Raw genomic sequence first — 431,038 nt, forward strand, 5'->3', positions numbered from 1 at the left:
ATCGTAGTTTTCGATCTTAGAGTTTCGCATACTGGCTGAAAAACAATAAGGGATTTTTATCCCCTTAATTTATCAACTTCGCCAGAAAAATAGCCGTTTGGCTTTTCTTCTTAATTGTAAAGAGTTAGCTAATTTGTAACGTTCACAATGTTAAAGTTTAAATTTAAATAAAGACTATGCACATTGTATTATATTATATATTATACACAGTATATAAAATAAAACCGCCTAAAATAGATTATATTTTAGAAATTAAATAAACTTCATAGACCGGTATGCGATCGCCACCACCATCGGCTGTAATTCTGTAATTAGCTGAACCCCAGTTTTTCACTGCATCGATATATTTTGTTCTAATCAGAAATTAATCCTCGTATAGAAAACAATTTTCGACATCACTTCAGTATCAGTGTGTGTGTGTGTGTGTGTGTGTGTGTGTGTGTGTGTGTGTGTGTGTGTGTGTGTGATACTGAAGTGAACATTAATTCAGTTGATTTAGACGAGTCCTTTGGTTGGAAAGACCCGGGTTCGAATCTCATCTATGACGTGAGGAAACTTTATCAGGCGTTTTCAACAAATGGTGAGTTAGCCGGTCTCACACGGAGGCGGAGGGATTTCCCTTTCGAAACTCGGGTTTTTCTTCCTCAAACCGGCTAGGAGAGCACACGCAGTTTACAAACAAAAACACATTAGCCAATAACTTAATATTGGCTTCATAAGATTGTGCCATAGCTCCCCGTAAGGAGTCTCATGGCCGTTTTATCATCATACGCTAATTAATTAATCAACTTCATTAGTTCGTTTATTTTCGAAATCGCATCATGTGATATTGTTTGTATTATTTCTAAACTACGAATTGCTGCTACTATTATAAGGTGTCGTTTGGCTATGCACTATTCCATTCACTTCCGGCATGATGGAGCATCTCCATACTTGACCAGTGCAGTGAAAAACATATCTGGACGATCGTTTCACGCTAGAGGATCGGTGATCTACAGAATTGTCTATCAGATCTCCTAATGTGCACCATATGAATTTTGGAATGATTGAGCTTCACTGTATAATTAAGTTTGAGAGTGCTATTTATGGAAATCTCTTGTAACTATGAGTTGTAAATAGTTGAATAAGCACTTTGCCTGTACGTCTGGGCTTTTTTTTTTATTCACTGAAAACTCTTTAGCCATTAATATATATATATATATATATATATATATATATATATATATATATATATATATATATATATCAAACAATCTAAATCCCTTAACCCTTCAGTATCGGACTCATGGCCGTACGAAGTTTTACTCAAAATACTTCTGTTGTATGCTTCTGATGTTACATACATTTCTCCTGACTCGCTTTATATAGATAAGTTTCGTTTTTATATTAATAACTAAAATTCCACAAAAGTTTTCCCCTTCTGATTTCTCTTGGTAGAATAGATTCTCCCCCTGTTAGAAGAGATATTCTTTCTGAATTCCCCAACCACTGATTCAGAGAATTGGAGAGTGTTTAATTATTTGATGTTTTGGTATACGCATTATTAGCTACAAATTAATATTCATGTGAAGTTCTTAAAATTTTGGAGTTGGGTACTGAAACTTCGAAATTTTATTAAATTGCGAAGGGAAGAATTAATTTATTATTTTATTTTATTTTATTTTTTTTTTTATATGCAGTTTTTAGGTTTGCAGGTGAATAGCTTTATTAGTTTTATCTGCATTACGTCTGTTTATTTGAATGACTGATTTTGATGGAACCGAATATTAAGACTTTGAAGGAAAATTATTTAACAATTTGGATTATTATTATTATTATTAAAGTTTAATAGCAATAACTATTATTTTTTAAATTAAAATGATAGCTTTTATTGTGCGATTTCTGTCTGTTGGATAGCTAAAAAAGTTGATGATGCGCTTGGAAACACGAACACTGCTTAGTAGTTTTTTTTTAAGTGTTGCCCCGCGTGCGTAGAATAGTCCTAATGAACTAATTACACACAAACGCACCTACAATGCTTCGTTCTATGTAGATAGCGTATGTAACTACTATGTATTATTCGCATTTATATCAAATACAATTCTGATGTTTTAATTTTTATTACAAAATTAGTTATAAAAATTCTAGAGTCATATCTCCCGAATCGCCAGCACCAATACTGTCAGAAATATAAAAATTAAAACAACAATAAATAAAATAAAATAAAAAGTGTGGCTTAAGCTCCGGATCTTTATGACATCGCTGAAGCAGAAAAATTGAATACTGACGGATCATACCTGTTTAGTCAACTACACATACAAATCAAAGCTTTCTTGCATTATGAAAAATCATTCGGGATTACTTTTTTGATACGTATGCTTACAACATACATATTAGTACATCTCAATGTATATGACTTCTTTTCTATTACTGCGCTAGAATAATGGAATGCGCTCTCTGTCTTTTACAAAATAAATGCCGCACACAGATATTTTTAAATCACTAGAAATGAGGGCAAAATTTAAAATGCGATTAGCTGCGACAAGATAATACAAGTTTTGATATTTTTCTTCTTGATAGAGATATCATAATAAAAATGAAGATACTCTGTATTAAGAATAAATAGACCATACCATACGTTGTTTGGATTTATTCCTTGGAATACGTAAATAAATTAGTTGTACATACAATAATACATATAACAGAAATGCATTATCGTGCGGCCAGTTGGTAAGAAATATGTAGTGATATTAGTAAGGTTGACACAGTCATATATGAAACCTTTCGAAATATATTATTGGGAAATAATAACTATATTAACTAAGGAAATTGTCGAACATTCACTCACAAAAAATTACATCTTTATACAATTTTCATACATAATAATCATTTATTATAATTGATCATCATGGTTTGATCTTCATTTCCAGTTCACGATGCTGTGAGATAACGTCGCATCCTCGAAATTAGAATACAATTCCTGTTGTTTAAGAGCTTGACTCCTACACAGTAATACAATTCAGAAAGTAATAAACAGTTCAGAAAGTTAGTTCCTAGCAAATATGAGCGAATCGAAGCCAACCAAATGACATTAAATCTTTCTAATCTCTCGTAAACAGTATTCAGATGAATACCAACTTCTTCCTTAACCGGACGTCAGTCTTTTAACTTTCTACCGCCACTGACTGTGATCCTCTTCGTAGCAAAACCTGTGCAGCTCACCTTTTTTGACCTTGACTGCGTAGTTCTGGCTGCGAGCCCGTGAGGGATGGTTGCCATGTAAGAATGCCGCCATGATTGCGGGTTGACCGTCGGTGGTGCGCCCTTCGTTCTTGCAGGGGCAGCCAATGATCCCAGCACGCAGCCCACTGACAGACGCACAAACAGACAAGCACAAACTCCACGTAGTCAGCGTCGCGCAACACAACTCAGGTAGAACGCGGGAGAAGCGTCTCTCAGTCAGGTGGTCGCCATAGTGAAGTTAGTACGGACTGGTTTACTTTTATACTGTATTAGCAACCCGTGGAGGTCATCCGACTACAACCACTTCTGCCCCTGTGAGACTCGGCAGGGGCATATCGCCATGGAGTCCGAACAGACAGGTTTTTCGAGTTCTTCTGAAACTCCCGCTACTGACAGTCTCGAGCCTACAGGACAGGTCAGTCCCCCACGTCCTGGAGCAGACAGGTTAGTACCATCCTGCTTATTGTTTCAAATCTTAAGGTGTAGAAATTCCCAAGTTATTACACTAGGGGGCGTTACATTTTCTCTCCCCCCAGATTATTGTCGAAAACAATACATTCGATATGTAGCTGCTGCAAAATATTAAATAACGTCATATCACTGACATGTAATCATCCTCTTTCCCTCTCCAGTTATTTCTACCATTTGGTAAATATGCTCAATCAACCAATCGGGATTACGGGGTGAAGGTGAAGCTACGAAGGTGGTGTTGCAGGGAGAGAGGGGGGGGGGGGAATATACGACAGGTGTATATCTCCAGTGCTGCTTGCTCCTGTTTCCTACCCAACGCTCGAGTTTCAGCTCGGATTTTTTTTCTCTCCCTTACTTTCCTGGTATTTTATGGATTACAAAAGAGGGCGCACTTATAAACTACATGATCTGTTTGTTATCTGATTTTATCCCAAATTTGAGAGAGAATAAATCAGCGTAAACAAACTTTCAGTAATGACCTTATTCAGGTTCCAAAGGAAACTCAACTTTTTAAATTTATAAGAGAATACAACTTTCACATAACCGTTAATATATTACTACGTATTTTATGTATGTCTATTAGTAGGCTGCTCATTTTCATCTAACGAAACCGTTCACTAGGCAAAAAATGCTCAAATAGTTCAAAGGGATTCAAGATAGTTGTTTGGAGCATTGATTCCCAACGAAAAACTTAACTAATGATTATTATGTAGAATAACGTGTCATGAATTAACAGATTAAAATTCCAGTATGAATAATGTTATTCATTAGCAACTATGTATTGCAAACATCCCTTTCATGAAAACTAGTGCTGTTTGAATATCGTTTACGACACAGTTATTAAAGTACGAGATAGGCTTAAGATTAAATTGTTAACAAAGCATACTTGAATAGTTCATCCGAACTCAGCAATGTTTATTTCAGCTACTTTTTTTTTTCTTCTCTTTTTTTTCACTTGTCCACTCATTCAAGGTATATTAATACGAAAGGTAAAACAGCTTTCACTATTTGGAATTGACCTAAAAACAGACTTAAGACTTCCTCCCTTCAACATAGTGCGTTTGATCTTCCCATCATTCCTTATAACATTACTAATAAAAATACTCAACTACACAGCCTTTTAAAATTGAAAAGATGAAACGATTGAAAGGGATAGATAAATATATGCTTATTTTTTTTAACTCATCACGTGTATATACTTGCTGCGTTCGGTATTTAAAAAAATAATAATGATTTTTAAAATATTTTTGAAATGTTTGGAATACTCAGAATTTTCTAAGAAAATGATTGACCTTCTGAAAGCTTGATTCGCTTTCTGAATGAAATTTCTGAATGATTATATCATTCAGTATATACTTCATATATTTTTCACTTCGGTTATAGTGTCACATTTTTCCCGTTTAAGGATGTGACGTCATTTAATGAATCTTGAGCTGAGAGAGAGAGAGAGAGAGAAATATTAAGAGTAATCGTTTTGAGAGAATTTGAGAATCTATTCCCTTGTATAGAGTATTTGAAATACAATCACTTACATATCAGCTGGATATGTAAGTGATTTCCAGTGAACTGTGTTATTATTTTAATTTTGGAAGGAATGTACAATGAAATTATATGTTGATTACAGATCGGTATAAATAAATTTGTTGCCATCAAAAGAAATAAATTAAAAGGTATTAGTATTTCGGGACAACGTTTCGTTATGGCTGAGATTAGGGTTAATTATTGCTTCATATAGTCAGCTATTCCTCGGAGATGACTACTGATATATTTCAGTGATTTTCCAGTTTTCAAGTAACATTTCACTAAACATAGATTATATCAAAAACTTTCATTAGAAAATATAAATAAAAATTGTGTAGGAAGCTTCGTTAGATGTCAGTTTCTTTCAACAAGCCGATTACTGAAATCTCAAATCACATTTATGTCACGCAGCTGAGAATTTTTTTTAAATCTCTTTAACAAGAGCAGCAAGCAAAGAATGATAAAATGACACTAAACATTTTAACAGTATGCTGTATGTTGTAAAAATAAAAATAAAAAGAACGTTACTTTTGTTTATTTTGTTAAATCTGAATTGAAGTAATTTTCTTGAATATAATTCTATTTCTTCATAAAGAGAACTGATTTTAGGTTTATGGGCAGGATTTAGGATTCGGAAGTCTACGCTTTCGGTAGACATTAAAATTTTAAAAATTTATTTTATTTTATTAATTATTATTATTATTTATATATATATATATATATATATCGTCTACGATAAGAAATTATTTTAAGTGGCTCTCAGTTAGAGAGCCACTTAAAATAATACAGATGTATACAACGTAATTGCTTTATAAAAATAAAATTTCATGTTGGCCTTTGGAAGAGAACATAATTTAATATATCACGGTAATCCATTGTGCGAAAACGCGATCGCATTGGGGAAGCATCAAATTATTGCTGATTCTGGTGAAAGCAAGTCTCTCTCTCTCTCTCTCTCTCTCTCTCTCTCTCTCTCTCTCTCCCCCTATTTGTGGTTATCGTGGTTGTATTAAAATACTACTACTACTAATAATAATAATAATGATGTAGAAATTCTGCACTCCTGGCAAGGAAACTTTGCGTCAAAATTTTAAATTTGTTAAACATTTATTGTTAAAAATGTTATCATTTTTAACAATATTATCATTAAATAATATTTATTTATTTATTTATTTTTTAAATAACGAAAACTGTGGTGCGATCATAATTAAAAGAAACACACGTATTCACAGTGAAAATTATTTAATTGTAAATATTTCATCCTAAGTATCTTAGGACATCATCAGTACAGTAATTTTAAACAATAATAGGAATAACATACAGTTAGGGCGCATGATTACAATAGAATCTCATTAAACGTGCATAACGTGCTACAGAGGTAAAAAAAAAAAAAAAAAAAAAAAAAAAATTATTTAACACAATTTTCTATGACAATTTCCCATACTTTAGGAATAGTAAGAACGTCGTTGCGGTTTAAGTTTGGTCTGTGTAGTAGGGCTTCAGAACTTTCTTTGTATTAACGTTCATGTTTATATAAAGATCTATGTAAAAGTTTAAACTTTTCCCAATGGATCCTATGGTTTGGATTTTCAATTCCGTGTTGAGAGAGGCCAGATTTCTGCATTTTAAGAAGACGAATGTGGTCTTGATGTTCCGAGATGCGTTTCTGAACAGACCTACCTATCTGTCCAAAGTATGATAATTTGCATGAGCATGGAATCTCATAAACGCCAGGCAACATCAAAGGTGAGAGTTTATCCTTAAGAGAAGGTAACAAGTTGTAAATTTGGTTGATAGGTTTGTAAGTAGTGGCAAAATTGTATTTCTTCATAATTTTAGAAAGACGTTCTGAGATGCCTTTAACGTAAGGTATGGGAATCCTATGGACTTCTTCCTGTCTGGTTTGAGGTGTGGAGAAGTGGCTGATGATTTTTTGAGTTGTTTTAGGATTATATCCATTTAGGATGGCTGTATTTTTGATTACTTCTAATTCCTGATTTAAAGATTCTTCAGAGGAGCAGAATTTGTGTGCTCTGGAAACTAGTGATTTAATAATGCCAGATTTCTGAGATGGATGATGAGCAGAAGAATTGTGAATGTAGCGACCTGTGGAGATTCTTTTTCTAACGTAAAGTTGATGCGATGATGAAGAAGGTTAATTTTATCTAGAAACAGTTGTAATTCATGTTCGGGATGATCCCAGACTGCAAATACGTGGTCGACATATCTTAACCAAATTTTTGGTTTGGATTCAAAAGTGAATATTTTTTCCTCAAGGTGTTCTAGAAACAAGTTTGTTGGTTTTGTGATAAAGGAGATCCCATTGTTGTTCCTTCTTCTTGCTTGTAAATTTGACCTTTCCAGGTGAAGTAACCTGATGCAATAACAAACTTGAACAATTCAACTATATCAGACGGAAATTTTTGAGTTAGTAATTCTATTGTTTCTTTATGGGGAATGTTTGTGAAGAGGGAGACAATGTCGAAGCTGATTAACAAGTCAGTTTTTAATAGTTGAATGTCTTTAATTTTTGTGTGAAACTCAGTAGATATTTTGATTGAAGAGACTGGGTGGCCTATGTGAGGGCGGAGAAGGTTAGATAAGAATCTTGATAACTTGTATGTTGGACAGCTGATACAGTCTACGACGGGTCTAAGTGGAACATTAGTTTTGTGTAGCTTAGGTAAGCCATAAATTCTAGGAGGTCTTGCATGGTATGGTCTTACGTTTTTTGATTGTTTCTTCATCTAAGGTGGAAGTTTCATTAAGTAGCTTATTTAATTTTCTGAGTTGACGTTTTGTAAGATCATAATCCAATTTGGCGTAAGTATTACGATCTCGAAGAAGCAAATTCATTTTTCGGTCATATGAATTGGTATCAAGAATCACAGTGGTATTTCCTTTATCAGCTCTAGTAATGATTATATTTTTGTTACGTTTTAAGGAAATAATAGCTTTCAATTCTGATGGTGGGATATTTAATTCTGAAGGTTTGGCATTGTAGATCACTTTAGCTACTTCAAATCGAAGTCTGTTGGCTTCAATACTGGAGAGATATTTGACGTTTCTTTCTATATTATGTATGAAGTCTAAATATGGGAAACACTTTGGTGAAATCGCAAATTTATGGCCTCTTGCTAGAACATTTAATTCATCTTTTGTTAGTGGACGGTTAGATAAATTGACTACTCATTTTTCCGTTGGTAATTTGAATACAATACAATACAATACATTAATTACATTAATAATACATTATATTAATAATATTTAATGATATTATTAAATATTAATATAATATCTTATTCTTATATTATAGAGACTAAATGCAATACAATAGAATTACTAACTCAAAAATTTCCGTCTGATATAGTTGAATTGTTCAAGTTTGTTATTGCATCAGGTTACTTCACCTGGAAAGGTCAAATTTACAAGCAAGAAGAAGGAACAACAATGGGATCTCCTTTATCACCAAACCTAGCAAACTTGTTTCTAGAACACCTTGAGGAAAAAATGTTCACTTTTGAACCCAAACCAAAAATTTGGTTAAGATATGTCGACCACGTATTTGCAGTCTGGGATCATCCCGATCACGAATTACAACTGTTTCTAGATAAAATTAACCTTCTTCATCATCGCATCAACTTTACGTTAGAAAAAGAATCTCCACAGGGTATCTCCTTTTTGGATTTACACATCCAAAGAAAAGAAGACGGTTCCATCGCCACGTCTGTCTTTCGCAAGCCTACATTCTCAGGTCGCTACATTCACAATTCTTCTGCTCATCATCCATCTCAGAAATCTGGCATTATTAAATCACTAGTTTCCAGAGCACACAAATTCTGCTCCTCTGAAGAATCTTTAAACCAGGAATTAGAAGTAATCAAAAATACAGCCATCCTAAATGGATATAATCCTAAAACAACTCAAAAAATCATCAGCCACTTCTCCACACCTCAAACCAGACAGGAAGAAGTCCATAGGATTCCTATACCTTACGTTAAAGGCATCTCAGAACGTCTTTCTAAAATTATGAAGAAATACAATTTTGTCACTACTTACAAGCCTATCAACCAAATTTACAACTTGTTACCTTCTCCTTACAAGGACAAACTCTCACCTTTGATGTTGCCTGGCGTTTATGAGATTCCATGCTCATGCAAATTATCTTACTTTGGACAGATAAGTAGGTCTGTTCAGAAACGCATCTCGGAACATCAAGACCACATTCGTCTTCTTAAAATGCAGAAATCTGGCCTCTCTCAACACGGAATTGAAAATCCAAACCATAGGATCCATTGGGAAAAGTCTAAACTTTTACATAGATCTTTATATAAACATGAACGTTAATACAAAGAAAGTTCTGAAGCCCTACTACACAGACCAAACTTAAACCGCAACGACGTTCTTACTATTCCTAAAGTATGGGAAATTGTCATAGAAAATTGTGTTAAATAATTTTTTTTTTTTTTTTTTTTTTTTTTTACTTCTGTAGCACGTTATGCACGTTTAATGAGATTCTACTGCAATCATGCGTCCTAACTGTATGTTATTCCTATTATTGTTTAAAACTACTGTACTGATGATGTCCTAAGATACTTAGGATGAAATATTTACAATTAAATAATTTTCACTGTGGTTAATACGTGTGTTTCTTTTAATTAAAATAATATTTAATGATATTATTAAATATTAATATAATATCTTATTCTTATATTATAGAGACTAATTAGTGTCATTTTATATATTCATTTATATATAATAATTATAGTGAAATTACAGATTTCAATATGACTGATTGCAGTTTGGAAGTATTCATTAGTTAATCGGCTTCAGATGTAGAATTTACAAAGTTTTGAAAATACTATACATTGTTTTCTAAAAAAACCCAATTATAATTTATGTGTTAGTCTATTAATTTTAAGTATGTGTTAGTCTATTAATTTCACAATGATATTTCTGGATTTCTAGATCCTCCCCATTGTAATAAATCATTACAAGATCTCCCCTCAAAAATTAGGTAATAAACATATAACGAAGTTTAATTAAAAAAAAAAACATGAGTGTTATTATTTTAATAAACCAATGTCATAATTTAAGCATATAACAATATTTAGAATATTCTGAAACACGAGTTTCATAAAATATAACGACATTTTATACATGGAGCTTTTTTTGATAAGACAAATTTAACAAGACGGATAAGCTCTCTGGCAATAATAGATTCTAGTTCCCTCTACTAGGTGACAGAGTTGTCGAAAGAAATATCGTCAGAGAATGATGTTGTTTATTTATTTAAGTTATTATACAAACTGCATTGTTTACTTGATTTGCTCGCTTTATAATATTCCGTATATAGTTTGTCGAATGTTTCATTTCTTCTTTTTTCCTAATCGCTTGTTGGCGTCTGTCTCAACTTGTTTCTCTCGCGCTACCTGAATCTATGTTAATAATGCATACAAAAATATTAGTAATTTATTTATTTATTCATTTAAAATTATGAAATAACTAAAATTCTTATAGTATTCTTATTTAATGTTTTTCGTTTGTTATACTTTATTGATCTGTCCACAAAACGCATTTAAAACTTTATCCAACAAATGCAGTGTTCAGAAAAGATGGAATCGAATTTATTTCGGTTTCCTCGAAGCTAGAAGTGCATTTTGATGATGTCATTCTCTATCTGCGTTTTGTTTCTTTACCTTGTGCTTATTTTTGGAGGTTTGATTTAAGGGACGAGGGGAAAGACGTGGCCTTTAAGTGGTGCAAGTCAAGTGAAATATCTTCTACTCTGTTTCCTTTGCTCAATTTCAAAGAGTTAATTAAGTATGGTGGTATATATTTCTTTTCTACTCATTATAAATAATAAGATTGTATTTCTTTCTTGAACAGATATTCCGGTTTTTATTTGATGTCAGCGTACACTGTTTTAGACTACGGGGGGGGGTGACATTTTTGTTTTATTGTTGCTGTGTGTTGTTGAAAAACAAGATAAAATCTTTCGGCATATACAGTCGAAGGCATTTTAATTTGTGTTGTTTAGGTGAATTTCTAAAACATAATTTAGAGGAAAAAAATGTTTTTCTGCTTGTAAACATTAGGTTTAAGTGTTTAATTTGTTGTTGTTATTATTATTATTATTATTATTATTATTATTATTATTATTATTATTATTTTGTAGATTTTGTGTCAGCAGATGACTGTAAAAAAATTCATATTTATAATTTAATTGTCGAATTAGTTGGTATACCATGTTATGGTATATTACGAAATTCTAACACGTTGCTTTTTTTTTTTTTTTTTTTTTTTTTGTATTTTTAAAATAAATCGGTAACGAGGCATCACTCGCTACCTTTATTACCTCCGCACTCCAGAGCATTACTTCAGCGTGCTAGACGAATGGCGATGTATTACTTATTAGTTGCTTTTTTTTGTTGTTGTTGATTAATAGTTTTCTCATCTGGTTTTCATTTTTTTTTTTTTTTTTTTTCACCCAAAAGAAAATGGAAGAAAGAAGAGACTTCTACTGATGTTTCATTGATAGTTGCTCTCCGAAACTACCCACTCTCTACACAAATGAACTTCAATATTTTCAGAGATTTTGAAAACCAGTGTTAATCATATCTACTGACTGTTTGGAGTGCTGACCGAAGCATGCTATGAGGCCAGTATATTATGTCTGTAAATTGCATGTGCTCTTTTGGTATGATAAACCCTAGCGTCTGCTTATGAGATCGGATATTTCATCTAGTTGGTGTGTGTGTGTGGGGGGGGGGTTATAAAGTTCTTCGCGTTCTAAGAGATTTAAGGATTCAAACCCAGAATTTTTTTTTTTTTTTTCAACCAGAGGACACCATCGATAGGATAGTGTCCTCTGGTTTCCCTCGTAAGCACTTCGTTTTTCCCTTGGAAAAACACCAATAGTCTTGCATCACTCGAGCATTTTGTTGTCCTAGGTATCGTTGCACCGTTAGTTCTTTATCATTTTCAGCATCCTTGTTTTAATAAGCAGCTTCGAATTCATCACCCTCTTAGAAATTTTACAGTTAAGTACATGCACAAGTCCATTTTTTGTCCAGTTCCTTTAAGTTTCATGAGATCCAGTTTAATATTCAGTTGGTGGCAGAAATATTTTCTTAGTGGCGTCAACACAAGCGAAGGAGACTTTAGTTTTATATTCTCTTTTCCTGGCGTGAAATACGAGTAAATGCAGAAAATCAGCGTATTTTGTAAATCCTCGCATACCCAGTAGCAATGCAATTATATGTTTACATAACAACAGCTATTCCAACACTAGTCTTTGCCTTATTACTTCTGTCAAATTGCACATAGTTTCAAGCGTTTCTTATTGCCTGTGCAAGAGGTATGGAAGGTTTCTGTATTACTGTTATGCGACAAAACTGCTTTTAAGTTTTGGAAGATCCAACAAATAAGCACCACTATTTTGGGTTAATGGATTTCATTCATGTATCTGAAAAAGCTACGTACTGTATATCATAGTAATATGTTCGATTCTTTATCTCGAAATATGAAACTAAAATACCATTTCTGTTTATAAAAATATAAATTTTCAGTTCTAAATTTTATTAAAGTTTCATTGTTGAAGGCAAAGTGGAAGCAGTTCAGATTGTTTAGATAAATTTAAATTTCTAGAAAATTGTTTAATTATTTGTGTTAATCACACTGCGGTTTATCAACAGCTTCATAAATTCTTTCACCTGATGCCGATGACTTCTTACTCACACTCGAAGCAAGAAGGCAATCTCTCGATCCAGCACCTGCTCTACCACTACCATATTTCATAGTGATGATAGGTGGAGTAGAGCAAGACACTGGTCTTATGGCAGATTCTAAATATTGTGATATAATGATATCTGAATGTAAGAGAGAACTTGAACAAACTGAGTGTTACAGCATTCCTTAATGTGAGTGTAATTCAGACGTGTTCAAAGTGTAACTTCATTCATTTTCAGACTACTTAGACCCACATTTCTTCATAGACACTCCAGCTACAAAAGGAAAATTGACAATAATATATCACGTTAATAATATTATTGACTAATTCACGAAAAAATATTCCAAAAACATATGAAAAGCGTAAAGATGACAGCCTGGTTTCGATCAGAGATTTTGATTTTTCCATCGGTGGTTTGGGTTTGCCGCTGCTTGTACGAAATTTACTTTTTCTTAACGTGTTTGTTTCTTTTTCAATAGAAATCATACATATTATAATTGTACAGCTATATTATGCTGTCAAATCCATCAAAGTCATTTTCAGCATTTAGAACAGAAATTATACAGTCGACATTTCAGGTTTAAGCCGTATTTCTTGCTTTAATTGATGGAGAGGGATATATCGTTTTCAAGATTTTGAGGCCGACGTTAACTGTTACAGCATTTACACTAAAATAAATGCTGAAATAATAAATGCTGAATTTTCGAAATATTGATTATAATATGTCATGACGAATGTTTTTTTCATTCGGACTATCCCGATCTACATAGGCCTGTTAATAATAAAATAAATAAATAAATAAAATAAATAAAAAAAATGGCGCCTCTGAGAGTGAAAAGAGGAACGAGCAAACTAAATTGCGTTTGCATTTTGTGAGATATCGCAAATCACAAAGCACTCGGAAGAATAACACGGGGATAGATTGCCTCTATCATTTCATATTCACAATACGCTGTGTTCTTTTCTTCAGTTAGACGATTACTACAATTACTACATAGGTCATGCTCTCATTTCTGCTTTCCTTAAACAAGTCAAGCAAAGAAAAATAGATTACATGAGAGATAACAATGTAACTCCTCCACTGTATTTAACAAATATACGGGATCTTAGTTCCACCTCACTGAGTCATTATCTTTCCATCCTAATTTTACCAAATCATGCTTATTTTCCCTAAAAAGAAATTGAATTACTTTAATCCCTGTTCGCTCTTTCCCAGTTATACGCTGTTTGGAACTTTTCCACTTCATATATGGCATTTCTGTATAAGCTCACTCTGATATCTCATGTGATGGTTGTTCAATTCAAGGATTCAGAAGGTACTCTTTTTTGATGCTGTTTTTGTTTTTTGTTTTTTTCTAATGCCACATATTATTCTGAACTTTTTGATTTTCTTTTCTTAAATCTGGATTTCCTCCCTGCAACTTTTCTCATAGTAAAGCCATTTTCCTTTGGGATAATGTTTACCGCTCCAACTGGCTTCCCTTTTTCAGATGCAGTGATCCACTAAGTATATATGCTTAGGTATTTGCTATCACCAGCATTCTGATACCAGTTGTTCAAATGCTTACTTGAACATTAGATAATCATAGCCACTTTTCAAGTCCTCTTGATATTTTCCTTCTTAGTAGTGATCCTAAATATACCGTAGGTGTTTTGTTTTCCGCAACTCATATCAATATAGTATTGAGTAATACTCACACAATCACTCTCCTGTCTAGCATTTTAAAAATGCCAAGCGAGATGATCTTCGCAATTTTTGTACTAATTTTATTGTTTTCATTATTATTTCTAGTCTGCTGATGTAAACCTTTGCATTGAATACATCAGTAAAGCAATCCGTACAAGTCTGAACACATTTATTCCCAATTACGCTTTAAATTTGCATCCCTTATCTAAACATCAAAGAAGTAATTCCATTGGGTTTAAACAAAGATAGGATAATAACAGATCACTCTAGAAGACTTGTAGAGTGATCTGTTATTATCCTATCTTTTGTTAGGAAGATGAGAAATATCGTAATGTTCGTAAACATACATAAACCAATAAAAATGAAAATAAATAAAAAAACAGGTGTCATTTTAAAAAAAAGTTCTTTATTTGCAGTATTTCCCATGCCAGCGCGTCTGTAGCATGATCGCGAAGACATCGCTACATTTGTCATTTGGTTGCAAAGACCTAGATTCGAATCCCGGCTAGGATTCAGGAAACATTTATAATCTTTCATAGAATATTCATTTATTCAAATGAAGTGGAGTTTGCTGGTTGAGATGATTACCCATGATCGCGTAAGGAGCATTTTACTGAGGTGGAAGAGATTTCTTCTCTGAAACATGGGGGTTTTCATTCCATAAAGAAGGCAAATCGACCGACGAACATACTCAGTTTAACAGACATACTACAATGTTATTATTTTACCTCTTCCGACCATCTACAGTGAAATGAAGCATGAAGGATCTCTGTTGCCTCGCATATACTCAAGGTAATCTATCCTTTATGTGTCTGATCGTGGTGTAAATTTTGTGTTTTCCTGGAACAGTAAATTAAATGTTACAAATGAGCAGAATTCTATCCTTGTGTGTGTTCATCCATAGCTAACCTTCGAATTTGGAAACGGGGGAACGGGAATCAAATTTCCCCCCCTTTTTTTTTTAATCTTACTCAAAACAATTTTTTTTTTCATTTTTATTTTAAGCACTAATGATTTTGCCTTATTATCTGAATTACCGAAATAATCTATAATTTATATTCTATAATTAAATGATCATCACTAATTAGCTCACTTTTTAAAGATTATTCAGGCCTTAAATAGTTATGTCTTGAATGTAACAGTAATGTGACTTATTAAGTTTAAAAAATAGCCATAACATCTTAATTGTACTAGTGTATGTTGCATGGCAGTGAGAGAATACAGCAAAATAACCAGTCTTTCTGCTTGTTAACTATATGATTGGATCATCTTCTTTCGATTTTTAAATACTTGTCTAGTGCACTGAAATAAGTAGCTTTACCGATAGGCGAATGTGCATGGTATATGGAGGCTGAGAATGAAGATCGCTAAGAAGGGGGTAAGGGCTAGATTTTTCTCTCTTAGGAGGGCGGTGCACGATTAGAATGGATTGGCATTAGATGTTGAGAGTGCAAGTAGTGTGAATGAATTCAAGAATAAGTATGATAGTTGGTGTGTGTGCAACCTCTCTCGATGAGTCTCTGAATCCCTAGAGGTCTCTCTTAATAATAATAATAATAATAATAATAATAATAATAATAAGCCATCGATGCAGTGCAATATGGTCACTTCAGTGCAGTTCTATAGCAATACGCTATAGAACATCAAGTGGAGAAAGGAGCATTTGCTGCTGTTGAGAAATCCAATCGCTGATAAAATACCTCAAACACATTTTGCATTGCGCGTCTTTTTAAATGTGATTCTTTTCCATTCACCTAAAGGAACCCAGCATTCCTTCAGATTATTATAAATGGTTTCGTGAGGAACATTTACAGTTACTTAAAATCATGTTTTCAAGATCATCATAACTGCATTACCACAATTGTCAATTCCTCATGCATTCGAACGCCGCTTAGTCACTGTCCGAAATGTACTTTGTGCATATCCCATCGTATTTATCTTTAAGGTGAAAAATTTCATTATTAAAGTAATTGGCAATATATACTATAGGAAATATCACGGACCGTGACCCTTCACAACTCATAATTTTGAGAAACTGTGTTGCCATGGAGCCGAACGTAACGATTATAATCCGTAAGTTCCCGGATCCTTACTCCTTGTGGGAAGCCTGCTCTTGTCATATCACATTTCTCTCTACATGCATCCATCGTCGCAGTGCTCGCAGCGCCTCTCAGTCAATGCTTTCCACTTACTCCACATACCTCGAGAAAAAAAAATTTACTCTGAACTCTTTCACTGACCTCATTCATTCATCCTTAATAATCTAACTTCGCCTTCAGTTATTTCTTTAAATGTCGTAAAATGTCGACTGCCGCCATTTTGCTATATTCTACTATATCTTATTTTTGCTCACACTGTATAGTGTAGCAAATTTATGTTTTTCGACTGCTCCAGTTAGCCTATGGATTGAGTACGAGGCTATAAGATTCTAAACTGAAGACAAAGCCGATATTGGTATTTATTTATTTATTCATATGGGGAGTACCCCTCCGTTCCTCCACAGTCCCTTAGGACTGGTTGAGTCCTCCTAATGAAGGATTGAGTATGTATTTTATGACTGTAGATTTGTGTGTATTCACGGGCCGGTTTGCCTGTTCTGAGGGACGAAAAACCTGAGTTTCCGAGTGAAAAAAAAACCCTCTACCTCCGTATGAGATCGGCTAGCTCACCTTTAGTCGAAAGAGACTAGATAAAGGTTCCTCACGTCATGGACGGGAATCGAACCCAGGTATTTCCGAGCAAAGGGCTTCATCTGTACCGACTGAGCTACGGAAGCTCGATATTGTTATTATTATTATTACATGACACCTCCAGGGAGTCCAAAGACTCATCGAAGGATGGCGCACCTATTCTACAACTCTGTCTCCACTAATCGCAACTACCATCATACATACACCAACGCCATCTACCGCCCAACACTACCACTATATTTTCATAGACAATCACACACAACCATGCCCACAGCGGGATTCGAACCCGCAGCCTTTTGGCTGGAGAGCAGATACGCTAACCACTCGGCCAACCAGGCTGGCATTATATCCCGCTAAAGTTATTCTTTACTTTAATACAGTCGTGGATTGATCTTAATCACTTAATCTAAGTTTGATATTCAACTTTTCATTACTTAATCTTATGCAGGTTCGAATATTTTTGGGGAGAGTGCATTGACAAAATCAGTCCAATGTGTTGTTCACAAACCATTTAATTAAATTAAGAATTCTTATTACATTATTCGATCCACATTAGCACATTTATACAATCGGATCACAATTCATTGTTACAAGTGTTTCTAAATTAGGTTTAGTTCTACATTTCTACTCTTAAAACCTAAATACAATTTAATACATCCTACTAGTCATTCTTATACAATTTGAACTCAATATTAACTTACGCTACCCTTGTTACTCTTATAATATTAACTTACACAGTCTTCTCGTAATTATTGATGTCGTCACAATTGACTACGAACAGAGACACACGATGTGAATTTGTTCGGAATTATCACACATCTAAGTACTAGTAATGTGTTGCAGTCTTTACAATTCTCTCATTCAGCATTGTCCGTTACACGATTCTTTTGTTCACACGATGGTGCTCCCTTTTTCTTTTTTTCTGCTGGTACTTTCTTGATTTCCAACGGAATTTCTTCTTTGTCTGAGCTGTCGATAATTCTGTACCCCCTCCCCCACCCACTTACCTTTAAATCGGCGACGTGGCGGCTATGGACAGCTCTCTTCTGACGAGGCATTCCAATGATATTATTATTATTATTATTATTATTATTATTATTATTATTATTATTATTATAATGGTGTCTCCATCTCCATGGAGTCAGAAGACTCATCACAGGAGACTCATCTACATTGACACGCTGACCATTATTCACACGATATCTATCATACTTCTCCTTAAATTCATTAACAAACGAAGCGTTCACAACCAACTCTGTTTACGCATTCCACACATTCAACACCCTCCAAGCAAAAAATCTAGTCCTAACACCCTTGTTAATCACACTCTTACACAATCTCCAGGGATGACCCCTCGTATTCTCCCTTCTTGCACTGTTCAAAAAAAAAGTTATCAGTATCAATCCTATAAAATCCCTTTAATAATTTATATGCCTCTGTCATATCTCTTCTCCTACGTCTATCAGCTAGTTTGTTTGTTTTTTATCGACAGCAAGCATCTCATGTCGGTGGACTCAGGGAATGAACTGGTCTTGAAGAACCTCAGGACGTAAGAAGCTCCTGTTTCGATGACTGACAGTAGATTTCACGTAGCAGCGGACCCAGGTAAAGGAAGGTGAAAACCCCAAGACGAAGTCCCTCTCGACGCTAGAGCTTGTAAAGGCCGGGACTTCATGTTGTACGCAGGCGCGTCTCTCGAAACTTCCATATATGGTCATGGATCGACATCTGGATATGATGACTTCACACTTCGCGCGTCTTTCCAAATTGCCATTCATAGACATGTATTTACATCGTTACATAGTGACGTCATATTATTATTATTATTATTTGGATAACGAGAAACTCCAAGGAGTCCTTAGACTCATCGAAGGAGGCCCTAAACATCATGTCAAGAACTATCCAACACTTGCGCAATATTATCATACTTTTTTTTTGAACTCATTCACAGCCAAGGCAACCAACCAGAGACTCTGGCAACCTATTCCACTCATTCACTACTCTCCAAGCAAAAAACCTAGTTCTAACATCCTTGCTAACTACACTCTTACTCAATTTTCGTGGATGGCCCCTAGTTCTCTCATCACCACACCTGTTCTGAAAAATTTCCTCTAAATTAATCGTGTAACCCCCCCCCCCCCCAGTAATTTGTATATCTCATTCATATCACCCATTTTCCGCCTATCAACCAGTTTCTGTAATTCACAAATCTTCAACCTGTTCTTGTAAGGTTCATTCCTTAGATCAGAATTCAATTTCATGCATCCTATTAGTTTTTTGTATGTAATAATGCAAATAATGACATTTCTTTATGTGTAATTTCTTAAAGAAAAATTGTAAAAACGAACATGACAAATTATTTATCATATGGGATTTTACTCCGTGTCCACTTTCATATTGAAAAGATATTAAACTCGTTTTTGTGTTATGGTATGGTACCTGTTTACCAGTTGATCTCTGTATCATATTCCTCTCATACTTTGTATATATTTACCCAATGCTATAATCAACATTTCGTCTAAGGTATCCTTGTAGTCCTTCCCTCACCCTAAAGTCCAGCTATCACAAATCTTCATAGTGGGGGATGGGGATGAATCGAGACCTTCTTAACAGATGAAGTAATAATGAAGTAATAATATCTATATCCCTCACATGATCTTAGTAATTCTTTCCTGGCTTTGTATTTTTCTCCAGGATTTTCCAGTTCACCATCCTTCTGTATACGTCTGTTGCTTTTGCCGCTTCTCTCTTGAACTTCGCCTTCCCTATTATACCATTGTCTCTGTCTCCTTCCTTCAACTTCCTCTTCAATTTCTTCAGTTCTTTACGTTGACAACAGTGAATTAGCGTCTCCAGTCATTGATTACATTATACCCAAATATTTTTGAAGAGATATTACATCGCATAGATTCTTTATAATTTTCCACTTTGTTTACAAGCCCCTCTTCAGGTGCTGTTATCAAACCAAAAACTTCTCATATCTTAAGGAATAATTTGGCCGATGAAGTACCGTATTTTTCGCCTTATAAGACGGATCGTTGTACTGGATGCATTATATTTTTATATGTCGAATTTTTGGAAATAAAATATTCTTCGCAGTATAAGATGCACGAATTATGCATCAAATTTTTCATGTAAATATTATTATTATTATTATTATTATTATTATTATTATTATTATTATTTAAATTTTAATACATGCATTATCCGTTTATTTTCTGTGATATTTTCGTTTTTGCACGCATGCATAAATCATTTCTCTTCATAAATTTAAAGCACCATGATGGAGAACCTGTAAAATCGATTATATTTCTTTCTATTGCCAATAATTTTGCTCCTTGAATAATAATTTTTGTAGATACGCAGCAGCCCGATATTCTTTGATCCATTATCCAAGTGTTTAATTCATTTTCATTTCTGGCCATTTTGCATTGGGTTTTCTGCGCAGATTATTCGCTGCTCTTGTGTCCTCCAAGTTCGTACCATTTTTTCTGTAGGCGGAAGCCCAAAAATTCCGCTCTGCTGCCCTACTGCCATACTTTTTTGTGTACTCAATCATACTACGCTTAAACGCAATCGTATAGCTATGTCTGTGATTCGTAGAATCCATGGGTTATAAAAAAAATTAAATATAATAATGTATTGATTACTAGTTTAAATGCGTGACCGTTAACGATCGTGCAACTACTCAAACTGATCACGCATTACCGACAAGCGATGACGCACCGTAACTGCACATACATAAAAATACTTTGGTGTATAAGAAGCACAGTAAGATGCACCGGTTTATAAGACACATCCTAATTTTCAGATAAATTTTAGGTACAAAAAAAAAGCGCGTCTTATAAGGCGATAAATACGGTAATTCACTTCATTCCTATGCTGTTTCCTTCTTCAACTGAGTTTGCTGGTTCTCATACAATATGGCATAGATATTCCTTCCCGAAGCTCAAATTTTTTATTATTGCAAAAAAGACAAACCAGCCCGAGATCACACACATGTTTCACAGGTAATAAACTTGCTCCATAGCCTTAGTTGCTCTGGCATATTCTTAAACCAACCAATTACTTCCTTCTATTATTGTCTCATAATTAAAATGTCTTAATTACGAGGACTCAAATAATTTGAGGTATGCAGATGATACCACCTTGCTAGCAGAATGCAAAGAAGATTTGGAGGAACTTATTATCTAAGTAAAGAAGAAAGTGCTAAATATGGCCTTAAACTTAACCTCAAAAAGACAAAAGTTATGGCAACATGTGAACTTAATGATTTTGAAGTAAATGGGGAGAAAATGGAAGTAGTTAACAATTTTGTGCTCCTAAGATCTCGAATTGATAAAGATGGGCATTGTACTGAAGAAGTTAGAAGAAGATTATTATAAAAATACTCGGAACGAAAGCAATGACAAATTTAAGCAAGATCTTTAAAGATAAAGATATTAGCCTCGCAACAAAAATCAGAATCATGAAAGCAATGGTATTCCCTGTGGTACTGTATGGATGTGAAAGTTGGACTCTGAGAAAGAGTGAAAGGAGGAAGATAGATGCAATTGAATTATGGTTTGGAGACGCTTACTAAGAATACCATGGACTGCAAAGCAAACCAATAAATCAGTGATAGACAATAAAGCCAGATTGCTCCCTCGAAGCTATGACCAGCAAGCAAAAATTGTCATACTTCGGACATATTATGCGAGCAAGTGATAGTCAGGAGAAGAAGATGATGATGCTTGCTAAAGTTGATGGAAGTAGGAGAAGAGGAAGACCAAGAATTAGATGGGTGGATGGAGTTAAAGAGGCAACTGGAACGGGACTGGAAATTCTGAAAGATATGGCCAGGAACAGATCTGAATTGGAGAGTGTACGTTCATAGAATCACCAGGAGTCGAAAACGACTCGATGGAACATAACAACATTAAAATGTTATGTAATGATCTCCTGTTTGCTTTCGATAATTTGGATAATTTTTCTAAATATTTCCTATCGAATCTCCAAGAATTCCTAGGCCTATAGTCTGTATCACAACTACTTCCTCCTGCCCCCCCTCCCCCCCCAATTCACGGCTTTTCTGGGTTTACTTTAGAGAGCTTTTACTCTAGGTTGGACTTCTTGAAAGCTTTCATTAGGTTCACTGAACTCCTCCAATCGTTCATGTATTTTTGTGTTGCCAATTCGTCACTGATAATAACATCATTATATATTTTTGTCGTATTATATCTATTAGAAGAAAAGAAAAAAAGCAATTTCCTTGTAAGCACATCAAGAAATGTGAGCAGCCAAAGAGAACCCTACTAACTAGTTATGATTGTAGATAATACATTAAAATCTTGTTTAAATGGATTATTTATTCACATTTCTACAAAACTTTGGAATCGCGCTTAGAAAGCAAGCACTGCTTTAATGTTTACGCAACCTAGCAGAATACTTGTTTTCAAATGTCAAAATGAACTGCGCTGAGTCTCCAAAATTATTTGTCGTTAGTTAATATGTATCAGTGTATACGAGTATATGCATAACCTTTAACACTGTATCTAACTGGTCAACTTTTCACTGAAATCCTTACGAAAGTTAAAACTCAGTCTTGCAATTTCTGGAAAGTAAATGAATAATATCGAAAGTAAGATTCTTTTTCCTCACACACACACACACACACACACACACACACACACACACACACACACACACACATGTATTTATCATGACTAATGCTAAGTTTGACCTTTATAGTTTTGAATATTTATGTTATAAATGTTCTCTTTTGTTACTTTACAAATGGTTTTCATACAAAAAAGAAGATATAAAAGAGCTGATTATTTTGCATTGCTTCTGTATATCCTTCAGTTTAGTGGAACAAGAGGAAACAGATACCAGCACTTCAGAACGTCTGGATTCTATAAGTGAAGAAAGTTGGCGGCAATATTATCAAACTTCTCTGAATGCAATCAGTAATACCTCCCAGCAGCAAGAAGAAACCACAACAGTAAATGTACTCTACCATTCTTACAAACTTCCTCCACTCATCAAGTTTGGAAAGGGCCTTGTTGATAGATGCGGACCTCTTCCGGCAATATGGAGGTAATGTATATTATTAAGGACTAGCGTGAAGCTTGCTGGAAGTAATGGAAATATGGTATGGTTTGTGGTGCATGCTACTTTTCCCAATTTTAAATATTCCATAACGATTCTATAATTCTATAATTTGTTAATAATTTGATTCTATAATTCTATAATTCTCAAATGACGATATACTAATATCGTCATTTGAGAATGTTGTAATTTAAACAGTAAAATCAACATAAAACGCGCTCATGAATATATACGAATAAATTTTGTTTCAAATTTATGTGATTTAAAGTATTCTTTGGACTTTAAACCAGTTGTGCAAGTCCAATGGAATATACGTTCCTGCTTATATACCGCATATGAAATATTTTAGAAAAATTCTTTTTGTTTTTTATTCATGGTATTCCATAAAATGTTCTCGTTTATTGAAGCAAAAAAATCGTATTAAATAATATTATTTCAAATTAATATATCATTCATAGCTGAACACTCTTTTTATAATTCTACCTGTTCTTCCGATATATATAAAATATCCAAGATATTAAAAGGCAAACAGCTGAGGTTATAAGAGCAGTGCAGTTATATCTGCTCCTTGTGTGACCGATTTGCTTGTTTTGTTCGATGAAAAATCCAGGAGGAAATCTTCCACCTCTATTTCAGACTGGCTAACATTTACAAAGGTCATATACGAAATTATACTCAATTGCTTTTATACATTTACAGTTTCTGTAACATCACAGATTTTTGAAGAACTGTGAGAAAATTAACAATTTCTTGCAGTGAATCCCAACACTGAGGGAGGTTTTTATTAATGATCAAGTACTCTCTCTCTCTCTCTCTCTCTCTCTCTCTCTCTCTAAACCTACATATGTAGAAGAAAGGGCATACGTATTAACAATATTGGCTTGGGGATCTTTCAGAGTGCTCGGTCATCTTATAATTTTGTCTTAAAAAAAAGTGTATGTGTAGTTGTTAACTAAAACTGACCAAAATTCTTATATTCATAACAGAAGAATATTACAGTTACGAACATGTAGATAAGATAACGTTTGTCGTAATGCAAAATGTAAAGAGGTAATAATAATCAATGAATCTCCTTTTTCATATCGCAATGTATATAGTGGTCGGTTTTTGTGCACACAAGGACTTATCCCATCCGATCAAAAATAGTGATTATTCGGTATGTGGTAAAAAAATAAAATAAAATAAACAAGGGCGAATGCTGGTCTTGAAATTTACGCTTGCTCTTGTTATCATTCAGGAAGTGAGAGGTGTGATTGAAGTCTGATTAGCGGAATAATGAATTACTGACCATTTAAAACTATATATTTAGAAATTTATGTACATTTAATCATACAAATACAACATTTATTTTACAAATGATATTCTATCTTTTTCAATTTAGCTACTTGAATACAAATTGTACCCTACGGTTCTTTATGAACTGATCAATAACATCGTCATAAAAAGTTGGTTGTAACTTAATTTTCCCAAGCAACACGCACACTTGTAAAGGTTGGCTGAAGCTCACTGGCTAGAGCTTTCACTGCATATGGCCTGTGTTTAAGACGACGTGAAGGGAGCGGAAATGGCTATGCGCGCTCATGAAATCACAGTGTTGTAGCGAGGACCTGGAAGCTCACACAACCGAGCAAGACAAGGTAGCTTTGACTAGATGAGCAAGCATCGGCCTTCGATACACAACGCAAAGCTCAATTATTGCCGCGCAAGCTTAAGACCTCTTCTGTCTACAAAAATAAAAGCCTAAATGGAATACTTATAAATGCATGCATTTATTAACAAATAAATATTATTTCTTTCTCAAGTAATATGCTTGCTGCGCAAGCATAGCAAGCATGGAGAATTCGCCCCTGAAAATAAAATAAAAAAACTTTGTGGACTTGCGTATTTCAAAAAAGCTGCAGGATTTATTCAGTTATGTATTTTTATTAATGTTAATGTTTTTCCGTCGTACTTGACAGCATGTACTGTTTCGGTTTTAACCAAAAATGCACACGATTCAAGTTGCTCTGTAAACCTGGACGATGTTTTTCCACTCTGTATTCAAAACATAAAATTCATAAAGTTTTAATTTTTTTTTTCTTCTCACATGATTATAACTCTATATTAAATGCAGATAATTTTTGCAATGCACAAATTATCTGCATTTAATAATGCACAACTGAAAAAAATTTGGCCAGCTAGCCAGTAACTATCTGAACTAGCTGTAACTTTTAAAATTTCTTCACTACATATCAAATATAGAGTCTAAAGGTGGTGGTAGTTCATCGAGACAGATTATTCCGACATATCCTGTGAGAGATTGAGGTAGGTTGTAGCACCTGATGTCATACATTTACTCCTCCTCCGAATATTCCAGATGAGGTCAATAAGATTCCGCTTAGGATTGTGCCGACGGATATGTGTTAAAATTCTCTGTTATGCTTTCCGAACCTTGCTAGAGTTCCTCCCCCTTTCCCTCCCCATTTTCTCCATTCATCAGATAGCATGATTGTCTTGAAAGATGTCCCAGTTTTAATAAATTTCTTCTTTTCCTCACGTTTTGCTCATCTGCGGTATACTAGTGTATTATATGTTAATCCATTACTCTTGTGTGTATGTGGTGTTATCATACAAAACAAATACAAAAATAAAAAAATTCTAAAATTTTCTGCTATTTGTTTTAATTATTAAATTGGAGCAAATTGCTAATTATGAAATTAATTTTAGGATTGGTGTCCGAAGTCCCCAGGAGAAGAAAATTCAAATGCCATACTTTTGGACTAGAAAGGAATAACTGAAATTCGGATCTCTGTATTCTGCTAAGAAGCTTCTCCATAACATTTCTAAACCAAAAGACATGTGCATGTTCTCTTGGTTGGAAAGGCGTGTGTTCGAATCTTGTCTAAGATCTGAGGAACATTATAAGAAATCTTCTGCTGACGATGAACTAGCTCATTTGGCTATAGAAATCGTAGGTTCCCTTCGCAGAATAGACAAACTAGCTGCTACACACACACACACACACACACACACACACACACACACACACACACACACACACACACACACACACACACACACACACACACACACACACACACACACACACACACCATTGAGACATTCGTCCTTAACATCTTATCGCGAGACAATAACCATTGGGAAACCAGTTCACGGTTGGCTTCAAAACAGTTACATCACCCAGTTGTTAAATACGATATCTGGAAAACTCCTAGAAACACTGAGAATCAAGTACTTGAAGATGATTTGTGTATTATTTTCCCCATAAAAATAATCCTGATAAACTGTTGTTTGTTTTTCTAGTGGGGTAACATCACCAGCAACTTCAGACTCATCTCGGAACGACAGAAGTCAAGGAGGTACCGTTACCAATCGCCCAAGTGTTCTTAGTACTGACGTCTACTTGAGAGTGAAGGATGAATCACCTGAAGTTATTCCACCCGAAGCACGAGCAGGAGGACAGCCTAACGACCCGGAAGGTCAGTCAGAAATTGTTCCGTCAGACGGTGATCTTTCCAATCCATCTCCAGATAATTCGTTACCTGAGACTGGTACTTTAGAGCATGACCTTCCGCTGGCTCCATCCGCAGTCGAAGTTAAATCACCAGCTTCAAATAATCCACAATCCGATTCCGCAGTGGATTTAGTTACAGACCCGGTACGAACCCGAGATATGCAGGCAGAGACCTCACATGCGGATTTGCCAATCGAAGGTGCTGCGTATCCAACAGCAGCATTTTCTCCATCTTCTTATGAAAATCTCGGTACAGGTCAGTACAGTATTCTCACAAATGTCGTTGTTACTGCCGCACCGCCTCAGTATGGGCCCCAAGTCGCTGCTGGTTATCCCCTTACAGCAAGTGACCTTTATAGGGAATATTCTCAAGCTGTAGAACAATTTCAAGCCAATCGTCAGAGTGCAGGAGCTTATCCGGACTCAGTAGACAGTGCCTCGTATGTAGAGAGGTATATTCGTCAGAACTACAAAGCTTCTGCTCATGGCTTAACGGTTGACCTTCCATCACCCGATAGTGGGATAGGAGAGACAACAGTAACCCCAAGAGATGCTTTACCTCAGGTAAGTGTTATGTTTCCAAAAATTTCCAATAATTCTTTTCCATGGAACTATAAATTATCAGGTGTCTGAATTTTAGTATGTTGTTTATCACTGTGCTGAGCAACACCTATAAGGAATGATTCGCAGAAATTCGCTGAATTAGTATTTTTCCCCGATGTATCTATCTTCAGTGTATGTGTCATTAAGTAGTTATTTTTCTTCTGTTCAGTTTGGTTTTATCTCTGTTTGAGATAAAAGCCAAACCAGTCATGTAAACAACTTATACATCTTTTTAACATTTGTTATGTTACATTTTTTTTAAAGTTATGTTTCGTTTTTAAGTATTATTCAACAGAAAATAGGAAAAAAAAAAAATTCTCTATGCACATTTTTCTTTCCAAAGAAAATAGGCAACTCTCTTTAGCTGTAACTTTTGGAAATCCGTAGTCAAATGCCTTTCGCCATCATTATTAGTTGAATTCATATCGATATGTTGACTTGCGGGTGCGTCAAATGAGGGTATTTCAAAAAACTGTCATCACAATCTTTCCCTAACTCGAATTATTGTACGAAATTATTAGTTCTATGCTCGGTTTTTCTGAGTTTCGGGTGTACAGAAAAAAAAAAAAAAATTAACTTTTGCAGTTAATTCTAAAATACAGTCTCGAGAACTCAATTCCAACTATTGTAATACTACAGCGAATTTTCCTCACAATTGCTGTTAAGTGTTGCTAGTTGTGAGAGGAGTTTTTCTAAATAAAAATTACCTAGATTACTATAAAATAGACTTCGACAATGTCATTGACGATTTTGCTAACAGAAAAGCAAGAAAAATAACATTTTAGAATGTTGAAATTAAAGTTTTACTTTAAAAATAAATATAGTGTTTTAATTTATTTCCCTATACATCGTTTTGACTTTTTTGTAGTATTTTTGGTGTGTATTGAAAGGGGCGGCAAACTCAGGGATCTCCCCGGGCAGCAAAAGCGCCAGCTACATCTCTGCCTAGTGTTATGGTAAACAGTACGAGGCTACACAGCATCCTTAAAATTCATTTATATTTGTACAAAATTCCTGTTTATGGTATCAGTTATAGATTATTTTATTTGTACCATTCCAGTATGCAAGGACCAAAACTCTATTATTACAGTATTGTGAAGCTCGCTCTAAAGATTTAAAGGTTGGAACATATGATTAAATTGGCAAGGGGGGGGGAAGCGTATTCGAGTGGGAATTATCATCTCTGAAAATTTAGATACAGGGCGGCCATACATTAACTTTCTCTCTTTGGAGATATCTGTAGCTAAAACTAATACACGGAATGAGATCACATTTTATATTGTGACTTTCGAAGGCATGGGGAGATGAATTCCGCGAAAAAAAAAAAAAAAAAAAGTACCAAAAATCGCCGACAGAGGAAATTTTGGCGCTGGCGGAGTCGAAAGCAGTCAAATATTTGCAGTAAACCCAGGTAAAAAGGATTATGCAAATTTTACTGTGCGTACGTGACAACAGCGCCACCAATTCCACTTAAAAAGGGATTGGGAACGTCCCGGCAGTTATTCGAATGACTGACGAATTGTGCTCAATATGCGTCCTACCTTACCTCAGCGTGCCTTACTTGTTAAGTTGTTTTACCTTGCAGTTGTTTTAACAGTGCAATGCCGTAGTAGCCCTTCGGGAATTTAGAAGGCTTCACTTGCGTACAGAAGATCAAACGGACTGTTATGAACATCCAATTCGACTCATTACGCTCAGCTGTAGAACATGTCGCACACCGGATGCAATTTGCTGTACACAAGAAAGGTCAGCACATTGAAAATCGTGTATGTGGTCCAGGGGACCCTGATTCTGATGAATAAAACATCATGTCCTGTGAGTTCAATCACTACATCGATTTTTGTGTCTCTCGCAAGTTGTTGTTTAGTTTAATTATTATTATTCTTATTATCATTGTAACGTGCCACATATCCAGCTGGAATGAGTGACGCGGCTGTCTCATTTTAACTTCATAACTCTCAGATCTGCAGAAGAATGACTTTTTTATAAGTAAGATTCTAGTCACAGACTCTTCGGAGTTTTCCTAGGCCTTAAAAAAAAAAAAGAAATAAATAAAATACGCTAACGTATTTTATTTCCCAAAGGGAGTAGGCGAGGCCATTTTAGCCTTATCTAACTTTTGAAGACTGAGGGGCAGTCAAATCTCCACCATTAGCCAATCAGGGATAAGGGCGTAATATTTTCAGTTTGTTTTTGACGTATAGAGAGAGAAGGTTTTCCTACCAGAAGGGAAAGACGTTAGGATTTTGATGTGAAGGGACGTATTATTTTAGACTGAGCCTGATTAGTTTGTTTACAAGGTTTTTCACGAAACGCGCGTTGCACTGGCGCAGACACAGTTTGTTTCCTACTGTCTCCTCCTCTGCATGAAACATGCAAGAGGTCTAATGGCCGGCAGGCCCCACCCGCAATGAGGACCACTGGTGGATTTATGGTTTTATTTAGGGAGGTAGGATTTCAATCTATGGCCAAGTGATTTCGTGACACTCCTTTTCCCTATCATAGGAGAGTTGTATTTTATTGCTGGTAGACACCTAAGAGTGTCTACGGGATTTGCTAGTGGACCCTCAAAAGTCTACAGGATTACCTGTAACCTGCTCGGGACACCAGAGCAATCTCTACTCTTTCTCCATCTGTGTTTTAACACATTTCTAAATTATTGTCATGATAAAAATAACTTCTGAATGAGGCCAAATTCGAGGAAGTATACAAGGAATTCTTCAGGAAATTCCTAGAAAAGCTGCTGAGTGATAATTGGCCGGGAAAAGTCAAGCTCTTTGACACATCCCTCCCCCCCCCCACACACACACAGCAATCACAGAAGACAATATGGATGGCATAAGTGAAGAGCCCATAACTCTGACGCAATCAGATTTTGCACACTCCCCAAGTATGGAAGATGCTACATCCCAAGACAGCAGTCATCAGACCTTGGAAGGATACAGAATTCCAAATGGTCAAAAAGAAGAGGAAAATCTCCACCAATGTGGAAGAACCCAAAACAACAGGGATAGAAGCACTCGATGGTCCTAAAGAAAAGATGCCACCAGTCATATTAAGGGATAAGGAAAAATGAATCCCTGTCTCGTCAGCCCTCAGAGAACAAAGCATCTCATTCTCATGGGCTAAAAACTCAGATGAGGGAGTTAAAATACAGCCCACTACTGCCATGGATTACAGACAGATGACCAGATTTATGGACAATGCTAACGTCCCATATCACACTTTCACTTTACCCAGCGAAAAGAACCTGAAGGTAGTTCTACGTGGGATAGCTGAAGGTATCACTCCTGACGATGTGAGCACTGATCTCTCCAGACAGAGCCTGTCCCCAGTAAAAGTGAGCAGGATGCTCAGATCTGATAAAAGAACAATGCCTCTGGTGCTGGTGGAAATAAGCAATACACAAAAGCAGATCTATGAACTGACAGTAGTATGCTAACTCAAGAGTTCTACTGAGCCTCTTAGGAAAATAGCATCTGCAGGTCAGTGTCATAGATGCCAAAGGTTTGGACATGCCCAAAAATTATGTAAGGCAGCCTTCAGGTACTTGAAGTGCAGCGAGGGACACCAGACCATCACATACATCAAGCCACGCACAACTCCAGCCAGCTGTGCATGTTATGTTAAACAACTTTCTTAAAATTCTACTCAGTTTCTTGGAGAGCGTGCTGATTATATATATATATATATATATATATATATATATATATATATATATATATATATGAGTGTGTGTGTGTGTGTGTGTGTGTGTGTGTGTGTAAGATTCTGTGTTTTCGGAATTTCATATGTAGGCCGCAGAATTTTACCTCCCGGAAACTAGAGTTTTTAATCCTACGAATAACACAAACCTGGAAAGAACACACGCTGTAACAGACACAGTTCTAGAATGGAAATTTGGAAATTTTAAAATCAAATTTATTTAAAGGTTGCGGGTTCGAATCCCGCTGTGAGCATGGATGTTTTTGTTTGTCTGTGGAAATATTAGTGGTAGTGGTCCGCGGTAGATGGCGTTGGTGTAGTTGCGGTCAGTTGGTGGATTGTGAGTGGCGGAGACCGAGTTGTAGAGTAGGTACTCTCCCTCGATGAGTCTTTGGACTCCCTGGAGGTGAAAGATAATAATAATTTTATATCAAATCCACACACACACACACACACACACACACACACACACACACACACACACACACACACACACACACACACAAGATACTGCAAAACCTCTATCACAGTGTCGTGTGTAAGCAAATAGTTAAGAAGAAAGATAAGACCTGTTGATATGTTTTTGAACAACTGGAAGTTGAAGTCCTTAGGGAAAATTGTGGGGAATATTGAAGCACGAGAACGAACGGATGTTGAGTGCCCGACTACAAACCCTAAGCCTAAACACACAAGCAATTATTCTTCGCGTGTTTACAGGCTTAAGAGAAAGTGGAATAATGCGGTAGCCAATTCATATCAACAGTGTCCATAAATATACCTACAGAAAAGGCATAAGGCACAAACAGAGCCTCCATAGGAAAGCGTCGATTATCCATTCTCTCTTCTGGTTAACATCATGCATTTTTAGGAATGCCTTTGTACGTCATCCCAAATGTTCACATATTTGGGATGACGTACAAACAGTATTCCAAGGATGACGTGTGAACAGTATTCAAGTAGGGCGTATTTTTATAGTGTTAAAAGTTGTACAGTTGAGAAGTAATTATTTGAGTAGAAAAGTATATCTATATTTTTGGAGGGAGAGGAGGCTATGTATATACCGTATGTGCTTATGCTAGAAAAGGCTAGAGCTTTTAGTCATCTCAAGAAGAGGGATCTGATCTTGCGTAGAGATCTGGATATTATCATAGGTGAGAGAAGAGAAGAGAAGCGTGGTCTTTCTTGTGTGAAATGAGACATGATTGGGTTTCGGTAGCAATGAAGTTGACAATTTTTATAAAATCCAATTGACAAGGCTGGCCTCCCCGCTGAAATATGACAAGCAGATCAGCGTTTAAGGCACATCTTCCAGCTAGGGATTTATATAACCACTTAGCAAATGAAAAGAGGAATGGAGAGTGTTGTCAATCTTAAAAAAAAAAATGGATAGGATTGATGATGATAGAGGATAATTTATAAATAAGAAGAAGAGCCTGCGTGAAAACCCTTGGGTGTTCCTGCATAGTGGAAAAATGTGAGGAAAGGATGCCATCCACATGGCTTTAACTGTAGTAGTTTCCTCCTGTAATAGACTCAGTGAAAGCTTGTGACTGAGTGTGGGGGGGGTGTGCAAAAATTTACTCTGCCTCCCATATCGTATTATACGTTTATTTTTATCAGTGTAATCTGATACTTGTTCATAATTCACTTCTCTAATAAGTTATTATGTCAATGTATCTATTGTATATATTTTTCCCTTCAGTCTTATTGCCGGTGGGGGTAGCAATATGCTACTATACCAGGGAGATGATTATGAAGCAAGGTGGTGGTTTCCCGTTACCTTCCTTGGCGTAGGTATTTATGACTATAGCTTTGTGTGTTCACGGGACCGGTATGTCTGTTTTGAAGGTTAACTCACCTTTAGTCGAAAGAGGCCAGATAAAGATTCCCCACGTCATGAACGGGAATCGGACCCAGGTCTTTCCGATCAAAGAGCTTCGTCTATACCGACTGAGCTACAGAAGCTCTGTTTGGAACTGGATTAGGACATTACTAAGATCATGAATTCAATTGAATGAAGTTAAAAGCCAAAATATTTTGCATTATCTGGAGGTGGTAGAACTATCAGAGTTCAAAAGAGGCGGAAGCCGCGATAGACAAGAGTTATGTCAGATAGCGTAGCAACGGATCAGAAAGTATGACTGCTGTTTGAAGATGGTGGAAGTGTCCTGCTTTTGGTCCTTGCAGATCTTTGGACTCTTGAATAATATACTTGGAACTATGTTAAGTAAAGTAAAGTGGAAATTTTATTTTTTATTATTTTATTTAATTTATTTATTTTCTTGTACAGACTCTTCATTCGACTTCTTGGAAAATAAAACAGTAGTATATGAATGAAAGCGTAATGGGGAATAGATGTTTACGTAGATAAGAAAAAATGGGATAAAAGTACTAATGACAATAATTCAACTCAGGAAATGAACCATAAAAATCATAATATAATAATATCATATAATTAAACGATCATATTATAATAACGATGCCTACTTCGCATTCTTTTGAACTACATCTTAATTCCTAATTCTCTTGCTTGTTATGATCAAATTTTATCCATGTAATTTTATCCATGTACAACATGTGCTGTCCATTAAACATGGACAGCACATGTTGATGTATCGATTTCCTTACCTTACAATTTATTTAACAGGTGAGGAAATCGATACCGACATTATGCCAACATTGGCCGCTGTGCCTAAAATTCCTTAAAGCATTGGCTTTCAGACTGTGAGGTATGCCCCACTGGGGTGAGGAGAGATCCTTTCTGGGAGACACGAAGCAATGGTATTGTTTATTTTCGAGCATAATTCCCGCATGGAGAGTGGTTAGAGATTGGAATGTATTGCCAGGGTGTAGTAAACTGTATGTGTGACAGTGGGATCTCCCGAGATGAGTCTTTTGACTCCATGGGGTTGGATAATAATATATTTTTTTCCCAACAGTTTATTATCTTTGAAGGAAATTACATGACTATAGTGTACATTTTGTTATATGCTATTACAATTACTGATTATATTGTAATTATATAGGAACTATATAGAAAATTATATAGGACAATTATATTGTCCTATATAATTAGGACAATATAATACTAGAATTAATGCTAAAATTAATAGAAATCATAACAAGAACAATTGAGTTTTACATTATAATTGTTCTAATTCAATTTAAATATAAATGGTCAAATAAAGAAATAACTGTAAATTTCAATTTACCTTTGACTTCTTTTTCTTAGCAGTGAAGACTGTTGAATGCGTTCATTTCGCTTTTTTCACAATACATTTTTTTAAATCGGTAATAAATTTTAATAATAAGCTTTTTTTAATAATAACAATAACACACTTATTGATTTTCGAGAACTTTTTTAACGCCATTGATATAACGATTTCATTGCCAAGTACAGTAGTACTTCGTTTTTGTTAGAGTAAGTAAAATTAATATATGTAGTCATTATTAATAGCACTAGAATAACAGTTGTTGTTTTTTTAAATAGCAATCTTGGTAATCTTCTTCAATAATAATAATAATAATAATAATAATAATAATAATAATAAATGCTTAAAAAAAAAAAGAATCGGAGCCGGTACGCATTTCTTTCTTTTTTTTTTTTTTTTTTTTTTGCAGGAACAGTTGAATAAAACGATACCGCATCCATATATTATGACGTATATCACTTCACTGTTAGTAAAGGTTCCGGTACACCATACCGTTTCCTTCCCCCCCCCCCAAAAAAAAACACTCTTTGATAATAATAATAATAATCAGTGCTTTTTTTGTGGGGGGGGGGGGAGATTTGCAACTGTACGGCGTGATGGCACGTGAAATACGGATGCGGTATTGTTTTGTTCAACTTTTCCTGTTAGCAAAGAATGCGTAAAAAAAAAAAAAGAAAGAAAGAAACTGATAATAATAATAATAATGTACAGTACTCGTAGTTCCAACCACTTATTTTCAATACAATATACGTATTAACACACTTCAGGTTTTGTCTATTTAAATAACAAATTAGTCCAGTATAAAATTTAAAAAAAATATGTGCTAAAGAACCAGCCCTGCCATCTCATTAAATGCTATTATTGTCATTAATATACTAAGTTAAGAATGTAAAAGTTCTAATTTTTAAAAGAAATGTGTGTGTGTGTGTGTGTGCCATTTGACTTTTGTTTGATTTGAGGTATAATCAGAAACGGACATCTAAGTTTTATTAAAATAAAATGCATGTTAAGAAAACTGTAGGTCTGTATTGTTTTCTGAAAAGTGTGGAGGGGGGGGGGGCACAAGAATTTTTTTTTTTTTTGTTTAAAGGAGGGCCTCTGTTTAAGGAATTTTATAAACTATTGCCTTAAAGTATAACGTTGAAACATTCAATAACGTTTTTTTCACTAACGAAAAGGAACAGGCGATACCTTTTTAGTTTAATTGGAAATTGATAGGTAGCCAGAGTCTAGTAGTAACTATAATTTAGTTTTCATATGCTTCTACAGAGCTAGACAAAAGGCGAACGAGAATACGGCAGGCTGGCAATTGCTATCATCTTACATTCCTAATCCCAACTAGTATTCGTTTTATATAGTATGTACCCGTCTATGTTTTGCAGACAATTTTGCAGAGCTGAAACCCAGTGCTTACTAAAGCTAGTATTATGGTAGTTACCACAGGTGTATGGAGGCATCTGAGATGAGATATTCTACTTGAAAATACTATAGAAGAAAATAATAATAATAATTGAAGAAGCTTTATTTTGAATAACGACTGGAATATCCCAAATATTTTCATGCCTCTAAGAAACTAAGAATATCTGTAACGATATCAAGCTCTGCTAAAAGGTATATCATGAAGAAGAGGGTGTTAGAACAAATATAAGTTAATTTTTAGGATAGGGTAGAAAATATATTAAATGACCTCTAAGAAACTAAGAATGAGTAATGATATCAAAGCATACGTATTCCTTTAGCAAATTAGTCTAGTATAAAATTACTTAGTTCAACAATGAATGAAGACCTTTTATATGATTTGATAACGTTATGTAAAAACAGCGAGGAGACAAAGCGGTGTGACTATTCAGATTTAAAAACACTTTTAATAATAATTAAATAACAAATTTAATATTAGCTTTTCTATTAAATCTATTATGTGCAGCAAAGATTAGCTGAGTGTGTAGTAGAACTGTGTCTTGGTTATGAGAATCAATTAGCAGATGTGATGTAATCTGTTAAATTTTTCCAACAGGAGAGAGAGAGAGAGAGAGAGAGAGAGAGAGAGAGAGAGAGAGAGAGAGAGAGAGAGAGAGAGAGAGAGAGAGAGAGAGAGAGCTATATAAGACAGACAGCACAGACGTTTGCTGCACTTGCCTGAATCAGCCTCTGCTAAAGGTATATTATGAAGAAGAGGATTAGAACAAATATGGTAAGTTCATTTTTAGGATAGGGTAGAAAATATGTTAAATGGGATTCAGAAACGAAGGCCAATCCACATATTACAGAAGCAGTGAATTTATGTAATAACTTAAAAAAAGAATTAGATATGGCTGGTGGTTAAATTAAGATTTAAATCTTAATTTAACATTGAGCATTGTTGAACATCAGTATTGTTATGTCTTTGTGTATAAATATATATGGAAAATATAAATAAGTAATTAAATGCGAGAACGTATGAGAGGGAGGGATAAGCTAAATGAACATATCTCCTATATGCAGGTGGAGGATTTCGTGGTTTATATCGGTTTGACCTGTTAGTTCAACTGTTTTTTGTTTTGTATAGCATTGTCGGGTTTGTTTGTTTTTTTAAGTTATTTTTTTCTCCAGTTATTTTTTAAGAAGTACATTATAATTTACAGATCCGCGCGGTTAGCCTAGTGGCTTTGCGCTTTGCAACCATATGACTGGGGAAGGAGTGTCCCAGGTTCGATTCCCGTCGAAGACGTGAGGAACTTGAGGATCTTCCTCAGCTATAGCCAAGTTAGCTGGTCTTGGGTGCGGACAGTAGGGTTTTTTCAGCCAGCTAATGGCGTTTTTCATCCCACAAGCAGGCAAACCGGACCCGTGAACACACGCTTCTACAGTCAAAAATAGTTCCCCCCCCTCCCCCAGCGGCAGGCTAGGCGACAGGTCGGTTTGAGTGGTACTAACAAGAAGTCTCATCTAAGTAACACGCGGACCCTGCATATTATGCGGGAATAACGCGTAGTGAAAGAAGAATTATAATTTACAGGAAAACCTCTCTTAATGCGCTTAATCAATCCACCAATTAATGCGCGCTAAGCGAATACAATAAACAATTATAATTCATCCATCAGTTAGCGTAAATTGAAAAAAAAACATTATGTGTAATCTATATTAGAGGATAAAATCATAAAAGTTAATAAAGATCAATTGCTTAAATTTTTATTTAATGTCTAAACATTTGATTGAGCTACTTTTTTATACAAAAAAAAAAAAAAATTAGGTAAAGATGTTTGAATAGTGCTCGACTTTTCATCTTGTCATGCAATTTGCGATAACTGGCGATCGCTTTATCAAGATTTCGGCGGACTTCGAAGCTTCGTTCCATATCAGGATCAAACAAACAAACAAAATTTCCTTAGCTTGCTCAATGTGATTGAAAACTAGCTGAAGTTTTATTGCAGTTGGCTTCTTAGTCGTAACATTCTCGTCTTGTTCTCACTCCTTATCTTCTTCTTCTTCATCTTCATATGCACGCTGTTCTAGTTGAAGGAGATCATTCAACTGCCAAGTGTCGCCGGCTACCGCCTGCTGCACTGCCACTGCCCACTGGCTGCTACATTGAAAAGTGCCGCCGCTCGCTGCAGATTGGCAACGAAAAAATTTCGCATAACTTAAAAAAAAATCGCGTTACCTGATTAATTACTCACTTAAAGCGGGAAATGGTATCAATTTCACTCACTCACTCGCGCTAACTGATTATCGCGCATATCGAATTTGCGTTAAGGGAGGTTTCCTGTAATTATTCAACGCTGCATATTTTTATTCTGTATTTGATAATTCGATTTTAAAAAATAAATGTCATTCTTATTAGAATGGTATTTATTTTTTAAATGTTTTTCCCTACTGTTTTATATAAATTATAATTTTCTTATAATAAATAGCTAGCTGGACCCCAATGGGAAATTTTCTTTGGGTCTGCTAGTGGAGCTACCACTGGCGAAACCCGTAATGCAGGGAAAAGACGTAAAAGGACCTGATGAAAGTACTCGCGAGTACAATTAAATCGTCGTGGATATGTGGGGTCTGCAAAGAAACAGTCAATTGTGACAATGATCGGGGTTCTAATTTATAGCAAGCTAGCTGTAGATTGAGGTATTGGTTGCAACCAATCAAACTAAGTGTTAATTCTGCTGTAAGTACAATTTATATTACAATTACAGAAAAATAACCGTATAAAGAAACAATGACTCAATCAGGTAATCAACGCTATTTCTAGAAACTGCATCAACTCGGAATTCAACTGTACAATCAGCATGGAGAAGTGAAATCCAATTACTGTTTATACATTGGAAGCTAACTGTTGGTAATCTATGCTGGTAACACAGAAAATGACATTTCACCTACCAGTGTTTTTCAAGTCATTAATGTTCTTTTCTTTCATTTTTTGGAAGAAGAAGAAAAAGAATGATCTTTTAGTTCATTGACCCAATTTTTGAAATTGTCTTACAGTTTTAAGATGTTCTTCCCACGAGCCCAATACCTTTTTGTAAGGAATTGTTCATCAATTGCTTCGAAAGCCAAAACCAACTTTGAAAGATCCAATTTCAGTTACTCTTTTTCTGTTCACATTCAGAAAAACACTTTCAGAAGAGTGGACAGTACTGCAAAATCAGGTAAAGAGATGATAATATCGAACCTACAGATGTAGAAAAATGAAAGCTTAGAAAAAATAAACAAAAAAGAAGTAACGCGGTTCATTGATTTTTCAAGCAATACTTCTTACTGCAATGTCAAAGATAGACATTTTCCTGCTTCAGCCGGATATCGACTTAGGCGACAGAGTACGTGGCAATGGTGTCACTAGGCCGTCACCAAATAGGTAACGGCCTCGTGGCACCATTACTACATATTTTGTCAGCCTCCTATATCATCCCTTGGTAAACCATAATTGCTACATTACATTAAACAGAAGTTGGATTTATGTTCGAAATCTAATAGATCTTCAACACGAATTTGGATGAACAAATTTCTCAAGGTTAAATTACATATTATTGAGCTACTTACTGTGACGTCCTCCATGTCTTAAAGAAAGATTCTTTGTCCTGCGAAATTCCATTTATTTATCGGATTATAAAACGCAATATGGAAAAAGCTGTGCTATTTTGATAAATGAATTCATCGAAAGGCAATTTATCGAATGAACAATTCGTCGAAAATGCAATTCATCGAAAAACAATTCACCGAAAATTTTAAATTTTCGATAATGTTATGGTAAAAGTAATCCATTTAGAACAAAAACTGAACCGTGCAGACAGCTTCTTGTACCAACCACTTCTACTAAGTCATTTAAGTCAGAGAGTTTTTGCAATACATAATTTGGACACGTTATTTCTTTGTCTCCCCGAATATAGCTGAACCGAAAACTGGAACAACCATTCGACATTTTCTTGTAAAAGTTTCAAATAGCGAATCTGAGTAAAATTCATCCCATAATAATTGATGTATTGAAGTCGCATATTACTACTAGCAACAATAATAATAATGAAGCCCGCATAGTTCAGTCGGAAAAACGAAGCCGTTTAGTTAGAAAGACCTGGGTAGTTGGATCCCATTTACACATAATTTTTATCAGTCCTGTTCTGCTAAAGGTAAGTTAGCAGGCATAATATAGATACGGCTGGGCTTTGCTTCCGGAAACAGGCAAATCAGTCCCATGAACAGACATGAAACAGTTATAGGACAAGAAAGACAATAAGAAACCATATTATTCTATAATTTTTCCCTATAAAAGTAGCATTGTAATCTCCTTATTCACGGTTCAGGTTTTGCTCTAAATGGATCAATTTTCTCATAACATTTTCGAAAATTTTAAATTTTCGGTGAACTGCTTTTTCGATGAATTGCATTTGCGACGAATTTTCGTTCAATGAATTGCCTTTTCGATGAATTGTCTTTCGATGAATTGCCTTTTCGATGAACTCTCCAGATACCCTCTTTCCAACATAGGCTAAAAATAAGGAGTACCATGAAAATTTTCAGAAAACTCTAAAGTATTAATAAAGTGTAACTAATTTACTGAAACAAAATCTCATCTCATAAATAACGGCTAACACCTTATATTCCCCAAAGGGAGTAAGTAAGTCAGGCCATTTTGCCCTATGTAACTTTTGGAAAGTGATGGGCAATCAGTCTACTCTGCGTCAATCAAAGATTGATGACCCAAACTATCAATGATTTTAAACAGCATCTAGTGAAGAGTATAGTAGGCATGGCCATCTCGTGTCCCCTAACCCTAACATGATATATTATTGTTCCTCTGTTGGAATAGAACAGAGGAATAAAGGAATTTAAATTCCTTTCTTTCATCATTCAATTCTAGTCGCCGACTATAGGACCTTTTTCCAAGCCTTTCTTTGACCAGTTCCCCAGTTAGACGATATCTGGAGAATCCCGGAAAACAAAATAAGTGAAGTTTTGTTTCTCCAGGTAACTCTGGTTTTAAATTTGCCACTCGAGAAATCAACTGTAGAATCCACAACATTTCAGACAATAATAGGCTTAGAAGAAAGAGATGGCGGCAATTGCAAATCTGTACTCTCTTCACTAGATGCCGTTTAAAAACATCGGGTCAGCTATCTCTGATTGTGTTTTATCTGTTTATTACTTGATCACAGCTGTACCCTTTAGTTTGGCACACAGTATGACGTTTTCTATCCATGCGCCATAAACTCCTAATCAACCAACCATCTCTGATTGACTGAAAGTGAAGATTGGCTTCCTCTCAGTCTCCAAAAGTTAGACAGGACAAAAAGTTCTCGCCTACTCCCTTTGGGGAACAGAAGGCATTAGAGGATATTTATTTATGAGATTTTGCTTCAGTAAAATAGTTATATTTTATTAACACTTTAGATTTTTCTGAAAATTTTCAGATGCTCCTTATTTTAGCATAGGTTTGATAGAGAGGGCAGTTTGATTACCAAAATAGCTTAACTGTTTTCATGTTGTGATTTATAAACGCTCTTTCTTCGGATAGCCTAGTGATATGGATGCAAACGTGATTGACAAAGGATTGCACAGGCCTGAAGACAAGATCTCTCCTCATCAAAAGGGAAATTTTGTTGTTCTCATTAATTTTGTATTCTATTTCGGACTAGTCTCACCGGCATCATCACTGTCACCATCCTGATATATAAATTGCTTTACAGATTTTTATCAGGTTAGTTGCTCCCTTATGCAGTAGTACTATTCCTCCCGCCCATTCTTCAGAAATTGTTCTTGCTGTCAGACTTGTTAAACAACCGAATAAAGAGTATTTACTTCTTGTGCATTCCATTGATAGACGAGGGATTATCCCGTCCAATCTCACAGCCTATTTCCTTCAGCATATGATGGAAGCAACACGAGCCTCTAATCATCTACAGGACTTCATTCTCGTTACGCATGCACCAGTGGCGCACTCAAGATTTAATCTTGGTGGGGGGGGAGAGTTCAGTAGACTTTTGAGAATACCCACTACGCATTGCATACGAGCTATGACTGAGCATCTGCATCTGCAGTGATCGCCAATACATGATACCCGTGATCTCTGGCCATGCCCGGGCAAACGAAGTAGCGCCCGAGCACTACTTCATTCGCTTTGCGTTCACAGCGGCCAGGATTCCCGAGTGCTATAGCGGGAAGAATTGCTAATTCATAAGTAGCATAGAAATAGAAGACAACATAAATTTAAAAAAAAAAAAAATTAATTAGGAAAATATTTTTGGAAATTTTTCTGTTTTTTCCTTTTTTGGGGGGGGAGGGCACTTTGTCCCCCTCCCTGGGTGCGCCAATGGCATGCACACATATACACACCTACATACACACATACCCTCTCGCCCACGTTTTCAGCTTCCAGTCATTACTTCAACAGTCGAAGTCATCTAAGAGCCTGTGTAGCTCAGTGGATGTGGCGTTTGCACACCACGACGCTTGGCCGCACGAAGGAAGACTTGATTTCGAGTTAGTCGGTGACTAGAGGAAATTTTTCTAAGCCTTTTTTTTTCGACCGGTTCCCGAGTTAGTCGATCTCTGGCACGGGCAAGCGGGTTTTTCGTCCCGTAAACTCAAGAAAATCGACCGAAGAACCCACATTATTTCAGACATTAAATACAAGTGTTAGGGTTATGGACCACGAGATGGCGGCACTTGTTGAGCCATCTCTCTTCACTACGTGCCACTTAATTAGTGATAGCCTTGGGCCAGCTATATCTGATTGGGTACCAGTGGAGATTGAACTGCCAACTCAGTCTCCAAAAGTTAGATAGGGCTAAAAACGGCCTCGCCTACTCCCTGTATACGGGAATAAAAAGGCGTTAGCTGATTTTTTTTTCCGAAGTCATCTATTATTATTATTATTATTATTATTACTCGTGCAAGTAATACACCAATCTCATCTGCTTAAATATCTCAGAATCACCTCCCTCTTTATTACCCGCCTCTAACAACATCCCACTAAATATATATTCCTGCTTACCTCAGGCTTATACAACATGACCTCACAGCTGCATTCACTGTTATTTTTATTGTCTTCTTGAAAAATGTTATATCTCTTATATTCTATTTCTGACAAAATCCTGTGTATTTCTATGGAAGTGATGTTTGCATCCATAGCGCTAGGGTGTTTAAAGAAATACAGTTTGAAGTTCGATTCTAGTCGCCAACTAGAGGTACTTTCTCTAAATCTCTTTTTGACTGGTTCCTAAGTTATTCAATTTCTGATATAGGCAATCAGGTTTTTCTCTTGAAAACTCGGATTTTTCATCCCGTAAACTCAAAAAAACGACTGCAGAAGTCACATCAAGTGAAACAATAATATATATCATCAGTGTTATGAACCAAGAGATAGAGGCACGTGTCTGCCATACTCTCCTTCCCAAGTACCAATTAAAATCATTCTTAGTTGTGGGTAAAATATCCTGTGATTGGCTCAGTTTTTACGTTACTTCCCACTAGACTTCAAAAATTAGGGCCTAAATGGACTCACCTATTCTCTTTGGGTAAAAAGTGCTAGCGAATTCTATTCTTGATATGTCAACTTCTCAGCTACCTTCTACTGACACCAGTTGTTTATATACAGGTTCTCAAGTTAGCAGATCTCTGCTACGAGCAATCGGGTTTTTCGTCCCACAAACTCAAGAATGACTCTAACACAATAGTATTAGTGTTAGGTTCATTACCATGAAATTGCTTGTCTGCTTCTCTCTTTAGTGGATGGCATTTAAAATTAGAGATGGTCTTGGTTCAGCTGTCTCTGATTGGCTATAGCGGAGATTGACTTCCCCTCAGTCTCCAAAAGTAAGATAAGGCTAAAACGGCCTTGTCTACTGCCTATAGGGTATTAGCAAATTTATTTTATATTATTATAATTATTATTAGTATATAGGTTTCTCCGTATAGTCCGTAGAATCTCGCGGAAGGCCTTTTAAATAGTTTACTATTCACTATCATTCACTCAATACATACCATATTTTGCTTTGAACTCATTCACTAACAAAGGATTTATATCTGATTCTGGCTACCTATTCCATTCATTCACCACTCTCCAAGCCAACAATGTAGTTCTAGTTCTCTTGATAAGTGCACTCTTTGTTTCTGGTTTAACCTGTAGTTTTCTTCCAGTTATATAGTAAAATTTTTTCTCTGCATTGGTTCTATAAAAAAACTTCATAATATGGCTGTTATATCTTCCCTTGTCCACTTATTGGTTAGCGTCTGTAACTCACATGTCAGTCTGTTGTCTCTATAGACTTTTTACCATCTTGGCCTATGGATCCTTTTCACTTCATCCTCATCCCTAAGAAACCAAGAAAACCAGATCTATGGACAGTAGTCGTCCATATGTGCATCAAAGCCTTATAAAAGATTATTAGCCTCCTTATCTCTACTTCTCAGAGTGTTCTTCAATTATGATATAATCCTATGAACTATTTGATAGTAATATGCCCTCCGAACCTACAGTCCCGAGCCTCATTAACTTCTTGCAGTACAGTTCCATCGGCATACTATGGTGAATGCTGATAGGCATCCTCCATTGCCAATACTGTCAAGTCTGTTTAAATCAACCTGCAAGATCTCTATACGGTTTTATTAATAATCTCTCTACCCAGTTTTGTATCATCTGCAAACCATTATCTCAGATAATTTTCTGTATCATTAACATACAAGTTAACTAGTAGTGGCCCGAGTACAGAGCCCTGGCACATCGCTGGTTAATCCTCCCGGACTCTGCTCCTCCATAAGCTATTATTTGATGTTTATCCACAAATATCCCTCTTATTCACATCATCAGCTTCATATCCATACCTATTTGCACCATTTATATAACAGAACCCCATTCAGTATCCTATCACACGCCTTTGGAAAATGCAGTTGTGCCATCATGTAGCCGATTTCTCCATCCATCTTAGCTGTCACGATATTATGAAAAAAGTGAGTAAATTGCTGAAGCGTAAGTTACTCTTCACAAAATCATGCTATTTCATACAGTATCCTTTTCCTATCCACTCATTCATGAATTTTGCCCTAAATCAGTTTTTCCAATACCTTGACCACTCTCCTCAGTCCTGATCAGTTGATAATTTACTAACGTTGTGATGGAGCCTCATTTATGCAATTTTTTTGGTTTTTCCATATCCTGGAGATCCTAAACAGCTGAGATTCAAACAGTCTAGTCACATCACTTGCTGCAATATCTGTCTTTGCAAAGTGATAACTCAGTAATTCAACTATTTCGCCTCTTTAGTCATTTATTTACTATCAGCATTCAACTGAATTCTATCATAGTCATTCTTCCGTTTACTTGTCACATACTTTAAGATCTCTTTGGGATTACACTTGACTCGCTCAGCTAATTTCCTATTGCACTCTGATTTTGCAACTACACTGGCCACTTTTGGGGCCTGTGCTTCTGCTGAGCACTTTTATTTATAAATCTTTCTCTTTTTTTTTTTTGCAGCTCCTGCTTAATGATGCCATTTATCCATCTTGATACTACCACCTTCAAATACCATTTTCTATGTATACACTACTGACATCCTTTATCTATAGGGTCTTATAGTATGGCACTGCTCAGCGCAGTCTCTTGAAACAACTCTCCTCACATTTTGTATTGCTTGTCCATTCCGATTTGTTACCTGAGAAACTAAATTCAGCATTTTCTGTTCATTTTTGCACTCTTCTACATCATCAATCTTTGAAGCTGATGCTTCGTCCTACGAAGGACTTCAAGTAATCATCTTATTACAACCAACTCTCGATTCTCCAAATCATCCACGCTTTCATTCTCTCCAACACCAGTAACTATCAGTCTCTGCTGTCCAATGGTTATTCTTTCGCATTGCTCGCATGTCTTCTGCTGTCTCTCTTTACTTTACTACCATCCCTTTCTATTTCCTTACACCTCTTTCTCTTCTTAGCAGTACCACTTACCAGATATTAATGCGATCTTTGAAGCTGATGCTTCGTCCTACGAAGGACTCCAAGTAATCACACTGTATCTCTTATTACAACCAACTCTCGATTCTCCAAATCATCCATGCTTTCATTCTCTCCAATACTAGTAACCATCGCTCTCTCCTGTCCAATAGTTATTCTTTCGCATTGCTCGCACATCTTCATGTCTTCTGCTATCCCTTTGTACTTTACTCCCATCCCTTAACACCTTACTTCCAATCCTTCCCTTCTTCTTTCATTCACTCCACCTTCTTATCCCCTGCACACATACTTTCTCTTTCTCACTTTCACTCTTGTTCTTGTATCAGCTAATCTTATCTCAAGTGTATTTTAATTTATTTGTCCATGCCTTACTTCTACTTAGTCCTCATGCTTCCAATCTCCTCTCTCTCTCTCTCTCTCTATGGATCGAGGTATAGGCAGAAAGGAGCCAAAAGCAGCAATTCTCACGGGACTTCATCATCATCGGAACTACATCAAACTTTGGAAATTAGTACCATCACTACTTAATGAACAATTATTAGTGCAGTCCTCTTCTTCTGCTTCGATAGTATGGAAAGTAATGCCTGTGTATAATTAAGTGCCTGTTTTGCAGAAATCTGCTCCTTATACAGTATGTCTTTCAGTAACATTTACGACTGAGGTTGTTGCTTATCTAATTCGTAATTAGAAGTATGGGTATCAGGCATGCCATATGAACCTATATCTTGCATCATAGTAATAATATCGCCATTAAGAATTGTACAGTGATAAATGAGATTCTTGAAATGATACCAGGGTACCTAGTTTGATATCTTGTGTTATATCATGAGTCATATGACTGAATGTGGGCAAGGAACAATACTTGTCTATCTCACAGGATCTTAGCAATGTGAGGTGAGTCTGAGTATCAAGTGCTCAAACAGTGGTGGGACTGGGTAGGATATTGGGGACTAGTCTTAACGTGGGTGCAGGGACACGCCAAGGGTATTTGCCGCTCGGGTGCAAACTTTTATCGGTCGCCCCCTAACACTGCATTTTTTGCATCCAAATTAGATATTACTACATAAAATGCCTATCAGTGTTGTCGCCCGGTTGCGGTACACCCCTTGCACCCTCGGGTTGGCGTGGCCCTGCGTGGGTGGGCTATCATAAAATACTGACACAGTATGTTACCCAGATGGCTCTATTTGGAATTTTAAATACTCACACCTGTGAGCTCTTTATATTTACTTATTGCTGTACATGTGGAAATGTCTGAGTTATACTGGGAAGTACATTTGGTTGGGAAACGGAAACCCGAGTTTAGGGATTGTCTCCCTACCGATACTTAATTCTGATTAGTCTGGTTCTTTGATTCTGGATGGCACTTGGTCCACTGTGTCACTGTGGTTAGAGTCACAAATAAATATTTTGCGAGTTCTACTTTTCCTTTTGCTTACAGGTGGCAATTTGGTCCTGTGTTATTGTTGCACTCCACTAGAATTCAAGATTTTAGTATTTACGTTTGATTAAATCATCCCTTGTTTTGTAATGACCTAAGCATTCCAATACCCATCTTCTACTAAATCTTTAACTTTGGCAAATCATGTCGTGTAGACCGTACATGATTTGCCAAAGTTAAAGGTTTAGTAGAAGATGGGTATTGGAATGCTTAGGTCATTACAAAAAGCATATTCCTTCTCTTGAAGATCACAATATAATGTTTACAAGGATTTTCAAGAAATAAGCTGTGAAAAAAAATTACACGTAGATAGCAGCTTTTTGTAAGCTTTAGGCTCAAGCTTATACGAATGTTACATCTACTAAACAATAACTGACCGAAAACAGTTAACACGTTGATCAGGTAATTGTTCCGTTTTAAACGAAATTGCTGGATTCTCATGTTTAATGGTAGCTTTTCACTTTATATAAATATATATGCTGAAAATTAGAGAGACAACTTCCTTCCCTTCTTCAAACTAAAAATCACATACCCGTACATTTACGCCATTTATCCAGAATACTTGTAATTCCCCACCTAACATATGTTTATAAAGCAACACTGAAATACTAATAATGCATAACCAAAATATACAAGATAAGAGCCATCTCTTTTATTTTATTTTCAATATATTATTATAGCAGTGTTATCTCTCCCCGATGTCTCTTAAACAGTGCCGTAACTAGCTTTTTACGAGCCCTGAAGCAAGATTTTATTTTTAACCTCCCCCCCCCCCTTTTTTTTTTTGGAAAAAAAAATACGATAGAAATGGATCGGTTAATTTTTAACGAAAAACGTTACGGAATCAGCCCCCACGGCGGCAAAATTTGAAAATGAAAATATAACACTGATTAATTTTTGATACCCCATTTCAGGTCCCGTGCATCTGCCCAGTTAGGCACTTCTCTTAAATTTTGGATAGACATGGACTCTATTTCCAGTGACAGGTAGGGGTGTAACCCCTCCCCCATCTCCAAAGTCATTAGAACTAAAAGCGTAAGAGGAGTTATTTGTGCCTATTATTTATTGGAAACCTTACAAAATGGTATGCAGTTGAGTATTAATGTATACCAAATGGAAACGTACAAAATTATGCGTAAAAAAATATTGTTTCTGGACTCTAGCTGCCGTACTTCTTACAACAGAAAACTGATAAATTAGCTTCTTACGTTCGAGATATTAGCATAGAATCACTTTTAGATAACACTGTACGTAGCATGTGAAAAATGTTTTTTGTGGCATAATTTCTTACATTAGAAAACGAATATAAACTCCGTATGTTTCAACAACGAAATATTAATGGAATACAAAACACTTATATGGCGACTACCAAATCCGAGGACTGGTACAGGTCTTCAGAAATTCTAAAAATTCAAATATAACGTGTGCTGTCGATTGAGAAAAATCAAGATGTAAATTATCAAAAAACAAAATAAAACTACAGAGATGTGTAACTATTGCATTTTCTATTTATGTATGTTCATCTCATTAAATTTGAATATCGTTTGCATCTTGATTTTTCTCTATCGACAGCACACATGCCGCTTTGAATTTTTAGGGTCCAGTACTCTTCCGCGGATCAGCTGGTATGTAAAATCAGTTGGAAACGTATTTCGCATGATTAAAACACATCTACTTGAATATGCTACGTGTTCGCGATGCGCAAGAACTGGCTATTCTGTATAAAATGCTGTTTTTTAAAGGATATAAATTCAAATATAAAATGCTGTTTTTTAAAGGATATAAATTCAAATATATTCATTTCAGTAAGATTTCTTCTTTGCGAACCTAAATGATAAAAAATGTGTACGTCTAAGTTTTTCTATTAGCCACCTAGCAAGAATATTTCCAGGAAAGGTATGAAATTATGGACACTTATACTACCATTACATTGCGGACAGTGGCGTAGCTAGGGTGGGGGGAACGTTCCTCCCCTGGCGACACTTTTCAAGTGAGACACAATTTTATTTTTCGACGATTCTTTTATTTATTATTATTATATGACACCTCCAGGGGTCCTACGACTTATCTAGGGAGAGTGTGCCAACAACAGCATCGAACGATTGATTCCCGTCCAACTACTAACCGCGCTTAAACTTGCTTAAGTTATTAGTAACAGAGGCTCTACCAATCGACCAAACTTAGTAGTATTTTTGTTGTATTGATAGGGGCGGAAAACTCAGGAATCGCCCTGGCGACAAAAGCTCTAGCTACTGATTGCAGATAAGTCCAAATTTAATAAATCAAGTTGGGCTCCTAAAATCACCGGTGCCCATGTTTAATGCTACTACATTACTAAGTCACTGACACAGGATTACCTTCTTTGAGTGTTTCTGTAAAGTAGTGGTTGTTGTTATCCGGTTTTAAGAAAAACTTAAGTTGCCCCTTTAGAAATGTTATTTAATTAATTTATTTATGTATTGTTGTTATTATATATTTTTTTAAAATCAGCTCTACAGAGGTTATTACAAACCTGTAGAACATTTGGTTGGATGTTGCTATAGATTAGGTAATGTGGATGGTATAATGAAATGTATGATCAAATTAGCCAAGCAAATAAGAAAAGAGTGATCATTGCCAGTCTGGCTGGCCAAGTGGTTAGCGTATCCGCTCTCCAGCCAAAAGGCTGTGGGCTCGAATCCCACCGTGGGCATGGATGTTTGTGATTGTCCTTTGAAATACTAGTGGTGGTGGGTGGCAGTAGATGATGTTGGTGTAGTTATGGTCAGTTAGTGGATTGAGTGGTGGAGACAGAACTGTAGAACAGGTGCCTCCCTTGATGAGTCTTTGCACTCCCTGGAGGTGTCTAATAATAATAATAATAATAATAATTATGGGTGATTTTAATTATGGCAATATAGACTGGAATGATGAGATAGCAACTGGAAGTAAAGAAAATGAGTTTTTGGAGTTTTTGAGGGATAACTACCTCGGACAGTATGTAACAGAGGGCATGTGAGGATTGAAGGTCTTGGATTTGATCATCTCATCAGCGGATGTAATTATAAATGAGATCTCATATCACCCACCAAATTGGTGAGAGTGACCATGAGGAGGTTACCTTGGTGGTTGCCAGCAGTGTGGGGATCCTGTGAGAAAAGGGTATATGTGGAACTACAAGGGGGGAGGGTGATTATGAAGAGCACAGGTGACAGCTTGCAGGTGTAGCATGGAATGAGGAGTTAGCTGGAAAAGAGATCAATGCAGTTTGGGGGATTTTCAAAAACTATCTAGTAGATGCAATGTCTAAATGTATTCCAAGGGTGAGAAAGTTAAATAAGGCAGTGTGAAATGAATGAATAAAGAGATTAAGCATGTGATACAGAGAAAAAGGTGTGGAGAAAAAGGGCATGATGGAGACAGCATAAGAGAAGTAGAAATAACCAATTCCATGAGGATTACAAAGACCAGGCAAGGCAGGTGACTTGGTTGGCGAGGGTAGCTAAAGTGAGATATGAACAGCAGTTAGCTAATGAAGCCAAAAAGAATTCTAAGGAATTCTTTTGATATGTAGCCAGCAAAAGAAAGACTGATTATGGAAAGATGACATTGATTGGAGAGAACGGTATAAAGACACCTACTGCAGAAGGTGTGGCTGAGATACTTAATGAGCAGTTCCTAAAGGTCTTTCAATCTTGTGAATGTGACTTCATGGAGAGATTGAGAGCAGTTGATGATGGGACTTGAGCAAACTAGATGTTAATAAGGCTATGGGACTTGATAATATATTACCACGTATTCTGAAGGAATGTGCCAGGGAGTTGACGGCTGCCTTGACATTTTTTTTTAATATGAGTCTTGCACTGGGTCAAGTTCCTAAGGAGGGCAAGATTGTGCCACTTCATAAAGAGGTGATAGAGCTCTAGCATCAAACTATAGGCCTATCTGTGTGTCAGGTGTTATTGAAGAAGCTTGTGAAAACTAGGATCCAGAATCGGGTTGACAACAATGATATTATCTTTGATGGAAAGCATGGATTTGCTCAAGGGAGGTCGCGTTTAAGTAATCTACTTACTTATTGCAATAAGGTGACTGCTTTCTTGGACAGAGAAGGATACACAGTAATATACTTAGATTTTGCAAAGGCTTTTGATAGATTACCGCATGATAAGTTGATAGTCAAACTAGAGCAGATAGGATTGAATGTGCATTGGATTGGAGACTGCTATCTGATAGGTATCAGTAAGTTGTGTATGGGGGAGCAATATCCAGGAAAAAGAAAGTCACTAGTGATTTGCCTCAGGGATCTGTTTTAGGGCCATTGCTGTTTAACTTGTATATTAATGATATTGGAGAAGATTTGGATGGAGATATTCAGGCATTTTTCAGATGATGCAAAGTTGGGACGAACCATGAAGAGTAGAGAAATTGTTGTCGCCTTACAAGAAGACTTGAATAAATTGAGTGATTGGGCACGGGAATAGGGATGTTAGTTCAATTTTGCAAAATGTAAGGTTTTAAAATTTGGAAAACAAAAATGGGATGCATAATTTATGCTTGGTGAGGATATATTGTCAGAGGTGGAGGAAATAAGAGATCTGGGGATGATAGTGGATAAGTATCTGAAATTTAGGGGACACATAGCCAAAATTGTGAAGACAACACAAAGGCTTCTGGGAATGATGCAGATTACACTGACTTGTAGACAGTGGCGTACTCAGGATTTAATCTTGTTCGGGGGCCCATGCATTCAAGATTTAATCTTGGGGGGGGGGGGGGCATGTTGAGTAGACAATTTACGAATACACACTACGCATTGCATACGACCTATGACTGAGCATCTGCAGTGATCGCCAATATATGACAAGTAGTATAGAAATAGAAGATGCAACATAAATAAAATAATAAAAAAAGAATTTTAATTAGGAAAAGATTTTTGGAACATTTTTCTAGTGTTTATTTCCTTTTTCTTTTTTTTTTTTGGGGGGGGGCCCTTGTCCCCCTCCTTGGGTGTGCCACTGCAGTGGTTAAATTCTAAACTAATAAGTTTCGGGGTCCTATACAAAATAACCAATTGTATTTACCTTTTGAATACTATCCGGAAAGATTCAAACCTACCCATCCCTTTCATCACTCGTTCGTAATCAGGCTACTGTTGATATTGACTTTATATGCATATTCAAAACTGTAAACAATTGTTGAATAATAACACAATAATGTAGGTATAATTACCGTAAAGTGAGAAAAATCACAAAACAGAAAAATGTTCCTACAAACTAACCAATTGTATTTACCTTTGAATGTGATCCACTGGTCGGGTGTCCAGTAAGTCAGCAAATCTTTCCTTTCGATAAGCATATTAATATTATCGCATTGCAACTGATGGGAATTCTGTGTTTCTGTGAATTCTTTACAGACCTCTTTCTCTTCAGAAACTACATACAAACTGTCATTACAAACTCGTTTTGTGTTATCACTGTCATCTGAGATATTTTTCCGTTTAAAGAAGGTATCAATATACTTATCTATAATTGAAATACCGTACTTACTCGCATATAACTCTCACCCCTGATTTACTTTTTGAAAAAAGAAATTAAAAAGTTTCGCATATACCTCGCGAATGAAAAAAGCTGAAACACGTTCAGAGCAGGGCGATAGTAACTTGCTCCCACGGTAAACAATACGCCCTTCCCCAATAGCCACTATATTGCAGAGGCAAGAAAAAAACAAGTACTTTTATTATGTTAGTGAATAAGGTATAAGCAGTCTGTATAATATATTTCTCAACAAATAGTGCAGTTAGAGACAACTGGGATAAAAACGACACTAATTAATAAATCGCATGTCCCCTCATACAGAAACTATGCTGTATATATAGACGAGCAAAACCATATGTTGTGCTGACAAACATGGTATCTAACTAAAAACTATTGTTATTAATTAGATTGTGTGAGTTCGCTCGGAAGCAATAAAATTCAACCGAAAGTGTTAAACTTCGTAAACGTGTTAAAACTAAGATATATATATATATATATATATATATATATATACAGGGTGTTCGGGATAAATTTGACATATTTATAATTAATTATATTTTTCCGTAAGTTACATGTATTAACACACACTTCTCTTCATTTAAAAGTTTGGACCCTTCTTCATTCATATACAAGATGTCAGAAAGGATGGATAGCTGGAACCCACCTGAATCATGGAAGAGAATAACTTGTATCATGATGATTCGTGCCCGCCATCAAAATAAGGATATTACGACTGCTGCCCAATGCTTCCTGAATACAGTAAAAACAATCAGGCATGAACTAGAGACTTGCAATGGTGACTACGAGGATGTAGCAAGAAGAAAGATCCCTAGCAGACGATCTGATTGCGTTCGTACAGCAGAATTCCTCGCAAATCTGCAGGAACAGGTGTTGAAGAACCCTGGCATTGGAATTCGGGCTTTGTTCGTGGAGTTGCTAACTGTAGTCAAGCCCTGGATAACAAGGGTAGCCAATGGTAGGCCGTATGTATGGCAGCAGGATTCGGCCCCTTGCCACACCTCTGGGAAAAGTCAAAAATGGTTGTCTGAAAATTTCTACTACTTCACCAGTCCAAATGTTTGGCCTCCAAACTCCCCAGACCTTAACCCCATGGATTATTTTGTATGGGGCGCAGTTGAAAAAGACACCAATCGCACTTCCAGTAATACAAAAGCCCAGTTAATGGATAAAATTAAAACAGTTTTTGCGGCCCTTCCCAGGGAGACTATAGCATCAGCTTGTTCGAGGTTCCGAAGCAGAATTGAAGCTGTGATCGATGCTAATGGTGGTTATTTTGAGTAAATCTTGTTGATAGTATTGTAATTAACTCTGCCTGTAATGTTTTTTTGTCAATTCATTAAATTTAATAGATACAAAGAAGATTTTCTTTTTCCTTACGAAACTGTCAAATTTATCCCGAACACCCTGTATATATATATATATATAGTGAATGCTGTTGTGGCAGTTTCACGTGTTATTGGAATTCAGTTGAAGAGAGTTAGCATTCAACTCAACTGTCAGCTTGCTTTTTGCGTGATTTCCAAAAAATATATAAATACTGGAGTTAACTCACAACACATTTTATCCAAGTATTACTTAGCACTTCTGAAGATATACTGAGCCTTGGTTGAATGAGGAAAACCTTTGACAGTTAAAATCAATAAACAACAAGCAATTGGTTGAAATGTGGTCTTGTGGATAACATGTTCACTTTAAATCTGACAAAACAGCAAGGGAAGGTGGAAACGATAAAACCTTATTGCTTTTCACTTCACCCCTCTTTTATTACTCATCATTCTGCCGCTACAAATTAAAATAGTGGCAGAATGTTCATGGAATGAACATTCTGCTGCTATTTTTTTTTTTTAAGTATTCATTTTATTTTAATAATTTTTACTTACTTATTCAATTTTAATTTGTTTTCTCTGTATAATTAAAATATATAGATTTACTTGGTTAGTTTAAGCCTGTGGACCATAGGTTGAGAAACACTGCTATAGGGTTCTCTCACCTTATGTGACCCCTAATTCATAAGTAGTATAGAAATAGAAGACACGACACAACATAAATAAAAAATTAATTTTAATTATGAAAAATACTTTGGAAAATTTTCTAGTGTTTTTTAACTTTTTCTTTAGAGGGGCCAGGGCCCCTCTCCCTGGGTGCACCACTGCTTGTAGATGTCAGGAGATTCTTGTTCCATTGTATAAGGCTTTGATTAGGCCACCCATGGACTATTGTGCCCAGATGGAAAGGGTCCAGAGGTGACTGACTAGAGTAATTTCTAACCTCTGGAATGTCGAGTATGAGGAAAGATTGAGAAGATGCAATTTGCAGAGTCAGGTGGACAGGAGGAAGAGAGGAGATATGATAGAGACCTACAAGTTAGTAAGGGGTTGTTATAGGATCAATGCTGGAGAGGTTCTACAGAAAATAGGAGATCAGGGAAGAACCAGAGGTCATCCCTGGAAACTGTATAAAGAGGATGTGAGTCTTGCCTGAGAGTATGGTGTCTGCAAAAAATTTGAGTGTGTTTAAAGCACGGTATGATGAGCTGTGTGTATGATAAAAGGACCTTCCAGATGAGTCTTTGACTCCAAGGGTCTTGAGTAATAATAATAATAATAAGTAGTGTAAAGTGTAGTCAAGTTAATGTTCCCTGCTGGTCTGATTGGCCCAGTTGATAGCAGAACCAATAGGCTGTGGGGTTTGAATCTCAGTATGGCAAGAATGTCTTTAGGTGGTAGGTGATTTTTATTTTCCAGTGTGGAACTATTACTATGCAGCTTGAAATGGCTAGGAGATCAAATATGGAAGTTTGTGTTTGGTCCAGGAATTGTAATTCCTAGAATATGGTTCCTTATCCAACATGTGATATACATAAATCACTGAGAATCCACTGTTTCCTTGCATGGGTGCAGTGGATTCTCTTCATAATTTCAGAATTCTGAAGAGAATCCATTGAAGAATTCTGAAGCCTGAATTCTGAAGCCAGAATTCAGGCTTCAGAATTAATGGTAGTTTTGGGCACAAATGCGAAAGAAGTTGTTGGGAAAGCATTTAGCATGTTTTCCACGTATGTTAGTCAAGAGAGCAGGGTTAACAAACAACAAGAATGGCTGATCTTAGAAAGATAAAGGGTATGCAATTAGTGAATGTATGGAGTGAATTGAAGTGAAGTTGGAATGGTTTAAGATAGATTAGACTGCATTTGAATTGATTTGGTGTTGAGCATTTGGAGTAACTTCTGTTTGCTGACAGTGCACAGCTCAAGATAAAGTGAGCGTGACTAAGGATTAGAGAGAAACTGAGAAGCAGAAGAAGTCAGAGAGTAGTTTATTCAGGAGTAGAGCCCAAAAGACGGCCTGTGACTAGTGGTGTGCCGCAGGGTACTGTTCTTGGACCACTACTATTTAATTTGTTCATTAACGATATACGAAAGGATCTGAGAGGAACTGTTCATTTGTTTGCTGATGATGCAAAATTGGGTAGAGTAATAGTGAATGCACATGATGTCAAAATTTTGCAGGATGATTTGGATAGATTGGAGGACTGGGCTGAGGAGAATGGATGTCATTTTAATACGGCAAAGTGTAAGATTATGCATTTTGGGGTGAAATGATTAGCAGCAGTATACCACATTGGTGGAACTGTACTCCAGGAGATTGACGAGGCCAGGGAGTGTTGGTGGATAGGGAGTTGAAGTTTAGGGGGCACATTGCAAAAATGGCTAAATCAGCTCATCGAATCACTTGGTTACTGAAGAAAACTTTGACGAGCAGAGAACAAGTTATTGTTCCTCTGTATCGAGCCTTGGTAAGACTCCATCTTGACTACTGTGCCCAGATCTGGGTGCCAGGGTTGCTTCTTGATGGGGAGGAGGTGGAGAGGATCCAGAGGCGAGTGACCAGGATGTTAGCGGGTCTATAGAATGAACCTTATGAGAACAACTTGAAGATTTGTGGATTGCAGAAATTGGTTGATAGGCAGAAAAGGGGTGATATGATTGAGACATTCAAATTACTGAAGGGTTTCTATAAGATTAATTCAGATGATATTTTTCAGATCAGGACTGGTGGTAGGAGGACTAGGGACCATCCATGGAAACTGGACAAGAGTGTGGTTAACAAGGGTGTTAGAACTAGGTTTTTTACTTGGAGAGAGGTGAATGAGTGGAATAAGCTGCCAGAGTCTGTTGTAGGTGCTATGACGGTGAGCGAGTTCAAGGCAAAGTATGATAGATACTGTGTGGATGTTGAATAGTTGTTCTTGGCATGATGTTTAGGGCTTCCCTCAATGAGTCTAAGGATTCCTTGGAGTTGCCCGTAATAATATTGTTGTGGAAGAACAGGTAGAAGATTATTCAAGGATGTGGAAGTTACTTTGGCGGGCTAGAATGATAGAATGTGTGAAAAAGATATGAATGAAAATCAGAGAAGGAAATTAGTTTTTCCTTTTTTTTCCCCCTTTTTTTTTTTTTTTGTCTCATTTCAGGAAGATGAGTTTGCCTTTTCTTTTTATTTTTTAACACAATTATGTTTTGTTCATGTCAGTAAATTCTACATGATATATTAAAGCAATCATTGTTATAAACTTTTCCCTTATTAATTCTAATATTCACATTTATAAAAAAGGACTGGTCTTAAGGTAAGGAATGTTGTTGATACCATGTCTTCAAGCCATGCACTGGTTTATTTAAACTATAGCATCCAGTCTACTTGGTCCCTACAAGTGTGTTGAATTAGACCTCCCTCCCTAATTCTAATGAAGATTGTTATTGTTTAAAAACTTTTATAAAGTTTTTTTCTCTGTGTGTGTGTGTGTGTGTTTCTTTTATAAGAGTGTGTCAAAGACAACTGTATATATACTAATTATGCAGCTCATAATTAGTATATATTTGTGGTGTTCTCTGAGATATTGTGTTGGTGCCTTCTTCTTCTTCCTTAGTTTTATATCATATTGCATCTCTTCCTTAGTTTTAACAAATGCCAACTAGACTGCTAGTAGAATAACAAAGTATTACTACCATGTTTTTCTCCAGAGTATGATCTACAGCTCCTTGCTGAGCATGCTCAACATGCTATTACAGATAAATTAGGGAATTACTTTTTCCATTTGAAGTAAAAGAGTAAAGCAGTTTCTGCAAATCAACCACTAGATAGTTCACAGGACTGAACCCTATGATAACATGTCTGGAGACCTCGTGATTAGCTAATGAATAATCCTCTACTGCTTACTCTGGTTGTGCCTAGAGGGAGTTAAATATAATATCATTCAAGGAGGAGAAAGTTACACATACAAGTCCCTAACCTCTGCTGTGTACCATGCTCTATAAACATCCTGTAACAACTACCTGATAACTTTCTCTTCTGATCCAAACATATACTCTGATATTCAATGGCTCATGTCTAAAACTCCATCTTCTCACCAATCCTACACTACAGCAGTCCAAAACAAGTGCAATACAGAAGCAGAGTTTGTAAGGGCCTAATGTGATAAGTTCATCTGCTCTGCTGGCATTTAAGCCTTTTAAGGCTGTTGGGCATAACTTCTGTCCTTTATTGTTTCCATCTCTCTCTCTCATTTCATGATGTGCCATGGCAAACCAAAAGATAAGGTAGACCTCATAGCATCAGTCTTCTTCCAACCCATAGAGGGCCAAATCAAAACACCTACAATACCATGAATTGTCTATAGCATACCTCCTCTGATTCCATCTGTTACTAAAAAGGATATAAAAGTTATCCATCAAACTATCATTCCATTGCCTTTACCTCAGTATTCTCAAATGTGATGGAGAAGGTCATCAACAATTACATACCTGTAGCTAATTAGTGATCACCAATGTGGATTCTGCTGTTCTTATTCCACAGCAGATCTCACCAGTCTTATCCATCTTTGGACATAGACCATAGAAAGATTTAGAGAAACTGGTTGTTCTTGGTATTTTCAAGGCATCCGATCACATTAAGTTCTTCTCACCATTAAGATTTCTTTATCAATGCAGGATTCTTCCTCTTATACATCAGTGACCTTCTCTTTCTTTTTCCAACATCAAATCTTATCCATAGTTTTGTTGATGACAAAATACTCTCCATTCCTCTTCATCCTTTGAGAAATCTTCTACTATGAGTCATGTTTCAAGAACTTCCATGAACAGTTTGCTGAACACCAATCTCCTTACCATCCTGAAGTGGGATAAAGATAATCTGTCAAATTTCAATACTGTCAAAACATGTTCCTGTTTCATTATCTTGAGGAAAGGTCCTACCTCACTCCCTCTTATTTTTGATAATTTTCCAATTTCTAGTCAATTTCAATTTCATTTTCATTTTTTGGCTGAATTTCACATTGAACTTATCCTGGCATAAACACATTGCATCTTTTGCCTCCTCAGCTTCCAAAAAATTGTTCTTTTTCATTCAAGCACCTTTTCTCTCTTGCTCAACTCTTAGTACTTTATATTCTCAATTCTAGCAGACCTTAGAATATTGTACTCATATATGGTGTTCCAACAAAAAGATGTCGTAAATGGACATGGTGCTCCTTCGATGGTAGGCATAGGAATATGATCAACCTGATATTAATAGATCAGAAATGGAGAACATCAGTTCAACAGTGCATATCATTCCATCATCATCATCAAATTCCTGATATATACCCTCAAGGGGTGTACAGGATATGATAGTACTACATGAAAAATTTACATCATTACTGACTTCCTATCTACAATTTTCCTCCAAATCAGTCTGTTAAATGTTAAGGCTCCAATATTATCAGGTCTTATATTTCTGTCTTCTAAGGCACTTTGTACTGTATCAATCCACCTATATCTTGGTATTCCTCCGGGTCTTTTTCCAGCCAACATGGCAGAGAGCACTTGTTTTACTAATCTTTCTCTTCCCATTCTGCTTAAGTGACCATGCCACCTGAGATTAGCTCTGCTAATGCAGATCATTCCAAGGAGCTAATATTGATTCGGACCACAGTGATTGTAAATATAAGACTAAAACTGAAATACAAAGGAAAGTTCCCAAAGGCTAGAGACATCTCAAGACTAAATGAAGACAGGCTAAGAACAGCATATCAAAACATACTGGAAACTAAGCTTAAGACCACAAGTGAAAAACAAAATATAGAAATATAGAATGACTGACTACAGTACTAAAAAAAAAGCATTAGAGGAAGTAATTCCTGAAAAAAGAGAAGATCAATAAGAAATGGATAACTCAGGAAACCTTGAAATTGGTACAAGAGAAAAGAGAACTGAAACTTAAAAGAGAGAATTCAGAGGCACCAGACCAGTTTTACCATCAAAAATTCAATGAAGTACGGAAAGCAGCAAGATCTGACAAAGCCAAATGGCTCAATGAGGATCAATGCAAAGACATTGAACAGTACTATGGAGAACACAAAACTACAGAGGTCTATAAACTTATAAGAAATGTCAATAGGAAGTGGCAAACAAGATCAGTAGCAGACAAAGATGAAGATGGTCAAGTATTGATGGACAAGATATTGCAGTGAACTATATAAAAATCAACTAAATAATGCTGCAACAGAAGTAATCAAAGAACTAAAAGCAATCTCTCCACCAGCAGAGATCTTTGAAAATGACATCTTGGAAGAGGAGGTGAATAAGGCTATAAAACATCTCAAGAATAACAAGAATCCTGGAAATGACAACATAATAGGCAAGATGCTAAAATATGGAGGAGAACTGGTTGTAAAAGAAAATGCATAAGCTGTGTAATGAAATATGGAGATAGGGGTATGTCCCCGAAGAGTGGAAAAAATCGGTCTTGGTTGTTCTTCATAAGAAAAGCAGTGCTTTAGAATGTACCAATTACAGAACTATTGCACTAATGAGTCATCTTGGGTCATATGGAGGTACATCTTCCTGATGAGCAAGCCGGATTTCAAAAAGATCGAAGTAGAGTGCAACAAATACTCGCACTAAGACTAATAGCAGAGAAAGCTTGAAGAAAGAACAAAAAGATATACCTGTTTCAAGGACTTCCAAAAAGCATTTGATAATATTGACCAGAATATAACATGGGCTGTCTTGGAAACCTATGGTGTGGACAATAAATTGATTCGTCTGTTGAAAGATATAAACAGCCAAGCACAAGCAACTGCCACGATAGTAGGTGTGACTGGAGATTGGTGTGCTACTAGTCAAGGCACAAGACAAGGGGACCCAATATCACCAACCATCTTCATCACACATCTAGGAAGGATACTAGATAAGATCAAAGAAGAAGGTGGAGGCATTTCAATAAATGGAATGAGAATAAACTACCTCTGCTTTGCAGATGACATCATCCTGATTGAAGAAGATGCAGCAAGGCTGGAAAGGACACTGCAAACACTATACACAGAAGGAAAATGATATGGACTAAATGTCAAATTTGAAAAAACTAAAACAATGATATTCAGACAGCAGGAGTTACTGAACAAAGTTACCATTGAAGGATTCAACTGGAAAATGTGGAACACTTCACATATCTTGGATGCCACATGATGCATGACTTGGACCCAAAAAAAGAGGTCAAAATTAGAATAGCCAGAGCAACAGCTATCTTAAAAGGCATGGACAAAATATGGAAGAGCCGAGCTATAAAGATGCACACTAAACTGCACATTGTGGAAACCTGTATCTTCAGCAGCATGCTCTATGGATGTGAAGCCTGGGTCCTCCAGAGAGAATCTGAAAAGGAGGATATTGGCATTCGAGATGAAGTGCTATAGAAAAATCTTGAGGATAAGCTGGATCCTGAAAGTGAACAATGAGGAAATCTATAGACGAATGCAACCAAAAGAAAACCTGATACAGAAAATAATCAAAAGGCAACTGTCTATTTGGCCATATATGTAGAATGAACGATGAGAGAAAATTAAAAACGCTGTTTGGAATGATTGAAGGAAAGAACAAAAGAGGAAGACCAAACAAAGAATGGGGCGATGACATCGTCAAATGGTGCAGAAACTCTATACACAAACTGAGTCATCTTGCACAAAACAGAATGCAGTGGAAGAATTTTATCAAGATGGCATCAGACACCTACGGGCGTTGAATCCATGGTTGTTGTATGGTATGTGGTGCACCAAAATCTTCCTAAGAAACTTAGCAGAAGATTTGAAGGGTGACATTCAGTTGTTTGCCGATGATGCAAACTAGGGAGGGCAACAGTTGATAAAAGTGATGTTAGATAGCTTACAAGATGATTTAAATAAATTGGCATCGTGGGCAAAGGACAATGATTGTCAGTTCAGTGTTGTAAAATGTTAGGTAATGCACTTCAGAATGAAAAAAATACTTCATATATTGATGGTACTAGTTTACAGGAAATTGATGAGACTAGGGAATCTAGGGGTGATGGCAGATAGAGATTTGAAATTCAGAGGGCATATTGCAAGAGTTGGCAAAATAGCTTTGGAGGAGTACTTGGGTGCTGAAGAGGACATTGACAAGTAAAGATAGGGTGGTTATTATTTCTCTTTATAAGGAATAATATGACTCTAAATCACTTTATGATTCAACCACACACTGACTACTGTGCACAAATTTGGTAACTTGTGTTTCTTGGGGATCAGGAGGTTATGGAGAGGATTCAGAGATGAGTGACCAAGCTGGTGACAGATCTGTGGAATGTTCCCTATGAGGATAGATTGAGCATGTGTGGGTTGTTACTAAAGGGATACCATAAGATTGACACAGAAGAAATTTTTCAATACATGGGAAATAGAGGGAAAACAAGGGATTACACTTGGAAGCTGTCTAAGAGTGTGGTTAGTAAAGTGTGGTTGGTTAGTGCAGACCAGGTTCTTTTCTTGGAGTGTGAATGAGTTGCCAGAGGTGGTCGTGAGCACCCCAACAGCGAATAGGTTTAAGGAGATGTATGATAGGTATTGTGTTAATGAATAGAATGGGTCTCCCATGATGAGTCTTCTGACTCCATAGAGTGCCCATGTAAATAATAATAATAATTCTTGAGTCTATGCAGAGTAGGACAATCTGCCTATAGGTGACTCTTCTATCACTGACTTCCTTCATTCACTTTCTCATAGATGCTCTGTTTTGGCATTATGCCTTACTTTTACAGGCATTTCTCCATCGACCTGGCAACTACCATTCCTCCACTTTCTTATAATCATGTGAAAACATGCATAGCCACTGGCCAACATCCATATGCAGTTCAACTTCAAACAGTGGTGTAGCCAGAGCTTTTGCTGCCCAGGGCGGTAATAAATTACAACACTGTGTTTGTTTTTGAATAAAATCTTAATTTCAACAATCTAAAATGTTATTTTTCTTGCTTTTTTTTTTGTTAACAAAATCATCGATGACATTGGCGAAGTCTATTTCATTAATGTATTCAGTAATGCAGGTAATTCTTAATCAATTTTATTTAGAAAAACTCCTCTCACAACTGGCAACGCTTATAGCAATTGTGAGGAAAATTCCCAGTAGTATTACAATATTTGGAAATTAGTTCTCGAGACTATATTTTAGAATTAACTGCAAAAGTTGAAAAAGGTTCCAAGTGCCACCTGGGATGGACCCCCCCCCCCCTCCGCTCCTCCCTAGCTATGCCTCTGACTACAAGCATATCAGACCAATTTCTCATAATCTTCTTTCATTCCCTTTATGTCTGATCTTTGAAACAGCCTTCCCCATTCTGTTTTTCCAATGAATCCAGCACCCAGATTTTCAAGAAACTTGTTAATAGATTTTTTCTCTCTCCTTAAGTTGTGTTATAGGTCTTGTGACCTGTTTCAAATCAATATAAAAAAATTAAAAACAATGAAATCGATCCAAAGTTGACTACCTTTTTTACTTGATGTAAGTAATCAATTAATATATGGAAAGTCTTAAACAGTCTATTAAAATATGAAGAGGCAGAAACAATAGTTTAAAATATAAGTATGTTCTGGACTTTTTTCTTACTACTATTATAAAATTGGAATGCTATAAGAATTATAATTAATGTTAAGTCAGTCCAAAACACTTGCAAAGTAAAAAAAAAAATCATTTATGAAATGTTAACATGTATTATAATAAATTCCAAATGTGAATATATTATCTTATTTGCTGCTACCCTATATAGTACATTTTCTAGGTCGTATACAAGGATTGTATACGACCTAGAAACCTATTGATCTTGTACAAGAAGTATTTGAAAAGTAGTCAGACTTGCAACACTGTCTATAGTCGTCTTAATAAACTATGTGCATCAACCTGTAACGTGACATTTGATAAATCAGTAGTTCATGTTGTTTTCATTGTGTGTTATGTTTTTTAAACATTTTTGGGAATTCTAATTGTCATAGGGTAGGGAATGGTATATGTTTTAAGACACAAGTTATGCTATAGAATTTTGTGAAGTTCTAGTTAAAAATGGATTAGTCACTCTCACCCAGATTCAAACACTAGTCAAAAATTGTATGTTCTCCAAAGAATTTTTTTGCATGGTACCTAGTACATACTAGAGAAATGATGCTATTGTTTTATTTTATAATAAATTTTAGTTTAATCCTTTTTGTTTTATTTTATTTTTAATATTTTAAAGACATGATTCCTTGCCAGTAGGTATCTCTCTCTCTCTCTCAGAAGGAAACAGTGACTAGTGATAACAGTGCAAAAATACTTAACTCATCTGCAGTATGCTTTTTTGGGGAGGGGGAAAGCATAGTTCTTGATGAAAGAACTAGAGTACTTGGAATTTTTTTAGGCATTTTCAATGTTTAAATGTCAGATATGAGGACAAAATTAGCACAGAAGTGATGAAAAGTAACTTGAAATATCCATGATTTGAAGAACATGTCTATAACACAGTTAATTTAATATTTCAATTTGTGTCTCACAAAACATCAGTGTGGAAGAAAAGATAGATGGAATAAAAGTTGAATGGAAGTTCTGAGGACCAGTCAGTGAAAGTATCTGTAGAAAAGGCACTGTGGATAGCCATTAGTGAAATGGTGACTAAAGAGTGTCTATGAGAGAGGAGCTGTCAAGTTATCAAACTGGTCTCTTTTGGATAACATCAAGAATTTTTAGAGAAATAAATGTAATGGTAGGCTTTAGTGTCGGTGGTTATTCATAATAGTGCTTTATGGTATAAACAACACCCAAAGAAAAAAATTATTTATTGAGTTACTAAATATTTAGCTTGATTTCAAACCAGCATCTTCAGAGCACAACCCAGGATTCAGATTTAAAAAAAAAAAAAACCCAGTAGATTCAGAGAAGTCAAGAATAGTAGTCTTAGAATGACTGTCTCCCAGATCTTGGGCAAAATAATGTAGCCATACTTACTGAGGTTAAGGAGATGCTTCAGAGCTGATGCCGATTCTAAAAATAGTCTCTCAAACCTATAGCAACTTCTATGCTGTACAGCCAAGGTGTCTTCATCCCTGTCTTCATCTCTTTCACCCAGGATTAATCCTGAGTGAAAGAGCTTTCAAAGTAATGGTCGTCTTGCCATACAGATGATCTCAAATGTAGAGAACAGATGTAGATTGCTAACTGGATGTGGGATTTGAAATTGACATGAAGATTATATTTATGAACTGCTATCTTTTCAGATGTACCATGGACATAAAGGATGGGAATAGTTTGTTGTGATCTTGTTGTGTGCCAATTGTGGGAAGGATAGGAGGAGCACCAAGTATTTTGCATGTGGGCTATTTCATATGGGCAATATAACTCCTGGCTAAAAAATTGTTGCAGAAATGGCTGAGTTTTGTGCCAAGGGATGTGTCATTAGAACAAATAAATCTGCTGGAGAGACTGCATGAGACACTTTTTTGGATTTTCAAGAATTTTGTGAGTTGGCTTTTAAACCAACAATAATTATAAACTGCAGAGTGGCATGCCCCCTCAATTCACAGTTGCTGCCTGCATTTGGGCAATAAGCTTGTATGAGGTGTCATGGAAAATCCAGCCAGGGTGCACTTATTTTGACACCCTCTGTTTCTCCTCCCCCCTTCATGGCAGCTTGTGTAAGTAATTATGGGGAAAGGAAGCATGACTGATGCTGTTCACTCTAAAAGTATGACTATCTTTAACACTATGGCTTGTCTGAGCATTTCTCCACAGAGGGATACTGGTGAATTCCAGGCAAAATATCAGCAAGAGAAGTTCCATTAGACTTAACAACTAGCCTGACAGTCATTATGAGGAGTGAGCCACAAAAACTCAGTCCTTATTTAAGCATTTGGTGAATGCTTAAATAATATCATAAAATAATAAATGCAATGTTCTTCCTAGGGACACATTACTAGAAAATACAATTCAACACATAAATTTAGGTCTTTTATCAGATGATGAAAATTATTACATTATTTCAAGATATTAGAACCATCTCTACTTGGCATTATGAAGAAATAAATTCACCATGGATAGCTTGTGAAAAAAAAAAAAATTGTACCAGTTAAGTGATATTTTGAAGTATGAAATTGATTTCAACAAGTTTTGGGATTTTGTAAATAATAATGCGGAATCAAAAAATGTTCAATCCCTGCAGGAAATTAAAAAGTTAAAAAAGATAGCACTATTGCAGTCAGGTCAGTAATGCTGAAGCTGAAAAGTTTGCAGTGTAATGCACATAATTTGTATGAGGGTAAAAAATTGTTTAACAACAGATAATATATTGGATTTAACAACAAACAATAAATTTATTGGGAAAAAAGTTAGCAGATCGGGATTCGACTCCATTTTACAAATCATGGTTAAATCATAGATTGGTTATGGATGTAAGAGCTTAGCAAAAGTCAATGAAAACATTTTGTGAGGAATCCATTAGCTATATGAAAATTACAATAAAAAAATGACTATTTTGTTATTGTTTGAAATTTTTGCATTTGAAATTGTTGTAAACCATTAAAATGTACAAGAAATATATACAGACATTTTTTTTATATTTAAAAAAAAATTTTTTTTAGCAAGCCAATTTGTAAAAATTTACCAGCACACAATTGCTTAACTGTATGTGTAGGTTTTGTGAAGCACTTGGTAGTCATGTAAATAGCATGTGTAGGAATGGCAAAGCAGTTGTTTAGTTTGGCATTATTATTATTATTTTCTGTTGTATTATTTATTTAGCGAATGATCAAAGTATGATATGATGATATTCAGCCTGTATATTCCCCACTACTGGGTGAAGGCCTATCCCATAGGAGGGTTGGATCTGCTTCTTCCATGATGATTTACTCCATATTGGAAGACTGTGTGTGTGTGTGTGTGTGTGTGTGTGTGTACACACGCGCGCCACACACACACATTCTACTCTCTCTCATATATATATATATATATATATATATATTTGTAAGAATAAATGTATGAAGATGAAAAACAATCGCAAATATCCATGCCCTAGGCAGGATTCAAACCTGCAGCCTTTTGACTGGACAGTGGATATGCTAACCACTCGGCCAACCTTGTTTGCTTATACAAAACTATTAAAACTATTACATTATTATTATTAGCAACTTACCAAATAATATCCTAAAAGCTGTCACAAGTATATATGAAAATAATCAAATACAAATAAGATTAAATCATGAGCTATCATATACAAGAGAGATAAACCAAGGGGTCCGACAGGGATGTCCCCTCTCAGCAACTCTTTTTAATATCTACTTAAATGAAATAATAATCAAATGGAGTAAAAATTTACATCAAGGAATTAAACTTTCACCTACAGTTAACTTAAACACTCTCCTCTTTGCAGACGACCAAATAATAATTACAAATTCTGAAGATAACTTACAGAAAGCTATTTTAAATCTAAATGAGATATCCAAAGATTATGGTATGATAATATCAACGGAAAAATAAAAAACTATGGCCTTTAAAGGACAAGATCCAGCAAAGAACTAAAATAGTATTAGATAGCAAGATCTTAGAACAGGTGAATTCATTTAACTACCTAGGATGTATGATCACTTATGAAAAAGATATAAACATAAAAATTGCAAAATATTTAAAAATAACAGGAGCAATTAACTCTATATTTAAACCAAAAACCAGGCTAAAAGTATACAATACATTAGCCCTACCGGTCTTAATGTATGGAAGCGAAATCTGGACAATAAAACAAAAAGACAAACAAAGATTAACAACAGCAGAAATGAAGTTTATGAGAAAAACTGCAAAGTATACCCTATTTGATCACAAAAGAAACGAAGATATTATGAAAGGATTAAACCAAGAATCAGTAATCGAAAAAATTAAAAAATATAAACATAGATGGATGGATCACGTTCAAAGAATGAAAACAGAAAGATTACCAAAACAAGCCTTAAAGTACAAGCCATTAGGAAAAAGAAAACCAGGACGTCCTCTTAAACGATTCAACGATGACTTCTAAGGCCGGAACAGGCCATACTAGGCCTAAATCCTTGATACGTATGATGATGATTATTAGCAACTGACCTTGTGGAGTCGGACTTATCGTGAGAGGTACACATTATCACACACTAAGCTCATCCAACCGTGCCTTCAACTGATTCAATGTGTCTACAACACAGTCAATGCATTCCACTCGCCAACCACTCTCCATGTAACCTGTTCCTCTGCTCATACCCTCCTTATAGTTTCCAGTGATGGCCTCTTTCTCTCTCTCTTCCATTCTATGAAAAATCTCTTCCATGTCAATAGGATAACAACCTGACTAGCTTATATGTCTCAATCATATCCTCCTCCTATTCACGAGGCTTTGCAATTTGCATTCTCTCAATCTGTCATACTCCACATCCCAAAGACCACTGACCACCTTTTTGAATCTTCTCTTGACCCTTTCTAATATATCCCTGTCACTATGAAAACCCGGTGACCAAATCTGTGCACAATAATCAGGACTTGATTATTGTGCACAGGCCTGATCGAGTCCTGATGAGCGATGGAACCACCATACTAACGAACTGGGTTCCAAAAGAAGGGAAACGAGGCCAAGGACATCCTAAAAGAAGATGGAGTGATGAACTCTCAAATTTTGTTGGGAAAAATTGGTCAACCATTGCCATGAACAGAGAATGGTGAAAAGAACTGGAGGAGGCCTTTGTCCAGCAGTGGACAGAAAATGGCTGAAAAGAAGATGAAGTCCTTGTACAATAACATCATAACCTCTTTATTTCTGTATGATCATATCCCTCCTCCTATTCATAAGACTTGGCAATTTACATTCTTTCAATCTGTCTTCATACTCCACATTCCAAAGACCACCTTGGTGAATCTTCTGTGGACCCGTTCTGACATATCCTCATCACCATGAAAACCTGGTAATCAATCTGTGCACAATAATCCATATGAGGCCTTATCAAGGCATTAAACAGTCAACTCTTTGTTTCTGCACATCAGGATCCTCCACATTATTGCCATTGTCCAATGTGACATGTTGCTCATGACATGTTGAGCCAAATATGTAGGAGTAATAAATTCTATTTAGTTTTCTCTTACATATGTAAAGCAGTTAATTAAAAAAGTATACTTATTTGGATATTTTCAAGAAGTGTGTAGAGCAATTGAAAATATAAACAACATGTGAAGACTGAAAAGGAAATAATTTGTGTAGGCTCACTGCTTTTCAAATGCTACTCACATGCTGTGTTAACACTAATGTATGATATCGAATTGAAAGTTTGAGGTTGGGTTGATGTTACTTTTTTGATTATAATAAATGAAACAAGGGCCCCCTCCTTTTTTTTTTTTTTTTTTCAGATTAATAACTTTTTAACATTTAAAAAAAAACTTTCCATTTGATTAGTAAATTAATTAGTGCCCATTTCTGTTACAGATATTTGAGTACTCAGAACTCACTCAAGCTCAAGCCATCTTACAGACAACAACAGATGAACATTCTTTAACTCCTGTTTGTCAATCACCTTCTTCTCAATCTGTTCCTTCAAGAAAAGCATCTTGGAATGATTATGGCCGTAATTCTGAATCAGATAAAGTTCAGATAGCAAAAATGTAAGTTAAATATACATTTTTTTTAGTGTAATAGATTATTATCATTTTTATTATTACTGTTATTATTTTAATATGTAGATTCATCATGGCCCAGTCTAAACTTATATATTAAAATAATTGTGAAGTCTAGCTTTGAATGCAATCTGTCAGCTGCAACCATTGATTGAGGTAGCACATTCCATCTCTCACTATCCATTTTAACATTAACATTTCTGGCTAGATGGGTGAAGCAAAATTGCTTTTCATATTCCCCCTTTGTCTTATAATGAAAGAACTTTGAATGGAGTGTTTGTGAGCTATATGCTTGCCCATTGAGGGGCATGAAATTAGCTGTGTTCAGCTGAACTTAAGATAGACTTTGGTCTTTTATATTTGTAACTTTCCGAGGCTTAGTTGATTAACAGGTTTGGATGGTTACTTGTCTTGGTAAAGAACTTCTCAGCTAGATTTAGGAGAAAGGAAGAGATATAAGGGATATTAACTTCTCTATGTATCTTGGTGTTTCTTATAAACCAAGGGGCATCCAGAATCATCCTCAGGCACTTATTCTGTAATCTCTGAAGTTTTAGAATGTTAGAATTTGCAGTGTGGCTCCACGCTGGGGATGCATAAGTGATGACCGATCGAATTACCATCTTGTAAATTGTTAATTTTGTTTGCGTGTCCAGTTTACTTTGTCTGTTGATCATAGGGTAGAGCTGTGCTAAGACTTTGAATGTCTTTGAGGTAATGTTACTTATATGTTTGCTGAATAGGAGTTTACTATCAAGAATCACTCCAAGATATTAAACTTTAGTCTGCCATGGAATCTATACTCCCAATAAATAAATATCCTCCATGGTATGGATTTTCTTTCTAGCAAACAATATAGCTGAGCTTTTCTGGGAGTTTACTTGGATCCTCCAGTCTGCCATTCACTTTTCTAAACTGTGTATGCTGGTTTGGAGTCTTTTAGTTGCCAGTTTTGGGCTTAGTGATCTTGCCATCAGTGCAGTATCATCTGCATATAATGCAGTGAATGTTGGTCTTGGATTCAGAGGGATGTCTGCTACATAGATTGAGAACAGGAGAGGTGCCAGAAGAGATCCTAAGGTATGCCTGCCAAGATCCTGTTTTTAGTCGAAACCGTTTTGCCAACCCTGACTTGCATATATATCTGTCTTTCAGGTAAGAATGTATTATTTTTATTAACTTAACTGGCAAGTTAAATTTTATCAGTTTGTAGAGACGGCCTTGATGCCATACTTTGTCAAACGCCTTCTCTCCGTCGATGAAGATGGCAGCTGTATTGAGTTTCTAGTTAAAACCTTTAGTAATGATTTCTACTAGCCGGTGCACTTGTTGAGCTGTACTTTAGGACCATTTGGCCTTACGGAAGCCAAACTGTTCATTAGGCAAAATTCCTAACTTATCTGATTCTGCTTGGAATCTTGAGAGAATTACTTTCTCTGTCACCTTTCCAAGGCTGGACAATAGGTTTATGGGTCTGTAGTTTTCGGGAAGGTCAGGATTTTTTCCTGGCTTCTTCAATGGCATAACGGTGGCCGTTTTCCATGTAGTAGGGAAATACTGGAATCTAAAGATGGCATTTGTAATGTTGACAAGGTGGACTATGGCCTTTCTTGGTAGTAGTTTTACTATTCTGTTACTTATGCCATCCGGTCCAGGAGCTTTTTTACTGTTTAGATGGGAGATGATATTTATCATTTCTGCCGGATTTGTAGGAGTGATATGCTCGGAGTTAACAGTATTCTGTCTTAAGGTTGTCCTAACATGACGATGAATCTTGTACATAAGGTTGATATTTAGATTTGTATAAGATGGATTGCACTGAGTTTCTAGGTTATCTACTAGTGCTTCGCTTTCTCTTCATCTTTGTGAACTGTCCCTTTCTTGGTTTGTATAGGGGGTAGGAGTTGCTTTTTGGTGCAGATTGATCTTAAGAATTTCTATACAGAATGATTTTCAGTATTGATGTTAGCCAATTAGGTTTCCCATTGATGGTTTCTGTGTTTTTGAAGAGCTTCCCGGACCTGCCTGTTTAGATCGTTCGATACTGTTTTATCTTGGGGGCTCTGGTATTGTGGTATCTCTTTCTGGCTCTATTTTTTGCTCTGATTAGCTCCATGATTTCTTCAGGGATAGATACGGTTGGTTGGATATAAGACAGTGGATTGTCTGACTGATTATATTGCTTTCTGAATTTGAATGGTTAAGTTATTTACTGCTGTGTCAATCTCTTCCTTTTTACTGATATTGGGCACCGGACCAATATGATCAGGAAGAACCTTGGCCAACTTGTCCCATGGTATGAATGTGTGCAGAGGAGAGAATTGATCTGATGAACCTAGATTAAGCACTATGGGACTGTGGTCAGAAGATAATTTCTTGACTTGATTCCAAGTCAAGAAATCTTTAAAAATCCTTAAATTTTTAAAGATAACGATGTCTAGTACATCCGAGCTACCTGAAGGGCTGAAGTGGATGGGCTTGGTAGGCTGGCCACAACAACAGAGTTGAGCATTGCAAAGTTGAAAAGTGTGTGACCTTTTGGTGTTAGGTGATGAGCTGTACCAAGCTGTGTGTTTTGAGTTGAGATCTCCTGCTATTATTATGGAGTCATTTGGACCAAGTATGGTGTCCAGATCTGTTGTCAACAGAGGAATGCTCGGAGGGTTATAAGCAGCATAGATCTTGAGACTCCCAGCATTGCGGGTATGTACCTCCACACCGGTCACCTCTAGGTTTGCTGTTTGGGGCTTGATCTATTGTATTATGATTCAAATAACTCTTAATATATATGGCTGTGCCTCCACCTCTTGTGCCAATTCTGTCTTTTCTGTTCATGGTGTATCCACGGATTTTTGGGTTATTAGCTGGTCTTAGGTGTGTTTCACCAATCAAGATGATATCAGCACTGAAACGAGTTGCAAATTCTTGAAGTTCCAAATCCTTGTTCATCAATCCATTTGCATTCCATGCGATTATCTTAAGAGCTTTTGGTTTGAATTTATTACTCATGATAGGTGGCTGTTATAATGTTTTGAGTGCCTTGCAGGAATCTCTTTCTGGAAGATGTTGAGGGGCATGTCTTGCTGAATTCCTGCAGCATGGTGGCAAGTGAGGCTGTTAAAACGGATGTTGTGTTGGAGCTTTCTAGCTCGAGAGATGCAGGACGCTTAGTTCTTGCAGCCTCAGCATATGTTTTGGTCATGGTTGTTCCTTCCTGTGAGGTTGAAGGCGAGGTGTTTTGGACTGGGGGACGATTTGTTTGGTTGCTTAAAACGTTACGTGGAGGAGCAAGATTGACTTTTGTTGATCCTCGATTTTTTGGATTGGAAAGGCATCCCTTGTAGTTGGTGGGGGTGAGGTCCTCTGCAGTTTGCACAGCATGCTGGAGTTGTGCGTGGCTTGGTGCATGTGATGGTCTGGTGTCCCTCGACGCACTATAAGCACCTGAAAGCTGCCTTACATAATTTTTGGGCATGTCTAAACCTTTGGCATCTATGACACTGACCTGCAGATGCTATTTTCCTAAGAGGCTCAGTTGAAATCTTGAGTCCACATACTACTGTCAGTTCATAGAACTGCTTTTGTGTGTTGCTTATTTCCACTAGCACCAAAAGCATTGGTCTTTTATCAGATCTGAGCATCCTAGCATCCTACTCGCTTTTACTGGGGACAGGCCCTGTCCGGAGAGATCAGTGCTCACATCTTCAGGAGTGATACCTTCAGCTATCCCACGTCGAACTACCTTCAGGTTCTTTTCGCTGGGTAAAGTGAAGGTGTGATATGGGACGTTAGCATTGTCCATAAATCTGGTCACCTGTCTGTAATCCATGACAGTAGTGGGTTATATTTTAACTCCCTCATCTGAGTTTTTGGCCCATGAGAATGAGACGTTTCGTTCTCTGAGGGCTGACGAGACAGGGATTCATTTTTCCTTATCCCTTAATATGACTGGTGGCATCTTTTCTTTAGGACCATCGAGTGCTTCTATCCCTGTTGTTTTGGGTTCTTCCACATTGGAGATTTTCCTCTTCTTTTGGACCATTTGGAACTCTGCATCTGTTTCCAAGGTATGATAATTGCTGTCTTGGGATGTAGCATCTTCCATACTTGGGGAGTATGCAAAGTCTGCTTGCGTCAGAGTTATGGGCTCTTTACTTATGTCATCCATATTGTCCTCTGTGACTGCTGTGTGTGTGTGTGTGTGGCAGGGGGGGGGGGAAATGTGTCAAAGAGCTTGACTTTTCCTGGCCAATTATCACTCAGCAGCTTTCCTAGTCTGAGGAATTCCATGTATATACTTCCTCGAATCGAATTTGACTTCATTCAGAAATTTTGCCGTGACAATAATTTAGAAATGTGTTAAGATACAGATAGAGAAAGAGTAGAGATTGCTCTGGTTTCCCGAGCAGGTTAAAGATAACCCTGTGGACTTTTGAGGATCCACTAGCAAATCCTGTAGACACTCTTAGGTGTCTACCAGCAATAAAATACAATTAGCTCTCCTATGATAGGGAAAAGGAGTGTCACGAAATCACTTGGCCACAGATTGAAATCCTACCTCCCTAAATATAACCATAAATCCACCATTGGTGCTTATTGCAGGTGGGGCCTGCTGGCCATTAGACCTCTTGCATGTTTCATGCAGAGGGGGAGAGAGCAGGAAACAAACTGTGTCTGTGCAATGCGCATTTCATGAAAAACCTTGTAAACAAACTAATTGGTCTCAGTCTGAAATAATATGTCTGTTCAAATCAAAATCAGTCTCATTCTCTCACACTAACCCCTCACTATCCAGGGCTGCATTTTATATTATATATATTTGACATAAAATATTAAATTTGGGTGTGGGATCTGTTGTTGTACTTAGGTTTGGTTGCAACAGCTCCTTCACCAACGTTGTTCCTGTTTCTTTTATTGCATTCAGTTTACTTCCATCTAGATCATTCTTAAGTACTAATACTATTTTTTATCAGCAGTCCTCTTCTTAGCCTCTTTAAAATCTTGTGAATAATGCTGCATAATTTTAGACCCAGATTTTCTTAATGTCAATCGCAGTCACTTTAACTTAGGCCTTCAGTAATCAAGGTGGTGTCCTCATACCATGTGATGAAATGTACCTATCACTAAAACATATCTGCAGACATACATCATGTATACAGTGGGTTCAAACATACAACCTATCATGATGAAAAGCCAAACAGCTATGTTTTCTGGCGAAGTTATTCTTAATTATAATATAATATATATGGGCACACCACTCTGGCATTCGTATAGTAAAGGTAAGTTCTTTTCACTTAAACTTTGATATCATCCATCATCCAGGTCTACCTACTCGCTGATGAGACTCAAATAAGGTTGAAACTGGTCTGGGTAGTGACCTCTCCGCATAATGTAAAGCAGTATTACATCTCCTAGGAGCTGTGTTTTCACATTATGAGAAAATATCAAGGATAGTGAGGGAGCTTGCTCCACCTTTGCACCGAGTTGCCTTGGGGTAGTACTACCAAGTGGTCACTTACGCTTGGATTTGCCGATAGTTCTTCGGCATGATACTCGTAGATCGTAGTTTTCGATCTTAGAGTTTTGCATACTGGCTGTAAAATAATAAGGGATTTTTATCCCCTTAATACAACCTATCAGTTGGATAATGGAAATGCTGTCCACTTGACCAACCAGAGTAACAACTTGGTTGGTCAAGTGTTTAGAATAAATACTATTTATTTAAGACCATATATTTCAGTGTGAATGTTATTACAGGCCATCATCAGTGGCAACAATAGTTAATTACAAAATAGAATGTGAACAATGGATTGATTTGGAAAAGTAAAAGCCATGTAATTATTGTTATTTTTATTATTAATACCCGAAGACCTCATGGAGTCAAAGACTCATTTGGGGGGTCCTTTTATCTCACACACATCTCATCATACTGGGTCTTAAACACATTCAAACTTCTTGCAGACACCACACTCTCAGGCAAGGCATTCTAATCATTCACAACCCTGCAAGAAAAAAACCTGCCTCTCACTCCCCTACTCACACCCTCTTTATACAGTTTCCAGGGATGGCCTCTGGTTCTCCCCTGATCCCCCACTATTCTCTGTAGAACTTCTCCACCATTGATCCTATAACAACCCCTTACCAACTTGTAGGTCTCTATCATATCACCCCCTCTTCCTCCTGTCCACCAGACTCTGCAAATTACATCTTCTCAATCTTTCCTCATACTCGACATTCCAGAGGTCAAAAACTACCTTTAGTCAGTTGCCTTTGGACCCTTTCCAACATCTCTTCATCCTTCTGAAAACCTGGTGACCAAATCTGGGTACAATAGTCCATGTGTAGCCTAATCAAAGCCTTATACAATGGAACAAGAATCTCCCTACTTCTACACGTCAGTGTCCTCCGCATCATTTCCAGAAGCCTTTGTGTTGTCTTCGCAATTTTGGCGATGTGTCCCCTAAATTTTAGATCCTTATTTACTATTATCTCCAGATCTCTTATTTCCTCTACCTCCAACAATATATTCTCACCAAGCATAAATTCTGCATCCCATCTTTGTTTTCCAAATTTTAAAACCTTGCATTTTGCAACATTGGACTCGCATCCCCATTTCCGTGCCCAATCATTCAATCTATTCAGATCTTCCTGTAAGGCCACAACATCTTCACTACTCTTCATGGTTCGTCCCAACTTTGCATCATCTGCAAACAACTGAATATCTCCGTCCAAATCTTCACCTATATCATTAATATACAAGTTAAACAGTCTTCTTCTTCTTCTACACGTTATTCCTGCTTCCCTATGCAGGGTCTGCGTGTTACTTTTAGATGTGACTTCTTGTTAGTACTACTCCCAACCGACCCGTCGCCTGGTGTGCCGCTGGGGGGGGATATATTTTTGACTGTAGAGGCGTATGTTCACGGGGCCGGTTTACCTGTTTGCGGGATGAAAAACGCCAGATAAACTGGCGGAAAAAACCCTACTGACCGCGCCCAAGACCAGCTAACTTGGCTATGCCTGAGGAAGATCCTCAAATTCCTCACGTCTACAACGGGAATCGAACCTGGGACACTCCTTCCCCAGGCATATGGTTGTGAAGTGCAAAGCCACTAGGCTAACCTTGCGGTTAATATACAAGTTAAACAGTAATAGCCCTAAAACTGACCCCCGAGGCACTCCACTGGTGACTTTTCTTTTCCTGGATATCGCTCCCCCATACACAACTTGTTGATACCTATCAGATAGCCAGTCTCCAATGCACTAATCTAATATCCAACCTCATCTGCTCTACTTTGACTGTCAACGTATCATGAGGTACTTTATCAAAAGCCTTTGTGAAATCACAGTATATTACTTTGTATCCTTTTCCTCTGTCCAAGGAAGCATGTTATACATAAATGTTATACATAAATATATATTTATGTTATACATGTAGTATTGATAATACTGTTATACGTGCAGTATTGATAATTCATTAGCTATTAAAAAATTATTGGTGCATGATTAAAATAAGACCTTCCCATATCTTAGATAGAGGCAGTCATTCCAGTTTAAGTTCGTACAGTGAAGTGAGGCCTTAGTGCTTTCTTTAAACAAGCATTCAAATTTATACCAACATTGGTGAAGTAAACATGTTTCAGACAATAGAATGTTGTGGTCTGCATCTATTCCATGATGTGCCATCCAGATTTTGCAGATTTACTATTGCTAATGTAAGATTGGTGTTCTTGTATTCTGTTTTCTACAGAGCATACAGTTTGTCCAAAGTAAGAATGATGACAGTCACAAGGAATTGGTCTCATCTTAAGAATTCGGGAAATGGATTCTGAGATGCCAGAAATGTACAAAATTGGAACTTGACTTACTGTTTCTTTGTTATTTGAGCTAGGATTATAGGAATTAAAAAGCTGTTGCATAGTCCTTTTGAAGAAGCCACTGTGTCTCGTGTATCATTTGATGTTTAAGAGTTCCTACCATAATAGTTCAGGTATAGAACAAATAGTATGAGCATGTTGCAATAAAATTTTTATAATTCTAGTTTCTGTGATGGATGGTGAGCTGATTGCTATTGAATGTAGAGTGCAGTGAAAGTCGGCTTTCAATAAACAGAAGTAATTAATTCACTTGATGGTGAACGGAGTAGAATATGTAAAAAAGAACAGTTTGTATCTTTTTCCATAGTAAATTTTATTTGTGGATGTAGATTGTTTATATTAGATTAAATAAAAAAGCAGGTAATATGTCTTCATTATGTGGCCAGATAGCAAAATGTCATCTATATAACGAATCCAAAATGAAGGCTGGGGTGTATGGACAAGAAAAGGAATTATAAAATCTTTATTGAGATGTGCTCATACTATTTGTTCTTCATCTCAGCTGTTATGGCAAAAAATATTAAACATCAAAGGATATATGAAACTCACTGGCTTCTCAAAAAGCACCATGCAGCAGCTTTATAATTCCTATAATCCTAGCTCAAATAACAATGAAACAGTACTTTGTGTTCCAATTCCTTACATTTCTGGCATCTCAGAATCCATTTTCAGAATTCGTAAGAAATACAGTTAGTGGCTACTTTCTTTCCTATCAACATGGTTTCCATCTTCAAAAGATAACATTTCCTCTAGCTTTCACTGGTGTCTACTAAAATTTTAAGTGGGGGGGTGCTGCATATACAAAAAAAAAACTTTTTTTCCTAATCAGTAACGAATTTATTAATAAATAAATTTACATATTAAAAATTGCTTTATTAAAAATATTTCATGCTCACCATGAACAAACACCAATAATAAAAGTTTCGTATCAATAGCAATGACAAGTGCAAACGAATATCGGTGTTAGATCGCAGTGCATTTGTTTCATAATCAGAGTAACCCGCTAGAGGGCTATACGGTCGGTCGTGTTTTCAGAGAGCTCTCGAAAGCTAAGTATAATTTTGAGTGAAAATTAGAATGTAGGTTAAAATCATAACGTAATATTGTCTAATTTTGGTAGCTTGTTGTGTCTGTGTGATTTTGGTGTGAATTCCGTTATTTAATTTAGTATTTAACGATACGTTTCATAGATTTGAATATGGCACCAATGCGATGCAAGATAATGGCGTCCAAAAATATGATGCCATTGTTCAAAAACTATAATGTGAGAGAGTTTGTCCAATGTGATGTGTGTGTGGGATGTATGCATTCCCAAATGAGGCTGGAGTTTGGATTGAAAGTGATAGTGGTGGGAGAATGTGCAAAAAGTGTAAGCAAAGTGAGGAGTTGAAGTATGTGTCAGGCTGTGAGACAGTTATGGTTGAAGAAAGCCAGAATGCGAGTGAAAATAGTGGCTTGATAGGGAATTGCGATGTACAAGATGGCAATGAGAGCGGTGATCAAAGAAAGAGTGAAAGCAACTATACAGAGAGAGAAAATGGTTTAAATGATAAAAAAAATGAGGAATTATTTGTAGGAAGTGAGATCGCTAGGTTGCGCGCAGTGATACAAAATGCACAGCGGCAATTAGAGCACCTGCAAAACTCTTTCCAGAGTGATTCGGCTGACGTAAATAAACAGCGTAAAAGTGGGAGAGTTTCTGAAATGAAGGAAAGAGTGTTGTATGGTGACTCGTTATTAAGAGGAGTGATAGATGGGAGTGTAACTAAATCGTACTTACCGGGTGCAAAATTTAAGGATGTAAGTTAGAGTATTAGAGTGCAAAAACAGAGGGTGAAAGAATTAATAATTGTGGCGGGTATGAATGAATTGAAAGGTGATAAATTTTTTATGAGAGGACTTGAAAGTATTGTTAAAGGTAGCGAAAGAAAAGAGTGACAGAGTTAGAATGGTGAGTCAGTTGCCACGGTATGACAGAGAGGAGTTTAGAAGGAGGGCCATAATCGCAAATGACATTATGCGCAGGTTATGCAGACAATGTGGTGTGGAATTCGTCGGACGTGTGGAATGAGTTCGATGGGCGAAAGGACTTATACAAGATGGATGGCCTGCATTTGAATGTACTTGGTGTGCAGAGACTGGAAAACGTGTTGCTGAATGAAGTGAAAATGGATGTGCAGAATCAGGGAAAGCAGAACTACCGAGGAGGGGGGGGGTGGATATGCGGACATCAGTGAGACAGTTGAGTGTAAGAATGTATATAATGTACCCGAGCCAGCACTAAGGACAAAAAATGGGAATGGGACATTTAGAATAACGCATCAAGATAGGGGTGGGACAAAGGGATCACTGTATTTCATGTATACTAATGCCAGGAGTATTAGGAACAAGAAGGAAGAATTTTTGGCCTTGATTGGCTCTTCCTGGCCACAGGTCATTGGCATTAGTGAAACATGGCTGACGGAAGATGATATAGTTAGTGGGATAGAATGTGTAGGTTTTAGTGTGTTTAGGATGGACAGAGAGAATAAAATGGGGGGAGGAGTGTTATTGATGATAGCTGATGAACTGCAGCCAAGGAGAATTGAAATTGTATCGCAGGATAGTGAAAGGAGCTCATTTGAGGCTATTTGGTGTGAGATTGAGACTGGCAGAATAAAATATACAGTTGGGTGCTACTGTAGACCAGGTGATGGAATAGATGGTGGAGATAGTATGCATAAACAAATTGATGAAATGAGTGGAAGGAGGGTAATTATTATGGGGGATTTCAACTATGGTAACATTGATTGGAAGGAGGAGAGGACACATGTGAGGAAGGAAATGGATTTTATTCAATTATTAAGGGATAACTATCTGAGACAGCATGTAATTGAAAATACTAGGGGTGTGAGAGTGCTTGACCTGGTAATAGCATCTCAGAATTTGACTGTAATGAATACGACCATGTTGCCACCTATTGGTGAGAGTGATCATAAGGTCTTGACCTGGGAGGTGGCTAAAGGTGTGGAATTTTCGATTAAGACGGGGTATATGTGTAATTACCATGCTGGCAAATATGACAAGCTTAGGAGATTGCTTGGATCAGTGCCATGGCATGTACAACTGCAAGGGCTGGACGTCGATAGAGCATGGGAAGTAGCAAGGATCATTTACAGGAGGTTATGGCTGATTGTATACCTAGGGTCCGAATAGTAAAACAAGTAGGGGTTAAATGGATGAATAACACCATTAAGCTTCAGCTGCAAAAAAAGAAACAACTGTGGAGGGAATTTAAAGAAAGGGGTGACCTGCAGGCACATGAATGGTATAAAGTGCAGGCCAGAAGGGTAACGAGTGTGGTAAAAAAAAAGCAAAAGCGGATTATGAAAGGAAACTAGCTATGCAAGCAAAAGAGAATCCCAAACAATTCTTTCAATATGCTGCAAGCAAAAAAAAAAACTGTACAAGGCAAAATGATTTTAAGGAATGACGATGGTATGGAGGTCACTGAATCAGTCAATATAGTGGAGTTACTGAGCATGCACTTTGCAAAAGTATATCATCCAGGTGGTGACATTGAAAAAATGAAGGAACCGTTAGTTTATAAGGGAATTGTGAAGAATGAAGTGGAGGTGAATAGTCTATTACAGAACCTTAATGTGAATACATCTGTGGGATTGGATGGTATACCAGCATGGGTCTTGCGTGAAGTGCTAAGGAATTATCCGTGCCCTTGACTATCTTGTTTAATCTGAGTCTCAGGTCTGGTTTAGTCCCAAAGGTGTGGAAAGAGGGGAAAATAATTTCACTGCATAAAGGAGGATCCCAGACTACGGTTGCAAATTACCGACCGATCAGCATATCAGGAGTCGTTGTCAAGGTCTTGGAGAAAGTAGTCAAGGGAAAAATACAGGAATGGATTGATGAAAATGAGATACTGTACAGGGGACAGCATGACTTTGTGAAGCGTAGATCATGCCTCAGTAACTTGCTCAAGTTTTATAACAAGGTGATGGCTGAACTGGATAAGGGAAATGGGTTTACAGTGATGCTGCTGGACCTGGCAAAGGCGTTTGACAGGATACCACATGGAATTCTAATCGTAAACTACAACATATGGGAATGGATATAGGGTTGGTGAGATGGATAGGTGGGTGGTTGATGGAGAGATATCAGAGAGTAGTTTATTCAGGAGTAGAGTCCAAAAGACGGCTTGTGACTAGTGGTGTGCCGCAGGGTTCTGTTCTTGGACCACTGCTGTTTAATCTGTTCATTAACGATATAGGGAAGGATCTAAGTGGAACAGTTCATTTGTTCGCTGATGATGCAAAGTTGGGTAGGGTGATAGTGAATGCAGAAGATTACAAAATCTTGCAGGATGACTTGGATAGATTGGAGTTCTGGGCTAAGGAGAATGGATGTCAATTTAATGTGACAAAATGTAAGGTTATGCATTTTGGGGTGAAAAGATTAGTAGCAGTATACCACATTGGTGGAACTGTACTCCAGGGACTTGGGAGTGTTGGTGGATAGGGAGATGAAGTTTAAGGGGCACATAGCAAAAGTAGCTAAATCAGCTCATCAACTCACTTGGTTGTTGAAAAATACCTTGACGAGCAGAGACAAACAAGTTATTGTACCTCTGTACCGAGCCTTGATTAGAACTCGTCTCGACTACTGTGCCCAGATTTGGTCACCTCGGTTCCTTCTTGATGGGGAGGAGGTGGAGAGGATCCAGAGGCAAGTGACTAAGATGATAGCAGGTGTATGGAATGAACCATATGAGAACAGGTTGAAGATTTGTGGGTTGCAGAAACTAGTTGATAGGTGGAAAAGGGGAGATATGATTGAGACATTCAAATTGCTAAAGGGATTCTATAGGATTAATTCAGAGGATATTTTTGAGATCAGGACTGGTGGTGGGAGAATTAGGGGACACCTGTGGAAGCTGGGCAAGAGTGTGGTTAGCAGGGGTATTAAAGCTGGGTTTTTTACTTTTAGAGTGGTGAATAAACTGCCAGAGTCTGTTGTGGGTGCTATGACGGTGAGCGATTTCAAGGCAAAGTATGATAGATGAGTCTAAGGACTCTCTGGAGTCACCTGAAATAATAATAATAATAATAATTTAAGTATAGCCTCTGGGAAAAATTCCATGTTACTCCTCTTAAACACTATTATTATAATTACGACTATTATTGTCCTAAACAAAAACAGGCTATAATAGCCGTAATTATAATAATATAATAATAATAATCTAAAGCATTAATCGAATAATTCCAATTATTAACTATTCAATCAATGTCAAAACATAAGCTGTAATAACCTTTAACATGTTTTACTGCATTTATATAATGTTGTAAGCATTGTTATTATTTATAAACACAAAATTTAATTTTTTCCTTTGGGGTGCTGCAGTGTCGCAGTGCTTATGTATGGGCCTCCACTGATACCCACCAAAAATACTAAAAAAAAGTCTAAAAGACAGCATTTTTCACAATCTGAGGCTTAGTCACTGTCACCGCTCGTAAGACTGGCTGGCATTTTTGCTGCAGCTCCCAAACGCGCAGCAGTATGATAGATTTGTTTAAATCTAGACTCTAGATCAGGGGTGGGTAACTTGTGCATGCTAAAATCGCAAAATCTTTGATGCAAAATTTTCTCACGTGTCTACTAAAATATTGGTGAACATATTATTATTTGGTGTCTTTTAAGTATTGGGAAGACCTTTTTCAAATAATCAAAAATCACACTAGAATGGTAAAATAAAAGAATATTGTAAGAGTGATTATTGTAAAGATTGAATGAATATAAACATTTTTATGTTGGAATTTTTACTTTTTACCCTGTTGATAGCATGAATATTTTTTATTTTCATTTAAGTGTAATTCTAGCTGCCATATAAAGCCGCACAATTTAAACACACAATTTTTAACATCAGCAAAAGAGTAAACAATAATTCTGATTTTTTTTTTAATAAAGATCAGTCAGACATAAGTTTATTCAAGTTTTCCCAATATATTGTAGTGCACAATCTCGTAATCGTTTTACTTGACTAAAGCACAATAAAAGAAAATAAAATTAAAGATATGCTTGTACTACTTCTTAATCCCTTACGAGTAATACATAAAAATTGCAAACAAAATAAATTGTTATTTTACCTACATAATATATTAAACAGAAGTTAATCTTTACCCTTTTTAGCAAAAAACATCAAATCAAAACTCAAGAAAAATAGTGGACATTTTATTTATTTAGTATCAATGAGACTTTTGCTGCTGCTGCATCATTAATGACAATTAATGTATATCAGGTTTTATATTTTGTAACCTTTAGAAATATTCATGTGCTACTAGTTTCATCTGTAAGGCTACTCCTGTTACGAGACATAACAAAGTTCATCACTGAGAAAAATGATTCACAAGAATATGTAGATGCAAAAATGGATAATGATGCTGTTACAAGGGTTTTTTAAACATACAAGTTTCGGGAATAGCATTCCAAGGTCTTAGTACCTCTTTTTCCACACTCATCTCTCTCTCTCTCTCTCTGTTACTCCCGTTTCTAATCACTCCTTTTTAATATTTTCGAAGTCAACTCTGAGGTCAACAAATTTCTTCCTCCAAATTGAGCTCCTTTGAAAATCAATGAACTGCATTTCAAAATCATCCATATTTATCTGCAAGTTTATTTGAAGATGTTTTCGTGTCCTGTAGTTTGAGATTCAAGTCATTTAAATATTCGCAAAAATCTGTAATAAACATGAGTTTACAAACCCACACGATGTCATACATTTCTTTATAAGACATTTGTTGATTAGTCAAAAAGAGATTTCTCTCATCCAGGCATTCAACAAATCATTTCTGAAGAAGACCTCGACTAAGCCAACGAACATTGTTGTACATTATTAGTCCTTTGTACGCCGAATCCACTTCATTCAATAGATTCTGAAATTGTATTTTATTCAAAGCAAGTGCAGAAATGTAATTAACAACCTTGGTTACTGTTTGCATCACTTCTTGAAGTTCCTTTAGACCAATGTTTGCACATAAATTATCCTCATGTAGGATGCAATGAAAAACTATTAGTGGATGACCAACATGTTTTGCAAACACATTCTGTTTCCTTATCAATCATGCTGGGCGCACCATCTGTTGTGATGGATACCACTTTTGAAATATCAATTTGCCGAATAGATAATTCGTTCCTAACTGCTTTACATATTTCAACCCCACGTATGCTCAGTTAGTGATACAAGGTTAATCATCTCTTTGCATACTTCGTCATCTCTACAAAATCGAGCAAAGATTGCCAGTTTTGCTGATGATGTAATGTCTGTGCTCTCATCAACACAAATAGAAAATAACTTACATGAAGCCAAATCTTTTGTTAATTGCGCTGCTGTATTCTTTTCCAACTTAAGTATTCTATCCTTAATTTTTTTCTACTCAGACAATTCTTTAATGCACTGAATAATTTTTACCTTTTCTGAAAGATTGTCAAAAAAGGAATGGAGCTCATTCTAGCCATACTTCCCTAATATATTCCTCGTCACTGAGTGGTTTTCCATGTTGGGTAATAACTTTTGAAACCTCAAAACTAGCAGCAACTGGGTTGGAACTAGGCCTACCTGAAATAAATTTCATCGAAGTATCGGACAATTTTTTTATCTTGCTCAGTTCACAAGAAATTAATTCTCTTTGTTCTTGCTCACTTTTGTTACTTAATTTCTTCTGCACAGCTTCAAAATGTCTCTTTACAGAAGAAGTCTTACAAACAACTGATTCAACATAAAATGCATAATGCTTTATTATCTTTCTTAATTATGCCACATTTTTCAGTCCAGTATTCTTTAAATTGTCTAATATCCTTTTCATTTGAATGTCTACGTTTCTTTGCTGGTTGTGGTGACATTCTGCTCAATCTGTAAAGAGCAGGAAGCAAATATACACACACACACACACACACACACACACACACACACACACACACACACACACACACACACACACACATAAGAAAGCAATTAAATAATTGCTTTATTCATACAGCTCTTATCTTTAATGAAAATCGGATTATGGGGTGTAAAAATGGACAGAGACATATAGACACCGACAAAAATTATAATTTGGACTCAATCTCATCGTAATCACTCTCTGCATATACCAACCAAGTTTAAGCGAACCAAAAATTTGTACAATTATAAGCTGACCCACACATGCAAATGAAAGAGAAGGGTACATATGCAATCTTATCATGTGCAGATAACGCTTCATAATCCTGAATATTGATAATACATTTCACATAGTTTTAAAAATAACTTGCCATGTTTACTGGAATATAACTTGCCTTCACGTATAACTCGCACCCCTGATTTTACTTTGCGAAAGAAATTGAAAAATTTCACGTACACCTTGCACAGGAAAAAAAAGTTTAATCACGTTCACGTCAGGGTGATAGTGACTCCTTCCCGTGGCAAACCACACTCCCTCCCCAGTAACCAATAATGACTGCAGACACAAGTAAAACCAGGTCGTTTTATTGTATCACTGAATAAGGTACAGACATTTGCAGTCTGTGTATTATATTTCTCAACAAATAGTGCAATTAGAGACATCTGGGATAAAAATGGCACTAACTAATGAATCGCATGTCTCCTTCCCACATAAACTATGCTATTTAGACTCGAGCAAAACCATACTGCACCGGCAAACACTAAAAACTAGATGTGTGGGAGTCTTTCCTCCCAGCTCAAATGCAAAGCATTTGAGCTGGGAGGAATGGATAAAAATCAACGGAAAGTGTTGAAATTTGTAAATGTGTTAAAGCTAAGAAATATATAGTGAATATTATTATGGCACTTTCAGATATTGAATTTGGTTGAAGAGAATTAGCATTTCAATTCAAAAATTGTCTGCTAGCTTTTATCTTTGACTCGCGCGTCTTTTGTTAATACCGCACCAGTCACATGCACATCTTCATAGCCACTATATCTTTACTGGCCTAGTACCATAGCTGTCCATTCATTAGTCATTCATGAAGGATTGTTCATTAAGTATATCAAGTCTTGTAAATTACTGGTAATTTTTGCTTGAAATAATGGGAAAGAAGATGGTACTATTTGGGTAGGATGCACACAAGGAAGCTGCTCTCTAGGTAAGAAATAGCAATTGCAATCGTGGTGCAAGATATATGCATGGATTTTACAATAAAAACTGAAAACTTTAGTTTCTGAAAATCCTCACACATATATCGCACCACGATTTTTAGCTTTAATTTTTTGGGAAAAAAAAAGTTCTAATTATATTCGAGTAAATACAGTATGTTTATGGCAATGTAAAGGAAATTTGCTTTTATGTCTAATAAGTTAAACATATTAATTGACAATAAATACTTCCAATCCATATTTTAATGACTTACGATTTAATAAAATCCAAATCCACATATATACAGACTTTAGAAAACAGATACGTTCTTTATGAAACATGAAAAGATATATCAAATGATGGTAAGGGAGTCACACCACGTTTGGATGCCTGACGAATGATGCAATGACTGAACTGGACGAAACTTGTACATCAGTATATCACGATGATATAGATGGCTTGGAAATAGGTTGTTTCTTTCTAATTTTCTTATTACTTATTATTACTCAAACAGTTGGTAGGGTTTGCTTATTTATTGCATTTTTATTTGGTATCGCTGTACTTAATAAAATTGTATTATATTAATTTAAAATATACAAGTCAGCGAAGATGTTTGAAATGTATTTTTTATTTAATCATTTTTTAATATGAGCCCTGGGTTATGTGCCGGAAAAGTCGTGGGTGCACGTTTGACAGGCATGCCAAGGGTTGTCCACCCCTGCCCTAGACTAACCATACATAAAGAATATAATAAATATTTTTTCAACGGTTTCGATAACACACAAATAATATAAATGTGTAACAGATTAAAAAAAACTAATGATGAATCAGGCATTTTAGCAATTTTAGGGTAAAAATAGAATCATGTTTGTTAATTTTGATACACTGCATAAACATATCAAAAGGATTAAGCAAAAACCCTAATATAATAGGGAACTACAGAGATATTATATTACTGGGCCTTAAATCCTGTCGATGGCCTTAGTTATATGCAAAATTAGAAGAAGAAATAAAAAAAAAAAAATACGTTTTTGCAAATGTGTACTGACTGTATGGTGCCAGCTGCTGAGAAGCAGTTGCCACAGTATAAGCAATAAACCAATAAAGCAATCACCTTGCCATGCGTTTTATTGTTTTATTTTTAAGAATTTGGATTATAGTATGATAGGGATATGTAATGGTTTTGTTATATTTTATTTATTTTAGTTGTAAGTATAGTTGTTAAAAACTAATTATTAAATAAGTAATAAAAATTACTAAGTTAACATAAATAAAAGAATTGTCGACAAATAAAATTGTGTCTTATGTGATACCCCCAAAAACGTGCTGCCGGGGGGGGGGGGGGGGGGGCAGACCGCCATCTCTGCCCTCTCCCCTTGCTACACCATTGTTGTATGGTCTGAAACGCTTACTACTTCATTGATGTCGGTATAAATTTGAATGCTTGTTTACAGAAAGCACTGAGGCCTTCACTGTCTAAACTTAAATCCAAACCTCTCTTTCTATCTAAGATATGGGAAGGTCTTATTTTAATCACACATAAATAATTTTTTTTAGATAGGTGTTGAATAATTAATATTGTAATATTATCTCATTTATACCATTGTATTGTCTTATGCATAACATCATGCAGCTCTTACTTTTTCAAATCAATCCATTGTTCACATTGTAATTAACTATTGCCACTGATGATGGCCTGTAATATTCAGGCTGAAATATATGGCCTTAAATAGTATTACATATCCCTTGTGTTTTTGCATGTTAATTGAAGAAACCTCTCAATGCACAAGTATCTCTTGAAGAAACAGTTAGTAAAGTAACAAGAGTAGTGGATGAAAGTAAGGTATACACTGTCGTTTTTTGAGTTCCACAGGTTCAGCACTGGAGCCACTACTCTTCAATCTTTATGCTAATGATATTGTCACTGGAATAGAGAAAGATTCAGTTTGCAGATGATGTACAGTTTGGGAGGGTTATTAGTGATAGTGTTGATGTTTCGGCTCTTCAAGAGAATTTGAATAAGCTGGAAAGGTGGGCAAATAACTGGGATGTAATTTTAATGCAACTGAATGTCTTTCAGTTGCATTAAAGTTTTAATGCAACTGAATGTCTTTCAGTTGCATTAACATCTTAATGTTTGGAAATTTGGGATCACAGATGGAATGCTTCATACTGACCTGGTGGAGTTATACTAAAAGAAGTGGAGGAAGCAAGAAAAAGAAGTGGGGTGATTGTAAATAGAAATTTGAAGTTCAGAGGACATATTGCAAATTGCGAAGACATCTCAGAATTGCTGCAATATTTAGGAGGACATTGACCATGAGAGATAAAAGGGTGGTAGTCCCATTGTATAAAAAAACTTTGATCAGACCTTGTCTAGATTTCTCTGTTCAGATCTGGTCACCAGTATTTGAAGGGGATAAAGTACCAAGGGTACTTTATCCCCTTCAAATACTGGTGAAGCATTTGAAGGGGATAAAGTACCATGCCCTCAGTCTATCCTCATCAATGAGGATAGACTGAGGGCATGCAGACCACAGAGTTTAGTGGATAGAGAAGACCCAAGAGAGGATATGATTGAGACATTTAAGTTGTTGAAGGATTATTATTGGATTAACACTGGAGAGATTTTTCATATGGTAGAATGAAGGGAAGGAACAAGAAGCCATCTCTAGAAATTGCAAAAAAAAAAAAAAATAATAAATAAATAATAATAATAATATAAAAGGGTAAGAAATAAGTTGATTGCATGGAAAGTGGTAGAAGCATATGATTGCATTGCTTGAGAGGGTGGAAAGTACAAATGATGGAAGAGTAAGGAACTCAATGCTATTATAATAGCATTGACCTCCTATGATGAGTCTTATGACTCCATGGAAGTCAAGAAGATAACAATAGTGCTTCTTTTTTTTTTGCATTTTTTTTTTTTATAGGCCTTTTCAAGGGCTCTGTTTCTGAACTGGCCATCACCATTTCTCTGCTTTCCTCTAACATATAAGAATATGGCTGCTCACCATTCATACATAGTTCAACTCAAATTTTATAAGCCAACTTTTCCTCCTCCTCTTTCATTGCATCTACTGTTGTTCTTTGGAACAGTTTTTCCCAGTACTGTTTTTGCCAATGCGGGCAATCCTCTGCTCTTCAAAAAACACTAACAGATTCTCTCTCTCTCTCTTTCAGTAATTACTTGCCAAGCATGCATTATTTTGTTATAGGTTTTGTTGCTTCTTGCATGGATTGATATAATGAAAAAAGAATGCTTTGTACCAAATGGCAGAAAATACAGTTTGCTTATTGTGAAACCAAAATATATAAGAAATTATATGGCATGTGCATACATGTTTAATCAAGCCAACAAAGTTCAGTTGGTATGCTTCTACAAGATATTCAAATTAATTTTGTATTTCATCTTTTCCTTGAAAGATTCATTGGCCTATCATAGCTAAGTAACATGGCTTCACATAAATCTAATTAACGCTATGATAGGTAGTTAATTCTGTCTGTGTGGTCTACTTGTTTTTGTTAAGTGCATTTATTTTCTTTCTAGAGTGTCTGTTTGGCAGGGGCAAAGAACTGATTTCCTAGAGTAAAAATCCTATCGTCTCTATGAAATCAGCTAATTTACTATCAGTTGACAGACCTCATATAAAGGTTTCTTGTGTCCTAGATGGATTCAGGCCTTTTCCAACTGAGCTGCTGAACCCTCACAGAGTCTGAGTCTTGACTGTAATAGGGATGTGTCTTAACTTTTTCGTAAGTGTGGAAAAGTTTTTTTGCTTTAGATTGAACAGCCTTTTATTCTTGTATTTGAAAAATTATGTTCTTGTCTTCACCTGTATATACCAGATGACTAATTTATTAGAGATATCTTATAACTTGGGATACAATAAGCTTTTGAACAGCCTCAGTATACCAGTACATTGACTCCAAGAGGTTTTGAAAACATTCCACATCTATCCTAATCCATGTGGTACAATGAAGTTTTTGTTTTCCATCAGATTTCGTTGCAGTGGATCTCTGCTATGGATATCTCTTTCATGGATGTATCACAAATACTTCTAAAAACATGCCAGTGACTTTGGCTTAATAAATTATCCCTCATCTCAGTCATCAGATTTAAATTTCACTGAGCATCTTTGGGATATAGTAGAATATCCATGAAAGATATCCAGAGAAATTGAAATCTGATGATGGAGATGAGGGATCATTTATTAAGCCAAAGTCACTGATATTTTTTAGAGGTACTTGTGATATAGAAAAAAATTAATATATAAACACAGACACAAAAAATTTATTACTAAGTATATAATTGCTACAACCCTTATATTTTATAGGGTGTCATAGCTATAAGACCCCTGCATTTTGTCTATTTTATAAGTAATATTTTCTTTATACACCTCCTTAGTGCAGGTTTGGAGTCAAGAGGTTCCCTTGTAGACAGTCATCATATCTACTGATATAGAGTCTGTTATTTAAATTTTTGTTGGTACATTATTATTATTATATGTACATCTCTATGGGTACAAAGACATATTACAAGAGGTCCACACTAACCATTATTCACACAACCTATCATACTTTTCTCTCAAACTTATTCACTATGAAATCATGCAAGACTACTTCTAGCTCATTCTCCTTACTTTTCAGTTTCTTGTTAATCACACTCTTATACAACTTCTAGGGGTGACCTCTAATTGTCTTCCTTCCTTCTTTGTGTATTAAAGAAATGGCTTCTTCATCAATCTTATAAAGCCCATTTACTAACTTATATTTCTATCATATATACCTTCCATCTTTTTTGCATGTCATCTAAACTTCATAATCCACATGACCTTAATCTTTCCTCATCCAGAGATCTGTCAACATCTTGGTTACTTGTGTCTGTATCTTTTTCACCACTTCAACTTCAAGGAACCCAAGTGACTACATCTGTGCACAGTAGTCAAAAGGTGACCATATCTGCTTCTTAGAAAGAGCAATAACAATCTTTGTATCACTGCTTCAAGTAATACTTTTGTGCCGTTTTATTCACTTTTGCAGTTTGCCCTCTAAACATAACTCCCTGTCATGCATCATTATTTCCAAATTGTCTTCTCAATTGTCTGCAGTTCAATCCCATCAATACACTGCTTGTAATCTTTATATTGTTATCTTTGGCAACCACTATTCTTTCCCATGCTGGAAAAGAATGATAGTTCTTTGGATCTGTGTCACCTTTATTAACCAGTTTTGCATCATTAGCAAACAACTGGATGCCCCCCCCCTCAAATCACTTCCTGTATAAATTAAATAGAGTGGCTCCAGTACCTTACATACCCATGTAGCAGACCATATTACTTTTCATGTCTGTCTTTGAGCTGCTCTCATCCTTATCTTCATATTCATCCCCATTCGCTGTAGTACATAATTGATTTCCATACATTATCCTGTCGAATGTTTGTGCAAACTCCAGTAGTATCATGTTCTACTCATTTCTTTTATCCAATTCAAATGTCATTTTTTTAAGACTAGCCTTATAACTCAAGGAGCTATACAAGCTCATCCAGAGGAGGCTTTTACAAACATTTTACTTGAACTTGAACTTACTTGAACACAAGCACTACGATTTGCGACAGTTGATCTGATAACTGAGAACTACTCAGAACAGTATGTAATTTAAAACTTATGAAATGTTGATTTCTGGAATATTTCCATTTAATATTTTAAGATGGTATATGTACGGTATGCGTGGATATGCTGCACAAAGGGATGATTCACACACCGGATGGGACGGTGTGAGATTTCATCACATTGCTCAGAATAGCATGCAATTTAAAATTTATAAATTGTTTATTTATGGAATTTTCCATTTAATATTTTTGGACTCGGAGTTGACTGCAGATAACTGAACCCACGGATAAGGGGGGGGGAACTGCGGTATTCACATTAATATTTTGTAATATACTAAGCATTTCCAGTTTATCTACCTCTTACATTTGTCCATCTACATTGGCAACCGCAGTAACTGAACTGTTTCTTCTGCTTTGCTCACATGCATACCATCAACATTCATTAAAGTTATTCTTCCATAATAATTCTTCATTTTATTCCTCCAGTGAAAGAACCTTTTGTAATTTCCTTTGGCCTGCTTGGCTAATTTCTTCTTATAATCTGATTTCATCTTCCTTACCATGCTGCTTATCCTTCTTGACTATGCTTTTGTATGCTCAAATGCTCATGAGCCTGCTGATCAGCTTTCTCTTTATATTTCCTTCTTTCTTTATTTTTTTATAGTTTAATGATACCACTCATCCATTTGGCTTCTATCTGATTTATTCTTCGACCCGGGTCAGGAGAATAAATCAGATACATTCTTTCTCTCCAATTTACTCCTAGCAGTACTCTCCAACAATACATTTCAAATGCTTCAATTATCTTCCAGTCTTCTGCTGTTATAGTCTAAGTCTTACACTCATGTAAGAATATGCTCCAAACAAAATATTTTTATAAATCTTTTCCATATGTGTTTACTTATAATAAATGATCTATTTTTCTTTAATACAGCAATCCCTCAATTAATGTGCCTAATGCATCATTTAAAATGGACATATTAATTGAAAATGCACTAATCAAATATAATAACCTATGAGGGAAAAAAGTGTAATTCGTTCCTCAAATTTCTCTTTTGACCCTTAATTTTTTTTATAAAAGAATTAGGGTATGTCTCAGGGCCTAGTTAAAGGAAAACCATGAAGCTGAAAGACAATAAAATATATTCAGAATATAAATTTATTATTCTACTTCTTACAAAGAATTGAGCTAACATAGTTTGGCAGGCATTCTGTTTCTTTTTTTTTCATACAACTGATGGTATAGCCCTATTACCTTTTCTGCTCTTCTGCAAATTTTGCTGCTTTTCCCTAAAGCTTTAGTAATCCATGCTTTCTTGTTAGACTTCCAAATAATGGGGAGGGAAGCTTCATTAATGCCTTTGAGGACCCCCTAGGATTTTGTGCCCTGTAAACCACCATGGATTTTAACTTTAGATCACCTTTGGCATTGCTACTTAATAGAAGAGTCATTCTTTAATTGGTGACTTTATAACCAGGCTGAGATTTCTTTGATTCGGCCAGAAAAGTCTTGGAAGAAATTTGCTTCCAAAAAAAAAAAGGCCAGTTTCATCAACATTAAATATTTGTTGGTCACAATAGTTCTCTTCTTGCACAATTTTCTTCAAAATCTCTGGATAATTTGTGGCCACCCCCTTGTCTGCACTTACAGCTTCTCATGTGATTCAAACATTATGTAGGCTATTTCTCTTTTTGAAATGCTCAAACCAACCAGCACTAGCATGGAATTCTTCTTCTTTTCAATCATTGATAGCCCTTTCTTTCAAGATTCAAAGAGCCTTAACCCCACAACTGGCCATGACGTCTATAGACATCAGGCTAAATCTGAATACAATTCTGTATTACCTATTGAATAACATGGATAAGAAGTGCAACTTGGTCTCACTATTTCATCCACCTCAGCCAGTAGGGAAGTTAATGCTTTTGATTTAATAAGGTCAATGTTAGTGGGATCCGTTTTTGGTTACAGTCTTCAATCCACGTAGAAAAAGTCTCTCTAATTCAATCATTATAATACTTTGATTTCGAGTAGTCTGCATGCATGATGAACTTGAAGCAGCCTTGCCTTTCTCTTTGTATTCAGCAGCTTTGGTTAAAATTGCTCTTATAGTTGATTCACCCATTTTGTGTTCTTGTCCTGCCTTTGCGCTGGACTTGCCTTGCTCATTTTTCTTTATTATTTCAAGTTTTTCTTCCAATGAGATTACTTTTAATATTTTTCACACTTCCACTTTTTTTGCTCACTAATTCTTTTACTCATGACTAAAAGTTAGGAAAATACTTTAAAATAAAAAAGTAAGGAAAACAATTGCAAAGAAGGCATGAGATATGATCAGCAAAATGCTATGTAATTAGCAGATGACATAAATTTTGCAGTAAATTTAGAACATAGTGTACATGGAAAAAGTGTAGTATTCCATTAAAAAATAATATTTGTAAAATGTTTTAAATCAGTAACTAAATTATTTCATCCTGGTGAGTGATTTATTAAAACGATTAGCCATAAAAAATGTATAGATAGAATATTTTTAAAATCTGTAACATTTATTTTTAAGATGTATATAGGTGCACAAACGAATTTTAGAGACGCTTTAATTGCATTTGGTATAGAAAAAATTTGACTTACTAATCGGAGAGACAATTAATCGAGGAATTGCTGTACTTCTTTTGCCATAACGATTCTTTGTATTTCCAACATCTCCCTTCATCTTGAATAATTCCTCCAAGATACATGAATGATATTTACTTGTTAAATATTCTTCTAATCACTAGTTTATCTATCTTATTTTGTTCTTTTGAATCTACCACCAATAATTTTAGTTTTTGTTGCATTTATCTTAAGTCCATAATCAGATAAAACATCATCCATCCTAAATAATATTTGTTTTAAATCCTGTTCATTCTCAGCTGATACAGCTATATCATCAGCAAAGCATATCATATATATGCACTCCACCTATAGTTATCCCATTCATTCCTTTTATTAATCTTATTGCATTCTTTATATACAGGTTGAAAAGTAATAGTTGTAGTACACAACCTTTTCTTATACATTTCTTTACTTTTGCAGATGCTTCATTTTCCAGCTTATCTTTATATTCTAGCTGGTGTACAGTTTCTTAATTAGTCTTCTATCTCTCTAGTTTATTCCAGTTTTCTTCATTATTTGGGAAAAAAAAACTTATTCCATTGTACATTATCGCCTTTTCTAAGCCTATGAAAACAATATATGTAGCGTTATTTACTTCGGTTCTTCAATCAGTTAATGTTCTTAAGGATAGTATTGCTTCTCTAGTTCTTTTACCATTCGAATCCAAACTGTTCTTCATCTAAACAATAATAAATTTCGATTTTATTCTATATTTCACTATATTATTTATATGTTTTTTGAGCCATGATTGAGTAAACTTAACATTCAATATTTTTTTACAATCTGTTGTATTACCTTTCTTGGGTATTGTTACTATCAAATGTTCATAGAAATCATATACTTCCTGTCCCTTTTAATGGATTAACTTTACAGCTTCTTGTATTGCATCTCCCAGATTTTTAAAATTAAAATCTGTAGGAGCAGATGAAATATCTGCTCCTGCAGTTTTCCAGTTAGGTAATTCCTTAATTGTTCTTTTAATTTCTTCATCCAGTATCTCTGGTCCAAGACTTTTTTTTTTAACTTCATATTCTGATTTGATAATTCTACTATTCATATTTTCTTCGTTATATAAGTCTGAAAGATATTCATTCCATCTGTTTGGTACCAACTACTTTACTTTTTGTTGTGGGATTGCAGGTGTGTACAATAATTGTTTGCTATTTGTCAGTTCCTCCTGTTTTTAATTTATATTCAATTTCTTTACATATTTCTTCATATTTCTGCTTTTTTTTTTTTTTTGCAATCTTCTTTAATCGTGTTTCTTGCCTTCTGTAATATTTTTTTTTTCTTTCCCTGCTTATTTCATTCTTCTATTAACTTAAGTATCTCATTTGTAATCCAAGGCTTCTGTGGTTGTGAAATTTTATAAATCCTGACACTTTGTCTGCTTATCTTTTAGTTATTTCCTCAATGGCCATCCATTTTTCACTGTTCGTCTCAAGCATGTAATCTGTTTCTTTTTTTTTAAACATTATTTAAATTAAGGGGATATTAAATCCCACATTGTTTTAAAACCGAATAAGAACCTCAAAGATTGGAATCAGAGAATTTCATGCTGAATATAGTATAATAAACTATAAAAGTATCGGCGACTACTAGCGTGAGCTAATGTAAGTAGTCCAAGTACATAGTACAAACTCGGGCAACTCACAGCAAAGGTGGTAAAGTTCTGATCGCTATTCTTGGTATTTTCCATAATGTATGCTGTTATTACATTATGGTGGTAGGTCACTACCCAGACCTGTTTCAGCCTTTATTGAGGCTTTATCAGTGAGTAGCTAGACCAGATTAATACCAAAGGGTATAGCGAAAAGAACTTATATACTCTGCTATACGAGTTGTCAAAAAGGTGCACCCATTAAGTTACTTAAATATAAAGAACCAATAGGCTTCATTTCGGCGATATAAATATTATTTAATTTAAGGGGATATTAAATCCCACATTGTTTTAAAACCGAATAAGAAACTGAAAGATTGGAATCAGAGCGTTTCGTGCTGAATATAGTATAATAAACTATAAAAGTATCGGCAACTACTAGCGTGAGCTAATGCACATAGTCCAAGTATGTAGTACAAACTCGGGCAACTTGCAGCAAAGGTGGTAAAGTTCTAATCATCATTCTTGGTATTTTCCATAATGTAAAACACGTTTCCTAGGAAATGTATGCTGTTATTACATTATGGTGGGAGGTCACTATTTTTTGTTGACATTAGTTGTTGGCATGTGTACTTGAATTATAACAAGATCCACTGAGGTTGCTGTTAAAGTTGTCATCAGTATTCTGTCATTGAGGTGATAAGTATTTTTAAATTTCTTTCTTTCTATCATACCCCATAACAAATACTCAGCCTACACTTACTACTAATCTGCCAATGCATGGTATCTGCATCTTTCTTGCACTCCCTGGCCTATTGTAACACCTGACTATATATTTTGTCACATTGACTGCTTTTTTTTACACCATATATTCTCTTTTTTAAAAAGTAATCAATTTAGATATCACTATTTTTGAGTAGCAGCCAATATATCAGTAGAATAAGTAAATTCTGCTAATAATTATTTTAGTGTGCTATTCATTTAAATGAAATTAACAGATGTATTTTCTTTCATAGTCAGTCAGATGTTGGGTTTCGATACTTCCTTGAATCTCCCATTTCGACCAGTCAGCGAAGAGAAGATGACAGGATGACATATATCAATAAAGGTCGTGCTGTAAATCACTTTTGTTTTGTTAGCATTATTATATATAATTGACATCCTTTTCTTTGAATTTTATGCATTATAGCTCTCTGAAAATAAAATCACTGCATTTAATAATTTAGTAATAATATAAAAGGTTTTGAAGAGTTGTTATTGAAGAATGCATATGGTCAAATGATGTGATGTATAGACTGTTTCAGGGAAAGCAGAATAACAGAGTGCATATATCTGGAGATAGTTTGTCAATAAGAATATTGGTTTGGATATATGATTATTATCAGAGCCCCAAAAATGCATTAGCCACAGGCAAGTTACCAGAGATAAGTGGCAAGCGAATTTTCAGGATGGTTCTAATTTCTTTCAAAATATATTATTTTCTTTGAATAATTTACTATTTTTTTAATTTTTATTTTAAAACATTATCTCATTCACTATTAAGTTATTTGATCAGGAGCAGTGGTGAACGAATTTAGTAAAGAAGCTTATTTCTAACAGGAGATAGCATCATATGTGATTACGAAGAATTAACTTATTAAATTAATTTAAGCAGTATCAAAATAACATGTTAGTTTTTACTGATATTATTAAAAATTAGTTATAAACTGAAGACTTCATTAGAGTGAGGCTTCTTCTAGATGCTTCTACAGATACTTCAAAGAAGGAGGAACTTGTCCTTTATATGAGATACGTAGATAAAAATCAGAAACTGAAAGAGGCATTTCTTTCCATAATCTTCTTCAAAACTCAACTGCTGCAGGGTGCTTTGATGCATTAAAGAGTGAAATGAACACGTTATTCCTGTTATGGAAGACTGGGAATTGGTTAAAAGTCATTAGAACAGATGGAGCAGATAACTTGCTAGTAATTAAAGTAATGTAAACACTATTAAAGATGTTCTCTTTGTTGCCAGAATTGAAAAGCAGCAAAAAATTATGTGCCTTTTACCAGAATTCATCAAAAAGACAAAGAATTGGGAAAAGCAGCGGCCATGTTACAAACCAAAATCTCTAAATTCAAATATCTTCATTCAGTAAGGTGGGTGTTTAATAGAGTGAGGTACTGACTGCATTTGTTGACTGCTCTGCAGTGGTAATGCATTTGGCAGAACTAGGCAATAGAACAAGTGATGATCCTGCAGCATCAAAAGGATTGTTTAAGAATTGTTGAGGTCATGAGGAAATGAAGACAAAGAATGGTATTCAGGTAATGCATTCAGAAAGCTACTCGAATATTGCATGAAAAAAGTCATATAGATAACAGAATAATGAATTTGATAAAATTCATTGATTGCTTGTGAGCAATCGAGGAACAGAGTGGTAAGAGGTGTAATGTATGGGGACTCAATGATCCGTGGTGTTCAAGATAGGATGCGTGAGGAGTGTTTGCCTGGAGGAACGATAGAAAGTGTGGCTATGGCAATTAAGAGGGGTGGATGAGATGATTGTAATGGTAGGAACAAATGACTTGAGAGGTAATGTAAATTGGGCAGTGAGAGATATGAGATTCTGGCTTGAGGTTGTATGAAAGAAGACGCAGAGAGGAAAGATAGTGTGCATGTTGCCTAGGTATGATTGTGACAAGCTGAGCAGAAGAGCAGTAATATTGAATAACATAATAACTAGAATGTGTCAGAAGAGAGGATTGGAATATGTGGATGCTTGGAGGGCATTTGAGGACAGAGAGGAATTGTATGCAAGAGACCACTTGCATTTGAATGAGGAAGGCCGTAGGCATCTGGAGAGATTGCTGTTCTGAACGAGTCAGTGTGTTCTAGAATGGATGGTAGCAGGGGCGGCCTCTTGTGGGATTGGGTACGTGGGAGAAAGGGGACGACATCAGCCTCTAGACTCCACTGGGCTCAGTGGAGTCTAGAGGGGGATAAGGCTGGGTATAAAAACAATGGCATTTTTATGCTTTATACTAATGCCAGGAGTATCTGGAATAAAGGAGAGGAATTGGTGGTGCTGATAGCATCAGCCTGGACACAGATTATTGGGATCACTGAGACTTCATTAACAGAAGAGGATATAATAGCAGGAATAGAAGCAGCATGTACAGTATTTTTTGGCAGAATAGGAGAGGAAAGTGTAGTGGTGGAGTACTGCTTATGATAAGTGACACAACTTATGTCCCCTAAGAGTAGAGGCTCTGGAAGGTGGTGACACTAATGATTTTGAAAGCATATGGTGTGAGGTAGAGGTGGGCAAGACAGGATATTTAGTGGGGTGTTGCTACAGACCAAGAACTACAGAGGATGGGGACCAGGAGATGTTTAGACAGTTGAGCTTGACAAGTGCAAGAAGAATGATTGTTTTGGGAGATTTTAACTACAGCAGTATAAATCGGGAAGGGGAAGATGCATTTAGCAATAAGGGAATGGAATTTTTAGAATTCTTGAGGGACAAATATCTTAAGCAACATGTAATAGAGGGAACAAGAGGTTCAAGAGTTTTGGATTTGGTCATAACATCAGAAAAGTTGATTATAACTAAGATGACATCTCTCCCACCAGTTGGAGAGAGTGACCATATGATTTTAACTTGGAAGATGAATAGACATGCAGGAGTATCAAAGAGACAGGAAAGTATGTGGAATTATAAGCCAGGTGATTATAATAGTCTTAGATGTCAACTTGGGGTATTTTCATGGAGGGAGGAATTGGAAAGACAGGATATCATTAGTGCTTGGGAAATTGTGAAGGAATGTTTGTTAGCAGCAATAGTAAGCTGTATTCCACGAGTGAAGAAGAGGACACAATTTGGAGTCTGCGAAAAAGAGGCTATGGAAGAGATATAAGGAGACAGGTGAAGAGAAGATGCATGAAGAATATAAGACACAGGCCTGGAGAGTGTAGTATGGTAAGGAAGGCGAAACTGGAATATGAGAAGAGATTGGCCCTAAGATCCAAAGAAAAATCCTAGGGAATTTTTTAGCTATGTGGCCAGTAGGAGGAGAAATGACCATGGAAGAATAACATTGTTGGGTTAAAAATGGGAATAGAGTGACTAATGCAGAGGACATAATGGAATTGTTCAATGAATGCTAGTATTAAAGTAAATTTTAATACTACAGGGATAGGGCAGGTTCGAGGTTTAGAGGTGCAGGAGGAGCGTGTGATCCAAATACCGAGTGCTCTGGATGTTAGTGAAGCTGTGGGACTGGATGGTATTTCACCACGAGTTTTGAGAGAATGTGCTAAAGAACTGACAGCTTCTTTGACCTGGCTTTTCAATGAAAGTCTGGCAATGGGAAAGGTGCCCAGGGAATGGAAGGAAGGTAAGATAGTGCCATTGCATACAAGCGGTAGCAGACTGGAAGTTTCTAATTATAGGCCAGTTTGTGTGTCATCAGTAGTTAGTAAAACTTGGAGAAATTAGTGAGGGACCGTATACAGCTTTGGGCAAATGAGGATAATGCTGTCTGTGAAAGTCAACATAGATTTGTGAAGGGGCACGCTCTTGTTTTAGTAATATGCTAGCCTTTTATAATAAAGTTACAAGAGCAGTAGATGAGGGAAAGGCATATACTGCCATTTTCCTAGACTTAGCAAAGGCATTTGACAGGGTGCTACATGATAACCTGATATTCAAGTTGCAGCACGTGGGTCTGGATGTCAGATTGGTCAACTGGATTCAGGATTGGCTGTCTGATAGGTATCAGAGAGTTGTGTATGGTGGGGCAGTTTCAAGGAGGCAGAGGGTTACAAGTGGGGTTCCACAGGGCTCAGTACTGGGACCTATATTGTTTAACCTTTATATCAATGACATTGTTAGTGGATTGCAGGGGGATATTCAGTTGTTTGCAGATGATGCAAAGCTGGGAAGCATTATTAGTAATAGGGCAGATGTGGTAGCCCTGCAAGAGGATTTGAATAAGCCAGACAAATGGGCAAATGAATAGGGTGTCAGTTTAATGCAGCAAAATGTAAGGTCTGGGACACATCGATAGGATGCTGCATTCTCTATTGGATGAGCTATACTGGAGGAAGTAGGGGAGACAAGAGATCTGGAGGTTGATGATTGATAGAAACCTGAAATTTAGGGGACATATTGCAAAGGTGGTGAAGGTAGCACAGAGGATTGCTGCAATAATGAGAATAATAATAATATTGCTAAAGCTGTCTAAAAATAAAAATAATGAGAAGGACACTGATCTGCAGAGATAAAAGAGTTATCATTCCGTTGTATAAGACTCTGATTAGACCACACTTAGATTTGGTCCCCAGATTTTGAAGGGGATAAACTAATTGCGGAAAGGGTACAAAGGCAGATAGTGGTGAGAGTGAGAACGGTCAATGAGTTTAAGGAGTGGTATTGATAGACATTGTGTTTCCTAGGAGGGACCTCCCACGATGAGTCTTTTGACTCCAATGGAGGCCTGAATAATAATAATAATAATAAATATTTAGTCGAAATGAATAAAATTGCTAAAGATGTCTCAAAGTTACTTGGCCTGAAGATCTGGAAGAGTTTGGAAAATAAAATAAAATCAAGATTTTTTGGTAATTTCAACAAATATTTTGATAACGAAGTAACAATTAGTAAATTTGGTGAACACGTGATAATGAGTTCAGAGAGTTATGGGAAAACATTTAAACATACAAAACGTTTTTGAAAGAACAAAGAGTAATAATAACAGGTTTCCATTTCTTTCAAAATTGCTTGAAATTATAGCCATTATACCAGCAAGGATGCTGTCATATGAATAAGGTTTTAGTCAAATGAATATGATATTAAAAAAAAAAAAGTTGAGGTCATGATCTACTCTGAATGATTTATTAATGATACATATGAATGACCCCCCCCCCTCTTTGCAGGACTTTATTCAAGAAAAGGCATACTCTAGGATATATGAAGCCTTAGGTAAATGAACAGAAAATGTTAGTGGCATATATTTTAAACCCACATTGAAAGGAAAGGGCATTTCTGTATAATTACATGAGCAACATTTAGTAGGAATTAATAATGTATTATTTTATTTTGTCACCATAACATTTAGTTTTTTAACCTAACAGACAAGCTTTTAGTGTCGAAAGTTATTCATAACTTATTTTAATGGTATTAAAACACCAAACAAACTATTTCATAAAAAAGATGTTTATTAACTGGCTTATATTTTGCGAAATTTCAAATCGAATTTCAAATCAGAAATTTCAAATTTCAGAGCACAAAGCAGTATATTATAGTTTATACATGCCACTGAGTAAATGAAACAATTCAAATTGTGATGGACAACAGATTAAAGTCCTAACCCTCTAATATTGTTAAAAAAAGAAGTATTACAGCTAAATTTTATTGAGTCAATTTTAAGATAAAAATCTCCCAAATTTTTGGCAAATTAATGCAACCATATGTGTTCAGGTTAGGAGAATTCTTCGTAGCCATACTGACTCTAAAAATAATCTTTCTGATCTGTAATTGACTTCTAAATAGCACATTAGATTGTGATTCAGAGAAAAAAAGGGCATTGTGGATGCAGCATAAGAGAAGTGGAAATAACTAATTTCATGAGGTCTACAAAGACCAGGCAAGGAGGGTGACTTGGTTGGTGAGAGTAGCTAAAGAGAGGTATGAACAGCAGTTAGCTAATCAAGCCAAAAAGAATCCTAGGGAGTTCTTTCGATATATAGCCATTAAAAGAAAGAATGATTATGGAAGGATGATATTGATTGGAGAAAATGGTATAAAGACAGCTGTTGCAGAATGTGAGATACTTAATGAGCAGTTCATAAAGATCTTTTAATCTTGTGAATGTGACTTCATGGAGAGATTGAGAGCAGTTGATGATGGGGAGGAGAGACTGACTGTAAGTGAGCAAGAGGTGTTTGGGGAGTTGAGTAAACTAGATGTAAATAAGGCTGTGGGACTTGATAATATATCACTGCATATTCTGAAGGATTGTGTGGAGTTGACACCTGCCTTGACATATTTTTTTAATCCGAGTCTTGCACTTGGTCAAGTTCCTAAGGAGTGGAAGGAGGGCAAGATTGTGCCACTTCATAAAGGAGATGATCGAACTCAAGCATCAAACTATAGGCCTATCTGTGTGTCAGGTGTTGTGGTTAAGTTGTTGGAGAAGCTTGTGAGAACTAGGATCCAGAATTGGGTTGACAACAATGGTAATATCTTTGATGGACAGCATGGATTTGCTAAGGGGAGGTCATGTTTTAGTAATCTACTTACTTATTACAATAAGGTGACTGCTTACATGGACAGAGGAGAAGGATGCACAGCAATATACTTGGATTTCACAAAGGCTTTTGATAGAGTACCTCATGATAAGTTGACAGTCAAACTAGAGTAGATGGGATTGGATATTAGATTAGTGCATTGGATTGGAGACTGGCTATCTGATAGGTATCAACAAGTTGTGTATGGGGGTGCGATATCCAAGAAAAAGAAAGTCACTAGTGGAGTGCCTCAGGGGGTCTGTTTTAGGGCCATTACTGTGTAACTTGTATATTAATGATATTGGCGAAGATTTGGATGGAGATATTCAGTTGTTTGCAGATGATGCAAAGTTGGGATGAACCATAAAGAGTAGAGAAGATGTTGTGGCCTTACAAGAAGACTTGAATAAATTGAGTGATTGGGCTCGGAAATGAGGATGCGAGTTCAATGTTGCAAAATGTAAGGTTTTAAAATTTGGAAAACAAAGATGGGATGCAGAATTTATGCTTGGTGAGAATATATTATTGGAGGTAGAGGAAATAAGAGATCTGTAGGTGATAGTGGATAAGGATCTAAAATTTAGGGAACACATCGCCAAAATTGCAAAGACAACACAAAGGCTTCTGGGAATGATGCGGAGGACACTGACGTGTAGAAGTAGGGAAATTCTTGTTCCATTGTATAAGGCTTTGATTAGGCCACACATGGACTATTGTGCCCAGATTTGGTCACCAGGTTTTCAGAAGGATGAAGAGATGTTGGAAAGGGTCCAAAGGCGACTGACTAAGGTAGTTTCTGACCTCTGGAATGTCGAGTATGAGGAAAGATTGAGAAGATGTAATTTGCAGAGGCTGGTGGTCAGGAGGAAGAGGGGGAGATATGATAGTGACCTACAAGTTGGTAAGGGGTTGTTATAGGATCAATGGTGGAGAAGTTCTACAGAGAATAGTAGGAGATCAGGGGAGAACCAGAGGTCATCCCTGGAAACTGTATAAAGAGGGTGTGAGTAGGGGAGTGAGAGGCAGGTTTTTTTCGTGCAGAGTTGTGAATGATTGGAATGCCTTGCCTGAGAGTGTAGTATCTGCAAGGAGTTTGAGTGTGTTTAAGACGCAGTATGATGAGATGTGTGTGTGTGTGTGTGATAAAAGGACCTCCCAAATGAGTCTTTGACTCCATGAGGTCTTGTAATAATAATAATAATTATTATTATTTTTTTTTTTTTTCATCTAATCCTATGTAAAGGGATGTCCAAAGCATGGTCTTCTGGTCCTAACTTTCTATAATAATATTAGCAAATGTATTTTTTATGTTCTCTAAGGCAGATGTTAACAGATCTTCCTGTCTGTCAATAGTAGGCCAAGTCAGTCACAAGGAACTTCATGCACTAGAGAATGAAGTTTATCCTTAGGAGAGCAGATCAGACTTGCTAATTTAACATGCAGTTTGAGCATGGTGTGGAGGACATGTTTTATTAGTACTTTGGCTATCTTTTCTAATGTACCTCTGACATGATGAATAGGAATAGTAATTTTTTGTTCCTGTGTATTAGAGGAGGGAAAAGTAGTATTTTATCTATTTTGTAGGAATTGTAGCCATTGGCCAAGAAAGTATGGCACGGATATTTATGTTCTGTGGAAAGAGCTGTATCATTAGAACAAATCACTCTGGCTCTGTGCATAAGTATTTTTAAAATACCATACCGTTGGGCTGGATGATGATATGATTTTTTTTTTCCATTTACAGGAAGAAATCTACTTAAACAGTCACATCATCATCCAAAAGGCCAGACAATTATTAGTTTCCTTTTCCATTGTAAATTGGATTCGAAGGTTGAAGGCTACTGAGGTGACATGTATCTGGACCATGAGACCAAATAGAAAACACATTTACATATATCATAACCAGATAGAAGGTTTGAGAGGGGCAGAGTCAAAAGCTTGTTTTTCAAAATCTGCCATAAAAAAATTGGCAAGGATCAGTGAGAGAATTTATAAATTTTGTTCTTCCAAGAGAAATAACTGTAACTTGCATTCCAGCAATTTCTCTCTGTTGCTCCCATAGTCTCACTCCCTCTCATTCTGCTGCACGTTTCTTCCATTTCCTCATTCTTACTTCCTTTTGCTTCTATATCACTGAATATCGTTTCTTCCTTACGTTCTTTCACTCTTGCATCTCGATCGCTTTCATTCATGTTATTCACACAGTGTGTTTTGCACCCACATTTATGCTTTTATTCCTTCAGTCTGTTTTGCATTCATTGATGACTCATAGCTTAACAAAATATCACACTTCCTACAAATCCATACCTTCTCTCTTGTTGCACATGCTGCACTCATGATATCAAACAATTTTTAAAAGTCTACGTTATTAACAACATTTAAATTTCATTCGTACTGCCATTTTGTTCATACAAGACAAAGTAAGATTCAAAATTCAATAAAAAAAAATTTCAGTAACGAATCTATAAAGCCCAACAATAACATAGTTACACTAAGCTGTCAAAAATAAAAAATGTTGTACTAAAATGCAAACACTATAACCAATTATTACAAAATATAGCACTTATCTTTTCTGGACCTCTTTACCAAACTCTATTATTTAATAACTAGCATTGGAAGAGAGCTTGACTTAGATGACTTAGATACTATGAATGTACATGAATTACCTGAACTGTATTCAGCAGAACTTAGTAATGATGACCTCCTTAACATAGATGAACACTGTGTACATGAATATTTGTTTTGGAAATAATTTCTGAAACAAACAATTTTCTGTTGTGAGCAATAAATTCATAATTGCAATCATTACATTTTATTTTCCTTCCCAGTTATACTGCAATTAACAATAGTAAAAAATGTTTTAAAAATTTAGCAAATATTTAGCTGACAGCTCCTTTGACCTGGCTTTACAATGAAAGTCTGGCTATGGGAGAGGTACCCAAGGAATGGAAGGAAGGTAAGATAGTGTCATTGCATAAGGGTGGTAGCAGACTAGAAGTATCTAATTATAGGGCAGTTTGTGTTATCATCATTATTATCATGTAATTGGATATTACATGACACCTCCAGGAAGTCCAGACTCATCAGGGGAGGGCACCTTCTCTACAACTCTCTGTCTCAATCAACTATACCAACGCCATCTATCACCCACCACAACCACTAGCATTTCCACAGACAATCATAAACATCCATGCCCACAGCGGGATTCGAACCCGCAGCCTTTTGACTGGAGAGCAGATACGCTAACCACTTGGCCAACCAGGTTGGCTTGGAGAAATTAGTGAGGGACTATATACAGTGTTGGGCAGATGAGGGTAATGTTATCTGTGAGAATCAACATGGATTTTTTAAGGGGTGCTCTTGCTTAAATAATATGATTGCCTTTTATAATAAAGTGACGAGCAGTTGATGAGGAAAATGCATACACTGCCATTTTATTGGATTTTGCAAAGGCATTTGATAGGTTGCCACATGATAAGCTGATATTTAAGTTACAACACATGGGTTTAGATGTCGGGGTAGTCAACTGGATTCAGGATTGGGTGTCTGATAGGTATCAGAGAGTTATGTATGGTGGGGCAATATCTAGGAGGTAGAAGATTACAAGTGGGGTTCCACAGGGCTCAGTACTGGGACCTATATTGTTTAACCTTTATATCAATGACATTGTCAAAGGATTGCAATGGGATATTCAGTTGTTTGCAGATGATGTGAAGCTGGGAAGGGTTATTAGTAATATGCGGATGGTCTGAAAAGTTCTCTGCCTCGACCATAGATGGCAACACTATCGGCAAGATTTTTTTTCCAACGTTGGTACATCTGCCATAAACATCCATATGAAATTGCAAGTCATTCTATCAAGTAGTTTGTTTTATACAGCTGTCTGAAGCAAAAGTGTTGTCTGTATCCCTTGAAATGGATAAAATTGAGTATCATGCAGTTATAAAATTCTTAACAAAAGAAGGTTTAACACTAAAAGAAATTCATTTGAAGTTCATAAAAGTTTATGGACACTCTTCTCCTTCATTTTTGATAATTAAGAAATGGGCTGCCGAGTTTAAATGTGGCCATACAAGCCTTGAAGATGATCCACGTGAAGGACGTCCAAAAAGTGTAACAACACCAGAAATCATTGATCAAGTACACAATGTGGTATTGGATGACTGGCATGTCAAAGTGCATGAAATTGCTGAGACTATAGACATTTCAAAAGAATGTGTAGGATATATTTTGCATGAAGAATTGCAAATGAAAAAGCTTTGCACAAGATGGGTACTGCGCTTGCTCACAGCAGATCAAAAACACGCTCGCATGAAAATCTCTGAACAGCGCTTGGAGCCTTTTAACAAGAATAAAATTGATTTTGTGTGTTGATTTATTACTATGGATGAGACTTGGATTCACCATTACACACCAGATCCAAACAACAGTCAAAACAGTGGACAGAAGCCGGTTATTCAGTGCCAAAGAAGACAAAGTCGGTATCAACAGCAGGAGAGGTTATGGCATTGGTGTTTTGGGATGCTAAAGGCATATTGTTTATTAATTATCTTGAAAATATTAAAACAATAACTGGGGAATATTATTCTGATCTTTTAACCAGACTAGATGAAAAAATTCATGAGAAAAGACCCAGTTTGCAGAAGAAAAAAAATCATCTTTCATCAGGACAATGCACCTGCCCACAAAGGGGTTTTGGCAATAGGAAAATTACAGAATCTGCACTGTGAATTGTTGGAACATCCATCCTATTCCCCAGATTTGACTCCTTCTGACTACTTCTATCTCTTCCCAAAACTAAAACTCTTCCTTGCTGGTCACTGTTTTTCTTCAAATCAAGAAGTGATTGCAGCTGTAGAGGGGTATTTTGCAGATCTTACTGAGAACCATTACAGGGATTGGATAATGGTGCTGGAGCATCACTGGAATAAATGTATTAATCTTAAGAGAGATTATGTTGAAAAATAAAAATAATTTTGAAATTATAAATTCTTTTTTTCATTGTTGGGACGAGAACTTTTCAGACCACCCTTGTAGTACAGATGTGGCGGCCCTGCAAGAGGATTTGAATAAACTAGACAGATGGGCAAATGAATGGGGGTGTTGGTTAGTCAGACCACACTTAGACTATTGTTCTCAAATTTGGTCCCCAGGATTTTAAGGGGATAAATTAACTGTGGAAAGGGTGCAGAGGAGAAACAAAGATGGTTTTGGGACTCTACAATGTTAATTATGAGGATCGGCTGAGGGAATATGGACTGCTTAGTTTGGTGGATAGAAGGAGAGGTGATATGATTGAGACTTTTAAACTGTTGCAAGGCAGTTATAAGGTGGACACTGGGGAGTTCTTTAACTTGGTGGAGCAGTGGGAAGGAGTGATGACAAGGGACCATCCCTGGAAAGTACAAAAGGAAGCTGTGAGCAAGAGGGTGAGGAGTGGTTTCTTTGTGAGGGTGGTGGAACTGTGGAATGCATTACCTGATATAGTGGTGTGATATCATAGACTTTGTGTTTCCTAGGAAGGATCTCCTGCAATGAATCTCTCTTGACTCCATGAAGGCCTGAATAATAATAATAATAATATTTTTGAAGTTATATGGACCAGTTAGAATTTTTAACTGGAAAAGACCTGAGTTTGATTCTTACAATAGAGGAATTTTATATTATTACTTTTTCAATAGAAGGTGTAAAGTTGGCCGATCTCATATGGAAATAGTGGGATTTTTTTCTCCTGGAAACCCAGGTTTTTCATACCCATGATAAAAGTTTAATGGAGTGAAACAGAACTGGAAAATGATAAAATAGTATTTAATGCTTCCATTATTTCATCTCAGTTACAGATACATCGTCAAGGAGTAAAATATGAGATATAACACACACACACACACACACACACAAACTAATTGAAACATGGATGAAAGACTAGTCCTAACTAGGTAAGGCACCCTCTATGGACTCCTGTCAGCAGCTTTGGATGTAAACTGAGATGTTGAACCCTATTAGTGTTTCCCATATTTTGGGAATTTTATGCAACCATATTTATTTAAATTAGGCTGATTTTTAAGAGCAGCAGCAGATTTTAAAAGCAGTTCTCTTTTTGAAATTTACTGTGATGGAACACATTCTTTTTTTCCAATTGATTCTGTGAGCTGTATCCAAAGCAAAGTCTGCAAGGCCAAATTGACCATAGTCATGACTGCAGATGTATTTTTTATGTTCTTCTATTCAGATGGTAGTTGATCTTACTGTTTGTCCATGGTGACTCAAAACTCAAATTTTTTAAAAGAAAATGTTTGTCCTACTATTGGTGGTGATAGGAAAATTTGAAGATGATTTTCAAAGCATAAAAAGCATGCACTCCTCTAAATCCTTTAAATGCCTTTTCACTCAACAAAGGAAATAGACAGTGCTGTTTTATCTGTAACTTTATTTTATTTTACTCTGCGATGCTCCACATTGGGCCTAGTCTACTCTGCAGCAGAATATTGTTCACCATTATGGCTAAACAGTCCTCATATCAGGAAAATTGACATGCAAATAAATGCAGCAATAAGGACAATAACAGGTTGTGTCAAATCCACTCCCCTCTACTGGCTTCCAACTTTGAGCAGTATTGCACCACCGAACCTGTGCAGACAAGATGCTCTAGTAAAAGAGTACAAAAAAATAAACATAAATCCCCTATTACTAATACATGAAGACCTCCCATATATAAGTATAAATCGACTTAAATTCTGATGACCTCCATTAATACTGGCTGAAGAACTAGTAAATAGCAATTTGAATGTTAATTTGAAATGGCTAGAAACTTGGAAAGAAAAATTGCCACTAGACTTAAACAAGTATATCCTTCCCAACCAAAATCCAAAAGGGATTGAGCTTCCACGTCATCTGTGGAAAAGCTTAAATGGAATACGCACAGGACATGGTATCTGTGCAGGCAGCTTACACAAGTGGGGAAGATCACCTACACCCCCAATGTACCATAAACCAAACCATCCAGCACATTGTGGAGGGCTGCAGAATTCTACCCTTATGACCTGAGAGACATTTTTGAGGCAGATCCTTCAGCTCTTGAATGGCTAGCTGAACTAGACTTAAAATTTTTGTGACTTTTTTACCTGATATTTGTATATGTGCATTACTTGTCTCATTTTATTGTTTGCGCAAATATGTATTTATATATTTTAATGTCACGTATCTTTATTATGTCATATGCTAAATAAATAAATAAAAAGTTTTGGAAATTAGCAGACAGCCATTTCCTGCTTTTCATCATTATTCTTTACTGCATGATAGTCAAAATAAAGAAAGGTATGTGTTCCTAATCCTGACTATTACATATTTTTATATATTTGCATATTTTAGTGCATATTCTACAATTGTTTTTTTTTCTGAGATGTGCGGTTTAAAAACTTGCATTTCTTTCAGGTTAAATAAAAAAAAACACTGCACCAAGCTGTCTAAAAAAAAATTATTAGAAAATATTTCTCTGAATAACTAGAGTTGAATTTATACCTTTCTTCTACATACCTGGTATTATGGCTGTTGCCATGTGCGAGTACTTTAAGGAATTCATAATTTATCAGGATTATACAGTATTTTTATAATCATATCATGATTAAGACATGCCAATATAATGAGTAACATCATCCTTAGACAGTTAGATAGTATTGAGTACTGCACTTTTCTATTGTTTATTATCATTCACTGGATCATAAATTCAGTAAGTATAAATTTATCTTTTTTTTTTTTTTTCTTCAGGACAGTATTATGGAATTACACTGGAATACATTCCAGATCCAGAAAGAGGACTAAGAGGTAGTACTGTTAAAGTAAGTAGAATGCTGTTTATTGTTATATGAATGTGAGATCTTATTAGACATTTTGTATCCTTTTCTTAGATATTTGCTTGCCTCAGCAGTTCAGTTAAGAAAAGCCAGTGTTTGTTTTTACTGGAAAGGCTGTGTTGTTCAATTTCTGTATAAGCCACGAAGGTTTTTAAATGATGTTCACTTAGGATGAGCTCATACTACTCTTTGAGTTTATCAGATTTATCCTTTTTTTTTTTTTAAATGCCTTCCTGTTTTTTTTCTGTTATTATTATTATTTTGACAATATTATTTTTTGTTTTCAGCTGTTATTAATTGAATATTAATTACTTGTACTCCTGTAACAGAGCTTAGTACTTGTGGTATTTCGGGAAGAGAAGTCACACGAGGATGAAATCAAATGCTGGGGATTTTGGCATGGTCGCCAGCACAGTGTTAAACAGAGAATTCTTGATGCAGGCAAGTCTCAAGAATTTATTCTTCATGATAAAGTATGTGTACAAGCATTTATGGATGTATATGTATATAATTTATATGTTATATTGAAATTACTTTATTTACAAGCATCTTTTATTTTGACAGATACTAAAAACAGTTGTGGGATTATTGGGCAGGTTGAAGAAGTTACTCACAATGCAGTAGCATTTTATTGGAACCCAATGGAATCACCTGCAAAGGTAAGAATATACAGTACAAAATTATAATCTTTATATAAACTAAGGATAACATTGAAGATATTCATCTACAAAATGTAATATGGAACTGACTTCAAGCTATGCAGTAAAAAAGGCAGATATTGAGGACATTATTTCATATCTGAAATAATGAAATGGGAGAGAGAGAGAGAGAGAGATTTGAAATATAGATGGGAAGGCAAATTCCAGTTGTTATACCACTAGTTCCAGATTCTCCCAATATTTTAACTCAGGGTCAGATCAGGAGGGAGAAAAGCTTTGTTTATGCTTGTAATGATGACCAAAGTAACTACTTTGAAGGGGCCAGTATATTATGTCCTATCAGTGCTTAATATTATTATTATTATTTAACACCTCCAGGGAGTCCAAGACTCATCGAGAGGGGGGAACCTATTCTACAACTCTCCGTCTCCACCACTGAACTTCATCGATCCGTTATCCACCAACCGCATCATCTACTGTCTACCACCACCACTAGTATTTTCAGAGACAATCACAAACATCCATGCTCATGGTCGGATTTGAGCTCGCAGCCTTTTGGCTGGAGAGTGGATATGCCAACCAGGCAGGCCACTAGTTCCAGATTATATTCTAGCTAGTTTGCTTATTTTATCATGATGAAAAATTTGAGTTTCTGATAAGAAAAGCTCTGATTTTCTTCAGATTATTTACCTTTCTACAGCACTTCCATTGATGATATCTTATTTTCCCATCACCTGAAGTCTATGAAATACTTTCCATGCATGTGTCTCAACATATTACCACTCTTTCTCCCTCTGTTTGCCAAGCTCTGCAATTTTCTCCATCCATCAATCATCATAGTCAACATTCTGTCTCCTCTCTCTCCCCTCTCCCTTCAGGAAACTGGATGTGGGATTATTGGGCAAACTGAAGAAATTATAATTCACTAGCATGTTGTTGGAACCCAATGGAATCACTTATGAAGATGAGAGAATACAGCACAAAATTATAATCATCTTTATATAAACTAGCAAGGATAACATTGAAGATATTTAATGTTATTCTTATTAACAACACTGAAGATAACCATAAAAATAGTATTGATAGATATTGGTCAAAATGCATGAGTCTACCATGCATTTTGACCAATTCCTTTTTTATATAGTGCCACATCATTATTATTATTATAACTTGTCAGTTGCCATATTGTTGAAACAGTCTTCTTTATGATGTTTCCCACTGCAATTGTTCAGTATCTGAACTATTGCAATGGGGAATTAACTATTATTAACTGATATCCTGACAACTTTTTTTGTCACCACCTACAGAAAGCAGATTTATCTTTGATTTGGAACTTTGAGCTCTTCCTTCTAACAGGGATGAATGTTTGCAAACCATTTTCATTTAATCAGAGCAGAAATAAATATTCAAGCAATATTTCTGATGCAACTAGTTTGTTTCTTCATATTCTTACCAGAATCTACCACAGATAAATCTGCCATTGTCTTTTATTCTACAAAGGGTTATTTAGTTAGGACTATTTAGCCACTAGTCCTAACTAAATAGCTTTTTGAAGACTAGTGGGTAGCCAATCCCCAACCCTTAGCCATCACTGATAGCTGGCCCAAGGCTATTAGTGATTTTCAAACACATCTGGAGAGGAGAGTACAGCGGAAACTTCCTTCTCATGGTCTATAATCCTAACACTGTATGTTATTATGAAATAGTGAGAGTTCTGTGGTCAATTTTCTTGAGTTGTAGCTTTAAAAACCAGTCTTCAGGCAGAAAAAAAAAAAACTTTGCTTGCCTGTTGCAAAGATTGACTGCCTTAGGTAACTTAGGGAACCATCTGGGAAAAAACATCATCATCATTAAATTCTTGATATATATATATATATACCATCAAGGGGTGTACAGGATATGATAGCACTACATGAAAAATTTACATCATTACTAACTTCCAATCTACATTTTTCCTCCAATTCAATCTGTTACCTGTCAAGGCTCCAATATTATCAGATCTCATATTTCTATCTTCTAAGGCACTTTTTATTGTATCAATCCACCTATATCTTGGTCTTCCTCTGGGTCTTTTTACTGCCAACCTGGCAGAGAATACTTGTTTTGCTAATCTTTCCTCTCCCATTCTGTTTAAGTGACCATGCCACCTGAGATTAGCTCTGCTAATGCATTCCTGGATGCCGACAATGTCAAGCTCTTTCATAACATCCTCCATTTTAATATGATATTGCCATTGATGCCATCTGTTCATGCCCCTAATCTATCTCAGGACTCTCATATCTGCAGTCTCTAGTCTTTGGTCAAGTGTTTTACTTCTGACCCAGCTCTCAGATCCATAAGTTAAAATTGGTTTGAACACTGTCTTGTATACAGCAAAATTTAGTGTTTTGGCTAATTTCTCTCTTATTCCATATAAATTTATTCAGTTGACTTCCTACCATACCAGCTTTGTTGATTCGATTTCCATATTTAATTTGCCATCTTCACTACAAATCGTGCCTAAATAGCTGAAATGTTTTACTTGTTCTATAGGTTCTCCATTCACAATGCAGTTGATATTTTCAATGTTTCTGCCTATTTTCATTGTCTTTGTCTTTTTAATGCTGATCTTCATACCATATCTATTACAATAGTTATTCAATTCAGTCAGGGAATCTTGCAGACTTGTAGCAGATTTATTTAGAAGTATAACATCATCTGCATAAAGCAAAGAGCTGACGTTAACATCTCCAATTTTGATATCACAAAAAAAAACATCTGGAAGTTATTTTAGTTGGTGACCAGAACTATAATTTATAATGGTTATTTTTGCAGAGTAATACTATGGAAGCAATTTATAATAATAATCATAAATGCCATTTATGATTATTATTATTATTCAAGACCTCCAGGGGCCACAAGACTCATCACAGGAGGCCCATCTTAGACAACACAGTCTATCTTACCATTCCTTAAACTCATTTGCCACTTGCCCTCTCACCACCCTGTCAGGTATTGCATTCCACAGTCCAACTACCCTCTATGCAAAGAAAACCACTTCTCTCTCTTATTCAACACTTCCATTTGCAACTTTCATGGATGCCCCATCCTACCTTGTCCTTGATCATTCCCCTTATTGTACCATATGAATGATCTCTCCAGTATTAATTCCATAATTGCCTTTCTACAGGTTTTCAGAGGCACCCTGAGATTTTATTATTTGCATTTTGCCAAAATGTTTTAGATGTGTATATATAAAATATAATAATGTATTTATACGAGTTGTAAATAGTATATTCCTCATATTAATCATATAAATTTAAAAGTTTGCTTCATATGTATTTAATTTTTTTTAAAATAGATAAACGTTTCTGTCCATTGCCTAAGTACTGACTTCAGTAATCAGAAAGGAGTAAGAGTAAGTATTTTTAAGATATTTTAATTTTATTGTACATAATAAAATACAATTTTTTTGAAAAAAAATAACTTTCCCTTTCCACTGTGCATTATATACTGCCACAAGTTACTTGTGGCAGTATGTAATGCTAATATACAGTATTCCACTAAAGTGGAATACTGTATATTAGCATAAGATATATGCTAATATAGTATTCCACTAAATGAATTTTAGAGAGTGACAGGAATCCATGCAGCATGGTTGAAATATGTTTTCTGATAAGTACTCTTAGACCATGATTTTCAGAACCTTTCTTTCTTATTAAGTACAAAATTATGGTATACTTTTTTAGATTAACTGTTCTGCAGATCATCAGATTTTTTATCTTCATACTTTTATTACTATTACTATTATTACTATTATTACAGGCAACTCCAGGGAGTCATTAGACTCATCGAGGGAGGCCCCAAATCATATTCATCACAACTATTTGACATTCATACATTATCTATCATACCTCGCCTTAAACTCATTCACTGTCACAGCATCCACCACAGACTCAGGGAACGCATTCCACTCATTCACTACTCTAAAAGTAAAGAACCCAGCTCTAACACCTTTACTAAGCACACTTTTGCCCAGTTTCCATGGATGTCCCCTAGTCTTCCCACAACCAGCCCTGTTCTCAAAAATATCTTCTAAATTAATTTTATAGAAACCCTTCAGTAATTTGAATGTCTCAATCATATCTCCCCTCCTCCGCCTATCAACCAATTTTTGCAACACACAAAACCTCAATCTGTTCTCATACGGTTCGTTCCACAGACCTGCTATCATCTTGGTCACTTGCCTCTGGATCCTCTCCACCTCCTCCCCATCAAGAAGAAACCTAGGTGACCAAATCTGAGCACAGCAGTCTAGATGGGGTCTTATCAAGGCTCAATACAGAGGAACAATAACCTGCTTGTCTCTGCTTGTCAACATATTCTTCAGCAACCAAGTGATTTGATGAGCTGATTTGGCCACTTTTGCAATGTGTCCCCTAAATTTCAATTCCTTATCCACCAACACCCCAAAATCTCGTGCCTCATCAATTTCCTGGAGCACGGTTCCACCAATGCAGTAAACTGCCACCAATCTTTTCACCCCAAAATGCATAACCTTACATTTTGCCACATTAAATTGACATCCATTCTCCTTAGCCCAGACCTCCAATCTATCCAAATCATCCTGCAAAATTTTGACGTCATCTGCATTCACTATTGCCCTACCCAACTTCGCATCATCAGCAAACAAATGAACTGTTCCTCTCAGATCCTTTCCTATATCATTTATGAACAAATTAAACAGCAGTGGTCCAAGAACAGATCCTTGTGGCACACCACTAGTCACAGGCCATCTTGTGGACTCTACTCTTGAGTAAACCACTCTCTGATATCTCTCTGTCAACCACCCTCCTATCCATCTCACCAACCCTATGTCCATTCCCATATGCTGCAATTTACTGATTAGAATTCCATGTGGTATCCTGTCAAAGGCCTTAGCAAGGTCCAGTAGAATCACTGTAAACCCATTACCCTTATCCAGTTCAGCCGTCACTGTGTTATAATACGTGAGCAAGTTACTGAGGCATGACCTACCCTTCACAAAACCATGCTGTCCCCGATACAGTATCCCATTTTCTTCTATCCAATCTTGTATTTTCCTCTTGACTATTTTTTCTAAGACCTTGATAATGATTCCTGTTATGCTGATTGGCTGGTAATTTTCAACAGCAGCCTTGGAACCACCTTTGTGCAGTGGAACTATTTTCCCCTCTTTCTACCCCCTTGGGACTGACCCAGTCCTGAGGCTCAAATTAAACAAAATGGTCAAGGGCACTGACAATTCTTTGGCCGCTTCACGTATGACACGAGCTGGTATACCATCCAATCTCACAGATGTATCGACATTGAGGTTCTGTAATAGACTAGTTACCTCTACTTCATTCATCACAATTCCAGTATAAGCTGTTGGTTCTTCCATTCCTGCAAAGTCACCACCTGGATGATATACTCTTGCAAAGTGCTCGCACAGTAATTCCATAATATCGACTGATTCGGTTACCTTCCTACCCTCAGCATTTTTTAAGATCATTCTACCATGAGCATTTTTCCTTTTACTTGCAACATATTGAAAAAACTGTTTGGGATTCTCTTTAGCCTGCGTGGCCAGTTTCCTTTCGTAATCTGCTTTTGCTTTTCTTACTACCCTTGTTACCATCCTCGCCTGAGCTTTATACTGTTCCTGCGTCTGATGGTCACCCTTCTCCTTAAATTCCCTCCACAATTGTTTCTTTTTTTGCAGCTCAAGCTTAATAGTGTTATTCATCCATTTAACCCCTACTTGATTTATTATTCGGACTCTTGGTATACAGTCAACCATTGCCTCCTGCAAACAGTTCTTAACCACCTCCCATGCACTATCAACATCCAGCCCTTGCAGTTTTACATGCCATGGCATTGAGCCAAGCAAACACCGAAGCTTGTCATACTTACCAGCCCGGTAATTCCACATGTACCCTGTCTTAATTGTAAATTCAACTCCTTTAGCCGCCTCCCAAGTCATGACCTTTGGTCACTCTCACCAATTGGTGGCAACATGGTCATGTTCGTTACAGCCACATTCTCGGTTGCAATTACTAGGTCCAGCACTCTCTGCCCCCTGGTATTTTCCAATACACGTTGCCATAAATAGTTGTCCCTTAATAACCGCATAAAATCCAATTCCTTCCTCCCATGTGCCCTCTCCTCTTTCCAGTCAATGTTACCATAATTGAAATCACCCATAATAACTACCCTCCTTCCACTCATTTCTTCTATTTGCTTATGCAAGCTATCCCCACCATCCGGTCTATAGCAGCACCCAATTGTATATTTTGTTCTGCTAGATTCTATCTCACACCAAACAGCCTCAAATGTGCTTTTTTCCCCATCATGCAGTTCAACTTCTATACTCCTTGGCTGAAGCTCATCAGCTATCATCAATAACACTCCTCCCCCCTTTTTATTCACCCTGTCACTCCTGAACACGCTATACCCGTCGCATTCAATCCCACTAGCTTTATTATCTTCTGTCAGCCATGTTTCACTAATACCGACAACCTGTGGCCTGGAAGTGCCAACCATGGCCAAAAACTCTCTTCCTTCTTGTTCCTAATACTCCTGGCATTAGTGTACATGAATCGCAGAAGCCCATTTGTCCCATCCCTACTTTGATGCCTTATACTAACTATCCCATTCTGATTTGTTGTCCGTCGTACTCGCTCGGGCATAATATACTCATTCATACACTTAACTGCCCCCTTCTTAATAAATCTAGTTTCCCTGAGTCTGTACATCCACTTCCACATCATTCATCAACACCCTTTCAAGTCTCCGTACACCAACTCCATTCAAATGCAACCCATCCATCTTATATAAGTCCTTTCGCCCATCGAACTCATTCCACACATCCACAAATTCCACACCACTCTCCGTGCATAACCCATGCATAAAGTCATTGGCAATTATGGCCCTCCTTCTAAACACTTCGCTGTCATACCGCGGTAAGATACTCGCCATCCTAACTCTCTCACTCTTCTCTTTTGCTACCTCAAACAACTCCCTCACATCCTCTATCATTTCCATTTTGTCCTCTTTCAAATCATTCATTCCTGCCACGATTATCATCTCTTTCACCCTCTGTTTTTGCAGTCGAATAGATTCGCTGACGTCCTTTATGTTCGCACCCGGCTGGTACGACTTCGTTAAACTCTCAATTATTACGCCTCTTAATAGCAAATCCCCATACAGCACTCGCTCCTTCATTTTATTGACGTTTGCGAACATTCTATTATTTGCCGTCACAGACTTCCGCCGGTTATTTGTCGGTACGTTCAACACGCATTTTTCCATACGTTCCAGTTGTCTTTTAGCTCTGTGTATCGCACCATTCAAACGGGCAATTTCGCTACTCGCATTTATCTCACCATTTTCATTATCAATCATATCATCCATTCTTTCTGTGTTTCTACCTTCATTTACATTTTCGGCGACGCTCTCACACCTATCTAGCACTACCACACGATTCTCTAGCACACTGCCATTTTCTACATTCTGACTATCGTTAACGATATCACTCTCGACACACGAAACACGCTTGAAGTCCTCATTCTCTTTACACTTTTTACACATATTAACTCCACTATCACTTTCTAACCAGACTCCCACCGCTCTTCGCAAGGCATACATCTCACAGACAGCACATTGCATAAATTCGTTTACATCAAAACTCTTAAACAAACATGGCGACCTGGCCGCCATTTTTTTCTTTATCGGTGCCATGTGTGCACTATCTTTTCTTAAAAATAATAATTAAAATAACAGAGAACACGCAAAAATTGCACAGACACACCAAGAAACAAAAAGCAAACAATACTACTTAAAATTCTAGTAAAATATCTAATGTTAACACAGAATACTACTAATCTTTTCAGGAGCTCTCGACAAGTCGACGATCTAATCAGTGCAACACCAAGCACTTTATTTCCAAAATAGTAATTTTTATGATATCTTTCATCATCCATGTTAAGTACAATTTAGAACCACTTGTTTAGACTGTTCTCAATGGCTTTTTATAAGAATTCAAGTTTAATTGTAATAGAGATAACAAGGAACTTAAATATATTTGCTGTATATCAGAAAAAGCATTAAAATAAGATGGAAGGAGAAGATCTGGAAAAAGAGAAAGAGAAAAAGAAAAAAAATGGGGGAGGGAAGAATTCTGAAACGTGGATATATAGCGTAATCTGTAATTGGAAAATTTAATCCTTCAAAAACTGTGAAATGAACAGTTAGTTATAAAGATATATGAAATATGGTGGCATTAACTTTTAATTAAAAATGGGATAGATCTCAACATTAACAAATAATCAACATAAAAATAAATATCTGAAATGAGCACTTGCTTCTTAGATGTCATGTGCTGATCCTGTAGATCAGTTTTCAAAAATTCCATAAAAAATGAAAATATGCATTCCAATTTTTAAGACTTTTGATCTGTGAAACTTTTAATGAATAGTGAGCTAATTTTATGTGGAATTTTTCTACATACAATAAGTATAGTTTGCTATTCCTTAATGGCATCATAACCTATATATAACAGTTTGCTATTCCCTAATAATAAAACGATTTATTTTCTCTCAAAAATATTTTAACATTATGCATAATAATAATACATTGCCCTATGTTAACACTGTTATACTTTACACTGCTATATTAGTAAAGCACAGGTAAAATATCATAAAAGAACATTTATATGCTAACTGATTCCTTAAAGTAACACACACACATGTGAAAACTGATGCAAGGAAATCTGTATGGGTAGTATGAGTAGACAGAAATTACATTAGTTATTAAACTAACATAACTTCTGTAATTGAGGACCTCTGTAGCCAATATTAAAAAGTAGAGACAACACAGAAGGTTTCGAGGAATAAATAATAGATTAAAACTATAAAACAGTGGTTGTCAGTGATTAAAAATGGGAAGTGAATTATTATTAACATCTGACTTCCATGGAATAACAAGAGAAAGACAATGAAAATAGGCAGAAATGGAAATAAATATGGAAATGGACAACAGAATCAACAAAGCTGATATAGTAGGAAGTCAAATGAATAAATTTATATGGAATAAGAGAGAAATTAGTCAAAACATTAAATTAGGGGTGTTAAGAGTCATAGCTGTATAACTGAGAGGAGACCTCCACATAGCCTTTAAAGGAATGCAGAGAACCGACCAGGGCATCTAATCTAATATCCAATCCTCACCTTCTCGTGGTGCACCCTGTTGGGTATCTACCTGGATACTGAATGAATGAGGATAGGCTGGCAATTTGGGATTTAGCCGCCCAAATTGTATTCTTATTGGTTAAACCAAAATAAAAATGATGGTACAGCATGACAAAATTTCATGCCGGCTGGGACATCTCTTGGTTAAACAAGGTCCCCGTTGTTTTCGACAGGGAACCAGGGCGAACAGCGAAAAGTCAGCTACTGGAACAAATCTGAAAACAAACCCCAACTCAACATCACCAGAGTTAAAGATCGGTACTATCAACATAAGAAGCCTGAATGGCAAAGAAATGGAGCTAGCTGAGGAATTAGATAAGTACCAGATCAAAAATATAGGGGTGACTGAAACAAAAAAGACAAACTGGTGAGATCTTTCTGAGCAATAAATACAAAATGTTATATTCAGGCAATGGCAATCGAAAAGAAGGAGTAGCCATAGTATTCAACACAAAATACGAGGCTAATCTTCTTGAATGGTACGCAATCTCAAGTGATGTGGGCAAATATGAGAATGGGGAACTGGGCAATGAGACTTATTTGTGCCTATGGTCCCACAGAAAGTTCTACTAAGGTAGAAGTGGAGGAATTTTTTGAGGCTTTAGAAAAAGCAACTGACACAATGAAAAAGGAAAAGTTGGTCCTTGTTGGGGATCTAAATAGCAGAGTAGGAAGTGATTGTCAGACATACAAAAATATTTTGGGAAAATTTGGAGAAAAGAGCAAAGCTAATAATAATGGCAAATATCTGTTGGATTTCTGCTCAGGACATCGACTGGTTATTACTAACACCATGTTCCAACATAAAAATGTGCAGAAATTCACTTGGAGAGAAGAGCAAGGAATAAGAAAAGTCTCATTGACTATTTTATTGTTGATAGTGATGTTTTCTCCCTGGTGCAGGACACCAGAGTGTACAGAGGATTTGAAATTGGAAGTGATCACTATTTAGTCTTGAACAGGATAAAATTGAATTTCATATTGAAAATAATAACATGATGTAAGAAAGTTTTAAAGTGAATAAAAGTTGAGCAGCTCTCAGATGTGAACTGTAGACTAAAATACACAAAGATTATTGAAGAAAAAATGAAAGAGTTTGAGAACAGGAACCAAACTTTGGAGATTTGGTGGCGAGCCTTGAAGAAAACCCTAATTGATTCAGCTAGAGAGGCATGTGGTGAAGTTGTCTGCAAGGATAGAAAAATTAGAACTGCATGGACACAGGAAGTTAAAGAGGCAGTGAAGGAAAAGAAGAAAGCACATCAAAAGTTCCTGGCAAATAAGTCAGCTTGTGCTCTTAGAGAATATAGAGACAAATGTAAGAAAGCGAAACACTGTGTAAAACTAGCTAAACAAAAGTCATGGGAGGACTTTGGCAAGAACATAGAAAATGAATATCAAATAGATGATAAGATATTTTGGAGGTTGTTGAAGAAGCTTAGAAATGGAGGAAAGAGTGCTGAAAAAGGAGTTAGAGATGATAAAGGTGACATGAAAACGGGAGAAAAAGATATCCTTGAAGTATGGAGTAATTACTTCAAAAAATTGCTAAATGAAACAAGCAGTGATATAGTTCGCCCACTGTTTGTAAATCTCTCCTTGGAATTTTGCCAAGAATAGTCTATTCATGCTGAAGGGGAGAAAGAAATGAAGGATGTACAAATTGGTCGCCAACATGCGAAATCATGTGCTTTCTTGTCTGTCCCCGTACTAGCTTGATTTTTGTTGTTCACTTTTTTGCGTTTTTTTTTATTATTAATTTGTATGGTGGATCCAGTACAGTCAACAAGTTCTGTTGTTAAACGTTTCAGTAGCTCTTGCAAAAGAATATTGAATAATGTGCTGACATTCTGTGAAAAAGAATCGGCAGAAGGCCGTCTCCTTGTTCCCCTTTCTCAAGTCATAAAACATGCAAGTGCAATTGCGGGGTCGACTGTTAAAAGAATTCGTGGGGAATCAAAAGGTGAAAGTAAGCCAAAATTTAAATCTCCTAAAAAAAAAAAAACGCCAGACAAAGAAAACCATCGAAACCATAGCTTTGATTGATTTTGATGTAGACGTTATAATAAGAACTATTCATGAATTTTATGTGGTCGAGAAAAGAGTGCCAATTGTTCCAAAATTGCTTCCTGTGCTTAAAGAAAATATTAATTTTCCTTGGAAAAGAGAAACTTTAAGAAAAATACTTCATGAAATCGGATTTTGTTTTAAAAAGTCCCAGAATGAAAGGAAACTTATCATGGAGGGAAGTGACATTGTTTTATCTAGAATGCAGTATTTAAGAGCAATAAGACGTTTCAGGGAGGATATAAGACCGATTGTGTATCTAGATGAAACTTGGATTGATAGTAATTTAACTTATGGAAAATGTTGGCAGTAAAAAGAAGAATGTGGAGTGCTACAAACCAGAAATGCCTCACAGTGCATAATAATTTTGTGTGTGGGTGGAGAAATGGTTTTTATAGCGAATTCAAACTTACTATACAAAGCCAATTACCATGAGCAAATGAATTCTACGATCTTCGAAAAGTGAGCAGAAGAAAAACTGATTCCAAACCTTCCTCAAAATGCTGTTGTTATAATTGATAATGCTTCATATCACTCTATTCGATTAAACAAAGTTCCAAATTGGTCTAATAAGAAGCAAGTTCTTATGGATTGGCTCTCTGCAAATAACATTTCTCATTCCCCAGATATGCGAAAAATTGAATTGCTTAATTTGGTCAAAAGAAACTCGCCCACAACTAAACTATTTAAATTCGAGACAATGCTCAAAGAGCATGGATTTCTAGCTTTAAGGCTACCACCATATCATTGCGATATTAATACTATTGAGTATGTTTGGGCAGAAGTGAAAAGTTTCATTTGCCATCACAACATAACTGGAGATATTGACATGTCGAAACGTTTTAAGCTTTCAGAACAGGTGATTGAAAGTATTACAGTTCAAAACTGGGGAAAATATTGCTTTCATGTCACCTCATTGGAAAATATGTATTGGGACAGAGATGGAATTATCGAAGAATTATGCGACCCTTTGGTGGTCAGTTTAAGTGAAAGTGATGGCGATTCGGACACAGATTCAGATGACTATGAAGATTAAAAGATTTGATACTGGTATTTTTTTCCAACCTTTTTTTGCATCGGTTTGTTAAAAGTCACAACAAGTCATAAATAATTAATCGGTTTAGAACATTAAAATGTCTCAGTTCTCTCAACTGTAAGTTTAGAATATCTAAGTTCATTTGAAAAAATTTCTGTTTTTCTGTATAATTATTTTTATTTTATAGAAAACTTTCTTAAAAATAAATTTAGTTAAATTTTTGTTTTATGCTATACCTTTTTTAATTTTGTTATTACTCTACCTACATTTTTCCAACTGTTATACAAGCAAAATAGTTACACTTTAAAAACTACAATGTTCATAAAAGAAAAGCTAAATTTTCCAACCTGTAATAATAATAAACAAACACATCTCAGAAGACAGATTGATTACCCTATTATCAGAATGGATTCTCCTTTTTCTAACATGATCAGAAGTGTCGAGGGACCTTTAATCAGTGAGCGAACTATAGCACAGTGGTAAAAAACACTCACCAGGCATACATTCAGGAATACATATCCATACTTGAAGTAGAAAAAGCCATTAAAGGATTGAAATGTGGAAAGTCAGCAGGAGTAGATGATATTCGACCAGAAATGCTGAAGTATGGTGGTATAAGAGTCTTACAGTGGCTGCACTGCATAGTTCAGAAAATCTGGACAGAGGGACAAATTCCCAATGATTGGAGTAGCACTCTCATAGTACCCATATATAAAAAGGAAAATAAAACTGAATGTGAGAATTACAGAGGTATTTCCCTACTGAGTGTTCCTGGAAAGATTTATCCAAGTTTACTTGAGAAACGGTTGAGAAGAATTGTGGAAGAAAATCTTGGTGAAGAACAAGCTGGATTCAGGCCAAATAGAGGCTGTCAGGATCAGATCTTCACTTTACGACAAAGAGTGGAGAAAGCATGGGAATATAACAAAGATCTGTATTTAAGTTTTGTAGATCTGGAAAAGGAATACGTCAAGGTGCCAAGAGAGAAGCTATTCAATACGCTACAGTTATATGGTGTCAATGGGGCATTATATCAAGCAATACTTAGTCTTTATTTGAGTTGTAAGTCAGCAGTTAGAATTGAAGGATGTACAGGAAGATGGTTTAATGTTAAATCTGGTGTGAGACAAAGATGTACATTATCCCCTATGTTATTCATTATCTATACGAATCACATTATGAAGGAAAGTGGTATTAAACATGATATCAAAATTGGAGATGTTAATGTCAGCTCTTTGCTTTATGCGGACTATGTTATACTTCTAAATAAATTTGCTACAAGTCTGCAAGATTCAATGACTAAATTGAATAACTGTTTTAATAGATATGGTATGAAGGTCAGCAATAAAAAAGACAAAGACAATGAATATTGGCAGAATCATTGAAAATGTCAACCGTGTTGTGAATGGAGAACTGGTGGAACAAGTAAAACATTTCAGCTACTTAGGCACGATTTTTAGTGAAGATGGTAAATTAAATATAGAAATCGACAACAGAATCAACAATGCTAGTATGGTAGGCAGTCAATTGAATAAATTCTTATGGAATAAGAGAGAAATTAGTCGGAACACTAAATTAGTTGTATATATACGAGACAGTGTTCAAACCAGTTTTAACTTATGGATCTGAGAGCTGGGTCAGAAGTAAAATACTTGACCAAAGACTAGAGACCGCAGATATGAGAGTCCTGAGAAAGATTAGAGGCGTGAACAGATACCATCAATGGCAATATCATATTAAAAATGAGAATATTAGGAAAGAACTTGACATTGTCAGCATCCAGGAATGTGTTAGCAGAGCTAATCTCATGTGGTATGGTCACTTAAACAGAATGGGCGAGGAAAGATTAGCCAAAAAAAGTGTTCTCTGCTATGTTGGCAGGAAAACGACCCAGAGGAAGACCAAGATATAGGTGGATTGATACGGTACAAAGTGCCTTAGACGATAGAAATATAAGATCTGATAATGTTGGAGTCTTGAAAAGTAACAGACTGATTTGGAGGAAAATTGTAGATAGGAAGTTAGTAATGATGTAAATTTTTCATGTAGTACTATCATATCCTGTACACCCCTTGAGGGTACATTGCAGTAATTTGATGATGATGATAATGATTAAATTAGCTGTATACAAGACAGTGTTCAAACCAATTTAAACTTATGGATCTCAGAGCTGGATTAGAAGTAACCACCTGAACAAAGACTAGAGACTGCAGATATGAGATTGATTACTGGCATGAACACACACACAGTGCAAAATCTTTAAACCCATCCCAGTGACATTAATGTACAAATTGAACAATAATGATCCCAAAACTAACCCCTGCAGCACATCCCTAGTGACTTTCCTCTTTTGGGATACAGCACTCCCATATACAACTTTCTGATTTTTTCTGACAGCCAGTCTCTGATCCAACTCAAAAGTTTGTTATCCATTTTCATCTTTTCAATTTATTAAACAGCTTGTCTTGTGGCAATTTATTGTGCATAATGTTATGCATAGTAATTGTGCCTAGTATTTATTGTGCATAATATTAAAATATTTTTGAGAGAAAATAAATTGATTTTACTTAAATATAAAAAGCCAATAGGCTTCATTTCGGCGATATAAACATTATTTAAATTAAGGGGATATTAAATCCCACATTGTGTTAAAACCGAATAAGAAACTCAAAGATTGGAATTGGAGAGTTTCATGCCGAATATAGTATAGTAAACTATAAAGGTATCGACGACTACTAGCGTGAGCTAATGCACTTAGTCCAAGTACGTAGTACAAACTCAGGAAACTTGCAGCAAAGGTCATAAAGTTCTAATCGCTATTCTTGATATTTTCCATAATGTAAAACACATTTCCTAGGAAATGTATGCTGTTATTACATTATGGTGGGAGGTTTCAGACCGGTTTCAGCCTTTATTGAGGCTTCATCAGTGAGTAGCTAGACCAAATTAATACCAAAGGGTATAGTGAAAAGAACTTGCATACTCTGCTATACGAGTTGTCAAAAAGGTGCACCCATTAAATTACTTAAATATAAAGAGCCAATAGGCTTCATTTCAGCAATATGAACATTATTTAAATTAAGGGGATATTAAATCCCCCATTGTTAAAACAGTGTGGGATTTCATTGGCATGAAACTCTCTGATTCCAATCTTTGAGTTTCTTATTCGGTTTTAAAACAATGTGGGATTTAATATCCCCTTAATTTAAATAATGTTTATATCGCCGAAATGAAGCCCATTGGCTCTTTATATTTAAGTAACTTAATGGGTGTGCACCTTTTTGACAACTCGTAAGCAGAGTATGTAAGTTCTTTTCGCTATATCCTTTGGTATTAATTTGGTCTAGCTACTCACTGATGAAGCCTCAATAAAGGCTGAAACCGCTCTGGGTAGTGACCTCCCACTATAATGTAATAACAGCATACATTTCCTAGGAAATGTGTTTTACATTATGGAGAATAGCGATCAGAACTTTACGACCTTTGCTGCGAGTTGCCTGAGTTTGTACTATGTACTTGGACTAAATGCATTAGCTCACGCTAGTAGTCGCCGATACCTGTATAGTTTACTATACTATATTTGGCATGAAATGCTCTGATTCCAATCTTTGAGTTTCTTATTCGGTTTTAAAACAATGTGGGATTTAATATCCCCTTAATTTAAATAAACTGTTTTTATTATTAAGGAATAGCAATATCAATGGCCATATCTTATTAAAAATGAGGATATTAGGAAAGAACTTGACATTGTTAGCATCCAGGAATTGTTAACAGAGTTAATCTCAGGTGGTATGGTCACTTAAACAAAATGGGAGAGGAAAGATTAGCAAAACAAGTTTTCTCTGCCAGATTGGCAGAAAAAAGAACCAGAGGAAGACCAAGATATAGTGAATTGATACAGTAAAAATTGCCTTAGAAATATAAGATCTGATAATGTTGGAGTCTTGACAGGTAACAGATTGATTTGGAGGAAAATTGTAGATAGGAAGTTAGTAATGATGTAAATTTTTCATGTAGTACTGTCATATCCTGCACACCCCTTGAGGGTACATGTCAGGAATTTGATGATGATGACTTCCATGGAGTCAGTGACTCATCATCAGAGGTGCATGCTATCATGCACAAAGACCTTAAACCGATTCAATGTCTACATTGACAACATACTCGGTCAATGCATTCCACTCACCAACCACTCTCCATGTAAAGAACCTATACTTCACATCTCCGTTCACACCATCTTTATAAAGTTTTCATAGGGATGGTCTCTTGTTCTGCCCTTCTCTCCTGTTCTATTAAATCTTCCATGTCCACCTGATAACAACCCCTGACTAGCTTATATGTCTCAATCATATCACCCTTCCTCCTCCTATTCACAAGGCTTTGCTATTTACGTTCTCTCAATCTGCCCTTGTACTCCACATTCCAAAGACCACTGACCACCTTTCTGAATTTTCTCTGGATCCTTTCTAACATATCCTCGTCATCATGAAAAACCCAGTGACCAGATCTACACACAGTAATGCATATGAGGCCTGATCATGGCCTTATACAGTGGCATCATAACCTATTTATTTCTGCATGTTAGGTTCCTCTGCATCATTGCTATTATCTGATGTGATATCTTCACAACTTGTGCAATATGGTCCCTGAATTTTAGGGCCTTGTTAACCACCACTCCCAGATCTCTCATCTCTTCTACCTTCTTTCAAGTTTCCCCACCAACTGTATACTTTGCATCCTATCGTTGCTTACAAAATCTCAAAACCTAACACTTTGTAACATTGAACTGACAGCATCCACTTACCTGCCTATTCATACAATCTATTCAAGTCCTCCTGCAAGGCCATAACATCTGCTTGACTCTTCATTGCTCTCTCCAGTTTTGCATCATCTGCAGACAGCTGCATGTCACTAGTTAAACCCATCCCAGTGTCATTAATGTACAAATTGAACAATAATGATCCCAAAACTGACTCCCTGTGGCACATCCCTAGTGACTTGCTCTTTTGGGATACTGCACCCCCATATACAACTTTCTGATCTTATCAGACAGCCAGTCTCTGATCCAACTCAGAAGTTTGTTATCCATTTCCATCTTTTCAATTTATTAAACAGCTTGTCTTGTGGCAATCTATCAAAAGCTTTTGCAAAATCTAAGTATACCACTGTATATGCATCTCCCTTGTTCAAGACATTTGTCACCTTGTTATGGTACATAAGTAAGTTAGTAAAACATAATCTCCCTTTAACAAACTTATTCTGATAACCACAGAGAATACTGCTGTTATCAATCCATTTCTGTGTCCTACTTCTCACCAATCTCTCTAGTACCTTCACCACAACTTCAGATATACAGCTTGGCCTGTAATTTCTAGCCACAGCCTTACCCAGCCTTTATGCTGTGGAACAATTTTACCTTCTTTCCACTTCCTTGGAACCTGTGCTGTTGTAAGACATAAACAGGCATGCCAATGCTACTGCCAATTCCCTGGAACATTTCCTAAGTCATGGTGATTTGTCACTACATCCTGTTACCTTATTGACATTAAGGTTATTTCCTCAAATAACTCCTGCTCACTCACAATTAAGCCATCCTCTCCTATGTCATCTACATTTAAGTTTCTCATGATTTCACCGTGATGAGGATGAAGCACCCTTATAAATTGATCATTGAATACCTCGATAATGTCTTCTGCAGCAGTTACCATTCTACCATTTTCATCCATTAACATCATCTTACCATAATCATTCTTCTTTTTACTTGTCGCATATCTAAAAAAACCCTATGGGGTTATTCTTCACCTGATTTGCTAATTTCTGCACATACTGTACTTTTGTTGTACTGAGTCACTCTCCTGGCTTGTTTTTTATACTCTTCGAGTAACTGATTATTACCATTATTCATCTTGTATTGCTTCCAAAGTGTGTTCTTTCAGGTTTCATATTTAAGCCTCTTATTCATCCATTTTACCACGTACCTTATTCAATCTTTAGACCTTTGGAATATTCACACATGGATGCTGTTATGTATTTCTTTGTCAGTTCCTCAGCTGCATTTATTTCCTTACCACTCAACTCCTCATTCCATGCTATAGGGTCCAAGCTGTCTCCTAAGCTTCTCATAATCACCAGCCTTATACTTCCACAAATATCCTTTCCTCACAGAAGTCTGCATGCAGCTAGCCACAACCCAGGTGATCACCTCCTGATTACTGTCACAACTGGAGGAAAGCACAAAACCTCACTCACAATCCTCTAATAAAATGATCCTTGCATGCCCTCCTTTTACATGCTGCCTGAGCTAGTGAAGAACTTGAGAAATTCATTTTCCTTATTCCCAAATGTTATCTCTTTATTCCAATCTATACTGCCATAATTAAAGTCACCCATAATAATTACCCTTCCTTTGTTCACTAATCCGAGTTGTTTATACATTTCTTCATCACCATATTCCCTGGCCTATAGCAACATCCAACTAAATATGTCTTCCTGTCAACCTCTGCTTTATGCCCACCACAGTGCCTCATAATCATTGCTACTATTTCCCTCTTTTGTGTGTACCTTATGTGGACATATTGTAATTCCCCTACTATCATCAGCAACACACTTCCCCTCCCTTCTTGTCCTTTCTATTCTCGTGAAAAATACTATATCCTTCCATTGCTATTCCCATTCATATATCATCTTCATTCAACTATATTTCACATATTCCAAAGATTTTGATTCAGATAAACTCAGTCAGTGAAACCATTTCATCTCTCTTATTTTTAATACTTCTTGCATTTGTAAATAAACAGCAGTTCACTTTTAGGTCTATAACTAGTCCTGCCTAAGCCACTTGTTGGTTGTAATTTCCCCACTACACCTGCCCTTGCCCAATCACCTTTATTCCAACATTCACACTCCCTATGCTATGTCTCCCTGTCCATCTGGGTTTCCTTCGTTTCCCTGTTTCTCTTGCATTCCCATTCTCTCTCTCTTCATCTCTCACACTACTATGTCCATTGCCAAGCACATCTGTCTCTTCAGTACCACTGTCCTGATCTTTCACTTCATCTCTTACTTCTGATCTTTTACTTACATCACACACTGCACTTCCATCTAGTAACAGTTACTCCAATGCACTCACTCCAATGCCATTCAAATGCAATCTGCCACGTCTGGTGTTCTTCCCTCAAATACATGCCATACATCCACAAACTGTACTCCCTTCTCCTCACCCAGCTCTGCTAGTATATAATTCATAATTCTGGCTCCATCTCAGCTCATCATTGTCGTACCTCAGCAATACACTGACAGCTTTTCCCATTATACTGTTATTTGTGACACCTCCAAGGAGTCCAAAGACTCATCAAGGGACCTACTCTACAAATCTCCGTCTCCACCACTTCATCTACCAACTACACCGAGCAGCTACTACCATCATCATCTATACTAATGCTATCTACTGTTCACTACCACCACTTGTATTTTTTGCCTGTAAATTGCATGTGTTCTGAAGACTGATTTGTCTCTATGTATGATGAAAAACCCGACTTTGCAGGAGAAAAAACCTGCTATCTCTGTATGAGATTGGCTAACTTGCCTTCAGTTGAAAAAAACACATATAAAGATTTCTCCCATCATGATAAGAGTCAAACTTAGTCCTTTTCCAATCAAAGGGTGCAATGACAGTGAATTCTTCTAATTGCACTACGGAGGCACTCAAAAAAACTGAATATCAAGCCAGATTCAAACCTGGAATCTTCTGATCTGTGGTCAGACGTTATCCATTGCTCCACTGGTCCTCTTATCTTTCACTTTCCTCAATAATCTCCTGATATTCACCCATACATATAATCTCATATGGAGGTAGCAAGTATTTCTTTCAGAAACCCAAATTTTTTTACTCCTGAAAAACAGACCTCAGGACCATGTGATCAACAGAACCAGAAGACCAAGTGTAAGCTTAAACACTTTATTAGCAAAATTATTTTTTATAGAAATCCAAGTTATTTGGCTGTAACTTGAGTATATTAGGTAAAGAAAGATTGATTATGGTGAAAACACATATACAGGCTTCTTCTTTTTTTGCAAGATAGCTCTTCTCATTTAAACTCTGCTGTTTGAAGTTTAATTCAGTTTTCTCTCCTTAATAATATACATAAATGAAGTATTTTTACCATGCAAAGTTTAAAACTTTAAATAACTGTTAATGATGAAAAAATAGGGAAGGGATTATTCATAAGAGTGAAAAGAGAAAGACCAGAGGCGAAGGTATTCTTGGAAGTTGTATATGGTGTTGAGGTAGAATTTTGCAAAGGAATCAGGAGTATATTTTTTGTTTGGATAGTGGTGGTGAATGGAAAACACTGGAGGAGATTAAGTGATGAGGGTAGGAATGATTATTGAGTTGGTGATATGGATTATGGATATAGTGATAGTTAATGAGGACTCTAAGTCTTGCTACTCATAGATGTCGAAGTATAATGATAATAATGTCATTTCCTGGTTCTATTTCATGGTTTGTATTTATTGTATTAAATTATTAATTATTATAGATATTATATAATTATATGTTTGTTTGAAGTGTATGAAATGAAATATGTTTGGAGTCAAACATTGCATTTTAATTACTATTTTTCTCTTGCCTAAAGGGTCAACCACTTCATATTCAAATTGAAACCTTTGATGATTTACGTGAAGGGGCTCCACCAATTCACAGAGGCTACTGCCAGATCAAAGTTTTTTGTGATAAGGTAAGACTTGAATTATTTATTATATATATTTAAATTTATTATATATACACAAAAGCGGATTACGAAAGAAAATTGGCCATGCAGGCTAAAGAGAATCCCAAACAGTTTTTTCAATATGTTGCAAGTAAAAGGAAAAATGCTCATGGTAGAATAATCTTAAAAAATGCTGAGTGTAGAGAGGTAACCGAATCAGTCGATATTGTGGAATTACTGAGCGAGCACTTTGCAAGAGTATATCATCCAGGTGGTGACTTTGCAGGAATGGAGGAACCAACAGCTTATACTGGAATTGTGATGAATGAAGTAGAGGTAACTAGTCTATTACAGAACCTCAATGTCAATAGATCTGTGGGATTGGATGGTATACCAGCTCATGTCGTATGTGAAGCGGTTAAAGAATTGTCAGTGCCCTTGACCATTTTGTTTAATTTGAGCCTCGAGTCTGGGTCAGTCCCAAGGGGGTGGAAAGAGGGGAAAATGGTTCCGCTGCACAAAGGTTGTTCCAAGGCTGCTGTTGAAAATTACCGGCCAATCAGCATAACAGGAATCATTATCAAGGTCTTAGAGAAAATAGTCAAAAGGAAAATGCAAGATTGGATAGAAGAAAATGGGATACTGTATCGGGGATAGCATGGTTTTGTGAAGGCTAGGTCATGCCTCTGTAACTTGCTCACGTATTATAACACAGTGACAGCTGAACTGGATAAGGGTAATGGGTTTACAGTGATTCTACTGGACCTTGCTAAGGCCTTTGACAGGATACCACATGGAATTCTAATCAGTAAATTGCAGCATATGGGGATGGACGTAGGGTTGGTGGTTGACGGAGAGATATCAGAGAGTGGTTTACTCAGAAGTAGAGTCCACAAGACGGCCTGTGACTAGTGGTGTGCCACAAGGATCTGTTCTTGGACCACTGCTGTTTAATTTGTTCATTAATGATATAGGAAAAGATCTGAGAGGGACAGTTCATTTGTTTGCAGATGATGTGAAGTTGGGTAGGGCAATAGTGAATGCAGATGACGTCAAAATTTTGCAGGATGATTTGGATAGATTGGAGGTCTGGGCTAAGGAGAATGGATGTCAATTTAATGTGGCAAAATGTAAGGTTATGCATTTTGGGGTGAAAAGATTGGCAGCAGTTGACTGCATTGGTGGAACTGTGCTCCAGGAAATTGATGAGGCACGAGATTTAGGAGTGTTGGTGGATAAGGAATTGAAATTTAGGGGACACATTGCAAAAGTGGCCAAATCAGCTCATCAAATCACTTGGTTGCTGAAGAATACGTTGACAAGCAGGTTATTGTTCCTCTGTATCGAGCCTTGATAAGATCCCATCTCGACTACTGTGCCCAGATTTGGTCACCTAGGTTTCTTCTTGTGGGAAGGAGGTGGAGAGGATTCAGAGGCAAGTGACCAAGATGATAGCAGGTCTGTGGAATGAACCTTATGAGAACAGGTTGAGGATTTGTAGGTTGCAAAAATTGGTTGATAGGCGGAGGAGGGGAGATATGATTGAGACATTCAAATTACTGAAGTGTTTCTATAAAATTAATTCAGAAGATATTTTTGAGAACAGGGCTGGTTATGGGAGGACTAGGGGACATCCTTGGAAACTGGGCAAAAGTGTGGTTAGAAAAGGTGTTAGAGCTGGGTTCTTTACTTTTAGAGTAGTGAATGAGTGGAATGCGCTCCCTGAGTCTGTGGTGGATGCTGTGACAGTGAATGAGTTTAAGGCGAGGTGTGATAGATACTGTATGAATGTCAAATAGTTGTGATGAATATGATTTGGGGCCTCCCTCGATGAGTCTAATGACTCCCTGGAGTTACCCGTAATAAAAGTAATATATTTATATTAAGGGTGGTCTGAAAAGTTCTCGGCCTCGATCATAGATGGCAACACTGTTGGCAAGATTTTTTTTTTCTCAGTTGGTACATCTACCGTAAGCATCCATGTGAAATTGCAAGTCATTCTATCAAGTAGTTTGTGTTTATACAGCTGTCTGAAGCAAAAGTGTTTTCTATAATATCTTGAAATGAATAAAATAGAGTACCATGCAGTTATAAAATTCTTTGTAAATGAAGATTTAATGGCAAAAGAAATTCATTCGAAGTTCATAAAAGTTTATGGGCACTCTTCTTTTTTGCTTTCAACAATCAAGAAATGGGCTGCCGAGTTTAAACGTGTCCGTACCAGTCTTGAAGATGATCCATGCGAAGAACGTCCAAAAAGTGTAACAACACCAGAAATCATTGATCAAGTGCATGATGTGATATTGGATGATCGGCAAGTTAAAGTGCATGAAATTGCTGAGATTGTAGGCATTTCAAAAGAACGTTAGCATATATTTTGCATGAAGATTTGCAAATGAAAAAGCTTTGCACAAGATGGGTGCCATGCTTTCTCAGCAGATCAAAAATGCACTCGCATGAAAATCTCTGAACAATGCTTGGCGCATTTTAACAAGAATAAAATTATTTTGGACATCGATTTATTACTATGGATGAGACTTGTATTCACCATTACACACCAGAATCCAAACAGCAGTCAAAACAGTGGACAGAAGCTGGTTGTTCAGCGCCAAAGAAGACAAAGTCGATATCAACAACAGGAAAGGTCATGGCATCGGGTTTTGGGATGCTAAAGGCATTTTGTTTATTAATTATCTTGAAAAGGGTAAAACAATAACCAGGGAATGTTATTCTGATCTTTTAACCAGACTAGACAAAAAAATTCATGAGAAAAGACCCAGTTTGCAGAAGAAAAAAATCATCTTTCATCAGGACAATGCACCTGCCTACAAAGGTGTTTTGGCAATGGGAAAATTAATGGATCTGCACTATGAATTGTTGGAACATCCACCTTATTCTCCAGATTTGGCTCTCTCTGACTTCTAGCTCTTGTTAGGCCATGAACTTTTCAGACCACCCTCATATATATATTATATTATAATAGTGAAAATTATTGTAGACTCTTTTGATAATAGAACAAACATATTTTGAACCAGGAAAAAAGATGCTGTGACCAAATATACATTCTGAGAAATGTGATAAAACAATCTTGAGTACAGATGGTTTTTTTTAGTGATCATGGTATATCCCAGATGTCTGACAGTTTAACCTGGTAACTTTTCACATAACCTTCTTTATGTGAAATATAACAAATTTTTAAAAATACAAAATAAAATGAGTCTTTAACATATTAAGTAAATTCTGTTTAGTTTGGTATAAAAACCCGAAAATAAGCAGGTAGGTGCAAACCTCAATTGCATTTTCAGTGATGAACATATAAACATAAGAGTTTTCTATATACCAGGTGGTTCCCAAACTGATTTGGCTTACCATCCCCTTTTCCAAAAAAAAATTTATTCAGCCACCCCCCCTGGAAACTAGTTTCTAAGACCTGACCATCTCTACCTTATACATAAAAAAAAGAAAATTGGATCAGTAGTTTTTAGCAAACAAACAGATAGATACAGAAACAAACTTGCATTTTTCTTTTTTGCATCTCGTAGAGATTTTTGAAGTTTGGAAATAAAACTCCTTGGAACTGAAATTTTAAAACTATTTATTGAAATCAACAAAAAAACATAAATTGCACATAAACATAGGACAAGTTGGAGTTGAAAATTTAATAACAGTATTAAATTTAAGAAAACAAACATTAATTGCACTATGCAAAAATCGCACATAAAATAGTTAATAACAATCAGTAATATTAAAAAAATCCTAACGAGAATTTGGCTTTTAGAGCCAAATATAGAGCCAAATTTGATATTTGGCTCTATATTTGTCAGCAGCAATCTTAAATCACTGCGATCAGCTATTTGCAGCTGGTTTCTTTTTTTTAGTTAAAAGATTTATGACCGCACTGAACTCATGTTCCACTAAATGTGATGATGAAAATCCAATTAAAAACATTTTTACTACAGCCCACAATCCAGGATAAAGTATGGGCATCTGCTTTTGCAACCAGTTTTTGAATCTTAATTTCAATTCCTCATTTGTTGTTACTTCTATCAGTTCTTCGATTTAAAGAATATCTTTAAATCGATGGTTAAAATCGCAGTGGAGAGCCTCCAATGCTGAGAGTAGCTGAGCAAGTCTTCATCACATTTTTCCACTGTTGGTAAATTTGGAAACTGACTGACTTCTCCTTGTCCTAAGTTTTGTTTGTACAGGATAAGTTTTGACACAAACGCAGAAATAACAGCTTTTGTTTTTATTAAATTCAGTTCATCTCCTTGGTGCTGTAGATTTGTTTCATTAAATTTGTTAAACAAGCTGGTCAAATAAGCTATGTCACTTCTGAAATTAATAAAGTTGGCTCATAAAGAATTATCTGTTTTCTAAAAACTGTAGCACCGAGTCAGAGTTTATAAAGATTCAATTGATAGCCAACAAACTTCTGTATGGAGCAGCAAGGAATTGAATTCTTCATTGTTGTCCAAACAATCTGTCATTCAATGAATGACTTTTGATTTTGTTGACTACTGTAATTACATAATGCAATGACCTGTGTAGGCAATCACTCAGATATTTTGCAACTAAATGTTGATGATGAATCACACAGCATACAGTGAATACATTTGGCACCATCTCTTTGAAATATGCAATAAAACCACGATAGTGCCCTACCATCACTGGAGCACCATCAGTAGCAACTGACAAGATGTTATTCAGATGGATTTCTTTTTCTTTGAAAACTCTTCCAATGCATGAAATATCGATTCTCCTTTAGTGTCAGTTAGCAAATTTTCAGCAAATAATAATTCTTGACAAATTTTTCCTTCTTTTATGCATCGTACATGTGCTAAAAGTAAGGCTTCATTTCCTGGTAAAGTAGACTCAATAAGTTGTATAGAGAGCTGGATTGTTTTTAAATACTCACATAATGAGTCTTCAACATCCTGGGCCATTTCGTCAATTCTTGATCGCACTGAATTATTGCTCAAAGGAATTTTCTTAATATCAGAGGCTGCCTTGTGCAGTACAGTGGGTATGACCTCACTAACAACTGGTAGGATTAGTTCTTCACCAACATTATGTAGTTTTCCAAATTTAGCAGTCAGTAAGGAAATATAAAAGCATGCAACCCATCATCATCTAGTTTGGATACTGCTGAAAACATACCTGCCAATGTTGGTTGTTTCAAAAATTTTTCTCTAAGTGCTTGAAAATACGATAAATCCTTATCTTTTTTTTTATCAGCATGAACTTTTGTGAAATGTTCTTCTAGACTTGAAGGCTTCACAGATTCGTTTGAAAAAAAACTTTTTGCAAATCAGGCACATTAGTAATATTTTGTTTGTAGGCAACTGAATAAAGCCGTATTTCAAATATTCAATATTATATTGTCTATATTTCTTCTGGGTTCAGCCATGATAATATCTGTAAAAAAAAAAAGTTAAATTTACAAAATTGCTAGAATGCAATTTCTCATGTGCCTAACCCAGATTATTTTTACAAGAAAAGGTATAAAATATTCACCTGAAACCTGCTGTTTTATTGGAACAACAATAATTTGCTTTGTGTGTAATCCATGTAAGTAAGGTACCGATTAGGTATCAAATATGCACTAAACTTTTTATGGACTACATTAAATTGCTAACTGCTTATCACACAATTCAGAAACAATCTAAAACTGATTTCATACGTCTCACGTATTTATAGTATTATACAGTGAACAAGTCATAACATGCACATGTTCCTGCTGATATGTACTGGACTTGTAAAATCCCGATCACTTGAAAGTGCAGCCCGCCAACACTTTGCTGGTTAAGACCAGTCATCGGAATTCAATGCTGATTGGCTGTAGCTTGCATTTTGTGTGTTTCCTTCGAAAATAAAGCAACCGTTATGACCTTTACTTTCGTTATAGAACAGTTATATCACCAAATTTTTGATGATAAATTTTTTTTCAGCACCTAATTTTTGTCCTTTATGCTATCCCCACCCCTTACTTCAATTACAATGCCCCTTTTACTCATGAGGCCACTACTGCCCTGCCCCTCCGGATCATTCCAGCACCCCCAAGGGGACAGTACTGCCCACTTTGGGAACCACTGCTATGTACAGTGAAGGAGAGGTTACCATTCCTAGACACCTTAGTGGCACATATAGTGAAATGGTAACCTCTCCTTCACTGTATATAGAAAGCCCACTCACACAGGCAGATCATTCATAAACTTTCCTACTCTTCCCCCCACTCTTGGCAATATGGCATCAGTAAGATTCTAACCAATAGAACCTATAATCTTTGTTCCAGTAGAACCTCTCTTTCAACAGAACTCAACCATATACACAACACCTTCTTATCTTATGGCTACAGTGCTTGCAGAATTAAAAAAATATATATAACCAATCCTTCCCCCATTCCTCGACCAGCCCTTCAGAAGGATTTCAGAAATGCCATCACCATCTCTCATCTCCTTGTCTAGAGAAACTAGAAAAAATAACCAGGTCTTTAAAAAAAATACAACCTCTACACCACTAGAAATTTGCTACCATTATCCATTCTGCCATAGATCAGCTCCCTCCTCTCTTTGCCTAGAGTATATAAAGTACCCTGTACCTGCAAGTTCTTGCCTACTTCAGACAGACAGATAGAGCAGCTACCATCCGTTTTTAGATGAATGCTAATCTTACATAAACATAACTATGGTTAATCTGGTCATGCAGACCATGTAATGGATACCACTCACAGCATCATCTGGAAGAAAACCACCATGCTCCACCATAGTAAATTTAAAAAAGAAAAACTGTTTTTGGAATCTGCAGTGGCACTCAGAAATCAACCTAATTTGAAATAAATGCAGATGCATAAAACTTTCCAAAATTTGGGAAACAGTAATCTTCAGAGGTTCCAGGTTACATCCTAGGCTGCCTACAAGCACCCATAGAAATGCAAGACTCCCGGAACAGTCTTTCAATCCTTTCTTAGTGCTGTCAGTACTCCATTAAACCTCCAACAAAATGTTCTCCCAGCACTTAAGTCGTAATACACGGAACCTCACCAAACAGGGTCTGGGATCTTGGGAACAGACTTGTAAGTGTTGCAGATGCAGTAAAACTTCTTTGAGGTGAAACAATTTTGTATCAAGACACTTTAGATAGTGTCAGAATCTAAAGTTAAGCTATTCCTTCCATTGTTTAAGATCATCAGAGTTCAAGAAGACAACACGTGTTCTCTTAAGTAAAGATTTGATGATGCTTATTTTTTGAGAAGAATGATGCAGCTGCTGAATCTTGTTTTATGTAATAATGACCTGTGACGGTAGGTTTATCATAAACTAGAGTTTTAAGTACACCAGATGGGGTCCAATTGAGCAGGATATCCAAGAAGACTAATTTTCTGTTCTTTTGCTTTTCCATAATGAAGTTAAAATAATGGTATGGACTGTTAATCTTGTGTAGGAAGGAAGGTAGTTGTGTAGGAAGAATGATAGTTGTAGCTGTATTCAGGAGGACAAGGATCTTCTAGATGGCCCATTAACTAAGGTCAGACAAGGAGGATCATCTAATTTCATTGCTTGAGGACACATTTTGCTTATGTAGTCCTCTTTTTGATAGCACTCAAAAAGTTAAGCTATTCCTTCCATTGTTCTGTACCTTTTTTTTTTTTTTTTTCTGTATAGAGCCATTTGTGTTGTTATTGAAGCACATTAAAGTCTGTAGAAGTGCACAAATTTTCAGAAATCTTAGGAGAGTCAATGAATTGGCATTGTATGAATGTGGTGGCCAGTTGGCTGAGTGATAAGCATATCAGCTCTTTAATCAACAGATTACAGATTCAAATTCTGCGTTGGTCATGGTCATTTGTGCTTCTCTTTAGGTAGGAGATGGATTTCATTGCCTAGTGTGAGACCATCACCCTGCTTTTTTTTGGGGGGGGGCTGAAGTTTCTTGAACAGTTTCATGTGATGTTCTCTAGAGCATGGTCTCTGAATTATGTAAACAAAAAAAATTAATGAATTCACAAAAACATATGAAATTTTTAAAAACATAAAAAAAATCCTTAGTCTAACCCACTGTAGTAATGTACTATAGGTTTACAACCTTTTGTGGAAGGAAGCCACATAAAAAATAAACAAGATAAACTTGTAGTTGACAGACATAATTCTTGAATTTTTCAAGCTTATTTATCAGTGATTAAGGAAAAAGGAATATAATTTTAAGATATACTTTAATCACACTAGAAGTTTGCAGAACACTGTCTCCATAATATATACATACACTGCTTAGAAAGAAGCCAGTGGACATCCCCATGGGCAAGGTGCATCTTGCCGTGTAATGAGTTGTGATTTAGTAAGTATAAATTGGAGGAATATGATGCCCCCAAGTCAGTGCTGTGTCTGGATGAAATGGAGAGTTTGAAAGAGACATTGTGATAGGATGCCATGTTGCAGGCCTATCTGTTCGATAAATTGTTGACAAATGGCCATCTCAGATCAACAATCGGTGATAACATACTGAAATGGAAGTGCAGGGAGTCAAGTGCTACCTTCAGTGGATGATCCACCACACTCACCAAACGTGACTATAAGGTGCTACAAAGGACAATATGTAAAAACCACCGTTTGTCTGCTGACATGTTGAATGTAGAGTAGAACATAAATATGCAAAAAAACATTCAGACCAAGACTCACAGCATGGGTGTTTCCATGGTAGGATTGCACTATGCAAGCACCACATTACCTGAACCAACATGCAATGTCATCTTCAGTGGGACATGGAAGCTTGGAAAGTTGTTATGAAGTGAGCAATCATGCTATACCTTCTACCAAGCAGATGGATGGGTGTGGCAGATGCCCAGTGAACATCTCTTACCAGAGTGCGTAACTCCAGTTATAAAATTTGGAGGTGGCATTGTGATGGTATGGTCCTGTTTTTATTGGTTTGACTTCAGACCTCTGTTTGTGGTGCCACAAACTTTAAACTCTAAGAGGTATGTGAAAATTCTGTACAATGCAATGCTTCCTGCTTTGTGACATTTCTAAAGAACTGACCATTGTCTCTTTCAGCAAGACAATGCACCATGTCATAAGGCTGCTGTTACTGTAATTGTAGACATGAATGTCACCACAGTTGACTGGCCTCCACAGAGCCTAATCTCAACTCTGTTTAACATCTGTGAGATGAACTGGAGCATTGGGTGAGATTAAGGAATACCTGCCCCACAGCAATCGGATCTCATTACATGCCTACAGGAAGATCATTCAAAATTCATATTGATCACTATCATAAGCTTGTGGAAAGTATGCCCTGTAAGATTGCTGCGGTCATCGCAGTGAAAGGAGGTTCCATATCTTATTAAAACAGGCACCATGGCTATTTTTTTCTCACACTATGGTGTCTGTTGACTTCTTTTCAAGCAGTGTATATAGAGTTGATCAAACTCAACAAGAAATGAAGATTTTAACAGCTGCATTTAACAATAGACATTAAAAGAAATGCTATCTTTTAATGTCTATGCTTGCTAAAAGTTTTAAGTTAATGATGTATCTTATAATAATAATTAAATAAAAAACACAATTAATTTGTTTCACTCCCTTAGGTAAATGCTTTAATCTTTTCAAGAGATTTTTGAGTAGACAAGGACTGTAGACAGGTGAGAGTGGAGATGCTGGTCCAATGTTGCTAAATGTATCATTTAGCACTGTCTAGATTCAGAAGACACACACACACACAGCATTTGTGAAGCTGTAATGAAGAATCAGGGATAGATCTTTTGGTAGATCAGGAATTAAGGTAGATATGCTGTAAAAACAGAATAGACAATGGAGGATTACTGCTAATGAAGCTGATAAAAGCATTGATTAGATAACTTGATAACTTCCGTTCCTGCACCTCTGGAATTTGGTCTTCTGAACAATAAAAAAAAAATTAGGCTTCTAGACTGACTGAAGGAATGTCATTATTATTATCACAAGATTTTCATAGAGTCAAAATGCTCGTCATAGGAGGCCCTCACTATCAAACCATGCCATACTCAGGAAAATGCATTCCATACATCTGCACTCAAGCAAAAATATCTTCTCACTCCCCTCCCTGCTGTCTCTCTCTCTCTTCTCTCTCTTACACACACAGCTTAACAGCTTACTGGAATGGACTGTTGTTTTATCCGTATCTATCTCTATCCTGTGAAAAATCTCCACTGCATTGAATAAGCACAAACCTTTCACAAATTTATGTCTGTCATATCATCTATTCCTCTTCCAATCCATCAAGCTCCAAAGATGACATTTCCTCAATCTGTTCTCATACCCACATTCCACAGATCTGACACATTTCAGAATGGGAAAGTAAGTAATCATGAATTGAACTAAATCACTACAGATACCTGTTATAAAAATTAACCATTTATACTCTTTTAATATAAGTTATCCATATTAGCTTGACATATAAAATCAACCACTATTGTAGCTCGACACCATCTTAATCATTTTTTTTTTTTGAACTTTGAATGGACATATCTTGAATGGATATCCTTGAATTATTGTAGTGGTATTTTCTGTTTAGAACTCATGCTCACTATGTTAATATTATTTAAAAATATATATCTTTTGTAACAATTATGATGTTATTACTATGCACTCTTATTAGCGAGATTACTACATAATTTACTATTTCTTTTTCTCTTGCGACTGCCAAGCTTTTTGCTTGCTACATAGCTTTGTTCCATTTATTTCATCCCTCACAGTGGATTTAAATACATTCTAAATGAAAAATTCCAAAGACTAGTGAAATATGAAATTGTCAGGAAAAAATTGGCTAAAAGCACTATTGTTGCAGTCTTTAGCGATTAACTGCATTTAAAAATTATTTAAAAAAAACCAAGGTAGTACTTTGGTACTTTATTCTGCATTCCTTTAGGTTAATACACTTTAATAAATGTGCTTATAATTATAGTAGTGTAATATATTTCATATTTTAGCAGACTTATTTCTCTTTTAGGGAGCAGAGAGAAAAACACGAGATGAAGAAAGACGAGCTGCGAAGAGAAAACTGACTGCTACTGGAAGTATGCACAGGCATTAAATTATGAAATCCAAATTACATTAGAATTAAATTAGAATACTTTCTAACTGAATATAAATATTCAGTTAGAAATACCATAGTATTTCTAATAGTATTCCCCCCCCCCTCCTTATCCGCATGTGGTTTCACTTTCTGTGTCAACCCTGGTTCAGAAATATGAAATGGAAAATTCCAGAAATAAACAATTTATAAGTTTTAAATTGCCCACCTTTCTGAGTAATGTGATGAAATCTCGTACCTCCTGCCCAGGACTTGAATTGCACCCCTTTGTTCAGCATATCCGTGCTGTACCGTATATGCTACCTGCCCATTAGTCACCGTCTGAAAATATTAAATGTAAAATTCCAGAAATCAACATTTCATAAGTTTTTTAAATTGCGGGCCGTTCGGAGTAGTTCTCAGTTATCAGATCAACCATTGCAGCATCATAATGCTTGTGTTCAAGTAACCCTTATTTTACTTAATAATGGCCCCAAAATGCAAGAATGGTGATGCTGGCAATTCAGATATGCCAGAGAGAAGCCATAAAGTGCTTCCTTTTAATTGAAAAGGTTGTAAATTCTCGACTTCATAAAACAATAAATAAAAAAAAAACATACTCTGAGGTTGCAAAGATTCCATTCACATTCATATGACTTTTATTGCAGTATATTGTTATAATTGTTCTGTTTTATTATTGTAGTTATTGTTGTTAATCTCTTACTGTGGCTAATTTATAAATTAAGATTTATCATAGGCATGTATGTATAGGAAAAAACATAATATATATAGGGTTTGGTATTATCCTTGGGGGGGAGGTTCTTGGAATGTATCCCCTGCAGATAAGGGGGAGGACTATTGTAATGTTACAGAATAATACATTTTATGCATTGTTTGTGTTACTGTGACATTGCATGGGATTACTGTTATGTTGGTCAAAAGTACCCTGAATATATAATTTATTGATTTAAAATGCTGTTATTCTCAGGAAATCTATCAAGTAATGGTTTCATAATGGTATTAACAACACCAAACAAACTATTTTATAAAAAAAGATGTTTACTAAGTGGCTTATTTCACTGAATTTCAAACCATCTTCAGAGCACAAAACACCATGTTATAGTTTACTATAACATGCTGCTTTGTCTATTATAGTATTTATAGTCTATTAGATTCAAGTAATGGCTTAAAGCATTTTCAAAAGAGGATAGAAAGTAGGTAAGGCTTCCTTTCCCATCATCTGATGAAGCTGTACAGTGAAAAAGGAGGTTGTCCACTTTTACTATACCATTATTTGCCAGTAGAGGGAAAATAGTTCAGTCTCTTGTGACATACAGTCCGAGGAAAAAAGATAAGTTTAAATATTAATTATTAGTGATATTATAACTGTAGCATAATTTTAGTCTTGTTTGATTGCGATGGAGTGTGGCGTGTTTGTGTTTGGAAGTTATTCAGTTTGAAACATTCTTTCAGAATAACATCAGATGCAAAAATGGCAGTAAGAACTAGGTCAGCCGGACACACCACAAGAGAATCAAGTGTGTTGAGTGGTGTGGATTTTACTAAGATGATTCATTGTTGGGAGTATGTTTGGACAAATGTAGCAGATGTGTTTGTTGAGAGATTAAACCAAGAGAAGTGAGAGAGTTAGTATCTGTAGAAAGTGTAATGTGTTAATGGATGCAAGACTAAGCCAGAAGAGTGAATATGAGGGTGGAGAATGTGATTGTGAATATGGATATGATTAAAAAAGGAAAACTGGTTGTCATTACAGGAGCAGAAGTGTACCTAACTGATGAAGTAAGAGCTGACATGACTGTGCAAATGGAAGAAAGTCTTATTGACAAAGCAGCAGAAATGATTGCTGGAATGCAAAAATCAAACAAAAAAAAAATCAGCTAACGCCTTTTTATTCCCGTATATAGGGAGTAGGCAAGGCCGTTTTTTAGCCGTATCTAACTTTTGGAGACTGAGTGGGCAGTTCAGTCTCCACTAGTACCCAATCAGAGATAGCTGGCCCAAGGCTATGCAAAAATTAAAGAATGAAATGGAATGATTAAGATGAGGAATGAGATGAGACATGTACAGAATGAAATTAGAATATAGTGGATATGAACAAAGTGCAAAAGAATAAAATGAAAGATAGTGGAGAGAAAGAAGTGGCAAATGACTCAAGAATAGTGCTATATGGTGATTCTATCATAAAAGGTGTGTGTGTTTTCCAGGAAGGAGAATGAACAGGGTGATTGAAGCGCTGGATACGAGAAGTAATTGCACAAGTGAGTTAGTGGTTGTGGTGGCAGATTGGTAACTGATGCAGAGGATATAGTTGAAGTATTCAATGTGCAGTTTATCAATGTATTTCATCCTCAGAAAGGTGACATCAGGAGAAGCTGAAGTATAGAGGATACGATGGATGAGAGACTGATGAACGAGATTGTGAAGTGTATGAGGAATTAAGTAAACTTGATGCAAATAAGGCACTAGGACTTGACAGTATATTACCACGTGTGTTGAAGGAATGCTCTATAAAATTAATCACATCTTTAGCACCTGTTTAACATGTCTTGCAACAGGGCAAGATGCAACATGAGGCTACAAATTATAGGCTAATATGTGTGTCTGGGATTGTTGTTAAGATGTGTTAGAGATTGGTGAGGACTGGGATTCAGAAATTGGCTGATAATAGCAATATTCTTTATGATGGTCAACATGGGTTTGTTGGGGGAGAGGATTATGTTTCAGCAGTCTGCTTACGTATTACAATAGGTGGAAAATTCATTCGATAAAGGAGATGCATATATTGTGGTGTACTTGGATTTTTCTAAGGCCTTTGATAAACTGCTACACGATATTCTAGTAGCTAAATTGAAACAGATGAGATTAGATAAGACTAATGAGTTAGATAGCTAATTGCTGTCAGACAGGTAACAGCAGGTTGTGTATGGAGGAGTGGTATCCCTTAAGAGGAAGGTTACTGGTAGAGTGTCACAGGAATCTGTTTTGGGACCATTATTGTTTAACTTGTAAGTTAATGACATTGGGACTGGCTTAACTGGAGTTGTGCAGCTGTTTTCCAATGATGCAAAGTTGAGAAGAGCTATGAGAAGGAGAGCAGATGTGTGGTTTGTAGGAGGATCGGCATAGACTATATGAATGAGTAAATGAGTAGAGCTATCAATTTAATGCTGCAAAGTGCAAGGTCTTGAAATTTTTGATAGGCAAGGTTCAGAATTAATGGACAAATTTTGAAGGAGGTGGAGGAGATGAGAGATCTGCACATGATGGTGGACAGAGACTTGAAGTCTAGGGATCACATTGCTAAAATTGTAAGAACATCCCAACAAATTATGTCAATGAGGAGGACATTGATATGCTGAAACAAAGAGGTTATGGTTCCCTTGTATAAGGCCACATATGGACTACCGTATACAGATTTGGTCACTTCATTTTCAGGGGAATGAGGATGTACTGGAGAAGATTCAGAGAAGGTTTACTCAATTAGTCTCAGGTCTGTGGAAGTCAAATTCACAGAGAGATTGAGGGAATGCAACTTACAGAGCCTTGTGATTAGAAGAAGAGGGAATATGATTAAGACATAAGTTGGCAAGGAAGTTGTTACTAGATTAATGTGGAGGAGATTTTTTCTTAGAGTAGAGCGAGGTGTTATATTTTGGTGGTTTTGGTCTTATTGGCATCTTATCTCTTATTTGTCCTATCTTAAACTTTATCTTTTGTTATCATTAAATTTTAGTACTTTACTTATTATCAGTTGATTCGTTTGACGACAAATTTATATTGTTTAATTACTGTGCCAGCCGGCAACTAAATTCTGATACACTAACCAAGATTATTTAGAAAGAAAATGCAGGGATCATGATGGTCCCTGCATTTTCATGCAGTCGTGGTCCCGTTTCTTATATTATTAGTGGATTCCCCTTTTATGCACGGTTCGTAATTTTCCAAGCAGTAATTCAATCCACAGAAAGCATGACAAACTCATTTGATTACACATAAAGAAATACGTTTATTTTAGCACAAAACATAATGATGCAAGTTAGTTAATCCGTAAATTAAAAGAGTCTGGGTCCCTCCCTTTTCTTAATTTAACACATCCAAAATTTCTACACTGTAATCCTCTATACTGACACAAATTCCTTCACTTATATATAACTATCCTCAGACTCTGACAACATATACTAAATAACCAATCTACTATCACACATGCTAATTACATAATGCAAGTCAATTCAGTAACTCTGACATAGATTTCTTGAGGCAATGCTCCTTGTTATATTTTAGACTTAATCCTCCCCCAAAATTTTAGTTAACATTCAATTAGGTTTTAACAGTATAGCATTATTATTCTTTAGACAAACAGTTCGTAGCCTCGGTCTCCTACTTGGCTCAAGCCTAAAATGCCTTTTCCTTAGATATAGACAAAATGTCCAAACTGCAGACAGTTCTTGTAACACTTCACGGAAATGGGCTGTGTTCTTAAAGATCAGTTCTCCTTACTGCACGGTTACTCCAATATTAATATGAAAAGATTCCTGTTTACCATTCTTGCTTTATCTGGGTATTCGGATCTCTTTACTGTACTTTCTTTAATGGCGGCTTCACCATTCTTTTGTTCCACACGAAACGAAACACTTTTACACTGATTTATACACTGACGTTAACTCATCAGTGGCCCTCTCTTCTTAGGAATCTGGATGCACTATAGCTGCAGCTTTGATCCACGTAGCACACATAGCAAGGGGAGATTCTTGCTATGCATGGCAGCAAGCTTTTCACAGCTATACAGCCTTCTGCACAGGAAACCAGGTACCGACGAAACGAGAAGAAAAAGAGAGTGATTCAAATCCCCGCCGAAACCTATATACTCCAAAGCAGCGCCCTCACTTGGTGGTGTCGTCATACGTACAGCGGCTGCCGATTGGACACCGTGGCCACGAACTATCTTTGACATGGCCTAAAACTATTATTAGCTTGTACACATCTTTTTAGAATTTATACACGATTTTCTACCTTAATAGATTTAGCAAACCTTCTCTATTTAGTTTATGGGATACTTTAACATTGCTTAGAATTTACTAATCTGGATATACACATGTTCTTGGGTCATTAATGAGCACATTTTCTGTTTGGAGGCACAAGTATATCCTTATCCACTCCTTCTGAGCTAACTCTATGTTGGGTCGGAAAAGGGAGATGACCCATCACATTTTCCGACACAACAGAGGCAAGGGTAAAACTAGAGGCTATTGGTTCACAGAGAATGATACAGTTATAAGGATAGAATGCAAGTTGTACAGTCTTTTCAGAGAAGACAGAGGGAACCAAATTAGGGGGGGGGGAGTTTTACTATTGATAACAAAAGAAATTGAAGCCAAAAAAAAAAAAGAATAGAGATATACATCAGGAGGTCATGGATGCAAAGGGAAGGCAATGTTTCAGGCTAAAGGCCAACAGGACAATATACAGTTAACGTCGCTTGCTTGTTTGGAGGCACAAGTATGTCCTTATCCACTCCTTCTGAGCTAACTCTATGTTGGGTCGGAAAAGGGAGATGACTCATCACATTATCCGACACAACAGAGGCAAGGGTAAAACTAGAGGCTATTGGTTCACAGAGAATGATATAGTTATAAGGATAGAATGCAAGTTGTACAGTCTTTTCAGAGAAGACAGAGGGAACCAAATTAGAGGGGGGGGGGGGAGTTTTACTATTGATAACAAAAGAAATTTAAGCCAAAAAAAAAAAAAAAGAATAGAGATATACATCAGGAGGTCATGGATGCAGAGGGAGGGCAATGTTTCAGGCTATCTGGTGTGAGATAAAGGCCAACAGGACAATATACAGTTAACGTCGCTTATTGTGATCACTTTGGGACAGTCGCTTTTCGATAACAATAACCGGCTGATAACATTAAGCAAAGGATATAAAAAATTGGCTCATTTATTTCGATTTATTGTTATGAACATTATTTAATTTAATTTATTGTTAAAAACGATTTTTTAATAAGCAAAACATAAAATTTGTTTTAAAAACTTATCTAGTGTTGTCTGTTGTGACTTTGAATATAGTAGTTCATGAATAAATTGCTCGTACTCATATAATAAATTTAGTTTAATCCTTTAACCAAGTGTAAGCAAATAAAGTTTGCGCATCAAGTATCTTCAGGACTGAGGCAACTCATGGTAAAGGTGGACTAAGCTCTCATCACTTGTCTTAGTATCTCCCATAATGCAAAGCACATCTCCTTGTGGAACTTCCAACATCTTTCTCTAAATCCAGAGTCATTTAATAATAAGGTGAGACACCTTTTGACAACTCATATAGGTAAATATGACTTCTCCGTTACCTCCACCATCGTATCACCACCTCTGGGTCTGGCTCCCACTGACGAGACCTCAATAAAGGTCGAAACCAGTCTGGGTAGTGGCCCTTCCCTTAGTGCATAGCATTATACATGTCTGCAAGGAGATATGTTTTGCATTATGGGAGATACTAAGACAAGCGATGAGAGCTTAGTCCACCTTTACCACGAGTTGCCTCAATCCTGAAGATACTTCAGGTGCAAACTTTGTTTGCTTTAAACTAAATAATAAATTTAGTTTAAAGGATTAAACTAAATTTATTATAGTCTAACCAAGTGGGGAAAAAACTTCCAGCGCTCATACTCGTAATGCCTTTCGAAGTTTTCCGCTCTATGTTGCACACCGCGACGAAGCATTCATAAAGCTTTTTTGCATCTGGGCATTGGTTGGAGGAGCTTCTAAAATTTGTTCTTCTTTATTTGTATTATGTTCACTTTCTTGTATTAGTTTCAAGTTCTCATCGGATGCAGTTTGACATATTTCTGACATTGTTATTATAGCCACCACTTCAACGTTGTTATCAATATCCAATCAATTTTCAAATTCTTCTTTTGACACATTGTCTGGGGTTTTATCAAGAATTTCATTTGTAAGATATTCAAATTCTTCGGAAGAAGGACTTTCTGAGTTTGTCTTAAAAATCCATTTTTTTTGGCAGCATTTTTCAATAGTCTTCTCTGACACTTGCTTCCATGACATTGCTACCAAATGCAATGCATCAAGAAGGGAAATCTTTTTTGCAATTGTGCTTGCATCAGATTGGTCTTTTATATAATAAAATTCAGCTATAATTCTTGCATGAACTTCCCTGTGATAATAAGCTTTAAAAGCTTGCATGATGCTGGTCATATGGTTGAATTAATGATGTAGTGTTCAAAGGCAAGAAAGTTACCTTTATGTTCTTTAATGATAAATTATTTGTATGTGCAGTGCAGTTGTCTACTAAGACGACAATTTTTCGTTTTAATTTAAGATCTCACTTAACTAATTGTTGAAAATGTCATTAATCACCCAAGCATTTGCATTAGAACAGGCAAACTTTTGACACCTTTAAAACACTGAGGATTTTTACTTTTTCCAATCACTAGAAGCTCTTGTTTCTCACCCTTCATATTAGCACAACAAAGAACCATCACTGGCTCTTTTGAACATTTAAATCCTTTAGTACTTTCGTTTTTAAACAAATAAGTTTGCTCAGGCATTGCACGAAAATAGAGTCCTGTTTCGTCTGCATTGTAAATATCCTCAGGAGAATATTCAGCAATAGTTTTTGGTCACTCGGTCTTAATCCACACATCAGCTGATAAAAAAAAAAAATCAGCACTTTTTTCTTCACCATGAATATGCTTATACACAATATTCTCTCGCTTTTTTCACCTGTTAAACCATCCATCAGTTGCGATGAAATTTTCTTTGCCCATTGTTTTTGCAAGTTCTGCTTTTTGACACATCAAAGTCTCATTAATCGAAGCATTCTTTTCATGAGCATTACTAAACGAAACTTTTAATGCTGATTCAATTGAATATCCTTACCAGATCGGGCTCTCTTCCAATCCATCTTCTCATTAGTAAGAGCTGAAGTTTGAATGTTTGATCTGTTTTTCAAGATCTTACAGAAGAGTGATTGTGAAATTTTTTAAATGTACAGCCGCACTACGCTGACTCATTTTGGACAACTTAGCACTCCAAAATTCTTTGCTTTTCTTGAAAAGATAAATCTTTACATTTTTTACTTGCTTCTGCCATAATACTAAGGGCTGTTTTAACGAGCACTTTAAGTCAAATTCTTACTGAAAGAGAGCATGAAAATAAACTCAAAATCACAATTACACTGTATTTATACCCCCCCCCCCTTCATTTGCCTGGAACATTTAAGTTTTACAGAAGATCATATTAAGAAAAAGATTAAGATTACACACCTGCATTTGTCTGGAAGATATAAGATCAACAAAAAAGTCAGTTTTCGACAAATGTTCTTGGCCAAATTTTCTCCTGATTAACCCTCATTTTTTAGAATTCTAAGATGCAAAAGCCCAAACATTTGAGGATTTTGCTAACAACCTGAATAATATTTCAGGTTGATTATAATAGACGGATTATTTTTAATTCATTTTAAATGGTGTGTTTTGGGACTGACTGATTTTGATAACAATATCCGATTGATAATATTATCTGTGATCACAATAAGCGGATTCTACTGTATATATATATTTTATAACTTAAAGATGACAAGAATTATTTTCTTTGTTTAATTCTTTATTCAAGTGTAAACAAAGTTTGCTTGTGAAGTATCTTCACAACTGGGTTGCCTGTATGTAGAGGATAATGACTTCATATCAATTGCCTTAGTATCCCATAATGCAAATCATACATCCCTTCAGGTGTGTATAATGTTGTGCATTATGGGATGTATCCATTCGACTTCACTGTAACAAGCAAATAATTGAGGGAGGGGGGGGGGGGCAAGTGACTAAGATAATAGCAGAACTCTGAAATTTCAGTATAAGTAGAGGCTGAGGAAATGTAAATTGCAAAGTTTTGTGCATAGATGGGAAAGAGGTAATATGATAGAGATGTTTAAGTTGGTAAGAGATTACAGGATTAATTTAGGAGGGATTATAGATAGAGTGAAACAAAAGAGAAAGAAATGAGACGCCATTCCTGGAAGCTTTGTGTGAGAGTATGGTGAAGAAGAAATACAGGAATAGAATTTTTATGTATAAGATGGTAGGTGAACAGAATGCATTCACAAGATGTGTTGCAAATGCTAAATTAAAGCCTGGTATGATAAAAATGTTGCTGATTGAATGAAACCTCTCTCAGTAAATGTTGATGTTGAGGAGGTATGTTGTCAATAATATTTCAGGTTGAATATCTACTACTCAAGATGATATACATTTCAGATTTGTGAAATGATCATGAATGCATTTCTCTTGGATATTTTCTACAGCTATTCTATTACTTTTTTACTTCATTTAATAGCTTTCCAAAATAGTTTCCACAATAGTTTCCAAAGTAGCCTTTTGGGTATCTCTAGACCTTTTCAAATACCTTATTTTTGTTAAAAGGTGTGTCAGACATTAGCTATATAGAAACATTTAAAAAAACTACTCTTTATTAACATTACCAGGGTTGGGTTATTTTTAATTATAGCTGATGCAGCTAAGGCTATGGGGCTAGTATATTATAGCTGTGAATTGCATGAATTGTTCTTCCTGTTTTGTGGGATGGAAAACACAACTTTCCAGAAAGGAAGTCTCTACCATCTTCATGTGTTCTGCTGAAGTTCATATTTGTTATGATACTTTTTTTTTTTTTGAGTGTGTGTGGGGGCGGGGTGGATGCATAACTTAAGCAATGAGATAACAAAGCTGCTACTCTTGTAATCAGAAATATTACTGAAAAAAGAAACATTCATATTTTTATACAGAACAACTTCTATATGGAAAAAAAAAAAGTATCATATTTTAAAATTCTCAACTTGGACATAATTAAAACTTCATTAAAGACTTTAAGACCTCTAACTAGTATTGAGTGTAAAGGATACAGTATTTTTAGGAAGGATAGAACAAATTACTAGAGGGGAGTGTGCTGATAATGATATCAGATGATTTAAGTCTAGTTAGGGTAGAAAACTATGGCTGCAATACTAGTAATAATTTTATATGTAGCAGTGAGTTTGAAGCTACTGTTTCTAGTGTGAGGTGGAGTCTAACAAGATCAGATATGTATTAGGGCACAGTTACAGTGGATCAGTCACCGGGGACAGTAAAATGCATCACCAAATCAACTTAATGGGTGCTAAAAGAGCTAAATGAACAACTATAATTATCCAAACATTGATTGGAAATATAATAAATTTAGTTTAATTCTTTATCCAAGTGTGAGCAAACAAAGTTTCCGCCTGAAAGTATCTTCAGGACTGGGGTAAGGTGGTACAACACCAAGGCGACTCCTTGCAAAGGTGGAGCAAGCTACCAACACTCCTATCTCAGTATCTCCCATAATGCAAAACACATCTCCTTGTGGATATGTCTAATGTTATGCATTAAGGGAAAGGCCACTACCCAGACTAGTTTCGACCTTTATTGAGGTCTTTTCAGTGGGAGCCAGGCCCAAGTGGAGATACCAGCCAGAAGCATTAGCAAGATCATCTCTACCTATAGGAGAGTCACCAAATGGTGTGCCACCTTTTTAATAAATTACTGGTGTTGTACCACCTTACCCCAGTCCTGAAGATACTTTCAGGCGCAAACTTTGTTTGCTCACACTTGGATAAAGGATTAAACTAAATTTATTATATTCTAACCAAGTCAAAAATAAACTTTCAACATCTTTCTCTAAATCCAGAGTAATTTATTAAAAAGGTGGCACACCATTTGGCGACTCCTATAAGTAGAGATGACCTTGCTAATGCTTCTGGCTGGTATCTCCACTTGGGCCTGGCTCCCACTGAAGAGACCTCAATAAAGGTCGAAACTAGTCTAGGTAGTGGCCTTTCCCTTAATGCATAACATTAGACATATCTGCAAGGAGATGTGTTTTGCATTATGGGAGATACTGAGATAGGAGTGTTGGTAGCTTGCTCCACCTTTGCCAGGAGTCGCCCTAGTGTTGTACCACCTTACCCCAGTCCTGAAGATACTTTCGGGCATAAACCTTGTTTGCTCACACTTGGATAAAGGATTAAACTAAATTTATTATATTCTAACCAAGTGAAAAATAAACTTTCAACATTGATTGGAAAATTCTTTAGCATTTCATTCTTCTTATGAAATCTCACAAGAAGAATGAAACTGAATTTATTGTTGTTGCAAGACAACTTCCTCAAGCAAAATGTGACAAGGAATGCAAGTAATGTTAGAATCTATCTGATTCTAACACTGTCAGGTTTCAGTTAAATTTTCGATGTTTCACTGTCACCAACTGTCAAAGCAGTTCTGTTTGTTGCACGTCAGTTGGTGACTGATGTGCAGCACTTACAGAATGATTTGAACAGACTAAAATTTTGGGCATGTGAAAATTGCTGTTATTATACCCAAGTTATGCACTTCAGTATAATAAAATATGGTGTATTATTATTATATGAGTATCTCCATGGAGTCAAAAGACTCATAGCAGGAGATACACACTAACCGTCATTCACACAATACCTATTATACTTCTCCTTAAACTTATTCAATGTTGGGGTACTCACAACTACCTCTGGCAATCCATTCCACTCACTCACCAAGCAAAGAACCTACTCCACACACCCTTAACACAGATCTGTCACTAGGTTGGTTAGTTGTCTCTGAATCTTCTCCACCACCTCCTGATCTCCAAGAAACCCATGGGTCCAAATCTTTGCACAGTAGTTAAGATGTGACTGAATCATAGCCATATAAAGAGGGATAATAACTTCCCTATCTTTACTTGTCAATGTATTCTTCAGCATCCAAGTAATAATCCTTTGAGCTATTTTGCCAACTTTTGCAATATGTCATTTGAACCTCAAATCTGTATCTACCATTGCCCCCAGATCCCCAGCTTCCTCAATCTTCAGTAATCCAGTACCATCAATATGATACAAAGTATGTAATCTTTTATCTTCAAGTGCATTATCTTACATTTTGCAACATTAAATTGACAATGATTGTCCTTTTCCCATGCTACCAATTTATATCATCCTGCAGAATATCTACATCACCTTTTATGAACTATTGTCTTCCTTAGTTTTGCTTGGACAATCAACTGAATATCTCTATCCTTAAATATTAATATACAAATCAGGTTTTTCATCCTGCATACAGACAAATTGGCCCTTCAGCACACACGCAATTTACAGACAAAAAATACTAGTTGTGGTGGTGGGCGGTAGATGGTGTTGATGGAGATGATTGGTGTAGAGAGGTTCAGTGTAGTGGTGGAGACAGTTGTATAGTAGGTGCCCTCCTGCGATGAGTCTTCGGACTCCTTGGAGGTATCATGAATAATAATAAATTAAAGGGTAGTGGCCCTAGTAGAGAGTCCTGGGACACTCCACTAGTCACCCTCATTTGCCTTGATTCCACTCCACCATAAACAACCTCCTGATGTTTGTCAGTCACCTCCCTATCATGCTACCAGCCTTATATCCATTCCCATTTGTTTCAAATGGCAATACTTATGTAATAGTTTTCCATGCAGTATTCTGTCAGATGCCTTTGCAAAGTCCAGCAGTATCATGGCATAACCATTTCCTTTAAGATTCTGTTATCACTTTATTATAAAACGTTGAATATATTACTAAGGCAGGACCTACTTTTAACAAATCCATGCTGTCCTCTACAGAGTATCATATTCATATTCACCCATTATTGAATTTTACCTTTAGCCAACTTTTCCAGAGTTACTAACTGGTCTATAAGTATTATTACTAACTGGTTTGCTACTTCTGTCTTGGAGCCACCTTTATGTAATGGAACTATCTTACCCTCTTTCCACTTCCTTGGAAGCTTGCCAGAGCTGAGACTTAAATTGAACAACTTCTTGCACATTCTTGTAATCCCACTGCTGTATTGAAATTGATTATTTTCAATATGCTGAGTATCTCCAGTCCATATGCCTCAGTTCTCACATCAGTAGCTGTATGGTCTCTACCTGGGTGATCTACTCTTGTAGAGTGATCACGTAGTAGTTCAACTAGTTCTACTTCTGTCACTTTCCCTCTATCAGCACTGAGTAAAATTATCCTTCCATAATCATTCTTTCTCTTATATCATTTAGTCATCTTATTCAGTCTATCCTTGCTATATAATAAAAAAAAAAAAAATGTTTTGGCTGTACTTTGGCCTGCTTTGCTAATTTTCTCTCATAATTTGATTTAGCCTTCCTTACCATACTACTTACCATTCTTTCCTGCACTTTGTATTGCTTATGAGCATGCTAATCACCTTTTTGTTTATATTCTGAATTATATAGAATTTTCTGTTTCTTTTAAATGCATTCAGTTAAACTCCGTGATTATGATAGCGAAAGTTGGACGCATGTTAGTCCGAAAGTACGGAAACAAAGAAAGATATGTGAGAGTGAAAGTGAGAAGAATGATAGTGAAAGTTGGACGTATGTTGGACCGAAAGTACGGAAACAAAGAAGGATGAATGAGAGGTAAAGTGAGAAGAGGGGGTCGAGAGTTAGAAAGTTAGAAAGATTTAATGATAGAGTGAATGTGTCGCGAGGTTCAGAAGGTGAATTGGATTGGATGAAGCAAGAAATGAAATGGATGCAGAATGAAATTAAGAGAATTCAGGTCAAAACTATTAAAATAAATCATGATGGCATGAAAGAGTTAACAAAAGATGAGCGAGTGGCGTTGTATGGCGACTCCATTATTAAAGGTGTGCTAGAGGATAAAATGCACAAGGTATGTTTTCCAGGCGGTAAAATGAGTAGAGTGATTGAGGCATTGAATATGAGGTGGGAACGAGCAAAAGAGTTAATTGTATTAATTGGTACGAATGATTTGAGAGAGAACAAAGAGCATGTCAAAATGAATGTCAGGAGACTGCTTGGAAAGATAAAGGAGAATAGTGTGACAGGAAGGGTGGTCAGTGTGTTGCCTAGGTATGATTGTGGTGAAATGAGGCGGAGAGCAAGGATTATGAATGATATTCTGGCTGAAATGTGTGAGGAGATGGGAGTACAGTTTGTTAATGTGTGGAATGAGTTTGAGGGACGAAGTGAGCTGTATGGGAGCGATGGACTGCATTTGAGTGGTTATGGTATGAGTCGCTTGGAGAGACTGCTGCTGGAAGGTAGAGAAGTGAATAGAGAGAATGAATCAGATCGAGAGGGGAGTGATGTGGAAGAGCAGGAGAGTAAAACAGGAGAGATTGAAGGAGTGGAAATGAATGTGGAAGTGAGTGGTATGAGTCTAGAAAATGAGAGAATGGGTGTGCAAGAGGAGCAGGGAAACGGGGAGGCTCAGGGTGGACAGGGATACACAGCGTGAGAAAGGTGGATGCTCCAAGAGGAGGTGAGAGAATGTGTAGGCAGGAAAGTAATGGGATGATCAGGGATCAAAAGGAAACAGATGGAATTGCAAAGGGTTCTAAAATGAAGAAGCAGAAAGAGAAATGGCCCCAGTCCAGCATGGAGAGATCACATCGAGTGAGTGGTATCAGTGGAACTAACTGTAGATCCAGAAATGAGTTGTTGTGTTTGTATACCAATGCTAGAAGTATAAGAAACAAGGCGGATGAAATGGTTGCACTAATTGCATCTGTGCACCCAGAGATTGTCGGAATAAGTGAGACATGGTTAGATGAGGATGACATCCTGACAGGAATAGAGATGGAAAGGTATGATGTGTTTCGTGAGGATAGAAGGGGTAAAAAGGGAGGGGGAGTGTTATTGATGATAGAGAAAGAGTTATGTCCATACAAGGTAGAGATGCAAGAGGGAAATGGTGCCAATGGTTTTGAGGCAGTATCGTGTGAGATAGAGGTGAATAGAATCAAATACTTGGTGGGATGTTGTTATAGACCTGGTAATGTGGATGGTGGTGATAGTGAAATGTATAGTCAAATAAGCCAAGCAAATAAGAAAAGGGTGATCATTATGGGTGATTTTAATTATGGCAATATAGACTGGAATGAAGCGATAGCAACTGGAAGTAAAGAAAATGAGTTTCTTGAGTTTTTGAGGGATAACTACCTCAGACAGTATGTAACAGAGGGCACAAGAGGATTAAGGGTCTTGGATTTGGTCATCTCATCGGAGGATGTAATTATCAATGAGGTATCAAATCATCCACCAATTGGTGAAAGTGATCATGAGGTGATTACTTGGGTGGTTGCCAGCAGTGCAAGGACCCCTGTGAAAAAAGGGTATATGTGGAACTACAAGGGGGGTGATTATGAAGAGCTCAGGAGACAGCTTGCAGGTGTAGCATGGAATGAGGAGTTAGCTGGAAAAGAGATCAATGCAGCTTGGGGGATTTTCAAAAAATATTTAGTGGATGCAATGTCTAAATGTATACCACGGGTGAGAAGGTTAAATAAGTTAGGTGTGAGATGGATGAATAAAGAGATTAAGCATGCAATACAGAGAAAAAGGGCATTGTGGAGGCAGCATAAGAGAAGTGGAAGTAACCAATTTCATGAGTTCTACAAAGACCAGGCAAGGAGAGTGACTTGGTTGGTGAGAGTAGCTAAAGAGAGGTATGAACAGCAGTTAGCTAATGAAGCTAAAAAGAATCCTAGGGAGTTCTTTCAATATGTAGCCAGCAAAAGAAAGAATGATTATGGAAGGATGACATTGATTGGAGGAAATGGTATAAAGACAGCTGTTGCAGAATGTGTGGTGGAGATACTTAATGAGCAGTTCATAAAGATCTTTCAATCTTGTGAATGTGACTTCATGGAGAGATTAAGAGCAGTTGATGATGGGGAGGAGAGACTGACTGTAAGTGAGCAAGAGGTGTTTGGGGAGTTGAGTAAACTAGATGTAAATAAGGCTGTGGGACTTGATAATATATCACCGCATATTCTGAAGGAATGTGCCAGAGAGTTGACACCTGCCTTGACATATTTTTTTAATACGAGTCTTGCACTTGGTCAAGTCCCTAAAGAGTGGAAGGAGGGCAAGATTGTGCCACTTCATAAAGGAGGTGATCGAACTCAAGCATCAAACTATAGGCCTATCTGTGTGTCAGGTGTTGTGGTTAAGTTGTTGGAGAAGCTTGTGAGAACTAGGATCCAGAGATGGGTTGACAATAATGGTATAATCTTTGATGGACAGCATGGATTTGCTAAAGGGAGGTCGTGTTTTAGTAATCTACTTACTTATTACAATAAAGTGACTGCCTCCTTGGACAGAGGAGAAGGATACACAGTAATATACTTGGATTTTGCAAAAGCTTTTGATAGAGTACCTCATGATAAGTTGACAGTCAAACTAGAGCAGATGGGGTTGGATATTAGATTAGTGCATTGGATTGGTGACTGGCTATCTGATAGGTATCAACAAGTTGTGTATGGGGGTGCAATATCCAGGAAAAGGAAAGTCACTAGTGGAGTGCCTCAGGGATCTGTTTTAGGGCCATTATTACTATTTAACTTGTATATTAATGATATTGGCGAAGATTTGGATGGAGATATTCAGTTGTTTGCAGATGATGCAAAGTTGGGACGAACCATAAAGAGTAGTGAAGATGTTGTGGCCTTGCAAGAAGACTTGAATAAATTGAGTGATTGGGCAAGCAAATGGGGATGTGAGTTCAATGTTGCAAAATGTAAGGTTTTAAAATTTGGAAAACAAAGATGGGATGCAGAATTTATGCTTGGTGAGAATATATTGTTGGAAGTAGAGGAAATAAGAGATCTGGGAGTGATAGTGGATAATGATCTAAAATTTAGGGGACACATCGCCAAAATTGTGAAGACAACACAAAGACTTCTGGGAATGATGAGGAGGACACTGACGTGTAGAAGTAGGGAGATTCTTGTTCCATTGTATAAGGCTTTGATTAGGCCACACATGGACTATTGTGCCCAGATTTGGTCACCTGGTTTTCAGAAGGATGAAGAGATGTTGGAAAGGGTCCAAAGGCGACTGACTAAGGTAGTTTCTGACCTCTGGAATGTCGAGTATGAGGAAAGATTGAAAAGATGTAATTTGCAGAATCTAGTGGAGAGAAGGAAGAGGGGAGATATGATAGAGACCTACAAGTTGGTAAGGGGTTGTTATAGGATCAATGGTGGAGAAGTTCTACAGAGAATAGTGGGAGATCAGGGGAGAACCAGAGGTCATCCCTGGATACTGTATAAAGAGGGTGTGAGTAGGGGAGTGAGAGGCAGGTTTTTTCGTGCAGAGTTGTGAATGATTGGAATGCCTTGCCTGAGAGTGTGGTGTCTGCAAGGAGTTTGAATGTGTTTAAGACCCGGTATGATGAGATGTGTGTGAGATAAAAGGACCTCCTAGATGAGTCTTTGACTCCATGAGGTCTTGTTTAATAATAATAATAATAATATTTGTTATTGTGCATTTACTGGCTGTATTAGAAATCTGGTAATCTTAAGCATTCTGTTTCTTGGTATCAAAGATTTTGCAGAACATCAGATTAAAATGCTCATTGCTCCTTTAGGCATGCTATATGAATATTTATTTTCATGACAAGAGGCCATCCCTGGAAGTTGTGAAAGGAAACTGTGAGCGGTTTGGACCTGATGGAGTGGTGAGAGCGAGAACGGTCAATGAATTTAAGGAGTGGTATGATAGACTTTGTGTTTCTTGGGGGGGGGGGGAGACCTCCCCTTGATGAGTCTTGGATAGACTTTGTGTTTCTTAGGAAGGACCTCTCATGATGAGTCTTTTGACTCCATGGAGGCCTGAATAATAATAATAATTGTTTTGATTTGTTAGTTCACAGAGCATTAGTTTTAAAATTACATTAGTGATATGCAAATTCACATTTTAATGTAACTCTTCTACAACAACTTTTATTGGTTGCACTGCTAGTATTGTCTGAGAGAGCAATTTATGTTCATTATGAAGTTGATATCCAGTTTCAAGTTTGAGATTCTGTTTCATACTATGTTCCAACATAGCCAGCAAACTATTTGATTGAGATTTGGAATCCAATATTTATGAAAGTTCATTTTCTTTCATGTTGTATCATCATATTGCATTATAGTTTTAGCCATAAGAATACAATTTGGTTGGATAAATCCCAAGTTGTTAGCCCATCCTCATTCATTCATTCATTCAGTATCCAGGTAGATATCTAACAGGGTGCACAACGAGAAGGTGAGGATTGGACATAAGGTCAGAGACCCTAGTCAGTTCTGTTCTCCACATTCCTTAAAAGGCTATGCGGAAGTTTCTTCCCAATTATCCATCTTTGGCCCTTAAGTATCATGTAGTATTATCATGATACCCCCCCCCCACCCAAGAGTGCATTCAGGAATTTGATGATGATGAAAGTTCATTATGGTATTTTTCCTTTACATGTTTTTTTTGCAGTATATATCATCATCATTTTTTGTTTGTTAGTAATTTAGATTTTTGAGGTCTCCTCACTTTTACTAAACTGTTTTTCATAATTTTCAGTGTTAACTTTTGCAAAAATGTATTCAAAATGGTCCAACTAGATTTCTGAAAATTTTTTTTTAACTTCACCAATTGCCTCTTATCTTTCATTTTGAGCAGTATAGGTTTGTGTGTATTTGAAAGTTATTTAATTGTAGGAGAATGGATGACTACTATTTGGGGTTTTTTTTGGTCAAATTTGTTTTAAAACTAAGTTATACCAACTAGTTTTGCTAACTGTAGCTGATGGCTTCATCAGGATAAAAGATGTATAAAAAATAAGAACACTTAAATGCTAAAAACTGTTTACACTAAAACCATAAAATGGACTGAATACAATTTAGTTCATTTTATGGTTCATTTTGTATTCAGTTCATTTTATGGTTTTAGTGTAAACAGTTTAGCGTTTAAGTGTTCTTATTTTTTATACATCTTTTACCCTGATGAAGCCAACATCCACAGATGGCGAAACTAGTTGGTATTTTTAGTTTTAAAATAAATTTGACCAAAAAAAAACCCCAAATAGTAATCATTCATTCTCCTGTAGTTCTTGTGGTCAAAAATAACCATTTTATCATTGTTATTTAATTGTGTTATATACTAATTTTGTTCATTTACTTAAAAAAAAAAAAATTTTTTTTTACATTTTGAAATTATTTTCCATTTTTTGTTGACTAAGATATAATCAATAGTTTTTAGTTTTCCTGTCATGTGAGGTCAATGTATTTATGACTATCTCTATGTAAAAATAAAGTGTTAGTAATCATCAGTACTGTTGTCTTGCAAAATTCAAAGAATCTGTCACCTCTTTAAGCAATCCCAAAATTTCCCATTACTACTTCCATGTCTTCAGAATACTTGCCTATTTTTGCATTCAAGTTTCCCCATTACTCATAACATGCCTTTTCAGTATTCAGTATCATTCAGTATTTTTATATCTTAGGTTTATTCTTTATCTTGTTGTATCTTGAATTTTATCTGTTATGTCTAAAATTTGGTTTTTAATTTATTACTTCCATTTCCTGAGTCTACTCATTGGTTTTTATTCAGCATGTTTATATCTCAATTTTATGTGTGTTATTTTCTATCTTATTTTATATCCCAAGATTTATTCATTACTTTCAGATATGTCTAATCCCCCCCCCCAAAAAAAAAAATTATTTATCCTATTTTTAAGGTAACTTTACTATATGTTAATCTAGTTTCCATACTGTTTCCATAAATCTAAAAGAAATTTATACTACCAAGGTAGGTTCATGATATCATTATTTTAACTGATCATTGAAACAGATGCTTTCTTTTCATTAATATAGTTGAACCACATTTCAGGGCATAATCATTAATCAATTGTAGCCAAGAATTATTGACTAAACTAATATCTCCCATAACATAAAAAGTTTGTATATACATTCGTATATTTACTATATGAATTTGTATAGAAGATGATCTATTTAACCAATATGCATCCTCCTTGTGACCCTGATCTGATGATCTGGGAATGTGAAAGAACAAAATAAGGGACCATAATTATGCAACTACTACCATTAATGCAGATTGACAAAATATTAACATTCATAGAATGTTTTTATATGCAATGTAAAAGTAAAAAATATTTTTAATCACTTTCATTAGTATAGGAAAAAAAATTTAGGAAGCAGATGGATGTAATGCAACTGACTGATTATTTATTACTTATCTCTGCATTAAAATAGGTGGGAGAAAACGCATAGAAGAAATGTACCATGCCCCTTGTGAACGGTCAGAATTTTACTCAATGAGTGACCTTCTAAAACCACCTGTCTTGTTTGTTCCTAGTGAGGATGGAGAAAGAGTAAGTACTCATTGAATATCGATGTCTGTATTTATAGTATTCAGTGTCTAACAAAACTTTATTCATAAATTCCAGAAACAAAGCGAGTTGATTTAGATTTGTACTTTCCATAGAAATATTCTACAGACAATGATTCAATTCACAGTGCCGTAACGAGGGTATGAAGCACCTGTGGCAAGTGTCTAACTTGCGTTCCCCCCCCCTCAATCCAAAAATGACAAAAGTTTTGAAAAATCTAAATGTAACAAGTTATATTTTACTAAATGCAATATGTTAAATATTGAAAATATTTAAATATTGAAAATCCTTAAGAAAATGAGTCAAGGAAAAGCCTCAAGACTTGATCATGTTAAGGCTGAAGAAATCCAACAAGGTAGGCCAATTATTTTCAAAGCCTTGGCTGCCAGATTCATGTGGTACTTCAAAGAAAGAAAGATTCCAAAGAAATGGAAAAACCTCAAAAACCATACTTCTATTCAAAAAAGGGAACAAGGAAGACATAAAAAAAACTATTGTCCAATCTGTCTACTCTCTCACATATATAAGATCATGAACAGAGTAATACTGAACAGAATCCAAAACACTCTAGAAGACAACTCCAACAGAGAGCAGGCAGGATTCAGAAGAGGCTTCTTCACAATAGATCATATCCAGGTCATTTCACAACTAACAGAAAAATGTGGAGAATACCGAATCCCTCTATGTTTCTTCTTTAATGATTTTAAAAAAGCATTTGATACCATAGAACACACTGCAGTCATCAGTGCCTTACTGGAAATAAATGTGGATCCTACTTATATCCACATGATAAAAGAAATTAACAAAAATCAGACCACACAAATAACCCTATTTGATCAATCTATAAATATAGATATAAAGAGAGGGGTCTGTCAAGGCGATATGATCTCCCCAAATCTATTTACCGGCACTTTAGAATACATTCCGAAAAAAATAGACCTAAATGGAGGAATAAGCATAACTGGTGAAAAGCTACAAATTCTTATGTTTGCCGATGATCTAGTACCGATATCCCACAACCCAACAGACCTAGAAGAAATGGGTGAAAAAGTATACACAAACAGCAGTAAGATAGGCTTAGAAATGAATCTATAAAAAACATCTACACAAGTGACAGTCACCTATGTATTGATAACATCCCTATAGAACAAGTTGACTCATACAAGTACTTAGGACAAACAATAAAAATGAATAACGATTTATCTGCAAAACTAGCAAAAAAGAAAGAAAGCTGCATGGCTATCATTCAACAGACTAAAAGAAACACTTACTGATCCAAATCTTGACATCTCTGTGCAGGCAAAACTATTTAAGAGTGATATTCTACCATCACTCACATATGGATCAGAAACATGGAACACAACAAGAAAAGAAGAAGAGACTCTCAGAATAACTCAGCATGCAATAGAATGCAGGATTTGTAACATCAGCAGAATGGAACATGTTAGAAACACAGAACTAAGAAAGAGATCAGGCATAAAAGATGTGGTAACCGCAGTATATGAAAGCAAGATGAGATGGGCAGGTCACATAGCCAGACTCAGGGATAACAGATGGACATCTAGAATACTCAACTGGCAACCAAGAATAAAGAGAAAACCAGGAAGACCACCTATAAGATGGGAAGATCCACTAATGAAATCTACGAGTATAACATGGAAGAGAGAGGCTCAAGATCGAGATCGTTGGAGGCATCTTTGTGACCTGCACTCATGGAGAAATCCTGAGTGAAACACGGGTCCATCAAGGTAATATGTTAAATATATACTATTAACCCCATCAAAATGAGTTGCCTTTAAATCCAATTATGTATTTGTATAAATAAATAATCTATTAAATGAGAATAAATTTTTATTCATATTCAATGACAAATAAATTAAAGAAATACACAACATAGGTATAATATAAAATAATATAATAAACTTTATAAAATATGCTGAACAACATAAGTTCAGCATATTTTATAAAGAAATTTTTCTAGCTTTTTCATTTGCAAACACTTCTATTATATCATCATAATTTAATCTTTTCGCAGTATCTTTTTCAATTGATATTATAGACATGTTTGTCAATCGCTCTTGTCCAATAGAAGAACGAAGGTATAATTTTGCAATTTTCAATTTGCTAAATGAACATTCGCAGGAAGCTGTTGTTACAGGCACTGTTATGAAAATCCTTAATGCTATGTCTAGATTTGGATATGTGTTTTGTAATGAGAGTTCGTAATTTTTTTGCAAGATTTGAAAAGCATCCTTATCGCCTAAATTTTCAAAAACTTCCATGGCTTGATATTTGAAATTCTCAATTTCACATACAAATTCTGGAGCATCTAAGTCACTATTATATTTTAATGCCAGGTCAGCTGCACATCGTTTGAGATCATCTAGCTGCATAATTTTTAAAGTGTGTCCATTTAAAAAACTGAAGTCATTTGTGACTTCTTGTAAAGCATTGAATCTTCTTGTAAAGTATTGAATACTCATACAACTCATACATTGAGTTGTATGAGTATTAAATCTAAAACTTCACACATTTCTTTTTTTTAGTAATTCAGTTTCATTCATGGCAAACGAATCATCATTAGCCTTCTCACTTTGGAATGTAAGTTTCAATATTTATTGTTTCGGCTAAACTTTTTGTCAAATTGTGAAGCAAATCGAAAAAATCATTTCGGTACTATTGAATTTCATTTTTTAGAACTTTTATCATTTTCACAGCATTTTCGACTGTGGTTTTTTTTTTCTGGTAAAAGTAAATTTACTTTAGGAGAATGAATGATTACTATTTCGGTTTTTTGGTCAAATTTATTTTAAAACTAACTTATACCACCTAGTTTCGGCAACTGTGGCTGTTGGCTTCATCAGGGTAAAAGATGTATAAAAAAATAAGAACACATCATCATCATCATCAAATTCCTGCCATGTACCCTCAAGGAGTGTACAGGATATGACAGTACTGCATGAAAAAATTACATCATTACTAACTTCCTATGTATAATTTTCCTCCAAATCAGTCTGTTACTTGTCAAGACTCCAACATTATCAGATCTTATATTTCTATCGTCTAAGGCACTTAGTACCGTATCAATCCACCTATATCTTGGTCTTCCTCTGGGTCATTTTCCTGCCAACCTGGCAGAGAATACTTGTTTTGCTAATCTTTCCTCTCCCATTCTATTTAAGTGACCATACCACCTGAGATTAGCTCTGCTAACACATTCCTGGATACTGACAATGTCAAATTCTTTCCTAATATCCTCATTTTTAATATGATATCGCCATTGATGCCATCTGTTCACGCCTCTAATCTTTCTCAGGACTCTAATATCTGTGGTCTCTAGTCTTTGGTCAAGTGTTTTACTTCTGACCCAGCTCTCAGATCCATAAGTTAAAACTGGTATGAACACTGTCTTGTATACAGCTAATTTAGTGTTCCGACTAATTTATTTGGGGTGCTTAAGGGTCAAAGCTGTATAACTGAGAGGAGACCTCCACATAGCCTTTAAAGGAATGTGGAGAACCGACCAGGGCTTCTGACCTAATGTCCAATCCTCACCTCGTGGTGCACCCTGTTGGGTATCTACTTTGATACTGAATGAACGAGGATGGGCTGGCGATTTGGGATTTAGCCGACCAAATTGTATTCTTATTGGTTAAACCAAAATAAAAAATGATGGTACAACATGACAAAATTTCATGCCGCGGTTAAACAAGGCCCCTGTTGTTTTCGCCAGGGAACCAGGGCGAACAGCGAAAAGTCAGCTACTGGAACAAATCTGAAAACAAACCCCAACTCAACATCACCAGAGTTAAAGATCGGTACTATCAACGTAAGAAGCCTGAATGGCAAAGGGTCAAAGGAAATAAGAACACTTAAACGCTAAAAACTGTTTACATTAAAACCATAAAATGAACTGAATACAATTGCATTTTTATAAAAGCAGAAGAATGCGTACATCACACGCATAGCGCGTGTATGATCTACTAGTTGTTATGTAGGAACGGTCTGTAGTTGACAGCAAAATTTAATTCTGGCATGTTGAAAGATCTAATGAGGGTCTTCCAGATCTCGGGCAAAATCAATCCTTGGTTTCTATTAAGGTTTTGTTAGTCATTCATTTTCCCATCGTTTCTGTGGCCAAAAATAACAGTTTATTCATCGTAAATTTACTTTATTTTTCTTAATATTGTATCCCAAAATATTAACAGTGCAACAAAATTAAATTTTGTTAATAATTTTAGCAAAATTTGAGCATTTGTTACAGAGTCTACTGTAATAACTTGTCTTTGTCCATCACACATTTCATTAAGAAGTTGGATTAGTAAAGGCATTTGATTTCGTAAGGCTTTTACTGCATTAGCTTTCGCTGACCACCTTGTGTCACTTAAACCTGACAAACAAATAATTTTTTCTTTAAAAGATCCCATCTACTAGTAGAATTTACAAAAAAGTTAAACAATTGTTGAATTGTTCCAAAACATGATTTCATTTGAACGCCTATTGAATTAAGGCTGTGAGCAGTGCATGGAACAAACCTCGCTATATTGTTGAAACATAATATTCTGGCTTGTACCCTCATGTATTTACCTGCCATATTCGCTCCATTATCATATGACTGCCCTCTTATATTTCTAATATTTAATCCATCTGATAATAACTTTTTTTTTTATGCCATTCGCAAGTGCTTTGCCAGTTTTTTCATGTGTCATAATAAAATCTATGAAGGTTTCTTCAATGCTACATTTATTCGTGTTAGCATCAATGTTAACATAGTGCAAAATTTGAGTTATATGTTCCTGGTGAGAAGTGTCAGGTGCTATCAAATAAAATAGAAAAATATTTTGCTTTTTGAATATTTGAAATAATATGCTGTCCAATTTTAGAAGCAACTATATTAATTATATCATTTTGTATTATAGGAGAGAAATAATTAACTTGATTTTTCTTATGGCTTTCGATATGTTGTGCAATAATGGAATTGTAATGACTAATTAATTCTATTATGTTCAAAAATTTTTCACATTCAGGATGACCAATTTTTTTAAAAGTTCCTCTCAAAGCATCATTACGCATTTTTTATGCAGTGCAGAATGGCATCCAAAATAACTTTAAAAATATGCCTCCACTTTTCTCTTTCTTTTAAAATTGCTTCTTGTAATTGATTGTCTCTAAAACCACCTTTCTTAATTTTTTATTCGAAAGTTTTCCATTTGACATAATTTTTTTTTATGATATAATGAATTTTCATGACTTGGTAACATAGGATTAAAATGCTGCCAGTCTCGAAACCCTGCAGTGATCCATACATTCTGATTTTTTCCAAAAAGAATACATGGAAAACAGAACAGTGCATCTTTTTGCTTGCAATATATCAACCAATTTCTGAATACTTGTTCTCCTTTTGACATGGTTTTTACAAACAATTTTTTATCAAAATGCTGATTTTCTGTATCAGGATAAACACTTATATTATTGCACAACTCTGGTCCATGTTGAACAAATATTTGTATGTTACTATTGTTTATGTGCCATGTTGTGGGATCATTAAAATCTATTATTTTTGCATTATCAATATTTTCTAATTTAACATCCACCATATAATTATCATTATTACATTGCTTCTCGATTTCCTGTTTTGATGTTCAATTGTACTTTTCTCTTCTGTTTCAATTTCACATGAAACATGATTACTTGTAGAAGGTAGATTTAATTCAGTTATTAAGCTTGAATGAACTAGAGGTGTAGATGATTTTTTAATAAAAATATCAGTTTGGAGTTATATTTTTCTTTATATTTTCAATCTTCTGTTCTCTTATTTTTTTAAACTGTGCACCGGAAGGTTTTTTTGGTGGCATATTATCCTAGAAGTGTTTTTTAATTTAAATTTGTGTTTTTTATTAATATAATTATTTATAGTACTTACTCAGTATGCCAGTATGTTGTATATCAACAAAATTATGTCTTTTCCAGTATGTTTTGTTCTACAAAAGAGCGAAAATATCTAACAATAATTACGACACAGCAGAAACACAACTGATCTTATGAATGACAACAAGACTAATAATAATTACATGATTTTTGAAATTCTCTTGTCTACAAAAAGTAGAGATGAATGGAAATATTTAGGGTGGGAAGATTGTGATTTTCATTGGATCCTGGATTTGATGGGTGTAAATAAGGGCCGGCGAATAATTTTTGTGGGTGGGTCATGAAACGAGGGATTCAAGTAGATGGAATGATATCGAAGGAGGTCATAAAGGGATTAAAATTATAATATGGAAGGTAATAAACTTGGGATGGGCAGATAGACACATTAGAAGGATAACGGAACTTCCGTTATGGAAGAATGTATTAGATTATCTATACTAATGTTTAGGATTAGATGGGAATTTGGAGATACAAACTTCTACAAAATCATAAAATGGGAAAATACATTCATTAATAGTTAATGGCACGACGGAACAATTTACTTGAGACAAAAACAAGAACAATTGCAAAGAAATGTTATGTTCAAGTTATGATATTAGGCGCTGTCATTGCCATCTAACTCGAAACGAATTGGAACTCACAGGTGTTACCAAATGCAGTGGAATTCCACTGTGTTGCAGAATTTGTATGTCTAAAGGTGCATGTTGCCAAAATTTAAAAATACTATATAAAATAACGGACTTTTATATCTATTTATTTATTTTTATTTTTTACATTTTGCGCCCCCAAACCTAGTTACGCTCGTGCCGGGAACCTCTTTCGCCACGCCCTCGTTACAGCACTGATGATTCATAACAAAAGCAAAATTTATTAATTCTGAAAAAAAATCCTCATGTTGTTTAGTTAAATTTAAGATGAAGAAACTGAACATGACATAAATCATTCAAAAAATAATAATTTTCTTTATTTAAAAAATAATCAAATTATGAGTAAATATTCTGTAAATGTTTCACATAAGAATTGCAACAGGGAGAGGAAATCAGAGGGAGACCAAGATCCAGAACAGTTAATGCATCAATCTGTGTACCCAGGAAGATAAACAAGAATTGACAATGTTGGAAACCTGCCAATAGATTAATTATGAAGAAAATTGCATAGAAGCTTATAATACTGAAAACTTGATTGCATTGTAATATTATTGCAATCTTGCAATTTTACAAATTTAAAAAATTACAAAATTGCAATTACAATCTTGCAATTGTAATATTATCTCCATGGAATTAAAGAGCTCATTGCAGGAGGTTTATTCTCTCTCATAAAAAAAAAAAAAATCATTGAACTGTGCCTTAAACCCATTCACAGTTTCTACATTCACTATGCTTTCAGGCAATGCATTCTACTCACCAATGCAAAGAACCTGGTTCTCACTCCCCTTCTCACACCCTCCTTATACAGCTTCTAGGGATGGCCTTTGGTTCTCCCCTTGCCCCTCTCTCTCTTCTATGAAAAATCTCCGCATTAATCTAGTAACAACTCTTCACCAGCTTATGTCTTAATCGTATTCCTTTTCTTCTTCTTTTCACAAGGCTCTGTAAGTTGCATTCCTTCGATCTCTCCTTGTATCTGACATTCCATAGACCTGATACTAACTTAGTAAATCTTCTCCACCAAATCCTTGTCCCCTGAAAATATGGCGACCAAATCTGCACAAAATCTGCACTTTGATATGTGGCCTGATCAAAGTTTTATACAAGGGAACCATAACCAATGTCCTCCTCATTATTGCTACAATCCATTGTGGTGTTCTTACAATTTTGGCAATGTGATCCCTAAACTTCAAGTCGCTGTTCACCATCACTCCCAGATCTCTCATCTCCATAGTATCCTATATCCTTTGAGAATGCATATCAGGTAATGATAACTGTTGGTGGCAAGTTCAAGGATATAGGTGCATTTATTAGGCCCATTCTTTCAAATTCTAAACATATATTATTAAAGTGGTAAAGCTTTATTAACTTAACATATACTGCATAATAGATTGGCTATCCAAAAATCTGCCTAGTTATGTTTCTTTCATAAACTGCTTTAAAACTTTCTGTTATACTTCAATTTATGGTTGCAAAAATTTAAAACATTGTACCATAGTGTCAACCAGCAGTTGTAAAGTGCAGGTGACTCAGAGCATTTCAATGCAGGATATTCTTCCTATTAGTTGGAATTATCCTACATAATAGTAATACTCACTTCCAAAACCTCTATTGACCTTTTTTTTAAACATCTCATTAGTGGGAAGTAAGGTTCATGGAGATATACTGAGAGTTAACTCCTTCTCTTGCTCATTAAAAATCTGGATGATTAAAAAATATAACATATTCAGTGAAGATTTGCTAAGTATGCTTGAAAAGATTTCAGCACAACAGTTTTCATACACTCATATCTAGAAATGTTAACTGTTATAGAAATAGAGAGTTTAGAAATTTTTATTTTATTATTATGTGACACCTCCAGGGAGTCCAAAGACTCATTGAGGGAGGGCACCTAATCTACGGCTCTCTGTCTCCACCACTCAATCCAACTACACCAATGCCATCTACCACCCACTACTAACACTAGTATTTTCACAGACAACCACAAACATCCATGCCCACGGCGGGATTCTAACCTGCAGCCTTTAGGCTGGAGAGCTGACATGCTAACCATTCGGCCAACCAGGCCGGCAAATGGAAGAAGGAGTACTGTAAAAGGAATCAGATATGATAAAATCTTATATAAGAACTAAATATAAGGATATTCTGGATACCTTCCTCGGCCACCTAAACAAACAACACAAACGCATACAATTCACAGTTGAGATTGAAAGTCACTGTTTACTGGAAGCCTACACATACTGGCCAATACATACACATAAACTCCTACCACCACCCAATACAAAAACTAGGTGTCATTAACACATTAAAAAACAGGGCTTTGAAGATCTGCTCCAGTGAATAAGCACTTAAAGATGAATTAAAAGTTAGTAGCAATGCCGTCTTGAAAAATGGCTACAGCCAAAACACTATCAACAAAATACTTCGCAAGACCTCACTTAAAAACAAAAAATAAACTAGATTCTAATAAAACTATAACCGTTCCATACATTACAGGGATATCAGATAAAATAAACAGAATACTACAGAAATACAACTTTAATGCCACCTTTAAACCTCTTGCAAAATTAAAGAAATTATTCAACTCATCCAAGGATCCACTTTCTCTGCTGGCCCACCCTGGAGTATACCGTATTCATTGCACCTGTAATTTGCCCTATATAGGTGAAACATGACACACAATTTCTACCCAAAAAAAGGAACGTGGCACATTAAATTTAATAACTATGGTAAATCCTGCCTTTCTGATCATGCCCTGAATACTCTACATAGAATTGACTGGAAAAACACTTGGTTACATCACCAAAACATAGTACAAATGTAAATTTAAGAAGGCCTGTGAAATTCTTATCAGCCACTCTAATCTTAACAATAATGATGGTCTAAAAATCCAAAGAATATGGAAGGCACATATTCTACCCACATAACCTTTTCATCCAAGAGTTAATTATAAATAAGACTGTAAGTAATCCAGGATCTTAACTCTAACATAAAAACCTTCGTCTTAAATTAGGACACCACTGTTTCTGTAATAAAACTATCTATATGAATTTGTTCTCTAGTAATGTTATAAATAAAATATAGCTTTGATGTAGTTTTTTTTTTTTTTTTTTTTTTTTTTTTTTTTCCCACTAGTGATCAGGCCAGTAGAATAATGGTTGACAGAGACAAATCATTGCCTCTCTGCCGTACTGTTTGAAATATAACATACCTTATGAAGGTCAAAATACCAATGGCAAATATGAAGGTCAAAACGCCAGGGAAATTAAAGTAATTATTTCTAACATGGCTGTAGTCTCCATAATTTGTCTGAAATGAATTTTCTGTAGCAAGCAATTGAAGTAAGCTTGCTCCATTCTGTCTGCTTTGCTAAATCTCCCCATATTAGGATCCATTTCTTCAAACAACTGAATTGCTTTAAACCGTTAATATCTTGAGTCAAAAGAACAGACACAACTCAAATTGCTTTATTAACAGAGGCAAATGTCTCTACCAAGTTTTTTCACCGCAATCTTTTTGAGGAATTGGCTTCTTTTTGTTGTTCTGTTTTTTCCCCTCCTCTTCTGAAAATTTTGGTACATTCCCTATACAGTCTTCATTTGTGAACTCTTCTTCCACAGCTTCCACCAACTGTGTTACATCTTCACTGTCAACCTCCTCCTCCTCTTTAGCTAGTAGCACTATCTTGTTACCAGTCTCTTGTAAGGCTTTTTGTTTGTCGAATCCTGTGTCTTTTATTGACATATATTTTCAGCAGTTTCTTCCAAACTCCAGCAGCATGGAGTGAGGTGACAGTAGAGTATATGCTGAATTTAATGTACATTGTTTGCATAGTGCAAGATATTCCAAAAGTCTGAGGGTTTTCTCACCCTCAGTAGCAGTGGTAGCCTGAGCAAAAGTATTTCTTAAAGAATATACCTGGAAGACAACAATAATACTCTGATCTAAGGGCTTCAGGAGTGAGACGGTATTTGGAGAATGTGTTAATGAGATGGCCGTCGTAATTATGAGTGGTTTTAAGTCAAGGACTGACTGCATATATTGTTCTTTAAAATGAAATTATTAAATGCTTTTGTTTTCTTATATCAGATGAATGTGCTAACAAGCTATCACCCCTGTTCATTTTGTGCATATATTTAAGTAGGAAAAGTTATATTCTATTTGCTCAATGAGCTTCATACTCAGTGAACTAAAAATAACTAAAATGCTAACAAATGCCATATTGAAGTGATATTTGAATGATGTACAACTAACTTTCTGTTGCTTTTACATCATCACCACAGGAGAAGAGAAGAGAAAGTTAATTATTCACATTTTCATTTAAATAATAGTTTTTCCTTTGAGCTGGTCATACTCCTTTCCTCAATAAGACGTTAATCATCAAATTTCAAGAAACTCAGTTACTTCTGCAGAGAAATATCAGGCAGGATTCTAAATGAGAGCAACCAGCAACTGACAGATTACAGCTGTAATGTAAAACAATTAATAGAAGCAAAAACAAAATAGCATAGGAGGAGGAAGAAGAGGAGTTAGGCAAGTACTATCAGAAAGAGGAATTCTCTTGAATTCCATGACATTATTGTTGCCTGAATTATATTAATAATGTATTACATCTTAAGAAGCTTGTGCATATATTATTATAATATTCATTAATTCTCTGAACAAATGTCGTTCATCTATAGGGCTATCCCCAGTTCAAGGGTACAGCAGTAAAACGGTTCCCAGGGTCACGGTATGGGGAGGCATAATACTGAATGGACACACTGAGCTACAAGCACTAAAAAAAAAAAAAAGGGACTGATGGGTGAACAATACTACAATGAAGTTCTTCAATGTCACATTTGATTGTTCTGTGGTGTTGTAGTTGAAAAATTGATTTTTATTGATGACAATGCCACACCACATTGTACACAAGCGGTGGAGAAGATGCTTCTGGAGACCAAAGATATTAATAAAATTGATTGGCCAGCACACTCCATAGATCCCAATCTATAGGACATGTATGGGATGCATTGCTCAAAATTCCCCTCTAAAAACAAACAAGGTCTTATTTTTGTTCAAGGAGGAGCAGGCCAGTTTGCCTCAAGAACTCCTGAATCACTTGGTTCTAAGCATGGTAAGACATCGTGAGAGCTGCATTGCAGTTTGCAGTGGACATGTTCCATACTGAAATGTTTCTCTGCATAGTTTTCTGTAAGCACTATACATTAATTCCTTAATTCTTTGGAAACTTGTAACTTTTGCCAAAAATGTATTGCAATTTAATTTGTACAAAATTTATAACACATTTTGTGTGTAATATAATTTATTAGTATACTGGCAATAAATTTATGTCCACATTTTGCTGTAGTCATGAACATTTTTTCATATACAGGTAAAAATGTGTAGTTTGTCCTTAGCCTTTGGACAGCAGTGTATCTCTCTCTCTCTCTCTCTCTCTCTCTAAAGCTCGATTTTCTGCATTCGAAATATCCCAATAGTGAGGTCATCCTTCTTAGGAATATCAGTGTCACAACTCATGTTGGCTTCCCTTCCACAGTTTGATGATCTGTGATAGGTCATTGCTGATTGTAGTCTCCCTACCAGAATACTTGACAATGCCTTCCAATTTGTCAACACATTTGACCTTTTCCTAACAGGCTCCCCTTCTAAGTATACTGTGAATATCAGTTCTTCTCTTGGAAGCTCACAGCCCTCACACATGATTCTTTTGCTACAGAACAGCCTCCACCCACCAGTTCAGTCTCGTGTGTTTTGGCCCTACAAGAGTGCCAAATGGGATTACCTCTGTGACTTCTATTCCTCCTTCTCATGGTCTGACTACTGCTTCAGTTTTTCTGAACACCTGCTCAGACCAAATAACAGAAATCATCCTCACAGGAATGAAGACTTTCGTCCCTTATTTATGGGTATGGGGAGGCATAATACTGAATGGACACACTGAGCTACAAGCACTAAAAAAAAAAAAAGGGACTGATGGGTGAACAATACTACAATGAAGTTCTTCAATGTCACATTTGATTGTTCTGTGGTGTTGTAGTTGAAAAATTGATTTTTATTGATGACAATGCCACACCACATTGTACACAAGCGGTGGAGAAGATGCTTCTGGAGACCAAAGATATTAATAAAATTGATTGGCCAGCACACTCCATAGATCCCAATCTATAGGACATGTATGGGATGCATTGCTCAAAATTCCCCTCTAAAAACAAACAAGGTCTTATTTTTGTTCAAGGAGGAGCAGGCCAGTTTGCCTCAAGAACTCCTGAATCACTTGGTTCTAAGCATGGTAAGACATCGTGAGAGCTGCATTGCAGTTTGCAGTGGACATGTTCCATACTGAAATGTTTCTCTGCATAGTTTTCTGTAAGCACTATACATTAATTCCTTAATTCTTTGGAAACTTGTAACTTTTGCCAAAAATGTATTGCAATTTAATTTGTACAAAATTTATAACACATTTTGTGTGTAATATAATTTATTAGTATACTGGCAATAAATTTATGTCCACATTTTGCTGTAGTCATGAACATTTTTTCATATACAGGTAAAAATGTGTAGTTTGTCCTTAGCCTTTGGACAGCAGTGTATCTCTCTCTCTCTCTCTCTCTCTCTCTAAAGCTCGATTTTCTGCATTCGAAATATCCCAATAGTGAGGTCATCCTTCTTAGGAATATCAGTGTCACAACTCATGTTGGCTTCCCTTCCACAGTTTGATGATCTGTGATAGGTCATTGCTGATTGTAGTCTCCCTACCAGAATACTTGACAATGCCTTCCAATTTGTCAACACATTTGACCTTTTCCTAACAGGCTCCCCTTCTAAGTATACTGTGAATATCAGTTCTTCTCTTGGAAGCTCACAGCCCTCACACATGATTCTTTTGCTACAGAACAGCCTCCACCCACCAGTTCAGTCTCGTGTGTTTTGGCCCTACAAGAGTGCCAAATGGGATTACCTCTGTGACTTCTATTCCTCCTTCTCATGGTCTGACTACTGCTTCAGTTTTTCTGAACACCTGCTCAGACCAAATAACAGAAATCATCCTCACAGGAATGAAGACTTTCGTCCCTTATTCCACTCCAAATTCTCAGCCACCTTCCAAGCCTTGGTTCTTAAAAAAGTGTGCCAATGCAGTAAAAGAAAAAAAAAACCTCTGCATAGCTCAAGACCAAAACTCCAGCTGCTCACTCTGCCTATACTACATCTTGTAAAATAAAAAAACAGTTGTAAAATAATCATCACCAAGTCCAAATCAGATTTTGACAGGACCAAATGTGGCAAATTCACATCCTGCCCAAATCGTTGTTGGTCCTTTGCCAAGGCCATTGGATGCAACTTCTGCCCACCCACGTTTCCACCACTTGTACATTCAGATAGTACTTTAGCTATCTCACCTAAAGATAAGACCAACTTACTGATATTATTCTTTCTCTTCCAATTCCTGCATTGATGACCAGGACAAAGTTTCCTTCACTTCACCAAGCACAGCTTTCTCCATGTCACCCATAGTCTTTCACCAAAACGAAATCTGAAGAATCCTTAATAACCTGAACACAAACAAGGCATCCAGACCTGATGGTATCCCACCTTTTGTGTTAAAAAATTGTGCCCCAGAACTAACCTATTCTGTATTACCTCTTCAGTATATCCTATTTAACTGGCATCAACCCTACAACATGGAAGCAGGCCATTCAGCTCGTCACAAAGAAAGGTAATGAAAGTCAACCAGTGAACTATCGTCCAGTTGCTCTCATTTCTGTTCTCTCTCTCTAAAATTATGGAGAAGGTCATCAACAACCAACTCTTGAACCACTTAGAGACCTACCAACTAATCAGTGACAAGCAGTATGGATTCTGCCACTTGCAATCTACAGCTGATCTTCTTGCTTTCACCACCCACCTCTGGACTCAAGCCATGGAAAAATTTGGAGAAACTCACGTGGTTGCTCTTGACATTTCAGTCTTCTGATTGGGTTGCAATAGTCCCTACTTAACAAACTGCCTTCCACACTCTGCAAACAGATCACCTTTCTCACTGGTTGCTCACTATGAGTCATGGCAGATGGTTTCCTCTCAGATTTCCCCACGAATGCAGGAATACCCCAGAGTTCTGTTCTTTCACCCACTCTCTTCACCTTGTATATAAATGATCTGCTCTTACAGACTTCCAGTCATATCCATAGCTTAGACAATGATAGTATGCTCCATTCCTCCTTTTCATTTGACAAACCTTGTAGTGCTCAAGTATTAGAATCCTCAAGATCCACATGACCAGTGACCTGAACTCTGATCTCCTAGCTACCAATGGGGAAAGAACAACTTGTAGACTTCAATGCCACCAAAACTTGGTCCTGTTTGACACAAGAAAGAACTCACAGCCCTTACCTTCAGTAATAATACTGAGATATCCAAACTAAAAAGATCAGAAGTGCAGGTCACTCCAGTAAGTGAAATGACCTGCACCTCTGATCTTTTCTGGCACAACCACATTTCAACCAAAACTTCTGCAGCTGCCAAAAAACTTGGTGTACTTTTTTCGCACAAGACACTGTTTCACACCTTCACAGCTGTTAACTCTATACGTATCCTAATCCACCAAATCATGGAATATTATTATTAAGAGAGACTTCCAGGAAGTCAGGAACTCATCGAGGGAGACCATACTATTCGCACCATTATACCTGTTCTTGAATTCATTCACACTACTTGCACACACAACATTCAATTGCAATCCATTCCAATCTCACATCACTCTATGAGAGAAAAATGTAGATCTCATTGCCTTCTTGGCAACATTCATTCTCAGATTCCAAGGATGCCCTCTCATTCTTTCCCCACCCTCCACAAAATGAAAATTTTCATCAACTAAAATCCTGTATAATCCTTTCAGAAGGTTGTAAGTCTCAATATCACCGCTCTTTCTCCTGTTTGCAAGTGTCTGCAGTCTACAAATTCTCGATCTTCCTTCCACAATCCTGATACCATTTTTAACATTCTCCTTTGTACTCTCTCCACTGTATCAGAATCACAATGGAAACTTAGGATACCAGACCCGTGCACAATTGTCTAAGTGAGGTCTTATCAAGGCCTTGCAAAGAGGCAAAATAACATCCTTATCTTTATATGTCAGTTTGTTTCACCATTGCAATTATCTTTTGAGTTGTATTTGCAGTCTTTGCTCCATGCATGGCCCTGAACTTCAACTTCCTATCTACTAACATTCCAAGATCCCTAGCCTGATCAGTTTCTTCTAGCATAATAAGTGCCTCCATAGCGCAATTGGAAAAATGACGGTATTTTGATGGGAGGAATCTTTATATATATGGACTTTTTCAATTGAAGGTGAGTTAGTGGATCTCATACGGAGGTAGCAGGGTTTTTTCTCCCGGAAACTCGGGTTTTTCATCCCGCATATAGACAAATCTGCCCTTCAGAACACACGCAATTTACAGACAAAAGATACTTGTTGTGGTGGACAGTGGATGGCACTGATGTAGTTGATTGGTAGTAGAGGTTCAGTAGTGGTGGAGACAGAGAGCTGTACACTAGGTGTCCTCCTGCGACGAGTCTTCGGACTCCTTGCAAGTGTCACGAATAATAATAATAATAATCCCACCAACATAATATGACATTGGATATCTAATCATGCCAAAGTGCATGAATTTACATTTACTGACATTGAACTAACATCCATTTTCCCATGCCTCAGAATTCCAGGCCTATTTGGCTGGAATTCACATTCCTTATTACCTTACCTATCTTTGCATCATCAGCAAATAGCTGTATGTTGCTTGTCAAATCCTTCCCAATATCATGAAGATACAGATTGAATAACAGTGTACCAAAGACTGATCCTTGTGGTACACCACTGGTTACCTTAAATGTTTTAGACTCATATACCCCATCTTGCTCCCATATTTGGGGTGATGCACCAGCATCCTCTCTAAGAGTGTTCATTTCTATCCAGAAGAGGGCAGTCCGGATAATTAATGATCTCTCTCTCATAGTCATCCAGTTTCTGCCTTGTGCCTCTTCTACAGATACAATGCTCTGCTGAATTATCCACTATTATTCTTCCACTCTCATCCAAATTCATTAAAACAAGAGTCACTGCTAACCAACACCCTTTTATAGTCCATCTTGAAACTCACATAACCAACTTCGCTGCCTCCTCTTTCATTCTGTCTACTTCAATTCTTTGGGACAATCTCTCCCACTCTGCCTTCAGCTGTTCAAACAAAATGTGAACAGATTCCTCCTTTAAAATGAAAAGCCAAATGGCTATATTTTCTGGTGAAGTTAGTTAAATTAAGGGGATAAAAATCCCTTATTATTTTACAGCCAGCAAGCGAAACTCTAAGATCGAAAACTATGATCTACAAGTTTCATGCCGAAGAACTATCGGCAAATCCAAGCGTAAGTGACCACTTGATAGTACAACACCAAGGCAACTAGAAGCAAAGGTGGAGCAAGCTCCCTCACTATCCTTGATATTTTCTCATAATGTGAAAACACAGCTCCTAGGAGATATAATACTGCTTTACATTATGAGGAGAGGTCACTACCCAGACCGATTTCAACCTTTTTTGAGGTCTCATCAGTGAGTAGGTAGACCTGGATGATATCAAAGTTTAAGTGAAAAGAACTTGCATACCTTCACTATACAAATGCCAGAGTGGTGTGCCCATATATATTATATATTATATTATATAATTAAGATGAAAAACCAAACGGCTATATTTTCTGGCAAAGTTAGTTAAATTAGTTAGTTTTAGATTCCTCCTTTCTTCTATTTTTCTTGCCCACATATTATTAATATTGGGAAGGATTTGACAGACAACATACAGCTATTTGCTGATGATGCAAAGATAGGTAGGGTAACCAGGAACGTGGTTGATATGCAGGAATTCTGGGGCATTTGAAAATGTCAGTCATCAATGTCAGTAACATGCGTATAATGTCTTGTGGCCTTTCATGTGTGCATAAGATATAAAAATATAAATATATCTTCTCAGGTTCTGTGTTCTCTCCTGGTATTACAAGTTTGTTATTTATTATCATCATTATTACTTATGTGTCACTTAACATTACTTACATTTCACCATGGAGGTACCACATATGTAATAATGATGATACCAATTTGTGTGCTAATTTTTGTGAAAAAGATTTCTCATCTCCAGTTGAGAAAGCCCATATAAATATATTCATCACATCAGCACATCACATCACATCATTCTGCTAATAGCACTACAAAGGTCCTGTTATTCAATAGTTGGTCGATTGGTAGAGCCTCTGCTACTAATGGCTCAGTTAAGGAAGTTTGAGCGCGGTTAATAGTTGGAAGGGGACCAATCGTTTGATGCTGTTGGCACCCTCTCCCTCGATGAGTCTTTGGACTCCCTGGAGGTGTCAAATAATAATAATTATCTTTTCCAAAATTTGAATCCATTTATGTATTAGTCTCATTGTTCTAACTTATCAAGAACATACCACTCATTTTACAAAGGAGGCTAGAAATGAAGTTACCAATTTAACAAACTTTAAATGTCCAGTAGCTATTAAACAAAAGCATTTTATTAGCATATATTTTAACTGGAAACTACTTGTTCAAAAATTGCTTCCCATATTTTTGGGGTCCTCTAAACTTGATTATTAAAGCTTTTGCCTTAACCATCAATGCTATTATCATAATAACAATGGAAGAGCAGAAACTGTAACAATAAAGTTTATATTTGATTTAGATTACCGTGATATGGTGTCAGAAATATAGTAGACTCTTGCTATAGCAAACACTGTTATAACAAACTTTCTCACTATAAGAGACTCCTGTGTCCCAGTATCCACATAGGTACAATACAACACCCTTGCTATGCTAAAAGAAAATCACTATAGCAAACTATTCACTGTAGTAAGCTTTTTATAGTTCCTGTGAGTATGTTATATCGAGAAGCAATTGTATTCAAGTTAAATCACTTGTTTGTTACGAAAGGGCAAACGAGTAAGAGTGATTTGATTACTTTTATGTGTGTATGCAAATTTAATTACTTTTATCTGTTTGTATTTTGTGTTCGTCACCTGTAAGGTTCATTTTTTTTTGTATGTTTTAAGGGTCCTGCACCTGATATGACAGTTTACACAATATACACTCCAAACTCAGATGACTCTTGTAGTACAGGGTAAGTATTCAGGAGTTTAGTAAATTTAGTTTGTGTCAAGTAATTGATGTAATCACATTTTTTACTGAGGAAATAAATATCACAACTGTACTTAATTACCACTAAGTGTAAACAAAGCAGTGTATTTCTTCAGTAATTATTCAAATATAATGCACACTGCTTAGATTAATTAATGACAAATTAAATTTTTGTAATGTCTATTTGTATGTGAAATATAATATAAACGTTACAAGAATGAATATATATTGGAATTATTTAGAGCATTATAGAGTTATGTAAACAATGTTAGTCTAGAAATTAAAGATGCCAAGAAATTATATTCTTGGTTTAATCTCTTAATTAATTTCTTGTCATCTTTAATTTATACTATAACCAAGTGAAAAAACTTTCAAGATGTTAGTCTAGCTTATGTTGTTGACATCACAGCAGAGTATGCAGGATTTTTAGATATATGGTGCAAGAAAATACTGGAGAAAAGTATGGATAATATTATTTCAGTGAAGTTTATAGAAGATATTTACCTCTGGGCAAAGGCATATGTTGACATCAATATTGCCAAGCATAGGGTAAAGAAGCCAGATGTTACCAACACAATCTTTATGACACAGCACAACTGTGTGCTGTGTCATGAAGATGACAAAAATGCTGTGCGTTGACACAATCAACACACAGCATTTTTGTAGTTAGCAAAATAATTATATATTACAACTATAGAAAACAATATTACATAAATAATATAACAACTGCTAGGAGATAATTCCTTTCTTCAACTGGTTCCTGTAGTTAGTTGATCTCTGGCATAAGCAAGCGGGTTTTTCCTCCCAGAAACTTCATGTTTTTTTTTCATCCCATAAATTCAAGAAAATTGACCTACATTATTTCAAACAGTAACATATCTTGTTAAGGGTTATGTAACAAAAGATGGCAGCACTTGTTTTCCAGTCTCTTCATTAGTTGCCACTTATAATTAGTCTTGGGCCAGCTATCCTTAATTGGCTACCGGTGGAGATTGAACTATCCATTCAGTCTCCAAAAGCTTAATAGAGTAAAAGGTCTTCACTTACTCCCTATAAGGAAATAAACGGCATTAGCTGATTATTTATTTAAGTTACTTTTACTAGAACCTTAATATAATTAAACCATGATGCTCTACATAATAAATTTAGTTTAATCTTTATCCAAGTGTAAGCAAACAAAGTTTGTGCCTGAAGTATCTTCATGACTGAGGCAACTCGTGGTAAAGGTGGACCAAGCTCTCATCACTCCTTGTCTTAGTATCTCCCACAATGCAAAGCACATCTCCTTGTGGACATGTATAATGCTATGCATTAAGGAAAGGGCCAATACCCAGACTGGTTTGGACCTTTATTGAGGTTTCATCACTGGGAGCCAGACCCCAGAGGTGGTGATACTAAGGCGGAAGTAATAGAGAAGTCATATTTACCTATATGCAGTGGCCGATTTAGGCATTAAGGGGCCCCGAGGCGTTTGCGATTTTTGGGGCCCTTTAAATTATTAAGTTACAAACAATTCATTTTAATTTTTGTTTTTAATATTTTATGTATAATTGCACAATGCATACACATACATATATAACAATAATTACTTCACAACAAAAATTATAAAATGTTTTGTATACATATAAATATGAAAATAGGTAGGTAACTTTAATTGTATATTACATATTATAGGAAAACAATTCGATAATATTATAATCACATTCAGGTACAGTCTGTATTTTGTACATAAGTATTTTATGAAATTATACTGGCACTTTTCTACTTTTTGCAGCAGCAAATTTGTCAATTAATAAATCAAATTCTAATTCTTGTAATACAGAATTTTCAATTGACATTAGTGACAAATTTGATAGTTGATCTTGCCCCAATGAATTTCTTAAATACTTCTTGACACGCTTAAAGATGGAAAAAGATCTTTCTGCAGAAGCATTACAAATAAGCATTGTTAAAAAAAATTTTAGTATTGTTTCTACATTTGGAAAAGTTGATTGCAATCCGTTTATGATTGTTTTGTACATTTGAAATGGACATGTGATTTTTTCTTCTTTTATGTATTTTAAGAAATGATGTACTTTGTCATCGAAATAGCTAATTTCAATATCATTCTTATATATATTTCCCAATTTAGAAATGCAATCGTTTATATCGTCTTTACTCATATCGTGATAAAAAAAAATTGAAAAAATGACTTAACACATTAGAATACATATTAATTTTGGTGGAAATTTCAGTACTCAATCTATCACAAATCATATTATGAGTTTCTACAATGAACAATTTGTGACCTGTTAGAATTGTCTCGTTTGTATTATTTGATGCTGTATTTAATTTCATCAAAATGTCTTTTTTTTTTTTCTTTATCCAGTTTATTTCATAATTTGTTTCATCAGTTAATAGATTTGCTTGTTGTTCTATGGTTTCAAAATCATTTCGTACATCCATTATAAAATTATGCAAAGATTTTAAAAGTTTTACCTATTGCAAATGTGTAAAACGCCTGAAGTTTGCTTACACTTGGATAAAGGATTAAACTAAATTTATTATAGTCTAACCAATCTTCATTCCTTGTCTTAGTATCTCCCAAATGCAAAGCACATTGGAAGATACTAAGACAAGGAATGAAGATTGGTTAGACTATAATAAATTTAGTTTAATCCTTTATCCAAGTGTAAGCAAACAAAGTTTGTGCCTGAAGTATCTTCAGGACTCAGGCAACTTGTGGTAAAGGTGGACCAAGCTCTCATCAACTCCTTGTCTTAGTATCTTACATAATGCAAAGCACATTGGAAGATACATTATGGGAGATACTAAGACAAGGAGTGATGAGAGCTTGGTCCACCTTTACCACAAGTTGCCTCAGTTGCTTACACTTGGATAAAGGATTAAACTAAATTTATTATAGTTTAACCAAGTGAAAAAAAAAAACTTTCAACATCTTTCTCTAAATCCAGAGTAATTGAATAATAAGGTGAGACACCTTTCAGCAACTCATATAGGTAAACATGACTTCTCCATTGCTTCCACCTTGGGTCTGGCTCCCACTGACGAGACCTCAAAAAAGGTCGAAACCGGTTGGAAGCTTCGGTGATTAATGGCAATGCTGTAGCCCATGAAGTTTTAACTGAGGCTCAGCTGTTGCTGTCACCCAGGTCCTGGGGGTGTGTGTGTGGGGGGTAATGAATGGCAATACTGTAGCCCGTGAAGTTAACTGAGGCACGGCTGTTGCTGTTATCCCCTCGGATGAGATATGAGCAAATGAGTGGCTCTGCTCGGTGGGTGGGTGAGCCTGCCACAGTGTAGAGCCAACTGGTTCTGAGAGTTCTTCTCAGTGGCAGGGTGAGCTGTTACTGAGGGGAACAACGCTGAGTTTTTGGAATTTGCCCTGTACTTGAACATTCAATAAAGGTCAAAACCAGTCTGGGTATTGGCCCTTCCCAATAGCGTTATACATGTCCGCAAGGAGATGTGCTTTGCATTATGGGAGATACTAAGACAAGGAGTGATGAGAACTTGATCCATCTTTACCACGAGTTGCCTCAGTCCTGAAGATACTTCAGGTGCAAACTTTGTTTGCTTACACTTGGATAAAGGATTAAACTAAATTTATTATAGTCTAACCAACTGGAAAAACAACTTCCAACATGTTCTACATAATGTACATTTGTTTCATTGTTGAATATACTGATTTATGTTATTGTTTAATTTGAAGTTATACTGAAGATGCCCTTGATACTAGGGCAAAAATTTTACACTACTAAAAATATATATGCAAGTTAAATCCATTTTATGATATTTATTAATTGTCATATCTTGCATTCTTATACATCAAGTTATCTCTATCATGACGCAGTATTTTGAGAGCAGAATTTTTATCTCCTTTTCTGAATGGACTGAATATAGCATGGGATGGATGCCAGCTGAGTATAAAAAAGTATAAAGATTGTTGTTAGTTATGAAGGATTTTGGAGAGATAGCAAAAAACTCCTCTGGTCTTAATGCTGTCTAGGATATTTACGAAAAATCTTAAATGCCTTTCTGGCAAAAGACCTCAGGAGACATGCAGTGTACTGTTTCTGGTATGGTCATAGGTGGTATGCCTTGGCCATTTATGTAGGGCTTTGAAAAAAAAATGATGCCAGGTCATCTTTATTTAGTTCTTGTTACAGCAGCACCATATGGTTAAGAAAAGAGAAGTACAGATAACAGAAATTGCACAAAATGGACTTTGCAAGGGACCATATTCTCAATAATTAGAATTACAATATTTTTCTATATACTGCAATAATTTATACTGTCTTCATAAAATTCATCCTTGTTTACAGAAGCGGAGGCAAGGAAAACTATGCTCAAAGGGTACATTTTCCGGAAAAGATCAAAAACAGCATCATCCTCTGCCATAGCATTAAAATATTGTTACTAAAGCAGTTATATACAATGGTGACCAAACGCTAAGGAAGAACTATGTTTTTACCTGTGTATGAAAAAATTTTCATGACTACAGCCAAATTTGGGCATAAATTTATTGCCAGCATACTAATAACACAAAATATATTACACAAAATATATGTTATAAATTTCATACAAATTAAATTGCAATATGTTTTTGGCAAAAGTTACAAATTTCCTAATGACATAGTTAAGGAATTAATGTACAGTGCTTACAGAAAACTGTGGAGAGATGTTTCAATATGGAATATGTCCATCATGAATTGTGATACAGCTCTCAAAACATCATACCATGTTTAGCACCAAGTGATTTAGGAGTTCTTGAGGCAAACTGGCCCGTTTCTCCTTCAGAACGAGGCTAAGGCATTTGTTTTCTGGAGGGGGAATTTTGAGCATCAATGAGTCTCCCTATTGAGTCCCAAACGTGTTCTATGGGATTGAGATCTGGGGAGCATTTCAATTAGATTAATATCCTTGGTCTCTAAAAGTTTCTCCACTGCTCATGTACAATGTAGGGTGCCATTGTCATCCATAAAAATCAATTCTTTGCCTATAACACCACAGAACAATCAAATCTGATGTTGAAGAACTTCATTGCAATATTGTTTCACTAATCAGAGTCCCTTTATCCAGCACCTGCAGCTCAGTGTGTCCATTAAGCATAATGCCTCCACAAACAATGACTATTACATCTATGCCTTTTAAGACCATTCTCACGATGGTAAGCAGTGCCACATTCATGCCAGATCAAGGGTTGTCTAGATTCGGAGGAAAGACTAAAACGAATCATCTGTAAAAAGTACATTAACCCAGTGTCTTGTCCAATTTTTATGGATACAATACCATTGAAAACGTGCTCTTGATGAAATGTGAATAATGTGATGCAGACGACAGGCCTTCAGCCATGTATAGACCTACTTGTTGCAGATGGATTGTCACAATTTGTCAAGATATCTGCGTACCTGTGCTTGAATAGAGCCAACTTGCGAGCATCTGCTGTGGTGCATCAATTATGCTTTTCTGTTATAACCAAAAATCTGTCTTCGTGGTAGAGAGGGTGATCTCTTAGCAAACATATGGAACACCTTCCATTGGCTTGAAATGCTGCCAAGAGCTTGGATACAATACTTTGTGAGATTCCAAACTCTCTCTCTCTCTCTGGCAATATCAGTATTCTGTGGCTATGTTTAACTTTCCAATAATTCTTCCCCACGTGAAATCATCTAGATAATGTCTTTGAAATATTACAAGACATCCAAGTTTGCAACTTTATTTCTTCATGATAAGAACTTCCTTCAAACACAATTTGCTTAGCACAGCCTTTTGCCTTTTATTCTTTTGAGTATTGTACATCCACACTTTGTAGAGCCAATCTTGGCTTTGTGCCAAGAATAGTCAACTCATGCTAAAGGGGGAGAAAGAAATAAAGGATGTACGAATTGGTCACCAACACATGAAATCACATGCTTTATACGTAAATTTTCCAACTGTTGTACAAGCAAAATAGTTACCACTTTAAGAACTAGAATTTTCATAAAAGAAAAACTAATTTTCCGATGTATAATAATACAAACAATCATCCCACGGAACGCATTGATTACCCTAATATCTGAATGTATTCTCCTTCTTTTGACATGCGCAGCAGTGTCAAAGGGTCCACATCTGTGGGCGTACAGTACTACCACGTGACTCCTTTGTGTGCGATTTGAAATTTTGAATGTCTACCCACTTTCTACACCAAATTGTCAGTTATATAAATTGCCACTAGCTGATTCATCTGAATTTGCAGTTGTAATCTTCAGAAATGGTGTTCATGTTTAGATTTTGGACACCAGTGTAGTTTCTGAAATTTGAAGTGCAATGTACTATGTCATTTTGGATCAATTTTCACCTGATTTGGATAAAATTCCTTAGTTAACAACCATATGTACAACAAACAGAAGTTTTTATATTATCGATTATATTAGCTCTTGTACTTATGGGTCAAAGCTGGATAACTGGGAGGTGACCTCCACATAGCCTTTTGAAGAATACAGAAAACTGATCAGAGCTTCTGACCTGATATCCAATCCTACTCTTCTCATGGTGCACCCTGTGGGGTATCTACCTGGATACTGAACGAATGAGAATGAGCTGGTAATTTAGGATTTAGTCGATCAAATTGTATTCTTATTGGCTTAAACCACAAATAAAATGATGGTGCAACATGATGGAATATCATGCCGACTGGGGCATTGCCCGGATAAACAAGGTCCCTGTTGTTTTTGTTAGGGAACTAGGGCAAACAGTGAAAAGTCAGCTACCGGAACAAACCCAAACCCCAACTCAACATCAGCAGAGATCAAAATTGGCATCATCAATGGAAAAGAAATGGAACTAGCAAAAGAATTGGGTAAGTACCAGATCAACATAACAGGTGTTAATGAAACAAAGAAGACAAAAGAAGGTGAGATCTTACTAAATAAGTATGGGATGTTATTTTCAGCAATAATGATCAACGAAAGCATGTTATATTCAGGAAATAACAATCAAGGAAAGGAGTAGCTATAATATTAAACTCTAAATAAGAGGATAATCTTCTTGAACAGGCAATATCATGTAGAGTGATGTGGGCTAATATCAGCATGGGGAACTGGACAATGAGACTTATTTATGCTTATAGTCCACAGAAGGTTCCAATAAGGAAGAAGTGGCGGAATTTTCAAGGCATTAGAGAAGGCAGCTGACACAACGAAAAAGGAAAAGTTGGTCCTTGTTAGAGATCTAAACAGCAGCGTAGGAAATGATTACTAGACATACAAGAATATTTTGGGAAAATTTGGTAAAAAGAGCAAAGCTAATAATAATGGTAACTGTTCCGCTGACTTTACACTGTTAGATTTATTCTTGTGGAACTTGCAAAAGATCGAGTATTTGTACCACCACTACCAGCCAATTTGGATGAGCTTTTCCAGAATTACTGCTGCCATTGCTGAAGTTACACTAGATTGCTCTGCTGCATGTGGCAGGAAATTGATTACAGATGGGGACAAATTTGCAGAATTACTGGAGGCAGTTATATCAAACTTTAACTGTGTTGAAACTTTAGGTGTTGTATACCTAAAAGTTGTATACCCCCTTTTAAAACACTCTTTATTTTTCAATAACACCTGAAAGAGTTTAAAAACAAGAATCAAACCTTAGAGATTCAGTGGCATACCCTAAAGAAAACGTTGATTCATTCAGCCAGAGAAGAACATGGTAAGGTAATCTGCAAGGATAGAAAAATCAGAACTCATGTTGGACTCAGGAAATGAAACGGACAGTTATGGAAAAGAAGAAAGCATATTGAAAATTTCTAGCAAGTAAGTCACCTTGCGCTCTTAGGGAATACAGAGATATAATGTAAGAAAGAAAAGCATTGTGTGAAATTAGCTAAAAAAAGTCATGGGAAGACTTTGGTAAGAACATTGAAAATAAATATCAGGAAGGTGGTAAAATATTCTGGAAGCTATTGAAAAAGCTTAGAAATGGAGGAAAAAGTACTGTTAAAGGAATTAAATATGATAAAGTGGACATGAAAACTGAGGAATGCAGCTGGAGTAGATGATATTTGATCATAAATGCTAAAATATACAGGTATAAAAGTTTTATAGTGGAAAGTCATGTACAGTGGCTATACTGCATAATTCAGAATGTCTGATCAGTGGGTTGAATTCCATATGATTAGAGTAATTGAGTGCTCATTGTACAAGCGAGTAAAGCAGAATGTGAGAATTATAGAGGAATTTTTCTACTGAGTGTTCCTGGTATGATTTATGCATTCTTATATTCTTGAGAAAAACAGCTAAAAAATCACAACTCCATCGTGTAAGGAGTAAAAAGGCAGTCAATTAAAAGAAGAAAGTATATCAATAGTAACTGGAAAGTAAGTCACTTTGTGCTCTTAGGGAATACAGAGAAAAATGTAAGAAACCAAAGCATTGTATAAAATTACTAAGTAAAAGTCATGGGAAGACTTTGCTAAGAACATTGAAAATAAATATCAGGAAAGTGGTAAAATATTCTGGAAGCTATTCAGAAAGCTTAGAAATGGAGGAATGTTTAGGAGAAACTTGGAGAAGAACAAGCTGGGTTAAGGCCAAACAGAGGTGGTCCTGATCAGATTTTCACTTTAAGACAAATAGTTGAGAAATCATGGGAATATAACAAGGATCTGTATTTAAGTTTTTAAATATATTTAAATGTATTTAAGGCATATGACAAGGCTTTCCAAGAGGAAAGCTGTTCAAAACACTCAAGTTATATAGTGTAAATGGGACATTATATCAAGCAATACATAGTCTCTATTTGAGGTATTTCAGCAATTGGAATTGTAGGAGGTACAGGAAGATCGTTTGATATTAAATCAGGTGTGCAACTAGGATGTATGTTATCTCCACTGTTATTCATTATCTATATGGATCATGTTATGAAGGAAAGTAGTATAAAACCTGATATCAAAATTAGATATGTTAATCTCAGCTCTGTACTTTATGTGGATGATGTTATTCTTCTAAATAAATCCAGGACAAGTCTTCAGGATTCCCTGACCAAATTAAATAACTTCTATAAAATCAGCATTAAAAAGACAAAGATTTGTGAAAATAGGCAGAAATATTGAAAACATAAACTGCATCCTGAACACTTAGAAGGAATGCGTCTGGAATTCATATATTTCACACAGTTGATACTACTAGCCAACACTTGAACTTTTTCATTCACTCCAACTTCCTGCATTTACTGCTTTAAACCCCACTAAGAGAAGTAGCATTACCTTTTAAACTTTAATACATTCATGCACAGTTCACTGATGGACTTCTTGGATTTCTCTCACATCAGCAGTTGCTGATAACATCATGGCCTTTTCCAAACAGATTTCAACATTAAAAAATTTCTGTGAGAATGCATGTCTACTTGACTAAATACTGTGTTTATTCAGGCAGAAGTGCATTTTCATGGAAATCTGGGAATAAAAATAGACAAAATTAGGAATAAAGTCATTAGAAACAAGTAAGGTCAAGCTAGTACTGGATTCTGTAGCATATATTATTATTATTATTATTATTATTTGACACCTCCAGGGAGTTCAAAGACTCATCGAGGGAGGGCACCTGCTGTACAACGATGTCTCCACCACTCAATCCATTAACTATGCCAACGCCATCTACCGATGACCACCACCACTAGTATTTCCACCGACAATCACAAACATCCATGCCCACGGCGGGATTCGAACCCGCAGCCTTTTGGCTGGAGAGCGGATACGCTAACCACTCGGCTAACCAAGCTTCTGGACCACACTAATCAGAATAGAAAGGAAAGTGGATGGTCAGCATAGAGGGATATATATATATATATATATATATATATATATATACATACACAAGGAAAAACATTTTATAATGGAGAGATGCCCTGACATTATTCTAATTTCCAATAGGAAGAAAAGAAAAAAATTTGTTTCTATAAAGTAGGCAAGAGTTATAGATATTAATTTTATCATCATATTGGTTTAAATAGTTTAGAACTTTGGGGTGGCAGTACATTATCAGTGTATTACTAATAACTTATGATAATCATTTATCATGTAATAATTAGATAATCAGTTCTAATAATTAGATAATCAGTTCAGTCAGTTTCAAATTGATGTTTTTAACAGAGAGCGAGAAGTTAAGACCAATGGACAAGTAGGAGTTCTTCCAGTAAAAAAAATTAAAATATTCCCATTTCCTGGAGAAAGAGGTATTTATTTATTTATTTTTTTTATTTATTTATTTTTTTTAATAATATATGAACAGACTGTTATTTTTATCACAAAACATGGACTAGATATTAAAAAAAAATCATTTAAAAGTCAAGTGCTTATATTTTTCAATGTACATAATGTAACAAATGATGGCAGTATTAATTAGTATAGCATACTTGAAAGAATAATCTTTGAGTAGAAAACATGTTCAGCTACAAACCACTGACTTCCAAAATTTGTTTGTAATCTACATTAAAAATCAGTAACTATTCTGCTTGTGTGCTAAGAATGATTCTGAAAACAATTTATTCAATTTCTTTCAGTTCAACTGTGGGTATTGTTTCTTTACACATTATCATTCAGATAATAACACAACAATCAGACAGATAATAATTATTATTATTAAACAAGACCTCATGTTTAATAAACTCATCTAGGAGGTCCTTTTATCTCACACACATCTCATCATACCGCGTCTTAAACACATTCAAACTCCTTGCAGACACCACACTCTCAGGCAAGGCATTCCAATCATTCACAACTCTGCACGAAAAAAACCTGCCTCTCACTCCCCTACTCACACCCTCTTTATACAGTTTCCAGGGATGACCTCTGGTTCTCCCCTGATCTCCCACTATTCTCTGTAGAACTTCTCCACCATTGATCCTATAACAACCCCTTACCAAATTGTAGGTCTCTATCATATCTCCCTCCACTAGACTCTGCAAATTACATCTTTTCAATCTTTCCTCATACTCGACATTCCAGAGGTCAGAAACTACCTTTAGTCAGTCGCCTTTGGACCCTTTCCAACATCTCTTCATCCTTCTGAAAACCAGGTGACCAAATTTGGGCACAATAGTCCATGTAATAATAATAATAATGTATAATAATACATAATTCCATGTATAATATCGTCCATGTATAATAATAAAAAATCTAAATAATAATAATAATTATTATTATTATTTAGGCTTCCAAGGAGTCAAAAGACTCATTGTAGGAGGTCCCTCCTAGGAAACACAGTCTATCATACCACTCATTGACTGTTCTTGTTCTCACCACTCTATCAGGCAATGCATTCCACGGTTCAACCACCCTCCATGCAAAGAAACCACTCCTCACCCTCTTGCTGACAGTTTCCTTTTGTAACTTCCAGGGATGGCCCCTTGTCATCACTCCTTCCCTTTGTTCAACCAAGCAGAAGACCTCCCCAGTGTCAACCCTGTAACCACCTCTCAATAGTTTAAAAGTCTCAATCATATCACCTCTCCTTCTATCCATCAAACTCTGCAGTCCACATTCCCTCAACCGATCCTCATAACTAACATTATACAGTCCTGAAACCACCCTTTCCACAGTTAATTTATCCCCTTCAAATCCTGGGGACTACACTTAGACCAACAATAGTCTAAGTGTGATCTGATCAGGGTCTTATAATACATTGGAATGATAACTCTTTTATCTCTGCAGGTCAGCATACTTCTCATTATTGCAGCAATCCTCTGTGTTATGTTCACCACCTTTGCAATATGTCCCCTGAATTTCAGGTTTCTATCAATCATCAACCCCAGATCTTTTGTCTCCTCTACATCCTCCAGTATAGCTCCTCCAATAGAGTATGCAGCATCCCATCGATGTGTCCCAAACCTCAAGACCTTACATTTTGCTGCATTAAACTGACATCCCCATTCATTTGCCCATCTGTCTCACGTATTCAAATCCTCTTGCAGGACTACCACATCTGCACTATTACTAATAACCCTTCCCAGCTTCACATCCATGGGTCGCTGAAGCACATGGCAGGTGATTTGAGCTGTTTTAAAAAAAAAATTGTTTTTTAATATAATATAATAAATATAATAATAATAACACAATCACCAAAGTGATCATAGAGAACATCTAAAATTCTGTCTGTGTGTACACACACACACACACACTTTCAAACTTCCCTGTAGGAAGAATGTTTGGATTGAGGACCATGCCATGGAGTAATGTAATAAAATCTTTTTCGAGGACACTGTCAACATTTCAAAGATGGAGAGCATGGCTTCTAAGCATTTCTGTCATTTGCTTGTTAATACAGATCACATAACCCAATATATATGTATGTAATATTTGATTGACTAACTTGCACTGAGTATCTAATCATAACCCAGCTGAATATTAACGGAGCATTCTGAGGATACAACAGCATATTGTAATCAACACCTGTCTCTTGAAAGCATAATATAACATGCTCACACATGTTTGTGAAAACAGATAAATGTTGCACAAGTAACAGCAGCGACCAGCACAACATTTTGCTTTGGTGTATCCAAATCTCTGGGAATGTTAGAGTACATGCTTTCTTTTAACCCCAATAAGAAATAGATGTTAAATTTAGATTACATGACAGCTAAAGCTTCTACTTATCACTGCTTTCCAAAGAAATCATTTAGCATGTTCATTTGGATGATGGCTCAGTCTCTTGCAAATCAAGTGTCACATTTGTTTATCTCCAGCATTGTCATCAAGTAGTGAATGATGCCTTGATTTATTATGCATTTACACTTTTTGTGAAAAACAAGGAACCAATGATATACTCTCATAAAATGACATATACTCACCACCAGTTTTCCATTATGGAATGGCTCTTCATTCCAAACATAAAGGTCCTCTGTAATCTACATCCTTGAATTTTTAGCTGTTGGCATAACACTCAAATGGAACCAGTCTTTACCTAAGAAAAAGGTTATGTCTAAAATTTCATGTTGGTTGCCAACATAGAAACTATCACTAGTTTCAAAACTTTGAAACCAATGATAGTTGTACATTGTTTATCTTTGTCTGTTTCTTGAATTCATAAATAACCTACACTCTGCACAGATAGAAGTAGATATTTTGCACATCTGTGAAGCATCACAGAAAGGCTAGTCTACTGTGACATTTGCAGAGGAATTGTGTCAACAAGTGTAGCAGTTGAAGTTAACAGGCTGTTATAGGCCAGGGAATGTAGAGAATACTGATTGTGAAATGATTGGCAAATTGGATGGGCATGTAAAAAAGAAGGTGATCCTGATGGGAGACTAATTACAGGAATATAGAATGGACGGAGGAGATTGTGTGTGTGGGAACAATGAGTGAGTTTGTTGAATTTCTGAGGGATAAATATCTTAAGCAGCATGTGACTGAAGCAACTAGAGACTTCAGCATTTTGGATTCAGTGATAACTTCACAAGATGTAGCTGTTAATGAGATATTGACACTGCTAATCTGTCCGACGTGTTGATGCTAGTCAACTAGCATCAACACGTCGGATAGATGAGCTGTGCAAAAAGATGTTGACAGTTCATGGACATTCATATCCAGTAGCATGCTGCTGTTTAACTTGTTTGTAATGATATATCATGTGGAAAGATTAGAGATCTTCAGTTGTTTGCAGATGATGCAAAGTTGGGGAGAGTTATAAGTAGTACTGCTGATGTTAATTCCCTTCAGGAAGATTTGAATAGACTTTTGGCTTGGACCAAGGAGCAGGGTTGTAGTTTTAATATTAATAAGTGTAAGCTGTTGCATTTTGGAGTGCAGAAATATAAGGCTGTATACTATATTGATGGTGCCGTATTGCAGGCAGTGGATGAGATTTGGAAGTGATGGTTGAAGTAAACTGAAGTTTAAGGGGTATATTGCAAGTGTTGCAAAGACTACATATCGTAGTGCTGCTGTGATAAGAAATATTCTAACTACATATGTAGGGTTAAGGAGGTGGTTGTGCCACTATATAAAGCACTTGTCAGAGCACACTTAGACTATTGTGCTCAGATTTGGTCATCTTCTTTTCAATGTGATGTGGAAATATTCCAGAGCCCTGATATTGTTTTAGTCACTCATCCAGAGATGTGTGACTAAAGCAATACCAGGCCTCTGGAATGCTGGCTATGGAGAGAGAGAGGGTTTGAAGAAATGTGGATTGCATAGTTTGGTAGATAGGAGGAAAAGAGGTGATATGATAGAGACATTTAAGTTAGTGATGGGATTTTATTGGGTTAATTCAGAGATTATAAAAAGAGTAGAAGGTGAGAGGGGTAGAACCAGTGGCCATCATTGGATGTTATATAAGAATGCAGTGAAGAGGTGTGTGAATAGATTTTTTACATGGAGAATTGTCAGTGAATGGAATGCATTACTAAAATATGTTGTTAATGGACAGAGTGTAACAGATTTTAAGATTCAGTATGATAAATATGTTGTTAGTTGAATAAACCTCTCATGATGAGTCTGCCAGCTCCATGGAGGGGTGTAATAATAATAATTTGCTTGAGATATTCTTGTTATCATTTTCATTTGCTCCTGCCCAGAAACGATTTCATTATTGTTGATACACTTCTACTCCTTTTCTTGTTTATCATACTGTGTCATGAAAATGCTGTACTTCACTAACTTTAAATTTGCAGTTTGTATGGGCTTGCACATTGTGAAATGTCTCTGAATTCAGTGATTTTGAACCAAAATATGCCTCATACCTCAACAACGAAAACATCCTGAATGAAATGTTTACAACTGTGGTTTTGCTTTGGAGGTGTTTCAAAATTGTTTTCTGCCTGAACAGTTGCCAACCCATTCACCAAACTATACAAATGCTTTCACATGTTTTACACTGATACTAAATACTTAGTGAAACACATGAAAGTACTGGTCTTTATATTAGTTGTGTGACTTTTTAAAGATCCTGTGTAACCATAAGAGTGCTAATATGTCTTACCTGGAAACAAGATATTATTATTATTATCCAGGCCTCCATGATAATAAGAACAAAAGACTCATCGTGGGAGGTCGTTTTTAGGAAACACAAAGTTTATCATACAACTCCTTGAACCATTGACTGTTCTTGCTCTAAACACTCTCTCTCTCTCTCAGGCAATACATCCCATGGTTCAACCATTCTCCATGCAAAGAAACCACTCCTCACACTCTTGCTCGCAGCCTCCTTTCACAACTTCCAGGGATGGCCCCTTGTCATCACTCCTTCCCGCTGTTCAACCAAGCGAAAGAACTCCCCAATGTCTACCCTATAACTGCCTCTCAACAGTTTAAAAGTCTCAATCATATCACCTCTCCTTCTTCTATCCACCAAACTCTGCAGTCCACATTCCCTCAGTCAATTCCGACATTGTACAGTCCTGAAACGATCTTTGTTATCTGCCTCTGTACCCTTTCCACAGTTAATTTATCCCTTCAAATCCTGGGGACCAAACCTGAGAGCAATAGTCTAAGTGTGGTCTGTTCAAGGTCTTATACAACAGAATGATAACTCTTTTATCTCTGCAGGTCAGCGTCCTTCTCAGTATTGCAGCAATCCTCTGGGTTACCTTCACCACATTTGCAATATCCTCCCTGAATTTCAGTTTTTTATCAATCATCACTCCCATATGTTCCAAAGAATTGTAGAAAAATTAAAAATTGCTAAAATTACAGAAATGGACCATAGAATAAACTCTATCATCTTTGACACATTTATTGATGCTATGGTGCATTTCAATCTCATACTGGAATTCATATCATTTGGTATGATATGAATTCCAGTTAAAATCCTGTTAGTTGATGCTAACTAGTTGTTGCAATAGACATTTTACAGAAAGACTTCGTTAACAGCTAAATGTTGTTCACCGATGTCGCTGTTCTCTTTTTACAAACATCTAAGTGTCAATCATAGTAGCCTAATGTTTCAGACCTCTTGATCAACCAGTTTATTGTTGATTTTCTTGGACCTTACCTGCAACTGAATGCTATTGAAAATTCTGCTGCACTTTCACTACAATACTACCAGAATAAAGCATATAGGATACTAAGGCAGTTGATGTGAAGTCATTAGCCTCTCTCTCTCTCTCACACACACACACATACACAACACTTAGCAAAACGATTTAGGATTTATAGTTGCCAAGAAATTATATTCTTGGTTTAATCCTTTATCCAAGTGTAAGCAAACATAGAGTGCACATGAAATATCTTCACAACTGGGTTACTTATATATAGAGGCTAATAAATTCATATCACTTACCTTAGTATCCCATAATGTAAAGCACAACACTCTGTTTTGGACATGTATAATGCTATGTGGGAACGACCACTATCTAGACCATTTTCGACCAATTATGGGATACCAAGGCAGTTGATGTGAAGTCATCAGCCTCTTCACACACAAACTGTTTACTTACACTTGGATAAAGAATTAAACCAAAAATATAATTTCTTGGCATCTATAATTCATTGTCTGACCAAGTGAAAAAACTTACGACAGCAACAAAAAAAATTTTTACAAGTTAAAAAGAAAGCGATGCCACTATGCCGCATCACTTTCTCACATCTGTTGTGCTGATTAGCATCAAAATCATTCTTTTACATTATATATGCTGAAGAAGATAATCAAGTTTTATTTGATTATCCATGTACATATTTGTGTCTATAGCATCTCTCTCTAGTCAAAACGTTAGAGATAATTGTTATTACACTGCTCAAAACAATTAGGGGATATTTTAGTTTCTGTCGGATAATTATAAATTTCTGCAAATAATTATAACTATTGGGTACTTTATACATGAATAAATATTTCTTACTTATGGATAGGGTGTAATTGATATTGTTTAAATAATCGATATTTATTACAAATTTAACAAATTATACATTTTAGCATGAAATAATTTTAACAAGAATAGCCAAAAACGCTTTTGTTAATTTTTAATAGGGCGTATGGTCTCCATTAACACCCAAGACACTGGTACATCTTGATTACATGGACCAGATAAGATGATCAAACAGTTCTTGTGGGATATTTCCCCACTCTTCTGTGAGAGCAATTTTGAGCTCTTAAAGCGATCATAGTGGCACCAGTCGAGCAGAAACGTGCCTACCTAAAGCATCCCAGGCATATTCGATTACAATCCAGTGAACAGGCAGGCCAGTCAATCCGTTCAATACCTTCTTCCTCAAGCCAAAAACTCTTGTACCAAATTTTCATGGTGTGGACGAACATTGTCATCCATAAAAATGAATTTTTGGCCAATTGCAGCAGCATATGGACAAACTATAGGTTCCAAAATCTCATCATGATACCTTTGGGCTGTTAAGGATCAGTTTCTGATAAAATAGAGATCACTATGGCCACCTATACTTATTCCAGCCCATACCATCAAACTCCTGCCTTGATGTTTGGGGTCTTTCACAAACAAACTATGGATCATTTCTTGTTCCACTTTCATGCCATATCAAGATACGTCGGTTATCTGGTTGCAGACTGAACCTGGACTCGTCACTAAAAAGTACACGAGCCCAATCCTCATTTGTGCCTGTACCCAAATTCTTTGGCCTCTTTTGTGATATGCAGTAAGTGGAATGCAAACCATTGGCCTTCGAGCATATAAACCTATGGCATGAAGACGATTTCAACATTTCCTGTCTCCAGAAAGCGATTCCATCATCATCATCAAATTCCTGCCATGTACCCTCAAGGGGTGTACAGGATATGATGGTACTGCTTGAAAAAAATTACATCATTATTAATTTCCGATCTACAATTTTCCTCCAAATCAGTCTGTTACTTGTCAAGACTCCAACATTATCAGATCTTATATTTCTATCGTCTAAGGCACTTTATACCGTATCAATCCACCTATATCTTGGTCTTCCTCTGGGTTGTTTTGCTGCCAACCTGGCAGAGAACACTTGTTTTGCTAATCTTTCTTCACCCATTCTGTTTAAATGACCATACCACCTGAGATTAGCTCTGCTAACACATTCCTGGATGCTGACAATGTCAAGTTCTTTCCTAATATCCTCATTTTTAATATGATATTGCCATTGATGCCATCTGTTCACGCCTATAATCTTTCTCAGGACTCTCATATCTGCAATCACTAGTCCTTGGTCAAGTGTTTTACTTCTGACCCAGCTCTCAGATCCATAAGTTAAAACTGGTTTGAACACTGTCTTGTATACAGCTAATTTCGTGTTCCAACTAATTTGTCTCTTATTCCATATGAATTTATTCATTTGACTTCCTACCATACCAGCTTTGTTGATTCTGTTGTCTATTTCTATATTTAATTTACCATCTTCAGTAAAAATCTTGCCTAAATAGCTGAAATGTTTTACTTGTTCCACAGGTTCTCCATTCACAACACAGTTGACATTTTCAATGATTCTGCCTATTTTCATTGTCTTTGTCTTTTTATTGCTGACCTTCATACCATATCTATTACAACATCTATTCAGTTTAGTCAGAGAATCTTGCAGACTTGTAGTGGATTTATTTAGAAGTATAACATCATCCTCATAAAGCAAAGAGCTGACATTAACATCTCCAATTTTGATATCATGTTTAATACCACTTTCCTTCATAATGTGATCCATATAGATTAATGAATAACAGAGGCGATAATGTACATCCTTGTCTCGCACCAGATTTAACATTAAACCATCTTCTTTTACTTCCTTCAATTCTAACTGCTGACTTACAACTCAAATAAGTATTGCTTGATATAATGCCCCATTGACATCATATAACTGCAGCGTATTGAATAGCTTCTCTTTTGGCACCTTGTCATATGCCTTTTCCAAATCGACAAAACTTAAATACAGATCTTTGTTATATTCCCATGCTTTCTCAAACTATTTGTCGTAAACTGAAGATATGATCCTGACAGCCTCTATTTGGCCTGAATCCAGCTTGTTCTTCACCAAGCTTTTCTTCCACAATTCTTCTCAACCGATTCTCAAGTATACTTGCATAGATCTTGCCAGGAACACTCAGTAGGGAAATACCTCTATAATTCTCACATGCAGTTTTATTTCCCTTTTTATATATGGGTACTATGAGAGCTCTACTCCAATCATTGGGAATTCATCCCTCTGTCCAGGCTTTCTGAACTATACAGTGCAGCCACTGTAAGACTCTTATACCACCATACTTCAGCATTTCTGGTCGAATATCATCTACTCCTGCTGCCTTTCCACATTTCAAGCCTTTGATGGCTTTTTCTACTTCAAGTATGGATATGTATTCCTGACTGCATGCCTGGTCAGTGTTTTTTACCACTGTGCTGTCATCACTGCTTGTTTCATTTAGCAGTTTTTCAAAGTAATTACTCCATACTTCAAGGATATCTTTTTCTCCCATTTTCATGTCACCTTTATCATCTCTAACTCCTTTTACAGCACTCTTTCCTCCATTCCTAAGCTTCTTCAACAACCTCCAGAATATTTTGCCACCTTCTTGATATTTATTTTATATATTCTTGCCAAAGTCCTCCCATGACTTTTGTTTAGCTAGTTTTACACAGTGTTTAGCATTCTTGCATTTGTCTCTGTATTCTCTAAGAGCACAAGCTGACTTATTTGACAGGAACTTTTGATATGCTTTCTTCTTTTCCTTCACTGCCTCTTTAACTTCCTGTGTCCACCAGGGAGTTCTGATTTTTTTATCCTGACAGACAACCTCACCACATGCCTCTCTCGCAGAATCAATGTTTTCTTCAGAGTTTGCCACTGAATCTCCAAGGTTTGATTCCTGTTCTCAAACTCTTTCATTTTTTCTTCAATAATCTTTGTGTATTTTAGTCTACAGTTCACATATGAGAGCTGCTCAACTTTTATTTGCTTTAAAACTTTCTTACATGTTATTCTGTTCAATATGAAATTCAATTTTATCCTGCTCAAGACTAAATAGTGATCACTTCCAATTTCAAATCCTCTGTACACTCAGGTGTCCTGCACCAGGGAGAAAACATCACTATCAACAATAATATAGTCAGTGAGACTTTTCTTATTCCTTGCTCTTCTCTCCATGTGAATTTGTGCACATTTTTATGTTGGAACATGGTGTTAGTAATAACCAGTCCATGTCCTGAGCTGAAATCCAACAGATATTTGCCATTATTATTAGCTTTGCTCTTTTCTCCAAATTTTCCCAAAATATTTTTGTATGTCTGACAATCACTTCGTACTCTGCTATTTAGATCCCCAACAAGGACCAACTTTTCATTTTTCATTGTGTCTGTTGCTTTTTCTAAAGCCTCAAAAAACTCCTCCACTTCTACCTTAGTAGAACCTTCTGTGGGACCATAGGCACAAATAAGTCTCATTGTCCAGTTCCTCATTCTCATATTTGCCCACATTACTCTACTTGAGACTGACTGCCATTCAATAAGATTAACCTCGTATTTTGTGTTGAATACTATGGCTACTCCTTCTTTTCCTTGATTGTCATTGCCTGAATATAACATTTTGTATTTATTGCTCAGAAAGATCTCACCAGTTTTGGTCTTTTTTGTTTCAGTCACTCCTATTATGTCGATCTGGCACTTATCTAATTCTTTAGCTAGCTCCATTTCTTTGCCATTCAGGCTTCTTACGTTGATAGTACTGATCTTTAAGTCTGGTGATGTTGAGTTGGGGGTTTGTTTTCAGATTGGTTCCAGTAGCTGACTTTTCGCTGTTCACCCTGGTTCCCTGGCAAAAACAACGGGGGCCTTGTTTATCCGGGCAACGCCCCAGCCGGCATGAAATTTTGTCATGTTGTACCATCATTTTTTATTTGGGTTTAACCAATAAGAATACAATTTGGTCGGCTAAATCCCAAATTGCCAGCCCATCCTCGTTCGTTCAGTATCCAAGTAGATACTCAACAGGGTGCACCATGAGAAGGTGAGGATTGGACATTAGGTCAGAAGCCCTGGTTGGTTCTCCGCATTCCTTTAAAGGCTATGTGGAGGTCTCCTCTCAGTTATACAGCTTTAAGAAAGCGATTCCGAAGTTGTGAAATTACGCTTTGAGATGCACAGCATGCTTGAGCATTATTAATTTGTGTTTGTCCAGCTTCTAATCAACCAATGGCTCTCCAAGCCATGGATTCCAGGATATCATGTTGCTCTGCCATTTTTAACAAAATAATGGGTGGTACATAAGTTTACAATTGAAGTGATAATTATGCACACTGTGGAAGTGAGTGCAACAAGCCATGCTTTTATATCCCCCACATGCTAATACGGCTAAGACAACACATTTTGACAAGTCTTAACATAATTTTGTATGTAGTTGCATGTTCTACACTGTTGTATGTTAAGAATATTTTAAAATAAACATGTTACATTTGTAAATTATTTTATAACTTTATAATTTACAAGAAAACCAAAATATCCCCCAATTGTTTTGAGCAGTGTAATAGTATTAAAATTATTGCTACTTCATGTTACTCTTTTTGACACATCCCTGTACAAAGAGATTGACAAAACTGAATACTAATACTGTTTCAGAAATAAGAGACTGAAATTTAGAAGACTACTGTATATGCTAACCTCTTGCTACAGCAAACCTCTGGGGATGAAAGGAATAGATATTGGATGGTTTACTATACTGAATTTCATTTTATTATATGGCACATCCAGAAATTAAGGTATGTTCAGAATTTACTGCCAAATGAGAGGGGGGAGCTGCACATTGTGTGGTAGCATAGAGTGACTCCTTGGCTAGCTGTTGACCATTTTACTTTCATCGTGTTATCATTTGTTGTCTTTTATGAATAATTTATAATTAGTGCTGTGATAAAAAAAATTCTGCCGATTGTGAGGTTTGTGATATGATAGTTTTTCTCGGCAGAAAACAATAGTGTTGCAGAAATTCACTAACGACTTTGTAAGGTTTACAGGCAATACATAATGAGTGGCAGTAAGATTAACACAATGGTGTCATTTGTTTAAAAGGTGCATCAATATAAATTATAATGTGTTCATATGAAACGCTCATTAGTTGGCCAGGTGTGGTGACAGACGATTTGGTGGAAAGAGTAAAACGAAAGTTCGTAAGATCATCGTTTCACAATTATGAACGTTGTCTGACAGCTATTCATGAAATTGTGACAGAAAAGCTGGGGTATAAGAAATTGTGTGCCAGATGAGTCCCAAAAATGCTGACCGATTGCATAAACAGCAACAAGTGTAATCAGCTCAAAAAATGTTGGAGTGTTATGAAAATGAAGGAGATGAACTTTTTTCTCATATCGTGACTGGTAACAAAATGTAGATTTTGTACACAAACATTGAGTCAAACAGCAATCAATGCAGTGGCACCATTTATAGTCTCCAAAAGCAAAAAAATTCAAACGGGCACTGTTAGACAAAAAAATGTCTACTTAGCACAATCAGCAAAAAGTTAGTTAGTGTTTCACATGATTTGACACGAGAAAAAGCATTATGTTATACAGCAATCCCTCGATTAATGTGCCTAATGCGTTCTTTAAAACAGGTGCATTAATCGAAAATGCACTAATCGAATATAATAACCTATGGGGAAAAGTATAATTCGTTCCTTAAATTTCTTTTTTGATCCTTAATTTTTTTTTTTAATAAAATAATTAGGGTATGTCTCAGGGCCTAGTTAAAAGAAAATCATGAAGCTGAAGGACAATAAAGCATATTCAGAATATAAATTTATTATTCTACTTCTTAACAAAGAATTGAGCTAAAGTAGTTTGGCAGGCATTCTGTTTCTTTTTTTTCCCATGCAACTTGATGGTATGGCCCTGTTGCCTCTTCTACTACTTCTGCAAATTTTACTACTTCTCTCTTAATGAGGATCAACCTCTAAGCATTGCTATTTAAAATCTTTGATTGTACGAAAAATATTTTAATTGTTTCTGTGAAATCTCTTTGGGCATGTCAGTGATTAGATTTTCTTCATATTCTTCAGGATCTTCCCACTGTGCATCTAAATTTAGCAAGTTAGAATTACTCAATTTCTCAGAATGAGATTTAATTAACTTATATTCATTTGAAAAGGCTCTAAAATCATTTGCACAATGTGGAAGAATGTGCTTCCAAATGGCTCACATATTGCTATATAGCAGTAAGTTCTTTCGACTTTGCAACTTTATAACCAGGTTAGATTTCTCTGATTTGGCCAGAAAAGTCTTGGAAGGCATTCACTTCCAAAAAAAGGCCAGTTTCATCGACATTAAACATTTGTTGGTCACAATAACTCCCTTCTTCCACAATTTTCTTCAAAATCTCTGGATAATTTGCGGCCACCTCGTTATCTACACTTGCAGCTTCGCCTGTGATTAGAACATTATGTAGGCTATTTGTAGGCCCCTGAAAGAAAAGGGCTATCATTGATAGCCCTTTCTTTCAAGGTTGCAAAGAGACAATGCTTTTGATTTAATAAGGCCAGTGCTTAGGATCTGTTTTTTGTTACAATCTTTGATCCATGTAGAAAGGTCGCTCGAATTCAATCATTATAATACTTTGATTTCGAGTGGTCTGCATGCATGATGAACTTGAAACAGCATTACATTTCTCTTTGCATTCAGCAGCTTTCCTTAAAATTGCTCTTACAGTCAATTCACCCATCTTCATGTTCTTGTCCTATCTTTGCTCTGGACTCCCCTTGTTGATTTATTTTTATTATTTCAAGTTTCTCTTCCAGTGAGATTACTTTTCGAATCATTTTCACACTTTTATTTTTTTTGCTCACTAATTAAATTCTTTTATTCATGATGAAAGGTTGGAAAAATACTTTAAAATCAAAAAAAAAAAAAAAAAAAAAACAGTAAGGAAAACAATTGCAAAGGAGGCACGAGATATGATCAGCGAAATGCTATGTAATTAGCAGACGACATAAATTTTGGCAGTAAATTTGGAACATTGTGTACATGGAAATAGTGTAGTACTGTATGCCATTAAAAATAACTTTGTAAAATGTTTTAAATCGGTAACTAAATTATTTCATCTTGGCGAGTGATTTTTTTGAATAGTTGGGCATAAAAAATGTACAGATAGAAAATTTTTAAAATCTGTAACATTTATTTTTAAGATGTATATCGGCACACTAATCTAATTTTAGAGATGCACTAATCGGAGACTCATTAATCGAGGGATTACTGTACTGGTGAATTTTTTGCTTCAATTCTGGATGAATGTTTCACTAAATGAATTTCTGCCCACTTGAAATCTCTACTGCAACAATACAAACACAAAAAATCAACTTGGGTGAAACAGCACTTCAGGTGTAATAAGATGATGTAATTCTGAGGAGGAAGTTCATTTTTAACTAGTGTCAGACCAGTATGCTGCCAACACTAACCCTTGTTTTTAATAATCAAGACAAGCTGAAAGTTTTTCACTTGGTTATACTATAAATTAAAGATACCAAGAAATTATATTCTTGGTTTAATCCTTTAATCCAAGTGCATGCAAACATTGCTTACAAGTAACTTGACGACTGGGCTACTTGTATATAGAAGCTAATGACTTCACATCACTTGCCTTAGCATCCCATAATGCAGAGCACATATCCTTACAGACATGTATAATACTATGTATTATGGGAAGAGTCACTACCCTGACTGGTTTTGACCATTATTGAGGTCTCATCAGTGGGAATCAGACTCAGAAGTAATACCAAGGTAGAATATTAATATCCACCCATTCTTGTATCCTCTTTTTGACCAAATTATCCAGTATATTTACCACTACTCCTGAGATACTGATTGTCTATAATTTGCAACTGCAGTCTTAGAACCTTCCTTACATAGGGGAATTATTTTGCTCTTTTTCCACTCCCTTTGAACTCTACCAAAGATGACACTTAAATTAATGAGCCTAATACCACAAAACCCAAGCTGATATCCATCTAATTCCAGAACTGTATTTACAGTGAGATTCTGCAATATCCTAAGAACCCCCACTTCATCCAACTCTGTTCCCACATGTCTCTGTCACATATGTCACGGCATTAATCTCACTTGAATGATATACCCTTGCAAAGTGGTTACTCAATAATTTAACTATTTTATCTGGTTCCTTCACCTCATGACCATTAGCACTCATTAAGGTTATTCTTCCTCTTACTTGCCACATAATAAAAGAACACTTTGGGATTTACTTTGAATTTCTTGCTAATTTCTTCTGACGATCTGATTTCGCCTTCCTACTGGGAACTATATTGTTTAACCTCTATATCAATGACATTGTCAGTGGATTGCAGGGGGATATTCAGTTGTTTGTGGATAATGTGAAGCTGGGAAGGGTTATTAGTAATAGTGCAGATGTGGTAGCCCTGCAAGAGACTTTGAATAAGCTAGACAGATGAACAAATGAATGGGGATGTCAGTTTAATGCAGCAAAATGTAAGGTCTTGAGGTTTGGGACACATCGATGGGATGCTGCATACTCTATTGGAGGAGCTATACTGGAGGAAGTAGGGGAGACAAGAGATCTGGGGTTGATGATTGATAGAAACCTGAAATTCAGGGGACATATTGCAAAAGGTGGCAAAGGTAACACAGAGGATTGCTGCAATAATGAGAAGGACGCTGACCTGCAGAGATAAGAGTTATCATTCCATTGTATAAGACTTAGACTATTGTTCTCAGATTTGGTCCCCAGGATTGAAAGGGGATAAATTAGCTGTGGAAAGGGTACAAAGGCAGATAACAAAGATGGTTTCAGGACTGTACAATGTTAATTACAGGGTTGACACTGGGGAGTTCTTTCGCTTGGTTGAACAGCAGGAAGGAGTCATGACAAGGGGCCATCCCTGAAAATTACGAAAGGAAACTGTGAGTAAGAGGATGAGGAATGGTTTCTTTGCATGGAGGGTGGTTGAACCGTGGAATGCATTGCCTGATAGAGTGGTGAGAGCGAGAACAGTCAATGAGTATAAAGAGTAGTATGATAGACTTCGTGTTTCCTAGGAAGGACCTCCCGTGATGAGTCTTGACTCCTTGGAGGCCTAAAGAATAATAATAATTATCGTACTGGTTACCATTCTTCCTTCCTTTGCAGGGTTTTATGCCATAGCACAGTTTCAAGCTTCCTCCTAAGCTTGCCATAATCACCTGCCTTGTAGTTCCACATATAGCCCTCTTGATAGAATATTTGTCATGTTGTACAATCTCCCAAGTCAAGACCTTTCTCCAATCGGAGGCAATATGGCCACCTTAGTTATAGATAGCTCTTCTGATTCTATGACCAGGTCCAATACTCTTGCACCTTGAGTCCTATCCAGCATGTTGCTTCAAGTAATTATCTCTCAGTAGGTGTATAAATTCCATTTCCTTCCAGCCATGTGATCTCTCTTCCTTCCAATCTATATCTCCATAGTTGAAGTTCTCCATAATAATCACTTGATCTGCACTCACTGCACTAATTTGCTGATGTACATCTTCCAGATCATTCCTGGACCCCTCCCCTGGCCCATAGCAGCAACAACCATATATTTTGTCTTATTCGCCTTGATCTCACAGCAGACTGCCTCAAATGAACAACCACCTTCTTGCCTGTCTCTTATGCTGTCTTCCCTGAAAATACTAAATTCTTCACATTCTATCACTGTAACTATTTAATCTACTGTTAGCTAAGTATCACGAATGCCTATAACTTTTGCCAAGGTTGCACTAGCCAATATCAAAAACTCCTCCTTCTTTCTGATACTGCAAGTATCAGTATATAGAAAGTGCAGAATCTCTTTAAGCACCCACCCATACTTATTTTCTGAATTGACTACCCTATTTAATATTTTTGCTTGAGAGACTAGATTCTGCACTTGTTGGTCATTCTCGCACTCACTCGGCAGTGTTTTCACACACATTCACCTGCATTCACCCTAATTGCTTAAGTTTTTCTGAATTTGTGCTTCAGCATGCTCAGTGAACAAAACTCTCTCTTGACACCTAACACACCAAAACCATTTAGGTACCGTTCGTCAGCAGTATACAAATCCTTCTTTCATCAAAATCAGACCATAGGTCCACAAATTCATAGCAGGTTTACCTGAGAAGTCTGAGTAAGACAACAAGTAGGGTCACTAGAGTGAGCACTGGTTGCCACAGAAAATGTTTGGTGTATTGTATAGAATTGCTTCTCATTGTGTTGCTAAAAACTACAAAGACTACTTGCTTTGAAGCCTGCTAATAAAGACACAAGATATAAATTTTGTTGCAGACTCCAGGAAATTATTGACAGTGATGAGACAACAAATAACATTCATGTATGGTGATGAAGCTACATTCCATCTCTGTAGCAAGATCATTCTCCACAACATTTACTTCTAGGATACCAAGAATCAACACAGATTCATATATGACATGGCAGTCCAAAACAATTGTTTCTGTGCAGTAATTATGGAAAAGATATAAAGCCCATTGCTTTTTTGGCAAAAACATTGACAGGTATAATCCACCTTGATATGCTGACTGAATGATTACCATATCTACAACAGAATTGTGCTCTGCAATGCTGGAGTTTTTGAACCAGTCTTCTACGTGCTAGATTAATCAGACTACCAAAAACAGATGTCTACTCCAGATACCTATGCCCTTCCATGTTTAAATGCAGTCCATCTCTTGCATATAGCTTTCTGTTTTCAAATGCAATCCAAGCATCTACATATTCCAGACCTGTCTTTTGACATATTCTTGCTATAATGTCATTCATTATAGGCTGCTCTCCTTCTTAACTCTGCATTCACTATCTTCACTCTCATACTTTTCTGCTGCAGGTTCTAGCAATAAACTAAAATCTCTCACCATCCAATTTACACTACCTCTCAGATTATTTGTACCAACCATCACTATCATATCATCCAGATATTTGCCTCACTGTATGGCCATAGAGATACTATCATTCTGAGAGGCAGTACTCCTTTAACATTCTATTCTGCACACCACAACTCATTGAATCTCCATCCATCAATCTCTTTACAGATCCAATTATTCTTTGCTCCCCTGCATCCCTCACACTTTGTCCTCCAATATTCTCTCTTCTTGCTCTCCCACTTATCTGCCTTCTGCACCTTTACTCTCCTGTACTCTTGACTTTGTCATTCTCTCTCGCTCTTCTCATTCCCACAACTTTTTCTCTCTCACTTCTTGTTCATCTCAATCAGCCTTTCAAGCCTTTTAATTTCTTCCTTAACATGAGTCAACTCATTTTTCTTACTCTCCACTTCCTCTCTCAGTTATTTCTCTTTTCCATTGCAATGTTTATAATTACTCATTGTTTAATGTTCTGTAACAAGTGTTTTTGCACTCTAAGGATGCTAATTTGAAATGCAGTGAAATATCAGTCATGCTTAATAAATTACCTTTTTTTGTTGTTGTTGCCTGTGCTGTGAACTCAACATATAAAAATCTCGGTGTGTAAGGAAACTTGCTCGGTCAAGTGAATGGAAGTCCTGGGTTCTTTCATTATATGATGATGAAAAAATAAGAAGTGGAGATGATTATAATGACTGTGGCAAAGTGTTAAGTAAATTACTTAATAAACAGCACTCTATTAATGCATTTCATACTGGTTAGAGTAATTATGTACAGAACATGAGGGCTTGGATAGAGATAAACTTGAGAACAGTATTAGCATTGAATGATAATTCCATGTATTTTTAAGGAATGATTAAGGAGTTAATAATGCTTTTAACTTATAATAAGAAAAATCTCAAAGGAAGAAGAAGAGTAAAATAGCACCATGCACAAAAGTGGTACTATAACAAAGTTTCAAATACAGACCAGGGAGTATATTTGGAGTAGTGATTAAGGTGTTCAAAAGGTTGATCAGAATACTGGATATGGGATGATGCTGAATTCTCTTGGTTTTCCTTGGAGGTTGGTAGGCTTGTTAAAGGGAAAGGGAGCTGTTTTAGTAATTTATTATATTTTACAATAAAATGACTGAAGTATTTTATGAGAAAGAGGTAAATGCAACAGTAATTTTGAGTTATTTAATGGATTGTCATATAGAAGTTGATGTTGAGGGAAGTAGTAGAATTAAACTTTAAAAAAAAATGAATAAAATCAACTCCATATGTGAAAAGTTGAAAATCTGTAGCACATAAGTGCTGGAGGTGTATGTTTGGGGGGGGGGGGGGAAGAAATCTAACAAATATCAATAAGTATATTTCATTTGAGGTTATTGTCAGCATCCAGGAATGCGTTAGCAGAGCTAATCTCAGGTGGTATGGTCACTTAAACAGAAAAACAGAATGGGCGAGGAAAGATTAGCAAAACAAGTGTTCTCTGCCAGGTTGGCAGGAAAATGACCCAGAGGAAGACCAAGATATAGGTGGATTGATACGGTACAAAGTGCCTTAGACGATAGAAATATAAGATCTGATAATGTTGGAGTCTTGACAAGTAACAGACTGATTTGGAGGAAAATTGTAGATAGGAAGTTAGTAATGATGTAATTTTTTTCATGTAGTACTGTCATATCCTGTACACCTCTTGAGGATACATGGCAGGAATTTGATGATGATGATGAAATTTACTTATGAATATAACCTTTGAATGACAAGCATAAATTAAAGAAATTATATCAACATCAGCTTGCATAACATGACCAAACTACATCAACTTCTGTTTAGTAATCATCGCCTCCAAGGAGCATTCTGTCTTTATATTCTCTAAAGACTTCTTATTGGTCATTATTGCAGTCCATGGGATTCTTAATAGTCTCCTCCACACCCATAATTCAGATGAATTAATTTGCTTTCTGCCTTTTTTCTTAATAATTCAGCTTTCACATCTATATATCTGAAGTTAGCTAACCTCAAATAGAGGAAATGTTTAACCTCCTCAGAAATTCAGATTTCTACTCATAAAAGGCATATAGCTAAGCTAGAAAATACATGCAGTTAACAGGCATCACTTACTTGCTTCATAGCCTTAGTTGCAGATGGTCCTCCAATTAATTTTCTATCCAAATGTTGTTGTTTATGATTATATCAGAACAACTAAGAGGTTCCAGTAGAGACCAAATGCAGAATTTTTTTTCAATGCTCTTCTAATCTTTAATAACAGTAGTGGGTCTCAAATCAGGTGATGAAAATAATCTACCACTCAAAGGACATTTACAAATGCCACAATCTTATCTTTGATATACAGTCATCCCTCGACTTAGGTCGGGGTTCCATTCCATCCAGCAGGATGCAAGTTGGTTTGGACGTAAGTCGATACATTAAATCAACAGAGACTGCTTAATGGAGGGAGGTTGCAGGTGAATGCACTGTTGCCACTGCGCATGATGCATTGTTGCTAAATAGAAACCTTTTTACTTTATGCTTACTTGCATCTTGTTCGAAAGTAGAACCAAGAATGTTATTTATTCCCTTATGGGATCATGGATGTATCTTCGAGCAGATGTAAGTCGAGGGATGGCTGTAATTTGAAACTTATTCCTGTTTTTTAAGTTTCAGTAATCATCAAATCATTTGTCAAATTTTTCTGGAAGAATGACTATCTGGAACAATGAGAAATAAATAATTAAATAAATTATTAACATTGTCAGTAACAATATATTCACAATATATGTAATAAATATTTAATTATTAAATTATTTATTTCATTCCTTGTTCCACATAGTTATTCTTATAGAAAATTTAGACATGTTCAATAATACTCCTCTTTATATAACAGCTTTGTTTATTTGTTCAAACAAACAAAGGAAAAAAGAGGTGTTTCAACAAATGTTTGCAACACCTCTTCTTGGTATAAAAGTTGCTTAACTATGTCTCCCTTACTAGTTTTTTCTCTTATACAAAAAACTGGATGTATCACCAATCCTGAATTGTAAATTGCATGCTGTTATAAGGAGATGCTACAGCAACAAAGGCAAAGACGTAAAACGTCTTTGCCTTTCATTTCTAAGCATTGTACTATTGTTAGCATCGCGCAAATCTTTGTCCAGAAATTGTTGCCTTTATAGACTACAAATTCCAGGTTTCTCTCTCTTATCATAGAATACTGGTTCTCAAGTGGAATATGTCCATAATATTTTCTCAGATCCAGAAATCTAAGCGCTTGCTCTTATGTCATCAATTCTGTTTATATTGGCAAGTAAGAAAAAGAATAATTATGGCAGGTTGACATTGCTGGATAGTCATGGCAGCAGAGTGAGAGATGCAAAGGATATAGTGGAATTATTGAATGAGCACTTTATTAGTGTATGTCATATTGGTGTAAATGATGTGCAATATATAGAAGGGAGACAAGTATTAGGAGAATTGGAGAAAGAATCTGAGGTGTACAGGTGTTGATTTTCAAGGTCAAAAGTTTCCATTATAGACCAGTCTATTCTGTATAACTGAAGTTGTAGTCAAGGTGTAGAAAAAGTGGTTAGGAATAAAATACAAGATTAGGTTGATGGACTTGGTATTCTTTATGATAGTGAGCATCAATTTGTAAAAGGTAGGTCTTGTTTTAGCAATTTAATTGCATTTTATGATAAGGTAACGAGTATGTTAGTTAAGGGAGAATCGTATATAGTGATATTCTTGGACTTTGTAAAGGCGTTTGATAGATTACCACATGATACACTGATGTACAAGTTGTAGAGAATAGGAAAATAGATTGGTGATTTACTCTCTGAACAATACTAACAAATTGTGTATGATGGAGCAGTGTCTCAAAAAAGGAAAGTAACCAGTGGCATTCCCCAGGGTTCTTTTCTTGAGACTCCTGCTGTTTAACTTGTTTGTAATGATATATCATGTGGAATGAATGACTGGGGATCTTCAGCTGTTTGCTGATGATGCAAAGTTGGGGAGAATTATAATCGCACTGCTGATGTTAATTCCCTTCAGGAAGATTCGAGTAGACTTTTAGCTTGGACAAAGGAGCGGGGTTGTAGTATTAATATTAATAATTGCAAAGTGGTGCATTTTGGAGTGCAGAAATATAAGGCTGTGTATTATATTGATGGTGCTGTACTGCAGGAAATGAATGAGATTTAGGAGTGATGGTTGATAAAGTGAAGTTTGAAGAGCATATAGCAAGTTTTGCAAAGACGACACATTGTAGTGCTGCTGTGATAAGAAATAATCTAACATGTAGGGATAAGGAGGTGGTTGTGGCAAAGTATAAAGCACTGATCAGACCACACTTGGACTATTGTGCTCAGATTTGGTCACCTAGTTTTCAGCGTGATTTGGAAACATTGGAGAAGGTCCAGAGACACGTGACTGACAATATCAGGACTTTGGAATGCTGGCTATTGAGAGAGAGGTTGAAGAAATATGGATTGCAGAGTTTGGTGGATAGGAGAAAAGGAGGTGATATGATAGAGACATTTAAGTTAGTGAGAAGATGTTGTTATTATTATTATTATTATTATTTGACACCTCCAGGGAGTCCAAAGACTCATCGAGGGAAGGCACCTGCTCTACAACTCTGTCTCCACCAACTGACTGCAACTACACCTATGATACCTAGTGCCAGCCATCACCACTAGTTTTTCTACAGACAATCACAACATCCATGCCCACGGTGGGATTCGAACCTGCAGCCTTTTGGCTGGAGAGCGGATAGATATGCTAACCACTCGGCCAGCCAGGCCGGCAGGATGTTATCAGATTAATCTAGTAGGTATTATAAAAAGAGTAGAAAGTAAGAGGAAATAAACCAGAGGCCATCCCTGGAAGTTATGCAAGCATGGGGTGAAGAGGGTGTACGAGGAGTAAATTTCTTACATGGGGAATTGTCAGTGAATGGAATGCATTACCAGTGTGTTGTTAATGCAAGGAGTGTTACAGATTTTAAGATTCAGTATGATAATTATGTTGTCAGTTGAATAACCCTACCACAGTTAGTCTGCTGACTACTCCATGGAAGGTGCAATAATAATAATAACAATAATTATTATTGAGTGTGACAATACTCTCACTGATTCACTCCATCTACATTTTGAACATAAAGATGTTCATGTTTTACGGACTTTCATTGGAATTGTTCATTTAAACAGTTTTGATAATTCTAGTATATTATTCTAAACTTCTTAAAATATAGAAATCAATTAAACACCATCCATTTACAGTTAAGTTGCACGTTGACTTAATCTAGTCAATCTTGAGCACGGCAACGCCATGAGCTAGAACTTTATTCATTTCTTCCTGTTCATGCACCAGATGGATCAGATTGTCATATAGGGTCTTGATATTCCATCATTATCCTTTTATGACACTTTTACTCCATTAAAAAAAATATATAACCAAAATTAAGAAATATATGAGCTGATCTGTCATTATGTGAAAAGTAAAGTAATAGTAATACTCACTGTCTTTATTAGCAGTTTTTATGTCGGGAAAAGTTTAATATTTTTCTATTTGTAAAAATGGTAAAAGAAATTTGATATCATAGAACTAACAGTCTCCTATTGGGACCCAGTGCTGTTATATGCAAAACGAGCTGATGAAGATGTCTTTTATCCACTTCACTTGATTCCACCTTCTGTAGCTGGCCTTATAAAGGCGGTAAGTTTTTGAGTATTAATAGAAATATTAACTAAAAGATGATAATAATAATAAAATAAAATAGTAATAGTTTTTTTAACCCTTAATATATCCTGTCACAAGAAATTATGAAAATTAGTTTGGTTTTTTTTTGATAAAAAAAAAGTGCTTGGAAAGAACCCCCCCCCCCCAAGTCTCATATAACATTTAAAAAATATGGATAAAAATCACCCTTTTAAAAAATTAACATATTGTGTTATTTTTTATCAAATTTTTGCAATTTTAAAAATATTGCAAAAAATGTGGTATAGAATATACTACACCAATATCGATTGGTGTAGTATACTCTAAGCTACTTATTTAGAAAAAATTAAAGACAGGAACTTAAACTTTTGTGAAATAAATTTATTAGCTGTAAAATTTTGTAAATAGCCTCTCTAGTGCAATTAGAAGAATGATGGAACAATGTACCTTTCAATTGGAAAATGCCTGAGTTCATGACAGGAATCTTTATATGGACTTTTTCAATTGAAGGTAAGTCAGCCTATCTCATATTGAAGTGGCAGGGTTTTTTCCTCCTGGAAACTCAGGTTTTTCATCCCACATATGGGCAAATCAGCTGTGAGAATACATGTAATTTACGGACACAAAATGTTGGTGGTGATGGGTAGTAGATGGCATTATGTGTTGATAATAGAAGCATTGGTGTGTTGATAATAGTAGCGTTGTTGTGTAGTTGGAGGATTAATAGAGGAAATGGTGAGATATATAGTGGAGTAGTGTGCCCTCCCATGGTAAGTCCTTGCACTCCTTGGAGGTGCCACAGTAATAATAATAATAATGGAAGGATTGTGGATGCCAAATTAGTTAAACAACCCTATAGATACCTACAGAAAAGGCATGTAGTAAACTCTTTGTGTAACAGAGCCAATCACCGATATTATATTTTTGCATTTATTCCCATTAAAGACTCCCTGAGTTGTTTCCAGACTTCGCGTGATTCCTAAAAGTAAACACAATATACTAAGGCTTCATGAAAAGGGCACTTTTCGATGCATAAACATTATATCACATTCGTGTTAATAGCCTGGGTGTGCATTCAAAATACATACACCTTTGAGCTCTTTGAAAAGATGTACAAATGACTCAGCAGGTCAAATTCTTAGCATTCTGGTAGTTTTAAATCGCTCAGAAGATGAGGCAGTGTGAGTTCTGAGACAACAGTACCTAGAGGCTGTGATTGGTAATTGTCAACTAATCCAATTGTGAACATTGTCATTTGTCATGAGTTACTGTTTTTGTTTTCTGAGTTTCATCTATTCTGCATGCATGAAGTGTGAACTGACGTGGTAGGCAAGTTTTTATATATATAATATAGACAAGTTTTTAATATATAATTTTTGATAAATTTATAACTTTTTTTGCCCATATTTACAATGGGAAACAGTATTGTAGCCGAAGGAGGTAAGCCTTGCCCTCCTCTTCCAATTTTACACCTTTGAGTAATTCAAATATACCATTCTCCTTCATTGTTGTTTTCTAATATATCTTCAAACAAACACATTGTCCCCCACTCTGCACAAATTTAGTTACAATGAATTGATTAATAGAATTAACAATTAAAGTATTCAAAGTTATCCTACAATTAATTGCATTGGAGTAATTAAGATGAGCACTGACGTGATATACACTCTTAAAACTTTCATACATCGACAATAATGCAATCATATGGTCAAACTGACATGAATTTTGTAGCACGGGTTGCATTAGCCACAACAGCAGTCATGGCATATTGCAAAATTTGAAATATGCATGTGATGCCACTGGTAGCCACCTAGTGGATATCACTAGAAACTCATGGCCGAGTCTTTTAAGAAGCAGATTCAAGAAACGGTCTTTCAAATTAGTATGTGCTGCCACTTGCCAACCAATAGATCATGAGTTTAAATTCCACTTCATAAATGTTTGTGAATATTTTTTAAGTAGGAAATGATTTCACATCTGGTATGAAATCATTTCCCTTCTTATTGGAAACTTGAAGTGGCATGATAAAAGTGCCATGTTTGATTTCATGTTTGGACCAATCAGTATCTCTGGACTAGTAGTAAATATACTGGAGAAGTTGGTCAAAGAAAGAATTCAGGAATGGCTGATAAGAATATGACACTCTGATGGGCAGCATGGCTTTATGAATAGTAGGTCATGCCTTAGTAATTTACTAACTTTTTTAATAGAGTGACAGCTAAGTTGGATAAAGGGAAAGGCTACATGATGATACTGTTTGATTTTGCAAATTTTTGGAAGAATACTACACAGAACTCTGTTACTCAAATTAGGACAAATGGGATAGATATGAAACTGGTTATATGTATAAGGTGGGGGGGGGGGGGCTGATCTACAGATACCAGAAATTAGTCTCTGGAGCAGAAGAATCCAGGAAAATGCAGGTAACTAGTGGCATGCTGCAAGGCTCTTTGTTTGGCCTGCTCACTCATGTTTAATTTGTACGTAAATCATATAGGAAATGGTTTGAAGTAAAATATTCAATTTTTTGTTGATGATGCAAAAATGGGTAAGGTAATAGTTAATCAAGATGATGTTGGAGAGTTTGCCAGATTTTAATTAGGCTGACAGTATGGACAAATGATAATGGGTGCCAGTGTAATATTGATAAATGTAAAATTATGCGTTTTGAGATAAACAGATTACAAGCTGTGTAACACATTAATCTAATTACACTAGGAAATTGGTGTAGCTAGGGATTTAGGGATGCTAGTAGATAGAGTTCAAGTTTAGACGGCATATTGCTAAAATTGCTAAGCTAGCTCATAAGATTGCTTGGTTATTGAAGAACACTAACAAGCAGAGATAAGGAAATTGTCATTCCTCTTTGGCGTTGTATGGTGACTCCATTATTAAAGGTGTGCTGGATGAAAGGATGCACAAGGTATGTTTTCCAGGCAGTAAAATGAGCAGAGTGATTGAGGCACTGAATATGAGGAGGGAGCGAGCAAAGGAGTTTTTTTTTTAATAGGTACGAATGACTTGACAGAGGACAAAGAGCACGTCAGAATGGATATCAGGAAGGGTAGTAAGCGTGTTGCCTGGTATGACTGTGGTGAGATGAGGTGGAGAGCAAGGATTACGAATGATATGTTGGCTGAAATGTGCGAAGAGAGGGGGGGGTCAATTTGTTAATGTGTGGAATGAGTTTGAAGGACGAAGTGAACTGTATGGGAGCAATGGACTGCATTTGAGTAGTTATGGTGTGAGTCGCTTGGAGAGATTGTTGCTGGAAGGTAGACAAGTAACAATGAGTACAGAGAATGAATTGGATTAAGTGGGAAGTGATGCGGAAAAGCAGGAGAGATTGAGGGGGTGGTTATGAATGAGGAAGTGAGTGGCATGAGTATGGAAAATGAAAGAATGGGTGTGCAAGATGAACAGGGAAACGGGGAGGCTCAGGTTGGACAGGGGTACACAGCATGAGAAAGGTGGATGCTCCAAGAGGTTGTGAGAGCAAGTGTAGACAAGAAAGGAATGAGATGACCTAAGATCAAGAGGAAACAGTTGGAATTGAAGAGGGTTCTAAAATGAATAAGCAGGAAGGGAAATATCCCCAGTCGAGCATGGAGAGATCACATCAAATGAGTGCTATCAGTGGAACTAGCTGTAGATCCAGGAATGAGCTATTGTGTTTGTATATAAATGCTAGAAGTGTAAGAAACAAGGCATATGAAATGGTTGCACTAATTGAGTCTGTTCACCCAAAAATTGTTGGAATAAGTGACACATGGTTAGATGAGGATGGCATCCTGACAGGAATAGCGATGGAAGGGCATGATGTGTTTCGTGAGGATAGAAGGGGTAAAAAGGGAGGTGGAGTGGTATTGATGATAGAGAAAGAGTTACGTCCATACAAAGTAGAGATGCAAGAGGGAAATAGTCCCAGTGGTTTTGAGGCAGTATGGTGTGAGATAGAGGTGAATGGAATGAAATACTTGGTTGGATATTGTTATAGACCAAGAAATGTGAATGGTAACGACTATAAAATGTATAATCGAATTAGCCAAGCAAATAAGAAAAGAGTGATTATAATGGGCGATTTTAATTATGGCAGTATAGACTGGAATGATAAGATAGCAACTGGAAGTAAAGAAAATGAGTTGCTTGAGTTTTTGAGGATAACTACCTCAGACAGTATGTAACAGAGGGCACACGAGAGTTGAGGATCTTGGATTTGGTCATCTCATCACAGGATGTAATTATAAATGAAGTGTCAAATCATCCACCAATTGGTGCGAGTGACCATGAGGTGATTACTTGGGTGGTTGAAAGCAGTGTGAGGACCTCTGTAAGAAAGGGTATATGTGGAACCAAGGGGGGTGATTATGAAGAGCTCAGGATACAGCTTGCAGGTGTAGCATGGAATGAGGAGTTAGCTGGAAAAAAGATCAATGAAGCTCGGGGAAATTTTCAAAAACTATCTAGTAGATGCAATGTCTAAATGTATTCCAAGGGTGAGACGGTTAAATAAGGTAGGTGTGAAATGGATGAATAAAGAGATTAAGCATGCGATACAGAGAAAAAGGACATTATGGAGGTAGCGCAATACAGAGAAAAAGGGCATTATGGAGGCAGTGCGATACAGAGAAAAAGGGCATTATCGAGACAGCATAAGAGAAGTGGAAATAACCAATTCCATGATGACTACAAAGACCAGGCAGGGCGGGTGACTTGGTTGGTGAGGGTAGCTAAAGAGAGGTAAGAACGGCAGTTAGCTGATGAAGCCAAAAAGAATCCTTAGGAGTTCTTTTGATATTCAGCCTACAAAAGAAAGAATGATTATGGAAGGATGACATTGACTGGAGAAAATGGTATAAAGAAGACAGCTGTTGCAGAAGGTGTGGTGGAGATACTTAATGAGCAGTTCATAAAGGTCTTTCAATCTTGTGAATGTGACTTCATGGAGAGATTGAGAGCAGTTGATGATGGGGAGGAGAAACTGACTGTAAGTGAGCAAGAAGTGTATGGGGAGTTGAGCAAACTGGATGTAAATAAGGCTGTTGGACTTGATAATATATCACCACGTATTCTGAAGGAATGTGCCAGCGAGTTGACTCTGACCATGACATATTTTTTTAATATGAGTCTTGCACTGGGTTAAGTTCCTAAGGAGTGGAAGGAGGGTAAGATTGTGTCCCTTCATAAAGGTGGTGATAGAACTCAAGCATCAAACTATAGGCCTATCTGTGTGTCAGGTGTTGTGGTTAAGTTGTTGGAGAAGCTTGTGAGAACTAGGATCCAGAATTGGGTTGACAACAATGGTAATATCTTTGATGGACAGCATGGATTTGCTAAGGGGAGGTCATGTTTTAGTAATCTACTTACTTATTACAATAAGGTGACTGCTTACATGGACAGAGGAGAAGGATACACAGTAATATACTTAGATTTTGTAAAGGCTTTTGATAGATAACTACATAATTAGTTGATAGTCAAAACAAGAGCTGATGAGGTTGGATATTACATTTGTGCATTGGATCGGAGACTGGCTATCTGATAGGTATCAGCAAGTTGTGTATGGAGCAATATCTGGGGAAAGGAGGGTCACTAGTGGTATGCCTCAAGGGTCTGTTTTAGAGCCATTGCTGTTTAACTTGTATATTAATGGTATTGGAGAAGATTTGGATGGAGATATTCAGTTGTTTGCAGATGATGCAAAGTTGGGACGAACCATGAAGAGTAGAGATTATGTTGTGGCCTTACAAGATGACTTGAATAAATTGAGTGATTAGGCACGGGAATGGGGATGCGAGTTCAATGTTGAAAAATGTAAGGTTTGAAAATTTGGAGAAAAAAAAATGGGATGCATAATTTATGCTTGGTGAGAATATATTGTCAGAGGTAGAGGATATAAGAGATCTAGGGTGATAGCGGATAAAGATCAGAAATTTAGGGGACACAGCCAAAATTGTGAAGACAACAAAGGTTTCTGGGAATGATGCAGAGGACACTGACTTTTAGAAGTAGGGAGATTCTGGTTCCATTGTATAAAGCTTTGATTAGGTCACACATGGACTATTGTGCCCAGATTTGGTCACCTGGTTTTCAAAAGGATGAAGAGATGTTGGAAAGGGTCCAGAAGCGACTGACTAAGGTAGTTTCTTACCTCTGGAATGTCGAGGAAAGATTGAGAAGATGCAACTTGTAGAGTCTTGTGGACAGGAGGAAGAGGAGGGGATATGATAGAGACCTACAAGTTAGTAAGGGGTTGTTATAGGATCCATGCTGGAGAGATTCTACAGAAAATAGTGGGAGATCAGGGTTTTTCATGCAGAGTTGTGAATCATTGGAGTGCCTTGCCTGAGAGTGTGGTGTCTGTGGAGAATTTGACTGTGTTTAAAGCATGGTGTGATGAACTATGTGTGTGATAAAAGGACCTCCTAGATGAGTCTTTGACTCCATGGGGTCTTGAGTAGTAATAATAATAATAATAATAATAATAAGGCCTTGATACGTCCACAAGACTTTTGCTAAGGTGTGGTCAGATTGGGTTTTTTTGGGATGAGGAAGTGGTGAAAAGGATATAGAGATGAGTGATGTGAATTGTCTGTGGAATGTTCCCTATGAGGAAACGTTTGAGGGTTGTTACAAAAGTTGGGTGATAAGCAAAAAACAGGGGATATGATAATCCAATTGAAATGAATGCTGATCACTGTGTAACAGTGATCAGCATTCATTTCAATAAAATTATGGAGACTATGTGTTAGGTATAATTATTTTAATTCCTCCCCCCATCTCTCACTCATACACACACACATATGTAGAAAGTTTTTTACCTTGGGTATAGAGTATATTAAAGATTCCAAGCAATTTTATAAGCTAGGTTTTAATCCTTTTTCCCAAGTAAGCAAACAGACAAGTAAGTCAAGTTTGCACCTGCACATAGTGCAAGTCTCAGGCAACTCGTGGTAAAGGTGTAGTAAGCTCTGATCACTTTCCTTAGTATTTTCCCCTAATGCAAAACACATACCCTTGCGGAGATGTATGATGCTATGCATTAAACGCAAGGGCCGCTACCCATACCAGTTTTGACCTTTATTGAGGTCTCGTCAGTGGGAGCCAGATCTAAAAATGCCAAGGTTGAAGTAATGCAGAGCTTATAAATTTTACCTAAACAAGTTGCCACAAGGTGCTTTGACCTTATTAAATAAAAAATCTCAGGATGAGAGTAATCACCCATGTCCTGGCCAGTATGACCCTTGATGTCTTTGCACCATAAAAAATCAGATAATTTTTTTTTCCTTTTTTTTTTTTAAATTTCAAACAGTATGCCAAAGTGATAATGATTTGATCAATCATTGGAAGTTTTTCCACTTGGTTATACTATAAATTAAAGATACCTAGAAATTATATTCTTGGTTTAATCTTTTATTATTATTATTCGTGACACCTCCAAGGAATCGTAAGACTCGTTGTAGGAGGACACCTACTGTACAACTCTCCATCTCCACCACTACACCGAACCTTTACTACCAATCAACTACATCAGCACCATCTTCCGCCCACCACCCAGTGTAAGCAAACAAAAGTTTGCACCTGCAGTAATTTCAGGTTTGGGTAACTCGTATATAGAGGCTAATGATATCACGTCACTTGCCTTAATATCCCATAATGCAAGGCACATATCCTTACAGACATGTATAATACTATGCATTATGGGAAGGGTCACTACCCAGACCGGTTTTAATCTTTATTGAGGTCTCATCAGTGGGAGCCAGATCCAGAAGTGATACCAAGGTTGAACTAATGCAGAATCATATTTCCATATATGAGTAGCCAAAAGATGTCACACTTTATTATTAAAATATTCTAGATTAGAGATAGATGTTGGAAGTTTTCTCTAATCCAGAGTATTGCTAAACTTTTGTAGTCTTCTGGAATTCTTTTCCTTAGTAACTTACAGATAATTTTGTATTCTAGAAAATTTCCTTGGGATATCTTTAATTCTTTTCTCTTTTTCAGTAATTCTGTGGTTTGAGTCGTTCTCTTTTCTTTTGTTTCACAGGAAGGAATTTCTGATTTTTTTTTTCCACTCATTGAATTTATTAATAAATTCAGTATAATCATCATCTATGTAGCAGTTTTTAATAGTCCATTTGTCTCTTCTATGTACTTCCTGAACTTGTGATAGTCTATAATTATTAATGATTATACTGAATTTATTAATAAATTCAGTATAATCATCTATGTAGCAGTTTTTAATAGTCCATTTGGTCTCTTCTATGTACTTCCTGAACTTGTGATAGTCTATTTGTTTGGGCTGTCTTTTATGGGTTGATGTTGCCGTGATATGTTCTTCTTTTTTGTGGTCTATTCTTATAATGGCTCTGAGATATCTATGATCAGAATCTATGCTGAAATATGTTTTGGCTATTGTACCAACATTTTGTACCAGTCTTCTACAGACTGTTAAAATATAGTCTATTTCATTTTTTGTATCTCCATCCCAAGTCTGCCTTCTTTGTTTTGTTGAAAAAAGCGAACAACTCTTTATTCGCAATAAAGAGTTGTTCAGCTGCAGCAAATTCGGCTAATCTCTCTCTCCTCTTCTGTTTCTCTCTCCCAGACCATTTAGACCTATACACTTTTTGTTTTCTGCATCTTATTTTGGCATTAAAGTCTCCACCAATGAATGTGTATGTTGACTTGTAATTTAATGCCTGTTCGAAATTCATGTAGAAATTTTCTATTTCTTGATTATTGGCTACAGATGTTGGAGCGTGGCAGGATATTAATTTTATTGTTATATTATTCTCTAATCCAATTAGTAATGCACTTATTCTTTCAGATAGGATATGTTACAAGAAAGGATCAGCTTGGTGAGCTTAGATTTAACAATATGCCCACTCTGCCTTGTTTACCACTGTTTGAAGATGCTCCCAAGAATATCTGTGAGCCTTCGTACCATCTTACTGTTAATTCTTTTAATCTTTTTGTTTCGTTCACTGGGAGAATATATAAGTTAATATTGGTTAGTTCTTTGACTAATAAATCTATTCTGTAGTCTCTTGCCAAAGTTCATGTATTGAGGGTACCGATTGCCAGTTTCAAATATCTAATAGGTGGCCTGCCTTCTGTGATATTCTTAGCACCCCTGGTCCCACTCAATGCCTTACTGCCACCATAGAGAGGTGAGTGTGAGCAATACAGGACTTGGGCCATTTCTGTTGATGTAATAATAGCATCTTTGCTGTAGTTGGATATATACTTCTGACTAGAGTTCTGAAGTGTTCACCAGAGCACTTCAGAACCCTAGTTCTAGCAGTTCAGAACCCATAATAAAATAGCCTTATTGCCATGTTATTTTATTATTAAATTCAGTTTATGTACAGCTTTTTTGTAGATTGTCCTCAGTTGTTTCAAATATCATTTAGGTCATCTGCAAAGAATAAGGTATCTAAGATAAAATTATCTTCTACTTAGTTCTTTCTTTGTTGGTTAACCTCCATTCCTTCATTTATTCATTCATATATATTCCAAATAATAGTGGGAATGGAGACATCTTTGTCTGTCTTCCTGTTACTTCAGATGTTTTGGTTCTGTTCTTTCCTCTTTCTATGCTTATTACTGTTTGCTCTCATATAGGATATAGTGGTTTTAATAAATTTATAGGTAAGTGATTTTTTATTTATTTATTATTTTTTTTTTTAGTATATCAAAGAGTTTATATCTGTCTGTCTTGTCAAAAGATTTTTATAATCCGTGAATGCTGGATGCATTTCTAAGTTGAATTCTTTTCTTTCCTCAATGAGTAGTTTGAAAGTGAATATAGGATCTATGCAGGCTCTTGCTTTCCTATAGCCATTCTGTGCATTTTTTGTGGTTTTGTGACAGCATGATTTTGTGAAGGGTAGATCATGCCTCAGTAACTTGCTCACATTTTATAACACAGTGACGGCTGAACTGGATAAGGGTAATGGGTTTACAGCGATTCTACTGGACCTTGCTAAGGCCTTTGACAGGATGCTACATGGAATTCTAATCAGTAAACTGCAGCATATGGGGATGGATATACGGTTGGTGAGATGGATAGGAGGGTGGTTAATGGAGAGATATCAGAGAGTGGTTTATTCAGGAGTAGAGTCCAAAAGACGGCCTGTGAGTAGTGGTGTGCCGCAGGATTCTTGGTCCACTACTAATTAATTTGTTCATTAACGATATAGGAAAGGATCTGAGAGCAACTGTTCATTTGTTTGCTGATGATGCAAAGTTGGGTAGAGCAACAGCGAATGCACAGGATGTCAAAATTTTGCAGGATGATTTAGATAGTTTGGAAGACTGGGCTAAGGAGAATGGATTCAATTTAATGTGGCAAAATGTAAGGTTATGCATTTTGGGGTGAAAAGATTAGCAGCAGTATACCACATTGGTGAAACTGTACTCCAGGAGATCGATGAGGCCAGGGATTTGGGAGTGTTGGTGGATAGAGAGATGAAGTTTAGGGGGAACATCGCAAAAGTGGCTAAATCAGCTCATCAAATCACTTGGTTGCTGAAAAATACTTTGACGAGCAGAGACAAACAGGTTATTGTTCCTCTTTATTGAGCCTTGATAAGACCCCATCTAGACTACTGTGATTTGGGCACCAGGGTTTCTTCTTGATGGGGAAGAGGTGGAGAGGATCCAGAGACGAGTGACCAAGATGATAGCAGGTTTATGGAACGAACCTTTTGAGAACAGGTTGCGGATTTGTGGGTTGCAGAAATTGGTTGATAGGTGGAAAAGGGGTGATATGATTGAGACATTCAAATTACTGAAGGGTTTCTATAAGATTAATTCAGAAGATATTTTTGAGAATAGAACTGGTGGGGGGGGGGAGAACTAGGGGCCATCCATGGAAGTTGGGCAAGAGTGTGGTTAGCAATTGTGTTCGAGCTAGGTTTTTTACTTGGAGAGTGGTGAATGAGTGGAATAAGCTGCCAGAATCTGTTGTGGGTGCCATGACTGTAAATGAGTTAAAGGCGAAGCATGATAGTTACTGTGTGTGAATGTTGAATAGTTGTTCTTGACATGATGTTCGGGCCTCCCCCGATGAGTCTAAGGACTCCTTGAAGTTGCCCATAATAATAATTTATAATTTTTTTAGTATAAGGTTGATTCTGTTCTTCAGTATTTTGGCATACATCTTATAACCTGTGTTTAATAAACTTATTCCTTTGTAGTTGTCATAGTTATTTTTAATTCCTTTGTTAAAGATGGGAAAAGTTGCATGGTTCCAGTCATTGGATATTCTCCCAGTGTTATATATTTTGTTTATTAAAGTAAGAAATCCTTGTTGAAATTTATTTCCTGCACATTTTATAGTTCTGTTGGGATTTTATCTTCTTCTGGTGATTTTTATTTTAATTCTGTATTTGAGAGACTATTAACAGTGTACATTTGTTAAAATGTCCTTTAAATAATTCTGACTGGTTATTTTCTTGCCATAGTTTATAATAATAATCTATTCATTGTTGGTCATTTATCTCTCCAATATTGTTTCTTTCTTTAAAAACTTTGTTTTATAGATTTTGGATTGTGGTTTATATATTTCTTTTTTCTGATTTACTGATCTCAACTTTTTCTGTGAAGTTTTCTTGTCTCTGAGTTTTTGCTACTGCTCTTTTCCTCTTATATTCTATTTCATCTTCCAGTTTTCTTGAATTAAGCCATTTAATGTATGTAGTTTTTTTTTTATATTTAATAAAACACCTAAAGCCAGTTTAGCTAACAAGCTATGAGTAGAATTCTTCCTTTAACAATAAATATCAGGTTTTAACTCGTATACATTTTTTTTATTTATACTAGATGTATTTCTTCAACATGTTTTGCTGCCTGTATGGCTAACAGTACCTTCAACACAGAAAAACACACAGAATTTGCAGACAAAAAATGCTACTAGTAGTGGTGGTGGTGGGCAGTAGATGGCATTGTGTGTAGACGATGATGGCAGTGACATTCTGTGTAGACGATGATGGCAGTGACATTCTGTGTAGTTGGTGGATTAAGTGGTGAGGATGGAGAGTTGTAGAATATAGTGCCCTCCCTCAATGATTCCTTGGAGTTGTCACGTAATAATAATATTTTTTTTACTTAAATTAAGCAATTTCTTGAAGATGCTATTAGCCATATAGACAGCAAGTACACAAGCAAAGAAGTCAAGCAGTTTATAATTATACTTTTGAGCTCCTCCATTGCACAATTGGAAAAGACTTGAGTTCCAGAAATTTTTACATGGATGTTTTCATCTGAAGGTAAGTTAGCCAATCTCATGTAGAGGTAGAAGGGTTTCTTTCTCCTGAAAACTCAAGGTTTTCATCCTTCAAATTTGGACAGAGAACAAACATAATTAACAGACAAAAATTAGTAGTTTTACTGTTAAATGTGTTGGCTAGTGAGCAGTGGATGGTATAGCAAGTGATGGTGGATTATGTAGTGTACAGGTAGTGTAGAGTGGCTTATTCAACTCTGTCCCCCCTTTTTTTTTTTCACAAAACAATCATGGGAATTCAAATGATAATTTTGTACTTAAAAATGTACACAAGCAACACTTTTCTTGTTTACATTAATGAAGCAAACAACAAAACTTGCTATCATAATCATACCCTATCAAATCATAATTTTGCCATCCTCAAACTGATCTAATAACTGCATTTTATCCAGTCAAACACACTTCTTTTCTTGTTTCTTCTTACTGGGCTCAAAAAATGCAAAATAATATTCACAGCAGTAGTTTGTTTTCTATGTAGCTAAATTGTATATTATAGACTAAGGTGTCATATGCGAGAAAGAAAAAAGTTGGCAGAGTTTGTGCTTCACTCAGCTTTAACCCAGACTATTTTCTCTTGCTACAAACTTCGATATGGTGTGAGGTGGAGGTGGGCAAGACAGGATATTTAGTGGGGTGTTGCTACAGACCAAGGAGTACAGAAGGTGGGGACCAGGAGATGCTGAGACAGTTGAGCATGGCAAGTGCAAGAAAAACAATTGTTATGGGAAATTTTAACTACAACAGTATAAATTGGGGAGAGGAAGATGCATGTAGCAATAAGGGAATGGAATTTCTAGAATTCTTGAGGGACAAATGTCTTAGGCAACATGTAACAGAGGGAACAAGAGGTTCAAGAGTTTTGGATTTGGTTATAGCATCAGAAGAGTTGATAATAACTGAGATGACATTTCTCCCACCAGTTGGAGAGAGTGACCATATGGTTTTGACTTGGAAAATGAATAGACATGCAAGAATATCAAAGAGATGGGAACATATGTGGAATTATAAAGCAGGTGATTATAATAGTCTTAGACGTCAACTTGGAAGTATCATAGAGGGAGGAATTGGAAGGCCAGGATATCATTAGTGCTTGGGAAATTGTGAAGAATTATTTGTTAGCAGCAATAGTAAGCTGTATTCCACGAGAAGAAGAGGACACAATTTAGAGTAAAGTAGATGACAAACAATATTAAAAAGGAACTGCATGCGAAAAAGAGGCTATGGAAGAGATATAAGGAGACAGGTGAAGAGAAGATGCATGAGGAATATAAGACATGGGTCAGGAGAGTGACTAGTATGGTAAGGAAGGCGAAACTGGAATATGAGAAAAGATTGGCCGTTAGATCCAAGGAAAATCCTAGGCAATTTTTTAGCTATGTGGCCAGTAGGAGGAGAAATGACTGTGGAAGAATGACATTGTGGGATAAAAATGGGAATAGAGTGACTGATGCAGAGGACATAGTAGAATTGTTCAATGAACACTTTATTGGAGTATTTCATTGAGGAGTCAGTTTGAATACTAGATGGATACGGCAGGTTTAGAGGTGAGTGTGTTCCACATACTGAGTACTCTGGATGTTAGTAAAGCTGTTGGACTGGATGTTATTTCACCATGAGTTTTGAAAGAATGTGCCAAGGAACTGACAGTGCCTTTGACCTGGCTTTTCAGTGAAAGTCTGGCTGCGGGAAAGGTGCCCATGGAATGGAAGGAAGGTAAGATAGTGCCATTGCATAAGGGCGGTAGCAGACTGGAAGTGTCTAATTATAGACCAGTTTGTGTGTCATCAGTAGTTAGTAAGATCTTGGAGAAAGTAGTGAAGGACCGTATACAGCATTGGGCAAATGAGGGTAATGTTATCTGTGAGGGTCAACATGGACTTGTGAAGGGGCACTCTTGTTTTAGCAATATGCTAGCCTTTTATGATAAAGTTACAAGAGCAGTAGATGAGGGAAAGGCATATACTGCCATTTTCCTAGACTTAGCAAAGGCATTTGACAGGGTGCTACATGATAAGCTGATATTCAAGTTGCAGCACATGGGTCTGGATGTCAGATTGGTCAACTGGATTCAGGATTGGCTGTCTGATAGGTATCAGAGAGTTGTGTATAGTGGAGCAATATCAAAGCGGCAGAAGGTTCAAGTGGGGTTCCACAGGGCTCAGTACTGGGACCTATATTGTTTAACCTTTATATCATTGTCCATGGATTGCAAGGGAATATTCAGTTGTTTGCGGATGATGCGAAGCTGGGAAGGGTTATTAGTAATAGTGCAGATGTGGTAGCCCTGCAAGAGGATTTGAATAAGCTAGACAGATGGGCAAATGAATGGGAGTATCAGTTTAATGCAGCAGAATGTAAGGTCTTGAGGTTTGGGACACATCAATTGGATGCTGCATACTCTATTGGAGGAGCTATACTGTAAGAAGTAGAGAAGACAAGAGATCTGGGATTGATGATTGATAGAAACCTGAAATTTAGGGGACATACTGCAAAGGTAGTGAAGGTAACACAGAGGATTGCTGCAATAATGAGAAGGACACTGACCTGCAGAGATAAAATGGTTATTATGCAGTTGTATAAGACTCTGATCAGACCACACTTAGACTATTGTTCTCAGATCTGGTCCCCAGGATTTGAAGGGGATAAATGAACTGCGGAAAGGATACAAAGACGGATGACAAAGATGGTTTCAGGACTGTACAATTTGGGTTATGAGGATCGGCTGAGGGAATGTGGACTGCAGAGTTTGGTGGATAGAAGAAGGAGAGGTAATATGATCGAGACTTTTAAACTCTTGAGAGGTGGTTACAGGGTTGACGCTGGGGAGTTCTTTCGCTTGGTTGAACAGCGAGAAGGAGTCGTGACAAGGGGCCATCCCTGGAAGTTACGAAAGGAAACTGTGAGAAAGAGGGTGAGGAGTGGTTTCTTTGCATGGATGGTGGTTGAACCATGGAATGCATGGCCTGATAGAGTGGTGAGAGTGAGAACAGTCAATGCGTTTAAGGAGTGGTATGATAGACTGTGTTTCCTAGGAGGGACTTCCTTTGATGAGTCTTAATAGACTTGTGTTTCTTAGAAAGGACCTCCGACGATGAATCTTTTGACTCCATGGAGGCCTGAATAATAATAATAATAATAATAATAAACTGAAACTAGCCAAAGAAGCCATACATTCCAACAAAGAGAATCTCAGAAAAATTAATCATCAATTAATATATTAGGGAATGATGTGATTCTTTAACAAAAAAAAGTTTAGCTAAATGTATACAAAGAGTATTATTAGAGAAGCAACAGAGAACAACTCATTGTTATTTAATTTATTATATAAAAATATTTTAAGACATAAGATTTGAAATGCATAATGATTATAAATGATAAATTTTAAAATTGCACCCAGTTAAATTTAGGTTTTTTTTTTTTTTTTTTGTTTCTTTCCAGATTGAATCCAAGTATAATATTAAAGCAGAAACCATTCGCAATGTGTATAAAAGATGCAAAAAAGGGTATGTGAATTAAAATATAAATTATTTTTGAAATACAAGTTTAGAAAAAAAAATTATAGATGAAAATTCAATTATCAGCATATGTTGCATATAATACTTAATTGCATGTATAATTATAAATAACAATACATAATTAATTATAAATCTTGGGTTTCATCACTTCATCCACTATGCAACAATCTAACTGTGAATTAAAACTTTGGAATTTGCCACTTTTATAGTGGTAATTTCAGTTTTATTTGCTTGTGATGAAAAATGATGTGTTTGAATTGGATTACTTTTCTGCACAGTTGAACATGAAAAAATTATATTCAACTGTCCAAAGAGGATGTACAAAGCTTCTCCAACAATGAAATTATTAAACAGCAGAGCTAGGAAATATCATTTTCAGAGGTTAGGGTTGACTAAAACAAATTTAAGAAAAAGAAATATATGAAACCACCAACCTGTTAATGGAGGCCTAAAGTAACTTGAAAAAGTTACTTTAGGGTTACACTATAAACAAAATTTTCTACAAAACCACAATAAAAAACGAAGACAAACCAGACTACAGTAAAATTATAACCATGCCCTACATTAAAGGAATATCAGACAAAATAAACAGAGTACTACAAAAGTACAACCTCAAAGCCACCTTTAAACCCCCTGCAAAATTAAAAATCTTACTCAACTCATCCAAAGACCCACTCCCTCCACGCTCACCATGGAGTATACCGGATTTATTGTACTTGCAACATACCATATACAGGAGAAACAGGATGCACTATTCCTATTAGACAAAAAGAACATAAACGATGCATTAAATATAATAATTATGGTGAAGCTGGCCTTTCTGATCATGCCCTGAATACCTTACACAGAATTGACTGGAAAACCACCAGCTGTCTACATCACACTAGAACATGGTATGAACGGAAATTCAAGGAAGCCTGTAAGATTATCAGCAACCACCCCAATCTGAACAACAATGATGGTTTAAAAATTCCAAACATATGGAAGGCATATATTTGACCTTCCTCACCAAGAACAACTATAAACAGGACTGTAGAAAATCCAGTATTGTAAATCAAAAATAAGAATTGCAATACTAAAAATAGGACACCAATTGTTTCTGAAAGAAAACCATCTAAAAGAATGTTTATTCCTGTCATTGTAAAAATAGAATTTAGTTTGATGTAAAAATTTATTTTTTATTTTATTTTATTTTTTCCACCAGAGGTCATGGCAGTAGAATAACATGTGATCAAATCATTGTTTCTCTAGCTTACAGCTAATGATGTAACTCAGCTTGTCCTGTATATTTATGTACGTTCCAGATGATGATCTTGATGTGAAGATCAAAACGTCGGGATAATAAAAAAATGTTTTTTTTAACACGGTTGTAAATTCCATAAAATTTTTAAAATGAATGCTGATCACCGTGTAACCCTAAAAGAAAGGAGAACTTGAAAAAGTATTCTTTGTTTGGTCTCTAGAACAGATGAATCAGATTATCTAACCTTAGTTTATATATGGTACTAAATGAAATTTAGTTGATGCTACTAACCTTAGCAGACCATAAGTATGCTAAGGTATCAACCACTATAGTGACATTCATCTCTATAACTATTGATCATAAGAACAATTTGCTCACTATAACAGACTGTCAACCCAGCTGAATCCCTATATGGACAGCACTATTGTAATGGAAATTCACTATAACGAACTATTTTCTTAAGCTGTTAACTTGCTGTGATGAGAATCAAATATCGTACAAAAAAAAAAAAAGATAAATAAGCACATGCAGTCATTATGATTGAGATATAAAGTATTTTGAAAAATGGTGTAAACTTTTTCCATGAAGTCCTATAGTTTGTGGTAACTCCGTGGCTAACAGCAGTCAATTTGTTTGCTTTGAAGTAAATATAGTCCTCAATAGACACACTCACTCTCTCTTTCTCTTGCAGACCTGTGATCACGTTTGATAGATGTTCTATTTCTCTCTTATGTCTTTCTGTGGGTATTTTCATGAGTGCTCTTCCACTAAACTGGCCACAGTCATTCATCCACTTTTCTCATAGTATATAAAAATGTAAGTAGCTGCTGATCAACATCCATATACAGTTCATCTTCAAATTTACCAAACCAACTTCCTCATCCTTCTCTTTCATACCATTTGCCTCTTTTCTTTGAAGAAACCTTTTTCAAAGCTCAAGCTCTTCAAGAAACACATTGCTATTTCCCTTCTGTTGATATATACACACATTGCTTGGAAGGAAGTCAGAGTTTTTTCTTCTTCAAGTGGCCCTTTAACATTTGGTATTGAAACTGTCATAATTGTCTACTGGCCTTAATAACTGGGAGATTTTTTTTTTGGCGTAGCAGATTCCAAAAACAGTTGTGCAGCTTTTGCAAGGGAAGAGTTGTTATTATCTCCAGTATCTCTGATAAACTATATTGGGACTCTTTCTTCATGACAGTGTATTAGAAAATAAGATAAAAAAAGCACTCTTTTATGAACAACTTTATTCTAACATAGGTGCATTATGGTACTCTAGTGCAGTGCTTCCCAAACTGTAGGCCGCGGCCCCCCTTGGGGGTTGTAGGTTTTGTTGAGGGGGGGGCTATGAAATAATGAAAACAAATTTAAAATCTTTTAAGACTAAGTAGATTTTTTTATCTTAAAAGAAACGTATTTAATTTTTATTTTTTTACTATTTTTTATATTTTAATGGGAAAAAATCATACGTTGGTGCGGGTTCACAAATTTTGCTTCCTGCGTATTTCGGCGCTTAATGAATATTAGTAAATACAGGTAACCCTTGTATAAAGCGGATGTTAGGTTCCATAGAAATACTGCATTATATGAGACTTGGATCACATAGAAAAAGTAGGGGTTACGTTCCGAAATCTTTTTTTTTTAAATTATATAAACAACAATGACATATCCAACAAAAACAATGTTTTTATTTAATTCAGGTAATTCATGTAAGTTAAGAAAACAAACTATGAGACAAATATGTAGTAAAAAATTATAAAAATTACAAATTGCACATAATGCGTAAATGTTTTAGACACAATAAAATGAAGCGCATTTTTTAATGGTCATCACTTTTTTCAGAAATAACATTTCGTAGATGTTTTTTAAGTGGCCAGAGGTCGTCACCACTTGAAATCTCTTGGACATCATTTGTATAATTCTTATTGCATACTTCAGCTGGTTTAGTCATCAAGAAGTCAGTAATAAGACTTTGCTTTCCACTATACTGCAGTTTTTTATTAAGTTCATAATATGGAGCTAAACAAATATCCAATTGTCTCGTGAATTTTCCCGAGCACTCCATTGAGGGATTATTATCCGTAAAATAACTTTCTTGCAAAGTCCAGTCCTTCTGCTAATTTCTTTAAACTGAATTCTTTAACGGATTCATCACAATCATAATCTTCGGCAGAACTTACCCTGCCATTTGGTTCGACGCCATCTATTAATTATACCAGTTCCTCATTTAAATCTGTTTCTCCATCAATTAATTTACTAATTTCGTTTTCGACCATATTGCAAAAGCCCTCTCCACTAAAAATGTGTGCGACGTTTATTATACGACGTAGCTCGGCATCCACTGGAGGTACGAAATTTTGTTCCAGAACAGCTTCAGGCCATATTTTTTTCCAGCAAGCATTCAGCATAGAGGGTTGTAATTCCTTAATGGACAGAGAAATAATTTTTACACAATTCAATATTGAAAACTCTTTCCACGCTTGAGGCAGTGTCATGTTTGGATTAGATTCCATTTTTTCCAAATGTTCGCCAAATATAATAAGACTTAAATGTTGATCTTATTCCTTGGTCGAGTAGTTGAATAAGTGAAGTAGTATTAGGCGGCAAGAAAGTTATTTTAATATTCGGATGGCTTAAATTTGTTGGGTGGCCTGTTGCATTATCTAAAATTAGTAGAATTTTGAAGTCCATATTCTTTTTCTTTTTGTAACTTTCTACATCAGGTACAAAACACTTGAAAAACTAATTTTCAAACATGCTAGCTGTAACCCATGCCTTTTTGTTGGCTCACCAATAAACAGGTAGGGTGGACTTGTCGAGCCCTTTCATCGCATGAGGATTTGCGGATCAGTTAATAAACATTGGTTTTGTCCTTTAATCACCTGATGCATTACTACAAAACAGTAGAGTAATTCTATCTTTGGAAACTTTGAATCCAGGAGCTGATCTTTCATTTTTCGAAATATAGGTGCATTTTGGCATTTTTTTCCAATATAACCCAGATTCATTTGCATTGAACACCTGGTCTGCACTGTAACCACCTTCTTTAATGATTTTTAAAAGTTCTGCTGGGTATTTCCGGGCGGCTTCAAGGTCTGCTGATGCTGATTCTCCCTGGATTTGAAGATTATACAAAGAAAACCGCTTTTTAAAGTTTTCAAACCAATCCTTACTGGCACAAAATCCATTCTGAGAGATTTCTTCTGAAGAATCTTGATCAAGTTCTTTTAAATGTTTATAAACTTTGAGAGCTTTTTGCTTAATAAGGTGTCCATCCAAAGGAATTTTCTTTTGAGTGCAATCTTCTATCCAAATCATTAGAGATTTCTCCATTTTTTTCTATTAGAATAACGCGAACACGAGCAATGCACTTTGCACTTACCGTTGACCCAGCAATAACACTTTCTCGGATTTTATGTTCATTTTGTTTGATTGTTCGAATTGTTGATTCATTTAAATTCATAGTCCTTGCAACAACTCCTGGTTTTTCTTCAATTTTCAACTGATCCAAGATTTTAATTTTTTCTTCGAGAGAAATGAATTTCCTCTTCAATGTTGGTTTTTTCCCTTTCATTGAAGCTTTAGTGGCCATTACAAAAAAAAACAAACTTTTACATAAGAAAAAGCATTACATTTGTATGTAACTCACCAGAAAATAAACTGCTCAGCTTGAGAATAACACACTTATGATTTTAAATGCGCTTTCCTGGCAGAAAACGAAGACAATTTTCGACAATAAACACTTTATACATAAACCCTAGATGGCGAACCTGTGGCACTCGTGCCAGAGGTGGCACGTCTGAGAAATTTGCTGGCATGTCATCGATTTACAGGTTATATCTTTTTATAAGCATATAAATTATTCATGTTTGTTTTTTAATTGTTACAATACGTACAAGCTGAATTTTGTTTTACACAAGACAGCAGCTATAAAGACGTGCATACGATTGGTGCAGTATTAACAAAAGATCGCGCGATCCATAGACAAAAGCAACTGACAAGTGTTGAGTTGAAATGCTAATTCTCTTCAATCAAATTCCGTAACATCTGAAACTGTCATAACAAACGTTCACTATTAGTTTTAACACATTCACAACAGGGTGTCATTTATCGTTCCGATAGAACTTCTCATTACTGGCTGGCTCAACTCACACAAACGTTTCAACCCTTGGTTGAATTTTATGGCTTCTTGGCAGGTGAACTCACACATTCATTATATGGCATGTTTCACTTCTTGGTAGTCTTTTATTTTAAGTTAGCCTTTGTGATCTGTTATAATGATATCGAGAATTTCAAATGCAATAAAACAAACATTTCATAATTGAAAAATAGTTTTTAGTTAGATACTGTGTTTTGGTGCAACATATGATTTTGCTTAAGTCTATACAGCATAATTTCTGTGAGGGGGGGGGGCATGTGATTTAGTAGCTAGCACTTTTTATTCCATCTGTCTCTAATTGCACTATTTGTTGAGAATGACACAGACTGCAAAATCCTCTGTACAGTACCTTATACAGTAATACAATAGAACTAAATTCGATACTTATAACTACTTGCGCAATACGGGCAGGCACAAATTTAACGAAGATAAAATTTCGTTTTTAAGTCCCGTGAAAAACATGAAAAAAAAAATGGTTACTAGAAATTGTAGACTGCGTTATATCGAAACCGCGTTGTATAAGTACCACGTTATATGAGGGTTACCTGTACAGTATATGCTTATTGATATAAGTTTCATTTCAAAGCAGAAATCTAAGAATTGCAGTTTCACCTGATATTGGTGTAGCAGTATTGAAACACATCCATCACATTAAATTGTTATTAAACTTCTTTTATGTTTTTAATTCTTTCTTTATTACTAATTGTTTTACGTTTCATGTGCATGTACTGCAAATGTACAATAACAATATATCTATCTATATAAAAATATAAGATAATGTGCCATGTCAAATGTCTATGTAAGATGCTAAAAATATATTTGCATTCGATTTTTGCAATATTTGCTGTGTATGTCATCATCATCATCAAATTCCTGCCATGTACCCTCAGGGGGTGTACAGGATATGTTAGTACTACATGAAAAAAAATTACATCATTACTAACTTCCTATCTACAATTTTCCTCCAAATCAGTGTGTTACTTGTCAAGACTAAGGCACTTTGTACCATATCAATCCACCTATATCTTGGTCTTCCTCTGGGTCATTTTGCTGCCAACCTGGTAGAGAACACTTATTTTGCTAATCTTTCTTTGCCCATTCTGTTTAAGTGACCATACCACCTGAGATTAGCTCTACTAATGCATTCCTGGATGTTGACAATGTCAAGTTCTTTCCTAATATTTTCATTTTTAATATGATATTGCCATTGATGCCATCTGATCACGCACTCAAATCTTTCTCAGAACTCTCATATTTGCACTCTCTAGTCTTTGGTCAAGTGTTTTACTTCTGACCCAGCTCTCAGATCCATTAGTTAAAACTGGTTGAACACTGTCCTGTATACAGCTAATTTAGTGTTCTGACTAATTTCTCTCATATTCCATATGAATTTATTCAATTGACTTCCTACCATACCAGCTTTGCTGATTCTGTTGTCTATTTCTATATTTAATTTACCATCTTCACTAAAAATCATGCCTAAGTAGCTGAAATGTTTCACTTGTTCCACAGGTTCTCCATTCACAACACAGTTGACATTTTCAATGATTCTGCCTATTTTCATTGTTTTTGTCTTTTTATTGCTGACCTTCATACCATATCTATTACAACAGCTATTCAATTTAGTCAGAGAATCTTGCAGACGTAGCGGATTTATTTAGAAGTATAACATCATCCGCATAAAGTAAAGAGCTGACATTAACATCTCCAATTTTGATATCATGTTTAATACCACTTTCCTTCATAATGTGATCCATATAGATAATGAATAACAGAGGGGATAATGTATATCCTTGTCTCACACCAGATTTCACATTAAACCATCTTCCTGTACTTCCTTCAATTCTAACTGCTGACTTACAACTCAAATAAAGACTAAGTATTGCTTGATATAATACCCCATTGACACCATATAACTGTAGCATATTGAATAGCTTCTCTCTCTCTCTCTCTCTTGGCACCTTGTCATGTGCCTTTTCCAAATCGACAAAACTTAAATACAGATCTCTGTTATATTCCCATGCTTTCTCGACTATTTGTCGTAAAGTGAAGATCTGATCCTGACAGCCTCTATTTGGCCTGAATCGAGGTTGTTCTTCACCAAGCTTTTCTTCTACAATTCTTCTCAACCGTTTCTCAAGTATACTTGCATAGATCTTGCCAAGAACATTCAGTAGGGAAATACCTCTGTAATTCTCACATTCAGTTTTATTTCCCTTTTTATATGTGAGTACTATGAGAGCTCTACTCCAATCATCAGGAATTTGTCCCTCTGTCCAGGCTTTCTGAACTATGCAGTTCAGCCACTGTAAGACTCTTATACCACTATACTTAAGCATTTCTGGTCGAATATCATCTACTCCTGCTGCCTTTCCACATTTCAAGCCTTTGATGGCTTTTTCTACTTCAAGTATGATATGTATTCCTGACTGCATGCCTGGTCAGTGTTTTTTACCACTGCTTGTTTCATTTAGCAGTTTTTCAAAGTAATTACTCCATACTTCAAGGATATCATTTTCTCCCATTTTCATGTCACCTTTATCATCTCTAACTCCTTTTACAGCACTCTTTCTTCCATTTCTAAGCTTCTTTTCCAGAATATTTTGCCACCTTCTTGATATGTATCTTCTATATTCTTGCCAAAGTCCTCCCATGACTTTTGTTTAGATAGTTTTACACAGTGTTTAACATTCTTGCATTTGTCTCTGTATTCTCTAAGAGCAGAAGCTGACTTATTTGACAGGAACTTTTGATATGCTTTCTTCTTTTCCTTCACTTCCTCTTTAACTTCCTGTGTCCACCATGCAGTTCTAATTTTTCTCTCCTTGCAGACAACTTCACCACATGCCTCTCTAGCTGAATCAATTAGGGTTTTCTTCAAGGCTTGCCACCGAATCTCCAAAGTTTGGTTCCTGTTCTCAAACTGTTTCATTTTTTCTTCAATAATCTTTGTGTATTTTAGTCTACAGTTCACATCTGAGAGCTGCTCAACTTTTATTCGCTTTAAAACTTTCTTACATGTTATTATTTTCAATATGAAATTCAATTTCATCCTGCTCAAGACTAAATAGTGATCACTTCCAATTTCAAATCCTCTGTACACTCTGGTGTCCTGCACCAGGGAGAAAACATCACCATCAACAATAACATAGTCAATGAGACTTTTCTTATTCCTTGCTCTTCTCTCCATGTGAATTTCTGCACATTTTTATGTTGGAATATGGTGTTAGTAATAACCAGTCCATGTCCTGAGCAGAAATCCAATAGATATTTGCCATTATTATTAGCTTTGCTCTTTTCTCCAAATTTTCTCAAAATATTTTTGTATGTCTGACAATCACTTCCTACTCTGCTATTTAGATCCCGAATCATGGACCAACTTTTCCTTTTTCATTGTGTCAGTTGCTTTTTCTAAAGCCTCAAAAAATTCCTCCACTTCTACCTTAGTAGAACCTTCTGTGGTACCATAGGCACAAATGTCTCATTGTCCAGTTCCCCATTCTCATATTTGCCCACATCACTTGAGATTGCGTACCATTCAAGAAGATTAGCCTCGTATTTTGTGTTGAATACTATGGCTACTCCTTCTTTTCGATTGTCATTGCCTGAATATAACATTTTGTATTTATTGCTCAGAAAGATCTCACCAGTTTTTGTCTTTTTTGTTTCAGTCACCCCTATTATGTTGATCTGGTACTTATCTAATTCCTCAGCTAGCTCCATTTCTTTGCCATTCAGGCTTCTTATGTTGATAGTACCGATCATTAACTCTGGTGATGTTGAGTTGGGGTTTTCAGATTTGTTCCAGTAGCTGACTTTTCGCTGTTCGCCCTGGTTCCCTGGTGAAAACAACGGGGGGGGGGGGGGGCTTGTTTAACTGGGCAACGCCCCAGCCTGCATGAAATTTTGTCATGTTGTACCACCATTTTTTATTTTGGTTTAACCAATAGGAATACAATTTGGTCTGCTAAATCCCAAATTGCCAGCCCATCCTCGTTCGTTCAGTATCTAAGTACGATTGACGCCTTGTCAATCTCCCAGAGTACAGTTCCACCAAGATGTCTTATTTACTTGTAGAAGAACCCTGCAAGGAAAAATCACCTCTCTGGACTGCAAAAATAGTTTATAAAATATATAAAGTAAAATATAAAATTCAATATTATCTTCAAGATCGCTGAATGTGTGTAACCGTGAAGCCACATCAAAGGTGATCATCAGATTAAGGTTAAGTAGTTCTTGACATAAGATGAGGTTCCCAGTAAAGGAATCTATGGCATTTGATGAACATCTGAGTAACCTTATGTAATTGAAGTCAGTTCCATTACCTACTGGCTTAGTAGATATGCTTGGTTATGAACCTTAGAAAGCCATGGTTGAAAATGGGTCTTAAGTGTATCAACTAAATCTATTGCCAGTCTCGTGATCTTACCCTATAATTTATTTATCTACCTGCCTATTTGGCCGAGTGGTTAACATATCTGCTGTCCATTCAGTAGGCAGCAGATTCAAATCCTGCTATGGGCATAGATGTCTGTGACTGTCTTTAGATGGGAGATGAATCTTATTGTTCAGTGCAAGACTACTGCCACACATATTGGAGGCCTGAAGTGACTTGGAAAAAAGTGTCATATTTGATCAGTAGAACAGAGTTTCCACTGTGTAAAAAATAATAATAATAATAAATAAATAATGAAGAGGAAACAGTTGGATTTGAAGAGGGTTCTAAAATGAATATAAACAGAAAGGAAATGGCTTCAGTTGAGCATGGAGAAATCACATCGAATGAGTGGTATCATGAAACTAGCTGTAGATCCAGGAATGAGCTGCTGTGTTTGTATACAAATGCTAGAAGTGTAAGAAACAAGGCAGATGAAATGGTTGCATTAATTGACTCTGTTCACCTAACAATTGTTGGAATAAGTGAGACATGGTTGGATGAGGATGACATCCTGACAGGAATAGAGATGGAAGGGTATGATGTGTTTTGTGAGGATAGAAAGGGTAAAAAGGGAGGAGGGGGGGTGCTATTGATGATAGAGAAAGGGTTATGTCCATAACAAGTAGAGATGCAAGATGGAAATAGTGCCAGTGGTTTTGAGGCAGTATGGCATTAGATAGAGATGAATAGAATGAAATACTTGGTTAGATGTTGTTATAGACCTGGTAATGTGGATGTATTGACTGTGAAATAATAACAAATTAGCCAAGCAAATAAGAAAAGAGTGATCATTATGGTTGATTTTAATTATGGCAATATAGACTGGGATGATGAGATAGCAACTAGAAGTAAAGAAAATGAGTTTCTTGAATTTTTGAGGCAAACTACCTCAGACAGTATGTAACAGAGGGCACACGAGGATTGAGAGTCTTGGATTTGATCATCTCATCACAGGATTTAATTATAAATGAGGTGTTCAATCACCCACCAATTGGTGAGAGTGACCATGAAGTGATTACCTGGGTGGTTGCCAGCAGTGTTGAAGACCTCTGTGAGAAAAGGGCATATGTGGAACTACAAGGGGGGGGGGTGATTATGAAGAGCTCAGGAGACAGCTTACAGGTGTAGCATGGAATGAGGAGCTAAAAGGAAAAGAGATCAATGCAGCTTGGGAGATTTTCAAGAACTATCTAGTAGAAGCAATGTCTAAATGTATTCCAATGGTCAGAAGGTTAAATAAGGCAGGTGTGAAATGGATGAATAAAGAGATTAAGCATGCGATACAGAGAAAAAGGGCATTATGGAGACAGCATAAAAGAAGTGGTAATAACCAATTCCATGAGGATTACATAGACCAGGCAAGGTGGGTGACTTGGTTGGTACAGGTACCAAAAGTGAGGTGTGAGCAGCAGTTAGCTAATGAAGCCAAAAAGAATTCTAGGGAGCTCTTTCGATATGTAGCCAGCAAAAAAAAAAAAAAGGAATCATTATGGAAGGATGTCATTAATTGGAGAAAATGGTATAAAACAGCTGTTATGGAAGATATAGTGGAGATACTTAATGAGCAGTTCATAAAGGTCTTTCAATCTTGTGAATGTGACTTCATGGAGAGAGAGAGAGAGAGATTGAGAGCAGTTGATGATGGGGAGTTGAGCAAACTAGATGTTAATAACTCTTTCTTTTAAGGTTACAGAGTGATCGGCATTCATATTTAAGAATTTAGGGACACAAAACACACATGTTGAAATGATTATTTTACTAATTATTAATAAAATAACACTTGACGTTTTGACCCCTGTATCGAGGTCATCATCAGAGAGATACATGTGCATAGTAACCAAGCTACATGCTGTTGTTGCACTCTATAAAGATAAATTGAATCTGTTGTTAACTAATCTTTTTCTTAGCCTGACCTCTAGTGATAAAAAATTAAAATAAAATAAATGAAAACTACAATAAACTTTGCTAAAGTCCTGATGTACTAAGATTCTTCTGGAATTGTACAGTCGTTTGTGTTAATCCTTCCTGATTGGGATGGTTCGCTCTGTTTCCCCTATTATGATATGTTACATATTCATTATATTTTGTAAACCCCTGGGTGGGCTAGGTGTGGCAGAGAATCCTTGGAAGAACTGAGTAGGTGTCTTAATGTTAATAAGGCTGTGGAACTTGATAATATTTCACCACGTTTTCTAAAGGAATGTGCCAGGGAGTCGATATTTGCCTTAACATATTCTTTTAATATGAGGCTTGCACTGGGTCAAGTTCCTAAGAATAGAAGGAGTGGGAGATTGTGTTACTTCATAAGGGAGGTGATAGAACTCAAGCATCAAATTATAGGCCTCTCTGTGTGTCAGGTGTTGTGGTTAAGTTGTTGGAGAGGCTTGTGAGAACTAGGATTCAGAGTTTTGTTGACAGCAATGGTATTATCTTTATGGACAACATGGATTTTCCAAAGGGAGGTCATGTTTTAGTGATCTACTTACTTATTACAATAAGGTGACTGCTTCTTTAGACAGAGGAGAGGGATACATAGTAATGTACTTAGATTTTGCAAAGGCTTTTGTAGATTACCACATGATAAGTCGATAGTCAAACTAGAGCGGATGGGGTTGGATATTAGATTAGTGCATTGGATCGGAGACTGGCTATCTGATAGGTATCAGCAAGTTGTGTATGGAGGAGCAATATCTGGGGAAAGGAGGATCACTAGTGGTGTGCCTCATGGGTCTGTTTTAGGACCATTACTGTTTAACCTGTATATTAATGATATTGGCAAAGATTTGGATGGAGATATTCAGTTGTTTGCAGATGATGCAAAGTTGGGCCGAACTATGAAACATTGAGACTTGAATTTATTCAAGTCTTCTACAAGAAGACTTGAATAAATAGAGTGATTGGGCATAGGAATGGAGATGTGAGTTCAATGTTGCAAAATGTAAGGTTTTAAAATTTGGGAAACAAAGATGGGATGCAGAATTTATGCTTGGTGGGGATATATTGTCGGACGTGGAGGAAATAAGAGATCTTGGGGTGATAGTGGATAAGGATCTAAAATTTAGGGGACACATTGCCAAAATTGTGAAGACAACACAAAGACTTCTGGGAATGATGTAGAGGACACTAACTTGTAGAAGTAGGGAGATCCTTGTAGTCATGAGTCATGTAGCATGTGCTTACTAACTCATGTCTCAGTCACAGTTCATTTGACAGGAAAATGCACTATTGGAGTTCAAATGAATGAACTGAATAATTTTTGTAACTAAAATACAATAACCTAATCAATATTTTTTAAAAAATATGAACAATTAATAGCAGTAATTTCCCAGAACTTTGAAACTGGCATATAATCAGAGTGGTTAAGGTTCAGATAATGTTGTAAAGTTTCACATGGTTCAAAGAAGCAGATGATCAATTTGAATGAAATGAAAAATCTTGGTCTTGTTCCAGAAAACTGTAGTGTTAATGGCATAGGAAGTAAGACAAAACTTGTTAGATCCTAAGCATGCAATGTAGTCTTGGTGATGTTAGATACTTATGTAGTATTGTGCAAAAAAAAAAAAACAATCTGAATAACTAAATGATTATGTTATGGAGTAAACAGGTTTATTAACAAAGAAATGTATATTTACACATGATGTACATTCACAGCTATTGGTGGAATCTTGGTTGAATAAAGCATTAACGACAGTAGATTACGTGTTTGAAACCTTGTCTTTCAAGACAGGTTTTGTAGTGCATGTGAAGGTTCTCTGTCATCTTGGAGAACAAGAACTGGAACATCTACTTGACATATCATGTAATTTTATCCCTTAGTTCATCAAGGTTTGAAGGCGGGCCATGGTGGAATATCCATTCCTTCGACATACCCCAAACGAAGGCATCAAGCGATATGAGATCAGGAGAAAGTGAAGGGGTATGGGAATTCTGTGAACCTCAAGATGAGTCTCCTGGAGAAGTGTTCTGATAAATAGGCTCTAGAACCATGTGATATGTAAAAGGTTTCTCCATCCTGCAGGAATACCTGTGCATAAAATGGAATATTTTTGCATGACACATCCTATGCAAATCCCCAGAACCAACACAGTCTCAATATAGCATTTGCTATTCAAAGTCAAAGTTACACCACCCTTTTCAATAAAGTAGGGCCCAAATATGCCATGGTCAGAAACTGCACACCATGTGGTGACCTTCTCACTGTGAAGAGGTTTCTCTTGGACAAATTCAGGTCTTGAAAACAAAACCAAGAAACCTATAGGTTTGTCTGTTTACATGACTGCTTAGATGGAAATGTCCTTCATCCAAGAACCAGATATTATGGAGTAAGGACAGATCTTCATAGACATTGGCCAGCACATATGCACAGTATTCCCTCTGTGCAGCATAATCCATTGCTGCTAAACACTGACCCACCTGATTGATGTACAAAAATGCACCCAGCTCCTTAAGAATTCTCTATAGTGTCCCCCCCCCCTCAGTATCCCAAGTTTTACCAGTGACTGGCACTTGCTTCAGCACATGCTCATGATTTTCATTTGTGTTAACAATTCATGGTCTCTCCGAATGCCCTTTGCATTGGAACAGAACCCTCCCAATATGTCAGACCCTATTGATTAAGCCAATGATAACACTATTGCTTGGGGCACGCTTATGGAAATGATGAACAAACTGTGCTCGTAAACATGTCATAGGCTTAGACCCTTTGCTCTGTCAACTTCATATGAATGAAAATAATGCTCATCATTAAACATCTTTTCTTCCAATGTCAACACCATTGCTACAGCTAAATGTAATGACATAGACTCGACACGTGCTCTTTCTGTTAATGTGCATTCAGTAGAACAGCATATCTCATAGCGTGTGGTCTGAGGGGGGAGGGGGTAAAGTTCAGTACTTTTTTTTTCTTTTTTTTTTGCCATACCGTATTAGCAGAATAGCCAGTATATCCAGAGTAACAAAATCAACATGAAGAGGGAACTTGACATCTGGCAAGAAGAGAGGTAATGTGTCCTTGACACATTACCACCTCTCTTCTTCATCTCGAAACAAAAGGTAGAAAAGAAGGCAGCTTCCAAGCTGGTTTGAAGGAATTGTATAGATTATACTTACACAGAATCCATGCTGTTTGTTTAGACATTCCTTTAAGGTAGGATTTGGAAATTGTTTTCACATCTGGTTGACAGATGATAAGTTTGTTATAAGTATTGGTCATGAAAGCAGTTTTTATTTTATTTAATTCATCTCGAAACAAAAGGGGATCAGAACAGCAGATTGCATGAGCTCTGTATATGAGGCTTTTGACATTACCTGTCCTCTGTGATTGGTAAGGTATCTTGGAAACCATTATTTCACTATCCAGTAGATGCAAATCTTTAATTTTTTTCCTTTGAATTCAGTGCTGTTTTTAATATAAGAGGTAGTGTGGCAAGTGAGGTTTCAAAGAAGATTAAAAAGATGTTTGGCAAGATAGTAAGTGGAGAGCTTGTACAGTCAGCTGTAGGATATAGTGAATAGCAAATAGCCAACTTTTTGGAACCTAGGGAAGCCAATACAGACATGGCAGAACACAATATATAAAATTGATAAAAAATATTTTTAAAAAAATCCTTTTTTTAAAATATTTAAAAAAAAGGATCTTAGCCTACTCACAGTACAAAATGTACCATAGGTTTTCAAATAACCTTTCCAGAGTGAGAGCAACCAAAAAATAAAAATAAGCTGTTAACAATGGTAGCATCACATGATTATACATGGTCCAATGATTTATGTATTTTGACTCTGTTAGGTCTTTGCTAATCACACTGTAGGTTTGACTTATTTCTGAATAAGATATCAATTTTACAATTATACTCTGTGGTATCCATAATAATAGTTGCATTACCTTCATCAGCTTTTATAATGACAATATTAGTTAACACTGATGTAAGGAGCAAAGAGCTTGCATTCTGATAATGGTATATTCAAAGGAGGTCTTGCTTTGTATAAGATATGAGCAATTTGAAACCATAATTTATTTGCTTCAGCTGTGCATAACTCTGGTGCCTTTTTCCACACCTACCATAATATCTAAGAAAGTATTCATGGAAAAGACAAGGAAACACACTGCTCACTAATAATAAACGGGATGTTTTATCAAAGGATCCAGTTTTGCCTTGTTTCCTTTTGCTAGCAAGCACATGCTAATTAACTCATATCTTGTGATTCATGTTTTGAATGTAGTTAACTGATTTTCTCTTCTCTCCTCTCCCTGATGACAAATGAAATATATTGGGGTCTCAGTACATTCTATATTTTTCTACATATTTAACATTCCATTATCTCATAAAGCTCTATAAGAGAAAAAGCTAGCTTTCACTTCTTGATTGCATGCATTCTCAACTTCTGTGGATGCCTTTGAATTGTCTTGCCATCCTCCATAAAATTAAAAATTCCATCTAATGGTTACTATATGATCCTTTCAGAAATTTGTAGGTTTCTATTATATCACTCCTGTTTGCTAGTTTCTGCAGTCCACAAATTCTCCATTTGTCATAATACTATGTTCCATAGTCCTGGTCTCATCTTCAGCACTCTCTTTCCCTCTCCACTATATCTGTATCACCTCAGAAACAAGGAGACGAGACTGGGCATAATAGTCCAAGTGAGGTCATATCAAAACCTTGTAAAAAGGCAAAATGACTTCTTTATCCTTACATGTTAATTTCAGTATTGCAATTTTCCTTTGCATTGTTCAGTCTTTGCTATATGGCCCTTGAAATTCAACTTCCTGTCTGCTAAAACTCCAGTATCCCTAGCCTGATCAGTTTCTAACATAATCAAAATAAAATAATAAAAATTTCTTTGACCATCCATGGTACTAATTGTGTTATAGGTTCACAACCTTTTGTGGGTGGGAAAAACATAAAAGGTTGGTTGGTTGGCAGTATAGGGTATGTATTGGCATATAGTTGGAAGGAATGCTGGACATTTTATGAATATCTCTGGTATGTTAAAAATGACCATGGCTCTTTTTTCCATCAGCTTTAGTGAAGGTAAGATCATTCCTCATTCTAAGAGTAAAGTGTGAATTTCTTAAGAAGCATTGTTAAAATTAGGTGATTTCCCATGGTAAAGGATATGGGCAAGTTTAAGCTAGATTTAATTTTCAATAGGAGCAAAAAGAAAACAGATATGGCTTTTTTCTTTTTTTTTGCTAAAAGAGAGAGGGGGGGGACTATAAAGTAGAATTTTTACATTCAGTAACTCTTTGAAAATAGCAGTTTTAATATGGAAAAATCTAGCAAATAATGAAGGAGGGATTCCACCTTTTCCATGATTTATGACCAGCTTAACTGCCATATGTGCTATTGCATCTTAATCATTATTTTGATTAGGTAAGGTTTAAAAAAAAATTCACAAAAATACTCTATTTGTAATACCATGTTCTAGCGCTTACACTTCACTAACCAGTGAAATTTGTAGGATAGTACTTTGTTTTGGCATATCACCATATTAATTGTTATGATGTTCTGAGGATAAGAAATACATTTTTTTTTCATCAGTAGTCACTTCTGATGAAAAAAAAAAAGGATAACACATTTGTTGCAGGACAGTAAAAAAGTGTTATTACTAGAACTATCTTTCAATTATTTTCTTTTAAGAATCAGAATTTTAGTAATGATGTCAGTCCTGTTTTGCACAGAAATTGAACTGCTTTGTTGGTCCCTGTCATCTTATATGTAAAAACATTACTGATGCACAGAATGTCTTTCCTTACTTCAGTATAACTGGAGTGGTAGTTAAGATCTGGATAGGATTGGGAACCAGTTCTTTATAGATGGTAGCTCAGCTTTGTTGAGGAAGTTTTGTCTTAGTAATCTGCTTATGTTTTATGCTGAATTTGCAATGAGTTGGATGACAGATATGTTATTGATGTTATTAGTTTCACTGAGGCATTTTGATGGAATAATGCATAAAAGGTTGGAAACAGTGGAGCACTTTGGAATGGAAGAATGGCTTTGTATTTACAAGCATGGCTGACTATATGAGATTAGAGGATTATTAATGCTGTGTGGCTCTGTCCTGGGACCATTATTAGTTAGTTTGAATGTTACTGAATACTGAAGTAGGATTGAAGGAAGGTATCAAATTTTTGCTAATGACACCAAGTTGGACAAGACTGTAAGGACAAATTGCAATATTGAATTCCTTTAAGGGTATCAGTTTAATGTTGTCAAAAATTCTAGACAAAGTATTATATTGATGGGACTAGATTTCAAGAAACTGATGAGGCTAGGAATATTAAGTGATAATAGACAGCACCTGAAGACTACATTGCATAAAAACTACATAGAAGATCACTGCAGTGCCAAAAAGAATACTAATTTTGAAGGAAAAGGAAATTATTGTATCACTTTACAAGACCTTGACAACTATATTCAGATCTGGTTTTCTAGAATCATAGGAAGGAAGAAATGAAAAAAAAAAAACAATAGAAAGAGAGAGAGAGAGTAGAGAGGTGGGTGATCAAGATGATATTAGGATTATGAAACACCCACTATGAAGATAGATTAAATGGGGAATGTATATTATAAAACTCTGGTAAGAGATAAAAGAGAAGATATATCATAGAGATATATGTAAAAGGATTTTATAAGGTAGAAGTGGGGAAATCCTTTCAATATGTGGCAGGAGGAGAAAGAAAAAGCCAGTCACTCCTAGAAGTTGAGCAGAATATAGTTGGCCAGGATGTAGATTTTTCTCTTAGTCAGTGAAAAAATGCCCTTCATTGTAATGGAAGTCAGGTACACCATCAGTGAACATATTTAAGGAAACATTATAGATGTTGTCACTTAATAGCAGTTGGACAAAGAGATTCTCTATTTCTGCATTAGATATGACCACAAGTACTCCAATATTGAAAGCAAGTAGGGCACAAATGTTTAACATCTAATTTTAGGACAAGTCCAATATGAATGTAATAAGTCAGTATATTTTCAAATTATTCATTCTCATAATTAGTTCTGCCACCTTTAGCTATGACTAACACAATTTCCTTCTCATATGCTTATAAACATTTACAAAAATGTTTAATAGTAATTCTGTATCATTTACTATCTTTAACATATTCTGATTTTTATTCTTCTTTTCATTTTAACTTTTAGTTTATCTTACTAACCTCCACTAACAATGGCTTAACACCACAGTGTTCTCTAGTAATAAAAATATAGTACACCAATATGGAACCTATAGCAGAAACAGGTAAGACTTTATATTATGTTGCAACCAATTATATAAAACGTGATAAGAGCAGGATCTGCAAAAGTAGTCATTTCAACTGTACTAATATTCAAATAAATTAATATCATATATGTAATGGTCACTGCAGTCCAGCTTTTTAGCTTCTTCATAAATCCATGAAGCTTTTTTTAGCCTCCAGAATGACACTATTTTTCAGTGGCATTTACAAAGATACATAATAAAGCAATGGAAATCCATCCATTTTGACAAGTTCTGCGAAAAACAAACATTTTTGTAATGTGATGTCGGTTGTTTCACATGCTGTTATGAAATGCACTTTTATTATGATTGTCTGTGATCATTTTCTTGTTTATGTGTGGATGACTTCCTATCATTAGACCTCTGTTCCACTCTTGCAGAGTACTTTCAGGGTTCTATTCCCTTGACTACTTTTTACCTCCTATACATCAGTGGCCAGGCAACAATACATTCAATTCCTACAGTGCTCATAAATCAGATTTCAAGAAAATCTGTAAGGTTGTAAATTCTGATTATCCATTTCAAATTAGGTGAAATTTTAGTATATAGAAGTGAAATCCCAATAGAGATGAAATTTGGTTAACATACTCTTAATATCTTCTAATGCAACAAACTAAAAAATCCTTATGATTCAAGTAATGCTGTCAGCATTCTGTGATCCCAGCAATGTCAATTTACATATGATTTCTTTCTAGAATGTATAAATGGCAGAAAATATTGCCAAAATGAATTGAAAGAAAAGTTAAATTTCTGTCAGATTCAATTTCCTTGCTCTCCTTTTCATGAGATGTCATCATGCTAACCATCTGCAGCTATTTTTCCAGAGAACAGGCTGCAGAAGAAACTTACGTTACTTATTAGAGAAAACAAAGAAAGAAAATATGAAAGGTGGAAAGGGTTTAGATCTTACTTGATTAAACTCAAACTTTGTATGCAAATCTGTCTACTTTTTAGTTGCAAGACATGTTAGCTTGAATTCACTGAACGGTGAAAGTTCTTATTAGTTTAGAAAAATTCTAGGCCATACTCTAATCAGACATGACTGATGGGGAAAACAATACTTGAATATAGTCATGATTAAATGATTATTGATTACATCTATAGCAGATGACATCTGCAAAATTTTTCCAGGATTGATAATGGCACAATTACTGAGGTTTTAACCATTTTTCTTAGATAAATTAATTGCTGCCATTGTGCAGTTTAGAGAAACTGGTTTGAAAACACTGAAGAATATGATAGGCAACTTTTGAGAGATAGAGTAATCCCTAAACTTTTGCATTGACCCATTTGACCTAGAAAATTTCACGAGTCATGACAAAATTATTACTTTACTTTTGAATAACTGTGTATTTATAGTTGTCAGATCCTTCCTATCTAAAATACTCTTCCCCAGGTGGGATGGTGATGCAATGAAACTTTCTAAAAATCCTTGCTTCTGTTAATTGGAAACAAATCAGCTAATTGATAGTACTATTTATTCCACTCATTCCAATTCTGGCTCACATCTGTTTTAAATTACACAAATATTTATTTCATAATTACTTGGTTGCAGTCAATGCTCAGCTGAACTGTGTCCATAATCTTTCTCAAAACATAAAAACTTGCTAATCAAGCATTTCATTGTGACTCCCACCCACAAAATGTGGTCAGCCTATAGTATGTTAGTAGTGCTAGGAGTAAACTAAGGATTTTTTATTATTATTTTTTTTTACATAATCACCCTTGTTCTAAAATCAAACATGGAACTTTTTTCAAGCATTTCAGGCCTCCAGTAAGAAAGATGGTATTCTCACAGTGAGATATGAAATTCCTCTCCCACCTAAGTGCATTCACAAAAAAAATCTATACCCATGGCAGAATTCAAACCTGAAGTCTGTTGGTTGGGGAATATGTATAATATCCATTTAGCTAACCAAGAAACATTCTGTTCAATTTCTGTTAAAAAAAACAGATCTTCTTCCTTCTCCAATATTCTCAGGATGCAATCCACTGTTATTCTGGAAGAAAAAAAGCCAATAAACTGTTTGTTCAGAATTCTAACAGAGATGATATTGAGCAATGCATTATAAGGTTTGTAATCTTTCATGTAGGGGGGAGGAGTTCATTAACTACCCTAAAATTAGTTTTTTTTTTCACTTCTCATTAATTAATCTTTTACCTAATATCATAAAATAATCTCAGATTCTGTAAATTTTTACTGATTCTCTTGAAACTAATTAAAAAAAACCATCTTCATAATCAAGATATAATAGGACTTGATATTCTGTATCCATCCTTATTATATAAGTTGCTCATTTAATATACTTATATACACTTACGTTTTGTTTTGTTTTTTCCCCAAACATCATAGTAGTATCCGTTTTTCAGTCAGTAATTCAAGAAATTTGTAATCTATTAGTTATAAATAATGATATTACAAATTACCAGTTTTTCTTTGCTTTCCCTTATAATAGTATTTTACCATATGAATGAATTTAACCTATGATAGCTGGATTTTTTATAAGAGGAATTAAACTTCTTTATTTTAATTAAATGAAATATTTGTGAGGATATACAGTATATATTGTTGGTGCCAAGTGAAGTCTATAGGAGAGCATTAATAGGTATGGAAATATTAACAATTCACTGGCTTTTCTATATACAAATATTGTTAAGTTGACATACGGTGACCAGGAAACAGGGGATTGTGAGTGAAATATATTTAGACAAATTGATTTGGCAATTGCACAACAAGTGATCATTGTGGGAGATTTTAACTATAGCAATATAAATTAGTCAGAGGAAACAGCATACAATAATAAGAGAACTGAATTTCATTTCTAGATACTTGAGGAACAAATTCTTGAGCAGCATGTAATGGAGGAACTAGGATGAAGAGTTCTGGATTTGGTCATAGCATTCAAAGATCTGATTATGACTGACCTGCCAATGGTTGGCAAGAGTGAATGTGCAATCTTGAGTTGAAGGGTGAATAAGCATGTGGAGGTATTAAGGAGAAAGTAATTTAGGTATGCAATTATAACAGTCTTAGAAATCAGATAAAGGAAAAATATCAGTGACAGCAGCACACAGGACTCCTAAAATATAACAGCAATGGCAGATTGCATACTTCATCTAAAAAGTTAAAGCAATTTGGAGTAAAGTGGGTAAATAGGAAAAGCAAACATGAATTGCAGATGAAAAAGACGTAATGGAAAAACTATAAACAGAGCATCAGAGAGTAGTTTCATGAGGAATATAAGACTTGAGCTAGGAAAGTGACTAGTATAGTAAGAAAGGCAAAATTGGAATGCAAGAGGAGACTGGTGCTGTGATTCAAGGAAAATCTCAGAGTTCTTTCATTATGTGACCAGTAGAAGGATAAATGATTGTGGATGAAAGAAATTGTTACATGGAGAGAGTGGTCGAGTGGTTAATGTAGACAATGAAGTGCAACTGTTTAATGGTCACTTTAGTGGGTTTCTCATTCTGATAAAGCAGATTCCTAGAGAGAGAGAGAGAGATGTGAAAGGTTGAATATTTAGAAGTGCATTAAGATGATGTGTTATGAATATTAATTCCTCTAGATAGCAGTATGGATTGGATGAGATTTTGCAACATGTTTTAAGGAAATGTGCTGAGAAACTGATGGTGTCTTTGCATAAGAGTGATGATTGAATTGAGGCATCACAATATATAGACAAGTTTTTATTTTTTTTGTGGTTTGAGATTTTGGAGTAATTACTAAGCGTTTGTATACAGAATTGGCTAGATGAGGATAATATTATTATTTATAAAGGTCAGCATAGATCTGTTAATGGGTAATCTCTTTTCAGTAATCTGGTTTGCCCTTTACGATTAAGTAATAATGAAAGCAGTTGATGAGAGAAAGTCATACTGCCATTTTTTTATGGATTTTGCAAAAGCATTTGACAGGATGCTACATAAGTTGATAAATAACATATGACTTTAGAATATCAGGTTTTGCAGATTGGATTGGAAATTAGCTGTCTGAAATATATCAAAGAGTTGCATGTGGGAAGCAGTATAAGAGAGAAAGAAGTGGTGTTCCACAGGGCTCAATACTGGCACCTTTACTGTTCAGTTTTTATGTGAATGATATTGTCACTGGATTGCAAGGAGATATTCAGTTATTTGCAGACATTGTAAAATGGAGAAGCATTATTAGTAATGGTGCCAATGTTGTTGCTCTTCAAGAGGATAAATAAATATGTCAGTTTAATGTACCTAAAAGTAAGGTTTGGAAATATGGGATCCACAGATTGAAGGATGCCTACTTTATTGGTGAAATTATACTGGAGGAATAGGCAAGGGAAGGGATTGCTACAATATTTAAGATGGCAATTGATCAGCAGAGCCCTGATCAGACATTTGGATTAGTATGAAGATAGTAAGTATACCATCTTCATTATGTGGTCACTGAGATTTGAAAGGGATAAAGAAACTTTGGAGAAGGTACAAAAGTAAATGACAAAAATAATATCATGACTGTGGAATATTGGTTATGATGATAGACTGAGGGCATGTAATCTGAGTTTGGTGGATAAAAGATGAAAGGGTGATATTTAAGCTGTTGAGAGGTATTTATTGGAGTGACATCAGGAAGATCTTTCATACAATAGAACTAGGGGAAGGAACAAGAATAGGAACCATCTAGAAGTTGTGAAAGGAAGTGGTAAGTTAAAGTTGAGATGTGGTTTTTTGCACGGAGAGTGATAGGAACATAGAATGCAGTGAATGGGTCTAAGGAATGACAGGATTATGATAGACTTTGTGCTGTCTAAGGTGGATCTCCTGCAACTAGTCACTATCTGTAATTAGCTGATCAGCTAATTAGAAATAGTGGTGAGTTGCTTTTTGTGAACAACGTCCTTGATGTGCACCACATTTTTATCCATTTTTTTCATCATTAGATATATTCTATTGTTCAGCACCATCAACAGATAATCACTCTAGTTTTGAATTTAAAAAAAAAAAAACAATGTTGAGTTCTGCTAATCATTTCTCTATATGTCAGAGTAGAAGATGCTGGCATATTGTTCTATGAGGTCTGCTGTTTCTTAGAGAAGAATTCACAAAGGACACAATACATAATGACACTGTATTTCTTTTCACTAGCTAGCTACAACTTTGAAATAAATAGCACTGACCTGCAAATTCTATTCTATTTTTACTTAGTGGAGATTTGTACTTATTTTATTACAGCATACTATCACATAGTAGTAAGTGAAGAAATTTATTTTATTTTTTTTAAAGCACCTGGATGAACAGGTATTTATTATCTCTAGATAAATGGGATACTGGTATTCATGGTAAAATCTGTCTAGTCTAGTATGCCTATAATATTGTTCCACCTTTAAATGTACAAATGTGAAAAAATTTGGCTATATGCAAGAGACAGATTGCACTTGAATAGAGTTAGTGGTAATCTTTAGATTTAATAATAACGTGCAATGAAGAGTAACCAATAAATGCATTTCCAATATTTTAGTACAATTACTATACTATCTTAATTAAACATAGACTGTTAACATGTATGAATAAAACAAATGGGCTGAAAACTTATCTCCCTCAAGTCATTATGTGTCCTATTGTTGCTTTGGAGTAGAACTGTCTTCTCTCCTATTACTTTGTTTGCATTATTATTGACTTTTTTTTTGGTTAAGCATATTTTTAATTGATAATGGTTAGTCATAGAGTAGTCTTTCAGCTTTGAATGCTTTGGTTTATTTCTGTTACTAGTGCTTTTGATTTTGTACAACATAACTGAAGCATTCAGCAAGACCACTTTTACCATATTGAATATATATTAGTGGATAGTCTGTGTTGTTCTCATATAATCTCTACTAATCTATCTGATTATTATTAATAAACCTCCATGAAGTCAACAAACCTGTAGCAGAATGGCTCACTCAACCATCAACATATTTGTCATAATAAAATTCATTCACACTCCTAGTATTATTCTCAACACAACTTGGCCAACACATTCCATTCACCTGCCACTCTACATGCAAAAAAATCTACTCCTTATTCTTTTCTATAAACTTCCAAGGATGGCATTTCATTCTGTATTGATCCCTTTACCAAATTTAACATTTCTATCACATTTTTTCTGCTTATCGACTAAAACTCTGCAATTGACATTTTCTCAAATTCTTCCTCTTTCAGCATTTAGAGTATTGGTATTGTCTTAGTCATTTGCCACTGCACTCCCTTCAGTGTTTTCTTGTTGCAGCGAATCCAGGTAACCAAATTTGCACACAACAGTTCATTTACATTCTAATGTGGATGAACAAAATTTGCAGTGCTGAAATGATTTAAGTACTGCAATTTTTAAGAAATATAAGAAAGATCTCACTTTATTCACCTTTATGGTTGAAAAAAATACTTCACATCTTCTCACCTGTACAACTCCAATACTATAATAAATCTCAAAGCTGCCCATCTTCAGAATAAGTACTGTTCTCAGATTTGGAATGCTTCACCATATCCTTCCTAAAAATACTTGATGCTATTCATAGGAAGGCACTCTGCTTAATAGATGACTTCTCTTTCTCTCATACACACACAGTTGATACATTATGCCTCTTCTGTAAGAATTTTTATAGGTACTATTCCACTGAACCACCTACCACCATTTTTGTACAACATGTAGAGATGCAAGCAACTACTGGAACATCCACACATGGCTCAACTTCAACTTACCAAATCAGCTTTTCATTCTCTTCTTTTATTCTGTCTATTTTTGTTTCCCAGAACAGCTTTTCCTCATCCACTATTTAACCACTTATGTGTTTAAAAACACATTCATTACTATTAATACATGACACCTCCAGGAAGTCCAAAGACTCATCAAGGGAGGGCACCTACTCTACAACTGTCTCCACCACTCAATCCACCAAACTACAACGAACCACAACTACCATCATCATCCACACCAACGCCATCTACCGCCCACCACCACCACTAGTATTTCCACAGAAAATCACAAACATCCATGCCTACAGCAGGATTTGAACCAGCAGCCTTTTGGCTGGAGAGCAGATATGCTAACCACATAAAACAGATTTTGTTCTTTTTTTTCTCTAACTTTTGACCACACATAACTTATGTTATAGGTTTTCCAGTCAATATGTGGGACTGATTTAAAAAAAAAAAATCATTTGCACACAATCCATTTCATCAAGGCCTTATTACAGTGGTACAACCCTCCTTATCTTAATATGTTCCTTATCATTAACAGCAGATTGCTATACAGTGGCTGCAGTGCTATGATATATCTTCCTCCAACTATTACTCCCCAAATCCTAAATCTCATCCACCTACTGGACACATTTACACCTTTGCACCCAACAGTACAGCATGTTGCAGAGTGAAGGACAACCTTGTTTGTTAAGTAAAACCCTGTTTAAAATCCTCTTGACTTAACTGGCTTGATATTAGCTTCATTCCTTTTAACTCTTCCCAGCTTTGCATCATCAGCAAACTTATTATTTGTCAGTTCACATGAAATATCATTACCTGCCCATAAGGCAGGCAAATTGATCAAAAGAACACATGCAATTTACAGACACAGTAGGCAATGTAGATAGAATTAATTGTCCTATCATAAACAGTATGCAGGTTTCTAAAAAGGCAAGTTACTTGGCCATTGAGCCTGACATGAGAGGGAAGATGGAATAGGAAATCAGTTTAAAACAGCAGTGGCCTGAGGAAACTCTGCTTTTAGAATGATAGTGACAGTAGAGTAGAACAGAATCATATGGCACACTACTATTACCTTCCTTTCATATTGTGAGAAATTCTGTGGTAAGAAAGGTGAAATCAACCAAATAGAAAACACAGAGAATAGCACTAAAATGTAGCAAGTAAAAGATATAGGGAATGGTGATAGCATTACTAAAATCTTTCTGAAGAGAAGGTCGTGGATTGGAGGAAGGATTATTTATTTATTTTTTTTTTTTTTTTGATATTGAGGGAACTGTAGCCATTAGATAGAAAAGTGTGGCAATGTAGATAGAATTAACTGTCCTATCATAAACAGTATGCAGGTTTCTAAAAAGGCAAGTTACTTGGCCATTGAGCCTGACATGAGAGGGAAGATGGAATAGGAAATCAGTTTAAAACAGCAGTGGCCTGAGGAAACTCTGCTTTTAGAATGATAGTGACAGTAGAGTAGAACAGAATCATATGGCACACTACTATTACCTTCCTTTCATATTGTGAGAAATTCTGTGGTAAGAAAGGTGAAATCAACCAAATAGAAAACACAGAGAATAGCACTAAAATGTAGCAAGTAAAAGACTGGAAGAATAATTAGTGAAGGCAGATGGTAAAAATGTATTACATGCATAAGAAATCAGTGAGTTAAGTATTCACTTTAGAAAGGTGTATATTCTGGGCTCTCTGGATGATGCCAGCTAACCAAATAAAACATAGAGGTAGATGACATAGACATATTAAAGCTGTTACAAGTAACTCAAATACAGTTGGAATGAATGAGATTGGCACAGTTGCTGAAGGAATGAGCATAAGAGTAAGCAATGCCTTTGACCTGCTTCTTTAGCTAGACTGTCTGCTCTTTCATGTGCCTCAGATATAGGGAATGGTGATAGCATTACTAAAATCTTTCTGAAGAGAAGGTCGTGGATTGGAGGAAGGATTATTTATTTATTTATTTTTTTTTTTTTGATATTGAGGGAACTGTAGCCATTAGATAGAAAAGTGTGGTATATATATATATGTGTGTGTGTGTGTGTGATTGAGTTCTGCTGCGAAAGAGGTCTTATTGGAACGAAGATTATAAACTCTATGGATTAGTGTTTTTTAGGACACCATATTCTTGAGAATCGGAGAGGATGATGGAAAAGTTTATGAATATAACTGCTCGTATAAGTGAATTCCTATATACTGAAAAGGACAAGTTACCATTAGGTAGTCGGGTGACCAAGGTGTCTAGAAAGGCCAGACTATTATTAATTTCCTTTTCCACTGTAAATTGGACTCTAGGGTGAAGACTATTGAGGTGATAGAGAAAAGTGTAATGGGTCTGGGCCACATCATCTACATATCTTAACCACATTGAAGATTTGAGAGGCGCTGAGTCAAGAACTTGTTTTTTAAAATCTTCCATATAAAAAAAATTGGCAAGGAGAGGTAGGTGAAAGGCGGAAACCTCCATAGAGGTATACCCTCTATCTGTTTATCAATTTTGTTCTTCAATGAGAAATAGCCAGAATGGAGAGCAAAGGAAAAGAGATCAATAATATCAAGAGGAAAACCTTTTTTAAAAGCATTAAGTTTATTTAAGAGAATGTTAGTGAACAATGAAGTGATGTCAAAGCTCACTAGGATATTAGTATCATTAACAATTATATTTTCAATGAAGCTTTTAAAATAGGAAGATTTTTTTATGTACGATTTGGTATGACCAGTAAGGAGGGGGCATGAAACTAAGATTGTTTCTGGTCTCTGGAATGTTGATGAAGAAAACTTGATAAAATGCAATTTACAGATACCAGTGGATATGAGGAATAGCAGAGATATGATAGATATATATAAATGTTGGTAAGGGATCATAGATCAAATCATGGGAGATAACAAGATGTCATCCCTAGAAGTCATATAAGGAATGTGAGAAGCAGGTTTTTTGAATGGAGAGTGGTGAATTATTAGAATGCATTATCTGAGAGTGTGATGTCTGCAAAGAATTTGAATGTATTTCAGGCATAGTATAATGAGCTGTGTATATGACATAGGGACCTCCCAAAGTCTTTAACTCCATGGGACTCTGAGGATGATAATATTTGCTGTCAGTAGCGATCTTCCCAAAGTGTCCATCTATCCATCAGAATACCTCTTCATCCACCAGTTATCTTGTCTTAATAATGGATATTAATTCTGGGAAACTCCCATGTTACTCCTCTTTACAAATTATTATATTTACGGCTATTTTGCCTGTTTCTGTTTAGGAGTTCCCCTGTTTAAATGTCATTGGCTTTTTTACTCACGGATTCTTAGGGCATTGTAGATGTATATTTACTAATAAATAAATATATGTAGCATAAAGGAAGAGAAATTTACACATATATTTTTGGGTGTTGTGGGTTTTCTTCTTTCTGTGATGTGCAAACTATTATGTGTTGGAAGGGTTTTGGCAATGTGGGAGAATTAAAATAGAAATGGAAAATGGAAAAAACCTGGCTTTTTTGAATAATATATACACACATATATATTATATGATTAGGGATGGGTGGAGCATTTTTTTATATTTATATAGGGTGGGAAAGGGTGAAAGGGGTTGAAAACAGCCCTGCAGATTGACAAGGCCATCAAGTAGACAGACAAGACAATGAAACAATGCTTAGAATATCGGAAAGAATAGCATAAAATGTGACGCGAACTCTATCAATGTCCACAGGCCCCATAATCTCTGAGGTTTGGAAGCTCCACAACATAAGATTGAGGTCACAACCCTGAACCAATAGGCGATAACACAAACACTTCAAAAGCAGAAGCACCTAATCGACCTGACATAGCATCCACTTCCTCCATGTGTTCAGACGACAACCAAGCATAGTCAAAACGGACCGTACCCCATCAACTCCCTTTCCAACAATCCCCCTCCCCCTCTAAAAATCAATTTTTAGATGCTGTTTTCCACCCCTTTCACCCTTTCCCACCCTATATAAAAAAACACTCCACCCATCCCTAATAATATAATATATATGTGTATATATATATATTATTCAAAAAACCTGGGTTTTTTCCATTCTCCCACATTGCCAAAACCCCTCCCACACACACACGTGCGCGCGCACACACACACGCACACACACACACACACACACACACACACACACAGTAGTTTGCACATTGAAGAAAGAAGAAAAGCCACAACACCCAGAAAAAGGTATGTGTAAATTTCTCTTCCTTTATGCTACATATATTTATTAGTAAATATACATCTACAATGCCCTAAGAATCCGTGAGTAAAAAGCCAATGACATTTTAACAGGGGCACTCCTAAACAGAAACAGGCAAAATAGCCGTAAATATAATAATTGTCTTAATAATTATTTGTGTGCACTAATTGTGTCTGTGTACCCAGAGATTGTTGGAATAAGTGAGACATGGTTAGATGAGGACGACATCCTGACAGGAATAGAGATGGAAAGGTATGATGTGTTTCGTGAGGATAGAAGGGATAAAAAGGGAGGGGGAGTGCTATTGATGATAGAGAAAGAGTTATGTCCATACAAGGTAGAGATGCAAGAGGGAAATAGGGCCAGTGGTTTTGAGGCAGTATGGTGTGAGATAGAGGTGAATAGAATCAAATACTTGGTGGGATGTTGTTATAGACCTGGTAATGTGGATGGTGGTGATAGTGAAATGTATAGTCAAATAAGCCAAGCAAATAAGAAAAGGGTGATCATTATGGGTGATTTTAATTATGGCAATATAGACTGGATTGAAGAGATAGCGACTGGAAGTAAAGAAAATGAGTTTCTTGAGTTTTTGAGGGATAACTACCTCAGACAGTATGTAACAGAGGGCACACGAGGATTAAGGGTCTTGGATTTGGTCATCTCATCGGAGGATGTAATTATAAATGAGGTGTCAAATCATCCACCAATTGGTGAAAGTGACCATGAGGTGATTACCTGGGTGGTTGCCAGCAGTGCAAGGACCCCCCTGTGAAAAAAGGGTATATGTGGAACTACAAGGGGGGGGGGGTATGAAGAGCTCAGGAGACAGCTTGCAGATGTAGCATGGAATGAGGAGTTAGCTGGAAAAGAGATCAATGCAGCTTGGGGGATTTTCAAAAACTATTTAGTAGATGCAATGTCTAAATGTATACCACGGGTGAGAAGGTTAAATAAGGTAGGTGTGAGATGGATGAATAAAGAGATTAAGCATGCAATACAGAAAAAAAAGGCATTGTGGAGACAGCATAAGAGAAGTGGAAGTAACCAATTTCATGAGGTCTACAAAGACCAGGCAAGGAGGGTGACTTGGTTGGTGAGAGTAGCTAAAGAGAGGTATGAACAGCAGTTAGCTAATGAAGCCAAAAAGAATCCTAGGGAGTTCTTTCGATATGTAGCCAGCAAAAGAAAGAATGATTATGGAAGGAGGAAATGGTATAAAGACAGCTGTTGCAGAATGTGTTGTGGAGATACTTAATGAGCAGTTCATAAAGATCTTTCAATCTTGTGAATGTGACTTCATGGAGAGATTAAGAGCAGTTGATGATGGGGAGGAGAGACTGACTGTAAGTGAGCAAGAGGTGTTTGGGGAGTTGAGTAAACTAGATGTAAATAAGGCTGTGGGACTTGATAATATATCACCACGTATTCTGAAGGAGTGTGCCAGAGAGTTGACACCTGCCTTGACATATTTTTTTAATACGAGTCTTGCACTTGGTCAAGTTCCTAAAGAGTGGAAGGAGGGCAAGATTGTGCCACTTCATAAAGGAGGTGATCGAACTCAAGCATCAAACTATAGGCCTATCTGTGTGTCAGGTGTTGTGGTTAAGTTGTTGGAGAAGCTTGTGAGAACTAGGATCCAGAGTTGGGTTGACAACAATGGTATAATCTTTGATGGACAGCATGGATTTGCTAAAGGGAGGTCATGTTTTAGTAATCTACTTACTTATTACAATAAAGTGACTGCTTCCTTGGACAGAGGAGAAGGATACACAGTAATATACTTGGATTTCACAAAGGCTTTTGATAGAGTACCTCATGATAAGTTGACAGTCAAACTAGAGCAGATGGGGTTGGATATTAGATTAGTGCATTGGATTGGAGACTGGCTATCTGATAGGTATCAACAAGTTGTGTATGGGGGTGCAATATCCAGGAAAAGGAAAGTCACTAGTGGAGTGCCTCAGGGGTCTGTTTTAGGGCCATTAATATTTAACTTATATATTAATGATATTGGTGAAGATTTGGATGGAGATATTCAGTTGTTTGCAGATGATGCAAAGTTGGGACGAACCATAAAGAGTAGTGAAGATGTTGTGGCCTTGCAAGAAGACTTGAATAAATTGAGTGATTGGGCAAGCAAATGGGGATGTGAGTTCAATGTTGCAAAATGTAAAGTTTTAAAATTTGGAAAACAAAGATGGGATGCAGAATTTATGCTTGGTGAGAATATATTGTTGGAAGTAGAGGAAATAAGAGATCTGGGGGTGATAGTGGATAAGGATCTAAAATTTAGGGGACACATCGCCAAAATTGTGAAGACAACACAAAGACTTCTGGGAATGATGCGGAGGACACTGACATGTAGAAGTAGGGAGATACTTGTTCCAATGTATAAGGCTTTGATTAGGCCACACTTGGACTATTGTGCCCAGATTTGGTCACCGGGTTTTCAGAAGGATGAAGAGATGTTGGAAAGGGTCCAAAGGCGACTGACTAAGGTAGTTTCTGACCTCTGGAATGTTGAGTATGAGGAAAGATTGAAAAGATGTAATTTGCAGAGTCTCGTGGAGAGAAGGAAGAGGGGAGATATGATAGAGACCTACAAGTTGGTAAGGGGTTGTTATAGGATCAATGGTGGAGAAGTTCTACAGAGAATAGTGGGAGATCAGGGTAGAACCAGAGGTCATCCCTGGAAACTGTATAAGGAGGGTGTGAGTAGGGGAGTGAGAGGCAGGTTTTTTTCGTGCAGAGTTGTGAGTGATTGGAATGCCTTGCCTGAGAGCGTGGTGTCTGCAAGTGGTTTGAATGTGTTTAAGACACGGTATGATGAGATGTGTAAGATAAAAGGACCTCCTAGATGAGTCTTTGACTCCATGAGGTCTTGTTTAATAATAATAATAATAAGTTTTCCTTGGAAATATATTGTGGATGTTCCTTCCTTCACACAGCCACTTTCATTTTCTTGTCCTTTGGCAGTGCAGTAGTGCCAAATTCCACTTGAAACTTCTCTTGTCAATGTCATTAAGTCTTGGTTTTCCAACAAGTGTGCTTGCCAGTCAAAAAAATGACAAAAAATGACATAAATGGCTTGAAACCAAAACTCCACTTCAGCATAAACATTTGCAATAGTACTATCAAAAGATCCAAATCAGACTCTGCAAGGGCTGAGTGCAGAACACTTGCATCCTGCTCAAATGACAGTCAAACCTTCTGGTCCCTTGTCAAGGTCAATTCCGCTGTACTACTTCTGCCCATTCATGTTTCCACCTCTCCCACATCTGGATGGTGCTACTGCAACATCTTCCATGTCCAATTCCTGCACAGTTAACGAAAACAAAATTCTCCCACTTTACCACAAATAGCGCATATCTTCTTCTGATCTTCATCAGAAAAATATCAGAATTTTGAAGAACTTGGATACCAACATCTTTGGATCCCAATGCCCCCCCCCCACTTGTGCTCCAGAATTTACACTCATCCTATATCACTTTTAATCTTTCTAGACATTTAACAGAGACATGTACATAACACATAGTACTATGTTTTAAATAACAGCTTCACACATATAAGAGAAAACTAAATAGAATTTATTATAGTTCGCCCACTGATTAGAGACCCTTCGATACTTCTGCGCATGTCACAAAAAGGAGAATCCATTCCGATAATAAGGTAATCAGTCCGTATTGTGGAATGAGTTGTTTATTATTGCACATCGGAAAATTAACTTCTGTTTTATGATCATTGTAGTTAACTATGTTGCTTGTATAACAGTTGGAAAAATTTCCCTATAAAGCACGTGATTTCGCGTGTTGGCGACCAATTTGTACGTTCTTCATTTCTTTCTCCCCTTCAGAATGAATGACAAGTTTCCAAGTGGAGATCTCAAAAGCATGGGCATACTATACTGCTATATATTTTGCTCAATATGTGATGAGCATCATTTAGGAAGAAGGCAAAAGAACTGGTAACAACATTTAAACTCTGAATACAACAAGTTATGCAGTATGTGTATAATTATCGTGTGTCTTGGTTGCAGCCGTACAGTAGGAGGAAACACTTTGAGTTCAGAGTAGATGTGTAATTAATTAATTTTTAAAAAAAATAGAAACAAGCCTATATTTAACCCATAGCAAAGAAGGAAGATAAGTCATCAGGTTGTCATCCCATTGTCCTCACTTCACTTCTCTCAAAAATAATGGAGAAAATCATCAATAGTCAAGTTCTTCATCATCTGGAAGACCACTAATTGATCAATGACCATGAGTACAGATTCTGTTACCCTCATTCCACAGTAGATCCCCTTTCCATTATTATCCACCTTTCGACACAAGCCATGGAAATGTTTAGAAACACTTATGTAGTTGCTGTTGACATTTCCAAGTCATTTGATGATGTCTTATTTGAAAGTCAACTTACCAAACTGCCATCTTATGGTCTACTGTTCACTTTTTGCAGTTGGATTGCTAGAGTCCTCTCAGGTTGTTCATGTAGCGAACAACAAGAGAGGAAGATGGGAGGTTTTGTTGCATCACCAAAACCTTCCTAAAAATTCTTAAGATGGGGACATCATACTTAATGATTCCTCTCTCACAGATTCGCTTCTGTGACTTTCTCATATATTGTTTCCTCCTTATGCCTCTTCCAGAAGTATTTTCACAAATACTGAACTTGCTGCAAAGATTCCTTTTCATTTCCTTAAGCATATAAACACATGAACAACTGCCATTCAACATCAATTTATGTGTAGCTTCAAACATGATTAATTTCTCATGCTCCTCTTCCATTTCATCTACTTGTGTCCGCTAGAACTTTATTACTTCACAGTTTTCCATAAGGACAACATCCAGCTGTTCAAGAAACACAATTTCTTCTTTCTTAAATTATACTTGCCAAGAAATTATATTCTTGTTTAATATATAAGCAAACAATGTTTGTACATGAAGTATCTTCATGGCTAGGCTGATTGTATAGAGGCTGTTGACTTCATATCAGATGCCTCAGTATCTTCTTTTTTCTTCTTAACCACTTGCACACATCAGAGATTTTGCAGCCTCTCATATGTGACTAATGTAAAAAAAATAAAAATACAATAACCCTGTCCATTATCTAGCACATTCTTTACTTTGTCATAAAATAAAAGTGGATTGCTAACACAAGACCTGTAAACTCAGTTTTATATTCTATCCCTAACTAATCTTTCCAATACCTTAACCACAATTAGTTAAGTAGATTTGTCCACATGCATAGGGAATCTTGTACATGCTTATGAATGAGAGTGGATGTAGAGCATCTTTCAGAGAGTAAATAAAGGAAACTATTTTTGATAATGGTTCGAAAGTTATCTGTAAATAATTCTTATTCTTTCTGCTTTCTTATTATTATGTGACACCTGGATTCATGGCAGGATACTCCACTCCACACCTTCTCCACTATCTAATATTTTGTCCACACTTAATATTCTTGTCTAAATTGTGTATGTTCTCTTGGCTAACTTGGCTTTATACAGAATGAAAAACCCAAGTTTCCATGAGAAAAACCCCTGCTACCTCTTGTGAGTAGTGAGTTAGCCAATCTATGAGATCGGCTAACTCACTACTCACTTTCAATTGAAAAAGTCCATTTAAAGATTCTATTTTTCATGACGAGAATCAAACTTGGGTTTTTTTCCTAGTCAAAGGGCACATGTCTCATCATTCTTTCAATTGTGCTAGGGAAGTGCTATTTTATGGAACCCTTTTTTTTTTTTTTTTTAGGAGGGTTACTCATTGTTAAGAATTTTTGTCAGGAAAAAAAACAAAGTAATAGAAACTTTTCTATTACTTTTATTTCAGCAATTAAAAATATGTCTGTGCACAGTTATTCTAAATTATACCAACAGTTGCTACAAAGAGAGAAAATTTGAATGAAGTTGCATGAAGGAATGGTGAGAAAAAGAATAAGAAGGCAATGAATAAGTGAGTGGAATGCATTGTCAAAGGGAATGATAAGTTTAGTGTCAAGTAGCTCAGATTTTTGTATTGCTTTTGTAATGTTTGTTTTTTCTTAGTTCTAGTGTACTTTCTGTAGGCAGCCATAGAGTTTGATATATAATATTGCAAAACAGATACACTTATTGTGAGACTATGTGTTAATATGTACTCATTTTATATCTTTACTTATTTTATCCAGAAATTGAATGTTTTTTTTTTCCTTTGCAGAATCACAGTAGAAATGGATGATGATATTGTACGACATTACTGTAATGAGGATACCTTTGTAGTTGACGTAAGAAATGTAGAAGATGAGAAATATGATATAACACTGGTTGAGATGTAAATGTGCCTTATCAGACTATATGCTTTAACTTGTGACTTCAACTTCTGCTGCTCTCCTGTCTTTTCATGCTTCATATGGGACAGCAGAATACAACCAGATTTACAGTGCTGCAGTAAGTCTGTTTTAGTCGGAAGGAGAACAGTGCATCCATCATTGTAACATTGATCCTGTGCAACATATAAATACTCATTTAAGTTTGTGTAGTGACACATCTTTATAAAGTATAGTAGAAGTGCCTTACTGGAGAAATAGATATCTACTTTTCTAAAGAAAAAATTTCTTTGCAAGACTTCATTACCCACTTTCAAAAAAAAAAACATATGTTGAAAAATGAGCAGAAATAACTATGTTTATATTCCTTGAGAAGTAGGAGACAAATCACTTGATATTTTCAAAAATCTTTATACAGCAAAGGCAAGACATGTACATAGGTTTCCATTGAACATTTTAGGAGAGCATACTTATTCTACAATCAAATATTAAAAATGGAATGAAATAGGTAGGGATCACATTACTAAAACAAAAAAAGTTTCATAATACAATCAGTAAGTTTTAACTAATTTGATGATTCTTTTCATTCCATTTTTGGCTGTAATCCTTAAATTTGCCTTATAATCATTGTAGAAACCATTCATACAAATAAATTAAAAGATGCCAAGAAATTATATTCTTGGTGTAATCCTTTATCCAAGTGTAAGTAAACAAAGTTTATGTGTGAAGTAACTTCACGACTGGGCTACTTGTATATAGAGGCTAATCACTTGCCTTAGTATCACATAATTGCAAAGCACATATCCTTGTAGACATGAATAATGCTATGCATTATGGGAGGGGATCACTACCCAGACCGGTTTCGACCTTTATTGAGGTCTCAGCTGGGAGCCAGACCCAGAAGTGATACTAATGTTGAGGTAATGCAGAAGTCATGTTTCCATATACAAGTAGTCAAAAGGTGTCATACCTTATTACTAAAATACTCTGGATTAGAGATAGATGTTGAAAGTTTTTTCACTTGGTTATACTTTCAATATTCATACAAATAACAGCATCACTTGATTCAGCTGAATTATATGATTTTTACTCACTTAATAAATATGTGTGTTTCCAATGAGCTGTTCCTTTCTTCAATTTTTTTTTATTGTAGTAATTAAAAAAAATCAGAAGGATCAGAAAATATATACATGATATAGTTTTCAGACTTTCTGATACACTGTGAATAATAGCACTGAATAATCAAAAATAGAGCATTCCTTCTTCCCTTTTGATTATTATGTAATAATATTTTATTTTCTGCTTTTTTTTTTCATTTACTGGAAATAAAATACAAAAAAAAGTAAATATAAAGTGTCCCCTTAAAAAATTAAAATGCTTTGACACATTAGCTAAAGTGAAATTTCTCAGCATTGAGACATTGCATTTTTAGTTTTCCATCAAAGGAATTCAACAATTAAGTGTTGCAATTGACAGATAACTTACACTGTCATAATTGTACAGAAGGCACACTCATACACCAGTGAAACAAGATGATTATCAACAGGAGTCCACTCTATATGCAGCCTTTTACACTGTGTAATTTGAAGTTTGCTTCACCTGATAAGCACAAAACTGAGACTGTTGTTCTAACATGCAGTAACAAAATTCCACTCAGCAATCTAGATCACTGTCATTAAAGTAAAAGTTCAGAATATATGGTTACCTAGAGGTATCCATAAGAATATGGTAGATACTCAATTTACTCATCTTAGACTTGATGGTACATCACATTATTTATTATTATCATTATTATTATTAGTCCTCCACAGTCCTAAGACTCATTGTTGCAAGTCCACTTTGGCTCTCATCATGATTATCATACTGTTTCATAATCTTTCACTATTAATACATTTAACCTGTTTTCATTCATTTCTTGTGTTAAAGCATGTTTACTAAAGTTCTAGGAATGTCTGTCTTTTCTCCTCCAGTCATTCTATGAAAAACTCATCTGTATGATACTCATCACTCTTTCTCCATTTTTTTCTTCTTTATCAAACAGTGTATCCATATTCCTTCAGTCTTTCCTGAAGGCCACAATTTATATATATCTTGCTTTAATTGTTTTCAAACTTATTCCACTGCATTCTCATACCAATGAAATCCAAATGACCAAATCATTATGCAGTAAACCAATCTGATCATTCTACAAAGGAATAACCATCAGTATCCTCTGTGATCTGCTTCTGCAATGGATCCTCCCTCTAAACTTTAGCTACTGGTCCAGCTCTTCTGCAATGCTCTTATAACATATCTACTTTTTTGTCCTGAAAATTTTGTCTCTATGCACTGATATACATACCAATTTCAAGCCCTACTACAATAATTACTTTTTTTTTGTGACACTCATCCACAAAAGATTGTAAACCTATAGTGCATTAGTACTATGTATGTGTGTGTATTATATATTTTTTACATAATCTAGAACCCCTGCTCTAGAGCAGGGTTCTAGATAATGTAAAAAAAATTCTACTGCTTTAGACAGTAATTTCGGACATCTAATAAGCAGGATAATGCTCTCACTCCAGCTACTGAAATTTGTCTTCCACCTACAGCCATTCAAAAATATCCATGCTCATGGCTGTGGGATGCAAACCCATAGCCAGTTGGCTGGAGAGTGGGTACATTCTCCACTCTGCCAACCAGACCAGCAAGTTTCATATCAAATTGTTAGTGAACAACTAGGTATCCTATTTCTAAAATCTCTAAAGTATTATCAATTGTGCTGAGGCTTGAATGTAAACTGTAAGCTACTGGGTTAACTGTCAGATCCATATATTAAAATAGGTTTGAATACTGTTTTGTATACAGGTGGTTTAAGTGTTTTGACTAATTTCTCTCTTATTTCATATAAACTTATTCAGTTGACTTCCCACCATACCAGCTTTCCTAATTCTGTTGTCTATTTCCATATTTAATTTACCATCATCACTAAAAATTGTGCTAAATAGCTGAAATATTTTACTTGTTCTATAGAACAAGTAAAATAGAACAAGTAAAATATTACTTGTTCTATTTTACTTGTTCTATAGATTCTCCGTTCAGGATACAGTTGATGTTTTCAATGTTTCTTCCTATTTTCATTATCATTGTCTTCTTATTGCTGATTTTCATACCAAATTTATTACTACAGTTATTCAATTTAGTCAGGAAATCCTGCACACTGATACTCCATTTATTTATAAATATAACATCTGCATAAAGTAAAGAAAGCTGAGATTAACATCTCCAATTTTGATATCAGGGTTTAATACCACTTTCCTTCATAATATGGGCCATATAGATGATGAATAATAGTGGAGATAATGTGCACCCTTGTCTCACACCCAATTTAATATCAGACCATCTTCCTCTACCTCCTTCAATTCTGACTTCTTATTGCTGATTTTCACACCAAATTTATTACTGCAGTTATTCAATTTAGTCAGGAAATCCTGCACACTGATACTCCATTTATTTACAAATATAACATCTGCATAAAGTAAAGAAAGCTGAGATTAACATCTCCAATTTTGATATCAGGTTTAATACCACTTTCCTTCATTATGTGAGCCATATAGATGATGAATAATAGTGGAGATAATGTGCACCCTTGTCTCAAACCCAATTTAATATCAGACCATCTTCCTCTACCTCCTTCAATTCTGACTGCTGACTTAACTCAAATATAGACTGTGTATTGCTGAATATTGTCCCATTTACACCATATAATTGTTGTGCCTTTACCATATCCACAAAACTTAGATGTAGATCCTTGTTACATTCCCATGATTTCTCAACTATTTGTCTTAAAATGAAAGTCTGATCTTGACAACTTCCATTTTCCTGAATCCAGCTTGTGTTTCTCCAAGCTTCCCATCCACAATTTTTCTTGGTTCTTTCTCAAGTGTATTTGCATAAATCATACTAGGAACACTAATTACAGGGAAATTTCTCTGTAATTCTCATATTCAGTTTTATTTCCCTTTTTACAGATGAGTACTATGAGAGCTCTAATCCAATCATCCAAAATTTGATCCTCTGACCAGGGCTTCTGGATTATGCTGTGTAGCACCATAAAACTTTTATCTTTTCACATTTCAGGGTGTTGATGGGAGTTTTTTTCTACTTCAAGTATTGATATTTATTCCTATTGCATTCCCATTGAGTGTTTTCTACTGGCATGCTGGCACCGCTTGATTCATTTAGCAGTCTTTCAAAGTAATTACTCTAAACATTCTAGAATATCTCTATCTTCAGTTTTCATGTTACCCTTATCATTTGATTCCTTTCATGGTATTTTTTCTCTTTCTAAGCTTCTTTTTTTTTTTTTTTTTCAATAGCTTCCTACCAAAACATCCTGTCAGTAAAATTGTGATAATAAAAGTTTCAAGTTTGTTTTATTTTCATAAAATGTATTTCTCAACAGCATACCATTTCTCCCTGTCAATACATTTTATTGACATAACAGCCATTTTTAAAGCCATTATAGTAAAAGTCAAAGTGAGATGAGAAAATGAGTAAAAACTTTGACTTGTTGGTCATTTTCAAAATGGATACCTTTTTTGAGATGTATCTTTTAAGAAATAACTAAATGTCGAATCAAGCCAAGTGCAGGTTGTAGGTAGAATGGTCTATAACTTAGCTTTGTAAATTTAATGTTACTGCTTTCACCATAGAATTTGATGAATCACACCCTTGCTGCCCCAAAAGACAGTCAGCATACGGTTTCCAGAGGAAGCTTGAGTTTTGAATACATTTGGCCCTTGGTGACAGAATCACATTTACGTATAAGCTGGACAAGTTACAGCTTAAGGTCTCACATTATAAGGGCCCTTTGCCTTAGTATAGATAACCTAAAATTTACTCAGCAGAGCAGCTTCTTAAAAATTATAGCTTAGAGGCCATAAGAACCTTAAATCTAGCCTTGTTTGGTGAAGCAGGGTGGCAATATTCCATGCAGTGAATTTTCATTTTGGGATATAATGTTGTACCCAACTTTCATCTCCAGTAATAATTTTGTGAAATAAATCCTTGCTTTCCTCTTGATAATGTTGAAGCAGTCAGCAACAAACTTCTAGTCTCATCTGTTTCATTTCACTAGCACTTATGTATGCTTTATTGTAGCCCAGTGTTATAATGAATTTGGTTGACTCATGCTAATTCAGTATTCCATTTCAATATTTGTGATTTCTGACTTATTTGACAGTTTTTCTCCAACTGCTCAGCTTTACAGAAGTCATCAGATGTCATTTCATTTTTGGCATCCTGCTTCTTGATCAGTTATGTCAACTATATCATTGCTGTTTCTTGTTTTTCATGTCCAATGATGTACAGTACTCACATCTACAGTTGCGACTTCATCATTAAAAGCCTTGTAGTCTGTAGTAAATTGCAATAATCAATTATTGCACACTGTTTTATATACTTCAATGAACTTGTAAAAGACTTGTTCATGATGTATGTGATAACATGAGAAATGCAACTTTCATACACCATTATATACTAAAAAACTTTGTCCCTATAGTATATACAAAGGAACAAGATAGTCATGTTTCAAGGCCATTCATGCTCCAAGTAACTGTGCACATGCAGCATTACTTTTGGAACATTCCCTCATATCCAGACCAGCTAATTATTTCGCATACCTCCACATAATCCTCACTCCCAATTGACCTTAACACTTAAGTACCTTACTATCACATTGTATGCATCTCCTTTATTGAAAAAATGTTATCATCTTCCAATAACTAATGTGGTGTTTCCCATAAAGATTTGTATCTCTGTCCTCTCAATTTTAAATTGTAATCAGCTTCCTAAAGACTTTAATTATCACTCCAGAAGTGTACATCATTGTATAAGTTCATGCCTTTAACTGTCAACTCTATTTCCCTTCTGTTCTTGTGATACTAGACAGGTTAAAAGCATTACCCACAATCTCTTACACATTCTCCTTAGTGGAAGACGAAAGTAATGGAGAGGGGAAAAAAATGCTCGTTTTCATGATGTTTTAACATGAATTTATTACACTAATGTATAGTGTTAGGAAGTATCACATATCCTCAGAAAAACAAGACCATAAAGCCATCAGATGTTAGTGCTAGTAATATTGTAATAATAGGAAAATGCTAAAGACTGAAAATTAATTAAAACAAAAATAAAGGAGAGCTAGAATCAAACAAAATTAACAGGATATTACAGTAATAACTGTTGATCCTTTGCTGCTAAATATTTGCTCTTATATCAAATAACTTAAAATCCACTATATGTGCTCTCCTGAAATATTCACCCCCCCCCCGCCGTAGAAAATTGGATATAACATCATATTACATTCCTATGACTACATCATCCTCAGGACAATGCAAAGGAAATGTCACAAAAACAACCCAAATTATTATGTAGAATTACAGAAATCCCCACCTCCCACCAAGTAAAATTCATTCACATTTACATCAGTCTGCTTTTGCATATATCTGTTATGTCCCTACTATAAAAATCTCTTTCACTTTGTTCTCTCACCTTCGGTTACATCCCCACTCTTCCTACCCAGAAAACTTTCGTTGAAAACTAAGTTTAGACACTTGTCTTACTTGCAAGTTCATTCTGTAATCTCTTCACTTAATCACTTCCTTCATGTGACTCATATTGCTACTTATTCTAATAGTTTCTTTCACTCTACTTGTATATCATGTATTAATACTACATTACATTTCCCCTATCCACAATCAAAAAAAAAAAAAAGTTTACCCTCCTATTATTCATTTAATTACATAGCAAGAAAACTTTCTATATGTTTCCATCATATGTGTCCAGACTTTCTTAAATGCATAATACTGTACCACAATTCATACAGGACTCGCAACAAATTCATCTCATTTTTATAGATGACTTGATGTTCAGTGTTATTCTCGTGAGCATATTACAACAAATCAGCAAATGTTATTGAGATCATTGTCCATACTATGCTAATGAACAGAATGCATAAAACAAACTTCTTTAATGTTCTCAAAAATGCGGTCAAATCTTACTGTAATAACTACTGAAAAGTCCTGACCAAAGCCCAATTGACTATAAAAAAACTAATATTCATTTGGTCATATGAGTTTGCTATAGTGAGACATGAATGCAATAATAACAAAATCAAAAACTGCAAAAATCATAAGATCAAACAAAATGTTTTTTGCTGCAGCCTCCACAGCCTTCTTTCATTTCTATGCCTTTCAGATACCTGGTTCATAAACGGTTGCAGTGTTACACATGCTTGTGTACCACTGCCTTTGGCTGTAAATAGATGAATACTCATTTAATGTCTAAAGTTATAAAATGTATTCCATTGTTAGCTCGAATTTCTTTAATAATTCACCCAAGGTTTTGTTCCTTTAGCAATTTCTAATAAAATTAGATAAATTAATTTATGTCCATAAAAAAACCTTTTCATATCCCTGTGTTTCCAGAAGGGGAGAAAAAGAATTATTTCTTTTATTTTTCAAATAAAAGAAATAATTTTGCTAATGAAACTTCACTCATTTGAGAAAATGACCATGCTTCAAAATGTAATTGTCTCTGTGAATAAATTCAAAATTCCAAAGAAATAGCTTAAAAAATGATTGTCATTTATAACGAACTTAAAAATTTGAAAGTTAGATCACTCCAATTCTTCGTATGATATAAGGAATACAGAATATTTTAGTACTGCTTAATACTTTATTATCTGATCAATTAGTAGTAAATTTCAAAGAGAATGACTAGAAGAATAATCATGAAAAGAACCTTATAACTATAAAAAAAAAATAAAAGAAAAGAAAACCTTTCCCTTTGTTCTTTCCAGTTCCATGAGAGCAATATAAGATCATGGAAAACCATAATCTTGTAAATTTTGCTCATTTTTTCCTGTTTTTTTTTTTTTTTGTGTGTGTAAAACTGAAAATATGTATTCTAATTGTAAATAGAATTTCATTTTTGGAACCATATACTTTTGATACTCTTTCATGTGATGGTAAACTATTTTAATAAAAAATATTTTGGTAAGAGATTGCTTTGTTCATTTCTTTCACTTATTATGTTTAGTAATTTTTCGGAATAATCAATTTATACATGAAATAACTGGAAAAGTTTTACATAATAATTATTAAATCAATATATTCCCTCTTGCTATACTAAATATAACAACAGTTTTTTACATCTCAATGATATCCTCCTCATTTTCTCTTTCAGTTGTTTCCAACTGTAGGTGACTGTGTAGGCATTGCCCACAAAGTATTCCTGGTGAGATTTTTACAGGGTAGTTCACCATTGCTTTCCCCAACCCCCAATTTTATCCGGGCTTTGGACCGGCATATGGCTGGGATGTATTCATGACTGTAATCCATGTGTGTTCACGGGGCCGGATTGCCTGTTCTGGCGGAGACGAAAAACCAGAGTTTCCAGGTGAAAAAACCCCCTACGTCTGTATGAGACCGGCTAACTCACCTTTAGTCGAAAGAGACCAGGATAAAGGTTCCTCACGTCACTGACAGGAATCGAACCCAGGTCTTTCTGACCAAAGGGCTTCGTCTATACTGACTGAGCTACGGAGACTCACTATATCCTCTGCAGCAGTTATATCATTTCTCGCCAATAAATATCATCTTACCATAATTTTTTTTTTTCATTTGCTAACTGCTGCTCATACTGCACTTTTGCTACCCTTACCAACCTCCTTGCCTATTCTTTGCACTCCTCATAGAAATGATTATTACCATTCATCTTATGTTGCCTTCATAATGCCATCTTTCTCTGTATTATATGTATAATCTCTTCATTCATCCATTTCACATGCCTCTTGACCCTTGGAATACATTTACACATTGCTTCTACTAGAAGATAGTTCTTAAATAACACCCATCCAGCACTGATTTCCTTTCCACTTATCTCCTTAATCCATGCTACAGCTGCAAGCTGTCTCCCAAGCTTCTCATTACCAGCCTTGGTCCACATATACCATTTCTTAACAGAAGTCCTCACATGGCCTTCTCACCTACTGGAGAGAGATTTGACACCTCATTTATAATGACATTGTCTGATGAGATGATCAAATCCAAGAACCCTCAATCCTTACATACCCTCTACATACTGTATGAGGCAGTTGCCCCTCAAAAACTTGAGAAATTTATTTTCTTTATTTCTAGTTTTTATCTTGTCATCCTAATCTGTCATATATTGCCATAATTAAAATCAACCATAATAATCACATTTTCTAATTTGCTTGGCTAATTTGCTTATACATTTCATCGTCACTACCATCCACATTACCAGGACTATAGTAGCATCCAGTGAAGTATTTCATTCCATTCACCTCTATCTCACACTCTACTGCCTCAAAACCACTGCCACTATTCCCCTGTCACATCTCTACCTTGTATGGATGTAACTTTTTTTTTTATATCCTCAATAGCACTTCCCCTCCCTTTTTACCCTTTCAATCTTTGCAAAAAAACATCATACCCTTCCATCTCTATTCCTATCAGGATGTCATCCTGATCCAACCATGTCTTGCTTATTCCAGTAATTTTTGGGTGAATGATCACAATCAATGTAACTATTTCCCTTGTTTCTGATACTTCTAGCATTCATATATAGACATAAGCTCATTTCTGAATCTATAACAAGTTTCACTGGTACCACTTATTAGATGCAGGTTCTCCATGGCTTCCTATCAAAGAGTGGTATATTGGTGGAGATGAATCAAGAAGGCAGTTCTCTGTATTTGACTACAGCTGTTTAATTTATATGCTAATAATTTAAGGAAGACTAGCTCATAATAATAATAAAGACAAATTATTTTATATTGGATCAGGCTGGTCAATTTATTTTAAATAACTCTTCTCTGGCCAGAACAGTTCTAAATAAAACATGAAACATGGTGGGCTGTAGATAGATGACATTAGTGTAGGTGATTATGGTAGTGACAATTTGCTATAGTTGGTGTATTAAGGGGTGGAGATGGAGAGTTGTAGAGTAGGTGCTCTCCCTCAATAAGTGTCTTTGGACTCCTTGGAGGTGTCGTAATAATAATAATGAACCTGCCTTTCATGAAGCAGGTGTTTCACAGAATATGATCTTAATATTTCCCATTTGACATATTAAAGATGAAGAACATGATAAGAAGAAACTTGATCCCAATTTGACTATGGTATACATCAGTGATACTCAAAGATAGCTTAATTATACAAAACCTATCACTCAAGTGAGTCCATATAGTGAACCTCACATTTTACTGATAAAAATACTTCAGATTGCAGACCTGATGTACAGTAGGGATGCACTAAATATTCAGTTTTCAACCAATTTGGCGTGTTTTTCAGCTTCAGTTGTTCATGTAGGTTTTTTGTGGTTAAGCAGTTCTGTGGGAAGTGTTTGGTATTGAGACCACATTATAAGGAGTTTATTAAAAATAAGTAATGAAAACCCAACAGGTTTCATACATCCTAAGTTCACGTACCACTATCCCTGATGATGTAAGTTTTACACAAAAGCGTAACAAATGTGCCAAGCTGCCTTGGCAGCAGACAAACCACCAGAGTGCATGAGCCTACTGTTCTTTTGAGACCATAGAGAAACCTTAAGAAAGCAACAACCCTCTTTTAAATTACCATAGCAATCCTAAGTCAAAAAAGTTAAATTCATTATAAGTGAACATAATCAAATATTAAATTATAAAACAGAAAAGAATTTAATCTGGAATCAATAAGAAAAAAATAGAGAATATTATAGATCCATTTATATGTTATAATATCTAATTTGTGTTAGACACTAAATATAGATAAAAACTTAAAAGTTTCAAAAATCTATCAGAGCATACAAGAAAGTTATGTTTTCATAAGCTGTGGTAAATTTTCTATATTTGGTTTATAAAATATGGGTGGATCCAAAATATCCTCCTTTCAGCATTTTACTAATTCTAAATTGAAGCCTCTCAGCTCTACTTTTGATATTTGACAGTTTTATTATATTTACAAAAAGTAAAAATTTTATTTTCTTTTTTTATAAAAGAAGAGTCTGGAATTCTTCATTATGGCACACGTGAAATAATTCTTACTAAATAGAAAAAAGGGGATGTTGAAGATCCGTGCTTATTTCAGAACTGAATATATAATGTGTGACTATTACCCTTACACACCAAATCTAACACTTATGAAAAATACAACTATGCCTTGATACTGAATGAGTTTTTTCCTCTTAAGGTTTCTGTCTAGTCTCCAAAAAGAACTAAGTGTTTGAAACAGTTCAGGACAGTGAAACTTCAATCAAAAAAATCCTTAATAAAAGGCAAATATGCAGGCGGGCAGTGCTTGTGTCTTTTAAACTGTATAAGCTAAGGCAGCTCTATGCCGAGGAGTGTATTCTCATAAACCCTCTGGTCTTTTTTTCCAAAACTTTCCACCTTTCTATATATATATCAAGGACAACTGGTCTGCCAATCCTGCAAGCCTCGATACTTCACACAAACAGGAAGCGCTGCCACTTAGAAACAAAGGAGATGAAATGGGTGCATTGACTGAGTTCGTTCACCCAAAAATTGTTAGAATAAGTAAGGCATGGTTGGATGAGGATGACATCCTTCATAGGATTGAACGAACTGAACTGTATAAGAGTGATGGGCCTGCAGTTCTGGTGTAAGTCATTTGGAAAGGCTGCTGCTGGAAGAGAGAGAGAATCATGAGTGCAATTCAAGAATGAATTGGAGCAAGTAAGAAGCAATGTGAAAGTGTGGAAGAGTAAGGAAGGAGATACTGAAGTGGTGCTTATGAATGAAGAAGTGGGTAGCATGAGTGTAGAGAAGGAGAGAACAAGCATGCAAGGGAAACAGTGCAAAAAAAGGTTGATGCTGAAAGAGAGTGAATGTGTATATAGAAAAGAAGGGAATGGGTAAGGAGAAAAAAATGGCTTGAGTAAGGTATGAAGTCACATCTAATAAGTTGTAGCAGTGAAACCTGTTATAGATTCAGAAATCAGCTGTTACATTTTTATATGAATGTTACAAGTATCAGAAACAAGGGAGATGAAATGGTTGCATTGAATGAGTTTGTTCACCCAAAATTTGTTAGAATAAGTGAGGCATAATTGGATGAGGGTGACATCTTGATATGAATACAGATAGAAAGGTATGATGTTTTTCATGAAGACCGAAAGCATAGAAAGGGAAGTGGAGCTATTGATGATAGAAAAAAAAAATGAACAATGTCCACACCAGGGAAAGGAATAGTGGCAGAGATTTTGAGGCAGTATGGTGTGAGATAGATGCAAATAGAATGAAATACTTATATGTTCCTATAGATCTGGTAATGTGGAGGGTATTGACAAAATGTAGAAGCAAATAGGAAAAGGGCATCACTATGGATAGTTTTAATTATTGTGAGATAGCAACAGAAAGTAAAAAAAAAAAAAACTGAATTATTTGAGTTTTAGAGGGATGACTACCACAGACAGCATGTAACAGAGGGCACATGAGGATTGAGGGTCTTGGATTTGATCTTCTCATCAGAAGATGTCATTATAAATGAGGTCTCAAATCTCTCTCCAGTTGGTAAGAGTGACCATGAAGTGATTATGGTTACCAGCCATGTGAGGACTTCTGTAAGGAAAGGGTGTATGTGGAACTACAAGGCTGGTAATTATGAGTAGCTCAGGCAACAACTTGCAGCTATAGCATAAAATGAGGAGTTGGGTGGAAAGGAGATCAATGCTGCTTGGGTACAATGTCTAAATGTATTCCAAGGGTCAGAAGGTTAAATAAGGTAGGTGTGAAATGGATGAATGAAGAGATTAAGTATGCAACACAGAGAATGAAAGCACTATGGCAACAACATATGATGAGTGGTATTAATCCATTTCATGAGTATAAAAGAATAGACAAGGAGGGTGACTTGTATGGTAAGAGCAGCAAAAGTGCAGAATGAGCAGCAGTTAACTAATGAAGCCTAGAGAGTTTTTTCGATATATATAGTCAGCAAAAAAAAAAAAAAAGAATAATTATGGTAGGATTACAGTGGAGAAAATGATGCAAGGAGGACAACTGCTGCAGGGATATATTTCGATATTTAATGATAAGTTCATATAGGTCTTCTTGTGAATGGGACATCATGGAAGAGTTTGAAAGCAGTGGATGATGAGAAGAGACTGACTGAGTGAGCAAGAGATATGTGGGGAATTGAGCAAACTTGATTTTAATAAGTCTGTGAGACTTGATGATATATCAGCAGGTATTTTGAAGGAATGTCCCAAGAAGTTGACATCTGCTTTGCCATATTTGTTTAATATGAGTCTTACATTGGGTCAATTTCCAAAAGAGTGGAAGGAAGGAAAGAAGGGATGATTGTACTACTTTATAAGAGGTGCATTCAAACATTAAATTATTGGCCAATCTGTGTGTCAAGTGTTATGTTGTGTTTAAAGTGTTGGAGAAGCTAGTGAAAACCAGTATCCAGAATTGGATACTGGTTTTCACCTCTATCCAAGATAATACAACGGTATTATCTTTGATAGAGGTGAATTCAAGCATCAAATTATAGGTTAATCTGTGTCAGGTGTTGTGGTTAAAGTTGAAAAGGCTGGTGAGAATCAGGATCCAGAATTGGGTTAACTTAACAATAATTATATTATCTTTGATGAACAGCATGGATTTTCTAAAGGGAGGACATGTTTTAGTAATCTATTTACTTATTACAATAAGGTGACAGCAGTATTGGACGTGGGAGTTGGATACACAGAAGTATACTTACACTTTGCAAAGGCTTTGATGATAAGTAAAGAGTCAATCTAGAGTTGGATATTAGACTAGTACACTGGATTGGAGATTGGCTGTCTGATAGGTATCAACAAGTTGTGTATGGGGAGCAATATCCCAGAAGAGGAAAGTCACTAGTGGTGTGGCTCAGGGATCTGTTTTAGGTCCATTGCTGTTTAACCTGTATGTTAATGATATTGGGGAAGATTATAATGGGGATATTCAGTTGTTTGCAGATGATGCAAAGTTGGGAAGAAATAGGCGTATAACCATGTTGTGGCCTTACAAGAAAATGGGTACATGAGTGGGGATAGTTCCATGTTGCGAAATGTACATAAATTTTCGAAAATAAAGAGGGTTGTGCAATTTACTCTCTGGTGGGAGATATATTGTTGGAGATTTAGGAAATAAGATAAGATCATGGTATGCAGTGGATAAGGATCAAAAATGTAGAGGTCACATTGCCAAAATTGTGAGGACAGTACAATGAATTCTGGCATTATGTGGACGACATTGACTTCTACAAGCAATCAGATTCTGGTTCCATTGTACAAGGCCTTTATTAGACCATATGTGGGCCACTCTGCACAGATTTAGTTGCCTGGTTTTCAAAAGGATCCAGAGGCAATTGACTAAGGTAGTTTCTAGTCTCTCTACAATGCTGAGTATAAAGAAAGGCTGAAAAAATGCAATTATTTTCAAACTGGTCTGAGCCACTATCCAGAATGGTTTCATCATTGGTTGCCAGATCCAGAAGTGATATCAAGGTTGAAGTAATGCCAAAATCATATTTCCATATACAAGTAGGCGAAAGGTGTTACAACTTATTACTAAAATACTCTGGATTAGAGATAGATATTGAAAGTTTTTTCACTTGGTTATAAAGGATGAAACCAAGAATATAATTATATTCTTGGCATCTTTATTTTATAGTATAATCAAGTGAGAAAACTTTCAACATTATCTTTTATCCAGAGTATTTTAGTAATAACATGTGACACCTTTTGACTACTTGTATATGGAAATATGACTTTGGCATTACTTCAACCTTGGTATCATCTCCAATCTGGGTAAGGCTGCAGAGAAGGTCATCCTCTCATGACTCCAAACCTCAGTAAATGACCTAAACATCCTCCCTAAAGAACAGTTTGGTTTTCGACAACACCATAATACTACCCAGCAAATCCACAGAATTGTCAAATACATCACCACCAGCTACAACTGGCACCAGTGCACAGGAGCTGTTTTCCTAGACCTATCCAAAGCATTTGACAAAATCTGGCATTTTGGACTCCTGCACAAACTTATCTCAGCCGGTACCTCACTAAAAATGGTTCATCTAATCCATTCATATCTTCAGAATAGATCAATGCAAGTTAAAATAAATGGTTCTACATCGTCCCAGCACCATATCTTTGCTGGAGTGCCACAGGGATCTCTACTGGCTCCATTGCTGTTTTCTGTATACATGTCAGACATCCCACACAATCCGATGACTTCCATTTTGGCCCTGTATGCAGACGATACAGCAATACTAACCAGATCTCTCAGACCCCACTTCGTTACCAGAAAGCTTCAAGAAAATCTTCTAAAGCTGGAGGGTTGGTTCTCCAAGTGGAGATTGGAAGTCAACCCCTTGAAAAGCTCAGCCGTTCTTTTCTCAAAAAGGCCAATGTCTCCTGCAGGAGATGTGTTACTATTCAATACTAAAATTCCCTGGCAGACAGAAACAAATTACCTGGGTGTGATTCTCGACAAAAAGCTATCTTTCAACCAACACATCAAGTCTGTGTGTGCAAAAGCATCTAAAGCCATAGCTCAGATCTATCCGCTAATTAATAGAAATAGCAAGCTCAGCAACAGAATCAAATTGCAACTATACCAGATGACGATTCGTCCTATAATCACCTATGCCTCTCCGGCCTGGAGCCACACCTCTAATACTAACATTATCAAAATACAGCGAGTGCAGAACAAGTGCTTGAGAATGATTCTGAACGCCCTGTGGTATGTTAGAAACAACCAACTCCACAGAGACACAAATATTCCCTGTATTCTCTCTTTTCTACAATCCTTAGCATCCAAGTTTTTCCTAAAGACGTCCACACATCCCAACGATTTGGTTCAACAAGCTGCAGCATACGAGCCAACGGACATATTCAAATATAGAAGACCAAAAGCTATATTAGCCTCCTATAACGATGCATAATCTCCATGCCCATTCAGGGCGAGCAAACTGCTCGTAAATTTTACCCTCACTGTAATCACAACAGATGGCGGGGAATATGAAAAGCATTTTGCTTCACCCTTAAAGACATAAATGTCAATTGTCCTTGGTATCACTTCTGGGTCTGGCTCCCAGATGAGACCTCAATAAAGGTCGAAATTGGTCTGGGTAGTGGCCCTTCCCATATGTACATGTATAATGCATAACATTATACTTGTCCATCCATAGGGATATGTTCATTGCATTATGAACTCCCAGATGAGACCTCAATAAAGGTCGAAATTGGTCTGGGTAGTGGCCCTTCCCATATGTACATGTATAATGCATAACATTATACTTGTCCATCCATAGGGATATGTTCATTGCATTATGGGATACTAAGGCGATTGATGTGAAGTCATTAGCCTCTATATACCAGTAGCCCAGTTGTGAATTTACTACTTTATCACCTTTATCCAAGTGCAAACTTTGCTTACACTTGGATAAAGGATGAAACCAAGAATTCAAAGTTGCCAAGAATATAATTTCTTGGCAACTTTAATTAATATTATTATCATCAACAGACCTCCATGAAGTCAAGAGACTCATAGTGGGAGGTCCTACTCTCACATGTACAGCTCATCATACCTTGACTTAAATGCATTCACTGTCTCTGCACTCACTACACCTTGAGGCAATGCATTCCAATCAACTACTACTACTCTCCATGCAAAAAAAATTACTTCTCATCCCTTGCTCACATTCACCTTATGGCCTCTCATTCTTCCCCTGTCTCCAAATATTGTATGAAAAATCTCATCCATTCTGTGGTAATTATAATTACCCCTTACCAATTTATACATCTCAAACATGTCTTCGCCCTCCTCTTCCTTGTATCCACTAGGCTCGCTCTGTAATTTGCATTCTCTCAATCTGTCCTCATATTCCACCTTCTAAAAACCAGAAACGAATTTAGTCAATTGTCTCTGGACCCTCTCCAACATCTCAATATCCTTTTGAAACCTTGTGACAAAATCTGTGCGCAGTAATCCATATGCAGCTTGATTAAAGTCTTGTACCATGGAATTAAAACATCTTTACTTCTACGTATCAGTTTTCGCTGCATCATTCCCATAATCTACTATGTTGTCCTCACAATTTTAGCAAAATTGTTCACGCAATTTCAAGTCTTTATCCACCACAATCTTTCATCTCCTTGAAAATATCCCCACCAATCTTATACTCTGCATCCCATCTTTGCTTCCCAGATTTTAAAACCTTACACTTTGCTACATTAAACTGACATCCCCCCCCCCCCACACACACACAGTCACCCATTTAGACGGTTATGTCCCATCTTGCAAAACTACATCTGCTCTACTTCTCATAACTCTCCAACTTTATGGTATCTGTAAACATCTGTATATCACCATTTAAGCCCTTTCCAATGTCATTTCCATACAAATTTACAAATAAACAACAATGGCCCCAAAACAGACCCCTGGGACATGCCATTAGTGACTTTCCTCTTCTGGGATATCCCCCCTCCCCCCCATGCACAAACTGCTGATTCCTAACAGACAACAAATCTCCAATTTAACTACTAGTTTGTCACATGGCAATGTATTGAAAGCTTTTGCAAAATGTAAATCTACTATTGTATATGCATTCTCCTTATCTAATGTATTTGTCCCCTTGTTATAATAAGTAAGCAAATTGCCAAAACACGATATTCCTTTAGCAAACCCTTGCTGTCCATTAAAGAGAACTCTACTGCTGTCACTCAGTTCTGAATCCTTGTCCTCACTAGATTCTCCAACATCTTGACCATAACTCCAGACAAGCAGACTGGCCTGTAATTCGAAGCCTTAGTCTTATCATGCCCTTTAATGGAGCAGAACAATTTTGCCATTTTTCGACTCCTTTGGAACCTGGGTTAATCTAAGACTCATGTTAAAGCTATTAACTCCCTGGAACTATCTTTCAAGACATTCAGTGATATGCCATCAAGTCCCATGGCCTTGTTCACATTAAGCTTACTCAATTTCTTCATTATGTTACAATCACAAGGATGGAATTGCTCATTAAACACCTTTACTATATCCTCCTCAGCGTTTATCATTCTCCCATAATCATTTGGCCTTCTGATGGCCACATATCAAAAAAACTTCCTAGGATTTCTTTTGGCATTGTTTGCTAACTGCTGTTCATACTGCACTTTTGCTACCCTTACTAAGTGAGTCGCCTTCCTTGCTTGCTCTTTTTATTCCTCATGTATCTCATGGTTATTTCCACTTATCTTGTGCTGCCTCCACAATGCCTTTTTCTTGCAGAGTGCATGCGTCACCTCGAGTCATCCATTTTACACCTACCTCCTGACCTTTGTGATACACTCAGTCATTGCCTCTGTCAGATACTTCCTTAAGTAGAGACCAATAAGTTTTAATAATGGCAAACCGTGAGCAGACATATAAATACAAAATTAATAATGGAAAAACGCACGTAAAAAGATTATTTAATGGTATAATTTTCGCCTGTGTGTCACAGGCATCTTCAGTACATTTTAAGCTCAAATTAAACAATAACTGACAATTCCAAAAAGCGCCACCTAAGTAGCCAGTATAAGATAACTAAAAAGGTCAATAAATTTCCTAACAAAAAAAAAATTATATATACAATAAAAAGTTAGGAAAGATTAGCTGAATTATAAAGTACTGTCTCCCATAAAGGGGATAGACATAAACCATCAGATCTGTTTAAGGTAGGCAAGTGATGTAAAGTTTCACATGTTTCTTTATAAAGCCATTCCATGAGGAACCGACTTTTGTGAAGGACTCTTGTCTTTTTCCAATGAACTCTATGTCTAGTGATGATGGCATGGCGAAAATTATACTATTAAATAATCTTTTTACGTGAGTTTTTTTGTTATTAATTTTGTATTTTAAGTAGAGACCAAGCAGCATTGATTTCCTTCCATGCAATTCCTCATTCCATTATACAAATTTTTGAAATACCTGTTACTCACAATACCAAATGATATTAATAAAACAAAAAAATCCAATTACAATCCCTCCTCCAAAAAAAAAAAAAAAAAACATTGAAGTCTGCACAGTTTCCTTATTGATCATCTATTCAAATTACTTGGAACCTCATCTTAAGAATGAAAAAATAAAGTTAAGTTTACCTTTGCTTTGGTTGTTAGATGCCTGATTTACTCCTTTATCATTGTAACTGGATCTAAAAAATAAATATAATGCAAAAATAAATAAACAAAAAATTATAAATAGTCAGTAATAATGCAAAGATAGGCAGGAAAGTTTAGGATGCTACTGATAAGTAGCACTTAAAGAATGATTTGACTAGGCTGGAACTATAGGCAAGTGATAATGGCATCAGTTCAATGTTAATAAGTGTAAAATTATGCACTTTTGATGTAATGAGGTTTTCAGAATATTATATTGGCAGGATTATTATTATTATTACACAACACCTCCAAGGAGTCCAAAGACTCATCGAGGGAGGGCACCTACTGTACAACTCTCTGTCTCCACTACTCCAACTGCAATTACCTTTGTCATCTACACCAATGCCATCTACCCAACCACCACCACTAGTATTTTCACAGACAATGCTCGGAGAAGTTGATGAGGCGAGAGATCTGAGGCTCTGAGAAGATATGGTGGATAGGAAGCTGAAGTTTAAAGGTCATATAGCAAAACTTGCAAATACAGCTCAGAGAATAATTGCGCAGAAACAAACATCGACATTGATGTGAAAGATGAGGAAGTAATTTCCTCTCTTTACAAAGCATTGATGTGACAGCACCAGGACTCTCATATTCAGATTTAGTCTCCTGGTATCAAAAGGGTTAAAAAAAAAAGCTGTGGAAAGGGTGCAAAGAAGAGTTATAAAGATTATATTGGGATTATGGAATGTAGATTATGAAGATAGATTGAGAATATGTGAACTGCAGACACTGGTAAACAGGAGAATGAGCAGTGATATGAAAGAGGCCTATAAACTTCTGAGAAGGTGTTATAAGATAGCAGACGATGAAATTTTCATTATAGGGAAGGTGAGAGAGGATCAGTGGGACAACCGTCAAAGCCAAGTTTTTTGTATAGTTAAGGGATGCAAACTATATTTTTCTCTCACAGAGCAGTGAGCGAGGTGAACAGTTTTTCTGTTGAAGTGGTGAGTGAATCTGTGCAAGGGAGTTTAAAGAAAGACACAATAGATGGTGTGGTGATATGTAACCTTCTTTGATGAACCCTTAACTCCCTATGGGTCACTGATTATGATAATAACAAATAAATTAATATATATATAAATTAATTTCAAGGCCATATGTTATGACTGTTATATCATAACAGTCATAACTTTCGATTACTTGTCATTTTAAATGCACTTCTATTACAACTTATTGTGAATTGTGAAAAAAGTCATTACATTTTTTTCAATATCCATTTTTGGAAAGCAGAATTTCTTCAGTTTGATATGATATTATCCAGTGAAACCAAATTCGACTCCAAATTGCAAATGCCATTCACTCAGCAGAAATATTGGTGCATTCTGTTTATCTCTTACTCAAAAATGGATGCTATATATATATATATATTATAAGATGGAAAATTTTTATGTCATAAATAGGTTTCCAAGTGTAGCACTGTGGAAATGACATTTGCATCAGTAGTGTTAGACAACTTAATGAAACATTTATAAGTTTGATTTCAGTTGCTAACTAGCAGAGCTTTTTCTAAGCCTTTCATCAACAGTTCCTGAGTTAGTCTATCTCTGAATTGGACAACAGGGTTTTTCCTCCTGGAAACTTGGGCTTTTAATCTGCCATTACAAAAAAAAAATCAACCACAGAACTGATTTAGTACCGCATGATAGTTGCAATTATTTGCCGTACTCTCTCTCTCCCCTGAAAACCCTGGTTCATCAATAGACCAGGCTCCCTTTTCAGTGAATGTTTAAAGGATGGACACTGGCCCACCCATCTTTATAAAAAGTTAAAGCTCTGCCTACTCCCTTTGTGGAATAAAATAGATTTCCTTTTGAAAATAGAGATGTATGGTATATAATGCAGATTAAAATTTTTCACACCCACTTTTCTTTCTCTCCCAATTGTGATGCTTCATGAATTTTGAAAATCTTGAAATACAAAAAATACATCTTTGACCTACAATCATCTGAATGAAAGAAAAGTGATCCTTGAAATAATCAGTTTCACTCAGCAGTCTGATCATATAACACCATTCATAGATCAAAAATGTAATTATTACTAAGAGAACCTTCCAGGGAGTCAGGAATTCATCAAGAGAGCCCATACTATCTGCACCAGCTGCCATACCTGTTCTTGAATTCTTTCACACACAACATCAAATGGCAATCCATTCCAATCATGCACACCACTCTATGAGAAAAATCTAGCCCTCATTCCCTTTTCTTGACAACATTCATTCTCAACTTACAAGAATGCCCTTGCATCTTTTCCCACCTCCATAAAATGAAAATTGCATTTACTGAAATCCTGTATGATCCTTTCAGAAGTGGTAATATATAATATAAATCTCAATCATACATCCCTCTTTCTCCTGTTTGCTAGTGTCCACAGCCTACAAATTCTCATTTGTCTTCATAATCAGTATTCCACAATCTTGATATAATTTTTAACAGACTTCTTTTACTCTCTCCACTGCATCAAAATCACCATGGAAACCAGGCCTGCATGTGCAACTATCAGGCCTTTGAAAGAAGCAAAATGATTTCCTTATTTTTATATATCAAGGTTCATTTCAGCATTGCAAACTATTCTTTGAGTTGTATTTGCAATCTTTGTTATATGGCTCTTGAACTTCAACTCCCTGATTACTAAAACAACAAGATCCCTAGCTTGTTCAGTTTCTTCAAGCATAATCCCACAAATATAATACAACATTGGATATCTAATCACACCAAAGTGCATGACTTTACATTTACTAACATTGAACTCATAGCCATTTTTACATGCCCACAATTCCATCCTATTCAGATCATTCCATGAATGAATGAATAGGATCAGCAGCACTCCTGATTACTCTACCTATCTTTGCATCATCACCAAATAGCTATATGTCGCATATCAAATCCTTCCCAATGTCATTAATGTACAGACTGAATAGCAATGGACCAAGTGGTGTGCTACAAGTACTGATCCTTGTGGCATACCACTAGTTACATTAAATCTTGCAGACTCAATACACCACTTTTTGATATCTGTCACTCAGCCATTCTCTTATGCCAAGAATTTACAATCCAATCCCATATTCTCCAGTTTATGCAACAGTCATTCATGCTATATTCAGTCAAAAGCCTTCACAAAATCCAAAAGCATCATGGTGTATCTACTCCCCTTGTCTAACTGAAAAGTGACATTATTATAGTGTGAGAAAGTTGCTCGAACATGACCTTCCCTTAGTAAACCTATGCTGTTCATTGCAAAGTAAAGTTTCTCTGTCAACCCATTTCTGTACTAGTCCTAACCAACTTTTCCAAAATCTTCACCACCACTCCATTATATTAAAATGAGTATTTTTATTCATTTTTTTATCCAACAACAAAATGTAAACCAGTGGTATATTAGTACTGATTGGCTATCAGTATCACTATGGATTAGTTAATTCAGAAATCCTACTCTGGAGCCAGTGGAGGGCATACAGTATCGCATATTGTGTTTTTAGGAGCTTAAAAATAAGCTATTTTATAAATAATTACCCATAATTGCCAGCCTCGTTGGCCGAATGATTAACATATCTGCTCTCCAGCCAAAAGGCTGCAGGTTCGAATCCTGCCATGGGCATGGATGTCAGTGAAAATACTAGTAGTGGTGATGTGTGGTAGATGGCATTGGTGTAGATGATGATGGTTCATTGTAATTAGTGGATTGAGTAATGGAGATGGAGAGTTGTGAAGCAGGTGCCCTCTCTTGATGAGTCCTTGGACTCCCTGGAGGCATCACATAATATTAATAGTAATAATTTATTTATTTGTTATAGGTTAGTTATTGTTTTTATGGGTATTTGTTCATTTATAAAAGTCAATTGCCTTTTATGTGTGGTTCCAAAAGCTATTATTGTTATAAGTGTACTGCACTGTATTTCACAGCACTGATATGTAAACCAGTGGCAGGCAAATTCAATATGCATGATTTTGTTCACTGCAGCATGTGCAAGATATATTTGCTTCATAGAATGAAAGATTGTGGAAAGATAGTGAAACAGGTGAATGTCTGTGTCAAAGTGTTTTGAGAGCAAGTGTCAGAAATATGGAGAGAGAAAGAATGACTTCTTTTTTTTTATGTTGGGCCCATATACAAGAGGTTGGCTGATTGACCTATAGTACTTTAGTACTGTATATGGACAGTTGTGGTGAGTTGGATGAAAGATAAGAAAATATAAATGTTGGCGAGGTTTATTGCAAGTAAAGTGGAAGCAAGAAAATTTGCATGCATTATATGAGAGAAGATATGAAATTTTTTTACTTGCTGATACAAGCAAGTAAAAAAAGTAAAAAAAAAAAAGAAAAAATTGTAAGTCCACTGCCACTGTATGACAGAGGTGATCTGAAACAAAGAGCTATGATTGCAAATGAGTGAGTGCACAGATCATGCAGGCAGAATGGTGTAGAGATTGTGGATGTGTGAACTGAATTTGAATTCAGAATTATGTCTTGTAAAAGTATTGTTCTATGAGAGTTCACAAGTGCAGAATCAGGAAAAACCTCATTGTCTGGAGATGGGGGAAATGAAAGTAGGGGGCATTAGGTGACCTAATGGAAGTAACCAGGAGTGATAAGAAATTGCTGAATGTAGCTCCTCAGGTTCTTAACATTAATGGGATAGCTAACACAAGGTGTAAAGGAGGTTGTGGGATGAAGGGGATTTTGCAGTATACTAATGCCAGAAATATTGGGAATAAAGAAGAGTTTTGGGCATTAGTTAGTGCAACTTGGTCACAGAGGATTGCTGCAATTATGAGAAGGACACTGACCTGCAGAGATAAAAGGGTTATCATTCTGTTGTATAAGTCTCTGATCAGACCACACGTAGACTATTGTTCTCAGATTTGGTCCCCAGGATTTGAAGGGGGATAAATTAACTGTGGAAAAGATACAAAGATGGATGACAAAGATGGTTTCAGGACTGTACAATTTGGGTTATGAGGATCGGCTGATGGAATGTGGACTGCAGAGTTTGGTGGATAGAAGAAGGAGAGGTGATATAATTGAGACTTTTAAACTGATGAGAGATGGTTACAGGGTTGACACTGGGGAGTTCTTTCGCTTGGTTGAACAGCAGGAAGGAGTGATGACAAGAGGCCATCCCTGGAAGTTACGAAAGGAAACTGTGAGAAATGGTTTCTTTGCGTGGAGGGTGGTTGAACCGTGGAATGCATTGCCTGATGGAGTGGTGAGAGCGAGAATGGTCAATGAGTTTAAGGAGTTGTATGATAGACTTTGTGTTTCTTAGGGGGGAACTCCCCTCGATGAGTCTTGACAGACTTTATGTTCTTAGGAAGGACCTCCCACGATGAGTCTTTTGACTCCATGGAGGCCTGAATAATAATAATAAAAAGTTATAGGCATTAGTAATTAGCATAGGCATTAGTTGGTTGACAGAGGATGATATAGGTGGAATGCAGGGGGAAATATATTTTAGTAAGGACAGAGGAAAAAGAATGGGAGGAGAGAGGAGTTTTGCTAATAATCACAGAAGAACTGAAGACAAAAGGAGCAGAAGTACATCAGGGTAACAGGGAGGCAGAATACAGTTCAGTTTATTGTGAGATACAATCCAGCAGGATGAAATATTGATTGCTGCTATGGACAAGGAAGAATGTAGATAGCATACATTAGAAAATCAACAAAATGAGTGCAGGCTGAGTAATTATTGTGGGAGACTAAGAAACAGATTGTAAGAAGGAATGATCAATGGGGAAGGAAAGGAAAATGGGATTTATACAGCTCCTTGATAACTACCTGAGACAAGATGTAATGTAGAGGGACAAGAGGTTTGAAAGTGCTTGATCTAGTCATAGCATCAGAGAAATTACAAAAACAAATATAACTACACTGTTCCCACATGTCAAGACCACATGACCAAGTGATCATGTGGGCTTGACATATTTGGCAATCTCTCATGCAGCATTTTCTGTTAGAAATGGGTATATGTGGGATTGAAAAGCAGATGATTATGACAAAACTCAGCTTAAGCAGTACCTTCGCATAAAAATTGGGAGTGATGTCAGCAGTGCATGGAAGATGGTCAAGGAGTTTGAAGAAAGCAATATCAGACTGTATACCCAAGTCAGAAAGAATAATCAGCTAGGAGTCAGATGCATGTATAGCATCATTAAACAAGAATAGATAAAGTTGTGGGAAGAATATAATGAAAAAGGTGATTAGCAAACACAAATCATGGGCAAGAAGGGTGACCTATATGGTAAGGAAGATCAAAGCTAATCATGTGAAAAAGCTAGATGATAAAACTAAAAGAAATCTCAAAAAGTTCTTTGCTATGTAAGTAAAAGAAAGAATTACTATGAAAGATGACTAACAAGTGACTGATGGTAGAAGAGGTTTAAACCGAGAATATAATTTCTTGGCATCTTTAATTTATAGGTAAGAGAAGCAAATAAAATAGTTGCATTACTGAGTGATCATTTTGTAAGTGCATCTTATTCTATCCTATTCCCTCAGCCATACAGCTGGTGTGTGGGGGGGGGGGGGGTAGCTGTATGCTACCATACGAGGGAGATGATTATGAGTACGGTGGTTTCCCATTGACTTCCTTGCCTTGCTATATCCTATGGCTGTATCCTGTGTGTTCACAGGGACGGTTTGCCTGCTTGCGGGATGAAAAACCCCAGATAAACTGGTAGAAAAAAACCTGCTGTCCACGCCCAAGACTAGCTAACTTGGTTATGGCTGAGGAAGATTCTTAAGCCCAACGGGAATTGAACCTAGGACACTCCTTCCCCAGGCATGTGGTTGCGAAGCGCATAGCCACTAGACTAATCGTGTGGACTGTGTGCATACCATCCAGGTATTCCAATGCCAGATGTGATATTGACTAATGATAATACAGAGGTAGATTGTAATGGTGTACTGCTAGACTTTTCAAAAAAGAAAATTTGAAAGGATTCCACACAGAATTCTATTGAATACACTGGAGCAAATAGAGATAATGTGACCATAGCCATGATATTAGATGATATATCAGTCCATGTATTATGAGCACATGTAAGTAAATTGGCACCTCTATAGCTAGGCTATTTAATTTGAGCCTCAGTTCTGAGAAAGTGGAAAGAGAGCTAAATAGTTCCACTGAAAAAAAAAGGGTCCAAGAGCAAAAGTAGCAAATTATAGGCAAATCAGAATCGCAAAAATGGTGGTTAAGATATTAGAGAAATTGGTGAAAGACAGAATTCAAGATCGGGTAGACAGGAATATGATACTTTTAGGGGAAACATGGTTTTGTGAAATCTGATTCTTGACTTAGTAATTTGCTTATATTTTATAATCAAGTGAGAGGTTGGACTAAGGAAATAGTGTACTGCTAGACTTTTCAAAAAAGAATATTTGACAGGATTCCACACAGAATTCTATTGAATACACTGGAGCAAATAGGGATGGATGTGAAGTTGGTGATTTGAACAAGAGGGTGGCTGATGGACAGATATCAGAGTGATTTATGGAGGAATTGAGTCCAGGAGAAGGCAGGTGGCTATCAGTGTACTGCAGGGCTCAGTACTTCATCCTCTGCTGTTTAATTTATACATAAATGATATAAGAAATATTTGAGCAGAAATTTAATTGCTTGCTGGTGATGCAAAGCTGTGAAGTTTAATAGTCAATGAAAATTATGTAGAAATCCTGTAGGATGACTTAAATAGACTGACAGTTTGAAAAAGTGTAAATGGTTGCCAGTTTAATGTGGTCAAGTGTAAGGTGATGCACTTTGGGAAGAAGAGTTAATAAGCTGTGTACTATATTGATGAAATTGAAATTGATGAGACAAAGAATTTTAGGGTTATTGTGGTCAGGGAGTTGAAGTTTCAAGGACATATTGCAAATGTGGTCAAAATGGCACATCATATTATGTTGCTGTGGAAGAATACACTAACAAGCATGGAATAGGATGTCATTATTCCACTTTATCAGGTTTAATAAGGCCTTATATGGATTACTTTTTGCAGATATGGTCTCCTGTATGTGAGAAAAGAAGTGGTGAACAGAATGCAGAGGCAAGTGACCAAGATTGTGGCAGGTCTATGGTATTCTCTGTATGAAAATAGAATAAAAATCTGTGGACTTCAAAAACTAGCTGATAGCCAGATAAGAGAGGATATGTTAGAAGAATATAATTTATAAAGGTTGTTTTATAGGATTGATACCTGAGACTTTTTTTTTCAGTACATGGCAGGAAGAAAGAATAAGGGGACATCCCTGGAAAATATATAGAAGTGTAGTTTAGGGCTAAATTTTTTTTTTTTTTTCCCTTGGAGGATGATGAATGGTAGTTGAGTGCTTCATCAGTGAATAAGTTCAAGGAGAGGTGTGATTCATGTATTGTGTAAACAATGGTCTCCTGCAATGAATCTTCCGTGAAATCAGAAGATTCATTGCAGGAGACCATTATTTACACAATAAACATATGATATATATATATATATATATAAACATATAAAAATAAACATGATAATTAGTTCAGCTATGGTATGCAAACGTGATAAAGTTATGAATATCTTCAAACATGGTTATGTATGTGGCGAAGGGGTGGAAAAATATGCTTTGGATTCAGACCTTTTAAGTATGTCTGGGGAGGGAAAAGAGAAAATTCTAGAACAAGACCAAAATAGATTGCATATCTAATTATAAGAATAGGCTAGGTGGTAATTTATTATGACTATATACAAATGCCAGGAGCATTAGAAACCAAGCAGTTGAGTTCATTGTTTTATTGGATATGATGCGGCCTGAGATTGTTGGCATTAGTGAAACCTGGCTATCAGAATCAGATATGGTAAGTGGGATCGAGTGTAATGGGTATACTGTTTTTAAGAATGACAGAAGAGATAAGAGAGGAGGAGGAGTACTGCTAATGATATCAGATGACTTAAGTCCAGTTCGGGTAGAAACACAAGATAACAATGATGTAGCAATGTCCCATGTAGTGGTGAGTTTGAGTGAAATGGAGTTAACAGAATGAAATATATGGTGGGGTATTGCTACAGACCTGGCAGCTCAGTTCCAGGAGACGAAGAAATGCATCACCAATTTAGCCTTATTGTTACCAAATGAATAATCATTATGAGTGACTTTAATTTTCCAAACATTGATTGGGTAATAGAGAAATCTCATGATAAGAAAGAAGAGGAATTTATTGAATTGTTGCAAGACAGCTTTCTCAAGAAGGAACTTGAGGTCAAAGAGTGTTGGATTTGCTCATAGCATCAGAAGGAGTCTCTGTCAAGAATATGGCTATTTTACCACCAATTGGTAACAGTAATCATGCTATACTTTCTTGGAAAGTATCTAATTGTATTGATGCTCCAATTAAAACAGGTTACATGCTGAACTACAAAGCTGGAAATTATGATCAACTTAGGAGAATACAGTAGGACCCCCGTATCCGCGGTCAACCCCAGTCCGAAGATATTAACATACGAAAGGTCAACTTACGAAACTTTCATAGTCTCTACAAACATTCGGCTCTGAAATAATCTTGGATCTAATATCCACTTTGCTTATATAATTTTACATCACTGAAATGAAGCCGTATGGCTTTATTTTAGTAATAGACAGTTCGACTGATTGCAGAGATTGTCCACCACCAGGGCAACTCATTGCAAAGGTGGAGAAAGCTACACACATCTGAGGTTGCTAAGATTCCATTCATATTCAGATAACTTTGTTACAATTGTTCTGTTTTATTATTAGTTATTGTTGTTAATCTCTTACTGTGCGTAATTTATAAATTAAACTTTGTCACAGGTATTTATGTATAGGAAAAAACACAGTGTGTGTGTGTGTATATATATATATATATATATATATATATATATATAGGGTTCACTACTATCTGCGGTTTCAGGTATCTGCAAAAGACGATGGAACCAAACTCCGCAGATACCAGGGGGGGCTACTGTACTATCTTTGGTTCCAGGTATCAGTTACTGAATGGGAAAAATGTCAGCAATGCATAGGAATCTTTAAAAAGTGCTTAAATGAGGCAGTATCTGAATGTCTCCCTAGTGTTCGAAGAATAATAGGTTGGGAGTGAAATGGATGTGCAACCTTATTAACTAAGAGATTGACAAGAAGATGTGGAAAGAATATCATGAAAATAAGAGTGAGAGGAGTTATGAAATATATACAGCTCAGGCCAGAAAAGTAACGAGTATTGCGAGGAATTTCATACTTGTGGTTATGCTCTCTGGTAAGAGACATTCACCAAGCATCTGCCATACCTGTCCATCTGCTCAGTAGAGGGCGTAACATTATTAGTCACTCCATAACACAGCTTGCCAAGATTTCATGTCCCACTGTACACATTCTTTTCACCACTGAAGACAATGCTGCATGTTGGTTCAGGTAATGTGCCGCTTCCATATTGCGGTTCCACAATGGAAACCAATGTTGTGAGTCTCAGTTCTGAATGTTTTTGTGCAGATTCATGTTCCAGTTGATGGCAGAACTCCACATTCAACATGTCAGCTGCAAAATGACTTTTTTATATATTATTCTTTGTAGCACACTAAAGCCACATTTGATCAGTGTGATGGGTTGTCCACTGCAGGTAGTACTTGCAATTGACTCCTGTGCTTTCATCTCAGTATGGTATGACTGATTGTTGACTTGGAATGGCCCAGTTTGTTAACAAATAAGCCTGCAACATGTTATCCTATCACAATGCCTCTTTCAAGCTCCATCAGTTCCTTTCTCATAGCTATTTCACCCAGACACAGTTGCACTGACTTGGAAGCATCATATTCCTCCAATTTATACTGGCTACAAACTCGTGACTCATTACATGGCAACATGGCACAATGCACCTTGCCAATCTGGGTGTCCATTGACTTCCTTCCAAGCAGTGTACATCATTATATATATGCACTGCTCTTTTATTCCTTAAAGTAGGCAAAGCCGATTAGCCCTAACTTTTGCACTATTGGATAGCAATCAGAGAGAGCTGGCTCAAGGCATCAGTGACTTTAACATATTTCCAGAGAAGAGAATATGATAGGCAACAGCTGCCCACTTGTAGTCCCTAACAATATATATTTGTCTCAGATGGTGCAAGAAGTTCTGTGATCGATTTTGTTGAGCTGCATGCAAGATTAAAAATACTGGTTTCCAAGAGGGAAAACCCTAATTCAAGAACAATAAAGAAAGGCTTGAAAAAATTTATCTAGTCTGTGACTAGAATTGAACTCAGGTGCCCATAGAATTGAGCTACATAGATACCCACAGAGCTGTAACTGACTAACATATATAGGCTGAGACAAAAGTCACTTGTTCTGTCAATTTAAGATATATTATTATTATGTACACCTCCAGGGAGTCCGAGTACTCACTGAGGGAGGGAGGGCACCTACACTTCAGATCTGTCTACCACTCAATCCACCAACTGCAACTACACCGACGCCATCTACTGCCCACCATTAGTATTTCCACAGACAATCACAAACATCCATGCCTATGGCAGGATTCAAACCCACGGCCTTTTGGCTGGAGAGCTGATACCTAACCACTTGGACAACGAGACAGGCATATTATGTATAATCACCCAGTATTTTGAATAATCACCTAATATTTTGGAGCATATTAATAAAAATGAAAAACTTATTATTTATCAAAATTTCAAGTGATTATGCATAATTTCCAATCATTACTGGTTAATGTGATAAACATAATCCACATAATCAAGACATGATAAATATAAAAAAAAAAATAAATAATCAAAAAGCATGAAATTCAAGCCGAGATTCATTTGACTATATTCATATATCAGCTAACGCCTTTTTTTCCCTATTATATGGAGAAGGCGAGGCCGTTTTAGTGGGCAGTTCAATCTTAATCTTCACTAGTGACCAATCAAGAGACAGTTAGATCAAGGCTACCACTAATTTAAGTAGCACACAGTGAAGAGACTACTCACAAGTGCCCATCTCGTAGTCCTCAACCCTAAATAGTGTGGGTTCTACAGTCGATATTTTTGAGATCGTGGGACGATAAACACTGTTCCCAGTTCTGTTGCACATGCAATTAACAAGGTAATAATAATATGTATGATGTGCCATCACATGATCAACTCCTTTCTACAGGTCAAAACATATGCATTAATCAGAGTAGCCATTTAATACTGGAGAATATAAGAGTAACCATTTAATACAGGTGAATATACATAGTGGCCGGTGATTTTGATAAATTCGCAAATATTAACCATATTCTGCAACAAGTTTAGCGATGATTCATAATTCCTGGTGATCATGCTAATCTCCTATTTCTAGAATTATCTATAACATCCACATATAATCCGGTGAGGCACTACCTCTAGTGACATCGCAATTTTTTCTCCTGATATCTGTCACCACTCGAGGAGCAAACTGTTTCCAAAACGATACATTTACCCATAAGCAATTGTAATCTTTTGCTTACCAGCAAAAGATTACAATTACATTGTCCTGTAGAAAGAAAGTACACTTTGATTTTTGTGACTGAAACATTCCAGTGTATGTCAGGAAAGGCCAAAGGTAAAATCAGTCAAGAACAGGAATGAAATAATGTTTGGAGATATCGGTATTATTACAAATAAGATGAACTAAAGTGAAATTTTTTTAGTAACAAGACAGTATGTTTTGGTGACATTAGTTTACAGGGTTACCAAAGGTTACACAGACACAAGGTTGAAATCTAGCTCCCACTGAATAATGGTGAAGAGACGAAGTTTAAAGCATAGGTTAAGGAAGATCTTGAAGTACGTATGATTGTGCAATATGTGGTTTGTGAAATAAAGAGATTCGAGTGTAATCATCAGTGCCGTAATGAGGGCGTGGCGAAAGAGGTGCCCGCCACGGGCGCAAAACGTAACATTTTTGTCATTTTTTGGTTAGGGGGGAGCGCAAGTTAGACATTTGTCACAGGTGCTTCATACCCTCGTTACGTCACTGGTAGTCATAAGCAAAGATAGGGCTTGAAGTCCGTGAGAAGTTCTTTATGTACAAGAGAAATAGGATCCCAGGGAAAGTCCATATCTATAGGAAACCAAAACGTTAGAGGAGAAATCTGAGAAGAGGAAGTCTTCTCTCATGACAGACGATCAGAGATGATATTAGCAAACCCACTTACACAGGGGAATAATTCGAAGTATTAAATAAATATTCTACGATAGGACAAAATTGGAATTATCTAATTGGACCATACTATTCTTCGCGCTAAACGACACAGTTCTTCGACTTTTATCCACAGTAAATTCACATGCTCAAAATTAACAAATAAGTGCTCCCGATGTAAAAAGCAATATAGCAAACCCACAAGCAAGGATGACTACTGATAGTAGCTAGCTAAATGTAAATTAGGTGTGGTCCTGCCTATAACATTCCGCTTTTTTTTTTATTCGTATGTAGCATATGCAAATTGATTATGTAAACGACATTGTGGAATTTAGTCCCCACTGAATCTTGAGATGAAATTTCAGGCATAGATTAGGGAAGATCTTGAAGTACATAAACCAAATTCAACTGTGTATCTCAGTAGAAGTGGCGTTTACACTCTACACTGCTTGAGTGCACGAAGGAAGACTTTGGTTCAAATCTAGTTGGCTAGAGCAGGGGTCGGCAAACTGCGGCTAGCGAGTCACATACGGCTCTTTGGGTACGTACATGTGACTCTGAAGTAAAATTGAAAATGAAAATAAAACTATCATAGTTTCATTTATAAAATTTATGGCATTTATCTTAATGCCGATGTGAAGGAATTAAATTTTTCTCCGTTTGATATTTACACGGCTAATCTTGAAATACAATTGCTGAACTTGACAAGCAAAGACTTATGGAACTCCAAATTTGTACGTCTTGCTACTGAAATAGAAGAACTGGAAAAAGAAAAATGCAGTCTGATTTCACAGCGCAAGCAGACTGCTATAAAAGAATACAGAAGGCAGACTCAATGATTTTCAATACTTGGAATAGTGTTCCGGACTAATATGAGTTGAAAAAAGTGCATTTGGTGTTCTCAGTATCTTCGGGTCTACATATTTATGTGAGCAATCGTTTTCTAACATGAATTTCATTAAATGTAAATTGAGGAGCCAAATTACTGATGCCAACTTGGAATCGTGCCTTAAATTAAAAACGACTGGTTACAAACCGGACATACAGAAACTTTGTAAGGAAATGCAAGCTCATTGCTCACTGATTAAAACCAATAAGAGCAATTTTTTGTGTGATTTTTTCTTCATTTAATAAAGATATAATTAATATTATAACTTGTTATATATTACTATAAATTTACTATAATATTACTTTAAATTTTTCTTATTTGTAAAAATATATTTATGGCTCTCGAATAATTTTTAAATTGTTGTGAGGGACAAGTTTGACCTCTTCCATCTCAAAAATTTGCCGACCCTTGGCCTAGATAGACATTTTCTAAGCATGTTTTCGACTCGGTTCCCGAGTTAGTCGATCTCTGGAACGGGCACGCGGGTTAATTCTCCCGGAAAGTAGAATTTTTAAGTCCCGTAAACTCAAGAAAATCGACCATACGTCACACTATTTTTAGACAATTAGAGACCACGAGATGGCGGCACTTATTAGCCATCTCTTCATTGCGTAGCGATTAAATTAGTGATAACCTTTGGTCAGCTATCTCTGTGGCTACCAGTGAGGACTGAACTGCCCACTCAGTCTCCAAAAGCGAGACAGGGCTAAAACGGCCAAGCCTACTCCCTATACGGGAATAAAAGGCGTTAGCTGATTTTTTAATCCTCCCCCCCCACTGTAAAGCAAAGCTTCAAATTATATCTTCTGCTGGAGAAGTGATGTTCACAGTTTCGAGGGCTTCACAAGGACCAACCTTAAAACATTATCACGAACACTGTAGGCGGTAAATAGTTATGATAAAATCTGTGTGATGGATTGAAGCCAGAGATTCAGCGTGAACAATGTGTTGGATTATTGCATACAATGCTTGTTCCTATTCTCCGGATCTGAGAGACTACGAATTGAAGTCCTGTGGAATCCACCGCACGATTAAAACTTTTATTCGTCAGATTGTCACAATTTGAAACACTCAATAATTTTGCTTTAAAACGCCACTATTTGCCAAGATCTCAGAAGAGAAGCAAAGTGAAATGATCTATTCTGTTTTGATGTTTTAACGGGAATATACTGCTATCTCTTCGTAGATATTAAATATATCTACTATTAACAGGTATTAACATTGTAGTACATTAAATAAATAAAGAACAGAGTTGCATTTTGATTGCGTTGAATGTGACGCATTGTTCATTCAATAGTATTAGATGAGATTATGGTTTTAGTTGCTGAACGATGGAATTTATTACAGAGAAAAGGAAGAGCATACTAAAATATAAATCAACAAAATTATGAACAGGTTACTATTCATATCTTCAATCTCATTCAATGATACGTAGGAGTTATAAGAGAAATGTAAGAGTGAAACTAAACTCCTGAGCACTTCATTAAAGATATGAATTAAAATTAGCAACCCGATTGCAAAAGTGAGAAAAAAACCATAGAACTAGAGCTTAATAAGACCTCCAAGAAATACCTGATCAAAATGGCATGGAAATGGTAACAGCTATGCTTTACTTTACGTATGTAGAGATGGCACATATCCGAAAGTTGGGGAAGAAGAATAAAATCCCTAAAGATTGAAAACAACTCGAGCCATACAGAGGACGATAATTACATTGTAGATTTTCAGGAGCTCATTATTGATTTTATTCTCTATTATTTCTTCAGCAATAAAGCAAATTTAATGGTATGATAGTTCGATGGTGCAAAAGTTTATTTGTCAGCGATAGCCCAGATCTAAAATACTATTCCGGGTTACATTAAAAGAGCTCAGATTTAACCAAGTCAAGTTATATCACAAATTATTTTCCTATCTAGAATAGTGAAGATCCTTCTCATGGTCTTTCTGGGCAGAGGTTAAAAAAAAAAAAAAAAAAAAAAAAAAAAAAAAAAAAAAAAAAAAACAGGAGGAATGAGATCTGTTGCTTTGGTAAGAGTCAATTTGAGTTGAAAAAGGATGGACAAGGAGTGATTTGTATTGTATTTTAGAGATATTTCAGTAATATTCATTGCATACGGACGAGATAAAAGCAAGTTCTGAAAAATAAAAACGGAGACCAATGGTCCTAGCAGACAAAATTGCTGCAAAAACAAGCTCTTGAGAATGATTGAAAAAAAAAAAAAAATATATATATATATATATATATATATATATATATATATATATATATATACAGTGCCGTCGCCAGGGTGTGGCATAGAGGCAGCCTGCCTCACGGCGCGCCTTAATAAGGGCCCTCGTTCAGCCATATTGCGGTAGGCGCCGTCGCTACGCTAACAAGTGCGGAAAGAAGTTTTTCCTAGCTTAAACTGATTAAAAATTATTTGCGAACAGCAATGACCCCAGAAATATTGGTTGGTCTAGTAACTATATCGACAGAGGCGGACATAGCTTATAATTTAAATTTAGAAGAGCTTATAAACAGTTTTATTGTGAGATATCCTCGTAGAGCAAACATTTAATTAATATTATTATATAATCGTTTTGAATTAATGTTTCTCTTGTAATAAAAACAAAATAACAATTGGAGATTTTCTTATATTTTTCTTATAATCCATCAAGGGTGATATTTAATTGTTTGCCTCAGGGCGCGATCAAAACTAGCGAAGACCTTGGCTAGTTACAGCCAGCGCCTGTAACTAGCCAGGAGAGAAACTTATTTGTCAGAGGACCTGGTGATGGTACTTACGAGTATGTTCACAGCAAAGAATTTAAGAAATCTCTTTTGGAGAACCGAACTTTTTATCTTCGTGGACACTTTAGTAGAATAGAGACTGAAGAACACTTTTAAATATAATTTTGAAAATTCGATCAGAGATATTATGACAGCACTATACTAGTGTCGCAAAAAATTTGACATCCTGCCATATAAAGCTATTAATACTGCGAATGACGTTCCGTGAAAGAGGAAAATGTACCAAAGCGTTCCGAGTGATTTGAAGTTACTTAGTAGGAGGCTGTTGCTGAGAGAAAGAGTATGCTAAGAGATTGGTGCGCATTGTTCTAGATTAGCAATGTAATCCAGAAGTAAAATATATTTTACTAAGATATTCTTAGAAGCAAACATCTTAAGCGCCACTCACTTGTGGAGATGGAAAGGGAGAATTAGTCAAGAAAATAACATTTACTGGAAATCCTAGTCTATACTGAAGCTTATAATTACTGCAATAAGTAAGTCGTAGACAGATGCAAATCCACTTCGGGAAAACTTCAAAAATTAATGCTTTTTTCCGATCAAACCTACAGTACTGTTGAATTTGGGCATGAAACTGTGAGTACTTATGAAGCCCCTCTTCATAACTTCTGAAGATTCTCAAGTCCATTTATTCTGCGCGCACACACACACACACTTAGTTTTACACTGTACATAAAAGCCATATAATACCCCCCTACATTTCTGCATTTATAAGCAATGGAGATCCTCCCTCCCAGAAAATAAAAGAATTACCATTGATATTTCAGTGGAAGATAATTCTGGATACTTTAAATAGCTTGAATACCAAAATCGTCTTCCAGTCCTGTTCCTAATTGTGGAGAAAAAAAAATCTATCCAGTTTTACAATGACCCAACTGTTTTTACTTCATTCCTGAGTAATCGAAAAGTTGCGAACTAAATGCTAACTGATTCTTCTAGCAATTACCATGAGGCAGGGCTAGTTAAGAAGAAGAATGTGTTAATTCGAAGTGGAGCTTGAGAAATTATATATATCATTTAGTGTATTTTGTGCTTAAAGGAAATTGTAAGCAGTACCCAAACTGTCCGGTGCTGTTCCAAGTTTATCTGATAATAGGTAATGTTGAAGACACCCCTATGCGCGAGTTAGATAAATCAGTTAGGGATCACATCTGAGTCATACTAAAGCATTTTGAAACGTAAAATGGAATCAGATGAAACTCTTTTTCTATCTCCAAAATTTTTACATTAAATGTTTTTCTGCATTCGTTTTAAATCTCGGGTCTGAAAGTTTGAAGTATTTTGTTTACAGAACTCGAGATGTGATCGGAATGTCACGTCACCCTAATAATCATGATTGGAAAAACTTGTGCCATTACTGATTCAAAACACAGAATTTCTTAAATGTTTTCAACAATAGGGTATGGGTAGAATCTTCTGCATCAGATTTCAAGAGAACTGTATATTGGAAAGCATGGAATAATAATTAAATGATATCTTAAACATGGTTTAGAAATATAATTCGGGAATATTTTGGACTATCATACCTTGAGATTTAGGAATTCATTTGCAATCGACTTCTACACTAGATAACAACTAATCAGTTCTCAGAAGTGCCTGCTATGATCATGTCGCTCACTTTGAATAACTTTATGAGAAAGTTAAAAGATACCCAATATGCCTGTATTCACATTCCACAGAACTTGATTAGATTTGATATAAAAAAATTCAACTGAGGCTCATATTCTACCTTTCTTTCTCCAATTCTGCATTTTCTTGTCCATCTGTGCACAGGGTTGGATAAAAATATTTTCCTTGGGTTTCTCAATCTCTGAATACTTGAAAGTTTTGCTCTTTAAACTAATCTATTTCACCACAATATTCATCAACTGCAACTCCTCATTTCGCGCATTTATGCATTGCACAGAAAAACGTAATCAAATAATATCATCAATTAGTCATGTATATCTTTTTGATGATGGTCTTTATACTTCGATGGAAGTGTACTTAGGAAAGACATCCGTCGTAATATAATATCGCATTCCTTAGTGAAGATCAGCTTTCTCTTTTGAATAGTAATGGCTTCCCATTTCTTTTGTCATAAATATATTACAGCCATCTTTCAGCCATTTTATATAAACTGCAGAGGCTTGCGTTTCTCTTCTTGCGTTGACTTTCTCATGCAGCTTTTCTTGGCACATCACTGTACATCCATATTGTCTCCAAACTCTTTCGTGCAAAATACTACTTCTCACTTGCACAAGTCTTCACATTTGTGGTGATGCAATTTAGATGAGAGAGAAGGCAATCCGGTTGAGATAAGCTCTCTTTTGCGAACTCTATTGTTTTCTCATAGACGCCATTTCTTCATTCATTTCATAAGTATTTACACTATTCCCCAAACTTCTAATGATGCACAACAGCTGGTCAAAATCCATACACAGGTTCAGCTTCAACTTACAGGAACATCTCATCATTCTCCTTCATTCCATTAACGGAAGAACATTCTCTATACCGCATTCTCCAATGACTACAACTTTCTTCAAGAAACACATTAAAAATTCTGATTTCTCCCTCATCATTCGCTTGTACATAACACTACTGAGCAACTGTTTTGGTGCCCTCTCGTGTGCAGGGTTCATATATAAAATACCGCCACACTCTCTCTTCAAAACCTATCAAATACAGAGCAGCTAACAAATTCTCGTATTCTTCACTCGTGCTACCTATACTCCTCCGCGTCTATGACAGTTATTCCAACAGTATTTTCAAAATTTAAAAGTTTTCCAAGACCAACAGATGTGTGAACAATTTTTCCATTGGAATAAAGCTTGGAATTAGGCATTGCATTCCAGGATTAAGCAGAGTTCTCAATGTTTGTTCTTATTTTAATTTTATTATTAATGTTATTGTAAAAAAATATGTATCGTCATATCCTGTATCTCAATAGGATGTGACGATTTTCTTTCAAAAGTTTTGCACATTGCACGTGTGGACAGAGGATGATGTACAAGTTTTTATCTTCACATCAACTGATGAGCACAAGTCCTCACACATAAAGCCAGACAGTAAAAACGCCTGCTCGTTTTCGCAAAATAAGACATCAAAATGGAGGAAGAATCTGATTCAAGTCGGATAATGCGCAGTGACCAGCATTCGTATAACAAAATAGTAACATTATATAGAAAATAAACGAACTAAGATTTCATAATACTTTATGTGAAGTTTGTGGAGATTGTGCAGGGAATCGTAGCACAGTGGGCATCTAAAGGGTGTCCCAAAATTCACGCAAGATTTAAATTTAGCGCCATTTGTGCGGTAAAGTGTTGCCAACGAGGAAAAAAAGACAGCGTGACAGCTGACAGTTCAGGGTTATTAAAAATAGAGCACTACACGAAAGAACAACGCATTTTCATTGTTGAGCAATATTTTAAAAATAATGAAGGTTTGGCAGCTACAGTTCGCAATTTTCGTACAAAATATGGTCGGCATAGTGATTTAACTTCATCAACTGTGAAAAGATTAAAAAATTCAAGGAAACTGGATCAATTACTGATCTTATACACTCTGGCCGTCCTTCAACAACTCGTTCAACAGAAAACATCGAAGCAGTTCGTGAGAGTCCAGGAACATCAATTCGGCACCGTGGTCTTGAATTGGGCATTTCGAGCTCTCTACAGCGTATTCTCACGAAAGATTTGCATCTTAATGCTTACAAAGTTTAATAGGCTTCAGTTCTTGAGTCAATTGACCACACACAGCGAAGAGAGTTTGTTGAATGGATTATGGAACAACAAATGGGTGCTTATTTTTCGAACAAAATCATCTTCAGCGATGAGGCTCATTTTCATCTTGATGGCTTCGTTAATCGACAAAATTGTCGCATTTGGGGTTCAGAAAATCCACGAGTGATTGTTGAGAAACAAATGCATTCACAATGTGTCGCTGTTTGGTGCGGATTTTGGGCTGGAGGCATCATCAGTCCATTCTTCTTCGAAAATGCGGCTGGTAAGGCAATAACAGTTAATGGTGCTCGCTATCTCAATAGTCCATGATAATCCAGTTTTTTGTGCCTAAATTGCAAGATATGAATGTAGTTTCAACAAGACGGTGCCACATGCCATACAGCCCGAGAAACAGTTCAATTACTGCATGAGTCATTTCCTGGTCGTGTAATTTCCCGTTTTGGTGATGATCAGAATTGGACGCCCAGATCATGTGACTTAACGCCGTTGGACTTTTTTGAAGTCTAAGGTTTATGCCAACAAGCCCACGCCTTGAAGGAGGAAATTGAGCGCTGTATCAACGAAATTCAGCCACATTTATGCAAAACGGTCATGGAAAATTTCGACAAAAGAGTGCGTATATGCCAGCAAAGCCGTGGAGGCCATTTACCCGATATGCTATTCCATGCATAACCCTATACTGTATACTTTATGAATCAATAAGAAATTACAATTTTAATTAAAAACCTGTGTTTTCTATCAAAAATACCTCTTGCGTGAATTTTGGGACACCCTGTACATTCTATAAAGATCGTACATACGCTAAAGACGACCCAAGAAGTGGCAGTCCATCGACAGCTAATGGCACATCTGTAATTATCAACAGCTTACAAGAACTGCGCAAAACACGTCATGAAATCGCAAATGAAGCAAACATCTGAACTACATCGTTTATACAATTTCTGACTAAAATTTTAAATGGGATAAGCTGCTGCCAAGTGAGTCTCAAACCACAACACAACTAACAAGATGATTGCAGAAAGGCAGCGTTATGAAACTTAGGTCCACTGTTGCTATGCACACCAAATTTTGAAGCAAAATTAAAGTCAGTCATCACAGCATCTGATCAAAAAATATGTCGGCGTTAAAAATTGAAAGTAAAGAAAAAGTGAGGGACAGAGAGAGAGAGGGGGGGAGTAGAATCGACTGTGACAGCATTCTACACGAAAATTCTGCACCCTATCCAGAAATTCATAGCAAAACTCCTGGCTATGAAGATGTCAACGTTTCACATGAAGTATCCGAACTTAGTATGAATTAGTGTGTTGAGTACTAAATCGAACCGCAACCAAATAGCTAGTCTGTTAAGTGTATGTTTTCTGGCTGATCTGCCTCTTTTGGCTTGTTTACCTTTAACTTTCAAACGCGCTAATGAAATGTTCCTCTTCTCTGTTGAGTGTTACCATTATAGCTTCTGGTTTTCATGTGCAAGCGGTTCAATTGCTATTGCTCGTTTTTATTATGCAATTTTCGTGTGTGATGTGGAAAAGACGTTTTCTTTTAAACTCAGTAAAACCACTTCAAAGATATTTGAAATATTGTATAAAGCTATTATCAAGAAAAATAGCATTATTACTATGCCCAGAGCAAGGTGGATGTCTAGTCAACCATCAAAAGAATGACAATTATTTGAGTGGTGAATTGGGAATAATTCATTTTTGCAGGCCAGATAATTGTCAACAAACACTTTTTCTGGTCGATTTCGGCGAATAGCTTCCCATAACCGTCTGTGCACATACGCGCGTAACTGTCTACAACAATATCACTCCATATCAGGTGTTTGTGGACCGGTTTTGGCCAAGATGACTGTGCTCCTTCCCTCCTCTTATCTAGCTCCCTATGACTTTTTTTTCTCTCCAATATAAAACTGCAGCTTCAGTGAGGGAGGTTTGAGGACATATTAGAGATCCAGACAGAATTACACACAAAGAAAGGAAGACTAGACCATCTGCAGTGGCATGAAAATAAAGCTTTATAACTAAATTAAGTCTACAACTGCCCATTTTCATCCAGCTTGGGAAATTTTTGTAGCAGCACCTCATGGATAACTTAATAGTTGTGCTGCATTATTAGCAAGGCAAGGATCGTTTGCAGCAGAAAACTGCTTAATTCTGAGAAGTATAAACAGTGGCAACCCGAAAATAATGTCCCTCTCGTGATAGCTTCCCAACTAAAAGAGATATCAGTGAAATAAAGAGTTCGAAGTCTCTATTTTCGTACACTATTTCACATTACGCTTTCCCCTCTTTTAATACATTTTCTCAAATGTGTAACAAACTTTTCGAAGTCACTATAGTAAAACAATTCGGATTATTTTCAGGGCATTTTCTCAACTCTTCTTTCCCTGAAGGCAAGTATAGGCTGTAGTGAAGATGTTCCTAACTTCAAATCCAATCTCTTCAATAGCTGCTGAAGTTATGGAACACCCTCCATAAAGTTTAAGAAAATTGTCAAATTTTCTGAAACATTGACATTTTTAATATTAATATAAATGAAGTTTATATGTTAGCAGAGCTAATCCGGTAGTATGATCTCTTTAACAAAATGGGAGACGAAAGGTTAGCAAAACAAGTGTTCTTTGTCAGGATGGCAGGAAAAAGTCCCAGGGGGAAGACTATGCTATAGGTGGATATACAGCAGGAATTGTATTAGAAGACAAATAAAAAATCTGATTTTAATATTGGCAGACAAAATATTAATTTGGAGGAAAATTTTTGATAGGAGATTAGTAATAATGTAATTTTTCATGTAGTACTATTATAATATTCTCTATTCCCCCCCCCACGAGAGTAAGATGATACAATTTTTAATGAACGAGTATCGTTATTTGCTTATCATTTTATGTTTAACTTCAAAATTATTTCAGTGCATGGGTCGAGGTTCGTGAACAGTTCTACAGTCCAGTTATGAATTCGCGCATTTTAGGGTGTAAAGCACGTGGTCCAATGTACATACGTCCATTGAATTAAAAACTTATTTTACATATACGCATGCACCTGCCAATACTGATCCTCAATTTCCTGCGCATAGCTCAGTGAGACATGGATCCAGAGCAGCCTTCATTAAATGCTTCAGTCAATTGCTGCACACAAAATCTGTTTGTCCGTACCAGCCTTAACAGACAACGGTGATCTCATTCTTGGCGGACTGCCTCTGGGCGACAGTTGCCTCTTAAACAAATTATGTGAGTTATTCTTCCACTGATTAAATACCCAGGATATCTCACCTTTTGAGAAATAGTCAGCTTTGCGATTTTTAAAATAGTGACTCCAACCGAACGGACACCACACAATATACCCTCTATCGAACTTTGAAAGATCCTTCGTTTTTCCCCATTGTGATCAACACCATTGACGATGACTAAGCAGCATTCTTAAATAGTTGCACAGAACACGTGGTGACACACGTGACCAAGCCAGTGATGAAACAATGGCAATGAGGTCTATATGGCTGGATGCACTGCCTTATTAAATTAATATTCTGCCAGTCTAGTTGGTGGAGTGGTTAGGGTACCTGCTCTCCAACCAACAGGCTGCGCATTTGAATCCCATAGTGGGCATGGATGTTTGTGATTGTCTTTAGGTAGACGGTGAATTTCATCGACCGGTGTGGGACCACTGCCCTGCTTATTGGCAGCCTGCAGTGGCTTGTAAAAGGTCTGTTTTGTTTCTAGACTATGTAAAAAAATAAATTAAAAATACAAAAATATATAAAATAGAAAACAATTCTTTGCCCACAAACTGTAATACTCTCATAGGTAGGAGCAACATAAAAAAAAGTTCATCAGTTACCCAGTTTTCGAAATTTAATGTACATTGTTTGGGAAAATAGTACTTAGCTAATGGCTAATTCGACAGTATTAGTAAGTCACAGATGCTTCCTCTCTCAAACCAACACGTGGTTGATTTGAATCCCACTGCTGACATGGCTATTTGTGAGCGTTTACGTGGTTTTCGTTTCCTGGTGTAAGACTTAATAATACGATCTATCTTTTCTTCTACTTCTTAGCAATTAAAAGGGGCGACGCACCTAATTAGTCTTTGCAGCACACATCGTTGCAATCGGGTCGAGATACAATTGCCTAACATCCACCTATGAGTGTCCACAGAAAATAAAATTCTTTGGCATTGAACAACCGGCTTCTGTCCATGTTTTGACTGCTGTTTGGATTCTGGTGTGTAATGGTGAATCCAAGTCTCATCCATAGTAATAAATCGACACACAAAATCAGTTTTATTCTTGTTAAAACACTCCAAGCACTGTTCAGAGATTGTCATGCGAGTGCGTTTTTGACCTTGCACGACCAAAAGAACAGGCAGGCTTTCAAAGTGGTTTTAGCACAATGGACTATATTCAAGTTGTACAATAGTGTAATGAATACCAAATACCAGTGTCTTGGTTTTATTGATTATGAGAAAGTCTTCGATTCAGTAAAAACTTGTGCAATACTTAAAACATTACAAAACCAACAAGTTAAGATAAATCTAAAGATCCAAGTCATGTTCACTAGCTATGTACAAACAGAAATAAAATAAAATTAAATTACAATGAAAGTAAACAAGTGGACCATTACATACACTCAAGACAACAGATATCGATGGATCAAAATACTATGAAAGGAGTCAATGCAATAAACAATGCTTGAGCAGAAAGCATTTGGAAAATTACAGTCAGTATTGAAAAGCCAATTACTACTTTACCTGAAAAGGAAAATTTTAACCAGTGCATTCACCCTATATCGACATATGCTATAAAACATGGACATTAAATGCAAAGGAAAATCAAAAACTAAGAAGAACACAAATTTAATATGGAAAGAAGTATACTTGGTATACAAGACTAGATCTGAAAAGAAATACCTGGATAAAACTGAACCCAACAGTTTCTGACATAATAGAAATAGTGAAACATCTGAAGTGGCAATGAGCTAGCCATTATTGCTCATTGCCACTGGACAAAAGAAGTACTGGATTGGATTCCACACAAGAAAAAACAACCATAATACTGCCCAAAATCATGATGGACTGATGAAATCAGATTTGCAGGAGTGACATGGTGCAAAACCACTGAGAGTCTTGGAGAGGTCTCATCCAGCAGTAGATTGATAATGGCTGATATTATAAAGATGTATAGATATATTTTGAAGGAGATCACACTTAAAGTTGTCTACTACATGAAAGAATGAAGGGATCCTACCTTTAGAAGTTATGGATGATATAGAGGAAGACCTCTATTACAGACCTGTCCACAAATGGCAGTTTATGCTATAGGTTTCACAACCTCTCTCATAAGTGACATTAATATTTTTTTTTAAAAATATCACTTACAGTAATATATATAACTAACTCAACATCAGCCGATTTCAAGACTGGCGCCATCAAAACAAGAAGTACCAACAAAAGAAATAGTGCTAGTAGAAGAAATGGATAAGTATCAGTTTGACATAATAGGTGCTGCAGAAACAAAGAAGACAAAAGCAGGGAATTCTTCTAAGCAATAAATACAAGATGCTATTAATCAAGCAACAATAATCCCTGCAAAGAAACAGTTGATATAGTATTGAATGTTAAATACTATGATAACCTTCTTGAACTGCAGGCACTATCAAGTAGAGAGATGTAGGCAAATATCAGAATGGGAAATCAGAAAATGAGACTATTTGTGCTATGGTTGCACAAGTAGATTCTATTAAAGAAGTACAGTGGGTGATCATATTATTAGGGCCACCTCCATAAATTACAGTAACAATTTTGCACTTCAACCAGTTATAATAAACGAAAACCTGGTTATGGAGTTCTTTATATATTTTGTTATTAAATAATTATGTTTACTGATTTTAAATATACAGCTGACAATACTGTACTGTTAGTTTCATAACCTTAATATGGATGCCATTTTGTGTTTAGATTCTCAGCCACCGCTTGACAGACATCTTGTTCAGTTGTGTTTGTTTATAAGTTGAGGTTATTCAAGTGTTCTTTTGGAGTGTTCTTATAATATTTTGATGGCAAATAGTTTATTTCAAGATTTATATATGGTTTATAATTGTATTATGTTATTTTATGATTTTTTTATTCTTTTCTTGACAGAGTGTATTTCTACCATGGGCAAGGCCAAAGATCTTTCTCCAATGAAAATTTCAGAAATAAAAACGCTCTTAACGAATACTGAACATTCTCAAAGGAACATAGCATCAATTGCTAATGTTTTACAATCAGTGGGCTGAATAAAAAAAAAAAATTAATGCAAATATTGAATTGGCACCGAAGCGTTTGAAGAAATATGGCCGAAAAAAAATTACCACCCCACGGGACAAAAGAAAAATTAGAGATATTTGCATGGAAAACAGGAAGGCACCTCGGAGGGTTCTTACAAAAATGATGCAGGATGCTGGCATTAAGATATCTTCAATGACAGCTCGTCAACGCATCAAGGACTTGGGCTTGAACAATGAAGCAGGATCAATACATCGAGGTACTGGAGACCCCAGGTACAGGAATGGTTCCCAAATAATGATTTCACATTCATGCATGATTCTGCTCCTTGCCGTAAGGCAAAAAAAGTAACAAAATTCCTGAATGACAAAAAAGTCAAGGTTCTTGACTGGCATGGAAATTCACCAGATCTCAACCCCATCGAGAACCTTTGGGAACTGATGAAGCAGTAAATTTCCAAGGAACTTGTCACCAACAAATGCCAATTAATAGAGCGTTTCATTGATGTGTGGCACAGGAATGAATCAATAAAATTAAACTGCGCCAAATGCATAGAAAGTATGCCCAAAAGAATCGAAGCAGTAATTGCAGCAAAAGGCAGCGTTATCAGATATTGACCTCATAATTATTTCTATATACATTTTCTTTAATTATATAAGTATACTTTACTTTTTTTAAGTGTATCATTAAAGGACTAATTTTAATAAAAACATTGACAATGTGGTTTTATTTCTACCCGAAACTCACAAAATACCTTTTTTGCACTGTGGCTCTAATAATTTGATCACCCACTGTAGAGGAATTTTTCGAGGCATTAGAGGACGCAGCTAACACAAAGAAAAAGTGTCATTGTTGGCGATCGAAACAGTAGAGCAGGAAATAATTCTCAATCATATGAAATGTTTTGAATACTTTGGAGAAAAGAGCAAAGGTAATAATAATGGTAAATACCTGCTGGAATTCTGTTCAAGACATGGACTAGTCATTAATAACATCATATTGCACAAATTCACAAGGAGAGACACACAAGAAATATGAAAATTCTCACTGACTATGTTATTGTGGATAGTGGTATCTTCATGCTGGTTTGGAAACAAGGGTATAAGGGGATTTGACATAAGCAGCAATCACTATTTAGTTTTGAGCACGATAAAACTGATTATCATATCAAAAAATAAATTGTGTAAGAAAGTTTTAAAAAGTATCAAAGTTCATCAACTTTCTGATGTGAACTATAGACTCAATATACAAATATTATGCAAGAAAAAAATTAGTTTGAAAACAAAAACCAAACTTCGAAGATTGAGTGGCAAACCCTGAAGAAAACTGACTGATTCAGTAAGAGACATATGGTAAGGTTGTCTGCAAGGATAGAAAATTCAGAACTTCATGGTGAACTCAGTAAGTTAAAGAGGAAGTGAAGGAAAAGAAGAAAGTGTATCAAAAGTTCCTGACGAGTCAAACACATGACCTGAAATAATGTAAGCAAGTGAAGCAATGTGTAAAACTTGCTAAACAAACAGTCATGGGAGAATTTTGGTAATAGCATAGAAAATAATATATTCTAGATGTTTTGGGTAATTATTTTGAAAACTGCTAAATGAAACATGCAATGGCAGCAAGGTGATAGAAAACATTCAAACGGAATTCAATCAGGATTATATATCAATACCTGAAATAGAAAAAGGCATCAAAAATCTTAAATGTTTCAGAGAGTTTGAGTAGATGAACATTCTGGTCGAAAATCAAATAGAAATATAAAACTTTTACAGCCACTACATTGCATAATTCATAAGGCTGGTCAGAGGGTCCAATTCTTGAGGACAGGAGTAGTTCTCTCAGTACCCATCTTTAGAAAGGGAAACAACGAGAGTATTAAGAGATTAGAAAAGGAATTTAAGTAGTAACAAATATAGTATGAGATAAGATACGAAAAACTTGATGTAAGAAGTGAAAAAGGAAAAGTGAAAATGTGAAAATGGTTTATTACTGAGATACAATAGTAATGAGTTAAGAAGAAGGGATATGACAGCAGACAATTTGCAGGTTATGTGGAAGAAATGAATGAGTTTTTGGATTTGTGTGATAATTCTGATGGTAGAAAAGACTTCAAGTTGGCCTGCACTTGAATGGCTTTAGAATCAGATGCCTAGAGAAATTATTTATCGGAGTGAGACATAATGCAGAGCAATGGGGAAACTAGATTATCTCCAGAGGAATGCTAAGAATGTGTGTAAATTCATGTAGGGTGTGCAAATAAAAGTGATACAAATGTTAATGAGCATGGTTATGAACTGCTGAAGGGATGGAGTATGCTTTGGGTTTGGGCACTATGTGTCTGAAATGAAAAAGAGCAAGTTGCTCAACTCAGCCCAGCAGACTGAAGATGTAAGTATATGAAAAAGGAAGGAGGTAACCTGTTATATCTATACACAAATGTCAGAAGCATCAGAAACAAAATGACTGAGTTTCTTGCTTTGGTGAATATGACTTAAAATTGTTGGCATTGGCAAAACCTGGCCCTCAGAATTGGATGTAGTTACTGGAATTGCGTGTAAACGGTATAATATTTTTATGAATGACACAAGAGAAGGAGTACTACTACAAATGATATCAGATGACTTGAGCCCAGTTAGCATAGAAACTCATCATCATCATCCTTCCAGGGATGTTCTGGTCTGGTCTTATTCCATCTTTTAATTGGTCATCCCTGACTTCTGCATCCTCCAATTGTCCATTCTTTGATTAGGTTCAATTCACTTCTTTCAGTATTTGTGTATTTTTAGTTCTTTACATATTTCTGTTTGTCTTAGAAAGTACAGTCTGCTGTCTGTCACAGAAATTTAATTTCTCTGGTTCCTATTTTTTTTCTTTCTGCAGTTTTTATGATCCATAATATAATTCTGTACAGAGGAAGGATCTTGATAAGACTTTATAAACTCTTACTCTTATATGCTTTTGAACTTGATCATCATCATCATCAAATTCCTGACATGTACCCTCAAGGGGTTTACAGGATATGATAGTACTACATGAAAAATTTACATTACTAACTTCCTATCTACAATTTTCCTCTAAATCAGTCTGTTACTTGTCAAAATTCCAACGTTATCAGATCTTATATTTCTATCGTCTAATGCACCTTGTACCGTATCAATCCATCTATATCTTGGGCTTCCTCTGGGTCGTTTTCCTGCCAACCTGGCAGAGAACACTTGTTTTGCTATTCTTTCTTCGCCCATTCTGTTTAAGTGACCATACCGCCTGAGATTAGCTCTGCTAATGCATTCCTGCATGCTGACAATGTCAAGTTCTTTCCTAATATCCTCATTTTTAATATGATATTACCATTGATGCATCTGTTCAAGCTTTCTAATCTTTCTCAGGACTCTCATATTTGCGGTCTCTAGTTTTTGGTCAAGTGTTTTACTTCTGACGCAGCTCTCAGATCCATAAGTTAAAACTGGTTTGAACACTGTCTTGCATACAGCTAACTTAGTGTTCCGACTAATTTCTCTCTTATTCCATATGAATTTATTCAATTGACTTCCTACCATACCAGCTTTGTTGATTCTGTAGTCGATTTCCATATTTAATTTACCATCTTCACTAAAAATCATGCCTAAGTAGTTGAAAAGTTTTACTTGTTCCACAGGCTCTCTGTTCAAAACACAGTTGACATTTTCAACAATTCTACCTATTTTCATTGTCTTTGTCTTTTTATTGCTGACCTTATACCATATCTATTACAACAGTTATTCAATTTAGTCAGGGAATCTTGCAAACTTGTAGCGGATTTATTTAGCAGTATAACATCATCTGCATAAAGCAAAGAGCTGACATTAACATCTCCAATTCTGATATCATGTTTAATACCACTTTCCTTCATAATGTGATCCATATAGATAATGAATAACAAAGGATATAATGTACATCCTTGTCTCACACCAGATTTAACATTAAACCATCTTCCTTCTTGTGGAAAGGCTTAGACGTTGGTTATGCATTTTTTTTTACTAAATAACTTAAGGAAATTACAACATCAACTAGGATATATATTAAAATAAATTTTAATATACTTCAATATTTCGGCAATGTCACGTTGCCATTTTCAAGAAACTTAAGAACAAGACAAGTGCACGCAGGCACAACAAACAGTAAGTGAGGAAGAAGCAGGAAGCTATTATTTCTCCTAAAGTCCTGATGGTGCCCCCTAGCAAGCAATGTTAGTATTCTTGGGCGATTGGGCTGAAGGTCTTCTGATGTGGGTTTCCCAAATTTGAGGCACTCGTGCAGCTAAATTTGTTGAGGTTTGGATTGTTTCTTAGGGCTGAAGCTGATTCCATGAAAAGCCTTTCATATTTGTATTTACTACGGTGTATTATCATGGCTTTCTTCCACCGTATTCTATGGCAGGTATCCAGTGCACATGGTCAGCAAGACCAGAGTGCTGTATTGGTGAAACCGGATGTAGTCCTTGTGTTCTGAAATTCTGATATTTGCTGTCTTGCCTGTTTGGCCAAAGTAGGACAGCTTACAGCTGCAAGGGACCTGGTATACACCAGGTAGGTTTAGGAGGGAGGTTGGTTGGTCTTTAGTAGAGCGGATAAGGGATGCCAATTTTTTATATGGTCTGTAACAAGAAGTCATTTTTTTTTAGGATTTTTGTAATTTTTTCCGAGGTGCCTCGGATATAGGGTATGGTGATGGATTTAGAATAATCCTTGTGGTTTAGTTCTGTGGTTAGAGCGTTGTCATTTGAACAGATAAGTTTAGCCCTGTTGTGTAGTGTCTTAATGACTCCATATTGTTGCGAGGAGGGGTGGTGGGATTGTTGGTGAATGTATTTGCCTGTATGAGTGGGTTTTCCATAGACTGAGAAAACCAAGGTTCCATCAGGTTGGCAGGTGACTAGTGCGTCTAAGAAAGGAAGGCAGTTGTTTTTTTCTTCTTCCAGGGTCAATTTCTGGGGTGTTGGTTGTTTAAGTGCATTAGGAAGGAGAGCAGTGCATCGGAGCCATGTGGCTAAATAGCGAACACATCATCAACATAGCAAAGCCAAATGGTTGGTTTTTGTGGGGCAGAGTTTAAGGCTTTCTCTTCAAAAGTCTCCATGTAAAAGTTGGCCAAGGGTGGGGAGAGTGGAGAACTCATGGCTGTCCCCTCTGTTTGTAGAATTTTCCTTACCAAACAAAATAGCCTGAGTTCATTGTGAACTGAAATATAGCTGTGATATCGGGAGGAAATTTAGCTTGGATTAGCTCTAAGGATTCTTTGAGTGGGACATTTGTGAATAAGAAGGAGACATCAAAACTGACCATTATGTCAGTGTGTTTGAGTGTAAGGTTTTCTATGCTGGCTTTGAAGTGGGCTGAGTTTTTTTGTGTGTGAAGGTGTGTTGCCAGTATAGTGTGAGAGAGCTTTGGCCAAATGTTTAGCTAGTTTGTATGTGGGGGAATCAATGCCTTCCACTATGGGACGCAATGGCACATTTTCCTTATGTATTTTTGGGAGTCCATAAATACGGGGGGGGGGGGGGGTATGGAGTTAAATGGTTTTAATTTGTTAGTGATTTCCACAGGCCAAGAAATGACCTTCTTAAGGAGCCTGGGGAGTTTTCTAGTTTGTGAGTTGGTGGGATTGTACTCGATAGGAAGTAGCCCGATCTAACAATAGAGCTTTCAGCGTACCTGTAATCCTTAATCCTTTTGGTTAAGCAATACTGTGGCATTCCCTTTATCAGCTTTGGTGATTATTATTTTCTTGTTTTTCTTTAATTCTAGTAAAGAGTTAATTTCCTTACCGGGCATGTTGGCTTTTGGTAGTTTAGCTTTGGTCAGAACACAAGTCATATCCACTCTAATATCGTTGGCGACGTGGTTTGGAAGGTGTCGTATCCCACGTTCAATTCATATCATAATATCTTCAGCAGGTATTCTTATGGGCGCAATTGCGAAGTTGTGGCCACATGCGAGGGCCTCGAGTGCTTCAGGTTTCACACTAAATGACGAAAGGTTGACTACCGTTTCAGTGGAAAGTTGTGGTTTCGAGATTTTTTTAAAATTTTCAAATGTGTCGATCTCTTACTTTTTTTAATTCTTTCTCCGCTGCAGTGCACGAGATGTCGTATAAAATAGACCAAATTTCGTGGCTTAAGGTGCTTGAAAGGTCATCTTTGAGTGCCTGGATAGCTAAGTTAGCATCATTCAGGAAACGGCGAGTCGTGCCTTCTTTCTTAGACACACTAGTCACCCGCCAACCTGATGGGATTTTGGTTTTCTCAGTCTATAGAAAACCCACCCATACAGGCAGATACATTCACCAACAATCCTACCACCCCTCCTCGCAACAATATGGAGTCATTAAGACACTATACAACAGGGCTAAACTTATCTGTTCAAATGACAATGCCCTAACCACAGAACTAAACCACATTCTCAACACTTTCTCAGCCAATGGCTACTACCCCCCCAAAAAAATCCCCAAAATATTGAAACCAGTAAAACCCCCTGCCCCTCACAACAAGGATTACTCTAAATCCATCACCATACCCTATATATATCCAAGGCACCTCGGAAAAAATCCTAAAAAAAAATGACTTAACTTCTTGTTACAGACCACATAAAAAATTGACATCCCTTATCTGCTCTACTAAAGACCAACCTCCCTCCCTAGACCTATCTGGTGTATACCAGGTTAAGTCTAGGGAGGGAGGTTGGTCTCTTGCAGCTGTAAGCTGTCCTACTTTGGCCAAACAGGCAGGATAGCAAATATCAGAATTTCAGAACACAAGGACTACATCCAGTTTCACCAATACAGCCACTCTGGTCTTGCTGACCATGCACTGGATACCTGCCATAGAATACGGTGGAAGAAAGCCACAATAATACACTGTAGTAAATACAAATATGAAAGGATTTTCATGGAATCAGCTTCAGCACTAAGAAACAATCCAAACCTCAACAAATTTGGCTGTATGAGACTGCCTAAAATTTGGGAAACCTACAACAGAAGACCTTCAGCCCAATCGCCCAAGAATACCAACATTGCCCGCTAGGAGGCACCATCAGGACTTTAGGAAAAATAATAGCTTCCTGCTTCTTCCTCACTTACTGTTTGTTGTGCCTGCATGCACGTGTCTTGTTCTTAAGTTTCTTGAAAATGGCAACGTGACATTGCCGAAATATTGAAGTATATTAAAATTTATTTTAATGTATATCCTAGTTGACGTAATTTCCTTAAGTTATTTAGTAAAAAAATAAATAATAAATAAAAACCATCTTCCTGTACTTCCTTCAATTCTAACTGCTGACTTGAAACTCAAATAAAGACTAAGTATTGCTTGATATAATGACCCTTGACACCATATAACTGTAGCTTATTGAATAGCTTCTCTCTTGGCCCCTTGTCATATGAGTTTTCCAGATCAACAAAACTTAAATACAGATCTTTGCTATATTCCCATGCTTTCACAACTATTTGTCGTAAAGTGAAGATCTGATCCTGACAGCCTCTATTTGGCCTGAACCCAGCTTGTTCTTCACCAAGCTTTTCTTCCGCAATTCTTCTCAATCGTTTCTCAAGTATATTGGCATAAATCTTACCCAGAACACTCAGTAGGGAAATACCGCTGTAATTCTCACATTCAGTTTTATTTCCCTTTTTATATATGGGTACTATTAGAACTCTACTCCAATCATCAGGAATTCGTTCTTCTATCCAGGCCTTCTGAACTATGCAGTGCAGCCACTGTAAGACTTTTATACCACCATACTTCAGCATTTCTGGTCGAATATCATCTACTCCTGCTGCCTTTCCACATTTCAAGCCTTTTTCTACTTCAAGTATGGATATGTATTCCTGACTGTATGCCCATTTAGTGTTTTTTTACCACTGTGCTATCGCTGCTTGTTTCATTTAGCAGTTTTTCAAAGTAATTACTCCATATCTTCAAGGATATCTTTTTCTCCTGTTTTCATGTCACCTTTATCATCTCTAACTCCTTTTACAGCACTCTTTTCTCCATTTCTAAGCTTCTTCAACAACCTCCAGAATATCTTACCACCTTCTTGATGTTTATTTTCTATGTTCTTGCCAAAGTCCTCCAATGACTTTTGTTTAACTAGTTTTACAGTGTTTAGCTTTCTTACATTTGTCTCTGTATTCTCTAAGAGCACAAGCTGACTTATTTGCCAAGAATTTTTGATATGCTTTCTTCTTTTCCTTCACTATCTCTCTAACTTCCTGTGTCCACCATGGAGTTCTTATTTTTCTATCCTTGCAGACAACCTCACCACATGCCTCTCTGGCTGAATCAATCAGGGTTTTCTTCAAGGTTTGCCAGTGAATCTCCAAGGTTTGGTTCCTGTTCTCAAACTCTTTAATTTTTTCTTCAATAATCTTTGTGTATTTTAGTCTACTGTTCACATCTGAGAGCTGCTCAACTTTTATTAGTTTTAAAAACTTTCTGACATGTCATTCTTTTCAATATGAAATTCAATTTTATCCTGCTCAAGACTAAATAGTGATCACTTCCAATTTCAAATCCTCTGTACACTCTGGTGTCCTGCACCAGGGAGAAAACATCACTAACAACAATAACATAGTCAATGAGACTTTTCTTATTGCTTGCCTCTTCTCTCCATGTGAATTTGTGCTAATTTTTATGTTGGAACATGGTGTTAGTAATAACCAGTCCATGTCCTGAGCAGAAATCCAACAGGATTTTTATGCTAATTTTTATGTTGGAACATGGTGTTAGTAATAACCAGTCCATGTCCTGAGCATAAATCCAACATGTAATTGCCATTATTATTAGGTTTGCTCTTTTCTCCAAATTTTCCTAAAATATTTTTGTATGTCTGATAATCACTTCCTACTCTGCTATTTAGATCCCCAACAAGGACCAACTTTTCCTTTTTCATTGTGTCAGTAGCTTTCTCTAGAGCCTCAAAAAAATTCCTCCACTTCTACCTTCATGTTGGAGGCTTAATGGATTTTTTACAACACTCAAAAAGAATTAAAATAGACTTTAATACTTCCTATATTTCGTCCTAGTCACTAGGACATCTACGAGGATTACAACAACAATTAATGTAACATAAAAGATCAGCTCCCTCCTCTCTCTCTCTGCCTGGAGTTTACAAAGTTACCTGTTCCTGTAAGCTGGCATACTTTGGACAGACAGGAAGATCAGCATCCATCCGTCTAGAGGAACACAAGTCTTACATCTTCAAACACAACTATGGCCATTCAGGCTTGGCTGACCATGTTTTGGACACCACCCACAGGGTATCATGGAAGAAAACCACCATGCTCCACCACAGCAAATTCAAGAAAGAGAGACTTTTCTTAGAAGCAGCAGCAGCTCTCAAAAACCAACCAAATCTCAATAAATACGGTTGCATTAAGCTTCCGAAGATTTGGGAAACACTCATCACCAGAGTTCCCACCTTACATTCCAGGCCACCTACTACCACCTACACCTAGATAGGACTTTAGTGTCACCCACATGGTTGGGCTTAGTATTGTTTGTTATTTGTGTATATGTTACATTAATTGTTGTTGTAATCCCCATAGATGTCCTAGTGACTAGGACGAAATATAGGAAGTATTAAAGTCTATTTTAATTCTTTTTGAGTGTTGTAAAAAATCCATTAAGCCTCCAACATGATGTCCTCACAGCACTTAAGCCTCTACACACACACACACACACACACACACACACCACTTCTACCTTAGTAGAGCTTCTGTGGGACCATAGGTACAAATAAGTCTCATTGTCCAGTTCCCCATTCTGATATTTGCCCACATTACTCTACTTGACACTGCCTGCCATTCAAGAAGATTAGCCTCATATTTAGTGTTGAATACTATGGCTACTCCTTCTTTTCCTTGATTTTCATTGCTTGAATATAACATTTTGTATTTATTGCTCAGAAAGATCTCACCAGTTTTTGTCTTTTTTGTTTCGGTCATCCCTATTAGGCCGATCCGGTACTTATCTAATTCCTCAGCTAGCTCCATTTCTTTGCCATTCAGGCTTCTTATGTTGATAGTACCAATCTTTAACTCTGGTGATGTTGAGTTGGGGTGTGATTTCAGATTAGTTGCAGTAGCTGACTTTTTGTTGTTCGCCCTGGTTGGTTCCCTGGCGAAAACAACGGGGGCCTTGTTTAACCGGGTGACACCCCAGCCTGCATGAAATTTTATCATGTTGTACCATGATGGTTTGAATTTGATTAGGTTTGAAAATACTACTAATACTATTCATTCCTGTTATCTTTAGGAAATTTGAAATTTTGATATCAATATGAGCATCTTTTGTATAATGCATAGCATAGCACATGCAAGGTTTTTGAAGTAGTTAATTTGTTCTAAAATCTTATTTTCAATCATAATTTTACTTCTGAACTGGAGATGGTTCTTTAAAAGCCATGATTTTTGTTTGGCCTTGATACTGGCATTCCAAATGTTTTAGCAATTAGGTTAAGGAAACTTGTTCATGCAAGCAATAATGTTAATAATGCTCCCTGTAGCAGTGTGTTTGAGGCTATCTGATGTCAAGTAGAGGCTATCTATGAAATATACAACAAGTATTGCTACAGTCTTCACAGTTCAGTTGCTCAAGATGAAGAAATGAATCACCAAATTATCCCCATGGGTATTAAATGAGTAATTATTATGGGTGACTAAAATTATTCAAACACTGATTCAATAGCAGAGAAAACTAATGATAAGAATGAAGGCAAATTTACTGAGTTGCTGAATGACATTTTCTAAGCAGCATGTGAAAGAAACAACTTGAGGTCAGAGTGTGTCAGATTTGATCATAGCATCAGATGCCTCAGTTCCGAATGTAACAGTGATCATGCTGTACTGATCTGGGAAGAAGCCAACTATATGGATGTTCCAGTTACAATAGGTTACACTGCAAACTACAAAGCTGGAAATCATGACCAACTCAAGAGAATATTATCTTTAGTCCTATGGTATCGGTTACTGAAAGAAAACGATATCAGCCATCCATGGAAGCTTTGAAAAGATTCTTAAATTATGCAGTATCTGAATGTGTCCCTAAAGTTTAAAGAATGAATAGGATGGGAGTGAAATGGATGTGCAATCTTAATAAACAAGAGATCCATAAGAAGATGATGTGGAAGGAATATCATGAGAATATGAGTAAAAAGATTTATAAAATATATAAAGTGCAAGCCAGAAAAGTTATCAGTATTATACAGAAAGCTAAGCTGGAGAATGAAATGAAATTGGCTGTGCAGACTAAATGCAGTCCAAAAAGAATTTTATCATTATGCTGCAAATAAAACAAGGATATAGAAGAATAACTTCATTGAATGCAGACAGTACTTCTGTGTCAGAAACAGATGCCACTGTGCAAATAAGGAGTGCACATTGTTGCATAACATGGATAAAAATTTGGCAATAAGGGACAGATGTGATATATTAGCATGTATACAAAATGAATGTTCAGCCAAACTGGCTAGGTCCTTAACATTTATATAATTTAAGTCTCAGCTTAATTTAAGTCTCAGTCTCCTCTCAGCTGAGAGGAGACCTCCACATAGCCTTTAAAGGAATGCGGAGAACCGACCAGGGCTTCTGACCAAATGTCCAATCCTCACCTTCTCGTGGTGCACCCTGTTGGGTATCTACTTTGATACTGAATGAACGAGGATGGGCTGGCAATTTGGGATTTAGCTGACCAAATTGTATTCTTATTGGTTAAACCAAAATAAAAAATGATGGTACAACATGACAAAATTTCATGCCGGCTGGGGCGTCGCCCGGTTAAACAAGGGCCCCCGTTGTTTTCGCCAGGGAACCAGGGCGAACAGCGAAAAGTCAGCTACTGGAACAAATCTGAAAACAAACCCCAACTCAACATCACCAGAGTTAAAGATCGGTACTATCAATGTAAGAAGCCTGAATGGCAAAGAAATGGAGCTAGCTGAGGAATTAGATAAGTACCAGATCGACATAATAGGGGTGACTGAAACAAAAAAGACCAAAACTGGTGAGATCTTTCTGAGCAATAAATACAAAATGTTATATTCAGGCAATGACAATCAAGGAAAAGAAGGAGTAGCCATAGTATTCAACACAAAATACGAGGCTAATCTTCTTGAATGGCAGGCAGTGTCAAGTAGAGTAATGTGGGCAAATATCAGAATGGGGAACTGGACAATGAGATTTATTTGTGCCTATGGTCCCACAGAAGGTTCTACTAAGGTAGAAGTGGAGGAATTTTTTGAGGCTTTAGAAAAAGCAACTGACAAAAATATTTTGGGAAAATTTGGAGAAAAGAGCAAAGCTAATAATAATGGCAAATATCTGTTGGATTTCTGCTCAGGACATGGACTGGTTATTACTAACACCATGTTCCAACATAAAAATGTGCACAAATTCACATGGAGAGAAGAGGCTAGGAATAAGAAAAGTCTCATTGACTATGTTATTGTTGATAGTGATGTTTTCTCCCTGGTCCAGGACACCAGAGTGTACAGAGGATTTGAAATTGGAAGTGATCACTATTTAGTCTTGAGCAGGATAAAATTGAATTTCATATTGAAAAGAATAACATGTAAGAAAGTTTTAAAGCGAATAAAAGTTGAGCAGCTCTCAGATGTGAACTGTAGACTAAAATACAGAAATATTATTGAAAAGAAAATGAAAGAGTTTGAGAACAGGAATCAAACCTTGGAGATTCAGTGGCAAACTCTGAAGGAAACATTGATTGATTCTGCCAAAGAGGCATGTGGTGAGGTTGTGTGCAAGGATAAAAAATTCAGAACTCCCTGGTGGACACAGGAAGTTAAAGAGGCAGTGAAGGAAAAGAAGAAAGCATATCAAAAGTTCCTGGCAAATAAGTCAGCTTTTACTCTTACAGAATACAGAGACAAATGTAAGAAAGCTAAACAGTGTGTAAAACTAGCTAAACAAAAGTCATGGGAGGACTTTGGCAAGAATATAGAAAATAAATATCAAGAAGGTGGCAAAATATTCTGGAGGTTGTTGAAGAAGCTTAGGAATGGAGGAAAGAGTGCTGTAAAAGGAATTAGAGATGATAAAGGTGAAATGAAAACAGGAGAAAAAGATATCCTTGAAGTATGGAGTAATTACTTTGAAAAACTGCTAAATGAAACAAGCAGTGATGACAGCACAGTGATAAAAAACACTGACCAGGCATGCAGTCAGGAATACATATCCATACTTGAAGTAGAAAAAGCCATCAAAGGCTTGAAACGTGGAAAGGCAGCAGGAGTAGATGATATTCGACCAGAAATGTTGAAGTATGGTGGTATAAGAGTCTTACAGTGGCTGCACTGCATAGTTCAGAAAGCCTGGACAGAGGGACGAATTCCCGATGATTGGAGTAGAGCTCTCATAGTACCCATATATAAAAAGGGAAATAAAACTGAATGTGAGAATTACAGAGGTATTTCCCTACTGAGTGTTCCTGGCAAGATCTATGCAAGTATACTTGAGAAACGGTTGAGAAGAATTGTGGAAGAAAAGCTTGGTGAAGAACAAGCTGGATTCAGGCCAAATAGAGGCTGTCAGGATCAGATCTTCACTTTACGACAAATAGTCGAGAAAGCATGGGAATACAACAAAGATCTGTATTTAAGTTTTGTCGATTTGGAAAAGGCATATGACAAGGTGCCAAGAGAGAAGCTATTCAATACGCTTCAGTTATATGGTGTCAATGGGGCATTATATCAAGCAATACTTAGTCTTTATTTGAGTTGTGAGTCAGCAGTTAGAATTGAAGGAAGTACAGGAAGATGGTTTAATGTTAAATCTGGTGTCAGACAAGGATGTACATTATCCCCTCTGTTATTCATTATCTATATGGATCACATTATAAAGGAATGTGGTATTAAACCTGATATCAAAATTGGAGATGTTAATGTCAGCTCTTTGCTTTATGCGGATGATGTTATACTTCTAAATAAATCCGCTACAAGTCTGCAAGATTCTCTGACTAAATTGAATAGCTGTTGTAATAGATATGGTATGAAGGTCAGCAATAAAAAGACAAAGACAATGAAAATAGGCAGAATCCTTGAAAATGTCAACTGTGTTGTGAATGGAGAACCTGTGGAACAAGTAAAACATTTCAGCTACTTAGGCACAATTTTTACTGAAGATGGTAAACTAAATATAGAAATAGACAACAGAATCAGCAAAGCTGGTATGGTGGGAAGTCAATTGAATAAATTCATATGGAATAAGAAAGAAATTAGTCGGAACACTAAATTAGCTGTATACAAGACTGTGTTCAAACCAATTTTAACTTATGGATCTGAGAGCTGGGTCAGAAGTAAAACACTTGACCAAAGACTAGAGACCGCAGATATGAGAGTCCTGAGAAAGATTAGAGGCGTGAACAGATGGCATCAATGGCAATATCATATTAAAAATGAGGATATTAGGAAAGAACTTGACATTGTCAGCATCCAGGAATGCGTTAGCAGAGCTAATCTCAGATGGTATGGTCACTTAAATAGAATGGGAGAGGAAAGATTAGCAAAACAAGGAAAACTACCCAGAGGAAGACCAAGATATAGGTGGATTGATACGGTACAAAGTGCCTTAGACGATAGAAATATAAGATCTGATAATGTTGGAGTCTTGACAAGTAACAGACTGATTTGGAGGAAAATTGTAGATAGGAAGTTAGTAATGATGTAATTTTTTCATGTAGTACTGTCATATCCTGTACACCCCTTGAGGGTACATGGCAGGAATTTGATGATGATGATGATGCTGCAAATAAAACAAGGATATAGAAGAATAACTTCATTGAATGCAGACAGTACTTCTGTGTCAGAAACAGATGCCACTGTGCAAATAAGGAGTGCACATTGTTGCATAACATGGATAAAAATTTGGCAATAAGGGACAGATGTGATATATTAGCATGTATACAAAATGAATGTTCAGCCAAACTGGCTAGGTCCTTAACATTTATATAATTTAAGTCTCAGCTTAGGAAGATCCCACAGGAATGGAGAGAATGTATGATAATCCCATGATGTGCCTAACTATCAGCTTATTATTTCTGGATTGATTTTGAAGATTTTAGAGAAGCTGATAAGAAATGGGTTCTCAACCCAGAAATGAAGTGACTGAACAAGCTATACTTTGCAAGAACAGCATACATTCTTGCAAAGTAGAGCTAAAGGGAGGTCATCATGTCTAAGCAATTTGTTATTTTATGATAATGTTGCATAAACTGGAGAATATGGGATGTGAATATAAGCTATTGGCTTGGATAAGTGAGTGGCTGACAGACAGGTATCAGAAAGTATCTGATAGTCCTCATAGGTATCTGTGAGGACTGTAGCAATACTTGTATATGGGATGTGTGAATCTGTCAGATTTAAGTTGACCAGTAGTGTGCCCAGTAATCAGTCCATGGGCCACTGTTGTTTTATCTATATATTAATGATATTTGGAAAGGCCTGACATGAGATATTCAACTGATTGCTGATGATGCAAAAACAGGCAAGACAATCAGAGATGCTACCGATATATATGTTATCAACGGATAACATATATTATCATGTGCTTGCAATTTAAGTGCTGTTCTTATTGTGTATCTCTTTTCAATTGTATTGACAATGGCTAGGACACCTAGCCAAAAATTCTAAAAATATTAAATTTTTCCTAACATAAGTGTCATTCTGTTACTTTATAATTTTATCTCTCAATGCAGGTGTCTGGATCAGAACATCGGAAGCAATAGTCATGTTGTGGAAATGAGGAGTAGTAGTTCCAGAGGTCATCTCAAGTGCCTTCACAGTGCCAAAGGAAATGAGGTTGAGTGTGATCAGAGGAAGGTTATTCTGTGAGACTGGAAACTTACATAAGATTGTGATCTGAGTTGCTGAGAGGAGAGGGGACTTCTACAGTATGACTAGTTAAGGGTATTGGGAAAGTGGAGGAAATTATTGGGAATTCAGATAAGTACGCGTATGATTTGTGTTAGATCACTGCATATAGCAAAACTTCTGCATTGCATCCAGATTCACTGGTAATGTTGGAGAAGGAGAGTCAGTTAGGAGTTGTGGATATTTATGTCACCTAGGAAGATAACTCTGCTGTTTGGATAGCTGGATTGAAGATGGTTGGGCTTCATGGAAAGGATGGTGAAGAATTCCTAGTGGTTTTCAGGGTTTGGAGGCTGGTAAACAAGCAGCAGACAACTGTTTCTAAGTTGGACAAGGAAATCTTGAGCTAGAGGAGGTCAAAAGCAGGGGATTCTAAATTTGGCATACATACTCAGGTAGGAAATGTCAGAAGCACACCTGATATCAAAACTCGAAATGTTAATCTCTGCTTTCTTTACTTTATGCATCTTATGTTATACTCCTAAGCTATTTTAGGCACAATTTTTAGAGAAGATGGCAAACCAACTGAATAAATTTATATAGAATAATTGATATTTATGATATAGATCTGAGAGCCAAGTTAGAAATGAAACACTTGATCAGACTGCAGGCTACAGATACGAGTTCTGAGAAATATTAGGGAAGTACACATATAGCATCAATGGCAGTATCGTATTAAAAATGAAGATCTTAGGAAAGAACTTGACGCTGTTAGTATTCAGAAATCTGTGAGCAGAGCTGATCTCAGTTGATAAGGTCAGTTAAAAAGAATGGGAGAGAAAAGGTTAACAAAACAAGTGCCAAGATGGCAGGATAAGGAATGCCTTAAAAGACCAAATATAAGATATGACAATACTGGAATCCTCACAGATAACAGATTAATTTGAGAAAAATTATCAAATAGGAAGTTAGTAATGATGGCAAACTTTTCGTGTAGAAACATCATATCCTGTACACCCCCCTTGAGTACATATGAGGAATTTGACGATGACAGAAATGTTTTATATGATTCTCAACTGAGGAAGGTTGCAAACCTTATATATGTGTGCTGCTGCTGCTGCTGCTGCATGAGTTGGCTAAGTTAGGTAATGTGGAAACCTTGATCTAGGGCAGGGTTTCCCAAATTGTGTTCCGCAGAACATCAGTGTTGTGCAGAAAGTGCATAAGTGTTCTGTAATGTCAGTGACCAAGCTGTGTATTTTTAAAGATGGAAATAATTTGGGAAAGAGAATACCACTGTTTATGACCGGTTATAAAAATTGCCTGCAAGTCGATTTCAACAATGGGTGGCGTATCCTCTTTTCTCAAAACTGAACGAAATAACATCTGTGTTGCAAATGTTAGTGACCAATCAGCAAGGAAGTATAAAGCAAATTTTTCCACTGAAATTGAAGATCAAGGTAGTCTGTATCAATTCTCAAATCTAGTAATACTGAATACTTTCTTTGCAAGTTCGTATTGTAGGGTGAAAGTGCTTGTTTTGAAACCGTAGTGCCGTGATTTTTTAAAAGTAATAGGCCTACAGATTTAAATTTGAATATGAATAAGAGACAAGGGACTTTGTTTAATTTTGGTGTTAAGAAATTTGTTATTGAAAGTGTTTGTGATGCAACAGATAGTGATTCATCCACCTCCAGCCTACAAAGCGATCTCCAGGATGTACAATCCCAGGATGAGGGGAAAGCTACCAGCACACAGGAGAAAAAGTCTGCATTCACTCGTAAGTACTTATAATAATATTATAAATTTTTGGTGATCAGAATGAGATATGTCAATGAAAATCAGCACAAATTAATTTAACGATGTTGGCCTGAGGAAACTACAATATGCTACAAGATTTCATTAGTCCAGGTGATTGATAACTGATTTAAATGTAATTTTATATTTGTCAACATGTCACACAGTATACATAAGTGTATTAATACTCTTTATGATTATGCCATAATTAATTATTAATACATTACAAAATAACCAAGGTGTTCCGTGAAAATTTCAGGATTTGTGAAGTGTTCCATCGTAGGAAAAATCTGGGAAACGCTGATCTAGGGGATGAAATATGAAACATTTTCAAGCCACCTCATGTCTCCAATAAGCAGAGTGATGAAATTGATGAACATACATTCATAAACACCCATGGCTGGAGAGCAGAAACACGTCCCAGTCAACCAAGACTAGCAATGTGCTAGATGAAGCAAAAAAGTCTATTCTGCATTACGGTTCAAAAACTTAGTTAACAGACTCAAGCCAGATAACAAATATTGATATCATTGAAAAAAATTATAAGGTAACACTGGAAGAATGAAAAATAAAAATACAGTATAATGAACCCAATGCAGAGATTAACACATTTTTTTTTTTTTTTAATGTGAACTAACTTATGGTGCATTTAGTACCATGGATGAGCTAAGGGTTAGATAATCCAGAAACTTTGTACTAAGGACCAAACATGGAACTTTTTTTTTCACATGGCTTCAGACCTCAAACAAGCAGCATGATGGTCTCAAGACAATGAAAATTGTCTCCATCTATTTAGTTGAAAAGTGGAAGCGCAATCCGTTTGGCCAACCAGGTCAGTGATGCACATGTGCACTATGGGATTAAAAAAAAAAAGGAAAAAAAGAGCAACTTTCTGTAAAGAGAACTGCTTTCTATACATAAGTAGTGGGATTATGAAGATATTTTAATATGAAAACTTTTATTTGCATATACGTTCCAATAGTATAAAATGAGGTGGTGGTAAAAGCAAAGAGCTCTTGGGTTTTGTTGGTGGACAATGATAAAGAAACCTGAAGGGTGAGAAAACCAGCTATCATGACATACAGTGAACAACCAAAGGAAGCTGATTATCTAATTACAAAAGATAGAAGACCATAAAATGGTAATTTGATATATGCCTCCACATTGGAACCATTAAATGATCTGGAAATATCAAGTGATTATATTTCTCAACCTTTTCAAGAAATATTTTTAGAGGTGGGAGATTGTGGAGAATGAGATCTGCTGTAGATGGCAAGTAGCAGAACTATACTGGTGGATGCCGATTCATTGGGTGAGGGGGGGGGGTTACAGCTGGTGAAGAAGTTGATCATCAATCTTCTCCATTATTTTTTGATGAGATTAGCAAGATAACAGATAAGATTATTAACAGGATAATTACTTTGATCTTCCTTTTTGTTGTTTTATTAAAATATGTACTAATATTCCAAAAAAGTCTTTAGCATTTGTATTTTTCTGCAGTGAAGCATAGTAGTAGTTTTTTTTTTTCCCCCATTCTGTGCAAATGCTCAAGACATAGTTCGCTAAAACTGTGGCCACGGTTGTGGCAGATATATTTTTGTGTTTTAAAGATAGATCTTAGTTTGTACATAATACAGTAAGTTGCAAGAACAAAGGACCTTATACACACCTAGAATAGAGAAAGAAGAGAGCTGAACCTTAAGAGACCAATCATATGAAGTTCAAAAGCAGTGCACAGTTTATATTCCTTTCAACTTCTGGCTATTTTTATTGAGGTGCCCCAGATATAGCGAATACTAGCATTAGTATAATATGTATGCTGAAAAGGATGTAAAGTAATGGGAGGAAGAACAATTACTCAGTTAATCTTTTTTGGCACTGTAGTTAATGGATAGGAGGGTATGGTGTATAAAGACATAATCCAAGCCCAGCTCATATGAAGCTGGCTGTCCTTATCCATTCTACTAAGGATACTCCCTCTTTTCTCCCTGGGCCTTGTATATACCTGTCATATTACAACAAAACTGGGAGATCTGCCAACATCCAGCTTGAAGATCACAAGAGACCATGCTTGGACACCTTGCACAGAATCAAATGGGGAACAAACTATTATGCTTCACCATAGCAAATAAAAACATGAAAGACTTTTTTTTTTTTTTTTTGGAATCAGCAGCAGATTTAAAAGATCAACCAAATCTAAATAAATATGGTTGTATAAAACCTCCCAAGATATGGAAAACAATAATTCTTTGACCTCTCGCCAGACAGCCAAGGCCAGTATACCAGTACTCATAGAGGGCACATCTTTTAGTACTTTAGGCATTTTGTCATCTTCCATTTATGGTATGTGTTATTACAATTTGAATAATTGTATTTAATTATTTTATTGGGTTGTTCTCATTCTATTAAACTTGAAGATGAATACAAACTAACATCTGAACCTAAATAAATATTAAGCAAACAGTCATTTGCACCATGAAATATCTATATGACTAAGTCACTTGTATATAGAAAGAGCAGCTGCCTTCACAAGTTGCCTTGTATCCCATAATGCACAATACACTTATCAGGCATATATAATGTCATGCATTATGATAAGGATCTTTACTCAGAACAGTTTCCACCTTTATTGAGGGCTCTTTAGTGCAAGTTAGTTCTCGATATCACCGTAGGTCTATCTGGATGGCAGAAGTTATTACGGGATACAAAGCGACTTGATACAAAGTCAACTGCTTTCTATATATAAGCAGCCTAGTTGTGAAGATATGTGCACATGAAATACTTTTGTCTACTTACAATTAGGTAAAATAAGTATTTAACTGAAGAATATAATTTGTCAAGTATAATGTACACAGTCAGTAATTTCACCCTGTCATGTGTGCCCTCGCATTAATACTGGTAAAAGCCAGCATAGAGCATCAATCACTCTGATGTCATGGTCCATAGAGAATAATACAAGGGATGTGATCTGGTGAACTTTGAAAAAGGCTTGGTTGTAGGGCACCATACTGAGGGGTAGCAGTACCCATAAAACTGCAACCATTGCAGTCTGTTTGTGGAATGCTGCAGTTAAGGTGTTTAAAGAGCAGAACAGCAGTTTCGAGAGATAGTGGGTGTCCATGCTTGATTGATTCTCATGGTGAATGCAGGCTGTCCAACCTAGTCCAAGTTCGCAGGATGAAATACTGTGAATCAGCTCACCTCACCATAGAATTTAACTCAGAGACAAATGATAGCATTTCCCAGACCAATCTGCCCTCCTCCATATATAGGGATCCAAAGTAGATGCCCAAACAAGGTACCCATGCTTATACCTAATTATTGATAGCTACATCCACAGTTTGCTAAGGAATGTCAATGGACCAGTGAAAACTGAAAAAAAAAAAAAAAAAAAAAGTTGCCATTTTGGATGAATCTTATTTCCAGATATGCTGTGTGGATGGTAGGCAGAGGGTTAGGCAAAATCCTGGAGAAAGGAATCACTCTGATGTCATGGTCCAAGAAACAGGCAGGAGCAAAACAGCGTTATGATATGGGGAATGTTTTCCTAGCAATCTCTTAGAGACCATACCCATAAACTGTGCTATTGAATGTTATAAAGTACCTATCCATTGTGAATGATTAGATACATCCATTCATGGTGGGTGTTTCCGAGATGTTCTAGAAGGATAACATGCCATGCCATTATCATTAAAGAGTGGTTTGCGAAACACAGCGACTTCCAAGTGTTACCATTGTTGCTGAATTTGAATCACACAGAATATCTATGTGGAATGAGAGATCCGGCACTTATATCCACCACCCTAGGCACTTGATGGAAAGCAATCCTGACACAAAGCAACAGCATATCTCCTGCAATATTCAAGTCTTATAGAAGCCTGCCACACACAATAACAGTTGCAGTAAGGGGAAATGAACAATCAGGAGGCCGAAGCTATTAGGTTGGTGGTCACAATATTATGACTAGATTCTATACTTTGCAACACTTAGCAAAAAATCGTACTATCACTATAGTGGATATGGTTAACAATGCCTCCTGATAGTCAATTTTATTTCTCATGTATGTAAATTTGGATAACAAAATGTCATGCTCATCTGTTTCACCTCCTAAATATGCAAACATTACCATACACACAAAAAAAAAAAATAGTGTACCTTATCAGCATAGTATACAAATAATGAAAACAACATGAATTTGTATATTTATTGTTATGTTATACACACGACATTTAGGCTATAGTCAAATTTGGCTGATAATTTAATAAAGACAAGTCTTGCTGAAAACCACACGAGGAAGTGAATGATGAAATTCATGCTGAATCTGAAAAAAGGAATTTATTATAACAACAAGAAAAATAATACTTAAATTAATAAATTAATGTCAGCATGTTTCTTTTCATAATATTTGTATTTCTCATGCTAATATTTTAAGCCAATATTTCACCTTCATATGCTCATCTTCATGAGCACAAAGAAATGTATAAGCATGTGCATGAAGGCACACCAGCAGAAAGGCAAACACAATGATTGCAAAAAGTGGCTCCTTCAGTCCTGACTGGCACTCTATGGCATGATAATAGAATCATGCTGAAGGTCACATAAATGGTCTAAATTTTTGGTAATGTGATTCAGCCAAATTTGTTTAAGTTTGGAGAATGTTCTATAGCAGATTTCAGAAATAGCCTTTCTGATTTAAATCAGTTTCTGTATAAAAGGGCTATAGTGTAGATGTGGACATATTTGTCTTCTTCTAGATGGAAATCAGCAGTTCTTCCAGTTTATCTGAAGTAGATAAAGAACAAGGAATACTGTAGATCCCAAGATAGTCTAGATGGTGAAGGATCTTTTGGTGAGTGGATAAGAGTAGCTAATTTTGGTAAGACCTGAAGGAAGTCTGTAATAACATACCTTTTAAGAATGTATGCAATTTTTCCTGAGGTGCTCCAGATGTAGTGAATGACAACAGATTTTTTTTTTTTTGTATTCTGAATTTTAGGTGGTTGAATTTGGAGAATGGGCAGAGCTCTGATGACTTAGTGAAGGAGGAAGCTATTGGCAAAAAATGTTCCAATGTGATTGACTTCAGTAGAGAGGAGTGTGGTCCAAGCAGATCATTCTATTTGATAAGGTTTTTCTCTATTTGATAAGGTTCTGGTAACATCATGTTGTTGGTCCAATGACCAACAGCATGGTGTTAACACTTCTCTTTTAATAAAATCAATAGATCTCTCCACCCATCATCCAAACTCCCCTGCTTCCCCCCAAAAAATCCATTGCCATGTCCTACATCCAGGGCATCTCAAAAATATACTGCATCTATTTAGAAAAATGAAACACAAAACCTAAAACTTACATGAAATAAATTTAATAGTTGTAAAATTTTCGTCTATGTATCATAGGCATCCTCAATGCATTGAAAATGGAACACAATATAAAATTACAATTAAAGAATTATTTTCAAAAAACACCATTATAGCATTAATAGGACAACAAACAGTCAATAAAATTCCAAATTATTAAAATAAAATAAAAATTATGATAATATAATAATCAAGAATTCGTATAAAAATTATGTAATTATGCAAAAGCTTAGTTTTCTTTTTAAAACAAAGTGTTTGTAAGGATGTAAGATTTATGTTTCTCATGACAGATGGTTGCAGATCTACTAGAACGTCCAAAGTAAGACAAACCACAGGATCATGGAATTTGATAGATGCCTGGATGATGGGCATGGAGAAAGCCTGTCTTTAGGTGAAGAAATGAAGGTGGAAATCTTCCTGACAGGGCAAAAGGACACTATAATATTAAGTGGTTTTAGAACTTAAACTATATGTTCAGAAATTCCTTTAATATAAAGGAGTGGAATCAGAGTGATATCTTCAGGTCTAGACACTGGTTGTCTAAAGCTGTTAAAAGCTTTCTTAATAAAAGATTCATTAAAGCTATTTTTCATAAAAGCAGATTTGATATACTTCAATTCTTGTTGTAAAAGGTCTTCAGTGGAACAAATATAATGAGCATGATGTAACAAGCTTTTAATAGTTCCAATCTTTTCACTAAGATGATGAGAATCAGCATTGATATAATGATCAGTACAAGTTTCTTTTCTAAAAACAGAAAATTGTAAACTATCATCTGGTTGGAAAAGAATTAAAATATCTAAAAAAGCAAATCGATCGTTGTTTTTTCTTCTAGAGTAAACTGAATTTTTGGGTGAATCATATTCATTTTTGAAACGAATAGTTTTAAATCTGATGAGCCTTTCCAAATTGCAAATATATCATCTACATATCTGTACCATACTGTAGGTTTAGGAGAAACGTCTTTAAGGAGATGATCTTCAAAATGCTCCATGCAGTAATTTGCAAGGATAGGAGATAGGACTACTCGTGGCTGTTCCTTGAACTTGTTGGCATAATTAAAGTAATTGCATGTATTCTAAAAAGGCAAAATATATAAACTCATTTCAGGCCTTACATTTGCAAACTTACAAATTTTGGATAAACTTCTAATATCCATCTAGAAGAACACAAATTATCTGTCCATCATCTGAACTACAGCCATTCTGGGTGGAAGATCATGCTATGTATACAGATCACTGGATCCAATAGGAAAAAAAAACCTTCTTATACAGCACTACAACATTCTCCAAACTTAACACCCCAACTGACCATGACATCTATAGACATCGAGCAAAATCTGGATACGATTCTATAACATCTATTGAATAATATGGATAAGAAATGCAATTAGGTCTCACTATTTCATCCACCATGGCCGGTAGAGAGGTTAAACAAATTTAGCTATATTGCATTACCAAAAATCCCAGAAACTCTAATGTTGAGACCTTCGGCAAGATTCCATCACTGCACCGACAGAGAGCATCAGTTTAGCACTGAAGGAGGATGTCTTTTCCAATCAGTCTGTTTGCCTTCCTGCTGGTGTGCCTGCATGCACTTGCTTAATATATTTCTTTGTGCCCATGAAGAAGGTGTGTGTGCCTTGATGACCAATGTGAAATAATAGCTTGGTAATCTAATTAGCTAAATACATTTTATTAGTTAAGTATTAGCTTTAGGTATGTGTTTTTCTCCACTAAACATCGACACGAGTGATAATCAACATCAAAGCATCCATACCAGATAAGATTTTTATTTATAATCTGTTACCATGTTTTTATGTAATAAGTTTTGTTGTTCCATATCAACAAACAGAGCAATTTATACCTCAATTACAGATGCTGCTGAAATTTTAATATTTAAATTTCAATAGCATATTTTATTAAAGGAGCATGCTAAAATTACTATTATATCAACATACTATATTTAATAATTAAAAGGTATCTATATAGAAAAAGAAAATTAGTTGTTTTTTTTTTATTACCTACACGCAGCATTACAACAATTAAGTATTTAAATGCAGGCTATGCTATAAAGCTTTCTGCAAATATGTCATATTTAGAATAAAAACTGACCTATACTTCATCCCATCAAAGTTTCAAAGCAAGAAATTTTTAAAATACCATGCAGAAAATTCAGTACAGGTACATGAACAAATAATTTTGTATATTTGTTCATGTGCCTGTTTTATATATATTAAAAAAGGAGTTTATTAAAAAAGAGATTGATGCAGACTGGACTCTTGATATATGTTTCACTATATAAACAACTGTTATCCAAATGACTATATATCACAGTCAACAACCAGAGATCTTTTTTCCCTGCATGTTCTGCTTGCCAGTCCTGCTAGATGAACCTCATCTGATGTTACATACAGCAATTATGTATCAGTCATCCTCCATCAATAAAGCTTACACTGTTTAGTCAGACAATCCAATTTATGTTGGCACAGTGTGATCTGAATACATATGTACCATAACAACAGTAGCATAAGAATAGCAGGTACTTTACTTCCAAAATTGCAACATATGGCTGAATTAATTAACCAAAAATTTGGGAAGCAGTTATTTAAGACCAATTTCAACATAATAGACATAAACTTGGTCATCAGTTATTTTATCCATTATAACAACCAAGTAACTGTTTTCACAATTACCTGATTATCAATACCTTGGTACTCGATGACAAGTGTATTTTGTACTCCTAGGATGCTGGTATGAAATCCATCTGTAAAATATCAACAGCTTAATAAATTATTACATTTATTTTTCTAGTGATCTGAGTCCATACTCTTAATTAATTAAACCGAATAAATGACAAACCTAAGCTTTTCTAAATTTTAAAAGAAATACATGTTATCACTAATATAACTATTAAAATATGATAACATTCTGTAATTGTATAGATTCTAGATATAAATAAAATTAGTAATCAATACTCACATTATTAAACCAGCGAGACAAGTGAATATACCTTTCTTTCTCCATATATGTCAGTGAAATCTAAACAGTAAAAAATAATATCTTTCATGCTAGCTCAAAGTTCCCAAAAATGGTCCAACATCTAAAACACTCATCAGAAAAAATGTATAAATAAAATCATAAATTATTCTGAGAATTTTTACTAGTTCCTATTTTCTAGCAAAAGCAGAAAGCATCAGTTTAAAAAAACAATCTTTTCTCCAGAAAATATGTTTCCAAATATTCAAAACTGTTCAAAATTCCTTTTGAAGCATGAAACATTTAAAAACTCATTACCCCATTTAACAGTCAGATTCTTTATGCTATCTGTCATCTCTGATTTCTTTTATGGAACTCTTCTTTAAATCATCCAGTTCTAAGATTTTTTCAGATGTCTCTTCAACATTTTAACACTGTCATGATTTTTTTTTTTTAAATCTTTCTGTGACTTTTGTTTAGCTTATTTTGCAAATAACTTTAGCCATCCTTCCTTCTTAAGGAAGCATGCAGGTTACTTGCTGCATATTTTCTAAGGCAGGGTTTTCTCAAACTGTGTTCTGCGAGAATTTCTGGAATTTGTCATTTTAGTTTTCTAAGCATTTTTCATAATTAAATATTTTATAGTAGAAATATTCTGAGGAGAATAATATTAATAATATTCGGGAATATGTTGAAAAGCTCAGACACAGAACGCCTAATAACATCTGTGTATCGTTAATTTTCGCACATCAAAACCTTTCAATATTTGGGAAAGGGAATACCGCTGTTTATGATGGGTCATAAAAATTGCCTGCAAGCGGATTATAACAATGGGTGGCATATCCTCCGTTCTCAAAACTGAGGGAAATGACATCTGTGTAGTAAATGTCAGTGACCAAGCGGCATATTTTTAAACATGGAAATATTCAGGAATTATTGTTAATTTTCACACATCGAAATCTTCCAACAATCGGGAAAGAGAATACCGCCGTTTATGACCAATCATAAAAATTGCCTGCAAGTCGATTACAACAAAGGGCGGCATGTTCTCAAAACTGAACGAAATAACATCTGTGTTGCAAATGTCAGTGACCAATCAGCAAGGAAGTATAAAGAAAATTTTTCCACTGAAATTGAAGATCAAGGTAGTCTGTATCCAATTCTCAAATCTATTAATACTGAATACTTTCTTCGCAAGTTCGTATTGCAGTGTGTAAGTGCTTGTTCTGAAACTGGAGTGCAGTGATTTTTTTAAAAGTAATAGGAATACAGATTTAAATTCTAATATGAATAACAGACAATGCACTTTGTTTAATTTTGGTATTAAGAAATCTCTTATTGAAGGTGTTTGTGATGGAACAGATAGTGAGTCATCCACCTCAGGCCTACAAAGATCTCCAGAATGTACAAAAGGAGGGGAAAACTACCAGCATACAGGAGAAAAAGTCTGCATTCACTCGTAAGTACTTATAATATAAATTTTTGGTGATCAGAATAGGATATCTCAATGAAAATCAGCAATTTAATGATGGTTAATTGATGTTTAATTAAATCAATTATTAATTAAAAAAAATCAGCTAAATTACCAATTAATTATTAATTAATACATTACAAAATAACCAAGGTGTTCCGTGAAAATTTCAGGATTTGTGAAGTGTTCCATTGTAGAAAAAGTTTGAGAAACCCTATTCTATGGATTGCTCTTAGACATCTTCAATCCACCATGTAAACATTATTTCATAATTTCAGACAATTTCACATTTCTGAAATTATCTGTAAAGATAAAATAATAATATATTACAGATCAATTACACTTGACAAGAAAATATATTCATGTTTTTAGCCTTTAGCTGTGCTCAGATCTAGTCATCAGGATTTGAAGGGAGATTAAGTAACTTTGGAGAGGGTGCAGAGGCAGATAAGAAAAATTATATCAGGACTGTACAATGTTGATTATGAGGAGAGAGTAAGGGCATGCAGACTGCAGTTTGGTGGATAGAAGATGGGAGAAGGGAATATGATCAAGACATTTAAGCTGTTGAAGGGTTATTATCGTGTTAACACTGAGGAGTCTTCATATGATAGAATGAAGGACCATCCTCAAAGGTTACAAAAGGGAGTGGTGAGTAAGTTTTTTGCATGGAGAGTGGGAGGAGCATGGAATGCATTGCCTGAGAGGGTGGTGAACGTGCAGTGGTGGATGAATTTAAGAATGGTATGATACTTTGTGCTGACCTTCCACAATGAGTTATGACTCCATGGAGATCAGGAAAATAATAATAATTTACTTTCTAAAGTACAAAAAACTCACTATATTTTTACAGATATTGCAAGCCATTTCTAAAGTTTGGCTCTTGTTTTCGAACTGTTTTACTTTATTAATATTTGACTTTGCAGTTAACACTCAAAAGTTATTCAAACTTTTTTTAAAATCTTTTACAGACATTTTTCTTTTCAATGTGCACAATCCTCTTTTCCAGCTAAGAAACAAATGGTTATCACTTCATATTTAGAATCCTAGAGATGCTTATATCCCAAACCATTTTGAAGATATTCATCATCAACAATAAAATGTATAAAACTTGTTTTTGCATGTTCTCTCTATGTGAAAACTTTAAATTTCATTAAAATAATGAATTGACTTAACGAGTCTCGTAATCCTAATACATAGGTATCAAAAATAAAATGTGTGGCTGATGCTAATTACATGTTAATTCTCTAACCAGTCTGCATGTTATTAACGCAGGATGAAAAATTTACATAACATTGGAGAAAATTCTGGCACTCCCATGAGACTAACTGACTTACCTTCAGTTGAAAAAAGGATTCCTCATGCCACTGCAAGATTAAAATCTAAGTCTTTCCAACCAAAAGGTAAAATCAGAATGTTTTTAGTGAGCCTTCATAGCTCAATTAGAATAGTATAATAAGAACACTTAAGTTAATATTTTTAAAGAATTGCTGCAATTTGATATGATATGTTACCTATGAAGGGCAGGATCACTGCCTCCAAGCTAAAAACAAGAAACAATATACTGCAAAAACTATGTGGAACAACTTGGGGTGCCTCAGCAACAACGCTTCGCTGCACTGCTCTTGGCCTCGTTTATTCTACAGCTGAATACTGCTCACCTGTATGGCTGAACAGCGCCTATGTGTATTTGGTTGATGCTGAGCTTAACTCCACTATGCGCCTTATTTCTGGAACTGTAAACTCAACCCCAACCTACTGGTTCTCAGTGCTAAGCAACATTCCGCCTCCACATATCTGCAGATCCAACTTTCTTCTACATGAATACAGCAAAATCATGGAAATCCAAAATCTTCCAATCCAGGAAGACATCCCACCCCTAGAAATAAACAGGCTAAAGTCAAGGCACCCTCCAATCTTAACAGCAAAAAATCTTGCAGAGACAAATTTCAACATGAAAGAGAAGTGGAAAGAGTCCCTGGTGTAAAACTTCAACAGGGGTCTTCCAAGAATTAGTGGACCACAGATACCTTTGGGTTTTGATCTACCTCAGAAAACTTGGTCTGCCCTTAACCAAATCTACACCAATCATGGCAGATGTGCAGACCACCTTTACAAATGGGGCATGATTGTCTCACCTAGGTGTGACTGGATCACAACGCCAGACAATTAAAATCATATTACAGCAGAATGTGTTCAACGTGCATACAGTGGAAAACTGTCAGACTTCATCCATGCTACACCAAGTGCAGCTGGATAATCAACCTAGACATTCGGATGTAGCCTATTCTTGAGTGTCTCTTTTATGACTGTATTATTTCTTATTATTGTACATATGTCTATTATTAAAAACAAGAAACAATATGTAATACATATGTAATATATAATACAATATGTAAACCATATATATTAAGGATTAATGAATTATAACTTTTCATGTGTAAGCCATATGCTAAATAAAATAACTGCCTCCTACTCCAGTACATCCTGTAACATGGTCTTTATAAACGAGCAGAACGTGGGAGAAATAGAATATTTTCACTTGGCATACCAGTCATTCCACAGGAATGTAACAACTCAATTAAAACATCAAATACTCATCTCTAAAAGGACTGGTATTTGATAGACCTGCTCCAAACTTTAGTATTCTTATTATACTTCTAATTTCTGACTCATTTCTAATCTCTGAATACTTTTATTTTGAAAATATATCACTCCATATTTGTGAGTTTCCAGTAACAATATTAAAGCTGAACATACTGAGTGACTTTTTGATGATCACATTAAAAAAAGGGCACATTGCATTCTTTTTAGACTGTACAGATTAATGCTGAATATTATGTTGGTTTAGAAATGAGAGATCATCTATACTGTGTTCCCAACCAACTGTTCATCATCCAGATATCTAAACCATAATTCACATTCTAGAGATGCTGTCTCAATAGTTGTCTGTTCAAATTATTTCATGAACAGATTCACCATTGGAGAGAGAGCGAGAGAGAGCATGAAGAGCTAGTTTCTTGATTTAAATGCTGTTAATATCAGTATTGAAATACCTTTACTAAAATGGTAAAAACAAGTCTATGAGAAAATCTAATGTATCCTCAAACAAGTATTAATATACCTGTATTAAAATAAAAAATAGGTTTTGCAAACACTTAAACCATCACTGCAGTTCAGATCAGGATGACTTAAGTTTCAGTGGTGTATGAGCCTTCATTGATATTTATATATGTAACCATTTCTGTGTGAAAATTTCATGATGAGTAGTATCCATGACACGTTAATTTTGATTCAGGTGGGTTGACAAATTTGATGTGACTTATGTTCCTCTAATCTTTATGATACAATATGACTAAAATTTGACCAAAATAAGAAAAATTACACGAGCATAGGAATTAGTATACTTCCAAAGAGAGAACAGAATAAGTCTATGTTTGAATGAAGGCAGGAAATCAGATAAATTTGTTGATGAGCTTGGAGGTGACTGCAAGCTGGAATTACCTTAAGATCCTTCTAATCTGCTAAGATAAGCCAGCAATCTTTTGCCTACAGGAGCATGTTAGTAAGAACATAGTGATCTGTAATTCTTGATGTTAATCATTTCTTGGAATAGGAAAGCACTTGAAAAACAAATATTATGAGCTCTGTTGTTTTAAGGATACTTGCGACATAAGACTGAATGATATAATCACGTAATCACAAGAAAGATATTTATTTAACCAAATATTTCGGTCTGGAAATAGCAGACCATCGTCGGTGGTATTACAAGAACAGTTTAAAAAATATACAAGCTAGAATACTAACAATAGATCGTTGAAATTAGAACATGCCGCGTGATGTTATATCACTAAGTATGAAACGAAATATTTTGAAGTAGAAACATGATTGAATTTGCTATTAAAAAAAAAAAAAAAAAAAAAAAAAAAAAAAAAAAAAAAAAATTAATGAGTAATCTTGATTAGGCTTTCCCAGATTTTTGATATAGATATGCAGTCATTACGATTCAGGTTGGGATGATGGAGCAAGGCCTCCACGCTTTCCTTGAACAAACGTTCGAACCTATAACGGGATCTATGTAAGAGGCGCGTTTTGGACCAAAGGATGCTGTGGTCAGTTTCAATCCCGTGTTGAGCCAAACCAGACTTTTCAGGTTTATTGTGAAGAATGGATGATTGATGTTCTTGGATTCTTTTTTCAAGAGAACGTTCAGTCTGTCCAAAGTAAGAGAGATCACAGTTGCAAGGAATTTGATAAACTCCAGGAAGAGATAAAGTTGAGCGTTTGTCTTTAGGAGAAGGAAAATGAGAAGACAATTTGTTAATAGGAGAATACGTAGCTGTTAAATCATATTTCTTCAAAATTCTTGCGATAGGTTCTGAAATACCGGAGATATAAGGAATAGGTACTCGACGTATTGAATCTTTGTTGTTTTGTGGAGGATTATAAGATGTAAGAAGACGTTGAATACTTTTTTCAGAAAAGCCATTGAGTTTCATGTGTTGCTGGATAGTAGAAAGTTCTTTCTGTAGATAATCAAAAGTAGAACAATTAGTTTTGGCTCTTTTGATGAGACATTTTATAATTCCTGTTTTATGACATGGATGATGGGCTGATTCTTTCAGAATATAACGACCTGTGAATGTTGGTTTCCTGTATACTGTAGTTGTAAGAATATTTGAAGATGATCGGATGAGGAGAACGTCTAAAAAAGATAACTGGTTGTTTTCTTCTAATTCCATAGTAAACTTTATGCGATGATGTAAGGAATTAATACTGTTTAAAAAGGAAGATAAAGTGTTTTTACTGTGAGGCCAAATAGCAAATATGTCATCTATATATCTTACCCAAAAAGATGGTAGAGGGAAACTAGATGTGAAGAGGACTTTTTCTAAATGTTCCAAATAAAAGTTGGCTAAAGCTGGAGAAAGAGGACTTCCCATGGCTGTTCCTTCTACTTGGCTATAAAATTTGTTTTGACATATGAAATAACCAGAATGTATAACGAAATCGAATAGTTTTATAATATCTTGAGGAAAGATGTCAGCAAGTAGTTTTAAAGTTTCCTTAAGAGGTACATTGGTGTATAAAGATTCTATATCAAAACTAACCATAAGATCTGTAGGTTGCAATGAGACATCTTTTAATTTTTCTAAGAAATCTGAGGAGTTTTTTAAAAAAGAACTCGAGTTGCCAATGTAAGATTTCAGTAATTTAGCTAGATATTTGGCTATACGGTAAGTAGGAGAATCAATGCAATCTACTATTGGACGAAGAGGATAGTCAATCTTATGGATTTTTGGAAGGCCATAAAATCTAGGAGGTCTTGCAAAATGAGTTTTAAGTCTTTCAATTGTGTCTTTATCCAAACTGATGACTTCATCAAGGAGAGAATTTAATTTCTTTAGTTGTCTGTTGGTTGGATTATAATCAATTTCTTGATATGTGGAGCGATCTCGAAGCAAAAGAGAAAGTTTTCTTCTGTAATTTGCTGAGTCCATAACTACTGTTGCTTTTCCCTTGTCAGCTTTAGTGATAATGAGGTGATTATTTTTTCTCAAGGACTGTAAAGATTTCATTTCAGAAGGAGATATGTTAGAAGGAGGAAGTTTAGCCTTAAGTAGAGAAGAAGCGACTTCTAGGCGAAGAGCATTAGCTTTATCGCTGGTTAGATGATTAAGATTCCTTTCAATGTTAACTAGGAAATCTAGATATGGTATTTTATTTGGAACAATAGAAAAATCATGTCCTTTTGAAAGGATGAGGGTTTCGCTTTTAGTCAAAGGACGTCCGGATATATTTACAATCCAATTATCTGGAGTTATGAATGGCTTGGATTGTTTAGACGAAAGAATTAACCGTAAATATGAGGCTCTTTCGTCTAAACAATCCAAGCCATTCATAACTCCAGATAATTGGATTGTAAATATATCCGGACGTCCTTTGACTAAAAGCGAAACCCTCATCCTTTCAAAAGGACATGATTTTTCTATTGTTCCAAATAAAATACCATATCTAGATTTCCTAGTTAACATTGAAAGGAATCTTAATCATCTAACCAGCGATAAAGCTAATGCTCTTCGCCTAGAAGTCGCTTCTTCTCTACTTAAGGCTAAACTTCCTCCTTCTAACATATCTCCTTCTGAAATGAAATCTTTACAGTCCTTGAGAAAAAATAATCACCTCATTATCACTAAAGCTGACAAGGGAAAAGCAACAGTAGTTATGGACTCAGCAAATTACAGAAGAAAACTTTCTCTTTTGCTTCGAGATCGCTCCACATATCAAGAAATTGATTATAATCCAACCAACAGACAACTAAAGAAATTAAATTCTCTCCTTGATGAAGTCATCAGTTTGGATAAAGACACAATTGAAAGACTTAAAACTCATTTTGCAAGACCTCCTAGATTTTATGGCCTTCCAAAAATCCATAAGATTGACTATCCTCTTCGTCCAATAGTAGATTGCATTGATTCTCCTACTTACCGTATAGCCAAATATCTAGCTAAATTACTGAAATCTTACATTGGCAACTCGAGTTCTTTTTTAAAAAACTCCTCAGATTTCTTAGAAAAATTAAAAGATGTCTCATTACAACCTACAGATCTTATGGTTAGTTTTGATATAGAATCTTTATACACCAATGTACCTCTTAAGGAAACTTTAAAACTACTTGCTGACATCTTTCCTCAAGATATTATAAAACTATTCGATTTCGTTATACATTCTGGTTATTTCATATGTCAAAACAAATTTTATAGCCAAGTAGAAGGAACAGCCATGGGAAGTCCTCTTTCTCCAGCTTTAGCCAACTTTTATTTGGAACATTTAGAAAAAGTCCTCTTCACATCTAGTTTCCCTCTACCATCTTTTTGGGTAAGATATATAGATGACATATTTGCTATTTGGCCTCACAGTAAAAACACTTTATCTTCCTTTTTAAACAGTATTAATTCCTTACATCATCGCATAAAGTTTACTATGGAATTAGAAGAAAACAACCAGTTATCTTTTTTAGACGTTCTCCTCATCCGATCATCTTCAAATATTCTTATAACTACAGTATACAGGAAACCAACATTCACAGGTCGTTATATTCTGAAAGAATCAGCCCATCATCCATGTCATAAAACAGGAATTATAAAATGTCTCATCAAAAGAGCCAAAACTAATTGTTCTACTTTTGATTATCTACAGAAAGAACTTTCTACTATCCAGCAACACATGAAACTCAATGGCTTTTCTGAAAAAAGTATTCAACGTCTTCTTACATCTTATAATCCTCCACAAAACAACAAAGATTCAATACGTCGAGTACCTATTCCTTATATCTCCGGTATTTCAGAACCTATCGCAAGAATTTTGAAGAAATATGATTTAACAGTTACGTATTCTCCTATTAACAAATTGTCTTCTCATTTTCCTTCTCCTAAAGACAAACGCTCAACTTTATCTCTTCCTGGAGTTTATCAAATTCCTTGCAACTGTGATCTCTCTTACTTTGGACAGACTGGACGTTCTCTTGAAAAAAGAATCCAAGAACATCAATCATCCATTCTTCACAATAAACCTGAAAAGTCTGGTTTGGCTCAACACGGGATTGAAACTGACCACAGCATCCTTTGGTCCAAAACGCGCCTCTTACATAGATCCCGTTATAGGTTCGAACGTTTGTTCAAGGAAAGCGTGGAGGCCTTGCTCCATCATCCCAACCTGAATCGTAATGACTGCATATCTATATCAAAAATCTGGGAAAGCCTAATCAAGATTACTCATTAATTTTTTTTTTTTTTTTTTTTTTTTTTTTTTTTAAATAGCAAATTCAATCATGTTTCTACTTCAAAATATTTCGTTTCATACTTAGTGATATAACATCACGCGGCATGTTCTAATTTCAACGATCTATTGTTAGTATTCTAGCTTGTATATTTTTTAAACTGTTCTTGTAATACCACCGACGATGGTCTGCTATTTCCAGACCGAAATATTTGGTTAAATAAATATCTTTCTTGTGATTACGTGATTATATCATTCAAATATTATGAGCTCTATTCAGTAGGACAACTCCCTTCTTCTGTGAAGGTCAGCTTTCAATGAACTGATCTTCATTTCATTAATATCATCTTATTCCCACATATTTTTCTATCAACAAAATTTCTCATCTGTTGCCATCTACAAAAGCAAAGTGTCACTTCTATCATTAGCTGGCATTTACCAGATACCTTGTGAATGTAATCTAACATACTTTGGGCAGACAAGGCCGTTCTGTGGAAAAAAGAATTAATGAACATCAAATATTATATTGAATACGATGAAACGTCAAAGTCTGATGTTTCCGGCAGAACATAGTATTGACACTAAACGCAGTATCCAGCGGGATGAAGCTCATCTTCTCCACAGAAGTAGGTTTAAATATGAACACCTTTTCAAAGAAAGTTGCGTAAAACTCTTTTACATCATCCAAATCTGAGTCAGAACGATTCCCTCTCTCTCTCCCATTTTATGGAACCATCAAAAATAGTTTTTAATAATATTATTTATTAATATTAATTTCTAGAATGCAGCAACAGTTTTTAAATGGTAAAACACCGACCGCTGTAGGTACCTTGTATTCCCGTTTCTTTGATTTGCTTGTTTCTATGCACACTGATGATGTACTGTTATTTTCAGTACAAAACACCTGTACTTTCATTTCATTAAAGTTAATTACTGTGGTTATCATGTAATTTATTGTTTATCTGTTATTACATAATTAAATGTAATTAATTAGCATAAAATAAAAAAAATTATAACTATTTATTCATTAGGGTATAGGCTAGGCTACTGTGAAACAATCGCATTGATTACACTAGGCTACTATAAAGTAATCGTACTTCTGCTGCTTCATTATCAGTGCATGAACTGTTATACCTGTAAATAAATATGAATTTCTTTTTCACATTATCTTTTCATGTCTAGTGTTGTAGTGTTGGTAATAATTATAACAGCTACAATGTTTTGTAACATATAAGACAATATTGATGTAGGCACTGACAGACAGACACATGACGTAAGGTTACGGTATTGATAAACACAGCACAGTAAATGTATTTTCTCTTCCTTATGATTTTCGTAATCTTTTCTTTTCTCTAGTTTACTTTATTGTAAGAATACAGTATACAATACATATAACATACAAAAAATGTGTCAATTGACTGTTTATGTTATCGGTAAAGTTTCCAGTCAACAGTAGACTATTAGTAGTAGTAAGTTTTTGGGGAGTCAAAAGTTATACGCAGATTTTCAACTGAACATTTTAACTGTATAAACAATTACAAAGTCAAGTAGATTATTTAATAAACAATACTGAATATAGATATTCCATATGACAAATATAAATAAAAACTGTTTATTAACTTGAAATAATAAACATATATATATACACAGACATACATAGACACACACTTACAAATATAGGATGTAAGCCACAAAACAAAACTATATCAGCAAGGGATAGCTTGTTTCCTGCAACATAAACTCTACTTTGAAGGTAGCAGTTTAATTCCTGTAAAAAAATAAAATAAATAAATAAATGTAGCCATTTCATTAACAATGTAGTTTTATAGAATGTTTAACAATAATATTAATGAGAAAAAAAGTTTTACACTGCTATGCACATAGGCTTTTATAACAATTATAGAATAACTGTTATATTTACAGTTACCAAATTGAATGCTTCAGTTCCTACATTATTACCACCTAGAACTGTGTTTCTTAGACTGTGTTCCTAGGATATTGACATGTCATATGCCTTTATAACTTGTGATAAAACTTTCAAGTGAATGGGGAAAATGCTAATTTTTATTAAATTGATTTATTTCTAGAACAGGTATGTTACTTTATTATTTGTAATATTATATATCACATTTTTTTTTATTAAAAAAATTTCCATAACAGTTCAATGACCTAATTCCTTTGTGATAATGTTTTCAGAAAATTTTCACAGGGATGCACCTTCATAAAGGGGGTTATTGCTCAAATAGGATGGTTCGTCCTATCTGCGACTCCAAGAGTCCTTAGACTCATCGAGGGAGGCCCTAAACATCATGTCCACACAACTATGCGATTACATTCTCACAGTATCTATCATACCTTGCCTTGAACTCGTTCACCGTCATAGCACCCACAACAGACTCTGGCAGCTTATTCCACTCATTTACCACTCTAAAAGTAAAGAACCCAGCTCTAACACTCCTGCTAACCACACTCTTGCCCAGCTTCCATAGGTGTCCCCTAGTTCTTCCACCACCAGTCCTGATCTCAAAAATATCCTCTGAATTAATCCTATAGAATCCCTTTAGCAATGTGAATGTCTCAATCATATCTCCCCTTTTCTGCCTATCAACTAGTTTCTGCAACCCACAAATCTTCAACCTGTTCTCATATGGTTCATTCCATAGACCTGTTATCATCTTAGTCACTCGCCTCTGGATCCTCTCCACCTCCTCCCCATCAAGAACGAACCGAGGTGACCAAATCTGGGCACAGTAGTCGAGATGAGGTCTTATCAAGGCTCGGTACAGAGGTACAATAACTTGCTTGTCTCTGCTCGTCAAGGTATTTTTTAACAACCAAGTGAGTTGATGAGCTGATTTAGCTACTTTTGCAATGTGCCCCCTAAACTTCATCTCCCTATCCACCAACACTCCCAACTGGCCTCATCAATCTCTTGGAGTACAGTTCCACCAATGTAGTATACTGCTGCTAATCTTTTCACCCCAAAATGCATAACCTTACATTCATGTGGACAAATTTTTAAATGGGAAATGACAATATAAGTTATTTGTACTTACAGTTACAATGAAAGGGACAGAAGGAAAGAAGTACAGTAATTTTTCAAATAAGTACAAAGATATAAATAGATATATTAAAAAAATGGAAAGATATGTTATATGCTGATATATTAAGAAAATTAAAAGTCAGTTCTTAATAAAGACCTAATGAAAAGAGCAAGAAATGAATTCCAAACCTGTTGAAAGTTTTTCCACTTGGTTATAAATTAAATTAAAGGTACCAAAGTCTGTTTATCCTTTATCTAAGTATAATATGCCAGCCTGGTTGGCCAAGTGATTAGTGTATCCGCTCTCCAGCCAAAAGGCTGCAGGTTCAAATCCTGCCTGTGGGCATGGATGTTTGTAATTTCTGTGAAAATAATGGTGGTGGGCAGTAGACGGTGTTGGTGTGGAGGATGATGGTAGTCGCAGTTCATTGTAGTTGGTGGATTGAGTGGTGGAGACAGAGCTGTAGAGTAGGTGCCCTCCCTTGATGAGTCTTTGGACTCCCTGGAGGTGTCAAGTAATAATAACCAAACAAAGTTTGCACATGAGGTATTTTCATGACTAAGCTATTTGCTTATAGAAGCTAATGACCACAATAATTTCCTTAGTATCCTATAATGCAAAGCACACATCCTTTGGGTGAATTGGCTAAGAATTGTAGAAAGGGCAACTACCTAGGCTAGTTTGATCTTTATTGAAGTCTCGTCAGTGGGAGCAAGACCCAGAAGTGATATATTTCCCATATACAATTAGTGAAAAGGTGTCACACCTTATTATTAAAATACTCTGGATCAAAGCTAGTTGTTGAAACTTTTCTACTTGGTTTAAAGATGCCAATAAATTATATTCCAAGAATATAAACCATAAACCAAGAATATAATTTCTTGGCATCTTTAATTTAATTGAATCCCAAAACCTACAGAAATGTTTTGGAAAATTAGATTCTCCTCAAAATCTGGATCAGTCATTACTACCAGGTTCAACATAAAAATGTGCACAACTTCAAATAGTGAGAACAGACAAGAAGTTTTGTTGATATTAGTGTTGATAGTGATATCTTCAGACTGATCCAAGTTATCAGAATATATAAGTAATCTGAAATGGATGTCATCTAGTTTTGCACAAAAGTATATAGTATAAAAATGGTTTTATAGATCTAGTATAAAAATGGTAACAATTTATGTAGCTTTGTTTTTACACAGGTTTTCTTTCTGCCATGGTCTATACGTTGCTATGCACTTGAATGCAGGTGCCATGTGCGCATCACGTCACCTCATATCTGCAAGTTCAAAATTCATTGCTGATTTGAAGATGAACTTAAAAAACAGAGGTATGTAAACAATGGTTTGATACACTTCCAATGCTATTGTTTCCACACACATACATAATTTATACAGTTTTAATATGCACCCGTAATAAACCTGTCAATAAGAGTTGTATAGAAGAGATATATCGGCACATAAAAAGAGGTGTGCTGTTATCACACTTTGAATAAAAGTTAAAAATCACACAAAAACTTGAGTCAGGTTTTATGATTGTTGGAATCACACATGAATTTAAATTAAGTGAGTTGACAATAAGAACAACCTTTAAAGATAAGGATTAAGTGAAAGAAATGGGTAAAAACATCATTCCTTTCTTTGTAAAAAAAAATTCTCAGAGGGAAAACATCTAAGAGTTGGAAAAACATTAAGTGTGTGGATTGGAGATTTAAATTAAAAATCAATACCCATCAACATGAAAATAATAACAAATAAGGATTCTGTCTGTAAAAAATAGAAGGGAAAAAACTCAATCAATAAAAAATCAAAAGACACGAAAGAACAATATCCCTATTTAACATGGAAATTTGCTTTACATTGATTTCTTGCAATGCAACCCCCCCCATGTAAAACAAGGGTTACCAGTATATCACAATTAAAAGAAAATGTGTATATAATTGTTAAAAAGAATCAGTCAGCTTTCAGATGAAAACTGACTCAAACTATAGAAATATTATTTATTAAAAGTGCAAGAGTTTGAAAACAAGAAACAGGAAATGAAAGAAGTAGTCCAGGGAAGAAAAAAAAGTATGTAGAAAAGTTCCTGGCCAGCAAACTGGGCATACAAAGAAAAGCTGTTAAGTAGCAAAAAAGTAATGAGAAGATTTTGAGAATAGCATAGAAGATAAATATTATGAAGATGAAAAAAAAAAATGTTTTGGAGACTATTAAGAGTGCTTACAAATGAAGGAAACAATGTCAATAAAAGGTTCAAAGACATTCAAAAGTTTCGACTTTACTTGGTATTACTGGTATTACTTGGGTTAAGAAAGTTGAATTCATGTAAGAGGAATGGGCAGGTGTATGGTGATATCAGTTTAATGTAGCAAAGTGTAAGGTTTTAAAATTTGGGAAGCAAAGATGGGATGCAGAATATAGGACCAGTGGAAATATTTTCAAAGAGGTGGAGGAGATGGAAGATCTGGGAGTAATGGTGGATAGGGACTTGAAATTTCATGGACATTTTGCTAAAATTGTGAGGACAACAAAGCAGATTACGAATTCATCTAAAAATTGAGACATAAGCCAAAGAATTTATCAAAATATTACCAGAATCACTTATGTTTAATATTTGTATTTGTAAAATTTTCAGCTAAGTTTCATAGCCATTGTCAATACAGTTATAGGAAAACTCTAAAAAGAATAATTTAATTGAAAGTATGTGATATTCTGTGCTGTATTGGTTGTAGGAGAATAGCTCCATCTGCATTAATAGATATTCAAAATAAATTACAATAAATTAATTTAGTTAATTATTTTTAAATATAGATTCATTCCGATTACCTTTTTCTGTCAGCTTAAAAAATTTTAAAAAATATAAACATAATGGATGGAACACGTTCAAAGAATGAAGACAGAAAGATTACCAAAGCAAGCCTTAAAATACAAGCCATTAGGAAAAAAGAAAACCAAGACATCCTCTTAAAAGATTCAAAGATAAATTCTAAGGCCAGAACAGGCCACTGTAGGCCAAAATCCTTGATAGCCATGATGATGATGATTTTTAAATATAAATAAATTTTAATTATAATTAAGGCACACATGAATGGTGAGTATTAGTTAATATAACTTCACAGAATTGAGAAAGTTTTAAGCAATTGCTTTTGTTCAGGTTTGAGTTGTGAATGAGTGCTTCACAGCTTTCTTTGTAGTCTTTCCAGAAGAAAGCAATGTTTGTGTAATATTTTGGTTTTGTTCCACTGAATCCTGTGTATTGTAGATAAAGCGTGACTTGCTAAACCAGATTTGTTAGGTTCTTTAAGAGAATGTATTCAATATGTTCTTCAAGACAAATCTGTAAATATCGACCAGTTTGTTCATAATAACATAGGTTTGTTAAAAGAGTCACAACATGTCATAAATTATTAATCGGTTTAGGACATTAAAGTGTCTCAGATCTCTCAACTGTAAGTTTAGAATATCTAAGTTCATTTGAAAAAATTTCTGTTTTTCTGTATAATTATTTTTATTTTATAGAAAACTTTCTTAAAAATAAACTTAGTTAAATTTTTGTTTAAATTTAAATTTTCCCAAGCCATAAGAACATGGGATTCTGTAAACTCCAGGATAAGATAGAGGAGAATATTTGTCTTTAGGTGAGATAAAGAATGTATTAAGTTTGCAAGCTGGATGGAAAGCAACTTGTACATTAATCTGTTAAAGTAATCTTGAAATTTTTTTTTCTGAAAGTCCCTTAACATATGGAATACAAATTCTAGCAATTTCTTCTTGAGGTGGGTTAGGATGACGTCCGTAATTACTGATTATTTTTTTGATAGTTTTTGTATTATAACCATTAGCAATAAAAGTAGTTCTGATAATAAACTGTTCTTTGTTTAGAAGAGAATCTGTAGAATAAATTTTATGAGCTCTGTTAGTTAAGGATTTGATTATACCATAATTCTGATAAGGGTGATGATGAGAATTATAGTTTGCCCACCAATTAGAGGTCCCTCGACACTTCTGCGCATGTCAGAAAAAGGAGAATCCATTCCGATAATAGGGTAATCAATCTGTCTTCTGGGATGTGTTTGTTTATTATTACAGGTCGGAAAATTTAGCTTTTCTTTTACGAACATTGTAGTTTTTAAAGTGTAACTATTTTGCTTGTATAACAGTTGGAAAAATGTACATAGAGTATTAACAAAATTAAAAAGGGTATAGCATAAAACAAAAATTTAACTAAGTTTATTTTTAAGAAAGTTTTTTTCTATAAAATAAAAATAATTATACAGAAAAACAGAAATTTTTTCAAATGAACTTAGATATTCTAAACTTATAGTTCAGAGAACTGTGACACTTTAATGTCCTAAACCAATTAATTATTTATGACTTGTTGTCACTTTTAACGAACCGATGCAAAAAAAGGTTGGAAAAAAATACCATTATCAAATTTTTTAATCTTCACAGTCATCTGAATCGGTGTCCGAATCGCCATCACTTTCACTTAAACTGATCACCAAAGGTTCGCATAATTCTTCGATAATTCCATCTCTGTCCCAATACATATTTTCCAATGAGGTGACATGAAAGCAATATTTTCCCCAGTTTTGAACTGTAATACTTTCAATCGCCTGTTCTGAAAGCTTAAAAAGTTTTGACATATCAATATCTCCAGTTACGTTGCGATGGCGAATGAAACTTTTCACTTCTGCCCAAACATACTCAAGAGTATTAATATCGTAATGATATGGTGGTAGTCTCAAAGCTAGAAATCCATGCTCTTTGAGCATCGTGTCGAATTTAAATAGTTTAGTTGTGGGCGAGTTTCTTTTGACCAAATTAAGCAAGTCAATTTTTCGCATATCTGGGGAATGAGAAATGTTATTTGCAGAGAGTCAATCTATAAGAACTTGCTTCTTATTAGACTAATTTGGAACTTTGTTTGATCGAATAGAGTGATATGAAGCGTTATCAATTATAACAACAGCATTTTTAGGAAGGTTTGGAATCAGTTTTTCTTCTGCCCACTTTTCGAAGATTGTAGAATTCATTTGCCTATGGTAATTGGCTTTGTATATTAAGTTTGAATTCGGTAAAAAACCCATTTCTCCACCCGCACACAAAACTATTATGTGCCCCAAGGCATTTCCAGTTTGTAGCACTCCACATTCTTCTTTAGACTGCCAACATTTTCCATAAGTTAAATTACTATCAATCCAAGTTTCATCTAGATACACAATCGGTTTTTTCTCCTCCCTGAAACGTCTTATTGCTCTCAAATACTGTGTTCTAGATAAAACAATGTCACTTCGTACCACAATAAGTTTCCTTTTATTCTGGGACTTTTTAAAACAAAATCCGATTTCGTGAAGTATTTTCCTTACAGTTTCTCTTTTCCAAGGAAAATTAATTTTTTCTTTAGGCACAGGAATCAATTTCGAATAGTTCTACTTCTACAGTTTCGATGGTTTTCTTTACTCTGGTGCTTTTTTTTTAGGAGATTTAAATTTTGGCTTACCTTCACCTTTTGATTCCCTACGAATTCTTTTAACAGTCGACCCCAATATGCCCGCAATTGCACTTGCACGTTTTATGACTTGAGAAAGGGGAATAAGGAGACGATTCTTTTTCGCAGAATGTCAGCATTATTCATATTCTTTTGCAAGAGCTACTGAAACGTTTAACAACAGAACTTGTTGACTGTACTGGATCCATCATACAAATTAATAATAAAAAAATAATGCAAAAAGGCGAACAACAAAAATCAAGCTAATACTAGTACAGCGACAGACAAGAAAGCACGTGATTTCGCATGTTGGCAACCAATTCGTACATCCTTCATTTCTTTCTCCCCTTCAGCATGAATCGACTATTCTTGGCAAAATGGCAAGGAGAGATCTACAAACGGTGGGCGAACTATACAAACAATGTATTTATTGTATGAATTGGTTTTCTATATACTGAGAACTGTAAACTACCATTTGGTTGACATAAAATGAGAACATCCAGAAAAGGAAAACAATTGTTGTCTGTCAATTCCAGTGTAAATTTGATTCTTGGATTTATTAAATTAATTTGTTCAAGAAATTCACGAAGATCGGATAAGGAGGAGTTCCATACAGCAAATACATCATCAACATATCTGTACCAAACCAATGATGTGACTATTTATGTAAAATATCTTCCATTGTGTGTGTGTGTGTATTGGTTTATTATAATGTCTATGAAGGGTAGACAGTTATCTGATTCTTTTTCTATTGTGAAGTGTATTGCACCTAATGCATCTGGGCCATGAGGGCAAATAGCAAAAAGATTATCAAATCATCAATATAGCTTAGGCAGGCTCGAGGTTTCATTGTGTTTGTAATGAAGTCTATGGTCTATAAGAGTGCTATACCGAAAGTGGATGAAAGGCACTCTACAGTAGTCCCATCTGGTTTTCTATATTTTTCCCTTTTATGTAAATAATTACAGCAAACAATGAATCTGAACAATTCAAAAATACTGATGTGTGGGAGTGTGCACATACAAAGACTTGACAATTACGCTTGTTCTCATATGTAGATTTTGATAGCTGGTGAGTAGCTGCAGACTGGACAAAATACAATATTTTTCTGGAACTCTCACGGACTTATCATAAGACGTCATTAAAAAATAAGGTCATGGGTGAGTACATTTTTTGTGTGGCAAGTAGGTCTTTGTATAATCTGTCAAGCTGTGTGTGTGTGTGTGTGAGTGATTGAAAAAAAACAATTAAAACATCAGAATGATCAATTTTCCTATCTCGTCAATATTAAATTGAACATTCAAAAGATCAGTAAAGCTACTATTGGCAGAGATTGGAAAGATTTTCAGATGTTGGTTACAGTTTGAAAGGGCTGGATATTGGAATTCTATCTGGATATCTGGTAACTTACTGCAGCTTTGAAATGAATACTTTTTTTTATAAAAAAAAAAGGAGGAATTTCCTATGGGGGGGGGTAAAATAGTACTTTTGTTAACAGCAAGCAGGATTCACCAATACTTTGATTAGATTTTGGTGCTATTCACATATCCAGGGTGACTCATTTTAGTAAGGTTTCAGTTTAATTACATGCACCATGAAGGTTTTTAATTATTATTTTTTTTTATAGCAAATTGTTAACTTTTCCACAAAAGGTTGTAAACCTATAGTACATTAGGGCAGTGAGTACGTTAATGATTTTTTCCCTCCATTTTTATCAATGTCATATTTTTTATTTTACACAATTCAGAAACCTTGTTCTAGAGACAAAATGTGGACCTTTTTCAATCCACTTCAAGCCTCTAATAAGTGGAGCCATGATCTTACTCAGGATACTGACATTCGTGTTGTATTTCATCTGTATATCTTAAAAGTATATCAAATCAAATGAATGAGAAATGATGTTCAGTTACAAATCAGAGCTTATATTTCTGACTTATTTTGGCCTAGGTTTCTGCTTTTTTATTATATCTGTGAACTCAGTAAATAAATCAATTCTAGATAATCACTCTACCTTGTATATAGCCCTGCAACAGAATTAGGATCATTTTGTGATATGAACCTATTTATAAGATAGTAATACTTTTTGTAATATAGAAGCTTGCATGATATTCAGCCACACATTTTTCAATTGTTACTACAAACTGGCCATGGTTGTCAACTGAAGTGACCAGTTTGCATAGCAGACCAATTTGTAGTATGAAGCTGAGATTGACATCTCCAATCCTGATATCAGGTTTAACGCCACTTTCCTTCATAATGATCCATACAGATGATAGATTAACAATGGAGATAATGTGCATCCTTGTCTCACACCTAAATTAACACCAAACCATCTTCCTTTACCTCCTTTAATTCTAAATGCCAACCATATTAACTGTAGCATTCTGAAAATGATTTTCTATTGGCATCTTGTCACATGACTTTTCCAGATATACACAACTTAAATACAGATCGTTGTTATATTTCTATGATTTCTCAACTGTCTTAAAGTGAAAATCTAATCTTGACAACCTCTATTTGGCCTGAACTGCTTACTCTTCTCACTTACTGTACTAGTCAGTAAGGAAATTCCATTGCAATTCTCACATGGTTTCATTTCATTTTTTTAAATAGATATGAGAGCTCCACTCCAACCATCAGGAATTAAACCTCTGATCAGGTCTTCTGAATTATGCAATGCAACCTCTGTAAAACTTTTGTACTTCCATATTTGAGCATTTCTGATCAAATATGATCTCCACCAACTGACTTTGGACATATTTCCAGTTTTTGTTTTTTTTCAAAGTTTTTTCCTGCCTCAAGTATTGATACATACTCCTGACTGCATTCCTCTTGAATTTTTTCTACAGCTATACTGTCACTGATTGCTTCATTTAGCAAATCTCTCAAAAGTAATTACTGCAAATCTTGATCATCTGATTACTTTTATAGTACTCTTTTCTCCATTTCTAAGCTTTTTCAATAGCTTCCAAAATATTTTCACACTTTCCTGATATTTATTTTCTATGTTCTTAATGGTCTTTTCATGATAGACAGTGTATGGGTGCACTGATTAACTAGTGTTAAATCTTGTTATCGTTACTTTGCAAGTTTGTGAATGGAGGGAGAACTACTGAAGCAATACGGAGACAGGAAACTGGGCTCACTCTATGTAGGTGGTATGTTTGGGAGTCTGTCATCCCTCATTGCATGCCCCTATTCCTTATGATCTCTTTCTCCATACATATAATGGATTACAACTCAATAAAAGAAAATTTTACTATAGATCATAAAAACTCTCCTGCAAATAATTCAAAAACCATAGAAATCAACAAAAACCAGCCTACTTGTCCCGGTTGCTCAAGTAGGTAATCAGCTCCAACCAACAGGTTGTGGCTTCGAATTCTACCTGGGACATGGATGGTTGTAGAAGACAAGCATGTCTTGCTCTTTAAGTGTATAAGACTTGACTTCAAAAAAATAAAATAAATAAATAAATCTAATCAAAATATTGCCAACATTAATTCTTACAAAAATACAAACAAAAATAGTTTCCATATTACAGAATCGCAGCTGGCAACCTCTACAACCACTGTCCACATAACATATTCAACAGTTTCTTCTGCCACAAGACAGGTACTTGTTCTCAGATTGCAAACCTCGAATCCAACTCCCCCCCCACCCCCCAGTTTGATTAATCAAACCAACTTGTTGCTGTCTCTAGCACTCTCCAAACTCCTATACCCACTCTGATCTCTCTCTCTCTAAAGACTGATTTTTTTGCAGTCAAAATTCCCTAGTGAGGTTATGCTTTTTGGGGACTTCAATGTCCACAACTCAAATTGGCTCTCTTCTCCAGCCCACCAATCAAGCAGGCAGAGATGCCAAGGTGATGGAAGTTTTTTCCACTTGGTTAGACTATAAATTATATATTTAGTTTAATCCTTTATCCAAGTGTTAGCAAGTATCTTCAGGAATGGGGCAACTCGTGGCAAAGGTAGCAACTCATCACTTTCCTTAGTATCTCATAATGCAAAGCACATCTCCTTGCAGACATGTACAATTCCATGCATTATGGGAAGGGTCACTACCCGGACCGGTTTCGACCTTTATTGAGGTCACTTCAGTAGGAACCAGACCCAGAGGTGATACCAAGGTTGAAGCAATACAGAACTCATATTTCTATATGCCAGTTGCCAAAAGGTGTCACACCTTATTATTAAATTACTCTGGATTAGAGAAAGATGTTGGAAGCTTTTCCCCACTTAGTTAGACTATAAATTATATATTTAGTTTAATCCTTTATCCAAGTGTAAACAAAGTTTGCGCCTGAAGTATCTTCAGGTCGAAACTGGTCTGGGTAGTGACCCTTCCCATAATGCATGGAATTGTACATGTCTGCAAGGAGATGTGCTTTGCATTATGAGATACTAAGGAAAGTGATGAGAACTTAGTCCACCTTTGCCATGAGTTGCCCCATTCCTGAAGATACTTCAGGCGCAAACTTTGTTTGCTTACACTTGGATAAAGGATTAAACTAAATATATAATTTATAGTCTAACCAAGTGAGAAAAAACTTCCAACATCTTTCTCTAATCCAGAGTAATTTAATAATAAGGCATGACACCTTTTGGCAACTGGCATATGGAAATATGAGTTCTGCATTGCTTCAACCTTGGTATCACCTCTGGGTCTGGCCCCCACTGAATCGACCTCAATAAAGGTCGAAACTAGTCTGGGTAGTGACCCTTCCCATAATGCATGGCATTGTACATATCCACAAGGAGATGTGCTTTGCATTATGGAATACTAAGAAAAGTGATGAGAACTTGATCCACCTGTTAAATCTGGAATGAACACTTAAATTGTCTTTGAGTATTTCAATCAATTTAACTGAAGTGCAAAGAAATCTCCTAAAAAGAATTACTTGTATATAGATAATAGAAATCCTTATATATATAGTAATAAGTCCATTCATGTAATTTTTCTATGTAAATATTTTGTACGTTCCTTAAATAACTGACAAGAAATACGGTAATGTAGAGGTGACATTGTAATAACAAGGTTAGAGTTTAGAGTAATCTATTGTAATCTGATTATAAACATGACCGCAGGCAGTTGCTATATGAACCCAAAGCACGTGCAAGCTGCCCATGCGGAAACGCAATGAGAGAAGGTTAAGTGTGCAAGGAGAATTAGGTGCGTCTGCAAATCAATGACGTATTAGGGAGAACAGACACGGAGCATATAAAAGTCATAGTGATGCGAGTTTGCGGGCTTTTTGCCTTTTTCATTCCTAGGTTAGGTTTTGGTGTTTTCTTCCCTCCACACGGGGGGGGGGGGGGGGAGAGAAAACACCAAAACACCGTGTGGTGGGTTGTAGCTTCGAGGCGACAGATTCGAGCGGGAGTCGTTCAGCGGCGGTAATATGGTCAAAATAGCGGGCTTGTCCGAGCATAGCCATCCATGCAACGGGACAAACAGTGTACGCCGAAACTTCGTATAGCTCCAGCCATACCCTTCTGCTAGACAGATTCTTGGACATAAGGTAAAGAAGTGATCTATGATTTGAAATCAACAAGAAGTCAAGGCAAGGAACAACAGCTCAATGAATAGGGTGATGACCTGAAAGAAACCTACAAGAAGACACAATGAGAAGTATCTCCTAATGAATTCGTCTGGTTGGTAACGTAAAGCTTTATTTCTTATTGTATTGTGTAATTCTTAGGCCAGAGTGAGCTACAGTGTAAAATTTCCTGTGGATCAGACTTTAAGACAGATTTTAGGACTTTAGTACCTATTCCTCTAACAAGGATCTTTGTAGTTATGGTAGTATAGAGTTACAAGAATTGTCATTAGTTTAAGGTTAGTTTGAATTCGATGTGCTGTACGTGCATTAATTGAGGAAGAAGCAAGGCATTCATCTACATATTGTGTTAAGTAATCAGGTTAAGGACAGTTTGGATTTGTTAATATTACCTAATGAGAGATACCTATTGTGAACTAGATCTTGTTTGTTAAATTTTGCATAATTTTAGGAACCTTCATTTAGCTTAACTTTTGATTAACATGTATTGTATTTTAGAATGAATAAATTTCTTTGTTTCTCAACCCAAAATACGTGCATGATCTTCCAAGCCAATGCACCACCTGCTAAAAATATCGAACCTATATAAGTAAAAGCGTGGGAAATGGTCATGACTGCTGTTTAGAAATATTAGTAAGGGCTTGTTTAACTTTGATAATTTTTTTGGAATCATGATAATCTGTAGATCAAATCCCTGATAAGAAGTTCTCTCTTGTATAGGAATCAAGATGGCACAGCTAAACAAATAAATTTTCTTGATTCCGAAAAGGACTTGACCCCAGAATTCATAGATCAGGGTGAATTCTCCTTGTTTGAAAACTGCACACGATTTAAGATTGAAGGAGAGGCCACGAAAGATTACAACAAAGGCGCAGCGGACAGGGGATATAGTTGAGGGTTAAACAAGACAAGATTTATCTTTGCAAAAGTTTAAAGAGATAGTTAATACAAGAAATATAGAGTTTTACACTTATATGTAAAATAATAACACGGCAAACAATAAAAATAACACACCTTTCCCACGAGTTGCCCCATTCCTGAAGAAACTTCAGGTGCAAACTTTGTTTGCTTACACTTGGATAAAGGATTATAATAAATGGATGCCAAGATGTTTGACATTAGCAATAACCTAACACAGGTCATCAATCTCTATACCAGAATATTCCTAACAACCCCCTTCAAATCTTCCAATACATCTCTTCCTAACAGGTACCCTTCCAAATATACTGTGGATGTTAGTTCTCCTAGTAACTCAGACCACAGCCTCATACAAGTCTTTGAATTGGAAGAACCTTCACCCAAATTGTTCTCGGTTTCATCCTGAAAAAAAAAAAGTTACAAGTGTGGCAAATGGGATGACCTCCATGAGTTCCACTTCTCCTTTTCATGTTCAACTACTGCTCCAGTTCTCCTGATTCAAACACCTGCTCAGACCGATTAATCATTCTCACAGGAATGAAGGACCTCATCCCTCATTTCATCCAAAATTTCTCAGCCACAATGCAAGACTTGGTTCTCAAAAAAAAAAAAAAAAAAAAAAAAAAAAAAAAAAAAAAAAAAAAAAAAAGCCAATGCAGGATGGAAAAACTCAGTAACTCCAGCATAATTTAAGACCAAACAAGCCACTCACTCCACCTATATCGCAGCTCACAACAGTTGTAATAAAAACCATCAACAAATCCAAATTAGATAAATGGCCAAATACTACAAACTCACTTCCTTTCTCAAATACTACAAACTCACTTCCTTTCTCCCATGCCAAGGCTATTGGCTGCAACTTTTGTCCACCCATGTTTCCACTGATTTCACATTCAGAGTACCACAGTCACCAAAGACAAGGCCAACTTAATGGCATCACTCTTTTCTTCCAATTACTGTATACATGACCAGGACAAAGTTCTCCACCCACTTTACCCAGAGCTGCTCACTCCGTGCAACCAGTGGTGTAGCTGGGGGGGGGAGCAGCAATTTGAATCTTTTTGAACTTTTGCAGTTAATTCTAAAATAGTCTTGAGAACTCAGTTCCAAATTCAATATTTGTAATTCTACTGCGAATTTTCCTAACAATTGCTGTAAATGTTTCTAGTTGTGAGAGGAGTTTTTCTAAATAAAATTTGATTAAGAATTAACTACATTACTATGAAATAGACTTCGCCAATGTCATCGATGATTTTGCTAACAAAAGCAAGAAAAATAACATTTTAGAATGTTGAAATTAAAGTTTTACTTCAAAAATAAACAAGTGTTTTAATTAATTAAATTTAATTAATATATTCATTTTGACTTTTTGTAGTATTTTTGGTGTATATCAAGAGGGACAGCAAACTCAGGGACCGTCCCGGGCGGCAACAGCTCTAGCTACGCCACTGCGTGCAACCAATAATCTTTTGCCAGAAAGAAATTCGAAGAATCCTTAATAACTTGAACACAAATAAGACATCAGGATCCTGATAGTATCCCACTACTGGGCTAAAAACTTGAGTCCCAAGACTAACATCCGGGATGCGCAGCAGCTAGGTTCTCGTTCCTGCACCCTGCGAGTACCCATTAGGGGAAGCTTAAGCTGCTACCAACCAAACACAAGCGATCGAACTAAAATGCTCCAAATTCCTGTTCTAAAGGATCCCACCTGGGATCAGGCCTAAAAATAATATCATTTAATGTTTTTATATAATGAAACCTGTGAATTCATCACTAAAAACACAGGATTGACTATTTAATTCGTAAATATTTCATCCTAAGTATCTTGGGACATCATCAGTACAGTAGTTCAAACAATACTAGGAATAACATACAGTTAGGGCACATGATTACAATGGAATCTCAATATGTGTGCAGTAAATCAGTACAGTAGTTCAAACAATACTAGGAATAACATACCGTTAGGGCACATATTGAGATTCCATTGTAATCATGCGCCCTAACTGTATGTTATTCCTAGTATTGTTTGAACTACTCTACTGATGATGTCCCAAGATACTTGGGATGAAATATTTACGAATTAAATAGTCATTACTGTGGTTAGTACGTGTGTTTTTAGTAATATCATTTAATATTGAAGATTTCTCCAGCGTCAAGCAAGATCGCATCACAAATATTTCAACGATAATGACTGCAATGTGCTCTGCCGTCAAGAAACTCACAGAGGGGAAGACACTGCCAGACCTTACATCCATGACATGAAACTCATCAAAGAGGTATCCTATGATAAATATGGGTGCAATATTTACTAAAGAAAACTTAATTCCATCGTTCATTGACTCGACAAACAACAGAAACACTGAGATTATTACAATCACATTTAAAAACATCTCAATCACCTCAGTCTATAAAGAGCAAGAAGAAGCTTTCTCCTTCCCCAACATTCTCCTCAATAATAATGCATACATGACTTATGTTGCATTAGGTGACTTTAACAGTCATAGTATTAACTGGGGTTACACAAAGTCCAATGAAGATGGAGAACTTGTTGAAAAATGGACTGAAAACTTTTCTCTAAACCTGATACATTATCCAAAACTCCCTGCATCTTTCTACGGTGGCAGATGGAAGTGGGGCTATAACCCTGACCTCATATTTGTTAGCTCAAAATTATCCAACACTTGTTAAAGGTTTTAAATTCCATTCCACATACTTAACATAGACCTATAATGCTTCAATTCAACCCAGCCATTACACCTAACACAGTCCCTTACAGACGACAAGTTATTATTATTACATGACACCTCCAGGGAATCCAAAGACTCATCGAGGGAGGACACCTACTCTACAACTCTGTCTCCACCACTTAATACACCAACTACAACTTAGTCCAACGGCATCTACTGCTCACCAGAACTAGTAATTCCACAGACAATCACATTTACCGTATTTGCCAGCGTATAAGATGTACCCTCCCTCCCGTGATGAGTCCTCGAACTCCTTGGAGGTGTCACGTAATAATAATAATAATAATGTCAGCAGGTACTTACCATTATTAGCAGCTTTGCTCTTTTCTCAAAATTTCCCCAAATCTTTCTACATGACTGATAATCTTTTCCTGCTCTGCTGGTTGGATCTCCAACAAGGACCAATTTTTCCTTCAAGTTGGCTATCCTCTTTAATGCCTCAAAAATAACTCCGTTTCATCCTTAGTAGAACCCTCTGTGAGATCATAAGCACTAATAAGTCTCATTGTCCAATTCTACATTCTGATATCTGCCACATCACTTTACTTGATAATGAAGTAGAGTGATGTTGGGATAGTGTTGAACTTAGGATTTAGTGTTGAATACTATAGCAACTACTTTTCCCTGATTATTATTGCCTGATTATTATAACATCTTGTAATCTGATACTTAATTCTTCTGCTAGTCCCATTTCTGTTCCATTAATGCTGATTATATTAATGGTGCCAATTTTGATCTCTGCTAATGTTGAGTAGAAGTCAATTCCAGCAGCTGACTTTTTTGCTGTTTGCCCTGGTTCCCTGACAAACGCAAAGTTCTTGTTAGAGGGCAATGCTCTGACTGGCATGAAATTAAATTATGTTTTACCATCATTTTATTTTGATTTCAGCGAATAAGAATACAATTTGGTTGGATAAATCCCAAATTTTCAGCTTATGTAATAATAATAATTGTGCTAAATGAAGAAGGAAAGCATCATTCATAAAGTAAAATAAATTAAGAAATTATACTCATTTTCATCCTTTATCAAAGTGTAAGCAAACAAAGTTCGTGTGTGAAGTCACTTCACGACTGGACTACTTGTATATAGAGGAACGACTTCACATCAGTTGTCTTAGTATCCCATAATGCAATGCACATATCCTTACAGACATGTATAATACTATGCATTATGGGAAGGGCCACTACCCAGACCGGTTTTGATCTTTATTGGGGTCTATCAGTGGGAACCAGATCCAGAAGTGATACAAAGGTTGAAGTAATGAAGAAGTCATATTTCCAGTAGTCAAAAGGTGTCACATTTTATTACTAAAATACTCTAGATTAGAGTTAGATGTTGAAAGTTTTTTCCACTTGGTTATGCTATAAATTATAGATGCCAAGAAATTATATTCTTGGTTTCATCCTTTATCCAAGTGTAAACAAAGTTTGCACGTGAAGTCACTTCATGACTGGGCTATTGTATATAGAGGTTGATGATTCACATCAATTGTCTTAGCATTCATCACATAATGCAATGCATATCTCCTCACGGACATGTACAATGCTATGCATTATGGGAAGGGCCAGTTTTGACCTTTATTGTACTATAGGTTTATAATAACCTTTTGTGGGTGGGAACCACACTTAAAAAAAATAAATAAATAAAATTTGGACTGTATGCATAAGGAAAGATTTTAAGCTTTTCTCTATTTTATAATATCCCTGTATACTATGTTTACATATGGCAATGATGGGTGGGATGACCTAATTTCTTGCCTGCAGACCAGCTATTCAAGTTTCAATAACCATGAGAAAAGCAAAACCAAACATTTCAACAGTTTACAGTCTGAAAGTGACCATGGAAAACAAATGTCTGTGTAACATGAGATGGATGACAAGGTAATCGATATTATCTGCAAATTTGATAAAAACAATCACATTGTTGCTATCTTCATAAATAATGGAAATAGTGGTTATAACAGTAAATTTGTTCGACACATGGCCAAGCAAATAACATTCCATTCAAGGCCATCTCTTATCTAGGAGGTTGACTACCATCATGAGACTCATGGTTAACTACGGATGTTACGGCATGTGATGAGGACCCTATCCCTTCCACATATTGTCATAAGTATTCATGGCTGTAGATCCGTGTGTGTTCACAGGGATGAAAAACCCGAGTTTCCGGGTGAAAAACCCCTACCTCTGTATGAGACCGACTAACTCACTTTTAGTTGAAAGAGACCAGATAAAGGTTCCTCACATCACGGACAGGAAATGAACCCAGGTCTTTCCGACCAAAGGGCTTCATCCATATCAACTGAGCTACAGAGGCTCTCAAGTGGATAATATACCCACTTTCCAATCTGTAGTATGCGAGTTTAAATCATACTGTGGACATAGATATTTGTGATATCACCACAACCCCACTTATCAGAAGCTTAAAGTAACTTGAAAAGATCCACATTTGGTCTCTAGAGCAGTTTCTTGATTACTTAGCCTAGCACTATCCAACATCTATAAGCAAATGGCCAATTCTTTTTTCTGCAAGTTGATTTAGAAGTATTTGTTGTGTTCAAGTGTTGTGTCCTTAATACAGTTCCTGTACTTTAATTTGATAAATTTCATATCAGAAAATGCTGACTCACAGGCATATTATACATACTGCAAAATACAAAAGTTTTTCTAAATCTGAATTTTTTTATTTTTACAGATGTTCTATTCCAGTTTCTGTTCTACATCTCATAAATGCATACAACTGAAGCTCACACAATTCCAGTTGATCTTTGGAACATGTTTTTTCAAAATGACATTTAAGGGATTGCTGAATAACATGTTACATTAAAGTGCATCAAACTGAGCAAATCTACTGTTGTCAATAAGAGTGTCTAACATTGGAACGAATATTTTGAATTTATATTTGTATCCCATTGCACCATTTCATTAAAAATCTCCTTGAAGGATTTAAAATTAATTAAACTGTTTTTTCTCTAAATTTAACCTTAATAATGGTAATTTGTTTCAAAATCTAGTTATCTATTCTATAATATAAAATGATAAGCGTTTTGTGTCACGTTTTTTGTCAAGTTATTTGAAACTCAGGGGCTACCCTGAGTGTCGAGTCTTTAAAATTCGAGTCATCAGAATTCAAGGAGAACTGGCCTACCAGTCCGGAATTTGGTAGGTTGGACCCAATAGGTGCCGGGGGAACCCCCTTTTGAGTCTTCAAAATTCGAGTCATCAGAATTCAAGGAGAACCGGCCTATCAGTCCGCAACTCGAAGTGGGGGGTAGGCGTCAGGGGGGGCAGACCCCCTAGTGTGGCTATAAAGATTGCTAATATTTTGCCCATTTTCTTTGTAAAGGTGTATTCAAGTATTCTGTACTGTCTTTAAAGAAAGCAAGTGAACTAGAAAAACTAATATCAATGAGATGCTAAAATTTGTGGAATGCTAACGGCATCCTCTTCAGTTAAGATATTTCTTCTTGAAGATTATAAAATCTCTATAAAGAATAACTGAAACATAGCCAGCAAATTCTGTTACATCAAATAAACTGCCATACTTGGCACTGAGCTCATCTAAATAAATTTAGAATTTCCTATATATAAGAGCATGCTTTATGCCTAATAAGATGACGATTTTGACAAATTTATCGGTTACAAGAGACCTACACTCCAGCGACATCCTGCATAAGATTTAGCACACAATACAGTGCAACATAGGACTTCATCTTCTTTTCAGCAATCCTGAGAGTTATAACAAATGGTTCACACTGGTCATAATAAACAGTATATGTGTCAAACCACCATATTCCATCATTGCACACTGCCTTGCAGTATAGTGTATATTATGTATATGCATCTATTATGCATCTTACGACATTCATGTTTGCAATGTTATTTTTAAAGACTTAGCAAAAATTTAAAAAAATTTTTTTAAAAATCATACTTCAGGATTATCTGAAAATTTCATGATACTCCTTACATTGATATCAATCCAGAAAAGCAAAACTATTTTTGCTAAAGGAATTGCTTTCTATCCAACTTACGCTATAAATTAAATGAAATTTATTACGTTAAAGAAGGATTATTAATTTTTACATACAGGAGTATCCCAGTCACACGACACATTAGGTTCCAGACTGCCATCTTATATGAATCACTGCCTTCCCCCCATGACTTGGGGATGCAATTAATGATTTAATAACATTTTTAAGCAGCCACATATGCAAGTAATGATGTAGCCATTATTTATGTAAATAAATCATTTATTGTAGTCCCCCCTTATCCATGGGTTTGCTATCCGCAGTTTCAGTTATCCGCAGTCAACACTAGTCCAAAAATATTAAGTGGAAAATTCCAGAAATAAGCAATAAGCAATTTATAATTACATGAGCAAAGTGGATAATAAAGATCCAACATTATTTCAGAGTGAAATGTTTGTAGAAACAATGAAAGTCTCATAAGTTGACCTGAGAGCTTATATGAGAATACAATCCAAAATTTCTTTACCTTGCACTACTTGATTTAAGTAGCTAAGGAACTCGGGGATGCAGAGGATTCTATTCTCGTAAGCTCTCGGGTCAACTTACAAAACTTTCATAGTTTCTACAAACATTCGACTTTAAAATGATGTTGGATCTAATATCCAATTTGCCTATGTAATTTTACATTGTCGAAATGAAGCGTATCGCTTTTTCTTTTAGTAATAGACAATTCATAAGTTTTTAAATTGCATGCCATTCTGAGTAGTTCTCGGTTATCAGATTGACTGTCACGGTATAGCAGTGCTTGTGTTCAAGTAACCCTTATTTTGCTTAATAATGGCCCCAAAGTGCAAGAGTAGTGATGCTGCCAATTCAGATATGCCAAAGTGAAGCAGTAAAGTGTTTTCTTTTAAGTGAAAAAAAGGTGAAAGTTTTCTTCATAAAATAATAAAATGCATGCTGAGATTATTAAGATTCCATATTCCATTCACATAACTTTTATTACTTTTATGTAAAAGTAATAAAAATAAAGTATGTTGTTACAATTATTCTATTTTATTATTAGTTAGTTGTTAATCTCTTACTTTACCTAATTTATAAATTAAACTTTATCATAGGAATGTATGTATGTATAGGAAAAACATGGTGTATATATATATATATATATATATATATAGGGTTCTATAACTATCTGCGGGGTGTCTTGAAATGTATCCCCAGCTGATGGGGGGGGGGGGACTACTGTATTTATGTCAGTTACATAAACGAAAGATTTAGAATAATTTTTGCAAATAAAAAAAGGGACATGAATGGTAGATCATCTCTTCTTTTCTGTGTATATTTCTCTATAACTAGATCTAAACCTCTTTATATGCGAATTTTTTTTACGCGAATTCAGAGTTAGGCGAATTGGGATATCAAAAATAATTTTTTTTACATGATTTTTTTTCACTTTTATGCGACCAACCTAAAGTCTAATTTAGGAAAAAATCTGTAATTCAAGAAAATTCTGAGAATTTTGTAGAATTGCATTCTCATTTCAATTAAGAAAATTCTAATTTCTTATGAATTTCATTTATTGGGAATTCCCCGAATTACATAACTGACTGCAAAAAAAAAAATCAGTTCTTAGCAGTTTGAATTTGGTGTTTGAGTAGACAACACACTTACCGCATTTTTGTATTTGCATTTTTTAAGTGAAATAAAAATAAAAACCGTGTTATAAAATTAATAATTTTTCCAAGAAATAATAAATGGTAAGCTATGTGTAATTTTCAAACTTTCATTTCATTAACCGAAGATTTTAATCCAGTCCTCACATGATGTTGCCTATAACCAAAAAAAAAAAAAAAAAAAAAAGGAAAGCTGTTTCCTTGGATAAAAAATACAAATTTTAGATCGTCTTCAAACTGGGGAAGGTGCGATGGCTGTAGGTAAGCATTTTGGAATCTGTGAATCAACTGTCAGATCTATAAAGTAAAATGAAGATGCTATTAGAAAAGCGGTATGTTCTGGTACAAAATCAAGTGCGAAATTATCATCATACACAAGGAATGTTGTTCTAGAAAAGGCCGAAAAAGCTTTAGTGATGTGGATAGAAAATAATGTACAAAAAAGAATGCCACGGAAATTCCATCAAGCAATCAGCATTGAGATTTTATGAACAGATTAAAAAACTGCAGCCAGATACTTCATCTCAATCGAGAAAAAAATATGAATTTTGTGCAAGCAATGGTTGGCTGGCTAAGTTTATTATAAGACATGATCTTCATAATATAAAAATTAAAGGATAAACGGCTTCTGCTGATGAAACAGCTACTAAAGGATGTCCACAAAAACTTGCTAAAATAATTGAAGATTGAAGTTACACTCGTGAACAAGTTTGGAATATGGATGAAACCGGCTTTTTCTGGAAAAAAATGCCAAACAGAACTTATGTATCAAAAATGCAAAAAACTGTTGGTGGGTTCAAGGCAGCAAAGGATCGCATAACACTCCTATTTTGTTCGAACGCTTTAGGAGATCGGATGTTAAAACCACTGCTCATAAATCAATCATTAAGACCACGGCCAATGAAAGCCATAGATTTTCAAAAATGCCAGTTCAATGGATGGCCAACAAAAAAGCTTGGGTGACCATTGATATTTTCACTGAGTGGTTCCACAAACATTTTGTGCCAGAAGTTAGACGCTATTTGAATGACAAGGGTCTCGAATTTAAAGTGCTTTTGATTCTTGATAATGCACCTGGTCATCCTGCCACAGAACACCCATATGTGCAATTTTTTTTTTGCCACCCAATACCACATCATCACTACAACCTCTAGATTAGGGTAATTGCGACTTTGAAAACATATTATGTCAGACGAACATTTCAGTACGTTTTGAACAAGCTAAATGATGATGAAACACTGTCAGTTATGGATGTGTGGGAAAAATTTTCAATTATGGATTGTATTGATCAGGTTCGATTATCGTTATCTGAAATGAGACCAGAAACTATGAATGAATGCTGGAAAGCTATTTGGCCCGCATGTGTTAAAGAGAATGCTCCTGTTCCCTTCAATCATACTGCAGAATTCCCCAATATAATAAGTTTGGCATGTGAAATTGGCAGAAAAGGATTCGATGATCTTACGTCGGCAGATATCGAAGAATTGTTAATTGATAAACCTCTTAGCGAAGACGAAATAGTGGAGATTGTTTCTGAGACTCCTGAAAGCGAAGAAGTTAATGACAATGATCAAGATAATCCTACTTTTACTGCTGATATAATTAAAGATCTTAAACTGGCCAGTAATTTAGGCGATTATTTTGCCCAACATGATCCAAATGAAGAACATGCTGGGAAGTTTCCACGTGAGCTTAAGTTGTTAATGTCTTCATACAGAGAATTATATCACGACTTATCTAAAGCATCAACACAGCAATTAATAACTGAGTTCATGCCTAAAACTACTGAAACAACCAGTGGTACTTTTGTTCAAGACATGACAAGAATTTCACAAGTTGAGGTGGAAGTTGATGACGATAATACCATATCTAGTAGTTCTAGTGATATTACAGTCTCACGAAAATGAAAGCTTTCGCATTTATTGTCAGAAACTGATAGCGAATAACATAATTTTTTTATAGAATCCTTAGCAAACAACTGAAATGAATATGTTTTTTTTTTAAATTATTAAAATTCATTATATGTATGTGTGTGTGTTCTCCATGAAATGTAAATAAAAATCTTATGATTCCAACGAATTTAATGTTTGTTTTTTTCATTCTTTTGCTTATATTTCAGGTTTGGAACCAATCTTCACTTTTTCTATGGCGTCAGTAGTTCTTTTTACGCGAATTCTATTTACGCGTAATTTTTAGGAATGTATCTATCGCGTAAAAAGATAAACCTCTCATCTTTTAGGTGTATATTTCTGTTTAGGTGTATATTTTTCTATGTTGGTCTAAAATATGCCTCACCACTAAATTTAATGATTTTAATCTTGTGTTGAATGTTATGAATAGCTTTAGGAGTCTTCACTGGGAAGGAACAGTACCCTTTGATTTTGATCTGACATTATTAACAACAATAAAATAAAACAAGACTTACAGTTTATAATTCACAGCAACACAACTTAGCTTCTTTTGAAAGAGATTCGTCTGTTAATTTCAAAATAACTGTTTGTTTCCTTCATAATGTAGGAGTTAAATGTTTGGAGAAATTGTTATTTAGGGAGAATATGGTAGTGCAAAACCAGGGAAACTAGAGATGTTAGGAAGGATGAAATCAAGCATCTGTCTGGCCATCCCTGATAAATGAGCATGGATACAGTAATGATTATGCAATGCCAAATGGGATTTCACAGGTCTCCAGTTTAAATGGATTGGTAATGACATCACACAAAGGAAGTATGGGTACAAAGGGACATTTATTTATTTATTCGTATGGAGTTTCCTCCCTTTTCTCCCCCATCCCTATTGGGGAGAGTTGAGCCCCCTCGTGGGGGGGTTAGGTATTTATGGCTATAGATCCGTGTGTGTTCACGGGGCCGGTTTGCCTGCTTGCAGGATGAAAAACACCAGATAAACTGGTGGAAAATACCCTACTGCCCATGCCCAAGACCGGCTAACTTGGCTATGGCTGAGGAAGATCCTCAAATTCCTCATGTCTTTGATGGGAATCGAACCTGGGACACTCCTTCCCCAGTCATATGGTTGCAAAGCGCACAGCCACTAGGCTAACCCCGCAGACAAAGGGACATTGAAATGCACGTACACAAATGCAAGAAGTATCAGGAATGAGGGTGAGGAGTTTTTGGCATTGGTAAACTTAGCTTGGCCAAAAATTATAGGGATAGAATGTAAAGGGTATTGCATTTTGGAGGAGGAGAGGAGAAGAAGTGAGGTATTGCTGATGATAGCTGCAGAATTACAAACAATAAAATTAGAAGTTAATAAGGATATTAGGTCCAAGGGAGATGGTTCATTTGAGGCTGTCTGGTGTGGGATAGAGGCAAATAGGACAAAATACATTGTTGGATCCTGGTCTGTAGCAGTATCCACAGGAAGGTGTAGATACCATGTATTGGCAAATCAGCTCAATGAGTGTAGGCCAAACAATTATTATGGGAGACTAACTATGAGGACATTGACTGGACAGAGGGAGATAGAAGTAGTATTTATACAATTGCTAAGGGATAATTCCATGAAACAACATGTTATAGAGGGAACAAGGGGGTTTGACGGTGTTGGATCTAATAATAGCTTCAGAAGATGTATCCATAATCAAAGTAGACACTTTCCCTCCAATTAGGGAGAGTGACCATGCTGTCTTGTTCTGGGAAGTTGCCAAAGACGTGGAGTTCTCTGTCAAGAAGGGGTTTATGTTCAACTATAAGGCCGGTGATTATGAGACTTGGGAATCATCTTGGAACAGTGCCATGGCTTGAGAAGCTACAAGGAAAGAATGTCAGTAGTGCATGGCACTACTAATATTCTTTCCTCAAGCAATCTCTGGTATCCAAGTGGTCAGAGATTGCTTAAGGGTAGCAATATCAGACTGCATACCAAAGGTCAGGAGGTTAAACCAAGTTGGAATTAAGTGGATGAGTAGGGATATGAAGCAAGAGTTGGAAAAAAAAAAAAAAAAAAGGAAGCATAGTGTAGGAAATATAAAGAAAATAGTGAGTGAGAGAGAAAACAGTACAAAGTGCAAGCAAGAAAAGTGATGACTAGTATGGTAAGGAATGCCAAATCAGACTATGAGAGAGAATTAGCCAAACAGGCCAAAGTAAACCCAAAGGAGTTTATTCGTTATGCAGCAAGTAAAGGGAAAAAATGACTATGGCAGAATGACTTTAAACAATGCTTAAGGTAGGTAGGAAGATGACTGAGCCAAAAGAAACAGTTAAATTGCTGAGTGATTATTCAGGTGGAGATTTTACAGAGACACAAATCAAAATTGAGATAGATGGACAGGAGGTGTTCAGCATATTAATAATATGAATGTGAACACAGCAGTGAGACTAGATGGCATATCAGCCCATGTATTACGTGAATGTGCAAGAGAATGGCATTTCCTCTGAAGAAGATGTTCAAACTATGTCTCATCTCTGGCAGGGTTCCAAGGGAGTGGAAAGAGGGTAAAATAGTAAACTGAATAAAGGTGGCTCCAAGACAGAGGTAGCAAACTACAGACCAATTAATATCTTGGGAATGGTTGTTAAAGTATTGAAAAGTTGGTGAAAGGTAAAATACAACATTGGGTGGATAGGGATGTGATACATTATAGAAGGCAGCATGGCTTTGGAAAGGGTAGGTCCTGTCTTAGTAACTTATTCACATTTTATAATCAAGTGACAGCAGAATTGGATAAAGATAATCGCTACCATGACACTGCTCAACTTTACCAAAGAATTTGACAGAATACTACATGGAAAACTATTACAACAACTGGAGAGAATGAGAATGGATATGAGGCTAGTAGCATGGATAGTGGGATGGCTGATGGACAGACACCAGAGAGTAGCATATAGTGGGATGGAGTCTAGGAGAATGATGGTGACTAATGGAGTTGAGCAGAGTAGTACCACAGGGTTCGGTACTAGGCCAGTACCCTTTAATTTGAATATCAATGACATAGGGAAAGATTTAAGAGGGGATATTCAGTTGTTTGGTGATAATGCAAATCTGGGGAGAGATAATTGATAAAGGTGATGTAGATATCCTGCAGGATGATTTAAATAAATTGGCATTGTGGGCAAATGATAATGACTGTCATTTTAATGTTGCAAAATGTAAGGTTATGCACTTTGGATTGAAAATGTTGCATATGGTGTATCATATTGATGGTATTGGTTTGCAAGAAATTGATGAGGCTAGGGACTTGGGGATAATGGTGGACAAAGATTTAAAGTTCAGAGGTAATATTGCAAAAGTTGGTAAAATAGCTCAATTAATTACTTGGATGTTGAAAAACACACTGACAAGTAAAGATAAAGAAGTTATTATCCCTCTTTATAAGGTTATGATTCACCCACATCTTGACTACTGTGCACAGATTTAGTCACCTGTGTTTCTTGAGGACCAGGTGGTGGTTGAAAAGATTCAGAGACAAGTGATCAGGATGGCGAGAGGTCTGTGGAATACTCACGACAAGGATAGGTTGAAGGTTTGTGGGTTACAAAGTTTAACAGATAGGCAGAAAGGAGAGGACATGACAGAAATTTTTAAGATATTTTTCAATATATGAATAGTCAGAGGGTCAAAGCTGTATAACTGAGAGGAGACCTCCACATAACCTTTAAAGGAATGCGGAGAACCGACCAGGGCTTCTGACCTAATGCCCAATCCTCACCTTCTCGTGGTGCACCCTGTTGGGTATCTACTTTGATACTGAACGAACGAGGATGGGCTGGCAATTTGGGATTTAGCCGACCAAATTGTATTCTTATTGGTTAAACCAAAATAAAAAATGATGGTACAACATGACAAAATTTCATGCCGGCTGGGGCGTCGCCCGGTTAAACAAGGCCCCCGTTGTTTTCGCCAGGGAACCAGGGCGAACAACGAAAAGTCAGCTACTGGAACAAATCTGAAAACAAACCCCAACTCAACATCACCAGAGTTAAAGATCGGTACTATCAATGTAAGAAGCCTGAATGGCAAAGAAATGGAGCTAGCTGAGGAATTAGATAAGTACCAGATCGACATAATGGGGGTGACTGAAACAAAAAAGACCAAAACTGGTGAGATCTTTCTGAGCAATAAATACAAAATGTTATACTCAGGCAATAACAATCAAGGAAAAGAAGGAGTAGCCATAGTATTCAACACAAAATACGAGGCTAATCTTCTTGAATGGCAGTCAGTCTCAAGTAGAGTAATGTGGGCAAATATGAGAATGGGGAACTGGACAATGAGACTCATTTGTGCCTATGGTCCCACAGAAGGTTCTACTAAGGTAGAAGTGGAGGAATTTTTTGAGGCTTTAGAAAAAGCAACTGACACAATGAAAAAGGAAAAGTTGGTCCTTGTTGGGGATCTAAATAGTAGAGTAGGAAATGATTGTGAGACATACAAAAATATTTTGGGAAAATTTGGAGAAAAGAGCAAAGCTAATAATAATGGCAAATATCTGTTGGATTTCTGCTCAGGACATGGACTGGTTATTACTAACACCATGTTCCAACATAAAAATGTGCACAAATTCACATGGAGAGAAGAGGCTAGGAATAAGAAAAGTCTCATTGACTATGTTATTGTTGATAGTGATGTTTTCTCCCTGGTGCAGGACACCAGAGTGTACAGAGGATTTGAAATTGGAAGTGATCACTATTTAGTCTTGAGCAGGATAAAATTGAATTTCATATTGAAAAGAATAACATGTAAGAAAGTTTTAAAGCGAATAAAAGTTGAGCAGCTCTCAGATGTAAACTGTAGACTAAAATACAGAAATATTATTGAAAAGAAAATGAAAGAGTTTGAGAACAGGAATCAAACCTTGGAGATTCAGTGGCAAACTCTGAAAGAAACATTGATTGATTCTGCCAGAGAGGCATGTGGTGAGGTTGTCTGTAAGGATAAAAAAAATCAGAACTCCCTGGTGGACACAGGAAGTTAAAGAGGCAGTGAAGGAAAAGAAGAAAGCATACCAAAAGTTCCTGTCAAATAAGTCAGCTTGTGCTCTTAGAGAATATAGAGACAAATGCAAGAATGCTAAACACTGTGTAAAACTAGCTAAACAAAAGTCATGGGAGGACTTTGGCAAGAATATAGAACATAAATATCAAGAAGGTGGCAAAATATTCTGGAGGTTGTTGAAGAAACTTAAGAATGGAGGAAAGAGTGCTGTAAAAGGAATTAGAGATGATAAAGGTGACATGAAAACGGGAGAAAAAGATATCCTTGAAGTATGGAGTAATTACTTTGAAAAACTGCTAAATGAAACAAGCAGTGATGACAGCACAGTGGTAAAAAACACTGACCAGGCATGCAGTCAGGAATACATATCCATACTTGAAGTAGAAAAAGGCATCAAAGGCTTGAAATGTGGAAAGGCAGCAGGAGTAGATGATATTCGACCAGAAATGCTGAAGTATGGTGGTATAAGAGTCTTACAGTGGCTGCACTGCATAGTTCAGAAAGCCTGGACAGAGGGACGAATTCCCGATGATTGGAGTAGAGCTCTCATAGTACCCATATATAAAAAGGGAAATAAAACTGAATGTGAGAATTACAGAGGTATTTCCCTACTGAGTGTTCCTGGCAAGATCTATGCAAGTATACTTGAGAAACGGTTGAGAAGAATTGTGGAAGAAAAGCTTGGTGAAGAACAAGCTGGATTCAGGCCAAATAGAGGCTGTCAGGATCAGCTCTTCACTTTACGACAAATAGTCGAGAAAGCATGGGAATATAACAAAGATCTGTATTTAAGTTTTGTCGATTTGGAAAAGGCATATGACAAGGTGCCAAGAGAGAAGCTATTCAATACGCTGCAGTTATATGGTGTCAATGGGGCATTATATCAAGCAATACTTAGTCTTTATTTGAGTTGTGAGTCAGCAGTTAGAATTGAAGGAAGTACAGGAAGATGGTTTAATGTTAAATCTGGTGTGAGACAAGGATGTACATTATCCCCTCTGTTATTCATTATCTATATGGATCACATTATGAAGGAATGTGGTATTAAACCTGATATCAAAATTGGAGATGTTAATGTCAGCTCTTTGCTTTATGCGGATGATGTTATACTTCTAAATAAATCCGCTACAAGTCTGCAAGATTCTCTGACTAAATTCAATTGCTGTTGTAATAGATATGGTATGAAGGTCAGCAATAAAAAGACAAAGACAATGAAAATAGGCAGAATCATTGAAAATGTCAACTGTGTTGTGAATGGAGAACCTGTGGAACAAGTAAAACATTTCAGCTACTTAGGCACAATTTTTACTGAAGATGGTAAACTAAATATAGAAATAGACAACAGAATCAGCAAAGCTGGTATGGTGGGAAGTCAATTGAATAAATTCATATGGAATAAGAAAGAAATTAGTCGGAACACTAAATTAGCTGTATACAAGACTGTGTTCAAACCAATTTTAACTTATGGATCTGAGAGCTGGGTCAGAAGTAAAACACTTGACCAAAGACTAGAGACCGCAGATATGAGAGTCCTGAGAAAGATTAGAGGCGTGAACAGATGGCATCAATGGCAATATCATATTAAAAATGAGGATATTAGGAAAGAACTTGACATTGTCAGCATCCAGGAATGCATTAGCAGAGCTAATCTCAGATGGTATGGTCACTTAAATAGAATGGGAGAGGAAAGATTAGCAAAACAAGTGTTCTCTGCCAGGTTGGCAGGAAAACGACCCAGAGGAAGACCAAAATATAGGTGGATTGATACGGTACAAAGTGCCTTAGACGATAGAAATATAAGATCTGATAATGTTGGAGTCTTGACAAGTAACAGACTGATTTGGAGGAAAATTGTAGATAGGAAGTTAGTAATGATGTAATTTTTTCATGTAGTACTGTCATATCCTGTACACCCCTTGAGGGTACATGGCAGGAATTTGATGATGATGATGATGAATAGTCAGAAAACTACTATTTTTGGAAGTTATGTAAAGTGTGGTTAGTAGGGGATGTGCAGACCAGATTTTTTGCATGAAGTGGTGAGTGAGTGGAATGGATTCAAGGAGAAGTATGATAGGATTTCTGAGTATGATGGTTGATTTGGATCTCCTGTAATGAGTCTCCAGACTCCATAAAGATGCCCTAAATAATAATAATGCTCTTTTCCACCTTTTTTGGCTTAAGGATTCCTTTAAACTATATTTCTCCCTAAACTTCCAACTTTTTAGAATGTCTTCTCTGTTCTATTATTCTCTCACACTAATACAACTTCCTCTTCAGAAGTACAAACTTAGCACAGGTGCACTACTAGCTGGCGCAGCATGATGGAAGTAAAACATTCACCTGTAGCAAACAAGACTACAGTTCTTTAATGGTGTGAAAATGTTGCTGGAAAGCTCAATATTGTCTTCTCTCAAATTTAAGTTACAGAAATAAAAAAAACTAAATTAGAGATGAGTCCTTTTTACAAATAAATATCATAATTAAACAGTTTGCAACAGGCTATAACTATACAAAGATTTCTCTTTCATGTAACATTAGTAAAGAAATTTCTGATTACAAAAAAATGCACTTTTTCTATACATCTAGAAAATGTTTACACACACACAATAAAATTAAAAGATATCTTTTTTTTCATTATTTATTCATATCTGCTACGACTAAAAAAAAAATAATAATAATAATAATCTGATATCAATAAATAGCAGCAATCCTACAACAGAAAGATGGAGCAAGCAATGACGTCATAAATAAACTGAGTCCAGAGAACCTATGCATTCAGCTGATTCACGGCATCATCATCTCATTAAAGCTACTGTGTGAGCAAATGTGGCATGTAAATGGACATTGGCCAAAACTGAAAATTGTCGTATCAGTGGATCGTTATAAAGCAACACATCAAAAGGTGGGGTCTTACTGTACTGTGTGTGTATTTTTTGAAGGCAAGAATGGCATAGTACTTGGCACGGGAGTTGAGCTGAGATGAGACAGCATATAACATGAGATGAGATGAAATGACATGGTTCAACTTCAAACACTTCTCTTATATACCATCTCAGGTAAGATCCAGTCCCATACCAAGTATGTCATTCTTACCTTCAAAAAATGTATACACTGGTATGTCAAAATTAATAAATCCTCTCTAATCATTTAATTAATATCTTTTTTTAGCCTAAGCTAGATACAGAGGAAACTCCATTATCAAAAATACGTTTACTTTTAATAGTAGTTGGAAGGGGATCAATCGTTCAATGCTGTTGGCACACTCTCCCTCGATGAGTCTTTGGACTCCCTGTAGGTGTCACACAATAATAATAATAAACTTCAAATTATTTTGCTATGTTTAGTTTCCTTATGCAGATTTTCCATGAATAGTAAGAGAAGTAAGCTATCATCATAACTTTTTGAATCTAAAATAATAAAAAAAAAAAAAAAAAAAGAAAGAGATTCCCAAGGACTGAAATTTACACTGAAGTTTAAAAATATCACCCCCCCACCTTATGAACAAAAATAAATACAATATTGGCACCAATGCTTTAATTAAATGTAATTTTCACTAACACAGGTTGCTGCTATATCACATATCCTTTTATAGTACCAAAATCAAAAAGACAAAACATTAAAAGAACTAGATACAATTCATTCTCACTATACAAAACTGCTATAACGAACTTACTCACTACAAAACTACTGAAAAAGTCCCGAGTAAAGCCTCATTGGCACAATGTTATGCTAAAAGAAATTCCTTCAGTCCTTACAGGTTTAATATAATAAGTCAGTTTATTTTAAAAATGTATAAAATGTTTAACATTACATTTTATATCAGAAATCTCAGACAGATTCATATTTTTCAAATTTATTATTCATATTTTAAATGATAATAAATAGAGAGGAAGAATACAACATTTACTGTACCTTTAAAACTATATGTATTTCAGTTTGACAAATAAATTTCTTCTTTTGCAAAATCCAATATTCTATCCACTGATAAATTGAAGCTTGATCTTCTGGAGTTTTACCTGGTGATAAGAATGTTTGAAGAACACATCAGAGCTGTAATGTGAAATTTTATTGTATAAAATGTTTACACAATTATGAATTAATTTTTTTTTTTAATGGAATGAATGTGAAATACATATATATGAAAATCTATAAGGAATTTTCCTTATAGATTCAAAAATTACCTTGCGGTCTTCTTCGGCCTTGGATCACAATGAAAAAACAAATATTCCGAATGGAGTTTGGGTAGTCAATAATATACATCTACTGATCAAACCAGAAAGAGCATGTTTACTAATCCAAGAAACAAAAGGAACAAAAAAGAGAAATTCCTGACAAAAGTACACATGCCAATAAAAATTATTTGCATGAGTGAAAACTGATTAACAGGATGCTTCAGCAAGAAGTGAATGCAAAGGTAAAGGGATGATGTATTTAGGGAAAATACAGAGAACGTGAAAAATGTGAAGCTAATGACAACTGAGCACTGACTAATATGGATATCTACGATAGGGCAGTATCTGGCTTCCTGGCATCATTCTCATTAAAAATCTTAACTATCATGAGGGAAATCACCTGATATTATATTATTTTATTAATATAAGGCAAGAAAGCACCCTACATGCCCCACTAAGACATTCTTCTTCTGATGTCTTTTGCCACTAACACATCATAAGAATAAAAATCAGACATCAAACTATTGTCTCATTGCCCTCATCTCAATTCTCTTAAAAATAACGAAGTTGGCTGATCAACAGCCAATTTCTTTGCCACCAGAAAGCAAAGAAGTTGGGTGTTGATAAGTCAACTCCATTCCACCACTTCCACTCCACAGCAGCTCTCCTTGTGGTATGCCTTTCACCCTCTGCAAATGAATTGCCAGTTTCCTCTCTGGTATACACTATGTCATAGTGGATAGTTTCTTCTCTTCAGATTTCCCTGCCAATGCAAGAGTATCCTAGGACTCTGTATTTACATCGATGCCGTTGCATATACACATGAACAACATTCACTAACTCCAAATAAATCTACAGCTTTTAATAATGACAATACATTCCGTTCCTCTTCAATATAGAGGGAGAAGAGTTTTCTCCTGGAAACACAGCTTTTCCCCTTCAAAAAAAAAAAAAAAAAAAAACAGGAAAACTGTCCAGAAGAACACAAGTGATTAACAGAAATAATACACTAGCATTCAAAAGTTCCAATATTCAAGATTTTCCATAATTTACATTAAACTTGCAATTTCACAAGGGTTATCCTCATTCCAGTGGAATAACTTATACAACTTCAGTACTACTAAAACAGCATTCTCTCTCTCTCTTATTTCATATAATGAATTAGTTCTCATCATCTCTGATAATACTTAAAAAAAAAAGTATACAGAGGACACAATGCCAAAATTGTAAGGACAATACAACAAATTCTAGGAATGATGTGGAGGACACTGACTTGTAGAAGTAAGAAGATTTTGTTCTATATTGATTAAGCCACACATGGACTACTGTGCACAGATTTGGTCACCTGGTTTTCAAAAGGACGAGGAGATGTTGGAAAGGGTCTAGAGGTGACTATGGTAGTTTCTGATCTCCGGAATGTTGAATACGAGGAAAGGTTGAGAAGATGCAAATTACACAGTGGATAGGAGAAAGAGGGGTGATATGATAGAGACGTACAAGTTAGTAAAGGGTTGTGTTATAGGATGAATGTTGAAGAGATTTTTCATAAAATGGTGGGAGATCAATGGAGAACAAGAGGACATCCCTGGAAGCTATATAAGGAGGGTGTGAACAAGGTTGTGAGAAGAGGGTTTTTTGCATGGAGAGTTGTGAATGATTGGAATGCTTTACCTGAGAGTGTGGTGTTCTGCAGAAAATTTGAATGTGTTTAAGGTATGGTATGATGAGCTGTGTGTATGATAAAAGAACCTCCTAGATGAGTCTGATTCCATTGGGTCTTAGGGTAATAATAATAATAAAAATTCCATTTCTAATTTATGCCTTTTGTACTATTTTCAAGAGTACCATTCAGCCTAACTAGCCATATTCATTCCTCTATTTTCATCTAAGTCTGTAGAAACATGAATGATGACTGCTAGCATACATCCATAGTTCAGCTTTATAGTCATAGTTCCTCTGACATTTCACCTACCTCTGTTCTTTGAAAGCAATGTTTTCATCAAACACACAAACATACTAAAAACTAAACATATTTGGTCGTTTTATAATTAAAATACAAACTTATTTATTACTGACCATTTACAAAACAAACTTACATTAGAGCCTACCAGTTTCACCAGCAAACTGTCTGGCTTTTTTGAGGCATTTACGGAGACATAAAAACTAGTAAACGCAAATTGAAAGGAACATAAAAAACGTAAACCAACTAGTAGCTAAGGTTACACGTTCGCGTGACAGAGAGGACTTATTGTTCTTATTCATTATCATGCATGCATGTTTGTTGTAAACGTGTAATGTGATTACTGGCTAGCTGTAGTTCAAATTGATTTAGAGAGAGGATCAGGTTTTTCCACAAACTGTTTAGGATTGCACCCTGATTTCTGTTGAGGTTTCCGCCGGTTATTAACACTATTGTGGCTTCCTTGAATAAACGATGTCTGCAGTCATCATCAAGATATGGCATGGAGCTGTTTTGCCACTCTATCGTGTGGTTAGATGTACAGAAATGATGTGCTAAGCCAGAAGAGATACTTCTGTCGTGGTTTACATCACCAACATGTTCTTTTTGTCTGATTTCTAAACTCCATGAAGTTTGTCCGATATAGGCAAGACCACAGGAGCAAGGAATGTAATATACTCCTGGATATTTGTAGAAAGGCACCTTATCTTTTAGGGATCCTAAAACTTGTCTGATGCTGGTGGTTGGTTTGAAGACCACTCCTATGTTGTAGGCTCTTAGTATTCTGGCTATTTGATAAGAAATTGACTTGATGAAAGGGATCACTACAGTAGAAATGTGCTGGGAGCATGATTCTTCTTGTCTGGGGTTGTCACCGTATAGATATTTTTTGATGATGTTTTGATGATATCCATTTTGTGATAATGTGTTGGCTATTAGTGAGAGTTCAGTCTGTGTATCCTCCTCTTCTGATATAAACTTTCTGGCCCTATATTTCAACATGTGGATAATGCTCAGTTTGTGTGTCTTGTGATGGTTTGAAGTATAATGAAGATATCTTCCAGTATCTGTGGGATTTCTGTAAATAGATAATTTGACACTATTTGATTGTTTCTTTATCAAGATGTCTAAAAAATGCAGTTGGTTGTTGTTTTCCACTTCCAGAGTAAATTTTATCTTGTTATGTATTGAGTTGATTTTATTCACAAACGATTTTAGGTTTTCTAAGCTGTCTTGCCATATAATGAAGATATCATCAACATATCTCCACCATGTAGATGGTCTAGTAGGGGAGATTGTAGAGAGAATTTCTTTTTCAAGTTTTTCCATGAAAAGGTCTGCATAAGATGGTGACAGTGGGCTTCCTATTGCTAGACCTTCTGATTGTTGGTATATGGTGTTGTTAACCATGAAGAAATTAGATTGAAGGCAGTGTCTAAACATCTGTGTGATGTCTAGAGGAAAGAGATCTTGGATGATGTTTATTACCTCTTCTACTAGTACACTGGTGAAAAGGGATACAACATCTAGACTGGCTAGCATGTCTGTTGGTGCAATCTTAATGGCTTGGAGTTTATTTACAAAATGTTGACTATTCTTGATATAGGATTCTGTTGATCTTATTTTATTATTTAATAAGTTTGCAAGATGCTTTGCCAAAAGGTAGGTTGGTGATGATCGTCCATCAACGATTGAATGGAGAGGTATATCCTGTTTATGTATTTTAGGTGTCCCATATAGTCTTGGAGTGATAGGATGTGAGGATTTTAGTGTTCTCTTCACTTCTTCTGGCCAAATGTTACAATTTCTGATTAGTTGGTTTATTTCATTATGATTTTTTATTGTGGGGTCTCTGTCTAGGATCTTATAGGTGGAGTTGTCTGATAGTAATACGTTTAACTTATCATAATAATCTTTAGAGTTAAGGATAACTGCAGAATTTCCCTTATCAGCCTTTGTAATAATATCTTTATTTTTCTTCAAGTTGAGAATTGCCTTTCTATCATAAGGAGACATGTTGAGAATAGTGTTGGCTACGTTTTGCGGTAGTGGATATAGGCCTTTTTCAATTCCACACATGAAATCCATTTTAGGAATGAGTTTGGGCGTAATCGCAAAGTTAAAACCATTTTTGAGAATGTCAGATTCATTTTTTGTGAGAGACTATGATTTGACAAATTAAAAATCACTTTGTCATCCGGGAGTTTGTTTTGTGTCCGATATTTTTCTTGTAAAGTTCATCGAATTTCCTAATTTGTTTGTCCTTATAAAGTTTGAAAGTTTTTTCATAACTGCATTATATCATTTGATCTAATTGATTCCATATGGTATATTCTATCAAAAAAAAAAAAAAAAAATTCAAAATTGTTAGAAATGTCATCAAATAACTTGCAGCAATTAATATCACTTTTATTTAGTTCGTATCTCGTGTGTTCAATCCTTTCTCTTACAAGCACCAATGAAGTACGTAGATAAATTTTTTAGCTGATATAGAGTTGATATGACCTCTGACTATGAGGAACTTTGGAATGATGGAGAATTACCTGCAATGTTTAAGGAATGTTAGGTGGTTCAAAAGTTTGGCCTTTCTGCATTTTTCTCTTCCATGCACCGAACTTTGTGTTTCATTAAACTGTTTAAACTAAACATATTTGGTCATTTTATAATTAAAATACAAAGTTATTTATTACTGACCATTTACAAAACAAACTTACATTAGAGCCTACCAGTTTCGCCAGCAAACTGTCTGGCTTTTTCAAGGCGTTTACAGAGACATAAAAACTAGTAAATGCAAATTGAAAGGAACATAAAAACCGTTGCAAACCAACTAGTAGCTAAGGTAACATGTTCGCGTGACAGAGAGAACTTATTGTTCTTATTCATTATCCCACATGCGTGTTTGTTGTAAACGTGTAATGTGATTACTGGCTAACTGTAGTTCAGATTTATGTAGAGAGAGGATCAGGTTTTTCCACAAACTGTTTAGGATTGCACCCTGATTCCTGTTGAGATTTCCACCGGTTATTAACACTATTGTGGCTTCCTTGAATAAATGATGTCTGTAGTCGTCATCCAGATATGGCATGGAGTTGTTTTGCCACTCTATCGTGTGGTTAGATGTACAGAAATGATGTGCTAAGCCGGAAGAGATACTTCTGTTGTGGCTTGCCTACATTGGACAAACTTCACGGAGTTTAGAAATCAGACAAAAAGAACATGCTAGTGATGTAAACCACAACAGAAGTATCTCTTCCGGCTTAGCACATCGTTTCTGTACATCTAACCACACGATAGAGTGGTAAAATAGCTCCATGCCATATCTGGATGACGACTACAGACATCGTTTATTCAAGGAAGCCACTGTAAAAATATTTATGCAGCTATAAGAAGTCTAAATATTTTTACATAAAGTTTACCAAGGTCAAGCCCAGTAAGAATTGTAACTTGTAAATAGATGTATGTTATATGTAAATAATCCGAATGGGAATTTGTATATTGCTCTATGCCAAATAAGGGAATATTCTAGAAGGTGTAGTATTAAGGCAATACCTTGCCATTAGTAAACAGTATAATTTTAGAGCTTTGTAAAGATGTCAAACTTTGTGCATGTTCTACATGGGAAGCTCAAGGTCAGTGTTAGGTGGACTGACAAAAGCTTCAAACGAATGTCCGCTGCCAGAACGAATAGGATTTAGGGAGTGTAGGAGAAAAACAAAGGAAGGATCAGTCAGAGAAAAGGATCAAGGGATTTCGCCGAAATGTTTGGGGTTCACATATCTCTGCACAAGGATTCGGAAGTGACCGAATAAAAGGCGTAGGCAAAAAGATCGCATCATCAGTTCAGAAATTTTCGTCGTGATCGGGAAGTTGCCAACGGTTGTCCGGCAGATGTAAGCCATCGAGGAAGCGACATCTGGAGAAATCATGCCAGTGATCTGAAAGAAAGATGACGAGGAGGCAATCCGCCAGGCAAAACTGATAGTTGATGACAAATTGACGAGTCTTCGCCGGGAGCTGTTGTCAGAGGGAAGAAATTGCTCCATTAATCCAACGCGTATGCAAGCATTCCACAAGCCATATACATTCTCATTGTGTAGTAAGACACACTTGAGACTTCTGCTTGAACTGTCGATAAATAAACGCCACTCATTTGGATGATATTGTACAACACTCATTTCACTTAGTAAACCTGACACACTGTTACAGTAAACAACCCACACTCATGTTTAAAATATTGTACAAGATTACTTTCCCTGCTACGATAAAAAGTTATCTTCGTATCTTGCTCCAGTAAGTTTTTTTAATTTAATCGTGAAGCTAACAATTCCGATGATTCCTTTGATAGGCCCAAATCTCTTACTAAGTCATTCAATTCCGCTTGAGTAAAATGTTGCGGTCCAGAACTAGAAATTAAATTTTCATTGTCTAAATCAACATCCGGGTCTTGCTCCTCAAGAACATCTGGCATATCCCGATCATGCTCGTTCTCAAGTAAAGGAAGTCCTTTATAAATTGGCACGGACATTTCATTGGAATGAGCAACTGGTCAAATTGCTGAGTCGAGATTTGGATACACAATTTTTTTTCTTATTCTTCTTATTATAATCAGAAGTCTGAACTAAACAAAAATAGCAATCATCTACATGATTTTTCGGTTCACGGCAAATCATTGGAATGCCAAAAGCTAATTTTTGGCGTTTTCCCTTGCTCCACTGCCGTAAATTTTCTAGACATGACTTACACATTTTATTTGGAGCCCATGACTTGTCCTGATCTGCAATTTTTACGTCAAAGTATGCAAAGTACACTTTCTTAACGAAATCAGTGATATTTGTCCTTTGACTGGGAACAGTAAAGCTGCCACAAATGTAGCAGAAGGAATCTACACTACTGACACAATTTCGAGTAGTAGACAAGATGTATTTTCTTCACTGCCGACTAACATGCAATTAACAAAACAAAAAAAAACCAGAGACTTTATTGAAACGTTATAAGCGCTCGTTATACTTTCACGATCGATTAAATCGACTGATTTCGATCGTTCTTTGTCCGCTATAACGCATATAGCATTCATTTGTTTTAGGCAGTTGTCATCGCCAACTTTTCATCACCTAAATGTATTAGGTCGGTTATCAGCTTCTCTCGCATTCAAAGCGCCAGTACGTGCCATTGCAAGTTCTTATGCATTTATTCGTTTACTAACAAGTGAGAGCGGTGAGTGCTCCGAATCTGATCTGCGCACTGCTTTGAATAATAGGCTATATCTTCGGGAATTTTTCGAATTTCTTGATAAAAAGTTAGGAACAGATTTTTAAAAGTACATACTTTCAGAAAATAATATTAAAAAATCGATTTTTTTGATCCTCTAAATAGTACTGCCTCCTTAAAACCATCAAAAACTTACAAATTAGCAAAAAGAAAATGCCATAGAGGAAAAACCTGACGTGATAGAGAAAAATGGGTTTGATATTTGAAATCAGTGCACACAAATTAGTAAAAAACAAGTGTCAGATCATAATCAGCAGAAAAAAAATTTTTTTTTGTTGGCCAGTGTAATTAATACAAGAATTAGATAAAGGGATAGCCACGACTGTACATAAGAGTAAGGAATGATATCTACCGAAAGTAGTAATATTTAATGCCAAAAAAGGATTTCCTGAGGCACAGTCACTAATTCAAATAAATATCTAGAGATCCTTGGTATAATAAAAATAGGAATACTGGAGATAAAAATAAGGGACAGGAGGATATAAGTTTAAAGTTAATAGAGTTGTATAAGGGAAAGAGACAAGTTAAAGATTTGGGAATTGACGATAAGAGATATATAATATAGAAGAGAGATATAAAGAAATAAGATAAAGTAAAATATAGAAAAACCCTAAGATATTACAATGGTGAAGACAACGACAGGATATTAATAAAATAAAGGATATCAAAATATAATAAAACTACCCCAAGTTTACACCACAATAGTGTTAATAACTGGTGGAAACCTCAACAGAAATCGAGGTGCAATCCTAAACAGTTCATGGAAAAACCTGATCCTCTCTCTAAATAAATCTGAACTACAGCTAGCCAGTAATCACATTACACGTTTACAACAAACACGCATGTGTGATAATGAATAAGAACAATGTCCTCTCTATCACGTGAATGAGTAACCTTAGCTACTAGTTGGTTTACAACGTTTTTATGTTCCTTTCAATTTGCATTTACAAGTTTTTATGTCTCCGTAAACTAGTTGAGAGTGGCAAAACACCGTAAACCGTAAATGCCTTGAAAAAGCCAGAGTTTGCTGGCGAAACTGATAGGCTCTAACGTAAGTTTGTTTTGTAAATGGTCAGTAATAAATAAGTTTGTATTTTAATACAAACATACTGTTGCGAATAGGTTTTGCAACCTGTCATGTATGGGGTTAACAAAAAAAAAAAAAAAAAATTCTACATCGAACTTGAACTGTCTGCACTTTTATCTTTTTGTGTTATATTGGACAGTGTTCAGCATTCAAAGTAAATGATCACTACCCACCTTAAGTGAATGTATATATTTATTAAAATATAATACACACCTGCTACAGTTTTTGATTTTAATCTTGCCTTACTACTTCAGTTTATTTTCTCTCTTAGTCTTTCCTATCATTGTTCTCAGACATATGTATATGAGGAAAAAGGGGATGATACCACTATAGAAATGACATTATTCCTTAGTCGAAAAGATCAGTGTTCAACTGTTGTCTAAGACACAAAGAACTTGCACAAAACTTTTTAAGTGAAGGTGAGTTAGGCAGTCTCTTATAACAGACAAATTATTGTAACAGGAATAATCCTTATCAGAGCTTAAATCAGGTTTATGAAATCCTACATTACCCTAAATACTGGAGACCTAAACTGGAGCAGGACTTCCAGAGATTAGCTTAAGTCCACCCATTGCAATAAAATACGATATATATCGATAGATAGATATAGAAAAAAAAAACAGGTATAAGCTATGGGAAGCTACCCAGCATAAGAAAAGTATTTTCTTAAAATAGATGTACAGGAGAAGAATTTTTTAAACATACCATTATCCAAAGTTTGCATTTATATAGGCTTTACATTTAACTCTAGTGCCTCCATCAAACACGAACAGTCAATAATGATAATGAAATTAGATGGAAAGAGACCTAATTGTAATTCCTATTGAACTATCACAGGAACATTGATAATAGCTTATAACAATAAGAATATTCTCATTAAGAATGCCAACATGATTCAATGTTATTTATCTGGCAGCACAGCATCAAAATGAATGCATACAATAACTATAAAACAGAACTGGAAAATCGAAGATTCGTCAAAAAGTTTTTTAAAAAAATAAATAAGTAAAAATTCACAGTGTTGAAAAAAAAATTTTTTTTTTCATTTGGTTATGCTATAAATTAAAGATGCCAAGAAATTATATTCCTGGTTTATTCCTTTACCCAAGTGGAAGGAAACAATTTTTATGCATGAAGTATCTTTATGAATGGGCCACTTGTACACCATCTAATCAAAAGTATCCAGACAACCCTCTGTAATTCGTAAATTGACATCTGGATGTCACTACGACTTCACTTACTGGGATAAAAGGAGGCACAGAGCTGTGTGTTGCTCAGTGTTAAAAAGTACAAGCAGAATGGGTAGGTCAGGGAGCTCAGTGACTTTGAACGTAGACTAGTTATTGGTTGCCACATCAGTAAGAAATCTGTCAGAGACATTTCAAACCCTCCTCAAGTTGCCCAAGTCAACAGTTGGTGACGTGATTATGAAGTGGAAACGTGAAGGCAAAACCATGGTCAGGTAGGCAGCGCTTAATGACAGACAGGGACCGTCCAGCTTTGAAGAAGGTGGTTCATGGAAATCACCAGACATCGAGTGAAACAATCACCCGGGAGTTCTGCAGCGCTACTAACTGTCCAGCCAACACCATGACTGTGCATAGAGAGTTAAGAGGAATGGGGTTCCATGGTCCAGAAGATGCCCATAAACCAAACATTTCTCTTGTAAACGCTAATTGCTGCCTGCAGTGGTGTAAAAAGCGATGCCACTGGACAGTGGAACTGGAAATGTGTGATTTGGAGTGATGAATCACGCTTTACCATGTGGCAGTCCGATGGGAGGGGGCTGCATGGCATATGCCTAGAGAATGATTCCTGCAAGCGTGTGTAGCACCAACAGTGAAATTTGGAGGTGGCGGTGTTACGGTGTGGGGTGTTTTTCATGGAATGGACTTGGCCCTCTCTTAACACTATATGGAAATCTAAATGCGGAGGGGTACAAGGGGGCATTTTGATCCATTGTGTACTGTCTACGGTAGATCAATTTGGTGATGACTATTGTCTTTATCAGCATGACAATGCTATCTGCGATAAAGCAAGGTCTGTGAGGGAATGGTTTGTAAGCAATAACATTCCAGAAATGGACTGGCCGGCCCAGAGCCCTGACCTGAATCCCACAGAACACCTTTGGGATGAATTAGAACACTGACTCCACTCCAGACCCGAACAACCCACATCCGAACTGCTCTGGCTACAGCTCTTCAGGTAGGGCTGCCATTCTTCCAAAGATGTTCGACACCTGGTAGAAAGTCTCCCCGACAGGGTTAGAGCTGTCATAGAAGCAAAGGGTGGACCCACTCCATATTAATGTCCGCTACTGGAAAGTGTGTTACAATGAAAGTCTGATTACCGTTTCGAGTAGGCGTCTGGATACTTTTAATCAAGTCGTGAAGATGCTTCAAGCACAAACACTGCTTACCTCCACTTGGGTTAAACCAAGAATATAATTTCTTGGCATTTTTAATTTAATTTATAGTATAACCAAATGAAAAAAACTTTCAATATCTATCTTTCATCCACAGTGATTTAATAATAAGGTGACAACTTTTTGACTACTTATATATGGATAACATATGACTTCCCCATTACTGTTCTGCAACCTTCGTAATCTCTTCTGAGTCTGGCTCCCACTGATGAGGTTAATGTGCAGAATGTGTATAGGTTTCTAGGCCTGATTCCCATTGATCCTGAGGAGAAGAGTGGTTCTGCACATTGGTAGGTTTTTGCCTGTCGTTGAGTGGAGCCACTGCTGAGATTTCTGCCTTGTAGTGATTAAGGTCAGACTTAATCACTTAAGGTCAGGGGTACTACTAAACTCATCACAGGAGTGATGAGTTTAGTAGTACCCCTTTAGAATCACTTAGCGGGATTTACAATGGTCTTGGAGATCACTTAAGAGCTTTTGGAGAGAGAAAAAGGTAGATAGATAGAAAGAAAAGGTAGAAAGGTAGATAGTTGCCCTATGCATAATGCATTGCATTATATGTCTGAAAGAATGTGTGAGACATACAAAAATATTTTGGAAAAATTTGGAGAAAAGAGCAAAGCTAATAATAATGGCAAATATCTGTTGGATTTCTGCTCAGGACATGGACTGGTCATTACTAACACCATGTTCCAACATAAAAATGTGCACAAATTCACATGGAGAGAAGAGGCTAGGAATAAGAAAAGTCTCATTGACTATGTTATTGTTGTTAGTGATGTTTTCTCCCTGGTGCAGGACACCAGAGTGTACAGAGGATTTGAAATTGGAAGTGATCACTATTTAGTCTTGAGCAGGATAAAATTGAATTTCATATTGAAAAGAATAACATGTAAGAAAGTTTTAAAGCGAATAAAAGTTGAGCAGCTCTCAGATGTGAACTGTAGGCTAAAATACACAAAGATTATTGAAGAAAAAACGAAAGAGTGAGAACAGGAATCAAAAACCTCGGATATTCAGTGACAAACTCTGAAGAAAACATTGATTGATTCTGCCAGAGAGGCATGTGGTGAGGTTGTCTGTAAGGATAAAAAAAATCAGAACTCCCTGGTGGACACAGGAAGTTAAAGAGGCAGTGAAGGAAAAGAAGAAAGCATACCAAAAGTTCCTGTCAAATAAGTCAGCTTGTGCTCTTAGAGAATATAGAGACAAATGCAAGAATGCTAAACACTGTGTAAAACTAGCTAAACAAAAGTCATGGGAGGACTTTGGCAAGAATATAGAACATAAATATCAAGAAGGTGGCAAAATATTCTGGAGGTTGTTGAAGAAACTTAAGAATGGAGGAAAGAGTGCTGTAAAAGGAATTAGAGATGATAAAGGTGACATGAAAACGGGAGAAAAAGATATCCTTGAAGTATGGAGTAATTACTTTGAAAAACTGCTAAATGAAACAAGCAGTGATGACAGCACAGTGGTAAAAAACACTGACCAGGCATGCAGTCAGGAATACATATCCATACTTGAAGTAGAAAAAGGCATCAAAGGCTTGAAATGTGGAAAGGCAGCAGGAGTAGATGATATTCGACCAGAAATGCTGAAGTATGGTGGTATAAGAGTCTTACAGTGGCTGCACTGCATAGTTCAGAAAGCCTGGACAGAGGTACGAATTCCCGATGATTGGAGTAGAGCTCTCATAGTACCCATATATAAAAAGGGAAATAAAACTGAATGTGAGAATTACAGAGGTATTTCCCTACTGAGTGTTCCTGGCAAGATCTATGCAAGTATACTTGAGAAACGGTTGAGAAGAATTGTGGAAGAAAAGCTTGGTGAAGAACAAGCTGGATTCAGGCCAAATAGAGGCTGTCAGGATCAGATCTTCACTTTACGACAAATAGTCGAGAAAGCATGGGAATATAACAAAGATCTGTATTTAAGTTTTGTCGATCTGGAAAAGGCATATGACAAGGTGCCAAGAGAGAAGCTATTCAATACGCTGCAGTTATATGGTGTGAATGGGGCATTATACCAAGCAATACTTAGTCTTTATTTGAGTTGTGAGTCAGCAGTTAGAATTGAAGGAAGTACAGGAAGATGGTTTAATGTTAAATCTGGTGTGAGACAAGGATGTACATTATCCCCTCTGTTATTCATTATCTATATGGATCACATTATGAAGGAAAGTGGTATTAAACATGATATCAAAATTGGAGATGCTAATGTCAGCTCTTTGCTTTATGCGGATGATGTTATACTTGTAAATAAATCTGCTACAGGTCTGCAAGATTCTCTGACTAAATTGAATAGCTGTTGTAATAGATATGGTATGAAGGTCAGCAATAAAAAGACAAAGACAATGAAAATAGGCAGAATCATTGAAAATGTCAACTGTGTTGTGAATGGAGAACCTGTGGAACAAGTAAAACATTTCAGCTATTTAGGCACGATTTTTACTGAAGATGGTAAATTAAATATAGAAATAGACAACAGAATCAGCAAAGCTGGTATGGTGGGAAGTCAATTGAATAAATTCATATGGAATAAGAGAGAAATTAGTCGGAACACTAAATTAGCTGTATACAAGACAGTGTTCAAACCAGTTTTAACTTATGGATCTGAAAGCTGGGTCAGAAGTAAAACACTTGACCAAAGACTAGAGACCACAGATATGAGAGTCCTGAGAAAGATTATAGGCATGAACAGATGGCATCAATGGCAATATCATATTAAAAACGAGGATATTAGTAAAGAACTTGACATTGTCAGCATCCAGGAATGTGTTAGCAGAGCTAATCTCAGGTGGTATGGTCACTTAAAAAGAATGGGCGAGGAAAGATTAGCAAAACAAGTGTTCTCTGCCAGGGTGGCAGCAAAACGTCCCAGAGGAAGGCCAAGATATAGGTGGATTGATACGATACAAAGTGCTTTAGACGATAGAAATATAAGATCTGATAATGTTGGAGTCAGACAAGTAACAGACTGATTTGGAGGAAAATTGTAGATAGGAAATTAATAATGATGTAATTTTTTTCATGTAGTACTATCATATCCTGTACACCCCTTGAGGGTACATGGCAGGAATTTGATGATGATGATGATGAAGAATGTGTGCTTTGCGTTATGAGATACTAAAGCAATTGATGTGAAGTCATTAGCTTCTATATTCAAGCATCCCAGTCATGAAGATACTGCATGTGCAAACCTTGTTTGCTTCCATTTGGTAAAGGATTAAACCAAGAATATAATTTCTTGGCATCTTTAATTTATAAAATTCATAGTGGAAGTAATTTATGTGTGTTGCATCTAACATTTACACCAGTTTCCCAACTTGTTTGTCACAAGACATTGAAAAATTTATCAATTTTTCAATGTCTTTTTGATAAACATTGATAAATTGAAAAAAAAAAATTAACTTTTTTTTTTAAACAACCATTCTAGAGCCTGTGTAGCTGTGGAAATGGTGTTTACACTCCTCAGAGCTAAACCGCCCAAAGAAAAAGTATCATGAGCTCGATTCTAGTCGCCAACTAGAGAAACTTTTTCTAAGCCTTTTTTCGACCAGTTCCTGAGTTAGTCAATCTCTGGCATGGATAAGCAGGTTTTTTTTCTCCCAGAAACGCAGGTTTTTTCCCTCCCAGAAACTCAACAAAATCAACTGTTGAACCCACACTATTTTCAGACAGTAAAACATAGTATTAGGATTAGGGACCACGAGATGGCCACATCTCTTGACCGGTGCCATGTATAATTAGTGATAGTCTTGGGCTAGCTATCTTTGATTGGCTACCGGTGGAGATTGAACTTTCCCCCTTCCCCTCAGTCTCCAAAGGTAGATAGGACTAAACAGAATCATCTACTCCCTATAGGAGAATAAAAGGCATCGGCTAATTTTTTTTTTTTTTTTTTGATATGTGAATGGTTGAGCTGTAAACAATTTCTAGAATTCAGTAATTATTATTTTTATTTATAAGACTATATGTAGCAAAGACTGGAAGAGAGCACTCTGCATGATGTAGTAGCTTCCTGCTGAATCATCCAAGTCTCATTAATTTAGTCATGTTCTGATTGCCAGCCCTGGTTGGCCAGGCCGGCAACTAGAATGCATCGTAACAACATCCGACTTTTTCTAACTCTGACATAAGAAATTTAATCATCACATCATTTGTAGTTTTAATGATTATATGAATGTCATTGAAACTTCAAAACTTCAAAAAATTATCATTCTGATGTCTGTTATTTGTATTTCAACCAATTATGTCAACAAACTCCTAATGAAAATCATAACAGTAAAATATTCCAAATTCTGTTATTTACAGTTTCATTGATTATCTGAACACATAACTTCAAACTTGACAGATAATATTAAAAATAACCTGAAAGTAATCATTCTGAAGTCAGATAGTTCGGATTTTTTGCAATTATTTAAACACTGCCCCCTCCCCTCCAAAAAAAGGACAGGGATTCAAATATTATGCTGTGATAACACCTTATTTTAAAACAAAAGAATTAGTTCTTACCAGTAAGTCCATTTTTTGCATATAATTCTGCCAGATGCCTGGTTATGGCAATGAAACCAAATATTTTTTGGCCATCATTTGTCTGTATATATGGAACCTGTTTGAAATATAGAAAAGCTTCATGAATAACTACAAATTTTATGCATCTGATATTAGACATTTGGTAAAAAAATAAATATCGGGGTACAACCACATACCCTATTTTTTAATATCAATTCCACACAATTTTTTTTTTTTTATATATATCAGTCCTGCTTGAGGTTTCAGAACCTATAGAAATTATGATGTAAGTAGACATGAGTTATCTGAGAAGGAAGCTACTAATGTTCTGTTAGAAGAGTGGGAACAGTAGTCCTTGGGGATACTTTCTATAGCGTGAAAAGTTCGGTGGATTAGCAGTTGAACCTTAAATGGCTGTGGCAGTCAGAAAGATGCTTGTCCATCATTCCCTCCATTTTCACTAGAGACATTTTATGTGTCTAGTGGAAAATGTAGGAATGATGGATGCTAGTTCAATGAAATAGTGCCTATGTAAGACCTGCAAAAAAGGAATAAAGTCGAAACAGACTGTGGGATAGTGAGATGGAAGTGGATCTGTGAGAGAGAAAAATCAGTGAGTAGCTAAATATTCTCTTCTTGACAGAATCAAGAATTTTAAGGGAGGTGTATGGTGTGTCATCTGAAATGTGAGAACAGTATTATAAGTTTACATGGATCTAGAATTTGTACAGAAAATAATATCACGTTTTACTGGGCTGAGGAATATAAAAATATTCTATCTCTGTTATATCAAAAACAGAGATTTGGTCTTTTCTAGCAAGTTAGGTGATGGGAGATGAACTAAGAACTTTTGCCAAGAAAAAGGACAGGACTGTGTTTTGGTAGAGCTGACCAGATTGTTATCGCCCAATTGAAGACCAGCATGCTTCATTTCTCCAATCATAACAAATTCTGCAGTACTTAGATATCCTGAGCTTCAAGAGCTTCTATAACTAACGTACATGATCTCCATACTATTCTTGAATACTATTCTCATACTATTTTTGGACTTAATATCCTGAAATAACTATGGATAAGATTTGAAGTCATGAGAGAAATTATTTATGTATAGGAAAAAAAACAGTTGATATCACACTGCTCAAATGCAATAAAAGATTAGAGAAATGTGAAGAGAAGAAAGCCATCCACCATTACATGTATTTCTTCCACTTCTAAGCTTGTTCAGTAGCCTCCAGAATATTTCGCTGCCTTCCTGATATTTATTTTCCATATTCTTACCAAAGTCTTCCCATTACTTTCGTTTAGCTACCTTTACATTTTTCTCTGTATTCTTTTAGAACATCAATTAACTTATTTGTTAGGAACTTTTAGTATCCTTTCTTTTTTTTTTTTTCCAGGACTGCTTTAACTTCTGTGTCCACCATGGTGTGCTTATTTTCTATGCATGCAGACAATTTCACTGCATGCCTCCCTAGCTAAATCAATCGATTTCTTCTTCAGACTTTGCAGTGAAACTATAAGGTTTGATTTGTTTCAATAATGTTTACATAGTCAAGTCTAGAATTTACCTGTAAAAGCAGCTCAACTTTAATTATTTTTAAAACTTTCTTACATACTGTTCTTTTAATGTGGTATCCATTTTTACCCTGCTTAGTAAAAAGTAATGGTCACTTCAAAAATTTCAAATCCTTTGTACACTCTTGTATCCTGAATTAGCATGTTGATATCACTATCACCAATGTTGTTGTCAATGAGACTTTTCTATTTTCTTGTGTCTCTTCTCTCCGTGTGAACATCTTTATATTGAAACATGTTAGTAATGATTAGTCCTTAATGAGAAGAAGTCCAGTAAATACTTGTCATTATTACTTAAATATAAAGAGCCAACAGGCTTCATTTCAGCGATATAAACATTAATTAAATTAAGGGGATATTAGATCCCACATTGTTTTAAAACCGAATAAGAAACTCAAAGATTGGAATCAGAGAGTTTCATGCCAAATATAGTATAAGAAACTATAAAAGTATCGGCAAATACAAGTGTGAGTTCAATGCAAGTAGTCCTAGAACGTAGTACAAACACAGGCAACGCGTTGCATTAATAATTTAGTATAGCTACTCACTGATGAAGCCTCAATAAAGGCTGAAACCAGTCTGGGTAGTGACCTCCCTACCATAATGTAAAAACAGCATACATTTCCTAGGAAATGTGTTTTTACATTATGGTAAATACCAAAGAATAGTGATCAGAACTTTCCCCACCTTTGCAACGAGTTGCCCGTGTTTGTACTACGTTCTAGGACTAGCATTCAGTTCACGGCAGTATTCGCCGATACTTTTATAGTTTTTCATACTATATTCAGCATGAAACTCTCCAATTCTAATCTTTGAGTTTCTTATTCGGTTTTAAAACAATGTGGGATCTAATATCCCATTAATTTAATTAATGTTTATATCACCGAAATGAAGCCTGTTGGCTCTTTATACTTAAGTAACTTAATGGGTGCACCTTTTTGGACAACTCGTATAGCAGAGTATACAAGTTCTTTTCGCTATACCCTTTGGTATTAATAATTTGGTCTAGCTACTCACTGATGAAGCCTCAATAAAGGCTGAAATCGGTCTGGGTAGTGACCTCCCTACCATAATGTAAAAATAGCATACATTTCCTAGGAAATGTTTTACATTATGGTAATTACCAAAGAATAGTGATCAGAACTTTCCCCACCTTTGCAACGAGTTGCCCGTGTTTGTACTACGTTCTAGGACTACTTGCATTCAGCTCACGCTAGTATTCACTGATACTGTTATAGTTTTTTATACTATATTCGGCATGAAACTCTCTGATTCCAATCTTTGAGTTTCTTATTCAGTTTTAAAACAATGTGGGATCTAATATCCCCTTAATTTAATTAATCTTGTCATTATTATTAGCTTTGCCCTTTTCTTCAAATTTTCCCAAAATGTTCCTATATGCCTGGTGAGATTCATTTACTACTCTGCTGTCCAAATCTCCAACAAGGACAACTTTTTCCATTTTCTTTATGTCACCTGCCTGTTCTAATGACAAAAAAAAAGTCTCCACTTCTTCCTTGCAAGAACCCTCTGTGGGACCATAGGCACAAACAAGTTGCATTGTCTATCTCCTCGCCCACATAACTCTACTTGAAACTGCCTTCCAATCGAGAAGTTTATCTTCATGTTTGGTATTAAATGCGATTGCTATTCCTTCCTTTTCTTGATCATTACTGGCTGAAAATAACATCCTTATTATTTTCAGACAATAATTAAGATCTCGCTTGTTTTTGTCTTCTTTGTATCAGTCAATCATGTCCATATGATACTTTTCCAATTCTTCTGCAGTTTCTATTTCCATTCCATTAATGCTTTGTATACTGATGGTGCCTATCTTCAGTTCTTCTGATGTTGGATTATTCTTCTTCTTCTAGATATTGATTTGGAGCTTGTTCCAGTAACTGACTTTTCACTGTTCACCCTAGTTTCCTGATGAAAACAGCAGGGGTCTTGTTTATCCAGGCGATACCCTCAGCTGGCATGCAATCTTATCATGTTGTATCATCATATGCATTGCGATTTAAGATACTACAATTTGGTCAGCTAAGTTCCAAATTGCCAGTTCATCCTCATTCGTTCAGTACCCAGTAGATACCTACTAACGGGGTGCTACGTGAGGTGAGGATTGGACATTAGGTCAGAAGCCCCAATTCTCTATTCCATAACTGAAAATATCCATAATGATCACCTGTTTTTTATTAGCCATACCAATTTGCTTCTACATTTCCTTCTCACCACCACCATTACCAGATCTATAGACCTGGTAATAATAATCCTTGTTATTATTATGTTAACCTCAGAGTACCTAGAAAATTGATATACTGTTAAGTTTCCACACTCAAACACATATGGACAAATTTTTTTTTTTCATAACTTCATTATTAAATGATTTTGAAAACCAAAGAGTTTTGTACTTCAGGCTCCTTAATAAAAATGTACTCAAGGCAGTACCAGACCAAGATAATTTTGCACCACAGGCAGACTCCGTGCGTGATGTCCCTAAGTTTTTTTTATACTTATGTACTTTCTAATTGTAAGTATAAGTATTTTTTTAAATTATTAATAATTTCATAACTTCAACATTTCTACTTATTTTTATTCACTCAGATATACTACATAAAAAAGAAACAAAAATGATTACAAGAAGTATTGATTTCACTGTAATTTTAATTTTATCAATTATAATTTAGATATAATTTTTTCTTGATTTTAAATCTGCAAAAGCTTTTATTCTTTCACTAATGTCTATTTTCTGAGCAACAGCATTTTCAACAGATAACAAGACTAAAGAATTTAATCTCTCACTCCCCATTGTCGATGGCAAATGTGTTTTGATAAGTTTTAATTTGCTACAACTTCTTTCAGCTGTTGCTACCATTATAGGAATTGTCAGCAAAATTCTCAATGCAACCCAAGTATCTAGAACTACATTCTGTAAATTACTTGCTTTTAAAAATTGTAAAGTTTCTAACGGAGAATTGATGTTTTCTGGAAGCAAACTGTTTAGAGATTTAATTTCTTCAAAGCGTTTGTTCCAATCAATGTCACTACCATTTTCATTATTAAGAATTGAATGCAAATCCATACAATGTTTTCTTAATTCATTTAAATTGACTATTTTAGGTTTTTATTATCGGTAATTATTTGTGGAATGAGCACAGGCTCTAAGGCCGGCCTTAGTTTCAGCACCTGGTCAGCCCGCCCCTTAATCTGGCACTGACTCAAGATGTAATTTTTCCTAAATCCAACCGATCAGCTCTGCTGCTTCAGTACAGTAAAGGGTTTAATAAGCACCACATAGATCTGATTGGTTGTAGTTTGTTTATTGGTTAAGGAGCTGCCAAACAAAATCTAAACAGCTTCACTGCTGGGTTCAAATATCAAATTCTAAAATGCTTTTTAAGTATTTTCAATGAAACTTTTTAGTTTTCCTAAGATGTGACAGGATTTTTTTTCACTACCTTTTTTCCATCTCTTACAAAAGCAGACTAACAGAATGCAGTTTTTTCTTTTAATGTTAGACAGTGATCAACTTTCATTTTGATAGAATTATGAAGACTACTACCATGTTAAGAATAATTAATTTAATTTCCCAATGTTTCAACCTTCATATTTAGGTCATCACCTTGAGTACACATGCATTTTTACATACAGACAAGTTACATTACAATTAAAACAGTATGCCAAAGTGACACTAATTTGATCATCTCTTATTCTACTGGCCTGACCTCTAGCAGGGAAAAAAACCTACATCATGCTATATCCTATTTTTATATAGCAGACAACAAATTTGTATCTTTTAATATAGCAATAGTGGCTGCCCAATCAGTAATTTAACATAAATTCTTTATTATATTAAGGCTAAGATCATGCAGTCCTACAGTCCGAATTATAATTTATAATGACCTCTTAGAACGTGGGTAGAATATGTGCCATCCATGTTCTTGGAATTTTTAGACCATCATTATTGTTGAGATTAGGGTGGTTAATTAGAATTTCAGAGGCTTCCTTAAATATGTGCTCATACTAAGTTTTTGTGTTATGTAATGAACAGGTGCCTTTCCAGTCAATTCTGTGTAGAGTATCTGACATAAATGACTCATTGAATTTAATAACTATGGTAGATCTGGCCTTTCCGATCATGCCATGGATACAGTTTACAGTATTCCTTTAAAGAAAACCTATTTAAATTAAATTTGTTATTCACGATTACTTTAACCCTCTCATGCATGAATTTCCAAAATGGTGATTAAAAAAATATTTTAAGTATTTTAGTATTTTAGGGCTATTTAGGATATAAGAAAACATTGTAAATTTTATTTCAATTTTTTTCATACATTCAATCCAATTTTCAATCATGTCCACTGTAGTGGACTATATGCATTTAGGCTTACAGACATTCATTTTTCCGAATGGAAGCTGGCAAAGCAGTCCAGGCACAGTAGTTCGTTGCACTTTACACAAATGTACTTCGTTTTTCTTTTGCAATGTGTATCATGCCATCTATTTGCATTCTTGATATCTGTCAGCTTTGGCCAGTGATTACCTTCGTGGAATCTTACTTCCGGTGGAGCTTTGGTGAGTGCACGTCTTTTCAGACTAGGAGAGGTTGAGCTCGGTCGTCCTCTTTTGACTCCTGTCTGGTCATGTGTGCCGACATTTATTAGTGCTCTTGAAATTGAAGTCTTGAAATCCAGAAGGGGTAAATTGCTTCCTGCTGTCCTGTGTAAAAACCAGGAGTTCACAACTGCAACATCGATGAAATGAAAAAAAAACACTCTGAGGTACAATCGCTTATTGCGACGCCAGTGTGGATAGAGTGCTATGCACTGATCCATCGGGTCTACACCCCCCCCCATATGAGTGTTATAGTATGTTACAGCAAACGGGTGGGTTATATTGTTAATCTTCTTTTCCTTCTTGCTCCACCATTCAGTTAGGTCTTGGGGATGATGTTTGGCACATGTTGATGCAATATGGATAGAAGAATTATCTACCCACCGCGTAATTGTTACATTGTTCTCATTCGTAACTGATCTGAATAAACCCCGGCCTTCTGTTTTCAATTCTTTCTCCATTGGTAGTTGTGATTGAGCCCCTCTAATCTGTTGGCCTGACAGGTTCCAGTATCATAAATGCCATGTTTTTTGAGTTCTTCAAGCATGGGAATGCTTGTAAATAAATTATCGAAGAACATTTTGTGGCCTTCATGAAGAAGATCATCACAGAGACGAAGAACAACATCAGAACACACACCAAATTCACTGATATTCTCTCCTTCACCATTCGCTCCTTGGTACACTTCGAACCGATAAACATAACCAGAGCTACCAGCACAAACCCAGACTTTGAGTCCCCACGGTTTAGGCTTCTTTGGCACATATTGCTTTATCGTGCTTCAACCTTTGAAAGGGATTATCTGTTCATCAATTGACTGATGTTTTCCGGGTCACCTGCTCTCAAAAATGAATTTTGTAAGTGATCAAGTACGGGCCTGATCTTGAAAAGTCTATCTGTTGTTGAAGTCTAGGGCTGTGTTGTCAGTGAAATGCAGAAATCTCATAATCGCTTCAAATCTATTCACTGGCATTGCATTTGCGATCAGATTCATCCTCAGTACATCATCTGACAACCAATATGATCTAATTCTGGGGTATTTGATGTACGACATCACCAAATTCATTCCCAGAAATGTTTTTTAACTCAGCCACTGTAAAACACAAATTCTCTTTCCCGTTCTGTATACAAATTTGTTTCATACACAATGTGTTCTAAAACTATAGGACTGTTCCCTTGAACATTCTTGTGTAGAGGCTTCCCACAAAAGAATTGTCTGCATCGGTCCATCTGTACTTTGTCTTTTTTGTTTTCTTCCAAGCACACAGTTCTACTGTACAAGGCAAATAGGAGGATTGTCAACCAGTTCATTCACACTCTCATCAATTTCCTCCTCTGAGCTGGAGCTTGTTTCTGGAATATTGAAATGAAAGATAATGTAGAGGTGGATATTGTAATTTCATTGTTATTATTATCAGAATGTGCATGGATATACATTACACAATGTCCACTTCTACATTATCTTTCATTGGCTATTGCATTAGCTATAGTCATTTCTATAAAATTCAACCGCATTTGTTCCACTGAGCAGCACTAGGGTGTAAACACTTGGCTTGGTCTTTTATTACCCAACATGCATGCAGTCCACTACAGTGGACAGGTATATATTGTATGATATCAACGTAGTTATAAAGCTTCAATGAAAAAATTACATTTCAGGTAACATTAGATACTATAATAAATTGAAATATATTTATTTACCACACTTGAGGCTTTTCCATAAAATACTCTTGTGGAAATTGTACTGCCATGTGCACCTGCTATCTGACTGTATGTGATTGAAGTAATTCAGTAAGATCTGAATAAGCTGAAAGTGTGCAAATGACGGGATGCCAGTTAAATGTTGCTGAATGTAAGTTTGAATTTTGGAATCTACAAATGAGAGGCTGCATACTCTACTGGAGGATCTTGGGATGATAGTCGATAGAAATTCAAGGGACATATTGTAGGGGTAGTAAAGACAACTCATAGGACTGCTACAATGCTGAGAAGGATGTTAATCAACAGAAATCAAATCCACCATCTTGACTATACAGTACAAATTAAAAGCAATTTACGACTGTGGAAGTCGCATTCTTAGCCACTAGGTAACACCACTATGCAGAGGAAATCCACTGGAGTGGACTGTGCATCAGAGGTTACAAAACATGTCTCATGGAGCTGTGAAGTAAACCCAATAGTAGCCGTCCATCACAGTGGACATGATGCATGCAAGGGTTAAAATGGGAATGAATAACAAACAAAATATAAGCTAAATTGGTTTAGTTAAAAAAAAAAAAAAAATTATGCCAAGACTTTTTTATTATTATTATTATGCAGGCCTCCATGGAATCAAAAGACTCATCGTGGGAGGTCCTTCCTAAGAACATATAAGTTGCTCAGAGACAAAACAGGATAAGGATGGTGACATTAAACTATAGAACAGTTTGTATTACTTCTGTTATAGTTAAGATTTTGGAGATAATGTTAACGGCTCGTATATAGTTTGGGACAGTAGATAATATTATCTGTGATCAGCACCAGATTACTAAATCAGAAGAAACTTTTGATTCAATAATTAAGTTACTTTTATAATAAAGTGACAAGAGTAGCTGATGAGGGAAATGCACTGTGATTTTTCTCAATTTTTCAAAAGGTATTTGACAGGTTGCCACAGAAGTTATTGCAACAAATGGGGTTTAGATATCAAATTATTTGAGTGGATTGAGAATTGACTATCTGATTGATATCAAAGTGTTGTGGGGGGGGGGGAGAATAGTACCAGGGAGAAGGAAGGTTATCAATATCTATCCACAGCATTTTCTTCCAGGACCATTATTTTCAGACTTTGTCAACAATATTGTCTCTGGACTGCAAGGAGATTCTTAGCTGTTTGCAGATGATGGGGAGCATCATTAGGTGTAATGCTAATGTAGCGGTTCTTCAGTAAGATCAGAATAAAATGAAAAGTGTGCAAATGACGTGATGGCAGTTAAATGTTGCTGAATGTAAGTTTGAATTTTGGGATCTACAAATGAGAGGCTGCATACTCTACTGGAGGATCTTGGGATGACAGTCAATAGAAATTCAAGAGACATATTATAGGGGTAGTAAAGACAACTCATGGGATTGCTACAATGCTGAGAAGGATGTTAACCATGTTACCGGCCAAGATGTCTATAGATGTTCAAGTTATCATGGTTGCGAAGTGCATATTAAAATTGTAATACCATTGATATTACATTGAAATATATGATGGATACGAAGTGTATGCGGATGCGTATTTGATCCATAATGGCCGGTAAGGTGGTTAATCAACAAAAATCAAACGGTAAATGTAAGGCCTCATTCAGATTATATCTGGATACTGGAATTTGGAAGGGTACAAAAGCAGTTGACAAAATGATTTCTGGACTGTAGAATGTCAGCCATGAGAATCGTGTGAAGACATATTATATCAGCTCTCTATGGGGCCAAAAGATTCATTGTGGGATATAATCTGAAAAGTTTGGCAGATAGAATACAGTTGTGAGATGTGATTGAGATGTTTAAGCTGTTGAGAGGTATTCATGGGGAGATGGAGTAGGCTAGACCTGGTAATGTGACAGGTCTACTCCATCTCCCCATTGTATTGATTATCATCCTTCACCCATTTGAAGTTGGGTGAAGGATAATAATCGATAATAATTAGGATCAGCACTGTATCTAAGTATGTTGACAGTCTGAAGCAATCAAAAACTGCTTTTACTCACAGGATGACAATAAGCAACAGTCATGACCAGGGTCACTCTAATCAAGTGCTTCCAAACAAAATGTTTCTATTTGATTACAAATGGCTACTTGAATAACACTATCTTTATCAACACTTAAATTATCTTTATCATATTACATCAATGTCACTTTACCTAGAAAAAATAACAATAAAAACAGTGAAATTCAAAATTAACATATTGTTAATACAATAATAAATTATGATTATACAAACACCTTGTGGAGTCAAGACTCATCAAGTGAGGCAATAGTAAGCTGAATTTTAATGGAGATAATGTTTATCATACCTTGTTTTAAATTGGGTGCAATGTTTGTGCACTTGCCACCTCATTCAACAATACATTCCACTCACCAACCACTCTCCATGGAAAACAGTCATGCTGCACTCTCTTATGCACCACACCTTTATACAACTTCCAAGAATGACTTCTTGTCTCTATACCCTTCCCTGCTTCAATGCTTTGAAAAATATCCTGGGTATCGATAAGCACCCCTTAACAATTTATATGTCTCAATCATATTGCCCCTCTTCTGCCTATTTACTAGTCTGCAATTTACGTTCTCTCAACCTGTCTTCATAGTCAGTATTCCACAATCCCGATATTGCTTTTGTTATTTGTCTCTGAACATTTTCCAGAGCTGACCAAATCAATATGCAGTAGTCCAGATGTTATCTAATCAAAGCCTTGTAGAGCAGAAGGATCACATCCTTATCTTGACTTGTCAGTGTTCTTCTTAGTATACTGGCATTTCTTTGTGCTGTTTTTATTACTTTTGCAGTTAAACTTCAATTCTTTATCCACTAATATCCCAAGATCCCTTGCTTACTCCACCTTCTGTAATACAATGTCTTTACTTTTTTTGAAACCTTACATTTACTGATGGTAAACTGAAGTCCCCACTTGTCAGCCCATGTAGCCATTTTATTCAAATTGCTCTGAAGCAGTACATCTGAATAATTCCTAATAACTTTTCCCAGATTAGCATCATCTGCAAACAGCTAAATATCAGCTTGTAAACCACTTGCAGTATCATTAACAAACAAATTAAACAGCAGTAGTCTTAGAATAGAACCATGTGGGACTCCACTGGTAACTCTCTTCCTGATATGACATGGAAACATGGCACATCTATACAGAACAGAACCCTGTGGGATTCCAATGATAACTCTCCTCCTGAGAGACATGGCACCTATATACACCACCATTTCATATCGATTAGAAAGCCAGTTTGCTATCCAATTGACCAGCAGATTTTCCAATTACATTTGTCATAACTTATACATCAGTTTCTTATGTGGTAGCCTGTCAAATGCCTTGGAAAAATCCAGAAGTATCACTGTGTATGAATAACCCCTATCCAGGCCTTATTATAAAATGTAAGTAAATTTGCAAAACAAGACCTCCCTTTAATAAACCCATGTTGACCTCTACACAGAATCTTTATCTTATCCACCCAATCCTGTATTCTATTCCTAACCAATCTCTCCAAGACCTTAACCACTCCAGAAATGCAAACTGGTCTGTAATTTGAAACATCTCTTTTGCTTCCACTTTTATGCAATGGAACAACTTTTGCACTCTTTCTACTCATTAGGGATTGTTAAGGACACTAGACTCATTAAACAACCAAGTCAACAAAAGTGTCAGTTCCTTAGCACATTCTTTCATAGCATGTGATGAAATTTCATTCCAGTCCAATGGCCTTATTCACATCAAGAGGGCTTAAATAATCATTTTACCTTATTCACCTTCATGGAAGTAGGTTAAAGTGTTGATTCCTCAACTTCCTTTTTCCTTAGAACAGTATCATTACCATCTGTATGAAAAAGCTTAGCAAAATGATCACTGAACAACTCCACTAAACTTCTTCTTTGGTCACTCTTGTGCCATCTTGATCTCGCTGAGTTATCCTTCCACAATCATTCTTTTTTCTTGCTAGCTACACTAACAAAAAATTATTTTTTTCTTAACTGGTTTCAATAGTCTCTTCTCATAATCTAATTTTGCCTTTCTTGTTATACTTGTCACTCTTCTTGCCTGCACTTTATATATTTCATTTAGCTGTTCATATCTTCCAAGTTTACATTTTCTCCATAATCTTGTCTTTTACAATTCCTGTTTGATTTCCCTATTCATCCATTTAACACCTATTTTGTTAATCCATTTTGATTTAAGCACACAATCTGTTATTGCCATCATCAAGTACTTCTTAACTACTCCCTGGAGGTGTCACATAGTAATAATAATAATGACCGATGCCATATTAATCTCTTTTCCTTCAAGCTGTTTTCTGAGTTTTCCCATGATGTGTAAAATTAAAAGAGAAAACTCTTTTATGGTAAATTTCTTTGACATAAGATTCTTGGTGCAAAAGACAATGATTGGGGAGCATGCCTAAAATCTGTCACAATTTCTGGAATCAAATCATAAGCGCTCATTTGCTACAATATATAATATTGAAAAATGTTCCTAATGATTTTTTTTCACGTTATCAATATACATTGGCGCACCCAGGGAGGAGGCCAAGGGGCCCTGGCCCCCCAAAAGAAAAAGGAAAAAAACACATAGAAAAATTTCCAAAAATATTTTCCTAGTTAAAATTATTATTTTTTTAAAATAATTTATGTTGAATTAGCGATCACATAAGGTGGGAATGCCCTATAGCATTCGGGAATCCTGGCCGCTGTGAATGCAAAGCGAATGAAGTGGTGCTCGGGCGCTACTTCGTTTGGCCGAGCTGGGTCAGAGATCACGAGTATCATGTATTGGCGATCACTGCAGATACTCAATCATAGCTCGTATGCAATGCGTAGTGTGTATTCTCAAATCGTCTACTCAACTCCCCCCCCCCCCAAGATTAAATCCTGAGTGCCCCAATGTCAATATATATATATACATTATGTTGCATTTCGAGTGAAGGAGAAATACAAGAATGCATAGCAAATGATAACTTAACCTCATTTCTCGTTTTAACATTTATCCAATGTAAATCAAATTAGCAATAAATCCATACGTATAGCACGTGTCTTCCTTTTCCATCATGAAAAGAGCGGCACTTCATAAAAATAAATAAAATACAAAAATTAAAAATGACATTTATTCAATGAAGTTGTTAGCTACCTGATCCTTCTCTGATATTTCTACAGTGGTTTTTTCCAATTTAAAAGCGTTAATAAGTGTTTTAATAATATCTCTGCTGTCACTATCCATCTTAGATACTCAAATCGCTAGTATACTAAACAGTCCCTTAAAGATCGTCACCAGAACAGACGACAGACGTTATGTTACAATGATTTAGTTTAGTGCCATCGATCGGTATGCTCCATATTTTAATCCCTGTCGAAGAAATACTATTGTTCCAGCCAGGAATTTGCTTTGGAAAACGCACAAAAATAATCCGCGGAAAAATTTAAACAATCCAAGTTTTTCGAAAAAATTAAATCTCATCATAAAATAAACCAACGGTTAATCCGGAATCCCTTCAGAAAATTAGTTTGCTCATTGACCGGTTATGTCCTCTGTTAAAATGTAGGCGTGTGGCAATGTTGATGGAATATAGAATCAAACTAATAACGCTCAGTCAACATAATCAACACTGATTATCATGTCAGCTGAATTATGGCTGGCTAATGATATTCCACGGTGACGAAGATTTACAACTATGATTCTACACTGCAAATGTAAAAAAAGGGATCCGGTATAAAATAAATATATCCTCCAATGTCTTTAATTTAGGAAGAACAACAAGTGGACCTTCTGCAGCCGTAACTAACTTACTAAAGATTGGTTGGGAACAGGGCCGACTCTAGGCTTAGGTACTAGAGGCACCGGCCTAGGCCACAATGGCTTTAAGGCGCCAACATCGTAAAAAAAGTAATAGTATTAAAGAGGACCAGAGAGTCGAGGCGTTGGTGGTACATATAGTGCCCCACAAAATGCTCTATATGCACTTTTTTTGGCAATAACTATAAACTGTTTTTAACAATAAAGAATTTTATGATACCTGTCTTGTCTTACAATGCATTGATAAAACTGACCTAGGGACGTCACATACCCTAGAGCTGGCACTGGTTGGGAAGTTGTTCTCCATCCTTCTAAAAGCTATGCTAGAGTGAAACAAGATTTTCCGGCGTAATCGTATGGCAAAGAGTCACCACCATCTCTGATCCTAAACCCCTAATATTAAATATTATGTCTGAAAATCTGTGAATTTATGGGTAGATTTCTTTCATATGAGGGATTAAAACGACACGTATTTTAAATAAAAAGTCCCTACTCGCAAGTACCAATGATCGGCTAACTCGGGAATGGACCGATAAAACACCTAGAAAAATTTCCTCCATTCTGATTCTAGGGGAGAGAAGAAATGACCACAAAAGTTCTAGTCGGCGACTAGAATCGTACCTATAATAGTCTTTCTGGCAGCAGTTTTGAACTGTATATGTAAATAGGAACTATATGAATAGAATACTGCGACCAGAACAGTACATGTAGCAGTTAGCTTCTCATCAACAGCCAATTTCTGTTTTGAGGAGAAACCAATTCAGGGCTTCTCCAAAAAGCCCTTGAGTGTTTCCTTTGAGTGCTTCACAGTGTTTATTAGAGAATATTGAACCAAATTGAATTCTATATATAATTTAATCATTGCAGCCTCTATCTACTGTGATCTTTTGTCCTAGATAAACATAGCCTAGAGTTTTATTTGAAATAGATTTTTCGTGATGTATTATTATTATTATTGCTCAGTGGATGTGGCGTTTGCACACCATCGCGCTAGGCCGCACGAAGGAAGTCTTGGTTTCGAGTCTAGTCGGCGACTAGAGGAAATTTTTCTAAGCCTTTTTTCGACCGGTTCCCGAGTTAGTCGATCTCTGGCACGGGCAAGCAGGTTTTTCCTCCCGGAAACTCGGGTTTTTCGTCCTGTAAACTCAAGAAAATCGACCGTAGAACCCACATTATTTCAGACATTAAATATATTGTGTTAGGGTTAGAGACCACGAGATGGCGGCACATTTGAGCCGTCTCTCTTCACTGCGTACCGCTTAATTAGTGATAGCCTTGGGCCATCTGTCTCTGATTGGTACCAGTGGAGATTGAACTGCCCACTCAGTCTCCAAAAAGTTAGATAGGGCTAAATGGCCTCGCCTACTCCCGTATATACGGGAATAAAAAGGCGTTAGCTGATTTTTTTTTTATTATTATTATTATTATTATTATTATTATTATTTTAACAGTGTCTCCATGGAGTCAAAAGACTCATCGCGGGAGACCCGATATTGACACACTAACCATTATTTACACAATACCTGTCATACCTCTCCTTAAATTCATTCACAGTTGAAGCATTCACAACCACCTCTGGCAAAGCCTTCCACCCATTCACACCCTTCCAAGTAAAAAATTTAGTCCTAACACGTTTGTTAACCACACTTACACAATCTCCAGGGATGGCCCCTCGTTCTCTCACTTCTTGCACTGGTCTTAAAAATATCATCAATATCAATCCTGTAAAATCCCTTTAAAAATTTAAATACCTCTATCATATCTCCTCTCCTACGTCTATCAGTTAGTTTTTGCAGCCCACAGATCATCAATCTATCCTCATAGGGAACATGCCAGAGATCTGTAACAATCTTCGTAACCCGCCTCTGAATCCTCTCCACCACTTCCGCATCACCAAGAAATCCTGGCGACCAGATCTGTGCACAATAATCCAAATGCGGCCTTATTAATGCCTTATAGAGTGAAACAATAACCTCCCCGTCCCTGCTTGTTAGTGTGTTCTTCAACAACCATGTAATTTAGTGTGATGCTTTGGCAATCTTTGCAATATGCCCTTTAAACTTAAGTTCACTGTCCACAATAACTCCCAAGTCTCTTGTCTCATCAACTTCCTGCAGTTCAGTTCCGTTAATATAGTAAACAGTATACGATGTCATCCTCCCGAAGTGCATCACCTTACAATTAGCCACGTTGAACTTACAGCCATTTACCTTAGTCCATACCGTCAGCCTATTTAAGTCATCCTGTAAGATATTTACATCATTTGAATTGATTATCGCTCTTCCCAATTTTGCATCATCAGCAAACAAGTGGATATTTCCATTCAAGGTATTTCCAACATCACTGATATACAATTTAAACAATAGGGGACCAAGCACTGAGCCCTGAGGTACACCACTAGTCACTTGCTTTTTCCTGGACTCAGCTCCTCCGTGAACCACTCTTTGATATCTGTCCACCAGCCATCCTCTAATCCAAATCACCATCTTTGGATCCATACCCATTTGCTGTAATTTATCTAACAAAGTTACATGTGGAATCCTGTCAAAAGCCTTTGCAAAGTAGTCAAGCAGTATCACCGAGTAAGGATTTCCTTTATCCAACTACACTGTTACTTTATTATAGAAAGTAAGCAAATTACTTAGGCAAGATCTACCCTTCACAAAACCATGTTGCCCCTTATAAAGTACCATATTGCTGTCCACCCAGTCTTGAATTCTAATTTTAACCAATTTCTCCAAAATCTTAACCAACACTCCAGATACATTGATTGGTAATAATTTGCAACCTCAGCCATAGAGCCTCCCTTGTGCAATGGAACTATTTTCCCCCTCTTTCCACTCTATTGGCACTTTACCAGAACTGAGGCTTAAATTAAACATCCTGGTTAGAGGAGTTGCTAATTCTCTTGCATATTCTCGTAACACGAGCCGATATGCCATCTAACCCAATGGCCTTGTTAGCGTTAAGGTTCGTTACTATATTAAGCAACTCAATTTCGTCTATCTGTAGACGCTCATCAATCAATGCCACATTTGACACTGCACTATCACTACCAAGATGGTACACTCTTGGGAAATGATCACTAAGCAACTCAACTATTTGATTAGCTTCTGTAATTTCCCTACCATCAACACTTTTTAAAGAAATCTTTCCATGAATATTCTTCCATTTACTAGCCACATAGCGAAAGAACTCTTTAGGGTTTCTTTTGGATTTATCAGCTAGCTTCCTCTCATAATTAGCTTTGGCTTTCCTTACCATACAGGTACTCTCTTTGCCTGTACCTTGTATTGCTCATTGGAACGCTCATCACGTTTTTCTTTATACGTCTTCCACAACCTTTTCTTTATCTGCAACTCCTGTTTAATAGTATTATTCATCAATTTTACTCCTACTTGATTTCTCCTTCTGACTCTGGGAATACAGTCTGATACAGCTTTCTTCAAATACTCCTCGAGAATCTCCCACGACCATCAACATATCTCCCCTTGAAATTCTCACGCCATAGTGCAGCTGAAAGCTGACTTCTCAGCTTGTCATAATCACCAGCCTTCTAATTCCACAAGGAATTTATTATTTATTTATTAATTATCCATGATTGTTGTTTTGTCTTTGTTTAAAATTAATCCTTTTTTTTACAGTCTGCATTTAATTCATTTCTAGGGGATGAAAAAAAACACTTAACAAAAAGTTTCACTAGTCGGCAACTAGAATCGTAACTACAATAGTCTCTCTGGTAACAGTTTAGATCTATAGATGTAAAGCGGTTTACACAGAGATCGTAGAAATGCAAATATTATTGAGGAGTAATGTATAATGTACGTAATAGTAATGAGTAATATATATAATTAGTTTTTTAAACAAGTCCTCTAAATAGCTAGGCCATTTAGCTCTTACTAAAATTTTGAAGACTAGTGAGCACTTAAGCCCCACTCGGACAATCAAAGATTACCTGAGAAAGAGAAAAACGATAGTGATTTTAATTTGAATCTGGGAAGAGGAATGCGGTAGACAATTATAACTATCTCATAATCCCTAACCCTGCATATTACTGCAGAATAGTGTGAGTCTATTGATTTTTCTGAGTTTATGAAATGAAAAACCCAAGTTTCCAGAAGAAAAAAATATATATATCAGTACCAGAAATCGAATAGCCTGGAAGTCGTCGATGAACTACTATAAAAGAGTTCCTCTAGTCCATGACTAGAATGGACTTAGAATGCTGTTTCAGGTAGGGTCTTTATATAATTAAAACTTTGAAAATCATATGCATTCCCTAATGCTTTTTAATCCCATAAAGAGGAAAATGAGCTCTTTTATCATTACGATTCAGTGATTATGTCACTCTGTGGAAATAGGGTTTACATCCATGGGGCTAGGTCACCTTAAGAAATTTTAATTTCGATTCTAAACGCCGAATAGAGAAACTATTTCAACCTTTCTTCGACTTGGACTAATTTCTTTACTACTGTTTTTTTTTCCTATATATCCTATTTCCTATATTCCATTTTTTCCTATTGAAGTTAGACCTAGGTTCTAGTCTAGTCGCTGACTGAAGGAACTTTTTCTAAGCCTACCTTCGACCGGTTCCCGAGTTAGTCGATCTCTGGCACAAGCAAGCGGGTTTTTCCTCCTGGAAACTCGGGTTTTTCGTCCCGTAAACTCAAGAAAATCGACCGTAGTGCCCACATTATTTCAGACAGTGACATATCTTGTTAGGGTTAGGTACCAAGAGATGGCAGCACTTGTTTGCCGCCTCTTCATCGGCGGCTGCTATAATTAGTGATAGACATGGGCTATCACTAATTATCTATCTCTGATTTTCTACCGGTGGAGATTGAACTACCCACTCAGTCTCCAAAAGCTAGATAGGGTATAAAGGCCTCGCCTACTCCCTAAAAGGCGTTAGTTGATTTATTTATTTATTTATTATATATATATATATATATATATATATATATATATATATATATATATATATATATATATATATATATATATATATATATATATATATATATATATATATATATATATACGAGGGTGGTCTGAAAAGTTCTACCAAACTGCATACAGGTCTCAACACAGTACAGAAAATCAATTATTTTATCTTTACCAATCAGTCATAGATGGCTTTCAAGGAAAACCACCAATAAAGGCAATAGCAATATTCTTGGATCTCACAGCTGCCTTCGGTCGCGTTTGGTGACAAAAATTAATAAAAATTGCATACGGTACTGGAATAAAGGTGAACGCATTAATTTGAATTTCTGATTCTCGTGAAAGGAAGAAAAATGAAAGTAAAAGTTAATGGAATTTATTCCAACATGCATCGAACTTGGGCTAGAGTCCCACAAGGATCTGTCTTAAGCCCACTCCTATTTCTAATCTAACAATATCCATCCTCACAAAAATGACACAAAAATAGCATGCTATGCAGACGATATAGCAATCTGGCACACTAACTGCAATCCTCAACAATCTGAAAAAGTCCTAAATAATTCACTAAAATGCTTAGAAAAACGAGCAAAGAAACTTAAATTACTGATAAACCTAGAAAAAATAAAACTGAGCATGTGCTCCACTTATAGAAAAAATAGACACAATTTCAATCCCCAACTCAAAATATATAATACCAAAATACAAAAAAAAACAGTCTCCAAAATACTTAAGCCAAATCCTAGATACTGAACTGAGATTTACAACTCATATTACAAATATATCTAATAAAGCTCTTAAAAAGCTTAATATCATCACAAGGCTTTATGTGGGGTGTAAAACCGAGACACTCAAAACTACATATGCTGCACTCATACACCCCACTATAGAATATGCGTCGTCAATCTGGGCTCCAGCTTCTGCTAGCTAAAAAGTAAAATTTGAAAGATTACAATCAAGAGCAGCAAAAATTATTATAGGTACAGTCTCATCCACAAATAATTTAAAAGGTCAACAAGAACGTAAACTTCACATATTACAAGACAAAAGAAAACTCTCCACAGTTAAATTCACTAACAGAATCAGGATCCAACAACAGGATCACATCTCACTCAGGACATTCGATGCTTGAACAAGAAAATCTGGACTGAAAAGATCATCTACTTTACAATACGATCATGAAATTAGAAAACAGATCCACTTAGAACACCTGTCCATTGAAATAAGCAAAGCGCCATCCCTTTCCACTATTCTACCAAAAAAAAAAAAAAAACACAATGATAAACATAAATCTACTAGAACCTTGTTCAAAAAAGGATTTACAGGAAGAAAATAAAGAAAAGGACTTGACACTATACATCACTTAAATAATCTAAACCATGCCATAGCCTAAACTGATGGATCATCTGATGAAGCACTTAACCAATGAAGTTCAGGGATTTTTCTAATTATACCTGGAGGCGAGGAAATGCAAATCAATACCATATCTGGCAAAATAGCTTCAAACTTCACTTTCAAAGTTGTGAATTAACAGCCATACAAACGGCTTTCAAGTTCAATCTCTCTAATCCAGTAATAAAGATTACAGAAGGAATAAACATCTCCAGCGACTCTAAAACTGCACCTTGAAACATTAAAAAATGGAAAATTAAAACTCACGCAGGAAATTCATGAACTAATAACTTTAACGTTAAATTTGAAAAATAAGAACTGTATACTGCAATGAATACCAGCCCATGTAAATATTGAAGACAATGAAAGAGCAGAGAGTCTAGCTAAAGTAGCAAGACATTTAGTTTAAAATTGCACCCACTATATCACTACCTGATGCAAACTCAATCGCCGAAATAAGATTGGTAAATCAAACACTCAAGAAGAAGAATGAAATCAGTGAAATTAATGAAACCAGACAAATGATCACAATCATCACCAGACTAAGGACGGAACATTTTAAAATCAAGAAAATTCAACCAGATGGTAGTAGGAGCTATGCAGCATGCAAGAACTGTTCAGGAGTTGAACTAACACCGGCCGATATCTATTAATGTCCAAATATTGCTACTGCTCTACAGAGAATTGACAATAACAATAGAGAAAAGCTATACTCCATCAAGGTTCAACAGAATGACAAAGCATTCTACAGTTCCAAGGTCATATCTAGAAGCTATTCAATGGATTCAACGACGGCAACAACATATACACGAGGGTGGTCTGAAACGTTGTCGGCCTCGACTAGAGATGGCAACAGTATCGGCACGATCCATGTGAAATTGCAAATCATTCTATCAAGTTCTTTGTTTTATACAGCTGTCTGAAGCAAAAGTGTTGTCTGTGTCCCTTGAAATGGATAAGACTAGGAATCGTGCGGTTATAAAATTCTTTGTAAAAGAAAGTTTAACGCCAAAAGAAATTCATTCGAAGTTCATAAAAATTTATGGGCACTCTTCTGCTTCAATTTCGACAATTAAGAAATGGGCTGCCGAGTTCAAACGTTGCTGTACCAGTCTTGAAGATGATCCGCGTGACGGACGGCCAAAAAGTGTAACAGCACCAGAAATCATTGATCAAGTGCACGATATGGTATTGGATGACCGGCGAGTCAAAGTGCGTGAAATTACTGAGATTATAGGCATTTTAAAAGAATGTGTAGGACATATTTTGCATGAAGAATTGCGAATGAAAAAGCTTTGCGCAAGATAGCTGCCGGCAGACAGCTTGCTCCCAGCAGATCAAACACGCACTCGGATGAAAATCTCTGAACAGTGCTTGGATCGTTTTAACAAGAATAAAACTGATTTTGTGCGTCAATTTATTACTATGGATGAGACTTGGATTCACCATTACACACCAGAATCCAAACAGCAGTCAAAACAGTGGACAGAAGTCGGTTGTTCAGCGCCAAAGAACACAAAGTCGGTTCCATTAGCAGGAAAGGTTATGGCATTAGTGTTTTTAGATGCTAAAGGCATTTTGTTTATTAATTATTTTGAAAAGGGTAAAACAATAACAGGGGGATATTATTCCGATCTGTTAACCAGGCTAGACGAAAAAATTCCAGAGAAAATTTCAAGTTTGCAGAAGAAAAAAACCATCTTTCATCAGGACAATGCATCTGCTCACCAAAGTGTTTTGGCAATTGGAAAATTTAAGGGGATATGCACTATGAATTGTTGGAACATCTGTCCTGTTTCCCAGATTTGGCTCTTTCTGACTTCTATCTCTTCTTTAAACTAAAACTCTTCCTCCCTGGTCAGCGTTTGTCTTTGAATCAAGAAGTGATTGCAGCTGTAGAGGGGTATTTTGCAGATCTTACTGAGAACCACTACATGGACGTGATAACAGACCTGTACTCCAATGCTGCCTCATTCTTACACTTCCTGTGGTACAACCGAAAATCAACATAAAATAAATACTAAAATAAAATAAAAATCTTACCCCACCATTGAAATACAACTAAAATTTGTAATTATTTTGTCCTTCCAATTATGGAGTCAAATTCGCTTAGTTCTATTGCATAATAATTAAAAGCACTTTAGCTTCTAATAACTTTCTAACTGAATTTTGAAAACAATAATGATGTACATTGACTTTAAAATAATGAATATATAAAATGTCACTTGACCAGCTCTATATTCATAACTACAGAACTGTATCAGATTGTAAAGAATCTCTCTCTCTCTCTCTCTCTCTCTCTCTTAGGAATACAATCAGACAAAACCATGATACATTTTACTGCATTTTTTTAAACAGACCATTGACCATAACTAAAATCCTTTCGCATTTACATTCACGTTAGGCACAATCGCGATATTATTCTAATCCAAATCATTTTAACTTTCATTCTTTTTATTTATTTATTTATTTATTTATTTTGTATTAGAGCCTCTGTAGCTCATTCAGTATAGACGAAGCTGTTTCGTCTGAAAGACCATGGGTTAGATTTCCGTCAGTGACGTGAGGAACCTTATCGGGTCTCTTTGAGTGAAAGGTGAGTTAGCTGGTCTCATACGAAGGTATGGTTATTTCTCCTCGGAATTTCGGGTTTTTCGTCCCCCAGAACAGTCCCCATGAACACATGCTTCCACTGACATAGGACACCTCCAGGAATAAGGAGTAACCAACCTAATCCGTTGGATTTCGGTTCCGAATACCTACACGTGATAGGATATATGATGTGATAAGATAGGATAGGATAGGATTTTGATTTATGGTTAATGAACTGCAACACGATTACATTACTCTACTGTGTGGCGATGCATGCGAAGTCTTCTTCCTAGTCTTAATACACAACTCCTGCTGGGTATTAAGAAGCGGTACGGAAGATTTTTTCGTTATTTTCTTGCACTGATAGAGAAAACCTCGAATCATTTAAAATAACAACCATTTGTATGGAGTAGGAATTTACTGCTCAATCATATTTCATATAGCATGTTAACCGATTCAAATGATCAATAGAAAAGATCAGTAGCTTAAAACCGCTCGTAAGGACTCAAACTTCCTTGAAACGATCGTTACTGGTGATGAAACGTGTTTTGAGTATGAGTCCGAAACAAAGCGCCAGAGTGCTGGGTGGAGACCACCAGAAGAGAGGATCGGAAAAAAAATCGCTTGGAGAAGTCAAAAGTAAAGATAATGCTGATTTGTTTCTACGATTCCAATGGAATTATCCACAAAGAATTCATTCCGCCTGGCCAAACGGGCAATAGTGAGTTTTATCTCGAAGTTTTAAAGCGATTGATAGCGAGAATTCTTCACGTACGGCATGAATATCGTGATGCAGGCAGCTGGTCACTTTTGCACTATAATGCAGAACAATCTCATCGTTCGAACATTGTGTGTTGGATCACTCACCATATTCACCTGATTTAGCATTATGTGACTTCTTTCTCTTCCCCCGACTTCATTTGCCGATTAAAGGAAAGCGATATGACACCATTGAAAACGTTCAAGTGGCAGTAATCACGACCCTCAACAGTATCTCAAATACCGATATAAAGAACTCATTTAACGAATTAATTGAGCATGCCAAACGCTGTATCGAAGCTGAGGGAGAGTATATTGATTGAAATAAACGATTTGAATAATTATAATTGGCCTGTATTTTATTTTCTATCAAAAGTTCAGTTTCTTTTTGAACAGAAAATGTAGATAATTAAAGTGCCCACTATTTGTAAAATTTAATAATCCAACACTGTCTTCGCTTTGTTTGTTATTTATTTTCATTATTTTCATTTTCATTTTATTTATTCTTAACCCACAGTCAGGGCTTCTTCATTTAGTGTTAATGTTTTTTCCTACATATGCTGTGTACGTGCCAGTAAATATATGTCATTTTAAAAATCCAGGTCATGTGAGCATAACGGCCACTGAATTAGAAACTTTTATTTAATTTAATTCTTACAGCGTATTACAGCGCATTGCGGTTTGGCATAAATTCAAGAATTGGATTGCATCTAGGTCTACAGCATACCAGCCATTTACCAGAGAGTATTTTAATGGCCCAGATTTGACCGAAGAGGATTTTGTTCCCTGATCTGTTATTCTAATTTGTCCCATACATTCTCAATGGGTTTCAGATCGGGGGTTTGAAGGACTGCGATTACATTGTCATCCATGAAACAGCCGTCGCCTGCTGTATAGATATATAAAAAAGTCAATGACTAAAATAAAGAGCCAAAGTCTTCATTTCTGCGATGCAAAATTATATAAATTAAGTGGATATTAAATCCAACATCATTTCAAAGCCGAATACAGAAACTATAAAAGTTTCGTGCGAAAATTGACCAAAGAGGTTGCGGGAATACACTATCGCCATACTACAAGTTGCCCTAGCCGAACCTAATGGGAACATTGTAGAATGGACTTGATTGGCAAAATTGTTCAGATATTCATAGGAGGACACCCAACCTCCCAGCAATAGGAAAGGAAACGTTCTGAACCAAGAGAACATGCCCCACACCTTAATACCACATCCAGAACCTTGAGTTGTGTTTACAAAGCATGCTGGATTCATTGCTTCATGGGAATCCCACCAAACTCTGCCTATCGCTGATACAGAACAAGGTGCACCGTGACTCATTGGACCACATGAACTTTTTCCAATATCCAGTCACGGTATTCCTAGCACCAGGGCCGGATCTACCGACGGTGCAACACGTGGATTTGCAAGGAGCGAAAAGTTTTGGGGAGGCAAAATTGGTTTAAACTATACGAAAAAATATATATATTGGTTTTATCCTTTATCCAAGTGTTAGCAAAGTTTGCACCTTAAGTACTTTCAGGACTGGGGAAACTCGTGGTAAAGGTGGTATAAGTTCGCATCACTTAGTATCTCCCATAATGCAAAGCACATCTCCTTGCAGACATGTATAATGCAATGAATTAAGGTAAGGGCCACTACCCAGACCAGTTTCGACCTTTATTGAGGTGCTGTTTAAGTAAAGACCTCTCTAAAAATTAGGCGGTCCCCCCAGATCACTCTACGAGTGACCGAAGGACCATCCAACTCAGCAGTGGTTCCACTCATTGACAGGCCCACCACCAAGCAGAGCCATAATTTCAGCAGTAGCTCCACTCAGAAACAGGCAAAAACCTGCTCCCAAGCAGTCTCTCACACTTCAAAGTCTCTCACTTTACTTAAACGCTGTTTAAGTAAAGACCTCTCTAAAAATTAGGCGCCCCCCCCCCCAGTTGACTCTACGAGTGACCGAAGGACCATCCAACTCAGCAGTGGCTCCACTCATGGAAAGGCCTACAACCAAGCAGAACCATATTCTCAGCAGTGGCTCCACTCAGAAACAGGCAAAAACCTGCTCCGAAGCAGTCTCTCACATCTCTTCTGTGTAAAAGCACATCAGCGGGAGCCAGACCCAGAGGTGGCGATACTAAGGTAGAAGTAATGGAGAAGTCATATTTACCTATATGAGTTGCCAAACGGTATCATAGCCTATTATGAAAATTCTCCGGATTAGAGATAAGTTTATGGAAGTTTTTTCACTTGGCTATGCTACTAATTATATATTGGCTTCTATTCTTTATCCAAGTGTTAGCAAAGTTTGCACCTGAAGTATTTTCAGGAGTGGGACAACTTGTGATAAAGGTGGTATAAGTTCTCATCACTTGCCTTAGTATCTCCCATAATTAGGTTGACCATATTTCCTTGAGACAAAAACAGGACATTGGGATGGCAAAACGGGACGGGGGTTATGTAATATTCTGTATTCATGAAAAAGTAAGACGATAATATGTAATAAGTTTTATTACAAACATATTGAGCTTACCATTATTCTTCAGTGACAGAACTCATACAAAAATGTAGGTAGATGTATGGGGGGGGACTGTATTTCAGGTAATATAATTTTGTGTTGAACACCACAATGTGGCAAAAAGTACTGCACAACAATTGGAAAAAGTCTGCTGTCTTTTTTGTTTGTTTGTTTGTTTGCTGCATCTAAACTGACTGTAAGTAAATCCTGAACCATCAAATTCCAAATGTCTTATAAATCTTGATGTTCTTCGATTCTAATAGTAGCAGAACTGGAATACTGTCTACAGCGGCAAATATGACAACAGAATATTTTATAAACACCAGGCAAAGAAAAGCTTCGTAATGCATCTTTGATAGGTGCTAAGAAAGGTGATAACTTCCAGGCTGGTTTGAAGATGGTATATAAATTATATCTGCAAAGCGTCCTTGCGATTTGCTCAGATGTTCCTTTAAGGTAGGGTATCGGATTGTTTTAATATCTGATTGCAATCTGGAAGATGAATGATAACTATCAAATATTTTCTGTATCAAGGTCTCTCTGTGTCAGTGGCGACTGGTGAAAATTTTAAGTGGGGGTGCAGCATATACAAAATTTAAAAAAATCCTTTTTTCCTAATCAGTAACCAATTTATTAATAAATAAATTTACATATTAAAAAATTGCTTTATTTAAAATATTTCACCCTCACCACAAACAAACACCAATAATAGTTTCGTATCTCACAGAAATAACGCGCGCATGCACACAATTTATCTGTAAGCGACACTGCCCAAACGAGAAGTATCAGAATCACCTGTAACGTGCAATGACAAGCGCAAACGAATGTTGGCGAGTCTAGCTGAAATTGGCCGAACGCAATAATTCTGACACTGCGTTAGATCGCAGTGCATTGTTTCGTGTAACGATAATTGAAAAAATATAATTCTTTTCATATTTTCAACAGTGACATTCGTCATAATTCAGCCTTGTATCTATAATAAATAAATATGTTATTTTAACAAAATAAAATAAGATTTACAAAAAATAGTTCACCCTCACCCCGAACCCGCACCAATAATAAAAGTTTCATATCTCACAGAAATAATGTGCGCAAGAATATGATTTACTGTAAGTGACACTGCCCAAACGAGCAGTGTCGGAATCACTTGTAACATGCAATCACAAGCGCAAACGAATATCGGCGAGTCTAGCTACAATTGGCCGAACGTGATAATTCCAACACTGCATTAGATCACAGTGCATTTGTTTTGTAATCTAAAGCATTAATCGAACAATTCCAATTATTAACTATTCAATCAATGTCAAAACATAAGCTGTAACGTTTAACATGTCGTATTGCATTTATATAATGTTGTAAGCATTATTATTTATAAACACAAACAAAATTTAATTTTTTCATTTTTTCCTTGGGTGTGCTACAATGTTGCAGTGCTTATGTATGAGCCGCAACTGCTCTGTATCCATTAAATAATACAGCAAGTTTTATTTTATTTAATTCTTCTAATAAGAAGAGACCCAGAAGAACCAATTGTGATTTCTCGGTGCACAAGGCTTTTCATAATATATGTATATATATATATATAATTTTTTTTTCTTTTATTGTCCGCACGGTTAGCAGGGTGGCTATGCATTTCGCAACCACATGCCTGGGAAAGGAGTGTCCTGGACTCGATTCCTGTCATTGATGTGAGGAGCTTAGGATCCTTCTCTGACACATAGCCAAGTTAGCTGGTCCTGGGCATGGACTGCAGGGTTTTTCTCCCAAGTTTATCTGGGGGTTTTTCATCCTGCAAGCAGGCAAACGGGCTGTGAGAACTCAACGCTTCTACAGACATAGGATCACCAGAAGGCATAGGGCTAACCACCTTATCCTTGAGTACGGTTGCTGTTAAATGAATAGAAAACCCTCGACACTGCAATGTGAAAAAGGAAGAAGATATATTTTATTTTATTATTTTTTTTTGTGAAAGATAATGTGATTATACGTGGATATATCTGCCTGTAAAGGATGACTTTCTGGAAACAGGAAATTCAATATTTCCAGCAGTTACGATGTATTAAAGTATAAAAAAGGGCGGACTGTTGTTAGTTTTAAGTTCAATAATAAACTTGATGCGAGTATATAAGGAGTTAATGTTATCCAGAAATTGAAGTACAGTAGTTCTGTATCAGAGTGAGACCAGATTGCAAAGATATCATCCACGTAGCCACAAGAAATAATAAGAGCTCAGTTATTTGTTTTATCGTATGATGGTAAAATACAGTGAGAACTAAAAGCCACATAAAATAGTTTTACAAAAAACAATTTTCAATTTTTCAAGCCAGTTTATATCTTCTGTCATAACATTATGTATATCTTGATAGTGCCCTGATATATCGGGCAGTCCAGTAAAATATGGTCAATAGTTTGAGAGTGATAACTGCAGTCACAAGCAGGAGAGTCGGTCCATTTGCATTTATGTGTATGTGTTTACATCTGCCATGACCAGTTCTAATGCAGTTTAAGGTTGTCCAAAGATGACATGGTAGTCTAAATCCAGGTAGTTTAGATGTAGGGTCCATTATAGCTAATCTGGGATTTGTTATAGTGCTGGAGCCATTCATCTTTCCATCTCTCAGCTAAGTTGAAAGATTCACTTATTACTTCCTTTACTGTTCTCCAACTAGGATTTCTTGATTTTAGTCTCCTTGTAGGGGAATTTCATGTCTTCATGGATAGGTAGGTCAACATTGTTGGTTAAATTTGTCCATAATTTAGCAAGAGCTGAATTTCTGCATAAGTTAGAAGGTGCAATGTTACTGATGACAGGGAGTCAATAATTTGGTGTAGATCCTATAGTTGCTGTTATTATTCTCCTTGTTTGGTTAAGTTGGATGTCCACCTTAGAAGTATGAACACTGTTGAGCCATACCGAAGAGCAGTACTCTGCAGTTGAATAAACCAAGGCCAAAGCTGACAGATACAAGGCTTCAGCATCTGCACCCTAAGTTGAACCAGCCAGCTTCTGAATTATGTTATAAACATATTTTATAAACATATCTACTTTTATAAATTTTTATAAATTACTGTTTCATCACAAATGTATTAAGGCTTTAAACTCGACTGGAGACAAGTTTGGAGGTGAAAGTTTGACTTTGAATAGTACAGAAGAAACTTCTAGAAGAAGTTTATTGGCATCATCGCTCGAGAGGGTGGACAAGTTTCCATCAATGTTATGAAGAAAATCTACACAAGGTATTGTTTAGACACTATGACAAAATCATGTCCTCTGGAGAGAACCAATGTTTCTGTGGGATGTTCAAAGATATATTGACTACCCATTTGTTTATAGAGGGTTGACAATAGCTGTTTTTGCTTAGACAGGAGGGACTCAAACTTGCAGGCAATGATGTGTATATTTTTATTATAGAATACATGAAGAGACTTCTACTGATATGTGAAACTACATTGAGTAGGTCAATATTTAGGATAGAGGTACTCTCTTGTATCTGGAAGATGTTACAAATATTGAGAGAGAATGACTAGCATTGATATAAATATGATGAGCAGCAGTAGAGTTGATGGTTTCTTTAAATCTAGCAACGGTAGGAACTATATTTGCAACATGGCATTGTTTTAAAGGAAATCCTTACTCATAACTTATCTTGTTGAACTGAGAGCTTGCCAAGCAGTGGCGGCCTGTGAAGTTTTAAGTGGGGGCGCTGTCTATACAAAATAATTAAAAAAAATTATTTTCTTCCTAATCAGTAACCAATTTATTAATAAATAAATCTATAGATTTATTTATTAATAAATTGGTTACTAATTAGGAAAAATAGAATGATTTTTTAAAAATTTTTTATAGGCAGTACCCCCACTTAAAACTTCATGGGCTGCCACTGTTGCCAAGTCTACTGATCTTTTTAGTAAATTCTTCCTCATGAAGGATGATTAATGAGTTTTTAATGGCATTTGACAGGACTTTAAAATTTCCTGTTCCAAAGTATTTGTTTAAAGTGTAGTAACAACTTCGGTTTATTGTAAACCTAATTTCATAGGTCATCACATATGATAAGATTCAGTTCATCATCCTTCTCAAAATACAGACATCAAATCTTTATTTAATAGAGCACATGTTGTCTGTTCCAATCCTGATGATTTCAAGCTAGAACTTGATCATTCAGAGCATCATGCTGTGGAATGGCTTCACTTAAAAAAGAAAAGAAAATATTCTGCACATCAGTGATATTTACAAGCCTGTTCACAAGAACCTTGACTCTGTATGGCAAGTTCCAGTTTCCTACATTGCAGGAATCTCTGAATCTATTTCAAAGACCCTTAAAAGATATCATTTAGTTCCCAGATTTTTTCCTTGTTAATACACTTTTCCTCATTACACTGCCTCAGGCTTACTGGATTCAGTGTGATTTCCTTCTCTCTTATACAGGACACTTTGGACTAAAAAAAAAGACTTCAGGAACACCAACCTTACATCATCCATAATCTGGTGCAACACACAAGAACACGCACCACAGTATCATCTGGTCTTACATCAGCGTTGTTCTGAGCAATTCTTCAAAGTGAGTGCTGAAGCACTATCCTAACTTAAACTGGAATGACTGTCCTTTCTTAGCTAGAATTTGGGATTCTTTTCCTTATTATTGACAAGCAGTAAGTTTTATATATATATATATATATATATACTGGGGCAGCTCTCCCCCCCCTCCCCCAGCACCCAACCCCCAAGTTCCAGGCTGGTAAGCCGGTAAGACAAAAAACATGACATAA

The 431,038-nt window shown here is 35.9% G+C and overlaps 2 protein-coding genes across 2 annotated transcripts; one reads left to right on the top strand and one right to left on the bottom strand.

Moving 5' to 3' along the window:
* Window positions 1-2,501: 2,501 nt before the first annotated feature.
* On the top strand, window positions 2,502-269,514 carry LOC150100977 (protein grainyhead-like). Its single transcript, XM_090401949.1, has 17 exons — window positions 2,502-3,666; window positions 23,168-23,401; window positions 26,717-27,491; window positions 69,625-69,800; window positions 97,693-97,784; window positions 111,714-111,784; window positions 112,129-112,240; window positions 112,364-112,458; window positions 115,799-115,855; window positions 133,446-133,547; window positions 144,504-144,570; window positions 164,714-164,832; window positions 183,540-183,607; window positions 193,754-193,836; window positions 217,002-217,114; window positions 232,848-232,912; window positions 269,157-269,514. The coding sequence occupies exons 1-17, from the start codon at window positions 3,563-3,565 to the stop codon at window positions 269,272-269,274; spliced, it is 2,451 nt and encodes an 816-aa protein (XP_090258075.1). The 5' UTR covers window positions 2,502-3,562; the 3' UTR covers window positions 269,275-269,514.
* Window positions 269,515-337,139: 67,625 nt separating this feature from the next.
* Window positions 337,140-414,050, bottom strand: AIMP3 (aaRS-interacting multifunctional protein 3). Its single transcript, XM_090401844.1, has 6 exons — window positions 413,400-414,050; window positions 400,336-400,432; window positions 384,816-384,919; window positions 352,210-352,305; window positions 341,291-341,350; window positions 337,140-337,270 (listed from the first exon to the last, which is right to left on the bottom strand). The coding sequence occupies exons 1-6, from the start codon at window positions 413,487-413,489 to the stop codon at window positions 337,208-337,210; spliced, it is 510 nt and encodes a 169-aa protein (XP_090257970.1). The 5' UTR covers window positions 413,490-414,050; the 3' UTR covers window positions 337,140-337,207.
* Window positions 414,051-431,038: the final 16,988 nt, after the last annotated feature.

This window comes from Typopeltis vanoorti, chromosome 12 (assembly GCF_054136105.1).
Source record: "Typopeltis vanoorti isolate ZY-2024b chromosome 12, IOZ_Tvanoo_1.0, whole genome shotgun sequence".
NCBI classification, from domain to species: Eukaryota; Metazoa; Arthropoda; class Arachnida; order Uropygi; family Thelyphonidae; genus Typopeltis; species Typopeltis vanoorti.

What these genes read in the sequence shown, in the direction of transcription:
- AIMP3 (XM_090401844.1), bottom strand. Translation starts at nt 413,489, where the DNA reads ATGGATAGTGACAGCAGAGATATTATTAAAACACTTATTAACGCTTTT. An exon ending in TGCAAAAAATGGACTTACTG is followed by an intron (nt 384,920 to 400,335) that starts GTAAGAACTAAT and finishes TCTTATCACCAG; the next exon opens with GTAAAACTCCAGAAGATCAA. An exon ending in GTGGCTTACATCCTATATTT is followed by an intron (nt 341,351 to 352,209) that starts GTAAGTGTGTGT and finishes TTTACTGTTTAG; the next exon opens with ATTTCACTGACATATATGGA.
- LOC150100977 (XM_090401949.1), top strand. Translation starts at nt 3,563, where the DNA reads ATGGAGTCCGAACAGACAGGTTTTTCGAGTTCTTCTGAAACTCCCGCT. An exon ending in CCACGTCCTGGAGCAGACAG is followed by an intron (nt 3,667 to 23,167) that starts GTTAGTACCATC and finishes TATATCCTTCAG; the next exon opens with TTTAGTGGAACAAGAGGAAA. An exon ending in TAAGAGGTAGTACTGTTAAA is followed by an intron (nt 111,785 to 112,128) that starts GTAAGTAGAATG and finishes CTCCTGTAACAG; the next exon opens with AGCTTAGTACTTGTGGTATT.